The sequence below is a fragment of the Rhinoraja longicauda genome, chromosome 2, assembly GCF_053455715.1.
Source record: "Rhinoraja longicauda isolate Sanriku21f chromosome 2, sRhiLon1.1, whole genome shotgun sequence".
Taxonomy (NCBI): domain Eukaryota; kingdom Metazoa; phylum Chordata; class Chondrichthyes; order Rajiformes; family Arhynchobatidae; genus Rhinoraja; species Rhinoraja longicauda.
This window is the reverse complement of record NC_135954.1, coordinates 8233069-8794549: the sequence shown is the minus strand read 5'-3', so window position 1 is coordinate 8794549 and position 561481 is coordinate 8233069. Positions and strand designations below refer to the sequence as shown.

Below are 561481 nucleotides of genomic sequence, written 5' to 3'. Positions count from 1 at the left end.
AAGAGGGAGGGGGAGAGGGAGGGAGGGGGGAAGAGGGAGGGGGGAGGGGGGAGAGGGAGGGGGGGGGGGAGAGGGAGGGAGGGGGGAAGAGGGAGGGAAGAGGGAGGGGGAAGAGGGAGGGGGAAAGAGGGAGGGGGAGAGGGGAGGGAGGGGGAAGAGGGAGGGGGGAGGGGGGGAGAGGGAGGGGGGGGGGGGGGAGAGAGGGGGGGGGGAGAGAGAGATGGGGGGGTGAGAGAGAGGGGGGGGGAGAGGGAGAGAGAGGAGAGGGAGGGAGAGAGGGGGGGAAGAGGAAGGAAGAGGGAGGGGGAAAGAGGGAGGGGGAGAGGGGAGGGAGGGGGGAAGAGGGAGGGGGGAGGGGGGGAGGGGGAGGGGGGGGAGAGGGAGGGGGGGAAGAGGGAGGGGAAGAGGGAGGGGGAAGAGGGAGGGGGAAGAGGGAGGGGGGAGAGAGAGGGGGGAGAGGGGGGGAGGGGAGGAGGAGAGAGGGGTGAAAGAGGGAGGGAGGGGGAAAGAGGGAGGGAGGAGGGGGGAGGTAGGAAGGAGGGGGGGAGGTAGGAGGGAAGAGGGGGAAGAGGGGGGGGGGAGACCGGCCACTCGGCCCATAGAGTTGATGCCTTCCGCTCCGTCGCGCGTCCGCCCGCCCGCTTCCATTGGCTGCCGCTTTTGCCGCGTGCGCCACAACTGCCATTTTGAATCGGGCGGCCGCTTGCTGGCGGCGCGAGATTCCGTTGCCCGCCCCCCCCCCCCCCCCCCCCCCACCCACCGCAGGAAGAAGCGCCCGCCCCCCCCACCCACCGCAGGAAGAAGCGCCCGCCCGCCCGCTTGATCGCCCGCCCGTCCGCCCGCCCGCCGCTGGTCCTCGGCTCGGTTCACGGAGCTCAGGTAAAATTCGCCCGCCCGCCCGCTGGTCCTCTGGGGCTCATCTCGCCTCACGGAGCGCAGCTAAAATCCCGCGTCTCTCTCCCCTCCCCCTCGATCGTGCGCTCGGATCGCCTCACAACAAGTAAAATAACGCCCCTTCCCCCCGTCCCGTCCCGTTCCGATCCGATCGCCGCCTTGTCTGTGGCACCCGGACTTTATTGTACGCGCGGAGGTGTGAGGGGAAACAGTCTCTCCCGGGGACTGACTGACTGACTGTTGTGAGGAAAGATTAACAACGCCGCGGCCTTCATTCAGCAAACGGCCGTCCGTCCGTCCGTCCGTCAGTCGATCCCTCAGCCCGCCCGCCCGCTACGGCAATGGGCCCCCGGATCCGCAGATCGGCTGCGGGGAGGCGAGGAAGAGAGAGGTAGGTAGGGGTAAAGAGAGAGAGAGAAGGGGGAGGGAGAAGGCGGTAGAGAAAGAGAGAATGTGTGGGGGTAGAGAGAGAGCGAGGGGGGTTGGAGAGAGAGTTTGAGGGGGGTTGGAGAGAGAGTTTGAAGGGGGTTGGAGAGAGAGTTTGAGGGGGGTTGGAGAGAGAGTGTGGGGGGTAGAGAGAGAGAGAGGGGGGTTGGAGAGAGAGTGTGGGGTGTAGAGAGAGCGTGAGGGGGGTTGGAGAGAGAGTGTGGGGGGTAGAGAGAGAGAGAGGGGGGTTGGAGAGAGAGTGTGGGGGGTAGAGAGAGAGTGAGGGGGGTTGGAGAGAGAGTGTGGGGGGTAGAGAGAGAGAGAGAGGGGGTGAGAGAGAGAGGGGGTTGGAGAGAGAGTGTGGGGGGTAGAGAGAGAGTGAGGGGGGTTGGAGAGAGAGTGTGGGGGGTAGAGAGAGAGAGAGAGAGGGGGTGAGAGAGAGAGGGGGGTGGGAGAGAGAGTTTGAGGTGGGTTGGAGAGAGTTTGAGAGGGGTTGGAGAGAGAGTGTGGGGGGTAGAGAGAGAGAGAGGGGGTTGGAGAGAGAGTGGGGGGGGTAGAGAGAGAGAGAGGGGGTGAGAGAGAGAGGGGGGTGGGAGAGAGAGTTTGAGGGGGGTTGGAGAGAGTTTGAGAGGGGTTGGAGAGAGAGTGAGGGGGTTGGAGAGAGAGTGAGGGGGTTGGAGAGCGAGTGGGGGGTTGGAGAGAGAGTGGGGGGTAGAGAGAGGGTGAGAGAGGGGGGGTTGGAGAGAGAGTGTGAGGGGGGTTGGAGAGAGAGTGGGGGGTTGGAGAGAGACTGAGGGGGGTTGGAGAGAGAGAGGGGGGTTGGAGAGAGAGTGGGGGGTAGAGAGAGGGTGAGAGAGGGGGGGTTGGAGAGAGAGTTTGAAGGGGGTTGGAGAGAGAGTGTGAGGGGGTTGGAGAGAGAGTTTGAGGGGGTTGGAGAGAGTGTGAGGGGGGTTGGAGAGAGTGAGGGGGGTTGGAGAGAGAGTGAGGGGGGTTGGAGAGAGTTTGAGGGGGGTTGGAGAGAGTGGGGGTAGAGAGAGAGAGAGAGTGGGGGTGAGAGAGAGGGGGGTTGGAGAGTGTGTGTGAAGGGGGTTGGAGAGAGTTTGAGGGGGGATGGAGAGAGAGTTTGAGGGGGGTTGGAGAGAGAGTGAGGGGGGTTGGCGAGAGAGTGGGGGGTAGAGAGAGAGAGAGAGTGAGGGGGTGAGAGAGAGGGGGGTTGGAGAGAGTGTGTGAAGGGGGTTGGAGAGAGTTTGAGGGGGGTTGGAGAGAGAGTTTGAGGGGGGTTGGAGAGAGAGTGAGGGGGGTTGGAGAGAGAGTTTGAGGGGGGTTGGAGAGAGTGAGGGGGGTTGGAGAGAGAGTGAGGGGAGTTGGAGAGAGTGAGGGGGGGTTGGAGAGAGAGTTTGAGGGAGGGTTGGAGAGAGAGTGAGGGGGGTTGGAGAGAGTGAGGGGGTTGGAGAGAGTGAGGGGGTTGGAGAGAGAGAGTGAGGGGGGTTGGAGAGAGAGAGTGAGGGGGTTTGGAGAGAGAGTGAGGGGGGTTGGAGAGAGAGTGAGGGGGGTTGGAGAGAGAGAGAGTGAGGGGGTAGAGAGAGAGAGGGGTGTAGAGAGGGAGGGGGTAGGAAAGAGAGTTTGAGGGGGGTTGGAGCGAGAGTTTGAAGGGGGTTGGAGAGAGAGAGAGAGTGGGGGTAAAGAGAGCGTAAGGGGGCTGGTGAGCATGTCAAATTGTTTTTATTATATTGGTGGACTGGGTGACCTTTCATTTCACTGCACATCTTGTGACAAATAGACTTGAATTGAGGGGGTAGAGAGAGAATGTGAGGGGGTAGAGAGAGAATGAGGGGGTAGAGAGAGAGTGTGTGGGGGAGAGAGAGAGAGAGTGAGGGGCTAGATTGTGTGAGGTTGTAGAGAGTGAGGGGGTAGAGAGAGGGGGTAGAGAGAGTGTTTGAGGGGGGTTGGAGAGAGTGTTTGAGGGGGGTTGGAGAGAGAGTGAGGGGGGTTGGAGTGAGAGTTTGAAGGGGGTAGAGAGAGTGAAGGGGGGTTGGAGAGAGAGTTTGAAGGGGGTAGAGAGAGTGGGGGGGGGGTTGGAGAGAGTTTGAGGGGGGTTGGAGAGAGAGTTTGAAGGGGGTAGAGAGAGAGAGAGAGAGAGGGTAGAGAGAGAGAGAGTGAGGGGGCTGGAGAGAGTGTGAAATTGTTTATTCTTATTGCTCTATTGCTGGACTGTGGGTGACCTTTCATTTCACTGCACATCTTATATGTGTATGTGACAAATAAACTTGACTTGAGGGGGTAGAGAGAGAGTGTGGGGTTAGAGAGAGGGTGAGGGGGTAGAGAGAGAGTGAGGGGGTAGAGAGAGGGTGTGAGCGGGTAGAGAGAGAGTGCGAGGGGGTAGAGAGAGAGTGCGAGGGGGTAGAGAGAGAGTGTGAGGGGGTAGAGAGAGTGAGGGGAGAGAGAGAGTGATGGGGTAGAGAGTGTGAGGGGGTGTAGAGAGTGGGGGGCTGGAGAGAGAGAGGGGGGCTGGAGAGAGAGTGATGGGGTAGAGGAGGTGGGGGTAAAGAGTGAGGTGTAGTGGGAGAGATAAGGGGGTATGGGTGAAGGAGTACTGCCGTCTCTATTCCGCGCAGAGAAGCTGATCAAGTAGCAGTAACGTTGTTTATAAACAGTGGCTCACCACACCACCCACCTCTCCCTGCTTGTGTCTGCAGTTACTTCCTCTTGGCATCTTTTAAGGCCGTCCTGCATTGTCACACCAGTCATTTAAACAAAAAAAACCCCACAAGAATAAGAAGCAGAGATCCAACCCCTTCCAGTCTTTTCGGCAAGATCATGGCTGTTCTAGCTCTAACTTGATTTTTCCTCCACGATCTTCAAATCCCCCGCTTCTCTTAATAGTCAGTAATTTGTTAACCGTATATTGAATGAACATCATGGCTGTTTCCTTCGTAGCCTGCCTGGGAAAATCATTCCAAAGATCAGTCATTTTTTGAGGGATAGAAGGACATAAAGTGCTTATCAGTCTGAAGTCGGATTTTGACCCAAAACATCACCTATCTATGTTCTCCAGAGCCTGACCTCTTGAGTTACTCCAGCGCTGTGCGAACTCTTTAGTGTATTAACCAGGATCTGCACTTCTTTTATTTCTCTATTGTTTGAGGGTTGGAATTTTAATTTCGTTGTACCTGTTGCAACGACAATAAAGGTTTTATTATTATTATTATTTTTCCTCGTCCAAGTCCTGCACGGTCCTTCTCTGTTCTGAGACAATCAGAAATGCCTCAATCAGGAGATATTGCCCCCCTCCATCTCTCCTGACCGGTCAGAATGTCATAAGTTCTTTCCTTTCCTTCTTTATTAGGACATTATCTTTTCTTCAAAACCTTTTGGAAAGCAGGCCTTGTCTTTGCATTCCCTCCTTGTAGGCAACTAGACCCATTCTTACTATTTTCTCCCTTTGACTCCACTATGCAAAGTATTCAAATTTACCCCATATTCTTGTATTTCCTGTCTTTGTAAATTGTTTGGAATGAAGTATTTGAGTCAGATATTCAAGGTTAATCTATACAATAAGTAAAGCTGAAACTCATTCTTTATGGAAGACTGAGAAATTGAATTGGTGTAAAGCATGACATCTTATCCCATCACCAGTCATATTGATGTTCTTAAAATTGGTAATTGGCAAACTCTAAACAAATATTTGGATAAAAATAACTCCCAATGCTGGCTGATCGCGCTGTTAGGAATTTAGACCATAAAACATTGGAACAGAATTAGGCCATTCAGCCCATCAAGTCTACTCTGCCATTCGATCATGCCTGATCTATATGTCTTTCTCAACCCCATTCTCCTGCCTTTCCCCCATAACCTTAGACGTCCTTACTAATCAAGAATCTATTAAATCTCTGCTTAAAAAATACCCAATGACTTGGCTTCCACAGCCACCTGTGGGTATGAATTCTACAGATTCACCTCTGGCTAAAGTAATTTCTCTTCATCTCCATTCTAAAGGTACATCCTTTTATTCCAAAACTGTGCCCTCTGGTCCTAGACTTTCCCACTACTGGAAACATCCTCTCCACAGTCACGCTAGGCTCTTCATTGTTTGGTAGGTTTCAATGAGAATCCCTCTCATCCTTCTATACTCCCAACATGTACAGGTCCAAACTATTTTACGATAGTATTTTGGGCTCCTCGAGAACATAATAAATATTCTCAAGGAGCTCAGAATAACTTCTTTAGTCAGAGAAAGAAGCACATAATCTTGAAGAATTATGGAGATTTTTTGAGGTTTTTTGGATAAATATTTGCTGCAGTAAAATTTCAGAATGACGGAGAATAAGTAGGCTGGTGAAACTAATTGGAGAGTTCTTTGGGGGTAAAAAGGCCACGTTAACTGAATTGTCACCTGTGCAATACAGTGAAGATACAGAATGCAGTTAATTATTAAATTGTGGTATTTCTCGAGGTATTATCCTCAGTACAAGCCAGAAAGGGGTTCTTCGGTCCAATGTCCATTGTGTTCCCAAGTTGTCTTTCTGAGCTACTTCCATTTGCCTCTGTTTGGCCATGTCACAACAGATCCATAGCAGACAGCATCTCGCTGACCCTAAACTCGTATCCAGAACACGTAGACACCAAGGATACCTATTATCTACTATTAGATACCTATTTAGCGATTATAGCTCTTCCTTCAACACCATAGTCCCATCCAATCTCTTGGACCTAGGATTCAGCTCCCCTTCTCTGCCAGTGGATCCTTTACTTTCTGACCTACAATGTGAGGAAAGGTGACAACACCTACTCCAAAATAATTCTCAACGCTAGAGCCCACAAGGATGTGTTCTCAGTCCACTATTATACTCCCTCTATTCTGTACAGCTAAATGTTGCCATAATTCAATCTACAATTCTGCAGATGACACCACTGTGGTGGGCCGAATCACAAACAGTGATGAAACGGTGTTCAGGAAGGAGACAGAGAAATTAGTGACATGGTGCCAGGGCAATAACCCTCCCTCTCAATGTCAGCAAGACGAAAGAGCCAGCTAATGACTCCAGGAAGTATGGTGGAGTACTTGTCTCAATCAGCATCAAAGGTGCCAATATGTAAATGGTTGAGAGCTTCAAGGCCTGGGACGTTCTGCATGTCCCCAACAACTCTCGCCAACTTCTACAGATGGGCTGTAGAAAGCAATTTATCGGGATGCATCACAGCAAATAGGAGCGTGAGAAATCGCAGACAATTGTGGACACAGCCCATCATCCAAACCAACCTCCCTTCTATTGACTCCATCTACATTTCATGCTTCTTCCACAAGGCCACCAGGATAATCAAGGACGAGTCTCTCCCTGGACACCCCTGTTTCTCTCCTCTCCCATCAGACAAGAGGTACAGAAGTGTGAAAACGTATACCTCCAGATTCAGGGACAGTTTCGTCATAGTGATTATCAGCCAACTGAACCAGCCTATCACCAACTAGAGAACAATCCAGACCTACTATCTACCTCATTGGTAACCCAAGGGAATATTTTTAATTGGATTTTACTGGCCTTTATCTTGCACTCTGCATTATACCCTTTATCCTGTATCAGTACACTGTGGAGGGCTTGATTGGAATCATACATAGTATTTCTGCTGATTGGATAACACTCAACAAAAATGCTTTTCACTGTACCTCGGTACACATGGCAATAAACTAAACTAAACTAACAAACCTAAACATAGCCCTCCAAATCTTCCCTATCCATGCACCTGTCTAAATGTCTGTTAAACACTGTACGGTAACTGCGTGTGCAGCTTCCCTGGTAGCTCATTCCACCTATCCACCACCTTTATTGTGTGGGGGGAAAAAATGCCCCTCTGGCCCCTTTTAAATCTCGCAACCTGCCCACCTTGAACATGTACCAACTAATTTTAGACTTCACTTCCTTGGAGAAAAGACAGTGACCCATTACCTTTTTCAGAGGTTTTGCTTGTTGTAAATTTCCAAAGAAATATTTTGTAACTGGTGGTTTCCAGTCCATCAGATACAATATATATACTTTGAGATATTATTAGTCGTGTTTTTGGCTAGTTATGTTTATTGAGAAAAATTAAGATCCAGTAACATTGACATTCTTTCTAAGTAAATACATCGTTCTTTAAACTTGACTTGTAAGATAGATGCGTAGCCCAAATTATAAGGAGCGCAGATCTACTAAGGAGACAAAATTACCAAAAAATGTTTTTTTAAATCTGTGGTTTATAACAGCACTAACCACTTAATTCATTAATACAATAGACAATAGGTGCAGGAGTAGGCCATTCGGCCCTTTGAGCCAGCACCACCATTCACCGTGATCATGGCTGATCATGCACAATCAGTTCCCCGTTCCTGCCTTCTCCCCATATCCCTTGACTCCGCTATCATTAAGAGCTCTATCTAACTCTCTCTTGAAAGCATCCAGAGAATTGGCCTCCACTGCCTTCTAAAGCAGAGAATGCCACATCTTCACAACTTTCTGAGTGAAAAAGTTTTTCCTCATCTCTGTTCTAAAAGGCCTACCCCTTATTCTTAAACTGTGGCCCCTGGTTTAGGACTCCCCCAACATCGAGAACATGTTTCTCGCCTCTAGCGTGTCCAATCCCTTAATAATCTTATGTTTCACTAAGATCCCCTCTCATCCTTCTAAATTCCAGAGTATACAAGCCCAGTCGCTCCAGTCTTTCAACGTACGACAGTCCCGCTATTCCGGGAATTAACCTGAACCTACGCTGCACTCCCTCAATAGCAAGAATGTCCTTCCTCCAGTTTGGAGACCAAAACTGCACACAATACTCCAGGTGTGGTCTCACTAGGGCCCTGTACAACTGCAGAAGGACCTGTTTGCTCCAATACTCAACTCCTCTTGTTATGAAGGCCAACATTCCTGACTGTGCCCAACAAGACTGATGATTAATGCTGTTTTGAAGGAAATTCTTGTTATAGCACCTTTTGCAACATAACATTCCAAAGCACTTAAAACCATTTAAGTTTGAACTGTAGGAGCTCTGCATGCAATTTATGCACAGTGAGGTTCCACAAACAGCAATAAGAGGCTTCGGCCGTGGGCCCTGCAGACCGCAACATCGGGAGCTCGCAGGTCCCTGGCTGGCGACCGGCTTTTGGGAGCTCCAGCCGTAGCAGCTTCGACCGCCCCGAAGCACGAGGCACGATCAACCCGCCCGCAGGCCCTTCATCACCCTGCGTGGCTCGGCCGCAGCACTTTACATCGCCCGGTGGGGGCTCAGGACTCTCATCGCCCTGCGTGGCTCGGCCGCGGCATTTTCCATCGCCCGGTGGGGGCTCAGGACTTTCATCGGCCTGCTCGGCTCGGCCCTGGGACTTTCCATCGCCCGGTGGGGGCTTCAAGGGGTTGGGAGCCTCGATCACCTCGTGGCGCCACGGGAGAAGAACGAGGAGGAGATAAGACTTTGCCTTCCATCACAGTGAGGGTATGCCTAGAGCAATCACTGTGATGGCTGTTTTGTGTAAAAAATTGTATCTGTGTGTCTTGTGTTCTTTAATGTCTACTGCCGGACCCTGACGTGAGAGGACGCTGGCGTTGATTATTCGCCGCTTTTCCGTCAGGATAGTTTGTCTGTTTGTTTCTATGTTAATTGTATTTGTAAAGCGCTTTGTGCATGTGTTAAGGCGCTATATAAAATAAATATATTATTATTATTATTATTATAAGATAATTACCAATATTTCCTGGAGGCATGACTAGTGGCCAGGGCATGAGAACTTTCCCGCGTTTCTCGGGAATGGTACTTGATTTTTTTTTTCCCGGCCACCTGCAAAGCAGACTGAAATGCAGTTTTAAGGTTTTTGCTCAAAGGCTACATTTCGGTATCTTCCAGTATTGCTACTGGTTGTACACATCAACCCCGTCTCCAATTTGAATTGTTTCAAGCAAATAAACACAATGTGTTGCAATTGCACAACAGCGCCTGACAAAAAAAACAGAATTGACACTTCGGGTTGATGACATTTAATCAGAACTAAAACTTAAAATGTGTTTAATTTCTGAATTGCAGAGATGGCAGAGGGTGCAGAGAAGAAACAGAATATCAGTGTTGGAGATTGAGAGACTGCACATCGTTATTTGAGTGCTGATTGAGAGCAGGTGGCAAATACAAAATAATCACGGTTGATCTGACAAGAGGAAATAAAAATAAGATCATGGAGTTAGATTTTTTAAGTAGATAATGATCCAATTAGAATGCACTTTTATTAAAATGCTAATATCATCTACCCAAATGCTAATGTGTATTAATTGGAAATTGGTAGATATTCTGTCCACACGTGTTTGCAAAGATGGCTACGCCTGAGAAAGCAAAGAAGGCTGAAGGAACAAAGAAGAGAAATAAGCCTGACAAGTCTTCCACAAAAATAGAAAAATTGGAAAGTGAAGAGGAGGAGGAAGAGCGAGGTTAAGTACAAATCTTTTTTTAAAATAATTTAAGAATCTTGTCAAACATTTTTTTTTTAAAGGCACAAAGTGCTGGAGCAATTCAGTGGGTCAAGCAGGGTCCCTGGAGAACATGCACAAAAGATGTTGACTGAAGAAGTAACGACAGAGACTGAAGAAGGGTGCCGACCCAAAACATCGCCTATCCATATTCTCCAGAGATGCTGCCTGACCCGCTTTCTGTCTTTCCTTGGTAACACCTGCATCTGCAGTTCCTTGTTTCATCATTTACAAGAATATAATTTTTAATATTATAGTTGGATTGCTGGAAAGAAGCCCGATTGTAGAGGGAAAAAGGGAAAAGAAAAAGGTGGAAAGACTGACTTTACAAGTGACACCGTCTGCAAAAGAGACATTTAGTGTTCCTGAAGGTAAACATCTCAAAGTTTAGTAATTTATAATTGCTAATATTTTAATGTTTTAATGGATTTATCTTTTCTATGAGGAAACCAGGAAAGTGAAGAACCTGAGTGGTTTGAATAAATTCCTTAGAATTCATAATAGATTATGGTCTGTGGAAGGAACAAGGATGATTTACTTTCAAATGTTATCACTGGGTAAAGCATGTATCATGACATAGGGAGACCACTTTATTCCATAATATTTTGATTGTTAAAAATTGAATATTAAAGGAAAAAATAAGTTGATGTACAATAATGCCAAACAAATACTTTTAAAAATCTGAGAAACAATGTAACATGAAAGCCATTAGTTTGTTCGTTTCTCACTTCAAACACTAGTATGTCTTTATTGTTAGTAACAGGTGAAACTATTTTCCTCAAGCTCTGAAAGAGGTTTTAAGAATTAATGGTTCTGTTGTTGAATTTACAAACTTGTATTATGACGGCACTCTAGCTCAACTGGATGTGTTCAATATGTATTATATGTAAGATTTTTATTCCCATGATTCCAAATTTTTAAAAGTTCTCTCCACATTCTCATCAACTCATCTCAGATGTTATCATTCACCTACACTTTTACAGTACCCTACTATTCTATCAATCCAAATATCTTGGAATGTGGGAGGAAACTGAAGCACCCAGAGGTTCTTTGTGTAATTACGATGATGAGCATGGTAGATACAAAATGCTGGAGTAACTCAGCGGGACAGGCAGCATCTCTGGAGAGAAGGAATGAGTGACGTTTTGGGTCGAGACCCTTCTTCAGACTGAAGAATGGTCTCAACCCGAAATGTCACCCATTCCTTCTCTCCAGAGATGCTGCCTGTTCCGCTGAGTCACTCCAGCATTTTATGTCTACCTTCGATTTAAACCAGCATCTGTAGTTCTTTCTTACACACGACGATGTGCATGTTCAACCAAATGTGGCCCAAATCCCAAACTGAACCACGTACAGTGTTCATGTGCGCATTTCAAGAGGAGTTATTGGATAGCATAAAAAGGATCCCGCATGATATTTATTTCCTCTTCTATCTCCTGATCTCTCCCTCTTTTTGGTATTTGGCTAACAATGTACTGTTGGTTAGGCAAAATACTGGAAAGATGCTTATGAGGAAGATGGACCTGTTTTGTATAAATCCAATTAAATTTTATTTTTGCAGCTGCCTTGCTAACTCAGCAAACCTTGAAAGTTTTAAACTTTTGAAATTGAAGACCAATATTTTCTTTAACTTTATTTAAAAAGGTCTTGATTGGATAACAGCTTTGCTAATGGAAACTTGTCGGAGCAGCAATGATTGATTTTTGATTTTGTATCGATTAGGTAGAGGCACAAGGCTGGGAGAAATTGAAAGGATACAGTATTTCATGAGCAAAACTAAGGCTGAAGATCTCAAAACTCTGCACAAAATCTTATACAATAGGCCAGGTTCGGTAAGCTGACTGAAAGTCTACGCGAGATTGATCATTTTAAGTAGTTCAACAATCTGTTTCTATGCAGTATGATTTTAGCATTTGGAAAAAACAAATTATAGCTTATTTAATTCGGGGGTGAATCCCACGCTTAATTTTTTTTTGCATTGTAACCAAATTGATATGCAGCGATTGCACAAGACAAGCCATTGTTATTTTGTGGGTAAAGTTTTCTGACAATCGTAAAGGGACTCCTTTACAGAAGCGTACTACTTGATGTGGTCTTTTGCTTTTGCTTTGTAAGCTTTGAGTGGCTATGTTCAAATTTGACTGATATTACCATCAACGCGGTCTGCTCCATGCATAAACAGACTGGTGAATACTCACAGCAGTGCTTTTTTTGTTGGTTAATCCCCTCCTAATTCAATGAGGTTAAAGATAGTGCAAATAAAAACAAAGGAAAATATATATATTTATTGTGTAGATCAGCAACTCGTTAATTAAATGCAAATACTTAAATCCGGTGCTTTTTTTCGTGACAGTGCACCTCTTAAAGGGTTAAACATAATTATTTTGTTATCCAGCCACGTGACAAGTTTATTAATCATTTGTATCAGACCTTTTGTGTACTAAAAGGTACTGCTTGCACGTAAAAGTTAATTACAGTGGGGAAGTGTTATGCCTTTTTTCTACTGTAATCTCGAGTAATGGAGTCATACGGCACAGAAACAGGCTTCGACCCAACTTATCCATGCTGACCAAGATGCCACATCTAAACAAGTACCAATTGCATGTGTTTGCTCCATGTCCCTCAAATCCTTTCCTATCCATCTACCTGTCCAAGTGTCTTAAATGGCATTATGGTACGTGCCTCGACTATTTCCTTGTCAGCTTGTTCCATAATACCCATCACCCTCTATTAAGAGAAAAAGTTACCCCTCATTCCTATTAAATCTTTACCCTCTTACCTTACACGTATGTCTTCTGAAACTGAATACAATACCCCAAATTAGGCCTCACCAAAGTGTTGTACAACTGTAACATAACATCCCAACTTCTATACTCAATACTCTGACTGATGAATGCCAATATACCAAAAGCCACTTTATCCACCCTATCTACCTGTGATGCCACTTTCAGAGAAAAAATTACCTGTAATCCTCAATCCTCTATGACACTCCCCAGGGCCCTACCATTCAATAGACAATGGGTGCAGGAGGAGGCCATTCGACCCTTCGAGCCAGCACCGCCATTCAATGTGATCATGGCTGATCATTCTCAATCAGTACCCCGTTCCTGCCTTCTCCCCATACCCCCTGACTCCGCTGTCCTTAAGAGCTCTATCCAGCTCTCTCTTGAATGCATTCACCGTGAAGATCCAGCCCAGGGTTGACTTCCCAAAATGGAACGCCTTACAATTATCAGTATTAAACTCCATTCGCCATCTCAGCCCACTTGCCCAGCTGATCAAATACCTGGTTTAATTTTTGATAACCACCTTCACTGTCTACGATACCACCCACTTTAGTGTCATCTGTAAACTTACAAATCGTACCTTGTATGTTCTCATCCAAGTTGTTGATATAAACCACAAACAGCAATCGGTCTCTGAGGTACACCACTAGTGACAGGCCACCGTCATCCTCTGCTTCCTTCCATGAAGCTAATTCTCTATCCAGTTGGCTAGCTCTCCCTGGATCCGTCCGGTGTGATGTAACCTTCCAGAGCAGTCTACCATACAGAAACCTTTCAAAGGCCTTTGCCCTCATTAACTTTTTTGGTTTCTACCAAAAAACTCATCAGTTTCATAGGGGACGATATCCCACGGAGAAAACCATGCTGACTATCCCGAGCTGTGCTGTCTATCAAAATGCTTATGTATCTTCTCCCTCAGAATTCTCTCCAGTAACTCGCCTACTACAGCTGTTGGGCTCACAGGCTATAGTTAGCAGGCTTTTCCATACAGCCCTTCTTTAATAGAGGCATAACATTAGCCACCTTCCAGTCTTCTGGCATATCATCAGTGTCTAGTGATCATTCATATATCTCAGCCAGGGCTCTTGCAATCTCTTCTCTAGCTTTCCACACTGTCCTCGGATTTATCTGATCAAGCCCTGGAGATTTATCTACCTTCATATACCTTAGGACCTCCAACACATCCTCGACCATAATCCAAACTGTCCTCAAGTGATATCAGTTAACTATTCCAAGTTCCCCATTCTTGTCTTTCTCCATGTTAAAAACAGAGAATTATTTGTTGAGGACCTTGCCCATCACCACACAGATGACTAGTTTGGTTTCTGAGAGGTCCTTTCTTCCATTCTAATTGCCCTCTTTCCCTTAATGATGTCTCTTTGGATTCTCATCAACATTACCTGCCAGAGCTATTATCTGCCAGAGCTATCTCAGGACTCCCTTTTTGCCCTAATGTTCAGAAAGTTGCTTTAAATAAACTTTATTCATGTTTTTTTTTTGTAATTGATGCATTTTAGCTTCCCATATTAAAGAGAAACATTCGTCTCTTTACTGGGTTCTCCTTTGAAAGTGGCAGTGATCAGCACAAGAAAAAAGAAGAGGTACTGAAAAAGTGAGTAACCAATTATTAAATTTTACCTTTGCATTCAAAATAAAATTCTGTTGGGTATGAATGTTTGAAAACATGCTGTCACGTCAATGTCAGAATATAATTAACATTAGTTGAATGTGCACTTGGTGTGAATTATATTTGCTGTTTGTGTGAAAAGATATATATTAAAATAAATAGTTTTTTGGAGGTTAATCTGTTGGTGAGAAGCATCCTCTGGTCTTAAAAGAAGGGACTGATGGGATGATTAAGGTATTAGTTTTATTTTCTCAAAATTTCCTAGATTTGGGGAAGATTTAATCAAATTTTTTAAATTGGATTATTCAAGGAAAAGAGATAAAGCCGGACTAAAAACCAATTAATTTAATAACTGCCATGGAAAATATTGGAAGTTGTTCTCAAAAATATTACAACAGGTCACATAAATCATGGTAATCGGTCACTATGCTTTATTTTTAAAGGGAAATCCTGTTTGATCAATTTATTGGGGTTCTTTGCCAATGTGTGTGGAAAAAGCAGACAGTAGGTGAACTATAATTTCCAGAAGGCCTGACATCTGGCTCACTGATGGGTCTGGAATGTGAGCCTAGGTTAGGGGATATCCAGTGGACTTGCAGGGAGTGTGGCCAGAGTCAGGAATCCGGAGTGTGTCTGGGCTCCATCCATGAGCCAAGTGTGTGGCCAGATCCAAAGTTAAGGAATGAATACCAAGGATCAGGAATGTGGCTGGGTTTGCAGCTGAAGCTGTCTCTTTCCTGCTCCATTTCTACTCGCTTGATTTGCAGGTAAATTTATGCCAGGTAATGTGTAAGAAAATTGAAGTAAGTCTTTATCCTGGCACCAACAACATCAGCAAATTATATTGGAACTTTGAGATAGAGGTTACCAGGGAAATTGATAAGGGCAAGGCTGTGGATGTTGTCTATATGGACTTCAGTAAGGCATTTGACAAGGTTCCACATGGAAGGTTGATTAAGAAGGTTAAATCGTTGGGTATTAATAGTGAGGTTGCAAGATGGATTCAACAATGGCTGAATGGGAGATACCAGAGGGTAACGGTTGACAATTGTATGTCAGGTTGGAGGCCAGTGTCTAGTGGAGTGCCCCAAGGATCTGTGTTGGGTCCACTGTTGTTTGTCATTTACATTAATGATCTGGATGATGGTGTGGCAAATTGGATTAGTAAATATGCAGATGATACTAAGATAGGTGGAGTAGTTGATAGTGAGGTAGATTTTCAAAGTCTACAGAGAGACTTGGGCTTTTTGGAAGGGTGGGCTGAAAGATGGCAGATGGAGTTTAATGCTGATAAGTGTGAGGTGCTGCATTTTGGTAGGACAAATCAAAATAGGACGTACAGGGTAAATGGTAGGGAATTGAGGAATGCAGTGGAACAGAGGGATCTGGGAATAACTGTGCATTGTTCCCTGAAGGTGGAATCTCATGTGGATAGGGTGGTGAAGAAGGCGTTTGGTATGCTTGCCTTTATAAATCAGAGCATCGAGTATAGAAGTTGGGATGTAATGTTGAAATTGTACAGGGCATTGGTGAGGCCGAATCTGGAGTATGGTGTGCAGTTCTGGTCGCCAAATTATAGGAAGGATGTCGACAAAATGGAGAGGGTACAGAGGAGATTTACTAGAATGTTGCCTGGGTTTCAGCACTTACGCTACAGAGAGAGGTTGAACAGGTTGCGTCTTTATTCTTTGGAGCGTAGAAGGTTGAGGGGGGACTTGATAGAGGTTTTTAAAATTTTGAGAGGGACGGACAGAGTTGACGTGGGTAGGCTTTTCCCTTTGAGAGTGGGGAAGATTCCAACAAGGGGACATAGCTTCAGAATTGAGGGACAAAGGTTTAGGGGTAACATGAGGGGGAACTTCTTTACTCAGAGGGTTGTGGCTGTATGGAATGGACTTCCGGTGGAAGTGGTGGAGGCTGGCTCGATTTTATTATTTAAGAGTAAATTGGATAGGTATATGGATAGGAGGGGATTGGAGGGTTATGGTCTGAGTGCAGGTAGATGAGACTAGGTCAGGGAGAATGGTCGGCGTGGACTGGTAGGGCCGGACAGGCCTGTTTCCATGCTGTAGTTGTTATATGTTATATGTTAGACACAAAATGCTGGGGTAACTCAGCGGGACAGGCAGCATCTCTGGGTAGAAAGTTTGGGTGATGTTTTGGGTCGAGACCCTTCTTCAGACTGAATCAGTGGAGAGGGAGATACAGAGATAAGGAAATGTAAGGTGTAAAAACAAAACAAAAGGGATGGAGATCAAGGAAAATGTAGAATAGCTTGTTAGCTAGGAGAAGGTAACAACAAAGCAAACAGATAAAAAGTAAACAAGGAGAGTCAGACTAGTCGAAGAACCGGGGAGGGATGGAGAGAGAGGAACGGCAAAGGTTACTTGAAGTTCGAGAAGTCAATGTTTATACCGCTGGGGTGTACGCTACCCAAGCGAAATATGAGGTGTTGTTCCTCCAATTTGCACTGGGACTCACTCTGACAATGGAGGAGGCCCAGGACAGAAAGGTCAGTGTGAGAATGGGAGGGGAAGTTAAAGTGTTTAGCAACCGGGAGGTCAGGTAGGTTTAGGTGGGCTGAGCAAAACGAGCTGCGCTTGGTCTCGCCGATATATAGGAATCCACACCTGGAACAGCGGATACAGTAGATGAGGTTGGAGGAGGTACAAGTGAACCTTTGCCTCACGTGAATAGACTGTCGGGGTCCTTGGACGGAGTCAAGGGGGGAAGGTATAGGGACAGGTGTTGCATCTCCTGCGGTTGCAGGGGAAAGTACTTGGGGAGGGGGTGGGAAGGGGTGAGTTAAGCAGGGAGTTGCTGAGGGAACGGTCTATGCGGAAAGCGAAAGGGGTGGAGATGGGAAGATGTGGCAAATGGTGGGATCCAATTGGAGGAACTTTATTGTGTTTTGAAACAAAAACGTGATATTTTAAAATTTTCTTTGTTCTGTTTCATGTGTTTTTTGTAAGGCTTTTGCCGATGTTTTGTTAGCTTATTCTAAGAATAATGATTTAAAAATATTGATATAGAATTGTTTGAAAATGTCTTCATCAAAAACGTTTATCCATCCCCTCCCAGGATGATCATGAATGTGGAGGGTCAACTAATCTGTCCTGTCAAAGTGCCGGTAAACTGAGTCCCAAGAATATCAGGTCTAGTGATTGCCTGTGATAAGTCACTGATTTAAAAACTTCACATGAAAACTTTTGATCAATTGCATAGGTTAATTAATTTATGTCATAAGGTCATGTGTGATAGGAATAGAATTGGGCCATTCGGCCCATCAAGAGTACTCCACTATTCATCATCTCTCCCTCCTAACCCCATTCTCCTGCCTTCTCCCCATAACCTCTGACACCTGTACTAATTAAGAATCTGTCTATCTGTCTTTCAAATATCCATTAAGTTGGCCTCCACAGCCCTCTGTGGCAAAGAATTCCACAGATTCACCACCCTCTGAATAAATACATTTCTCCTCGTCTCCTTCCTAAAATAATATCCTTTAATTCTAAGGCTATGACCTCTAGTCCTACATTCTCCCACGAGTGGAGACATTCTCTCCACATCCTCTCCACATCCACTCTATCCAAGCCTTTCACTATTCTGTATGTTTCAATGAGGTCTCCCCTCATTCTTCTAAACTCTAGCGAGTACAGGCCCAGTGCTGATAAACGCTCATCATAGGTTAACCTCCTCATTCCTGGGATCATTCGTGTAAGCCACCTCTGGACCCTCTCCAGAGCCAGCACATCCTTGCTCAGATATGGTGCCCAAAATTGCTCACAATATTCCAATTGCGGCCTTACCAGGGCTTTATAGATCCTCAGCATTATATCCTTGTTTTTGTACACAAGCCCTCTTGAAATAAATGCGAGCATTGAGTTTGCTTTCTTTACTACCGATTCGACTTGTGGATTAACCTTTTGGGAATCCTGCACCAGTATTCCCAAGTCCCTTTGCACGTCCGATTTCTCCTCATTTAGAAAATGGTCGATGCCTTTAGTCCTACTACCAAAATGCATGTCTCCACACTTTGCTTCACTATATTCCATCTGCCACTTCTGTGCCCACTCTCCAAACCTGTCCAAGTCCTTCTGCAGAGCCCCTGCTTTCTCTATAGTACCTGCCCTGCCACCTATTTTCGTATCATCAGCAAACTTGGCCACAAAGCCTTCAATCCCCTCGTCCAAATCATTAATATACAACGTGAAGAATGGCGGTCCCATGAAGAATAGCAGCCCCAGCACCAACCCCTGCAAAACTCCGCTCGTCACTGGCAGCCAAACAGAAAAAGCCCCCTTTATTGCCACTCTTTGCCTTCTGCCATCCAGCCAACCTGTTATCCATGCCCTTTGATACCTTGGGCTCTCATCTTCCTTAGCAGCCTCACATGTGGCACCTTGTTAAAGGCTTTCTGAAAATCTAAGTAAACAACATCTACTGACTTCTGTTATTTACTTCAAAGAATTCCAGCAAATTTGTCAAGCAAGACCTCCCTTTCACAAAGCCATGCTGATTTCGGCCTATTTTATCATCAATCTCATTCATTATACATTTATCGTGTATCTGAAGACACTTCCATTGTGTGCATTATAATGCTTTTTACAGTTCTATTGATGCTTTCTGTTTTCCCTCCGTAATTTTAGGAATCCAATTTCAGTATTGAAGGTGATCTGTACTGTCCTGGATCTGGAAAGAAAGGGCACAAAAGATGAAATTGTTTCAAAAATTTTGAACTTCTTGATGAAACCCAAGGCATCTGGGAAGGTAGATGTTTTGAAATCTGGGTTGCTTTTTTGAAATAACAAAAAACTCGCTGTATAAATTACACTTAAATAACTGGATATTTAAACTGCAATATCTTAACTGTTTACGAAGGGCAGCAAGAATTTGCCTTGTAATTAGTGCAAGTCTGTAGTAGGGACGAGGAACAGGATTAATTTATATTGGCGACGGTGAGGATTAATCAAAAGCCAGTTAGCATGGTTTTGTCAGGGTGATCTTGATTGAGACCAATTTGAGTTGAAATTTTTTGAATGGGTAACAAAATGTGTTAATTAGGGCGTTGAATCTAAGTAGACTTTTAAGTCTTTGACGAAGTCCTAGATGTGAAATTGGTCCAAAAGAATTAGAGCTCGTGGGATTTAAAGCTGGTTGGCAAATTGGATCTAAAATTGGCTTGATAATGGAGAGCAGAGGTTGACACCATAGGGTGTTTTAAGTTTGCTTCAAATTTCTGCTAAAACGTCATTTGTGTAATCACAAGCAACATCGCCTATGATCCAGACCAATAAGGTAGCTCAATAGAATAAAAAATAGTTAATATTAAAATGTATCAGTGTAAAGTAATCTTATTCTCATGTCCCAAAAATGTAACATGGTAACCAAATTGACAAAAATGCTGCAAACAAAATTGTTGGTTCTATCTCTTTATTTAGATAGAAAAAAATGCATGTCTTAAAACTACTTTGCAGATCAATAAATTTGTTAACAGAATTATTTTGTACTTAACTATAATTGTAGTCATTACCGAAGCCTAAGAAAAAGCGTCAAAAGGGTGGAAAGAAAGAAAGCTTGGGGTCCAAGAAAAAGAAATCCAAGCCTTTAGAAGAGATTCTTACAGATGAATCAAGCAGTGAGGAAGAAAAGAAAGAAGAAAAATCGTCACATGAAAGTGACGTGGAAGAAGCAGTTGAGGTTTGTAATTGTCATTCTTGAACGTATTGAGTTTTTTTTTTAATTGACTGGATTTTTACATTTATATTGGAATGCAATTGCAATGAGGGAGGACTTAATCAACATATTTAACATTTAATATTAACTGTAGGCTTGACAAAGTAGATGTGGAGAGGATACTTCTTTTTGTGTGGGATTCCAGATTTGGGGTTTACTATTTAAAAGTAACGGGTTATCTAATAAAAGCATGTGCATGGCAATTGTTTCTGTCTGAGTCTTTGGAACTGTCTGAAAGGGCAGTGGGTGCTGAGCCCAGCTAGCGTTTCTTAGGGACTGTGATCTGTCTTGCAGAGGTGAGTTAGAAGCAGGCAAACAATTTGGAGATGTTATATGTGCAATTTCCACTATAGGGTATTCACTACATAATCTGGGATGTCGGTCCTGGTAATTCTGACAGGCCAGGTAATAACTGATGGTGGGCTCTTGCTGTAGTTGTCTACAACTAAATTATTTTCAACTCCGTGGTATTTCTATCTGCCAGTTAAGATCTATATAATTCTGAATTTGGATGCACGGTTCCTCATTCCTTGCATAAGGGATTTTAAATATATAGATATCAGGGAGAAAGTCTGCTGTAAAGCTTTCGTTTCTGCAGTACCAGTTGACCCATAATCTAATGCCAAGCTGTCAGCCACCCACAGAAATGAAAATTTTAACGTGGAGTCTGAGTGATGACTTATTGATGACGTTCCATTTAAAAGGTTTCATGGAAAAATTAAATTGTCCACATTTTTCTTTCTGTAGTTAAAAGAGAACCCTATTCATCCCTAAATATTGGTCTGTTTTCTTTGGTCCTATTCATTAGTAGTCATTAAAGCTTTTCAGTTAGCGAGAAGAATAGGTAATGATTGAGTGATTGAAAACAGGTGGATAATCAAGAATGTTGTTAGAGCGTAAACACAATGAAAAAATCTGAAAATGGCCATAACTGTACAGAATGTTCTCTGGATGAGAATGTACATGGCATGTTTGCATGTTTGCAGATGACTCTAAAGTGGGTGGCATTGCAGGTCATGGCGATGGTTGTCAAAAATTGCAGCAGGATATTGATCGATTGGGCAGGTGGCTTGGAGAACGGTTGATGGAAGTTAATACAGAGAATTGTGAGGTAATGCATTTTGGAAAGTCCAACGTGGGCAGAACGTACACTGAAAGGTAGGGCTCTTACGAGTATTGTAGAGGAATATTCAGTGCCCTCCATAATGTTTGGGACAAAGACCCATCATTTATTTATTTGCCTCTGTACTCCACAATTTGAGATTTGTAATAGAAAAAAATCATGTGGTTAAAGTGAACATTGTCAAATTTTAATAAAGGCCATTTTTATACATTTTTGGTTTCACCATGTACAGGCATGTGAAATTTCCGCGTTTTTTAAATCCATTTTCCACGCTTTGTGCATGATTTCCGAGTTTTTCACTTTACCAAAATCGCGTTTACCAAAGGAGAAATCGGATCGAAAAAAAAAGAAAAGAAACACTAGGGTTCCGCTAGAGGTCGCTAGGGGTTCCGCGAGAAATAGCCGGAATCCGGACAAAATTACGAGAGCCCACTTGAAATCCCCCCGCCCTGGAAGTCTCCCTGCAAATGTGGCACCTAGGCTGGGCAAGGCAGCCGATCTCGACCTCATCGGGACTTCCACGGCCGATCGGTGGGTTGAATTTGCAACCTGTGGCCAGGGCTCTGGAACTCCAGCCCAGCTGGAGCCAGCACGTCTATCCCCATAGCCGACTTCCTTGGCTGGCTGGATAAACCAGCAAAGCTCTGGAACCAAGAGTGCCAGATAATCACTGGTGGAACTGTAATGAGTAAATATTAAATTTAAGTGCAAGATTATATAACTAAATTAATTAAAATAATAAAAAATGTTATTAGTATACAGTGACATATTTACATTATTTTGTAATGTCCGTTTTTACTTTGAAATGCACTAAAAGAGGCTTGAAACTGGTAATTTTGTGTGTAAATTATAAAAAAAATCCAGTTTTTTTTTTTACCCCCGCTGTATGTCTCACGCAAGCGCTCAGCTCTTTTCCTCTTTTTTGACCTCACTCACATGCCTGAATGTAGAAATTACAGCAGTGTTTATACACAGTCCCCCCATTTCAGGGCACCATAATGTTTGGGACACAGCAATGTTATGTAAATTAAAGTAGTCATGTTTAGTATTTTGTTGCATATCCTTTGCATGCAATGACTGCTTGAAGTCTGCAATTCATGGACATCATCAGTTGCTGGGTGTCTTGTCTGGTGATGCTCTGCCGGGCATGTATTGCAGCCATCTTTAGCTTTTGCTTGTTTTGGGGGCTAGGTCCCTTCAGTTTTCTCTTCAGCATATAAAAGGCATGCACAATTGGGTTCAGATCAGGTGATTGACTTGGCCACACAAGAATTTACCATTTTTTGGCTTTGAAAAACTTTTGTTGCTTTAGCAGTATATTTGGGATCATTGTCTTACTGTAGAATGAACCGTTGGGCAATGAGTTTTGAGGCATTTGTTTGAACTCGAGCAGATAGGATGTGTCTGTACACTTCAGAATTCATTATGCTACCAGCATCAGCAGTTGTATCATCAATGAAGATAAGTGAGCCAGTCCCTTCAGCAGCCATACATGCCCAGGCCATAACACCCCCACCACCATGTTTCACAGATGAGGTGGATCTTGGGCAGTTCCTTCCTCCATACTTTGCTCTTGCCTTCATTCTGATATAAGTTAATCTTTGTCTCATCTGTCCATAAGACCTTCTTCTAGAACTGTGGTTGCTCTTATAAGTACTTCTTGGCAAACTAACCTGGCCATCCTATTTTTGCGGCTAACCAGTGGTTTGCATCTTGCAGTGTAGCCTCTGTAGTTTTGTTCATGAAGTCTTCTGCGGACAGTGGTCATTGACAAATCCACACCTGATTCTTGAAGAATGTTTCTGATCTGTCAGACATGTGTATGGGGATTTTTCTTTATTATACAGAGAATTCTTCTGACATCAACTGTGGAGGTCTTCCTTGGCCTGACAGTCCCTTTGCGATTAGTAAGCTCACCAGTGCTCTCTTTCTTCTTAGTGATGTTCCAAACAGTTTATTTTGGTAAGCCTAAGGTTTGGATGATGTCTAACAGTTTTGTTCTTGTTTCTCAGTCTCATAATGGCTTCTTTGACTTTCATTGGCACAACTTTGGTCCTCATGTTGATAAACAGCAATAAAAATTTCCAAAGGTGATGGAAAGACTGGAGAAAAGACTAGGTGCTGAGAGCTCTCTTATACCTGCATTAAGGAGGCATTTAAACACACCTGAGCAATTACAAACACGTGTGAAGCCATGCGTCCCAAACATTATGGTGCCCTGAAATGGGGGGGGGGGGGGCTATGTATAAATACAGCTGTAATTTCTACATGGTGCAACCAAAATGTATAAAAATACCATAGAAACAAAAAAATAGGTGCAGGAGGCGGCCATTTTGCCCTTCGGGCCAGCACCACCATTCATTGTGATCATGGCTGATCATTCACAATTTATTACCCTTTAATAAAATCTGACAATGTGCACTTTAACCACATGTGATTTTTCTATTACAAATCTCAAATTGTGGAGTATAGAGGCAAATAAATAAATGATGGGTCTTTGTCCCAAACATAATGGAGGGCACTGTAGGAGTGCAGGTACATAGTTCCTTGAAAGTGGCATCGGGGGTAATGGGTGGTCAAAAAGACTCTTGGCACTTTGGCCTTCATCAGTCAGAGTATTGATTTTGAAGTTAGGGGGTCATGTTGCAGTTATAGAAGACTTTGGTGAGGCCACATTTGCAGTATTGTGTTCAGTTTTCAGCATTATGTTAGAGGAAAGATGTCAAGTTGGAACGGGTGCGGAAAAGATTTTGGAGAATGTTGCCAGGACTCAAGGACTTGGTTTATTGACAGCGGTTGAGCGGGCTAAGATTCTATTCATTGGAGTGCAGGGGGATGAAGGGCGATCTAATAGAAGTGTACAAAATCGTGAGAGGAATAGATCAGGTACGAGTAGGGGAATCGAGAATAGATCAGGTACGAGTAGGGGAATCTAGAACCAGAGGACATAAGTTCAGGGGGTAAAGATTTAATAGGAACCTGAGGGGTAACTTTTTTATACAAAGGGGGGGGAGTATATGGACCCAGCTGCTGGAGAAGGTAGTTGAGGCAGGTATTATCACAACTTTTAAGAAACATTTAGACAGGTACATGGGTAGGATAGGTTTAGAGGGGTATGGGCCAAACGCAGGCAGGTGGGACTAGTATCGATGGTTCATGTTGGTCGATGCGGGCAAGTCAGGCTGATGGGCCTGTTTCCATGCTGTATGACTATAACAGTCGGTGGCCATAATAACCAGTTTAGAAAGTAAATCCGGAATATTATATTGATAAATCAAGACCTGAGGGTGCAGCTACAAGATGTAAAAGCCAAAATGAAGAGACTTTTAAAGAAGTGATTTTTATATGATGACTTTGGACAAGTTAGTGGAAGGGGGACCTCTAAAATCATGAAAGAAAACTAAGGGCATATTCATCTTCATCAACTTAAACAGTAGTTGAGAGTTAAGGATGACTTGCTTTCACAATGTGGAAGATGCCTTTGCATGAATTCATATAAAGTATTGACTGCAGCATATTAGATACTACACAGTCATTGTAGGAGCCATTTTTGCGATAATTAGTTATTTCAGTGTATTATTATATTACTTTGTACCCTGCTGTATTTTTGGACCCTTAGAGGTTAATACTATGCTTGCGTATGGACTGGGCAGAGCCAGAGGAGCTGCTAGCTCTGATGTAATGCCTCAGTACACGGAAAGAAGCGGCTGATAGAAGTTCAGCCAAAATAAGCTGCTGATATCAATCGGCTAAAGAGCCTACTGAGAGGATCAGTAAGAAATTTCTGCCGGAGATAAGACCTGGTAGTTCGTATGAGTTATGTAGGTTACGGTAGGATATTGGATATTTACCAAGCTAATCAATAACAAGTCGATGACAAGAGATATGCCAATATGTTATATTACAACTTCAAATAAACGACTAGCTTCAAATGAAACGTTGTGGAGACCTCAGTTGATTGTTTGCGTATAAGAAAATATCTTTCCACCTATCCTACGTCAACTGCAGCTTGGAGCTTGATAAGTAAGACGAGAAGCTGGCCGTAATATCGTAAAAATCTACCTAAGCTGGGGCGATCAGCTTGAATTTACTCTTCAGAGTGTCCGATCAGAACTTGCCTTCGCAAGAGACGAAATGTGAGAGCTTAACTGATCTGGAGGGATTTATTGCCAAAATTTCTCACCCGCGGAATAGAACAAGCTATCCTCGGTCAGAAAGAAGATAAAGTTAATCCGTCTCTAAAGAATCATTTAAAAGGAACTGGCTCTAGGAATGGGGCTCAAGCTGGGACTGCAAGGAAGACAAAGAACTGTTTTATTGCAAAAGCTTTGAAGCCGGTAACAGGCTAATAAGAGTCATTTTATGCATTAGTCACTACGACGATTTTAAACTTCGAAAGCCGTTATTGCAGTAAGCTTTATTGGAAGCTGTTTTTCAGAAGTTGTATAAGAAAACTACGACTGAAAAATGTGAGAACAAAGAAATGATTTGTGCAGTACTGGCTATCAGCTTATTTTGAATTCCAAAGATAAGAACACAGCTGAATATCTTAAAGGGATATTGACGTACAAGTATGCTTGTACGTAAATCTGATGTTCAGGCAGCAGGTGGTGCCATCAGAATGGATTCCCACAGGAACAATGATTTTTGATCAATAAGTGAAGCTTCAAAGATCTCTTACGTCTTGGAATGGGTTGCCTCCCTGAAAAGCTAGCGTGAGATTGAAGAAGAAAAACTCAAGATATAAACAAACTACACACTCTATTGCTGAAAGTACTACACAACAGAGTCGTGCAAACTTAGATATCATTGGACCTGAAGGCAGTGCTTCAAATGTCTCAAACTGAATTGATCTTCAAATCTCATTCTTCATCTCGTGCATCATGGACGCTCTGCCCGTCTGAAGGCTTAGGCAGACCTGGCCTTTCTCGCAGGCTGCCATCATGGAAGACAGGCATGAGATTGAAGGACAGGAACAGAGAAAGGAAGAAAAACAGAAGAAACTAAATGAACAATTGAAAAACAAAGAATTGGAAATGGAGTTCGACAGGAAGAGAAGACAACTGGAAATGGAGCTCGATAGGAAGAGCCAGAAGGAACAGCTGTGAAGACGGAAAGAACGATCGGAACTAGATGCTGCAATAGCAGCAGCCAAGACAAGATTCAATGTACAGAAGGACAAGGAAAAGAAACCAGGACAGAATGGAAAGCCAATAGCGGGTGATGCTGCTCTCTCATCTCAAATGTGTGACTATATTGAGGCTGATGATGAGACCTGCATCTCCTCCAAAGCAGTCCAAACTGATCCATTGGCTGGAGAATCTGGTCCTGAAAATACGTCTGAACTCAGATGATTGAGACCAACTCTGAACTAGCACTAGAAGATCGTTTATTCTTTGAATCAAGAAATGATAGAACTGGAAACTTCAGGGGATCCTGCACCAGAACACCCAGCACACCTTGAAGACGTTTCAACCAAAGTAATTGCTGAAAAAAACTAGTTCCAGAGAACTCTACAGTTTTTGTCGATGATGGAAAACTAGATGATGCAATAACTAGTGAAACTGAAGAAAACCATCCAGAAATCTCTTTTACAAATGGAACTACCCTGGATGGTGAATTGAGAAGAGACCACGACAGCAGGGATGGGAATGGCTGCCCTGCTGCTGCTGTCAATCGAATATCTATTGCAAGCCAAGAGGAGCTTCTGGTCAAGCAATACAACCACGACTTCATAATGGGAAAATCCGGAGATGACACAATGCTGCGAAAAGAATTACAGCTTCAACTGGACAAATCCATCTTCTGGACTGATAGCACAACGGTGCTTAAGTACCACAACAACAAAATAAAACGCTTTCAAACATTTGTGGCAAACAGAATCTCCTTCGTAAGGGATGCTACTGACGTATTACAATGGTGATATGTTTGCACAAAGGAAAATCCTGCAGGTGAAGCATCAAAGAGGACTGACAGCAGACCGCTTCTTAAGTTGGAAGAGAAGAAGACTGAAGAAGATTCTGTCTAATGGGCAGAATATTGGAGATGCATAAGGTTTTGTGCGTACTGTTCAACTCCAGACGAAGAACAACATCTTGGAAAGACCGATAACGAAGATATGTCAGCTACTGGAAGCTGATACCTGAGTACAGCATGGACTGGTGATCTTGAAGATTGAAGAATCACTATAGTAGATTAGATGGCGATATATAGTGCATGCTTTTTTGATTGTGTATGTCATTTTTATGGCTCTTTTTAATGTTTATTAGTAATTGTTACGTTATACACATAACAATTAGGGGCCGGTGTGTAGGAGCCATTTTGCATTTATTTTTTTATATTATTATATTACTTTGTATTACTGCTGTATTTTTGGATGCTAAGAGGTTAATACTATGCTTACGTATGGACTGGGCTGAGCCGGAGGAGCTTCTAGCTCTGATATAATGCTTCAGTACACGGAAAGAAGCGGCTGATAGACGTTCAGCCAAAATAAGCAACTGATATCAATCGGCTAAAGAGCCTACTGATAGAAGATCAGTAAGAAATCTCTGCCAGAGATAAAAACCTGGCAGTTCGTATAACTCATGTAGGTTACGGTAGGATATTGGATTTTTACCAAGCTAATCAATAACAAGTCGATGACAAGAGATATGCCAATATGTTATACTGCAACTTCAAATAAACGACTAACTTCAAATGAAACGTTGTGGAGATCTCTGTTGTTGATTGCGTATGAGAAAATATCGTTCCACTTATCCTACGTCAACGGCAGCTTGGAGCTTGATAAGTAAGACTAGAAGCTGGCCGTAATAGTCATGACAGAACAATGTCTTGGTCAAACAAAATTAGAACTGCATGCTCTAATGCAGGGGTGTCAAACTACCGGCCCACGGGCCGCATCCAGTCCGCGAAGGGGTCCAATCCGCCCCACGGGGTGATTTGGGGGGGGGACGGGGACGCTGTTAGATTATACACGGAAAGTGAGCTACATGACTGCTTAACCTCGCAGGAAATATGAATTTTGCGCAGAAGGAAAATGCAACGCCGATCTGCAGCTGTCATCTCCCCAACTCCCAGGGGTTAGTGGAAGCCACGTCCATATCCGGCCATGCGGTGACGTGGGCGGGAAGGGGCCGGCGTTGGGGAAGGTGGGGAGTCTCAGCGTTGTTGTGGACACCGGGAAGAGCCTGGACTGTCACCACAGAGACAGCCACCATGTACCTGAGTGCGTGGATAGAGGCTGGTGGGAAGTTGCCGCACTGTGAATGGGCCCTTAGCCAGCGATCCAAAATCTGAGCTGTTCTCCTGGGTTTGGGTTAAGGTTAGGTTGGATGTAAAGACATGTTGGCAGTTATGCGGGAATAGGGGAGAGAAGGGAGAAGGTGATGGTAAAGGAAGGGGAGGAGGAAGCAGATGAGGGAGGGAGGGTTTTAGGGATGAGGAAGGGAAGAGAGGGTGTCGAGGGAGGGGAGTGGGGGAATAGGTGGTAAAGAAAGTAAGTAGGGAGGGAGGGGGTGAGGAAGGGAGCAGATGAGGGAAGGATGGGGATTTTGGGACGAGGTAAGGAAAGAGGAAGTAAGGGAGGGGAGTGGGGGAGTAGTTGTAAGGAAGGAAATGGGGATGAGAGAAGGTATAGGCTGAGGAAAGGGAGAGGGCAGGTGAGGCCGAAGGTGAGGGTAGAGAAGGACATGGGAGGTGAGGGGAGAGGATGTGAGGGGAAGGAAGAAAGACATGAGAAGAATGGGGAGCGGGGCCTTCAGGTGAGATGATGGACAAACCATCTTTCACCATGCCAGGTAGCTGCTGTTTGGCTGTTCAACACCCAGTCAGCCAATTGTGGGTAAAACAAACACTGTAGGAGCACTATAATTCAGGGGAACAGAATTAGGCCATTTAGCCCATCAAATATACTTTGCCATTCAACCATGGCTGATCTATTTTCTCTCTCAACCACATTCTATTGTCTTTTTTCTCCCTTGAACCTAATCAAGACCTATCAATCTCTGCCTCAAAAATACCCACTGTCTTGGCCTCCACTGCTGTCCACAGATTCACCACCCATTTCCCCCTCATCTCCATTTTGAATGTATGACCTTTTATTCTGATATTGTGCCCTCTGGACCTAGACTCTCCCTAGTACTGGAAACATTATTTCCACATCCACTCTATCTAGGGCCTAGATACCAATCATAAAAGTAATGCTTGCTAGGCAATCTTCCTCATAAGAAACGAAATTTGTAAAGTGAAACACTTTATAATTATAGCAGAGACTGAGACACATGAAAGCAGATTGAATAAACAAAAGCTGTGGTAGCACGCGTTCGCGCGTGTGTACAACTGATCCGGACTGCATGAAGTCACATTTTGCCCATTCCGGCACGCGACCTAAAATGAGTTTGACACCCCTGCTCTAATGCATGCACACATGTTTCTGCATTTTACACATGTGCAGATGGAGCCTATCTATACCTATCCTTGGGTGGTGTCTGTACGGTGTTTACATTCTCCCTGTGATCATGTGGGTTTTCTCCGGGTGTTCCAGTTTCTTCCCACACTCCAAAAAACATACAAGTTTGTAGATTAATTGGTTTCTATAAATTGACCCTAATGTGTTGGATTGTGCTCGTTAGTGTACAGGGTAATCGCGGGTCGGAGTGAACTCTGGGCTGAAAGGCCTGCTTCCACGCGGTATCCAAGTCTAAAGTAAAGTCTAAAGATAGAAGTTCATGGCTTCACACAGTTTTATCAGAAATTATTTTATAGTAACCCTAAAGCAAAAGAACAGAATGGCACTAAATATTTTTGAGCGCAAATTGAGAATACCATGATTTTTTTTCAGCCACCGAAGAAAGTGACTAAAAAAGAAAAAGTTACAACAAAAGCTGTGCCTAAAGGCAAGAAGGGGCAAAATACCAAAGCAACAAATGTGAAAAAGGCTGACAGTAGCACCGCAAAGAAAGCTGCAGCTCTTGCCAAGAAGGGTAAGTACTTAACTACTTATGAGATTAACAAATGACTAATTAACAGATGAGGGTGGAAGAAAATATTGGCTGGGTGTTTGGAAAAATTCCTTGTCAATAAGATCTACAACCGATTACATCTTGGCTAATGAATCTTTTGGCAGAATCTTTGGCTGAACCTCTGAAAGCACCTTCTCGGCTCCCACTGGCTAACACGTCCAAAAACTGCCGTAACTCTAGCCCCGCCTAGCCCATACGTAAGCATCGCATTAACTCTATAGTGTCCAAACTACAGCAGTATACAAGGTAATAATAATATGCAAAAATAACTACTAAATGCAAAATGGCCCCTACACCTTTTCATTATCCTAATTGTGTAGAAAACACACAATTCGAATCTACTTTCTAGGAAAGATCTTCCACTGAGGTAAAAAGTTGAAATCAAATTCATGACCTATATTTCTCAGGAGACAGCATTGGAATATGGACTAGTAATTCAAACCTGAGGTTGCAAGGTGTTCTTGGTCATATCATTTATATTTAAAGGTGAAATGACTTGTGGTAAAAAGTTCTTGAAACCATTCTGGGCTTTTCTGTGCTTAGATATATGCAGTAGGAATGGCAAATCTCACTTTACTATTGTAAAAGGGAAGAGGAAGTGCTTGCAGTCTCAGCTGGTGAATGTTGCAAAAGATATTGGAATGAAGAAAGAAAATTATATTTTAAATTATGTTTTGACTCATTTGCATAGTACCTAAATGCACCCTTTTAACAACATCGTAACGAACAACGCATTTCTAATAATAATAATAATACATTACATTTATATAGCGCTTTTCATATACTCAAATACGCTTTACAGGGATTTAGAGAACATAGGGAAGTGAATAAATAGGTAAATAAGTAAACGAACAGAGAAAGGAGACAGAAGGTGGGGTGACCTTCAGTGGTTGAAGGCAGTACTGAATAGGTGAGACTTCAGTGATGTTTTGAATGTGGTGAGTGTGGAGGAGTCTCTGACGGTTTGAGGTAGTGAGTTCCATAGGGTGGGAGCAGCGATGGAGAAAGCCCTGTCCCCCCCAGGATCTGAGTTTGGTCCGGATGTGGGGGGATAGGAGATTGGCAGTAGCAGAGGGGCCAGGTTATGGAGGGCTTTGTAGGTCATGAGGAGGATTTTGTACTGGATTCTCTGGGGGATGGGGAGCCAGTGGAGTTTGTAAAGGACGGGGGTGATATGGTCACGGATCGGGGTGTGGGTGAGTAGACGGGCAGCGGAGTTTTGAATGTATTGAAGTTTACTGATGGACGGAGACGGGCAATGTTTTTGAGGTGGAAGAAGGCTGTCTTTGTGATGTGTTTGATGTGTTTGTCGAAGGAGAGGGTTTGATCAAAGATGATTCCATAATGCTGGTGTTCATTTTCTCACCCTGTAATCACATTTTTCATGCGCAGTACGGTTTGTAGGTCAATACAAGGGTGACCTGACGCTACACTTGAGTGCAACCAATTCTGCCCATTAATTAACCATGAGCTCCCCTGCCCTTTCAGCCCCTTCCCACACACCAAAGCCGTCTCAAAATATTTGATATCTTGTTTGGTTTTGCCCAATACAAAAAGGTAAGTTGAGGTGGTCTAGAGGGTGTGCATTTGAGCAATTTTATAATAAAAGTATTGTGTTCACTGACTTTTGTTTGAAACCTTGTATTGCATCTTGTTACTGTGTGTCAGAAAGTGAATCAGAAGACAGTTCGGATGATGAACCGCTGATTAAGAAGCTTAAGAAACCACCTACAGATGAAGAAATAAAGAAAACAGTCATGAAATTGTTGGCTGATGCAAACCTGGAAGAAGTCACAATGAAACAAATTTGCAAAAAGGTCATTTTTTCCTTTATTGAATGTTCAGATTAGTATTAAAAGATTAAAGTTCTCTAAAATTGTAAGGGGACATTTGGAAAATCATGCTAGTAATATCTCAGGTAATTGAAATGTGAGGAAATTGGAGAGAATTGCAATGGGCAGGGCATTGGCACTGAGCAAATTGTTGAAGGTGCAGTGTTTCCAGGTCCGAGAGTGACAGTCGTACATTGTGGAAATAGCTCTATCGGCCCAACTTGCCCACGATGACCAACATGCTCCATCTACACTAGTCCCACCTGCCCGCGCTTTGTGCACAATTTTAAGAAAGCCTTTGGCAGGGTGCCACACCTGAGGCTACTAAGGAAGATGAGAGCCTATGGTATCAAAGGGCAGATACTAGCATGGATAGCAGGTTGGCTGGATGGCAGAAGACAAAGAGTGGCAATAAAGGGGGCTTTTTCTCGTTGGTTGCCAGTGACTGGCGGAATTACGCAGGGGTCGGTGTTGGGGCCGATACTCTTCACGTTGTATATTAATGATTTGACAACAGACAATAGGTGCAGGAGTAGGCCATTCAGCCCTTCGAGCCAGCACCGCCATTCACCATGATCAAGCACAATCAGCACCCCGTTACTGCCTTCTTCCCATATCCCTTGACTCTGCTATCATTAAGAGCTCTATCTAACTCTTGAAAGCATCCAGAGAATTGGCCTCCACTGCCTTCTGAGGCAGAGAATTCCACAGCTTCACAAAAAGTTTTTCCTCATCTCCGTTCTAACTGGCCCACCAAAAATGCATAAGGACTTCATCACCCAATTTGCTGATCTGATTTATAGCATTTTGCCCAAATTTGACCGGATCATGATTCTTGGTGACTTTAATATTCATGTTTGCTGTCCCACTAAGCCTCTTGTGAGTGAATTTATGCACCTGGTTGAGTCCTTCAATCTGACTCTTCACACCACGGGACCCACTCACAAGTTAGGCCATACTCTCGACCTAGTGTTATCGTCCGGATTCCCAATCTACAACATTGAAACTACTGAAGCCTGTCTATCGGACCACAGCGCTATCATTTTTGACGCATCTCTGCCTTTATCTCCCGCAAAATCTCATCTCCCTGTTCGCTACTCCCGCGACATAAATTCATTGACTGCCAGTAAATTCTCCGAGGCTCTCACAGCTGCCCCCAACATCTGCACTATTGAGGCTTCTCCCCCCCATCTCAGCACTGAGGATCTCGCCTCTTTATTTAATATCACTTGCTCTTCCATCCTGGATTCTATCGCTCCCCTTAAAATGAAAAAGCCTAAGCCCAAAGGTCGGCCTTGGCTCAATGACACCACCAAAACCCTAAGAAGGGAGTGCAGAAAATCAGAAAGGAGGTGGAAATGTGACAAGCTTCAAATTTCCTTCGAAATTCTGAGAAACAATCTTCTCAAATACCAGGAAGCAGTAAAGTCTGCTAGAGCACAATACTTCTCCAACCTTATTTCCAAAAACTCTCATAACTCCAAGGTCCTATTTAGCACAATTACCTCTGTCATATGTCCCGCCCCCAGTACCAGCTTAGTTGGGTCCCCTGCTAAGTGCGAAGAATTCGCTAAATTTTTCACCAACAAAGTTGAGAACATTAGAATGAACATTTCCCTTCCCACCCGTGACCTAGCTGTCTCACTAGTCTGTTCATCTAAATTGGACTGTTTCCAACCCGTCACTCTATCCTCCCTTGCAAAGCTTGTCTCCGCTATGAAACCTGCAACCTGCCCCCTTGATCCTGCCCCCACTGCCCTTCTGAAGGATGTCATTGCAATAGCCGGTCCCAGCATCCTCTCTATTATCAACAGTTCTCTGGCCACTGGCACTGTTCCAACCTGTTTCAAGCACGCGGTGGTCCAGCCCCTACTGAAAAAACCTAACCTAGACCCCACCTTGCCTAGCAACTACAGACCCATTTCCAAACTGCCATTCCTGTCAAAAGTCCTTGAAAAGGCAATTCTAAACCAATTAGTGCCCTACCTGCACCAAAACACCATCCTGGAAAGTTTCCAGTCAGGTTTCAGAGCCCACCACAGCACAGAGTCTGCCTTGTTGAAGGTACACAACGACCTGCTTCTCGCCATCGACACCGGCGACTGTGCAATCCTGCTCCTTCTCGACCTCAGCGCAGCGTTCGATACAGTGGACCACACCATCCTTATTGACCGTCTCCGGTACGCGGTTGGCATTGATGACACTGCCCTGAGCTGGTTCGCTTCGTACCTCAAAGATAGGAGTTTCGCCATCAACATAGGCAGTTATTCCTCTGCTCCAGCTAGCCTCTCCTGCGGAGTTCCACAAGGCTCCATCCTAGGCCCCATTCTCTTCTCTCTATACATGCTCCCCCTTGGCCAAATCATTCAAAGGCACGGCATTTCTTTCCACTGCTATGCCGATGACACTCGGCTTTACCTCCCCCTGAAACCCAACAACCAGTCAAATTTAAACAGCCTCTTACACTGCCTTGAGGACATAAAATGTTGGATGGCACAGAACTTCCTCCAATTAAATGAGAGCAAGTCTGAGGTCATCCTATTCGCCCCCCCCCCCCCCCCCCCCCGACTCCATCAAATCGATAACAGGCAGTCTTGGAAGCCTATCCTGCCTAGTCAAACCGCATGTCAAAATCCTCGGCATGATATTTGACTCTGCATTAAAATTGGATAAGCAAGTCAACGCTGTGGTAAAAGCCAGCTTCTTCCAACTTCGTACCATAGCTAAAATCAAACCTTTCCTCCAATTCGACGACACAGAAAAAATCATTCACGCTTTCATTTCCTCCCGCCTAGACTACTGCAACTCCCTATACACTGGGATCAGCCAATCTTCCCTGTCCCGCCTGCAACTGGTCCAAAACGCCGCAGCGAGACTCCTGACGGGTACCCGTAAAAGGGACCACATCACCCCGATTCTGGCCTCTCTCCACTGGCTCCCTGTACGGTACAGAATCAACTTCAATCTCCTCCTATTCACGTATAAAGCCCTAAATGGACATTCCCCCCCCCTACATCAAAAATCTTCTAACCCACCTCTCTAACTCCAGGTCCCTCAGGTCGGCCGACTTGGGGCTACTCACTATCCCGCGGTCTAGGCTTAAGCTCAGGGGTGACCGCGCTTTTGCGGTTGCAGCTCCTAGACTGTGGAACAGCATCCCTCTCCCCATCAGAACTGCCCCCTCCATCGACTCCTTTAAGTCCAGACTCAAAACCTATTTCTACTCCCTAGCGTTTGAGGCTCATTGAGGAGGCGCTGTGAACTGTTTGCGTGCTACTGTATGTTTCATTTTTTTCCTTAGTACCTAATCAGATGTACAGCACTTTGGTCAACGTGGGTTGTTTTTAAATGTGCTATACAAATAAAATTGACTTGACTTGACTTATTCTTAAACTGTGGTACTCCCCCAACATCGGGAACATGTTTCGTGCCTCTAGCGTGTCCAATCCCTTAATAATCTTAAATGTTTCAATAAGATCCCCTCTCATCCTAAATTCTAGAGTATACAAGCCCAGTTGCTCCAGTCTTTCAACGTACGACAGTCCCGCCATTCCGGGAATTAACCTCGTGAACCTACACTGCACTCTCTCAATAGCAAGAATGTCCTTCCTCAAGTTTGGAGACCAAAACTGCACACAATACTCCAGGTGTGGTCTCACTAGGGCCCTGTACAACTGCAGAAGGACTTCTTTGCTCCTATACTCAACTCCACTTGTTATGAAGGCCGACATTCCATTGGCTTTCTTCATTGCCTGCTGTACCTGCATGCTTCCTTTCAGTGACTGATGAACTAGGACACCCAAATTTCGTTGTGCTTCCCCTGTTCCTAACTTGACACCATTCAGATAATAATCTGCTTTCCTGTTCTTACCACCAAAGTGGATAATCTCACATTTATCCACATTAAACTGCATCTGCCCACTCACACAACTGGTCCAAGTCACCCTGCAATCTCACAGCATCTTCCTCACAGTTCACACTGCCACCCAGCTTCGTGTCATCTGCATATTTGCTAATGTTACTTTTAATCCCTTCATCCAAGTCATTAATGTATATTGTAAATAGCTGCGGTCTCAGCACCAAGCCTTGCGGTACCCCACTAGTCACTACCTGCCATTCTGAAAGGAACTAATTTAACCCTACTCTTTGTTTCCTTTTTGGACGAGGGGTTTGAAGGCTTTGTGGCCCAGTTTGCGGATGATACGAAAATAGGTGGATGGGTAGGGAAAGCAGGGACTCTTCAGAAGGACTTGGGCAGGTTGGGAGAGGGGGCAGAGAAGTGGCAGATGGAATATCGTATATCAAAGTGTGGAGTCATGCATTTGGTAGTAGGAATAAAGGTGTAGACTATTTTCCAAATGGGGAGAGAATGCAGAAATCAGATGCAAAGGAACTTAGGAGTGCTGCTGTAAGATTCTCAAAAAGCTCATATTTAAGTTGAATCAGTAGCAAGGAAGGCAAACGCAATGCTAGCATTTATTTCAAGAGGGCTTGTATAAAAAACAGGGATGTAATGCTGAGGATCTATGAGGCGCTGGTACGGCCTCATTTGGAATATTGTGAGCAATTTCGGGCACCATGTCTGAGGAAGGATGTGCTGGCTCTGGAGAGGATCCAGAGGTGGTTTACAAGAATGATCCCAGGAAAGAGTAGCGTTTGTCGGCACTGGGCCTGTACTCACAGGAGTTTAGAAGAATGAGAGGGGACTTCATTGAAACGTACAGAATAGTGAAAGGCTTAAGACAGAGTGGATGTGGAGAGGCTGTTTCCACCAGTGGGAGAGTGTAGGACCAGAGGTCATAGCCTCAGAATTAAAGGACATTCTTTTAGGAAGGAGTTGAGGAGAAATTTCTTTCGTCAGATGGTGGTGAATCTGTGGAATTCTTTGCCACAGAAATATCCACTGTAGAGGCTGTCAATGAATATTTTGACGGCAGAGATAGATAGATTTTTGCTTAGTACAGGTGTCAGAGGTTATGGGGAGAACGGGGTTGGGAGGGAAAGATAGATCAGCCATGATTGAATGGTGGAGTGGACTTGATGGGCCGAATGACCTAATTCTACTCTTATCACTTATGGCAATGCCCAAAACCTATCCTATTAATGTACCAAAGCAAATGTCACATAAACCTAATACTGTATTTAACCAGGAACTATTGATTTTTTAGACAAAAAGCTCCATGGGTCACATGAGGCCGAACATTTAATTATTTTTCCATTTTCAAACCATGACTCAAATTCGCAGTGTGCTCTGATGTGGGTGAGAGAAATGGGTTAGTACTGCTTCACTAAATTGCAAGTTCTGTGTAGTGATCACTTTACACTTAAGCAAGTGCACACTGAAAACATTGAATTGGAAATAAGATGTATAGCAGCATCACATATCAATATAGTGATTTCCTGAAAAAAGCATGGTTTATATCTTATGTTTCTAGTGTTGTTCTTTGTCATTAAATGAGTTTCCTTTTATTTTTCAGGTGTTTGCTGTCTATCCAGAATATGACCTGACTGACAAGAAAGATTTTGTCAAGAACACTGTGAAAGCGGTAGGTATTGATTTACTCTTTCATAGTTATTTACAAATCTCCCATTTAAAACTGGGTCTCAAGAAGTTCTAACAAACTATTGGTAACACTTAAAACATAAAATCAAAATATTCCATATAGCAGACATGAATAAAACCAATTATTAAAATACTCAGCAAATCTGATAGACCTATAAGGAGAAACCAGTTACATTTTAGGGTAATGACAAGAGAATCTAGGGATTTTTTTTGTTTTGAGTTCCAGTATTTACTTGCAGTATTTTGGTTTTGGACAATTAACTTGGTGCTTCCTTTGATACAGGAGGAAGTCATTTGGCACATCAGGTCTGTTTCATGCCATTTCCCTAGAGACTAGCTCCATTCTTTCAGCTCTGTACTTTTTTCTTCCATACTCATCAACTCTTGATTCTATTGCCACTTACAATAAGCAAAAACCCTGCAATTTTAGAACAAGAATCAGGGTGGCGCAGCGGTAGAGTTGCTGTCTTACAGCACCGGAGACCCGGGTTCGATCCTGACTCTGAGTGCTTGTCTGTACGGAGTTTGTATGTTCTCCCAATGACCTGCGTGGGTTTTCTTCGGGTGCTCCGGTTTCCTCCCATACTCCAAAGACATACAGGTTTGTAGGCTAATTGGCTTGGTAAAATTGCCCCAGTGTGTACGATAGTGTTAGTGTGCTAGCCGGCACGGACTCGGTGGGCCAAAGGGCTTGTTTCCCTACTGTATCTCTAAACTAAACTGTATCAGAACATCTAATAGAATCACATTGATAATTAACGTGGAGAATGTGCAATAATGCTAATTGCTGTGATGCTGTGTTTTTCTGGTTGGGGTGGTTAGTAGTTTGGAATAGAGTAAAAGGATCTTGTGTAATGTTGGCACCCTAATGTTCTTGAAGATAGTTCATAAGTTCTCGGAGAAGAATCAGACCATTTGGCCCAAGTCTACTCTGCCATTCAATCATGGGTGATCTATCTTTCTCTCTCAATGCCATTCTCCTGCTTTTGCCCCATAACCCCTGACACAGAAGAAAGCTCGGGGTTGCATATTGTAGTCAGAAGATTTATACTGGTGTATGTAATTTTAGATAAGATATAGCAATAAGAATGGGAAGAAAATGGTCTACCACAAGGGAGAATGTTTAGTTAATTTGCTCACATGACCTGTATAAAATCAGATGCCTCAAGGCAGAAGTGAGAGAATGCTTTTAATGCAGTTTGGAGCTCTCCATTCGTGTCAAATAATTGAGTTAGATTCACAAAAATAAATACGGGGCTGACCTAAAGCCCATGTAACAAAGCATCGCCCATACCACTCTTAGGTGACTGAATTAATGCTGTAACATTGTAATTTTTATTTTTCAGTGGATATCATGATAATGATCCCTGTTCAAAGAAACCAGCAAAGCGATAAGATGGCATTGCTACCATATTCCATGTTGATTGAGAAATTGGATTGACACCAGCACAAATAAGAATGCATTTCTTTGAGTGGAGATTGTTGTAAGCCATCTTTATATGTCAATATCAATCGACCATTTTTCAAACTAGACTTGGCTTCTTTAGCTGTAGATCTGCCTTTTAAGACTTGAACTTTTATCTGTTAAATTTTCTAGTAGTGTATTAGTTTTTTAACCTGTTTATGAAACTGTAAATTTAAATGAGTTGTGAATAAATTACCTAGTAACTCCATTATGGTTAAGCATATCTTATTTCTCTCTAATTAGAGTTTAGTCAAATGAATTGGAAAAGTAGCTGTTTTTCCTAAGCTTAAACCTGGATAGTTGCATGTACTGTTAAAACAATTTAATTATCTTTGATTTGATTGTTCTGTATTTAAATGTTTTCAAAGCAAGACTATGATTTTAATTTTGTAAAAGGGGAACGTTTTTTTTAAAAATGGAGATGCAGAAGATTTATATCTGTAACTTGCGTTCTTTGTAGAACTTGTTTTGACTATTACATGCCCGAGTTCAAAGTGAAATAAAAATGCAAGGAGACAGTTCAGGCTTTTTTTAATGCTTTATAAATAGGAGTATGACCATCTGACAAATCTTTCCAAATGGAAAGAAAAACATCCATCCTGCTGCAAACCCATTTAATCATTGTGCACCTATTCAGAGTTAAATTTAACTGATACAATGAGACAGTAGTCTTAGTATCCTGGACAATCAGTAAGTTGGTGCTTAAATTAAAATTAAACAAGTTCAGAAAGTAGAATTTTTGTACTGGAAAAAAGCTTTGATTCGGTTAGCACTATGTAAACCAGAATTGTTATAACTTGGATATTACATTAGTACAGTAGATCATGCAAGAACCAACTTTGGATCAGGTTGGTGAATAAGTTTGCGAGGTAATTTCAAATTACAGGTGAGGTTTCAGTCTAGTAACTGACTGGTGGAATGAGAAAGGCTGAGAATGCAATACCTGAGATTGTTTAAATCACCCCAAAGGCAAACTGGCATTAATACTCCAGCTCAAATTAACACTCTATCAATTCTCATTTCCATTTGTAAATAGTACAGACACAAAAGAGTCAATTCCTCCAAAATGAAACATTATTTACATCAATATGTACAAGCTTTAAAAAGATGAAGCTCTACAAAATCACTATAAATAAAATTAAAGATTCAGTTTTGGCAGTGATAAAGAATTATACTTGTCATTGCAATATACTTTACAAGCAATAGATTAATAGCACTCAGGTTAAGTAGTCGTAAAAGGCAGTATTAGTTGCTATCTTCAAACCAACATTTGGTTTAACAAACAATTCACAATGGATTTAAAGTGTGACCAGATGAAAGAAAACGCACGTTGTGCCTTTAAATTCCTGTTTTAAATCTTGGATTAAGGAGATGTTAGTTCAGTCTTTGCAGGAATGGAAATACTGCCTAGCACCATTTTTAATAAAAAAAACTAATGGGTATCCGTATCTGGAAGAAACACTGAGCGTTTTGCATACTGTATACTTGAATGAGCTAATTCTATCCCTGGTTATAAGTGCACGTTGTTTTGCTTGTCACTACAAACAACTAACTAATGGATTTGAATTCAAACAAAAAAAAACTGCACCAGAAGGATGGAAATTGTATTTGGTGCCAAAAAAAAAGCGCTTCTTGCAATCCTTCGAAACTCCTTGGTCACCCCTTGCAGCAACTTTAACATGTTGCTGGAATTCAAAATTGGTCATTCAAAATTAAAGGAAATAGTTCAAAAATTACAAAGTCACAGGTGGCTTCACTTTAGCCATGCAACCTTATTAAAATTAAATGTGAAAGCTCTTCAGTATTTGAAATGTTTTGCATTCCAGAGAATTGTGTTTCATGACTTGGTTAAAAGATTCTAAATTGTGGGATTATTGCCTTTATTTAAGGAAAGCCTCACTCATTTTTGTACTCTGGTATTTAAACAAATTTCAATCAGCTTTCAATTGTACTTGGATTTAAAGTACAAAGACCTACCATTATAGAATTTAGCAGCATTTTTTAAAAAACAAGAGCAGTACCTTCCATATACAGCATTTTCATTTAGTCCCACATACAAGACAAATATTTTACAATGCAGCAATTTTACTGGCTTCTCTGACTCCACTGAGGTATGCTCCTGTAACTGTTTGTGGAAAGTGCCGATTTGTTGCCTGTATTAAAAGAAAAATATTTTGATCAAGATTTCAAATTTTTCTGATTGCGAAACATTCAAATCAATAGTGGTCAAAAACAATCAGCAAATAAATCTTGCACTTTAAGACAAGACAAGCCTTTTACCTGGAGCTAAGAAACTGCATTCACTAGAATCTTGAGCAAAATAAAAAAAGTGCTGCAGGAATTCAGCGGGTATGGAACATGTATGGAAGGAACAGATAGACAATGTTTCAGGTTTGGACTCTTCTTCAGACTGATGAAGTATGGGGAAGAGGTGGAGGGGAGAACAAAACCTGGCAAGTGAAGTGCTGAAGTAACTCACTGGGTCATGTAGCATCTCTAGAGAAAAAGGTGGGTGATGTTTCGGGTCAGGACTCTTCAGACTGAAGGTGGAGGCGAGAAAAAAACCAATCAGGGCAGGTCACTAATGACCTTGGGAAGGGTGGTGCCTGGTAGATTCATTGTTGGCTAGGGAAGGTGTGATCTCAAGAGGGAAACAATGGAGAACTGTGGATCTGGTAAAACTACTAGGGCGGGAGGGGAGTGAAAGTGGAAGTTACTTAAAATTAGATAATTCAGTGCTCATACCACTGGCTTGTAAACTACCCAAGCGAAATATGAGGTGCTGTTCCTCCAATTTGTGTGTGGTCTCACTCTGGCAATGGAGGTTGCCCAGGATAGAAAGGTCAGTGTGGGTAGACACTGACCTGCGTGGGTTTTCTCCGAGATCTTCGGTTTCCTCCCACACTCCAAAGATGTACAGGTATGTAGGTTAATTGGCTGGGTAAATGTAAAAAAAAAATTGTCCCTAGTGGGTGTAGGATAGTGTTAATGTACGGGGATCACTGGGCGGCACGGACTTGGAGGGCCGAAAAGGCCTGTTTCCGGCTGTAGATATATGATATGATATGATAAAAGCTGGATGGAGTAACTCAGTGGGTCAGTCAGCATCTCTGACGAAAAGGAATAGGTGACGTTTTGGGTCATGACCTCTCTTCAGACTGAGGTCAGCATGGGAATGGGAAGGGTAGTTGAATTTCTTGGCAACTGGGAGATCCTGTAGGCCTTGGTGGACTGAGCGTAGGTGTTCAGCAAAACGTAGTGTAGGAAAATAACTGCAGATGCTGGTACAAATCGAAGGTATCACAAAATGCTGGAGTAACTCAGCAGGTCAGGCAGCATCTCAGGAGAGAAGGAATGGGTGACGTTTCAGGTCGAGACCCTTCTTCAGACTTCACCCTTGTTTAGCAAAATGGTCGGCGAGTCTACATTTGGTCTCATCGATGTACAGGAAGGAGCCCACATTGGATGCAGTGGACGAGGTTAGAGGACGTACGTGAACCTGTCTCACCTGAAAGGACTGTCTGTCCCTGAATGAAGTCGAGGAAGGAGGTACAAGGATAGGTGTTGTATCTCCTGTGGTTGCAGGGTTAATTAAGTACCTGGGGAGGATGTAGTTTGGGTGGGAAGGGATGAGTGAACCAAGGAGTTGCAGAGGGAGCAGTCCCTGCAGATGATGGAAATGGGAAGATATGATTAGTGGTGGGATTCCTTTGGAATTGACAGAAATAATGTATTGGATACGGAGGCTGGTGTGGTGAAAGGCGAGGACTAGGGGAATGGTATCCTTGTTGCGTGGGGGGGGGGGGGGGGGAAGAGAGAGAGGAGTGACACAGGCACACGAGGGCCTCATCTATGACAAGGAGAACTCACATTCCCTGAAGAACGAGGACACACATTCTTGGGAGAAAATTTTAAGTAACTATAACAAAACTGGTAGCTGATTTCCATTTTCTTTTGGTATTAACTTTTTAATGTCCACAGGCAACCAAATTGGTATTTCTTAAGCACAATGGAGTTTGTCTATCTTGGTGATAATAAAGCACAGGGAAGCATGAAAAGGGACAAGCTGATTTATTTAACAACTTCCATGAATAACTTTAGACGTTTCAACTGAAAATGTGCAAATACATTAAAAGAAACAAAGCAGCTATCCTGTGCTAAAACTACTTACCTCTCCTGCAAAAAAAACTTTTCCTTGTATATCTTCAGCAATTATATCATAGGCTTCACCACTTCCCCCTGCCTTTATAAAGCTGTAAGCCATCTGTGTCCAAGGGTCCTTGTTCCACTGTGTAACAAAGTATCTAACCGGATCTGGAACCTCCTGTGAGGCAGTTAAAAAGTACAATTAATATTTGGACATTCTAATGTACAGTAGCCTCCTGGGAACAATTGGATTTGTTCCCTGTACGCTCATTGTTTGGGGCATTGAGTATGAGTAGGGAAGTCACATTACTGCTTTATAGGGCCTTGGTTAGGTCGCATTTGGAGTATTGGGTGCAGTTCAGGTCGTCCCATTACAATGGAGGATGTTGAGGGTACTGAAATGCTGCCTGGATTAATGTATATTAGCTATAAGGAGAGATTGGATAAACTTGGACTGTTCTCTTAATATTTCTTAGAGTTACCTCCTACTCTGAGCCTTGCTATGAGAAGAATATTCCGGAGATTTTGCACTCACACTGAAGAAATGTTTTCTTTTTGGTCCTACCTCATATTTAGACTGATCAACGTACTAGGTTTTGGGGGGAGAATTGGATGGTGGAGGTGAAGAAAGGTCAGAATACTGTAAGATGGGAATTGCCCAGCCTGCCTTATGCATTATAGCACGCGTTAACAATTTACCCTGAAATAATCAATATTGTTCATTGGTATGTTCTAGGGAATGTTTGTGCCCTTGTGGTTTTTTTTTTAAACAATAGGGTTTGAAATTTGCATTCCTCACCTGTTCCTTAAAAAGTTCTTTGAGGACCTTCATACATAGTTCAATCACTTGATGCTCATGCATATCCCGTATTACAGCCACTGCATCTCCACTAATCACAGACATCAGGACACAATGTTTGCCCTGAAAACATTTAATAGAAATAAATACAGAAAGTAATTCACTGTATGCGAACAAAAGGAAACTTCAAAAGAATGGATTCTTGAGGAACAGAAGAATTCAGACAGATCTGAACATTTATTCAATTTTCACATCCTCATTATAGGAAGGATGTCGACAAAATGGAGAGGGTACAGAGGAGATTTACTAGAATGTTGCCTGGGTTTCAGCACTTAGACTAGAGAGAGAGGTTGAACAGGTTGGGTCTTTATTCTTTGGAGCGTAGAAGGTTGAGGGGGGACTTGATAGAGGTTTTTAAAATTTTGAGAGGGACGGACAGAGTTGACGTGGGTAGGCTTTTCCCTTTGAGAGTGGGGAAGATTCCAACAAGGGGACATAGCTTCAGAATTGAGGGACAAAGGTTTAGGGGTAACATGAGGGGGAATTTCTTTACTCAGAGGGTTGTGGCTGTATGGAATGGACTTCCGGTGGAAGTGGTGGAGGCTGGTTCGATTTTATTATTTAAGAGTAAATTGGATAGGTATATGGATAGGAGGGGATTGGAGGGTTATGGTCTGAGTGCAGGTAGATGAGACTAGGTCAGGGAGAATGGTCGGCGTGGACTGGTAGGGCTGGACAGGCCTGTTTCCATGCTGTAGTTGTTATATGTTGTATATGTTATATGTTATTTATATACTCTTATGAACCCTACAGAACCAAGTATAAATGTATGAATGCATTTAAGTATTTTCAGGCCTGAAAGAAAGGGAAGTTCCCCTGCTGAATTTATGGAAACTTTTTTTTTTGAACTGATAAACATTGAGGGGTATCTCAACATGTTTTTGCATCTAGTGTAAATACAAGTTCCTCAGGACCACAATTCTCTAAACGCTTGTTGAGTAACGATGCTGATCCTCATCAGGTACCTTGACTGTGGTTTGCACTGTCCCGAAATCAAGGTAGACTTTCTCTACCATGTGCTATCCAGGCTGCAATACCCCACAACTGGAAATAGAGAAGGCTTTACCTGCTAGAATATAGAAGGGACAGTGACCCTTGAATTAAGTTACCTGGAGAATTTGGAGAATTTTCCCAGCTCCAACGTTGACAATGGGTAGGAAGAGGCTCGAGTGAAATGTAGACAGTCACCTCTTAAGTGCCCCATTGAGGGATACAGCACAGAAACAGGCCCTTCTGCCTAAATCTGTGCCAATTATCATTACACTAAACCTCTTAGTTCATTTTATTCTTCCCACATTCCTACCAAGTTCCCCACTGATCCACATGGCAGGGGCAATTTATAGTGGCCAGTTAACCCATTAAACCACATGTTTTTTGGGAAACCAGAGCACCTGGAGGAAACTCACACTGTCACACAGAAGAATGTGCAAACTCCGCACCAAAGGTCAGGAATCTAACTTTAGCTCCTGGAACTGTGAGGCAGCAGTTTTACCTGCCATGCCAATATTGGTGCTGAAAATTCTTTGTTATAAATATGTTAATCACTTTGTGGTAAGAATCAAGGCAATCAATTACATCATACAGCAATCAAATCACAAAATAATAGCATTAATGGTTATATTTTGTCATGACTGTCACAATTATTAATTTTCATCCATATCAACAATGCAAAAAAGGAGCATCATCCTTCCCTAAGCCAAAATTTGTGTAAACAATAATTTCCTGTGCACACCAGCTGTTTCACTTTCATTACCAATTCATAATTCATCCATTAGATAAAAACCACTATCAATTCAGTCCACTGACAATATTATGATGCGACGCAAAAATATCATCATTTCTACAATATTACCCTGCCCACTAATTAGGTGATAGCCTTCACATTTGCTTAAAGATTAGGAGGGAAGTTTTTTCATCCAAAAGGTTACAACTTCTGCTTGGTTTTCCTTCCCTTATTATTTGCATTACTAATGCTGTGTTTTTATTTCTATTTTGTTATATGTTAGTTTAAGTGATTAGCCAACACATTAAACACAGTCCATCATTAAAAGCAAGACTCATTCACTCACGTGTGGATCCATATCATAGAATACACCAAAAAGCCCACGTTTGTCAGGACTGGGAGGAATATGACCAAAGAAGTCTGCACCCTGAATTTTATTCTCCCAGAATTTATATGGGAACTGTAAGGCAATCTGAAGGGTTAAAAGTGCATGGGGTTAGAGGATTAAATATTTGCATATTGATATCTATATACCAAAACTCTCGTTTGTTTGTTCCTGAACTACAGCCAAAACGGTACACGATAGCGCGACAATTTTAGGCCCACCTTACTCACCGTCGTCTCTTTGGTGCTAATGAAAGAAGTGTCATTGAAATCGGCGTTATATTTTTATAGTTATTCACATTTTAAAGTTTAAATCTATCTCCTAGGGAGGGAGGGGGTGGAGGGAGAATAAGGGAGGTTGAGGGGGATGGAGTGGGGGGGGGGGGGGAGGGAGGGAGTTGAGGGAGGGGGAGGTGAGGAGGGGGGGGAGACGGTGCTGCACCAATGAAGGTTTGGGCCCAATGAGTCCACTTGGTCTAGTTAACTAATATTTAGGAAGAGAGACAATTTAACTTCCAACAAAACAATCATGGGTCATATAAATGTATTTAGAACAAAATTTAAATTGAAAACTTTTAAAAATATACAAATCTCAATGCTTTACCTCAATGGCTGAATTGGAATGTGGAACAGAGAGAATAATTACTAAAATATCTCAATGCATTCTTTGTGAAGCTCTCTGCCATTTAAAGCTCTATTGTTATATTTAATAATTTATTTGCACACTGCGGTATTGTTACTATTAACATCGATCTTCACATTCTTTAAGCCATTTGTCGGTCCAGTCAGGCAGCGGATATTTACAATCCAATGTTAACCTTGTTTACCATGCTACGTACAATTACTTCTATGCATCCCGTCCATCATAGACTGCCCCCATTTTGCCTATTTTATATCTTTCCTATTTCTCAACTTTTCTTCACTGCAAAGCTTTTCAATTATCTCTGCACCATGTTTCCTCTATCACCCCATACTGGTTCCCGTTGCTGAAAGCAAGCTTTAGTCCTCTCCAAAGTTATAGTCGCAATGAATAACCTCAAGCAGGGCTGTACAAGAGTTACTGATCCCAAGTTACATTTATGTTTGGATGCAGTTACCGTTCAAGCATGACTTAGAAGCCCTTAAAATATTCAACACTAGGAATATTGCAATTAGGTTTCTCCAGTTTCACAGAAAAAGAATACTGACATTCAAACAGGTCTGCTGATAACAAGAGCATAAGCCTACCCTCATGTACCTTTGTCTGCAGCTAAATAAGTTGGACAGCAGTAATCCAGAATGAACAGATGTTCATTGCAGAATGTTATGCGTGCCTTGTAACGCCTTCTCTAACTACATATTAGGTCAAGGCCATTCTAAATCATAACTCATTGCAATCACAAACACAAGGAAACAAGCTTGCAATTGGTTCAAGTTCACACTTTATTTTTTGGAGTATTTGATGAAACAATTAAGTTGAATTTTTAAGTGACTGAAAATGCTCAACTTTGTTACTACTTAATTGTTAGTATTTTTTTCCATTTCTTTATCTGCACAGAACAAACCTGGTTAACCAGGCAACTATACCAGATTTAATAACATTATATTTACCTTTTCAATTACCCCTTGGCCTAGACTGTTGATGGCTTTAATTTTTCTTTCAGACAGATGTGGATAAAATTGAATAGTGTTTTTCTGAAGTAATGTTAAAGGAACAGTAACCAGAACCTGCAAGAGACCATTAAACAATCATCAATGAATTGCTTGGGACAGTATGCCATTTAGACATTTAAATCAGATGTTCATATTCTAGCAGTTTCAAAGATCAACTGTGCTTTTTCCTTGCATCTGCACAACTCACACGTTGGGTCTGAAGAGGTTTGTCTGTTCTGACAAAACAAATCTCAAAAGCACTTCTCAAAACTTAAATTGTGCACATGATGAAACTCAAAAGGCAGATCGATCTGGCTGGGGTTCTTTCCTTATACGCAGAAAGATCTGAGAGGGTAGACTACAGCTGATATTTCCGCATCTGGGAAACCAAATAAGAGGGCTACTAATGCGCTACAATCACAAATCAAGAATCGAGAATTTTCAAGTCAAGGTGCTTAGAAAGGTATTGAGTGGCAGGATGCCAAAACACACCTTGACATGCTATTACACTACACCGTGCCACTCCACTGATTCCTTTCCAAGGATACAGGTCAGGATGATTGTGGATGATCAGCCATGACCGTCCGGCGCGGCCTGAAATAGGCCACGGGATTTTTTTCTGCTCGGCGGGGGCTTCAATGTCGGGAGCCACGACCGCCCCGACGTGCAGCAGCAGCGGCAGCGTCTTCGCCAGCCCCGGATCGCGGGGCTGGGGTCAGCCCGCCGCGCGCGGACCTTTCACCGTCCGGCGCGGCCTGGAACATGGCAAGTACAACAGCCTGACCGCGGGAGAAGACGGCAGGGGAAGAGAAAAGACATTCTGGCCTTCCATCACAGTGAGGAGGGGACTGGAGGAGACTCACTGTGATGGGTGTTTCTTTTTTTTTGTGTTTTGTGTTGGTTGGGGTTGTGTAATTTGCTTATTTTATTGCTCTTATTGTTGGACTGTGGGACGAAATCTCGTCCAAAAGACTTGTTTTTTGGATGACAAATAAAGATATCCTGAATCCTGAATGATCACAGTGAATGGCAGTGCTGGTGCGAAGGGCCGAATGGCCGTCTCCTGCACCTATTGTCTATTGATTACATTGCTTGCTTCTAACTTGGTACAATAATAAAATGGACTACTGGTATTTTATAACAGATTCGTTTCCACTCTTTTCACTCATTGTTCAATTTCTTGACGACAGCAGCATTAATTACATTTCCCATTTAGTTCATGCACACATTGAACCTAATTGTAAAACATACTGTGAAGTTTACCTTTTGTGTCATCCATAACGTTCCGTTGGCTGTTCCTATACAAATGTCATCACCTGAGTAGTTTATGGACACAACCTTGTCAAAGATGAAAACATTAAGAAACTTTTATAAGCAACTTAAATGTTGCATCCACTTTGAAATGAAAGATATTTTACATAAACTTTGATCTTGATGTTTTAAAGGAAAAAAAGATAAACATATGAATAAAAGTAAAAATACATTAATTTAATGTCTTGTGCTGCACCATCTTCCACTGAAATTAGTAAAGAGCTGCTTTTTCCAATACCATTAGTTTTCACCCCAATGCTGTTTGGTTACTGGCACGCAACATTTTGCGTGCATTTTGACCTATTTAAGAATCACTAACCCGATCCAAATTAAATAACATTTCACAGAAAAAACTACAACATCCACCCACTTAAGACCCAAAGATCAGCCACTGTTGACATTTAAAAATTACTTGCTCTTATGTTAATAACCTTTTTAAAATTATATTGTAACACAATAAGGTACAACTCTGGCGAACCAAATGCCAGAGATTATTAAGCAACCATGTCTGATGTAAATAGATCCTGTTGTCAGCATCAACATTAATTAATTGCTTTGGAATTTACTGGCTTGATTTATAAAAATAAAGGCTGCGAGATATATGATCCTAAACTTACTGGCATATTGAGTCGTATGTCCAGGGCATCCCCTAGTTTACTGATGATGGATGAGTAACCTGATGTAAACAGTGTATGATCACCTGCAAATTGGGCAAAGAACTCATTGTGGTCCCACGAACGAGCAGACACCTACAGCACAAAACACAAGCACAAGTAGAAAAATATTTGTACATCCAATCACACCTTAATGAGAGAAAGCCACAACAACACAGCTCCAGTATTGATGACTTTTCCTCGCCCTTGGCAGGCAAGCAATTAATCTGGACCCGCTTCCGACTTCATTCTTAATGCAAGCAGTGTTACAAGCAAGAAAATTGCTTAAAGCTCTACAAAAAAACATGTCAGACGTATGGTTAAAAACGTTAAAGTGTGGCTTGTGACCCAATTGGTACTCCTGCAAACAGACAAATGGTTCCAGCAAATTATCCAGCAGGTTAATTAAAAACAAAAAAGACATAAAGTGTCGGAGTGACACTGCGCGTCAGGCAGCATTCCTAAAGAACATGGATAGGTGACATTTTGTGTCGAGACCCTTCTTCAGACTGATTGTAGGAGGGATTGGGAGGGCGAGAAAAAAGCTGGAAAAGGGTAGAGGCAGGACAAAGTGTGGCATGTAATAGGGCGACATTGGCAAGGGGGGCAGATGGTTGGAACAGAGGTAAGAAGGGAGGGAAGGTGTGAGACAGGTTTGAAGAGTTGCGGATTGGAAGGCCAGAGGGAAAAAAGTGGCGGGAGGGGAGAGGGGGGTGAGTGGAGGGGAAGTAGGTGGGAATCTAGGTGGGCCACAGGGGAGGGAAGTGGGGGAGGAAAGAAGGGTGGGGGAGGGAGGTGAGTCATGAGAGGTTATCGAAAATTGGAGAATTCAATGTTCAAACCGTTGGGTTGTAATCTGGCCAAGTGGAATATGAGGTGCTGTTCCTTCAGTTTGCGTCGCCTCACTCTGGCAATGGAGGCGGCCCAGGACAGAAAAGTCAGTGTGGGATTGAGAAGGGGAGTTAAAATCGTTAGCAACCAGGAGATCCAATAGGCCTTGGCAGACCAAGTGCGAGTGTACGGTGAAATGGTCACCGAGTCCACGCTTAAGTCTCTCCGACATACAATACAAACATGTCTTTATGAATGTCTATATTGTATTTGTTGAACTAATCAATGCTGTCAATGATCACTGTAAACACTAAAACCGCATGCCCAGAACTTGGTGGCACAAGAGAGTGCAAATGCTGCAATTTGTAACAATTCACAACTGTGCGGCCAAATTCTGATCAAATCATTTACAAGCTTGCAGATGACACCTCTGTAGTGGGCAGGATCTCGATCAATGACAGGAAGGAGATAGAGAGCTCAGTAACAGGTTTTCATGCCACATAGTAAAACAGCTCACTAAGAAGTGTTGTTCAATACTGATCATATTTTTGACAATATTTAGAATATTCATGTTAGTTTCTTACCTGCTGCAAATTACTGCCACAGGCATATTCAAGATTGCCAAGATGAAACTGGAGCACTTTGACTTCTAGATCACTAAACTGGACGCCAGACTCTTGGCTAAAAGCTTTGTAGATCTCTTCAATCTTTTCTGCATGCAGAAAACTTACAATCAGTCACAACCCACCTCGCATACCTTGAAGGGATTAATTTGAATTACAGCAATGTCATTTTCAATGAACTGATTAGGGCACTCACTATGAATGAATGAATGCTTTATTGTCACATGTGACATGTCACAGTGAAATTCTTTGCTTGCACACCCATGGTATGTAAACTGTCACCACATAAAGGGCTCTGACAAGGTTGCATAGTATCCCACTCCAGGTCCACCTTTGTTCTTTCCACCCCCCCCCCCACCCCCATGGCAGTCTCTCCACACGTGTGTTCTTCCCCCACTCCCTCACGGAGGTAGTAACAAAATGAATGCTAATTTTCTTTCAAAATCTGAGTAACAAAGCTCAAAATTTTTCCTTTCGGTTTGGAGCAAATGGTTTAAGAAGGTAAAGCCCTGATGAGAGGCCAGGGGTTCAAATCAATGTTTTGAACTATTGGGCCATTATATTAATCAATGGATCAAAAAAAAATGTTGAGTGGGAAGAGAAATGAAAGGTCGGACCATGTCTCAGTCAAGTTTCCTGTTTGGACTTGAGACAAGATATACATGCACAGACATTCATTCACAAAGGCACTGCACAGTTGTTGGGGTGGAGGGTTACGTCCGTTTCATGGACTTAGGTGAAGCTATTACCCAGCCTCTGGCTCAGAATGCAATATTTGTCTTCCCAATAACAGCGAGCTTAACAAAATTGATGCAGCACCGCCACAGGCAGCGGATGCAGAACGTGCAGAGCAGAGCATGCTTAGCTTAATAAGGACTTTCACAAGAATTTATCAACCGAAGGACAGAGGTCAGGAAGCAAGCACAGATACAGGTATGTCAAATATTGATCTCATATAAGGGCTGAATATGTTCTCCGACCCAGTGCTTCTCCACCCACAAAATCTACCACCCAATAGATTTTGCTGATCATAGCTCTCATGTGCAATACCAAAAAAGGTATAGAGTCATACAATGCGGAAAGAGGCCCTTTGGCCCAACTTGTCCATGCCGACCAACATGCCCCATCTACACTAGTCCCACCTGCCTGCTTTTGGGCCATATCCCTCTAAACCAATCCTATCCATTTACCTGGCTAAATGTTTCTTAAACGTTGTGAAAGTACCTGCCTCAACTACCTCATTTGGCAGCTCGTTCCATATACCTACCACCCTTTGTGTAGAAAAGTTGCCCCTTAGGTTCCCATTAAATCTTTCCCGTCACCTTAAACCTATGTCCGCCAGTTCTCATTTCCCCTACTCTGGGTAAAATACTCTGCATTTAGCCTATCTAATCCTCTCATGATCTTGTGCACCTCTATAAGATCACCCCTCATCCTCCTGCGCTCCAAAGAATAAATTTTCCAGCCTGCTCAGCCTCTCCCCATAGATAATTAAGGGATTGGACACATTAGAGGCAGGAAACATGTTCCCAATGTTGGGGGAGTCCAGAACAAGGGGCCACAATTTAAGAATAAGGGGTCACAATTTAAGAATAAGGGGTAGGCCATTTAGAACGGAGATGAGGAAGAACTTTTTCAGTCAGAGAGTGGTGAAGGTGTGGAATTCTCTGCCTCAGAAGGCAGTGGAGGCCAGTTCGTTGGATGCTTTCAAGAGAGAGCTGGATAGAGCTCTTAAGGATAGTGGAGTGAGGGGGTATGGGGAGAAGGCAGGAACGGGGTACTGATTGAGAGTGATCATCCATGATCGCATTGAATGGCGGTGCTGGCTCGAAGGGCTGAATGGCCAACTCCTGCACCTATTGTCTATTGTCTATTGTCTCAGGCCCTCGAATTCTGGCAATCCTTTCCATCTTAACAACATATTTCCTATTACTGGAAATACTCAACACAATACTCTAAATGTGGCTTCACCAGTGTCTTGTACAACTGTAACTTGACCTCCCAACTTCTGAGTATTCAGATTGATGAAGGCCAAGGTGCTGAAAGCATTCTTGAATGTCCTATCCACTTTTCATGGCACTTTAAAGGAGCTATGTACCTGCACTCCTAGATCCCTCTACAACACTCCCCAAAGCCCTGCCTTTCATTGTGTAGGTCCTGCCCTGGTTAGACTTGCCAAAACACAACACCTCGCACTGATCTATATTAAACTCCATTAACTATTCCACAGCCCACCTGCCCAACCGATCAAGATCTTGGCCGCAATTTTTGACAACCATCTACGCTATCTACAATGCCACCCACTTTAGTGTCATATGCAAACTTATTGTAATAATTTTACAATCAGTGCAAATATTTGAGAGAAAATAGCCATGTTCCTGCAAGCCAGCACTTATTTCAAGGCTAAAATACAAAAACGGGGATGTAATGCTGAGGCTCTATAAGGCGCTGGTCGGGCCACATTTGGAGTATTGTGAGCGATTTTGGGCAACATATCTGAGTGAGGATGTGCTGGCTCTGGAGTCTGGAATTATCACAGGAATGAGTGGGTTAACATGATGAGCTTTTGATGGCACTGGGCCTGTACTCGCTGGAGTTTAGAAGGATGAGGGGGGACCACACTGAAACTTACCGAATAGTGAAAGGGTTGAACAGAGTAGATGTGGAGACGATGTTTCTACTAGTGGGAGAGTCTAGGACTAGAGGTCATAGCCTCAGAATTAAAGGACATTCCTTTAGGAAGGAGATGACGAGGAATTTCTTTAGTGGTAAATCAGTGGAATTCTTTGCCGGAGAAGGCTGTGGAGGCCAAGTCAATGGATATTTTTACGGCAGAGATTGATAGATTCTTGATTAGTATGGGTGTCAGGGCTTATGGGGAGAAGGCAGGAGAATGGGGTTTAGTTTAGTTTAGATATACAGCGCGGAAACAGAGCCTTTCGGCCCACCAGGACCGCGCCGACCAGTGATCCCTGCACATTTAGGAATTAGGAGGGAGGGATCAGCCATGATTGAATGGCAGAGCAGATTTGATGGGCCAAATGCCCTAATTCTGCCCCTATCACATGATAAAAAGTGATAATAAAAAAAGACACAAAATGATGGAGTAACTCAAGATCCCTGGAGGACCTGGACATGTGGCTTTTATGGTCAGGCGTCATCTGTCCATGTTCTCCAGAGATGCTGCTTGAAATGCTGAGTTACTCCAGCACTTTGTGTGGGTTTTTTTTTTGGTAAGCCAGCATCTGCAGTTCCTAGTGTCCAAAAATGATAATAATCTCCATTGCATAACATGAAAATGTTAGGAATTTATTTTTTTCATTTCATTATCTGCATAATTTTGCATTTAGATTATGAAAGTGAGACAGAATACTTCCTTTCAGAGAGGTGGCAGGATGTAATAATCCCGCTGTGCAAAATCTTGGTTACGTGAACGAAGAACGTTGAGCTTTCCACTAAGTTGAAATATATGCTTCGTTGTGCAACAAGGGGCTGAGACACCAAGACCAGCCACAAAAGTCTAAGGTGTGGCGCGTCGAAAAAGGCTCGAAATAAAGGCGAGGAGCCGGGTATTTCGGGAGGTTTGATTTTAATACGTTTGCTAGACCGGTCAAGTCTGCCAGAGTGAAATCGCGCCCAAAACCTCGTCCTTTATTACCGTAGCAAAGGGCCGCCCCCCCTGGACCGGTCCATTCCCGTGCCGAGGGGTCGGACGCGCCACAAAGGCAAATTATTCCATCTGATGTTGTATGTTATGTTATGAATACAACCAATATTCTGTACATGGATTCTTGTCATTATTAATTTTGGGGCTTCTCCATTTTTCATCTTTTACAATAAAATATAATCCGTCAGATTTACTGTGATCATATAAAATAGTTCATAGATTACTTCAAAGCAAATAGCACAATTACATGCTTCCTTTTCCTTTTGTTGGTTCTTCCAAATTCCAATATCAATAATCTCTTTGAATGCAAACTAAATTTAAGGAGATCCTAGACTATGTAACTCACCTCCAAGAGGAACATCCTGAAATTGCTTCTTATCTTTCCTCCAATCTGCCACAACATCCAGCATGGCATTGAAATGAAAGTCAATGGACTTGTCAATGATGGGATCAACCACCTTTCCACCTTCTTCTATTAGATCACATCTGTCCCCCAGTTTGTGCATTTTGTTTCCAAGCTGCATCAAAATCATTGCAAACAAGTTGAGCAATGCCTATACACTGTAACGAATAGATTTACTTTGTGCTATAACAATTAAAATGTCTACTCATATGAAAAACAATGTTACAGTCACTTAAAACAATGTGACAGCATAGAATATATTTTAAGTGTTTATGTAGTGATGGAGTTCATTGTTCTTTCAAAGTGTAGACAGTTTTTTTCCTCTGTTCCTGGATTAGTGCGGGATGATATGGAAACTGATGGAGAGTGGGGGAGTAGGGGGGGCATGGGAGAGAACAGGAGAATGCAGGAGAGAGACAACAATGAATTAAACCTATATTGCATCTACAAAATGGTCAACATGGTGATTATGGTCCGGGAGGAACTGGTCCACAATATAATATCCAGACCAATTCATATGTAGTCCCAGGATTTAACTTAACCGTTATAATTTTTTCAATACCCATAACCTAATAGGAATCTTCAAATGGTGTTAAGAAATGAGAATGTCTGTTGCTTTACTGTCAAAAATAGTGTATTAGTCCTAAAAAGATCCTAAATGAGCACACATTTGCTTTTTTTTTGGAAATTGGAGAATGAGGCGGCGATAGAAAAAGTAGTGTCAAAAATTATTAAAAGGTTGCTGGTAAACAAAACCACATTTCAAAATAGATAAAGTACAAGCAAACATACCAATAGAGCCAATAACATAAAGGGAAAGGTTATTGGTAAAATAAATTAAGAACTTTATATATTTACAATAATAGTCAATTCTGATAATTTCACCATGTCAGTGTTTACAGTGACTTAAGTGAAGTCTTATTATAGTATAAAATTCTTAATTTTTTTATTTTATGCAGTTAGAACATAATGAACAATGTAGCCTTAATATTACTGCTATGAGATAGAAACCCACTTGCTCACACATTAGTGCTATGGGATTGTTAATGCAGCCATTAACAATTTGTGCTCCTTTTCCCACTGTCACACCAAGAGAGTAATCATCCCACACACGTCCACCAATCCGATCTCTGGCTTCCAGCACCATCACCTGAAGTGGAAAGAGGAAAGGAAACACAAAGAAACTAAGGATCGCTGACCACTCAATATTTTGATTTTTCAAATACCGGTGGTCATTTGTTATAAGTCTCAAACTACACTCAAGACCTCTTCGCTCTAGTTTAGTTATTACTGAGGAACAGTGAAAAGCTTTTTGTTGTATGCTATCCAGTCAGCCAAAAGACTATACACGATCACAATCAAGTCGTCCACAGTCTTAATCATTAGATGGCTACAGACTCCACTGAGCAATAAGAAAGGGACTTAGGAAAAATTGGTCAAAATTAAATGATTATTAAAATATATCATGTATCATATGCTAGGTAGTCTGATTTGGATTTTAATACCTAATCACCAAACAATATTTCAGGAAAGAGAAAAGTACCTTTACTAAATCAATGATTAAAAAAGGGATAACTCTTGTAAAAAATATTCTCTCCCAAATATTTATTAAAATTGACAATGAGATTTCTTTTAACAACTCACCACATGACTGGCTTCCTAATCAAGGCTGACATCTTTGCAACATTTCCAAGGCTACATGTTAAAAAAGAAAGTTAAAAGCCATGATTAAAGAGATTCAATGTCCAGCCTCAGAAACACAGCAAAGATAGCAGCCTAACCACCACATGAGGTGTTCTTTAATACAAGACACATTTTGATACGGTGGTGCAACGTATACTTTTTCACCGAGAATAATTCCCGATACTTCAGATCAATGAAGCGATGTGTCACAAAGCCACATAAACCAACAAAGTTCCGGTGTTTGAACCCTCACAGTTCTGGGTTTGAACCCACCACTAGCAGTTGTCCCTAGTCTCAGCAAGATATGAACAAAGATGTTCCTCGGTTGCAGAAGAAAGTTAAGTTAGGGTTCCTATTGATTGTTTCAATCAGAAACTCTTGACATGCTTAAGAAATAAGATTCCAACCTGATAAAGCAGCCATCTTTGACAAGGTGTGCTAAATACCAAAAGGACATGCAAAATATATAGCTGAATGATCCCACACAATTATATCAAAGCTCGACATCAGGCTGTAGCAAGCATAAATAGTGTGGACAATTAAGCTGTAACACAAGAAAGATCCAAGAATATCCTTAACATCAATAATGTCAGAGACCATCATGCTTGCCCTGAAGCATCTGTTCACAACACTATAAGCCAAGTTTTAATGGTGTGGTCCCATAGTTTTTACCGGATCCAATGCTCTCAGTTCATGTGTGAATTAAACTGGCTGGGGACAGGCTTCTGCAATTATGGATCTTCACAAAGTGCCTACATTTGATTCTTACTGCAACAAATCTAGATGAAGATGGGACCAAACATTTGAGCCTGGTCTTTGAAATAGTGAAAGAATTTCCATTTTTTAATGTGTCCAAAACCATATATGACTGAATGTGCCTATAGAACTTTAATTATTGATTATATTTTAATTATTGATCATTCTTTACTGGACTTTATCTTGCATTAAACATTATTCCGTTTATCCTGCATCTGTACATAGTGGACAGCATGATTGTAATCTTTTCACTGACTGGAAAGCAAGCAACAAAAAAGTTTTTCATTGTACCTCAGTATACATGACAATAAACTAAACTAATAAAAAATAAATTAAATGTAATGATTGTGGGACTACTTAATTATGTTTGCTATATGCTGCTTACATTCTTGAAGAGGTATATGCTGTCACTTCATGCGTAAGTATGACTGGCGTTGCTCCCAGCATGTTCATCCATACTCAAAATTAAACCAGCTGCATTTCAGCTAGAATCAATAGTTTCAAGGGGGCAGACAAGAAGGCGTCAGTGTAAATGCAAGACTTGATGCTTTGAAAGTAGTTGAAACAGGAAATAAAATAGAGATGGATAGGTTTAAAGGATGCAATTCTGAAGCTTGGGGTGAAAGGTGAATGCAGCCCGAAAGATGGAACAATTTAATTTGGGAATGGTCAACATGCAAGAACTAAAGAAATGAGTGGTACATAGCTAGTGAAGGTTACAGAGATAAAGGGGCTTCAGTCATTGTAGAACATTATACTGGACCACCGAAAGTAGTTGAAAGAGGAAATAAAATAGAGATGGATAGGTTTAAAGGATGCAATTCTGAAGCTTGGGGCCTTGAAAGGTGAATGCAGCCCGAAAGAATAAATCAGGCAACTGCAAGATTTATTTTTATTTCCTGGTTTAACTAATACCAGCACAACCTGGTTTAATTAATATGATGCAGCAGTAGAGTTGCTGCCATACATCGCCAGAGACCCGGGTTCGATCCTGACTACGGGTGCTGTCCTTACGGAGTTTGTACGTTGACCCCGTGGGTATTCCTCCGGGATCTCCGGTTTCCTCCCAGCCTCCACAGACGTACAGGTATGTAGGTTAATTGGCTTGGTATAACTGTAAATTGTCCATTGTGTGTGTCAGATAGTGTTCATATGTGGGGATCTGTGGTCGGTGCAGACAGTGGACCCAAGGGTCTGTTTCCGCGTTGTATCTCTAAACTAAACTAATTTTGTAAATATGATCATGCCGGCTAGTGAAACAAAATGCGTTTATGATCATCAGTAAATTGAAACCTTAAAAAGCTGCCTTACTTTAATTCCAAAATTCCGCAGCTGTCGAGCAGCTGCTAAGCCAGCGGCACCAGCACCAATAACAATAACATTTTTCTGGAGAAAAGAAAACATAATACATCTCAATTAATCAATCGCTGCCAATTCTTTTTCATTTTGAATACCCAAACAATCAACTTGAACTACATATTCTCTCAGTACAATAGCAGCATTTTCAAGCATTTCAGCCAGAGATGAACAACAAGTAAAAAAAAATTTAAATGGTATTAGAAGCCTTAGGATTAATCAGTTAAAAATTCTGCACCAACTCAGAATTCAACATCCATGTATAATCCCCAAGGTTATGTTTAAAAACGATATGAAGTCCAAGTAAAATACATGAACAGTCCAACCTTATGGTAACAGCTGGGCAGAAGAGGGCGGTCAGGATTGACAGTCAACACTCCAGTGTTAACTAAGCCCTTTCTCGTAACAAAATACAAGATCTTCTCCACTTCCATCACACAGCGAATACGAACAAGTCCTCGGACTACTATGTGGTTTGCACACTTTTGAGGAGTGAGAACCTCCTGCAAATGAAATACAAAGGATAGGAAATACATTGCAGCAAGGTTAAGTAGTAAATAAGAATAAATTATTTCATCCATTGATGACATTATTTCATAACAGCTCTTTCAGTGGTGCGCTTCAGCGTTACGAGCTGGGCCCATTGCTGGTTGTCATCTATATCAAAGATTTGGATGAGAACGTACAAGGCATGATTAGTAAGTTTGCAGATGCAAGTGGGTGGTATTGTAGATAGTGTGGATGGGTTGTCAAAAATTGCAGCAGCAGGACCTTGATTGGTTGAGCAGGTGGGCTGAGGAATGGTTGATGCAGTTTAATACAGAAAAGTGCGAGGTGTTATATTTTGGGAGGTCCAACCAAGGCAGGACTTACACAGTGAATGGCAGGGCTCTGGGAAGTGTTGTGGAGCAGAGGGATCTAGAAGCGCAGGTACATGGTTCCTTAAAAGTGGCATCACAGGTAGACAGGGTGGTCAAGAAGGCTTTCAGTACATTGTCCTTCATCAGGCTTTTTAGTTAGAGTAGGGGAATTAAGAACCAGAGGACATCGAAACATAGAAAATAGGTGCAGGAGGAGGCCATTCGGCCCTTCAAGCCAGCACCGCCATTCATTGTGATCATGGCTGATCGTCCCAAATCAATACCCCATGCCTACTTTCTCCTCATATCCCTTGATTCCACTAGCCCCTAGAGCTCTATCTAAATCTAACATAGGTTTAAGGTGAGGGGAGAAAGATTTAATAGGAACCCGAGGGGCAACTTTTGTTTTTAAACAGAGGGTGGTAGGTATATGGAACAAGCTGCCAGAGAAGGGAAGTGAGGCAGGTAATATCACAATGTTTAAAAAACATTTGTACAAGTGCATGGATAGGATAGGTTTAGAGGGACATGGGCAAAACACAGGCAGATGGGACTAGTGTAGATGGGGCATGTTGGTCAGCGTGGGCAAATTGGGCCGAAGAGCCTGTTTGCACACAGTATGACTCTCTGACTATAATTCTATGGCTTGATGGTGGTGTAGCAGTGGTCTAGAATGTTAACATCCCACAAGGGTGGAATGGGTGCCAAGAGAAATCTAACAACATTATCCACACAAGGCTTACTGTGCAATTAATGTTCCAAAGAGCCAGAATTAGATTAGGAGCCTTGCTGTTGGTATTTGGGGAGTATGGTCCTGAGGTTTGCCTGATGGAAGTCACTGATAATGCTAAATAAGGCATCAGGGTATGTTGTCTCAAGAGGATTGACGATCGAGTAGAGTTTGTCCAGTGCCACCTTAGCATTGGTTTGGGGCAATATGTGGAAAGCGTTTAGTAGATACAATTGATGGAAATTCGAGGGAAATATGGAACTAAGTGAGAAAAGCACCAATGGAAAGTAAAAGGAAGGGTGGAATGGGTGCCAAGAGAAATCTAACAACATTATCCACACAAGGCTTACTGTGCAATTAATGTTCCAAAGAGCCAGAATTAGATTCCTTAATGCCAAGTACATTGTAGGATCCCGGGAATATTCAGGGAACTCGTACAACTCATCCAGTTCCATCACATCTGGTCTGACACAAAGGGCCTTTCCACACTCATTGGGTTGATAGAAAGGTTGAAAATAAGGACTCAATCCTGCAACTGAACACAGAAAATTCCGTTATTGATCAGGTACACGTTCTCTCTACGCTGCTCATGAATCGGGCAACAAGCACTTCAAAATGGTGCTCAAATTTTGAATAGGATTCAAAATGACCAAAATCTTCATAATTAAATTCAGATTTACTATATTCACCTCAGAATTGTGTATCATTATTCAATGGTTGCAATGCATCCTAATAAGAACATTAGATTAAAACAAAACAAACACACATCGGTATATATTTATGAAATCTGTTAGTATTCATTAGTATCACACATACGCAAATTTTTATATGCGGTAACTGTCCCAGGTAACTCTCTTTCTTGCATTAATCAATCTCTTAACTATTTAGTCTCTTAACTAAGGGGCTGTATGGTGGCATAGCGGTAAAGCTACTGCCTTACAGCACCAGAGACCCGGGTTCGATCCGGAGTACAGGTGCTTGACTGCATGGAGTTTGTACGTTCCCCCCGTGACCTGCATGGGTTTCTCCAAAGACGTACAGGTTTGTAGGTTCATTGGCTTGGTGTAAATGTAAAATTGTCGCTAGTGTGTGTAGGGTAGTGTTAATGTGCGGGGATCGCTGGTCGGCGTGGACTCGGTGGACCAAAGGGTCTGTTTCCGCGCCGTATCTCTAAACTAAACTAAACATTTTCAAAAATTTCAATGCTACAAAATACTCCCATGCTGTCTTTATTTCCAATTTATTGCTAGGTTGCAATTTACATCTCCAACCCACCTATCCTTTCTCTCTGTCTCTCACATTCTTCTTTATCTTTGTGCTTTCAGTTATCGTGGAGTCCAAAACCCAGCATGAAGAAACACTAACTAACCTTCTTAAAACCTGGAACAAAATTCAATCCCCATTCCACCTCCCCAAGAGAAGATATAGCACACTAGTTTGAATGACATTAACTTTTCAAAACTGAAAACATTTAGAATCGCACACCCAGTTAGTTGAATCTACTTGAGAAAGATCTGGATTTAAAATATTTGGTCCACAAAATTGCTCCACTTCCAAACTGATGGCTGTGTAATGAGGTCATCAAGACATCACAGACCATAGTGGACTGGGAGAAACAAACCATGAAGCTCATCAACATAATTTAAAGATTTATACTGAAGGAGAGGAACAACTGAAAAGGCAAACAATTTTGGGCAAACCAGATGTGGAAGGAATAAAATTCCAAAAAGAAAAATCAATTAAGAGGTGAAAAGTAAAATGTGACCATTTGAAACACTCTAACATGATTCACAAGGAAGAAGACTGCTCCTTTGGGTTATGGTACGAGGAGTGCATTGGCAATTGTATTGAACGGGCCATAATTTCAAGACAATTTATTTGTAGAAAGTTTAATGTAAATTACCTGTGCATTTGGGGTGAGGAATATTCATAGAATAATTACGCACAGTATCTGTGGATATCTGAAATAGACCATCCAATCTTTTGATGAAGGGAAAATTTACAAAAAGTGACGGTTCATTTTGGGCAAGTTGTGGAGTTACGATACAACCAGCCTCAAGGTTTTTGCCAGGTTTTACAATAAAGTTCTATTTCTCCTGAAAATCCCCATTTTCAAATACTGCTTCAGAATCTATATGATTGACACAAAGTCAACATCAAAGGAGAATTGTTTGGTTGACATCATCAGTAGCTAGTGTAATTAACATCTTACCTGATGACTGAACAATGGCTTTGGTCTGCTCTGATGAATTCATCTTCATACTGCAGTACTCATTGTGGAAACGGTTAGTGTTGACACAGGAGGGACTCATGCCCACACAGTCTGGATAGTAAGCACCAAGAAAGGGGGCAGCTGGGCTGTCCTTCAGTAGTGGAGGCACAATTAGCATCGAGTACCACTTGTTATCTCCAACTTCACCCACACGCTGAAAAATTATAAGATAGAAAAAAAATCTGAAAGTTCATTTGTCTATCATAGATCAGCTTTCATGAAACACATAATGGGCCAACAAACATCCATTATTTGCAGTTCAAAAGATAATAACCATCATTTCATGTTAAGATATTTATTATACATATTTTCCAATATTCAAATTTAGAACTTGCATTATTAAGCAAGTCTAAACAATTGAGCACAAAAAGGTATTGGACAGTCAAAAGAACGTTATTGTTATTGGTTTATTATTGTTCGTGTACCAAATGAAAAACATTATTTTGGATGCTATCCAGTCAAATTATACCATAAAAAATATACAAAGTGCTAGAGTAACTCAGCGGGTCAGGCAGCATCTCTGAAGAACATAGATAGGCGGCATTTCAGGTCAGCTCCCGACCTGATCAACATCAGATGCTGCCAGATGGTATGTCTGCAAATCATACCATACACAAGTACTAACCAAGCCACACACAAGTAAAACAGGTAGTGCAAAGAGAAAAATGAACAGAGTGCAAAATATAGAGTTATAGCCACAGAGAATGTGCAGAGAAAAGAATGCAAGGGATGCAACAAGGTAGGTTGGAAGATCAGTCTACACCCTTAGGTTATGAGATGTCCATTCAGTAATACCAACTGGGGAAAAAGTTGTTCCTGAATCCTGTGGTACATGCTTTCACGCTTTTATATCTGCTGCCCAATGGCAGAATGGAGAAGAGGGAGTGACCAGGGTGTGAGTGGTGCTTGATTGTGTTGTCTGTTTTCCACAAGGGAGCATAGTGAGTCAATAACAAGAAGGGGGGGGAAAGGGGAGGCTGGTTTGCATGATAGTTTGCATGATGGGACTGGGCTGTATCCACAACTCTACAATTTCTCGAAGTCTAGGGCAAAGCAGTTGCTAAACCAAGTTGATGCAACCCAATAGGATGTTTTCTACAGTGCATCTGTAGAAATTGGTAAATTGGAATTTCCTTAGTCCTCTGAGGAAGTAGAGGTGGTCGTGTGCTTTCCTAGTCGTGGTTGGACCAGAACCCAATTGTCGCTGATATTTATGTCCAGGAACCTGGAGTTTAACACCACTGATTGAGGGAGAGTTTCATGTCTTGACCCCTAATCTAGTACTAGGTCTTGCCATTGTTTGAAATCTGGCCTATTACAGTGGTGTCATTTTCAAATTTGTGAACAGGGTTAGAGCAAAATTGGCTGCAGTCATCAGTGTATAGGGAGTATTGTAAGAGACTGGAAACGCATACTCGCAGGCTACTGGTATTCAGAATTATTGTGGAGAATGTGGTCTATCGGTCAGGAATTCGAGAATCCAGTTGGAGATGGGAATTTTAGTCCAGAGATTTGGAGATGAGCTTGGTTGGAAGTATGGTGTTGATGGCAGAGTTGTAGTCAATAAATAGGAGTCTGACATAGATGTCCTTGTTTTCGAGATCTCCTAGCAATGAGTGCAAGGCCAGGGAGATAGCATTTGCTGTGGACCTGTTACAATGGTAAGCAGGTTACAGGGTGTCTGGGAGGCTGGTGTTGAGGTTCGTTAGGACCTGCCTCTCGAAGCACTTCATGATGGTGGATGCCAGGTCCATTATGACAGTAGGTATTAACGTCACATGAACTTGCTCTTCTGTAGCACCAGGATGGCAGTGGTCTTCTTGAGGCAGGTGGAAACATCAGAATGCAGTAGGACAAGGTTAAAGATGTTAGCAGATATTCCTGCCAGCTAGTCCAAGGGCACGGCCTGGAACTCTAATTTACTATCTTCCAAGATTTACTATCTTCCAGAAATTACAGCCATGGTAGGCAACGTGATCACCCATAATAAGGTATTATTAGGTATCTTCATAACTGTGAATGCGTTTCCCATGTATGATTTCAAACTGGATTAATCGTATGTTACTCCTTAATGGGCTCAATTTTTAAGATTAGTCAGATGAAACATTTCGTATTTTCAGACATTATCCATACTAAATGACAAACGTTTTTCATTTTGCAATACACAGAAATGTCTGTAGAAGGACATTGAAATGCTGTTGATTAAAGCAAGTGAAAATACAAAGTTGGCATTGTTGCTGATCATACAGCATAAAATGTACATGTAATCAGCATATCCCACTCTTAATGATCACTTCTGCTCTGTGGTATCAAAGCATTCAAATTACAAACTACAAGCATTCCTATGAAAATAAACAAAAATTGAAGATGCTGAAAATCTGAAATAAAAATATCAGAAAATGCTGGAAAAGCACAGGTCAGGGAGCATCTGTTGAACAAAAAAAGTTAACGATCCAGGTCGAAGACCTTTACTCACGAGAAAAGAGAGAAAGCAAATTTGTTTTGGGAGAGAGTAAATGGGTAGAACAAAGGAAATGACCATAATAAGGTGAAACCACTGAGGATGAACAAGACACAAGGCACGGTTCACCCTCAGTCGTTTCACCTCATTACATACAGTCCCCTCATTCCACCCTTTGCCCTTCCCAACCTTCTCTGCTGCTGTACTAAGACTAACGTGTTTTACTCAACTTCAATTCTGAAGGGTCTCAGACTTGAAACTTTAACCATTTCCCTTCCCACATATGCTGTCTGACCTGCTGAGTCTCACCAGAATGTTCTGTTTTTTTTATGGAGTATCCCTGCGCTCTGTCGAGGACCTCGCGTCTCTGTCCCTAAATAAAGTTATCCCTGACCTGCTGAGTTACTCCAGCATTTTGTGAATAAATCGATTTGTACCAGCATCTGCAGTTATTTTCTTATACTAAAGTTATTCAAAGTTTTGCTGACCATATCCTCTCATTGAATCCCTGTTCACCCAGCACTACCATTATGCTCACTCAACTAAATAAATACCCCATCCCACACTCAATTTCCAAATTCTCATTGATTTCTAAACCTCCCATATCCTTGTGCTCTATTCCATGGAACTTTCTTTCCTTTTACAAACCTTCACAATCACCGCGCTTCCCAACTCTGGCCTGGTGCACATCTCCAATTTAAATTTGTGTTGGTAAACATCCACTCATCCATTTAAGCACAAAGATTCAGCACAAAGCTTTCTAAACCACTACCATTCTTACCTTCATTCTTACAACGTTTTTACTTTAACAAATGTTTTTGACATGTCTGATGTCTGTCTCAATATATTTTTGTAGCTCAATGACAAATTCTATTTATTAATGCTCTTGCAAAATACCTTGGGTAAATTTCACGATGTTAAGGCCCCTATATAAATGCATCGTAGGGTTGTTAATTGGAGATATATCCTGGCTTATAACCATTGTACTTACCAAGTCTTCAGACAAAGAGCAGGGGTCTGTATTTTCACTCTGAATGGATACAAAAGAGAAGATAGATTTTCTCTTTGAGCACAAGGATACAAAAACATAAAAAGGGAAGTAGTGTAAATGACTTCAGAGATCTGCTTGGATATTCAGTAAGATCATATTTGACCCTATTCCTCATGTCCACATGCCCATCTGATCAACATATTCTCCAACTACATTTCTCCAACTTACACTCCTTTAACCTTTTTACTCATTTCCTCAACTTATCCAATCCCTTTTGCAGAGCAAGTCCTCCTCAATTTCCCACTTACCACTGTATGAAGAGCAATCTTGGATAAGTTGCACGGACAAATCCATTCACCTAAATTCTGAATATCCCAGGGGCCTGTGTTGACCCACTGAAACCACCCTGCTAACCAAAAATGAACTTATTTTAACTATGTGCCCTTTACCAAATCCACTAGCCACACTAAAATGTCATCAAAGACCTTTTCAAAATGCAGATATTCTACATCCATTGTTATCCTTTCATTAGATTCATTAAACAAACTTAGTCAAACACAATTTTCTGTCTGAGTGTTCAGGTATGATGCCCTTAAAAAAACTCAGGTATTTTAGTGATAACAGACAGCATGTTAATTGGTCTATGGTTCTCCATCTTCTCTATTCACCATTTGGTAATAGTAACGTTAAATGTAAAGGGAAATGTTGCTTAATACCCGTACGCATCCATTATCTTTTCTTCCCACTATTTACCAATCCAAATCAAACAAAATGGCAGACTCCTAGTACACCTACAGATGCCACACTACTGTATAATGAATGGGTATCCAAGTACAAACTGTGCCTTCTCAATAAGGCTACTTCTAATAAATAACAATAGCCATCAATCAGGGCTGCACGGTGGCACAGTGGTAGAGTTGCTGCTTTACAGTTACTACATCACCAGAGACCCGGGTTCGATCCCAACTACGGGCGTTGTCTGTACGGAGTTTATACGTTCTTCCTGTGACCGTGTGGGTTTTCTCCGAGATCTTCAGTTTCTTCCCACACTCCAAAGATGTACAGGTTTGTAGGTTAATTGGCTTGGCATAAATGTAAATTGTCCCTAGTGTGAGTGTTAATGTGCGAGGATTACTGAATGGTGGGCCGAAGGGCCTGCTTTTGCGCTATATCTCTAAACTAAACTAATGTACAGCTCTAATTCCCGTTTTTGGATGAACCCACTCAATTGTCAATTTTAAAACAAGAAATGGAATTTATAGAAAGCAAAAATTTCAGGCAAATATAAATTGATTACTGTTTTATACATTCAATTAATCTCACTGCTTAAATATTTAAGCCATTTAATTTATTCTAGAGGGCAGTTGTAAACTATGGAAGCTAACATGAAACACAATTTACAAAACTAATACCCTTCTTGTAGCATTTCACTAAAAATTGACCCAAACGAATGTTGATTGACGCCGAACAGAGAACTTAGTTGTAATCTTACAAGATACATGTTGAATTAAAAAGGCTACCTGAACATTTACATAAACATCATATTGTAAAGAATCACCATCATATTTAGGAATTTCCATTGGGGGTAAGGTGACAGAAAGATTTTATTGAACTATGAGCTCGCTGTTTCTCGTTTGATTCCTTACCAATTCATAGAATTCATTTTGAAATCCCTGGCTTAGTGCAGATCAATCCAGATAAATGTTGTCACGAGCCCCATAATCAGTTGTTTGTCTCTGGCTGGGTGCAGGTAGCTGATGAACAGGCATCTGAGAAGAGTACTGGGTTGGCTCATTTTGGAGCCATAACAGACATCCCATAGGTAGGTTGCTTCGGTCTAGCACCTGGTGAAGTTTTGTCGGCCATCCACTTACTCAGTGCCAGTTTGGCGTCACAAGACCAGTCTGGGTTCTGGCTGTGGGTTGACTTTAGCTGTTGTTTCCAGCTTAGTAGCTCCTTCTTGGATTAAGGAACTCTTCTTCTGAGATACTCTCGAGCTGCATTTTGATCTTTGGCTTTCCAGTATGTCCCTCCTTGCCCCAGCAGGTGCCTGCTTCGTGGCTATTTCCAACCGTTCCTTCTCTCTCGTCAGCTGTTCTGCTTGTCTTTCAGTCTCTCTCTTCAGCTGTTCTGCTTGTCTTTCAGTCTCTCTTCAGCTGTTCTGCTAGTCTCTCAGTCTCTCTCTTCAGCTGTTCTGCTTGTCTCTCAGTCTCTCTCTTCAGCTGTTCTGCTTGTCTTTCCGTCTCTCGCTTCAGCTTGGCTTATTTAGATTTTTTAGATTTAGAGATACGGCGCAGAAACCCACCGGGTCCGCGCCGCCCAGCGATCCCCGCACATTAACACTAGGGACAATTTTTAAAAAACATTTGCCCAGCCAATTAACCTACAAACCTGCACGTCTTTGGAGTGTGGGAGGAAACCGAAGATCTCGGAGAAAACCCACGCAGGTCACGGGGAGAACGTACAAACTCCGTACAGACAGCACCCGTAGTCAGGATCGAACCCGAGTCTCCGGCGCTGCATTCGTTGTAAGGCAGCAACTCTACAGCTGCGCCACCGTGCCGTTCTTGTTCCTCAATCTCATTTTTTTCCTCTAAGGCGGCAGCTTCTAGCGAGAGAGCAGCCATCTCAGCTTCAGCTTCCATTTGAGCAGAGACCCTCGTAGTTGAACTGGCTACAGAACCAGATTTACATCTGGATCTTCGCGTTGAAATGTTTGAGACACTATCCTGAGGTGTAATTTCTTCTCCCACTTCAACACCTTGTTGCATCGCACCTTCTACTGTAGAGTGCAATGTTTGAGCTATGGTTTCAGACAACCACTTCTCCGCATCAGCCATGAAACCATCAAAAAATTCCACCCTCTCTTGGAACCACTGAGTGTACCATTCGAGTTGCTCCTTTGGCAGTTGTAAACACAGTATTGAGTGTTATTTTTCTCCAACCTCATGGCAAAGGTTAAGTAGTTGATCCAGATTAGATTGTACAATGTTCGCATTCTCATCTGATTCCATTAGTTCCTTCAGATATTCAATTAATATGATGACCTGCTTCCACAACTTGTCTCTCTCCTTCTGGCATCTTTCCAGATAGGCTGCCTCTCCATTTTCCAAAAGTTTAATATCTCTTTTCTGATATCTTCTTGATTTTTGCTCCGCATCTCCCTCATGTGGCAGTTCTTCATACTTACCTGATGGAAGATCCATGATGAATTGGTGCTTATCGCTATGTTCCAGAAACACCAGAAGAATTCAAAACAGAATGAGTATTTTTTCAAAACACATCATTAATTACAAGGCTGAGAGTCTTCGGCCAGTACCTATGGTAAACAATCGCTAGCTGAGCACCTTATCTTGTAGAAGTTCACAACATCGTTAATTTTCAAGGTCGTGCTCTGCGAGTTTGGTTTTCTCATCTCCTCATAGCATACACAAGCTTCTTGTATCAAATAGTACTTCTGCAGAATTTTCTCACAGGCTTAAGTTTTTTAAACTTCTTAACTTAAAATTACGACTAAACAGTCGTCTACTCACGGTACCCGGTCAATGAAGTCTTCAATCTTCTAATAATCCAGGTGTAGACCATGTCAATTTGCCTTCGACCGGCAGATTCTTTGTTCCTTAGATTTCAGCTCTAATCCCTGGCAGAGATTCAGCTTGTTCTTCAATTCCACTGTTGAATCGGATTTGCTTGTAGAACAAGTCTTTCTTAGATTCTTCCGTTAGAATAGTTTTCTTGCTCAAATTCCATTCGGAGAAAAGTTTTTTACTCTAATGTAATGGCAGTTTCTATACCTTCTCAAAGTCCAGCTTTGATAGCCATTACTCCTCGGGATGGAATGGAGGTATAGCTTACGTACACACTGCACTCTGAGATAACAAAAACGAATCTTCCAAACGCTGTTTCTTGATTAATTGGTCTTTATTCAAGTAGCACAAATCAAAAGAGTAATTCATAACTTTTAGTTCTTATCAACTGTTTCTTCTTCAAACAAAACAGTAAAAATCATGTAGTCATTACCGTGTGGTCCTTGTGAGTGTAGCTGGCGCGAGTGTGGCAGTCGTGAGTGTGACTGGCGCGAGCGTGATACAAAACTGTATTCTCTCCATCCTCCGAGACTAAACTGACCCACAATCTGTCGCTATGCTAGCTTCCTCCCATGTGGACACTCCCCATTACGTATCAAATCACACCCACAAACATGCAAAAAAGACAGAAACTAGAAATATTAAACATAGCCATAATACAATGACAGTAACTAAATTAGGCGTAAATGGCTCCTACACCCGTACTAATCAAGAATCTATCTCTCTGTCTTACAAATATCCATTGACTTGGCTTCCACAGCCCTCTGTGGCAAATAATGCCACAGATTCACTACCCTCTGACTAAAGAATTTCCTCCTCATCTCCTTCCCAAAGGAACGTCCTTTAATTATGAGGCTATGGCCTCCAGTCCTAGACTCTCCCACTAGTAGAAACATCCTCTCCACATCCACTCTATCCAAGCCTTTCATTATTTGGGATGTTTCAATGAGGTCCCTCCTCATTCTTCTAAACTCCAGCGAGTACAGGCCCAGTGCCGTCAAAGGCTCATCATATGTTAACTCACTCATTCCTGGGATCATTCTTATACTCCTCCTCTGAACCCTCTCCAGAGCCACCACATCCTTTACAGCCAGTTCTGATTAGCTTGGTTAAAACTAACCCATTAATGAATCTCTTTATAAACCCGTTTCTCGTAATAAATAGTAACATTTGGCTTCCAAATAGATTTTGAAATACTGTTTATCAATATACTTGATTATACATATAATCCTTCACCTTAACTGTAGTATGGGTTTTCATGCCACAGCGGTATGTTTTTGCTGATGATGCAGTCATCTGAATGTCTCTTGTTAATTGGCGCCATTTTGCACAATTTGGCTTTGAACATTGTACCTGTTACAAACATAATGTCATCAATTGGTGCAGAAAAACTAATATTCAGAGTATTGATTTGTCTAACATCAAGGAAACATCAGGGCACAAAAGAAAAGGCTGTGAAGTGGTCGCAATTGGTTGAGCAATGACAGATTTCAACCTATTTAAACAACTAAAATTGGCAATAACCAAAAGTGCTAAAGATGTCCAGGAAAACTATGCCCTTAGGTTTATTCCTCACAGTTAAGTGATTAAAAAAAAATGTTTTTCCAACTGAAGTTCAGTTGGGAACTGAAAAAATGTTTTCCCAACTGAAGTTCCAATGGGAATTTTCGATAGCAGTAAATATACATATACAAATCAGTCTCTTTCATAAAGGGATTTACCTAAAGATACACTTCAGAAATTATTACAAATTATCCCGATCAACAGTAACTCGCTTTCATAGATTAGTTCTGCAGCTTGAGCCTTGCTTAGTTTATAATAAATATTGTTAAATTCTTCAAAGTTAATAAGTGTAATTTATTTGTGCACCTTTCTGCAATCAGAATCAGAACACTAACTTGAATATTTGTTTTTATTTATTGAACTTACCCAGAAAGGGACCAATTGATCAGACATGAATGCTTTCAGGCTAGGTTCACTTTTGCCATTGCTGGTCCAAATTCTTTTCCAGGTAGCATATTTTTCATATCCATCTTTATGGCTAAGGAACAATAAAACACTATACATTAGTAATAGGGAATATGTTTACATCATTGAATATAATACTAATGTGATAGAGTAAAATTCTGATAACCCACTATCCAATTGGTCAGAAATCTAGATGATTCAGCGTGGGGCCCATCTTAGTCCAGTTTCCCTTGCTGCCTTTAAACACATCAGGACCTTGTATCCCTTGCTCCCTTAAGCTCACTCAGTTAATTGGAAAATGTATTGAACTTCTGTGCAATATCTAAAAAAAAATTTAAAGGTATATTGGGAATCAATAGAGTAACATCCAATGTCCCAGGAATTAGCCCATCCATCAGTGACAAAGTCCCAAGAGTCTCGGGGTATCAGCATTTTACTGCATTTTGGAGATAAGAGGACAGCAGAAGTAAGTCATCTGGAGCAACTCAGCACGTCAATGTTTCTGTTCAAGATCGTGCATAGTCAACTATCCCTTTGCCTTCATCCTTCATCAGTCAGAGTATTGAGTACAGAAGTTGGGAGGCCATGTTGCAGTTGTATAAGACGTTGGTGAGACCGCATTTAGAATATTGTGTTCAGTTCTGGGCACCATGTTATAGGAAAGATATTGTCAAGCTTGAAAGAGTTCACAAATAAATTACACTTATTAACTTATGAGTTCAGAAAAGATTTACAAGGATGTTGCCACGACTAGAGGGTGTGAGCTATAGGGAGAGGTTGGGTAGGCTAGGTCTCTCTTCCATGGAACTTGGGAGGATGAGTGGAGATTTCATAGAGGTGTACAAAACATGAGAGGAATAGATCGGGTAGATGCACAGAGTCTTTTACCCAGAGTAGGGGAATCGAGGACCAGAGGACATAGGTTTAAGGTGAAGGGGAAAAGATTTAATAGGAATCTGAGGGGTAACTTTTTCACACAGAGGGTGGTGGGTGTATGGAACAAGCTGCCAGAGGAGGTAGTTGAGGCTGGGACCATCCCATCATTTAAGAAACAGTTGGACAGGTACATGGCTAGGACAGGTTTGGAGGTTAGGCAAGTAGCTGGGACATTGTTGACCGGTGTGGGCGAGTTGGGCCGAAGGGCCCGTTTCCACACTGTATCAATCTATGACTCTATGACATGCTGCTTGGCCCACTGAATTCTTCTAGCAGTTTGTTTTTTTGCTGCACTATTATTGCTCTTCAACGAGAAGCTTCATACAATATAAATGGAGTGACTGGGTTATTTGCAAGTTGTACAGTACTTTCATTTTGTTGCTATCCCTTTTAATTTCTTCCTCCATTTAATATTTACACCATTAAAAACCTGTACAAGTGCCTGATGAAACTCAGAGATGGAAGAATTACCATGTGATACTCGAGTCAGAAATAGAAGGGGCTGGTAAGGGACATTGTCTTGATTCAGCTAAATTGACCATCACAATTCCACAAATGGCACGATTTAAAAAAAAACTTGGAATGGAACAAAATAGCCAGGATTATTACTTCCAATTGCGATTCAAGGAAGTGTACATGTTCAACTGTGATGTTCGAGTTGAATCATGGCTTTTAGTTCAGTCGAGACCCGAAACGTCACCCATTCCTTCTCTCCCGAGATGCTGCCTGATCTGCTGAGTTACTCCAGCATTATGTGAATAAATACCTTCAAATTGTCTATGAACATCACTACTACATGATGCCCACAGTAGCATCATTGTGCCCAAGATCTATACATGTTCTGTTGAATAACAATTGGAAATAACAATCCTCAATATTTCCTCCCACCAACAGTCAAGCAATCCTGATGCCATTTGTGGAATCAATCCCAAACGTTTAGCATTCTGGAAACATTTAATTTGAAACTGGGTGCTTCCAAAATAATTAAGGAGACTAGTCCAAATACAGCATTTTGTGACTTCATTCAAGGTGGAGAGGCTTAAAAACAGGAATGCCTACAAGTCTCTCAAAGCTATGTTAAGCATTTTTTTTTAAATGGTGAAATTCAAAATAAGACAAAATCTCCAGAAATTTACCTGCGGTAACAATGGTCAAAGCATTCGTTGCAGAAATGTTCCCCACAAGATAAATGGTACCAGCGTGATGTGTAGCCATTTTTAGCACATCTACAAAAAATAAATTCCAAAGTGAATGCATAGCAGTTACACTTCCAAATTTCCAACCTAAGAAATGTTAAAATATTTAATCACGTATCATTATGAAATTTGAGGAAAGCCCAAGCAGCATGTCAATAACAGACATGATCAGAACTAGGAGGTGCTCAGTAACAAAAGGCAATCAAACACTTGTATACACTGGAATTTAGAAGGATGAGAGGAGATCTTATCGAAACGTATAAGATTATTAAGGGGTTGGACACGTTAGAGGCAGGAAACATGTTCCCAATGTTGGGGGAGTCCAGAACAAGGGGCCACAGTTTAAGAATAAGGGATAGGCCATTTAGAACTGAGATGAGGAAAAACTTTTTCAGTCAGAGTTGTGAATCTGTGGAATTCTCTGCCTCAGAAGGCAGTGGAGGCCAATTCTCTGAATGCATTCAAGAGAGAGCTAGATAGAGCTCTTAAGGATAGCAGAGTCAGGGGGTATAGGGAGAAGGCAGGAACGGGGTACTGATTGAGAATGATGGGTCATGATCACATTGAATGGCGGTGCTGCCTCGAAGGGCCGAATGGCCTCCTCCTGCACCTATTGTCTATTGTCTACTACCATTAAGGCAGTAAAGTACACCTAAGCACTCAACAGAAGATAATCAGATTGAAAGTGACACCAAGGATTAAGCCTCTTATCAAGTAGACAAAAAAAGGCACATGAACAAAAGCTTAAAAGAGAATTACATTTAATGAAAGCTTTGAAAGGGAATGGTGTAAGGAGAAAATTTCAGAACTTAGTCCCTAACAAGCTGAAGGGACAAGAGACTAGAAAGTAAAAAGCCCCAAAGAGTAGAGCAAATTTCTCACTTGCAGGTCTGGGATGGACTTATGGGGGTCGGGAGCACAAAATGATGCGCGATGGGATAAAGATGAAGAGTTAATGCGGAGTGACAGGAGTACAAATGGTAAACAAAACTCAGTGAGGTTATTGAACATCAGCAGCAGAGCCAAGATTACAGAGGATGGAAAACTGGAGACCACCCAGGAGAACATTAGGAAAGTTAACCTTAAAGTAAAGCATGACGAATATGGGGACAGGGGCAAGTTGATGGGAATATATAAAATATAATCTCTTCATAGGTCAGGAAAGTCCAACATTTTTCTTAAAATCAGTAATTTTGGGGATCTAGGCAGCATAGCCAGCATTTACTGTTTAGAACTGGCATGAGAAGATGGGAGAAATGGGTTTCTATCTCAGTCTGCTGCAGCCTTTCTGGTAAAGATAAACCGAGAATACTGCCAGAAGGGAGTTGCAGGATTGATGCCCAGCGGCAATGTGGGAACTGCAATATATTTTCAAGTCACGATGGAGTGCAATTTAGAGGAGAACCTACAAATGGTGGTGTTTCCAGTCACCTGAAGCTTTCGTGAACCTTGATGAGAGAGGTCATAATTGAAAGTACTGTTTCAATACCCTTAAGCGAGTGGCTTTTATTGATGACACATACTGAAATCATTGGGTGACAGTAGTGTATGAAATATATGATTAAGATGGTGAATGGGGCAGCAGTCAACCAGGCTGCTTTGTTCTGGATAGTGGTGAGATTCTTGCGTTATTTTGATCCTGCACTCATCTGCTTGAAGATTGGCAAAAACTTACCGAAATGGATGCAGTTTGAATCTGAATCCAATAGACAATAGGTGCAGGAGTAGGGCATTCGGCCCCTCGAGCCAGCACCGCCATTCAATGTGATCATGGCTGATCATTCTCAATCAGTACCCCGTTCCTGCCTTCTCCCCATACCCCCTGACTCCGCTATCCTTAAGAGCTCTATCTCGCTCTCTCTTGAATGCATTCAGAGAATTGGCCTCCACTGCCTTTTGAGGCAGAGAATTCCAAGCCTTTGCTACTTATATCTCTTCCAATGTTCCACTGCACTCTAATGACTTAGTAGGAAAGGCAAAGATAAAGATTCCCTACCCTTTCCGAATTATCATATCATATCATATATATACAGCCGGAAACAGGCCTTTTCGGCCCACCAAGTCCGTGCCGCCCAGTGATCCCCGTACATTAACACTATCCTACACCCACTAGGGACAATTTTTTTAAAACATTTACCCAGCCAATTATCCTACATACCTGTACGTCTTTGGAGTGCGGGAGGAAACCGAAGATCTCGGAGAAAACCCACGCAGGTCACGGGGAGAACGTACAAACTCCTTACAGTGTAGCACCCGTAGTCAGGATCGAACCTGAGTCTCCGGCGCTGCATTCGCTGTAAAGCAGCAACTCTACCGCTGCGCTACCGTGCCGCCAATTGAAAAACTACATCGTACTAGAACAGATGAGTCGAGAAAATATTTATTTCCCCTCAATCAACAACCAAGTATTTCTGAGCAGTCCTCAAATTAAGTTTACGAACAAAAACACAGAATAGACCCGGAATCCAGATTCCACATCTTGAGAGCTTTAAATTATGTAATTAAGTGGCATGAAAGGAAGTCGATGGGTGCGTGGGAGAGAATAAATTAGAGGAGCATAAGGAAATAAGGAGAGGCAAAGAGGAATGCACTGTTTTGAACCAATATGAACTTCATGATGTGGCCTATTGCTATTTTATTATTAAAAAGTGATAAAATGTTCTTGCTATAAAATTATAGACTCAAGTTGACTTGCCTTTCTGAAGCACTTGCAAAGCAAACAGGGTGTGTTGCAGTGCAGCCAGCCTTTTCACATTTCCTATATTTTTTTTCGCAACCATCTTCCTCTTCCTCAGTTTCAAATGTTTTCCTTTTGACCTTTATCACATCCCAAATAAAGGTTGAATTAATATACATTCGTGAATTGCTGGAGTTGCAGTGACATTATTTTACAAAATGAAATAATGAACTATTAAATATCACATTCTGGAGTACATTGCAATAAGTATTAAGATATATCAATGACTAAATCTTCTAGTGTCTTTAAAGTAATGTGGAATGTAAACCATATGTACCATTAGTGGCATTTCACTTACTACAGCTCACATCCATCTGCAAAGCTGCAATGACATCCTGCTTGCATCTTCCCAAGGATGGGGATTGCAAATAGAACGATGGGAAGTGGAATCTTCAATAGAAAACAAGGCGAAATTCCGTACAAATACAACAAATTCATAAGGGGATATTTGCAGCCTTGCAGGAACCCAGTGATCATCTTGAACTGCATATCAATATATATCAGTTTAAAATATATCGTTCCCTCATTTCTACAAAAGTTGTTTTAATCTTGATGCTAATTTAAATTAATGTTAATTTAAGTATTAAATACCTCTAAAATTTGCAAGTTCTAACATCCAGTTGTGGCTATAATTCCTATAGTTGTGTGCGTCATTCTTTTAAAATTAAAGGTCTGTAGAAAGTTGTATTAACCCAAAAGACAAAATGGCATTCAATTTCATTCAAATCTTTAAAAATCTATGAGGTGACACACTACTCCAATTTGAATTAAATTGAAAGGTGCAACAGATATTGGTTTTAATAGGTCTGTACAACACCTGTCTTCCAGATGACCTCAAGGGGGGATTGTTATCCATTGCCGTTTCGAGTATAACTGGCCTTTTCTTTGTTCGCATACGCCCACTTATGCCACTCAAGGAATCTACAAATAATAGACATGTAATATCAATGAAATATTCACCTTTGAATATACTTTAGAAAAACAAAACTAAACAATACAAGCCTTCATTCGCCATTTGCAGTCATCTATATATATATATATATACATACTACATACTACTAAAACTCAGATCTTGTATATATATATATATATAATATGTATCCATATATGTATTTCTGTGATTTTGCCAAAACGGTAAACAATAGCACTACAGTTTTTGCACCACATTAATCACCACTCTCGCGGCGACTATTTATAACAAGTTTTATCTAAATTGGTCGTATATTTTTTTAAGTTACAGACATTTGATAGTTTAAAACTCTAATTTCTAAACAATTTTTTTGGCTGGGAGAGGAGAAAATGGGGGGGTGGGGGAAGAGAGAGTGAGGGAAAGGGGGGTGGTGGGGAAAGGGGGGTGGGGGAGAGTGAGAGTGGCGGTGGCAGAGGAGAGAATGGGGGGGTGGGGGTAGAGAGAGTGGGGAAAAGGGGGACGTGGGGAAAGGGGAGGTGGGGGAGAGAGTGGGGGTGGGGGAGGAGAGAGTGGGCACCTCAGTCACACCCTCTCCCCTTTCCAGTCCCCCCTCTATGATGAATGGGCCCACTTGGTCTAGTAGTTTATTAAATATCTCCTGTGATTTGGAAACTGGTTACAAGCAAGCTAAGGTGTCGTAAGCCTCATGGGTTTGGTGTGATTCAACAGAGAAATTAAACTGAAAGGAACATTAGAGAGTTAACAAGGTTAAGAAAAATTGTATAATCATATATGAAGGGCAGAACTTATTTAGATCTTACACAAAAAGTTACACAGACATCATTGAGACAAACAATATTTGGCAATTGTTGAAAATAGATTGCAACTATCTTTACAGCAAGAACAAAAGTAACTGTACTAAATAAAAAAATCTCTGGTTAACTGGATTTGCCTTCTCCTTGCCAACTGCAAATTAGAATTTTAAGTTAAAAATCAGGAGCCCACCTAACATAACAATTTTGATGAACTAAAAATTGAAAATGACAGCAAGGATTTTGTTTCATTGCCACGAGTTCCACCTGTACCAGTAAACTATAAAATATACCACGGCACATTGCTCAAATAAATGACACCAGCTAAAGGTAGATATATTGGATATTTTACAAAAGGTTTGACCAGAGATCATAAGAAAGATAGAGAGAAAGAGAAAGAAAGGTATGCAGGAAATTCAAGATTAGGAATTCTCCATCAGAGGGCAAGGCTGTAAATGATGGGGAAAATGATCTGCAGAATTCATGTGTTAGGGTTTAAGAATTAAGAGCTTTTAGGGGGTTGAGGTGATGAAGGAAGATAATGGATGTGAGTGACAAGGAGTTAGATAGAGCTCTAGGGGCTAGTGGAATCAAGGGATATGGGGAGAAGGCAGGCACGGGTTATTGATTGTGGATGATCAGCCATGATCACAATGAATGGCGGTGCTGGCTCGAATGGCCTCCTCCTGCACCTATTTTCTATGTTTCTATGTGGAGCGACGTCAGAAATTGATCATTTTAAATCTAAAAGGTTACCAGGCAAAGTACCAATGTAGGATGATGAACTCAAGCAATGGGCATTGTGTACAGGATCCAGTCAGCAATTTTTGGATAACGTCAGATTTATAGAAGCTGGAAAACTAAAGGCTAGGTAAAGTATCAAAGTAATCAAATCTGAAAATTTGTATTTCTGAAAAAAATACATCTGAAAAAAGTTTTCTTGATGGATGTTTCTTTTGTGTGTTTTGGGGGTTGTGTAATTTTAATGCCTATTTTGATGCTTTTGTTGTTGGACTGTGGGTGACTGAATTTCGTCCAATTTGGATGACAATAAAGCTATCTTGAATCTTGAAAGTAATAAAAGCAAGGTCAAATGTTTTAACAATAGTTTTTGACGCAGAAAAAAAACATTATAGGCTATAGGTTGGTGGTCTAAGTGAACGTGTGACATCAGAAGCTGAACTCTGGATCAATTGGTTGGCACGGTTGCTAAGCTTCAAATTCATTTAGAAGTATTGTGAAGAAAAGTGCATTGATAGTTATGGAACTAACTTTTTCATTGGGGAAAAACATGGTTGGAGTTCCTTCCATTCGAGTGGATAAATCCGTGGCTCATTCATGTTTACTGTTGGACAAGTAGCTTGACAACAGAACAACGAAGTCCAGAGGGTTGATTAAGACAAAGAACAGAACAGCTTTGCAATGTTTCCACCAAACAACAGTCATGTAATCTTCCAGCCCAGACATAAAATATGTCAGACTAAAGACTTTGGAAAAAAATTATTGTATATTTCAACACACTCACTAATGTAAGCTAAAAGTGTGAGATACAACAACAACCATGAGATGCAATATCCATAATTACATTTACCCTATAAATATACCAGACTTTGCCAGAAACTTAGCTAATTTCATTTTATACAAACATTTAGAATCGCATTTAGAATTTTTCTCTGCCAAGAAGTCCTTGCTTGCCAGTGATGATCCCCTTCTCCACTCTTCATGGACTCCCCCGTCGACCATCTACTCTCTCTGGACCTTTTTATTTTAAAATGCCGGCACATCAACCATTTTGACTTCTCTACTCCTCTTACACACTTCAATCTCACCTTCACTGAACATGTAGCCCTCCACACTCAGTAACAAATCTAAATATTATTATCAAACCCACCGACAAGAAAGATGCTGTTGTAATTTGGCAGACTGCCCTCAAACAGTCTGACCTCTCGGTCCACAGGTTGGCGCCACCAGCACTGGCTGCCTCGCCAGCAGTCTGTCTGTCCTTTCTACTGTTTTTGTTATGTTAAGTATGTGTTAAAAGTATGTTTTAGTGTTTCTTGGTTTGTTTTATGTGAGGGGTGGGGAGGGAGGAATTGGGGGAAACCTTTTCAATCTCTTACGTCGACGGAGATGCGATTTTTCTCCGTATCGTATCTCCGTCCCCACTGCGACCTAACATCGAGGAGTTGGCGGCCTTTCCTGGAGACCGGCCCGGCGCTTCATGCCGCGGACTTTAACATCGCGGAGCTGCGATCCTTTACCGAGGATCGTCTGTGGAGAGCTCCAACCGCGGGACCTACGGACTTTAACATTGTGAAGCCCGCAGTCTCTGGTAAGAAGAGGCCAACTCGTGAGCTCCATGATGCAGAGTTTTTTCAACCGTCCCGACGAGGGGAGTTTCGATCATCCTGGCTTCGGACATCGGACCGTCGGCAGTGGCGACTGTGGTGGTTCAACAGCCCCGACCGCGGGTGAACAAAGAGGAAGATGTTTGAACTTTATTACCTTCCGTCACAGTGAGGAATGTGGAATTCGCTGTGGTGGATGTTTATGTTAAATTTTATTTTATGTGGCTGTGTGCCTTGTTCTTTTCACTTAGTATGGCTGTATGGTAACTCAAATTTCACAGTACCTTAATTGGTACATGTGCCAATAAAATGATCTCAAAATCTTGACCATGCTGAGGCCAGGTGCCAGCTCTCAGTCACCACCCCATTCCTTCCCCTTGACCATGACCCCACAGACGAACAACAGGCCACCATCTTCCAGACCATTGCCTATCTCATCACCTCTGACAATCTCCGCTCTACAGCCTCCAACCTTATAGTTCCCTGGCCCTGTACTTCCCGCTTCTATCTCCTTCCTAAGATCCACAAACAAGACTGCCCTGGCAGACTCATTGCTCCTGCCTGCTCCTGCCCCACAAAAACCATATCTAAATATCTTTATTCCACTTTGTCCATGCCTTGTATAAACTCTTCCAACCTACATCTGATACAACTCACACTCTTCGACACTTTAATAACTGTCAATTTCTAGCCCCCCATTGCCTCATCTATCCCATGAACATCCAGTTCGTTTATACCTCCGTTCCCCTCCAGGAAGGTCTCAGGGCACTCCTGATCTTCCTTGAACATAGATCCAATCAGTTCCCCTCTATTAACATTCTCCTTCACCTGGTGGAATGTCTTCACCCTCAACTTCTCTTTTGACTCCTCTAATTTTCTTCGTTAAAGGTGTCGTAGATGTCATAGATGGATCCCTCACCCATGTTCTCCTGTATATCCCGTAGTTCAGCTCTCACTCCCCCTCAACAAGATGGACAAGGATAGAGTTCCCCAGGTCCTTGCATTTCACCCCACGCCTCCGCATCTAATACAACAGGGGGCGCCACACGATGGCTGCCTCACCAACGGTCTGTCTTCATCTTTTCCTTCTTTGTGTTTTGAGTTTGTTGTAAAATGTATGTTTTAGTTTATCTTTAGTTTTGTATTATGTGGGGGGCGGTGGGGGGAAAACATTTCTTATCTCTTTCCTCAACGGAGATGCGACTTTTTCCATGTCATATCTCCGTCCGCACTGCGGCCTAACATCATGGAGTTGACGGCCTCTTGCTGGGACTTCTAGAGCTCCAACACCGTGGAGCATGTGGAACATGTGGAGCATCGCGGAGCGGGTGATCCTTTTGTCAGGGGTTGGCCTTTTGTGCTCCAACCTGCGGGAGCTGCGGACTTTAACATCGTGAAGCTCGCTGTCCCTGGTTAAGGACCGATTTTGGGTACTCCAAGCTGCAGGAGTTCGATCGCCCCGATGTGGGAGCTTAGACCGACTGGACGAGGGAGCTGGATCGCCGGCTGTGGATGGTTCGACTCCCCCCAACCGCGGGAGGAAAGATGATAAGACTTTATTGCCTTCCATCACAGTGGGGAATGTGGAGGAGCCGCTGCGGTGGATGATTTTGTCAATTTTTATGTAGTTGTGGGTCTTGGTGCTTTTTTGTTATGACTGTATGGCAAACCAAATTCCTCGTATGTTGCAAAACATACTTGGCTAATAAATTATGATTATGATGACCATTCTCCAACATCACTTTCTTCAACGTTATCCCACTAGCGGTTACATCTTCCCATTCCTACCCCTTTCCGCAGAGACTGCGACATCCACAAATTATTGCTTCACTCATTCCTTCCCACCAAAACCATCCCATCCCCAGGTAATTTCCCCAGCAACTGCAGTAGATCTAACATCTGTCCCTGTATGTCCTCCTTCACTTCCATCCAGGGACCCCCCGCAGCCCATCCCAAAGAGTTACTCCAGCACTTTGTGTCTTTGTTACAATTGCACAACAACCAATTTTTTTTCAAGTGGTCAATGACCTCGATTTCCAAAAAAAAAAGCAAGTGAGATTGATCTAAAGTTCAGCAGCAGCCATAAAAGCACGACACACTGAAATTATGCATGGCGAGGTGCAATGCACATGCCTGTTTTATGCAGAGATTTTTGGTAATAATATCCTATTAGAGTACTGGCCAAAGAAAGATCAGATCTGGGGCCAAGGGATGGCGTGGGAAAGAAATGGGAAAGTGATGTTCAGAGGGCAATTGGGGCCCAAGGTATATCTGTTGCCACCCTTTGACTGCTAATATCAAGGTTCTTAAATACTCATCCTGATACGAGACTGATGACTCCGGTTTTTCATACTATACTGCTCCGCAACTCTCCAGATAAAGAATTACTGTCTGAATGGCCAATTCCATCCATGGCTCATAGATTAGAAATGAGTTTTATGCAAGCAACAAAAAATGTTAAGCACATATTTTAATATGTCTATGCCTTTCATCCTCCATGATGGAGCTTCAAACAAACAGCCTGGAACAATTTGGAGCCACATTTGCAGACGGAGCCAGAATCTCTCACAGAAATCTGATCCAAGATGAGATTCCTTCACCTATTTCACAAAAGAATTCCTAATCCACAGCGAGACAGTAAAGCACACTACAAAAGAATCCGGGCAAGTTATTGCAAGAGTTCTAATGAATGATCACGTATAGGAGTTCAATTACTTTGAGTGAATACACATTTATCAGTGAGCGAGCTTAATACAATGCACCTAAAGTATTGCTTTAACATTAAGAGGAGTTGCGATCCGGGAGACATTCAGCATTTTGCAGCAGATTCCAAACATAATTCTCATCATGTGGCAATAAAGAAAGTAACCGTTGTTTGACATCATATTCAAACATTGTTTTTCATCCGGCTTGCCAGTGAATTCTGTCAAACTACTGCAGTTTACATAGGTGTAACAACAATACAGGAATTACTTTTTTGTTCGGTTTTAATATAGTGTTATGGCATTGAGCGTGAGCCTTTTACATATTATAATACCAGAATCTAATTCCTGCTTAACAGTCATTAGATTGGAAACAATAATTTATTTTCTATTAGTCTGAAGAAGGGTCTTGACCCGAAAAACATCACCCTTTCCTTCTCCCCAGAGATGCCGCCAGTCCCGCTGAGTTACTCCAGCATTTTGTGTATACCTTCGATTTAAACCAGCATCTACAGTTCTTTCCTACACATTTATTTTCTATTGTCAAGTTAAATGCTTCAGATGCTGAAAATCCAAAATAAAAACAGTAATCACCCAAGTTCAGACCGCACCTTTGTAAAGAGGAACACATTTTAATAGTTTGGGTCAATGACCTGCATGAGTTTAGTGTAACCATATTATAAGCAAATGCACAGCTAGGAATAAGGTGTTGGAGCACAAGTTCTGTAACAAAGTTGCCTGTTTAAATGGCTGAAGTTTGGGAAGCGGTACAAATAGAGCCTACCCTTATATTGTAGACTTCAACAGTACAGTATCCATTGTAGATGCTCAGAGGCATTATGAAATGAATTTTGGCCGGAAGGGATATTAGATCTGATGACTAATATGCTGAAAGAGTTAAATGCTTCAGATGCTGAAAATCCAAAAATAAAAACAGTAAAAAGTTCAGACTGCACCTTTGTAAAGAGGTGCAGTAACGAGGAGCTCCTTAAAGGAGGAAGGGAGAAAATTAGAAAACCTAGATAATTGAAGCCATGACCTCTTGATTGATCAAACAGCAAGAAAATGAGACTGTAGATATCTTGAAAGATTGCAAGACTAGAACATAACACCATTTTAATTTATTTTACATTAATTCTCAATTGTCTCACTGAATTAAATTTACAACCCTCACCAGCTAAGAAAGGATAACGTTTGTTGGTTAATTATGCTAACAAAGATAATATATAAAGCAAAGCATTTAGTTTCGTTTATCATTGTCACGTGTATCAAGGTACAATGAAAAGCTTTTATCACGTGCAATAGAACTTTGTGCCTGTTTGTTCCCACCAAAAACTGTCCAGTGAAGCTAGTCACCAGTTTTAAAATATTGTAAATTACATGCTTTTATGTCTTTAAAAAGTATACATCAACGAGCAGGCATCACCACAAAATATATAATTATGTTTAAATATTTCATTATTTAAAATCAGAAACACCTTCCAAAAAGGATTGAACCGTGCTCAATCACGAAACACACATAATCTAAATAATAAAAAGTGGTTGTATGCATAAATAATTTAATTGCCCCACATGCAAAGGATATTTTTAACAGCAAAGTCAAAACAATGAGACAAGCATGGTAATTATCTTGAACTTTATGTAAAAATTCCATGGCAACATACTGTTGAAAGTTCTACCCCTTCTTCCTTTAATCACCTCCCCTCTGTTCATTGCCCAGTGCAATAACTGCTGTCAGCCATGATATAAAAATCAGCTGGATCTCACCCAAGCACACACAGAAGATCCAACTTGTGGAAATTTAATAATATCTGATTTTTTTTTAAAGTCTTCAAGATAGGAAAGTTAGTTACAGAAACACAAACATCTTCATGGGTTATGGAATAGGGCAGCAGCTCGTTAATTATGCAGGTAATCAGTATTTAAAAACTATTTACATGTAACCTCCCCACAGTTGTCAAACAGATAAGTTGTCTTTAAAACGAAAACCGGCCAGCTCACAAGAAACTGCTTACTCTGGAATCTTGTGCACAAAAAAAGGGCTGGTGAAACTCAGCGGGTTAGGCACCAACTGTGGAGGGAAGGTAGGGACAGACATTTCACGATTGGACCCATCTTTAGAATGAGCATTCTTCCTGACCGGAAATGTCATCTGTCCATTTCCTCCACAGATGCTGACACAAGGAATTGCAAAATCTTAAACAAAACACAAAGTGCCTGGAGGTCTCAGCAGTCAGGCAGCAACCGCATAACCTCCTGAATTCGTCCAGCACTTTGTGTTTTGCCTTCCAAAGATGATGCCTGGCCCATTGAGTTCCTCCAGCCTTTTTATATTGTGCTACTTAATGGAGCTGTTTTGGAAACTGACAAGGCAATCTCTGAAATCAGATTACAGACAGTTGTCAGTAAAGACCCTTACAAAACCTGGGGATTGCAGACAATTTTAGAAAACAGTTGAGCTATGAAACTTTTTCATAGTTTAAAACTACTCGACTCAAAGCTTCCAATGAGTATCTTGCTGTTAAAAAACTAAACATTGCAAAAGGAGTTAGGATTTGTACATCTACCTTTTAGTGCATTAATGCTCCAACATCTTAAAATTGTATCATCACAAAGTAAATAGATTTCAATTTATGTTAATTCAGTACAGCTTGGCTATTATTTTCTATGCTCAAACCTATATTCATATCAGCAACAGACACAAAATGTTGGAGTAACTCAGTGGGTCAGCAGGAGAACATAAATAGATGACGTTTTGGGTTCGGACCGTTTTCCAGACCCAACCCGAAACAACACCATGTTCTCCAGAGATGCTGCCTGACTCGCTGAGTTACTCCAGCATTTTTCTGCAAACCAGCATCTGCAGTTCCTTGTGTTTACAACCATGTCAGCAGATTGAGAGATAAATGCAGATTATGGCAAATCAATAATATTTGAATGATCAGTAAATATGAATCAAATCAGCTGTCAAAGTCTTTAAGGGCATTTCATGGGTGGAACTTTCTCACTTTAATGCGGGAAGCACTGCTGTCATTCAGTCCCCATTTATGGTGTCCAGAACAAGTCAGTCAAGGAGATTGACCTGCTGAATTTGGACAAAGTAAGTCTGGGCTTGGGCACTGGGACTGCAATTTCACTTTTTTTAAAGTTTAGAAATTCATCCTCAGCTGCTCACACAAATGAAGCTTAGAAAACAGTGGATGCGCATTGCATTTCATTTCTGAAATTTGATTCCATAGGACACAACTGAACCAAGTGTTATAAGCATAGCCCAGTGTTGTAAGCATAGCCCAGTGCGCTGCTACTATGTTACATATGTATGCATCAACTGAGATTGAATTTCAATCTAAAATCTATTGACATGGGGGCGCAGCGGTAGAGTTGCTGCCTTGCAGTGCCAGAGACCCGGGTTCAATTCTGACTACGGGTGCAGTCTGTCCGGAGTTTGTACGTTCTCCCCGTGACCTGTGTGGGTTTTCTCCAGGAGCTCAAGTTTCCTCCCACACTCCAAAGACATACAGGGCTGTAGGCTAATTGGCTTGGTAAAATTGTAAGTTGTCCCGAGTTTGCGTAGGGCATGTTAGTGTGCGGGGATTGCTGGTCGGTGTGGACTCGGTGGGCCGAAGGGCCTGTTTCCCCGCTCAATCTATAAACTAAACTATACATCAATATGTTAAAAATAATCCACTTCTAAGGAGCTAAAATTGTTGTCTGCAGGTTATTTTAGTTATAATAAAAAACTTACAAATTGTAGACTAATTCTTTAAACTGACAAACAGAAGTCTTATTTACTTCATAGATTTTGTGGTTGTGATACCAAATTTCTCATTACGTCATGAAAGTGAAACGACTTTAAGGACTTATGTGCATGCACAATTTTAAAATGTATATCTTGAAGCTGCAGTTAGTGATTCAATCCTCCCTCAAAAGCAATGCTTTTTATCAGTCTTCTCTCTGGTGTAATCAAGCTGAAACAGTTGGACATTGTCAGTTGGCATGTGATTGAAATATATCACCAGCGATGCACCAAACCTGATTTAGTGAGCATATTTCCCTGGTTACCCTAAAAATATGCAAGTATACGGGCAATATGGGCGGCACGGTAGCGCAGCGGTAGAGTTGCTGCTTTACAGCGAATGCAGCGCCGGACACTCAGGTTCGATCCTGACTACGGGTGCTGCACTGTAAGGAGTTTGTACGTTCTCCCCGTGACCTGCGTGGGTTTTCTCCGAGATCTTCGGTTTCCTCCCACACTCCAAAGACGTACTGGTATGTAGGTTAATTGGCTGGGTAAAAGTAAAAATTGTCCCTAGTGGGTGTAGGATAGTGTTAATGTACGGGGATTGCTGGGCGGCACGGACTTGGAGGGCCGAAAAGGCCTGTTTCCGGCTGTATATATATGATATGATATGATATGATATAAATATTATGGTTCTCATATATTCCAATATAATGGATACATTTTAAATTTATGGTTTTGCAGGTTATCTTAATTATTGCCAAGTTTCCATCTTTATTTTACACTTGAATGCATAAAGAGCTAATTAAAAATGCGAGGTAGACACAAAATGCTGGGGTAACTCACGGGGCAGGCAGCATCTCTGGAGAGAATACTGCCTGTCCGCTGAATTACTCCAGCATTTTGCGTCTACCTTCGATTTAAACCAGGATCTACAGTTTGTTCCTAAATAATTAGAAATGCTTGCAGTCATGTGAGATGTCCAACCAGATTGATGATATCAGATTAATGGGTGCCAGGAATCCCTTCTGACTCAATATCTGAAAAGAACCAAGCAAAGATAGAGAAGTACACATTGGCATTCACTATTTCGGCAGCCTTCTCCACTGACAAAGACAAGAGCTAATGCTTCACCAGTGATCCAAAAATAACCCACCATGTAATTTCAGCGTAAGATAGACTTAGCTAAAGAATATATCTCTATACTATCTTCTCACTCAGGGTATGTTGTTACTTAAATCTTAAAAGGAAATTATTCATTCATTTAAACAAGTTCAGCTAATGCACTTAACGCAAATCAGGTTGGTGCCATTGCAGAAAGGATGTGGAATCAAGTTAAATGTGAGAAATTGATCTCTCATGAGACTTTTACAAATGCCGCCTCAATGTTGTGACAAGTGGAAAAGGAATGGCACTTGCCATCCATCATAATCAAACTTACGATGGCTTTTGAGAGGCAATTTAACTTTACTCTTCATCCTTTTTCTGCATAGTGCCCAAAGAAAATCAATGATGTAATAAAATGTGCATCCCTTCAATCAGATTGAAGAATCCATGGATGAAACAAGCAGTTTAAGGCAGGAAGTATGAATCAAGATGTTTAAAACATGAATCATCTACAGTAAGCAAAATAAGAAAATGTAGAATTTCAGTGTCAAATGGCTACTTGGGCAATAAATATTATTCTACCGCTGCACCATAGAGAGCATCCTAACGCATGGCATCCCTGTGTGGTACCTCAGCTGCACGGAGGCAGAAAGGAAAGCTCTACAGCGGGTAGTCCATAGAGCTCGGAGGGCCATCGGAACACAGCTACCAGACTTAGAGGGCATCTACAACACACGATGCCTCAGAAAAGCCACCAGCATCCACAAAGACTCCTCACACCCCTGCAACAGTCTGTTCGAATTCCTTCCATCGGGCAGACGATACAAGGCCTTCTACGCCCGCACCTCCAGACTCAGGAACAGCTTCATCCCCAGGGCCATAGCTGCTATGAACCGGTCCTGCTGAGCCGGATGGTCACAACGCATAGATCAACTTGCACTTTACCCTGTCTAAAACTAAAACTGTTACAATTGTTTTGTTGAGTTGCTGTTGTCTAAATTACTTAAATTATTGCATCGTATGGGAGGCGCATTCCCAATCTCGTTGTACCCCTAGGTACAATGACAATAAAGATATATTGTATTGTATTATATTGTATATAATATAGGGGCTCTGTAAATGCAAGCATAATATTTATTGCCCAAAGACTCATTAATGGAGATTGATTAAACCTTTTATTTTTTAACTGCAAAATGTTGATCATGTCTTTAAAGGACAAAATGGAGATAGCACCCTGGAGAGGTTGAGTGACAGAATTCCATGTCTGCTGATGCTGCAACTGCCAACGGTGAAAAAAAATAAAAAATTGAGGATTGCCAAGAGACTAAATACGTAATAATGTAGATATTAATAGATGGATAAGGACTATAGGAATTTGAAAATAAGATTATTTTTGAAAGGATCATGAATACGGACATACAAACAGCATATCATGAGCAACTATGATGCAACTTTCTGTCTTCACTCACTTGACTGCAATATTCCTCAGCAAAAGTATAAAGATCACTGGAAGGATAGTGTATTTTCTTGGATTGGAAAGCAGTGAATGAATCGGTCAAAGTCAGCATGGATTTATGAAGGGGAAATCATGCTTGACTAATCTTTTGGATTTTTTTGAGGCAGTAACAAGTAGAATTAATATGGGAGGGCCAGTGGATGTGGTGTATCAGGACTTTCAAAAATCCTTTGACAAGGTCCCACCCAAGTGATTAGTGTGCAAATTTACAGCACATGGTATTAGGGGTAGGGTATTGACATGGATAGAGAACTGGTTGGCAGACAGGAAGCAAAGAGTAGGAATTAACGGGTCCTTTTCAGAATAGCAGGCAGTGACTAGTGGGGTGCCGCAAGGCTCGGTGCTGGGACCCCAGTTGTTTACAATATATATTAATGATTTAGAGGAGGGAATTTAATGTAGCATCTCTAAGTTTGCGGATGACACAAAGCTGGGTGGCAGTGTGAGCTGTGAGGAGGATGCTATGTGGCTGCAAGGTGACTTGGATAGGTTGTGCGAGTGGGCAGAGACATGGCAGATGCAGTATAATGTGGATAAATGTGAGGTTCCCCACTTTGGTGGCAAGAACAGGAAGGCAGATCATCATCTGAATGGTGTCAGATTAGGAGAAGGGGCGGTGCAACGAGACCTGGGTGTGCTTGTACTTTAGTCATTGAAAGTAAACATGCAGGTACAGCAGGCAGTGAAGAAAGCTAATGGCATGTTGGCCTTCATTGCGAGAGGATTTGAGTTTAGGAGCAAGAAGGTCCTACTGCAGTTGTATGGGTCCCTGGTGAGACCGCACCCGGAGTATTGTATGCAATTTTGGGCTCCAAATTTGAGGAAGGACATTATTGCTATTGAGGGAGTGCAGCGTAGGTTCATCACGTTAATTCCCGGGATGGCGGGACTGACGAATGATGAAAGAATGGGTTAAAGACTGGGCTAGTATTCGCTGGAATTTAGGATGAGAGGGGATCTTATAGAAACATATATAATTCTGAGAGGATTGGACAGGGTAGATGCAGGAAAAATGGTCCCGATGTTGGGGGAGTCCAGAACCAGGAGCCACAGTTTAAGAATAAGGGGTAGACCGTTTAGAACTGAGATGAGGAAAAACTTTTTCACCCAGAGTTGTGAATCTGTGGAATGTCCTGCCACAGAAGGCAGCGGAGGCCTATTCACTGGATGTGTTCAAGAGAGAGTTAGATTTAGCTCTTAGGGCAAAGGGAAGCAAGGGTATATGGGGAAATAGCCAGAACGGGGTCCTGATTTTGGATGATCAGTCATGCTTATATTGAGTGGCGATGCTGGCTCGAAGGGCCGAATGGCCTACTCCTGCACCTTTTTTCTGTTTCTATGTATATCAGACTGCAACTTCCTTATTTTTAAACAAAAGAATGTTGTTGCAAGTTTCTGTCCAATTTATCTCATTGTTATGCAGAGACCTCATGGTGAAGCAATTATTCCTACTGCAAAAAAAATCACACTATTTGAGTATAGGTATTTAGATGGCAGAATTTGTCAGAATTTCCTTTCCTTCTGCTTCACTCAAGGAATCCCACATCATAATTACTAAATAAAGCTGCTCATTGGAATGTCTGGAACAACAATTTATATTACCATTTTCACAAACATTGATATTCAATGCAGTAACGTACATCACATCCTGCCAACAAATCATATTTGCTACAAAAGGGATACAAATTAAAATGTAGTTATTCTATTATAGACAATTGTCAGGATAATTGAAGTATCTAGTTTCACCAAAAATGCTAAACATTGGCAGCACATTAAAATACAAAAATGTTAATTACTTTCTCACGATCTCTATCATAAACTGCTTAGTCTACATGAAGGAAAACAGTTAACTGAACAATAACGACAGACAGTAAACTTTCTGACGTTTAAACAATGTAACATTTCCTACAAGCCTTTAAAAATACAACTCATTAAATGGGGAGGAGGGGAGGCTATTACATTCAAATTAATCAATAGTTTAAACTGCAACTCCCTACCGATTATTATTAATGACAATCACTGATAAAGGGTTATCTTCTGTTTGTTCCGTCGTTGCATCTGTCACTACCAAAATAGTTTGTGTGCATTGTGCCGGTAAACATTGCACCCAACAATGACAAAACAAAGATCAGATTACATTAAAAGTGCCACCTGGAGAAAATACCTTCTGAAGTAAGCAAATGGGGAGGGAGTGGGGAAAAAATCTCCATTGAAATGCTGATTCGAAACAAGGAGACTGCGATGGCTGGTCAATGTCAAGAACAGGCGTCAATTTCCACTTCTCGTTAACATTGACCTTGCCTTGTTGTTGCCGACAACACAGTGATGTGGTTTTAATCCTGCTCAGTCTGTCTAGGCGAGCCCGGGGTCTCTTCGGCTCGGTGCCTGAGTTCAAGGCCGGTGTCTGGAGATCTTTGATGTCCTCTAATCCCACCTCGCACACGGTGCGTGGCCGAGAGGGGATGGGATGGGGAGGGGAGAGAGTGTGAACGACAGCCCCCGCCCGGGGAGGAGAGGAGAGGCCGACCCGGCCCAGCAGAGTGATTGCTGGCGTGAGGGGCGGCGGATGAAAATAGATCTTTCTTTTTAAAATTTTGCCTTTAAAATCTTTTTATAAATTTTTTATAATCACTCTAAAGAAATGGACGAAAACAAAGCGGCACCAGCACTTTACCTGTGTCCGAATAATACATGGTGGCGCAGCTGCCAGCCGATCCTTCCTCCTCCACCTCCTCCTCCTCCTCCTCCCTCTCTCTGGTTCCTCCTCCGTACCTCCTCTCTCTCTCTCTCACTCCCTCCCTCTCACTCCCTCTCCTCTCTTCTCACTCCTCCTCTCTCCCTCCTCTGTCCCTCTTCACCTCTCTCCCTCCTCTTCTTAACCCTCCTCTCTTAACCTTAACCTTCCCCCCTCTCTCTCCCTCCCCTTCTGTCCCTCCTCCTCTCTTAACCTACCTCCCTTTCTTCTCTCTCCTTCCTCCCCTCCCTTTCTGTCCCTCCTCCTCTCTAGACTTAGTCTTAGACTTAACCTTCTCTCTCTCTCTCTCCTTCCACCCCTCCCTTTTCGTCCCTCCTCCTCTTTTAACCTACCTTCCTTTCTTCTCTCTCCTTCCTCCCCCCCTTTCTGTCCCTCCTCTCCCTTTCTGTCCCTCCTCCTCTCCAGACTTAGACTTAACCTTCCTCTCTCTCCCCCCCCTCCTCTCTTAACCTTCCCCCTCTCTCTCTAACTCTCTTTATCTCCTCCCCTCCCTTTCTGTTCCTCCTCCTCTCCCCTGCACCTTCTCTTCGCTGTTTCTCTCTCTCTGTCCCACCCTCCCTGCGCTGATCACCGCTCCTCTCACCTCAGCACCGCCCCTCCTCTATCCTAATTGATTTTAATCCCCTCCACTCTCCTCCCCCTCACCCGCGCGGGCGGGCGCGCGCACGCTCCGCTCCTCCCCCTCACCCGGGCGGGCGCGCGCACGCTCCGCTCCTCCCCCTCGTGGGCGGACGCGCGCACGCTCCCCTCCTCCCCCTCACCCGCGCGGGCGGACGCGCGCACGCCTTCCTTCCTCCCTCCCTCCGGCATCTTGACCCGCACGACGCAACTCGGGCGCGCTCACCGAGGGGTCAGGGCGCGGGTGGACGCGCGCTCGCTCGCAACCCCCTCCGCTCGTGGGAGGGGCTCGCTCGCCCTGAACGCGCGCGGGCGCACACCCCCCCCCAACCCGGAGCCGAGCCGAGGTAACGCGCGAGAAACGGCCCTGACCCCCTCCCCCCAACACGTCCCGCCCCCGCACGCGTCACAAGCCCCTCCCCATACCACGCCCCCCTCCCCCCGCGCGCGCCTTCCAACCAACGTCGCCCACACGCGCCCCGCCTCCCCCACAAGCCCCTCCTCCCGCACATCCTACGCGCGCGCTGCCGGCCCTTCAACGGCCGTGATTCGAAGAACCCGCGCGCCCGCCGCCGCTGCCATCATCATCATCAACAACAACAACATCAACAACAACAACAGCAGCAGGGGCGAATTCAGTAAGTGTGTCCGATCGCCCTCCGACTCTGACACACCGGCGAGACAAAACGTTATACAGCGACTTGGTTTGTATACACTGGAATTTAGAAGGATGAGAGGGGATCTTATTGAAACATATAAGATTATTAAGGGGTTGAACACGTTAGAGGCAGGAAACATGTTCCCAATGTTGGGGGAGTCCAGAACCAGGGGCTCTGGACTCCCCAGTTTAAGAATAAGGGGTAGGCCATTTAGAACTGAGATGAGGAAAAACTTTTTCAGTCAGAGAGTTGTGAATCTGTGGAATTCTCTGCCTCAGAAGGCAGTGGAGGCCAATTCTCTGAAAGCATTCAAGAGAGAGTTGGATAGAGCTCTTAAAGATAGCGGAGTCAGGGGGAACGGGGTACTGATTGAGAATGATCAGCCATGATCACATTGAATGGCGGTGCTGGCTTGAAGGGCCGAATGGCCTCCTCCTGCACCTATTGTCTATTGTTATACCGGGCGATCGTTTCGCTGAACACCTCCCCTCACTCCGATCTAGATCTCCCGGTTGCCAGACACTTTAATTCCCACACTTACTTTTCTGTCCTGGGCCTCCTCCACTGTCCGAGTGAGGCCAAACGCAAATTGGAGGAACAGCACCTCATATTTCGCTTGGACAGCTTACAACCCAGCGGTATGATATTGATTTATCTAACTTCAAGTAACCCCTCACTCCATCCCTCCCCCATCCAAGTCGTACCAGCTTCAAAGCCGTCTTTCTGTTTCTGTTTGCTGCTGCACAACCGCCAATAGCTGGGGTATCTCCTGCAGGTTTCGCTCGCGTGGATACCGGTTGCAAAAAAGGTCATTTAGATTTTTATGTGGGCAAGTTTAGTGAGATGATCCATGTCCAAGCTGTCGAGTTGTGACTTGAAGAGTGACAAAGTTGGTGCGCATCTGGTGGTGTCGGGAAGGATGTTCCACTCTGGGATAGTCCATGGATATATAGTCTTGTTGAGTCTCATTGTCTGTAACTTGTTTTCACCCAGACCACAGCTACCAATAGCCTGTTTCCTTTATCATCGTTACTTTTTTGCATATCTTTCGTTCATTTGGTCTATATCTCTACATCACCGTCTATATCTCTCGTTTCTCTCTCCTCTGACTCTCAGTCCGAAGAAGGGTGCCGACCTGAAGCGTCACCTATTCCTTTATCTCCAGAGATGTTGCCAGACCCGGGCAGGTAAAAGTCCAGTGCTGTTTTCCATAGATAAAAAGGGGTACTCGATAACTGACGAAGCTTGAAGTTGGATAAATTGCTAGGGCCAGTTAGGATGTAACCTGGACCATTACAGGAAGCAAGGGAAAACATTTCAGGGCTCTAACTGAGATTTTTCAATCGTAAGGTGAGGTACTAGCAGCGCAGAGGATATCAAACATGGCCATCTGTGATGTTTGATGGACTGTGTGGGGTGGGAGGACCCGTTGCTCCTCCCGTGCAGCAGGTGGCGCTGCACAGGACAAAGGGAGATGTTTTGTACATAGTTATCTTGGCTGTACACAGTGTGGAGTGTGCAGTCAGATTGCGAGGGTTGCAGCCATTTTGGTTGTCTTGCTGCCAGCATTGAGTTACTGTAATAAAGACTTCTGTTGTACCTTGAAGATTCGCAAAGTTTCATACAGGCATAGAACAAGAACACAAAAGTGGTGTCAGAAGTGGAATATTTTGGATTGTGTCCAAAGACCCCCCTTGGCTCCCCCTTGGCCAATACATGCTCCCCCTTGGCCAAATCATTCAAAGGCACGGCATTTCTTTCCACTGCTATGCCGATGACACTCAGCTTTACCTCCCCCTGAAACCCAACAACCAGTCAAATTTAAACAGCCTCTTACACTGCCTTGAGGACATAAAATGTTGGATGGCACAGAACTTACTCCAATTAAATGAGAGCAAGTCTGAGGTCATCCTATTCGGCCCCCCCGACTCCATCAAATTGATCACAGGCAGTCTTGGAAGTCTATCCTGCCTAGTCAAACCGCATGTCAAAAACCTCGGCATGATATTTGACTCTGCATTAAAATTTGATAAGCAAGTCAACGCTGTGGTAAAAGCCAGCTTCTTCCAACTTCGAGCCATAGCTAAAATCAAACCTTTCCTCCAATTCGACGACACAGAAAAAATCATTCACGCTTTCATTTCCTCCCGCCTAGACGACTGCAACTCCCTATACACTGGGATCAGCCAATCTTCCCTGTCCCGCCTGCAACTGGTCCAAAACGCCGCAGCGAGACTCCTGACGGGTACCCGTAAAAGGGACACATCACCCCGATTCTGGCCTCTCTCCACTGGCTCCCTGTACGGTACAGAATCAACTTCAAGCTCCTCCTATTCACGTATAAAGCCCTAAATGGACACTCCCCCCCCTACATCAAAAATCTTCTAACCCCCCTCTCTAACTCCAGGTCCCTCAGGTCGGCCGACTTGGGGCTACTCACTATCCCGCGGTCTAGGCTTAAGCTCAGGGGTGACCGCGCTTTTGCGGTTGCAGCTCCTAGACTGTGGAACAGCATCCCTCTCCCCATCAGAACTGCCCCCTCCATCGACTCCTTTAAGTCCAGGCTCAAAACCTATTTCTACTCCCTAGCGTTTAAGGCTCATTGAGGAGGCGCTGTGAACTGTTTGCGTGCTACTGTATGTTTCTTTTTTTTTTTCCATTGGAACCTAATCAGATGTACAGCACTTTGGTCAACGTGGGTTGTTTTTAAATGTGCTATACAAATAAAATTGACTTGACTTGACTTGATAAGAGCCTGTTTTTCAATTAATTTTTTTAATTTTTTATACATAAAGGTTCTTTTTAATTTCTTTGCATTGTGTCACCTCCACTGTTGATTTCACATGTTTAGCAGTCCCCAGAGAAGCTGCTGGAACTGGGGCTTAGCACCCCTCTGTGTGCCTGGGTCCTGGACTTTCTCACTGCCAGGCCCCAAGTGGTCAGGATGGGGGAACACACATCTAGCTCCCTCACCCTGAACATAGGATCCCCCCAGGGCTGCGTCCTTAGCCCCCTACTGTACTCCCTGTACACACATGACTGTGGGGCCAGGTTCAGCTCAAACTCCATCATCAAGTTTGCTGATGACACTGTGGTGGTGGGCCGGATCTCCAACAATGATGAGAAGGCCTACCGGGAGGAGGTGGCTGATCTGGCACTCTGGTGTCAGGACAATAGCCTCCTCTTGAATGTCACTAAAACAAAGGAGCTGATTGTGGACTTCAGAAGGGCTAAACATCCAAGGACGTACACGCCACTGGAGATAAATGGGTCTATTGTGGATAGGGTGAGCAGTTTTAAATACTTGGGAGTCCGCATCGCAGAGGATCTGACATGGGCAACGCACATTGCCGCACTGGTGGGTAAGGCTAAGCAGCGCCTTTACCACCTTAGACAACTGAGGAAATTCAGAGTGTCTCTGAGGATCCTTCATTGCTTCTACTCTGGGGCTGTAGAGAGCATCCTGTCCGGCAACATTACAGTCTGGTTTGGGAACAGCTCTGCCCAGGACAGGATGGCCCTGCAGAGAGTAGTGCGTTCGGCAGAACGCACCATGGGAACTACACTCGTCCCCCTGCAGGACCTATACATCAGGAGGTGCAGATCCAGAGCAAGCAAGATCATGAGGGACCCCTGCCACCCCAGTAACGGACTGTTCCAGATGCTACGATCAGGCAAACGCCTCCGCTGTCACGCTGTGAAAACGGAGAGGATGAGACGGAGCCTCTTCCCACAGGCCATCAGGACTGTCAACTTTTATAACCCCAGAGACTAAATTTCTGTCGACACTAATAGTAACTTATTAACTTTATTTATATGCTGTAACTGTAATTCTTTTTGTGCACAACCCGCAGGCATTGCCACTTTCATTTCACTGCACATCGTGTATGTGTATGTGACAAATAAATTTGACTTGACTTGACTTGACTTGACTTAGCTGCTGCTCTGTTTTGCAGCCAGCCTCTTGTCCCTCTCTTCAGCAATTAGTAAGACGGATACCCTTCCCACGAGGCAGGGAAACCCATGGCTTGTTACCCTTTCCAATAACAAAAATGTTGGAAAGCCTGGTAGCAAAGCTATTTCCATTAGCATCCTTCACGTGAACAACATCAAAAGACCCAGGATGCCTCTCCCGGTTTGTGATTACTCCAATACGACCCAAGTTAGCACCTCCTATCACCATACACAGGTTGCCGGTGTCAAACTTAATGAAGTCTGTGATCTTGCCAGTATCCAGGTCAATCTGCACAGTATCGTTGACCTTGATTAGAGGATCCGGATAGCGAATAGTTCACGCATCATGTGTAACAAGGTGTGGGATTCCTTTAGTGCCCACTCGAATCCTCCTCACTTTGCACAGTTTGTACTTTGCCTCCTCAGCAGTGATTCTATGCACAGCAAAACAACCTTTTGTATCATAGATCTGACGGAAATGCTCATTTGTCTTCTCAATGCTGATGACATCCATGAATCCAGCACGATAAGTGATATCTGTGCGGACTTTGCCATCAATCTTGATGAATTGCTGCATGCAGATTTTCTTCACCTCATCCCCTGTCAAGGCATACTTCAGTCGATTTCTGTGGAAACGTGATGAGGGGAAGACATTCCCGCAGTTTGTGGGGACTAGTCGATGGACGTGGAGCAAATACACCGGTCAGTTTATCCAGCATCCAGTGGCGAGGAGCCGCCAGGCGCTTCAGGTGTTTCTTCGGGCCGCGGGCCATCATGGAAATTGAGACGGACGTGAACTTGCTCAACACGCGGGTCATCGCCGATTTCCCCGTCTCCGCAAGGACGGTCGCCAACTATACGAGCACAGACCCCATTTTGTCGAAGGGATGACATAATTGTCACCGGCCGGACAGAGGAAGAACACCTGCAGAACCTAAAACAGGTTCTCACGGCACTGAACAATTATGGCATGAAGTTGTGCATGGACAAGTGTGCATTCTTCCGAAAACAGGTCACATATCTCGGACATGTGATCTCGGCAAGTGGTCTGAAGCCATCGGAAGAAAGAGTAGACGCCATTGTGAAATTGCCGACGCCCGAAAATGTGAAGCAGCTTGAAAGCTTCATTGGCAAGGTGAACTACTATGGCAAGTTCATACCGGCACTTTCGACTTTGTGCGCACCATTGAAGAACCTGCGAAAACAGGACGTCGAATGGCACTGGTCCAAAGAGTGTGACCATGCATTCACCAGGTTGAAGGAGATGCTCGCCCAGAAGCCGCATTTGGTCCATTATGACCCATCGAAGGCGATCTCGCTGGCCGCCGATGCATCGCTGTATGGTCTTGGAGCTGTAATCTCACAAATGGGGCAGAACGGCAAGGAAGAACCAATCGCGTTCGCATCCAAAACGCTGACGACCCCCGAGAAAAACTACAGCCAAGTGGAGAAAGAAGCACTAGCGATCGTGTTTGGTGTCCGGAAATTCCACCAATATTTGAGTGGGCGACATTTCCTGCTCATCACCGACCACAAGCCACTGCTGATTATTTTCAGTCCGGAGAAAAGTTTGCCTGTCATGACGTTGCAGCGCCTACAACGTTGGGCCCTGATCATGATGGGATATGATTACCGCATCATTCACCGACAGTCTGCGGAGCATGCCGATGCACTGTCTCGTCTACCGATTGGACCTGACCTGACGTTCGATAAAGAGGAGGCAATTATGGAAATTGAGACGGACGTGAACTTGCTCAACACGCGGGTCACCGCCGATTTCCCCGTCTCCGCAAGGACGGTCGGCAACTATACGAGCACAGACCCCATTTTGTCGAAGGTACGACATTTTATCACTCAGGGGTGGCAGGACAGTCCCAAGCTGGACAAGCAATTCCGCTCATTCCAAAATGCGCAAATGGAAATCTCCTCAAAGGATGGCATTCTGCTCCGCGACTGTCGAGTGATCATTCCGACGGAACTGCGATCACCAATTCTGAAAATGTTGCACAAGACACACATTGGAATTGTGTGAATGAAGGCGCTCGCCCATGTGCATGTGTGGTGGCCGAATATCAAGGCCGATATAGCCGACCACTGCAAGGGCTGCACACTATGTGCCGAAACAGTGCCGAATCCGCCGGAAAAGACCTCCCCATGGCCCGTCCCCGACCAACCATGGCAGCGAATCCACATAGATTTTGCCGGACTGTTCCTGGAGGACATGTGGCTGGTCGTCATGGACGCCCATTCGAAATGGCCACATGTTATCCAAATGAATAAATATCCAACCACTGAAACAACCACTTTGCGCTCGACGATTTGTTTGTCATTTGGGGATTGCCCGTAACAATCCTACGCGACAATGGACACCAATTTGCCTCGCAAATGTTCAGTGACAGGTGCAAACATCACTCAATCGTGCATCTGACATCAGCGCCTTTTCATCCACCCTAAAATGGTGAGGCGGAGCGGCTCGTCGGCGTTTTCAAGCAAGCCATGAAACACGCTGTAGAAATTGAAAAGAAATCGAAACAATTGGCATTGCGCAATTTCTTACAGCAGTATCGAACTGTTCCAAACTGCACTACCGGTTGAACGCCAGCGGAGATGATGCTCGGACGTCAAGTGCGCTCTCCCCTATCAGTTTTGAACCCGACCCGTAACTCCAACACGATGCACACTCAGCCAACGAAGTCGAACAAGTCCAAATTCGACATTGGCGACTATGTATATTATCACAATTATACGACCAAGCGAAACAAATGGTGCACTGGCAGGATCATGGCTCACATTGGAACCAAAATGTACACCGTCCAAGGTCAAGAAGGACATTGCCGATGGCATGATGACCAATTAAGAAGCCGCGTTCCTCCAGTGAAGACTGCGCAGAGCCTGACCAGAACCAAGCAGTCGGACACCCCGGTGCCGAATCGTGTGGACATTGGAGTGCCTGATCTGCCCCTCCCCTGGCTTGACGAAGTCCCACCAGAAGAACTCCCCGCCAATCTGCCTGTGGTCCTTCGTCGATCGACACGTTGCAATCATGGTACTCCTGCAAGGCGACTCATTCAGGAATAGAGACGTTCAAACTGGAAAGGGGAAGTGTGATGTTTGATGGACTGTGTGGGGTGGGAGGACCCGTTGCTCCTCCCGTGCAGCAGGCGGGGCTGCACAGGACAAAGGGAGATGTTTTGCACATAGTTATCTTGGCTGTACACAGTGTGGAGTGTGTAGTGAGCTTGTGGGGTTGCAGCCATTTTAGTTATCTTGCTGCCAGCATTGAGTTACTGTAATAAAGACTTCTGTTGTACTCGCAAAGTTTCATACAGGCATAGAACAAGAACACAAAACCATCCTTGTCAAGAAAGGCAGTGGGGAAAAACATGGTAAGTATAGAGCTAACATCAATGTCAGGGAAGATTGTGGAAAAACATTTGAGCAAGAGGATTAACGATTGCTTGGAAAGTCAAGACTTAATCAGAGACAGTCAATGTGGTTTTGTCGAGGGACATCTTGTCTGACCAATTTGATTGAATTCTTTGAAGAGGCAATGTAGTAAATCAATGAGGCTGGAAGGCCTTTGACAAGGTGTTGGATGGGAGACTAGTTCAAAAGATTAAGGTCAATGGGATCCATGGCAAGTTGCCAAATTGGATATAATATTGGCTTGGCCATAGAAGATGTGATAGCAGAGTTGTGAGATTGAATGCCAGTGACACAAGCTGGGACCCTTGCTGCTTGTAATGTACATGAATGACTTGATGTTGATGTCAGTAAGTTTGTAAATGACATGGAAATTTCAGAGTTGTTGATGATTTGGAAAGTTATCAGCTTTGGTCGTACCTCAAATGTAGATCTGCATGCAGTTCTGGCCACCAAGGTATTCGGAAAGATTTGATAGTGCTGGAGAGGATGCAGTGAAGATTCACCAGGATGTTGCCTGGGATGGAGCAGTTCATTTATGAGGAGAAATTGGAGAAGCTAGGTCTGTTATCGCTGGAGCAGAGGTGGTTAAGAGGGGACATGCCTAAGCTATATAACATTATGAGGAGCATAGAAGGGAGAAACTTCTTGCTTATCAACGACAGATAATACTAGTGGACAAGAAGTAGAGGATTAGAGGGGAGAAAGCGGTAGCTTTGTTTACCCAGAAAGTAGTAATTACCTGGAATGTACTGTCTAAGACAGTGGTTAAAGCTGGCTTGCTGGCAGCTTTTATGAAGGATCTCGATAACTACTTGAATCACTTGGACAATGAAGTCTACACGCTAAGTGCTGGGGGACGAGATTAATATGGAAGGGTGTCTACTGATCAGTGTGGACAAGTTGGACTGAATGATCTGTTTCCACGCTGCATGATTCTATGACTCTGACCATGTCATAGAGAATAGGCTGCAGGGAAATATATAGGGGAATGACATTGATGGCATTGCTCTGTGAGCTTGCATAGGTTTAATGGGCTGAATGGCCATAGGAATGTTATAGAGTCAGAGAGATACAACACAGAAATAGGTCTTTATGTCCACTGAGTCCACAATAACCATCGGGAAACCATGTAGTCATTAACTTGCAGCACGCACTTTTATAATTCCCAAACTGCTAATGCCTAATTCATAATGTCTCACAGCGCCAGAGACCCAGGTTTGATCCCGATCTTGGGTGCTGTTTGTGTGGAATTTGCACATTCTCCCTGAGACCGTGGGATTTCAGGAAAAACATTTTCAGTCAGAGTTGGGAATCTGTGGAATTCTCTGCCTCAGAAGGCAGTGGAGGCCAATTCTCTGAATGCATTCAAGAGAGAGCTAGATAGAGCTCTTAAGGATAGCGGAGTTAGGGGGTATGGGGAGAAGGCAGGAACGGGGTACTGATTGAGAATGATCAGCCATGATCACATTGAATGACGGTGCTGGCTCGAAGGGCCGAATGGCCTACTGCTGCACCTATTGTCTATTGTTTCCCCCAGGTGTTCTGGTTTCCTCCCTCATCCCAAAGACAAGGAGATTTATAGGTTAATTGGCCTCTGTAAATTGCCCCTAATGTGTAGAGAGTGGATGAGAAAGTGGGATAACATAGAACGAGTGTGTGAATGGATGATCAATGGTTGGCATAGACTCGGTGGGCTGAAAAATCTATACCTTGTTCAATGCCTTTTGATATTTTGAAACAAACAAAAGCAGATGATGCTGCCTGACATGCGGAGTTTAGTTTAGTTTAGAGATACAGCGCGGAAACAGGCCCTTTCGGCCCACTGGGTCCGCACCGACCAGCGATCCCTCCGCACATTGGCACTGTCCTTTAGCCACTAGGGACAATTTTTACATTTACCAAGCCAGTTTACCTACAAACCTGTACGTCTTTGGAGTGTGGGAGGAAACTGATGATCTCGGGAAAAAACCCACGCAGGTCACGGGGAGAACGTACAAACTTCGTACAGACAGCACCCGCAGTCGGGATGGAACCCTGGTCTCCGGCACTGCATTCGCTGTAAGGCAGCAACTTTACCGCTGCGCCACCGTGCCGCCCAGGTTCCTCAACAGGTCTGCACGAGGACCTCTCTGCTGGAGAGGTCAGTACCTGTAAGGGAGGTTGAGGATGGAAGATGGGGGCAAATTGTAGACACGGGGTGCTGGAGTAGATCAGTGGGTCAGGCAGCATCTCTGGAGTTCATGGATGTGTGAAGTTTTGGGATGGGACATTTCTTGAGGCTCACTCTGAAGAGTAGTTCCAACCCACAATGTTGCCCGTTTCTCTCCAGTGATCCTGCCTGATCCGCTGAGTTGCTCCAGCTTTTTGCGTCTATTTTTGGCATAAACCAGCATCTGCAGTTCCTTGTTTGCAAATTGTTATGCATGTTGCAGAATGAAACCCAAGTTGGCACCAAACTCAGGCGACTCTTTGCGTGCTGGTCTCAGAAGTGGTTTTGCAACCATTCATTACAATCGCTCCACTCTTTTACATCTTTATTCCCTTTATCCTGTATCTGTACACTGTGGGTGGCTCGATTGTAATCATGTATTGTCTTTTTGCTGACTGGATAGCCCGCAACAAAAAGCTTTTCACTGTACCACGGTACACGTGACAATAATAAAAAACGAATAAATAAAAATAATAAAAAGCAAATAAACTTTCCAGCATTATTTTTTTAATTAACCACAACACAATGGTTCAGATAAATTAGGTTTTAACTGAAATCAGAAAGCATTGGTGACAATTTATATGACTACTTTGCTTAAAACAATCCATCTTTTCCTTCAGGTAAAAATCTGTTTTTATGTGATGCTATCACATTATTTATTTCCCTGAAGCAACCATGAGTACTAGAGTTGATATACCAAAGGGAAAGAAGTTGAACAAATATGGAGACCTGGAAAATCTTGAATTGACTGCGGAAGACTGGATTACACGTTGGGAAAAGAAACACATTGGTTTTCATAAGGATAAAGTTCACAGGTAAATACACATTGCGCCTTCTAGACCGAACGTTTTTGGAATTGTTCATTTTGCATATTATCGGCATTGATTAGCAGATTGATGCGTTGTTCTTTCAAGTTTAGCCATTTGTTTCTGCGTGATATGGTTATGTTATCTAAACATAGCACAAAAAGTAAGGAAATTTGTGTTTGGTAGATTATTTCTTTGTTGTAACAATGCTTGTTGGCAATAAATCTTATACCGTTGGAAAGCCTGTTTATTTCCCTTTTAAATGGTGCCACATTTGTAAGGAACATGCATTTGTGGGATGAGCAGCAGAGCTGAGTATATGGGTTGCGCCATGAAAAATTTGCCAAATCTCTGCCAATGCCAAACAGCTTATTCTGCCATTGACTCTTGTTCGGTGTTGTTTGGTGGATTGGATGATTGAAGTCTGAAGAAACAAGACATATTGGCAATTTAACAATTTATTCATTTAATAAACAGGAGCCACAGTAGCGTGTGGAAGAACCATACACAGCCATAACAGCCTGGCACCTCCTCCTCATGCTGGTCACCAGCCTGGTCACACACTGTTGTGGGATGGCATCCCATTCTTGTCAGCACCTGGGGGTACCAGAAGCTCAAAACAAGAGTCAATAGCAACAGCAGAATAAGCTGTTTGGCATTGGCAGAGAAGATTTGGCAAATTTTTCATGGGCGCAACCCATATACTCAGCTCTGCTGCTCATCCCACAAATGCATGTTCCTTACAAATGTGGCACCATTTAAAAGGGAAATAAACAGGCTTTCCAACGGTATAAGATTTATTGCCAACAAGCATTGTTACAACAAAGAAATAATCTACCAAACACAAATTTCCTTACTTTTTGTGCTATGTTTATATACTAAAACTCTCGTTTGTTTGTTTGTTTGTTCCTGAACTACAGCCAAAACGGTACACGATAGCACGACAATTTTAGGCCCACCTTACCGTTGTCCCTTTGGTGCTAATGGAAGAAGTTTCATTGAAATTGGTGTAATATTTTAAAAGTTATTCACATTTTAAAAGTTTAAATCTATCTCCTGGGGGGGGGGGGAGGGAGGATGAGGGGGTTTGAGGGGGATGGAGTGGGTGGGAGGGGAAGTCAAGTCAAGTCAAGTCAATTTTATTTGTATAGCACATTTAAACACAACCCACGTTGACCAAAGTGCTGTACATCAGTTCAGGTACTAATAAACGAACAACTAAATGGCACATAAACATAACAGCACAATACATAAACAGTTCACAGCGCCCCCTCAGCCTCAAACGCTAGGGAGTAGAAATAGGTTTTGAGCCTGGACTTAAAGGAGTCGATGGAGGGGGCAGTTCTGATGGGGAGAGGGATGCTGTTCCACAGTCTTGGAGCTGCAACCGCAAAAGCGCGGGAAGGGGGGGAGAGGGGAGGGGGAGGGGGGAGAGGGGAGGGGGGGGGGGAGTGGGGGAGGAGAGGGTGCTGCACCAATGCAGGAGAGGTTTGGGCCCAACGGGTCCACTTGGTCTAGTTTAATTTTAAAACATCTCAAAGGATGAGGAGACTAAGGTGGCATGAGATGGGCTGGATACATTCACAGGTAAAATTCTGGTAAAATTATCCAGATATATGTTCCTGCATCAACATGTTGAGGGCTGCAATAGGTTTATTTTATATTTGTTATATCTTAGTTCCTTGCTTCTGCACAGGATGAGTTGCCCTTGAAGCATTCCATTTAAGGGGAAAACCATTGTACTGAAAGTGCTTTCATGTTCTTGATCATCTTTTATTTTGTTACTATGTAATCTTTTTGGCCTGATTTTTAGCATGATTTGAACTGTTAAATAATTTAAAGGTCGAGTTTAATTTCAGGAAATATCCTGCAATAACCCTGGGCTTGATGTCAAGTATTTGTGCGCTTTAAAAATGGTAACCACAGATGTACTTAAGTGCCATGGTTCTCATGAAACCTAACATCAAATAAATCAGACGTTATGCCTTCAGAACAATAGCATATTAATTCAGATATCAGGTGTGATTTGTTACTCTTTAATTTGTACAATACTTTCAGTGTCACTCTGTGTAGATGTAGAACAGAAATGAAAAGTTATAAACAACCTTGTTCATAGAGTCTTACAGTGTGGAAGCAAGCCCTTTGGCCCAACTTGCCCACACTGGCCAATATATCCCATCTACACTAGACCCACCTGCCTGCGCTTGGCCCATATCCCTCGTAATCTGTCCTATCCACGTTCATCAAATTATTATTTTTTTAAATCATGAGCATATAGACAAAACCAAGAGATTAATTTAATTATTGATATCAGGTAATCAAATTCAATTTACTAACCTGATACCAGTAACATTTTATAACTAGCTAAAATAAAAATATTATGTAGTTCACCTCACCAGCAGGCCCTCGCTTTGACTCTCCCGCAGCTCCGGGCCTCACTCACCCACACCTGCAACGGGCCCCAACTACACTTTATTCGTCGCCTGATCCACGCCCTCAACACACGCTTGGCTCTCACTAGGGTCTCTTCTACATCCCGCAGCTCTGCTCTTGCTCCCCCTCCTCCCATTCGTAACAAGGACAGAATCCCCCTCATTCTCACCTTCCACCCCATCAGCCTACGTATCCAACAAATCGTCCTCCAACATTTCCGTCACCTACAACGGGACCCCACTACTGGCCACATCTTCCCATCCCCTCCCCTTTCTGCATTTCGCAGAGACCGTTCCCTCCGTAACTCCCTGGTCCACTCGTCCCTTCCTACCCAAACCACCCCATCCCCGGGCACTTTCCCCTGCAACCGCAGGAGATGCAACACCTGTCCCTTTACCTCCCCCATCAACTCCATCCAAGAACCCAAACAGTCTTTCCAGGTGAGACAGAGGTTCACCTGCACCTCCTCCAACCTCATCTATTGTATCCACTGCTCTAGATGTCAACTTCTTTACATCGGCGAAACCAAACGCAGGCTCAGCGATCGTTTCGCTCAACATCTTCGCTCAGTCCGCCTTAACCAACCTGATCTCCCGGTGGCTGAGCACTTCAACTCCCCCTCCCACTCCCACTCCCAGTCTGACCTTTCTGTCATGGGCCTCCTCCAGTGCCATAGTGAGACCCACCAGAAAGTGGAGGAACAGCACCTCATATTTCGCTTGGGCAGCTTGCAGCCCAGCAGTATGAACATTGACTTCTCCAACATTAGATAGTTCCTGTGTCCCTCTCTTCCCCTCCCCTTCCCAGTTCTCCCTCTATCTTCCTGTCTCCACCTATATCCTTCCTTTGTCCCGCCCCCCTGACATCAGTCTGAAGAAGGGTCTCGACCCAAAACGTCACCCATTCCTTCTCTCCTGAGATGCTGCCTGACCTGCTGAGTTACTCCAGCATTTTGTGAATAAATACCTTCGATTTGTACCAGCATCTGCAGTTATTTTCTTACACTCATTATATTACGTTATAGGTGTAATAGTTATAGCTTTGCCATAGTGTGGGCTGTGACAATTAGTAATTTGTGCAATGGCAAAATGTTACTATGTGTTTTGTTTAAAACTATGTCAAAATGTATAACAAATCTATTCCTGCCAGTCTATTACCCAATTGTCATTCTGCAGGCTCCCACATTCCATGAGAATTAATTTTTGTTATTTAGCAGTTAGTTAACTTAACCTCCATTTATGGGCTTTTGTACATCCCTGTTTTAAATGAACTATCATTGGTGACTGCTATCTCACTCTTCTGGACTTTGCTCCCTAAATCTCTATATTTGAGCCACGTCATTTTGCATGTCATTAATCTTTGTTTCTGTAAAGCATCTAAAAGTATTTTACAATGATAAAGGTTGTACAAAAATGTTATTTTTCATTGTGAATTTTTCAAACTACTGCCCCACAAAGAAGAAATAAGAAGAATTATTTATCCAGTTCATGGTTAATTAAATAGAATATTTATAAATAAATATTCATTTACCATCTGAACTCCGAAAATGCAATTTTTCTATTTTGAGGGCTTGTGATTTGTTTTACTCCACTGATTTCTCTTAACTGTTAATTTCCAATCCTACTTTGCATACTGGCTCTCTTCAAACTCAGGACCCATTGCTCAGCATGTTTTGGTGATATTCATGATTAGATGTATTAATTCATTGGACCCTATTATCAAGTTCTTAACTTGAATGGTTTTATAATGCTCTGTATTTCTAAAATTATATATTAGTATCCTATTTTAAGTTTTGAATTGTAAACAACTATCAGTGCATATTTGTTTCTTAACTGATTGTATTTTTATAGATTGTTGCAAAAATACTTGCATATCATTCTGAATAGAAGGAAGCAAATCAGTATTTTTTTACCACTTTGTGGAAAATCATTAGATATAAAATGGTGAGTAAATTCTTGTTTGAGAATTACATTTTAGTCAAGTCAAGTCAATTTTATACAAATTTTATTTGTATAGCACATTTAAAAACAACCCACGTTGACCAAAGTGCTGTACATCAGTTCAGGTACTAAGAACGAACATACAATGGCACACAAACATAACAGCACATACATAAACAGTTCACAGCGCCCCCTCAGAGGGCCTCAAACGCTACATTTTAGAATGTTTGGTAATTATTACTCCAGGGTTATATGTTACAAAATCAAAAGAGTTCTATGATTGACAGAGTTGAGGGAGACACACAGTTAGACCACGACAAGGGTGGGGGTTGGGGTCAGAGGAGGGCAGGTAAGTGGACGAAGGCTGAGGTGAAGTCTGGTGGGGAAATAGTGGGTGTTCAGAGAGGAGGGGGGCTTGAGAACTATTGTATAGGTGGGGGGTGGTCAGGGTAAGCTGGTTAGAAGAGGGGGAAGGGGAAGACCCAGTGACACCACCATTGAGGTTCCTGTAGAGGTGGGAGGGGAGCTGTGGGACCCAGGAGAGTCAGACCACGTAGTATTGCAATCTGTAGCATGGAGACTGTGTGAGTTAGTTTGAATGTTGAGACAGTTGAGTTAGTCCCACCTGTCTGCATTTGGCCCATATCTCCCTAAACGTTTCCTATTCACTCACTTATCCATGTGTCTTTTAAATATTGTTATAGTGCTTCTTTCCACTACATTCTCCTGCAGCTTTTTCCATGTATTCACCACCCTGAGTGTGGAAAATATTGCCCCTCAGGTTCCCATTAAAAGTTTTCCCCCTCCAACCTTAAACCATGTCCTCTGGTTCTTGATTCCCCTTCTCTGGGTAAAAGACTCTGTGCATTCACCCGATCTATGCCCCTCCTGAATGTATTTACCTCTCGAAGGTAGCCCCTCAGCATGTGCTCCTTTACCATAGAGTATTTAATATGGCTATGTCTTTCTTTTACATTTCTGTTATAGAAATATGTTAAAGGTTGTAGATATTGAATGTACTTTACTGCACAGCAGTAATATCAAAGAAAAGAATGAATACAGAAAATGGTTCCAGACACACTCCTTTGCACCCTTGTAGCATATTTTTAGAGGAGACTTGGCCCAAGGCATTTCACATGAGCATTGTGAAAAGAAAAGAAATTAATGGGAGTAAAAAACAGAAAGTGCTGGAAACACTCAGGAGGTCAAGCGTGGGAATATCGAGGGAAACTGCATGGAAACAGGCCCTTCAGCCCACTGAGTCCATGCTAACCATTGATCGTTCCCACTATTTCTATATTAGCCCACTTTCTCATTAACCCCCGACATAATTGGGACAATCTAGGATGGCCAATTAAGTACAAACCCGTACATCTTTGGGATGTGGGAGGAAACCGGAGCACCTGGAGGAAACCAGGATTGAACCCAGGTATCTGGTGCTGTGATGCAACTATTTTAACATAGAAACATAGAAAATAGGTGCAGGAGTAGGCCATTCGGCCCTTCGAGCCTGCACCGCCATTCAATATGATCATGGCTGATCATCCAGCTCAGTAGCCTGTACCTGCCTTCTCTCCATACCCCCTGATCCCTTTAGCAAAAAGGGCCACATCTAACTCCTTCTTAAATATAGCCAATGAACTGGCCTCAACTACCTTCTGTGGCAGAGAATTCCACAGACTCACCACTCTCTGTGTGAAGAAATGTTTTCTCATCTCGGTCCTAAAAGACTTCCCCCTTATCCTTAAGCTGTGACCCCTGGTTCTGGACTCCCCCAACATCGGGAACAATCTTCCCGCATCTAGCCTCTCCAACCCCTTAAGAATTTTATATGTTTCTATAAGATCCCCCCTCAGTCTTCTAAATTCCAGCGAGTACAAGCCCAGTCTTTCCTCATATGAAAGTCCCGCCATCCCAGGGATCAATCTGGTGAACCTTCTCTGTACTCCCTCTAAGGCAAGAACGTCTTTCCTCAGGTTAGGAGACCAAAACTGCACACAATACTCCAGGTGCGGTCTCACCAAGGCCCTGTACAACTGCAGCAGAACCTCCCTGCTCCTAAACTCAAATCCTCTTGCTATGAATGCCAACATACCATTCGCTTTCTTCACTGCCTGCTGCACCTGCATGCTTGCTTTCAATGACTGGTGCACCATGACACCCAGGTCACGTTGCATCTCCCCTTCTCCCAATCGATCACCATTCAGGTAATACTCTGCTTTCCTGTTCTTACCGCCAAAGTGGATAACCTCACATTTATCCACATTATATTGCATCTGCCATGCATTTGCCCACTCGCCTAATCTATCCAAGTCACTCTGCAGTCTCCTAGCATCCTCCTCGCAGCTAACACTGCCACCCAGCTTCGTGTCATCCGCAAACTTAGAGATTTGGCATTCAATTCCCTCGTCCAAATCATTAATATACACTGTAAATAACTGTGGTCCCAGCACTGAGCCTTGCGGTACCCCACTAGTCACTGCCTGCCATTCCGAAAAGGACCCGTTTATTCCTACTCTTTGCTTCCTGTTCGCCAACCAATTTTCTATCCACCTCAACACTGAACCCTCAATACCGTGTGCATTAAGTTTGTACACCAATCTCCTATGTGGGACCTTGTCGAAGGCCTTCTGAAAGTCCAGATATAACACATCGACTGGTTCTCCCTTATCCACTCTACTAGTTACATCCTCGAAAAATTCTATAAGATTCGTCAGACATGATTTGCCTTTGGTAAATCCATGCTGACTTTGTCCGATGATTTCACCACTTTCCAAATGTGATGCTATCACATCTTTAATAACTGACTCTAGCATTTTCCCCACTACCGATGTTAGGCTAACTGGTCTATAATTCCCCGTTTTCTCTCTCCCTCCCTTTTTAAAAAGTGGGGTTACATTAGCTACCCTCCAGTCCTCAGGAACTACTCCAGAATCTAAAGAGTTTTGAAAAATTTGACAGCTTCCATCTGTGGAAAGCAAAGTGATTAATGTTTCAGCTGTTACCTTAGCTGCGACATTAACCTATCTGGTATCATCCCATAAATATTCCATTTATTTTTTCCACATCCCCATACCTTATCTGGGATCAAAAACTAGCTTGTTTTCTTTTGATCACAGTTCTGATGAAGGGTCTTGGACCTGAATTATTAACTGTTTCTCTTTCAACAGAAGAAGTCTGACCTGCAAATTGTTTCTCGCCCTTCCTGACATCTGCATTTTACTATTTACACGAGTTAATAAATGTCTGAGACAAAACTTGCACATGAGTTGATATAAGGAACCTGGAATTATAGAGCGATATTGTAAAAGAGTTGTAAGCATTTTTAATCATTTTTTGTTTGACAAAATGGAGAATTATTGAGCTCCATTTTACAAGTGAAACAGTTATAGACAATAGGTGCAGGAGTAGGCCGTTCGGCCCTTCGAGCCAGCACCGCCATTCAATGTGATCATGGCTGATCATTCTCAATCAGTACCCCGTTCCTGCCTTCTCCCCATACCCCCTGACTCCGCTATCCTTAAGAGCTCTATCTAGCTCTCTCTTGAATGCATTCAGAGAATTGGCCTCCACTGCCTTCTGAGGCAGAGAATTCCAGAGATTTACAACTATCTGACTGAAAAAGTTTTTCCTCATCTCCGTTCTAAATGGCCTACCCCTTACTCTTAAACTGTGGCCCCTGGTTCTGGACTCCCCCAACATTGGGAACATGTTTCCTGCCTCTAAAGTGTCCAACCCCTTAATAATCTTGTACATTTCGATAAGATCTCCTCTCATCCTTCTAAATTCCAGTGTATACAAGCCTAGTCGCTCCAGTCTTTCAACATATGACAGTCCCGCCATTCCGGGAATTAACCTAATAAACCTACGCTGCACGCCCTCAATAGCAAGAATATCCGTCCTCACATCTGGAGACCAAAACTGCACACAGTACTCCAGGTGCGGTCTCACTAGGGCCCTGTACAACTGCAGAAGGACCTCTTTGCTCCTACACTCAACTGCTCTTGTTATGAAGGCCAACATTCCATTGGCTTTCTTCACTGCCTGCTGTACCTGCATGCTTCCTTTCAGTGACTGATGCACTAGGACACCCAGATCTCGTTGTACGTTCCCTTTTCCTAACTTGACACCATTCAGATAATAATCTGCCTTCCTATTCTTACCACCAAAGTGGATAACCTCACACTTATCCACATTAAACTGCATCTGCCATGCATCCGCCCACTCACACAACCTGTCCAAGTCACCCTGCAACCTCATGGCATCTTCCTCACAGTTCACACTACCACCCAGCTTTGTATCATCTGCAAATTTGCTAATGGTACTGTGGTGTATTATGATAAGAATCGACGAGTGAGACGGGTTAGCATACAACATATGGCCGCTTTACTTCAACACCACCAGAGTGGTAATACAGGTATCCCACAATGCTTTATACCCGGAACTACGGCAAGGCTCAGCTGCCAAAACACAAAAACTCAAATGGTAAATACACCACATTACCCCCTTTTTAAAATGAAGGTAATCATAAATAACTGAAATTAGCAAGTGCCTTATTACTGACAATAACCATTCTCAAAGTTACTACTATGCAAAGTTACTTGTTATCACTAGAGACCCTCTTGTAGTTTTAACATGTCTCAGTCCATCTGTGTGTTCATATTAATGAAAACAACTTAAACAACTAAACAGTCCTTCATGCCGAACATTTCCTTTTTTTTTTTTAATGAAGCTTAAGGGACACAGCGGTCTGGAGGCTTCCTGACCCTTGATGATCGGCGTGGACTCAGCGGCGCAGCAGCTGCAGCTGTACTGTCCACAGTCCCTGGCTCACTGCATGATGACATGTCCTCCGGCTGTGCGGGTTGGCTCGGTGCAGAAGTGTCAGTGGTTGAGTTTTCAGTGTCCTGATCCAGTCCATCTCCCATGACTCTGAATCTCAGCTGATCTCCATGTCTCCTGTAGGTGATGTCGGTGTCTCCTCCTTGTACTTTGTAAGACACCGGTCCTGTTTGTTCCACTATGACTCCAGGAATCCATTTGCGTCCTCCCCCAGCCGTATTGTATAAATACACTGGGTCAGCCACTGAGAAACACCTGTCTGCTGCACGGAGGTTATGGTGAAACTTCTGCTTGTACTGTTTTTTACGAACAGCGGCTGCTGTGTCCGGACGGATGAAATCCAGACGGGTGCGCACGTGTCTGTTCAGAAACAGGTCAGCGGGTGACTGACCAGTAGTGCAGTTTGGTGTGGTGCGATACTGCACCAAAAAGAGGGAGACCCTATCCTCAACATTCATTGCGGTATGTGTCAGCTTTTTCATTCCACCCTTGAATGACTGAACGTACCGTTCTGCCAGGCCATTCGAGGCAGGGTGACCAGGAGCACTTGTAGAATGAAGGATTCCATTCTGCTGCATGAAGTTTTTAAATTCCTCTGACGTGAACTGCGTTCCATTATCCGTGACAATGTGTTCCGGCAATCCATAAGCTGCGAACAGTCTTCTCAGTCGTGTGATAGTGGCTTGTGATGTGATGCTAAACATTTTAAACACCTCCAACCACTTGGAGTAAGCATCCACCACCAACATGAAAGTGTGTCCCAAAAATGGACCAGCAAGGACTATGTGTAGTCTTTTCCAGCTCTGGCCAGGAAATTCCCATGGATGCAAAGGCACCTGACGAGGCATCCTCTGCTCCAATTGACATGACTCACATGCTCTGCAAACTTGCTCCACCTCTGCATCAACTTTAGGCCACCATACGTACTTGCGTGTTAGTGCTTTCATTTTCACAATTCCTGGATGGCCAGAATGCAGCTCCTTTAACACAGTTTTTCTCAATTTTTCAGGAATCACCACTCTGGTGCCCCACAGGACACATCCTCGCTCTACTGAAAGTTCACATCTACGCGTGTGGAAAGCTTTCAGAGTCTCATCCACTTCAGCAGACCAGCCGTCCATGACAAATTTCAGCACCTTTGACAACACGTTGTCTGTGCGTGTTGCACGTGCCACTTGGTCTGCGTTCAGTGGAGCCTGCTCAAGATGTTCAGTTAACAGTGTGTATACGCTGTCAGTGACGGCTGTGGTCCCTGCGTCGTTTGTGTCAGGCAGCGGAACTCTTGAGAGGCCATCTGCATTACCATGTTTCTCTGAAGCACAGTACTCAATGTGATAATCATAGGCAGAGAGAATCATTGCCCATCTTTGGATTCGAGCTGCAGCCATGGTGGGCAGGCTTTTGCGTTCTCCAAACAGTGTTAGCAGGGGTTTGTGATCAGTCACAAGTTTGAATTTCCTCCCCCACAGGTACTGGTGAAACTTCTTTACACCAAAAATGAGCGCCAGTCCCTCTTTCTCAATCTGAGAATATTTCTTCTCAGCAGGGGATAATGTGCGTGATGAGAAGGCGATGGGGCGCTCCTCCCCTGTAGGCATTTTGTGTTGTATGACAGCTCCAATGCCATACGCTGAGGAGTCACAGGCCAGAGTGAGAGGAAGCTTTTGGTCATAGTGCACCAGGATCTTGTTACTTGTGAGCAGCGATTTGCACTTGTCAAAAGCTTTCTGCTCTCGACTTTTCCACTCCCACGACACCTGGTCTTTCAGCAACCTGTACAGGGAAGCAAGCACGGTGCTTTGGTTGGGCATGAACCGTCCATAATAATTCACTAGTCCCAAGAAAGCTCTCAGCTCTTTCACACAGGTGGGGGCTGGTGCATCCTTTATTGCTCTGACTTTCTCCGGTGACGGCTGGATGCCCTGGCTGTTTAACACATGACCCAAGTATTCGATTTGTTTCTTTCCAAACTCACACTTTGACTCCCTGACTCTCAGTCCGCTCTCCTGCAGTCTCTGTAGCACTTTATGCAGGTTTTGCAGATGCTCTTGTTCAGTTTTTCCTGTGATGAGGAGATCATCCAGATACACCACTACATCCAGATCTTTCATGAGGTTCTCCATGATTCTTTGGAAGATGGAGGGTGCTGCGCTCACACCAAAAGCCAGTCTGTTATAGACAAATAAGCCTCGGTGTGTGTTAATGGTCAACAGTTTTTTTGATTCATCCTCCAGAAGTACCTGCTGGTACGCTGAGGCGAGGTCGATCTTTGAAAACACTGTTCCTCCACTGAGGGTTGCCATCAGCTCCTCTATCCGTGGCAAGGGATAAGTCTCTGTGGTGGCAGCTTGGTTTACAGTGAGTTTGTAATCTCCACACAGACGAATGGTATGGTCCTTTTTTTCAACAGGAACAACGGGTGCTGCCCATTCACTATGTTTGACTGGAGTAATTATGTTGGCCTTTTCCAGTCGGTCCAATTCAGCCTCCACCCGTGCTTTCATGGCAAATGGCAGTGGGCGGCTTTTGCAAAACTTTGGGCGGGCCCCTAGTTCCACCAGAATTGTTGCTTTGACATCACGCAGAGTGCCAAGTTCATCTTTAAACACTTCAGAGTGTAACTCCAGTACATCCTGTATTGATGTCAGGTGAGGCATTTCCTTAATATGCTTTATGTCTTCCTGATGAGACTTGTCACTGGCATGTTTAATTTCTTTCCAGTTTAAGGTGAGCTTTTTTAACCAGTTCCTTCCACACAAAGCTGGTCCTGCTCCCTTTACCACAATCATTGGTAGCTGCTCACTCTGACTCTCATAGCTTCAGTGGCTTCAAACTGTCCCAACACAGGAATAACCTCCCCTGTGTATGTCTTCAGTGTGACTTCAGCAAGCCCAAGTGGTTGCTTTAAAAAGGTGGTCTGAAACAGCTCCTCTGAGATGATGCTCACGGCAGCTCCGGTGTCAATTTCTAGTTTGACTTCTTTGCCATTAACCACAAAACATGCCCTGTATGCTTGTTTACAGTTTTTGCCATTTACTAATGAAAATATGGGCAACACTATTTCTTCTGCCTCCACATACTTTGTGTTTTTATCAGTCTGTCGTTTATATCTGCTCTGTGTCGGTGCCGCCGCCACTTTTCCTCTGCATGCTCTTTTAATATGCCCGGTTTTACCACAGTTGTAACACTTTAAAGCGACACAACTGTGGGCTGTGATTTTTGCCGTTACATCTGTGGCAGTTCTTCCCCGTTTGCTTAGCCGTGTGCGCATCCACTTTATGCACTTGGTTCGGACGCGCCTCATGTCCCCGCAGCTGCTGCGTGTCTCTCTCTGCAGTCTCCATGCTGAGGGCGACTTCAAATGCCCGTGCAAAAGTCAGGTTGGACTCCGACAACAGCCGGCGCTGGCTTGCCTCGTTACAAATACCACTGACAAAACGGTCACGAAGCGTCTCGTTCAACGTCGCTCCAAACTCACAGTTAACTGCACACTGTTTCAGCTCCGCAACGTAACTGGTCACAGACTCGTCCGCCCGCTGGTTGCATCGGTTAAAGTGGAATCTCTCCGCAATAAGCAACGGCTTGGGTTCAAAATGAGTCTTTAAAATGTTCACAATGTCGCCGTAGGACTTATCTTTTGGCTTCAGCGGCTGCACCAGGTTCCTTAACAGACCATATGTAGATGCTCCCATCACACTTAACAGAGTAGCCACTTGCTTCTCCTCTGCAATGTCGTTAGCCTCAAAAAACTGCTCTAAACGTTCCACATACGCCGACCAAGACTCCGTCTTCGGGGCGAACTCCCCTATGGAACCTATGATAGGCATTTTCTGCTTGTTTTATCCTCGTCGCCAACTTTAACTGTGGTGTATTATGATAAGAATCGACGAGTGAGACGGGTTAGCATACAACATATGGCCGCTTTACTTCAACACCACCAGAGTGGTAATACAGGTATCCCACAATGCTTTATACCCGGAACTACGGCAAGGCTCAGCTGCCAAAACACAAAAACTCAAATGGTAAATACACCACAGGTACTTTTAATCCCTTCATCCAGTTGAGCTTGTAATTTATTTCATTGATGTATGTAGAACCTCATTGTAAATTGGCTGCTATCTTACCCCCACATAACCTCAAAAGCACTTTTGTGTGATGTCCTAGGGGAATTATGTATGTAAATAGAGTTTGTTTTTTATAGTGTTGTATCTCTTCATATTCTTTCTCTCTAGGCTTCATGACCAAGGACATAAGGTTGTTGGTGTGGAAATTTCTAAAACAGCAATTGAACAATTTTTCACAGAGCAAAATTTGTCCTACACGCAGGAGCTGGTACCAGAAATACCAGGTGCAGAAGTATTTAAGGTTGGGGCATTTCCATTTTTAGTCATTATTTATTTTGCCAAGAATATATTCTTTTATTACGCGGATATCATTATATTTTAATTTTGTTACAACCTCATATGTATTTGATCTTATCTGCACGTCAGTATCAAATAAAGTTGGAGCTCACAGTAGCACAGAATTTTGCTGGCAACTTTATTTACAAATGATTTGCACAAGATCAGGACTCCTGTTTAAACACTGAAGTTCTGAGCTGCTGGTTGAGCTTTGATATTTATTCCTTAGCGGTATTTCGTTGCTGGTGTCTGCATGGTGCAGAACCCTGTTGAGATTCCTCAGAGTTGACAGTGGATCTCAGATCAAGATCTGTAAATTTACCCCCTCCCTGACTCTCAGTCAGATGAAGGGTTTCGACCCGAAACGTCACCTATTCTTTTTCTCCAGAGATGCTGCCTGACCCACTGAGTTACTTCAGCCTTTTTTGTCCACCTTCGATGTCAACCAGCATCTGCAGTTCCTTCTTATGCATTCTGTAAATCTACAGCTGCAAAGATGAAAGTCAGTGTAATTTTAGCCCGAGGTTGAGGAACACCAATATGAAACTTTCATAACAAAATAAAAAGAATGGCAAAGACAAATGGTTAGTACAACAGGTTGCTATTCTTTTTAACATCTGGTGAGGTCTGTGGCTGAAAGATACAGATTTTGAAATGCATTTATCGGCTGAAGTTGCAGTATTTCATAGGCTGCATATTGCCTTGCAATATGTAAACTTGATGTTTCTTGTTTTTCCCATCTTTCTCCACCATTTTCCCCTACTGAGACTTGTGAGTTGTTTGATTGCACTGTTTGCTCTTGACATAAAGTGATTAAATGTTGGCGATTTTAGTGGAATCAAACATTACAAAAGTATAACTTAATTTCTGTAACTTGTTGTATGTTCTAATTCTTTGAGAGGAATAAGTAACTAAAGTCCTGATGTACTTTTGTTAAAGTTCGTTTTCTCTAGACAGACAACAATGCAACAAAGTTAGTGGTAAAATAGTAAAGTCTTTATTACGCCAGGCGGGAATGGGGAGGTCAGCACTGGGTGTCTTCAGATACCCAAGCTCACCTCGTGTCCCACTCTCCGAAACAAAGGACAAAACAATTTAGTTATATCTTTTTCTTATCAGTGAATGAGGTGACACTACTCACATCATGCTCATAACAAGGTAGTAAAGGAAATAAGACCATGTCCATTTAAGGTATTATGGCGAGTCCGAAACTTGTTGGTTGTAGAAGAAGTTTATTGCAGCCGCAATATTCGAATACAGAGTTAAACAACAAGGTAAAGGACAACCATCACAAACTTACTGTCTTCTTCGAAGACTTCGCCGAACTGGTAAATCGGGCGCCAAACGCGCACATGACATCGCTGGCCAATCAGCGATGTCGCTCCCTGGACCAATCCCCATGGTCGCGTTCCCACGTGACCTCGCTGGCCAATCCGAGGGTTCGACGACCTGGACCATTCTCTATGGTCGCTACATGACCCCCCCCAGAACCCGAGGTGCGGAACCTAGCAGGGAGCCGGATTTCGCGACCATAACGAGTACGGAGAGGGACAGCCTGAACCACAGGAGCCGGGGGTTCCGGACTTGGCGGAACAGCCGGAATGGGAGGTCCTGGAGGAACTACCGGAACGGGGGTTCCTGGAGGAGCTGCCGGAACGGGGGGTCCTGGAGGGACTGTCGGAACGGGGGGTCCTGGACTGAGCGAAACTAACGGAGGTCGGCCTCTCCTAGGGGTTTGACCGACCAGGACTGGTTGATCCGGATCCAAATGGGCAGGTTTGAGCCGGGACACCGAGACGAACTCACTCTTGCCGCCCATGTCTAAGGTGAAGGTAGCCGTTCCCTTACGCAAAACCCGGAACGGCCCTTGATAGACCCTCTGCAACGGGGCGCGATGGGAATCTTTTCGCAGAAAAACGAACTCACAGTCCTTCAGGGAAGGCGGTTCATGTACCATGGGACACCCATGACGTGAAGTCGGAACTGGAGCCAGGGAGCCCACCCGTTCCCGGAGAGACGCTAACACTGATGGGACTGTGGGCAGCTGGTCTGAAGGGTCCGGAAACAGATCTCCGGGTACTCGAAGTGTCGAGCCATATACTAGCTCTGCGGACGACGCACCGAGATCTAGCTTGGGAGCAGTCCGGATGCCCAACAGAACCCAAGGGAGCTGGTCTACCCAGTCCGGGCCTTCAAGCCTTGCACTGAGGGACGCCTTAAGTTGGCGGTGGAACCTTTCTACGAGTCCATTTGCCTGGGGGTGATATGCAGTCGTGGGTTGTAACTTGGACCCGTACAGTTCTGCAAGCGCGGCCCAGAGGGACGAAGTGAACTGTGGTCCTCTGTCAGTGGTAATAACTGCCGGGACCCCGAAACGAGCTACCCAATGAAGGGCCAAAGTCCTAGCACAAGACGCTGACGAAATATCAAACAATGGGAAAGCCTCTGGCCACCGGGTGAACCGATCCACCACCGTGAGGAGGTGGGTGTAGCCCCGGGAGGAAGGCAAGGGCCCGACCAAATCCACGTGGATGTGGAAAAAACGAACAGCCGGGACCTCGAAATCCTGTACGGGGGGCTGGACGTGGCGCTGGACTTTAGCGGTCTGACAGGGCACGCAGGAACGTGCCCACCCCGCTACCTGTTTCCGTAGGCCATGCCAGACAAACCTCGCTGCTACCAAGGCAGAGGTGGAGCGGATGGACGGGTGCGCCAGCCCATGAATGGCATCGAAAACCCGGCGCTGAAGGGAGGGCGGTACTACCGGCCTGGGACGGGGAAGAGAAACATCGCACCAGACTTTTGTGCCCGCCGACCCACAAGCTACCTGGGCCAACTTCAATCCCGAAGTGGTGGACCGGTAAGCCGAAACGGTATCCGCCAGAAGCTGTGCCTCCGCAAGCTCCTGGGGATCCACTTCGCAGTCCACCGCCGAAATAGGGGAAAAAGCAGGTCTAGACAGGGCGTCAGCAACGGCATTAAGCTTACCCGCGACATGACGGACATCGGTGGTAAATTCGGAGATAGCAGTCAGGTGCCGCTGCTGGCGGGCCGACCATGGGTCAGACAATTTCAAAAAAGCAAATGTTAATGGTTTGTGGTCCGTAAAGGCCACAAATGGGCGGCCCTCGAGGAAGTACCTGAAATGACGAACAGCTAAATAGAGAGCCAGAAGCTCTCGGTCAAATGCGCTATACTTCAGCTCGGCCGAATTTAGTTGCCGGCTGAAAAACGCTAAAGGCTGCCAACGGCCACCGACCTGCTGCTCCAGAACCCCGCCCACCGCCACGTCAGAGGCGTCAACCGTCAGGGCCGTGGGGGCGGAGGGGCTCGGATGGACCAACATGGTGCCGTCTGCCAAGGCTGCCTTAGCTGCTGTAAAAGCCGACTCTGCGGTCGGGGACCATATCAACTCTACCGGATTCCCTGCAAGGCATTGGAAAAGTGGGCGCATGACTCGCGCAGCTGCCGGAACGAACCTATGGTAGAAATTAACCATGCCTACGAACTCCTGTAGCCCTTTTACTGTGGTGGGCCTGGGAAATGCCCGGATAGCCTCCACCTTCTTGGGCAAAGGGGAGGCGCCGGCAGGGGTAATTCTGTGCCCTAGGAAATCAAGAGCAGGAAGGCCGAATTGACATTTGGAGGGTTGGATAATGAGCCCGTGGTCTTGGAGCCGCTGGAACACGGTCCGCAAATGGGCCTGGTGTTCCTGCACTGAGGGGCTGGCGACCAGGATGTCGTCTAAATAAATAAACAAAAAGGGTAAACCCCGGCCCACGCGGTCCATCAGTCGCTGGAAAGCCTGTGCCGCGTTCTTTAAACCGAAAGGCATACGCAACCATTCAAACAACCCGAACGGAGTAATTGTTGCAGTTTTCTGTATGTCCTCCGGTCGCACCGGAATCTGATGGTATCCTCGCACCAAATCGATTTTGGAAAACACCACCGCTCCTTCCAGCCCAGATGAAAAATCTTGTAGGTGCGGTATGGGGTAGCAATCAGCCGTGGTGACAGCATTGAGACGCCGATAATCGCCACATGGTCTCCACCCCCCAGATGCCTTGGAGACCATATGTAACGGCGAGGCCCACGGGCTGTCAGACTGACGGACAATTCCCATTTCCTCCATTTTCCTGAACTCCGCCCGTGCCACCACCAGTTTGTCTGGCGGTAGTCTCCTGGCCCGAGCGAAAACGGGAGGGCCTTCGGTGCGGATGTGATGGACCACGCCGTGCTTGGCCGAAGGCGTGTCAAAACGTTGGATGAGCAGCTCTGGAAACTCTGCCAGAATCGCAGCATACGAGTCGGGGGCCGCGCCTGGACAGTAGGGCTGGGCGAGGAGGCGATTGTCGGAGCGACGTGCTCATCTTCGGCGGAGGGTCGGAGGTCGTTACCGCGGACATCAGGAACCAGTGAAAAAGCCCAGAGAAAATCTGCGCCCAGGATCGCTTGTTTGACGTCGGCTATGATGAATGGCCATTCGTACGTGCGGAGGCCTAACACAAGGGACATCTTCCGTGTACCGAAAGTGCGAATTGGGCTGCCATTAACCGCGATGAGGGTGGGACCTGTCTTACCCGATCTGGTTTCGAGGTCGGTCGGCGGCACTATGCTGACGATGGCTCCCGTGTCTACCAAAAATTCTGTGTCCGTGAATCGATCATGGACATAGAGGCGCCGGTTCTGGCCAATCGTAACTGCCCCTATGTACGATCGGCCGAGGCATTTCCCGCGAAGGTACAAGGCAAACGGCAGTTGCGGGATTCGTTACCCCATCGTAGGTGATAATAGCACCAGCCGCGCTTGTGCGGATCTTTTTGGCGGGCTTTCGGAGAATTGGCGGGAGATGTGGCGCCATCTTGCCGTCGCTGTGGCGTGGTCACTGATGTCGAGACCTTGTTGATCGAACCACTTGCCTTGTTTTTTGCCGCTATGAGCGCGTCCGCTTTCGCTGCATATGCTTCGGGGTCCTTAAAAGAACAATCCGCGAGCAGCAGTCGGACATCCTCGGGAAGTTTCTCGCGGAATGCCTGTTCGAACATAGGGCAATCCGTATGCTCACCGGCTAGCATCATCATTTCAGACATGAGGACGGAAGGCAGTTGATCTCCAAGATCCGGTAGGTGCAGAAGTCTTGCCGCACCACCATGCTTATTAAACCCGAAGATTCGCAGTAATACTTTCTTCATGGCCTCGTACTTGTTTTCCGCAGGTGGATCCACGATGAACCGCATCACGCGCTTGGTTGTGTCCGGCGATAGGGCGCTGACGAGGTAGTAGTACATCGTGGATTCGTCCGACACTTTCTTTATATGAAATTGAGCTTCGGTGTGGATAAACCAAGCTTGCGGTGCGTGCGTCCAAAACAACGGAAGATGAACGCTTGCCGCGCTTGACTCCGGTGTGCCCGGAGCGGCCATCGTCAACGAGGCGTCGGGTTCCTGTTTATTCGGTGATCGTCCAGATCACGTCGGGGTCACCAATATGGCGAGTCCGAAACTTGTTGGTTGTAGAAGAAGTTTATTGCAGCCGCAATATTCGAATACAGAGTTAAACAACAAGGTAAAGGACAACCATCACAAACTTACTGTCTTCTTCGAAGACTTCGCCGAACTGGTAAATCGGGCGCCAAACGCGCACATGACATCGCTGGCCAATCAGCGATGTCGCTCCCTGGACCAATCCCCATGGTCGCGTTCCCACGTGACCTCGCTGGCCAATCCGAGGGTTCGACGACCTGGACCATTCTCTATGGTCGCTACAGTATTAAAAAATCAGTTTTTTTCTTAATAATGCAATCTCAGCTTATTTTTTTCAGCAAAGCCAACTAAAGGTCAGTTTTTTTTCATGTAGAAGTACATGGTGTATTTCTCAAGGTTAAACACAGCTTATCTCCTTTCTGCTTAGCTAAGCAATTTACAATGTGCAAGAAGAAGCAGGCAACCATTTTGACCTGTTTCTTTTGTAATTACTTTAACTCTTTCATTCCCTCCTTTTATCATAACATGATAACAATTAAAGTCCCCACAAACACATTTTGGTCGGATACACTGTATTACAAATATCAAAGCAATTATTAGTATAAAAATCAAACCGCAGTACACTATGGACCCCCAGAGACCTCCTAACCAGCTGAATGGCCATAAGCTGCCCTCACCATAATAGCCATGCATCTGGCTTCCAATCTTCTTGATTTTATGGACCTCCTGAAATATGTAGGCAGCTAAGTTGGTAATATTAGAGGACTCGTCGGGAACATAAGTACAACATTCCCGTCCTATTATGGCACAGGCCCCTCCTTCCTTGGCCAGAATAAAATCCAGTGCCATACGATTTTGCAGGGCCGCAGTGTCATCAGCCAATGTCCCCATTACCGAGGCCATAGATATCAATTCTCGGGAGGCACAAGCTGTCCCGTAGGATGGGTAGGCAATCAGCCAGAATTGCTCTGATTTAGACGTGCCTCGTTTAGCCTGTAAGGGAAAGGATAACTCAGTCAGCTGTGGCACCATACGCATGTGGAGGACTATGTAGGTCTGATAACAACAGCCACGCCATGGCTTGGGCCTTCCCCACGATCCCATGTCACTAGGTGGCATTCCTGGTAACCAAGGGTAAGCCCATGAACCACACACCAAATAAGTCCCATTAAGAGGTCTAGGAGGATCAAATATACCCAAGGTGTCACAGGAACTGTTTCCCAGAAACACCCCGCTTCCTTTGTTAGTACAATAGCAGATGGCATTAGTCTTTCTTTCTGGGTAGGAGGTAGATAGTCTCAGCCGTGGAATTTTCTGGGCTCTAGTTTAGATTGCTTTCCATCCAGATTTGAATGGGGGAACGTACCATCCCTTTAAAGACTGATTCCCGACTCTGCGTCTCATTTAGGAAACGGGAAGCTGCTCAATCGTCAGTTTTGTTAAAAGAGATGGCTACCAGGGGTATCCCCCCTTTACTGTTATGAGAGACGTGGGTGCATATCCAGCAAGCACTAGCACTACTACGACGGGCAAATTCATAGCCGAGGGATAGATATACATTATCTCCTTGGGTCCAGCCCATCCGGGCCACTCCCAGGATAACAACATAGATCAACAGTCCCATCTTTACAGACCATACGATCCCTGCTGTTATCTTTTTGCTTTCCCGATGCGCTTGTAGTCAGTCAGGTGTATCCAGCGACTTTCACTGCGGTAGGTGTAGTCAGTAGTACTTGGCAGGGCCTGTTCCACCGTTCTCCTAGTTTCTCCCAATCCCAATTTCTTATTAGTACGTAGTCTCCTGGTTGTATGGATTCGCCGTTATGGTCAGCCGGCAGTGTTCTCTGCGTCTCCAATTCCTGTGAATGCAAGACTGACAAGATTTGGGTCAATTGCTGTGCGTACGTAATTAACTCACTAAGAGCATGTAGCTCAAAACTAACTTCTGTACTGGTAAATGCACTCCAAGTAGTACGTAATGGTCGCCCATATATGATCTCGGCAGGAGTTAGTTTAGTAATACTGTGTGGAGAAACTCTCAACTCAAACAGAGCGAGGGGAAGGACCTTAATCCAACTCTGCTCCATTTCCTCCATCAACTTAGTCAATTTGGTCTTGAGTCACCAATTTGCCCTTTCGACTATACCAGAAGCCTGCAGATGATGAACACAGTGAAATTGTTGCTTGATTTTAAAATGCTGGCATATTTCCTTATTAACAGTGGCTATAAAGTGAGGACCATTGTTGGAGCTGATAGTGGTTGGCAAACCAAAGCGGGGTATGATTTATTTTAGCAGCAACGTAACAGTTGTTTCTGCTGTTATTCGTAGTAGGCAAGGCTTCAATCCGTCTACTAAATAAATCAACAATTATTAAACAATATTTATAACTGCACGCGGCATTTTAATAAAATGTATCTGTATGCATTCAAAAGGGCGGGATGGCATTGGAGTGACTCCCTTTGGACCTTTTACTGCCATACCAGGATTGCTCCGCTGGCATATCCCACACTCAGAGTGACTCTTGCCGAATTTCGAGTGCCACCATGTTTCTTTGGTCATCCCCCCCTTTCCAGCATGAGTAAGGGGGTGTATGGAGGTTAACAGTACAGGTAAGAATGCATCAGGTACACAAACTTGTCCAAGAGGGGGTGAACCAGAGACCCATTGGGGTATCAATGGCACAGCCCTCTTGTTTCCAAAGATGTTTTTGCCCGGCAGAAGCGTCCACCTGCATTAACTTAACTTCACCCATATCTGGCAGAGCCATTCTGTTTGTCAAAACTCTTTGTTCAGAGGGGAAAATGTTAAGGGAGTGGGACGCCAAGCAGTGGCGTCGGCGAGGGCATTTCCTTTAGAAACCTCATCTGTGCCTCGTGTGTGTGCACTACATTTAATAATAGCTAATCGATACGGGAGAGTTAGGGCCAGTAACAGATTGGTTACATAAAGGGAGTATTTAGTAGGAGTGCCGGAAGACGTTAAAAAACCTCTATGCTTCCAGAGGGCTCCAAAATCATGGGCAATGCCGAAGGCATATTGAGAATCAGTATAGATGTTGAGTGGCTTGTTGGCCCAGAATGCACGCGCTAGTGAGAGCATAAAGTTCTGCCTGATGGGCGGAGAGATCGTTTTGGAACCTGCCTTCTATTATGGCCCCGTTGTCTGCAACTATCACATAACCCGAGGTTCGGTGTCCATTTTCGGGAATCGGAGAGGATCCATCCACAAACCAATTGCAATCTGTATGTTTGAGAAGAGTATCCTGAAGGTCCTGTCGGACTGTGGTTAATAGTTCATTTGCCAATGCACAGTCATGAAGTGGTTCTTCGCGATGTTCGGGTGGTTCTGTAAGAAATGCTTAAGGATTAATTGTGGTGCAATGATGGAAGGTAAGGTACGGGTTGCTCAGGAGGGTAACTTCAGTTGCTTGGTGTGTAAGGCCACGTCCAGAATCCATTAACCAACCCTTAAAAAGGCTCTCACAATTCTAAAGTCAATCATTTTGAGTTGTCACTCATCCAAGTGCTGAATAAACAACCGTTCCCACACACTATCTTCAAGGCCATAGTGCTCAGCCATGGTTACTTGCAGTTCTGTTCTCGCCAGATGTCCATCACGTGACCATTTTGACAGTGTTTCTTTGTTCTCCTGTTCCCAGCGTTTCGCTCTGTCTATCTCTAGCTAGTAGCATCCACCCACAGCCTGTCGCTCCGTGTAACGCCTCCCAGGTTTCGTGACCCATTAGGTTTTCTTGTCAGCGTGCCCCTCACTGGGGTCCAGTAAAGATTTGGTCAAGGAGAATACTTATCTCTTATTACCAACATGTCTTGTGGTTTCCAAGCCCTGTATACCCTTATGGTGGAGACGAGTCGGAAGCCTTTCCAGTGACAAACGGCGTGAAGCAAGGTTGTGTTCTTGCCCCTACACTCTTCAGCATGGTCTTCTCTGCCATGCTGACCGATGCCTTCCGTGACTGCCAGGATGGAACACACATCAGGTACAGGACTGACAGCAGGCTGTTCAACCTCAGGCGCCTGCAAGCTGTTACAAAGGTGAAGGAGACCATCATCAGAGATTTTTTGTTTGCTGATGACTGCGCCCTCAACGCCAGAGCAGAAGATGCAGCATGAAATGGACTGCTTCTCACAGGCCTGTGACAACTTTGGTCTCTATTAGCACCAAAAAGTCTGAAGTTATGTACCAGCCCACGCCTGGAAAGCCCTACCAGGAACCACACATCACGGTGAAGGGGCAGAATTTACAGGCAGTCGACAGCTTTACCTATCTGGGTAGTACACTCTCGCGAGTGGTGAACATTGACGCTGAGGTTAACAACAGGATTGCCAAGGCCAGCGCTGCCTTTGGGCGACTCCGTGAGAATGTTTGGGAGCGGAGAGGACTCAGCCTTACCACCAAGCTGAAGGTCTACCGTGCAGTGGTACTCACCACTCTTCTCAATGCCAGTGAGACCTGGACTGCCAAACAGCTCAACCGCTTTCACTTGAGCTGCCTACACAGACTCCTTCACATCAGGTGGCAGGACAAAATTCCCGACACAGTGGTCTTGGAACGGGCCGGAATTCCCAGCGTCCACACCCTCCTACGGAAAGCCCAAGCCAGATGGGCAGGCCATCTCGTCAGAATGCCCGAGAGTCGACTGCCAAAACAGCTTCTGTATGGAGAACTGTGTCAGGGCGAGCGCTAAGTAGGAGGACAGAAGAAACGGTTTAAGGACTGCCTCAAAGTGTCGTTCAAAGACTTGGACATCAACCTCAGTACTTGGGAGTCTCTTGCTCTGGACTGTCCAACCTGGCGTAGCAAGCTTACCACAGGAGCACGTGCAGCAGAGAACAGACGCACTGCAGAGGCCCAGAGGAAACGCACCGCGCGCAAGGCCCGGGCTACCTCCACTTCCACTGCAGCACCCATCCACTTGTGTCCTACGTGTGGGCGTGCCTTCCGGGCCCGGATTGGCCTCACCAGTCACTTCAGGACCCACAGTCACCAATCCTCCAACTGAAAGTGAAGTCATGGTCATCTTCGAACCCGAAAGACGAACAACAACAACAACATATCCTTATGGTGTCTGGCTGTCTGTTTTCCTCGGCTCAGAGGTTTACCATAGCTCTGATTGGCATTACTCTTTTTGCTGTCTTTTGCGGGTGTATTTTAACTCCCTCCGCAAAACTTGTCTCGATTACTTCTCCTTCCTCCATACATTTCTCGGCTCTTTCTCGGTCTTTTTCTGACTCGACTTCTCTTTGTCTAATTGGGGGAGGGGCTGTAGCCTGGGTTGAGGCAGGGTAGAGACCCTGGGCTCCCTGGAGTGGGGGCGCAAAGGGCGGAGGTCTACACCCTTGTTCGTCCTCCTCTATAAACAGGGTCGCTATGCCAGGCAAGGGGTCTCCGGAGATATTTTTCTTAACCGGTTGTTTCTTAATATTCAATTGTTTACGACCTTTTTCAGTGCTTAATTTTTCTTTCTTTCATATTTTTTTCTTGGTCATCTCGCCACTGGCATTCTAATTGTAACATTTCCCAGCCTTTTTGTTAATGAAGTTGACAATTGTCGGTGATCTTTACATTTTTCTGGATCCAGATGACCAATGTATTGTACCGGAGCTCCCCCATCGCTCTTATTAAGAGCCTGTCCCATTTTAAAGAATTTTTTCACGGATAACATCCGACCTGACCAATCTTTTTAAGAAATTTTTCACTCTCTCCCATCAACACATGTGATATCTCACCTTATATCACAAAGAATTGTCTTACCTATGTTGTCTGTCTAAAGGATCTCAGCAGGAACCAGATCGACCTCAGACGAGGGACCACAGTGTTCCCAGGAACTCGTTCAGGAGCTCAGACTCAATGGATCCGATTGTGCACTTTTTACTCCCCTCGAGGTCCCAGCCAAACTGCAGCCTCTTACTCAGTTGTTGGAGTTGGTACCAGTGAGATCCTGCCGACAACATCAATGTTAAAGTTTGTTTTCTCTAGACAGACAACAATGCAACAAAGTTAGTGGTAAAACAGTAAAGTCTTTATTATGCCAGGCGGGAGTGGGGAGGTCAACACCATGTGTCTTCAGATACCCAATCTCACCTCGTGTCCCACTCTCCGAAACAAAGGACAAAACGGTATAGTTAAATCTTTTTCTTATCAGTGAATGAGGTGACACCATTCACATCATGCCCATACAAGGTAGTAAAGGAAATAAGACCATGTCCATTTAAGGTATTAAAAAATCATCAGTTGGTCAGTTTTTCTCTTAATAATGCAATCCCAGCTTATTCTTTTTTACAGCAAAGCCAACTAAAGGTCAGGTTTTTTTTCATGTTGAAGTACATGCTGTATTTCTCAAGGTTAAACCTTTCTGCTTAGCTAAGCAATTTACAATGTGCAAGAAGAAGCAGGCAACCATTTTGTGACCTGTTTCTTTTTTAATTACTTTAACTCTTTCACTTTTGTTTACCTAAACAGCAATACTTAATTGGTCATATTTCTATTTTCATGCCATTTTATTCTTGATTTAGTTTAACACTTACTTAGCTTTAGCTTTCAGGATTTCAAGACAAAAAATGTGTTGTAACAATGATCTATGAAGTTTATAGCAACAATATGTGATATTACTGGATTATAAACCTGTTAGTATCAATTTGCCTCCGACACTGTTTCTGTGCATTTAGCAACATTCAGAGTACAACTCACAGGTGCTCCTCAACCTACGATGGGGTTACATTCCGAGAAACCCATCGGAAACCAAAAATATCCTAAGTCGAAATGCATTGAACACACGTGATCAGGTGGCCGGAAGTGAGCTGCGGCTCGCTGCCGTTTGCACCATTGCAATGTCGAAATATAGTAAGTCAAAGCATCGTAAGGGGGAGCATCTGCAATACCATTTGCTAAAAGTTAAGTTTTTGTTAAGTAGCAAAAACCCAAAAATGTATATTGAAATATATTTAAATTCAGTCCACGTAAACTTTGTGCACTGTTAAATCTGTGCGGTTGTTTCATGCTGAGAACTATATTAATAATATTACATTTAACACTAACATTTATAATATGTAGAAACAGGGAACCACTGATGTTTGTTCACACAAAACATAGAAATATAGAAACATAGAAAATAGGTGCAGGAGTAGGCCATTCGGCCCTTCGAGCCTGCACCGCCATTCAATATGATCATGGCTGATCATCCAACTCAGTATCCCGTACCTGCCTTCTCTCCATACCCCCTGATCCCTTTAGCCACAAGGGCCACATCTAACTCCCTCTTAAATATAGCCAATGAACTGGCCTCAACTACCTTCTGTGGCAGAGAATTCCACAGATTTACCACTCTCTGTGTGAAAAAAAACTTTCTCATCTTGGTCCTAAAAGACTTCCCCCTTATCCTTAAACTGTGACCCCTTGTTCTGGACTTCCCCAACATCGGGAACAATCTTCCTGCATCTAGCCTGTCCAACCCCTTAAGAATTTTGTAAGTTTCTATAAGATCCCCCCTTAATCTTCTAAATTCCAGCGAGTACAAGCCGAGTCTATCCAGTCTTTCTTCATATGAAAGTCCTGCCATCCCAGGAATCAATCTGGTGAACCTTCTCTGTACTCCCTCTACGGCAAGAATGTCTTTCCTCAGATTAGGAGACCAAAACTGTACGCAATACTCCAGGTGTGGTCTCACCAATGCCCTGTACAACTGCAGCAGAACCTCCCTGCTCCTAGACTCAAATCCCCTCGCTATGAATGCCAACATACCATTCGCTTTCTTCACTGCCTGCTGCACCTGCATGCCTACTTTCAATGACTGGTGTACCACGACACCCAGGTCTCGTTGCATCTCCCCTTCTCCTAATTGGCCACCATTCAGGTAATAGTCTGCTTTCCTGTTCTTGCCACCAAAGTGGATAACCTCACATTTATCCACATTATACTGCATCTGCCATGCATTTGCCCACTCACCTAACCTATCCAAGTCACGTTGCAGCCTCCTAGCATCCTCCTCACAGCTAACACTGCCCTCCAGCTTCGTGTCATCCGCAAACTTGGAGATGTTGCATTCAATTCCCTCGTCCAAATCATTAATATATATTGTAAATAGCTGGGATCCCAGCACTGAGCCTTGCGGTACCCCACTAGTCACTGCCTGCCATTCTGAAAAGGACCCGTTTATTCCTACTCTTTGCTTCCTGTCTGCCAGCCAGTTCTCTATCCACATCAATACTGAACCCACAATACCCTGTGCTTTAAGTTTGCATACTAATCTCTTATGTGGGACCTTGTCGAAAGCCTTCTGGAAGTCCAGATATAACACATCCACTGGTTCTCCCTTATCCACTCTACTAGTTACATCCTCGAAAAATTCTATAAGATTCATCAGACATGATTTACCTTTCATAAATCCATGCTGACTTTGTCCAATGATTTCACCACTTTCCAAATGTGCTGCTATCCCATCTTTAATAACTGACTGTAGCATTTTCCCCACTACCGATGTTAGACTAACTGGTCTGTAATTCCCCGTTTTCTCTCTCCCTCCCTTTTTGAAAAGCGGGGTTACATTAGCTACCCTCCAATCCTCAGGAACTACTCCAGAATCCAAAGAGTTTTGAAAAATTATCACTAATGCATCCACTATTTCTGGGGCTACCTCCTTAAGCACTCTGGGATGCAGCCTATCTGGTCCTGTGGATTTATCGGCCTTTAATCCATTCAATTTACCTAACACCACTTCCCGACTAACCTGGATTTCACTCAGTTCCTCCATCTCATTTGACCCCCGGTCCCCTGCTATTTCTGGCAGATTATTTATGTCTTCCTTAGTGAAGACAGAACCAAAGTAGTTATTCAATTGGTCTGCCAAGTCCTTGTTCCCCATGATCAATTCACCTGTTTCTGACTGCAAGGGACCTACATTTGTTTTAACTAATCTTTTTCTCTTCACATATCTATAAAAGCTTTTGCAGTCAGTTTTTATGTCCCCTGCCAGTTTTCTTTCATAATCTATTTTCCCTTTCTTAATTAAGCCCTTTGTCCTCCTCTGCTGGACTCTGAATTTCTCCCAGTCCTCTGGTAGGCTGCTTTTTCTTGCTAATTTGTACTCTTCATCTTTTGTTTTGATACTATCCCTAATCTTCCTTGTTAGCCACGGATGCACTACCTTCCCTGATTTATTCTTTTGCCAAACTGGGATGAACAATTGTTGTAGTTCATCCATGCGGTCTTTAAATGCCTTCCATTGCATATCCACCGTCAACCCTTTAAGAATCAATTGCCAGTCTATCTTGGCCAATTCACGTCTCATGCCCTCAAAGTTACCTTTCCTTAAGTTCAGAACCGTTGTTTCTGAATTAACTAAGTCACTCTCCATCCTAATGAAGAACTCAACCATATTATGGTCACTCTTGCCCAAGGGGCCACGCACATCAAGACTGCTAACTAACCCTTCCTCATTACTTAATACCCAGTCTAGAATAGCCTGCTCTCTCGTTGGTTCCTCTACATGTTGGCTTAGAAAACTATCCCATATACATTCCAAGAAATCCTCTTTCTCAGCACCTCTGCCAATTTGATTCACCCAATCTATATGTAGATTAAAGTCACACATTATAACTGTTTTACCTTTGTTGCACGCATTTCTAATTTCCTGTTTGATGCCATCCCCAACTCTACTACTACTGTTAGGTGGCCTGTACACAACTCCCACTAGCGTTTTCTGCCCCTTAGTATTTCGCAGCTCTACCCATATCGATTCCACATCCTCCAAGCTAATGTCCTTCCTTTCTATTGCGTTAATCTCCTCTCTAACCAGCAACGCTACCCCACCTCCTTTTCCTTTCTGTCTATCCCTCCTGAATATTGAATATCCCTGGATGTTCAGCTCCCAGCCTTGGTCACCCTGGAGCCATGTCAATAGACAATAGACAATAGACAATAGACAATAGGTGCAGGAGTAGGCCATTCAGCCCTTCGAGCCAGCACCGCCATTCAATGCGATCATGGCTGATCACTCAATCAGTACCCCGTTCCTGCCTTCTCCCCATACCCCCTCACTCCGCTATCCTCAAGAGCTCTATCCAGCTCTCTCTTGAAAGCATCCAACGAACTGGCCTCCACTGCCTTCTGAGGCAGAGAATTCCACACCTTCACCACCCTCTGACTGAAAAAGTTCTTCCTCATCTCCGTTCTAAATGGCCTACCCCTTATTCTCAAACTGTGGCCCCTTGTTCTGGACTCCCCTAACATTGGGAACATGTTATCTGCCTCTAATGTGTCCAATCCCCTAATTATCTTATATGTTTCAATAAGATCCCCCCTCATCCTTCTAAATTCCAGTGTATACAAGCCCAATCGCTCCAGCCTTTCAACATACGACAGTCCCGCCATTCCGGGAATTAACCTAGTGAACCTACGCTGCACGCCCTCCATAGCAAGAATATCCTTCCTCAAATTTGGAGACCAAAACTGCACACAGTACTCCAGGTGCGGTCTCACCAGGGCCCGGTACAACTGTAGAAGGACCTCTTTGCTCCTATACTCAACTCCTCTTGTTACGAAGGCCAACATTCCATTGGCTTTCTTCACTGCCTGCTGTACCTGCATGCTTCCTTTCATTGACTGATGCACTAGGACACCCAGATCTCGTTGAACTCCCCCTCCTCCTAACTTGACACCATTCAGATAATAATCTGCCTTTCTATTCTTACTTCCAAAGTGAATAACCTCACACTTATCTACATTAAACTGCATCTGCCATGTATCCGCCCACTCACACAACCTGTCCAAGTCACCCTGCAGCCTTATTGCATCTTCCTCACAATTCACACTACCCCCCAACTTAGTATCATCTGCAAATTTGCTAATGGTACTTTTAATCCCTTCGTCTAAATCATTAATGTATATCGTAAATAGCTGGGGTCCCAGCACCGAACCTTGCGGTACCCCACTGGTCACTGCCTGCCATTCCGAAAGGGACCCATTTATCCCCACTCTTTGCTTTCTGTCTGTCAACCAATTTTCTATCCATGTCAGTACCCTACCCCCAATACCATGTGCCCTAATTTTGCCCACTAATCTCCTATGTGGGACCTTGTCGAAGGCTTTCTGAAAGTCGAGGTACACCACATCCACTGACTCTCCCTTGTCAATTTTCCTAGTTACATCCTCAAAAAATTCCAGTAGATTTGTCAAGCATGATTTCCCCTTCGTAAATCCATGCTGACTCGGAATGATCCCGTTACTGCTATCCAAATGCTCAGCAATTTCGTCTTTTATAATTGACTCCGTAATCCCAACAATATCATATTCATTAATAACTATCTGCACATTCAACTCATCCACCTTATTCCGAATGCTCCTTGCATTGAGACACAAAGCCTTCAGGCTTGTTTTTACAACACTCTTACCCCTTATACAATTATGTTGAAAAGTGGCCCTTTTTGATTTTTGCCCTGGATTTGTCTGCCTGCCACTTTTACTTTTCACCTTGCTACCTATTGCTTCTACCCTAATTTTGCACCCCTCTGTCTCTCTGCTCATGCTCCCATCCCCCTGCCACATTAGTTTAAATCCTCCCCGACAGCACTAGCAAACACTCCCCCAAGGACATTGGTTCCATTCCAGCTCAGGTGCAGACCGTCCTGTTTGTACTGGTCCCACCTCTCCCAGAACTAGTTCCAATGTCCTAGAAATTTGAATCCCTCCCCCTTGCACCATTTTTCAAGCCACGTATTCATCTGAAATATCCTCCTATTTCTACTCTGACTAACACGTGGCACTGGTAGTAATCCAGAGATTATTACCTTTGAGGTCCTACTTTTAAGTTTATCTCCTAGCTCCCTAAATTGACCTTGTAGGACCTCATCCCGTTTTTTACCTATGTCGTTGGTGCCAATGTACACCACGACAACTGGCTGTTCACCCTCCCCCTCCAGAATGTTCTGCAGCCGCTCAGAGACATCCCTGACCCTTGCACCAGGGAGGCAACATACCATCCTGGAGTCTCGTTTGCGGCTGCAGAAACGCCTATCTATTCCCCTTGGTCCGTTTGGAAAACGACACAAATTGCTGGAGTAACTCAGCAGCTTAGGCAGCATCTCTGGAGAACATGGATAGGTGATGTTTCGGGTCTGGACCTTTCTTCTGACTGATTGTGGTGGTGGGAAGAAAGCTGGAAGAGAGGAGGGGCAGAGCAAAGCCTGGCAAGTAATAAATTGATATAGGTGAGGAGGGTTTTTAATAGGCAGATGGTTGGACAAAGGCAAGAGAGGTGAGGTGAGGTGTTGCATTTTGGAATGTCTAACAAGGGCAGAACCTACACCGTGAACGGTAGACTCTGGGGAGTGTTGTAGAGCATTGGGATCTAGGAGTTCATGTGCATGGTTCCTTAAAGGTCGAGTCGCAGGTAGATAAGGTGGTCAAAAAGGCTTTTGGGACATTGGCCTTCATCTGTCAGAATATTGCGTACAGAAGTTTGGAGGTCATGTTGCAGTTGTACAAGACGTTGGTGAGATCGCATTTAGAATATTGTGTTCAGTTCTGGGCATCATGTTATAGGAAAGATATTGTCAAGCTTGAACGGGGTTCAGAGAAGATTTACGAGGATGTTGCCAGGACTAGAGGGTCTGAGCTATAGGGAGAGGTTGAGTAGGCTGGGTCTCTATTCCTAGGAGTGCAGAAGGATGAAGGGTGATCTTATAGAGGTGTAAAAAATCACGAGAGGAATAAATCAGGTAGATGCACAGAGTCTCTTGCCCAAAGTGGGGGAATCGAGGACCAGAGGACATAGGTTCAAGGTGAAGGGGAAAAGATTTAATGGAAATCTGAGAGGTAACTTTTTCACACAAATGGTGGTGGGTGTATGGAACAAGCTGCCAGACGAGCTTTTTGAGGCTGGGACTATCCCAACGTTTAAGAAACAGTTGGACAGATATATGGATAGGGCAAGTTTGGAGGAATATGGACTAAACGCAGGCAGGTGGGACTAGTGTAGCTGGGACATGTTGGTCGGTGCGGGCAAGTTGGGCCAAAGAGCCTGTTTCCACACTGTATCACTCTATGACTCTAAAAGACAGAAGATGTGAAACAAAAGGATTGAAGAGTTGAGAATTGGGGGGACATTTAAAAAAAAAATTATTCCACCCACCATAATACAAGATAATTTAGATGAACCTCCTTTAGAAGTATTTTCCAATTTTAAATGCTTCAACCTGCAAGGATATGTTATCTGGGTAGGAGACAGGTGAGGGAACTAGAGAGAAATGAAGAAATTACACCTGGCCTCGCCTTGTATTCATTCTTTTTGATGACGGAGTTTAGTATTTTTACCCATAGAAAGGCATGTAATTGCTAATCAGGCTTTCATCTGACCAAAGGAGTACAATCCTATTGATAATGCAACTGCATCCTATTGAGAATGCAAATGCATCCTATTGAGAATGATCAGCCATGATCACATTGAATGGCGGTGCTGGCTCGAAGGGCCGAATGGCCTACTCCTGCACCTATTGTCTATTGGGGTGAGAAGAAAGATCAATTTCAAAATTTCTTGTTTTTAAAACCAATAATCCTTTTCTTCTATTCCAGAGTTCTGATCAACGTATTTCCTTGTATAACTGTGATATTTTTAATTTATCAAGGTGAGGACTAAATTAATTCATTGTTATACAGCATAGGGATGAAGTGCTTCAATTCACAATATGAGCCAACCTTTTTGCCATCTACTGTAATCCCATTTGCCCCTATTTTCAAGACAGAGTTAGATTTAGCTCTGAGGGCTAAAGGAATCAAGGGATATGGGGAAAAGGCAGAAATGGGGTGCTGATTTTAGATGATCAGCCAAGATCATATTGAATGGTGATGCTGGCTCGAATGGCCTACTCCTGCATCTATTTTTCTATGTTTCTATTAGGTCCTTATCTTTGTACGCCATGCCTTTTGCAGTTCCTGTCTAAATGTCTCTTCCAACACGTCCTCTGGCAGATATCTACCACAGTTTAAAAAATAAATTTCCCTTGAATCCCCTTTAAAAACCCTTCCACTCACCTTAAACCTATACCCTCTTGATGCCCCTCCCAAGTGAAAAAGATTCTGACCACCCTATCTATGACTTTTACAATTTTATTAGGCCAAGTAGACCCGTTGGGCCCAAACCTCACCTGCATTGGTGCAGCACCCTATCCTCTCACTCTCTCCTCCTAACCCTCCCCTCCCCCTCCCCCACTCCATCCCCCTCAACCCCCCTTATCCTCCCTCCACTCCCCCCCCCCCTCCCAAGGAGATGGATTTAAACTTTAAAATGTGAATAACTTGAAAAATATAACACCGATTTCAATGAAACTTCTTCCATTAGCACCAAAGGGATGACAGTGAGTAAGGTGGGCCTTAAATTGTCGCGCTATCGTGTACCGTTATGGCTGTAGTTCAGGAACAAACAAACAAGCAAACGAGAGTTTTAGTATATAGATGTATCTCTTTCAGGTCACTTCTCAGACTCTTTCACTCCAGGGAAAACAACCCAGTCTATCTAATCTCTTCTCATAATCCTCTAATCCAGCCAATGTCTTGGTGAATCTCCTCAGCATTCTCTCCAGCACAATCACATCCATCCTATAGTGTGGCAACTAGAACTCCCAAGTATAGCCTAACCAGCAGTTTCTATAGCTGCAAGATAATGTACGAATTATATTGAGTGCCCTAACCGACGAAGACAAATATGCCACATTTCTCCTTTACCACCCTATTGACCTGTGTTCCCACTTTAAGGGAACAATGGACTTAGATCCCTCGGTCTCTCTGTTCATCAACATTCCTTGAGGCCCGACCATTACTGACATTACTAAGAGACAGCAGTATTTTTTGGGAGTTGTTTTGCATAGTCAGAAATAGATTTTATAATATCAATGCCATATTTTGTTTGATTATTCTATTCCAAAATTATTTTTAAAACATGTATTTTTACTTCTAATGTATAGTTTGATTGCTGGAAAGTTTGATGGGATCTGGGATAGTAATTCTATGGTAGCTATCAACCCACCTGACCGACAACGGTGAGTAGTTTTCTGGTATTATAGGAAGAATACAGATGCACCATAGAAAGCATTTTATCAGGATGCATCACAGCTTGGTTTGGGAACAGCTCCATCAAAGGCCACAAGAAATTGCAGCGAATGGTGGACGCAGCCCAGACCATCACGCAAACCAACCTTCCTTCTATTGGCTCCATTTATACCTCACGCTGCCTCGACAAGGCCAGCAACATAATCAAAGACAAGTCGCACCCTGACACCTCCCCGCTCCCATCAGGCAAAAGGTATGAAGTGTGAAAATGCACACCACCAGATTCAGGGACAGTTTCTTTTCAGTTATTATCAGGCAACTGAATCATCCTACCGCAACCAGAGAGCAGTGCTGAATTACTATCTCCTTCTTTGCTGGCCCTCGGACTATCCCTGATCGGGCCTTGCTGGCTTTACGTTGCACTAAACATTATTCCCTCATCATGTATCTATACACTATAACTGTAATCATGTAGGCCAGTTCTGATGGAAAGTCATTAATCTTAAATATTAACATTTGCTCTCTTTACAAATACATACTCTTACCACATTATATTTCTGACCTCAGGGCTGTGACACTTTACTCCTCAGAAGACATAGCTTTCTCTGCATGTCAGATTTTTTTTTAAAAGGTCAATTTTTACTTTGGGACAGGCTGGGCTACTTCATTTCTGGAGCCTAGTCCGTCACTCCATGGGATAATTCAGGATATGTGACCTAAATCCTGTTCTCCACTCTTACACTGTATTCTTTAATACCTTCAATTATCAAAAATATTTCAAACTTGATTTCAAAATCAACAATTTACACAGCATCAGTTACCATTTGCAGATATGATTTAGTCATTTCCATCACCCTCTATATATAGAAATGTTTTCTAACATGACTCCTGAAAAGCCTAACTCCAGTTATATCATAGTTTTACTAGCTTCTAAGCCTAACTCTAGTTGTAGCATTCCCCCAACATCGGCCACCTACAACAGTAAAAATAGATTGTCTCTATCTGCCCTTAACATAACCTTCAGATAAATTATCCCTTAATCTTCCACATTTTATGAATTGCAACTCTGTGTAATCCCACTTTGTAAATTAATCCAAGGAGTTCAATTATGAATGCGGTTCACCGCACTATTGCTCAGGTGTACTTTTATTGAAAATTAAACCTTAAACATTTTATTACAGTCAAGAAGAAATGAGATTTGTACTCAAATTGGTATATCCATATTCTTGTTTACTGATGAAAAGAAAGGCATAAAATTATATGCCCCCTTCATAACTCAGGATATCCAAGCTATTTTATGGCCTTGGTTATATGATTTAATATTATAATGTAAAAATTGTGGTTGGCCAATTTTTACACAATATGCTTTTTCACCTGGATGTCAGGTTAATCCACAGCAATGCAAACTATTGCTGGATCTTTTAGCCTACCTTGAGAGGACAAATGGAGTCTCTGTTTAACATCTTGTCCAAAAGATGGCACCTTTAACAGTCAAACACTCATCGCATTTCACAATAAAACATTCAGTGACTAATATTCCCTTGCCCCCATTATAATCAACTAACTCAGACAATAAAATTGAATGTACACTGTTTGATAATATGATTAAATTAAAAGAAAAAGCTTTTTCAAACAATGAAATAAAATCATGTTGAATTTTTTCCAAAATTATTTTAGTTATGTCAAGCATATGACCACACTTATGGCTGAGGGATGTTGCTATCTTCTAGATTGTTACACATTCAACCAAAACCAAATTGTTGGTAAGTTATTTATTGTTCTACTCTTGTTGGTGTACTCCATCTCGTCATTGTTTGAGATCCAGCCCACGAGAGTGGAGTCATCTGCAAACTTGTCTGTGGAGTTCGAGCAGAATTTGGCCAACATAGTTTCAGCGCTGTAGAAAGATCAGTGATCAATATCAAATATTTTCTGTACTTGTTTTGGGAGCATTTAATGGGACATTTTAGAGGATCTTTACTTTATATATTTGTCCTTCACTCACATTCACAACCTGATGCTGAGGCTCAGTCTCCGTATGATATGTGTAACCATTCAATGAACATCTTTAAATGTAAAAATGAAATGTGTGGATTTTCCACTTGAGTGCAGTGTGAACATTGCTGCTTCTCCTGGCCGGAGCATTTAGGATTGGAGGAAATAAAAACACTGGTGTTGAAGAACTTAAGGTAGAATATAGAACATAGGAAAGTAAAGCACAGGAATAGGCCCTTTGGCCAACAATGTCTGTACGGAACATAGAGTCTTACAGCATGAAAACAGGCCCAACTTGCCCACACCATGTCCCATCTACACTAGTCCCACCTACTTGCGTCTGGCCCATATCCCTCTGAACCTGTCCTATCCATGTACCTGTATAAATGTTTCTTAAACGTTGCGATAGTATCTGCCTCAACTACCTCCTCTGGCAGCTTGTTCCATACACCTACCACCTTTTGTGTGAAAAAGTGCCCCCTCGGATACTTATTAAATCTTTCGCCCCTCACCTTAATCCTATGTCCTCTGGTTATCGATTCCCCTAAAACCTCTGCATCAAACCGATCTATTCCTCTCACCATTTTATACACCTCTATAAGATCACCCCTTATTCTCCTGCGCTCCAAGGAATAGAGTCCTAACTTGCTCAACCTCTCCCTGTAGCTCAGGCCTTCGAGTCCTGGCAACATCCTCGTAAATGTTCTCTGTACCCTTTCCAGCATGACATCTTTCCTATAACATGGTGCCCAAAACTGAACACAATAATGCAAATGCAGCCTCACCAATGTCTTATACAACCACAACATGACCTCCCACCCTCTATACTCAGTGCTCTGACTGTACACTGTTTTATCACATTTTGCCAAACCTAGATGTCTTTGGAGCTACAAACCTGTACTTCTTTGGAGTGTTGGAGTAAACTGGAACACCCAGAAAAAACCCAAGCGGTCACAAGGAGAACGTACAAGCTCCATGCAGACAGTACCCATAGTCAGGATCAAACCAGGGTCTCTGTCGCTATAAGACAAGAACTCTACTGCTGTGCCACTGCGCCGCCCTAAGCTATTCCCTTTTTGAGTGTCCTCTATTATTGAATTCTAATCAAGGAGCATTGAGATCTTCAGATAAGCAAGGAGATTGCTCAGCCACCTGTCAGACTTTTATAATGGGTGTTCGAATAATGTGTTGGTTTGAGGGAATGTTGCAAAGGAGGGCCTCACACTGAAAATTGGAGCTGACATCATCTAGAAAGTTACTGCTGGGAGAACCATACATTTCAATGACAGCAAATACAACTGGCTTTTTAATGGAAGGATGTTGTGGGATCTTATTTCTCTAAAGTGAATAGAGAGCTTTTGTGCAGTGTTTATCCATATTACAACGAGGAAAAAGTACTATGTGTGGGACAGTTGTAAGTCCTAGGCTCAGGGCACTCTGCATAACCAAAGGATAAGAGAGCAAATTGGAAAGGAGAGTCTGAAAAATTGAAACGATAACAATCTACATGTAAGCATGTCGTTATCAATTAATTCTTGATTAATAATTCCTTTAATAGCCCTGGAATTTACTTTGCATTTAATATTTTGTATTGGATGGTATTCATTCATTCATTCATCCATAAAAGGAGTAAAATTTTGTTAAATTACAATTCTTACAGCTCTGCCTCTCGAAATATTTTGAGCTTTGCAGTGGGAGGAGAATTTATTTTACCCACAGATTTCCTTCCCACGCAAGTTGACTAATTATTTGCATATTGGTCCATATTTTTGTCACCAACTGTAAATACTAGAGTTTTATATGTTGGTTTGATTTTTGCAGGTCCACCATTTTCGGTTCCTAAATGTGCAATTGAGGACCTGTTTGGTAAGTTGTACGTGTACTTCATACAGCTTTTTGATTCGTAAAAGGATCATTTTTTAATATTACATGTGGATAACAATATGGCTTCACACACTTTTGGTGCAAAATTGTAATTACTGTGAAGATCATTCTGAATGATGTTTTAAAAATGGTCCCAAGAATATACTTCTAGAATTGGTACTGTAACAGATCTTAAAGGCTTTACACTACCACACAATATTCTGCATTTATTGGGAGAGCCCTCAATCATTTTCATCAACATAGCTCTTTCCCAAGGAATTCAGATGCATTTCCCTATATTGCAATCACCACTCGTTATGACTATATTATATATTGTCTCAGTGCAATCATAAATGAAACTTAAATGCTATTCCTTCATAAATTGATTGATAGAAAGATGAAGATAAAGAAAAAAACAGATTAAGATAATTTTAATAGATTTTTGATAGTTGTGTCTATATCTTATTTAAACCATCTACAGGTTTCCCATCCACAGTTCTCACTGTTTTATGTATTTTTGTTTTGCATTTCCAATGTTTTGCCACTGTAATAATCCTTATTCCTATCTTACTCCAAGATTACTTTGCATTTTGACTGCATTCATAGTCATACAGCATGGGGACAGGCTCTTCAGCCAACTTCCCCGCACTGACCAACATGCCCCATCTGCCTGTGTTTGGCCCATATCCTTCCAAACCCATCCTATCCATGTACCATATTTCATAAAAGTTGCGATAGTACCTGACTCAACTAGTTCCTCCAGCAGCTCGTTCAATATACCTACCACTCTTTGTGTAAAAGAAAGAATTGCATCTCACATTCTGATTACATCTTTCCTTACCTTACCTTAAACCTATGTCCTCTGATGATTGATTTCCTTACTGTGGGTAAAATAATCTGTGCATTTACCCTCTCCGTTCTTCTCATGATCTTACACACCTCTATGATCACCCCTCATTCTCCTGCGCTCCAAGGAATAGCCTGCTCAACCTCTCCCTATACCTCAGGCCATTAAGTCCTGGCAACTTCCTCGTAAATCTTCTCTGCGCCCTTTCCAGCCTGACAACATGTTTCCTATAACAGGGTGACGAAAACTGAACACAATACTCTAAATGTGGCCTCACCAACGTTGTGTACAACTGTGTACATGATCTCCCAACTTCAATACTCAATACTATGCCTGATGAAAGCCAATGTGCCAAAAGCCTTTTTGACCACCCAGCGACACCACTTTCAAGGAACTCTGCATTCCTAGATCCCTCTGTTCTACAACACTCCACAGGAGCCTGTCCTTCACTGTATAGGTCTTGCTCTGGTTTGACTTCCCAAAATGCAACACCTTGCACTTCTCTGTATTAAGCATTGTTGTCACTGAATTTAATACTTTTTTGTTGCCTGTGATGTCAACTACTACGGCCTTATAAATTCCCTCCCTTAACCACTCCATCCTTCTTCCCATTCTTGCAGGGTTCTACAATAACCTGACTCTTTGATTAATCATTTGCTCATCTGCACAACGTCTCCTTTGAATTCTTGAGGTCAATTTTTCTTGAATTGTTCATCTATTGTTGCACTCTAAGTAAATAATTTTACTGGTACTTTATCCATAACACTCAAATATCCTACCAAATTTGGTATTGAAGTTATTGACAGTTTTTTCAATGTCAACAAGTGAATTTTAACTTTGGTTTTTTTTTAAATGCCACTTTGAGTTTAGTTCCTTGTGTTTACTTTTTGATTCTTTGCAGGCCAATCATGCAACATTCGGTTGAAGGAATCAATGGATGCTTTGACTGAACGAAAGATTTCATGGGGTCTGGATTCCTTCATTGAAGAAATATATCTAATTAAGTTAAAAGACCAATAGACAATAGGTGCAGGAGTAGGCCATTTGGCCCTTTGAGCCAGCACCAACATTCAATGTGATTATGGCTGATCATTCTCAATCAGTACCCAGTTCCTGCCTTCTCCCCATACCCCCTGACTCCGCAATCCTTGACAGCTCTACCTAGCTCTCTCTTGAATGCATTGGCCTCCATTGGCCAATGGAGAATTGGCCTCTACTGCCTTCTGAGGCAGAGAATTCCACAGATTTACAATTCTCTGACTGAAAAGGTTTTTCCTCATCTCCGTTCTAAATGGCCTACCCCAACATTGGGAACATGTTTCCTGCCTCTAACGTGTCCAACCCCTTAATAATCTTACATGTTTCGATAAGATCCCCTCTCATCCTTCTAAATTCCAGTGTATACAAGCCTAGTCGCTCCAGTCTTTCAACATATGACAGTCCTGCCATTCCGGGAATTAACCTAGTAAACCTACGCTGCACGCCCTCAATAGCAAGAATATCCTTCCTCAAATTTGGAGACCAAAACTGCACACAGTACTCCAGGTGCGGTCTCACTAGGGTCCTGAGCCTGCTTACAAGATCTGGAAACTGCAGGTGCTGAAAATCTGAAATAAAACCAGAAAATGCTGGGAAACTCAGCAGGTCAAACTGCATATGTAGAAAAGGAAAAGGAATTAGAATTTCAGGCTCAACATCTATAATTAGAAATCTGCACTTACAATGAATGAGGTTTTTAACCTGAATATTAACGAAAATTTCATTTTGCCACAGCTAAAAACAGAAAAATACGTGCAGGAATAGGCCATTCGGCCCTTCGAGCCAACACTGCCATTCAACACGATATGGCTGATCATCTAAAATCAGTACCCTGTTCCTGGTTTTTCCCCATATGATCCCTTTAGCCCCAAGAGCTAAATCTAACTCTCTTGAAAACATCCAGTGAATGCTGGCTGATCTGTGTTTTTCCAGTATGTCCTTCATAAAATGATAGAAGCTAAGTGAATCTAAGATGACCAAAACTGGGCTTTGAATCATGTTGTAGCAGAATTGATATGAATATTCTGTGTGTATTTTTTATAGATCTACACACACCAAATTAGTTTTAAGGAATACTGCATTCATTAGTGCAAATACTTCCTCCTTTTCAAACATAATTTTCCGCATATTCACTCAACCCAATCTTGACCATTGACAATCTGACAAACCCTCACCCCAAGTCCAACTGAGATTTATTTTCATGTTTTACCCAAATCTGAGCCCAATCATCCCGTTTTCATGTTTGAAACTCTATAATTGCAGAGTTCTATTTTTGCATCAGGTACCAAAAAGGTTCAAATCATAATCGAAAATGACATACATTTTTTCCATGGAATATTACATTCCACATATAACATTTGCAGCACATAAACAGGCCATTGTGGCGGACACGGAGCTGTCCGTCCAAGAATGAGGCAGCACACTGAGTTATCCAACACCACTTTATTCTGTGAGACGCACCCTCCTTCCCCATTCTCTTATCTTCTGCTCTTGAACTCCTCGTGACCTCTCACGAGCCTCTCACGAGCCTCAGGTTATGTACTGTGTGTGGCCCACCATCAGGGGCCGCTACATGACCCCCCCCCCCAGAACCAGGGGCGCAGAAACGGTCGGGCAGCCGGACGAGGCGGCCGGACCTTGTACGCACGTTCCCGTGCAAAGGAGTCCTGCCCTGTAAGGGCAAATTAGGTTGGGCCCGAGATGGTGGACGCCCCCGACGACGGGGCTGGGCCTCCCGTACTTGCTCGCTCAGGTCCAAATGGGCCGGTTTTAAACGGGCCACCGATACCGTCTCTTGCCGACCCCCCATGTCCAATACAAAAGTCGTGGGCCCATGCTTCAGCACCCGAAAAGGACCTTCATATGGGCGCTGCAAGGGCGACCTGTGTGTGTCGCGCCGAAGAAAAACGTACGAGCTGCTGGCAAGAGCCGGAGGCACATACGATGGGGTGATCCCATGCCGGTATGTTAGGACAGGAGCCAGGGCGCCAATCCTTTCCCGCAGACGGACCAGCATGGCGGATGATGAGTCCTGGGGGTCACCGGTGTTTGGAATAAATTCTCCGGGCACGGTGAGCAGAAAACCGTAAACCAATTCCGCCGATGAAGACTGCAGGTCTTCTTTGGGGGCAGTGCGAATTCCCAACAGGACCCACGGCAACTCGTCCATCCAGCCGGGACCGGTGAGGCGTGTTTTTAAAGCATCCTTAAGACGGCGGTGGAAACGTTCCAACAACCCATTGGACTGGGGGTGGTAAGCCGTAGAGTGGTGAAGGTGAGCTCCCAATAGGCGAGCCATTGCAGACCACAGTTCCGACGTGAACTGGGCACCCCGGTCGGACGTGATATCAGACGGTATCCCGAAACAAGCAATCCAATTAGCTACTAAGGCACGTGCGCAGGACAAGGCCGAGGTGTCAATGAGCGGGATGGCCTCGGGCCACCGCGTGAAGCGGTCCACTACCGTAAGCAGATGCGAGATGCCACGGGATGGTGGCAGCAGCCCCACGATATCTAAGTGGATATGGTCGAAATGCCGGCGAGGCACTGCGAAGCCTTGAACCGGTGCCCGGATGTGCCGCTGAACCTTCGACGTTTGACATGCAATGCACGTCTGGGCCCAACGCCTGACCAGCTTTCGCAAACCATGCCACACGAATTTTGAAGCAACCAATTTCACCGTCGTGCGAATAGATGGATGGGCCAAAGTATGAATGGCGTCGAAAACCTGACGACGCCCGGCTGCCGGAACAACAGGCCGCGGCTGTCCTGTGGAGATGTCACATAGGACGATGATACCGGCGGGGCCCAAAGGAATGTTTTCGAGCACCAGACCCGTGATGGCAGTTCGGTATGCCTTCATCTCCTCGTCTGCCAGCTGTGCTGCCGCTAAAACAGAATAATCAATTCCTGAAACCATGTCGAGAGCGGCTATCACCGCTGGGCGAGACAAGGCGTCCACGACCCGATTACTTTTCCCTGCGATGTGGCGGATGTCCGTGGTAAACTCCGAGATCGCCGTGAGTTGGCGCTGCTGCCGAGCGGACCAAGGGTCCGCAACCTTGGCAAAAGCAAAGGTAAGGGGCTTATGGTCGGTAAAAGCGATGAAGTTTCGGCCCTCCAGGAAATACCGAAAATGTCTAACTGCCAGATGTAAAGCAAGCAGCTCCCGGTCGAATGTGCTATATTTACATTCCGCCGAAGTTAGCTGGCGGCTGAAAAAGGCAAGAGGTTGCCAGTGTCCGTCAAAAAATTGTTCTAGTAGGCCACCGACCGCAGAGTCCGAGGCGTCCACGGTTTGTGCCGTAGGGGCGTCGACACGCGGATGCACTAACATCGTCGCCCGAGCCAATGCTTTCGCCCCCTCAAATGCCGCCACGGTGACGTCGGACCACTGTACGTCCCGCCGCTTGCCTGACAACAGATGAAATAAGGGCCGCAGTATTCTCGCCGCCGCCGGCACAAATCGGTGGTAGAATTGAACCATTCCCACAAACTCCTGCAGGCCCTGCACTGGATGGTCATGGAAACCGGCGAATGGCCTCCACCTTGTCTGGTAAAGGTACCGCGCCATGCCGCGTCACCCGGTGGCCCAGGAAATTGATTGCTCGAAGGCCGAACTGGCATTTAGCCGAGTTGATCACCAGGCCAAATTCATTGAGGCGACGACACAACAGCCGGTGGTGGGCGCAATGCTCCTGCCGTGAACAACTTGCCACCAGGATGTCATCCATATAGATGAAAGTGAAATCGAGCCCCCGCCCAACGGTGTCCATCAGGCGTTGGAATGCCTGCGCGGCGTTTTTATAACGCCGAAAGGCATACGCAGGAATTCAAATAACCCGAAAGGGGTGATGATGGCGGTTTTCGGCACATCCTCCGGTCGCACGGGGATCTGATGGTAACCCCTGACTAAGTCGATTTTAGAAAAGAACTTGGCCCCGGCCAGATGGGCAGAGAAATCTTGAATGTGTGGGATGGGATACCGATCTGCAATTGTGGTGTCATTTAGGCGGCGGTAGTCCCCGCAAGGCCTCCAACCGCCGGACACCTTGGGCACCATGTGCAGTGGAGAAGCCCATGGGCTGTCCGAGCGTCGAACAATTCCCATGGCTTCCATCTTCTGAAACTCTGCTTTCGCCATCTGCAGTTTGTCGGGGGCCAGTCTGCGGGCGCGGGCATGAAGCGGTGGTCCCGAAGTGAGGATATGGTGTTGAACCCCGTGCTTGGGGTCGGTTGCGCTGAATTTAGGGGTCAGAATATGGACTACGTAATAGTAACGGGCCCTTCAGAATATCTATTCTGAACATGATACCAAGTTGAACTAATCTCCTCTGCCTTAATGTGACCCATATCCCTCCAATGCTTGCCATATCCTGTTACCAAATCTTCGTTGTCTATAACCTTAGCTTCCTTAACTTAAGTTGGCTCCCACTTCCCTGACACACCATAATCAGTATTTTTTATCCTTTGTGGCTTAATCTTCCTTCTATGGTTTATCATGTAACTTCATCTATCTCCTCCTGTTTGTAACCCTTCCTCTTTACTCTATCTATTGTACTTGAGTTTATCTTGATTATATGGTATATCTGATCAGTTTGGTTAACATGCAAAACAACTTTTCACTGTACCTCATGTGACAATAATAAACCTAAACCTAACCCTATATCACCCAAATTCTGCATCTTTTAATCTCCAACGAACTGTACTCCTTATGACCCATGACACCCCTATATTTCACCATAAGTGACCACATCTTTAAAATGGCCCAGCACTTGAATTACCACTCTAAATACTCAATCTCTCACTCCTTTACAACCCACCTTGAATCGTCCCTCATAATATTTCCACTTTTGGCTCTAAATGTAGATTTTCAAATCGTGAAATGCTCAGTACAGGTGTCTCATCAAATGCTTGTGGAAAACATTTCTATATAATTTATAATTCCTTGCCATGTTTTAACCTGTGCTGGTTTAATCTGATTAATGACTTGAAAAATGGAAAAATAACTCAATTACTTACTTAGAAAGAAAGGTATGTGCTTGAAAATTTAGATAATTTCATTTTACTGATGCTGGATTAGGTTTTGAACGCTGGTTTGATTGATTGGGCTTGCGTTCTCCTGAATAGGAAGTATGAAGTATACCAGAATTATGTTTTATTAAAATGATGGATTAAATGATGAAAACAAATCTAATTTTCTCTGAAGGGAGAATGCAGAATGTGATTATGATTCTGTTTCTATGCATTTTTTTAACATTTATATTGTTAGATCAAACATGCTTGGATTGAGGGCCATGTGTTTGCATGGTAAATGTCAGAACCAGAAATTAAATCAACAGATTACCTTTGCAGTATTTTTGAAACTGTGATTAAAATCTCAGATATTGAGAAGAGTTTACTATAATGATTAGAAGAATTTATTTCTCCGGTTGCATCACAGCTTGATTTGGGAACAGCTCTGCCCAAGATCACAAGAAATTGCAGAGTTGTAGGTGAAGCCCAGTCCTTCACACAGACCAGACTCTTCCCCATTCTATCTGCACATCACGCTGCCTCAGAAAAGCAGCCAATATAATCAGTCTGAAGGATTCTAACCTGGAACGTCACCTTTCTCGCCACCTATCCATGTTCTTCAAAGATGCTGCCTGAACCGCTGAATTACTCCAGCATTTTGTGTCTTTCCAATATAACCAAAGACTTAGTGCCACCTTGGTCATTCCTCTTCCTCCCTGCTCCCATCTGGCAAAAAGTACAGAAGCTTGAAAACGCACACTACCAGATTCAGGAACAGCTTCTTCCCCTCCGTTATCAGGCTTTTGAACGGTCCTTCCATAAGCTAGTACAATTCACCTCTATTCCATTGTTGTCATTAGATTTTGACTCAGGGACTGGTGTGCTACAATGCCGAGAACTATATTCTGCCCTCTGTATCTCCCCTCACAGTTCTATGCACCCTGGATTCAATTGTGACCTCTGATACAGTCTGTGGAGTTAACACATTTTCCCAACGCATCAACGTTGGCATAGCATGAAAATGAGAGGGGCAAAGTTTAAAGATTTGCGGGACATGTTTTTTTTCAGAGAGTAATGGGTGCCTGCAATGTGTGTTGAGGGTGGAGCCAAATACAATAGTGGTTTTAACAAGCATTTAGATATGCACATGAATATGCAAAGAATGGGGGGAAGGGGGTTTATAGAATAGGTGCAGGCAGGCTAGATGATTTTATCTTTTTTAAATCTAAACTAAATGTATCCAATTATTTACATTCATATTGACTAAACAAATAATAACACACACCCACCCACCACCATGATAATAGGAAAATCACCAAATATTCTTATTACTATGCCCAGCGGTCTCCGAAATCCACCATGGTGCCCGTGAGCATCACGCGTTCTTTCTCAAGGAACGTAACCCTGGAAAAGGGCCAGGCAGTCAAATCAGGCAGAGCCTTCTTCTGCCTGGCACTGTAACCCACGAATGGCCAGCTTGGCCAGGCCCGGGAACAAACCAATCAAGACATCTTCTTAATGGGATTGGACAGGCTAGATGCAGGAAAAATGTTCCCGATGTTGGGGGAGTCCAGAACCAGGGGTCACAGTTTAAGAATAAGGGGTAGGCCATTTAGGACTGAGATGAGGAAAAACTTTTTCACCCAGAGAGTTGTGAATCTGTGGAATTCTCTGCCACAGAAGGCAGTGGAGGCCAATTCACTGGATGTTTTCAAGAGGGAGTTAGATTTAGCTCTTAGGGCGAAAGGAATCAAAGGATATGGAGAGAAAGCAGGAACGGGGTATTTTGGATGATCAGCCATGATGAATCCAACTCCTATTTTCTTTGTTTCTGTCTTCTGCTCTACCCACTCCCCCACGAACTGTGCGCCAAAAGATGAGGATGGTGGAACTAAAGTGGAGCCAAAAAGCAAGCAGTTTATCGTGGCATTGTGTTTCTCACAGATATCGTAGTCAAAGACCTTGTTCCTGTGCTGTGCTATATATGTTCTATATCTTTGGAGAATCTGATCTTAAGACCATCTGTCTGAAGAAGGGTCTCGACCAGAAACGTCACCTATTCCTTCTATCCAGAGATGTTGCCTGTCCCGTTGAGTTACTCGAACATTTTGTGTCTGTGTGATCTTATAACCAGGCAGACGGAACAAGTGGAAGAAAGGATCGTCGGCATCTATTTTTTTTTTAAATTATGAATTATTACATAGAAAATAGGTGCAGGAGGAGGCCATTTTGCCCTTTGAGCCAGCACCGCCATTCATTGTGATCATGGCTGATCATCCACAATCAGTAACCCGTGTCTGCCTTCTCCCCATATCCCTTGATTCCACTAGCCCCTAGAGCTCTATCTAACTCTTTTAAATTCATCCAGTGAATTGGCCTCCAGTGCCTTCTGTGGCGGAGAATTCCACAAATTCACAACTCTCTGGGTGGAAAAGTTTCTTCTCACCTCAGATTTAAATGGCCTCCCCTTTATTCTTAGACTGTGACCCCTGGTTCTGGACTCCCCCAACATTGGGAACATTTTTCCTGCATCTAGCTTGTCCAGTTCTTTTATAATTTTATACGTCTCTATAACATCCCCTCTCATCCTTCTAAACTCCAGTGAATACAAGCCCAATCCTTTCCTCGTATGACAGTCGCGCCATCCCAGGGATTAACCTCGGTGCACTGCCTCAATAGCAATCATTATATTTTTGGTCCGTCTTTGCCATGCACCATTTCCCTTGCGTGTTTTCCTTGACGTGCATTGAACCGAGGAACAAGTAATAATATAAGAAAATAACTGCAGATGCTGGTACAAATCGAAGGTGTTTATTCACAAAATGCTGGAGTAACTCAGCAGGTCAGGCAGCATCTCGGGAGAGAAGGAATGGGTGATGTTTCGGGTCGAGACCCTTCTTCAGAAAATAATAATAAATAGCCTTTATTGTCATCCAAAAAAAACAAATCTTTTGGACGAAATTCCATTACAACAATAAGAGCAATAAAAATAAGCAACAACACACAATCACAAACCAGCACAAAACAAAAAAAAGAACCATCCATCACAGTGAGTCACCTCCTCACTGTGATGGAAGGCCAGAATGTATTTTCTCTTCCCCTGCCGTCTTCTCCCGCGGTCAGGCTGTTGAAGTTGCCACGTCGGGGCGGTCGGGGGTAGATGATCAGCCATAATCACAATGAATGACGGTGCTGGCTCAAAGGGCCAAATGGCCTCCTCCTGCACCTATTTTCTATGTTTCAATGAGAGATATAGGCTGTAATATATTCTGAAGAAGGGTCGTAGAGTGATACAGGGTACAAATCGAAGGTGTTTATTCACAAAATGCTGGAGTAACTCAGCAGGTCAGGCAGCATCTCAGGAGAGAAGGAATGGGTGACGTTTCGGGTCGAGACCCTTCTTCAGACAAGTCAATTTTATTTGTATAGCACATTTAAAAACAACCCACGTTGACCAAAGTGCTGTACATCAATTCAGGTACTAAGAACGAATGGCACACAAAACATAACAAGGAACAAGGAGTGCAATTCGCACCAGCCCCAGCAGGTAGCCTCAGGGTACCGCTGACAGGCTCTGAAGGTCGTCTGGCTGGTGGGACCCGTGGCCAGAAGACGTCAGGGACGGGTCTCGACCCAAAACGTCGTCAGCCATTCCTTCTCTTCAGAGGAGCTGCCTGTTAACGATGAGTTAGTTACTCCAGCATTTGGTGTGTCGAGATCTTGGCTCTTGATCCAGCGTCCGCACAGACAGTTCCTTCCTGCACAGAAGACGTCAGGGGTGGGTTAGGGAGGGAGTGGAGGGAGGCAATGTCCCTGCAAGCCGCCCGCAGCCTCCTGCGGGACATCCAGCTCAACGTGCTAGAGTGCAAAGTGTGTTTCGAGATCTACAGCGGCAGCGCGGCGCGCCGGCCTTGCGTGTTGCCCTGCGGCCACGCCGTGTGCCGCCAGTGCGCCGGGGCTCTGTCTCAGCGGCAGCAACAGCTGCAGTGCCCGTTCTGCAGGCGTTGCTGGCCGGCTTCTCAAGCCACCACCGACTGCCTGCCTCTGCTGCAGCTGGCGGAGCTGCTGCTGAGCCCAGTGGCAGTGGCAGTGCCCGAGGGCGGCGGCAGCAGCAGCAACAGCAGCAGCAACAACACCAGCAGCAGCAACAACAACAACAGCAGCAGCAGCAGCAGCAGCAACAACAACAGAAGCAACAACCCCGGCCAGCAGTGTCCCCTCTTCCAGCCCCGGCTCAAGGCCGTGCTCGGCGGCTGGGGGACGCTGCTGAACCCCCGGGCGCTGGCTGTCTGCCCGAGCTCCCGGGCGCTGGTCGTGGCTGATGACGGCCGCCGCCGGCTGCGGCTGTGGCAGCGGGGAGAGGATTCACTGGAGCCCACAGCCGCTGCTGGACGACTCTGCGGCTTGTTGTACCCGCTGGGAGTGGCGCTGGCCGGCGGTGGGCGGCTGCTGGTGGTGGCGGACGGCGGGGACTCGTCCCTCAAAGTGTTCGCCCTGGGCCTGGGGGGGACCCCACGAACCCCGAAGACCATCCTGAGCGACCCCCTGGCCCTGCCCTGGGGAGTGGCGGCCGGTCCGGGCTGCGACCAGGTGGCTCTGACCGACGCCCAGCGAGGCACCTTGTCGCTGCTCAGGCTTCACCTGCCCGGCGGCGGCTTGCTGAGCACCGAGACGGTGAGCGAGGGGTTGCAATGCCCGCGGGAGGTAGCCGTCTGCCCGCTACACTGTTGCATCCACGTGGTGGAGCATTTGCAACCTCTCGCACCCTCCGCATCGCCCCGCGTCCGCCTCAAGACCTTCAACAGCCGCCGCCAGCTCATCCGCCAACTCGACAGCACCGTCTTCAGCCCGGCACGACTGCCCGCCGGAGTCTCCGCCATGGCCGCCGACGGCAGAGGCAACGTGCTGGTGGCCGACGGCATGGGGGGCACGGTGGGTCTTGTGGAGGGCATCGCCGAGGGCCTGGTCCGCTACCGAGTGCTCATCGCCGAGGGCCTGGTCCGGCCGGCGGGTCTGGCGTGCACAGCTGACGGCGAGCTGGTGGTGCTAGACGGCGGAGACCACACCTGCAAAATCTACACCTCTCCCGAGGTGCCCTAGTCAAGTCAAGTCAAGTTTATTTGTCACATGCACATACACGATGTGCAGTGAAATGAAAGTGCGGATTGTGCAAAAAAAAATTACAATTACAGCATTTAAATTTAAATTAATACATAAAAGAAAGTTTAGTCCCTGGAGTTATTTTTTCACACAGAGTGCTGAATCTGTGGAATTCTCTGCCACAGAAGGTAGTTGAGGCCAGTTCATTGGCTATATTTAAGAGGGAGTTAGATGTGGCCCTTGTGGCTAAAGGGATCAGGGGGTATGGAGAGAAGGCAGGTACGGGATACTGAGTTGGATGATCAGCCATGATCATATTGAATGGCGGTGCAGGCTCGAAGGGCCGAATGGCCTACTCCTGCAGGTATTTTCTATGTTTCTATAATAGTTAACAGTCCTGAAGAAGGGTCTCGACCCGAAACGTCAGCCATTCCTTCTCTCCCGAGATGCTGCCTGACCTGCTGAGTTACTCCAGCATTTTGTGAATAAATACCTTCGATTTGTATCAGCACCTGCAGTTATTTTCTTATAGTTAACAGTCCTGATGGCCTGTGGGAAGAAACTCTGTCTCATCCTCTCCGTTTTCACAGCGTGACAGCGGAGGCGTTTGCCTGACCGTAGCAGCTGGGACGGTCCGTTGCTGGGGTGGCAGGGGTCCCTAATAATGTTGCTTGCTCTTGATCTGCACCTCCTGATGTATAGGTCCTGCAGGGGGGCGAGTGTAGTTCCCATGGTGCGTTCTGCCGAGCCGAGATGTCTCATAGAAACATAGAAAATAGGTGCAGGAAGAGTGACCATCTGGGCAGTTTGCAGCCCAGTGGTATGAACATTGACTTCTCCAACTTTAGATAGTTCCTCTGTCCCTCTCTTCCCCTCCCCTTCCCAGATCTCCCACTGTCTTCCTGTCTCCACCTATATCCTTCCTTTGTCCCGCCCCCCTGACATCAGTCTGAAGAAGGGTCTCGACCCGAAACGTCGCCCATTCCTTCTCTCCTGAGATGCTGCCTGACATGCTGAGTTACTCCAGCATTTTGTGAATAAATACCTTTGATTTGTACCAGCATCTGCAGTTATTTTATTACATCTCCAGTGACTATCTCTCTGGGCAAAGAATGTCCACATTAACATCCCTACCAAATCTCTTTTCCCAATACAGTCCTCTAGATTTCAATTCAGTTTAGTTTCGCGAAATGTGTAGGAAGGAACTGCAGATGCTGGTTTAAACGGAAGATAGACACAAAGTGTTGGAGTAACTCAGCGAGACAGGTAGCATCTCTGGAGAGGGGGAATGGGTAACGTTTCGGGTTGAGAAGAAGGGTCTGACCCTAAACGTCACCCATTCCTTCTCTCCAGAGATGCTGCCTGTCCCACTGAGTTACTCCAGCACTTTGTGTCTATCTTCAGTTTAGTTTATTGTCACGTGCTTTTGTTGGGTGCTAGCCAGTCAACGGAAAGACAATACGTAAATTTGCAGTACCTGGTGCAAGGAACGTGTGAACTGGAAGGCTTTAATTTATTTGAAGTGTCTTGCATCTATTTCTGCAGTGCCACTCAAGAAACATTACAAACAGAATCAATTTTTATGGATTTGACTTGATACTTTGGTGTGGATGAACCCATTGCCTGGTCCATCACAGGTATGGAAGGCCTGGACGCGAAACGTCACCCATTCGTTCTCTCCAGAGATGCTGCCTGGCCTGCTGTGTTACTGCAGCATTTTGTGTCTCTATGAGTACAGACCTCCCCACCAACAGAGGGATCTATAGGACATGTTGACTCAAGAAGGCAGCCAATATCATCAAAGGCTCTTACCACCATGGCCATGCTCACATTGTGTGCTACCATCAGAAATAAGGTGGTACAGGAGCCTGAAAACTATGACCACCAGGTTCAAGAACAGCTTCTTCCGAGCAACCATCAGGCTCTTGAACACTGCACCATACTAACCACTACCTCAACAACCAGGATCTTCAATGGATTGTGTTTTTGGTTGCACTGCGGACTTAGATTTTGCACTATTTGGCTGCATTACCACGGCTATTACCCTAGTAGTTCCGTTCAGTTAATTTATTGTCACGTGTTCATAGCCAGCAGAGATTATAATCAAGCCATTAACAGTGTACAGATACATGATAAGTAGTATTACTGTTACTAATTTATTATATTATTACATATTTATTTGTGTGCTATGGTGTTAGTGAGTTTATAAAGGCTGCAGAAGGGAGAATCTCACTGTTTTGTTGTCGGTACATATGACAATTAAACACTCTTTACTCATGACTCTCTTGACAGTGAGAATGCCATGATATTGCATATTGAAGGAAGTAAAATGAGCTTTAAGGTGAACCTAACAGCAAACTTTAATGTTCGGGTATGTGGGGACTTGGTGTTTATAAAGTAGAAGCCCTGTCAAGTTTTAGAAACAAGAAACTGCAGATTCTGACTTACTAAAATAGACACAAAGTGCTGGAGTAACTCAGTGGGTCAACCGGCATCCCTGGATAGGTGACATTTCCGGTCGGGATCCTTCTTCAGTTGCTCCTTTCTCCAGGGATGCTGCCTGATGCGCTGAGTTACTCTTAACACTTTCGTCCCAGTCATGCTTTGTTCCACAGTATCTGTGTTTGGTCAGTCAGATAGACAATAGGTGCAGGAGGACGCCATTCGGCCCTTCGAGCCAGCACCGCCATTCAATGTGATCATGGCTGATCATTCTCAATCAGTACCCCGTTCCTGCCTTCTCCCCATACCCCCTGACTCCGCTATCCTTAAGAGCTCTATCTAGCTCTCTCTTGAATGTATTCAGAGAATTGGCCTCCACTGCCTTCTGAGGCAGAGAATTCCACAGATTCACAACTCCCTGACTGAAAAAGTTTTTCCTCATCCCAGTTCTAAATGGCCTACCCCTTATTCTTAAACTGCGGCCCCTTGTTCTGGACTCCCCCAACATTGGGAACATGTTTCCTGCCTCTAACGTGTCCAACCCCTTAATAATCTTATACGTTTCGATAAGATCTCCTCTCATCCTTCTAAATTCCAGTGTAAACAAGCCTAGTCGCTCCAGTCTTTCAACATATGACAGTCCCGCCATTCCGGGAATTAACCTAGTTATCCTACGCTGCATGCCCTCAATAGCAAGAATATCCTTCCTCAAATTTGGAGACCAAAACTGCACACAGTACTCCGGGTGCGGTCTCACTAGGGCCGCTAGGGCTGTATTGATGCTCCTGAACACATCATCAGTAATGTAACCTGGGGTCATTGGGTGTTTTGGGTCTTTCAACATCAGACACCCTCGCCCGAGCGACCCAGCCGTGGTTGATCAGACCACGACTTGTGTTCAGGTGGCATTCGCTCCTCCCCATGGACCTCCTCTCCTGATCCAAAACCATCTCGAGGCTTTCTCCGCTGCCTCTCTGGTGTTCTTGATGGCTCTTCTCCTCTCCATTCCAGTGATGCCCAGTGCACTCAAGGCCTTGTAGAGCGATTGCCCTGCAAAACCTCTACAGCCAACCTCGATGGACATACACCTTACCTTCCAGCCCTGCTTAAGGCAGTCTATAACCAGCTCTTTATGTGATATACTTAATTAATTACATTGCAGCATTCCTCATGAAGTGTTAATTTGAAGCGCCAATTTACACAGTCGCTACTTCAAACATTCTTGCATGTATTCCATTTTTCTCACCTCCTTAAGTTTACATTTAACAAAGAGAGAGCAGATTTATCACCTTACAAATTACAAAGTAAAGCCAATTTAATAACTTCAGCAGCATAACTACTGCCATACAAGCAAATAAGCCCGTTTTAGTTTTAGAGTCACAGCACGAACACAGGCCCTTCGGATCACCAAGTCTGCGCCGACAATCGATACCCACACATTAACGCTACCCTACACACACTAGGGAAATTTGACATTTCTACCAAGCCAATTAACTTACAAACCTGTACGTCTGGAGCTTCTGGAAACTACACCTGCAGGAATTGTGTCCAGGTGCAGCTCCTGAAGGAACGTGTTGGGGAACTGGAGCAGCAGCTGGATGACCTCAGAGCCATCTGGGAAAACGAGAGTTTCCTGGACAGGACCTACAGTGAGGCTGTCACGCCAGGGATACAGGAAGAGCGAAGGTGGTTGACTGAGAAAGTGGAGTGCAGGAGAACCGGGTGGCTGTGCCGAATGAAAACAGGTACACCCCCTTGGGAGCTGCCGGAGCAGAAGATGCTTCCAGTCCGAACGGTGGACAGTATCGGTGGCTCCAATACTAACGATGAGACTCGACTGGTGAGGCCGGCGTCGGGCAGAGCCATCGTGGTGGGTGACTCCATTGTCCGAGGTGCGGGCAGGAGATTCTGTGGCGGCAGGCGAGACTCGAGGATGGTCTGTTGCCTCCCTGGTGCCAGGGTTCAAGATGTCACGGACCGACTTCAGAACATCCCCGAGAGGGAAGGCGAACAGCCAGAAGTAGATGTGCACGTGGGCACAAACGATGTCGGGAGGAAGAGGAAGGAGGTTCTGCAAAGTGAGTTTAAAGAGTTAGGTAGAAGACTGAAAAGCATGACTTCTAGGGTGGTTATCTCTGGACTGCTTCCTGTACCTCATGCTGGTGAGTGCAGGAACAGGGAGATAGGGGATATGAATGTATGGCTGAGGGGCTGGTGCAGGGAGCAGGGATTTAGATTTATAGACCATTGGGATCTCTTCTGGGGTAGGGGTGACCTGTACAAAAGGGACAGGTTACACCTTAACAGCAGGGGAACCAAAGTTCTGGCAGGCAGGTCTTCTAGTGTGACACGTGTGGGTTTAAACTAAATAGTGGGGGGAGGGTTTGACAAATTGGGAATATAAAGATGGAGTTAAAGGGGAAGTGAATACAGAAAAAGTTGCAAAAGACTCTCGAATTAATGGGAAGGAAAGTTCGAGAAGGGATAAGAGAGTAAGGTCAGGGCCAATTGTGACCGGTGTGAGAAGGAAGGTGAATACCAAAGTTAAAGTGTTGTATTTGAATGCGCGAAGTATAAAAAATAAAGTGGATGAGCTTGAGGCTCAGTTAGATATTGGCAAGTATGGGGAATTACAGAGACATGGCTGCAAGAGGACCAGGGCTGGGAGCTGAATATTCAGGGGTATACGAACTATCGAAAAGACAGATAGGTGGGCAGAGGGGGTGGGGTCGCTCTGTTGGTGAGGAATGATATTCAGTCCCTTGCAAGGGGTGACATAGAATCAGGAGATGTAGAGTCAGTATGGACAGAACTGAAGAATTGTAAGGGTAAAAAGACCCTAATGGGAGTTATCCCAAACAGTAGCCTGGACATAGGGTGCAAGTTGAATCAAGAGTTAAAATTGACATGTCGCGAAGGTAATGCTACAGTGGTTATGGGACATTTCAACATGCAGGTAGACTGGGAAAATCAGGTTGGTACTGGACCCCAAGAAAGGGTGTTTGTGGAGTGCCTCCAAGATGGATTCTTAGAGCAGCTTGTACTGGAGCCTACCAGGGAGAAGGCAATCCTGGATTTAGTTTTGTGTAATGAACCGGATTTGATAAAGGAACTCAAGGTAAAAGAGCCATTAGGAGGTAGTGATCATAATATGATAAGTTTTAATCTACAATTTGAGAGAGAGAAGGGAAAATCGGAAGTGTCAGCACTACAGTTGAACAAAGGGGACTATGGAGGCATGAGGGAGGAGTTGGCCAGAGTTGACTGGAAAGAGACCCGATCAGGGAAGATGGTGGAACAACAATGGCAGGTATTTCTGAGAATAATATAGAAGGTGCAGGATCAAATCATTCTAAAGAGGAAGAAAGATTCTAAGGGGAGTAAGAGGCAACCGTGGCTGACAAGGGAAGTCAAGGACAGTATAAAAATAAAGGAGAAGCAGTATAACAGCAAAGATGAGCAGGATGCCAGAGGATCGGGACTCTTTTAAAGAGCAACAGAAAGTAACTAAAAAGGCAATACGGGTAGAAAAGATGAGGTACGAAGGTAAGCTAGCCAAGAATATATCGTAAAAGCTTCTTTAGGTACGTGAAGAGGAAAAAAATATTTAAGACAAATGTGGGTCCCTTGAAAACAGAAGCAGGTGAATTTATTATGGGGAACAAGGAAATGGCAGACGAGTTGAACAGGTGCTTTGGATCTGTCTTCACTAAGGAAGACACAAACAATCTCCCAGATGTTTTTGTGGCCAGAGATCCTAGGGTGACGGAGGAACTGAAGGGAATTCACATTAGGCGGGAAATGGTGTTGGGTAGACTGATGGGACTGATGGTTGATAAATCCCCGGGGCCTGATGGTCTGCATCCCAGGGTACTGAAGGAAGTGGCTCTAGAAATCGTGGACCCATTGGTGATCATTTTCCAATGTTCTATAGATTCAGGACATGGTATTGGGGGTAGGGTACTGACATGGATAGAAAATTGGTTGGCAGACAGGAAACAAAGAGTAGGGATAAATGGGTCTCTTTCAGAATGGCAGGCAGTGACTAGTGGGGTACTGCAAGGCTCGGTGCTGGGACCGCAGCTATTTACAATATACATTAATGACTTGGATGAAGGGATTAAAAGTAACATTAGCAAATTTGAAGATGTCACAAAGCTGGGTGGCAGTGTGAAGTGTGAGGAAGATGCTATGAGGTTGCAGGGTGACTTGGACAGGTTGGGTGAGTGGGCAGATGCATGGCAGATGCAGTTTAATGTGGATAAATGTAAGGTTATCCAGTTTGGTGGTAAGAACAGGAAGGCAGATTATTATCTGAATGGTGTCAAGTTAGGAAAAGGGGAAGTACAATGAGATTTGAGTGTCCTAGTTCATCAGTCACTGAAAGTAAGCATGCAGGTACAGCAGGCCGTGAAGAAAGCTAATGGAATGTTGGCCTTCATAACAAGAGGAGTTGAGTATAGGAGCAAAGAGGTCCTTCTGCAGTTGTGCAGGGCCCTAGTGACACCACACCTGGAGTACTGTGTGCAGTTTTGGTCTCCAAATTTGAGGAAGGACATTCTTACTATTGAGGGAGTGCAACGTAGGTTCACGAGGTTAATTCCCGGAATGGTGGGACTGTCGTATGTTGAAAGACTGGAGCGACTGGGCTTGTATACTCTGGAATTTAGAAGGATGAGAGGAGATCTTATTGAAACATATAAGATTATTAAGAGATTGGACACGCTAGAGGCAGGAAACATGTTCCTGATGTTGGGGGAGTCCCGAACCAGGGGCCACAGTTTAAGAATAAGTGGTAGGCCATTTAGAATGGAGATGAGAAAAAACTTTTTCACTCAGAGAGTTGTGAAGCTGTGGAACTCTGCCTCAGAAGGCAGTGGAGGCCAATTCCCTGGATGATTTCAAGGGAGAGTTAGATAGAGCTCTTAATGATAGTAGAGTCAAGGGATATGGGAAGAAGGCAGGAATGGGGTACTGATTGTGGATAAGCAGCCATGATCACGGTGAATGGCGGTGCTGGCACGAAGGGCCGAATGGCCTACTCCTGCACCCATTGTCTATTGTCTTTGGAGTGTGGGAGGAAACTGAAGATCTCGAAGAAAACCCACGTATTCACGGGGTGAACGTACAAACTCCGTACAGAAAGCACAGGATCAAAGTCAGGATCAAACCTGGGGCTCTGATGCTGTAAGCGCTGTAGGGCAGCAACTCTACCACTGCGCCACTGTTTGCACAAATCAAAATCGTTGCAAACAAATGAATAAACAGACAACCATTTTGTTGTTTTAGCGGAGATTGGTAGCTGGATCAGGCGTGCATTGGCCAGTGAATGGTGTAGCTGTATCTAGGTTTAATAATAAACGTCCCTTTTCTTTGATGAAATTCTTGGAATTAAACAGAACAGCTAAATACTGTATTTCAGGCATTTTTTGCTCGTATGCCAGGCTTAAATGAAGCAAATAACGAGTCAGAGTTGTTGTCTGTTTGACTGTTTAGATGAATCTGCAGAGATTCAGATGCAGCACAGAGTATCATGTAAACATTTGGATTTGATTACATTGATTTAAGGACATTCAGAGATCCAGTAATGATTTATAATGAGTTGAAATTGTTCCCGTGGTGGGCTAGCTTCATCCAAAGGAAAAGATGACAAAAATGTCCTTTTCCTCCTTGTTATTTCTGCTCTCGTCTGAAGAACTTGGAATTGCAGGCATGTCTGCTGGATTTACAATTGGCTGGATGCAGCCTGGTAATTAAGTACCATGCTCAGGGTGGCACTGAAACACATTAGTTGGAGAGGATGCAGATTCAATCTCTGATTTCTACTGCTTATTTCGAAACAAGAGTTAAATTACAGGCAATCATACAAATTAGAGTTTTATTCCCTGGAATTGAGATGAGGGAAAGATTTGACTAAAGTTTTCAAACATATCAAGTGCAATTGACAGGCTGATTTTTGGGCAACTTCTGCTAGTTAGGAAATTTGCAGCTAAATATTTCAGGCATTTTTTTTACTGCCCTGCATCTCTATTTTCCAAAGTTATTGAAGTTACCGTTACATCTCAAAATTTGCTTTGGTCTAAAAACTGTAACGTATGTTATTAGCAGTGTTGTTTTCGATGTGGCCAGCAACCTGTGATGACTTTACTCTGCAGTAATTGCCTCTTTAATTCTGTTCTCCAACACCGAAGTGTAAAATTTGTCTTTGACTTATTAGAACTGAGATGAGGAAAAACTCTTTCAGTCAGAGAGTTGTGAATCTGTGGGATTTCCTGCCTCAGAAGGCAGTGGAGGCCAATTCTCTGAATGCATTCAAGAGAGAGCTAGATAGAGCTCTTAAGGATAGCGGAGTCAGGGGGTATGGGGAGAAGGCAGGAATGGGGTACTGATTGAGAATGATCAGCCATGATCACATTGAATGGCGGTGCTGGCTCGAAGGGCCGAATGGCCACGTCCTGCACCTATTGTCTATAGTTAAATGCGTTTGAGATGACCTCTTAAGCAGTGCAGTTCAAAACAGGTTGCTTTTTCTCCAAAGTTATATTCAAAGCTATCAAGTTTGCTTCCAAACTATTTAAACTCTTTGTATTGGTACATTTTCCATTTATACCAGAGTTCTTCAGAACTCAGTATTCACTTACATTTTTTTCTTCTTTTTCACAATAACCAAATATCATCTTTTATATTCATCGGGTAGTCCATAGAACCCTCTGAGGACCATCAGAAGACAGCTACCAGCCTTGGAGGGCATCTACAGCGCACGATGCCTCAGAAAAGCCACCAGCATCCACAAAGGCTTTAAACTAAGTAGTGGGGGGGAGGGGTTAACAAATTGTGAATATGAAGATGAGGTAAAAGGGAATACAGGAGATATTGCAAAAGACTCTCGGAAGAATGGGAACAGAAGTTCTAGAGCGGAAAAGAAATTAAGGGCAGGGCCAATTGTGAACGATGTGAGAGGGGAGGTAAATACAGAAGTTAAAGTGTTGTACTTAAATGCGCGTAGTATAAAAAATAAAGTGGATGAGCTTGAGGCTCAGTTAGTCATGGGCAAGTATGATGTTGTAGGGATCACTGAGACATGGCTACAAGAGGACCAGGGCTGGGAACTGAATATTCAGGGGTACACAACGTATAGAAAAGACAGACAGGTGGGCAGAGGGGGTGGGGTTGCTCTGATGGTAAGGAATGATATTCATTCCCTTGCAAGGGGTGACATAGAATCAGGAGATGTTGAATCAGTATGGATAGAAATGAGAAATTGTAAGGGTAAAAAGACCCTAATGGGAGTTATCTATAGGCCCCCAAACAGTAGCCTCGACATAGGGTGCAAGTTGAATCAGGAGATAAAATTGGCGTGTCAAAAATGTAATGCTACGGTGGTTATGGGAGATTTCAACATGCAGGTAGACTGGGAAAATCAGGTTGGAAATGGACCCCAGGAAAGAGAGTTTGTAGAGTGCCTTCGAGATGGATTCTTAGAACAGCTTGTACTGGAGCCTACCAGGGAGAAGGCAATTCTGGATTTAGTGTTGTGTAATGATCCTGATCTGATAAGGGGACTAGAGGTAAAAGAGCCATTAGGAGGTAGTGATCACAACATGATAAGTTTTACTCTGCAAATGGAAAGGCAGAAGGGAAAATCGGAAGTGTTGGTATTACAGTATAGCAAAGGGGATTACAGAGGCATGAGGCAGGAGCTGGCCAAAATTGATTGGAAGGAGGCCCTAGCAGGGAAGACGGTAGAACAGCAATGGCAGGTATTCCTGGGAATAATGCAGAGGTTGCAGGATCAATTTATTCCAAAGAGGTGGAAAGACTCTAAGGGGAGTAAGAGACACCTGTGGCTGACAAGGGAAGTCAGGGACAGCATAAAAATTAAGGAGAGGAAGTATAACATAGCAAAGAAGAGTGGGAAGACAGATGATTGGGACTCTTTTAAAGAGCAACAAAAGTTAACTAAAAAGGCAATACGGGGAGAAAAGATGAGGTACGAGGGTAAACTAGCCAATAATATAAAGGAGGATAGCAAAAGTTTTTTTAGGTACGTGAAGAGGAAAAAAATAGTCAAGGCAAATGTGGGTCCCTTGAAGACAGAAGCAGGGGAATTTATTATGGGGAACAAAGAAATGGCAGACGAGTTAAACCGTTACTTTGGATCTGTCTTCACTCAGGAAGATACACACAATCTCCCAAATGTTCTAGGGGCCGGAGAACCTAGGGTGATGGAGGAACTGAAGGAAATCCACATTAGGCAGGAAATGGTTTTGGGTAGACTGATGGGACTGAAGGCTGATAAATCCCCAGGGCCTGATGGTCTGCATCCCAGAGTACTTAAGGAGGTGGCTCTAGAAATAGTGGAAGCATTGGAGATCATTTTTCAATGTTCTATAGATTCAGGATCAGTTCCTGTGGATTGGAGGATAGCAAATGTTATCCCACTTTTTAAGAAAGGAGGGAGAGAGAAAACGAGTAATTATAGACCAGTTAGTCTGACATCAGTGGTGGGGAAGATGCTGGAGTCAATTATAAAAGACGAAATTGCTGAGCATTTGGATAGCAGTAACGGGATCATTCCGAGTCAGCATGGATTTACGAAGGGGAAATCATGCTTGACAAATCTACTGGAATTTTTTGAGGATGTAACTAGGAAAATTGACAAGGGAGAGTCAGTGGATGTGGTGTACCTCGACTTTCAGAAAGCCTTCGACAAGGTCCCACATAGGAGATTAGTGGGCAAAATTAGGGCACATGGTATTGGGGGTAGGGTACTGACATGGATAGAAAATTGGTTGACAGACAGAAAGCAAAGAGTGGGGATAAATGGGTCCCTTTCGGAATGGCAGGTAGTGACCAGTGGGGTACCGCAAGGTTCGGTGCTGGGACCCCAGCTATTTACGATATACATTAATGACTTAGACGAAGGGATTAAAAGTACCATTAGCAAATTTGCAGATGATACTAAGTTGGGGGGTAGTGTGAATTGTGAGGAAGATGCAATAAGGCTGCAGGGTGACTTGGACAGGTTGTGTGAGTGGGCGGATACATGGCAGATGCAGTTTAATGTAGATAAGTGTGAGGTTATTCACTTTGGAAGTAAGAATAGAAAGGCAGATTATTATCTGAATGGTGTCAAGTTAGGAGGAGGGGGAGTTCAACGAGATCTGGGTGTCCTAGTGCATCAGTCAATGAAAGGAAGCATGCAGGTTCAGCAGGCAGTGAAGAAAGCCAATGGAATGTTGGCCTTCGTAACAAGAGGAGTTGAGTATAGGAGCAAAGAGGTCCTTCTACAGTTGTACCGGGCCCTGGTGAGACCGCACCTGGAGTACTGTGTGCAGTTTTGGTCTCCAAATTTGAGGAAGGATATTCTTGCTATGGAGGGCGTGCAGCGTAGGTTCACTAGGTTAATTCCCGGAATGGCGGGACTGTCGTATGTTGAAAGGCTGGAGCGATTGGGCTTTTTTCATTGGAATTTAGAAGGATGAGGGGGGATCTTATTGAAACATATAAGATAATTAGGGGATTGGACACATTAGAGGCAGGAAACATGTTCCCAATGTTGGGGGAGTCCAGAACAAGGGGCCACAGTTTAAGAATAAGGGGTAGGCCATTTAGAACGGAGATGAGGAAGAACTTTTTCAGTCAGAGAGTGGTGAAGGTGTGGAATTCTCTGCCTCAGAAGGCAGTGGAGGCCAGTTTGTTGGATGCTTTCAAGAGAGAGCTGGATAGAGCTCTTAAGGATAGCGGAGTGAGGGGGTATGGGGAGAAGGCAGGAACGGGGTACTGATTGAGAGTGATCAGCCATGATCGCATTGAATGGCGGTGCTGGCTCGAAGGGCTGAATGGCCTACTCCTGCACCTATTGTCTATTGTCTATTATAAGGCTCTTCACACCCCTGCAACAGTCTGTTCGAACTCCTTCCATCGGGCAGACGATACAAGGCCTTCTACGCCCGCACCTCCAGACTCAGGAACAGCTTCATCCCCAGGGCCATAGCTGCTATGAACCGGTCCTGCTGAGCCGGATGGTCACATCGCACAGTGATCCGGCACAGACCTACTTGCACTTTATTCTGTCTTAAAACTGTTACAATTTGTCTTGTTGGGTTGTTGTTGTTTAAATTAATTAAATTATTGCATCGTATGGGAGGCGCATTCCCAATCTCGTTGTACCCCTGTACAATGACAATAAAGATATATTGTATTGTATTGTATCATGAAACCTCACCCAGTCCTCTCCCAAAAAATGCATGTTACACTTGACTATGTCTTTCATGTTGAATATCTGGGACCTGCTCCTTGCTTTTCTTGCTGCAGTGAAAATCTTGTTTGTTTCCAGAGGACAACAATACATTGGAGCAGAATTAGGCCATTCGGCCCATCGTAGAAAAATAGATCCTTCACTTGAGAGTTGAGGATGGCACGGTGGCGTAGAGGTCGAGCTACTGCCTTACAGTGCCAGAGACCCGGGTTCGATCCCACTAGGGGTGCTGACTTTCTGGAGTTTGTACGTTCTCCCCGTGACCTGCGTGGGTTTTCTCCAAGATCTTCGGTTTCCTCCCACGCTCCAAAGACGTGCAGGTATGTAGGTTAATTGGCTTGGTATAAATGTAAATTGTCCCTAGTGTGTGTAGGGTAGTGTTAGCGTGTGGAGGTCTTTGGTCGACACGGACTCGGTGGGCTGAAGAGCCTGTTTCCGCACTGTATCTCTAAACTAAACTAAAATTGAGGCTGCTGAGCCTCAGCTTAGTCTGCAAGCTTTGGCTTCCCCCACTTCCGGGACATATCTGATTTTGCTATGTGTCAGGGGAAGTCATTATGCTTCAGACCCGAGCCTAATGCAATTCAATCAGGGGTGTCAGGGGTTATGGGGAGAAGGCAGGAGAATAGGGTTAGGAGGGAGAGTTAGATCAGCCATGATTGAATTACAGAGTAGCCATGATGGGCCGAATGACCTAATTCTGCTCCTAATCACTCAACCTAATCCAGACTTTAGTTTTAGTTTTGTTTAGTTTAGAGATAGAGCGTGGAAATAGGCCCTTCGGCCCACCGAGTCTGCGCCGACCAGCAATCCCCGTACACTAACACTACCCCACACACCAGGGACAATTAACAAATTTTATCGAAGCCAATTAACCAACAAACCTGTACGTCTTTGGAGTATGGGAGGATACCGAAGCATCTGGATAAAACCCACACGGTCACAGGGAGAATGTACAAACTCCGTACAGACATCACCCGTGGTCAGGATCGAACCTGGCGCTGCAAGGCAGCAACTCTACTGCTGCGCCACCGTGCTGTCCCATTCCTTAAAGTAATGCTAACATTAAGAAAATAATTGTTTAAACCGTAGATCATCTGGTTCAGGTTAAAATGCGCAGAGAACATCAATAATCCCAAAGAATTGTTCATCTTATCAACATCATTTATGATATGTGGTACTGGCAATTTTCAATCTTTTCAAAGCGGCACGGTGGCGCAGCGGTAGAGTTGCTGCCTTACAGCGAATGCAGCGCCGGAGACTCGGGTTCGATCCTGACTACGGGCGCTGTCTGTACGGAGTTTGTACGTTCTCCCCGTAACCTGCTTGGGTTTACTCCGAGATCTTCGGTTTCCTCCCACACTCCAAAGACGTACAGGTTTGTAGGTTAATTGGCTGGGCTAATGTAAAAATTGTCCCTCGTGGGTGTAGGATAGTGTTAATGTGCGGGGATCACTGGGCGGCGCAGACCCGGTGGGCCGAAGGGCCTGTTTCTGCGCTGTTTCTCTAAATCTAAATCCATAGTGCGCCTCTCACCTCCTCTAGAGGGCAGTCTTGGGCCATTGGCAGCATTTTCTCTCTGGGTTAAAGCATCATATGCTTTCCCCATTAGAAAACATGGTGGTGGGAGCAGGTGGAAGGTTAAATCAAATATAATAGCGTAGTTAGGTTGTGTATTAAGTAAGGGGGTTTCAGGACTCCTCACAGTCTTGAGAATATCATCCTTCCTGGCATTTCAGGGAGTGCCAGGGATCACTGCACATACTGAGTTTTTTTGTCTTCTGTCTGAAGAAGGGTCTCGACCTGCTACGGTCAGGCAAACGCCTCCGCTGTCACGCTGTGAAAACAGAGAGGATGAGACGGAGTTTCTTCCCACAGGCCATCAGGACTGTTAACTCTCATATCACCAGGGACTAATTACTGTATTAATTTCTTTTTTGTGTTAAAAAAAAATCTATTCTGTTTTGTAGTTTTAGCACAATCCGCAGGCATTGCCGCTGCACAACTTGTATATGTATGTGACAAATAAAATTGACTTGACTTGACTTGATCCGAAACGTCACCCATCCCTTCTCTCCAGAGATGCTGCCTGTCCCGCTGAGTTACTCCAGCATTTTGCGTCTATCTTCTGAATTTTTTTAGTTTGGCCAACATGTTGGACTGATATCTGCTCTCCAATGAAGGTAAAATATTCCACAGCACTTTTAAAGAAAGAAAGAGGGAGATTGCTATACGCATGCCTTGGTGAATATTTATCCCTAACCGTAACCAACTTCACTAAAGCTGACCTTCTAGTTGTTTATCTCTTTGGTATTTGTAGGATCCTGGTGTGTGCAAATTAACTGTTCCGTTTCCTCACATTACCTATTACAACAGAGAAGGAGGCCATATGGCTGATTTGGGTGATTGCCAGATTCTATTCCACCAGTCCTGATTGTCCCGGGATGAGGTATCCGGGATGTGCCGTGCGCCGCGGCAGAAGGTTCCTGGGATGTGCCGCGGTGCCGAACAACCTAGCGGGCAGGCCGCCGAGAGCGTGGAGAGACCCGCGCGGCCGAGATCGGTGAATGAAGAGGGATCTGGTGGGGAGCAGCTGAGAATGAGGGGGGGGGGGGGGGGGCAAGGGGGAGTGGGACACCAAAAACAAATAGACCATAGACAATAGGTGCAGGAGTAGGCCATTCAGCCCTTCGAGCCAGCACCACCATTCAATGTGATCATGGCTGATCATTCTCAATCAGTACCCCGTTCCTGCCTTCTCCCCATACCCACTGACTCCACTATCCCTGAGCTCTATCTAGCTCTCTCTTGAATGCATTCAGAGAATTGGCCTCCACTGCCTTCTGAGGCAGTGAATTCCACAGATTTACAACTCTGACTGAAAAAGTTTTTCCTCATCTCCGTTCTAAATGGCCTACCCCTTATTCTTAAACTGTGGCCCCTGATTCTGAACTCCCCCAACATTGGGAACATGTATCCTGCCTCTAACGTGTCCAACCCCTTATTAATCTTATATGTTTCGATAAGATCCCCTCTCATCCTTCTAAATTCCTAGAAGCCTAGGAAGCCTAGCCGCTCCAGTCTTTCAACATATGACAGTCCCGCCATTCCGGGAATCAACCTTGTAAACCTACGCTGCACGCCCCCAATAGCAAGAATATCCTTCCTCAAATTTGGAGACCAAAACTGCACACAGTGCTCCAGGTGCGGTCTCACTAGGGCCCTGTACAACTGCAGAAGGACCTCTTTGCTCCTATACTCAACTCCTCTTGTTATGAAGGCCAACATTCCATTGGCTTTCTTCACTGCCTGCTGTACCTGCATGCTTCCTTTCAGTGACTGATGCACTAAGACACCCAGATCTCGTTGTACGTCTCCTTTTCCTAACTTGACACCATTCAGATAATAATCTGTCTTATTCTTACCACCAAAGTGGATAACCTCACACTTATCCACATTAAACTGCATCTGCCATGCATCCGCCCATTCACACAACCTGTCCAAGTCACCCTGCAACCTCATAGCATCTTCCTCACAGCTCACACTACCACCCAGCTTTATATCATCGGCAAATTTGCTAATGGTACTTTTATTCCCTTCATCCAAGTCATTAATGTATATTGTAAATAGCTGCGGTCCCAAAGGGGGTACCCAAGGGGGTGGGGGACACCAAAAACAAAGGAGGGACCCAGTGGGAGGGCCGCCAAGAATGAAGAGGGAGCTGGCGGGTCACCGAAGGCAGAGATAGATGGCTTCTTCATTAGTCCGGGTGTCAGAAGTTATGGGGAGAAGGCAGGAGAATGGGGTTAGGAGGGTCAGATAGATCAGCCATGATTGAATGGCGGAGAAGACCTGATGGGTCGAATAGCCTAATTTTACTCCTATTCCTTATGATATGCTTGGCCTAAAGGGCCTGTCCCAGTTACGCGATTTTTAAGGCAACTGCCGGCGACTGTCAAAGTCGTAGCAGAACGCCAAACTTTTCTTTTACCCTACGACAATGACCACGACAATGCCGAGTCAGGTCGATACAAGTAACTTTTTTTTGTGAAACTAGCACCTGTCTAAGAGATTACACCGTCTTCGGAAACATCGCAAAATTCCCACGCTTACCTGACCGTCAAACTGTCGCCTCCAATCTACCTGTCAAATGTCCTGATGGTAAATAAATTGGTTGAACAAAATTATCTTCTGGTATCTTCAAATGCCTTTTCTTAATATAATATTACGTGCTTCTAAATGCATCTGCGACAACCTAGCAAACCTGGGGACAGCATGCGACAGCGCCCGCAATAAGCTACCATACCTGGCGACAAGCCAGCTGTCGCCGAGATCCGCTACGATTCATTGAAGACTCCTCACGATCACGCCCGCGACACCCCGGCGAATGTTCGGCAACAGCCTAATCGCCGGCAGTCGCCTTAAAATCGGCTAAGTGGGACAGGCCCTTAATTCCACTCCTATTCCTTATGACATGCTGTGGCAAGCCTGGTTGGCCGCTGTGAGAAGATAAGCCTGTACTAAGAACTTTTTTAACTTTGTCGGCAGCAGAAAGGTGCCGATTGTTTGTGTACTACCAAGGTGAAGCCTGCTGTATGATTTTACAGGATTGTATACAAATATAAGGAATTTCACTGTACCTAGGTACATGTGACCATAAAGTGTCATTACTTCACAATTTATCTCAATTATTCAATGGCTTCCCCTCTTCCATTATAGATGAGGCTCTCACTAGGGCCCCTTCCACATCCCGCAGCCCCGCTCTTGCTCACCCTCCCCCCATTCGTAACAAGGACAGAATCCCCCTCGTTCTCACCTTCCTCCCCATCAGCCAGCGTATCCAACAAATCATCCTCCAACATATCCGTCACCTACAACGGGACCCCACTACTGGCCATATCTTCCCATCCCCTCCCCTCTCTGCGTTCCGCAGAGACCGTTCCCTCCGTAACTCCCTGGTCCACTCGTCCCTTCCTACCCAAACCACCCCATCCCTGGGCACTTTCCCCTGCAACCGCAGGAGATGCAACACCTGTCCCTTTACCTCCCCCTTCAACTCCATCCAAGGACCCAAACAGTCTTTCCAGGTGAGACAGAGGTTCACCTGCACCTCCTTCAACCTCATCTATTGTATCCGCTGCTCTAGATGTCAACTTCTTTACATCGGCGAAACCAAACGCAGGCTCGGCGATCGTTTCGCTCAACACCTTCGCTCAGTCCGCCTTAAACAACCTGATCTCCCGGTGGCTGAGCACTTCAACTTCACCTCCCACTCCCAGTCTGACCTTTCTCTCATGGGCCTCCTCCAGTGCCATAGTGAGGCCCACCGGAAATTGGAGGAGCAGCACCTCATATTTCGCTTGGGCAGCTTGCAGCCCAGCGGTAGGAACATTGACTTCTCCAACTTTAGATAGTTCCTCTGTCCCTCTCTTCCCCTCCCCCTTCCCAGTTCTCCCTCTATCTTCCTGTCTCCACCTATATCCTTCCTTTGTCCCGCCCCCCCCCCGACATCAGTCTGAAGAAGGGTCTCGACCCGAAACATCACCCATTCCTTCTCTCCTGAGATGCTGCCTGACCCGCCGAGTTACTCCAGCATTTTGTGAAATAAATACCTTCAATTATTCAATGGTTCATTTACATTTATTGTCACACGTACCTGGATAGTGAAATTCTTTGTCTTGCACACAATTCAGCAAAATCATACTATACATAAGCACAATCATAAATAAGTACAAAAGTGAGGTGATTGTAGTGTAAGAATAGTAGACTTCACCAAAGCAGTACACAAAGAATCGCCACGTTTCTGGTGCCATCTTATGGCGTGCAGGATTCAAGTTCTTGAAAATATCAAGCCCTCTTCTTGGCCCTAAAGGCCCTTTGTACTGGTGGGGCACAGGGTTAGTGTTGCAGGGGTTAGCCTGGCCTGTTGATCATTCTGCCCTGTGGGATTTGTTCAACCCCTTGTTAAAATCCACATGGATATATCAAGTCTACTCACTCCATCAACTCTTACCCCGATACTCCTACAATTTATTCTCTCACAGATGCCCCTCAACTCACCTTTGATTCTTTTTGCCTTTTAACTACACTGAGGGTAATTTACACTCGCCAGTTAATCAACCAGTGCAGGGCGACGCAGCGGTAGAGTTGCTGCCTCACAGCGCCGGAGACCCGGGTTTGATCCTGACTACAGATGCTGTCTGTACAGAGTTTGTATGTTCTCCTTGTGACCGCATGGGTTTTCTCCGGGTATTCTGGTTTTCTCCCACACAATGTGATCATGGCTGATCATTCTCAATCAGTACCCCGTTCCTGCCTTCTCCCCATACCCCCTGACTCCGCTATCCTTAAGAGCTCTATCTAGCTCTCTCTTGAATGCATTCAGAGAATTGGCCCCCACTGCCTTCTGAGGCAGAGAATTCCACAGATTCACAACTCTCTGACTGAAAAAGTTTTTCCTCATCTCCGTTCTAAATGGCCTACCCCCTATTCTTAAACTGTGGCCCCTTGTTCTGGACTCCCCCAACATTGGGGACATGTTTCCTGCCTCTAACGTGTCCAACCCCTTAATAATCTTATACGTTTCGATAAGATCTCCTCTCATCCTTCTAAATTCCAGTGTATACAAATTCCAGTGTATACAAGCCTAGTCGCTCCAGTCTTTCAACATATGACAGTCCCGCCATTCCGGGAATTAACCTAGTAAACCTATGCTGCACGCCCTCAATAGCAAGAATATCCTTCCTCAAATTTGGAGACCAAAACTGCACACAGTACTCCAGGTGCGGTCTCACTAGGGCCCTGTACAACTGCAGAAGGACATCTTTGCTCCTTGGCTCAGTTTTGCTTCCAGGCCTCACTCTTTAAGCTTGGGAATTGAAAAGTGCTCAATTTCTGAATATGACCCAACGACCCTGTCAGAAAATGCATGTAACTCAGCGGGACAGGCAGTATCTCTGGAGAGAAGGAAAGGGTGACGTTTCGGGTTGAGACCCGAAACGTCACCCTTTCATTCTCTTTGGAGATGCTGCCTGTCCCGCTGAGTTACTCCAGCTTTTTGTGTTTATCTTCGGTTTAAACCAGAATCTGCAGATCCTTCATACACAGAAAATGCATGTGGCAGCCAAACATTGGCCAAGGAACACTGTGATGGTGCAATGGCTGACGAGCTATCAGATATATGAAGGGAGCTGCCAGCGAGCGCTGAGCAGCCGTGCTGGACCAGGCCCAGCCACCGGCACGAAGCTGACCAGGATCACGGGCCTGGCTGCCAGCAGAGCGAGGTGAGATGTCGGCGAAGGGGAGGGGCGTCGGTGAGCGAGGGGCGACGCCGGCAAGCGACAGGGACATCAGCAAACTAACGGGGCCGTCGTCGAGCAAGAGGGGCGTCGGTGAGGATGGAGGGCCATCAGAGAGGGCCATCAGAGACCTCCAGGTGATCAGTGGAGGACGGCCGGCGAGAACAGAGAGGGACCTGACGTGGAGGGGGGCGCTGAGAAGAAAGAGAACAAAGGCGCTGAGAACAAAGATGAAGCTCTCCATGCTAAAGTCTCTGCACGGAACAACCTCCTGCGTTGCTCGGCCGGATCGTCATGGGGCGCCAGGACATCTACTCTTCGAGCCAGTGGTCTTGCACTCGTGTACAGCGCCGCTGAGTACGCCGCCCCAGCATGATGCCGCAGCGCTCATACCAGCAAGCTAGACGTCACCCTCAACGACACCATGCGGATCATCACCGGCTGCCTACGCCCTACTCCGACGGATCTCCTGCCGGTGCTCGCAGTTATTGCACCCGCCAAGCTTCGCAGAGAGTTCTTCACTCGTAGGCTGGTGTGCAAGGCCCCATGTGTCTATCTTCAGTATATACCAGAATCTGCAGTTCCTTCCTACACATGAGATTAGTTTATCTTGGCATTATTCTCGGCACAGTCATCATGGGGCAAAGGACCTATTTCTGCGCTGTACTGATACTAATATTTTCCAGATTGGATTGAATCATACACCAGATCATAATCCACAGTAAGATCTGCTGAGTCTTACTTACAAGTAGCTGAGAGAATAACCTGTTTCTGATTCCAAGAACATTTTCTAGTTGCTTTGATTGAGTTGGCAATAGACAATAGACAATAGACAATAGGTGCAGGAGTAGGCCATTCATCCCTTCGAGCCAGCACCGCCATTCAATGCGATCATGGCTGATCATTCTCAATCAGTACCCCGTTCATGCCTTCTCCCCATACCCCCTCACTCCGCTATCCTTAAGAGCTCTATCCAGCTTTCTCTTGAAAGCATCCAACGAACTGGCCTCCACTGCCTTCTGAGGCAGAGAATTCCACACCTTCACCACTCTCTGACTGAAAAGGTTCTTCCTCATCTCCGTTCTAAATGGCCTACCCCTTATTCTTAAACTGTGGCCCCTTGTTCTGGACTCCCCCAACATTGGGAACATGTTTCCTGCCTCTAATGTGTCCAATCCCCTAATTATCTTATATGTTTCAATAAGATCCCCCCTCATCCTTCTAAATTCCAGTGTATACAAGCCCAATCGCTCCAGCCTTTCAACATACGACAGTCCCGCCATTCCGGGAATTAACCTAGTGAACCTACGCTGCACGCCCTCCATAGCAAGAATATCCTTCCTCAAATTTGGAGACCAAAACTGCACACAGTACTCCAGGTGCGGTCTCACCAGGGCCCGGTACAACTGTAGAAGGACCTCTTTGCTCCTATACTCAACTCCTCTTGTTATGAAGGCCAACATTCCATTGGCTTTCTTCACTGCCTGCTGTACCTGCATGCCTCCTTTCATTGACTGATGCACTAGGACACCCAGATCTCGTTGAACTCCCCCTCCTCCTAACTTGACACCATTCAGATAATAATCTGCCTTTCTATTCTTACTTCCAAAGTGAATAACCTCACACTTATCTACATTAAACTGCATCTGCCATGTATCCGCCCACTCACACCACCTGTCCAAGTCACCCTGCAGCCTTATTGCATCTTCCTCACAATTCACACTACCCCCCAGCTTAGTAACATCTGCAAATTTGCTAATGGTACTTTTAGTCCCTTCGTCTAAGTCATTAATGTATATCGTAAATAGCTGGGGTCCCAGCACCGAACCTTGCGGTACCCCACTGGTCACTGCCTACCATTCCGAAAGGGACCCATTTATCCCCACTCTTTGCTTTCTGTCTGTCAACCAATTTTCTATCCATGTCAGTACCCTACCCCCAATTTCTAAATGGGGGAGGATTCAGAAATCAGAGGCACAAAGGGACCTGGGAGTGCTAGTGCATGATTCCAAAAATATTACTTTGCCAGTTGAGTTGGTAGTAAGGAAGGTAAATGTAATGCTAGCATTCATTTTGAGAGTTCTGCAGTATAAAAGCGATGATGTAATGTTGAGGCTTTATCAGGTGCTGGCGTTGAGGATGTGCTCTCGGTGGATATGGAACTTGTCGCGGGCTACCTTGAAACCTGGGGAATACAACCAAGTGTGGCAAAAACCACCACAACTGCCTTTCACCTGAACAACAAGGAAGCTCAATGCCAGCTAACCATCACCCTCAATGGGTCACTCCTACCCTACAACCCATTTCCTACATACCTCGGGGTGAAACTAGATCGGCAGCTGACCTACAAGCAACACCTTGAAGCTCTCCGTGCTAAAGTCTCGGCACGGAACAACCTCCTGCGTTGCTTGGCCGGATCGTCATGGGGTGCCAGGACATCTACTCTTCGAACCAGTGCTCTTGCACTCGTGTACAGCGTCGCTGAGTACGGCGCCCCAGCATGGTGCCGCAGCGCTCATACCAGCAAGCTAGACGCCACCCTCAACGACACCATGCGGATCATCACCGGCTGCCTACGCCCTACTCCGACGGATCTCCTGCCGGTGCTCGCAGGTATCGCACCCGCCAAGCTTCGCAGAGAGTTCTTCACTCATAGGCTGGTGTGCAAGGCCCCATCGGACGCCAAACATCCTTTGCACCACCTCGCCCAGGATTCACAGCAACTGGGACCTCAACGACTGTCATCTCGTCGCCCTTTCTCCCGTCATGCAGCGACCCTCTGTGGCTCCGGTTCCAACATACTAGGAGCATGGAGAACCAGCTGGGAACAGACATCGCCACCTCCTCAATTCATTGTCGCACCGAATACCACAGCCCCACCCGGCTCGGACACGCCCCGCAAAGAGTGGGTCGCCCTGAACCGGTTCCGCACAGGGGTCGGCCGGTTCAATGCCAACATGCATCGTTGGGGGTTGCATCCATCAGCAGCCTGCGTGTGTGGAGCAGACCAGCAAACAGCGCAGCACGTCATGTTCGACTGCACTGTCCTCCGTCCCCCTGGTGGAGGGGTAGACCTCACGGCCCTCGACAACATCACATTGCACTGGCTACAGCGCCTGGAGGGCGATACATAACTTCTGCTGCCTCAAACGCAAGAAGAAGAAGAAGAACCTGGCATAGCGTGGGGTGAGGGGAGGCTCCAAGAACAGAGAGGGACTGAGGTGGAGGGTGGTAGAAGGAAGAGGGACTATATTGAATACTTTTGTAACTTTGTCGATGCCCTTTGTGTGGTGACTCTTGCATACTTCCATTGCATGCAAATAAAGAAACTCACTGTGCCAAGTGCAGATGACAATAAAGATATCAACCAAGATATTCTCTGTCAAAAGACTCAGGTATGACTTAAGAGACAGGGTGCAGGAAGGAGATGGAGAACTTAGTGACATGGTGTCAGGACATTAACCTCTCCCTCAAGGTCAGCAAGATGAAGGAGCTAGTTACTGACTTGAGAAAGCATGGTGCAGTACATGCCCCAATCAGCATCGATGGTGCCGCAGTAGAAATGGTTGACAGCTTCAAGGGTTGTTGGGTCATATTCAGAATTAAAATCCTTTTCGATTCGCAAGCTTGATGAGTAATACCTGGAGCAAAACCGAGTTATCTATGTTCATAAGTGATAGGATCAGAATTAGGCCATTCGGCCCATCAAGTCTACTCCGCCATTCAATCATGGCTGATCTATCTTTCCCTCACATTCTCCTGCCTTCTCCGCATAACCCCTGACACATAACTCTATTCAGACTAGAAATAAAATTGCTTGTGACAGCAGAAGAAAAAGTAATAATGGTGGCTGAGGTAGCTGAGATGTAGAAATTAGGTCGTTAATTTTAGTTTAGAGATACAGCGAGGAAACAGGCCCTTTCGGCCCACCGACCAGCGATTCCCTCACATTAACACTATCCTACACACACTAGGGACAATTTTTACATTTACCAAGCCAATGAACCTACATACCTGTACATCTTTGGAGTGTGGAAGGAAACCGAAGATCTCGGAGGAAACCCACGCAGGTCACGGGAAGAACGTACAAACTCCATACAGACAGCACCCGTAGTCAGGATCGAACCCGGGTCTCCGGCACTGCATTCGCTGTAAGGCAGCAACTCTATCGCTGTGCCACCGTGCCGCCCGTTATTGGTTAATATTACCAATAATCAGTTGTCGACCAACCACATTGCTGCAACAGCAAAGAAAGCACACCAAAGCCTCTACTTTCTGAAGAAATTCGGTACGTCTCCAGTGACTGTTGCAAACTTCTACAGATGTACCATAGAAAGCATATATCGGGTGGCATCACAGCTTGGTTTGGGAGCAGCTCTGCCCAAGACCGCAAGAAATTGCAGATTACTGTAGAAGTAGCCCAGTCCATCGCACAGACCAAATTCCCCATCATTGACCCCCATCTATACTTCGCATTTCCTCTGAAAAGCTGCCAATATCATCAAAGACTTGTCCCACCTCGGTCATTCCTTGTTCTCCCTGCTCCCACCCGGTAGAAGGTACAGAGGCTTCAAAGCGCGTATCTCCAGAATTGCAACAGTTTTTGCCCCTCTGTTATCAGGATTCTGATGGCCCTTCCGTAAGCTAGTGTACTGTCCGATTCACCTCTACCCCATTGAGGACAATAGACAATAGACCAGGGGTGGCCAAACCGCGGCTCGCGAGCTACATGCGGCTCTTTGACCTTTAATATGCGGCTCGTGGAAATATGTTGGCTGAGCTCCTTTTTTTATCACAGTTAATATAAAAGGTAAATAAGAAAACATTTCAAGCTTTATAATTATTTACTGGGTATGAATTGAGACCCCATTGGAATAAAAAGTAAGTTTAATGTTCATGGTTAGTAAAAATATTTAAGAATTTAAATCCTGATTTTAATGCTAAATCTGAGTGAGGCATTGTTCTTTAGTGCTGGGGGAGGGAATGGTGGGAGGCAGAGGGATTAAAGAAATTTCAGGTCAGCAAGGGTTACAGAGGAATGTCAGAAGACTGAGGTCATGGGTCAGGGGGTTAAAGATTTGGGTGCGCCGGGGAGTGCGCCGGTCACAGGTGGCTTAATGAGTCTAGGCCTGACCGCATTCACGTCAGTGTAACACAAGACGTTGAACTGTGCAGACCTAGTTGGTACACTTCGGATACAAGTTTTATTTAAAGTGCCTGTGAAAATTTTGTGAAGGAAGGTGGCGTCATCAAATTGTAAGAAACGAAAATATGAAGATGAAAACAGAAATTTTAAGCCAGAGTGGGAGGAAGATTTTGCATTCACCGTTAAAGGAGGTAAACCTTTGTGCCTTATTTCCTAGCCAGGTTTGATGACTTGCAGAAGCTAAAGCCCTGCTTCGCCTTTCTTGTAAATCCATTCATGGTTGATGTGGTCCTTCGAGCCAGCACCGCCATTCAATGTGATCATGGCTGATCATTCTCAATCCTGCCCCGTTCCTGCCTTCTCCCCATACCTTTGGACTTTGGACTTTGTCTATGGAACTGATGTCCTACAACACTGAGAACTATATTCTGGGAAGGAAAACAAATTCACCCAGAGAGTTGTAAATCTGTGGAATTCTCTGCCTCAAAAAGCAGTGGAGGCCAATTCTCTGGATGCTTTCAAGAGAGGGTTAGATAGAGTTCTTAAAGATAGCGGAGTCAAGGGATATGGGGAGAAGGCAGGAATGGGGTACTGATTGAGAATGATCAGCCATGATCACATTGAATGGCGGTGCTGGCTCGAAGGGCTGAATGGCCTACTCCTGCATCTATTATCTATTCAATAGACTCTATTGAACAATTTTCATTTTCACTCTTTCCTGGTGCCAATAGACTCTATTGGCACCAGGAAAGAGTGAAAATGAAAATTGTTCAATTAGTGTGCAATTTGGATAAGCTTTATGGCCTTTGTATTCTGATCAAGCCTAAAGTGTTTTATTTTCAATAGTTAACAGCTCTTTGAAATTTTAATTTAGGTGATTAGCTAATGACACTACGGCCAATGGGCTTGTGACCTCACTCAGTCACAAGGCACAAGCCCATTGGCCAGCTTCTGTTCTTGGCCTCAAGGGGGCACTGGCATTTACATTACATATACATCACATCTCCCCCTTTACTTTAATTACATCACATCTCCCCCTTTACTTTACTTACATCACAGGAAGGAACTGCAGATGCCGGTTTAAACCGAAGATAGACACAAAAATCTGGAATAACTCAACGGGTCAAGCAGCATCTGTTATCTCTGGAGAGAAGGAATGGGTGATGTTTTGGGTCGAGACCCTATTTCAGACTGAGAGTCAGGGGAAAGTAAAATCGTTGAGTTGCGAAAGGGGAATCGGGGAGAACACCTGACAGTAGCTTCCTGGCCGGCCGAGTTCCCCCAGCACTTTGCAGATAGACACAAAAAGCTGGAGTAACTCAGTGGTTCAGGCAGCATCTCTGGAGAGAAGGAATGGGTGACGTTTCAGGTCGAGACCCTTCTTCAGACTGTTTCGGGATAAGGGAAACAAGATGTATAGGCGATGATGTGGAGAAATGAAGAACAATGAATGAAAGATATGCCAAAAAGTAACGATGATAAAGGAATTGCTAGCCACTGTTAGCCGTTTGTTAGGTGAACCTTGGAGTGCAGGAGGAACTGCAGACGCTGGTTTACACCAAAGATAGACACAAAATGCTAGAGTAAGTCAGCGGGTCAGGCAGAATCTCTGGAGGAAAAGAATAGGTGCCGTTTCAGGTTGTCACCCTTCTTCAGACTGAGTCAGGGGAGAGGGAAATTGGAGATATGAAAACCCAAAGTGACACAAAACGTCACCTATTCCTTTTCTCCAGAGATGCTGCCTGACACGCTGAGCTACTCCAGCATTTTGTGTCTATCCTCCAGCACTTTTAGTTTAGTTTAGTTTAGAGATGCAGTGCGGAAACAGGCCCTTCGGCCTCAGAAGACAGTGGAGGCCAATTCTCTGGATGCTTTCAAAAGAGAGTCAGATAGAGCTCTTAATGATAGCGGAGTCAGGGGGTATGGGGAGAGGGCAGGAATGGGGTACTGATTGTGAGTGATCCGCCATGATCACATTGAATGGCGGTGCTGGCTCGAGGGGCCAAATGGCCTCCTCCTGCACTCGGGTCTCCGGCGCTGCAAGCGCTATAAGGCAACAACTCTACCGTTGCGCCACCGTGCTGCCCTAGTCTATACAAAATGTTTTTATTTTCACATTCTGGTACATGCAAAGAATAGACAATAGACAATAGAATGGAGGGATGGATCATGGGCAGGCAGATTGGATTATTTTAATTTGGCATCATGTTTGCCACAGATATCGTGGGCTGAAGGGCCTATTGTGCTGTTCATGTTGTGCTGTACATAACCCTAGAAAATCAAGGACATTTGGATAACGTCTCCAAAGACGTACAGGTATGTAGGTTAATTGGCTGGGTAAAGGTAAAAATTGTCCCTAGTGGGTGTAGGATAGTGTTAATGTGCGGGGATCGCTGGGCGGCACGGACTTGGAGGGCCGAAAAGGCCTGTTTCCGGCTGTATATATATGATATGATATGATATGATAACACTGTGACTGGAGTTGCGAGTTTACACACAGTGAACACAGAGTTGTTGATTCTCTGACTGGTTATTGCCAAATGTACTTTTTTTAAATTAATGGGGTTTTGCCAAGTATTTGGAGGTTTCCGTAGATTTCCAGCAGGTTTGAACATATCTTCGTGTGGGAGTGCAAATGTATCCAGCTCCATTTGATTATTTACACAAGGTCAAAACCAAACACATTTTAAGTGTTTTTTTACAACCAATTTGTTAACATTTATCAGCCACCTGGCTGCTTTGAATGTATGTCCAAATTAACCAATTTTCCACCCTTTCGTTTAAAAATTAAGTCTATCTCGCTGGGAATAATGAGCATGTGTGTATATAACGGCAGTTTTGATTTTTCTCACCCATTTCCTCTCCTGATCAAAGTACCAGATTAACAAAATTGTGAAGCTTGCATTTGAATGATAAGGATGACTGAACTTATTTCCTACACTGAAAGCAAACACACAGGGTAAACACTGATATTATGGCGAGTCCGAAACTTGTTGGTTGTAGAAGAAGTTTATTGCAGCCGCAATATTCGAATACAGAGTTAAACAACAAGGTAAAGGACAACCATTACAAACTTACTGTCTTCCTTGAAGACTTCGCCGAACTGACTAAATCGGGCGCCAAACGCGCACATGACATCGCTGGCCAATCAGCGATGTCGCTCCCTGGACCAATCCCCATGGTCGCGTTCCCACGTGACCTCGCTGGCCAATCCGAGGGTTCGACGACCTGGACCATTCTCTATGGTCGCTACATGACCCCCCCCCAGAACCCGAGGTGCGGAACCTAGCAGGGAGCCGGATTTCGCGACCATAACGAGTACGGAGAGGGACAGCCTGAACCACAGGAGCCGGGGGTTCCGGACTTGGCGGAACAGCCGGAACGGGAGGTCCTGGAGGAACTACCGGAACGGGGGGTCCTGGAGGAGCTGCCGGAACGGGGGGTCCTGGGGGAGCTGCCGGAACGGGGGGTCCAGGAGGGACTGTCGGAACGGGGGGTCCTGGACTGAGCGGAACTAACGGAGGTTGGCCTCTCCTAGGGGATTGACCGACCAGGACTGGTTGATCCGGATCCAAATGGGCAGGTTTTAGCCGGGACACCGAGACGAGCTCACTCTTGCCGCCCATGTCTAAGGTGAAGGTAGCCGTTCCCTTACGCAAAACCCGGAACGGCCCTTGATAGACCCTCTGCAACGGGGCGCGATGGGAATCTTTTCGCAGAAAAACGAACTCACAGTCCTTCAGTGAAAGCGGTTCATATACCATGGGACACCCATGACGTGAAGTCGGAACTGGAGCCAGGGAGCCCACCCGTTCCCGGAGAGACGCTAACACTGATGGGACTGTAGGCAGCTGGTCTGAAGGGTCCGGAAACAGATCTCCGGGTACTCGAAGTGTCGAGCCATATACTAGCTCTGCGGACGACGCACCGAGATCTAGCTTGGGAGCAGTCCGGATGCCCAACAGAACCCAAGGGAGCTGGTCTACCCAGTCCGGGCCTTCAAGCCTTGCACTGAGGGACGCCTTAAGTTGGCGGTGGAACCTTTCTACGAGTCCATTTGCCTGGGGGTGATATGCAGTCGTGGGTTGTAACTTGGACCCGTACAGTTCTGCAAGCGCGGCCCAGAGGGACGAAGTGAACTGTGGCCCTCTGTCAGTGGTAATAACTGCCGGGACCCCGAAACGAGCTACCCAATGAAGGGCCAAAGTCCTAGCACAAGACGCTGACGAAATATCAAACAATGGGAGCGGATGGACGGGTGCGCCAGCCCATGAATGGCATCGAAAACCCGGCGCTGAAGGGAGGGCGGTACTACCGGCCTGGGACGGGGAAGAGAAACATCGCACCAGACTTTTGTGCCCGCCGACCCACAAGCTACCTGGGCCAACTTCAATCCCGAAGTGGTGGACCGGTAAGCCGAAACGGTATCCGCCAGAAGCTGTGCCTCCGCAAGCTCCTGGGGATCCACTTCGCAGTCCACCGCCGAAATAGGGGAACAAGCAGGTCTAGACAGGGCGTCAGCAACGGCATTAAGCTTACCCGCGACATGACGGACATCGGTGGTAAATTCGGAGATAGCAGTCAGGTGCCGCTGCTGGCGGGCCGACCATGGGTCAGACAATTTCAAAAAAGCAAATGTTAATGGTTTGTGGTCCGTAAAGGCCACAAATGGGCGGCCCTCGAGGAAGTACCTGAAATGACGAACAGCTAAATAGAGAGCCAGAAGCTCTCGGTCAAATGCGCTATACTTCAGCTCAGCCGAATTTAGTTGCCGGCTGAAAAACGCTAAAGGCTGCCAACGGCCACCGACCTGCTGCTCCAGAACCCCGCCCACCGCCACGTCAGAGGCGTCAACCGTCAGGGCCGTGGGGGCGGAGGGGCTCGGATGGACCAACATGGTGGCGTCTGCCAAGGCTGCCTTAGCTGCTGTAAAAGCCGACTCAGCGGTCGGGGACCACAACAACTCTACCGGATTCCCTGCAAGGCATTGGAAGAGTGGGCGCATGACTCGCGCAGCTGCCGGAACGAACCTATGGTAGAAATTAACCATGCCTACGAACTCCTGTAGCCCTTTTACTGTGGTGGGCCTAGGAAATGCCCGGATAGCCTCCACCTTTTCGGGCAAAGGGGAGGCGCCGGCAGGGGTAATTCTGTGCCCTAGAAAATCAAGAGCAGGAAGGCCGAATTGACATTTGGAGGGTTGGATTATGAGCCCGTGGTCTTGGAGCCGCTGGAACACGGTCCGCAAATGGGCCTGGTGTTCCTGCACGGAGGGGCTGGCTACCAGGATGTCATCTAAATAAATAAACAAAAACGGTAAACCCCGTCCCACGCGGTCCATCAGTCGCTGGAAAGCCTGTGCCGCGTTCTTTAAACCGAAAGGCATACGCAACCATTCAAACAACCCGAACGGAGTAATTGTTGCAGTTTTCTGTATGTCCTCCGGTCGCACCGGAATCTGATGGTATCCTCGCACCAAATCGATTTTGGAAAACACCACCGCTCCTTCCAGCCCAGATGAAAAATCCTGTAGGTGCGGTATGGGGTAGCGATCAGCCGTGGTGACAGCATTGAGACGCCGATAATCGCCACATGGTCTCCACCCCCCAGATGCTTTGGAGACCATGTGTAACGGCGAGGCCCACGGGCTGTCAGACTGACGGACAATTCCCATTTCCTCCATTTTCCTGAACTCCGCCCTTGCCACCACCAGTTTGTCTGGCGGTAGTCTCCTGGCCCGAGCGAAAACGGGAGGGCCTTCGGTGCGGATGTGATGGACCACACCGTGCTTAGCCGAAGGCGTGTCAAAACGTTGGACGAGCAGCTCCGGAAACTCTGCAAGAATCGCAGCATACGAGTCGGGGGCCGCGACGACGGCCTGGACAATAGGGCTGGGCAAGGAGGCGATTGTCGGAGCGACGTGCTCATCTTCGGCGGAGGGTCGGAGGTCGTTACCGCGGACATCAGGAACCAGTGAAAAAGCCCAGAGAAATTCTGCGCCCAGGATCGCTTGTTTGACGTCGGCTATGATGAATGGCCATTCGTACGTGCGGAGGCCTAACACAAGGGACATCTTCCGTGTACCGAAAGTGCGAATTGGGCTACCATTAACCGCGATGAGGGTGGGACCTGTTTTACCCGATCTGGTTTCGAGGTCGGTCGGCGGCACTATGCTGACGATGGCTCCCGTGTCTACCAAAAATTCTGTGTCCGTGAATCGATCATGGACATAGAGGCGCCGGTTCTGGCCAATCGTAACTGCCCCTATGTACGATCGGCCGAGGCATTTCCCGCGAAGGTACAAGGCAAACGGCAGTTGCGGGATTCGTTACCCCATCGTAGGTGATAATAGCACCAGCCGCGCTTGTGCGGATCTTTTTGGCGGGCTTTCGGAGAATTGGCGGGAGACGTGGCGCCATCTTGCCGTCGCTGTGGCGTGGTCACTGATGTCGAGACTTTGTTGATCGAACCACTTGCCTTGTTTTTTGCCGCTATGAGCGCGTCCGCTTTCGCTGCCTATGCTTCGGGGTCCTTAAAAGAACAATCCGTGAGCAGCAGTCGGACATCCTCGGGAAGTTTCTCGCGGAATGCCTGTTCGAACATAGGGCAATCCGTATGCTCACCGGCTAGCATCATCATTTCGGCCATGAGGACGGAAGGCAGTTGGTCTCCAAGACCTGGTAGGTGCAGAAGTTTTGCCGCACCACCATGCTTATTAAACCCGAAGGTTCGCAGTAATACTTTCTTCATGGCCTCGTACTTGTTTTCCGCAGGTGGATCCACGATGAACCGCATCACGCGCTTGGTTGTGTCCGGCGATAGAGCGCTGATGAGGTGGTAGTACTTCGTGGATTCGTCCGACACCTTCTTTATATGAAATTGAGCCTCGATGTGGATAAACCAAGCTTGCGGTGCGTGCGTCCAAAACAACGGAAGATGAACGCTTCCGGCGCTTGACTCCGGTGTGCCCGGCTCGGTCATCGTCAACGAGGCGTCGGGTTCCTGCTCAGTCGGTGATCGTCCAGATCACGTCGGGGTCACCAATATGGCGAGTCCGAAACTTGTTGGTTGTAGAAGAAGTTTATTGCAGCCGCAATATTCGAATACAGAGTTAAACAACAAGGTAAAGGACAACCATTACAAACTTACTGTCTTCCTTGAAGACTTCGCCGAACTGACTAAATCGGGCGCCAAACGCGCACATGACATCGCTGGCCAATCAGCGATGTCGCTCCCTGGACCAATCCCCATGGTCACGTTCCCACGTGACCTCGCTGGCCAATCCGAGGGTTCGACGACCTGGACCATTCTCTATGGTCACTACAATATTAATGATTGGCAAGTTAAATATTCTCTTTTGTTACCAGGCTCCTGAATGGTCCTCCATAAACTGGGATACTATCCGATTCATCTCTAAACCACTGTACATTATACAGCCGACATTAGATTCTGTCTATGGAACTGATAGACTACAAATGCTGAGAACTATATTCTGAATTCGGTATCTTCCCCTTTGTTCTGCCTATTGTACTTGAGTTTGACTTGATTATATTTATGTGTCGTATTACCTGATGTGATTGAATAGCATGGAAAACTAAAATTTTCACTGTACCGCAATCTACAATAGAAACATAGAAAATAGGTGCAGGAGTAGGCCATTCGGCCCTTCGAGCCAGCATTCAATATGATCATGGCTGATCATCCAAAATCAGTACCCCTTTCCCTCTTTTTCCCCCATTTCCCTTGATTCCTTTAGCCGTTAGAGCTAAATCTCACTCGAATGAACCCAACTCTAATGAACCTAAACCTACAGAGATTTATGTCTTTCAGTCTCAGGGAAAAAATGAAATAAAAATGAAAAAGAGAAAATACCAAATGCTAAGCATGAGAGGGATTTGCAACAGTTGTAGATTGATTAAATTCGGGCAAAATATAACATAAAAGCAACACAAATGGCTTATCTTGTTCCTACCAGCCAGAAAGAACAAAAAGCTATTTAGGTTAATTCCGATTCCCAGCGCTCCATCTGTAAACCTTTCAATTACAGCATTTTATATTGTTATCCACGGATATTTTTTAAATTGTGATGAAAGTTTCTGCCTCCAACATTTCCTTCGGGGGATAACAAACCTCATAATTTTTGTGGTGGAGGATGTTTTCCTCAAAGCCTCGGTTACCTTAAATCTTCGTTTTCTAATTTGTTGATCGTTCTGCCCGAGGAAATATATGCTTTCTATTCACCCTCTGTAGGCCTCTCACAATTTGAGATTCCTCAAAGCTCCTGTTAGATTCCATCTTCTTAAACCCTTTTTTTCTTTCTGACCAAATTTACAACCTAAGATGGGCACAAAAAGCTGGAGTTAACTCAGCAGGACAGCCAGCATCTCTGGTGAGAAGGAGACCCTCTTGAGACCCATTCCTCTCCAGAGACGCTGCCTGTCCCACTGAGTTACTCCAGCTTTTTGTGTCTATCTTCGGTTTAAACCAGCATCTACAGTTCCTTCCTACACAAAATGACAATCTCTTTGAGTAATTTTAGTTAGAGATTCAACGCGGGATCAGGCCCTTCGGTCCACCTAGTCCAGGCCGCCCAGCGATCCCCGCAAATTAATACTATCCTACATGCACTAGGGACAATTTATATTTATACCAAGCCAATTAACCTACAAAGCTGCAAGCGCTGTAAGGCAGCAACTCTACCGCTGCGCCATGGGTGTCAACAAGTTATGGGGAAAATGGGGTTAGGAGGGAGATAGATCAGCCATGATCGAATGGCAGAGTAGACTTGATGGGCCGAATGGCCTAATTCTGCTCCTGTCACCAATGGCATAAGATTTTTAGTGAAAAAACATTCTCCTTACTTGAATTTTGGATCTTTTTTTCCCCATGAGGTTTGCAATCGACCACTGAATGCTTTTAGCCAGTGGTTCGTGGTCTTGTGTAGGAAGGAACTGCAGATGCTGGTTTAAACCGAAGATAGAAGATAGACACAAAGTGCTGGAGTAAGTCAGAGGGTCAGGAAGCTTCTCGGGAGAGAAGGAATGTGTGACGTTTTGGGTCGAGACCCCAGACAGGTACATGGATATGACAAGTTTGGAGGGATAAGGACCACACACAGGCAGGTGTGACTAGTGTAGCTGGGACATGTTGGCCGGTGTGGGGTAGTTGGGCCGAAGGGCTGTATCATTCTATGACTCTCTGACTCTAGGCTGTAGCTGAGGCAGAGTTTCACGTGCACCTCCACTAACCTCACCTACTCCATCAGGTGTTCCTGATGTGGCCTCTTTTACATCGCCGAGACTAAGCCTTGATTCATTTAGCTGAACACTCATTATCTGTGGGATGTCTTTTTTCACACAAAGGGTGGTGGGTGTATGGAACGAGCTGCCGGAGGAAGTAGTTGAGGCAGGAACTATCGTAACGTTTAAGAAACATTTGGACAGGTACATGGATGGGGCAGGTTTAGACAGATGTGGGCCAAATGCACACAGGTGGGACTAGTGTTGATGGGACATGTTGGCCAGTGTGGGCAAGTTGGGCCAAAGGGCCTGTTCCCACCCTGTATCACTCTATGACCCTTCTTCAGAATATATCACAGTCTATATCTCTCATAGAAACATAGAAAATAGGTGCAGGAGGAGGCCATTTGGCCCTTTGAGCCAGCACTGCCATTCATTGTGATCATGGCTGATCATCTACCCCGACCGGCCCGACGTGGCAACTTCAACAGCCTGACCGCGGGAGAAGACGGCAGGGGAAGAGAAAAGACATTCTGGCCTTCCATCACAGTGAGGAGGGGACTGGAGGAGACTCACTGTGATGGATGTTTCTTTTTTTTGTTTTGTGTTGGTTTGTGATTGTGTGTGTTATTGCTTATTTTTATTGCTCTTATTGTTGGACTGCGGGTAACGGAATTTCGTCCAAAAGACTTGTTTTTTTTGGATGACAATAAAGGCTATTTATTATTATTTTCTGAAGAAGGGTCTCGACCCGAATCGTTGCCCATTCCTTCTCTCCCGAGATGCTGCCTGACCTGCTGAGTTACTCCAGCATTTTGTGAATAAATACCTTTGATTTGTACTAGCATCTGCAGTTATTTTCTTACACTTATTATTTATTACAATCGGTGACCTTTGCCTGCCTTCTTCCTTGATTCCACTCGCCCCTAGAGCTCTATCTATCAAGCATTGAAAAAGTTAAGCATAGAATAGAAACGTTTCCCTTTCCCCTGACTCTCAGTCTGAAGAAGGGTCTCGATCTGAAGAGTCACCTATTCCTTTTTCTCCAGAGATCTCGCTGAGTTGCTCCAGGTTTCTATATTTTTTGTGTGTCGGACGGTGTCTTCAGACTTCTTGGTCTTGTCTTGTCTTGGTCTTGGACACAAAAGATCTTATCGAAACGTATAAGATTATTAAGGGGTTGGACACATTAGAGGCAGGAAACATGTTCCCAATGTTGGGGGAGTCCAGAACCAGGGGCCACACAGTTTAAGAATAAGGCGTAGGCCATTTAGAACTGAGATGAGGAAAAACTTTTTCAGTCAGAGAGTGGTGAAGGTGTGGAATTCTCTGCCTCAGAAGGCAGTGGAGGCCAGTTCGTTGGATGCTTTCAAGAGAGAGCTGGATAGAGCTCTTAAGGATAGCGGAGTGAGGGGGTATGGGGAGAAGGCAGGAACGGGGTACTGATTGAGAGTGATCAGCCATGATCGCATTGAATGGCGGTGCTGGCTCGAAGGGCTGAATGGCCTACTCCTGCACCTATTGTCTATTGTCTATTGTCATTCCTTCTCTCCCGAGATGCTGCCTGACCTGCTGAGTTACTCCAGCATTTTGTGAATAAATACGTTTGATTTGTACCAGCATCTGCAGTTATCTTCTTATAGAGCTCTTAAGGATAGCGGAGTCAGGGGGTACGGGGAGAAGGCAGGAACGGGGTACTGATTGAGAATGATCAGCCATGATCACATTGAATGGCAGTGCTGGCTCGAAGGGCCGAATGGCCTCCTCCTGCACCTATTGCCTATCGCTGGAGTAACTCAGCAGGTCAGGCAGCATCTCAGGAGAGAGGGAATGGGCATGGTCTTGTGGTGTTGCTTGCTTGTTGACCCGAGTCCATTCGGGTGTTTCCGTGACAGCGACCCAGTTGCCTGGTGAAGCCCGAGCGCCCTTGTCCTCGGCTCTTTCCGCCAAGAGCGGAGATTCTCTCGAGTCTGGTCTCCGTGTTTCGGGAATCTCCGACTTGGGGGGCTGATTGAACGCCTGTAACATGGCGGCGATGAAGGGAGAGGAGTGGAACATCTCTGGTTAGCAAAGGAGGAGAGAGTGCAGAGAGAAGAAAAAAAATCCCCCTCCCCACCCCCACACAAGAGGATCTTCCCCCCTCTTTGCTCTTCCACTCCGTCTCGAGTAATGGACCCGTGGTTTGCTGCAGGGCGAGACGCCGGGGAGAAGAGCTTCGCGGCAGACTGAGCAACCGAGAGGAATTAAGAAGTGCAAGTTAACACAGGACCGTCGCGGGAGAGAGAGAGAGAGAGAGAGAGAGAGTGAGGAAAGGAAAGTGTGTGAAAATGTCGGATTCCAAGGTGAAAGTTGCAGTGAGGGTCCGGCCCATGAACCGACGAGGTGAGCAACAATTCACATTAATTCATCTGCCTTCCCTTCAAAATAGCGATTGCACTTTCTGTGAGTGAGGGTTTTGTTTTTTTCCCTCGACAGTCATAAACAGTCTGCATTGCATTCATCGTTGGTAGTGGAGGGAGGGAGGGAGGGAAGGGGAGGGAGGAAAAGAGGGGGAAACTTGGAGGGGGGGATGAGGGAGGAGAGAGGGAGACTTTGGGGGGGGGGGAGAGGGAGACTGGGGGGGAAGAGGGAGACTTTGGGGGGAAGAGGGAGACTTTGGGGGAAGAGGGAGACTTTGGGGGGGAAGAGGGAGACTTTGGGGGGAAGAGGGAGACTTTGGGGGAAGAGGGAGACTTTGGGGGGAAGAGGGAGACTTTGGGGGGGAGGGAGACTTTGGGGGGGAAAAGGGAGACTTTGGGGGAAGAGGGAGACTTTGGGGGAAGAGGGAGACTTTGGGGGGGAAGAGGGAGACTTTGGGGGGAAGAGGGAGACTTTGGGGGGGAAGAGGGAGACTTTGGGGGGAAGAGGGAGACTTTGGGGGGGAGGGAGACTTTGGGGGGGAAAAGGGAGACTTTGGGGGAAGAGGGAGACTTTGGGGGAAGAGGGAGACTTTGGGGGAAGAGGGAGACTTTGGGGGGGAAGAGGGAGACTTTGGGGGGGGGAGAGGGAGACTTTGGGGGGGAGAGGAAGACTTTGGGGGGGAGAGGAAGACTTTGGGGGGGAAGAGGGAGACTTGGGTGGTGGGCTTAATTCTGGTGACATGTTGACTGATGTTCCGCAGAGATGGATCTCAACACCAAGTGTGTGGTGGAAATGGAAGAAAATCAGACTGTTCTTCACCCACCGCCTTGTCCCAACACGTCTAAGGCAGATAGCAGGTAATACACACTATTCCCCTTCCCGAAATATGTGCGTATCCACAACACAAGGCAACTATTTTGTTCCCCTCCCTCCCTCCCTCCCTCCCTCCTCCACCCATTCCGATCTGTTCATCTCCATAACAACTAACGCCCCGAGGAAAGGTTTAAAATCAGACGCGCATAACAAAAATCTGTTAGTCCCATTAAAATAAACAAAATGTGTGCAGAGGGAAAGGGAAGGGGAAAAGGGAGGGGTGGAGGAGGGGAGGGGGGTAAGAATAGAAACGTTTCCCTTTCCCCTGAGTGAAGAGTGGAAGGCGATCCCTATTGAGCTGGCAATCGGCGCCAGAAACCCACTCACTGTATACCGCGTCCGGTATGTAGCTGAGATTGAAAAATCTCCGGTAGGTTTCAAGGAATCGCAGTAGAATCTAATAGCGCAGCTGCTAGACTCCATCAATGCCCACAGACAGAAGACGTGGTCTCCCCGCTTCCCCTCTTTTTAAAAAAGAAATATACACATATGGGTGTTTAAAAAAAAAAAAGAAGGAAAGATAATGTTGGCAAGTACCCAAAAAAATACAGCTCAACAGCCAAGAAAAGGAAGTTGGGAAGAACGAGAGATGAGGTTGAATTAACCGACGAGCGAGCAATCGGTCAACATTAACAGCGCTGTGTGGGTGATTTGACATTGATGGAGTAATTGATTATTCGGGGTGAATTGTGTGCCGATGAGTTGGGTTCACCAGAACTCGCCTTTTATGGATCATATATTGGCAGTCGCCCGCAGGGTGTGGTTCGATCTGTGCAATTTTTGAAGGACCGGGTGTGAAGACCGGCTGTTTGTTTCAAGGAGATGTTGTTGTTTGTGGGGGGGGGGGGGGTGGTGATAAGAGACTCGGCTCTTTCCACTCTGTGTGGGTCTTTCGTTAGAAGCTCTTGTAAACGTACCCAGTTTAAGCTCGCCCCACCTGTTTTTAGTTTAACTCCAAACTACTGGTGTTAATACTCTCCTTTGCTTTTTTTTAAAAAGTTGCAAATCTAACCCAGGCCTTCATATATAGCCAAGAATATATATATATATATATATATTCTTGGCTATGCCACAGATGGCTGTGGAGGTCAAGTCAATGGAAGGCGGAGATTGGCAGATTGTTGTTGGAAAAATAAAACTGCAGATGCTGGTTTAAATCGAAGTTAGACACACAATGCTGGAGTAACTCGGCGGGTCAGGCAGCATCTCTGGAGAGAAGGAATGGGTGACGTTTCGGGTCGAGACCCTTCTTCAATCTGAATTCCTTCTCTCCCGAGATGCTGCCTGACCCGCTGAGTTATTGGCAGATTGTTGAGTAGTTCTGCATTAGTACAGGCGTCAGGGGTTGTGGGGAGAAGGCAGGAGAATTGGGTTGAGAGGGACAGATAGATCAGCCATCATTGACAATAGACATATATTATAAGAAAATAACTGCAGATGCTGGTACAAATCGATTTATTCACAAAATGCTGGAGTAACTCAGCAGGTCAGGCAGCATCTCGGGAGAGAAGGAATGGGTGACGTTTCGGGTCGAGACCCTTCTTCAGACTGATGTCAGGGGGGCGGGACAAAGGAAGGATATAGGTGGAGACAGGAAGATAGAGGGAGATCTGGGAAGGGGGGGACAGTAGACAATAGGTGCAGGAGGAGGCCATTCGGCCCTTCGAGCCTGTACGCACCGCCATTCAATGTGATCATGGCTGATCATTCTCAATCACTACCCCGTTCCTGCCTTCTCCCCCATACCCCCTGATTGAATAGCGGAGTAGACTTGATGGGCCGAATGGCTTTACTCCGCTCCTAGATCTTGGTAAACAAATGTGTAGTACAAGCCACCAGGCTCGATGGCTCGCCTTGCAATTGGCTTGTAGGAGAGACGCGGAACTGACCCCCGACGTCGCAAATCCAAGCATTCCTCATATCTCGCTTGGGCAGCTTATAACGTCAAGTAACACTTGCTTTCCCCCATCCCCTCCCTTCTTTCCATCCCCCATTAGTTTGACTGTCCTCCTGATTAAATTGAATTGATTGTATGCCCCGTTGTCATCTTCCCCTCAGCCAACAGTGATTTATTCTACTTTTTCCTTGAACCTCACCCCCTTTGATCTCTCGTTTCCACACCTTATCCTTCCTTCGTCACCCCCTACCCAGACTGAAGTAGGGTCTCGCTCGACCAACTCCTTCTCTCCAGAGATGCTGCCTGTCCCGCTGAGTTACTCCAGCAAACAAGCGTCTTGCGTCTCCTTCCTCCTGCTACACACACACCGCTCAAACTAACCCAAAGTCGAAATGCCAGTCCCATGAAACACACCGACTTGAATAGCAGGTGTGGCGAGCTTCCTCCAACTGAATACCCTCTCACGCTGAGGTCCTGGTTGTTTGTTGTTGAAGGTGCGGCTCTCTGTAGAACTGGCCCGCCCGCCCGGGGCGTTATTTGGCTTGTCTGTTAAGTGAACAGTTAGTTGGATAGATCCCCGTTTTAAGTAAGTATAAGAAAATGACTGCAGATGCTGGTAAAAAATCGAAGGTATTTATTCACAAAATGCTGGAGTAACTCAGCAGGTCAGGCAGCATCTCAGGAGAGAAGGAATGGGCGACGTTTCACCCATTCCTTCTCTCCTGAGATGCTGCCTGACCTGCTGAGTTACTCCAGCATTTTGTGAATAAATACCCCCGTTTTAAGTTATAACATCGTGTCCAGTTGAAAGTGTTTGTGGCAGCGAAGGCCACGCAGAAAGCACGTGTAACTCGTGTAAATCGAGGCATCTGTATTCTGGGTTATTTACGACGTTGTGATCCAACATTGATTGCGTGGATTAAAGTGGGGGGGGGGGGGGGGGGTTGGATCAAGATCTTGGGCGGCTAAAATTCTATTGACTTCGTCATTTGACTTTTAACTATTTGCAACGCCGCCAAGGTTTTTGCGATTTGCGTGTTTAAGATAATACAACATAAATACCGAACTGTGTAGGAAGGAACTGCAGATGCTGGTTTACACCGGAGATAGACACAAAATGCTGGAGTACCCAACTATTTATCAACAATAGAAAGTAGACACAGAATGCCAGAGTAACTCAGCGAGACGGGCAGCATCTCGGGAGAGAAAATAATAATAATAATACATTAAATTTATATAGCGCTTTTCATATACTCAAAGACGCTTTACAGGGATTTAGAGTCAAGTCAAGTCAAGTCAATTTTATTTGTATAGCACATTTAAAAACAACCCACGTTGACCAAAGTGCTGTACATCTGATTAGGTTCCAATGGAAAAAAATGAAACGTACAGTAGTAGCACGCAAACAGTTCACAGCGCCTCCTCAATGAGCCTCAAACGCTAGGGAGTAGAAATAGGTTTTGAGCCTGGACTTAAAGGAGTCGATGGAGGGGGCAGTTCTGATGGGGAGAGGGATGCTGTTCCACAGTCTAGGAGCTGCAACCGCAAAAGCGCGGTCACCCCTGAGCTTAAGCCTAGACCGCGGGAACATAGGGAAGTGAATAAATAGATAAATAAGTAAACGAACAGAGAAAGGAGACGTGCAGGTATGTAGGTTAATTGGCTGGGTAAATGTAAAAAATGTCCCTAGTGGGTGTAGGATAGTGTTAATGTACGGGGATCGCTGGGCGGCACGGACTTGGTGGGCCGAAAAGGCTTGTTTCCGGCTGTATATATATGATGATGATGATGAGAAGGTGGGGTGACCTTCAGTGGTTGAAGGCAATACTGAACAGGTGAGACTTCAGTGATGTTTTGAATGTGGTGAGTGTGGAGGAGTCTCTGACGGTTTGAGGTAGTGAGTTCCATAGGGTGGGAGCAGCGATGGAGAAAGCCCTGTCCCCCCAGGATCTGAGTTTGGTCCGGATGTGGGGGGATAGGAGATTGGCAGCAGCAGAGCGGAGGGTGCAGGTGGGAGTGTGCCTGTGGAGGAGGTCAGTCAGGTAGGATGGGGCCAGATTATGGAGGGCTTTGTAGGTCATGAGGAGGATTTTGTACTGGATTCTCTGGGGGATGGGGAGCCAGTGGAGTTTGTAAAGGACGGGGGTGATATGGTCACGGATCGGGGTGTGGGTGAGTAGATGGGCAGCGGAGTTTTGAATGTATTGAAGTTTACTGATGATTTTTGAGGGTGCGTTTAGGTGACGTTTCGGGTCGAGACCCTTCTCCAGATCCAAAACGTCACTCATTCCATTTCTCCAGCTATGCTTCCACTGAGTTACTCCAGCATTTTGTGTCTATTTTCGGTGTAAACCAGCAGTTCTTTCCTACAGACTCTCAAGGGTCCTGCTATATCCTATCTTGACTAGTGGGGTGGCGCAAGGCTCGGTGCTGAGATCCCAGTTATTTACAATATATAAACGATTTAGACGAGGGAATTAAATGTGACATCTCCAAGTTTGCGGATGACATAAAGCTGGGTGGCAGTGTGAGCTGCGAGGAGGATGCTATGAGGCTGCAGGGTGACTTGGATAGGTTGGGTGAGTGGGCAGATGCATGGCAGATGCAGTATAATGTGGATAAATGTGAGGTTATCCACTTTGGTGACAAGAACAGGAAGGCAGATTATTATCTGAATGGTGTCAGATTAGGAAAAGGGGAGGTTCAACGAGACCTGGGTGTGCTTGTACATCAGTCACTGAAAGTAAGCATGCAGGTACAGCAGGCAGTGAAGAAAGGTAATGAATGGCATGTTGACCTTCATTGCGAGATGATTTGAGTTTAGGAGCAAGGAGGTCCTACTGCAGTTGTACAGGGCCCTGGTGAGACCACATCTGGAGTATTGTGTGCAATTTTGGTCTCCTAATTTGAGGAAGGACATTATTGCTATTGAGGGAATGCAGCGTAGGTTCACCAGGTTAATTCCCGGGATGGCGGGACTGACATATGATGAAAGAATGGGTCGACTGGGCTTGTATTCACTGGAATTTAGAAGGATGAGAGGAGATTTTTTCGAAACATATAAAATTCTTAAAGGATTGGACTGGCTAGATGCAGGAAAAATGTTCCCAATGTTGGGGGAGTCCAGAACCAGGGATCACAGTTTAAGAATACAGGGTAGGCCATTTAGGAATGAGATGAGTAAAGACTATTTCACCCAGAGAGTCGTGAATCTGTGGAATTCTCTGCCACTGAAGGCAGTGGAGGCCAATTCACTGGATGTTTTCAAGAAAGAGTTAAATTTAGCTCTTGGGGCTAACGGAATCAAGGGATAGGGGGGGAAAAGCAGGAACAGGGGACTGATTTTAGATGATCAGCTATGATCATATTGAATGGCGGTGCCGGCTCGAAGGTCCGAATAGCCTACTCCTGCACCTAGTTTTCTGTTCTATGCCCTAGTTTAACTTTCCAGAATGCATCTGCTTATACCTGTCAGAGTTAAATTATATCCACCATCCTCTTGTCTACTTTCCAAATTGATATATATCTCCATTCTTGCTTGCCATAACATGTGGTCAGACACTGGGGATTTATGCACCTTCAAGCACTTCAAGACCTCCAACACCACCTTTTTTGTAATGTTGATATGCTCAAGGATATCACTGCTCAATTCCATGAACTCACTGACTTCCATTTCATTATCCACGTTAAATACATATGGGGGGGATTATTCATTTAAGACTTTTTCCATATTCTGCAGTTCTAAGTTCTAGGAGTCTATCAGCCCATCACATCTACTCTGCCGAAGATAGACACAAAAAAAGCTGGAGTAACTCAGCGTGACAGGCAGCATCTCTGGAGAGAAGGAATGGCTGACATTTCGGGTCAAGACCCTTCTTCAGTCTACTCTGCCGTTCAATCGTGGCTGATCTATCTTTCCCTCTCAACCCCATTCTCCTGGCCTCTCCCCATAACCCCTGACACCCATACTAATCAAGAATCTGTCAATCTCTGCCTTAAAAATATCCATCAACTTTGCCCTCGACAACCGTCTGTGGTAATGAATTCCACGGATTCACTACCCGCTGAATAAATTCTTCCTCGTCTTTTTAAGGTGCGTCCTTTTATTCTGAGGCTCTGGCCTCTGGTCCTAGACGCTCCCACAAGTGGAAATGTCCTCTCCATATCCACTCTATCCAGGCCTTGCACTATTCCAATATTTCCTATCCTCATTGAATCTTCAAGGACTCTCCTTTGTCAGTGCAGTGTATAATGGGAATTGAGCAATAGCACACTGTAACAATTGGCCTTTTGTTTCATGATGCTTAACGACCTAGTCACCAGATTATTTACTGATACATTTGGAGACTAGCACTCAATGAATGAAAATGTTGTTCCCAGGCACCTTAATGTCAAGGAAGGGTCCTAACTAGGTCAAGATTTTAATCAAGTAGATGACTACTTGCAGTCTTTTTAACTACCATCAGTATATAACCTTTAACTGGCTCCATCAGTATATTGTATCCATTGATCTTGAATAAGGAGGGAACTCATTCTTTAGTTAGAGGGTAGTTAATCTGTGGAACCCATTGCCACAGAGGGCTGTGAAGGCCAAATCAGTGGATATTTTTATGGCAGAGGTAGACAAATTCTTGATTGGAACGGGTGTCAGGGGTTATGGGGAGAAGGCAGGAAAATGGGACGGGGAGGCAGAGATCAGCCATGATTGAATGCTGATCAATCATGGGCCGAATGGCCTAATTCTACTCCAATAACTTGTGAACTTACGGAATAGTGAAATGCCTGGATAGAGTGGATGTGGAGAGCATGTTTCCAATAGTGGGAGAGTCTAGGACCAGAGGGCGCAGCCTCAGAATAAAAGGACGTACCTTTGGAAAGGACATGGGAAGGTAGTTTCTTTGGTCAGAGGGTGGTGAATCAATGGAATTCATTGCCACAGATGGCTGTGGAGGCCGTCAATGGATATTTTTAAGGTTCTTGATTAAAAAGTGTGTCAGCAGTTATGGGGAGAAGGCAGGAGAATAAGGTTGAGGGAAAGATAGATCAGCCACGATTGAATGGCGGAGTAGGCCTGATTGTCCGAATTGACTAATTATGCACCTATAACTACTGAATTTATGAATATCTGTGCAAGTAACGAAATGAACACTGGGAAAAACGCCATGGGCCCATCTGAAATCTTAACTCATCACGGGATCCTTTGGCCCACCGAGTCCGCACTGTCATATCATATCATATCATATATATACAGCCGGAAACAGGCCTTTTCGGCCCTCCAAGTCCGTGCCGCCCAGTGATCCCCGCACATTAACACTATCCTACACCCACTAGGGACAATTTTTACATTTACCCAGCCAATTAACCTACATACCTGTACGTCTTTGGAGTGTGGGAGGAAACCGAAGATCTCGGAGAAAACCCACGCAGGTCACGGGGAGAACGTACAAACTCCTTACAGTGCAGCACCCGTAGTCAGGATCGAACCTGAGTCTCCAGCGCTGCATTCGCTGTAAAGCAGCAACTCTACCGCTGCGCTACCGTGCCGCCCAGCGATCCCCGCAGGCTAACACTATCCTACACACACTAGGGACAATTTACTTTTATACCAAGCCAATTAACGTACAAACTTGTACATCTTTGGAATGTGGGACGAAACTGAAGATCTCGGAGAAAACCCCAGGCGGTCACAGGGAGCACAGAACGTACAAACTCCGTACAGATGAGCACCTGTAGTTAAGGATCGAACCCGGGTTTCTGGCGCTGGAAGGCAGGCAGTAGCTTACCACTACACCACTGTCACGTCCCATGGCATCTCTCACCTTTGAAAGAGCAAAACCATTAGTGCACTATCCTGTTCTTTATTACCCTATTCCTTATCAAAAGCTATTCTTGAATCTGACTCCATCACTCTTACAGACACTGCATTTCAGAGCCTGCTGAGTGTCTTTTTTTAACTCATTTTCCGATTGAGGTTTTATCTTAAATCAATGTTCATACTGCTGGTTTGTAATGCTGATTTTGTGTAAGAATGAGCTAGCTCTGCACTCGTTTTGAAAGCTGCCTCAACTATGAGCAATAGACAACAGGTGCAGGAGGAGGCCATTCGGCCCTTCAAGCCAGCGCCGCTTAAAAGATAGGCACAAGTTTTAGTATTCGCCCTACACCGCGGTAACAGGCCCTTCGGCCCGCCAAGCCCGCGCCGGCCAGTGATCCCCGCACATTAACACTATCTTACACACGCTAGGGACAATTTACAATTTACCAAGCCAATTCAACTACAAACCTGTACGTCTTTGGAGTGTGGGAGGAAACTGGAGCACCCGGAGAAAACCCACGCGGGTCAGGGGGAGAACGTACAAACTCCATACAGACAGCACCCATGGTCAGGATCCAGCCCGGGTCCCTGGCGCTGTAAGGCAGCAACTCTACCACTGCGCCACCATGCTGCCCCTGACCTTTTATGGCCATAGACCACTGTATTCAGAATTTTTTTAAAAAAATTAACTTTGGAGAATTTAGTTTCGTTTAATTTAGAGATATAACGTGGAAACAGGCCCTTCGGGCCATCGAGTCTGCATCGACCGCACCGAGTCCGCATCGCATATTAACACTATCCTACATACACTAGGGGACAATTTACACATACACCAAGCTAATTAACCTACATACCTGCACGTCTTTGGAGTGTGGGAGGAAACCGAAGATCTCGGAGAAAACCCACGCAGGTCACGGGGAGAACGTACAAACTTCGTACAGACAGCGCCCGTAGTCGGGATCGAACCGGGTCTCCGGCGCTGCAAGCGCTGTATGGCAGCAAATAATAGACAATAGACAATAGGTGCAGGAGGAGGCCATTCGGTCCTTCGAGCCAGCACCGCCATTCAATGTGATCATGGCTGATCATGCTCAATCAGTATCCCGTTCCTGCCTTCTCCCCATACCTCCTGACTCCGCTATCCTTAAGAGCTCTATCTAGCTCTCTCTTGAATGCATTCAGAGAATTGGCCTCCACTGCCTTCTGAGGCAGAGAATTCCACAGATTCACAACTCTGACTGAAAAAGATTTTCCTCATCTCAGTTCTAAATGGCCTACCCCTTATTCTACCGCTGCGTCACCGTGCCGCCGAGAGGAACCTTTTAAAAATAAAAACACCCTCAAATATAGTAAACACTCATGTCTTGATGTCATATTGAAGGAATTAATTTATTCAGACATCTGCATTTTTTTCTCTCAATGAATGAAGTATCCCAAAAACAAAATTTTAGAGGAACTCAGCGGGTCAGGCAGAACCTGTGAAGCATCGATCATCCATTTTTCTTCACAGCTGCTGCTTAACCCGAGTTCCTCCAACATGTTTTGTTGCTCCAGATTCAAGCACCTGCAGTCTCTTGTGTCTCCGTCTTAATGATGTATCCGGCGACAGGTGTGGTACGTTTTGAATGTTATTGCCCAGAGATTAGACTAAGTGTACTTGGATGTCAAAATGGGAGAACTGCAGTTTGTGTCTCACATTGTAGAGAAATAAGCTGACAACGGCCTGTTTCTTTTATCATCATTACTTTTTTTGCGTATCTTTTTGTTCTATATCTCTCTATATCACCATCTATATCTCTTGTTTCTCTTTCCCCTGACTCTTGGTCTGAAGAAGAGTCTCGACCTGAAACATCACCTATTCCTTTTCTCCAGAGATGCTGTCTGACCCCTTGAGTTACTCCAGCTTTTTGTGTCTATCTTCGGTTTAAACCAGCATCTGCAGTCCTTCCTATACAAAGAACTGGAGATGCTGGTTAATACACAAAAGGACACAAAGTGCATTGGAGTAACAGCAGGTTAGGCAGCATCTCAGAAGAACATGGACAGGTGACGTTTTGGGCCGAGACCCTTCTTTAAACTAATTGTAGCGGGTGGGGGGGGGGAGAAGAAAGCTGGATAAGGGGAGAGGCAGGAGAAAGCGTGGCAGGTAATAGGTGGACAGCTGAGGAATTGTTTTGATAGGCAGATGTTTGGAACAAAGACCAGAGATAAGAGCAGTAGGTGTGAGGCAGGTTTGAAGAGTTGTGGATTGTGAAGCCAGAGCAAGCTTTCCAGAGGGAGTAATGAATACAAAAGTTTTCCACTGTACCTCGGAACACGTGACAATAAACTCAACTCAAAGTGGCAGGAAGGGTTAGGGGAGAAGTAGGTGGGAGTCTAGGTGGGGCACAGGGGAGGGAAGGAGGGTGTGCGGGAGAAAGGGAGGGAGGGTTGGGGTGGGTGATTGGGAGGAGAGGGGTAGTGATTGGAGGGGTTAGTTAAAGGTCATGTAAAATTGGAGAATCTTATTATTAGAATTCATTTTCGGGGCTTGCTCAAAAATCAGAACACTTACAACCTAGAGAAACAAGGAACTGCCGGTTTACAAAAAAAGGAAGAGACAAAGTGCTGGAGTAACCCAGAGTGTCAGGCAGCAGCTCTGGAGGACATGGATAGGTGGGTTTCGGGTCGGGAAGCTGAATGTTTCGTATGCCATTGGACCCTCGCTGTCAGTTGAGGCATGTTCGGGTTTGTCAATACTGTGATATTGTTTGTTGAGGGTCACCCTCCCATTCATGTTTGCTTACTTTGTCATTGAGTTTAGTTTAGGTTAGAGATACAGCATGGAAACAGGCCCTTCGGCCCACCGAGTCCTCCCCGACTAGCGATCCCCACACAGTGACACCATCCTACGCACACGAGGGGCAATTTACAATTTTAACTAAGCCAATTAACCTACGTCTTTGGAATGTGGGAGGAATCCGAAAATCCTGGCGGGAAAAAACACACAGGTCATGGGGAGAACGTACAAACTCTGTGCAGAGAGCAGCCGTAGTCAGGATCGAACCTGAGTCTCTGGCGCTGTAATGCAGCAACTCTACCACTGCGCCACTGTGCAGAGGGAGGGCAAAACACGCATGCATTTATGTCGTTGAAACTAACTAACGTACCTTGAAAGAAGAGCTAGTGTGGTGGTGAAGGTAAACCAGAGGGTGGTGAATCTGTGGAATTCTTTGTCACAGAAGGCTGTGGAGGCCAAGCCAATGGATATTTTGAAGGCAGAGATTGATAGATTCTTGATTAGTACGGGTGTCAGGGGTGATGGGGAGAAGGCAGGAGAATGGGATTAGGAGGCTGAGATAGATCAGTCATGATTGAATGACCTAATTCTGCTCCTATCACATGAATTTATGAACTAATGAGCTGCAGATCACCAAAGTATTTTGGCAATGGGATAAAAGCAGATAAATCAGGATTACAAGTGAAGGAAAGCCAAACCACCCAATTTGGTATTTAAAAAATGTGTATGAATGTTTGGTCAAAATTTAAACAATTTTGATATGTAAACTTGTTCATGCTGGAAGACAGCAGGGTTATATCTTAGGCGCAAAGATTTGGTGCAATAGAGTTGCTGCCTTACAGGACCAGAGTCCCGGGTTGGATCCTGACTACTGGGGTTGTCTGCACAGAATTTGTACATTCTTCCTGTGATCGCGTGGGATTTCTCCAGGTGCTCTGGTTTCTTCCCGCACTCCAAAGACGTACAGGTTTTGTAAGTTAATCAGCCTGGTAAGCTGTAAAATTGTCCCTAGTGTGTAGGATAGCGCTAGTGTACGGGGTGATCGCTGGTCAGTGCGGACTCGGTGGGCTGAAAGGCCTGTTGCCGCAGTCTAAAGTAAAGGATTAAGGATATAGTCGCCTTTACCCTTGACTGCAGTTTGAACAAAGAACAAAGCCATCTTTATACCTCTTGTCCATTTTTATTTGCTGCACATGCCCACAGTTACAGATAGATATTATGATGGATGGTTAAAATGGCATTTGTTGATAATTTCTGGACCAAGGGATTTGATGATCGTGATATAAATGATTGGACCATTTGATGTTCTGTGGTATTTTGAAACAAGACTGTAAAAAATAGATTCTTCACAGAAATATTATTTTGGGATACATTCTGTTTACAAATAAGGAATGTATTGGTCTGCAAAAGTTTTCTTGGCGTTATTTTACAAGTTTACCACTTTCAATTAATGGCAACAGTTTTTATATTGTAGGATATTTCGTATGGTCAGGGTTATGTTTAATGTTTAGTTTAGTTTAGAGATACAGCATGGAAACAGGCACTTTGGCCCACCGAGTCCGCGCCGACCTGCGATCTCCGCGCACTAACGCTATCCTACACACACGAGGGACAATTTACAATTATACCAAGCTATTTAACTTACCCGTCTGTGCGTATTTGGAGTGTGAGAGGAAACCGGAGCAGTCGGGAGTAAACCCACGCAGGTCATAGGGTGAACGTACAAACTACATACAGACAAGCACCTGTAGTCAGGATCGAACCAGGGTCTCTGGTGCTGTGAGGCAGCAGCTCTACCGCTGCTCCACCGTGCCGCCCTAGTAAGGTAATTACACACTCTTCTTTTTCCTGTCCCCTCCCCCCACAATTGTGAAGGAAGTTAACATATTTCTTTGTCAGTGAAATGATATCAATAGACAATATGTGCAGGAGTAGGCCATTCGGCCCTTTGAGCCAGCATCACCATTCAATGTGATCATGGCTGATCATTCACAATCAGTACCCCGTTCCTGCCCTCTTCCCATACCCCCTGACTCTGCTATCATTAAGAGCTCTATCTAACTCTCTTGAAAGCATCCAGAGAATTGGCCTCCACTGCCTTCTGAGGCAGAGAATTCCACAGATTTACAACTCTCTGCGTGAAAAAGTTTTTCCTCATCTCCGTTCTAAATGGCCTACCCCTTATTCTTAAACTGTGGCCCCTGGTTCTGGACTCCCCCGACATCGGGAACATGTTTCTTGCCTCTGGCGTGTCCAATCTCTTAATAATCTTATTTCCTTACAATGGCTTTGTAAGTTATTTGTTATCAACAGGCGGTCAAATTCTATTGAGCGCTGATTTGAAGTGGATCAAAAAGAGAATTCTTAGGTGGTTTTGGGCAAGTGTTTCATGACCTTACCCGTATCAGTGATGCTCACACACTCTCAGAAATATTTTTGACCATGTCAGTGTTTCCATAACCTCATTTATTTATCTAGTCGCCAAGGCAATGCATGGGTCAGAAACTTTGAGAAATTGTTCACTTTCCCTCAGGAACCTACAAAAGCAAAATTCTTGCTCATCTTTTCTTTTCTGGATTCACACAGGGTGAAGGCAAAAAAAAAAATTGTGTCGTTTTAATTTGATTATTGAGTCCTGGTATAAAGAGTTATAAACAAGCTTCTTTTAACATTCCTTTTGCATTAAATTTGGAAGCCTGCCTCTGTTGACTTTTGGTCAATGACCTTTTTGTGCTCTTTCTTTATTGAAACAGATGTACTGTTGCCTAATTTCCACGTACGCAGTCTTTGGGAACAATACTGGCAACTAAGGAGATTTTTTTTTTTTTTTTCAGAATTCAGAAAAAGTTACCTTGTTCTACATTTTTATTGTTGTCATTTCTTCTTCTCCCTGCAGTCCGCCATTAACCATGATGCTGCCAGTAATCCTAATCGTCACTAACTATGTCCATGTCTGCAAGTTTCTTTTACGTTTTAGTAGCAGCTGGCACTGAATCCACTAACCCAGCACTCGTACTCCAGTTGCATCAAATCTGGGTTTCAATCTGTTGATGGCACGACAAGCAGTCACGAAGCCAAGGTCATCCATGAGGAGAAAGGGTTGTTGTGGAGTGAGTGGAGGGCCGCACGTTCAGGAGGGGAGAGGTTAGAGTTAGTCAGGGGAGTGGAGAATTTGAGGCGGTTAATGTCACGACGGCAGTTGGAGATGAAAAGTTCGAGTGAGGGTAGTTGTCTGAAGAAGGGTCTCGACCCGAAACGTCACCCATTCCTTCTCTCCCGAGATGCTGCCTGACCTGCTGAGTTACTCCAGCATTTTGTGAATAAGGTCATCCATAAAGTCTTTAATAACTATGATCCTAGTTCACTGCCCTTCTTTCTGCACCAGGTTTGAAACTATCTGGCCTCTAGTCATAGCGAATAAGTCATAACATAAATTATAAATCACAACATTTTTACTCTTTAGACTTCATCGACACAACACGGAAACAGGCCATTCGGCCCGCCGAGTCCGCACTGACCGGCGATCACCATGTACACGAGCACTATCCTACATACCAGGGACAACTCACAATTTTACCGAAGCCTACTAACCTCCAAACCTGTACGTCTTTGGAGTGCGGGTGGAAACCGGAGATGCCGAAGAAAACCCACGCGGGTCACGGGGAGAACGTACAGACACCCGTAGTCAGGATCGAACCCGGGTTTCTGGCGCTGTAAGGCAGCAACTCCACCGCTGCGCCACCGTGCCGTTCCTAAAGCACTGCTAAAACTCAGAATTTAAAATGTTGTCCTTGCGAATGATAGTTGATAGGGATTGGTAGCAATGAGAGAATGATGATGCAATGGTGTAAGTTTGTCTCTTCATTGAGAATGATCAGCCATGATCACATTGAATGGTGGTGCTGGCTCGAAGGGCCAAATGGCCTACTCCTGCACCTATTGTCTATTGGTTTTTGGTCTGCTCTGGCTGTGTGTGCTGGTCTGTGTCTCTGCTGTGATAGACAAAGGGGACTAGCCCGGTGTGACTGCCTGGTCGGCATGGACAAAGTGGGATGAAGGGCCTGTTTGTGTGAGTTCTATGACCTCTGAGAATACAAAATCACGTGTACAAAATCATGAGAGGAATAGAACAGGTTGACGCACAGAGTCTCTTGCCCAGAGAGGACATAGGTTCAAGGTGAGGGGGGAAAGATTTAATAGGATTCTGAAAGGGTATCTATTTCATGCAAAGGGTGGTAGGTGTATGGAACGAGCTGCCGAAGGAGGTAGTTGAGGCAGGTACATTTTTGGCGCCATTATTCAAACTCCAAAGTCCGGTCGGCCCGCGCGCTCGATGTACTGGAGCAGTTCCCGTGAACCGACGCCCCTCTCCTCGCCCGGCCATCTCTGTGTCCTAGGGGGCGCCTCCTACAGCTGAAGTTGAAGCCACTGGAGGCATCACCCCAGTTCACCCTCCTACCGGCCCTTGCTACTTGCGTCCGACGTCCCCAGCTGCCTCCCGGTTACACCAACGAGCCTTTCGGCGGGTTCCGGAAAGCCAGACAAGCGTCCGACAAGCCTTCGGGCGGGTTCCCGATCCTACGAGCCTTCGGGTGGGTTCCCGATCCTATGAGCCTTCGGGTAGATTCTCGGTCCTACGAGCCTTTGGGCGGGTTCCCGGTCCCGCCGACCGACGAGTCGTCTGGCGGGTTAATAACAAACCTGAGGGTAGCCTTTTCACACAAAGGACGGTAGATGTATGGAACGAGCTGCCGGGGGAGGTAGGTACTATTGCAATGTTTAGGAAACAGGTAGATGGATAGAATGTGTCGGAAAGAACTGCAGATGCTGGTTTAAATCAAAGATAGGTACAGAATGCTGGAGTAACTCAGTGGGACAGGCAGCATCTCTGAAGAGGAGGAATGGGTGACGTTTTGGGCCTGAAGAAGGGTCTCGACCCGAAACGTCACCCATTCCTTCTCTCCAGAGATGCTGCCTGTCCCGCTGAGTTACTCCAGCATTTTGTATCTAGGTAGATGGATAGGACACGTTGAGAGGGATATGGGCCAAATACAGGCAGTTGGGACTTGTGTTGAAGGGACATGTTGGCCGGTGTGGGTAAATTGGGCAGTAAGCTTCTGACAAGCCTACGGGCGGGTGATCGTTTAGGGAAACATCGGCTTTGCTGGTAGGAAACTAAATTTCCCTGACATAAATTGCTGTAATGGTAGCATGGAAAAGAGGCAGATGTTGACCACAAAATAATCAGGAAATGAAGCTGAACAATTGAGTATCCTCAGGGACTGACCCAATTATGTTTAACACTCCTGTTTTAAATGGAGAAATCTGTAGCCAAGAGACAATTATGACACAAACCTTTCCACTGAAAATGTTTAATTTAGTTTCGAGTTTAGTTTAGAGATACAGCGCGGAGGCAGGCCCTTCAGCCCATCAGTTCATCGCCGAGCCGGGATTCCCGCACACTAGGAACAATTTACAATTTTACCAAGCCAATTAGCCTACAAACCTTATGTCTTTGGAGTGTGGGAGGAAACCAGAGATCGCAGAGAAAACCCACGCTGGTCACGTGGAGAACGTACAAATCAGGATCAAACCCGGGTCTCTGGCGCTGTAAGGCAGCAACTCTACCGCTGCGCCACTGTGCCGAGGGAATGTTGGCCTTCATAACAAGAGGAGTTGAGTATAGGAGCAAAGAGGTCCTTCTGCAGTTGTACAGGGCCCTAGTGAGACCGCACCTGGTTTACTGTGTGCAGTTTTGGTCTCCAAAAGTGAGGAAGGATATTCTTGCTATTGAGGGCGTGCAGCGTAGGTTTACTAGGTTAATTCCCGGAATGGCGGGACTGTCATATGTTGAAAGAATGGAGCGACTAGGTTTGTATACACTGGACTTTAGAAGGATGAGAGGGGATCTTATCGAAACGTATAAGATTATTAAGTGGTTGGACACGTTAGAGGCAGGAAACATGTTCCCAATGTTGGGGGGAGTCCAGAACCAGGGGCCACAGTTTAAGAATAAGGGGTAGGCCATTTAGATCGGAGATGAGGAAAAACTTTTTCAGTCAGAGAGTTGTGAATCTTTGGAATTCTCTGCCTCAGAAGGCAGTGGAGGCCAATTCTCTGAATGCATTCAAGAGAGAGCTAGATAGAGCTCTTAAGGATAGCGGAGTCAGGGGGTATGGGGAGAAGGCAGGAACGGGGTACTGATTGAGAATGATCAGCCATGATCACATTGAATGGCAGTGCTGGCTCGAAGGGCCGAATGGCCTCCTCCTGCACCTGTTGTCTACTGTGCCGCCCTAAAGTTGCAGAGCTTTGTTGATTAGTTTAGACAATTGTGTTGATTTACTTGGGAATATCACACTCCTTCTGGCCTGTAGAGTATGGGTATGTGGTAATTAGGGAGTGATTTGATGGAAGTGTTTAAATAATGAAGGAATGTTAAAGCTTCAGAAAACAACTCTTCCTTATTGGGCTCACGATAAGACGGCGCATTGTTGTGATTTAATGGAGGAAAATCGGTAGAGTGATCAGTGAGCCCTTTTCTCTACTTTCTAAAATCCTCAGTCTTCTATCGTAGCTACTAATTGAAGCAGAGACTGTGTCAGGATTGAAGAAGGGGGTAGATGAGGGATGTAGTACAGGGACAAAGGAATCATTGTGATCCCTGAGAAATGCTACTGTTTCTATGTGAAGCATTAAAATCATCACTGGCAGTGATGAATGCACAGTTTTTCTGCTTGCCTTTGAAGGTGGAATTGCAGTATTCCCCATGAACTGAAAAGAGGTCTTTCACAAGTACACCAACAGGTTTTCAATAGCATTAAAGACTATTGTATTATCCTATACTTTTAAAATCTGATGGGGAAATATATCTACAGGGAGTGTGTACTACAAATTTGAATTTTGCACCATTATGTATATCAGTGTTAAAATATCAGACACTTCTAGTAATAGAAAGCTGGAGCGTAGAAACAAGATGCTGGTTAATATGCAAAGCGCTGGAGTAACTCAACGGGTCACGCAGCATCTCTGGAGAACATGGATAGGTGAAGTTTTGGGTTGAGACACTTCAGTTATAGAAATCTGTAAGATACAACTTATATTTATTCCTGCATTTGACAATTTTGATCTTTTTTAATATTTGAGAGTTGCAGATCTCAACTTGCTGATCCTGCATTGCTGCAACTGTTAATAGAAATCTACCACAACATTAGGTTGTGTTTGGCTGTTTTGAAAGTCACGTATATACCACTGCTTCCTGATGTATAGTGTTGAAGCAACACTTAATCTGTTGGATTAAAGAAAGTCTAAACTGGCTGGCGAACCATATTCTCAATTTTCCTTTCATGTAATACTTTTTTATTGTTTAGAAATGGTTGTTTAAAAGGCTTCATGAAGCATTCTCCAGCAATGTTGTGGTTTTGACTAGCCCTTGGCGATTGGGACCTGACAACAGATTATTGTTTCACCACACTAATTACACATTATTTGAGGGTTTTGTTTGTCTCAAAGTTACCAGGTAGTTCACCAGATTAATGGCAGGACATGACATAAGAATGTTCATGTTCACCCAAACACATTTGTTCTTCATAAGTGATAGGAGCAGAATTAGGCCATTCGGCCCATCAAGTCTACTCCGCCATTCAATCTTCGCTGATCTATCTCTCCCTCCTAACCCCATTCTCATGCCTTCTCCCCATAACCCCTGACACCCGCACTAATCAAGAATCTATCTATCTCTGCCTTAAAAATATCAATTGACGGCCTCCACAGCCTTCTGTGGCAAAGAATTCCACAAATTCACTGCCCTCTGACTAAAGAAATTCCCCCTTGTCTCCTTGCTAAATAAATTTAAATTTAATTATTTAATTAGTTTCAATTTTAATTTAGTCCTTTAATTCTGTGGCTGTGGCCTCTGGTTCTAGACTCTCCCACTAGTGGAAACATCATCTCCACATCAACTCTACATTAGACACAAAATGCTGGCGTAACGCAGCGGGTCAGGCACCATCTCGGGAGAGAAGGAAAGGGTGACGTTTCGGGTCGAGCCCCTTCATTAGTTCTCGGTACAGTTTGTTTCACAGAATTTTGGCTTTTTCTTCTGCCATATGATCTTGTTGCAATGCGGAGACTTGGTCTGAATCTGGTACCCTTTAACATTGGGAGTTTTTCCACTCATGGTTTCGTGCTGCAATTTTTTATTCATTAACTGACTGAGAGCTGTGCACGGCATATATGTCTTCGAGTCCTGCCACTTGCGAGAAAGAATAATGACTCAAAACAATTGCATTCGTTGAATCTCAGTGACTGTGCATTGAGAAAGGTAAACCAAAATTAGTTGCAAATGGAAAAGGGAAGTGTGAGAAGAAGGACATTTTTACAGAGATTAAGTAGTTTAGTGGTGCTTAGTTTTTGAGAAAAGTGACAGAACCGTGTGCAATGTACAATAATTTAAGGTTGTTATATCTAGCCAACAATGCAGCTTCTTTGATGAAATGAAGCTTTTCACAAAGGCGGAATGGAATTTTTCCACATTACTTGCCCAGTAGGTGAACAAAATGTGCAAATAGCTGGAAGTAATTTGCTCAGAGTGATTACAAAATGTGAAAAGACAGTTTATCCAATTACAGCCATGTGTGATTTCCATTTGATTGATTCATAATGAATCTGTAGATTTTCCAACTGAATGGAATGGCACTCTTCGGCAATGTTTTTTTCCCGAAACGTTAAAATAAAATAATGAAAACCAGTAAACTGAGATTCAGATCACAGTTTAGTTTAGTTTAGAGATAGAGGGCAGAAACAGGCCATTCTCCTCACTGAGTCTGCACAGACCAGCGATCCCCACACACTATCCTGCACACAGGAGGGATAATTTTACATTCATACCAAGCCAATTAACTTGCAAACCTGGGTATTTATTTCACAAAATGCTGGAGTAACTCAGCAGGTCAGGCAGCATCTCAGGAGAGAAGGAATGCGTGAGGTTTCGGGTCAGATTGATGTCAGGGGGACGGGACAAAGGAAGGATATAGGTTGAGACAGGAAGACAGTGGGAGATCTGGGAAGGGGGAGAGGAAGAGAGGGACAGAGGAACTATCTAAAGTTGGAGAAGTCAATGTTCATACCGTTGGGCTGCAAGCTGCCCAAACGAAATATGAGGTGCTGTTCCTCCAATTTCCAGTGGGCCTCACTATGGCACTGGAGGAGGCCCATGACAGAAAGGTCAGACTGGGAGTGGGAGGGGGAGTTGAAGTGCTCAGCCACCAGGAGATCAGGTTGGTTAAGGCGGACTGAGCGAAGGTGTTGAGTGAAACGATCGCCGAGCCTGCGTTTGGTTTCGCCGATGTAAAGAAGTTGACCTGCAAACCTGTAAGCCTTTGGAATGTGGGTGGAAACCGAACATCTCGGAGAAAGCCCATGGGGAGAACGTACAAACTCCATAAGGACAACACTCGTATTCAGGATCGAATCTGGGTCTCCGGCGCTGTAAGGCAGCAACTCTACGGCTGCGTCACTGTGCTGCACATTGCATTTTCATGCAACAAATGGGCATTGGTGTCCAGATGATCCAGTTTCCCTCTGCTGCTAGTGGTTTGCACTAAATGCAAAGTAGATAGCATGTTAGAACATCCTGTGTGATTTGTTCTTTTCATTCCTCACTCCCCCGTTTCCATTTAGCGATGTTATGTGTAGGAAGGAACTGCAGATGCTGAGTTTACACCGAAGATATACACAAAATGCTGGAGTAACTCAGCGGGTCAGGCAGCATCTCTGGAGAGAAGGAATGTGTGACGTTTTGGGTCGAGACCCTTCTTCAGACTGAAGCCTGCTTCTTTCTCTCCAGAGATGCTGCCTGTCCCACTGAATTACTCCGGTGTTTTGTGTCTAACTTAGGAATTTTATGACTGCATTGTTGTGGAAGTGCATTGCGATCATAAGAGAATTCTCCTCCAGAATGAATTCGGTTTTAGTCCTATCACTATGTTGAATAATTGACCAATCATCTTTGAAATAATCAAAACCAACCTCAAAGCCAACTTGATATTTTAGCCTCCATCTTTGGCTAACATAAGCAGGAACTGGTAGAAGAAGCAATTTGTTTAAAAAAAAGTGGCAACAGACACAGGGTGGCACAGTGGTAGAGTTGCTACCTGACAGCATCAGAGACCCAGGTTCGATCCTGACTACAGGTGCTGTCGATATGGAGCTTGTACGGTCTTCCCCTGTGACCGTGGGTTTTCCCTGCGTTCCTTCCACATTCCAAAGACGTGTAGGTTTGTAAGTTAATTGACTTCTGCAAATTGTCCCCGGTGTGTCGGATAGAACTAGTGTACGGGTGATTGCTGGCGGGCACGGACTCGGTGGACCGAAGAGCCTGTTTGTGCACGCTGTGTCTCTAAACTAAACTACACATAGAAACATAGAAACATAGAAAATAGGTGCAGGAGTAGGCCATTTGGCCCTTCGAGCCTGCACCGCCATTCAATATGATCATGGCTGATCATCCAGCTCGGTAACCTGTACCTGCCTTCTCTCCATACCCCCTGATCCCTTTAGCCACAAGGGCCACATCTAACTCCCTCTTAAATATAGCCAACGAACTGGCCTCAACTGACATCAATGAGATGAGTGCATGCTTTCCAAAACTGGACAAATGGATGATATGACCTCTTTTCTCCACAGTTAGTACATCACTTCAACCTCTAGCAATTGCTTTAAATGAAGCACAATTCATTACACACTAACAGACTACAGCAAGACACAGAAATGCAGAAACAAAGAACTTCAGGTGCTGGTTAATACACGAAAGGACACGGAGTGCTGGAGTAACTCAGCAGAACAGGCGGCATCTGGGTCGGGACCCTTCATCAGACTCTCTGTCTGGAACTGCCCCCCACCCCCACACTACAATCAGTCTGAAGAATGATCCCGACCCGAAATGTCACCTATGCACGTACACCAGAGATGCGACCTGACCTGTTGAGTTACTCCAGCACTTTGTGCCCTTTTGGACATAGAAATGTGTTTGACTACCAGGTGCAAACACGCAAGATGTTTCAACAGGCACATGAAACGTGACTTTCACTGAATATGAAGAAAGCCTGGAGAGTGGTTGAACAATTTGGTCTGAAGAGGTTGCATTTTGAAGAAAGTACAAACATGCATGTCCAAAAATTGATTAATTGCTGACATCTTGCAAGAAGTTTTATTTGCTCAACGAAGGGGAGGCAGAATTCTTTGTCATTTGTTTCTGGCGCTTTGCAAGTGGCAGATTTTGCTTACGATCTCGCCTCCTTGGCAAAATATCAGGTGGGAGGGAGGGGGGGGGGGGAGGCATATTGAGTACAGATGCTATCTGTCTCTTTGATCCTTTGCAGTGTTTTACACCAAAAACATGTGTACAAAGAGACAAATCTGTGAAGGTGTTATGGTTGAGGGGGAGAGAGGCCGGGTCACATGTAAAGCAAATTGTCCGACTTTTGTTGGTTTGATTCTTGGACATTATTTTCTTAATATAGTTGGCAACTTCTCACTAGTCTTTGTCTGCGCTGATGTCACGTCTAGGAGCCAGTTGCAGTTACTGATTTTCCAACAATTACAGCAACTCTTATTTGCCAAGACTTTCAGCGCTAAGCTTCAGTGCCTACTTAGACACAAATTGCTGGAGTAACTCAGCGGGACAGGCAGCATCTCTGGAGAGAAGGAATGGGTGACGTTTCAGGTCGAGACCCTTCTTCAGACTGATTGTGTTGGGGGGGGGGGGGGGGGCGGGCAGATACAGACTGAGAGTCTGAAGAAGGGTCTCGACCCAAAACGTCATCCATTCCTTCTCTCCAGAGATGCTGGCTGACCTGCTGATTTACTCCAGCAATTTGTGTGTGTCTTCGGTATAAACCAGCCTCTGCAGCTCTTTCCCACACATTCAGTGCCGACTTGTTGAGTGAGCTTGCTTATGTGGCATTATTATCGCACAATTGTGCTAAGGAACCAAGTAAAGTTTTGTCCTTCACAAGACACACAGGGTCTCTTTTGCCCAGGGTAGGGGAATCGAGAACCAGAGGAATATAGCTTTAAGGTGGGGGGAATTTTAATAGGAATCTGAGGGGTGACTTTTTCCACACAAAGGGTGGTAGGTGCATGGAACGAACTGTTGGAGGAGGAAGTTGAGCCAGGGACTATCGCAACTTTTAAGAAACATTTAGACGGGACAGGTTTAGGGAAATATGGGCCAAATGCAGGCAGGTGGGACGAGTGTAGATGGGACATTTTGGCTGGTGTGGGCAAGTTGGGCTGCAGGGCCTGTTTCCACGCCGTAAGATTCTACAACTCCATCTATGACATGGTCAATATTATTCTATGTGCGGCACTATGTTAAGCAGAAAAGTCTGGTACCCAAATGATCATCCGTAGCATGGAGCAAATTTTGTAGCTTTTCCTGAGTGGCACATAACTAGATCATGAGGAAAAACTTTTTCAGTCAGAGAGTTGTGAATCTGTGGAATTCTCTGCCTCAGAAGGCAGTGGAGGCCAATTCTCTGAAAGCATTCAAGAGAGAGCTAGATAGAGCTCTTAAGGATAGCGGAGTCAGGGGGTATGGGGAGAAGGCAGGAACGGGGTACTGATTGAGAATGATCAGCCATGATCACATTGAATGGCGGTGCTGGCTCGAAGGGCTGAATGGCCTCCTCCTGCACCTATTGTCTAACTGGTGAACTCTGACAACTTTTATTTTAGTCTAATTACTTTGGACCATAATAGCCTTCAGATTTATGGAACAAGATTACGATCTAGAAGGGGGCAGATTTGAAGGTACAATCCGAAATGAATATCTGGCAACAAGCCTGCTAAAATTTTATTTTTTCAAATGATGATTTGGGATTGAGCTTCAGCATGAAATATAACGCGTTGCAGTAGGCGAGAGGGGCAGAAATCTGTGTTTGCAGAATGTGTGAAAATGATTAAGTTTGGTTTACAGTTTCTGAAAAGATAGTCGTTGCCCTGGTTTGATTATATAAACAACTTATCTAGTGCAAAGCAAATGGGATGAATATATTTTTTCAAGTTCGTTGAGGAAGACTAAGTGGCACTGTGACGCAGCAGTGGAGTTGTGCCTTACGGCGCCAGTGACCCAGGTTCGATCCTCACTTCAGGTGCTGTCTGTGTGGAGTTTGTATATTCTCCCTGTGATCGCACAGAGTTCTGCGGTTTCCTCCCACTCTCCAAAGATGTGCAGGTTTGCAGGTGAATTGCCTTTGGTAAAATTGGAAATACCCCTGTTGCGTTGGATAGTGGTTGTGTACGGAGTGATCGCTGGCTGGTTGGCATGGACTCGGTGGGCCGAAGGGCTTGTTTTCGCGCTGCATCTCTAAAGTCGAAAGTAATGGGCTGCAGGATGCTGTGCACATTTAAGAGGAAATTAAAAAACAAAAGGGTGGTGGGAGTATGGACCAGGCTGCCAGAGGAGTTAGTTGAGGTGGGTACTTTCGCAATGTTTACAAAACATCTGGACAGGTACATGGATAATATAAGTTTAGAGGGATATAGGCCAAAGGCAGACAGGTGGGACAGTTTCTACACTGTATGATCTATGATGGAATGGCGGGACTGTCGTATGTTGAAAGACTGGAGCGACTGGGCTTGTATACACTGGAATTTAGAAGGATGAGAGGGGATCTTATCGAAACATATAAGATTATTAATGTTGGACACGTTAGAGGCAGGAAACATGTTCTCAATGTTGGGGGAGTCCAGAACCAGGGGCCACAGTTTAAGAATAAGGGGTAGGCCATTTAGAACAGAGATGAGGAAAAGCTTTTTCAGTCAGAGAGTTGTGAATCTGTGGAATTCTCTGCCTCAGAAGGCAGTGGAGGCCAATTCTCTGAATGCATTCAAGAGAGAGCTAGATAGAGCTCTTATGGATAGCGGAGTCAAGGGGTATGGGGAGAAGGCAGGAACGGGGTACTGATTGAGAATGTTCAGCCATGATCACATTGAATGGTGATGCTGGCTCGAAGGGCCGAATGGCCTACTCCTGCACCTATTGTCTATTGTCTCAAAACAGCAAACAGTGGAATCTCCCCCAAAATTCATTCATGGCTGAACTATCTTTCCCTCTCAACCCCATTCTCCTGCCTTCTCCCCATAACCCTTACTAATCAGGCACCTGTCTATGGAATCCTGGTTGTGAATATTACAAATTTCTTAAGTTAGCCAGTGCAGTATTGGAATTTCTTGCTGATTAGTATGTAAAATGCAATGGGACCTCCGGTTACATAAGTCACAATAAATGTGGCTTATTTTATAAATGCTGTCATCTGTTTTCATGCTTTCTGCAAGCATCGTTTGTGATCAGCTCAACATTGTTTCATTGTGGTACACATAGAATAACGTTTAATTTGGCCGGCATGGGCGAGTTGGGCCGAAGGGTCTTTCCCGTGCTGTATGATTCTATGATTGATTAGGGATAGTCAGCATGGCTTGGTGTCTTTCAAAGTTTTTATGAAGAGGCGACCGAGAGTATTGTCAATGACATCGCAAGGCTTTTGACAAGATCTTGCATTGTGGGCCTAATGCAGGCAATTGGGACTTGCTTTGGTAGGCAATTTAGTGGGTGTGGATATTGGGCTGAATGGCCTGTTTCCATGCTGTGTACGTCTATGACTCTGAGTTTGGGAGAAGCTGGAACTGATATTGGGCCATCTTGCACGTGGGCAAGTCTGATCTTCTCCTACAGCACGGTGGCGCAGCGATAGAGTTGCTGCCTTACAGCGAATGCTGCGCCGGAGACTCAGGTTCGATCCTGACTACGGGCGCCATCTGTACGGAGTTTGTACGTTCTCCCCGTGACCTGCATTGATTTTCTCCGAGATCCTCGGTTTCCTCCCACACTCCAAAGACATACAGGTATTGACTGGGTAAATGTAAAAATTGTCCCTAGTGTGTGTAGGATAGTGTTAGTGTGCGGGGATCGCTGGGCGGCGCGGACTCGGTGGGCTGAAGGGCCTGTTTCCGCGCTGTATCTTTAAATCTAAAAAAATTCTAAATGCATGCTGATATACAGAACAAGTTGAGTTAGTTTATTGTCACGTGTACTGAGGTACATTGAAAAGCTTTTGTTGCGTGCTGTCCAGTCAGCAGAAAGACAATACATGATTACAATCGAGCCATTCAAAGTGCACAGATAGATGATGAAGGGAATAACGTTACGTTAATGTTAAGATAAAGTCCGATCAAAGTTAGTCCAAGGGTCTTCAATGAGGTAGATAGTTGTTCAGGACTGCTCTCTGGTTGTGGTAGGATGGTAACAGCTGCGAAGAAACTGTCTCTGAATCTGGAGGTGTGCGTTTTCAGACTTCGATACCTTTTACCCGAAGGGAGAAGAGGCAGAAGGGGTTGTGACACATCCTTGATTATACTGATGGCCTTGCCGAGGCATCATGAGGTGTAAATGGAGTCAACGCAAAGGAGTAGGAAGGAACTGCAGATGCTGGTTTAAACCAAAGATAGACACAAAATGCTGGAGTAACTCAGCGGCACAGGCAGCATCTCTGGAGAGAAGGAATGGGTGACGTTTCGGGTCGAGACCTTTCTTCAGACTGAAGGTTGGTTTGTGCGATGGTCTGGGTTGCGTCCACAATTCTCTGCAATTTCTTGTGGTCTTGGATGGAGCTGTTCCCAAACCGAGCTGTGATGCGTCCCGATAAAATGCTTTCTACGGGTGCATTCCTTGGACTGGACTGTGCTGCTTAAACAGATGATGGATTGCCACATTCACAAATGATACAAGTTCCCAGTACTGCCAAAGCTACAGAAATAGCCTCCTGTATTGGCTTGTGCTCCGAAAGCAAAATTGTCCCTCTCGGCTTGTAAATTTGTAATGTGCAAGGTGTTTGACCTTGGTCCTTGTTTTAAAAAAAAAAGACAATGGTTACAGCCTGTGGAATGCAAGTAGAAAATTGTAAATCATTTTGATGAAAGGCTTCAGCTGCAGAATTGCTTAATCTGCGACCCACCCTACTGAAGGTTCTGTCTGCCTTTTAATGGAAGGGGTGGGGACGAACTGAGTAATGGTTATGGATTGAGCCTGCTGTTCCTTTTGATGGTGCAGTGTTCATTCAGGTTTGGGCAGCTGTGCTCATTACAGCGGTCAAGTTCTCTTTGGAAATGTGGCTGCCAGGTTTATTCTTTAGCCTGCGGGGGGGGGGGGGTGTTGGGAAGGGGGAAGGGTGGCTTAACTTCAACTTGGAGGAGTGTAAAAGCAGCTTCTTTTTTAAATAAAAGTTCATGCAAACGAATTGTGCAACAAAAAAAATTGCACAATTTGCAAAATTTGCAAAAAAAAAGTTCTCCGAATTTGAGGAAGGACATTCTTGCTATTGAGGGAGTGCAACGTAGGTTCACGAGGTTAATTCCCGGGATGGCAGGATTATCGTATGTTGAAAGAATGGAGAGACTGGGCTTGTATACATTGGAATTTAGAAGGATGAGAGGGAATCTTATTGAAACATATATATAAGATTATTAAGGGGTTGGACACGCTAGAGGCAGGAAACATGTTCCCCATGTTGGGGGACTCCAGAATCAGGGGCCACAGAGAGTTGTGAATCTGTGGAATTCTCTGCCTCAGAAGGCAGTGGAGGCCAGTTCTCTGAATACATTCAAGATAGAGCTAGATAGAGCTCTTAAGGATAGCGGAGTCAGGGGGTATGGGGAGAAGGCAGGAACGGGGCACTGATTGAGAATGATCAGCCATGATCACATTGAATGGTGGTGCTGGCTCGAAGGGCTGAATGGCCTACTCCTGCACCTATTGTCTATTGTCTATATGGGGAGAAGGCAGGAACGGGGTACTGATTGTGGATAATCAGCCATGATCACAGTCGAAGGGTCAAATGGCCTACTCCTGCACCTGTTGTCTATTGTCTTACAAATGACCCCACACCCCCCCTTCCAGTCATAAGTTCATAAGCCATTCAGCCCATCTACTCCGCCATTCAATTGTGGTTGATCTATCTAACCATCTCAACCCCATTCTCTTGCCTTCTCCCCATAACCTTTGACATCCTATTTTCTAAATGGGGAGATAATCCAGAATTCGGAGGTGCAAAGGGACTAGGGAGTGCTGGTGCAGGATTCCCAAAACGTTAATCTGAAAGTCGAATCGGTAGTAAAGAAAGCAAAATCAATGCTAGCATTTATTCCAAGAGGGCGTGTATACAAAAACAGGGATGCAATGCTGAGGCTCTATAAGGTGCTGGTAAGGCCGCATTTGGAATATTGTGAGCAATTCTGGGCACGATATCTAAGGAAGGATAAGCTGGCTCTAGAGAGGGCCCAGAGGAGGTTTACAAGAATGATCCCAGGAATGAGTAGGTTAACCTATGATGAGCATTTGTTGGCACTGGGCCTGTACTCGCTGGAGTTTAGAAGAATGAGGGGAGACCTCATTGAAATGTACCAAATAGTGAAAGGCTTGGATAGAGTGGATGTGGAGAGGATGTTTCCACTAGCAGGATGACTAGAGGTAATTGCCTTAGAATTAAAGGACGTTCTTTTAGGAAGAAGATGAGGAGAACCTTCTTTAGTCAGAGGATGGTGAATCTGTGGAATTCTTTGCCACAGAAGGCTGTAGAGGTCATGTCAGAGGATACCTTTAAGGCAGAGATAGAAAGATTTTTGATTAGTACAGGTGTCAGGGGTTATGGGAAGAAGGCAGGAGAATGGGGCTAGGAGGGAGGGATAGATCAGCCATGATTGAATAGTGGACTAGACCGATTGATGGGCCGAATGACCTAATTCTACTCCTCTCACTTATAACATGATCCTTATTAATCACCTGTCAAAACATCTCTGCTTTAATAATACCGAATGACTTGGTATTCTGTCATTTATTGCCATCTGTAGCGATGAATTCCACAGATTCACCACCCTGTGGCTTAATAAATTTTTCCTTATTCCCTTTCTGAAGGTACGTCCTTTTATTCCCTCCCTTCCTCTCCGCTGTGCTTTAACCAGACTCCCATCTCTTTAGATAGACACAAAATGCTGGAGTAACTCAGTGGGACAGGCAGCATCTCTGGAGAGAAGGAATGGTGACGTTTCAGGTCGAGACCCTTCTCCTCTCCTGCGATGCTGTTTGTCCTGCTGAGTTACTCCAGCATTCTGTGTCTATCTTTGGTGTAAACCAGCATCTGCAGTTCCTTCCTACACATCCCACCTATTTCTCCCCTCCACCCTACGACTTTTCTCCCTTGCGCCTTGCAATTCACAACTATTCAAAACCTGTCTCATACCTCTGCTTCTATCTCTGGCCTTTGTGCCAATCACCTGCTGAAAAACCCTCCCCCCCCCCCCCCACCCCCCCAACCCCATCACCTATGTCCACTATGAGCTGCAAAGCTTTGTCCTGCCTCTCCCCTCTTCCAGCTTTCTTCTCTTCCACCCCCCCCCCCCCCCCCAACACACACACACAAGCAGTCTGTAGAAGGGTCCTGACCCAAAACATCACATATCCATGTTCTCCAGAGATGCTGCCTGACTCACATGAATGAGTGGGTTAGCATTTTATGAACGTTTGACAGCACAGGGCCTGTACTCGCTGAAGTTTAGAAGGTTGAGGGGGGACCTTATTGAAACTTACAGAATAATGAAAGGCCTGGATAGAGTGGATGTGGAGAGGATTTTCCATTGGTGGGAGAGTCTAGGAATTAAAGCCCTCAGAATTAAAGGGTGCTCTATTAGAAAGGAGGTGAGAAGGAACTTCTTTTGTCAGAGGGTAGTTAATCTGTGGAACCCTGCCACAGAGGGCTGTGGAGGCCAAATCAGTGGCTATTTTAAGGCAGCGATAGACAAGTTCTTAATTAGAATGGATGTCAAGGGTTATGGGGAGAAGGCAGGAAATGGGATTAGGTGGCAGAGATCAACCATGATTGAATGATGGAGTAGACTCGATGGGCCGAATGGCCTAATTCTTCTCCTATAACTTGTGAATTACTCCAATACTTTGTGTCCCTTTGTTTTTTTACAAATGAGTTTAGAAGTTGGGAGGTCATGCATGTTGCAATTGTATAAGACGTTGGTGAGGTATTTAGCGTATTTTTCAGTCAGAGAGTTGTGAATACACTGGAATTTAGAAGGATGAGGGGGGATCTTATTGAAACATATAAGATAATTAGGGGATTGGACACATTAGAGGCAGGAAACATGTTCCCAATGTTGGGGGAGTCCAGAACAAGGGGCCACAGTTGAAGAATAAGGGGTAGGCCATTTAGAACGGAGATGAGGAAAAACTTTTTCAGTCAGAGAGTGGTGAAGGTGTGGAATTCTCTGCCTCAGAAGGCAGTGGAGGCCAGTTCGTTGGATGCTTTCAAGAGAGAGCTGGATAGAGCTCTTAAGGATAGCGGAGTGAGGGGGTATGGGGAGAAGGCAGGAACGGGGTACTGATTGAGAGTGATCAGCCATGATCGCATTGAATGGCGGTGCTGGCTCGAAGGGCTGAATGGCCTACTCCTGCACCTATTGTCAATTGTCTATTGTGTTCAGTTCCGGGCACCTTTTCTATAGGAAAGATGTCAAGCCGGAAAGGATGCAGAGAAGATTTATGAGGATGGAGTCAAGGCTGGAGGCCCTGAGCTATACGTAGAGGTTGAGCAGACTGGGACTCTATTCCTTGGAGCGCAGGTGGATGAGGGTTGATCCGAATCATGAGAGGAATAAGTTAGGTGGACGCCCAGAGTCTCTTGCCCAGAGTAGGAGAATCGAGAACCACAGGTTTAAGGTGAAGGGGGGGAAAGATTTAATAGGATCCTGAGGGGTAACTTTTTCACACAAAGGGTGGTGGGTGTATGGAACCAGCTGCCGGAGGAGGTAGTTGATGCAAGGACTATCGCAAAGTTTAAGAAACATTTAGCCAGGTACGTGGATAGGACATGTTTAGAGGGATATTAGCCAAACGCAGGCATGTGAGACTAGTGTCGATGGGACATGTTGGTTGGTGTGGATAAGTTGGGACGAAGAGCCTATATCCATGTTGAAAGTCTCTGACTCCGTGACTCTACATGGTCAAGTTGGTATTTGTGAATTCTGTGACGGTAAAATGGGACATAGGTGGAACTTGCCTCACTAGGTGGCGCTGTCAGCGATGGCAGCCTCGCCAACAGTCTGTCTGTCTTTTCGTCTTTTTTGTTATTTTTAGTGTGTTTTAAAAGTATGTGTTAATGTTCTCTGGTTTGTTTTATGTGGTGGGGGGTCGGGGGAAACTATTTTTCAATTTCTTACCTTGCCGGAGATGCGATTGTTTTCTGGATCGTATCTCCGGTCGCTCTGCGGCCTAACATCGTGGAGCTGGCGGCCTTGCTCGAGACTGACTTTGAGCCCCACCGCGGGGCCATGGACTTACCATCGGAGCCTGCGATCCCTTGCCTGGGATCGGCGCTCCAACTGCGGCCTGCAGATTTCAACATCGAGAAGCTCGCAGTCTCGGGTAGAGACCGATGTCGGAAAGCTTCAAAGTTGCAGAAGGTTTGACTAGCCCCGACCCGGGGTCCGATCGCCCAGCGTGGGGGAGCTGAGATCCCCCAATGGGGGAGCTTGATCGCCCCGACGCGGAGGGCCAAGATCATCCCGTCAACGGAAGGCCCCCGACCGCAGGAGAACAAAGAAGGGAAGAGATTGAACTTTTTTTTTTCGCCTTCCATCACAGTGAGGAATGTGCAGTCATCATTGTGGTGGATGTTTATGTTAAAATGTATTTTGTGTGTTTTGTTGCTTTTTATTGGTATGACTGTATGGCAAATCAGATTCCTCGTATGTTGCAAAACGTACTTGGCTAAATAAAGTATGGTTATGATGATGATTATAAGTTATCTTTTTGGATTTAGCTTTTAGCCTGCTGCTCCTGCCTTGTGAAACATAACCTTTTATACTTAGATTTCAAGTAATCAGTTATTGATCGGCTCGAGCATGAAGTGGTGATCAATATAAATGTTGTGCATCAAGGGCATTCAAAAACCGCACCATCAATGTGGTTTTTTGTGCTCCCTCCCCTTTACGGAAAATGCCAATAGATCAACCCACTGTAACATCTTCTTTGGATCTTTGGAACTTCTTTAGTCAGAGGGTAGTTAATCTGTGGAACTCATTGCCACAGAGGGCTGTGGAGTTTGTCAGTGGATATTTTTAAGGCAGAGATAGACAAATTATTGATTAGAACGGGTGTCAATGGTTATGGGGAGAAGGCAGGAAAATGGGGTTAGGAGGCAGAGATCAGCCATGATTGAATGGCGGAGTAGACTCGATGGGCCGAATGGCCTAATTTTACTCCTATAACTTGTGAACGTGATTCCGTAGACAACTATAAACTGCTTAAAATGTCTTTTTAGATCTTAACTATTTTAGGATTATTTGGGGAAAGATTTAAAAGGAACCCGAGGAGTAATCTTTTCACGCAAAGGGTGGTGGGTGTATGGAATGAGCTGCTGGAGGAGGTAGTTGAGGCTGGGACTTTCCGATTGTTTAAGAAGCAGTTAGACAGGTACATGGACCAAGCGCAGGCAAGTGGAACTGGGGTAGCTGGGACATTGTTGTTCGTGCGTTGAGCCAAAAGGCCTGTTTCCACGCTGTATGACTCTATGACTCTATGATATGCATTGTCACCAATAATAATATGTAGTCTGACCTTAAACGTCACCTATTCTTTTTCTCCAGAGATGCTGTCTGACCCGCTGAGTTAGAAACATAGAAAATAGGTACAGGAGGAGGCCATTTGGCCCTCGAGCCAGAACCGCCATTCATTGTGATCATGGCTGATCATCCACCATCAGTAACCCATGCCTGCCTTCTCCCCATACCCCTTGACCTCGCTAGCCCTTGGAGCTCTATCTAACTCTCTTTTAAATTCATCCAGTGAATTGGCCTCCACTGCCTTCTGTGGCAGAGAATTCCACAAATTCACAACTCGTTGGTTAAAAACGTTTTTTCTCACTTCATTTTTAAATGGCCTCCCCTTTATTCTTAGACTGTGGCCCCTGGTTCTGGACTCCCCCAACATTGGGAACATTTATCCAGCATCTAGCTTGTCCAGTCTTTTTATAATTTTATACGTCTCTATAAGATCCCCTCTCTTCCTTCTAAATTCCAGTGAATACAAGCCCAGTATTCACCAGGGGCCAAAGTTACTCCAGCTTTCTGTGTCTATCTGCGGTTTAAACCCGCATCTGCAGTTCCTTCCTACATCATAAGTATCGACATTGTCTGCCTCAACACTGGCAGAATAATTCACCCTTCATTACTTGGAGGTTTTCCATTTGAATCTCAGCCCAGGCACGCCACTGGGTCAGGCAATGAAATGCTTTCAGCTGCCTGTATTATTAGTTTGTGTGCAGTCACTGCTCTGTGGATGTGAGTCTGCAGGAGGGCTTACTGTTTTTTATAAATTCAAATGAAATGTCACTGGTCTGTCGAGAGGGACAATTGCTGTGAAGCAGATCCACAAATAGCCTGCAATCTCCTGCATGGTTGGTGAATTCTGAACTATTTTAGTTTGATTGCAAGTCCAAATTTGAACATGCAATTTCCAGCGCAGAGTATTGGTTAGCAATTCTGTTTCTTCTGTATTCCTGTTATACGTTGGACATTGCTGCATCCCAACTGTTTGATTGATGGTGTAGGAAGGAACTACCGATGCTGGTTTATACCGAGGATAGACACAATGGGCTGGAGTAACTCAACGGGGCAGGCAGCGTCTCTGGAGAAAAGGAATGGGTGACATTTCAGGTCGAGGCCCTTCTTTTTTACGCAGAGCGTAATGCGTGCCTGGAACATGCTGCTGGGTGTGGTGGTTGACGCAGATACGTTAGTGACGTTTCAAAGACTTGAATGTGCATATGGATATGCAGGGAACGGGGGGATCTGGGCTATATGCAGGTAAATAAGTGATGGTCTTGGCATTATGTTGGGCATAGACTGTGGACCGAAGGCACTCTTCTACTTTGTGCCGTGTTGTTCTATGTTCTGAAGTTTCTCAGTATTCGTCCTTGTCAAACGTTACCGTGATATTAAGGGCAATTGTGCAACTACATAGTCAATAGTCAAGTTTATTTGTCACATACACATAAATGTGCAGTGAAATGAAAGATTACCCGCAGTCCAACAATAAGAGCAATAAAAATAAGCAATAACACACACAATCATAAACCAACACCAAACAAAAAGAAACATCCATCCCAGAGAGTCTCCTCCAGTCACCTCCTCACTGTGATGGAAGGCCAGAATGTCTTTTCTCTTCCCCTGCCGTCTTCTCCCGCGGTCAGGCTGTTGAATTTGCCACATTCCAGGCCGCCTCGGAGGGTGAAAAGTCCGCGGCGGGCCGACCCAAGCCCCGCGATCCGGTGCGGGCGAAGACGCTGCCGTTGCCGGAGCTCCCGATGTCGGCCCCCACCCAGGGGGCTGCGAGCTTCCGACATCCACGCTGCCGGAGCCTCCACAGGTGAGTCCCAGGTGGAGCGCACCAGCTCCAGGTGTTTGGCCGGTGGTAGGCTGCAGCGGGAACGGAGACACCACCCAGAAACAAAAGGTCGCGTCTCCGTTCGGAAGAGACAATTTTACATTTACAGTTCCCGTTACCCCCCCCCCCCCCCCCCCCATAGTACACAACCCAAAAAACTACATCACATTTACACTACAATCAAGACAAAAAAACAACATAAAAACACAAAGACAGACGGACTGCAGGTAAGCCGCAGCTGCTACACGGCAGCGCAGGCACAGAACAATACTCATTGTTTGTATTTGGATTTATTCAGGCCTTGGCAGAATGTAAATTGGGTGTGCAAGCAGATTAAAGGGTGGCACGGTGTTACAGAGGTAGAGTTGCTGCCTTACAGCGCCAGAGACCCAGGTACAATCCTGACTACAGGTGCTTGTCTGTACCTGCGTGGGATTTCCCCAGGTGCACCGGTTTCCTCCAACACTCCAAAGACGTACAGGTTTGTAGGCTAATTGGCTTTGGTAAAATTGTAAAACAATTGTCCCCAGTGTGTGTGGGACAGTGTTAGTGTGCGCGGATCGCTGGTCAGAACGGACTCGGTGGGCCAAAGGGCCTATATCCATGCCATATCTCTAAACTATTCTAAAATCTAATAGGTATGTGTCACTTGTTAACTCCATCGAAGCCATCTTCTAATAGTGTTGATGATTGAGTGGGATGATGGGGTGTTAATAGACTTGCGACAATTTGTCAGGCTGTTGTGAATAGGATATGCATGGGCGATTTGCCAGATTGTCAGGTACAACTGTTGGAGCTGAATACAATACAATACAATATATCTTTATTGTCATTGTACCCAGGGGTACAACGAGATTGGGAATGCGCCTCCCATATGATGCAATAATTTAAGTAATTAACAGCAACCCAACGAAACGAAACAATTGTAACAGTTTTTAGACAGGGTAAAGTGCAAGTTGGGTGCAGCTTGCTGGAAATAATACTATAGCACACCTCTTGCACAATGTTGTGTAGGAAAATAACTGCAGATGCTGGTACAAATCGAAGGTATCACAAAAAACTGGAGTAATTCAGTGGGTCAGGCAGCCTCTCAGGAGAGAAGGAATGGGTTAGGAAAATAACTGCAGATGCTGGTACATCAGTCTGAAGAAGGGTCTCGACCGGAAACATCACCCATTCCTTCTTTCCTGAGATGCTGGCTTTTTGTGATACCTCTTGCACAATGTTTGTGTGCTAATGAGTTCCATTGTTGCATTTTTTACATTATGCCCGGGCTTTCCTTGATACTATGTGAAGTAAATTCAATTTTATGAAGACTGACTTCTTAAATGAAGGTTGGTTCATGAGGTTGGTCTTCAAGGTTTGTTTTGTTTGAAGATGATGGAGGATTCTCCATTGGTGTTCTCAATTGTTGAGGACATTCATAAGTTCTAGTAGCAGAATTAGGCCATTCAGCCCATCGAGTTTACTCCGCCATTCAATCGTAACTGATCTATCTTTCACTTTCAACCCCATTCTCCTGCCTTCTCCCCATAAGCCTTGACACCTGTACTAATCAAGAATCGATCTATCTCTGCCTTAAAAAAATCCATCGACTTTTAGTGCAAGGTAAATCCAGATCAAAGATGGTCTGAGTAAGAAAATAACTGCAGATGCTGGTACAAATCGAAGGTATTTATTCACAAAATGCTGGAGTAACTCAGCAGGTCAGGCAGCATCTCAGGAGAGAAGGAACGTGCGACGTTTCGGGTCAAGACCCTTCTTCAGACAAGATGGTCTGAGGATCACCAATGAGGTTGATAGTAGTTCAACACTGCTCTCTGGATGTACGCGGATGGTTTAGTTGCCTGATAACAGCTGGGAAGAACAGTTCCTGAATCTGGAGGTGTGTGTTTTCACACTTCTGTAGCGTTTGTCTGATGGGAGAGGGGAGAAGAGAGTGGCATTGGCAGTGTCGGTCGGTATCTGCGATAACCATCAGTGTCAGTGTCTGCTATAACCAAAATCCATTATAAAGAGGTCCTTTACAACAAGGGGTTACAATATATCTTCTTCTTTCGCGTCCATCATCCATGTTTCAAATGTTGACATCGCTGTCATCGTACGTCCTGAAAAGGGCGCAAGCTTCCGGCGACAATCAGTGGGAGCCATCGCTTGTACAGTAGATGATGGTGGTAGCAGAATTAGCTCAGGACACTTCCAGTTTCCAGCCCCGCGACATGGACGATTCTGCTATGGGGCCACAATATATCTCAACCCTCAGAGATCATATTGGTTAAGGATGGTGGATTTCATTCCCTGAGGCAGATGAGTGAACCTATGGGTCCTTGTGATGATTTTGTGGTTGCCATGGCTTGTAAATCCAAAAATGAAATTATTTAATGAACAATTCAAATCTCCAGCTGCCAGAGTGGGATTGAAGATTGTATCTCATCAATAGTCCAAACCTCTGCATTGGTGGTGCAGCGGTAGAGTTGTTGCCTTACAGCGAATGCAGCGCCGGAGACCCGGGTTCGATCCCGACTCTGGGTGCTGTTTGTACGGAGTTTGTACGTTCTCCCCGTGACCCGCGTGGGTTTTCTCCGAGATCTTCGGTTTCCTCCCACACTCCAAAGTCGTACAGGTTTGTAGGCTAATTGGCTTGGTAAATGTAAAGATTGTCCCTAGTGGGTGTAGGATAGTGTTAATGTGCGGGGATCGCTGGTCAGCACGGACCCGGTGGGCTGAAGGGCCTCTGTACCTCTAAACTGTGTAGGAGGGAATTGCAGATGCTGGTTTACACAGAAGATAGGCACAAAATGCTGGAGCAGGCAGCATTTCTGGAGATAAGGAATGGGTGACGTTTCGGGTGGTCTCGACCGGAAACGTCACCCATTCCTTCTATCCAAAGATGACGCTGAGTTACTCCAGCATTTTGTGCCTATCCTCTGCATAACTGGTTATTTAATCACTGTATTTCTATTCCTTTCATATATTCTGTTTTACTACGTTCTGAGATTGTGCAAGGCACAATGTAAATGTGAGTTTAGTTTTGTGTAGGAAGGAACTGCAGATGCTGGTTCAAACCAAAGACAGACATGAAATGCTGGAGTAACTCAGCGGGACAGGCAGCATCTCTGGAGAGAGGGAATGCGTGACGTTTCGGGTTGAGACCCTTCAGACTGAGAGGGGAGGGGGAGATACAGAGATAAGGAAGTGCAATGTGTGAGAATGAGACCTCAAAGAGGGTGGAACTCAAGGAAAATGTAGAATAGATCATTGTTAGCTCGGAGAAGGTAACAACAAAGCAAATAGAAAAAATGTAATCAGGGACAGTCAGACTGGTAGGAGACTGGGAAGGGGGAGTAATTGAGAGAGAGAGGGGGAGAGGGAGGGGGAGTGTGTGTAAGGGGTACTTGAAGTTAGATAAGTCAATATTCATACCGCTGGGGTGTAAGCTGCCCAAGCAAAATATGAGGTGCTGTTCTTCCAATTTGCCCTGGGCCTCACTCCGACTTTTCTAAGTCAGTGTGGGAGTGGGAGGGGTGGTATTGATTTAATTTAGAGATACAGTGCGGAAACAGGCCCTTCAGTCCCTGAGTCCTTACTGAACAGCGATCACCCCGTACACTAACGCTAACCTACACACACTAGGGACAATTTACAATTTTACCAAGCTAATTCATCTAGACATCTTTGTAGTGTGGGTGGAAACTGAAAACCGACGCGGTCATGGGGAGAAGGTACAGACTCTGTACAGACAGCACCCGTAGTCAGGATCGAACCCAGGTCTCTGGCGCTGTGAAGCAGCAACTCTACCGCTGTGCCACCCTTAACACAATTTAAACAATTTACAATTTTACCAAGCTAATTAACCTACAAATCTGTACGTCTTTGTAGTGTGAGAGGAAACCAGAGATCCCTGAGAAAACACATGCAAGTCACGGGGAGAACGTGCAAACTCCGTACAGAGAGCACCCGTAGCCAGGATTGAACCTGGGTCTCTGGTGCTGTTAGTTAGGCAGCAACACTACCGCTGTGCCACTGTGCCGCCCGAATTCTTTTAAGGCATTTTGCAACTGATGTTAGTTTCCATCTATAACTCTACTGTTACAGACATGGGGTATTTTACATTCACTCTTGAATCGGCAGGTGTGAATTTGCACCTCCAGGTGTTAAGCTTTCCCTTTGGTATTGTCCAGAAGAACTTGGCGACATGTTTTTATTGAAGTCCTGAGCAGGGATTGAACCATTATTGAGCTGCAACACTGTGTTGGTTACGGCACCATTCTGTCCCAGCAAATGCAGGTCTGCTTGCTCATGTAACCCAGCTGTCCTACCTATGATGTTGCATGACTGTACTGAACCTTAATTTCCGCTATTTTTGCAAAAAAATAGAGGGGTGGCACTGTGGTGTAGCCACAGAGTTGATGACCTACGGAGTTTGTACGTTCTCCCCGTGACAGCGTGTGTTTTCTCCGAGTTCTCGGGTTTCCTCCCGCACTCCAAAGATCTACAGGTTTGGTTTGTAGGTTAATTGGCTTGGTATAAACGTAAAATTGTCCCTAATGTGTGTAGGGTAGTGTTAATAATGATAATAATATATTCCTTTATTTGTCCCACACCGGGGAAATTTGCAGTGTTACAGCAGCAAAGTGGATAGCAAGAGACATTCATTATAAATAAAAATAAAGATAATTGTCATCATTTACTGTGTTATTCCTTTACTGTTTCTGTTGACTGGTCTGTTGACTGGCCTGCTCGGAGTAGCGCTGGTTGTGCAGTCTCACAGCAGCGGGAAGGAAGGACCTCCGATATCTCTCCTCCACGCACTTGGGGTGAAGGAGTCTGTCACTGAAGGAGCTACTCGGTGCAGTGACAGTGTCCTGCATGGGGTGGGAGTCGTTGTCCAGCAGCAATGTTAACTTTGCCATCATCCTCCTCTCTCCCACCGCCTGCACTGAGTCGAGGGGGCAACCCAGGACAGAGCTGGCCTTCCTGACCAGCTTGTCGAGTCTCTTCCCCTCTGCTGCTGAGATGCTGCTGCTCCAGCAGACCACTCCATAGAAAATGGCTGATGCCACCACAGTGTTGTAGAAGGTCCTGAGGAGTGCCCCCTGCACTCCAAACGACCTGAGTCTCCTCAGCAGGTAAAGTCTGCTCTGGCCCCTTTTTGTACAGTGCATTGATATTTTCGGTCCAGATAAATTTGTTGTTGAGGTAAACACCCAGGTACTTATAAGAATCCACCCTCTCGATGTCCATTCCCTGGATGTTCACCGGTGTTGGGGGGACATGGCTGCGCCTGTGGAAATCCACCACCATCTCCCTGGTTTTCCCCGCGTTGATCCGGAGGCAGTTCTGCTGGCACCAGTCCACAAACTCCTTGATCAGTTCTCTGTACACACTGTCATCATCGCCCGTGATGAGGCCAACGATGGTAGAGTCGTCAGAGAACTTCTGTAGATAGCAGTTTGCTGAGCTGTGCCTGAAGTCCGCAGTGTACAGGGTGAACAGGAAAGGAGCTAGCACTGTTCCTTTGTGCGGGTATTGCTGGTCGGCCGTGGGACTCAGTGGGTCGAAGGTTCGATCCTGACAACGGTTGCAATAGACAATAGGTGCAGGAGTAGGCCATTCGGCCCTTTGAGCCAGCATCACCATTCAATGTGATCATGGCTGATCATTCTCAATCAGTACCCCGTTCCTGACTTCTCCCCATACCCCCTGACTCCGCTATCCTTAAGAGCTCTATCTAGTTCTCTCTTGAATGCATTCAGAGAATTGGCCTCCACTGCCTTCTGAGGCAGAGAATTCCACAGATTCACAACTCTCTGACTGAAAATGTTTTTCCTCATCTCTGTTCTAAATGGCCTACTCCTTATTCTTAAACTGTGGCCCCTGGTTCTGGACTCCCCCAACACTGGGAACATGTTTCCTGCCTCTAACGTGTCCAACCTCTTGATCGTGGCTGGGTAGGGAAATCAAGAACTGGAGAGCATAGGCTTATGATGAGAGGGGCAAGATTTAATCGGAAACTGGCGCTGGAGAGGGTCCAGAGGAGGTTTACGAAAACGATCGCAGGAATGATTGGGTTAACATATGATGAGCGTTTGACGGCACTGGGCCTGTACTCGCTGGAGTTTAGAAGAATGAGGGGGAACCTCTGAAACTTACTGAATAGTGAAAGACCTGGATAGAATGGATGTGGAGAGGATGTTTCCACTAGTGGGAGAGTCGAGGTCCAGAGGTCACAGCCTCAGAATTAAAGGACCTTCCTTTAGGAAGGAGATGAGGAGGAATTTCTTTAGTCAGAGGGTGGTGAATCTGTGGAATTCTTTGCCACTGAAGGCTGTGGAGGCCAAGTCAGTGGGTATTTTTACAGCAGAGATAGACAGATTCTTGATTAGTGCGGGTGTCAGGGGTTATGGGGAGGGAGGCAAAATTTAAAGCGGGAAATTTAAAAGGAGATGTGCAAGGTAACAAGTTTACAGGGAAGGTGGTGGGTGCATGGAACCATTTCAGGGTTTGTGGTGGAGGCAAATATGAAAGTGGTATTTAAGAGGTGTTTGGATAGGCATATAGACATGCACGGAATAGAGAGATATGGATTATGTGCAGGCAGGTAAGAGCCTGTTCATGTGCTATGCTGTTCTATGTTCTATTAGAGTCATAGAGTCTTACAGCATGGAAACAAGCCCTTCAGCCCAAATTGCCCACACCGAGCAACATGTCCCACCTGCCTGTGTTTGGCCCAAATCACCCTAAACCTGTCCAATCCTGTAGCTGTCTAGATGTTTCTTAAACGTTGCAATAGTACCTGCCTCAACTACCTCCTCCGGCAGCTCGTTCCATACACCCACCACCCTTTGTATGAAAAAGTTACCCCTCAGGTTCCTATTAAATCTTTCCCTCCTCACCCATAAACATATGCCCTCAGGTTCCGAATTCCCCTACTCTGGGCAAGAGACTGCATTTAACTGATCTATTCCTCTCGTGCTTGATCACCATTACAAGCTTGATCATTGTAAAGTTCAAGAATCGCTCAAAATACAAGGCAGCGAACACTAACACAATATAGCAAATGACACCTCGGTTAATTACTAGGTTCATCAAGTCTGGGTGGCTAATGAAAATATTGTTTACCTTGTAAATGCTAGCTCATCATTCAATTACAATTCAGTGTTTCAACACAGAACCTTGAATGTTAGCACACCTTCAAAAAATCTGATCTACATACTGTTTGTCATTTTAATAGTGACCACATTTATCCAATTAACACCAACTTGACAAATAATAATAATAATAATAATGCATTACATTTATATAGCGCTTTTCAAACACTCAAAGACGCTTTACAGGGATTACTAGAACATAGAGAAGAAAATAAATAGATAAATAAGTAAACGAACAGAAAAAGGAGACAGAAGGTGGGGTGACGGTCAGTGGTTGAAGGCAGTGCTGAACAGGTGAGACTTCAGTGATGTTTTGAATGTGGTGAGTGTGGAGGAGTCTCTGACGGTTTGGGGTAGTGAGTTCCATAGGGTGGGAGCAGCGATGGAGAAAGCTCTGTCCCCCCAGGATCTGAGTTTGGTCCGGATGGGGGGGGACAGGAGGTTAGCAGCAGCAGAGCGGAGGGTGCAGGTGGGAGTGTGCCTGTGGAGGAGGTCAGTCAGGTAGCAATTTATGCTGCTGTGCTGTTATAATTATTTTCAGAATATAGGTCTAAAATGCCAAAATGCTTAATCTAGAAGCATCATCTGGGGCAGCACGGTGGCGCAGCAGTAGAGTTGCTGCCTTACAGCTTGGATCCTGTCTCCGGGTGCTGTCTGTACAGAGTTTGTACATTCCTCCTGTGACCGCGTAGGTTTTCTCTGGGTGCTCCAATTTCCTCCCACACTCCAAAGATGTGCAGATTTGTAGGTTAATTTGCTTTGGTGAAAATTGTATAAATTGTCCCTAGTGTGTGTGGGATATTGCAAGTGTGCGGGGATCGCTGGTTGGCGTGGACTCGGTGGAACAAAGGGCCTGTTTCCACACTGTATGTCTAGACTACACTAAAATTAAACAGCATTTGCCTTCCATAATTATTTTCATAATGTAGGCAGTCGAAAATGTGAAGATCTTAATCTATAAACTGTAATGGGATACCCTCAAGTAAAGGGTGGAGATACCATATTTCCACAACTAGACAAACTTCAGCAATGAAAATGGTAGCTAAAGTAGGATGTTTAATTTTTCCACTTTGACATTCAATAGAAAAGAGACAACGTACTTTTAAATTAAGTATTTATTTCTTTTTAAAAACAATACAATACAAAAACAATACAGTAATAAGTAGTTAAACACCTCCTCCAACCTCATCTACTGTATCCGCTGTTCCAGATGTCAACTTCTCTACATCGGCGAGACCAAGCGCAGGCTCGGTGATCGTTTCGCTCAACACCTCCGCTCAGTCCGCCTTAACCAACATGGTCTCCCGGTGGCTCAGTACTTCAACTCCCCCTCCCATTCTGACCTTTATGTCCTAGGCCTCCTCCATTGTCAGAGTGAGGCCCAGCGCAAATTGGAGGAGCAGCACCTCATATTTCACTTGGGTAGTTTATACCCCAGCGGTATGAACATTGACTTCTCTAACTTCAGATAGTCCCTGCTTTCCCTCTCTATCCTCTCCCCCCTCCTTGTTCTCCCACTAGTCTTCCTGTCTCCTACTACATCCTATCTTTGTCCCGCCTCCTCCCCTGACATCAGTCTGAGGAAGGGTCTTGACCCAATCGTCACCCATTCCTTCTATCCAGAGATGCTGACTGAGTTACTTCAGCATTGTGTGTCTGTCCCTCATTGCTAAAACTTTCTTTAGCTTCTGCTTCCTGTAAAATAAATGACTTCAAACACCAGGATCATCTAACCATCGATGAAAAAACTGTGCTTACAGTGTAAACCATCAAAGTCATACTATCAACACGGAGGTTTTGTACGAACAAAGGTTCAGGTACGACATTGGAATTAATTGTACACAAAAATAAATTCATTGTTGGTACAAGCAGCATAGCAGGAGAGTTGCTGCCTTACAGCGCCAGAGAACCGGCCTCGATCCTGACCACGGTTGCTGTCTGCACGAACTTTGTACGTTCTCCCTGTGACCACGTGGGTTTTCTCCGGATTCTCCAGCTTCCTCCCACACTCCAAAGATCTACAGGTTTGTAGGTTAATTGGCCACAGTAAAATTTGTAAAATTGTCCCCAGTGTGTGGAGGATAGTGTTAGTGTACAGGAGTGTTCACTGGTCGGCCTGGACTCGGTGGACCGAAGTCCCTGTTTCCACACTGTATCTCTGAAGTATAAAGTCTAAAGCCAATGTTTTTTCTCCTGTTCATTTCATAATACATTAAAAGGTATTCAAGGACAGCTAGGAAAGTAACATCTTAGACTCCTGTTACACGGAGTAATTTTTCTATGTCACTTTGTGTCCTCGAGAACAAGCTCTCACTTTGCGCCGTTCCCATGACATAGTGGCCATCTGCCCAACATACTCAGTTCAAGATAAGGTCAGGGCGAGAAAGTGAGAGAAAACAAATAGTATTTTTAACAAAGATTTGGTGGCCATGCATCTAAGTTGGTAAGAAGTTAAATGTAACCGATCTGCTTGCTACCTGACATAAAGCCTTTAAATATTGAAAGACAAAAGTAGATCAACAGTGCAAATACACACTCATGATGAATGCACAATCTGCTGTGATATTGAATGTCATGCAACCTTACCAGCAACTGTGCTTATAGTGTAAACCATCAAAGTCACACTATCAACACAGAGTTCTTCTACAAACAATGGGGCAGGTACTACTTTGTTTAGTTTAGTGATAACAGGCCCTTCGGCCCATCGAGACCGCACCGACCAGCGATCCCCGCACATTAACACTACACACAGCTAGGGACAATTCACACATACACCAAGCCAATTAACCTACATACCTGTACGTCTTTGGAGTGTGGGAGGAACTGAAGTTCACGGAGAAAACCCATGAGGTCACAGGGAGAATGTACACAACTAGGGACAATTCACACATACACCAAGCCAATTAACCTACATACCTGTACGTCTTTGGAGTGTGGGAGGAAACTGAAGATCACGGAGAAAACCCACGTGGTCACGGGGAGAATGTACAAACTCCGTTCAGACAGCACCTGTAGTCGGGATCGAACCCAGCTCTCCGGTGCTGCAAGCGCTTTAAGACAGCAACTCTACCGCTGCGCCGCCGTGCCTCCCATTGAATTAATTGTACACCAAATTAAAAGCTCAAGTCTTCAATGTTGGTACAAGCGGCAGCGGTAGAGTTGCTGCCTTACACTGCCAGAGACCCGGGATTGATCCTAACTACGGGTGCTGTCTGTGTGGAGTTTGTACGTTCTCCCCGTGACCTGCAAGGGATTTTTCCGGGAGCTCCGGTTTCCTCCCACACTTCAAAGACGTACAGGTTTGTAAATTGTCCCCAGTGCGTGTGCGGGTATCGCTGGTTGGTGTGGACTCGGTGGGCCGAAGGTCCTGTTTCCGCGCTGAATCTCTAAACTAAACTAAACTAAAAGCGTTGGCAGAAGAATAATGTAAACAATGGAACGACTGCTTGTATTTACACTGCAATTCTCATGCCTTCACAACATTCCACAAGCACAGCATAACTACTAACTTTGCAATCCCAGCCGTTATGATTCAATCTTGAAGCAAGGAGTAAAATGCAATCATGATAGAGGTCGTGCAAAAGTAAAACAAAGAAAATCGAGACGAGAAATTAATGAAATGAAAACGAGATACGAATGACTTACTTTCCTGAAAATAATTTGTTTTTAATCGAGCTGCCGAACGAGAGCCCAATCAAAACTCTGACTGAGGTCAAGACTTAGCACAAAAAATCAACTTCAACTATTTCTGCTTAGTGTTGTTAGAAACTGCAACAATGCATTGGCAGGTGCAGTTTAGTTTAGTTTAGAGATACAGCGTGGAAAAAAAGGCCCTTCGGCCCACCGAGTCTGCACCGACCAGTGATCCCCGCACATTAACACTATCCTACACACACTAGGGATAATTTACATTTATACCAAGCCAATTAACCTTTAAACCTGTACGTCTTTGGAGTGTGGGAGGGAACCGGAGCACCTGGAGAAAACCCACGCGGTCACGGGGAGAACATACAAACGCCGTACAGCTAGGCAGGTACAGCAGGCAGTGAAGAGAGCCAATGGAATGTTGGCCTTCATAACAAGAGGAGTTGAGTACAGGAGCAAAGAGGTCCTTCTGCAGTTGTACAGTGTCCTAGTGAGACCGCACCTGGAGTACTGTGTGCAGTTTTGGTCTCCAAATTTGAAGAAGGATATTCTTGCTATTGAGGGCGTGCAGCGTAGGTTTACTAGGTTAATTCCCGGAATGGCGGGACTGTCATATGTTGAAAGACTGGAGCGACTAGGCTTGTCTACACTGGAATTTAGAAGGATGAGAGGGGATCTTATCGAAACATATATGAAGGCAGTGGAGGCCAATTCTCTGAATGCATTCAAGAGAGAACTAGATAGAGCTCTTAAGGATAGCGGAGTCAGGGGGTATGGGGAGAAGGCAGGAACGGGGTACTGATTGAGAATGATCAGCTATGATCACATTGAATGGCGGTGCTGGCTCAAAGGGCCGAATGGCCTCCTCCTGCACCTATTGTCTATTGTCTATGAGTAATAGGAGCAGAATTAGGCCATTCGGCCCATCAAGTCTACTCTGTCATTCAGTAAACTGCCCAAGCAAAATTATGAAGCTGATTTGAGCCTGTTCTACCTCCATATCTTTCCATTTTACATGAGTACTTAACTTGCATCCCCACCCTAACTCTCACCTGCCAAATTTAGTTTAGAATTTGGATACACACGGAAATAGACCCTTCTGCCCACCAAGTCCGCACCGACCAGTGATCCCGCACATTAACACTATCCTACACACACTAGGGATAATTTACATTTATGCCAAGCCAATTAACCTACATACCTGTACATCTTTGGCGTGTGGGAGGAAACCGAAGATCTCGGAGAAAACCCACGCAGGTCACTGGGAGAACGTACAAGCTCCGTACAGACAGCACCCGTAGTCGGGATCGAACCCGGTTCTCCGTGATGCAAGCACTGTAAGGCAGCAACTCTACCGCCGTGCCACCGTGCCGCCCTAACATGACGCATGCCATCTGCCCTTCCAGACACTGCACACTTTAAAACATGTATTTATCAAATACCTTTGTCATGATAAAAATATTCCCAGGCATTCCATGTGTGCATTAATAGATAAAATTTGATCACCCATCTATCCTGGCACTAGGTTAAAGGCTTGGTCAAACAGAGGTTTTAAGAATACTTGAAGGCAAAAGGAATTCAGATAGGAGATACAAAGTAGAAACAGCAACGCTATCCTACACCCAGCGTCCCCACACACTAACACAATCCTATACACACTAGGAACAATTTTACATTTATATCAAGCCAATTAACCTACAAACCTGTACGTTTTTGGAGTGTGGGAGGAAACCAGAGCAACCGGAGACAACCCGTGCGGTTACGGGGAGAACGTACAAACTCCATACAGACAGCACCCGTAGTCAGGATCGAACCCGGGTCTCTGACGCTGTGAGGCAGCAACTCTACCGCTGCGTCACCGTGCCGCCCTTTGTCAGGCTAGGTTTGGGGTAGGAATTTGCCATTTTAGAAGGATGGTTTACGAGAATGACCAGGTTAACATATGATGAGCGTTTGACAGCACTGGGCCTGTACGCGCTGGAGTTTAGAAGGATGAAACGTGATAGTGAAAGGCCTGGATAGAGTGGATGTGGAGAGGATGCTTCCACTAGTGGGAGAGTCTCAGACCAGAGAGCACAGCCTCAGAATAAAAGGACATACCTTTAGAAAGGAGATGAGGAGGAATTTCTTTAGTCTGAGGGTGGTGAATCTGTGGAATTCATTACCACAGAAGGCTGTGGTGGCTGTCAATAGAATTGTGGTTTTCTACGACCTTGATGCTCAAAAGTTCCATCACAAGTTGCGATACATTAAAGTCAGAGAGCCTCAAACAGCTTAATTTGGAGAAATAAAAATGTGTACAGGAGTTTGCAGAATGGAGTTGATTGCTGACTTGTTAAAATCTATATTCATCTTAACTTGGATTAATTAGTTCAGCTGACACTTGGAATGAATGCAAGTTAGGACAGAGGCAGTATGATTTGGGCGATTTCAAAAGGCTTTGGAAATAGATATTCTCACGGAGGAATTTCTTTAGCCAGAGGGTGGCAAATCTGTGGAATTCATTGCCGCAGATGGAGGTGAAGGCCAAATCATTGAGTATTTGTAAAGAGGAGATGGATAAGTTCTTGATTGGTAAAGGCGTCAAAGGTTACGGGGAGAAGGCAGGAGAATGGGGTTGCGAGGGAAAAATAGATCGAATACCATGATTGAATGGAGGAACGACACCTCATATTTCGCTTGGGTAGCTTACACCCCAGCGGTATGAACATTGATTTCTCTAACTTCAAATAGCCCTTGCTTTCCTTCCCTCTCCATCCCCTCCCCCTTCCCAGTTCTCCCAACAGCCTTACTGTCTCCGACTACATTCCATCGCTGTCCCGCCCACTCCCCTGACATCAGTCTGAAGAAGGGTCTCGGCCTGAAACGTCACCTATTCCTTCGTCTGTGTCGCTGAGTTACTCCAGCTTTTTGGGTGTATTTCCAGAACTCCTGTTTGAAACCAAATAATGTTTCATAAAATAGTACATTACAAGAACAGGCCCTTCAGACCACTTGTACTGATTTCTTTAAATCTTTCTTTTTTTATTTCTTTCAAGTTCTTATCATGGTAAAGAAGGCATGTGGTAGCTTGCCTTTATTGCTAGAGGCATTGAATATAAGAGTTTGGAAGTCATGATGCAGCTCTGTAGGTCTTTGGTTAGGTCTCATTTGGAGTACTATGTGCAGTTCTAGGCACTCCATCGCAGGAAGGATGTGGAAGCTTTGGAGCGGGTGTAGAGGGTGTTTACTAGAATGCTGCCTGGATAAGAAGGTTTCAGCTACAGGAGGCGGTTGGTTAAACTTGGATTTTGGAAACAGAAACAGAAAATAGGTGCAGGAGTAGGCATTCGGCCCTTCGAGACAGCACCGCCATTCAATATGACCATGGCTGATCATCCAAAATCAGTTCTCTGTTCCTGCTTTTTCCCATATCCTTTTTAATCCCTTTAGCCCGAAGAGCTAAATATAACTCTCACTTGAAAACATCCAGTGAATTGGCTTCTGTGCCAGAGAATTCCACAGATTTATAACTCTGGGTGAAAAAGTTTTTCCTCATCTCAGTCCTAAATGGCCCACCCCTTATTCTTAAACCGCGACCCCTGGTTCTGGACTCCCTCAACATTTTTCCCTTAAGAACTTTATATGTTTCGATACGATCCCCTCTCATCCTTCTAAATTCTGGTGAGTACAAGCCCAGTCGACCCATTCTTTCATCGTATGTCAGTCCCGCCATACCAGGAACTAACCTGGTGAATCTACGCTGCACTCCCTCGATAGCAATTTTCTTCTCTGGAACGTCAGAGGTTGAGAGGGGACTCGATAGTATATAAAATTATGAGAGGCATAGATGCGGTAGACAGTCAGAATATTTTTCCCAGGGTGGAAATGTCCAACACTAAAGGGCGTAGCTAGAAGGTGAGAGGGCCAAGTCCAATCCAAAATGTTTTTCCACACAGAGGGTGGTGGGGGCATGGAACGCATTGCCAGAGGTGGTGGTGGAGGCAGATACGATGGTGGCATTTAAGAGGCTTTTAGATAGGCACATGGAAGAGAACGCAACAGAGGGATTTAGATCATGTACAGACAGATGAGATCAGCTCTAGCTTGGCATAATCATTGTGGGCTGAAGGGCCCATTCCTACGCTGTATTTTTCTATATTATATATTCTATGATCCATTTCCTGAATAAGGCATTTATTTATCAGGACAATGACTGATCTGGTAAGAATTTCCTTTTCATGATTTACACGGACTGAAAAATCTGCAACGCATCATGGTTGTTTTCAATACAAGTGTGGACAAGACAGTAATTTATTAGCTTCTTAACACTTTAAGATAGCCTGAGGAAGTGTGTTTTTTCTTGAGAAGAGGAGGGGCAGCTTTGAGAAGTATTAAGAATGAGGGTTTTCCACAAATCACACTGATTCTTTTTTTTTTTTTTTTCTGGTTTAGTTAAGTTTAGAGATACAGTGTGGAAACAGGCCATTCGGCCCACCGAGTCCACACCGACCAGCAATCCCCACATACAAACACCACCCTACACACACTGGGGACAATTTAACATTTATACCAAGCCAATTAACGGCACGGTGGCGCAGCGGTAGAGTTGCTGCCTTACAGCGCCGGAGACTCAGGTTCGATCCTGACTACGGGAGCCGTCTGTACGGAGTTTGTACGTTCTCCCCGTGACCTGCGTGGGTTTTCTCTGAGATCTTCGGTTTCCTCCCACACTCTAAAGACGTGCAGGTTTGTAGGTTAATTGACTGGGTAAATGTAAAAAAGAATTGTCCCTAGTGTGTGTAGGATAGTGTTAATGTAGTGTTAATGTGTGGGGATCGCTGGGCGGCGCGGACTCGGTGGGCCAAAGGGCCTGTTTCCGCGCGGTATCTCTAAATCTAAATTTAAAACAAATCTAAATTAACTTACAAACCTGTAGGAAAGAACTGCAGATGCTAGTTTAAATCGAAGGTAGGCACAAGATGCTGGAGCAACTCAGCGGGACAGGCAGCCTCTCTGGGGAGAAGGAATGCCTGTACGTCTTTGGGATTTGAGAGGACACCGGAGATCTCGGAGAAAACCCATGTGGTCACGTGGAGAACGTACAAACTCCGTACATTTAGTCAGGATCAAGCCCGGGTCTCTGGCGCTGTGAGGCAGCAACTCTACCGCCGCGTCACCGTGTCACCCCGGTGGTACAACTATGCTCACACAGTTTAATACTTAACCAGAATTCTGAAAACCTATCACTGGTAGTACTAATGTCTCCAGCAGTTCGGCCTTGCACACTCCCAACCCTCCAAAGAGGGTGGTTTAGCACCATGGAAAATTCTGGATAAGTGGTGCAGCAGTAGAGTTATTGCCTTACAACGCCAGGGGCCCAGGTTCAATCCTGACCACGGGTGCTGTCTGTGTGGAGTTTGTCTATTTTCCCTGTGACCACGTGCGTTTTCCCTGGGCGCTCCAGTTTACTCCCACGTTCCAAAGACGTGCTGGATTGTAGGTGAATTAGCGTCTGCATTTTGCCCCTCGTGTGTAGGATGTAAAACTGGAATAACATAGAACCAGTGTACGGGGTGTGTAGGAAGGAACTGCAGATGCTGAATTAAACCAAAGATAAGCACAAAATGCTGGAGTAATTCAGCGGGTCAGACAGCATCTCTGGAGAAAAAGAATGGGCGATGTTTTGGGTTGAGACCCGAAACGTCACCCATTCCTTTTCTCCAGAGATGCTGTTTGACCCGCTGAGTTACTCCAGCTGTTGTGTGTCTTATCACCAGTGTATGGGTGATTGCTGGTCGACGCAGGCTCAGTGGGCCGAATAGCTTATTTCCACATTGTATCTCTATAACTAACTGAACTGATGAAACACGGTCGTAACTGACTGCATTTAGCACACTTCTGTGCTCCACGTTTTTATTTGTGAATGAACTCGGAGAATCTGGATTTTTTTTCCCTTCCACGTGAGAAATTGATATGATTTTTGCCCTTGGGACGATTTCATTTTCTTATTCAGATTTTATAACAGGCAGCCAGGCATCAGTATTTCTTTATTTGGATCATAACCTCTCTTGTCCTATTGTTTATTTCCAGAACCCATTGCCCTTGTTTGGTTTTGAAATTCAATACTTAGGTAGTTGGGTTATAAATAGTATTGAAGACATGGGTGGTACTTGGTGTTGTAGCTTTTAACTGTTGGTTGCCTTTGCTCCTGATTGAGTACATGAGCCATAGCGTGGAATTAGGCCCTTCAGCCCAACGTGTCCCATCTACACTAGTCCCACCTGCCTGCGTTTGGTCCATATCCCTCCAAACCAGTCCTATCCATGTACCTGTCTAAAGTATAAGAAAATAACTGCAGATGCTGGTACAAATCGAAGGTGTTTATTCGAATAAATTATTTGAATAAATACCTGTCTAAAGGTTTCTTAAACGTTGCAATAGTACCTCCCTCAGCTACTTCCTCCGGCAGCTCGCTCCATACACCCACCACCCTTTGCGTGAAAATCTTTTCCTCCTCACCTTAAACTAAAACTAAGTTCTAGTGACCCGAACCAAAATCTTAAGTGCATGTTTGTTGCTGCTTTAAAAACACAAAATGGTTGGAAAAACTCAGCAGGTCAGGCAGCATCTGTGGAAAGAGATATAGTAGACACCATTTACAGTTCCTTCCTGTACACAACTTAAATCATATTGAAAGTCAATTTGTGTAAGAAGGAACTGCAGATGCTGGTTTAAACCAAAGATAGACACAAAAAGTTGGAGTAACTCAGCGGGACGGGCAGCATCTCTGGAGAAAAGGAATGGGTGATGTTTCGGGTCGAGACCCTTCTTCAGAAAGTCAATTTGGTGGGCTCTGTCATTTCCTATTGAATCTTGCTGAAAATTGCTAGAACACAGAAACGTACAGCACAGGAACGGGCCCTTCGGCCCACAACATCTATGCTGGGCATGATAGTAAGATAAACCAATCCCATCTGCCTGTACCTGATCCACACCCCTCTCCCATTCACACCATATCCATGTCCCTATCCAAAAGTCTTTTAAACATTATTGCATTTAGTTTAGTTTAGAGATACAGCGCAAAAACAGGCCCTTCGGCCCACCGCGTCCGGGTCCGCGCCAACCAGCGATCCGTGCACATTAACACTATCCTACACGTACCAGGGACAATGTTTTACACATACACGGAGCCAATTAACCTACAAACCTGTATGTCTTTGGAGTGTGGGAGGAAACCGAAGACCTCGGAGAAAACCCACGCGGTCACGGGGAGAACGTACAAACTCCGTACAGACAGCACCCGTAGTCGGGATCGAACCTGAGTCTCCGGCGCTGCATTCGCAGTAAGGCAGCAACTCTACCACTGCGCCACCGTGCCGCTCCTGGCAATGGATTCCAGGCAACCACCATTCCCCTGGTGTAAAAACTAAACTTGCTCTGCATGTCTAATTTAAACGCCTGGGATAAAGGTTCTCACTCTACTCTATCTATGCTCTTTGTTAACTGTTCCGTGTGCTGAAATCTGTCAGAGTTCTATTTTTTATTTTTTCTAATTGTCCCATTTGGATACGCCCGCATAAAAGAGAAGATTTGTGTAGGAAGGAACTGCAGATGGTGGTTTACACCAAAGATAGGCACAAAAAGCAGGAGTAACTCAGTGCAGGAAAATAACTGCAGATGCTGGTACAAATCGAAGGTATCACAAAATGCTGGAGTAACCCAGCGGGTCAGGCAGCATCTCTGGAGAAAAGGAATAGGCGAAGTTTCGGTTCGAGACCCTTCTTCAGACTGAGAGTCGGGGGAGAGGGAACCAAGAGATATGAAAAGGTACATAGAACAAATTTAGTTTATTGTCACGTGCGCTGAAGTACATTGAAAAGGTGTTTGTATAATTAAAATTATTTAAAGACAGATGAAAGCCTGCAAAGAGCAGATTGTTTTGTATTACACTCAGTGATGCCGATCTGTTGAAACTTGATGCAGTTTTGACTGCCTCACTGAATACCGGAAGCCGTCCAGAGACTTGGTTTGACATTGAAAGCCTAGACGGAGATGTAAACTGATCATCTGACTCAGCTGAAACAATATCTGGAAAAGCAAAAGTGGATGGTGTGTTCGAAGTTACACCTACAAAGCTGCATCAAGTGATCTGTGCTTTTTAAAGTCTGTCTACCCAATGTATATTGGCTTGGTTTAAGAAAATAACTGCAGATGCTGGTACAAATCGATTTATTCACAAAATGCTGGAGTAACTCAGCAGGTCAGGCAGCATCTCGGGAGAGAAGGAATGGGTGACGTTTCGGGTCGAGACCCTCCGGCCCACCGAGTCTGTGCCAACCAGCGATCACCGCACACTAACACTATCCAACACACACTAGGGACAATTTACACTTATACCAAGCCAATCAGCCTACAAACCTATATACGCCTTTGGAATGTGGGAGGAAGCCAAAGATCACCCAGGGTCAGGATGTAACCCGGCACTCTGGCGCTGAAAGACAGCAACTCTACCTTCTGCTCCACCGTGCTGCCCATTAGTTGTTCAAATGGGTGGATATTATTTTCAGGTCCTGGCATCTCATGGATAAATTGGGAATGGAGGAACAAGGAACTGGAAATACTGGAATCTTGAACAAAACACAAGAGATGCTGCCTGCCTCGCTGAGTTACTCCAGCACTGTGCGTCCATAGTCCGATCTTAGACAGAGGGGTACAGCAAGGAAACAGGCTCTTCGGCCCAACTCATCCATGCTGACCAAAAACCTAATCTGGGCCCCATTTTAGGGCGGCACAGTGATGCAACAATAAAGTTGCTGCCTTACAGCGCCAGACACCTGGGTTCGATCCTGATTATGGATGCTGTCTGTTTGGAGTTTGTACGTTTTCCTCGTGACCTGTGTTGGTTTTCTCCGGGATCTCTGGTATCAGCATCAGCAGTTATTTTCCTAATTTCACTTAATTAGTTCATGAAGTGAAGCCACAAAAGAACACAAGTGCTGGAGTAACACAGTGAGTCAGGCAGTATCCCTGGAGAAGATGGTTAGATGACCTCACCTATCCATGTTCTCCAGGGATGCTGTGAGGCCCAGTGTTACTCCAGGACTTTGTGTCTTTTTGTGTATTAACAAGCATCTGCAGTTCTTTGTTTCTACATTAATTGAAACCATTGTGGGGTTTCTCCTCTGCCACACGCTAGTACTGTTCTTGTTGAGGTGCAGCAGTAGGGTTACTGCCTCACAGCGCCAGACCCGGGTTCGATCCCGACTGCGGGTGCTGTCTGTGTGGAGTTTGTAAGTTCTCCCCGTGACCTGTGTGGGTTTTCTCCGAGAGCTTCGTTTTCCTCCCACACTCCAAAGATGTACAGGGTTGTCGGTTAATTGGCTTGGTATAAATGTAAATTTGTCCCTAGTGTGCGTAGGCTTGAGTTAATGTGCGGGGATCGCTGGTCGGTGCGAACTCGGTGGGCCGAAGGGCCTGTTTCCACGCTGTATCTCTAAACTGAACAAAACTAAGACCTCGCCTATCCATGTTCTCCAGGGATGCTGATGATCTGGTGAGTTACTCTAGCACTTTGACTCCTTTTGTGTATTAACCAGCATCTCCAGTTCTTTGTACATTAAGTGAAGCCATTTTGTCGATGCTGTTGTGTGGGAGTTCTCCACTTTGCCACATATTAGTGCTGTTCTTGTAAAATAAATGCTGGTACCTCAATTTGAAAAAGGCAATGAATTGCGAGGCTTTATCTGGCATATTTGATGCCAATAGTCAGTGCAGTAAACACAATAAAAGTCGAGAGCTTTTTGCAATATGCGGAAATGCATTAAAATTGACTATTTTATCTGAACTTGCTGTATTGGTGGTGTATGCAAAAGCAAGTCAATGCATAATTGATGACAAGGTGTGTTGGAAGGTGTGACTATTGCTGGTTTAAATCGAAGATAGACACAAAATGCTGGAGTAACTCAGCGGGACAGGCAGCATCCACGGAGAGAAGGAACGGGTGACGTTTCGGGTCGAGACCCCCCTTCAGAAGTCTGAAGAAGGGCCTTCTGTCTGAAGAAGGGTCTCGACCCGAAACGTCCCCCACTACTTCTCTCCAGAGATGCTGCCTGTCCCGCTGAGTTACTCCAGCATTTTGTGTCTATCTATAATTGATGACAGTTCAACACTGTAATTGCAGTTATATTGACACACAGATGCAGTAAAAGTTTTGAAGACTTTTAAATAACACGCAGCAAGAAACAATCTGCTGGGGGAACTCGGCCCGTCAGGCAAGGAGGGAAGGATGACCGATTCCGCCTCCATAGATGCTGCCTGACCAGTTTATTCACCAGGTTAATTCCCGGGACGGCGGGACTGACATATGATGAAAGAATGGGTCGACTGGGCTTGTATTCACTGGAATTTAGAAGGATGAGAGGTGGATCTTATAGAAACTTCTGAAGGGATTATAAAGGCAAAATGTTCCCATGTTGGGGGAATCCAGAACCAGGAGTCACAGTTTAAGAATAAGGGGTTGGCCATTTAGGACTGAGATGAGGAAAAACTTTTTCACCCAGAGAGTTGTGAATCTGTGGTATTCTCTGCCTCAGAAGGCAGTGGAGGCCAATTCACTGGATGCACCTATTGTCTATGTTTCTATGACCCACTGAGTTCCTCCAGCATCTTTTCTTGCTCCATTTTGCAGGCTTCTGCCACTTCTTGTCTCTCCATTAAATAATGTGGAATATTATTTAGCGCTTCGTATGACCTATAATAGACCCGAGGCGAGTGAGATTTGGGCTTTATCCCATTACGAACTGTTTCAATGGTCATTTCAACACAATGATCAGACAAAGCAAAAGAAAACAATTGGCATTGTGCTAATGTGATTGAAGTACTCATGTGAACCAAATGTTTAGAAATTATAACCGATAAATTGAATAATAAGAGTCTGCAGAACGTAATGTAGAACATGTGAAGAGTTGCCCTCACTTTAATAGATATTGAGCAACAGTAATACATGAAGCAATTGGCAAAGTACTGTAAATTAATTGTAAGTAGTTGAAACCTTATCTGTCATATTCGGTGCCAATTGTGCAGCAAACACCATAAAAGTCGGGAGCTTTTTGCAATAAGACGTATTGCATTAAAATTGACTAATTAATTGTTTTTCTCTGAAGTTGTAAATTATTATTGGCATCATAATCATTGACCCTAACTAAATAAATTTCCCACTAACCCTTTAATCTTGATTGAGAAAATATGTGACGTTTTGCATCGGCCATTTTAAAATGGAATAATGTTGTTAAGGTAAACAAGGTGATGAAATTATTGTGCTCGGTTGATATGAATATCCATCCAGTAAGTTTTCTTTTGTAAAGCTCTGAAGAAGCACTGGACACTAGTTCAATATGACTATTGAATCCCCAAGGATGAAAAGGTGCCAATCGAGTCGTAGAGTCAGAGTGGCAGTCGAGACAGTGCTTGCATTGTCATCAATGTTCAGACTTCTATTGATTTTGGACTGGCTCCTGCACATCAGAGGTTAGCAAAAATAACTGTTATTTAAGGGAGGAGCAATCTAGGGAGCTGCTGATGTGCTAACCTAATATAGACACAAAATGCTGGAGTAACTCAGCGGGATGGGCAGCATCTCTGGAGAGAAGGAATGGGTGACGTTTCGGGTCGAGACCCATCTTCAGACTGAGAGTCGGGAGAGGGTGACAAAGAGATAAGGAAGGGCAAGGTGTGATAACGAGAGATCAAAGGGGATGAAAGATCAAGGAAAATGGAGAATGGATCATTGTTAGACAATAGACAATAGGTGCAGGAGGAGGCCATTCGGCCCTTCGAGCCAGCACCGCCATTCAATGTGATCATGGCTGATCATCCACAATCAGTACCCCGTTCCTGCCCTCTCCCCATACCCCTGACTCCGCTATCATTAAGAGCTCAATCTAATTCTCTCTTGAAAGCATCCAGAGAATTAGCCTCCACTGCCTTCTGAGGCAGAGAATTAGCTGAGGGGAAGGTGACAACGAGGCCTACAATCAGTGAAATTTAATCAGGAGGACAGTGAAACTAGTCATAGAACTAGGATCGGGGAGGGATGGAGAGAGAGGGAAAGCAAGGGTTACTTGAGGTTAGATAGGTCAATATTCATACTGCTAGGTTGTAAGCTGCCCAAGCGAAAAATTAGGTGCTCTTCCTCCAATTGGGCCTCACATTGACAATGGAGGAGGCCCAGGACAGAAAGGTCTGTGTGGGAATGGGAGGGGGGTGGGTCAAAGTGTTTAGCAACCAGGAGATCCTAGGTGGACTGAGCGAAGGTGTTCAGCTAAATGATCGCCAAGCCTGCACTTGGTCTCACCGATATATAGGACATATAACCTAATGTCAACTGTAAAGGAAATGCAGGAATTCGGAATAAAGGTTGCAACAACAGAATACTTAGAAAATAACTTAGCAGAACCAGCCTGAATTTGTTAAAGGGAAAGTAAGAGCTTAAGTGATCAGCTGCCATTCTTGAGGGAACTAGTGAATGCGATGTATTTATATTTTGGAAGGAACTTAGTTGTCAAAGTTGCACTGGATGGGATAGACACATAAAGTTGGAGTAACTCAGCTGGTCAGGCAGTATCTCTGGAGAAAAGGAATTGATGACACTTCAGGTCGAGACCCTTCTTCAGACAGTGCATGGGGATGGGCATAATAGTGTGTAAGAAGGAACTGCAGAGGGAGAAGGCAGGAGAATGGGGTTAGGAGCGACAATTAGATCTGCCATGATTGAATGGCGGAGTAGACTTGATGGGCCAAATGGCCTAATTCTGCTCCTATCACATGATCTTATGGCCTTATGACATGGATGTCCAGGCAGCATCCCAGGGGGACATCATCTATGGGGAGATGGGGAGAAGGCAGGAACGGGGTACAGATTGTGAATGATCAGCCATGGTCACGTTCAATGGCGGTGCTGGCTCGTAGGGCCGAATGGCCTACTCCTGCACCTATTGTTTATTGTCTATCCTCCTCCAGGGATGCTGCTTGACCCGGTGAGTTCCCCAGCACATGTGCTGATCGGCCTGTCACTGTCAAGAGCATTATAAACATGTTTAGCCGGGTGCAGTGCCTTTCAGCAGCCACAGAAAGGGATGGAAAATTCTATTTCTGTACGTTCCATTGGGATCCTGTGGACCTTGCCCTCAAATAGAAATTTCACAAGAGAAATTTCACAAGAGAAAATCAAACGAGCTAGTTCGATTATTTAACCAGAAACCTTTCAACAGCAAGGGGTAAAAATCAATGAAGATTCTAAAATATATATTTTTTTGCGGGCATTGGAATTTTGTGACTTTAGTTTGCAATTTAGTATATGGCAAAGATTTGGTATCCTCTATAACTGATTAAAAGGGTACTGACATGGATAGAAAATTGGTTGGCAGACAGAAAGCAAAGAGTGGGGATAAATGGCAGGCAGTGACTAGTGGGGTACCGCAAGGCTCGGTGCTGGGACCGCAGCTATTTACAATATACATTGGATGAAGGGCTTAAAAGTAACATTAGCAAATTTGCAGATGACACAAAGCTGGGTGGCAGTGTGAGCTGTGAGGAAGATGCTATGAGATTGCAGGGTGACTTGTACAGTCTGTGTGAGTGGGCAGATGCCTGGCAGATGCAGTTTAATGTGGATAAGTGTGAGGTTATCTGGGTGTCCTAGTGCATCAGTCACTGAAAGGAAGCATGCAGGTACAGCAGGCAGTGAAGAAAGCCAATGGAATGTTGGCCTTCGTAACAAGAGGAGTTGAATATAGGAGCAAAGAGGTCCTTCTGCAGTTGTACAGGGCCCTAGTGAGACCGCAGCTGGAGTACTGTGTGCAGTTTTGGTCTCCAAATTTGAGGAAGGAAATTCTTGCTATTGACGGCTTGCAGCGTAGGTTAATTCCCAGAATGGCGGGACTGTCGTATGTTGAAAGACTGGAGCGACTAGGCTTGTATACACTGGAATTTAGAAGGATAAGAGGGGATCTTATTGAAACATATAAGATTATTAAGGGGTTGGACACGTTAGAGGCAGGAAACATGTTCCCAATGTTGGGAGAGTCCAGAACCAGGGGCCACAGTTTAAGAATAAGGGGTAGGACATTTAGAACAGAGATGAGGAAAAACTTTTTCAGTCAGAGAGTTGTAAATCTGTGGAATTCTCTGCGTCAGAAAGCAGTGGAGGCCAGTTCTCTGAATGCTTTCAAGAGAGAGCTAGATAGAGCTCTTAAGGATAGCGGAGTCAGGAGGTATGGGGAGAAGGCAGGAACAGGGTACTGATTGAGAATGATCAGCCATGATCACATTGAATGGTGGTGCTGGCTTGAAGGGCCGAATGGCCTCCTCCTGCACCCATTGTCTATTGTCTATTGTCTAAAAGATTGAATTGCTGATTAAAATGTGTGCTCCTGTTTTACGGAGAATCATCCAACTGGCCAGCATAGCAGCTGGGGAATTGAAATTAAAATAAATTAAATCTGAAATTAAAAAGCTAGTCTTAGTAATAATAATAATAATCATGAAACTGTTTATTATCACATAGATTATGGTAACATCTGTCCTAATCTGGTCTGTCCTACATGTGAATCCAGTTCAATTACGGGTTGATTTTTAAATGCTACAGGAACAAGCAAATCAGTTTGGGAATGAACATTAGGACACCTCAGATATTGACTTCCTCAAACAATTTCAGTATTTTGGTTTACTTCTAAATTCTGAGTTTCTTTAAATTAGTGGTTCAGCGTGGAAGTCGCGATGACCAGCGATCACCCAGTTCCATCCTGCACCCCGCCAGGGACATTTTACAGAAGCCTATTAAACCTATAAATCTGCAGGTCTTTGGGATGTGGGAGGAGACCAGAGCACCCGGTGAAAACCGACACGGTCACTGGGAGAAAGTACAAACTCCGTACAGACAGCTCCCGTAGTCAGGATCGAAACCGGATCTCTGGGGCTGTAAGGCAGCAACTCTACCGCTGTGCCACTGTGCTGCCCATATGTTGACATTATGGTATGAAATTATAAAAGGACTCGACAAGCTAGACGCAGGAATAATGTTCCCAATGTTGGGGGAGTCCAGAACCAGGAGCCACAGTCTAAGAATAAAGGGGAGGCCATTTAAAACTGAGATGAGAAAATACTTTTTCACCCAGAGAGTTGTGAATTTGTTGAATTCTCTGCCACAGAAGGCAGTGGATGCCGATTCACTGCTTGGATTTAAAAGAGAGTTAGATAGATCTTTAGGGGCTAGCAAAATCAAGGGATATGGGGAAAAGTCAGGCACGGGTTACTGATTGTGGATGATCACAATGAATGGCGGTGCTGGGCAAATGGCCTCCTCCTGCACCCACTTTCTATGTCTTTGTTTCTATGTTTCTATCTGTCCTTTTCTGAGGACAATCCCATACGTGACTCGAATCCCATCACTTGTTGATTTTTAAATGCCGAAAGGAATTCCTAACAAGTAAATCAATTTGGAAACATTAAAATGCCTCCGAAATTTACCTCCTCGCTGGTATCTTTTGAACCCAGTCGCAGATGACAAATCTCTGCCATGCAATTGAAGCTGATAGAGTGGATGTGGAGAGGATGTGCCACTAGTGGGAGAGTCTAGGACTGGAGGCCATAGCCTCAGAATAAAAGGACATACCTCCAGAAAGATGATGAGGAGGAATTTCTTTAGTCAGAGGATGGTGAATCTGTGGAATTCATTGCCACAGAAGGCCGTGGAGGCCAAGTCATTGGATAGTTTTAAGGCGGAGATTGACAGATTCTTGATTAGTACAGGGGTGGTTACGGGGCGAAGGCAGGAGAATGGGCTTGAGAGGGAAAGAAAGATTAGCCATGGTGGAGTAGACTTGATGGGCCGATTGGCTTAATTCTGCGCCGAAAATGTATGAATTTGTGAACCGAACTAGGCTGATCCCAGGCCTGATCACCATATTTATCCTAGAGTTGAACGTTTAGCCTTCAATCTATTGCTGAACCACCCACTTTCTCCTCCGTAACATTGTCATTTTCTCAGCTCACCTGCTGCTGAAACCTTCATCAATGTCTCCCTTTACTCTCAATAACACAAGATGGGCTAAAACATTGGTGCCCACTGTGCTCAGTTTAGCCTGAAGACCTGAAATGTCTTCTGTTCATTCCCTTCACAGACGCTGCCTGACCTGTTGAGTTCCTCCAGCACTTTGGCTTTTGCTCAAGATTCCCGCAACTCTACATTTGACGAAACATTGCCACAACCTCAGAGTGATTATCATTGTTTTTGAATGTCCCCATAGTCATAGAGGCACAGAGTTTTACAGTGTGGAAACAGGCCTTTCAGCCCAACTTACCCACACCATCTAACGTGCCCCATCTACACTAGTCCCCCTTGCCTGCATTTGGCCCACATCCCTCTAAACCTGCCCTACCCATGTACCTGTGTAAATATTTCTTAAACATTGAAATAGCACCTGCCTCAACTACCTCCTCCACCTGCTCGTTCCACACACCCACCACCCTTTGTGTGGAAAAAGTTACACCTCAGTTTCCTATGTCCCCCCCCCCCACTCTCACCTTAAACCTATGTCCTCTGGTTCTTGATTCCCTTACTCTGGGCAATAGTTCTACCCGATCTATTCCTCTCATGATTTTGTGCACGTTTTTTTTCTCTGCATCTCCAAAGGGATTAGAAGCCTTAGCATTTGGATGTCCCTAATTCTACCTTCTTTAGCATTTATACATTGAATGGCTCCACCATTACCTGTCATCAGCAGCCAAAACACCAGGCTCCAATGTTCCCTCCTTAAACTCTCTGCCCCGATGAATTTCTTCACTTCTTTGATCATTACTTTGGCCATTTGCTAACAATACAATACAATACAATACAATACAATGCAATACATCTTTATTGTCATTGTACAGGGGTACAACGAGATTGGGAATGCGCGTCCCATACGATGCAATAAATTAATTAGCTAGTCAGTATTAATTTGAACAACCCAATGAAACAAATTAGAACAGTTTTAAAACAGAATAAAGTGCAAGTAGATCTGTGCCGGATCACTGTGCGATGTGACCATCCGGCTCAGCAGGACCGGTTCATAGCAGCTATAGCCCTGGGGATGAAGCTGTTCCTGAGTCTGGAGGTGCGGGCGTAGAAGGCCTTGTATCGTCTGCCCGATGGTCGAAGTTCGAACAGACTGTTGCAGGGGTGTGAGGAGTCTTTGTGGATGCTGGTGGCTTTTCTGAGGCACCGTGTGTTGTAGATGCCCTCCAAGGCTGGTAGCTGTGTTCCGATGGTCCTCTGAGCTCTATGGACTACATATATCTGCTGAAGGGGACCGGTGTCATTTTTTGTTAATCGTTAATACTTTTCTGTATTTCCTTGGGTTGTTTTGTAGTGTTAATGATGGCATATTAATGGAAGTTGTTACTGACATTGTGTCTGATCTGCATTATTACTTAAATTATTGAATTGTTTCGGTGTCTCTCAAAATCTCTTAAAATAGGAGGCAGTAGAGTGGCGCATCAGTAGAGTTGCTGCCTTACAGCGCCAGCGATCCGGGTTCAATCCTGACAACGGGTGCTGTCTGTAACGGGTTTATGCGTTCTCCCTGTGACCCCGTGTGTTTTCTCCGCGTGCTCCGGTTTCCTCCCATACGCCAAAGACGTGCAGGTTTGTAGGTTAATTGGCTTCTATAAATTGTAAATTGGCCCTAGCGTGTCGGATAGTGTCAGTGTGCGGGATGGTCGCTGGTCGGCGTGGACACGCTGGGCTAATGGTCTGTTTCTGTTATCTCTAAAGTCTAAAGAGTGCAGAGCTCAGCTACCTCCTCTGGCAGCTTGTTCCATACTCCCACCCCCCTTTGCGTGACATTTCACATGGAAGCTGGTCGAGCTGCTGCCTCGTACCTCCGAGGCATTTATTTACAAAATGCTGGAGTAACTCAGCAGGTCAGGCAGCATCTCGGGAGAGAAGGAATGGGTGACGTTTCGGGTCGAGACCCTTCTTCAGACTGATGTCAGGGGGGCGGGACAAAGGAAGGATATAGGTGGAGACAGGAAGATAGAGGGAGATCTGGGAAGGAGGAGGGGACGGGAGGGACAGAGGAACTATCTAAAGTTGGAGAAGTCGATGTTCATACCACTGGGCTGCAAGCTGCCCAAGCGAAATATGAGGTGCTGTTCCTCCAATTTCCGGTGGGCCTCACTATGGCACTGGAGGAGGCCCATGACAGAAAGGTCAACCATTCCTTCTCTCCCGAGATGCTGCCTGACCTGCTGAGTTACTCCAGCATTTTGTGAATAAATACCTTCGATTTTTACCAGCATCTGCAGTTATCTTCTTATGCCTCGTACCTCCAGTGACCCAGGCTTTTCACACAGAGGGCGGTGGGTGCATGGAACAAGCTGCCGGAGGAGGTAGTTGAGGCTGGGACTATCCCAACGTTTAAGAAACAGTTAGACAGGTGCATGGTTAGGACAAGTTTGGAGGGATATGGACCAAGCGCAGGCAGGTGGGACGAGTGTAGCTGGGACATGTTGTGGGCAAGTTGGGCCAAAGGGCCTGTTTCCACACAGTATCACTCTATGACTATGGCTCAATCCTGACCACCAACGCTGTCTGTGTGAACCTTGAATGCAGTCTTTGTGACCATGCTTCCTCCCATATCCCACAAATGGCAGCTTGTTAGATTAATTGGCCACTGTAAATTGCCTCCAGCATGCAGTGTTGAGTGGGAGACCCTCAATTGAGCAGCATGGAATGGGACTTAATAGGACTGAAGTAAAATGGATGCTTAACTTTCGGCATAGAATGAGTGAGCGGAAGGGCTGGTTTTCGTGCTGTATCTCCTATTTTATGCATTGGCCGATCTAAATGATCTGAAAGAAATTGCAGGAAAATCCACATGGGCAGAATTTCTGATTCATAAGAATTTGCACTCCCCCCCCATTGGAGGATGCGCCACTTAATGTGTAATTAAAGACATGTCGTATGAAAGCAGGCTTCAATCACCTCTTCACACTAGTTCTATGTTATCCCACTTTTCCATCCACTCCCTACAATTTAGAGGCAATTTACAGAAGCCAATTAACTTACAATTGTATGTCTTGGGCGGTCACGGTGGCGCAGCTGTAGAGTTGATGCCTTGCGGCACCAGAGATCCAGGTTTGATCCTAGATAGAGCTCTTAAGGATAGCGGAGTCAGGGGGTATGGGGAGAAGGCAGGAACGGGGTACTGATTGAGAGATTGAGAATGATCAGCCATGATCACATTGAATGGCGGTGCTGGCTCAAAGGGCCGAATGGCCTCCTCCTGCACCTATTGTCTATTGACTACGAGTGCTGTCTGTACGGAGTTTTGTACGTTCTCCCTGTGGCCACGCGGGTTTTCTCCGAGATCTTCGGTTTCTTCCCACGCTCCAAAGACGTAGAGGTTTGTAGGTTAATGGGCTTGGCGTAAATGTAAATTGTCCCTAGTGTGTGTAGGATAGTGTTACTGTGTGGGGATCGCTTGTCGGTGCAGACTCGATGGGCCGAAGGGCCTGTTTCCGCGCTGTATCTCTAAACTAAACTAAACTTTGGGATGTTGGTGGAAACCGGAGAATCTGGAGGAAATCCACACGGTCGCAGGGAGAACATTTTTTTAGATTTTTTAGATTTAGAGATACAGCGCGGAAACAGGCCCTTCGGCCCACCGAGTCCGCGCCGCCCAGCGATCCCCGCACATTAACACTATCCTACACACACTAGGGACAATTTTTACATTTTATCCAGACAATTAACCTACATACCTGTACGTCTTTGGAGTGTGGGAGGAAACCGGAGATCTCGGAGAAAACCCACGCAGGTCACGGGGAGAACGTACAAACTCCGTACAGACGGCGCCCGTAGTCAGGATCGAACCTGAGTCTCAGGCGCTGCATTCGCTGTAAGGCAGCAACTCTACTGCTGCGCCACCGTGCCGCTCATTCAAACTCCATGTAGACAACATCCGAGGTCAGGATCGAACCGGTTCTCTGGTGCAGTGAGGATCGGGAAATGAACCAGGAGTCGCACTAAATTAAGGTAGAGTTTGTGAATATCACAAAAACGTATCCAAGGTGATTTCATCTGCCATCGAGAACCTAAAAGATTATTAATGGTCAAGAATTTCAAGTACCATAGAGCTGTGAGACAAGGAGCGTAGATGTTTTTAACCTTTTAAGTTTCCCTCCCCCCCCTAACTCTCATTCTGAAGAAGGGTCTCGACCTGAAACGTCACCTATTCCTTTTCTCCAGAGATGCTGCCTGACCTGCTAAGTTACTCCAGCATCTTGTATATTCCCTTCTCCAGTTGGGCTATCCATACACCTTCCAGCATCTGCAGTTTCTTGTGTATCCATGTCCACTGTGTTTTCAAGCCTTGGTTCAGACACTAGAGAATGTTTCATTACACAGTGAAAGCAGTAATAGTTTGCAGCATGAATGGTTTAGGAGAAAGTATTAGACGCATTCTAATGTACTGGTTCCAACAAGCATGCATTAATTAGTGAGCTGTGTTTAGCTGCTAAATGCAGTTCCTTCATTCCACGGGCAATCTTGTAAACGGATGAGTCAGTGCTTTCACTGCGAGGTTAGCAGGTACGTCAGGCCCTGCCTGGCTGCACCGAGCACCCAACTCCGTGGATTACGAGTCTTCCCATTTTGTGATCTAGAAATAGTGTCCGTGACAAAAAGTTAAAATGCCTAAATGTTGCAGGGGAGAAATTATGACCTTACTGTCTTTAATTAGTAAGGTTGTCCAAGAACTTATGAACTTTCCACTGACTAGTTAGCACGCAACAAAAGAATAAGGGGTAGGCCATTTAGAACGGAGATGAGGAAAAACTTTTTCACTCAGAGAGTTGTGAATCTGCGGAATTCTCTGCCTCAGAAGACAGTGGAGGCCAGTTCTCTGGATGCTTTCAAGGTACTGATTCTGGACGATCAGCCATGATCACGGTGAATGGCGGTGCTGGCTCAAAGGGCCGAATGGCCTACTCTTGCACCTATTGTCTATTGTCTAAAAGCTTTTCACTGTACCAAGATACACGTGACAGAAAATTAAACTAAACTAAACCAAAACTACCCCTTCTCCTGAATAAGCAGGAAATTGACATGGATGTAACTTTTCAGGCTGACAACGTCTTTCCCCTTCTTTATCAGGTCCTACTGCTGGGTTTTCTCAGCATCGCCAACCCCTGGCCTCTTGCTTTGACTAACAGTGCTTCCAATTTGTTTAAGAACATCTGCTTTCAATTCCCCACCCTCCGCATATTTTCCGCCTTGTGTTCTTTCAGGCCCTTGGGCATTAAAACAGCTTACCTGAAAATGATGATCCTTTCCTCTCTTCCCACCCAAGTTATTTTGGAGTCAAGGAGAGCCTGAAGCTCATTTCCATCTGATCCCACTCCTCAGATATTTATATATTTATTAGCAACTTACATCAGTAGAAACATAGAAACATAGAAAATAGGTGCAGGTGTAGGCCATTCGGCCCTTCGAGCCTGCACCGCCATTCAATATGATCATGGCTGCCTTCTCTCCATACCTCCTGCTTCCTTTAGCCACAAGGGCCACATCTAACTCTCTCTTAAATATTGCCAATGAACTGGCCTCAACTAACTTCTGTGGCAGAGAATTCCACAGATTCACAGTAGCAGTAGGGAAGGGGAGAAATAGGTGGGAGATCTTCTCATGGATGGGTGGGTGCCAAAGCAGCTGCCTCAGCATTTGCAGTTGAGTATCAGTTCAGTATCGTTTGGTTGTACCGAGGTACAGTGAAAAGCATTTGTCGTGTGCTATCCAGTTGGCAATGAAAAAACATGATTACTATCGAGCCATTTACAGTGTACAGATACATGATAAGGAAAATAACCTCTTGTACACCTATAAAATCACCCTCATCATCAGGGTATGGGGGGAAAGCAGGAACGGGGTACTGATTTTGGATGATCAGCCATGATCATATTGAATGGCGGTGCTGGCTCGACGGGCCGAATGGCCTACTCCTGCACCTATTTTCGATGTTTCCTGCGCTCCAAGGAACAGAGACCTCGCCTGTTCACACTCTCTCTCTAGCGCAGGCTCTCAAATCATGCAACATCCCCGTTAAATCTTCTCTTCACCCTTTCCAGCTTGACAACATCTTTCCTGTAACATGGTGCCCAGGACTGAACACAATACTCTAAATGTGGCCTCACCAACGTCTTGTATTACTCCAACTCAGAAGTTCCTAAAATAAACTAATTGTCAGATATAGACATAGACATAGAAAATAGGTACAGGCCATTCGGCCCTTCGTGCCAGCACCGCCATTCATTGTGATCATGGCTGATCCCCAATCAATACCCCATGGCTGATCGTCCCCAATCAATACCCCATGCCTGCCTTCTCCCCATATCCCTATCCCTATCTAACTCTCTTAAATCCATCCAGTGATTTGGCTTCCACTGCCCTCTGTGGCAGAGAATTCCACAAATTCACAACTCTCTGGGTGAAATGTTAAGTCATATATTGTGGTGTGAATAAAGTACAGCTTTATAAATGGCATATTCCAGTACTGCAACAGAAGCAGAGCAAGATTTTTGTTTAGGTATGGTCATTTTAAATGATATTTGATTTTTCACAAAATTGTACCTCACCTGCTAATTTGATCAGAAGTGATGCCCAATGTGGACATTGTCTTCAAATGAACGGGCAAATTATTTTGTGTTTTTCTTGGGAACTGAGTAAAGTTCCAAATATAAAACCTGACAGCGTAAGCACAAAATTTGACATACCCCCCCGGTGTTTTTTTATACACCAGTGAACTCTACCGTTTCATTGTGCAAACAACTTTCAATTTCTTTTGAGATTGACCATGCAAGTTTTTAGTTAGTAATTTAAAATTAGCACTCACATATCAAATGTGAAGCAGGAGGTAATGGAAGGAGCCCAATGGAAGACGACCTGTTGCTTGAACAAGACGCAAAATGCTGAAGTTGACGACGCGGTGGCGCAGCGGTAGAGTTGCTGCCTTACAGCGAATGCAGCGCCGGAGACCCGGGTTCGATCCCGACTACGGGTGCTTGTCTGTACGGAGTTTGTACGTTCTCCCCGTGACCTGCGAGGGTTTTCTCCGAGATCTTCGGTTTCCTCCCACACTCCAAAGACGTACAGGTATGTAGGTTAATTGGCTTGGTAAAGTGTAAAAGAATTGTCCCTAGTGGGTATAGGATAGTGTTAATGTGCGGGGATCGCTGGGCGGCGCGGACTCGGTGGGCCGAAGGGCCTGTTTCCGCGCTGTATCTCTAAATCTAAAAAATCTAAAAAAATGTTCTCCCTGCGACCGTGTGGATTTCCTCCAGATTCTCCGGTTTCCACCAACATCCCAAAGTTTAGTTTAGTTTAGAGATACAGCGCGGAAACAGGCCCTTCGGCCCATCGAGTCTGCACCGACAAGCGATCCCCACACAGTAACACTATCCTACACACACTAGGGACAATTTACATTTACGCCAAGCCCATTAACCTACAAACCTCTACGTCTTTGGAGCGTGGGAAGAAACCGAAGATCTCGGAGAAAACCCGCATGGCCACAGGGAGAACGTACAAAACTCCGTACAGACAGCACTCGTAGTCAATAGACAATAGGTGCAGGAGGAGGCCATTCGGCCCTTTGAGCCAGCACCGCCATTCAATGTGATCATGGCTGATCATTCTCAATCTCTCAATCAGTACCCCGTTCCTGCCTTCTCCCCATACCCCCTGACTCCGCTATCCTTAAGAGCTCTATCTAGGATCAAACCTGGATCTCTGGTGCTGCAAGGCATCAACTCTACAGCTGCGCCACCGTGACCGCCCAAGACATACAATTGTAAGTTAATTGGCTTCTGTAAATTGCCTCTAAATTGTAGGGAGTGGATGGAAAAGTGGGATAACATAGAACTAGTGTGAAGAGGTGATTGAAGCCTGCTTTCATACGACATGTCTTTAATTACACATTAAGTGGCGCATCCTCCAATGGGGGGGGGGGGGGGGGGAGTGCAAATTCTTATGAATCAGAAATTCTGCCCATGTGGATTTCCTGCAATTTCTTTCAGATCATTTAGATCGGCCAATGCATAAAATAGGAGATACAGCACGAAAAATGTGCGGGGATCGCTGGTCGGTGTGGACTCGGTGGGCCGAAAGGGCCTGTTTCTGCGCTGTATCTCTAAGCTAAACTGAACATAACAGTATAACAGTATAACAGTATAACAGAACTTTATTGTCATTCGGTATAAATACCGAACGAAATTTCAGCAGTCACAAGACACAGCAAAAAAGAAAAGAACACAGGACACCCGACCCCAACACCAACATCCATCACAGTGACTCCAAACACCCCCTCACTGTGATGGAAGGCAACAAAACTTCCACTCTCTTCCCCCCCCGCGCCCACGGACAGGCAGCTCGACTCCTACCGAGGCAACTGACACGCACAGCCCCCGCAAGGGGATGGAAGGCCCCGCGGCCGAGACGCACTGGGCACTGAAACGTCCCGCGGCCGAGCCGCGCCGGCGATGTTAAGTTCAGCGGCCGAGCCGCGCCGGGCGATGGAAGGCACCGCGGCCGAGCCGCACGGGCACTGAAACGTCCCGCCGCCAAGCCGCGCCGGCGATGTTAAGTCCAGCGGCCGAGCCGCACCGGGCACTGAAACGTCCCGCAGCCGAGCCGCGCCGGGCGATGGAAGGCCCCGCGGCCGAGCTGCGCCCCGGGGAAGAGACCTAATAAAAGAAAGGTTTCCCCCACCCCCCCCCACACCCCCCCACACCCCCCACACATACACAGCCAAAAACAGAAACAAAAACCATCCCAACACCGACACACACAAAAAAAAGACAAACAGACTGCCAGAGAGCCACAGCCGTTAGGCGCAGCCACACGTGAACTAAACTAAACTAAACTAAACTAAACTCAGCAGGTCAGGCAGCATCTGTGGAGGGAATGGACAGGCAAAGTTTTGGGACATCACCCTTGTTGCTTGCTAGACTCCGTTTTGTTTTTATTATCACGTGTACCGAGGTACGGTGAAAAGCTTTTGTTGCGTGCTAACCAGTCAGTGGAAAGACAATACGTGATTACCATCGACAATCGACAGGCCTAAACATTGTGGTGCGTAAATAAAATGAATAGGATGGTGGGAAAGAAAGAAAAAGGAGATGCTGGTTTAAATCGAAGGTGGACAAAAAATGCTGGAGTAACTCAGCGGGTCAGGCAGCATCTCTGGAGAGAAGGAATGGGTGACGTTCAAAAGGTCTCGACCCGAAAAGTCACCCATTCCTTCTCTCCAGAGATGCTGCCTGACCCGCTGAGTAACTCCAGCATTTTGTGTCTACCTTCGAATAGGATGGGGGCCCTAGTTTGGCAACTCGAATGTCATTCGGGAATCAAGGAGATGACAAAAAGCGGTGAATGCTGCCCGATCCATCATTGACACTGGGCTCCCAACCATCGAAGGTATCTCTCGAAGGTGCCGCCTCAAAGAGGCAACTGGCATCATCAATGCCCCGCATCACCCTGACCGTTTTGGGCACCATATCGTGAGGAAGGATGTGCTGGCCCTGGACCTGCGTGGGTTTTCTCCGAGATCTTCGGTTTCCTCCCACACTCCAAAGACGTACAGGTATGTAGGTTAATTGACTGGGTAAATGTAAAAATTATCCCTAGTGGGTGTAGGATAGTGTTAATGTGTGGGGATCGCTGGGCGGCGCGGACTCGGTGGGCCGAAGGGCCTGTTTCCGCGCTGTATCTCTAAATGTAAAAAAATCTAAAAATCTTTTAAAAATCTACAAACCTGTGCGTCGTAGGTGTGTGGGAGAAGACCGGAGCACCCGGAGAAAACCCACGCAGGTCACAGGGAGCACATGCAAACTCCGTACAGACAGCACTCGTAGTCAGGATCGAACCCGGGTCTCATGCACTCTAAGGCAGCAATTCTACCTCAGTGCCAAGGTGGTTTTTTAATGAGGAGACTCTGGTCAATGTGGATTTCCCACGTGTCATGTCCCAGTGAGGGCAAACAATAAGAATTAAATTATGACCATTTCTAGAACCTTTGGGCTGCTTGTGGGAATAAGTAAGTTGCAAAATCAAGAACTAAAACCAAGCACCAAACTCATTTCCTACAAAGCAGCATTTTGATCATTGTTATTTACCTGTTCCAGACAAAAACAGAATAAACAGAATTGGAAGGATGAGAGGAGATCTTATCGAAACGTATAAGATTATGAAGAAGGGTCTCGACCCGAAACGTCACCCATTCCATCTCTCCTGAGATGCTGCCTGACCTGCTGAGTTACTCCAGCATTTTGTGAATAAAAACCTTCGATTTGTACCAGCATCTGCAGTTATCTTCTTATACAGATTATTAAGGGGTTGGACACGTTAAAGGCAGGAAACATGTTCCCAATGTTGGGGGAGTCCAGAACAAGGGGCCATAGTTTAAGAATAAGGGGTAGCCCATTTAGAACTGAGAAGAGGAAAAACTTTTTCAGTCAGAGAGCTGTGAATCTGTGGAATTCTCTGCCTCGGAAGGCAGTGGAGGCCAATTCTCTGAATGCATTCAAGAGAGATTTAGATAGAGCTCTTAAGGATAGCAGAGTCAGGGGGTATAGGGAGAAGGCAGGAACGGGGTACTGATTGAGAATGGTCAGCCATGATCACATTGAATGGCGGTGCTGGCACGAAGGGCCGAATGGCCTCCTCCTGCACCTATTGTCTATTGTCTAATACATTCAGGGCAACAAGCTTGTGATTGTAGGTTCGAGATAGTTTTGGAATAATGTAAAATGGTAGTTTTTCCACATTGAGGATAACTAATTTGAGGAACGACATCCTTGCTTTTGAGGCAGTGCAGCGTAGGTTCACCAGGTTAATCCCCGGGATGGCGGGACTGTCACATGAGGAACGATTGGAAAGACTGGGCTTGTATTCACTGGAATTTAGAAGGATGAAAGGGAATCTTATAGAAACGTATAAAATTATAAAAGGACTGGCAAGCTAGATGCAGGAAAAATGTTCCTAATGCTGGGGAAGTCCAGAACCAGAGGCCACAGCCAAAGAATAGGGGGCACAGTCTAAGAATAAAGGGGAGGCCATTTAAAACTGAGGTGAGAAAAATCTTTTTCACCCAGAGAGTTGTGAATTTGTGGAATTCTCTGCCACAGAAGACAGTGGATGCCAATTCACTGGATGAATGTAAAAGACGTTAGGTAGAGCTCTAGGGGCTAGCGGAATCAAGGGATATGGGGAGAAGTGCAGACACGGGTTACTGATTGTGGATGATCACAATGAATGGCTGTGCTGGCTCGAAGGGCCAAATGGCCTCCTGCACCTTTTTCTAAACACAAAGAGGATAACTAGAGTTGAAATTGGAAAATTGAGGGTAGATTGGCTTAATTTGAAGGAGCAACTAGATGGTGTCATGGGATATGGTGGGATAGAGATAATTTTGCCTTGCTAAGTCTAAACATAATAAATAATAATCTTAATGGATGAATTATAGGAATAATCGTTTGTAATTTTGATGGAATGGAAGTAAAATCTGTTAGAATGTAACAATTAAAATATTGTAATTATTTTTAAATCTGGTCAATTATTAATTTGAATACCAGGCCGATGGTTTACTTTGGTCAGCTTTTTACTGCAGCTTAGTGTAGTTTAGTTTAGAGATGCAGCGCGGAAACAGGTCCTTCGGCCCACTGAGTCCGTGCCGACACACGAGGGACAATTTAAAATTCTACCGAGCCAATGTACCTACAAACATGTACGTTTTTGGAGTGTGGAAGGAAACTAGAGATCCCAGAGAAAACCCACGCAGGTCACTGGAAGAACGTACAAACTCCGTACAGACAGCACCCGTAGTCAGGATCGAACTCAGATCTTTGGCGCTGTAAGGCAGCAACTCTACCGCCACCCATTAGTTTGTAGACCGCCACACACAATTGATGGGAATTCATCTGACTGCAGGCCAATTTTTGATGTTTAACCTTAATTCCATTGAATAGTATGTAAAATCCTGCAGTTAGTTCCCAGGGTTTGTTTTTAGTGGGAAGTTCCGTTAATCAACGGGGTTTATCTCTGGTTCTCAGTGTTCTGGATTGAAGCTGACAGAACCTGTTTAAAAAAAAGTTACATGATCCCTGACTCCTATCAGCTCAATGCTCCTCCTCTCTCAATCGCTGTTGGTTCTTGGTGCTCAGTAGTAATGCATGGGTGTCTAGAAATAGAACTGAGTGTCCTGTCATAAGGCCAAGCCTGATGTTTAGCAGTTAAGTACAGTGCCTCAAGGGCAATGGTTCTTGCCCTCTTTATATTCTTGGACCCATCTCACCGGATTTTCACAATAATGGTGTGTGGAACAAACTGCCAGACGAGGTAGTTGAGGTTGGGACTATCCCAACATTTAAGAAACAGTTAGACAGGCACATGGATAGGACAGGTTTGGAGGGAAATGGACCAAGCGCAGGCAGGTGGGACTAGTGCAGCTGGGACATGTTGGCCAGTGTGGGCAAGTTGAGACCTGTTTCCATACTCTATCACTCTATGTCTATGACCATCTGCAAATGCCCAGAATTTAGTAGAGACGCAGTAGTTAGTTTAAAGTAACACGGAGGAGTACTTTGGCCACAGGAAAGGGAATCATGTGTGTAAAATTCCTTTAAATTCTTTTGGAGTCATGGGTGCAGTCTTTTAATTTTATTTGGAGGCTGTAAAGGATTTCTTTGTTAAAGTTGATCTCATGTGAAATTTTTATTAATTCAGTTCCATCTGACCATGCTGGGGCCAAGCTTTGTTTTTTAAAAATATATTGAATAACAAAATGGTTTCAAACTTGTTTAAGACTTAAGACAGACTCAACAGGCCCTTCAGTCCAATTGTCCCTGTCAACCAAGATGCCCCATCTAAGCTAGTCCCATTTGCCTGTTTTTGGCACATATCTCTCTGAACATTTCTTATCCACGTATCTGTCCAAAGGTTTTTTAATGCTATTATAGGTCCTCTTCTGGTAGCTTGTTCCACATATCCACCCCACTGTGTGAAAACATTGCCCCTCGGGTTTATTATAAAATCCTTCCCCCCACCTCACCTTAAACCTCTGTCCTCTGGTTCTCGATTTCCCTACTCTGCGCAAGAACATTCACCCTATTAATTCCCCTCATGATTTTGTAAGATCACTCCTCGGCCTCCTGCACCACAAGGAATAAAGTCCTAGCCTGCCCCCAACCTTTCCCTGGAGCTCAAGTCAAGTCAAGTCGAGTCAAGTCAATTTTATTTGTATAGCACATTTAAAAACAACCCACGTTGACCAAAGTGCTGTACATTTGATTAGGTTCCAATAGAAAAAAAAATGAAAACATACAGTAGCACGCAAACAGTTCACAGCGCCTCCTCAATGAGCCTCAAACGCTAGGGAGTAGAAATATGTTTTGAGCCTGGACTTAAAGGAGTCGATGGAGGGGGCAGTTCTGATCGGGAGAGGGATGCTGTTCCACAGTCTAGGAGCTGCAACCGCAAAAACGCGGTCACCCCTGAGTTTAAGCCTAGACCGTGGGATAGTGAATAGCCCCAAGTCGGCCGATCTGAGGGACCTGGAGTTAGAGAGGGGGGTTAGAAGATTTTTGATGTAGGGGGGGGAGTGTCTATTTAGGGCTTTATACGTGAATAGGAGGGCTCAGGCCCTTGAGTGCTGGCAACATTCTCGTTCATCTTCTCTGCACTCTTTCCAGCCTTGCACAAGCCAAAATTCAACTGGACAAGGAACTTCGAACAATAACAATTTGAGTTACGTGATTGAATATTTGCAAGTGACGCAAAATGGTCAACTATATTAAGGTTCTAGGCAGGGATAGGATAACAGCATAAATAACAAGGAAGAAGGATCAACAGACTTTGGGGGATAAGACCCATTTGAATCTGCATTTCCAATTGTCCAAACACCTCAATGTGTAAAGAGGTGGCACAGCGGCGCAGCGGTAGAGTTGCTGCCTTATGGCGCCAGAGAGCCAAGTTCGATCCTGACTACAGGTGCTGTCTGTAAGGCGTTTGTACGTTCTCCCCGTGACTGTATGTGTTTTCTATGGGTGCTCCGGTTTCCTCCCACACTCCATAGACGTACAGGTTTGCAGGTTGATTGGCTTCGGTAAAATTGTAAATTGTGTGTAGGATAGTGCTGGTGTACGGGATGATCGGATGGGGTACATCAGTCCCGCCCCCCTGAGATCAGTCTGAAGAAGGGTCTCGACCCGAAACGTCACCCATTCCTTCTCTGCTGAGATGCTGCCTGACCCGCTGAGTTACTCCAGCATTTTGTGATACCATCGATTTAGACCAGCATCCGCAGTGAATTTTCCTGCAGTAAAATTAGGATCATTTCCCCTTTAGCGCAATGTGCACAGTGGAAATTTGTGGGTACCAGAATACTTTTAAACACGATGAAGGTTGAGCATTCCTTATTAGTGGAAGCTGGGAATGTCATTTTGAAAAAAGCTTTGTCGGCAACAAAGCAATTAATTATGCTTGTAGGATCCTTGTAGCTTCAAGATAACATAATCAAGTTTTACTCGAAGGCTGACACAAAAAGCTGGAGTAACTCAGCGGGTCAGGCAGCATCTCGGGAGAGAAGGAATGGGTGACGTTTCGGGTCGAGACCCTTCTTCAGACTTCTTCAGACCCTTCATCAGTCTGAAGAAGGGCCTCGACCCGAAACGTCACCCATTCCTTCTCTCCAGAGATGCTGCCTGACCCGCTGAGTTACTCCAGCATTTTGTGTCTACCTTCGATTTAAACCAGCATCTGCAGTTTTTATTCCTAATCAAGTTTTACTGATTGCTTCAATTGATTGAAAGATTGAATCGACCCATAAAACATGAAAGACATTATGGTGCAGGAAGGAACTGCAGATGCTGGTTTAAACCAAAGATAGATGCAAAATGCTGGAGTAACTCAGCGGGACAGGCAGCATCTCTAGAGAGAAGGAATGGGTGACGTTTCGGGTCGAGACCCTTCTTCAGATTGACGTCAGGGGGGGAGGGAGATAGATAGACAAGGAAGTGTGAAGGTGTGAAACAGGGCAAAGGGAATGGAGGTCAAGGAAAATGTAGAATAGATCATTGTGATTTTTTTTTTATAAAGGGATTCAGCACGGAAACAGGCCCTTCGGCCCACTGAGTCCACGCCGACCATTCACACTTGTTCCATGTTATCCCACCTTTGAATCTACTCCCTACACACAGGGAGCAATTGTTTTACAGAGGCCAATTAGGCTACAAAACCGCACATCATTGAGATGTAGGTGGAAACTGAACACTCAGAGGAAACCCACGTAGTCACAGGGGGACAGTGTCTCCACACTGACAGTACCCAAGGTCGGGATCGAACCCGGGCCTCTGGCACTGTGAGGCAGCGGCTCTACCAGCGGCCCTTGATCACCACTTCACAGAACTATTTTAAGTAACGACTGCATGCAGTGAAACTGGAATAAACTCCAACAACATATAAACCTTTGAACAGGGGAAAGAGTCCCAGCGAGCTTCACAGAAGCACGAATCAAGAAAAGGTTGGCAGCTGATAAAAGATGAAGGCCAAGCCAAAGAAGAAATAAGGGGAATATCTTAACCTGTTCACTGCCAAGTTTGTTATTCACTATTGACCTTGCTGGACATGTTAATGTGGGGTCATATAGGAAGGTTTTAAGGAGGAAGGGATTGGGCTGGGATTGCTTTAGGCAAATCCACCGATGGTATGGAACTTTGGGAAGATGGAGGCCTGGACTGGTAGATTGCCAAAGTTTGTTTGGGGTTGTAGGATGTAACACTGACGGGAAAGGTTAGGCAGTGGAGACATTTAAACAGTCAATGACAATTTTAGATTATCAACGCGAGAAACGGCAGATGTTGGTTTACAACGGGGTGGCGCCATGGCAGAGTTGCTGCCTTACAGCACCAGGGAGTCGGGCGCTGGCTGTGTGGACTTTGTATGTCCTCACTGTGACAGCGTGGGTTTCCTCCCACATTACAAAGACGTTCAGGTTTGTAGGCTAATTGGCAAATTGTCCCTGGGGTGCAGGACAGAACTAACGTACGAGGTGATTGCTGGTTGGCATGGCCTTGGTGGGCCCAAGGGCTTGATTCCACGCTGTATCTCCAAACTAAACTAAGGTTCCTTCAGGCTGGATTAGTACAGGTGTTACGGATTATGAGGAGAAGGCAGGAGAATGGGGTTAGGATGGGGAGATAGATCAGCCATGATTGAATGGTGTAGACGTGATGGGCTGAATGGCCTAATTCTGCTCCTATCGCTTACGAACATGAATGGTGGGATAAATCGTGGACTTTTTGGAAATTTTGGGAATACAGAAACATGGAACTGCAGATGTTGATTTACACCAAAGTGTTGGAGTGACTATGTGTGGGAAGGAACTGCAGATGCTGGTTTACACTGAAGACAGACACAAAATGCTGGAGTAACTCAGCGGGACAGGCAGCATCTCTGGAAAAAAGAAATGGGTGATGTTTGAGGTCGAGACCCTTCTTGTGAGACCATAGAAACCATGAACTGGAATGCTGGAATAACTCAGCGTTTCAGGCAGCATCTCTGGAGAAAAAAACTGGGTGATGTTCCCGAAGGAGATTCTTCTTCAGCCCCTTTGCACAAAGTGCTGGAGTAACTCAGCGAGTCAGGCGGCATCCCTGGAGGGAAAGAATTAAACTTTGGGAAATGAATCTTTTTGAAGAAGGGTCCCGACCCAAAATATCACCTATCCATGTTCTCCAAGGATGCACCCTGACCCGCTGAGTTACTCCGGCAATTTTTTTTGTAAACAAGCATCTGCGGTTCCTTGATTCTACAACCATTCAAGCCATATCACTAGGCTCCTGCCTTAGATGAAACTATTTAACAATGAAAGTTGCTGAATGTAAAAGACATTCAAGAACTTGGTAGACACAAAATGCTGGATTAACTCAGCGGGTCAGGCAGCATCTCTGGAGAGAAGGAATGGGTGACGTTTCGGGTCGAGACCCTTCTTCAGACTGATGAGTTTAACAGATTGTAAGAACATCAAAGGTATATTTAAAAAAATTATAAACATGATAAAAAATCTCAACGAATACTTACCTTCAGGGCCTCTTCACAGTTCCACAACTGGTCTAGTGAATAGTGAAGCAGTCCTTTTTGCTCGTTCATTCTATAACTTAGTTTAGCGATACAGTGCGGAAAAAGAGAAACATAGAAAATAGGTGCAGGAGTAGGCCATTCAGCCCTTCAAGCCAGCTCCGCCATTCAATATGATCATGGCTGATCGGCCAAAATCAGTACCTCGTTCCTGCTTTATCCCCCATATCTCTTGATTCCGTTTACCCCAAGAGCTATATCTAATTCTCTTAAAAACATCCAGTGAATTGGCCTCCACTGCCTTCTGTGGCAGGGAATTCCACAGATTCGCAACTCTCTGGGTGAAAAAGCTTTTCCTCATCTCAGTCCTAAATGGCCCTTCGGCCCACCGAGTCCACACTGACCAGTGATCCCTGCACCTTAACACTATCCTCCACAAACTAGGGACAATTTTACATTTATACCAAGCCAATTAGCCTACAAACCTGTATGTCTTTGGAGCGTAGGAGGAAACCGGAGATCCCGTAGAAAACCCACGTGATCACAGGAAGAACGTACAAACTCCATACAGACAGCACCCGTGGTTGGGATCAAATTCATGTCTCTGGCACAGTAAGGCAGTAGCTCTACTGCTGCGCCACCGTGCCGACCGTAAAAATCACATCACTCTGTTGTGTGAGCCAGACAAACATGAGAGTTTTGTTTTGCAATAAGTTTAGTTTGGTTTGAAGAGGTTAGTTGAGCAACAAGTAATCACAACAGTTTATCTGAGCAAATAAACTTCTCCAATTGCATTTTCTATGTCTAAGTCTCTGAAATTAGCAGACGTTAGCAGAACTGGAATTATTTCTAAGTTCTAGAGGCTGAGACTTATTGCAACACTCCCAACAGCTTATCATTGCTGCCGTAGAGTCATGCAGGTACATATCAGGCAAAGAAATGTCCTTCTCAGCTCAGTTCTCAATGGCCAACCCTTAGTTTTGAGACTTTGATCCATGTTCCTAGACACACTGGTCCATGATCTTTGAGATTCTCTACCCTAGAGAGCACAGTCACTGAGCAGAAGAGTTCAAATAGTGTAGGAAAATAACTGCAGATGCTGTTACAAATCGAAGGTATCACAAAATTCCTTCTCTCCTGAGATGCTGCCTGACCCGCTGAGTTACTCCAGCATTTTGTGATACCTCAGAAGAGTTCAAATGATTTTTGGGTATCAAGGGATAGAGAGATTGTGCAGGAAAGCGGACCAGAGTAAAAGATTAACCAACAGTTTCCTGAATGGTCTACGATTCATCGTACTAATTTTGTGTTAATTTAGACAATAGACAAAGAAAAATACCAAAAATCTGTGAATTGATAGATGAGATATAGACAACAGACAATAGGTGCAGGAGGAGGCCATTCGGCCCTTCGAGCCAGCACCGCCATTCAATGTGATTATGGCTGATCATTCTCAATCAGTACCCCGTTCCTGCCTTCTCCCCATACCCCCTGACTCCGCTATCCTTAAGAGCTCTATCTAGCTCTCTCTTGAATGCATTCCGAGAATTGGCCTCCACTGCCTTCTGAGGCAGAGAATTTGTTCCTGGTTTCGTTTGTGTGAATCGAAATTAAACCAGGAAATAAATATCATCAGTACATAATACTGTCCATCTTAAACTTTAATTTGGTGCAAAATCCATGACACTGCATTGTATATATTTTTTAATTAATATTGACAGCGAAAGAATCGTTTGAATATACCATTACCTCAGCGTATTTCTAGAGAAGTTTTTCTTAACTTTCAGTTCATAACATATTTCATTTTTGTTATTTCAATGCATTTGTGTGCAAAATAATTTTGTGCTATTGAAGGAGTGGCTTGTGTAAGTTTGTACCGAAATAAGGACTGGTTTACAAAATAAGACATAAATTAGAGGGCATGGGTTAAAAGTGAAAGGTAAAAGATTTAATAGGAATCTGAGGGGTAACCTTTTCACACAAAGGGTGGTGGGTGTATGGAACAAGCTGTCAGGGGAAGTAGTTGTGGTTGGGACTATCCCAATGTTTAAGAAACAATTTGACAGGTACATTGATAGGACAGGTTTGGAGGGAAATAGACCAAACGCGGTCAGGTGGGATTAGTGTAGCTGGGACATGTTTGCCGGTAACTTGGGCAAGTTGGGCTGAAGGACCTGTTTCCAAGCTGTATCACTCTATGACTCTATGATTCTAATTACTGGAGTAGCGTCAATGACTCAGGGAGCATCTCAAGAGAACAATGATCGGTAACATTTTGGGTCGGGACCCTTCTTCGTGTAGGGTCTGATTGTAGGGGGGTGGGATAAAGAAATTTGGAGTAGAGGAGGTGCAGTACAGAGCCTGGCAAGGAACAGATGGATACAGATGAAGGAGGGGTTTGGATAGGCAGATAGAGTCTTAGAGTGATACAGTGTAGAAACAGGCACTTCAGCTCAACTCGCCCACACCGGCCAATCTACACTAGTCCCACTTGCCTGCACTTGGTCCATATCCCTCCAAACCTGTCCTGTCCATGTAACCGTGTAACTGTTTCTTAAACAATCGGATAGTCCCAGCCTCAACTACCTCCTCTGGCAGTTTGTTCCATACACCCACCACCTCTTGTGTGAAAAGTTACCCCTCAGATTCCTATTAAATCTTTTCCCCTTCACCTTGAACCTATGTCCTCTGGTCCTCGATTCCCCTACACTGGGCAAAAGACTCTGTGCATCCACCCGATCTATTCCACTCATGAGTTTGTACACCTCTATAAGATCTCCCCTCATCCTCCTGCGCTCCATGGAATAGAGACCCAGCCTACTCAACCTCTCCCTATAGCTCACACCCTCTAGTCCTGGCAACATCCTTGTAAATCTTTTCTGAACCCTTTCAAGCTTGACAATATCTTTCTATAACATGGTGCCCAGAACTGAACACAATATTCTAAATGTGGTCTTATACAACTTCAACATGACCTCCCAACATCTTTACTCAATAGTCTGACTGATGAAGGCCAAAATGCCAAAAGCCTTTTAGACCACCTTATCTACCTGCGACTCGACCTTCAAAGAACCATGCACCTGTACTCTTAGATCCCTCTGCTCTACAACACTACCCAGAAGCTTACCATTTACTGTGTAGGTCCTGCTGTTGTTCGACATCCCAAAATGCAACGCCTCACACCTCTCTGTATTAAATTCCATCAACCATTCCTCCACCCACCTGGCCAATCGATCCAGATCCTGTTGCAATCGTTCACAACTATCTTCACTATCTGCAAAAACACTAATTTTTGCATCATCGGCAAACTTGCTAATCTTGCCCTGTGTGTTCTCATCCAAATCATTAATGTAGATGATAAACAGTAATGGGCCCAGCACCGAACCCTGAGGCACACCACTAGTCACAGGCCTCCAGTCTGAGAAGCAACCTTCCACCATCACCCTCTGCTTCCTTCCATGGAGCCAATTTGCTATCCATTCAGCTATCTCTCCTTGGATCCCATGCGATCTAACCTTCCAAAGCAGCCTACCATGCAGAACTTTGTCGAATGGTTTACTGAAGTCCATGTACACAATATCTACAGCTCTGCCCTCATCAACCTTACTGGTCACGTCTTCAAAAAAATCAATCAGATTTGTGAGACACGACCTCCCACGTACAAAACCATGCTGATTATCTCTAATCAGCACTTGCCCATCCAAATGCCGGTATAACCTATCCCTCAGAATACTCTCCAGTAACTTACCAACTACAGATGTTAAGCTCACCGGCCTATAGTTCCCAGCATTTTCCCTGTGGCCCTTCTTGAAAAGAGGCACAACATTTGCCACCCTCCAGTTTTCCGGCACCTCTCCTGTATTTAAGGACGACTCGTAAATTTCAACCAGGGTTCCTGCAATTTCCTCTCTAGTTTCCCGCAATGTCCTCGGATATATCTAATCAGGTCCTGGAGATTTGTCTACCTTCAAACACGACAGTACCTTCAGAACATCTTCGACTGTAACCCTGACTGCTCTCAAGACACTTCCATTGACTGCTCCAATTTCCTCCGTCCTACTGTCTTTCTCCTCGGTAAATACAGTGGAGAAATACTCATTTAGTACCTTGCCCATCTCATGTGGCCCCACACAGAGGTGGTCACTTTGATTCCTGAGAGGTCCCACTCTCTCTCTAGTTACCCTTTACTCCTTTATGTATTTATAAAATCTTTTGGGATTGTCCTTAATGCTACCAGCCAGAGCTATCTCCTGGCCCCTTTTTGCCCTTCTGATTTCCTTTTTTTGGTTGGTTGGATGTGTGAGCCGAAAGGATTAAAGAGTTGAGTGTTGTGATGTTTTTTTGCACCTTAGTTATAAACCATGGCAGCTATAATTCTGTGAGGTGCAAAACGATGCAGTGATCTTTTAATGGTGGGTTCTCTAGTTATAACAATTTTTAAATTCCTAAGAAAATATCTCTGTTGCAATATTCATTAGTGGATAGTGCAGGAAGACTGTTTGTGTCTATAACTTTTAATTCGCCTTTCTTCACTTTTTTCAAGGAGGTAATTAAGTTGTAATGAGGTAGAAAATAAAAGATCCTCCTCTGTGGTTGTGACACTTGGAACACTTAAACTTAATTTCCTAGTTTTATTTTATGGAAAGAATCTCGATAATAATATCAAAATAATAAGCAGTCTGAAAAATACAGTTCCAAGATCAGTTGGTGTTCACAATTCTTATTATTTAGTTTTAGAGATACAGCGCGGAAACAGGCCCACGCCGACCAGTGATCCCCGCACACTAACACTACCCTTCACGCACTAGGGACAATTTACATTTATACCAAGCCAATTAACTTATAAACCTGTACGTCTGTGGAGTGTGGGAGGAAACTGAAGTTCTCGGAGAAAACCCACGCAGGTCACTGGGAGAACGTACAAACTCCGGGCAGATCGAACCCAGGTCTATGGTGCTGTAAGGCAGTAGCTCCACTGCGATGCCACCACACGGCCATTATCTTAAGTCTTTTTATTGTCTTTCAACTTTTTGGATTGCTTTCTTTTTAAGTTCTTGCTGGTGATTTTCTTTTTACCAGAAGTACCTTGGCCATATTAGATTTGCAGTAAGCGTCAGATAATGGAGACAGAAGAGGCTACAGATACTTGCACTTTAAGCAAAATACAAAGTGTTGGATGAATCTAACGAGTCAGGCAGTAACTAAAGGAGAAATGGACAGGCAACATTTTGGGTCGGATGCCTTTTTCAGACTCTAGGAGACTTTTGTAATGGCAAATTGCCAGACTTTCTGCATCTTTCCCACTGGATTGAAAGAAATTTGAGGCTTTGGTGAGTCGGAGATAGCACAGCCGCTGCAGAAGAATTTTGTTGGAAGGAACTGCAGATGTTGGTTTAAACCGAAGATAGACACAAAAATCTGGAGTAAGGCAGTGTCTCTGGAGAGAAGCAATGGGTGACGTTTCGGGTCAAAGAAAGGTCTCGACCCGAACCGTCACCCATTCATTCTCTCCAGAGATGCTGCCTGTCCCGCTGAGTTACTCCGGCCTTTTTGTGTCTATCGCAAGTAAGAATTTCATTGTTCCATTTCAGGACATATGACAATAAAACATTCTTGACTTTTTGAGGAATCAAACCCCAATGAGTCAGATGTTGACCCAAGGGTCCCGTAAATGATTGAAGAGTTGCGCATTGTGAAGTGTTTTTGCACTTTAGTTATAGACCAGGGCAGGTATAATTCCGTGAGGTTAAAAATCTTGAAATCAGGTTTTCCGGCAACATTCGGCATTTCAAGGTTTCAAAGTCAGTTTGTTGTCACATGTACCAATTAAGGTACAGTGAAATTTGAGTTACCATACAGCCATACTAAGTGAAAAGCAACAAGACACACAAACACATAAAAGTCAACGTAAACATCCATCACAGTGGATTCCACATTCCTCACTGTGATGGAAGGCAATAAAGTTCAATCTTCTTCTTCTTTGTTCTCCCGCGGTCGGGGCAGTCAAAACATCCGCAGTCGGGGCGATCGTAGCTCCCACAGCCGACGATCGAAGCCGCCCGCGTCGGGGCGGTTGAAACTCCGAGTTGGCCTCTTCTTACCAGAGACCGTGGGCTTAACGATGTTAAAGTTCCCAGGCCCCGCGGTTGGAGCTTCGATCCTCGGCAAAGGGATCGCAAGCTCCACGATGTTAAAGTCCCGCGGCTTGGAGCGCCGGGCCGGTCTCCAGGAAAGGCCGCCGACTCCACGATATAAGGCCGCAGTGGGGACGGAGTTGCGATACGGAGAAAAATCGCATCTCCGTCGAGGTAAGTTTCCAGGGCCTGGGAACGTATAAGATTATTAAGGGGTTGGACACGTTAGAGGCAGGAAACATGTTCCCAATGTTGGGGGTCCAGAACAAGGGGCCACAGTTTATGAATAAGGGGTAGGCCATTTAGAACGGAGATGAGGAAAAACCTTTTCAGTCAGAGAGTTGTGAACCTGTGGAATTCTCTGCTTCAGAAGGCAGTGGAGGCCAATTCTCTGAATGCATTCAAGAGAGAGTTAGATAGAGCTCTTAAGGATAGCGGAGTCAGGGGGTATGGGGAGAAAGCAGGAACGGGGTACTGATTGAGAATGATCAGCCATGATCACATTGAATGGCGGTGCTGGCTCGAAGGGCCGAATGGCCTCCTCCCGCACCTATTGTCTATTGTAAGAGATTGAAAAAACGTTTGTCCCAACACCCCCCACCCCCCGACCCCCCACATAAAACAAACCAAGAAACACTGAAAACATACTTTTAACACATACTAAAAATAACAAAAACAAGAATGGACAGACAGACTGTTGGCACGGCAACAATCCATCAAAGAGAACAATCTGTCTGGCCAAACTTCCCCTGTACCTAATACCCCTCCTAAAGGCATCATTCTGGTAAATCTCCTTTGCACCCCTTCCAAAGCCTCCACATCCTTCCTCTCATTCCTATTGCGACCAGAACTGCATGCAATACTCCAAATGCGGCCTAACCCAAGTCCTATAAAGCTGCATCATGACTTCCAGACTCTTACACTCAATGCCCTGATCTATGTAAGCAAGCATACCATACGCCTTCTTTACCACTCTACCTACTTGTAGCCACTTTCCGGGAGTTATGGACTACTAGACGGCTTTGTACATCAGCGTTTATACATTGTTCACATCCATGACGTGGAAACTCAAAGATAAATTTTGGCTTTTGGTCTTTAAACTTTAAACGGGCGGCACGGTGTCGCAGCAGTAGAGTTGCTGCCATACAGCGCCAGAGACCCGGGTTTGACCCTGACTAAGGGTGCTTGTCTGTACGGAGTTTGTACTTTCTCCCCGTGACCTGCTTGAGTTTTCTCCGGGATCTCTGGTTTCCTCCCTCACTCCAAAGACATACAGGTTTGTAGGTTAATTAGCTTGGTGTAAATGTAAATTATCCCTAGTGTGTGTAGGATAGTGTTAGTGTACAGGGTGATCGCTGGTTGGTCAGTATGCTGAAGGACCCTGTTCCACGCTGTGTCTCTGAACTAAACTAAACTAAACTAAGCTAAACTAAGCTATAGGACTATTTGAAGTTAAAGAGATGGAACACTGCTTCAAGGATTCCGTGGATGGTTTAAATTTAGTAGGGTATCTCAATCAGGAAACAATATGTAAAGGATACACTTTGTACATTATTGCATCCTGTTATTGGTAGGAAGTCACTATAAGTGTTTCTGCGCTAGTCCTAAATGTAATGGCTGTATCAGTATTGCCTCAAATACTGAGCTGAAAAGGCCTTCGCAGTAATTATTCATGAGTGTGGAGTATTACCCAAGTTCCAACTTGGCTTGCAATTAATCTAAACCAAGTAATGTTAGGTATTTAATTCAGTTCAGTTTAGTTTAGTATCATTTTTAGAGATACAGATTTAGAGATACAGCGCGGAAACAGGCCCTTCGGCCCACCGAGTCCGCGCCGCCCAGCGATCCCCGCACATTAACACTATCCTACACACACTAGGGACAATTTTTTAAAACATTTTACCCAGTCAATTAACCTACGTACCTGTACGTCTTTGGAGTGTGGGAGGAAACCGAAGATCTCGGAGAAAATCCACGCAGGTCACGGGGAGAACGTACAAACTCCGTACAGACGGCGCCCGTAGTCAGGATCGAACCTGAGTCTCCGGCGCTGCATTCGCTGTAAGGCAGCAACTCTACCGCTGCGCCACCGTGCCGCCCTAAATGTGTCCCAAGGTACAGTGAAAGACTTTTGTTGCGTGCTAACCAGTCAGTCTGAAGAAGGGTCTCGACCTGAAGCGTCATCCATTCCTTCTCTCCTGAGACACTCTAGCATTTTGTGTCTATCTTCAACGGAAAGACAATACATGATTACAATTGAGCCATTGGCAGCATATAGACACATGATAAGGGAATAGCTTTTGGTGCAAGGTAAAGCCAGTAGAGTCCGATAAATTCACATGCTCAAATGGTGCAAAAGGGAAGAGAGTTGGTGGAAAGCAGAAACTTGAGTATTTGTTTCGAGGGGCATCATCTTTGGTCCCCAATTCATTACTGTTTATAGACACAAAATGCTGGAGTAACTCAGCGGGACAGGCAGCATCTCTGGAGAGAAGGAATGGGTGACAATTCGGGTCGAGACCCTTCTTCTTGACCTGAAACATCACCCGTTCCTTCTCTCCACAGATGCTCCCTGATCCACTGAGTTACCTCAGCACTTTGTGTCTACTTTCAGTGTAAACTAGCATCTGCAGTTCCTTTCTACTCATCACTGTTTATACTTATTTCAGCATTAAAGTTTACACTGTTAATATGAGCTATGGGTAGCATTTTGAGCACTAACTTGGTAACAAAATTACCTTATTTTCTACGAAGTAACTATTTAAATGGAGATATCCATAAGATTGCTCTTACTGCATTTGTTGCTTTCTATTGGTATTAGTTTATTATTGGCCTGTGTACTGAGATACAGTTAGAACTTCATCTGTGTGCTATGCAGTCAAATCTTACCATATGTACAATTAAACCAAACACAAGTACAACAGCTAGTGCAAAGAGAAAATATTCCAGAGTGCAGAATATAGTGTTTCAAAGTTATAGCATTGCAGATGTGGAGAAAGTGTTTTTTTTTTTAAAGTGCAATTTTTTTTTTATGTGCAAGGGATGCAGGAAACATGTTCCCGATGTTGGGGGAGTCCCGAACCAGGGGCCACAGTTTAAGAATAAGGGGTAGGCCATTTAGAACAGAGATAAGGAAAAAATCTGTGGAACTCCCTGCCTCAGAAGGCAATGGAGGCCAATTCCCTGGATGCTTCCAAGAGAGAGTTAAGGGCCTGTCCCACTTAGGCGATTTTTTTGGCGACTGCCGGCGACTGTCAAAGTCGTAGCAGAACGCCAAACTTTTCTTTGACCCGACGACAATGATCACGACAATGCCGAGTCAGGTCGAGATTACAGCGTCTTCTGAAACATCGCGAAATTCCCACGCTGTCAATGCTTATCCGGCGTCCTAATTTTCGCTGAAATCACTGACAAGTCGGTAAGTTCTTGAGAGTTTTGAACTATAACAACTTGTACTTAAAAACCAAGCTTCACTGTAACAAGGAATAAACCGGATTTACTTCCAGTTTATTAATAGCTGTATTTAAAAAAATAATTTAAAAAGTGGTTCAGTGGATTTTTGTGAAAAGTGTGTGGGCATTCTTTGAAAATGTAAGGGAGATGCATATCTGGTTTCTGGGTTGCATACTTGGGTTGGGAGCCCACTTTAAATGTAATGGCTGATGGCCATAAACATCGCGAAAATTTCCACGCTTACTTGACCGTCAAACTGTCGCCTCCAATCTACCTGTCAAATGTCCTGACGGTAAATAAATTCATTAAACACAAGCATTTTATGGTATTTTGAAATGACTTTACTTATTTTAATATTATGTGCTTGTAAATGCATCTAAGAGAACCTATCAAACCTGGGGACAGCATGCGACAGCGCCCGCAATAAGCAACGATACCTGGCGACAAGCCCGCTGTCGCCGAGAAATTTCACTCCGGATGATTTCTCAGCGACGTGCCGAGATCCGCTACGATCCACTACGATCTTTGGAAGGCTCCTCACGATCATGTCCGCGACACCCCGGCGAACTGTCGGCGACAGCCTAGTCGCCGGCAGTCGCCTTAAAATCGCCTAAGTGGGACAGGCCCTTTAGATAGAGCTCTTAATGATAGCGGAGTCAAGGGATATAGGGAGAAGGCAGTAACGGGTTACTGATTGTGGATGATCAGCCATGATCACAGTGAATGGCGATGCTGGCTCAAAGGGCCGAATGGCCTACTCCTGCTTCTATTGTCTATTGTCTATTGTCTGCAATGAGGCAGGTTGGGAGACCTTAGTTTATGAGAGGACTATTCAATAGTTTGATAACAGCAGAGATGAAACTGTAGATGGACACAAAATGCTGTAGTAACTCATAGAAACATAGAAACATAGAAAATAGGTGCAGGAGTAGGCCATTCGGCCCTTCGAGCCTGCACCGCCATTCAATATGATCATGGCTGATCATCCAGCTCAGTAGCCTGTACCTGCCTTCTCTCCATACCCCCTAATCCCTTTAGCAAAAAGGGCCACATCTAACTCCCTCTTAAATATAGCCAATGAACTGGCCTCAACTACCCTCTGCGGCAGAGAATTCCACAGACTCACCACTCTCTGTGTGAAGAAATGTTTTCTCATCTCGGTCCTACAAGACTTCCCCCTTATCCTTAAGCTGTGACCCCTGGTTCTGGACTCCCCCAACATCGGGAACAATCTTCCCGCATCTAGCCTCTCCAACCCCTTAAGAATTTTATATGTTTCTATAAGATCCCCCCTCAGTCTTCTAAATTCCAGTGAGTACAAGCCCAGTCTATCCAGTCTTTCCTCATATGCAAGTCCCGCCATCCCAGGCATTAATCTGGTGAACCTTCTCTGTACTCCCTCTAAGGCAAGAACATCTTTCCTCAGGTTAGGAGACCAAAACTGCACACAATACTCCAGGTGCGGTCTCACCAGATTATCTGGCCTCATCAGGACAGGTAGCATCTCTGGAGAGAAGGAATGGGTGACGTTTCGGATCGAGACCCTTCTTCAGATCCTTCTCTCCAGTGATGCTGCCTGTCCCGCTGAGTTACTGCAGCATTTTGTGTCTAAAGTTTAAATCAGCATCTGCAGTTCCTTCCTACACAGAGATGAAACTGTTCCTGAATCGGGTGGTATGCCCTATCAAGTTTTTGTGTCTTCTGCCCGATTTGAGTGGGGGGGAGGAGGAGGAATGAAACTTCTCTTCTAGATCACCAACTCATCAGTCTCTCTTGATAGAATCACTGCCTGAGTGTCCCCTAAAACATTGAGAGTCGAAGTAGCTCAATTATCACCAGCAAGTCTATCACTTTTGACTGCTGATGTCTTTCTTTCAAAAAGATGTATCTTGCCTATTATTACGATACGATAAAACTTTATTCATCCACACAGACCAATTTGCCTCCCGGGGATGAATAAAGTTTTATTGTATCATATCGTATCATATTCATCCTAGTAGAACACAAAGAATGCAAAGAATAAATTCAATAATGAAAATAAGGTGGAGTTCATTGCAAATTCTTTATTTCTGCACTTGCATTGAAAGGGATCTGAAATGAAAATACATGAGTGTCTATTCACAAAATGCTGGAGTAACTCAGCAGGTCAGGCAGCATCTCGGGGGAGAAGGAATGGGCGACGTTTCGGGTCGAGACCCTTCTTCGGTCTGAAGAAGGGTCTCGACCCGAAACGTCGCCCATTCCTTCTCTCCTGAGATGCTGCCTGACCTGCTGAGTTACTCCAGCATTTTGTGAATAAATGCCTTCGATTTGTACCAGCATCTGCAGTTATTTTCTTATGCATGAGTGTCTGGTGGTCTTCGGTGATAAATGCTCTGGGAATTAACTTTATTTTCCTTTTTACCTCTCCCTCTCCCCCCTCCCCTAAAAACAAAATCCTCGTCTGTGTCCTGGTGGATCTGATGCGTTTCTCAACACTTACTTATTCTGCTCTGATGGACTGACGCTGCTGTTAAAGAAAAGTGCCTAAGGTACGTCGGCTAATTCTGTTAGGTTTAAGTGCCTCCTACAAGATAGTTTAGTTTAGAGAAACAGGCCCTTCGGCGCACCAACTCCACGCATACCAGCGATTCCCGCACACTAGACCTATCCTACACACTCTAAGTCAAGTCAAGTCAAGTTTATTTGTCACATACACATACACGATGTGCAGTGTAATGAAAGTGGCAATGCCTGCGGATTGTGCACAAAAAAGAATTACAGTTACAGCATATAAATAAAGTTAATAATATTAATATAGAGAAGACAAAATGTAGTCCCTGGAGTTATAAAAGTTAACAGTCCTGATGGCCTGTGGGAAGAAACTCCGTCTCATCCTCTCTGTTTTCACAGCGTGACAGCGGAGGCGTTTGCCTGACCGTAGCATCTGGAACAGTCCGTTGCTGGGGTGGCAGGGGTCCCTCATGATCTTGCTTGCTCTGGATCTGCACCTCCTGATGTATAGGTCCTGCAGGGGGACGAGTGTAGTCATTTACAATTTTACAAAGCCAATTAGTGTGTGGGAGGAAACCGGAGCACACGGAGAAAACCCACGCAGGTCACGGGGAGAACGTACAAACTCCGTACAGACTGCACCCGTTGTCAGGATCGAACCCGGGTCTCTGGCGCTGTGTGGCAGCAACTCTACCGCTGCGCCATCATGCCGTCCGTAGTTCTTAAAAATAAAGTATCGCACTTGAATGAGACAGTGTTCGGAAATGTTTTAAATGGACATTTGCACTGGTACATGGATAGGAAAGGTTTAGGGATATGGGCCAAATAGCAGGCAAGTGGGACTAGTGTAGATGGGAATGTTGTTCGGCATGGGCAAGTTGGGCCGAAGGACCTGTTTCCATGCTGTGTAACTCTATGAACAATTTTCTTGAAATATTTTCCAGATATTTGCATTCTTAGACTTAGTATTTCTTTGTAGGAAGCACACGGCAGTCAAGTGTCTTAAAACAATCATTACATTTTTTTAAACGTTTGTTAAACTTAATTATTGCCTTACGTAACTATAGTAAATTGTTTTCCTTGTAATTATTGCATTGCCACTTTTATAGGACTCTGTACATGATTGAAAATTTTTAAATGGGACATTTTACTGTGGTTTCATCTTCTGCTGTGAAAGTTGGAAGTTAAAAATGGCATGGTCCAATGTAAGGAAAAGATGGAATTTAACAAAAATGGTGGGCTCCCTCTGTCCCATTCATACCGAAATTTGCTCATTCAATTAATATTTTCCTTTATTCATCCCACACCAGGGAAATTTACAGTGTTACAGCACCAAACTGGATAGCAAGCGAGCAAGAGATCATTCATTATAAATAAAAGATACATAAATTGTCATCAGTGTGTTCTTAGCTGTTATTGTTGACTCGTCTGCTGGGAGCAGTGCTGGTTGTGCAGTCTCACAGCAGCGGGAAGGAAGGACCTCCTATATCTCTCCTTCACGCACTTGGGGTGAACGAGTCTGTCACTGAAGGAGCTAATCAGTGCAGTGACAGTGTCCTGCATGGGGTGGGAGTCGTTGTCCAGCAGCGATGTTAGCTTTGCCATCATCCTCCTCTCTCCCACCACCTGCACTGAGTCGAGGGGGCAACCCAGGACGGAGCTGACCTTCCTGACCAGCTTGTCGAGTCTCTTCCCCTCCGCCGCTGAGATGCTGCTGCTCCAGCAGACCACTCCATAGAAAATGGCCGATGCAACCACCGTGTTGTAGAGTCTTATAATGTGAATCGCACGTTTGTCATTTAGTTCTAGTTTAGTTTAGAGATACAGCGTAGAAACAGGCCTTGCAGCCCATCGAGTCCACGTCGACTAGTTCTATCCTAATACGGAAGCCTACAAACCTGCACATCTTTGGAGTGTGGAAGGAAACCGGGTCACCCGGAGGAAACGTGGTGCGGTCACAGGGAGAACGTACAAACTCCGCACAGACAGCACCCGTTGTCAGGATTGAGCCCGGGTTTCTGGCGCTGCAAGGCAGCAACTCTACCGCTGCGCCACTGGGTCGCCCAGTATCATGTAGACACTATTATGTCTACTGATAGACACAAAATGCTGGAGTAACTCAGTGGGTCAGGCAGCATCTCTGGAAGAAGGAATGGGTGACGTTTCAGGTCGAGACCCTTTTTGTCTACTGATAGCACCTTTCTGAAATCCTTTGTAAGGAGCTCCTCGAGGTACGCAATAACTCTTGCAAAACCGCTACTGGGTATTGAATAGAGTCACGATCCAAGGACGTGTCATCTAGTTTTCCTTGGTAAAGCAGTCCCACCTTTCAATGAACGAGCTAAAGATGGATTTCAAGGTCATAAATATTCTTAAATTCTTAAATATTCTGGCCCACCATTGGTAGCGGATTAGTGCCTCACTGATTTCACTGATTGCATTCAGTAGCTCTAGTGTACAAACATTTCAGTTCTTTCTCATGCCATATAACCTTGTATATTTAGTTCAGTTTAGTTTATTGTCACGTGTACCGAGGTACAGTGAAAAGCTTTCGTTGCGTGCTATCCAGTCAGCAGAAAGACAATACATGATTACAATCGAGCCATTTACAGTGTACAGATACATAATAACGTTTAGTGCAAGGTAAAGCCAGCAAAGTCCGATCAAATATAGTCCAAGGGTCACCAATGAGGCAGATGGTAGTTCAGCACTGCTCCTTGGTTGTGGTAGGATGATTCAATTAATCCAATAATTAATTGTCCAAAATGTAATTTAAGCTCTGGCCGTAAAATGACATATTGGTGTGTTTTCTTAATTCAGTACTTGAATAAAGTTTCATAAATTCGTAAGTGATAGGAGCAGAATAAGGCCATTCGGCCCATCGTGTCCTCTCCGCCATTCAATCTTGGCGGATCTATCTCTCCCTCTCATCCCGATTCTCCTGCCTTCGTCCCCTAACCCCTGACCCCCTTACCAATCAAGAATTTGTCAATCTCTGCCTTAAAAATATCCATTGACTTGGCTTCCACAGCCTTCTGTGGCAATGAATTTCACAGATTCACCACACTCTGATTAAATATTTTCCTCATCACCTTCCTAAAGGTACGATCGTTTATTCTGAGGCTATGGTCCCTGGTCCTAGACTCTCCCACAAGTGGAAACATCCTCTCCACATCCACTCTATCCAGGTCTTTTTCTTGATAATGATGTTTGTGGTAGTTTTGCAAGTCACTTTGACCTGGAGGGAGGAAGTGGAATGTCACCAGAAGCTGTGCAATGCAGTAGCTTATTTCTCCAGTAAAGCTGATTTTTTTTTTTTTTTTAACTAGGTCTTCGCTTTTGACTATTGCTTCTGGTCCATGGATGAAAACAACAAAGCAAAATATGCAGGTGAGCCATTTACCATGGAGTAGAAACTACCCAGAGTCTCTTTGTACACATGGGTCTGAACAAGATGCCCAAGTAGTTTCTTTGTTGTAATGTAAATCATTTTTTCCATTTGATAGTTTGAAACTGTTGTGGTGAATGATATCTTATCAGTTAGTTTAGTTTATTGTCACTGTACCGAGGTACAGTGAAAAGCTTTTGTTGCATGCTGACCAGTCAGCGGAAAGCAAAGATACTAAAGGAACACGATGGACCACTCCGTTGAAATCGCAAAGGAGCGTAACATCCACCATTTTAGTAGGCAAAACCCGCCGTTCGCTATGCCTCAGTGTTTTGGGGGAACAGTATGTGTGAAGACACCATAAAAATGCAGAATATAATGCAGAGTGGATCTTATTGAAACATATAAGATTATTAAGGGATTGGACACACTAGAGGCAGGAAACATGTTTCCAATGTTGGGGGAGTCCAGAACCAGGGGCCACAGTTTAAGAATAAGGGGTAGGCCATTTAGAACGGAGATGAGGAAAAACTTTTTCACTCGGAGAGTTGTAAATCTGTGGAATTCTCTGCCTCAGAAGGCAGTGGAGGCTAATTCTCTGGATGCTTTCAAGAGAGAGCTAGATAGAGCTCTTAAGGATAGCGGAGTCAGGGGGTATGGGGAGAAGGCAGGAACGGGGTACTGATTGAGAATGATCAGCCATGATCACATTGAATGGCAGTGCTGGCTCGAAGGGCCGAATGGCCCACTCTTGCACCTATTGTCTATTGTCTGTTGTCTATATTTCATCTATCAATTCACAGATTTTTGTTATTTTTCATTTTAAATGTTTCTGCAAGTTTCTGCCTACTAAAATGGCGCCATGACATACTACGGTTTTTAGGGTCGAGTGGTCTATCATGCTCCTCTGGTATCTTTGGCGGAAAGACACTACGTGATCACGAACCGTGGCACAGCTGGAGGAGCTGCTGCCATGCAGTTCCATCGATCCAGGTTTGATCCTGATGTAGAGTCTGCACATTCTCTCTGTGACTGCATGAGTTTCCCCCATGTTTGAGTCATAGAGTCATAAAGCAAGGAAGCAGGCCCTTTGACCCAACTTGCCCACACCGACCAACATGTCCCATCCACACTAGTCCCACCTCCCCGCATTTGGCAAATATCCCTCTGAACCTATCCTATCCATGTACCTGTCTCTATGTTTCTTAAACGCTGCAATAGTACCTGCTAAACATTGCGATAGTACCTGCAAATGTGCTCCATTTCCTCCCATATACCAAAGGCATATAGGTTAATCGGCTGATGTAAATTGACCCTAGTGTGCAGATGGCTGGTAAAATCTGGAGCAAATGAAAGGGAAAGTGAGGAGAATAAAATGGGGTTGTTTTCGGGTTATTATTATAGTGCTGATTTGATGCACCAGATGTGCTGTCTAACTCTTGCAAAACTGCTACTGGGCATTGTAAATGAATGGTATTTAAAAAAATTAATGAACAATTAATTAATAAAATAATTAGTTAATGAAGGGTCTTGACCAGAAACGTCACATATTCCTTCTCTCCAGAGATGTTGCCTGTCCCACTGAGTTAATCCAGCATTTTTGTGTCTATCTTCGGTATTTTTTTAAATGGCTTCAAAAAAGCCTTGCACTTGAAGCACATTGTTAAGTTTGGATGTTTTTGGTAACTCCTGAATTGGAGATCTGTTTCTCATTAATAAAATGACATCGGAACAACTGATGATTCCGGTTTGGGAATTATCCCGGTTTGGCCCGGTTTTATCCTCTTGCCACATCCGTACTTGGATGTTCTGGACAGACAACATTTGGATGCTTCAAAGGAAGGAAACAACTTGCTGGAAATGTTTTAAGGTATTAATCAGCAACTGTGTAGCAAGAGTTAATAGCAAGAGTCATACAGTGTGAAAACAAGTCCTTCGGCCCAACCCTGCCCGGCTACACTATTCCCACCTGCCTGCGCTTGGTCCATATCCCTCCAAACATGACCTATCCATGTACCTGTCTAACTGTTTCTTAATAGATGGGATAGTCCCAGCCTCAACTGCCCACTCTGGCAGTTTGTTCCATAAACCCACCACCCTTTGTGTGAAAAAGTTACCCCTCGGATTCCTATTAAATCTTTTCCCCTTCACCATGAACCTATGTCCTCTGGGCAAGAGACTCTGTGCATCTACCTGATCTATTCCTCTCATGATTTTGTACACATGCCTGCGTTTGGCCCATATTCCTCTAAACCTGTCCTATCCATTTACCTGTCTAATTGTTTCTTAAATGTTGCGATTGTCCCTGCCTCAACTACCTCCTCCGGCCGCTCATTCCATGCACCCACCACCCTTTGCGTGAAAAAGTTACCCCTTGGGTTCCTGTGAAATCTGTACCCCCTCACCATAAATCTATGTCCTCTGGTCCTTTGATTCACTTACTCTGAGCAAGAGACTCTGCGTCCACCCGATCTATTCCTCTCATGATCTTATACATCTCCATAAGATCACCCCTTATCCTCCTGCATTCCAGCGAATAGAGTCCCTGCCTACTCAACCTCTCCCTGTAGCTCAGACCCTCGATTCCTGGAAACACCCTTGTAAAGGAAGGTAGACACAAAATGCTGGAGCAACTCAGCGGGACAGGCAGCATCTCTGGAGAGAAGGAATGGGGGACGTTTCGGGTCGAGACCCTTCTTTGGTCTCAATCCGAAACGTCACCCATTCCATCTCTCCAGAGATGCTGCCTGACCTGCTGAGTTACTCCAGCATTTTGTGCCTACCTTCGATTCAAACCAGTATCTGCAGTTATATTTCCTAAACATCCTTGTAAATCTACTTTTAGAAAGGAGACAAGGAGGAATTTCTTTAGTCCAAGGGTGGTGAATCTGTGGAATTCATTGGCTCATGTGGAGGCCAAGTCAATGGATATTTTTAAGGCGGAGATTGATAGATTTAGTTTAGTTTAGTTTAAGTTTAGATATACAGTGCGGAAACAGGCCCTTTGGCCCACCAGGTCCGCGCCGACCAGCGGTCCCCGTACATTAACACTATCCTACACACACTAGGGACAATTTTTACATTTACCAAGCCAAATAACCTACATACCTGTACGTCTTTGGAGTGTGGGAGGATCTCAGATAAAACCCATGCAGGTCATGGGGAGAACGTACAAACTCCATACAGACAGCACCCGTAGTCGGGATTGAACCCTGACCTCTGGTATTCGCTGTAAGGCAGCAACTCTACCGCTGCGCCACCGTGCCGATTCTTGATTAGTGTGGGTGTCAGGGGTTATGGGGAGAAGGCAGGAGAATGGGGTTGAGAGGGAAAGATAGATCTGCCATGATTAAATGGCGTAGCGGACCAGATGGGCCGAATGGCCTAATTCTGCTCCTAGAACTTATGAACATAAATTTTGATCCGCTTCGTTGAAAGCCTCCTATCGGCATTTGTTTTGGCCTTTGCTGCCTTTTGAGAATGCAGAATTTTGCTGCCTTAGCTTTAGTTCAGGAATTATAGATGACGTAATGATTCAGTGCATTTTTATCCCTGGAAGAGTTACTGAAGTTATGTGAAGTGTTTGGTAGTATAAATTGGCAGACATGATGGGTCTTATACAGAATGGGCTTTTGAAGCTGGCTCTTTTCAATGTAGTTTTTTTTTTAATCAACGCTGCTTGGTTTCAACTTAGAAAGAGGGAACATGCTGTGATTGTTAATTAGGGATCTGCTAAGATGACGCCATTCACCCTGAGAGGAGAAGCGGATCATTTAGAAAATGTAACTGCTCGGATGATAAAGGTTGACTTGTGTTTGGTGAAATTAAATTAGTTAGTGGTGGAAGTGGAGACAGCAGAACAGTGATTAGATGTTTATACCATTCAAATAAAGCAGTTAATGGGTTGTAGAGGAATGTGATAGATTGGGGCACGAGAAGGGGGGGGGGGTGGGGGTTGGGGGCGGGGTGGTAAAAGGGAGAGAGAACAGAGTGTTAAACAACTTTGTTACTGGGGGATTTCCATGACAACTGAGACCTCTGGTATTTAGCAAAATCGCAGCTTTATTTTTTGGATAATAAATCAATCTGTATGTTCAGTTTACTTTAATTTAGAGATACAACGCGGAAACAGGCCCTTCGGCCCACCGAGTCCGCACTGACCAGCGATCGCCGCACAATATAGACAATAGACAATAGACAATAGGTGCAGGAGGAGGCCATTCGGCCCTTCGAGCCAGCACCACCATTCAATGTGATCATGGCTGATCATTCTCAATCAGTACCCCGTTCCTGCCTTCTCCCCCTGATTCTGCTATCCTTAAGAGCTCTATCTAGCTCTCTCTTGAATGCATTCAGAGAACTGGCCTCCACTGCCTTCTGAGGCAGAGAATTCCACAGATTTACAACTCTCTGACTGAAAAAGTTTTTCCTCATCTCCGTTCTAAATGGCCTACCCCTTATTCTTAAACTGTGGCCCCTGGTTCTGGACTCCCCCAACATTGGGAACATGTTTCTTGCCTCTAACGTGTCCAACCCCTTAATAATCTTATATGTTTCGATAAGATCCCCTCTCAACCTTCTAAATGCCAGTGTATACAAGCCTAGTCGCTCCAGTCTTTCAACATACAATAGTCCCGCCATTCCGGGAATTAACCTAGTAAACCTACGCTGCACGCCCTCAATAGCAAGAATATCCCTCCTCAAATTTGGTGACCATAACTGCACACAGTACTCCAGGTGCGGTCTCACTAGGGCCCTGTACAACTGCAGAACGACCTCTTTGCTCCTATACTCAACTCCCCTTGTTATGAAGGCCAACATTCCATTGGCTTTCTTCACTGCCTGCTGTACCTGCATGCTTCCTTTCAGTGACTGATGCACTAGGACACCCAGATCTCGTTGTACGTCCCCTTTTCCTAACTTGACACCATTCAGATAATAATCTGCCTTCCTATTCTTACCACCAAAGTGGATAACCTCATACTTATCCACATTAAACTGCGTCTGCCATGCACACTAACACTATCCTACACACACACTTGGGACAATTTATAATTTTACCAAACCAATCCTACTCCAGCTTTTTGTGTCAAACTTCGGTGTAAACTAGCATCTCAAACTCAACGAAAGAAAGGCACTATCACTGCTCAAAAAGACACAAAGTGCTGGAGTTGGAAGGAACTGCAGATGCTGGTTTAAACTGAAAATAGACACAAAAAGCTGGAGTAACTCAGCGGGTCAGACAGCATCTCTGGAGAAAAAGAATAGGTGATGTTTCGGGTCGAGACTTCTTCAGACCTATCCATGTTCTCCAGGGTTGCTGTCCGATCAGATTCATGTCTTTTTAGTTTTGCAATCCAGCAATCTGGAGTTTTTTTGTTGCGATTATCCATTGCTCAACTGGTTTCAAGGTCTAGAATGGTCCCGACACGAAACGTCACCATTTCCTTTTTCTCCAGAGATACTGCCTGACCAGGTGAGTTACTTCAGCCTTCTGTGTCTATGTTAATTTCATGAGTTAGGTTTCAAGGTCGTTGAAAGGACTTCTCATAAAGTCAAAATGTAGAAACCAGGAACTGCAGATGCTGGATTATCAAGGAGAGAGATTTATCAAGTGCTGGAGTAACTCTGAGTCAGGTAACGTTTCTGGAGAACGTGGATGGGTGACATTTTGGGCTGGGACCCTTCTTCAGAAACAATTCTCCAAGAGACTGATTCCTCTGGCTTCCCTTCTTCGTCACTTACCACTTGAACATTGGGTTTATTATGAGTCAAAGCACGTTTTCTATCAGTATTAAATGCCAATGTAACAGGAGCATCCTTGTCAATGTCCATCCACTCCCCTTGTTCATCTCTCAGAGGTTTATTCACTATATTTTCGGCACTCATACAGTCTACCAATGCCTTGCTTTCACCACACACAGTTGCCATTTGTTTGTCCTTTATATACACACACACATACACACACATACACACACACACACACACACACACACAACACACCTTTCAAAAACTACTTCATCAGATGATCCTTCTTCAAACATGACACGACACCGAGATAGTGCAAACATTTTTGCAGCGTTTTTGGCTTTCCCTTGTTTCTGTGCGCGAGACCCATAAAAATTTGATCGAACATTTCGACTGAAAATCTTTGAACTTTCCCATTTGTAGTTTGGCAGCCTTCTCATAAAGTCAAAATGTTGAAACCAGGAACTGCAGATGCTGGATTATCAAGGAGTGAGATTTATCAAGTGCTGGAGGAACTCTGACTCAGGTAGCGTTTCTGGAGAACGTGGATGGGTGACATTTCGGGCTGGGACCCTGCTTCAGAATAAGGTGTCGCAACCCGAAATGTCACCTATCCATGTTTTCCAGAGATGCTGCCTGATCTGCTGAGTTACTCCAGCACTTTGTGTCTTTCCCATAAACCATCAAGTCACCATCTTTACTGCATTTTTACATTTGTATCGCGTCATGATCCAAAGGCTGAATTTAACATGCAAAAAGGAACTGCAGGTGCTGGTTAATGCCGAAGATAGATCCAAAGTGCTGGAGTAACTCAGTGGGTCAGGCAGCATCTCTGGAGAGAAAGGATGGGTGATGTTTCGGGTCGGTCTGAAGATAGGTCCTGACTAGAAACATCGCCCATCCTTTCTATCCAGAGATGCTGCCTGACCCACTGAGTTACTCCAGCACTTTGTGTCTATCTTTGATGAATTAAACTTGCTCCATTGGGAGGGTGGAAAAACAATGAAAACATTTCCATTCGCAATTTCTACTTGTAGGATGATGAATGCAGCAGTTATTTGACAAAAAGCATGGCTTTACTATCTTTCAGTGGTCTCTTTTACATAAACGTTCTTCATGCCCAGTACAAAAACATTAAAAAACCAACAAATAAGATTTTGAATCTATCCAGGCTTTTATTATATACTAGGCCAAGTGGACCCATTGGGCCAAAACCTCTCCTGCATTGGTGCAGCACCCTCTCCTGCCCTCCTCCCCCCCTCTCCTCCCTCCCCCCCACTCCCCCCTCCCCCCCACTACCCCCCCTCCCCCCACGCCATCCCCCTCAACCCCCCCTTATCCTCCCTCTTCCCCTTCTCCCTCCACCCCCCCTCCCTAGGAGATAGATTTAAACTTTAAAATGTGAATAACTTTAAAAATATAACACCGATTTTAATGAAACTTCTTCCAAACAAACAAACAAACAAACAAATGAGAATTTGTGTATATAGATTCTTATAAATTTGTGCCCTCTCTCCCTCTCTCCCTCTCTCCCTCTCTCCCTCTCTCCCTCTCTCCCTCTCTCCTCTCTCCTCTCTCCCTCTCTCCCTCTCTCCCTCTCTCCCTCTCTCCCTCTCTCCCTCTCTCCCTCCCTCCCTCCCTCTCTCCCTCTCTCCCTCTCTCCCTCTCTCCCTCTCTCCCTCCCTCCCTCCCTCTCTCTCTCTCTCCCTCTCCCCCTCTCTCCCCCTCTCCCCCTCCCTCTCGTCATTTTGTCTGATTTGCCATACTAATTTTTGATATTTGTTAATGGATGAACTGAAATCTAGATATTTTGGCATTTGAAAGAAATTATGTTGTATGGTGCATTTACTTATGTTCAGATTACATTTAGTTAAATGACTTGTGTGGTTAAAACCTCAAGCTTTACCTCACCATCTCTCTTGAATCTCACTTTGACCACTTTGCCATACTGGTTTTTGATACTTGTTAATGGATGCATTGAAGTTTCAGCAATAAAAAATTGGCAAGAGGAACATCAAGCCTTGCCACCTGCCACAAACTCTGTTCTCAATTGATCAGTTTATATCACTTTCCTGGAAACTGTCCAACTGAACCAGATTGTTTTCAACTTGGATACCCTGAGATGAACTTTTGACTCCATGTCCTAACCACGTATAGACAACTTAGGTTTAGTTTGATACAGCATGGAAACAGGCCCTTCAGCCCACCGAGTCAACACCGACCGATTACCCGTTCACACTAGTTCTATGTTATCTCACATTCTCATCCACTCCAATTACAGAGACCAATTAACCTACAAACCCACATGTATTTGGGATGTGGGAGGAAACCCATCAGGTGCAGGAGGAGGCCATTCGGCCCTTTGAGCCAGCACCGCCATTCAATGTGATCATAGCTGATCATTCTCAATCAGTACCCCGTTCCTGCCTTCTCCCCATACCCCCTGACTTCGCTATCCTTAAGAGCTCTATCTAGCTCTCTCTTGAATGCATTCAGAGAATTGGCCTCCACTGCCTTCTGAGGCAGAGAATTCCACAGATTTACTACTCTCTGACTGAAAAGGTTTGTCCTCATCTCCGTTCTAAATGGCCTACCCCTTATTCTTAACCTGTGGCCCCTGGTTCTGGACGTGCAAACTCTACGCCCGAGTCAGTATTGAACCCAGGTCTCTGCCGTTGTTCGACAGTAGCTCCACCAGCTTGCATTCACTTCCATTAAAATAAAATCCACCTTCCCCCTTATCCTATTGAAGCCTTTGATTATGATTTAGTAAACTCAGTTTCTTTGCTTTCTTAAGATACTATGTAATCTTTTCTTCCAAAACTCCAAGAATCGTACAGCATGGAAACGGGCCTTTCGGCCCAACTTGTCCACACCGACCTACATGCTGCCTCATCTATGTTAGTTCCACCTGTCTGTGTTTAGTTCATATGTCTCCAAACATTTCCTATCCAAGCATCTGTCGAAATCCTGTTCTAATATCTGTTTCTACTTCCCATTTATTCATTCAGACCATGTTATTTTTTCAATAATTTCCAACATATGACAGTCCCGCCATTCCGGGAATTAACCTAGTAAACCTATGCTGCACGCCCTCAATAGCAAGAATATCCTTCCTCAAATTTGGAGACCAAATCTGCACACAGTACTCCAGGTGCGGTCTCACTAGGGCCCAGTACAACTGCAGAAGGACCTCTTTGCTCCAATTCTTCAAAATCTTGGAAACAAGGAACTGCAAGTGGTGGTTAATACATAAAAGGAAACAAAGTGCTGTGGTAACTCAGCAGTTCAGGCAGCATCTCTGGCATCTCGGTAATTGGATTGGCATTGTGCTAATGTGATTGAAGTGCTCATATGAACCAAAGATTTAAAAAGTGTGATCTGGAAAATGAATGATAACGTAGATTGTGTGACGTGATGGCCTCACTTTAACAGGCATTGCCTGTTAAATTCAGTTTATTGTCACCTGTACTGAGGTACAGTGAAAAGCTTTTGTTACGTGCTAACCAGTCAGCGGAAACAGAAACATAGAAAATAGGTGCCATTTAGGAGGACATTTGGCCCTTCGAGCCAGCACCGCCATTCATTGTGATCATGGTTCATCATCCACAATCAGTAACTTGTGCCTGCCTTCTCCCCATATCCCTTGATTCCACTAGCCCCTAGAGCTCTATCTAACTCTCTTTTAAATTCATCCAGTGATTTGGCCTCCACTGCCCTCTGTGGCAAAGAATTCCCCAAATTCACAACTCTCTGGGTGATAAAGTTTCTTCTCATCTCAGTTTTAAATGGCCCCTTTATTCTTAGACTGTGGCCCCTAGTTCTGGACTCCCCCAAAGACAATAGATGATTGCAATCGAGCCATTTATAGCACCACAAAATGCTGGAATAACTCAGAGGGCCAGGCAGCATCTCAGGAGAGAAGGAATGGGTGACGTTTCGGGTCGAGACCCTTCTTCAGACTGATGTTAGGGGAGGGGGCAGGACAAAGATGGGATGTGGTTGGAGACAGGAAGAAAGTGGGAGAACTGGGAAGGGGGAGGGGAAAGAGAGGGACAGAGGAGCAATCTAAAGTTAGAGAAATCAATGTTCATACCGCTGGGCTGCAAGCTGCCCAAGCGAAATATGAGATGCTGTTCCTCCAATTTGCGGTGGGCCTCACTATGACAATGGAGGAGGCCCATGACAGAAAGGTCAGACTGGGAGGGGGAGTTGAAGTGCTGAGCCACTGGGAGATCAGGTTGGTTAAGGCGGACTGAGCGGAGGTGTTGAGCGAAATGATCGCCGAGCCTGCGTTTGGTCTCGACAACGTAGAGAAGTTGACATCTGGTATTTATAGTGTACAGATACATGATAATGGGAATAACTTGAATAACGTTTAGAAAGGTGACGTTTCGGGTCGGGACGTTTCTTCAGATTGATTGTGTGGGGGTAGGGGAAAGAAAGCTGGAAGAGACTTGACCTTCATTAGTGAGGCCATTCAGCCCATCAAGTCTACTCCGCCATTCAATCATGGCTGATCTATCATTCCCTCCTAACCAAATTCTTCTGCCTTCTCCCCACAACCCCTGACACCCAATCTTATCCAAATGTCTCTGATGCTTTTTTAACTTGCACCGTTTCAATCTTGCGTTAGCCCCAAGTTTCAGCACCCCTTTGGCTCCTGGTTAAGAAACGCGTTCTTGGTCAAAAAGGTTCTTCAAACCTATTTTCGGAGTCCTTCGTGACTTTGGTGCTATAAATACAACATCGCTGTATAAACAATCGTCTTTGAGTTTCGTGGTGTGTTCTCATCCTCTATTCTTGTCAGCGTGTTTCCATTTTAATATTCTCTTAAACGTGTTTCACGAGCTGTTAAATCTTGAACCTTAACCTGGATGAGTGCCACAGTAATGACATGTAATTTAGCAGGAAATGGTCACTGATAACCGCCCCCCTGTGCCCGATCTGACATCCTATACTTTCATTCCATTTTAAGCTCCTGGGGTGTTTGGCTGACTGGCGAAAGTTGCCTTTCCCTGTCATAAGTCGGGCACATTTTAGCTTGTATTTTTAAACACAATGCTCTTCAGACACAAACTCTTTCTCTGCCAACATTGCCCAAAGTAACTTCAGGTGGGTGACACCCACTGCTGTTCAGTCAGTCAGTATACACTGGAATTTAGAAGGATGAGGGGGGATCTTATTGAAACATATAAGATAATTAGGGGATTGAACACATTAGAGGCAGGAAACATGTTCCCAATGTTGGGGGAGTCCAGAACAAGGGGCCACAGTTTAAGAATAAGGGGTAGGCCATTTAGAACGGAGATGAGGAAGAACTTTTTCAGTCAGAGAGTGGTGAAGGTGTGGAATTCTCTGCCTCAGAAGGCAGTGGAGGACAGTTCGTTGGATGCTTTCAAGAGAGAGCTGGATAGAGCTCTTAAGGATAGCGGAGTGAGGGGGTATGGGGAGAAGGCAGGAACGGGGTACTGATTGAGAGTGATCAGCCATGATCGCATTGAATGACGGTGCTGGCTCGAAGGGCTGAATGGCCTACTCCTGCACCTATTGTCTATTGTCTATTGTCTATTGTCATAGAATAATACAGCCCTCTGCCAAACCTGCCCATGCTGACCCAAATGCCCCATCTGCACTCAATAGACAATAGGTGCAGGAGGAGGCCATTCGGCCCTTCGAGCCAGCACCGCCATTCAATGTGATCATGGCTGATCATTCTCAATCAGTACCCCGTTCCTGCCTTCTCCCCATACCCCCTGACTCCGCTATCCTCCGCTATCATTCCACCTGTCTACATTTGGCCCGTATCCTTCCAATATTTTCCTATCCATGTATCCGTCATAGAGTCATAGTCTTACAGCGTGGAAGCAGGCCCTTCGGCCAACTTGCCCACACTGGCCAACGAGTTCCATCTACACTAGTCCCACCTGCCTGCATTTTGCCCATATCCCTCTAAACCTGTCCTATCCATGTATCTGTCTCAATGTTTCTTAAACGTTGCGATAGTATCTGCCCCAACTACCTCGTCCAGCAGCTCGTTTCATACACCCGTGACACATTTGTGAAAAAGGTTACCCCTCAGGTGCCTATTAAATCGGTCCCCTCTCACCTGAAACCTTAATTCCCCTGCTCTGGATAAGAGACTGCATTCACCCTATCTATTCCCCTTCATGTTCTTGTACATCTTTATAAGATCACCTCCTGCGCACCAAGGAATAGAGTCCTAGCTTGCTCAACCTCTCTCTCTAGCTCAGCCCCTCGAGTCCTGGTGACATTCTTGTAAATCTTCTCTGCATTCTTTCCAGCTCAATGAAAGCTTGGCATTAATGCCAAATCAGTGATTAGCTTTAACAAAAGTAATCTTTAGAAGAGACGTAGCTGTTAGTAGCCTGAGTGAGACATGGATTCACATCCATTGACACATGCACCCTGATTTGAATGTATAATTGTATGGAACCCATCCCCCTATGTATTTTTCTTTGAATCAGGACCAGAAATCATGCTTTTTTTCGTGCACTTTTGGAATTTGGTAAAGTCTGGTGGCCGCAGAAAATTCAATAGACAATAGGTGCAGGAGGAGGCCATTCGGCTCTTCGAGCCAGCACCACCATTCAATGTGATCATGGCTGATCATTCACAATCAGAACCCCATTCCTGCCTTCTCCCCATACCCCCTGACTCCACTGTTTTTAAGAGCTCTATCTAGCCCTCTCTTGAAAGCAACTTGAGAGCAAAAAGTCGGTGAACATTTCATTAAAAAGTTGTCATAGATACCGCTAGTTAGGAGGAAGCAAAAATGTCTTTGAAGTCATAGAGTTATACAATGAGGAAGCAGGCACTTTGGCCCAACTTGCCCACACCGACCAACATGTCCCATCTACACTAGTCACATCTGCCTGCGTTTAGCCCATATATCCCTCTAAACCTTTACTGTCCATTTTTCCTGTCCAAATGTCTTTTCAATGTTCTTATACTCTTCCATACTCTTTCCATACCTATAATTCTGCAGCTAGGTAGACACAAATGCTGGAGTAACTTAGCAGAACAGGCAGCATCTCTGGAGAGAAGGAATGGGTGATGTTTCGGGTCGAGACCCTTCTTCAGACTGATGTCAGGGGAGTGGGCGGGACAGAGATAGAATGTAGTCGGAGACAGTAAGACTGCAGGGAGAACTGGGAAGGGGGAGGGGATGGAGAGAGAGGGAAAGCAAGGGCTATTTGAAGTTAGAGAAGTCAATGTTCATACCGCTGGGGTGTAAGCTACCCATGCGAAATATGAGGTGCTGTTCCTCCAATTTGCGCTGGGCCTCACTCTGACAATGGGAATGGGAGGGGGAGTTAAAGTGCTGAGCAACCGGGAGATCAGGTAGGGTTAAGGCGGACTGAGCGGAGGTGTTTGGCGAAACGATCGCCGAGCCTGCGCTTGGTCTCGCCAATGTAGAGAAGTTGACACCTGGAACAGCGGATACAGTAGATGAGGTTGGAGGAGGTTCAGGTGAACCTCTGCCTCACCAGCATCTGCAGTTCTTGCCTACACATTCTGCAGCTCGGCACAGGTCCAATGCCATCATTAAACTAGTGGTCGATGCCACCGTCATTGGGCGAATAATGAATAATGATGAGTCAGAGTACAGGAGGAAGACCGATAATCTGCTTGCCATGTACCAGAACAACAAGAGAGTCCAGAGCTGCAAGCGGAAACTTGCGCTGGATGATTCATTTATCCTTCTTATCCATTCTGCCCCTCCTGCTTTTCACTATCAGCCTCAAGGTGAACATTAGCTGGTGGTGCTGGGATGGATAATTTCTTGCGTCAGGATATGAGTAATGTGGGCTTTCATTGGCATCACCAGGAAGGGTCCCGACCCGAAACGTCGTGTGCCCATGTTCTCCAGAGATGCTGCCTGACGTGTTGAGTTACTCCAGCACTTTGAATCATTTGGTGTTCTTTATGAAGGTTCCATGCGGCATTTTCAGAATCTGATCCAAGTATTAATTGCTCAGATATTCATGTTCATAAGTGATAGGAGCAGAATTAAGCCATGCGGCCCATCAGTTCTACTCTGCCATTCAACCAGCACTGATCTATCATTCCCTCTGACCCCATTCTCCTGCTTCCCCCCATCACACAGCACAGCACAGTAATGTGCTCTTTGGCCCACAATGTTTGTTCTGAACGTGATGCCAATTTAAACTGAACTCATCTGCCCGTACATGATCCATATCCCTCTATTCCCTGCATTTCCATGTGCTTATCTAAAAGCCTCTTAAATGCCACAATTAAACATCGAAACATAGAAAATAGGTGCAGGAGTAGGCCATTCGGCCCTTCGAGCCTGCACCGCCATTCAATATGATCATGGCTGATCATCCAACTCAGTATCCTGTACCTGCCTTCTCTCCATACCCCCTGATCCCTTCAGCCACAAGGGCCACATCTAACTCCCTCTTAAATATAGCCAATGAACTGGCCTCAACTACCTTCTGTGGCAGAGAATTCCACAGATTCACCACTCTCTGTGTGAAAAAAAACTTTCTCATCTCGGTCCTAAAAGACTTCCCCCTTATCCTTAAACTGTGACCCCTTGTTCTGGACTTCCCCAACATCGGGAACAATCTCTGAAGAAGGGTCTCGACCCGAAACGTCACCCATTCCTTCTCTCTCGAGATGCTGCCTGACCTGCTGAGTTACTCCAGCATTTTGTGAATAAATCGATTTGCATCTACAGTTATTTTCTTATATATCGGGAACAATCTTCCTGCATCTAGCCTGTCCAACCCCTTAAGAATTTTGTAAGTTTCTATAAGATCCCCCCTCAATCTTCTAAATTCCAGCGAGTACAAGCCGAGTCTATCCAGTCTTTCTTCATATGAAAGTCCTGCCATCCCAGGAATCAATCTGGTGAACCTTCTCTGTACTCCCTCTATGGCAAGAATGTCTTTCCTCAGATTAGGAGACTGTATCTGTCTCCACCACGTTGTCTTTATTTAGTCCCAGTTTCAGTTTAGTTTATTGTCACATGTACCGGGGTACAGTGAGAAGCTCTTGTTGCGTACTGTCCAATCAGCGGAAAGACAATATATGATTGCAATCGAGCCGTTCACAGTGTACAGATACATGATAAAGGAATAACGTTTAATGCAAGGTAAAGCCAGCGAAGTCTGATCAAGGATGGTCTGAGGGTCCCCGATGAGGTAGATAGTAGTTCAGGACCGCTCTCTAGTTGCGGTAGCCTGATAACAGCTGGGACGAAACTGTCCCTGGATCTGGAGGTGTGCGTTTTCACACTTTTTATACCTTTCGCCTGACGGGAGAGGGGAGAAGAGGGAGTGGCCGGGGTGCGACTGGTCCTTGATTGTGCTGCTGGCCTTGCTGATGCCTGGATGGCCTGGCCTTTAGTTTTAGTGTGTGTGTGTGTGTGTGTGTGTGTGTGTGTGTGTGTGTGTGTGTGTGCGTGTACTGTGACTAGTGTGCTTTCCAGACAGAATTCATTTACGTTTACATTGAACTGCTCAGCACGTGCAAGTCAGCTTTGATTTATTATTCACCTCTGGGATGATTACGATGGCAGAGAGTGCGTAGATGGCCAAAGACAGGCGATTACTCATTTGGATAAGGGTGATGGGGCCACAGCGGTATAGTCTATGACGAAGAAAGGTGAATCATCTGGTATCTCATATTTTCTATTTGAAAGTTGGATTTCCTATGCATGGGGCCCTTTGTCACCACTTGCGTGCTGAGAGTCTTTGTGTGGGAGTCTAGTGAGTGATTTATTTCTTTAAAATTTCAATGTCGCCAGCAGATTTATTTTAGCTTGACTTCCAAGTTCAATTCGTGCATTTACGAAAAAGGTGATCCAGTGAAATAGTTGGAAACTTTGTTTTTGCTCACTGAGGTCTCCATATTTTCCAAAGTAAAATTGCAATAGACAATAGACAATAGACAATAGGTGCAGGAGGAGGCCATTCGGCCCTTCGAGCCAGCACCGCCATTCAATGTGATCATGGCTGATCATTCTCAATCAGTACCCCGTTCCTGCCTTCTCCCCATACCCCCTGACTCCGCTATCCTTAAGAGCTCTATCTAGCTCTCTCTTGAATGCATTCAGAGAATTGGCCTCCACTGCCTTCTGAGGCAGAGAATTCCACAGATTCACAACTCTCTGACTGAAAAAGTTTTTCCTCATCTCAGTTCTAAATGGCCTACACTTTATTCTTAAACTGTGGCCCATGGTTCTGGACTCCCCCAACATTGGGAACATGTTTCCTGCCTCTAACGTGTCCAACCCCTTAATAATCTTATACGTTTCGATAAGATCTCCTCTCATCCTTCTAAATGGTGTCCTCTCACCACAACCCACCCAAGGCATTATCCTTCTCTTCCAAAATGCTATATAAATGAATGCCAGATGCTGGTTGAAACCAAAGACAGATGCAAATTGCTGGAGTAACACAACAGGTCAGGCAGCATCTCTGGAGAAAATGGATAGGTGACGTTTTGGGTCACTTGAAGAAGTCTGAAGAAGGGTCTTGAAGTCTGAAGACGTTGTCCTGTCCTGGAGCGACTAAGCTTGTACACACTGGAATTTAGAAGGATGAGAGGGGATCTTATTGAAGCGTATAAGATTATTAAGGGGTTGGACACGTTAGAGGCAGGAAACATGTTCCCAATGTTGGGGGAGTCCAGAACCAGGGGCCACAGTTTAACAATAAGGGGTAGGCCATTTAGAACGGAGATGAGGAAAAACTTTTTCAGTCAGAGAGTTGTGAATCTGTGGAATTCTCTGCCTCAGAAGGCAGTGGAGGCCAATTCTCTGAATGCATTCAAGAGAGAGCTAGATAGAGCTCTTAAGGATAGCGGAGTCAGGGGGTATGGGGAGAAGGCAGGAACGGGGTACTGATTGACAAATGATCAGCCATGATCAGTTACTCCAGCTCTTTGTGTCCATCTTTGGTATAAACCAGCATCTGCAGTTCCTTTTTTCTACAAGTCTTAACACTGATTGTAAACCATGAACCAGTTTTGGCTTTAGGCCAGCACTGTGATCTAGGGGGACAACCTGGGGAGCAATACAGTTACCAATTCTGCAGCATCTTAACCTCATTCCATCCCTCTCTAAGTTTGTATGGAACAAAGTGCTTCATCCACGAACAAGCCACATCTGCCTGGAATCTTGCATTGCATAATCTTACCAAACGTTGTCCACATGTGCTGCAGTCAAAACCATTTGCGGGTCGAATCTGCCCCCTGCGGCCGGGGCTCTGGAACTCCGGCCCGGCCCGAGCTGGCAGATCCATTCCCATCGCCGACTCCCGAGGCCGACTTTGCAGGCCGGTATCTCGGCGCCTAGGCGGAACGTTCCGGTACCGTCAGACTCTTCTCAGAAGCCATGACTTCTGTTGGTCCAGCTAAACGGATAATCCAGAAAGGCTCTGGAACCAAAGGTGCTGGAAAATCTTTGCAAGTATCAGTTATGCTTGTACCTACCATATTAGTGCTAACCTGTGTAAAACTACCATTCATTTTATGCTCTACTCCAACTTTATTTTTAACAGAATTTAAGGCAAACTCAATTAACCAGGGCAGAAGACAATGATTGTTCCTTGATTTGGGATAAGAAAATCTTGATATCTGGAATATTAAGAAAGAAGATAGACCCAAAAAGCTGGAGTAACACATCGGGACAGGCAGCATCTTTGGAGATAAGGAATGGGTGACGTTTCGGGTCGAGACCCTTCTTCCCGAAACGCCACCCATTCCTTCCCTCCAGAGATGCTGCCTGTCCCGCTGAGTTACTCCAGCCTTTTGTGTCTATCTTTGGTTTATTCCAGGATCTGCAGTTCCTTCCTACGTATTAAAAAATAATATCGTCTCACCTCTCTTCCCCCTACGAAAATCAGTCTGAAGAAGGGTTGCCTATTCGTGTTCTCGAGGGATACTGCCTGACCCATTGACTTACTCCAGCACTTTGTGCCTTCTCAAGTTTAATTTAGTTTAGAGATACAGCGTGGAAAACAGGCCCTTTCGGCCCACCGGGTCCGCGCCGACCAGCGATCCCCTCAAATTAACACTATCCTACACCCACTAGGGACAATTTTTACATTTACCAAGTCAATTAACCTACATACATGTACGTCTTTGGAGTGTGGGAGGAAACCGAAGATCTCTGAGAAAACCCACGCAGGTAACGGAGGGAACGTACGAACTCCGTACAGACAGCGCCCATAGTCAAGTCAAGTCAATTTTATTTGTATAGCACATTTAAAAACAACCCACGTTGACCAAAGTGCTGTACATCAGTTCAGGTACTGAGAACGAATATACAATGGCACACAAACATAACAGCACATACATAAACAGTTCACAGCGCCCCCTCAGAGGGCCTCAAACGCTAGGGAGTAGAAATAGGTTTTGAGCCTGGACTTAAAGGAGTCGATGGAGGGGGCAGTTCTGATGGGGAGAGGGATGGAACCCGGGTCTCCGGCGCTGCATTTGCTGTAAGGCAGAAACTCTACCACTATGCCACCCAAGTAGGGTTACTTGATTGAGGCCCTGGAGTTCTGATCTGATTGATTGAAACATTGTGGGAGACGAGGGACAGAACATTCAAAGTATTGTGTTTACTTGTCTTAATGAGGTTTCTTTTTCTTTCAATCTTTCTGCTACAGGTCAAGAGGTGGTTTTCAAGTGCCTTGGTGAAGGGATACTTGAGAATGCATTTCAAGGATATAATGCTTGTATTTTTGCCTATGGACAGACAGGTAAGCTTGCTTTGATTTGTCCTTTTGCGTACCGTTCACTCATTTGTTCCTTGTACCTCTTCATATCTTTAGTTTCCCTCTTAGTCTGAAGAAGGGTCTCGACCTGACAGGTCACCTATTCCTTCTCTCCAGAGATGCCGCCTGACCCGCTGAGTTACTCCAGCATTATGTGTCTTTCTTTGGTGTAAACCAACATCTGCTGTTCCTTCCTACACATCAGAGGGGTCGAAAGTGGCTTATATAGACAATAGGTGCAGGAGGAGGCCATTCGGCCCTTCGAGCCAGCACCGCCATTCAATGTGATCATGGCTGATCATTCTCAATCAGTACCCCGTTCCTGACTTCTCCCCATACCCCCTGACTCCGCTATCCTTAAGAACTCTATCTAGCTCTCTCTTGAATGCATTCAACCTTGTTGGAGAACAGTCGATTTGAAGTGAAGTTTCTTCATGTGTTACTGCCTGAATTGAGGACCATTGACAGGAAACTCATAATCCATTTTAATGATTAGCTATTAATTACACGATTAACATGAACAAACTATTCAAGCTGTCAGCGCAGAGGAAGCTCTGAGGTTGATTTTGTCTGTGCCAAGCTTTAAGCCCGAGGAATCCAGAATTCATAGAGTCACAGAGTCGTACTAGTGAGACCTATGCACAGAAACAGACACTTCAGCCCAGCTTGTCCATACTGAACAAGATTCCCCAGCTAAGCTGTGTTTGGCCCATATCCCTCTAAACCTGAAAGAAGGTCCATGTACCTGCCCCAGTGTCATTTAAATGCTATTGTGACGGTCCCTGGGGATCAGGCCACTCCTTGGGTCAGCCCCCTTGTCACTTGACGGACAGGCGTAAGGGGTTAAAGGTCAGCCCGTTGGGAGGTGTGGTTCATCCCTAGGCGGACTACGCTGTGAGCAGGAGCTCACAGCCTAATAAAGACCGTTAACTAAACCTGCCTGGCGTCCTGCCTTTTCTCTGGCCTCCGCCAGGCCACTACACTATTATAATACCTGCCTCAACATCCTCCTCTGGCAGTTCGTTCCATATACCCAGTTAAAAGGTTGCTCCCCAGGTTTGTATTAAATCTTGCTCCTCTCACCTTAAACCAATGTCTTATGGTTCTTGCTTCTCCTACTCTGGGTAAAAGACCATGGGCATTCACCCTCAGGACTTTACACACTTTGAGAAGATCATCCCTCAGCCTCCAGAGCTCCAAGCTCCAAGGAATAAAATCTTAGCTTACCCAACCTTGTTCTATAGCTCGATGATAGACACAAAAAGGAATGGGTGATTTTTTGGGGGGGTCTTGAGCGTGAAGAAGGATATCGAGCCGAACTCACCCGCCCCCAAAGATTCTATTATGTAACATATGTCGCATACTATCTCTTGTCTTTAGACAATAGACAATAGGTGCAGGAGGAGGCCATTCGGCCCTTCGAGCCAGCACCGCCATTCAATGTGATCATGGCTGATCATTCTCAATCGGTACCCCGTTCCTGCCTTCTCCCCATACCCCCTGACTCAGCTATCCTTAAGAGCTCGATCTAGCTCTCTCTTGAATGCATTCAGAGAATTGGCCTCCAATGCCTTCTGAGGCAGAGAATTCCACACCTTCACCACTCTCTGACTGAAAAAGTTCTTCCTCATCTCCGTTCTAAATGGCCTACCCCTTATTCTTAAACTGTGGCCCCTTGTTCTGGACTCCCCCAACATTGGGAACATGTTTCCTGCCTCTAATGTGTCCAATCCCCTAATTATCTTATATGTTTCAATAAGATCCCCCCTCATCCTTCTAAATTCCAGTGTATACAAACCTAATTGCTCCAGCCTTTCAACATACGACAGTGCCGCTATTCCGGGAATTATTCCGGGAATAAATGGCCTACCCCTTATTCTTAAACTGTGGCCCCTTGTTCTGGACTCCCCCAACATTGGGAACATGTTTCCTGCCTCTAACGTGTCCAACCCCTTAATAATCTTATATGTTTCCATAAGATCTGTAGTTTCTGGAAGCATGACTAATTGTCTATTTGTCAATAATTGCTGTATACATGTGGCGGCACGGTGGCGCAGCGGTAGAGTTGCTGCCTTACAGCGCCAGACACCCAGCATGGATCCTGACCATGGGTGCTGTCCGTACGGAGTTTGTACGTTCTACCCGTGACCTGAGTGGGGTTTTCTCCGAGACCTTCGGTTTCCTCTCAGACTCCAAAGACGTACAGGTTTGTAGGTAAATTGGCTTGGTGTAAATATAAATTGTCCCTGGATAGTGTAGGATAGTGTTAACGTGCGGGGATCGCTGGTCGGTGCAGACGCGTTGGGCCCAAGGCCCTGTTTCCACGCTGTATCTCTAAAACGAATTAAAAACAAAAACACACATATTTCTCTGCACCACGAATAACTCTTTCCTTTTACAAAATTTGTATTCAGGTTCCGGAAAGTCTTTCTCAATGATGGGCAGCGTTGATGTACCAGGCCTTATCCCTCGGCTCTGCGGTGCACTGTTTGGGAGAATCTCCAAAGAGGAAAATGAATCTCACACATTTAAAGTGGAAGTGTCATTCATGGAGATCTATAATGAGAAAGTTCGAGATCTTCTTGATCCTAAAGGGTGAGTACAAACTGAGATGTTGTTTTACCTTTGGGGTGGTGTGGCCAGGGTGGTGTGGCCACCGTCCACGTGGCCATTGTGGAATTAAGCAGCCATCTCAGACTGAAAATCCCTTGCCATTGAAGTATCAACTGCATGTTATTGTTGTCTGGTAATTGGATTGGCCACCCGTTGTTTGGTTGGGTTCTCTGGTCGGCTGCCTGTGACTAGCGGAGTTCCGCAGGGAACGGTGCTGGGGCCGCTACTCTCCATGTTTTACATCGACGATTTGGATGAGAGAAACGAAGGCTTCGTGGCCAAGTTTGCGGATGATGCAAAGATAGGTGGAGGAGCGGATAGAGTAGAGACTGCTGAAGGAATTGGACAGGTTGAGAGACTGGGCAGAAAAATGGCAGAATGGAATACAGTGCAGCAAAGTGTGGAGTCGTGCATTTTGGTAGTAGGAATAAAGGCCTAACTGTTTTCTAAATGGGAAGAGGATTCAGAAATCGGAGGTGCAAAGAGACTTCGGAGTGCTGGTGCAGGATTCCCAAAAAGTTATTTTGCAAGGTGACAATAGACAATAGGTGCAGGAGGAGGCCATTCGGCCCTTCGAGCCAGCACCGCCATTCAATGTGATCATGGCTGATCATTCTCAATCAGTACCCCGTTCCTGCCTTCTCCCCATACCCCCTGACTCCGCTATCCTTAAGAGCTCTATCCAGCTCTCTCTTGAATGCATTCGGAGAATTGGCCTGCACTGCCTTCTGAGGCAGTGAATTCCACAGATTTACAACTCTCTGACTGAAAAAGAGATACAGTGCGGAAACAGGCCCTTCTGCCCACTGAGTCCATGCCGACTTGTCCTATCCATGAACCTGTCTAAATGTTTCTTAAATGTTGGGATAGTCCCAGCCTCAGGTACCTCCTCTGGCAGTTTGTTCCATACACCCACCACCCTTTGTGTGAAAAAGTTACTCCTCAGATTCCTATTAAATCTTTTCCCTTTCAACTTGAACCTATGTCCTCTGGTCCTCAATTCCCCAACTCTGGGCAAAAGTCTCTGTGCATCTACCCGATCTATTCCTCTCATGATTTTATACACCTCTATCCTCCTGTGCTCCAAGGAATAGAGACCCAGCCTACTCAACCTCTCCCTCTCGCTCACACCCTCTAGTCCTGGCAACATCCTCGTAAATCTTCTCTGAACCCTTTCCTGCTTGACAATATCTTTCCAATAACATGGTGCCCAGAACTGAACGCAATTTGATGAAGTCGTACACCAGCGGATCCTACATCAGATATGGGGCCCAAAACTGCTCACAATATGACAAATGCACACAATGTGACAATCATCCAATGTGATCATGGCTGATCATTCTCAATCAGTACCCCGTTCCTGCCTTCTCCCCATACCCCCTGACTCCGCTATCCTTAAGAGCTCTATCGAGCTCTCTCTTGAATGCATTCAGAGAATTGGCCTCCACTGCCTTGGACTGAAAAACGTTTTCAGTCAGAGAGTTGTGAATCTGTGGAATTCTCTGCCTCAGAAGGCAGTGGAGGCCAATTCTCTGAATGCATTCAAGAGAGCCGGATAGAGCTCTTAAGGATAGCGGAGTCAGGGGGTATGGGGAGAAGGCAGGAACGGGGTACTGATTGAGAATGATCAGCCATGATCACATTGAATGGCGGTACTGGCTCGAAGGGCCGAATGGCCTCCTCCTGCACCTATTGTCTATTGTCTAATCTGACCAGTGCCTTATAGATCCTCAGCATTACATCCTTACATTCATTTGTTTTGACTCCTGCATAATTGTGAAATGGAAAGGAAATTCCCAGGCCACATGGCAATTTTCATATTTGTGGTTAAGTCATCAATAAATATTTTAATGTTCACAAGGTGCAAACACTGCAGTTTTATAAGCTATTAAAGATTGAGAAATGCAGTGTGTCATTGCAGACATACTCAGTTTTAACATAGAAACAAGGAACTGCTGGTGCTGGTTTCCACAAAAGGACACAAAATGCTGGAGTAACACAGCAGGTCAGGCAGCATGTACAGGAAGGATCTGCAGATGCTGGTTTAAAATGCTGGAGTAACTCAGCGGGTGAGGCAGCATCTCTGGAGATGACGTTTCAGGTCAGAACCCTTCACACTGAAAGATCGAGGTGGGAGGTGGGGGACTGGAGGCGAGAAAAGGCCAGAGGAACATGGACAGGTGATGTCTTGTGTTGGGACCCTTCCTCAGACTGAGTCGGGGGGGGGGTGGGGGGGTTGTGCGGGGAGACGAAAGCTGGAATAGAGGGGAGGCAGGACAAACAGCAAATAGATACAAAAATGCTGGAGTAAATCAGCAGGACAGGCAGCATCCAGTCTGAAGAAGGGTCTCGACTCGATACATCACCCATTCCTTCCCTCCAGAGATTCTGCCTGTCCCGCTGAGTTACATAGAAACATAGAAAAATAGGTGCAGTAGGCCATTCGGCCCCTCAAGCCATCACTGTTGTTCAATATGATCATGGCTGATCATCTAAAATCAGTATCCCATTCCAAATTTTTCCTGAACATTGGGATAGTACATGCCTCAACTACCCCGTCCGGCAACTAGTTCCATACACCCACTTTCCTCTGTGTGGAAAATGTTACCCCTCAGGTTTATATTAAATCTTTCCCCCCCTCATCTTAAACCCATGTCCTCTGGTTCTTGATTCCCCTACACAGGGCAGGAGACTCTGTGCATCTACCCGATCTATTCCTCTCATGATTGGGTGCATCTCTGTAAGATCACCCCTCATCCTCCTGCGCTCCAAAGAAGAGTCCCAGCCTGCTCAAGCTCTCCCTGTAGCTCAGGCACTAGAGTCTTGGCAACATCCTTGTAAATCTTCTCTACACCCTTTCCAGCAGCTAAAGTTTTCACAGAGCATTTTGTATTTCAACTGATGAGAAGGGAATTTTAATGCGCTCTTTGATTTTACTCAGCTCATAATTTCATAAGTGATAGGAGCAGAATTAGGCCATTCGGCCCATCGTCTACTCCGCCATTCAATCATGGCTGATCTATCTTTCTCTAAACCCATTCTCCTGCCTTCCCTCCATAATCTCGGACACCTGTACTAATCAAGAATCTATCAATCTCCGCCTTAAAAATATCCGTTGACTTGGCCTCCACAGCCGTCTGTGGCAATGAATTCCACAGATTCACCACCCCCTGACTTTTATTCTTTTATTCGTCCTTTTATTCCAAGGCTATGGCCTCTGGTCCCAGACTCTCCCACTAGTGGAAGCTTTTTTTCGTTTAGCTTTTAAAAACTCGTTTGAGCATATTTCTGTTCAGGGACTTTTTCCAGTTGAGATGCTGCCTGACCCGCTGAGTTACTCCAGCATTTTGTGATACCTTTTCCAGTTGTTCAGTGGTTTCTGAAGAATACATGGGAATTGAAGTCTTGAAGCAAACTGTGCTTTCATTTCCTCCAGTGTAAACGGTTCCTCTTGCATCCCTCCTGGTTCAAAAGGACGTGTTCAAGATCTTTTCTCTCAGTCTGCTGTTGTGCAGAGGTGACCTCTACCAACAGCTTAATATTGGGCAGTGTCTGTGGAGTTGGCTGAGTTCCCAGAGCCCTTATTGCTGTGACCACAATCTCCATTAAGAGAAAATAGCCCGAAAATTATCATTGTAAAAGAGAAATTACTTTGCTCAAAATCCCCCAGAGTGCGATAACTTTAGGAAAGTACCTTTTCCTTCTTGACTCCCTCGCACATCGTAACGCTGACAAATTTACAGCTCAAAACATTGTTTTCAAACCCATACAGCCCAGCCAGAAATACACAGTATGAGTGGTACAGTGGTACCAAAGGTCAAGAGAGCCAATGGAATGTTGGCCTTCATAACAAGGGGAGTTGAGTATAGGAGCAAAGAGGTCCTTCTGCAGTTGTACAGGGCCCTAGTGAGACCGCACCTGATGTACTGTGTGCAGTTTTGGTCTCCAAATTTGAGGAAGGATATTCTTGCTATTGAGGGCGTGCAGTATAGGTTTACTAGGTTAATTCCCGGAATGGCGGGACTGTCATATGTTGAAAGACTGGAGCGACTAGGCTTGTATACACTGGAATTTAGAAGGATGAGAGGGGATCTTATCGAAACGTATAAGATTATTAAGGGGTTGGACACGTTAGAGGCAGGAAACATGTTCCCAATGTTGGGGGAGTCCAGAACAAGGGGCCGCAGTTTATGAATAAGGGGTAGGCCATTTAGAACTGAGACGAGGAAAAACTTTTTCAGTCAGAGAGTTGTGAATCTGTGGAATTCCCTGCCTCAGTAGGCAGTGGAGGCCAATTCTCTGGATGCTTTCAAGAGAGAGCTAGATAGAGCTCTTAAGGATAGCGGAGTCAGGGGGTATGGGGAGAAGGCAGGAACGGGGTACTGATTGAGAATGATCAGCCATGATCACATTGAATGGGGGTGCTGGCTCGAAGGGCCGAATGGCCTTCCTCCTGCACCTATTGTCTATTGTCTATTGTAACAGTGTTTTATTGTCATATGTCTCAGATAGAACAATGAAATTCTTACTTGCAGCAGCACAACAGAATATGTAAACATAGTACTCGGCAAATAGTATAATAAGCGAGAAAAAAATGTCAGTGTTTGCATACATACACATACTCCAACGTACAAGACCTCAACGGCGGTCCAGGCGGACGAAGTTATCTTGAGCTCAATGGCTGTGAAGGCGGATGAAGGCTGCAACAGATCCATCAGCTCCAATCGTCTTGGTTTCGTCGCCATTGGAATTAGTTGATTGTTTGTGAAGGACCGTGTGCTTCTTGGAGTGCAACATCAAGTACATGTTAAACAAACACACGCACAGGCGTCTTCATTCTGTGAAGGAACGTAGTCCATCATCCTCGACCTCGAGGGATAACCACGACACATACTCACATTTAGACACATATACAGATCAAATATATATATATATGACATGTATATATCATATACATATCATATATGTATATGATAAACTAAGACTAAACAGATCTACTTGCTCTTTATTCTGTTTTAAAACTGTTGTCTAAACTTATACTGATTAGTTAATTAATTGATTGCATCGTTTGGAAGGCGCATTCCCAATCTCGTTGTACCCCCTGTACAATGACAATAAAGATATCTTTTATTGTATTGTATACACACACACATACGTACACATAAAAACCAAACAATAACAGTGCAATATTAACAAAAATAGTCCATGTAGTTCAGAGCTTATTTGAGGTTGTAGCGTTTAATACCCTAATGGCAGTCGGGAAGAAGCTGTTCCTGAACCTGGACGTTACAGTTTTCAGGCTCCTGTACCTTCTTCCTGATGGCAGGGGGGGAAATGTATGGCCTGGATGGTGTGGGTCTCTGATGATGCTGGCTGCCATTTTGAGGCAGTGACTCAAAGGGTAAATCCCTTGGATAGTTGCTGCCTTACAGCACCAGAGACCTGGGTTCGATTCTGACTATGGGTGCTTGTTTGTACGGAGTTTGTACCTGCGTGCGTTTTCTCCAGGATCTCCAGTTTCCTCCCACACTCCAAAGGCGTACAGGTTTATAAGTTAATTGGCTTAGTATAATGTGTGCAGGATAGCGTTAGTGTGCGGAGATCGCTAGTGTGTCCCTAGTGTGTCCCTAGTGTGCGTAGGATAGCATTAGTGTGCGGGGACCGCTAGTCGGGAAGGATTTGATGGGCTGAAGGGCCTGTTTCCGTGCTGTATCTCTAAACTAAACTAAACTAAACAGAATCACGCCCAACTAAACTAAAGTAAGACTAAACATGGCCTTGCCACAGTGTTTAATCTACTGGTGCGTGATCTCAAAGTCGTGCACTAACACGATGCATGCATTTTAAACTGATGTGTCCGTGGAATGCTCTGAATGCACTACATGTGAATTGTCAATGTCACTCATGACTCATTAAAGCAAACATTTGAGTTTTCACAATCTGAAACACAAACAAGGAGGGCCAGAAGAACATAACACGATGTGAGCCAAAATAATTGATGTTTTTATTAAATGATTGACGGAACAATAAAGTACTTAAAATTGCTGCTCTTTCTAAGCATTTGAAATCGCCGAATAAAATCACGTTATTTTTATTTAGGGAACATTATTGTCACATGTACCGAGGTACAGTGAAAAGCTTTTGTTGCTTGCTATCCAGACAACAGAAAGACAATACATGATTACAATCGAGCCATTTACAGTGTATAGAGACATGATAAGGGAATATTTATTTTGTAGGCACATCAAGTCCTGTGTATAAAATATGGGTATAAATTCATATGGGTATAAATACGGGTATAAATTCATCTCACAGAAGCAGAGTAGGGCAATCGGCCCCTTCGAGTCTACTCCGCCATTCAGTCATGGCTGTTCCATCTTTCCTCTCTACCGCATTCTCCTGCCTTCTCCCCATAACACTTGACACCCGTACTAATCAAAATCTGCAAATCTCCGCCTTAAATACCCAATGACTTGGCCTCCTCGACCGTCTGTGGCTTTGAATTCCACAGAATCACCACACACTGACTAAAGAAATTCTTCCTCACCTCCTTTCTAAACATACACCTTTTTATTCTGAGATTATGCCCTCTGCTTCCAGACTCTCCCACGAGTGGAAACATCTTCTCCACATCCACTCTATCCAGGCCCTTCAGTATTTGGAAAGTTTCAATGAGGCCTCCCCTCATCCTTCTAAACTCCAGCGAGTTCAGGCCCAGTGCCGTCAAACCCTCTTCACATGTTAACCCAATCATCCCTGTGATAATTCGCGTAAACCTCCTCCGGACTCTCTCCCACTCCAGCACATCAATCCTCAGACATGGGGCCCAAAACTGCTCACAATACTCCACTTGCGGTCTGACCTGTGCCTTATAAAGGCTCAGCATTACATTCCTGTTTTTATATTCTACAGCATTCTACAGTATGTACAGCAGACCACAAATGTTCCACACCTATTCACACCCTGAACCCCAGCTGGTGTTAAAGCATATTGCAAGCAGGCACACATGCCAGATTCATTGTTGAGTCTGGCACTTGTTTTTTTTAATGGAGGAAGGATTGTGTTATAGTTCTAATGTATCTATAAGAATTTCAAGTAGCAAACCATCTTTTGGGGCCAACTTTAATGTGGATATTTGCTTACCATCCTGGCAGTGCGAACCATCGTTCCAAGCAAATTCAATTGGCTTGCAACTTACTTAAAAAATGTTGACTCATGTAGTTTGGCAAAGCATTGAACAGATTTTTTTGGTTTAGATTAGTTAAGTTTCGTTTATTGTCACATGTACATGTACAGTGAAAAGCTTTTGTTGCTTGCTAACCAGACAACAGAAAGACAATACATGATTATAATCGAGCCATTTACAGTGTATAGATACATGATAAGGGAATAACCATTAGTGCAAGGAAAATCCAGTAAAATCCGATCAAAGATAGTCCGAGGGTCTCCAATGAAAGAGATAGTAGTTCAGGATTTCACCCTAAACATCATCAATTCTACATTTCCCATGATCCCCATCCCCTTTGTCTTTTTCTCACACCTTACACTTCCTTATCTCTGTATCTCCCCCTCCTGTGATTCAGTCTGAAGAAGGGTCATAACCCAAAACGTCACCCATTTTCCTTCTATCAGGAGATGCTGCCTGTCCCGCTGAGTTACTCCAGCATTTTGTGTCGATCTTCGGTTTAAAACATGGAAGGCAATAAAGAAAGTTGACGAGGAGATGCTGCCTGACCTGCTGAGTTACTCCAGCATTTTGTGAAAGAAGAGTGTGGACAGAAGTGAAGATCAGATTGGGCTGAGGTCAGTGGGGATCTCAGCTACAGGTTCATAAGATCACAAGTGGCAAGAGCAGAATTAGGCCATTCGGCCCATCAAGTCTACTCCACCATTCATGGCTGATCTATCTCTCCCTCTGAACCCCATTAATAATAATAATAATAATGCATTACATTTATATAGCGCTTTTCTAGAAACCCAAAGACGCTTTACATATTAGATCTAACATAAAGATAAATAAATAAACGAACAGAAAAGGATGAATAAGGTGGAGCGACGGTCAATGATTGAAGGCGGTGTTGAACAAGTGAGACTTCAGTGATGTTTTGAATGTGGTGAGTGAGGAGGAGTCTCTGATGGTTTGGGGTAGTGAGTTCCAGAGTGTGGGAGCAGCGATGGAGAAAACCCTGTCCCCCCAGGATCTCCTGCTTTCTCCCCATAACCTCTGACACCTGTACTAACCAACTCATTTGGTTGTTCCATGCTAATGTCACCCAAAAACAAAACCAGTAGTTTAGTTTAGTTTAGAGATGCAGCGTGGAAACAGGCCCTTCGGCCCACCGAGTCCGTGCCGACCATTGATCACTTGTACACACTTTTCCTCCTACACACAAGGAACAATTTACAGAGGCCAATTAACCTACGTGCCCGCACGTCTTTGGGACATGGGAAGAAACCGGAGCACCCGGAGAAGACCCACGCGGTCACAGAGAGAACGTACAAACCCCGCACAGACAGCACCCATTTTCCGGACCAAACACGGATCTCTGGTGCTATGTGGCAGCGACTCTTTTACCGCCAACCAGTATTGTATCACACCACTTGACCATTTCAATGTACCAATTGTCAGACTGCTTTTCCATTATAAGTAGATGTCTCCCTTTATCTGAATATTGGGACAGTGGAAGCCCCCACATTCAGTTCCATCACAAGCTCCATTGACTGGCCTCTGATTACCACCTTCACCCTGCCAACTGTCTGAAACTGAATCCAACTGTTATGGACAACACGTCTATGACCTTGATAGACACAAAATGCTGGACTGACTCAGCGGGACAGGCAGCATCTCTGGATAGAAGGAATGGTGACACTTTGGGGTCGAGACCCTCCTGTCTGAAGAAGGGTCTCGACCTGCAACGTCACCCATTCCTTCTCTCCGGAGATGCTGCCTGTCCCGCTGAGTCGCTCCGGCATTTTGTGTCTACCTTCAGTATAAACCAACATCTGCAGTTCCTTCCTACACATATTGTCTATGACTTTGACCCCGAAGACTGCATGCCACAACCTGCATCACTTCATCTGGCACTGCCATGCCTTAACTTGTGTGAATCAACATCTGAGCCTTCATTACTCTAGGATTGATGATTCAATTACTGTGCAGGCCAGCTTCCTTCTCCGAGAGCTTCATGTGATCCAAACCTCGGCTCCCGTGACCCAGCTTGTATCCAGCCCCATTCACCATCATCCCTGAGATTGCTGCCTCACCTTGACTTCTGGTTAAAATCCATGGTAAAACTCATGATTCAGGATTCCATCCATGTTAAAACTCTGAAAGACCGAGAAGAGACTGCAAATGATGGAACCTTCCTAGAGTCATACAGCATGGAAACAAGGCCCTTCAGCCCAACTTTCCCACACCGGCCAACATGTCCCAGCTACACTAGTCCCACCTGCCTGCGTTTGGTCCATATCTATGTATCTGTCTAACTGTTTCTTAAACGTTGGATAGTCCCTGCCTCAATTACCTCCTCTGGCAGCTTGTTCCATACACCCATCACCCTTTGTGCGAAAAAGTTACCCCTCAGATTCCTGTTAAATCTTTTCCCCTTCACCTTGAACGTATGTCCTCTTCTCCTCGATTCCCTTACTCTGGGCAAGAGACTCTGTGCATCTACCCGATCTATTCGTCTCATGATTTTGTACACCTCTATAAAATCACCCCTCATCCTCTTGCGCTCCAAGGAATAAAGACCTAGCCTACTCAACCTCTTCATATAGGCTAGATCGAGCTCTTAAGGATAGCGGAGTCAGGGGGTATGGGGCGAGGGCAGGAACGGGGTACTGATTGAGAATGATCAGCCATGATCACATTGAATGGAGGTGCTGGCTCGAAGGGCCGAACGACCTCCTCCTGCACCTATTGTCTATTGTCTATTGTCTATTGTCATACCCTCTAGTCCTTCAGCAAAAAAACAAAGTGCTGGAGGAACTCAGCAGGCCAGGCATCATATTTGGAAGGAAATGGACAAATCAAGGTTTTGTGTTGGAACCGTTCCATTTACCACCGCAGATGTTGCCTGACCCAATGAGTTCTTTGATTGATCATCAGATATAGGAGCAGAATGATGCCATTTCTCCCATGGGATCTGCTCCGCCATTCGATCATGCCTGACCTATTTTTCCCACTCAAACCCATTCTCTTTACTTCTCCTCATAAACTTTCCTTACTAATCAAGAACCTGTCAATATGTGCTTTAGCGTCATAGAGTCATAGAAAGTGGAAACAGGCCCCTTCGACCTAACTTGTCCACACCGACCAACATGTCCCATCTACAATATCCACCTGCCAGCATTTGGCCCATATCCCTCCAAACCTTTTCTATCCATGTACCTGTCCAAATGTTTCGTAAAAGTTGAAATACCCAATTGATTTCAAAGGTACAACACAGAAACAGGCCCTTTGACCCATCGAGTCCATGCCGACCATCGATCACCCTTTCACACTAGTTCTATGTTTGTCCCACTGTCGCATCCACTCCCTACACAACAGGGGCAATTTACAGAGGTTATTAACCTACAAACCCGCATGTCTTTGGTATGTGGGAGGAAACCTGGAGCTCCTGGAGGAAACCCACACGGTCACGGGGAGAATGTGTAAACTCCGCACAGACAACATCGGTTTGAACCCAGGTGTCTTGTGCCCTTCAGCCTAGTTTGATCACGCCGACCAGAATGCCCCATCTAAGCGAGTCTCATTTGCTTGTGTTTGTCCTATATAAGTTCATGAGTCATAGGAGCAGAATTAGGCCATTCAGTCCATCGAGTCAACTTTGCCATTCAATCATGGCTGATCTATCTTTCTATCTCAACCCTGTTCTTCTGCCTTCCCCCCATGACACCCATAATAATCAAGAATCTGTCCACATCCCCCTTAAAAATACCCAGTTACTTGACACCACAGCCGTCTGTGGCATCCCTCTCAATGTTTGCTATTCATGTGCCTGTCCAAGTGTCTTTTAAATGCCCTTTTAGTCCTTGCCAAAGCTACTTCCTCTGGACCTCATTCCATCTACCCATCACCCTCTGAGTGAAAAAGTTCCTATTAAATCTTGCCCCTCTCTCTCACCCTATGTTCTCTGGTTCTTGATTCTGTGCATTCACCCTCCCAATTCCCCCCATGACTTTACGCGCCTGAAAAGATCACCCCTCAGCCTCCTGCCTACCAGGGAGTAAAGTCCCAGCCGACCCATCCTTTCCCTATGACCCAGGCCTAGATCTGGCATCATCCTTGTATATCTTCACTGCATTCTTTCCAGCTTATAATAATAATAATAATAATAATGCATTACATTTATATAGCGCTTTTCAAACACTCAAAGACGCTTTACAGGGATTACTAGAACATAGAGAAGAAAATAAATAGATAAATAAGTAAATTTAATGGCATCCTTCATATAATAGGGTGACTTGTATCTATGTTCCAGTCCAAATGTTTCTTAAACGTTGAAATACCCAATTGATTGTAAGGTACAAAGCAGTGACCAGTGGGGTGGCGCAAGGCTTGGTGCTGGGACCCCAGTTATTTACAATATATATCAATGATTTAGACAAAGGGAATTAAATGTAACATCTCCAAGTTTGCAGATGGCACAAAGCTGGGTGGCAGTGTGAGCTGCGAGGAGGATGCTATTAGGTTGCAGGGTGACTTGGATAGGTTGGGTGAGTGGGCAGATGCATGGCGGAAGCAGTATCATGTGGAGAAATGTGAGGTTATCCACTTTGGTGGCAAGAACAGGAAGGCAGACTATTATCTGAATGGCGTGGTAAAGAACTGCAGATGCTGGTTTAAATCGAAGGTAGACACAAAATGCTGGAGTAACTCAATGGGTCAGGCAGCATGTCTGGAGAGAAGGAATGGGTGACGTTTCGGGTCGAGAGCCTTTTTCAGACTGATTTAATCTGAATGGTGTCAGATTAGGAAAAGGGGAAATGCAACGAGACCTGGGTGTGCTTGTGCATCAGTCACTGAAAGTAAGCATGCAGGCAGTGAAGAAAGCCAATGGCATGTTGGCCTTCATTGCGAGAGGATTTGAGCTCAGGGGCAAGGAGGTCCTACTGCAGTTGTACAGGGCCCTGTTGCTACCGCACCTGGAGCATTGTGTGCAATTTTGGTCTCCTAATTTGAGGAAGGATATTCTTGCTATTGAGGGAGTGCAGCGTAGGTTCACCAGGTTAATTCCCGGGATGGTGGGAATGACATATGACACCCGGAGAAAACCCACACCGGTCACAAACTCCATACAGCCAACACCCGCAGTCAGGATCGAACCTGGGTGTCTGGCGCTGTAAAGCAACTCCACTGCCATGCCATCATGCTGTCCCGTGTCTTGTTTACAGAGGAAGAGCACTTTATTTTTAGCAAATTACTTGATTTTAGTCTTGATAATTACTGTGTGCAAGAGGTAGCATAATGCTGGTTGGAAATTGCTGTTTACAAACAACGGGTTGGCATAACTCTTCATTTTGAAGCTATCTCTAAGTGCTGAGGAAAACCAAAGCCATAGGGAAATCCAAACCAAGATGCCGGAAGTCCGAAAGGAAGAACACTCAGCAGGTCGGGCAGCATCACAAGAGAGCAAAGCAGAGTTGACGTTTCAGGCCGATGACCTATTGTCAGAACGGAGCTTGTTCTGAAAGATTAGCTTCGTTTTCTTCTCCGCAGATGCTGCTTTGATCCTCTTGAGTATTTCCATTCAATTCTGTCTTCACATGTGTCACATAAGATTCAGTGCTCAGGATGTTTACATTAAGTTGTGTTCACCAACAGCGCTAATTGTGCACATCTTTGGATGTATTGCAAATAAAGAGAAATAGTTACCTGTAACTAAATACTTAAGAGTCATAGAATCTTACAGCTTGGAAACAGGCCCTTCAGCCCAACTTGCCCAGACCGGCCAACGTGTCCAATCTATACTAGTCCCACCTGCCTGCATTTGGCCCATGCCCCATACACCTACCATCCTTTGCGTGAAAAAGTTACCCCTCAGGTTCCTATCTTTCCCCACTCACCTTAAACTGGTTTTCGATTCCCCTACTCTTGGCAAGAGACTGTATGCGTCTGCCCTCATGATTTGTACACCTCAAAAGGACCAATAAGCTACACTTGTCACAATGCAATCTCACCTTCACAAGGACCAGAAGTTTTGCTCTGGGCCCGCCCGGTTGAGTTGCAGCAGTTTTTAGTGTGGGTGGTTTCCAGACATTTTGAGTACCAACAAGTGTTTCCAATGAAGAGATGCCAATGTTAATGCAGATCATCATAAATCTTTCCAGGATTATGTTTCAGCGTGGCCGCACCCGATAGAATCAACTGAAATGTATCTCAATGAATAACATTTCATAGAGTCAAACAGCGGGAAACAGGCCCTTCAGCCAAACACAGCCATGATCACATTGAATGATCAATTCAATGATTCATGATTAAGGGGAAGAGGGGGAGGGGAAGGCAGGAAGGGGGGGGTGGAGGAAAGGGGGGGGGAGGGAGGAGGGATGGAGGGGAGGTGGGGAGGGGAGAGGGGAGGGGGGGAGGAGAGGGTGCTGCACCAATGCAGGAGAGGTTTGGGCCCAACGGGTCCACTTGGTCTAGTCTACAATATCGCCCACTTTAGCATCCTCTACGATACCATCCACTTTAGTGTCACCTTACTTCTTCAGCAAATGTCTGGATGCAAAGTTCACTGTCAGAATAAATACGATGAAATATTGGTATTCGTCTATTATTAGAAACATAGAAAATAGGTGCAGGAGGAGGCCTTTAGGCCCTTTGAGCCAGCACCGCCATTCATTGTGATCATGGCTGATTATCCACAATCAGTAACCTGTGCCTGCCTTCTCCCCATATCCCTTGATTCCGCTAGCCCCTAGGCTATTGTCACATGTACTGAGACACGGTGAAAAACGTTGCATGCTATCTGGTCAAATGGGGAGGAGGCAGGAGATGGGGTTAGGAGGAAGAGATAGAAGAGCCATGATTGAATGGCGGAGTAGAATAGATAGGCTGAATGGCCTAATCCTGCTCCTATCACTTACGACCTTATGACGTTATAAAAGCGTTTCACAGTACCTTGGTACATGCGACAATAACGAAACTCAACTCAAACTCCATAGGTAGCTGACTAATAATTCAATGATTCACTTGGCTTTGTCATAGGATGTCTGTACTACATTTTCTGCACAGCTATAAACAATTGCTTCACTTTCACAAGCTAGATGTAGACTTGCTAAATCGGACAAAAATAAAAAATTCTCCATGAAGCGCAGATGATTTTTTTCTTTTCGGAGTTAATATATATTTTTAAAAACATAAATAATTTAAAATAATTTATTTTTTCAGGAGTCGGCACTCGTTGAAGGTTCGGGAGCATAAAGTGTTGGGACCGTACGTGGACGGCCTGTCGCAGTTGGCTGTGACGTGTTTTGAAGTAAGTACTTGGATTCAATCTAAACTACCAGCATGAATAGGTAGTCCTTTCTGTCCTAGGCCTCCTCCATTGTCAGAGTGAGGCTGGACGCAAATTGGACGAACGGCATCTCATATTTCGCTTGGGCAGCTTATTTATTTATTTTTATTTATTCATTTTCCAGTCAATACAATACAACAGATTGACCATACAGTTGTGAAAGTCAAATAGTGCGAAATCATTGTATCGAAAATAAAACAATATAATCACACATAATATTTTCTGACTGAAAATAAGGTGTAGGCAGAAGTCAAAGCTTATTGTGCCTACCCTTAATACTTAACAAAATATAATTAAACAAAAACACAACATCATAAGTCAGAAGCAGATAAACAAAACATAGAAAGAAACACAAGTATAGTCAAGAACCATCATTTCTGTCATGTCAGTCATTTTATTATTATTATTATATATATACAGCCGGAAACAGGCCTTTTCGGCCCTCCAAGTCCGTGCTGCCCAGCGATCCCCGTACATTAACACTATCCTACACCCACTAGGGACACTTTTTACATTTACCCAGCCAATTAACCTACATACCTGTACGTCTTTGGAGTGTGGGAGGAAACCGAAGATCTCGGAGAAAACCCACGCAGGTCACGGGGAGAACGTACAAACTCCTTACAGTTCAGCACCCGTAGTCAGGATCGAACCTGAGTCTCCGGCGCTGCATTCGCTGTAAAGCAGCAACTCTACCGCTGCGCTACCGTGCCGCCCACTTAGCGCTGATCACATATTTTGTATATTTTTGAACATTTTCTTGAATTTACACATATTACTACACTCTTTTAATTCATTGTTGCAACTATTACATAAATTGACCCCTTTAACAGTCATGTAACAGCCCCATCTAACAGCCTCATTTATCAGCCCCATGGTATGAATATTGATTTCTCTTAACTTCAGGTAGCCCCGGCATTCCCTCTCCCTCTATCCCTCCCCCACTAGCCCCAAGAGCTCTATCTAACTCTCTTTTAAATTCATCCAGTGAATTGTCCTCCACTGCCTTCTGTGGCAGAGAATTCCACAATTCACAACTCTCTGGGTGAAAACGTTTCTTCTCACCTCAGTTTTAAATGGCCTCCCCTTTATTCTTAGACTGTGTCCCCTGGTTCTGGACTCCCCCAACAATGGGAACATTTTTCCTGCATCTAGCTTGTCCTAGTCCTTTTATAATTCTATACGTCTCTATAAGATCCCCTCTCATCCTTCTAAACTCAATAGACAATAGACAATAGGTGCAGGAGGAAGCCATTCGGCCCTTCAAGCCAGCACCACCATTCAATGTGATCATGGCTGATCATTCTCAATCAGTACCCCATATTCCTGCCTTCTCCCCATACTCCCTGACTCCACTATCTTTAAGAGCTCTATCTAGCTCTCTCTTGAATGCATTCAGAGAATTGGCCTCCACTGCCTTCTGAGGCAGTGAATTCCACACATTTACAACTCTCTGACTGAAAAAGCTTTTCCTCATCTCCGTTCTAAATGGCCTACCCCTTATTCCTAAACTGATGTCCCTGGTTCTGGACTCCCCCAACATTGGGAACATGTTTCCTGCCTCTAACTCCAGTGAATACAAGCCTAGTCTTTCCAATCTTTCCTCATATGACAGTCCCTCCATCCCAGGGATTAACCTCGTGAACCTACGCTGCACTGCCTCAATAGCAAGGACGACTTCCTCAAATTAGGAGACCAAAACTGCACACAATACTCCAGATGTGGTCTCACAAGGGCCCTATACAACTGCAGAAGGACTTCTTTGCTCCTGTACTCAAATCCTCTCGTTATGAAGGCCAACATGCCATTAGCTTTCTTCACTGCCTGCTGTACCTGCACGCTTACTTTCAGTGACTGGTGTACAAGGACACCAAGGTCTCGTTGCACTTCCCCTTTACCTAATCTGACATCATTGAGATAATAATCAGCGTCCTTATTTTTGCCGCCAAAGTGGATAACCTCACATTTATCTACATTATACTGCATCGGCCATGTATGTGCCCACTCACTCAACCTGTCCAGGTCACCCAGCAACCTCCTAACATCCTCTTCGCGGTTCACACTGCCACCCAGCTTTGTGTCATCCGCAAACTTGCTAGTGGTACTTCTAATTACATTATCCAAATCATTAACCAATGTGCATGTTTTGTCGGTTAATAGGCCTCTGTAAAAAGAAAAGTACCCCTAGTGTGTAGAGAGTGGATGAGAAGTGAATGGAATTCATCCATGGATTAAGTGCGGCGCGGTGGCACAGCGGTAGAGCTGCTGCCTTACAGTGCCAGAGACCCGGGTTCAGTCCTGACCACGGGTGCCTGTCTGTGCAGAGTTTGTACCTTCCAACAAACTGTTGGCAATGTTCAAGGCAGATACGATAGTGGCGTTTAAGAGACTTTTGGATCGGCACACAGTTATGCAGGGAAAGGAAGGATCCTTTTTTCCCCTGTGGCTATCAAACTGTACAGCTCCTCCCCCTTCTGTTCAGGGGTAGACGAACTGCCCCCTCCCCTCCCCCCCCCCCCCCCCCCCCCATTATTTGCACATCCCCAAGCTCAATGCTCTTGAGACAGTGGAATTGATTGTAGACTTTAGGAGAGCTCCCTCTACCCCCCCCCCCCCCACTCACCATCAACAACACCACAGTCACATCTGTGGAGTCATTTAAGTTCCTTGGAACCATCATCTCCAGGGACCTTAAATGGGGGCCACCATCGACTCCACAGTCAAAAAGGCACAACAGAGGATGTACTTCCTGCGGCAACTGAGAAAACACAATCTGCCACAGGCAATGATGGTCCAATTCTATACTGCTACCATAGAGTCTGGCCTCATCTTCTCCATCATGGTCTGGTTTGGCTCAGCCACCAAGCACGACATCAGGAGGCTGCAGCGCATCGTTCGCACAGCTGAGAAGGTTGTTGGCTGCAACCTTCCCCCCATTGACGAACTGTACACTGCAAGGGCCAGGAAGCGAGCGGGCAAGATCATCTCTGACCCCTCTCACCCTGGCCACAAATTCTTTGAAGCACTTCCCTCTGGAAGGCGACTCCGGACTGTCAAAGCAGCCACGGCCAGACATAAAAACAGCTTTTTTTCCAAGAGCAGTAGCTCTACTCAACAACCAAAAATCTGTAGCCTCATTTTGCTCTGGTATTTTCTTTCATTCTTCACACAGAATACACATAGGAATATTTTTTTTTAAAATTCTTAATTGTTTACTGTATGTCGTGTTGTTGCTGTTACTTGCGAGCTAAGCACCAAGGCAAATTCCTTGTATGTATACGTACTTGGCTAATAACATTTATTCAATTCAATTCAATTCAATCCTTTCCACTCATCACTTTAATTACATGTTTCATGTATCTTGTGTTTAAGACTGTTGGCGGACCAATTTCCCTCCTGGGATAAATAAAGTTCTATCATATCGTATGGTATTATGTGCGGACAGATAAGAGTTGGTCTTCGCATCGTGTTCAGCACAGACGTTGTGGGCTGAAGAGCCTGCTCTTGCGCTGTGCTGTTCTGTGTTCTTGTATTATCATTACATTTTATTGACGATATTTTGCAGGACATTGAATCCTGGATGTCAGAAGGAAACAAATCAAGAACCGTTGCAGCCACCAACATGAATGAAGAAAGTAGCCGTTCTCATGCTGTATTCAACATCATCTTAACTCAGACCCTGTACGATCCACATAGTAGTGTAAGTTTGTACCATTTCCTATCAGTCGAGGAATGGCTTAGAGTGGTACGACTGCTTGAAGGGCCACTCCCTCTTCTCCCGTCTCCCATCACGCAAGAGGTACAGAAGTGTGAAAACGCACACCTCCTGATTCAGGGACAGTTTCTTCCCGGCTGTTGTCTGGCAACCCTCACCTGCTAGGGTGCAGTCCTGACCTCCCATCTACTTCATCTATCTCATTGGAGACCCACAAACTATCTTTAATCGGACTTAACCTTACACTAAAGGGCCTGTCCCACTTAGGCGTTTTTTAGGCGACTGCCGGCGACTGTCAAAATTGTAGCAGATCGCCAAAATTCTCCTTTACCCTACGACAATGACCACGACAATGCCGAGTCAGGTCGATACAAGTTACTTATTTTGTGAAACTAGAACCTGGCTAAGAGATTACACCGTCTTCAGAAACATCGCGAAACTCCCACGCTTACCTGACTGTCAAACTGTCGCCTCCAATCTACCTGTCAAATGTCCTGATGGTAAATAAATTGGTTAAACAAAACTATCTTCTGGTATCTTCAAATGCCTTTTCTTAATTTAATATTATGTGCTTCTAAATGCATCTGTGACATCCTAGCAAACCTGGAGACAGCATGCGACAGCGCCCGCAATAAGCTACGATCCCTGGCGACAAGCCAGCTGTTGCCGAGAAATTTCTACCTGGAAATTTTTTCCGCGACGCGCCGAGATCCACTACGATTCATTGAAGACGCCTCATGATCATGCCCGCGACATGTTCGGCGACAGCCTAGTCGCCGGCAGTCACCTTAAAATCGCCTAAGTGAACAACAGGCCCTTAAATGTCGTGCCCTTTATCCTTTATCTGTACACTGTGATTGTAATTATGTATAGTCTTTCCGCTGACTAGTTAGCACTCAGCAAAAAGCTTTACACCACCTATCTACCTATCCCTCCCTACCTATGTCCAAGACGCCTCTCACGCTCTTCGTCCTTCAACGACTTAAGAAAAAAATCTGGTGCACTGACCTCTACTGGGCTGACCTCTACTGACCTCTACCAGGCGCCAACTCACAAACACTTCCTCCTACTTATCCTTGGGCCATTACCCCACAGACGAGCACCAGACCTTAATATCATTTTAATATCTGATTTTATTATTTCTGATTTTATTATTTCCAGCTCTCTGCCCTCTAAAGCCTCCAACCCGTTTAGTTCCCCAGCCCCACATGGCCCGATTTTATCTTCTCCCCAAAATCCACAAACAGAACTGGCCTGGCAGACCCATTGTTTCTGCTTGTTCATGCCCCACCAAATTAATTTCCACATACGTCTACTCCATCCTATCCCCCCTGGTCCAATCTCTCCCTACCTATGTCCAAGACACCTCACACGCTTTTCATCTCTTCACGGTTGCTCAGCACTTGAACTCCCCCTCCCATTCCCAATCTGACCTTTCTGTCCAGGGCCTCCTCCATTGTCAGAGTGAGGCCCAGTGCAAATTGGAGGTGCCAGCACCTCATATTTCGCTTGGGTAGCTTGCACGGTGATGCAGCGATAGAGTTGCTGCCTCACAGTGAATGGAGCGCCGAAGACCCGGGTTCGATCCTGACTACGGGTGCCGTCTGTACGGAGTTTGCACGTTCTCCCCGTGACCTGCGTGGGTTTTCTCCAAGATCTTCAGTTTCCTCCCACATTCCAAAGACGTACAGGTTTGTAGGTTAATTGGCTTGGTAAATGTAAAAATTGTCCCTAGTGAGTATAGGACAGTGTTAATGTGTGGGGATTGTTGGTCATTGCGGACCCGGTGGACCAAAGAGCCTGTTTCCGCGCTGTATCTCTAAACACTAAACCCCAGTGGTATGAATAATGACTTCTCTAACTTCAAATAGCCCTTGCTTTCCCTCTCTCTCCATCCCCTCCCCTTTCCCAGTTCTCCACCAGTCTTACTGTCTCCGACTACATTCTATCTCTGTCCCGCACACTCCCCTGACATCAGTCTGAAGTAGGGTCTCGACCCAAGACATCACCCATTCCTTCTCTCCAGAGATGCTGCCTGTCCCGCTGAGTTACTCCAGCATTTTGTGTCTACCTTCGATTAAAACCAGCATCTGCAGTTCTTTCCTATGCAAAAAGCTTTACACTGTACCTCGGTACATGTGGCAATAAACTAAACCAAACTTTATCCTTTATCTGTACACTGTGGATGGCTTGAATGTAATCATATATCGTCTTTTCTTTGACTGGAAAGCACGCAACAAAAGCTTTTTACCTCAGTACACGTGACAATATTAAACTAAACCAAACTAGAGCACAGAAACAGGCCCTTCGGCCCAACTTGCCCATGCCTCCCAAGATGCCCTATCCACCCCAGTCCCCCTTGCTCACATTTGAACCATATCCCTCTGAACCTCTACTATCCATCTAAACGTTAGACTTTAGAGATACAGCGAGTGTGGCAACAGACTCTTTAGCCTACAGAGTCCGTGCTGACCAGCGATCACCCCGTACACTAGGAACAATTTACAATTTACAGAAGCCAATCGACCTACAAACCTGTATTTGTGATACCTTCGACTTGTACCAGCATCTGCAGTTATTTTCCTACATTACAAACCTGTACGTCTCTGGAGTGTGAGAGGAAACTGGAGCACCTGGAGAAAGCCCACGCGGTCACGCAAACAAATGTTAGATAGAGCTCTAGGGGCTAGTGGAATCAAGGGATATGGGGAGAAGGCAGGCACGGGTTACTGATTGTGGACGATCAGCCATGATCACAATGATTGGCGGTGCTGGCTCGAAGGGCCAAATGGCATCCTCCTGTACCTATTTTCTATGTTTCTATGTAAACTCCGTACAGACAGCACTCGTGGTCAGGACCGAACTCGGGTCTTGGTGCTTGTAAGGCAGCAGCTCTATTGCTGCACCACTGTCCTTCTGCTGTTGTACAGGGCCCTAGTGAGACCGCACCTGGAGTACTGTGTGCAGTTTTGGTCTCCAAATTTGAGGAAGGATATTCTTGCTATTGAGGGCGTGCAGCGTAGGTTTACTAGGTTAATTCCCGGAATGGCGGGACTATCATATGTTGAAAGACTGGAGCGACTAGGCTTGTATACACTGGAATTTAGAAGGATGAGAGGAGATCTTATCGAAACGTATAAGATTATTAAGGGGTTGGACACATTAGAGGCAGGAAACATGTTCCCAATGTTGGGGGAGTCCAGAACAAGGGGCCACAGTTTAAGAATAAGGGGTAGGCCATTTAGAACTGAGATGAGGAAAAACTTTTTCAGTCAGAGAGTTGTGAATCTGTGGAATTCTCTGCCTCAGAAGGCAGTGGAGGCCAATTCTCTGAATGCATTCAAGAGAGAGCTGGATAGAGCTCTTGAGGATAGTGGAGTCAGGGGGTATGGGGAGAAGGCAGGAACGGGGTACTGATTGAGAATGATCAGCCGTGATCACATTGAATGGTGGTGCTGGCTCGAAGGGCCGAATGGCCTCCTCCTGCACCTATTGTCTATTGTGGCCGCCCCGTTTATTATTAGCAACTGTTAGCATTTGTTGTAGGTTTAATGCAGACTGTTTGTCCTTCCTTTTCAGACTTCTGGTGAGAAGGTGAGCAAGCTGAGCCTGGTGGATCTGGCTGGGAGTGAGAGAGTGTCGAAGACAGGAGCTGCAGGGGAACGCCTGAAGGAGGGCAGTAATATCAACAAGTGAGGTTTATCCATTAACAAACTCATTTGAGTGCAAATAAATTCCTGGAATGGCAGGACTATCATGTGTTGAAAGACTGGAGCGACTAGGCTTGTATACACTGGAATTTAGAAGGATGAGAGGAGATCTTATCAAAACGTATAAGATTATTAAGGGGTTGGACACGCTAGAGGCAGGAAACATGTTCCCAATGTTGGGGGTGTCCAGAACAAGGGGCCACAGTTTAAGAATAAGGGGCAGGCCATTTACAACTGAGATGAGGAAAAACTTTTTCAGTCAGAGAGTTGCGCCATGATGACATTGAATGGCGGTGCTGGCTCGAAGGGCCGAATGGCCTCCTCCTGCACCTATTGTCTATTGTCTATTAAAGGCTAACTTTCCACTGAAAACTGTGTGATTCCCAGGAAAGGGCGAGTGCCCTCAAAAACAGTCACCATGTAGATATTCAAAGTACAGAAAGGGTCTCGACCCGAAACGTCACCCACTCCTTCTCTCCCGAGATGCTGCCTGACCCGCTGAGTTACTCCAGCATTTTGTGTCTACCTTTTTTAAACCAATGCTTACTTTAGAGATACAGCGTGGAAATAGTCCACTGAGTTCACACCGACCAGCGATCACCCATTACACTGGTTCTATCCTACACACACTAGGGGCAATTTTACTGAGGCCAATTAACCTACAAACCTGCACGTCTTTGGAATGTGGGAGGAAACCAGAGCACCCGGAGTAAACTCACGCAGGTCACGGGGAGAACATGCAAACTCCGCACAATCAGTACCTTTAGTCAGGATGAAACCCAGGTCTCTGGCCATTTAAGGCAGCAAGTCTCCCGCTGCACCACTGTGCCGCCCCCACACCGCTGTGTAAACTCAATACAGAGAGCACCCGAGATCTGTTCATAAGTTTATAAGTCAAAGGAGCTGAATTAGGCCATTTGGCCCCTCGAGTCCACTCCACTGTTCATTCATAGCTGATCTATCTTTCCCTCACAACTACATTCTCTTGCCGTCTCCCCGTAACCTTTGACACCCTGATTCGAACCCGAGTTTAGAGATACTGCGCGGAAATAGGCCCAACGGGTCCGCACTCCTTTAAGTCCAGGCTCAAAACCTATTTCTATTCCCTAGCATTTGAGGCCCTCTCTGTTTATGTAGGTGTTGTTAGGCTTGTGTGCTATTGTGTGTTTTTTAGTACCTGCACTGATGTACAGCACTTTGCTCAACGTGGGTTGTGTTTAAATGTGCTATACAAATAAAATTGACTTGACTTGACTTGACCAACCGTGACCCCCACACATTAACACTATCCCGCACACGCTAGGGACAGTTTACGTTTATATCAAGCCAATGAACCTGTAAGTCTTTGGAGGAAACTGAAGACCTCGGAGAAAACCCACGCAAGTCACGGGGAGAACGTACAATCTCCGTACAGACAAGCACCCATAGTCGGGATCGAACCCGGGTCTCTGGCGCTGTAAGCACTCTGAGGCAGCAACTCTACCGCTGTGCCACCGTGCCGAGTCTCTGGCACTCTGAGGCAGCAACTCTACCGCTGTGCCACCGTGCCGAGTCTCTGGCACTCTGAGGCAGCAACTCTACCGCTGTGCCACCGTGCCGAGTCTCTGGCACTCTGAGGCAGCAACTCTACCGCTGTGCCACCGTGCCGAGTCTCTGGCACTCTGAGGCAGCAACTCTACCGCTGTGCCACCGTGCCGAGTCTCTGGCACTCTGAGGCAGCAACTCTACCGCTGTGCCACCGTGCCGAGTCTCTGGCACTCTGAGGCAGCAACTCTACCGCTGTGCCACCGTGCCGAGTCTCTGGCACTCTGAGGCAGCAACTCTACCGCTGCGCCACCTTGCCACCCCCATAGAAAACAAAATTTCAATTCAGTGAGCGTCTGGCAATGCGGATTCTTTTAATTGTCTCGGTTGATGGCAGATTCGTAGTGTCAGAGGGCTATGAATTCCAGCTCGCTGCAGAATGTGACCATGTAATCTTGGCTGACATTCGAACACAGTCCTGACTGAGGGCTATTTACAGCACTGCTGCCTTTGGGGTCAAACATTATGCCGAGCTCCGACTGCCTTTACAAGTGGATATAACTAATCCTTTTGATACATTGCAAAGAAAAGCAGGAAATACGCCTATTATTTTGCTGATTATTTCCTCCTCGGCCAAACAGATTAGCCGGGCATCCATTCATTACTCTTTAATGGGGCTTTTCCTTGTGTAAACTGCCTGTCATGCTTCCCCCAAAAGCCATTCATTAGTCGTAAAGCTCGTCCCTGCTCAATTTCTTCGGAGTTTAGAGACCCATAATCAGAGTGGATTCTTATTAGAGTCATTGATTCACACAGCACGGAAATAGATCCTACGAATCAACTTATCCATCCTGACCAAAATTCCCCTATCTAAGCTAGTGCCATTTGCCCATGTTTGGCCCATATTCCCCTACAGCCATTCAGCTATTTAACACTACAACTCAAATAAGGTCTGAACTACACAGACTATTATTGTTATTATTGCACTATTATTGTTTGTTTTTGTGTATACGTATGTGTGCATGAATGTGTGTGTGTGTATATATATCGAAGGTGTGTGTATGTATATGTGTATGAATATGTGTGTGTGTATATATATGTGTATATATATATGTGTGTGTATATATGTGTGTGTGTTTATATGTGTGTGTGTAAATATGTGTATATATATGTATAGGAAGAAGGGTCTCAACCCGAAACGTCACCCATCCCTTCTCTCCTGAGATGTTGCCTGACCTGTTGAGTTACTCCAGCATTTTGTGAAATAAATATATATATATAGTTATAGTTATAGATATAGATATATGTATACACATATATCTATCCATATATATATATATAGATATATACATATCTATAATCTCTCTCTATCTCTCTCTCTCTCTCCCTCTCTCGCTCTATATATATATATATATATATATATATACACACACACACACACACACACACACACACATATATATATAGTTATAGATATAGATATATGTATACACATAGATATATATATACACACACACACATATATATGTATATATATATGTGTATATATATGTGTGTGTGTATGTATTTGTGAGTACGTGTGTATATACACACACTGAACTTATTTTCTCTCGTTTATTATATTGTTTACAGTGTACTATGTTTACATATTCTTATGCTCTGCAGCAAGTAAGAATTTCATTGTTTTGTCTGGGACACATGAGAATAAAACACTCTTGATTCTTGACTAAACCTTTCCTATCCATGAACTTGTACAAATGTCTTTTAAATGCCTTAACTACCTCCTCTGGCAGCTTGTTCCATATATCCACCCACCTGTTAAAAAAAAAGTGTCTTTTAAATGATGTTGTACTAAGTTAATACATGAGATCTATTTGATTTTTATATAATTTCCCAAATTTAAACAAACGATGAAATTGTCAAATTTTGTCTATGTTAATTTTGTCAAGGTCTCATTTATTGGAATTTTGTTGTGCTTTTTTTCTCAGATCCCTTACAACTCTTGGGTTGGTCATTTCCGCTTTAGCTGACCAAGTTGGAGCAAAGGGCAAAAGCAAGTTCGTGCCTTACAGAGACTCAGTCCTCACCTGGCTCCTCAAGGTACTGGTGAAACAAAGCACTGCAGGAAACCCTGGGTTATACCAAAGATGGACACAAAGTGTTGGGGTAACTCTGCAGGAAGGAACTGCGGAGGTTGGTTTAAACCGAAGATAGACACAAAAAGCTGGAGCAACTCAGCGGGTCAGGCAACATCTCTGGAGAGAAGGAATAATGGGTGACCCTTATACCTCATCTGTCTGAAGAAGGGGATTGCTCCAGTATTTAAACAAAAATAAGTACAGGAGGAGACCATTTGGCCTTTCCAGCCAACACAGCCATTCATTGTGATCATAATAATAATAATAATAATAATGCATTACATTTATATAGCGCTTTTCAAACACTCAAAGACGCTTTACAGGGATTTAAAGAACATAGGGAAGTGAATAAATAGATAAATAAGTAAACGAACAGAGAAAGGAGACAGAAGGTGAGGTGACGGTCAGTGGTTGAAGGCAGTGCTGAACAGGTGAGACTTCAGTGATGTTTTGAATGTGGTGAGTGAGGAGGAGTCTCTGACGGTTTGGGGTAGTGAGTTCCAGAGGGTGGGAGCAGCGATGGAGAAAGCCCTGTCCCCCCAGGATCTGAGTTTGGTCCGGATGGGGGGGGGGACAGGAGGTTGGCAGCAGCAGAGCGGAGGGTGCAGGTGGGAGTGTGCCTGTGGAGGAGGTCAGTCAGGTAGGATGGGGCCAGGTTATGGAGGGCTTTGTAGGTCATGAGGAGGATTTTGTACTGGATTCTCTGGATGGCTGATCAACTACAATCAGTAACCCGTGCCTGCCTTCTCCCCATATCCCTTGATTCCACTAGCCCCTAGAGCTCTATCTAACTCTCTTTTAAATTAATCCAGTGAATTGGCCTCCAATTTGTGTTGGAGTAAATCAGCGGGTCAGACAGCATCTCTGGAGAAAAAGGATGGGAGACAATGGCTTATAGAAAAAATGGGATTTTCTTTCAGTAAAAAAAATCCAAGCAAAAATTATTCAAAGGGTCTGAAGGTTTTATTGTTTTATATATACATGTTACAAAACATTGCTATCTAAAGCATAAAACTAATTGAAAGAATAATAGATTAACCTTAACTGATTTGTTCAGCTCTGAGAGCATCCCAACCTGCCGGGTCGGGACCCTTCTTCAGACCTGAAACGTCACCCATCCATTTTCTACAGTGATGCTGCCTGACCCTCTGAGTTACTCCAGCACTTTTGTGTCTATTTTTCTCAAGGTATTGCTTTGGATAGGGAGAATCCATCAAAGGAACTGTATACAATGGAAAATATAATTATATATTAAGCACCAATGCCAAAAGCCACCATAATATTTATTTTAAAACTATCTTGCTTTTGGGAAATGAACTTGCACGCAGCTATATCTAATTAGCCAACAATGTTTTAGTTTTTGGTTTAGTTTCGTATTGTACCGAGGTACAGTGAAAAACAATGGTTGCATTTCAATGTAAGTCCATTGAGTTTAATGAGTTTGAGAGCTACATAAAATAGGATAGTCGTAGAATCAAACAGCACAGAAACAGGTCCTTTGACCCAATTCATCCCTGCTGACCACGATGCCCATCTATGCTAGTCGGATTTGCCCACATTTGGTGCCAGGGGATATGGGGAGAAGGCAGAAGAAGGCAGAAGAATGGGGATAGGAGGGAGAGATAGATCAGCCACGATTGAATAGACTTAACTGGCCGAATGGCCTAATTGTGCTCCTTATGACATGATCTTATGACCTTAAACCTTTCATAAGTTCATGTGATGGGAGCAGAATTTGGCCATAGGGCCCATCTAGTCTACTCTGCCATTCAATCATGGCTGATCTACCTTTCCCTCTTAACTCCATTCTCCTGCCTTCTTCCCATAACCCCCGACACCTATACTAATCATTAATCTACCTAGCTCTGCCTTAAAAAAATATCCATTGACTTGGCCTCCACAGCCTTCTGGAGCAATGAATTGCTCAGATTCAGCTTCCTCATCTCCTTCCTAAAGGAGCATCCTTACATTTTGAGGCAGTGGTCTCTGGTCCTCGACTTTCCCACAAGTGGAAACATCCTCTACACATCCACTCCGTCCAGGCCTTCCCTTTCTATGGATGTACCTGTCCAAATCTATATACTAAAACTCTCGTTTGTTATCTTGTTTGTGACTGAACTTCAGCCAAAACGGTACAGGATAGCGCGACAATTTTCGGCCCACCTCACTCACCATTGTCATTTTAGTGATAATGCAAGTAGTTTTATTGAAATCGGTGTTATATTTTTTAAGTTATTCACATTTTTAAGTTTAAAAGGAGGAGAGGGGAGGGGAGGAGGGAGGGTGGGGGGAAGGGGGGAGTGGGGGATAAGGGAGAGGGGATGGGGGGGTTGAAGAGAGAGGGGAGGAGGGGAAGACAGGGTGCTGCACCAATGCAGGAGAGGTTTGGGCCCAACGGGTCCACTTGGTCTAGTATCATCTAAATGTTATAATACCTGTCTCAATTACTTCATCTGACTCCATTACTTTTCTTGCATATGTAGATGAAGTATTATATGGATCCGCTTTTTTATAGACAATAGGTGCAGGAGGAGGCCATTCGGCCCTTCGAGCCAGCACCGCCATTCAATGTGATCATGGCTGATCATTCTCAATCAGTACCCCATTCCTGCCTTCTCCCCATACCCCCTGACTCTTTTTAAATTAATAAAATATTTGAAGAGGTAAAGTATCTGTTTTTTATTATGATTAGCACAAAAATATGAGGGTATAAGATAGATTTTTTGGGGGAATATTTTTCTGATATCAACAAGGAATTAGTGGCGTTTCGGGTCCAGACCCTTCTTCAGACTGAGAGTCAGGGGAAAGCGAAACGATATTCCTTTTCTCCAGAGATGCTATCGGATCCGCTGAGTTACTTACTCCAGCTTTTTGTGTCTATCTTCAGTTTAAACCAGCATCTGCAGTTCCATCCTACACATAGTGCATCACTTACAGGCTTCTGAGATGTATCCTTTTCCCAAATTCAAAGAACTGATTATATTAATGATGGTAGCATCTCGGGAGAGAAGGAATGAGTGACGTTTTGGGTCGAGACCCTTCTTCAGACTATTGTCAGGGGGGCGGGACATCAGTCTGAAGAAGGGTCTCGACCCGAAACGTCACCCATTCATTCTCTCCCGAGATGCTGCCTGACCTGCTGAGTTACTCCAGCATTTTGTGTATAAATACCTTCGATTTGTACCAGCATCTGCAGTTATTTTCTTATATTAATGATGGTGAATGTTTATACTTGTGACTTTAGGATAACTTGGGAGGAAACAGTAAAACTGCCATGATAGCAACAATTAGCCCGGCCGGCGACAATTATGAGGAGACTCTGTCCACACTGAGATACGCAGACCGTGCGAAGCGAATAGTGAACCATGCTGTGGTGAACGAAGATCCCAACGCCAAGATTATCCGAGAACTCCGCGAGGAGGTGGAAAAACTGAAGGAGCAATTAAATCAGGCCGAGGTAAGAGGGTGAACGTAAATGAGCGACATTTGAGAGAAATACAGAGTATGTTCACGACATACAACAGGACTGCACGGGAACAGGCTCAAGCATAGAAGACGCATTGGTTTAGTATAGTTTAATTTAATTTAGTTTTAGAGATACGGCGTGGAAACAGGCCCTTTGGCCCACCGAGTCCACGCCGACCAGCGATCCCCGCACGCTAGCACTATCCAACACACACTAAGGGGCAATTTACATTTTATACCAAACCAAATTATCTATAACACTTACATTTTATACCAAGCCAATAAAAACGTCTTGTACGTCTTTGGAGTGTGGTGGGAAACCGAAGATCTCAGAGAAAAACTCACGAGGAGAAATTACAGACAAGCACCCGTGGTGAGGATCGAACCCAGCGTTGTTGGGCAGTAGCTTTACCACTACATCACCGTGCCGCCCTTAGTCATTAGTTTGACTTAGACACCCAATCTTGTTGTACCCCTGTACAATGACAATAAAGATATATTGTATTGTATTGTTTATTGTCACGTGTACCGAGGTGCAGTAAAAAGCTTTTTTTGCATGCTAACCAGTCAGCAGAAAGACAGTACGTGATTACATTCGAGCTATCCTCAGTGTACAGGTATGCTGATGTGTACACTGCATGAAATATGAAGCTAGAGGAAGGAATATAGGTGGACAGATATATCATTATGGGAATGGGCAGGGCATTAAAGTGGTTAGCAAACAGGTGATCCAGCAGGCCTTGGCAGACCGAACGCAAGCCTTTGGCAAAATGGTCAGTAAGTTTATGCTTGGTCTCGTCGATGTAAAGGAGGCCACATCTGGAACACCCTTACTTGAGCTGAATCTAAGGGCGGCGCGGTGGTGCAGTGGCAGAGTTGCTGCCTTACAGCGCTTGCAGCGTCAGAGACCCGGGTTCGATCCCGACTACCAGTGCTGTCTGTACGGAGTTTGTATGTTCTTCCTGCGACCATGTGGGTTTTCTCTGGGTGCTCCGGTTTCCTCCCGCGCTGTTGTAAGTTTATTGGCTTCGGTAAAAAATTGTCCCTAGTGTGTGTAGGGCAGTGTTAATGTGCAGGGATTGCTGGTCGGTGTGGACACGGTGGGTCGACGGGCCTGTTTTTGCACTGTTTCTCTAGACTAAACTAATCTAAATCCCCTCATCTCTGGATGATAATGCTCCACCACTTGACTCTGCAGTTGTAACAGCAGTGGAGCAGGAGGTCAGAGATATAGTTTAGTTTAGAGATAGAGCATGGAAACAGGCCATTCGGCCCACCGAGTCCGCGCCGACCAGCGATATGCAGAGAATGGCGGATATGAATTATGCGCAGGTTGAAATATGATCAGTGATCACCCCGTACATGAGTTCTATGTTATCCGAGTTTGCATCATACACATGAGGGGCAATTCACACTAGACAATTAACCCGCAAACCTGCACATCTTTGGAATGAGCGATGAAATCGGAGCACCCAGAGAAAACTCACGGGGTCACTGGAATTTAGACGGATGAGAGGGGATCTTATCGAAACGTATAAGATTATTAAGGGCTTGGACACGTTAGAGGCAGGAAACATGTTCCCAATGTTGGGGGAGTCCAGAACCAGGGGCCACAGTTTAAGAATAAGCGGTAGGCCATTCAGAACGGAGATGAGGAAAAACTTTTTCAGTCAGAGAGTTGTGAATCTGTGGAATTCTCTGCCTCAGAAGGCAGTGGAGGCCAATTCTCTGAATGCATTCAAGAGAGAGCTAGATAGAGCTCTTAAGGATAGCGGAGTCAGGGGGTATGGGGAGAAGGCAGGAACAGGGTACTGATTGAGAATGATCAGCCATGATAACATTGAATGGCGGTGTTGGCCTGATGGGACGAATGGCCTACTCCTGCACCTATTGTCTATTGTCATCGGGAGAACGTATAAACTCCGTACAGACAGCACCCGTAGTCAAGATTGAACCCGGGTCTTTGGCGCTTTAAGGCAGCAACACTACCGCTGCCCAAGGAAGAAGCAAAGTATTATCCAGCGCTAACTTTTTTACTGGAAATAGAATAAATACGTTTGTTCCTTCTACACCAGTCACACAAAGGGAATTAAGTCATAGAGCTGCGTCATGCAGAGCCACGCCCTTCGGCCCGCTTTGTCCATGCCAACCGGGTTTGCATATAGGGCTAGTCCCACTTGCCTGCTTTTGGCCCATAGCCCTCTGAGCCTGTCCTATCCATAGATCTGTCCAAATGTCTTTTTAAAAATATAATTGGCTAGACTCCTATAGCTTCCTCTGGTAGCTCAGTTTTAGAATCCTTTACCCATAGAAAATGACTGTAAGCATTCACTTTATCCGTGCCTCTCATGATCTGATACACCTTAATGAGATCAGCTCTCAGCCTCCTATGCACCAAAGAAAAAAGTCCCAGTCTATCCAACCTCTCCCGAAACGCTACAAGCCAAAGTAACATCCAGGTGAATCTAAAAATGGGAGAAGGCAATTCTGGATTTAGTGTTGTGTAATGATCCTGATCTGATAAGGGAACTAGAGGTAAAAGAGCCATTAGGAGGCAGTGATCACAACATGATAAGTTTTACTCTGCAAATGGAAAGGCAGAAGGGAAAATCAGAAGTGTCGGTATTACAGTATAGCAAAGGGGATTACAGAGGCATGAGGCAGGAGCTGGCCAAAATTGACTGGAAGGAGGCCCTAGCAGGGAAGACGGTAGAACAGCAATGGCAGGTATTCCTGGGAATAATGCAGAGGTTGCAGGATCAATTTATTCCAAAGAGGTAGAAAGACTCTAAGGGGAGTAAGAGACACCTGTGGCTGACAAGGGAAGTCAGGGACAGCATAAAAATTAAGGAGAGGAAGTATAACATAGCAAAGAAGAGTGGGAAGACAGAGGATTGGGACTCTTTTAAAGAGCAACAAAAGTTAACTAAAAAGGCAATACGGGGAGAAAAGATGAGGTACGAGGGTAAACTAGCCAATAATATAAAGGAGGATAGCAAAAGTTTTTTAGGTACGTGAAGAGGAAAAAAATAGTCAAGGCAAATGTGGGTCCCTTGAAGACAGAAGCAGGGGAATTTATTATGGGGAACAAAGAAATGGCAGACGAGTTAAACCGTTACTTTGGATCTGTCTTCACTGAGGAAGATACACACAATCTCCCAAATGTTCTAGGGGCCGGAGAACCTAGGGTGATGGAGGAACTGAAGGAAATCCACATTAGGCAGGAAATGGTTTTGGGTAGACTGATGGGACTGAAGGCTGATAAATCCCCAGGGCCTGATGGTCTGCATCCCAGAGTACTTAAGGAGGTGGCTCTAGAAATAGTGGAAGCATTGGAGATCATTTTTCAATGTTCTATAGATTCAGGATCAGTTCCTGTGGATTGGAGGATAGCAAATGTTATCCCACTTTTTAAGAAAGGAGGGAGAGAGAAAACGGGTAATTATAGACCAGTTAGTCTGACATCAGTGGTGGGGAAGATGCTGGAGTCAATTATAAAAGACGAAATTGCTGAGCATTTGGATAGCAGTAACGGGATCATTCCGAGTCAGCATGGATTTACGAAGGGGAAATCATGCTTGACAAATTTACTGGAATTTTTTGAGGATGTAACTAGGAAAATTGACACGGGAGAGTCAGTGGATGTGGTGTACCTCGACTTTCAGAAAGCCTTCGACAAGGTCCCACATAGGAGATTACTGGGCAAAATTAGAGCACATGGTAATGGGGGTAGGGTACTGACATGGATAGAAAATTGGTTGACAGACAGAAAGCAAAGAGTGGGGATAAATGGGTCCCTTTCGGAATGGCAGGCAGTGACCAGTGGGGTACCGCAAGGTTCGGTGCTGGGACCCCAGCTATTTACGATATACATTAATGACTTAGACGAGGGGATTAAAAGTACCATTAGCAAATTTGCAGATGATACTAAGTTGGGGGGTAGTGTGAATTGTGAGGAAGATGCAATAAGGCTGCAGGGTGACTTGGACAGGTTGTGTGAGTGGGCGGATACATGGCAGATGCAGTTTAATGTAGATAAGTGTGAGGTTATTCACTTTGGAAGTAAGAATAGAAAGGCAGATTATTATCTGAATGGTGTCAAGTTAGGAGGAGGGGGAGTTCAACGAGATCTGGGTGTCCTAGTGCATCAGTCAATGAAAGGAAGCATGCAGGTACAGCAGGCAGTGAAGAAAGCCAATGGAATGTTGGCCTTCGTAACAAGAGGAGTTGAATATAGGAGCAAAGAGGTCCTTCTACAGTTGTACCGGGCCCTGGTGAGACCGCACCTGGAGTACTGTGTGCAGTTTTGGTCTCCAAATTTGAGGAAGGATATTCTTGCTATGGAGGGCGTGCAGCGTAGGTTCACTAGGTTAATTCCCGGAATGGCGGGACTGTCGTATGTTGAAAGGCTGGAGCGATTGGGCTTGTATACACTGGAATTTAGAAGGATGAGGGGGGATCTTATTGAAACATATAAGATAATTAGGGGATTGGACACATTAGAGGCAGATAACATGTTCCCAATGTTGGGGGAGTCCAGAACAAGGGGCCACAGTTTAAGAATAAGGGGTAGGCCATTTAGAACGGAGATGAGGAAGAACTTTTTCAGTCAGAGGGTGGTGAAGGTGTGGAATTCTCTGCCTCAGAAGGCAGTGGAGGCCAGTTCGTTGGATGCTTTCAAGAGAGAGCTGGATAGAGCTCTTAAGGATAGCGGAGTGAGGGGGTATGGGGAGAAGGCAGGAACGGGGTACTGATTGAGAGTGATCAGCCATGATCGCATTGAATGGCGGTGCTGGCTCGAAGGGCTGAATGGCCTACTCCTGCACCTATTGTCTATTGTCTATTGTCTATTGTCTATTGTCTATTGAATAGCAGACACAAGGAACAGCAGATGTTGGTTTTATAAAAAAGACACAAAGTGCTGAAGTAACTCAGCAGTTCAGGCAGCATCTCTGGAGAACGAGGATAGGTGACGTTCCGGGTCGGCAGATAGACTAAGGGTGGCGCAGCGGTAGAGTTGCTGCCTTACAGGGAATGCAGCGCCGGAGACCCAGGTTCGATCCTGACTGTGGGTCTGTCTGTACGGAGTTTGTACGTTCTCCCCATGACCTGCGTGGGTTTTCTCCGAGATCTTCGGTTTCCTCCCACTCTCCAAAGACGTACAGGTATGTAGGTTAATTGGCTTGGTAATGTAAAAATTGTCCCTAGTGGGTAAAGGATAGTGTTAATGTGCGGGGATCGCTGGTCGGCGCGGACCTGGTGGGCCAAAAGGGCCTGTTTCCGTGCTGTATCTCAAAATTAAACTAAAACTAAGACTGTAGTAGGAAGAGAAAGTTGAAAAAGAGATGGGTGTGGAACAAAGCCTGACTTGTGATAGGTGGATAGACACCTAAAGCTGAAGTAACTCAGCGGGTCAGACAGCATCTCTGCAGAAAAGGAATTGGTGACTTTCGGGTTGAGACCCTTCTTTAGACTGATAGTCGGGGGAAAGGGAAATGAGAGATATAGACGGTCAAGGTATCACAAAATGCTGGAGTAACTCAGCAGGTCAGGCAGCATCTAGGAGTGAGGGAATGGGTGACGTTTCGGGCTGAGACCCTTCTTCAGACTGTGATAGACGGTGATATTAGAGAGATAGAGAACAAATGAATGAGAGATAGGCAAAAGAGTAACGATGATAAAGGGAACAGGCCATTGCTAGCTGTGGCCTCGGTGAAAACAAGTTACAGGCGATGAGACTCAACAAGATGGCTTTGAAGCTAGTACAATGACTTGGGTGGTGAAGGGACGGAGAGAGAGGGAACACAAGGGTTACTAGAAGTTAGAGAAATCAATATTCATACCGTTGGGTTGCAAGCTGCCTAAGCGAAATATGAGATGCTGTTCCTCCAATTTGCGTTTGGCCTCACTCTGACAATCTTCGGTTTAACCCAGCACCTGCAGTTCCTTCCTACACAAGTGATAGGTGGATGCAGATAAGGGGTATTGATTGGCAGATAGTTGGACCAAGGCCAGAGATGAAAGTGTGAAAAGGAGACAAAGGATAGAAGAGGCATGAAATATGAAGTTGGAGAAAGGAATATAGCTGGTCAGAAAGATCAGTATTGGAATTGGAAGGCAAGTTAGAATGGTTAGCAACTGGCAATAGACAATAGACAATAGGTGCAGGAGGAGGCCATTCGGCCCTTTGAGCCAGCACCGCCATTCAATGTGATCATGGTTGATCATTCTCAATCTCTCAATCAGTACCCCGTTCCTGCCTTCTCCCCATACCCCCTGACTCCGCTATCCTTAAGAGCTCTATCTAGCTCTCTCTTGAATGCAGGCCGGCAAATGTTCGGCGAAACGGTCGCCAAGTCTCCATTTGGTATCGCCAATGTAAATGAGGCCATTTCGGGAGCACCCTTTCTTGAGCTGAAACTGAATCCCTTCTACTCAGGAGGACACTGCAGTGATTCCTGCAGCAAAGCCGGAGGCCATAGATTTAGCTTAGTTTAGAGATACAGAGTGGAAACAGGCCATTTAGCCCACCGAGTCCACGCCGGCCTTCAATCACCCGTACAGACAATCACTCCTATACACTTGGGGCAATTGACAGAAGTCAATTAACCTACCAACCTGCACATCTTTGGCATGTGGGAGGAAACCATAGCAGCAGAGTAGTTGCCTTACAGGGCTGGAGACCCAGGTTGGAGCACCTGATCACAAGGCAATACGGGGAGAAAAGATGAGGTACGAGGGTAAACTAGCCAATATTATAAAGGAGGATAGCAAAAGTTTTTTTAGGTACGTGAAGAGGAAAAAAATAGTCAAGGCAAATGTGGGTCCCTTGAAGACAGAAGCAGGGGAATTTATTATGGGGAACAAAGAAATGGCAGACGAGTTAAACCGTTACTTTGGATCTGTCTTCACTGAGGAAGATACACACAATCTCCCAAATGTTCTAGGGGCCGGAGAACCTAGGGTGATGGAGGAACTGAAGGAAATCCACATTAGGCAGGAAATGGTTTTGGGTAGACTGATGGGACTGAAGGCTGATAAATCCCCAGGGCCTGATGGTCTGCTTCCCAGGGTACTTAAGGAGGTGGCTCTAGAAATAGTGGAAGCATTGGAGATCATTTTTCAATGTTCTATAGATTCAGGATCAGTTCCTGTGGATTGGAGGATAGCAAATGTTATCCCACTTTTTAAGAAAGGAGGGAGAGAGAAAACGGGTAACTATAGACCAGTTAGTCTGACATCAGTGGTGGGGAAGATGCTGGAGTCAATTATAAAAGACGAAATTGCTGAGCATTTGGATAGCAGTAACGGGATCATTCCGAGTCAGCATGGATTTACGAAGGGGAAATCATGCTTGACAAATCTACTGGAATTTTTTGAGGATGTAACTAGGAAAATTGACAGGGGAGAGTCAGTGGATGTGGTGTACCTCGACTTTCAGAAAGCCTTCGACAAGGTCCCACATAAGAGATTAGTGGGCAAAATTAGGGCACATGGTATTGGGGGTAGGGTACTGACATGGATAGAAAATTGGTTGACAGACAGAAAGCAAAGAGTGGGGATAAATGGGTCCCTTTCGGAATGGCAGGCAGTGGCCAGTGGGGTACCGCAAGGTTCGGTGCTGGGACCCCAGCTATTTACGATATACATTAATGACTTAGACGAAGGGATTAAAACTACCATTAGCAAATTTGCAGATGATACTAAGCTGGGGGGTAGTGTGAATTGTGAGGAAGATGCAATAAGGCTGCAGGGTGACTTGGACAGGTTGTGTGAGTGGGCGGATACATGGCAGATGCAGTTTAATGTAGATAAGTGTGCGGTTATTCACTTTGGAAGTAAGAATAGAAAGGCAGATTATTATCTGAATGGTGTCAAGTTAGGAGGAGGGGGAGTTCAACGAGATCTGGGTGTCCTAGTGCATCAGTCAATGAAAGGAAGCATGCAGGTACAGCAGGCAGTGAAGAAAGCCAATGGAATGTTGGCCTTCGTAACAAGAGGAGTTGAGTATAGGAGCAAAGAGGTCCTTCTACAGTTGTACCGGGCCCTGGTGAGACCGCACCTGGAGTACTGTGTGCAGTTTTGGTCTCCAAATTTGAGGAAGGATATTCTTGCTATGGAGGGCATGCAGCGTAGGTTCACTAGGTTAATTCCCGGAATGGCGGGACTGTCGTATGTTGAAAGGCTGGAGCGATTGGGCTTGTATACACTGGAATTTAGAAGGATGAGGGGGGATCTTATTGAAACATATAAGATAATTAGGGGATTGGACACATTAGAGACAGGAAACATGTCCCCAATGTTGGGGGAGTCCAGAACAAGGGGCCACAGTTTAAGAATAAGGGGTAGGCCATTTAGAACGGAGATGAGGAAGAACTTTTTCAGTCAGAGAGTGGTGAAGGTGTGGAATTCTCTGCCTCAGAAGGCAGTGGAGGCCAGTTCGTTGGATGCTTTCAAGAGAGAGCTGGATAGAGCTCTTAAGGATAGCGGAGTGAGGGGGTATGGGGAGAAGGCAGGAACGGGGTACTGATTGAGAGTGATCAGCCATGATCGCATTGAATGGCGGTGCTGGCTCGAAGGGCTGAATGGCCTACTCCTGCACCTATTGTCTATTGTCTATTGAAAACATGCAAACTCCACACAGACAGCCGCTGAGGTCAGGATCGAACCCTAATCTCGGGTGCTGTGAGATAGCAGTTCGAACCAGATGCACCACTCTCCTGAAAACCACTTCATTGCCTCTTCCCTGGTGAAGTTTCATCTGTAATTTGAAGATCATGAAATGAATTTCTCTGTAAAAACAAAAAGTGTTATTAGTGTGCCTTGAAAGTTACTTAATCTTGTTGTTTATATGTATTTTAGTCACTGAAAGCACCAGAGCTCAAGGAGAAATTAGAAGAATCTGAAAAACTCATAAAAGACATGACTGTGACTTGGGAGGAGAAACTGAGGAAAACCGAAGAAATTGCACAGGTTTGTCCATGGAGAAAAAATATATGGGAGCTAAATATATTGCCGTGTGTTAGATAGTAATTTCAGGTCCTTATGAATCAATTGTGCCCACTGCCAATGCTGCCACTATCTGTGGCCATTATTTGTAAGTAAACACATTTACTCTGACATAAAAGGACATGACATAAAATGTCTCCGTCTACTTTTACGTGTTTGGGGGGTAGGTGACACTTATCCCCCCGCCAGCCCTCTTTCCCCCCCCCCCCATCCCTGAGGCCTCTGTAGTTATTCTCTGATAAGGTGTTAAAAAATGACACCTGGCTGGTCAATAATACAGGGACATCATATGATTTTGATTAATTTATTATTGATTCAACTTTCAACTTAATTCAACTTAAGGATAGCGGAGTCCTTGATTCCTTGATTCAACTTAAGGATAGCGGAATCAGGGGGTATGGGGAGAAGGCAGGAACGGGGTACTGATTGAGAATGATCAGCCATGATCACATTGAATGGCGGTGCTGGCTCGTAGGGCCGAATGGCCTCCTCCTGCACCTATTGTCTATTGTCTATTAGATTGTTGACTTGTAGAACCATAGTGTGGAAACAGACCCTTCAGCTCAGCTTGCCCACACCGACCAACATGTCCCATTAACACTCGTCCCACCTGCCTGCGTTTGGCTCATATCCTTCTAAACCTGTCCTATCCATCTACCTATCTAATTGCACTGTCTAATTATCAACGCCTGTGGTCAGGATTGAACCCGGGTTTCTTGTGCTGTACGGCAGCAACGCTATCGCTGCGCTACCTTGCTGCCCTGAGCAGAGTATTCGAGCTGTATGAGTGGTGGTGAACGCAATTATGTGTAAGCCTACACCAAATAACCAAGCTAATTTGGTCCTGCGTGCTTTCTCTACCTGGTTAGGCAGTACTTAATGGACCAGCTCCATAATCGACTGCTCTGTCACACCCATCTTCCCATTGTCCATCTATCTTCTATATACTAAAACTCTCGTTTGTTTGTTTGTTTGTTCCTGAACTACAGCCAAAACGGTACACGGTAGCGCGACAATTTTAGGCCCACCTTACTCAACATCGTCTCTTTGGTGCTAACGTTTCATTGAAATCGGTGTTATATTTTAAAAGTTATTCACATTTTAAAGTTTAAATCTATCTCCTAGGGAGGGAGGGGGGGGGGGGGGAGGGAGGGAGGGGGAGGAGGGAGAATAAGGGGGGTTGAGAGGGATGGAGTGTGGGGGAGGGGGGAGGGGATGAGAAGGGGGAGGGGGGGAGGGTGCTGAATGCAGGAGAGGTTTGGACCCAACGGGTCCACTTGGTCTAGTATCCCATTAAACATGTCCTATCCATGTACCTGTCTGATTGCTTCTTAAACGTGCTTTTTTTTAGACTTCCATAAACAATAATGCTGGAAAAATCACACAAGAATTTGCTTCAATAAATCAGTAATTTCACATACAAATATCTGTATTGACATCTTGATATGATTGTTATAGGTGGACTTAATTTTTATTATGAGGAAAATGGTAACAAATAATAGCTGTGTTCTTTTCCAAAGTGGGAAAAATGTGGCTCAGCACAACTAAAATACAGTTGATTTCAACTGAATGATTTGATGGCGACTTACAATTTGATTCTATCTGATCGCAGACCTGTGAAATAGTGGAAAAATTAAGAGTGTGTTGATAACAAAGATTGAAAAGTTTTTTTTGTTCCTAGGTTAGTGTTTTTAAGAATGGGATTCTTTTATTAACTCTTCAACAGAATCTGACTTCAGAGTTCATTTTGAAAAATTAAAGATATGTGTTTGTTTGAAAGCAGAGTTTGCTATTTCAACTCCTATCAAGTTTCACTTAATCTCAAATTGATTGTATAACTAGTTAATGGGAACTTAAATTTAGTAAACACTGAATTGTGTTAGTCTTTTTGCAGCTGCAAATAATAAGCACTTGATTTGAACTAAAAATGGACCAATTTTACAAACTCCTCCAGAAAATAAAATTGACTTTGATAAGTGTTTTCTTCTGCGACCAGATCTGTTCTCAGGTTTTTAAAAACCTCTGGGTTCAAGTAACAGAGGTTCACTTTGGAACACTAAGCCGATATTATCTCTTCGCGATTTAAAATGAGTCGATCTGTTTGGTAATTTTAGATCTTGAGTGAAAGCAGCAGAATTAGGCCATTCGGCCCGTCAAGTCTACTCCGCCATTCAATCATGGCGGATCTGTCTCTCCCTCCTAACCCCTATTCTCCTGCCTTTACAGGAAAGGCAGAAACAGCTGGAGAGTATGGGCATTTCTCTGGAAACTTCAGGCATTAAAGTTGGTGATGACAAATGCTTTCTGGTCAATCTGAATGCTGACCCTGCCCTCAATGAGCTTCTTGTGTATTACTTGAAGGTGAGCATTAGAACAAAACACAACCTGTTGACAATTCTATGTATAATAATAATAATAATAATAATAATGCATTACATTTATATAGCGCTTTTCATATACTCAAAGACGCTTTACAGGGATTTAAAGAACATAGGGAAGTGAATAAATAGATAAATAAGTAAACGAACAGAGAAAGGAGACACAGAAGGTGAGGTGACCTTCAGTGGTTGAAGGCAGTACTGAACAGGTGAGACTTCAGTGATGTTTTGAATGTGGTGAGTGAGGAGGAGTCTCTGACGGTTTGGGGTAGTGAGTTCCATAGGGTGGGAGCAGCGATGGAGAAAGCCCTGTCCCCCCCAGGATCTGAGTTTGGTCCGGATGTGGGGGGATAGGAGATTGGCAGCAGCAGAGCGGAGGGTGCAGGTGCGAGTGTGCCTGTGGAGGAGGTCGGTCAGGTAGGATGGGGCCAGGTTATGGAGGGCTTTGTAGGTCATGAGGAGGATTTTGTACTGGATTCTCTGGGGGATGGGGAGCCAGTGGAGTTTGTAAAGGACAGTATGTAACTGAAGCATCTGAACCATCCTCCCATAACTAGAGAACTATTATTTACCTCATTGATGACCCTCGGACTACCATTAATCGGACTACAGCAGGCAGTGAAGAAAGCCAATGGAATGTTGGCCTTCATAACAAGAGGAGTTGAGTATAGGGGCAAAGAGGTCCTTCTGCAGTTGTACAGGGCCCTAGTGAGACCGCACCTGGAGTACTGTGTGCATTTTTGGTCTCCAAATTTGAGGAAGGATATTCTTGCTATTGAGGGCGTGCAGCGTAGGTTTACTAGGTTAATTCCCGGAATGGCGGGACTGTCATATGTTGAAAGACTGGAGCGACTAGGTTTGTATACACTGGAATTTAGAAGGATGAGAGGGGATCTTATCGAAACGTATAAGATTATTAAGGGGTTGGACATGTTAGAGGCAGGAAACATGTTCCCAATGTTGGGGGAGTCCAGAACCAGGGGCCACAGTTTAAGAATAAGGGGTAGGCCATTTAGAACAGAGATGAGGAAAAACTTTTTTAGTCAGAGAGTTGTGAATCTGTGAAATTCTCTGCCTCAGAGGGCAGTGGAGGCCAATTCTCTGAATACATTCAAGAGAGAGCTAGATAGAGCTCTTAAGGATAGCGGAGTCAGGGGGTATGGGGAGAAGGCAGGAACGGGGTACTGATTGAGAATGATCAGCCATGATCACATTGAATGGCGGTGCTGGCTCGAAGGGCCGAATGGCCTACTCCTGCACCTATTGTCTATTGTCTATTGTCTATTGTCTTAGCTGGCTTTACCCTGAATAATACGTGCAGGAGGAGGCCATTCGGCCCTTCGAGCTAGCACCGCCATTCAATGTGATCATGGCATAAGGACAGCAAGGTCATACCCTCTACAAACAGCATAGCAGTAAAACTCAGTTTATCTTTGTGTTAGTAGTGTCTGTCTATGTGTGAGCTTTGGCCTTTAATAAACGTAGTGAAATGCCTATGTATGTGTTTGCCTCATTGATCTAAATAAATGAATGTAAAGAGTTCTCATAGCTCAGCGCGTATGTCAGCGTTTAATTTTAATGGTCAAAATGAAAGCAACTAGAATCTTCGATTGGGATGTCATGATAAAGTACTTAGAAATTCAATAAATTCCGACACCTATTTTTTTTTTTAAATCACCAAAATCAACTTTAATCATCCTATGAAAGATGGACAACTGCATGGCAAATTTTTTTTTTTAAAAGGACACTTCACACGAATGCAAAATATACTTAGAAATTTCACTGGCCGGACCTTGCTGTCGGTTTGTTCACGTGTGAGTTGTGCTTGTGACACCTCCACATAAGTGCAGGTTGTCGTCGGTTGTCTTGCTTGTCTTGGTCCCTGTCGTAGTGGACGTCATAGGTAGCGAAGACTGAGTCGCCGGTTGTCGTCAGCTTGCTGTCGCCTATGTGGTAGGTTGTCTTAGCTTGTCGCGGGCATTGTCGTAGTGATCATTTTTTCAGCGATCTGCTACGACTTTGACAGTCGCCTAAAAAATCGCCTGTGGGACAGGCCTTTTACAGTTATACCAAGCCAATTCGCTTAAAAACCTGTACGTCTTTTGTGTGTGGGAGGAAACTGGATATAGACACAATATGCTGGAGTAACTCAGCGGGACAGGCAGCATCTCTGGAGAGAAGGAATGGGTGACGTTTCGGATCGAGACCCTTCTTCAGAAATCGGATACCCGTACGTACTCTGTACAGACAAGCACCCATAGTCAGGATCAAACCTGACGCTGGGCACCACACTGGTTTAAATATACCAATTTTAGTTCAGTAGCTGATTTCGTTTTGCTGCATATTTTGTCGTTTGCTACTGCATTAGGTTACTTTCAGCCTCTATATTTAACTTGGTAAAGGTCATGACAAAATATTTGCCAAGCCAGTGTGCATGGAAACACTGATTCATGTTGGCTTGCGGAACTCGGTGTACTGTACTGTGCATGGTATGAACGCTTGTAGCCAAGTGCTGACCTTTTTATTCTTCTGCTGTTCCCATCAGAATCACACCAGGGTTGGTGCAGATGAATCTCAGGACATTCAGCTGTGCGGAATTGGTATCCAGCCCGAGCACTGCATCATTGACTTCACGGCAGATGGCGATATCATTCTCAGCCCAAACGCAAATGCCAGGTAATCAGTCAACGTTGAAACTCTCAGTCCACGCACACCACACACGCCTCCTGCACAACAGATGTGTTTGCTGCTTCAGCAATACAGTCGCCACTCAACCCCCCCCCGAGCAGTCAAACCACCTGGAAAATCGGAGAATGGGAGACGTCCTGACATGTCAGGAAGGGAGGTTGTTCAAAGCGAAGAGTGTGTCACATGTATCAAACTGGAGACTGCATTAACGCTTCAACTTGCAGACCATGCAAAGGATCACATAGACGGTAACACATCTTTTCCAGATGCCGATCGACCTGGTGTGTTTTCCAACCTCTCCTCTCCCATGTGATTGCCAGCATTCTCTGTCTACTAATTTGATTCTTCGATGCAATTTTCATTTCTATTTGGGTTATTAGCTCTGATCTTTGACTAAACATTTTGATCTGCTCGTCACTGTACCTGTGCTGGAATTACACTGTTTTGACTCCATCTGTTTTTTCTTCATACATTGCGGAGCCCCCCATTTTTATTCCCATTCATTGATGAAAATTGGGAAATCTAGTTGTAACACTAGATAGTAACTGTGGAAAATGTAGAGTTTCCCGTTAAATTTGAGTTTGAGTTTGAGTTTAGTTGAATTGAGTATTTCTCACTCAATTTATTTTTGGCTGTGGAGAGCCAGTCAATGGATATTTGTAAGGCAGATGTAGATAGATTCTTGATTAGTACGGGTGTCAGGGGTTATGGGGAGAAGGCAGGAGAATGGGATTTAGGAGGGAGATTTAAGTGGCACAGGGTCGGCACGGTGGTACAGCGGTGGTGTTGCTGCCTTACAGCGCCAGGGATCCGGGTTCGATCCTGACCACGGGTGCTGTCTGTACGGAGTTTGTACGTTCTCCCCGTGACTTGAGTGGGGTTTTTTCCGGGATCTCCATTTTCCTGCACCAACTCTACCGCTGCGCCACCATGCCTCCCTATTGGATCTTTCTCCGTCTAAGAAGGCAATTCTTACACAAATAATCAATATCATGCATTTTATTAACAAAAATGCTATTGTAAAACAAGGACTGAATAATAAGTAATAATTCTAGCCTTAGAGGGAGTTTCTAGCCTTAGAGGGAGTTTCTAGCCTTAGAGGGAGTACAGAGAAGGTTCACCAGATTGATCCCTGGGATGGCAGGACTTTCATATGAAGAAAGACTGGATAGACTCGGCTTGTACTCGCTGGAATTTAGAAGATTGAGGGGGGATCTTATTGAAACATATAAAATTCTTAAGAGGTTGGAGAGGCTAGATGCGGGAAGATTGTTCCCGATGTTGGGGAAGTCCAGAACCAGGGGTCACAGCTTAAGGATAAGGGGGAAGTCTTTTAGGACCGAGATGAGAAAACATTTCTTCACACAGAGAGTGGTGAGTCTGTGGAATTCTCTGCCGCAGAGGGTAGTTGAGGCCAGTTCATTGGCTATATTTAAGAGGGAGTTAGATGTGGCCCTTTTTGCTAAAGGGATTAGGGGGTATGGAGAGAAGGCAGGTACAGGCTACTGAGCTGGATGATCAGCCATGATCATATTGAATGGCGGTGCAGGCTCGAAGGGCCGAATGGCCTACTCCTGCACCTATTTTCTATGTTTCTATGTTTCTAAGTACATTGGAGTTAAAGGAGCAGTAAAATTTGTATGACTTCTGTGTACAGTGCCCTTTTTTTAACAAATACTTTATTCCAAAACAAAAACAAACAGACAAAGTAGTAACGCGATCAAATCAAAAGCTGCCCATATGGGCAGTTTACAAACAAATCAGTCACCAAATGAAAATTGCGCCAACTTTGTCAATTCGACCTCCCGCGGCGACCAGCGCTCACGGAAGGCCTCCAGTGTCCCCGTGTACACTGCCTTTGGGAGTGGGAAACAAAGTTCAGACTGCGTAGGAAAATAACTGCAGAGGCTGGTACAAATCAAAGTAACTCAGCAGGTCAGGCAGCATCTCAGGAGAGAAGGAATGGGTTACGGACTTCATTGCCACAATAGCCGATACCATCATCCCCACGGTAAGGGTCAGTATCTTCCCTAACCAAAAACCCTGGGTGGACAGGTCTATTCGCGTGGCCTTGAATGCTCGCACCGCTGCTTACAACTCCGGCCTGGCATCCGGCAACATGGACGACTACAAGAGAGAGTCCTACCGACTGCGAAGGGCAGTGAAGGATGCAAAAAGGAGGTACCGGGACAAGATGGAGTCACAGATGGAGCAGCAGGACACCAGGCGCCTTTGGCAGGGGCTACGGACTATAACTAGCTACAGGTCCAGCACCCCCTCAACCGGAAGTGCCGGCTCCTCCTTAGCTGATGACCTGAACACTTTTTATGCACGGTTTGAGACGGGTAACACCACCAGCTCGCCGTCTAAAAACAGCACCGAAGGGGCGCTGGCTAGCGAGGCTGGAGGGGGATCCACCGCCGGGGATGTGCACACATTCTCGGTGTCCGAGCATGAGGTGAGGTGGGCTCTGATGCGTGTGAACACGAGGAAAGCTGGAGGCCCAGATGGTATATCTGGGCGAGTACTAAAGTCTTGTGCTACTCAGCTTGCTCCAGTGCTCACCACAATATTCAACCTCTCCTTGGCAAAGTCCGTGGTCCCTGCATGCTTCAAAAGATCCATCATTGTACCGGTGCCAAAGAATGCCTCTCCAGCGTGTTTAAATGACTACCGACCGGTGGCCCTCACCTCGGTTGTCATGAAATGCTTTGAGAGGCTAGTCAAGAAGCACATCTGCGCCCTCCTTCCTCGCAACATGGACCCACTACAGTTCGCATACCGTCCGAACAGGTCCACGGATGATGCGGTCTCCCAGGTTCCACACACCGCTCTCTCTCATCTGGACAGCCAGGGGGGCTATGCGAGGATGCTGTTCATTGACTTTAGTTCAGCATTCAACACAATAGCCCCCAGCAGACTGGTTGAGAAGCTGCTGAAACTGGGGCTTAGCACCCCTCTGTGTGCCTGGGTCCTGGACTTTCTCACTGCCAGGCCCCAAGTGGTCAGGATGGGGGAACACACATCTAGCTCCCTCACCCTGAACATAGGATCCCCCCAGGGCTGCGTCCTTAGCCCCCTACTGTACTCCCTGTGGGGCCAGGTTCAGCTCAAAGTCCATCATCAAGTTTGCTGATGACACTGTGGTGGTGGGCCGGATCTCCGACAACGATGAGAAGAGCCTACCGGGAGGAGGTGGCTGATCTGGCACTCTGGTGTCAGGACAATAGCCTCCTCTTGAATGTAACTAAAACAAAGGAGGTGATTGTGGACTTCAGAAGGGCTAAACATCCAAGGACGTACATGCCACTGGAGATAAATGGGTCTATTGTGGATAGGGTGAGCAGTTTTAAATACTTGGGAGTCCGCATCGCAGAAGATCTGACGTGGGCAACGCACATTGCCGCACTGGTGGGTAAGGCTAAGCAGCGCCTTTACCACCTTAGACAACTGAGGAAATTCAGAGTGTCTCTGAAGATCCTTCATTGCTTCTACTCTGGGGCTGTAGAGAGCATCCTGTCCGGCAACATTACAGTCTGGTTTGGGAACAGCTCTGCCCAGGACAGGATGGCCCTGCAGAGAGTAGTGCGTTCGGCAGAACGCACCATGGGAACTACACTCGTCCCCCTGCAGGACCTATACATCAGGAGGTGCAGATCCAGAGCAAGCAAGATCATGAGGGACCCCTGCCACCCCAGTAACGGACTGTTCCAGATGCTACGATCAGGCAAACGCCTCCGCTGTCACGCTGTGAAAACAGAGAGGATGAGACGGAGCTTCTTCCCACAAGCCATCAGGACTGTCAACTTTTATAACCCCAGAGACTAAATTTTTGTCGACACTAATAGTAACTTATTAACTTTATTTATATGCTTTAACTGTAATTCTTTTTGTGCACAACCCGCAGGCATTGCCACTTTCATTTCACTGCACATCGTGTATGTGTATGTGACAAATAAATTTGACTTGACTTGACTCCTGAGATGCTGCCTGACCTGCTGAGTTACTCCAGCATTTTGTGAATAAGTTCAGACTGCAGCATTTTTCTTTTTTGAACTCTGAAAGACATCTGCCCTAAGAAGATTATTTTAAAATGTAGATAAACACCCAATTCCATTTAGGATCATCAGAGGAATGACATGTGGTAGAGGCATCAAAGGAGCATTGTTCTAGGTTAGATTTGCTCATAAACACCCTCTAATGTTCAGCTGGAAGGTTGCAGCCCTCTGAAATAGGGTGTGTCTACACCAGGCCCTTTTCTTTATTGCTTAGAATCTTCTATATACTAAAACTCGTGTTTGTTTGTTTGTTTGTTTGTTTGTTTGTTTGTTTGTTTGTTCCTGAACTACAGCCAAAACGGTACACGATAGCGCGACAATTTTGGCCCACCTTACTCACCGTCATCCCTTTGGTGCTAATGGAAGAAGTTTCATTGAAATCGGTGTTATATTTTTAAAGTTATTCACATTTTAAAGTTTAAATCTATCTCCGAGGGGGGAAGGGGAAGGGAGGGAGGGGAGGGGGGGGAGGGAGAGGGGAAGGAGGGAGTGGGGAGGAGGGAGGATAAGAGGGTTGAGGGGGATGGAGTGGGGGGGAAGAGGGGATGGGGAAGGGGGGAGGGGAAGGGGAGAGGGGGTGGAGGGAGGGGGGTGGGGAAGGGAGAGGGGGGGAGAGGGCACTGCACCAATGCAGGAGAGGTTTGGGTCCAACTTGGTCTAGTATATTCTAAGATGCTCTGTTCTGGTTCTTTGCTTGGAGAAAGTTCAACCACTGTGCAAATCTCCAACTAGTACCTGGCGAAATGTCGCAACAGTGAAACAAAAATGATTTATTTGCACGATTTCACTCAGCAGGTCCGGATTCTGAAATGGGGGCGGAATTCATTCGTGAACACATTTTATTTTACTTTTCAGAACTTGCTTGAATGGCGCTGTGATAAACGTTCCCAACTCTCTCTGGCATGGAGACAGAATTCTCTGGGGCAATAACCACTTCTTTAGGTATGTCATATTATAATTCAGATAATGTTTTTATGAAATGTTCAGTCTCTCTACTGCTGCTCGCAAACATTTCTTGCAAAAATGCATCCTTCTTTGCATGATCACCTCCACTCTGCTACCTTTTCTCTCCTCTCCTCCTATTGAGTTAGTTTAGAATAGTTTAGAGATACAGCGTGGAAAACAGTTCCTTCGGCCCACCCAATCTGCACCGACCAGCGATCCCCGCACACTGACATTATCCTACACACACTCGGGACAATTTACAATGATACCACGTGAATTAGCCAACAAACCTGTATGTCTTTGGAGTGTGGGAGGAAACTGGAGCTCCTGGGAAAAAAACACGCAGGTAACGGAGAGAACATACAAACTCCGTACAGACTGTACTCATAGTCAGGATCGAACCTGAGTCTCTGACGCTGTAAGGCAGCAACTCTACCGCTGCGCCATCGTGCCGCCGCGATCTATCTCCAATCTCTGTGTCTATCTCATTTCCATTGTCCCTCTATTTCTGCATCAGCCTCTTGCCTTATTCCTCTGTCTCATCCCTTCTCCATTTTCTCGTCAAAAATGACGTATTTTCAGAAAGATTTTCAGACATTCATTAAGTCAAGTGGGAACAGTCTGTTGAGTTGTCCCGGCAGTTGCATCCGACAATTTTTTTATCGCGCAATAGGTCACGGTCTCAGGATACAGGATGCAACATTTTAACCGCAGATCGGATCTTCGGGCAGAAGTTGGTGAATCAATGGAATTCTCTGCAATGGAGGACGGTGGAGACCAGGCATTAAATGTACTCAAGGAGGGAGATACCATGCAAAAGAGATGGGAGACGTTGGGAGGAAGCAAGACCGTGGTTGTGGAGTGGAACACACTGAATGATCAAACAGACCTTAGGGGTTAAATGACATTATGATCTCGATTTCCTGCTGGTGAATCTGTGGAATTCATTGTCACAGAAGGCTGTGGAGGCCAAGTCAATGGATATTTTTAAGGCAGAGATAGATAGATTCTTGATTAGTGTGGGTGTCAGGGGTTATGGGGAGAAGGCAGGAGAATGGAATTGAGAGGGAGAGATAGATCAGCCATGATTGAATGGCGGAGTAGACTTGATGGGCCGAATGCCTAATTCTGCTTCCATGACTTCTGCTTTAGAAGGATGAGAGGGGATCTTACCGAAACCTATAAGATTATTAAGGGGTTGGACACGTTAGAGGCAGGAAACATGTTCCCAATGTTGGGGGAGTCCAGAACCAGGGGCCACAGTTTAAGAATAAGGGGTAGGCCATTTAGAACGGAGATGTGGAAAAACTTTTTCAGTCCGAGAGTTGTAAAATGTGAAATAAATTCAGTTATTTTCAACTAATTTTGCATCGGGCAAGAGGTCACGTGAAAATATTGATCATAATTGGACAATCTTACTCAAACTGCAGAGATATCTATTGTGTGAATGGAGTAGATGAATGCATAAATGTTACATAAACCCAGCAGTAGAGCCACTGCCTCACAGCTCCAGTGACCCGGGTTCAGACCTGACCTTGGGTGCTGTCTAGGTGACGTTTGTACATTCTCTCTGTGATCGCGTGGGTTTCCTCCAGGTGCTCCGGTTTCCTCCCACATCTCAAAGACGTGTGGGTTTGTAGGTTAATTGGCCTCTGTAAACTGCCTCGAGTGCGTAGGACGCAAAAGTGGGATAACATGGAACTAGTGATCGATGGTCGACGTAGACTCAATGGGCCGAACGGCCTGTTTCCACACTAAACTAAAGCAGTTCTGCTAAAGATTCGAAATTCAAGCAATTCTGCTAATTGGCAGCACAGTGGCACTGTCGTCGAGTTGCTACATCATAGCGCCAGAGACCCGGGTTTGATCCTGACTATGGATGATGTAAGAAAATAACTGCAGATGCTGGTACAAATCGAAGGTATTTATTTCACAAAATGCTGGAGTAACTCAGCAGGTCAGGCAGCATCTCGGGAGAGAAGGAATGGGTGACGTTTCGGGTAGAGACCCTTCTTCAGACTGATGTCAGGAGGGCGGGACAAAAACAAAGACTATGGATGATGTCTGTACGGAATTTGCATGTTCTCCCCGTGACCGCGTGGGCTTTACCTGCGTGCTCCAGTTTCCTCCTGCATTGCAAAGATGTGCAGGTTTGTAGGTTAATTGGCTTTGTTAAAATCGTCCCTAGTGTGTAGGATAGTGCTAGTGTACAGCATGATTGCTGGTTGGTGCGGACTCGATGGGCCGAAGGGCCTGTTTCTGAAGCAATTCTGAACTACTATCTACCTCTTTGGTGACCCTCGGACTATCCTTGATCGGACTTTGCTTGCTTTACCTTGCACTAAACATTATTCCCTTATCATGTATCTATACACTGTAAATGGCTCGATTGTAATCACATGTTGTCTTTCTGCTGTCTGGTTAGCGCGCAACAAGAGCTTTTTACTGTACCTCAGTACACGTGCCAATAAACTAAACTATAAACATTTCCACGCTCTGTCTGTAAAGTCTAAAGGCTGAATCGTGGAAATGCCACTGAGTAAATATGTTGCAGTAATGAAGTAATTGTTTTTTTTACATAAATAGGATTAACCTACCTATGAGGAAGAGGAGAGACAAGTTAAAAGAATATGAGTGTGAGACGGATCGAGACGGTGTTGTAGATCAGGATGTGGAGACGGCAAGCGAAGCTTCATCTGAACCGGACTATAACTACGAGTTTGCACAGATGGAAGTCATGATGAAAGCTCTCAGCAGTAACGGTGAGTGGCAGACCTTGGGACTAAATTCGTTTTTAACCATCTGAATTATTAAACTGGTCCAGGTGCTCATCCACTTACAATGGGGTTACGTTCCGATAAACCCATCGCAAAGCGAAAAAAATATCGTACGTCGAAATGCATTTAATACACCTGTTCACGTGGCTGGAAGCGAGCTGCCATTGCCCAGCGTTGCACTGTTGCAAAGTTGAAATATCGTAAGTCGAAGCATCGTTAGTCGGGGAGCATCTGTACATGGATAGGAGCGGTTTAGAGGCATATGGGCCAAACGCAGGGACTAGTGTAGATGGGACACGTTGGCCGGTGATGGGCAAGTTGGGCTGAGGGGCTTGGTTAGAAACATTGAAAATAGGTGCAGGAATTTATTTTATTTTATTCTGTATTTTAAAACTAAAGTTTTATTTTAAAAAATTGTAATAACATTTTTTTTAATTTAAAAAGTTTTACATTTTAATACATTTTATATTATCTTAATTTATAAAATAAATTATAAATTTATATATTTTTAGATAAATATGCCATTTCCTTGAATTAGAATCACATAGAAACCTAGAAACATAGAGGATAGGTACAGGAGTAGGCCATTCGGCCCTTCGAGCCAGCACCACCATTCAATATGATATGGCTAATCATGGCTGATTATCCAAAATCAGTACCCCATTTTCCCCATATCCCTTGATTCCGTTAGCCCTAAGAGCTAAATCTAACTCTCTCTTGAAGCCATCCAGTAAATTGGCCTCCACTGCCTTCTGTGGCAGAGAATTCAGAGTCATACAGCACGGAAACAGACCCTTTGGCCCAACTTGCCCAATGCCGACTAAAATGCCCTATCTACACTAGTCCCTCTTTGGCCCCTATCCCTCTGAACCTGTCCTATCGATGTACCTGACCAAATGTCTTTTAAATGTTGTTATAGTACTTGCCTCAACTACCTCCTCTGGCAGTTCATTTTTTATAGCCACAGTCCTATCATATCATATCATATCATATATATACAGCCGGAAACAGGCCTTTTCGGCCCTCCAAGTCCGTGCCGCCCAGTGATCCCCGTACATTAACTCTATCCTACACCCACTAGGGACAATTTTTACATTTACCCAGCCAATTAACCTACATACCTGTACGTCTTTGGAGTCCTCTGTGTGAAAATGTTGCCACTCAGGTTCCTATAAATTCTCACCTTAAATCTATATCCTCTGATTCTTGATTCTCCGACTGGGTAAAGACTCCGTGCATCTACCCTTTCTATCTCCCTCATGACCTTATACACCTCCATCCTCCTGCGATCCAAGAAATAAGAGAGTAACTCAGCGGGTCAGGAAAATATAGATGCTGGAATAACTCAGCGGGTCCATGTTCTCCAGAGTCTGAAGAAGGGTCCTGACCCACAACATCACCTATACATGTTCTCCAAACATGCTGGCTGACTTGCTGAGTTACTCCAGCACTTTGTGTCTTTTAAAAAAGATAAACCAGCATCTGCAGTTCCTTGTTTCTACGTTTTGACGGTTCCACTGTGAAATCTCCAGAGGGTATGCCAACTTTGAAGGAGTTCTCCTCCTTTGTTTATGAAGAAGGGTCCCGACCCGAAACACCACCGATCCATGTTCTCCGGAGATGTTGCCTGACCCGCTGAGTTAATCCGGCATTTTGCGATTTTCTTTTTGCATTCAATGATTCATTGATACAATAGACAATAGACAATAGGTGCAGGAGGAGGCCATTCGGCCCTTCGAGCCAGCACCGCCATTCAATGTGATCATGGCTGATCATTCTCAATCAGTACCCCGTTCCTGCCTTCTCCCCATACCCCCTGACTCCGCTATCCTTAAGAGCCCTATCTAGCTCTCTCTTGAATGCATTCAGCGAATTGGCCTCCACTGCCTTCTGAGGCAGAGAATTCCACAGATTCACAACTCTCTGACTGAAAAAGTTTTTCCTCATCTCAGTTCTAAATGGCCTAACCCTTATTCTTAAACTGTGGCCCCTTGTTCTGGACTCCCCCAACATTGGGAACATGTTTCCTGCCTCTAACGTGTCCAACCTCTTAATAATCGTATACGTTTTGATAAGATCTCCTCTCATCCTTCTAAATTCCAGTGTATCCTAGTCGCTCCAGTCTTTCAACATATGACAGTCCCGCCATTCCGGGAATTAACCTAGTAAACCTACGCTGTACGCCCTCAATACCTTATCACATGTACCTAGGGACACTGAAATGCTTGGTTTTGCATACAACCCAGTATAAACATACAGCAGACCTCACATAGGCAGTACACAAGAGTCGTCATGTGTCTGGTGCCGACAAAGTTATAAAAAGTTAAAAAATCACCACATTCACACTGTAAATCTTTTTACCAATTTACAGTAATCAATTAACCTACCAACCCACAGCTCCCTGGGATGTGGAAGAAACCAGCATCTGCAGTTCCTTTGTTTCAACATGTTCAGTTTAGTGTAGTTTATTGTCACGTATACTGAGGTACAGGTACAGTGAAAACCTTTTGTTGCGTGCCAACCAGTCAGCATTCTGGTTAATCTCTTCTGCACCCTCTTTGACGCCTCCACATCCTTCCTGTTGTACCTGCCAAGTGAAATGCGTGTTTAGTTTAGTTTAGAGATGCAGCGTGGAAACAGGTCCATTGGCCCACCGGGTCCGCGCCAACCAGCGATCCCCGCACATTAACACTATCCTACACACACACACTAGGGACAATTTTTACATTTACCAAGCCAATTTAGCTACGAAGCTGTACGTCTTTGGAGGCCTTCTACATGGAAACATAGAAAATAGGTGCAGGAGGAGGACGTTTGGCCCTTCGAGCCAGCACCGCCATTCATTGTGATCATGACTGATCATCCACAATCAGTAACCCGTGCCTGCCGTAGACAATAGACAATGGACTATAGCTGCAGGAGTTGGCCATTCGGCCCTTCGAGCCAGCACCGCCATTCAATGTGATCATGGCTGATCATTCTCAATCAGTACTCCGTTCCTGCCCTCTCCCCATACCCCCTGACTCCGCTATCCTAAAGAGCTCTATCTAGCTCTCTCTTGAATGCATTCAGAGAATTGGCCTCCACTGCCTTCTGAGGCAGAACCTCAAACACCTAGATGTTTTTTTGGAGGGAGGGGGAGGGGTGCAAACTGCATTTAACCACCTTGTGTGATTTTCTTGTTTGTTTTTTTGTTGCAGATCCTGTGCAGAACGTGGTGCAGGTTCTCGAGAAGCAGCACTTAGAGGAGAAACAAAACGCACTTGAAGAACAGCGACTGATGTACGAGCGGGAGCTGGATCTCCTTCGTCAACAGCTGCTGTCTCCGGACAGACTGCACCGTCAGAGCATCGATAGATTATCGTACACCCCCCAAACTGCACAGCAGAAAGTCAAGCTCTGGTCTGAGGAGAGGTACGAGTCAGGCGGCGCCAAAACAGACCCACCTTGTCTTTTTTTTAGTTCAGTTTAGTTTAGAGATACAGCGCAGAAACAGGCCCTTCGGCCCATGCTGACCAAGTTGGCAGATTTGGGTAATGTGCAAGATGGAACTGCAGATGCTGGTTTACAACGAAGATAGACACAGAATGCTGGAGTAACTCAGCGGGACAGGCAGTATCTCTGGAAAGAAGGAATGGGTGATGTTTCGGGTCGAGACCATTTTTCAAACTGGAAGTCAGGGGAGAGGGAGGCACAGGATAAGGAAAGGTAAGGTGCGAAAACGTTACATCAAAGGAGATGAGGTTCAAGGAAAATGTAGAATAGATCATTCTAGGCGAAGGTGATAACGATAGACAATAGACAATAGGTGCAGGAGTAGGCCATTCGGCCCTTCGAGCCAGCACCACCATTCAATGTGATCATGGCTGATCATTCTCAATTAGTACCCCGTTCCTGCCTTCTCCCCATACCCCCTGACTCCGCTATCCTTAAGAGCTCTATCAAGCTCTCTCTTGAATGCATTCAGAGAATTGGCCTCCACTGCCTTCTGAGGCAGAGAATTCCACAGATTTACAACTCTCTGACTGAAAAAGTTTTCCTCATCTCCGTTCTAAATGGCCTACCCCTTATTCTTAAACTGTGGTCCCTGGTTCTGGAACCACCCAACATTGGGAACATGTTTCCTGCCTCTAACGTGTCCAACCCCTTAATAATCTTATATGATACAGAGATAAAATTTAATCAGGGGGGGGGCAGTCAGACTGGTCGGAGAACTAGGAAGGGGGAGGGATGGAGAGAGAGGGAAAGCAAGGGTTACTTGAAGTTAGAGAAGTCAATATTCATACTGCTGAGGTGTAAGCTGTCCAAGCGAAATTGGGTAATCTCATTTGCCTGTGTTTGGCTCATCGCTCACTCCACACTCTTCCCATCGATCTATTTGTATGAGTGTGCAAACCAATATTGACCACGCGTCTAGCTGAACTATGCACGGCAGACTACTTCAATATCCACTGCTCCCCAACCCCTCTGCTTCTTGTACTCAACTGGGGGGGTCAGCTTGGGACGGCACGGTGGCGCAGAAGTAGAGTTGCTGCCTTACAGTGCCAGAGACCTGGGTTTGATCCTGACTACGGGTGGGTGCGTGTCGGTACGGAGTTTGTACGTTCACCCCGAGACCAGCGTGGGTTGTCCCTCGATGCTCCGGTTTCCTCCCACGCTCCAAAGAACTGCAGGTTTGTACGTTAATTGGTTTCTGTAAATTGTCCATTAGGATAGAACTAGCGTACAGGTGATCGCTGATCGGCGCAGATTTAGTGGGCCGAAGGGCCTCTTTCCACACTAAGTTTCAAAAAATTAAAAACTAAACTAAACCAGTTTATAGGTTAAACATGTTTATCGGTTAATTGGCTTCGCTAAAGATTGTAAATTGTCCCTAGTGTGTAGGATAGTGCTAGTGTACGGGGATCACTGGTCAGCACGGACTTGGTGGGCCAAAGGGCCGGCTTCCGTGCTGTATCCCTAAACTCTAAACTAAACTAAAGTCCAGAGCATTTTCAGTAACAAATGAAACTCCTGAACTTTTATTCACTAAATGTTGGAGTAACTCAGCAGGTCAGGCAGCATCTCAGGAGAGAAGGAATGGGTGATGTTTCAGGTCGTGACCCGAAACGTCACCCATTCCTTCGCTCCTGAGATGCTGCCTGACCTGCTGAGTTACTCCAGCATTTTGCGAATAAATACCTTTGATTTGTACCAGCATCTGCAGTTAGTTTCTTAAACTCCTGAACTTAGTGGGGAAAGGGGGGTGGGTAATGTTGATTCATTTTTTCCAGTCTTTGTTTTCCTGTTGCAGGGATCAACTCTTCCGTCACAGTCTGGCGAAGTTGAGAGAGCAAATCGTGAGAGCCAACGCTCTGGTGAGAGAAGCCAACTTCCTGGCGGAAGAGATGGATAAACAGACCGATTACCAAGTAACATTGCAAATCCCAGCAGCAAATCTCAGCGCCAACAGGAAGGTAGGCAGATTCTGCAACGTTGCTTCCAAACTGATTATTTTAAGACGGCCAACATTTGTTTTCCATGTAGAAACAAGGACCCGCAGATGCATGTTTACAACAAAAAAAAGGGCACACAGTTCTGGTGTAACTTAGGCAGCATCTCTGGATAACATGGATAGGTGACGTTTGGGGTCGGAACCTTTCTTCAGACTCTTTGGGTCGGGACTCTTCTTCAGACTGATAGTCATAGAGTCTTACAATGTGGAAACAGGCCCTTCTGCCCAACTTGCCCACACCGGCCAACATTTTCCCAGCTACACTCGTCCCACCTGCCTGGGTTTGGCCCATATCCCTCTAAACCTGTCCTATCCATGTACCTGTCTGAATGTTTCATAAGCATTGTGATAGTCCCTGCCTCAACTACCTCCTCTGGCAGCTCGTTCCATACACCCTCCACCCTTTGTGTGAAAAAGTTACCCCTCAGATTCCCATTAAATCCTTTCCCCTTCACCTTAAACCTCTGTCCTCTGGTCCTCGATCCCCCCCCCCACTGTGGGCAAGAGACTCTGTGCATCTACCTGATCTATTTCTCGCATGATTTTGGACACATTTTCTACACTTGTTTTCCTTTGTCAATTATCATGGGCTATTGATTTGTTAAACGCATCACTTTTGAAGGTCAATGGGTCAATACATGCTGGAGGGTCAGATTTTGCCCCGCTGTTCATTTTGTTGCTGGTCCGACCAAGATGACCTTTTTTGGACTGGTGGAAAATCCAGACTAGTTCACCCATGTCATCGGAGAAGGGAATCTGACATCCCAGCTTCTGCCTCCAGCACCTCCCTTGGTACCAACCACTCTCTGTGTATAAAAAAAACTTGCCCCGCTCATCTCCTTTAAACCCCTCAGTCAGTCACACTCCAAAGAAACCAATCCAAGTTTGGGAAAACAAATCCATTATTCGTAATAAGGAGGAAACTTTGTTTATTTTACTTGTAATTTCCTTCCATATGGTAGAAGGCACCAGATAATTCAGCACAGGTAATCCTCATGTTAAGAGGGTAGCAAATAGCTTGTATTGACCATTGGCCAATGTCATCTGTGCAAGTGTCAAGAAACGCAAGTTGAAAAAATTATGCATTGTGTTTGTTTATTTACTTTTACCACATAAATTCAGTAGGAGCAAATTTTATTCCATATCCCAATGTTTTGGGGAGTCATAGAGTGATACAGTGTGGGGAAAAAGGCCCTTCGGCCCAACTTGCCCACACCGGCCAACATATCCCAGCTACCCTATTCCCACAGGCCCGTTAAGAAAGCAAACTCAATGCTAGCATTTATTTCAAGAGGGCTTGGATACGAAAACAGGGATGTAATGTTGAGGCTCTATAAGGCGCTGGTAATGCCACATTTGGAATATTGTGAGCAATTTTGGGCACCATATCTGTGGAAGGATGTGCTGGCTCTGGAGGAGGTTTACAAGAATGATCCCAGGAATGAGGAGGTTAACCTATGATGAGCGATTGTCGGCACTGGGCCTGTACTCGCTGGAGTTTGAGGGGGAACCTAATTGAAACATAGAGAATCTTAGTGAAAGGCTTGGATAGAGTGGATGTGGAGAGGATGTATTGGTGAATTTTGTAAGGGGGAATTTCTGTAACTTGAACGGGTGTAACGTGGGGCTCACCTGTTGTTTCTTCATAGAGATATTATGGTTTTACTTTTTGATTAATTTTCTAAGGGAAAAATCTGCTTTAAATCTGCATAGGTTACTTCAAGAGACGCCCCTTTGGTAATCTGAAAATGGCACCTTGCAGTGTTGGTGCATATCTAGTGTAGATGCGCATGTTGTTGGCATGGGCAGGTTGAGCCGAAGGGCCTGTTTTCACGCTCTACGAATCTATGCTCAGACATGGAGTCTTGCAGCACTGAAACAACAGGTTCACTGAATCCATCCATGTCAACCATTTACCCTAATCTCATACAAATATCCCATTTGATTCCCTCCACCATCCTATCGATTCACCCCCCCCCCCCCCCATTCGTCTACACACTCGTAGCAATTTACAGTGGGCAATTAATCCAGCAAACTCTGGGTCTTTGGGATGAAGGAGGAAACTGAAGCTACTGGAGGAAACCTATAGGGGAGGGGATACAGTCTAAGAATAAAGGGGAGGCCATTCAAAACTGAGGTGAGAAGAAACTTTTTCACCCAGAGAGTTGTGAATTTGCGGAATTCTCTGCCACGAGGGCAGTGGAGGCCAATTCACTGGATGAATTTAAAAGAGAGTTAGATAGAGCTCTAGGGGCTAGCGGAATCAAGGGATATGGGGAGAAGGCAGGCACGGGTTACTGATTGTGGATGGTCAGCCATGATCACAATGAATGGCGGTGCTGGCTCGAAGGGCCAAATGGCCTCCTCCTGCACCTATTTTCTATATTTCTCTGTTTCAACATGGTCACAGGGAGAACGTACCAAATTCACAGAGACAGCACCTGAGGTCAGGGTTGAACCTTGGTCTCTGGAGCTGTAAGTAGTGGCACCTGTGATACCCTGCCACCCTTCCACTCATTGTTCCCTCCTCCAGTCTGTTGTGATTTCACTCCATGTTTTGGCTCTAATTTATAATTGAACTTTGTTTCATAAGTTCGTAAGTGATAGGAGCAGAATTAGGCCATTCGGCCCGTTACGTCTACTCCCCTATTTAGTCATGGCTGATCTCTCTCTCCCTCCTTTCCCCATTTTCCTGTCTTTTCCTCATAACCCCGAACACCTGTACTAATCAAGAATCTATCTATCTCTGCCTTACAAATATCCATTGACTTGGCCTCCACAGCCTTCTGTGGCAATGGATTCCACAGATTCACCACCCTCTGACTAAAGAAACTCCTCCACATCTCCTTCTTAAAGGAACGTCCTTTAATTCTGAGGCTATGACCTCTAGTCCTAGACTCTCCCACTAGTGGAAACATCCTCTCCACATCCACACTCTCCACGTTCCTACAATTGGTCTGTATTCCCTCTTTGAAGATGCCGATGAATCCGCTCCTTCAAAACGTTTCAGATGTTGTGTTCAATGTGTATTGTATTTTACCTTTCTTTTAGATGTGGATGAGCAAAGCGTTGCACCAATCCTTCGTGATAACTTGCTTTGATAGAAAATAGGTGCGGGGGTAGGCCATTCTGCCCTTCGAGCCAGCACCGCCATTCAATATGATGATGGCTGATCATCCAAAATCAGTACCCTGTTCTGTTTTTTCCCCCCACGATTCCCTTAGTCCTAAGAGCTAAATCTCACTCTCTCTTGAAAAATCTCCACTCTCTCTTGAAAACAGTTTAGTTCTGTTTAGTTTGGTTTATTGTCATGTGTACCGAGGTACAGTGAAAAGCTTTACTGTTCTTTATCTACACAGAGGGGAGCAATTGTGAGCGAATCCGCCATCCAAGTTCGACGCAAGGGAAAAGGTACCCAAGTGTGGGCAATCGAGAAACTGGAGAACAAATTGATTGATATGAGAGATCTCTATCAAGATTGGAGGGAGAAAGACATGGTTGAATATGTGAGTGCAAGGAACATGTGAATGCTGAACTGTTTGAGAAATGTTGCCATTTACCAATTAGAGTTGGCTTGTAAGAGCGGTTTTGTAGGACATACTATTGCACAAATATGCTGCACTAGACAATAATGGAATAAGGATTTGTGTTTGTAAATTCCATGCATTATTGAATTTCCACACTTGGCAAAACTGCTTGAATAAGGGACTGTGCTGGAGAAACTTCCTTTCCCACTATAATTTATTAATCGTTATTCCTTTAATCCCACTACAGTACAACAAACTTCTCAGCAAACACGGCGACCCGTTCTACGAGGCCCAAGAAAACCATAACTTGATTGGCGTAGCCAACGTCTTCCTGGAATGCCTGTACCACGATGCTAAACTAGATTATGCTGTTCCCATCATCAGCCAGCAGGGCGAGGTGAATGTTGACATAGACGGTGTAGAGATAACCCTCGTTAGAACGGTCCATAGAGGGGGAATGGTGTCCATTATTGCCGATTGTCCGCTTATTTGGGCGGCGCGGTGGCGCAGCGGTCGAGATGCTCACCATACAGAGCTAGAGACCCGGGTTCAATCCTTACTACAGCTACTTGTCTGTACGGAGTTTGTACGTTCTCCCCGTGACCTGCGTGGGTTTTCTCCGAGATCTTCTCTTTCCTCCCACACTACCAAGACGTACAGGTTTGTAAGTTAATTGGCTTGGCGTAAATGTAAAATTGTCCCCAGTGTGTGTCGCGTAGTGTTAATGTGCGGGGATCGCTGGTCGGTGGGCCGAAGGGCCTGTTTCCGCGCTGTATCTCTAAACTAAACTAACCGAGTAAGGGATTAGTTCCAACCACCTGGCGGTCACTCTGTGAAACAACGAAATAAAGTTATTTTTAACAGTTATAAATTAACTTTTGTTACTGTAAGCTAGAAATACTATTATTATTACCTCACTACCGAGTTTCCCTTGATCGGACTTTGCTGGCTTTACCTTGCACTAGACGTCATTCCCTTATCATGTATCTATAAACTGTAAGTGGATCGATTGTAATCATGCTGACTGGTTAGCCCGCAACAAAAGCTTTTCACTGTACCTCGGTACACATGACAATAAACTAAACTGTAAACTGGGATTAACTCTAAGCCCCTAGCGATCATTCCGTGAGAGAGTTATTTTTAACAGTTATAGGTGTATTTTTGTTACTGCAAACTAAAAATACTAAAGGCAGTTTAAAACATTGTTTAATAGAGTATCACTGCACATCTCGATCGAAGCAATTGCTTGTCAATTTCTTTGACCTTCCGCAGAGTAACCAGCGGACCTGTGTTCTTAAATAGACCATGGTGTCTGATTACTGTGCATTCAAGAGAGAGCTAGATAGAGCTCTTAAGGATAGCGGAGTCAGGGGGTATGGGGAGAAGGCAGGAACGGGGTACTGATTGAGAATGATCAGCCATGATCACATTGAATGGCGGTGCTGGCTCGAAGAGCCGAATGGCCTCCTCCTGCACCTATTGTCTATTGTCTATTGACACTCCGTCCACTATAACCAAAATCAGTTATAAAGAAACATAGAAACATAGAAAAATAGGTGCAGGAGTAGGCCATTCTGCCCTTCGAGCCAGCACCGTCATTCAATATGATCATGGCTGATCATCCAAAATCAGTACCCCGTTCCTGCTTTCTCCCCGTATCCCTTGATTCCATTAGCCCTAAGAGCTGTATCTAACTCTCTCTTGAAAACAAAAATAAAGAGGTCCTTTATAAAGAGTGTAGACTGTATACCTGAAATATTCTTAAATTATTATTATTTTTTAAATTATTTTATTGAGCTTCACAAAAATACAAATGAGAATTCATTTTACAAATATACACAGTATAATGGGAAAAAAAAGAAAAAGACAAACATACCAAATAAAACCAAAACAAAAAGGAATTTCAAGAGCTAAATGGTTTGATTGACAGTTCTGATAGTAGGTAAGTTCTACCATTTAAGCCACAGTTTAAGAATAAGGGATAGGCCATTTAGAACGGAGATGAAGAAAAACTTTTTCAGTCAGAGAGTTGTAAATCTGTGGAATTCACTGCCTCAGAAGGCAGTGGAGGCCAAGTCTCTGAATGCATTCAAGCGAGAGCTAGATAGAGCTCTTAAGGATAGCGGAGTCAGGGGGTATGGGGAGAAGGCAGGAACGGGGTACTGATTGAGAATGATCAGCCATGATCACATTGAATGGCGGTGCTGGCTCGAAGGGCCGAATGGCCTACACCTGCACCTATTGTCTATTGTCTATATCACATTACAATTACACTGGATGCCAAACATTGCCATATATGGTCACAAACGGGAAATACATTGTAACACGACATATCAGCCAATAGTCAACAAAAATAAAGAGGCCCACTGTTAAATTCTGTTTCAGTTTATTAAAGTTCCGTGTTTGTTTTCTACAATACTTTGGTTGCTTAATGTAAAGCTGAATGATCGTGGAGAGAGTACAATGGTACTTTGATTTTACTTTAGTCTGAGGCAAACAGTGGGAGGCACGGTGGGACAACGGGAGAGTTGCTTCCTTACAGCGCCAGAGACAGGGTTCTACCCTGACCCTGGGTGCCTGCCTGTACAGAGTTTGTACATTCTCCCCGTGACCTGCGTGAGTTTTCCCTGGGTTTCTTCCTGCACTCCAAAGATGCACAGGTTTGTTGGTTAATTGGCTTCGGTAAAATTGTAAATTGTTTCTAGGATCTGTTGGATAGTGTTAGTGTGTGGGGATCGCTGGTCGGCGCGGACTCGGTTGGCCTGTTTCCACACTGTATCTCTAAACTAAACTAAAAACTAGAGTAATAGAATGATACAGCGTGGAAACAGGCCCTTCGGCCCAACTTGACCACACCGGCCAACAATGTCCCAGCTACACTAGTCCCACCTGCCCGCATTTGGCCATATGCCTCCAAACCTGCCCTATCCATGTTCCTATCTAACTAATCTAACAGGGCTGCACTGGGTGGTGCAGCAAAAGAGTTGCTGCATTACAGCGTTTGCAGTACCAGAGAACCGTGTTCAATCCCGACTAAGGGTGCTTGTCTGTATGGGGTACGTTCTCCCCGTGACCCCAAGGGTTTTCTCCGAGATCTTTGGTTTCCTCCCACACTCCAAAGACGTACAGGTTTGTAGGTTAATTGACTTGGTATAGGTGTAAATTGTCTCCAGTGTGTGTAGGGTGGCGTTAATGTGCGGGGATCGCTGGTCGGTTTGGACACAGTGGGCCAAAGGGCCTGTTTCCGCGCTGTATCTTTAAACTAAACTAAACTAAACTAAACTCTCTAACTAAACTAACCTGTCGAACTAAAGTAAAATTAAAATGCGTAACATGGCAAACATTTCCCCTGTTGAATTGAATAAAGGTCGCTGGGAGACTCCATGTTGAAGTAATGCGCATTAACGGTGCGATTCCAGAACGTCTGGATGGTGGCGACGATTCTTCAGAGAACTCGAGTGAGAGTGGGAGCTGTGAGGTTATGGATAACAACGGTGATATCGTGCACATGGCAAGGAAATTAACCTGCAGGGTAAGTAGGAATAGAATATGGAACGGGTACGGATCTATAGAAAGTGGATGAGGAATTTCTTCAGTCAGGTGAGTCTGTGGAATTCATTGCCACATAGGGTTGTGGAGGCCAGGTCAGTGGATAGGCCGAATGGCCTACTCCTGCACCTATTTTCTATGTTTCTAAATACCTCTCATTGACAACACATCGTTGCCGTTGCGAATCCCTGGAATAATGGTCGACTAGTGAGAACGTTGACCATGAGAAAATCACTTGCAGATTTTAATTTAGTCAATTAATTATAATTAATTAAATTGTAATTTAATGTTTACGATTTAAGCATGTAATTGTCATATTACATACATATGATCTTCATTAGATTATATTTTTTAACATCACCAAGGTGGCAGAGCTGAGAGCAAAGAAAAATATTGAACGTTATACAAAATATTAAAATGTAAAGCATTCCTAAAGGCAGTCCGTAGAAGTTCGTAGGTGCTGAGGTTAGTGTTGTGTGGTGTTCAAGTGCAATGGTTGTTTAGAAGAAGCTATTATTGAACCTGGAGGTCGTGGATTTCATACTCCTGTTCCTTATTTCTGATGATTGGAGCAAAATGAGAGTGTGGCCTGCATGATGTGGGTTTTTGATGATGCTGGCTGTCTGTTTGAGCCAGTGCCATCTATAGTTCCCTTTGATGGTGGGGAAGTCAGTGCTTGTGATTGACCAGGTAGTGTGTAAAACTCTCTGTAATCTTTAGTCAGTGGAATCTGTGGAATTCATTGCCACAGAAGGCTGTGGAGGCCAAATTAATGGATATTTTGAAGGCGGAGGCTGACAGATTCTTGGTTGGTATGGTTGTCAGGGGTTGTGGGAAGAAGGCAGGAAAATGGGGTTGAAAGGGAAAAATATATCAGCCATGTTTGAATGATGGAATGGCGTGGTAGACATGATGGGCCGAATGGCCTAATTCTGCCCCTATGAGATTATGAACTTATCTCATGCCATGTCTGTGATATCTATATATTAAAACCCTCGTTTGTTTGTTTGTTCCTGAACTACAGCCAAAACGGTACATGATGGCACGACAATTTTAGGCCCAACTTATTATTGAGTAGGCTTAAAACAAAACAGCTGACATTAGAGGGTCATTATGCAGCTGGTTTGAAAATCTGGTGCATAGCTTTTTTAAAAAAAAGTATGGTACAACTTTATACTCTGCATTGCAGTTTTATTCTGAGACTAGACCAAGTGGACCCATTGGGCCCAAACCTCTCCTACATTGGTGCAGCACCCTCTCCTCTCCCCCCTCCTACCCCCTCCCTCACTCCCTTCCTCCTCCCTCACCCCCTCCCCTCCCCCCCCCCCCACCCCCTCCCTCACTCCCTTCCTCCTCCCTCACCCCCTCCCCTCCCCCCCCCACTCCCTTTGGTGCTAATGGAAGAAGTTTCATTGAAATCTGTGTTATATATTTAAAGTTATTCACATTTTAAAGTTTAAATCTTTCTCCGAGGGAAGGAGGGGGAGGAGGAGTGGAGGGAAGGGGGGCTTGGAGGGAGGGAGGGGGTGAGGAGGGAGGATAAGGGGGTTGAGGGGGATGGAGTGGGGGGGGAGGGGAGGGGGTGAGGGAGGAGGAAGGGAGTGAGGGAGGGGGTGGGGGGGGGGAGGGGAGGGGGTGAGGGAGGAGGAAGGGAGTGAGGGAGGGGGTAGGAGGGGGGAGAGGAGAGGGTGCTGCACCAATGTAGGAGAGGTTTGGGCCCAATGGGTCCACTTGGTCTAGTCTCAGAATAAAACTGCAATGCAGAGTATAAAGTTGTACCATACTTTTTTTTTAAAAAGCTATGCACCAGATTTTCAAACCAGCTGCATAATGACCCTCTAATGTCAGCTGTTTTGTTTTAAGCCTACTCAATAATAAGTTGGCAAATATCTCAGTGCCATTGCATGTTCCAGCTTTCTGAGTGGTTATGTATGATTGGCAAAACTGCAGAACAGTGATCTGGAGAATGAGAAGGCAGTTACAAAAAACAAAGTTGCAGCAGTAATAAAATTTAAGGCGTGTCCTTTGAAACAAAATTAGCTAGTAGAGCTAAGATCGACACAAAATGCAGGAGTAAGTAAGTGAGTCAGGCCTGACCCACTGAGTTACTCCAGCATTTAGTGTCCATCTACGGTGTAAGCCAGCATCTGCAGTTCCTTCCTGCAAATTTTAGCTGGTCGACCTGCTGCCTCACAGCGCCATAGATTGGGGTTCGATCCTGACTTCGAGTGTAGCCTGTGGCCTGTGTGGAGTTTGCACATTCTCCCTGTGACAACGCGGGTTTCCTCCGGGTGCTCCGGTTTCCTCCCACATTGCAAAGACGTGTGGGACTGACTGTAGGTTAATTGGACTCAAGAAACTTTCCCATGTGTGTTCAGGGAGTGGACACTCCCTGAGTGGGATAACATAGAACTAGTGGGATCGTTCCCACTAGAGTGGGATAACATAGAACTAGTGGGATAACACTAGTGGGAGTGGGATAACATAGAACTAGTGTGGGATAACATAGTGTGGGATAACATATCCCAAGAGTGGGATAACATAGAGTGGGATAACATAGAGTGGGATAACAAGAGTGGGATAACATAGAACTAGTGTGGGATAACATAGAGTGGGATAAGATATCCCAAGAGTGGGATAACATAGAGTGGGATGAGTGGGATAACATAGAGTGGGATAACAAGAGTGGGATAACATAGAACTAGTGTGAACGGGTGATCGATGATCGGCTTGGACTCGTTTTTGCTGTTGGGCCTGTTTCCGTGCTGCATCTATCAATCAATCATTGGGTGCTAAAGGAACACCATCAAGTTTCTGCTGGCTATGAGGCACAACACCAAGCTCAGTACCAGAGTTGGAGTCATTGAGTCACACAGCGTGAAGCAGGCCCTTGGACCCAACTTGCCCACCCAACCAACATGTCCCATCTGCACTAGTCCCACCAACCTGCATTTGGCACACATCCTTCGAAACCTATTGTATCCGTGTACCCATCTAAATGCTCCTTAAACATTGTGATAGCACCTACCTCAACTACCTCCTCCTCTTTAAAGATTACAGAGAGTTTTACACAATGTTTAAGAAGCACCCACCATTATTTGTGTAAAAAAAGTTACCCTTCAGGTTCCTATTAAATCTTTTCCCCCCTCACCTTAAACAATAGACAATAGACAATAGGTGCAGGAGGAGGCCATTCGGCCCTTCGAGCCAGCACCGCCATTCAATGTGATCATGGCTGATCATTCTCAATCAGTACCCCGCTCCTGCCTTCTCCCCATACCCCCTGACTCCGCTATCCTTAAGAGCTCTATCTAGCTCTCTCTTGAATGCATTCAGAGAATTGGCCTCCACTGCCTTCTGAGGCAGAGAATTCCACAGATTCACAACTCTCTGACTGAAAATGTTTTTCCTCATCTCCGTTCTAAATGGCCAACCCCTTATTCTTAAACTGTGGCCCCTGGTTCTGGACTCCCCCAACATTGGGAACATGTTTCCTGCCTCTAATGTATCCAACCCCTTAATAATCTTATACGTTTCTTATAATCTTATAATCTTAAACCTATGTCCTCTGTTTCCCCTACTCTGGGCAAGAGACTCTGTGCGTTTACCTGATCTATTCCTCTTATGATTTTGTACACCTCTTTCAGATAACCCCTATACCTCCTGTGCTGCAAGGAATAGAGTCCCAGCCTGCTCAGCCTCTCCCTGTAGCTCAGGCCTTTGAGTCCCGGCAACATCCTCGTAAATCTTCCCTGCACCCTTTCCAGCTTGACAACATCTTTCCTATAACATGGCGCTACATCTTTCCTACAACTTCAAAACTCAATATTTGAACAATTCACAGCAACTGCTGAAGTGAAATTTCAAATTTGGAAATAAAAAGTTTGTCCAGCTTAGGGTGGCACGATGGCTCAGCAATAGTCAAGTCAAGTCAATTTTATTTGTATAGCACATTTAAACACAACCCACGTTGACCAAAGTGCTGTACATCAGTGCAGGTACTAAAAAAGAACATACAATAGCACACAAGCCTAACAACACATACATAAACAGTTTACAGCGCCCCCTCAGAGGGCCTCAGTAGAGTTGCTGCCTTACAGAGCCAGAGAACCAGTTTTGATCCTGACTACAGGTGCTTGTCTGTACGTTCTCCCCGTGACCTGCATGGGTTTTCTCTGGAATCTCTGGTTTCCTCCCACGCTCCAAAGACATATAGGTTTGGAGGTTAATTGGCTTGGAATAATTGTAAATTGACCTGAGTTTGCTTAGGATAATGTTAAAGTGCGGGGATCGATGGTCGGTGCGGACCCGGTGGGCCGAAGGGCCTATTTCTGCGCTGCATCTCAAAACAAGACTAAACTAAATGGATTAGAAAGTTCTAGAGGAATATGGGCCAAACATAGGCAGGTGGATGTGGCAAGTATAGATGTGGCAAGGGCATATTTCTGTGCTGCATAATTCTATGACTATGTATGCATTGCCACCAGTAATGTTATTTTACTAAAAATTTTGGAGTTGGTGAAAAGCTTCTCAGTTTGTTGCACTATCTCCACAGGTAAAAATAAAAGAAGCTACAGGACTTCCTATCAACTTATCAAACTTTGTATTCTGCCAATACATCTTCTGGGAGCATTCTGAGCAAACAGTTGCTCCCCCAATGGTCAATCCGGATAAGCCTTCGCTCAAAAACAAGGCCGTGCAGTACATGGTGAAGTTTGACCACAGTAAGGTAAGCTGGTCCTAGTAAACTCAGGGGGGGGTCGTACAGCACAGAATCAGGCCCTTTGGCCCATCACATCCATGCTAGCCCCGGGGTCAACAATGCCATTGACGGCCTCCACAGCCTTCTGTGGCATTGAATTCCACAGATTCTCCACCCTCTGACTAAATAAATTCCTCCTCATCTCCTTCCTAAAGGGACATCCTTTAATTCTGAGGCTATGACCTCTTTTCCTAGACTCTCCCACTAATGGAAACATCCTCTCCATATCCACTCTATCCAGGCCTTTCATTATTCAGGTATGTTTCAATAAGGTTTCCCCCCCCCCCCCCATCCCCTCATCCTTCTGGCACGGTGGCACAGCGGTAAAGTTGCTGCCTTACAGCGAATGCAGCGCCGGAGACTCAGTTTCGATCCTGACTACGGGCGCCGTCTGTACGGAGTTTGTACGTTCTCCCCGTGACCTGCGTGGGTTTTTCTCCGAGATCTTCGGTTTCCTCCCGCATTCCAAAGACGTACAGGTATGTAGGTTAATTGACTGGGTAAATGTAAAAATCGTCCCTAGTGTGTGTGGGATAGTGTTAATGTGCGGGGATCGCTGGGCGGCGCGGACTCGGTGGGCCAAAGGGCCTGTTTCCGCGCTGTATCTCTAAATCTAAACTCCAGCCAGTACAGGCCCAGCGCTGGCAAACGCTCATCATATGTGAACCCACTCATTCCTGGGATCATTCTCTGTTCCTGTGTTCCTTCTGTGAAAACCATTGCAGGATTTTGTTGTGCACGTAACGGAGGAGTTTCTGGAGTTTGTCTCGGAGGGAGCGCTGGCCATTGAGGTCTGGGGCCATCGATGTGCAGGTAACGGCAGGACCATCTGGGAAGTGGATGCGCTGCAAGCAAAAACACGCACACTACGTGACAGGTACAGAACAGCTGCCAGCGCACAATGCCCTCATTAATGGTCTTGGTTTGTTAAATTTCCTTTGTTTAACATCTTAGGAAGTTCAGCTATTCATTTGCATTTTATTACTGCATCTAATAGACAATAGGCAATAGACAATGGGTGCAGGAGGAGGCCATTCGGCCCTTAGAGCCAGCACCACCATTTAATGTGATCATGGCTGATCATTCTCAATCAGTACCCCGTTCCTGCCTTCTCCCCATACCCCCTGACTCCGCTATCCTTAAGAGCTCTATCTAGCTTTCTCTCGAAAGCATCCAGAGAATTGGCCTCCACTGCCTTCTGAGGCAGAGAATTCCACAGATTGAAACTCACTGACTGAAAATGTTTTTCCTCATATCCGTTCTAAATGGCCTACCCCCTATTCTTAATAATAGGCGGTGCAGCGGTAGAGTTGCCGCCTCACGGCGCCAGAGACCCGGGTTTGATCCCGACCACGAGTGCTGTCTGTGCGGGGTTTGTACGTTCTCCCTATGACCGCTTGGGTTTTCTCCGGGTGCTCTGGTTTTCACACGCGCTCCAACGACGTACAGGTTTGTAGGTTAATTGGCTTGGTATATTTGTCAATTGTTCCTTGTGTGTGTTAGATGTTGTTGGTGTCGCAGGTCAGCACGGACTCTTTGGGCCGAGGGGCCTGTTTCTGCACTGCATCTCTAAACTAAACTAATATCTTCGGAAGTTCAACTTTTCATTTACGTTTTATTACTTCTTCTTATCGAGTCCACATCACAAGATTAGAAATTGTTCCGCCAGAGCTGAACACACTTCTCGGCATCTGCATACAATGGCCTCTTGTGCTTCTTGTGCGTGGTGGCGGAAAGATTGGTAGAAACAGGGCCGCGAGGTGAACGCTCTTTCCTTGACCCCATTTTATTACTGCATGTGATGTAGTCTTCTAGTTGCATCTATAGAACAGTACAGCATAGGAACGGGCCCTTCAGCCCACAATGTTTTAGACTTTAGAGATACAGCGTAGAAACAGGCCATTCAGCCCACCGAGTACATGCCGTCCAGCAATCACCCTGTGCACTACAATATCTCGCACAATAGGGACAATTTACAATTTTACCGAAGCCAATCAACCTACAAACATGTAGTATAAGAAAATAACTGCAGATGCTGGTACAAATCGAAGGAATTTATTCACAAAATGCTGGAGTAACTCAGCAGGTCAGGCAGCATCTCAGGAGAGAAGGAATGGGTGATGTTTCGGGTCGAGACCCTTCTTCAGACTGATGTCAGGGGGGCGGGACAAAGGAAGGATATAGGTGGAGACAGGAAGATAGAGGGAGATCTGGGAAGGAGGAGGGGAAGAGAGGGACAGAGGAACTATCTAAAGTTGGAGAAGTCGATGTTCATACCACTGGGCTGCAAGTTGCCCAGGCAAAATATGAGGTGCTGTTCCTCCAATTTCCGGTGGGCCTCACTATGGCACTGGAGGAGGCCCATGACAAAAAGGTCAGACTGGGAATGGGAGGGGGAGTTGAAGTGCTCGGCCACCGGGAGATCAGTTTGGTCAACGTGGACCCAGCGCAGGTGTTGAGCGAAGCGATCGCCGAGCCTGCGCTTGGTTTCGCCGATGTAAATAAGTTGACATCTGGAGCAGCGGATGCAATAGATGAGGTTGGAGGAGGTGCAGGTGAACCTCTGTCTCACCTGGAAAGACTGTTTGGGTCCTTGGATGGAGTTGAGGAGGGAGGTAAAGGGACAGGTGTTGCATCTCGTGCGGTTGCAGGGGAAAGTGCCCGGGGATGGGGTGGTTTGGGTAGGAAGGGACGAGTGGACCAGCCGGGGATGGGGTGGCATGTACGTCTTTGGAATGTGGGAATGAAATCGGAGCAGCCGGGGGAAACCCGCACGGTCACGAGGAGAACGTACAAACTCCGCACAGGCAGCAGCCGTAGCGAGGATCGAACCCGGGTCTCTGGCGGTAGAAAGCGGCAGCTCTGCCACTGCGCCACCTTGCCACCCCTGTTTGTGGCAGACAAAAAGCCAGGTTAAACTGATCTCATATGCTTGTACATGATCCATATCACTCCATTCCCTGCAATTCCATGTGCCTGTTTAAAATTATCTTAAATGCCACTATCGTATCTGCCTCCATCACCATCCCCCGCAGTGCGTTCCATCACTCTCTGTGTAAAGAAAACTTGCCCCAGCACATCTCCAACAAACTTTCCCCCTCTCACCTTATACGGTGCCCTCCATAATATTTGGGACAAAGACCCATCATTTATTTATTTGCCTGTGTACTCCACAATTTGAGATTTGCAATAGAAAAAATCACATGCGGTTAAAGTACATATTGTCAGATTTTATTAAAGGGTATTTTTATACATTTTGGTTTCACCATGTAGAAATTACAGCAGTGTTTATACATGGTCCCCCCATTTCAATGTTTGGGACACATGGCTTCACAGGTGTTTGTAATTGCTCAAGCAGTCAATAGACAATAGACAATAGGTGCAGGAGGAGGCAATTCGGCCCTTCGAGCCAGCACCGCCATTCAATGTGATCATGGCTGATCATTCTCAATCAGTACCCCGTTCCTGCCTTCTCCCCATACCCCCTGACTCCATTATCCTTAAGAGCTCTATCTAGCTCTCTCTTGAATGCATTCAGAGAATTGGCCTCCACTGCCTTCTGAGGCAGAGAATTCCACAGATTTACAACTCTCTGACTGAAAAAGTTTTTCCTCATCTCCGTTCTAAATGGCTTACCCCTTATTCTTAAACTGTGGCCCCTGGTTCTGGACTCCCCCAACATTGGGAACATGTTTCCTGCCTCTTACGTGTCCAACCCCTTAATAATCTTATATGTTTCGATAAGATCCCCTCTCATCCTTCTAAATTCCATTGTATACAAGTCTAGTCGCTCCAGTCTTTCAACATAGGACAGTCCCGCCATTCCGGGAATTAACCTAGTAAACCTGATATGATTAGGTTTATTAGTAAACCTAATATACCTCCATCACCATCCCCCGCAGTGCGTTCCAGGCCCCCATCACTCTCTGTGTAAAGAAAACCTGTCCCCAAACATCTCCATTAAACTTTCCCCCTCTCACCTTATACAGTGCCCTCCATAATATTTGGGACAAAGACCCATCATTTATTTATTTGCCTGTGTACTCCACAATTTCAGATTTGCAATAGAAAAAATCACATGCGGTTAAAGTACATATTGTCAGATTTTATTAAAGGGTATTTTTATACATTTTGGTTTCACCATGTAGAAATTACAGCAGTGTTTATACATAGTCCCCCCCATTTCAATGTTTGGGACGCATGGCTTCACAGGTGTTTGTAATTGCTCAAGCAGTCATTACATGCAAAGGATATGCAACACAATACTAAGTATAATTATTTTCATTTACATGACATTGCTGTGTCCCAAACATTATGGTGCCCCGAAATGGGGGGGGGGGGGGGGGGGGGCTGTATAAATACTGCTGTAATTTCTACATGGTGAAACCAAAATGTATAAAAGTGGCCTTTAATAAAATCTGAAAATGTGCACTTTAACCCTATGTGATGTTTGTTTCTATTACAAATCTCAAATTGTGGAGTACAGAGGCATATAAATAAATGATGGGTCTTTGTCCCAAACATTATGGAGGGCACTGTAGATTTGCCCGCTAGGGTTGGGCGTTTCCACACTGCGGAGAAAGGTTCTGATTGTCTACCCTATCCATGCCTGGTCCTGTCTGCCCGTCTGAGCCGTGTAGATATATAAATTGCATTTCAAGCTGTTTAAATCTTTTCCTCTTGATGCTGTTTGATTGAGCGTCACTCAACACATGAGATGCTCATTTGGTCTGCACCAAGTAGGTGATAATGAATTTTCAGTGTGGTCAACGGACAATTTTCACCCATCAGTCTGAAGAAGGGTCCCGACCTGAAACATTGTCTATCCATGTTCTGCAGAATTGCTGCCTGACCTGCTGAGTTCCTCCAGCACCTTGTCTCTTATTTTGTAAATTTGCAGCTACTTGTGTTTCCATTTTTGTATGGCTGTTTATCATCTCTCCTCCCTACACCAACCTATTCTTCAATTACTAAGTTCCTTATGTAGTTTGCTTAATGTTCCTTTCATTGTTTGTGATCATCCACCTATCCACCTTCCAACTAAAACACACTAAACCAGCTTTAAAAATCACCCATTCACTACCTTCAGTATAGACTGTTCTTCCTTTTCTCTGTCACAACAATCTTGTTCTATCTCACCAATTTGTAGTGAGGTTTGTACTGTTTCAGTGCATCCATTTTTTGTGTTTTTGCTGATATTCAGAGCTTAGGGTAAAAACAATGAGGCGGTGTAATATCCGACTGCTATCAGGCTGGAGATGTTGATCCAGGTCATTGATACAAGGAGTAACTCAGTAACTCAGTGGGTCAGGCAGCATCTCTGGAGGCAATAGGCAAGGGCACACCACAAAATGTTGGAGGAACTCAGCAGGTCTGGCAGTACGTGTGGGAAGGAACTGCAGAAGATGGGTTAAACCTAAGATAGACACAAAATGCTGGAGTAACTCAGCGGGACAGGCAGCATCTCTGGAGAGAAGGAATGTGTGACATTTCGGATCGCGACCCTTCTTCAGACCAGCAGTATCTGGGGAGGGAATGAACAGGCGACGTTTCTAGTTGGGACCCGAGAAAAATAATTTCACTGTACCTAAGTACACATGACAAAGTACCATTGAACCATCATTCTACCAACAACTAGAGGGAGGTTCTGAGCTACTGTCTACCACATTGGAGACCCACGGACTATCTTCACATTGAATTTGCTGGACTTTATCTTGCACTAACTGTTATTCCCTTTATCATGTACCTGTACAATGTGGATGGCTCGATTGTAATTATGTATTGTCTTTCCGCTGACTGGTTAAGACGCAACAAAAGCTTTTCACTGTACCTCGGTACACGTGATAATAAACTAAACCAAACTAAACTAAACTAAACTAACCTTTGAATGTAGAAAGGAACTGCAGATGCTGGTTCATACCAAAGATAGACACAAAATGCTGGAGTAACTCAGCAGGTAAGGTAGACAGGTCTGAAAAATGGCCTCGACCCGAAACGTCACCCATTCGTTTTTCACCAGAGATGCTGCCTGGCCCGCTGAGTTACTCCAGCATTTTATGTCTACCTTAAACTAACCATTGACCCTTCATAAGTCTCTGATATTTCGGATCAGGACTCTTCTTCAGACTGCAATAGACAAGAGCTCTGTTTTGTCAGATTTTGTTGGCCATGCAGCAATACTTGGATCTCCGACCCCGTGTGATTGGTTTTCTGTTGTAACAGGTGGAGTGAGGTGACACGGAGAATTGAGATGGCGATCTCAGTGCAGGAGCTGAATGAAATGGGAGAATACATAGCAGTGGAGCTGTCTCTAGCCAAAGATGTCAACACTGGGGGTGTCTTCCAGATTAGACAGGTACTTTGACTTTGTAAAAATTTTGCGAATTGAGGAGAGGATTTGTGCACTTTGTGCAAGTTAACGTTATAAACTCCAAAATGTGAAATGATCATGTTTGGGTAGTTGAGACAGGGAATATCTCAACGTTTAAGAAACAGTTAAACAGGAACATGGGTGGGACAGGTTTGGAGGGATATGGGCCAAACATGGGCAGGTGGGACTATTGTGGCTGGGACATGTTGGCCGGTGTGGGCCGAAGGGCATGTTTCTCTGTGACTCTATGACTCTAAATGCAAGTTGCTGAAACCAATGACAGACATTTTATAATAATGATCAATAGATTTAGAGTCATAGAGTCATATAGTGTGGAAACAGGCCTACACCGACCAACATGTCCAATCTACACTAGTCCCACCTACCTGCATTTGGCCCATGCCCCTCTAAACCTATCCTATCCATGTACCTGTCTAATTGCTTCTTAAATGTTGCTATAGTCCCAGCCTCAACTACCTCCTCTGGCAGATCATCCATACACCCACCACCCTTTGTGCAAAAATGGTATCCTTCAGATTCCTCTTAAATCCCTTCCTCTTCACCTTAAACCTATGTCCTCTTGTTCTTGATTCCTCTCCTCTGGGCAACAAACTCTGTGCATTTGCCTGACCTTTTCCTCTCATGATTTTGTACATCTCTATAAGATCACCCCCCTTATCCACCTGCACTCCAAGGAATGGAATCCTAACCTGCTAAACCTCTCTCTGTAGCTCAGGCCCTTGAGTCCTGGCAACATCTTCGTAAATGTGCTCTGCACCCTGCCCAGCTTGACAACATCTTTCCTATAACATGGTGCCCAAAACTTAGCACAATACTCTGAATGTGGCCTCACCAACATCTTGTATAACTGCAATCTGACCTCCCAACGTCTATACTCAATACTCTGACTGATGAAGGCCAAAAAGCTTTTTTGACCCACCCTACCTGCCTGTGACTCCACTTTCAAGGAACTAAGTACCTGCAAAAAATAATTGTTATCCATTTTTGTTTAATTGCATCTCGTGAAGTATTAGTCCTGGAATGTTTTTTCCCCACATTAAATGTTATGTATAAACATGAGTTATTTATGACATTGAATTATCAGAGTTCTATTTTGTAAACCTCTGCAGAGTTTTGTGGTTTTGATTCCGATGGTAAGATTTCAAGTTATACTTTTATTACAATGTTGTGCTCAGTTATCTTGAGGTATGTGTGTGTTTTTGATCAGGGTCAATCTCGTAGGATTGAGGTCATCGTTAAACCAGTCCAGCACTCAGGGACATTACCGCTGATGGTGGAGGCTATTTTGTCTGTCTCCATAGGTTGCATTTCTGCCAGATCCACCAAACTACAGAGACCATTGGATAGTTACCAGGTAAGGGACTCGCTTAAAATAAAGGGAACGTCGGAGGTTGAGGGGGAGATTTGGTAGAAGCATATAAAATCAGATATACAGATATACAGGCAGATGAGCTGAGTTTAATATGGCATTATGTTTGGCATCATGTTGAATATTCCAATAAATATCTGGCCCATGTTTGAATAAACAGTTTGCTGGTGGAGTCCTATTTGCTGAGTTAATTTCATTATAACTCCCAATGGAAGTGCAAAATATACCAGTTTTGGGTAATAATTAAATGAAAACTCTTGGGGTATGGGGTTTTAGTTTGAGTTTGAGTTTAGTTTATTGTCACGAGTGCCAAGGTGCAGTGAAAAGCATTTGTTGCGTGCTAACCAGTCAACGGAAAGACAATACATGATTGCAATCTAGCCGTCCACAGTGTACAGATGCATTGTAAAGGGAATAACGTGAATGATGTTTAGTGCAAGATAATGCCAATAAAGTCCGATCAAAGATACGGATAGTCCGAGGGTCTCCAATGAGGTAGATAGTAGTTCAGGGCTGCTCTCTAATTGCTGGTAGGATGGTAGGATTGCTGTTTCTGTTATAACAGAATGTTCCCAATGTTGGGGGAGACCAGAACAGTTTAAGAATAAAGGGTAGGCCATTTAGAACGGAGATGAGGAAAAACTTTTTCAGTCAGAGAGTTGTGAATCTGTGGAATTCTCTGCCTCAGAAGGCAGTGGAGGCCAATTCTCTGAATGCATTCAAGAGAGAGCTAGATAGAGCTCTTAAGGATAGCGGAGTCAGGATGTATGGGGAGAAGGCAGGAACGGGGTACTGATTGAGAATGATCAGCCATGATCACATTGAATGGCGGTGCTGGCTCGAAGTGCCGAATGGCCTCCTCCTGCACCTATTGTCTATTGTCTATTGTCTATTGGTTCAGTTGCCTGATAACAGCTGGGAAGAAATTTGGAGAGTTGATTCCAATAGCAGAGCTGGTTCCATTATAGCTCAGTAATAGAAGTGCAAATTATACTAGTTTTGGGTAACAGTTAACGGAAAACTCTTGGGGTATTGGAGTTTACCTTTTAGTTTGATGGTTGCAGGCACTTTAGCTTCTGCTCCATGTCTGGCATTTAAGATTCTCAATCAAAGCAGGCCGCAAAACTGACTTGACAGTTTTACGTTACAGGAATAACGAATGCTGTTTCTGTTATAACAGAATGTAACACGCCTTAATCCCTAATTGAAAAGCGTTTCCATTAATTTGTTTACAAGCTATCCAGATTTTACGTGTCAAATTACTACCATTCAATTAATGTTTTGCCAGGACAAGTGTCAATTTTGTTTGTTCTTTTTTGACGTGTGCATAATTTTGATTAAAACCGAAAAGATGTGTGACTTGTGCCAAGTCATGTGAAACGTGAAGTGATAATGTGGTGTTTTGGAAATGTTTCCATGAAGGTGTCTTTACTAAGTTTATTTTCTCCTACCAGAAAGAGGAGGAGGAGGATATGGATAGTTATCAGGTATTGTTGCTACGCTAAGCTTTGTGGCATGAAGCACCCGCCAGCAACTGACTCGCATCTTAGGCAATGGAGATGGAAATATTGGGCTTTAACATGTATCGTGTGCACTTTCTAAACCATTCATGTTTTAATGTCCAGCTGTAATTGTCCAAGATAAATGTTCCATAGCATTGGGAATTAACGTTTCTCCTAATCATGCTCAGATTAACATTATCACTTTTTTTTTCTTTTCGTTTAAAGCTATTTAAAATCAGATTATTATTTTGTTATTCGAATCAGAAATGTTAATTTGCAAGGTTGATACATGCAATGTGGCAATTATCTTTGTGGAGGGTGACTAACTACAAACGATATTGACCGCAGAAGGAGGAGGTAAATGCATGGGATTCTAAGTTGGCACGGGGAGGTCCATGCAGAATTGTGTCTGACATTGGGTTAAAATTCCATTTTCCACCTTGACGGGGATCGCAAATACAAGAAATGTGTGCTGTGCTTTCTTGCAGCCAGTTCGCCTGTGAGGTCACTTCTTCGGTAATTTAGAGCCCCGCTTGAAGCTCTTGACAACATTTTGTTGTTTTCCTCCCAGACTGTTTGACAGCCTTGTCAGGTATTGAAGTCCCCCCCACCCCCCCCCCGTCCCACCTCCCCCCGTGTCATTGTTCTACGTGGCATCTTTTGGAAAGCGGCATGGTAGAATTCATCTCTCCATCAGATCATTAAGCAAAGCATCTTCCACTTCAACATTTGTCATATTTCAGAGATGAATGGACAAGTGGCTTATTTTTGCCCCGGAGACCATTAGTTCAGTCAGGTCCAAGGTTAAGATAGACACAAAAAGCTGGAGTAGGTCTCGGGTTACTCGTGAGCATGTGAAAAACAAGCACTTAATGTGCAACCCACTTTGAAGAATTGATCAGGATTTTAACTAGACTTGTAAACTTGTGTATGCAGAATTTCGTTTGATTTTAGAATATATATATCATATTTTGCTTGAAAGCTAATAGGCAAAACGGTTAAATCTTCCTTTCTAATCCGTATATGCAGAATATGATTTCATTTTAGAAAACAGATATACATACAGTAGATAATCTTTTGCTTTTCCATTGAATGCTGATAATAAATAGGCAGGAAGATTGAATCTTTCTTTCTAATCCATGTATGCAGAATATGATTTCATTTTAGAAGACAGATATACAGTATATAATATTTTGCTTTTCCATTGAATGCTGATAGTAAATAGGCAAGAAGGTTGAATCTTTCTTTCTAATTCTGATCATGGTAAACCTTTTTGGATCAAGGAACTGAATCCTTCCAGTTCTCGTGTTATTTGTTAAAGTCAGAGAGTTGCTGGAATCCAAAGAGCGGTGCTAACAATTGGAGGGAACTTGCAGTCAGATTATTCCTTCAGATCAGTCATAGGAATGATCATGGCAAGCATCAGGATTATTGGGTAGGAAAATAACTGTAGATGCTTGAACAAATCGAACGTATCACAAAATGCTGGAGTAACTCAGCAGGTCAGGCAGCATCTAGGAGAGAGGGAATGGGTAACGTTTCGGGTCGAGACCCTTCTTCAGTCTCAGGATTATTGGGGATCAGTGCCACATTAATGTATCACTTGCCTTTACCCCTATATTATAACACAAACGATATTAAAACTTCCATTCCCTTTTTATTTTCGTTTCTTGACAGTGATTCACATTTCGAAGGGTCTTTATTCTCATTGGGTCAAGGGTCTTTATTCTCATAGGGTCATCCAGCATCGAAAGGGGGAAAACCCCCTCAGAGGTTGAGAGGGAAAGATAGATCAGTGTTGATTTGAATGATGGAATTGACTTGATGGGCCGAATGGCCCAATTCTGCTCCTAGAACTTAATAGACAGTAGGTGCAGGAGTAGGCCATTCGGCCCTTTGAGCCAGCACCGCCATTCAATGTGATCATGGCTGATCATTCTCAATCAGTACCCCGTTCCTGCCTTCTCCCCATACCCCCTGACTCTGTTATCCTTAAGAGCTCTATCTAGCTAACTTATGAACTTATGAGCATGGAAACGGACCTTTTGCCCACACCGGCCAAGATGCCGCATCGACACTAGTCCCACCTGCCCGGGTTTGGCCTATATCCTTCAAAACCTTTCCCTGCCCTCGACTAAAATGAAACAGACCCTTGAGGTGATTTGGTCACTGTGAAGTAGTTGTTTGTTGTGATCATTTTCTTGAGACCAATGAGCACCAGAGCCACAACAAAACCAAAAAAAGTGATACTTATCAATGTTAACCAGTCCCACAAACAAACCACCCTGGGCAATAGAACAGTGAGCATCTGATTCCAAAGACAATGAACAATGGATTACGATCTGGAAAGGGTTTGTCAGATTTATTTCCCTTGTCGCTGGAATAGAAACATGGAGCAACTGTTATCTTGTTGAGATAATTTAGTTTAGTTTAGTTGAGAGACACAGAGTGGAAGCAGTCCCTTCGGCCCACCGAGTCTGCACCGACCAGCAATCCCCGTACATCAACACCACCCTACACACGGGAGGGTCAATTTTACATTTATACCAAGCAAATTAACCTCCAAACCTGTACGTCTTTGGAGTGTGGGAGGAAACCAAAGATCTCAGAGAAAACCTACACGGTCATAGGAAAAATGTACAAACTCCGTACAGGCAAGCACCCCATGTCAGAACCGAACCCAGGTCTCTGGCGCTGTGAGGCAGCAACTCTACCACTGCGCCACCGTGTCACCCCGACAGAAAATGTCCATGAGATCTTCATCAATGTCTCAGTGCTGTACATGAACAGACATTTTGTCCCATAGGAAGCAGATTCATTCCCATCACTGGTCAATATTATACTCAACGGCATAAGTGACATGTAATATATACGGCAGGGCTTAAATTTTAGAAAGAGGCCAGTTCCTTAAAACAATTCTCATATAATCAAAAGAAAATTGCCTTGAAGTAACAATGTCCATATTGTGACATTCAGTAAGTCTTTATCCAAATTAATTAGCAAATGTTTTAACGTTGCATGTCCAATGATACTGGGCCCTGTAACCCTTGCATTAGACAATAGACAATAGGTGCAGGGGGAGGCCATTCGGCCCTTCGAGCCAGCACCGCCATTCAATGTGATCATGGCTGATCATTCTCAATCAGTACCCCATTCCTGCCTTCTCCCCATACCCCCTGACTCCGCTATCCTTAAGAGCTCTATCTAGCTCTCACTTGAATGCATTCAGAGAATTGGCCTCCACTGCCCTCTGAGGCAGAGAATTCCACAGATTCACAACTCTCTGACTGAAAAAGTTTTTCCTCATCTCAGTTCTAAATGGCCTACCCCTTATTCTTAAACTGTGGCCCCTTGTTCTGGACTCCCCCAACATTGGGAACATGTTTCCTGCCTCTAACGTGTCCAACCCCTTAATAATCTTATACGTTTCGATAAGATCTCTTTTTATCCTTCTAAATTCCAGTGTAGACAAGCCTAGTCGCTCCAGTCTTTCAACATATGACAGTCCCGCCATTCCGGGAATTAACCTAGTAAACCTACGCCCTCAATAGCAAGAATATCCTTCCTCAAATTTGGAGACCAAAACTGCACACAGTGCTCCAGGTGCGGTCTCACTAGGGCCCTGTACACTGCAGAAGGACCTCTTTGCTCCTATACTCAACTCCTCTTGTTATGAAGGCCAACATTCCATTGGCTTTCTTCACTGCCTGCTGTACCTGCATGCTTCCTTTCAGTGACTGATGCACTAGGACACCCAGATCTCGTTGTACGTCCCCTTCTCCTAACTTGACACCAAGACTTTATCAATATGCAAGCTTCAATTCAGAATTGATTATGAATGCAGATTTGCATTAATGACAGATACAATTTTTGATCTCTTATGTTCTACCTTGGATATAACATCGATGAAGTAGCTTTGAACACAACTTAAAAGTTAGATTTACTCAACCAAATAATAAAAACTGTAATTGGGAGAAATAAAATTGGAAACAAGAAGGGCTTTCTTCTATGGAAATTAGTCTATTAACGAACATATCATAAATAGGTCTCAGTGTATAACGTTCCCAGTTGGTCCGTTAAATCTAAGAGTTTGGTTCCAGTGGCTGGTCAGCATTTCAATTACGTGAAGCTACGTAAAGAGAATCTAGCTTAATTATTTCAGCCATAAAATTTGATATTCTTCCTAATCAAAGGGACATGCTCTAAAAGGTGAATTAGGTTGTACAGGAATGATTGCACACATGAATTCGTTTTTGTCTGCGTTAATAGGCATCATTCCATTTTATATTTGTTTGAGGTAACATTAAGAAGATTTATAATTTTTTTGTTGAAGACAAATCGAGGAATGAAAAGATTTTGATCCATCTCCATTTTACCTATATGTACAAAAAAGCAGGGTTCGAAATACTACTTTAGGGGAATATACAAACCATTGGTGTGAAAAAAATAAACTTTTCCAGCTGTGCCACGGTATGAAAATCACAGCAATTGGCGACACATACTCATTTAATTGACAAAAGAGTGCATCTCCCTTAATAATGGCCCGGCACATGTGTATTATCATGATGAATTTTGTGATGTATAGTTAAAGGAATGGCTTCATATTATTTGTGATGGTTGAAAAAAAACAAAATTATTTGTGACATGACAGGATGTAAATATAAATTTTATTTTTGTTGATCATGTTCACAAAAAAAAAAGATCTCTTTGAATTCCTTTAGAACATTGCATGAATCTAATTGCACTTGAAAAATGGTAAATCAAGTTACGACAGATGGTATTTCGATTCCTGCATTTACTAACATTTTGAAAGGGCTTCTTCCTCTTTGCTACTTGCAACAATAATGAGCATTAAACTGCTGATACCTTAAGGTCCGTGCCAAAGCATGAATGCATGAAACCACCGCATGGGGTATTTGAAAGCAAACAAACTTTCACGTGACGACACTCATCCATTTCTTAACCGTTGCAAAAACTGGTAAACCTCGGGTGAAGCTTTTGTAATAATTTATGTTGGTGAACTGAAGGCTCAACTGCAAATATTTGTAATAATGCAATGCCACTGTACAGTTTTACAACAATTACTGCTTCAATCTTTTGCAAGTTAATTTCAAAAGGTTATGCTTGATCGCGTACAGCGGGTTATTCCACTGATGGCTTGGTTGGAACAACCACAGAGCCCAGGAAGTTCTCAGCTTCAGTACCCAACTGCGCATCTTTCAGATTTGAGATCAAAGATTAGAAATTAGATCCTACACACTAGGGACAATTTACAGTTTTACCAATTAACCAACAAACCTGCACATCTTTGGAGTGTGGGAGGAAACTGAAGCACCCAGAGAAAACCTAGGTGGTCACAGGGAGAACGTACAAACTCCATGTAGACAACACCTGTAGTCAGGATCAAAGCCGAGTCTCTGGCGTTGTAAGGCAGCAACTCCACTGCTGCACCACCCAAGGAGAGAAGGATGAGGGGGGAACGTCTTTGAAACTTACCGAACAGTGAAAGGCCTGCATTGGGTAGATGTAGAGAGCATGTTTCCACTGGTGGGAGGGTCTCTAGGCCAATTGGACATACCTTCAGAAAGGTGATGAGGAGGAATTTCTTTAGTCAGAGGGTGGTGAATCTGTGGAATTCATTGCCACAGACGACTGTGGAGGCCAAGTCATTGGGTATTTATAGACTGAGAAACATGAATGAAAACCAGCAGAGTATCTTCAATGAATGTAAATTGGGATGTGTTTCCCTGGAATGTCCATCCAGTACTGTGGGAGAGAAAGTCTTTCCTAGACAGTACAGCCAAAAATGGGTTGTTGCAAATAAGGCCATGAGCTTCATGTAACGTGTTGTAAAACTGTTCAATGGCACCACAATTGATGCACCTTACAGTGTTCCCTTCAGAGACACGGACACGAGTAAACTTTGCCTTGTATCTTAATCCTTGCAATTGTTCAGGAGGAAGATTTGAATGAGGTGCGTGAGAGATGGTCTGATGCATTGATGAAGCGTCGAGAATATCTTGATGAGCAAATTCAGAAAATAATCAACAAGCAAGGTATGTTTACTTCAGTCAGTAATATTTAGTTTAGCTTTGGTTTTGATTATTATTGTCAATTGTACCGAGGTAAAAAGTACAAAGCTTTATCGTTGCGTGCTATCCAGTCAGCAAAAAGAGTATAGACAATAGACAATAGGTGCAGGAGGAGGCCATTTGGCCCTTCGAGCCAGCACCACCATTCAATGTGATCATGGCTGATCATTCTCAATCAGTACCCCGTTCCTGCCTTCTCCCCATACCCCCTGACTCCGCTATCCTTAAGAGCTCTATTAAGCTCTCTCTTGAATGCACGTATATACGTGATTACAATCACATTGTACACTGTCCACAGTGTACAGATACAGGATGTTCACTAGCACCTCCTCCAACCTCATTGACTATATTCGCTGTTCCAGGTGTGGACTTCTATATATCGGTGAGACCAAGCGCTGGATCGGCGATCGTTTTGCTGAACACCTCCGCTCAGTCCGCCTAAACCGACCTGATCTCCCGGTTGCTAAGCACTTTAACTCCCTCTCCCATTCCCACACTGACCGTTCTGTCCTGGGCCTCTTCCACTGTCAGAGTGAGGCCCAGCGCAAATTGGAGGAACAGCACCTCATATTTCGCTTGGGCAGCTTACACCCCAGCGGTATGAACATTGACTTTTCTAACTTCAAGTAACCCTTGCTTTCCCTCTCTCCATCCCTCCCACTTCCTACAACTCCGACTAGTTTGACTGTCCTCCTGATTAAATGTTACTTTGTGTGCCTTGTTGTCACCTTCCCTAGCTAACAATGATCCATTCTACATTTTCCATGAGCATCGTCCCCTTTGATCTCTCGTTTTCACACCTTCCATGTCTCTTGTTTCCCTCTCCCCCTGACTCTCAGTCTGAAGAAGGGTCTTGACCCGAAACGTCATCCATTCTCTGGAATTCTCTGCCTCAGAAGGCAGTGGAGGCCAATTCTCTGAATGCATTCAAGAGAGAGCTAGATAGAGCTCTTAAGGATAGCGGAGTCAGGGGGTATGGGGAGAAGGCAGGAATGGGGTACTGATTGAGAATGATCAGCCATGATCACATTGAATGGTGGTGCTGGCTCGAAGGGCCGAATGGCCTTCTCCTGCACCTATTGTCTATTGTCTATTCCTTCTATCCAGAGATGCTGCCTGTCCCGCTGAGTGACTCCAGCATTTTGTGTCCATCTAAAGTGAATAAGGTTTAATACAGGGTAAAATCCAGTAAAAGATAGTTCGAAGATCACCAATGAGGTAGATGTGAGCATCGGAAATGGGAACAAGAGTGAGCAGGCTGATCGAAACTGCTCTCAGGTGGCTGTAACTCCACCTGCCGACTCAGTTTAATTCCCTTCCGATCAAAAAATAACTATTTATCCCAACTTTTCTGGACTTTGCACACCCATCGCTCTTTGTAGTAGAGAATTTCAAAGACTATACATGATTGCAATCATAGTATACAGTTTGTAACCCCCTTGTTTTTTTTCCCTTGTCAACTAAATGTTATCCTTTATCATGTATTTAGACTCTGCAAATGGCTGGATTGTAATCATGATGTATAGGAAAAAAAACTACAGATGCTGGTTTAAATCGAAGGTAGACACAAAATGCTGGAGTAACTCAGCGGGTCAGGCAGCGTCTCGTGAGAGAAGGAATGGGTGACGTTTCGGGTCGAGACCCTTCTTCAGAAGACCCAAAACGTCACCCAATCCTTCTCTCCCATGATGCTGCCTGACCCGCTGAGTTACTCCAGCAATTTGTGTCTACCTTTGTAATCATGTATTGTCTTTCCGCTGACTGTTTATTCCGCACGCAATAAAAGCTTTTCACTGTACACTCGGTACACCGTGACAATAAACTAAACTGAACAATAAACTGAACTGAAGGTATTTATTCACAAAATGCTGGAGTAACTCAGCAGGTCAGGCAGCATCTCAGGAGAGAAGGAATGGGTGACGTTTCGGGTCGAGACCCTTCTTCAGACCCTTCTCGACCCGAAACGTCACCCATTCTTTCTTTCCTGAGATGCTGCCTAACCTGCTGAGTTACTCCAGCATTTTGTGAATAAATACTTTCGATTTGTACCAGCATCTGCAGTTATTTTCGTATAATAAACTGAACTGAACCGACACAGATGCCCCATGTGTTATGGAAGTAGCAGTTGCTACACTACCACTTCAAGGGTAGACAGAATTTTGTAGAACTACACTATTTTATAAAAAACAAACATGGTTGACTTTTGAATTTCTGCTTCGCCACGAAGAAAAAACGGAAGATGATGTGGAGAGGGAAGCCAGGCTGGTGGAGCAGTGGGTCGGCCTCACTGAGGAGAGAAACGCTGTTCTTGTTCCTGCCCCAAGCAGTGGAATCCCAGGAGCTCCAGCGGACTGGTCAGTACAATTCCTGCCTCAAGTCTGTAGAAGGGTCTCGACCAGAAACGTCACCCATTCCTTCTCTCCGGACATGCTGTCTTGTCAGTTACTCCAGTTTAGTTTAGTTTAGAGATACAGTGCGGAAACAGGCCCTTCGGCCCACCGGGTCCGCGCAGACCAGCGATCCCCGCACATTAACACTATCCCACACCCACTAGGGACAATTTTTTTTACATTTACCAAGCCAATTAACCTACAAACCTGTACGTCTTTGGAGTGTGGGAGGAAACCGAAGATCTCGGAGAAAACCCACGCAGGTCACGGGGAGAACGTACAAACTCCCGTACAGACTGCACCGTAGTCGGGATCGAACCCGGGTCTCTAGCGCTGCATTCGCTGTAAGGCAGCAATTCTACCGCTGCGCCACCGTGCCGCCCCAGCATTGTGTGTCTATCTTCACTTATTGAGTCTTACAGCGTGGAAACAGGCCCTTCGGCCCAACGTGCCCACACCGGCTAACATGTCCCAGCTGCACTCGACCCAACTACTTGCGTTTGGCCCAGATCCCTCCAAACCTGTCCTATCCATGTACCTGTCTAAATGTTTCTTAAACATTGCAATACTACCTGCCTCAACTACCTCCTCTGGCAGCTCGTTCCATACACCCACCACCCTCAGCGTGGAAATGTTACCCTTCGGATTCTTATTAAATCATTCCTCCCTCACCTTACCACTTGTTTTGTAGGTATTTATAACTCTTCATACAGAAAATTCCTTTTCTAGTTAGTTTAGTCAGTTTTTTTTTAAACCGGCTCGATCTTTTCCCAACCAACCTCTGTGCAAAATTTAGATTTTCAACCTTTTAAGGTGAGAGGGGCAAAATGTAAAGGAGATTTAGACTTATTTTTTCGACTTTAGAGTTACAGTGTGGAAACAAGCCCATCGGCCCTCCGTGCCGACCAGCGATCACCCTGTACACTCGCACTATTCCACACACTTAGGACAGTTTACAATTGATGTGTAGGACAGGTTGTTTTACACGGAGGTAGGGGGGGGGGGGACTTGGAATGACTTATGGTGGAGGCAGATACAATATTGGCATTTCAGAGGCTTTGAGATAGGCACGTGGTTATACAGGGGATGGAGGGATTATGGATCATGTACAGTCAGAGGAAATTAGTTTGACCTGGCATCATGGTTGGCATGGACCTTGATGTTAGGGCATTGATTGTTGTTGTCCTATACTGCTCTTTGCTGTGTGTTCTATACTGAATATAATTAACTACGACCAATTGTTTTCAGATGTTTTGATCCACTCGCCTCATCAAATTTTGCATTAAAATCTCATTATACTATAATGCATTCACCCGTTCATAAATTCTAGGAGCAGAATTAGGCCATTTTCGGTCCATCGAGTCTACTCCACCATTCAATCATGGCTGATCTATCCTTCCCTGTCAGCCGCATTCTCCTGCCTTCTCCCCATAACCGCTGACACCTGTACCAATCCAGAATCTATCTATCTCTGCCTTAAAAATATCTATTGGCCTTCCCAGCCTTCTGTGGCAATGAATTCCACAGACTCAACGCCCTCTGACAAAATAAATTCTTCCTCATCTCCTGTGAGCAAGTGAGCAACATGAAAGTTCACTGTGATCTGCTCCACAACTGTTCTTAAACATCGCTGATTAACAAGTACATCTCCAGATCCCTTAGTAGGCAACACCAGTACTGTCAAATTTACTTCATAATTTGTGAAGAACTTGGCTGATTTTGAAGTCCTCTTCCATTGATTTGGCATTCTCGGTGTTTATCACAACATCTCAGTCTCATGACTTGTACATTGGCAATATTTGGTGTCAATATAAATTTGTATTTGAAATTCTCCATTTGATGGAAGTGAAGCAAAAGGATATTTCTAGAAGGAACAGTGAAAAGCTTTTATTGCGTGCTAACCAGTCTAATTAGAACACAACTCATTTCCTGACTTCACCAATGAATTGGAGTGGAGAACAATTTTCTGATGTATGTCTTGTGTAGGTTATCAGCATTGGAGTACTAGACCATTTGAAAATTCCTGAGGCAACAGAGTAGTGATCAATGAGTTTTCAAAATGTTACATTTTAAGTTTCACTCAGAATAAACCACGAGGACCTCATTGAAACGTACAGAACAGTGAAAGGCCTGGATAGAATGGATGTGGAGAGGATCTTTCCACTAGTGGGAGAGTCTAGAACCGGAGGTCATAGCCTCAGAATAAAAGAACATTCTTTTAGGAAGGGGGTGAGGAGGAATTCTGTCATGCAGAGGGTCTGCAGTGAATCTGTGGAATTCTTTGCCAGAGAAGGCTGTGTTGGCCAAGTCAGTGGATATTTTTAAGGCAGAGATAGATAGATTTTTGTTTGTCTGAAGAAGGGTCCTGACCTGAAAAGTCACCCATTCCTTCTCTCCAGAGATGCTGCCTGTCCCGCTGAGTTACTCCAGCATTTTGTGTCTACCTTAGATTTTTGATTAGTACAGGTGTCAGAGGTTATGGGGAGAAGGCAGGAAAATCAGATTAGGAGGGAGAGATAGATCAGCCGCGATTGAATGGCGAAATAGACTTGATGGGCCGAAAGGCCTGATTATTACTCCTATCACTTATGACCTTATGAATAACTTTAAATGTTTACGTCAACTAGATTTTGGGATGAGATCTGACCATTTAATGGAGAGATTTGAGACCATATGATGTTAAGCTAGCTTTATTTTGGAAGTGGTTTATTGTAGCTTTGCAAATATGTGAACGCAGTTGAGAATGATTGACCATTCCTTTTGGGAAGAATAAACGTTTCCCTTTAGTCATAGAGTGATACAGTGTGGAAACAGGCCCTTCGGCCCAACTTGCCCACAATGTCCCAGCTACACTAGTCCCACCTGGCTGCGTTTGGTCCATATCCCTCCAAACCTGTCCAATCCTTGAGTTACATAACTAGAAGTTAAGTAGAAGTTATGGCGTTATCTGTATTTTCCTTTTTACTCTGAGTAAGTGTATTTTTCAGGATATCGCCTCCCGGGATGGAAGCTCATATCCCAGTGCTCTTCCTTGATTTAAATGGTGAGTAATTACTATTTATTTTTGTCACAGGCTCAATATAAAATTAAGGAAATCCTCATGGATTTAACTTATTTGGAAAGAACACCGTTTTAGTTGGTTATGAATGGATCGGACCAGGCTAAATTGGAATATAAGATAGATAAATCTCTAATTGAACAATTGGCAGCCTTCGGAGAGGATGGGTTACGCATGATGAGCGCTGAGTCAACGGATGATAAGTGTTTGACAGCTCTTGGCTTGTACTTGATGGAGTTTAGAAGGACATAGGGGGATCTCATTGAAATCTACCAAACAGTGAAAGGCAGAGTGGATGTGGAGACGATGTTTCCACTAGGACCAGATGTCACAGCCTCAGAGTTAAAGTATGTATATCCAGAAAGGAGATGAAGAGGAATTTCTTTAGCCAGAGGGTGGTGAATCTGTGAAAGTCATTGGGTATTTTTAAAGCAGAGATTGACAGGTTCTCGATAAGTCAAGTCAAGTCAAGTCAATTTTATTTGTATAGCACATTTAAAAACAACCCACGTTGACCAAAGTGCTGTACATCTGTTTAGGTACTAAGGAAAAAATGAAACATACAGTAGCACACAAACATATCAGCACATACAAAACAGTTCACAGCGCCTCCTCAATGGGCCTCAAACGCTAGGGAGTAGAAATAGGTTTTGAGCCTGGACTTAAAGGAGTCGATGGAGGGGGCAGTTCTGATGGGGAGAGGGATGCTGTTCCACAGTTTAGGAGCTGCAACCGCAAAAGCGCGGTCACCCCTGATAAGAAAGGGTGTCAAAGGTTACAGGGAGAAGGCGGGAGAATGGGGTTGAAAGGGAAAGATAGATCAGCCACAATTGTATGATAGAGTAGACTCGATGGGCCGAATTGCCTAATTCTGCTCCTATCATTTATGAGGTTATGAAAATAGATTTGGGTACAGCCCTGCCACGTTTCCACTGGTGTGAAAGTTGAGGAGGCCAAAAATGATGGTTGACATAAGAGGTATAGAGTGACTTGAAGCTGAAAAGGACGATCTGTGGTAGATTGCTAAAGTGGGAATTAAGCCAAATGTGAAAAACAGATCAGAGGGTAAATCAAAATGAAGAGAAAACTGATAACGCAAAAGTAGACCGCTAATCTAAAAGAAAATCAAAAAACGTTTCAGCAGCCCACAAATAGGTTCTCAGTTCAGTCTATTGTCACGTGCACCGAGGTACAGTGAAAAGCTTCTGTTGCGTGCTAACCAGTTGGCGGAAAGACAATCCACGATTACAATCGAGCCATTTACAGTGTACAGATACATGACAAGGGAATAACGTTTAGTGCAAGGTAAAGCCAGAAAAGTCCGATCAAGGATAGTCCAAAGGTCACCATTAAGGTAGATAGTAGTTCAGCACTGTTCTCTAGTTGTGGTAGGATGATTTGGTTGCCTGAATAGAAAGGCAGATTATTATCTGAATGGTGTCAAGTTAGGAGGAGGGGGAGTGCAACGAGATCTGGGTGTCCTAGTGCATCAGTCAATGAAAGGAAGCATGGAGGTACAGCAGGCGGTGAAGAAAGCCAATGGAATGTTGGCCTTCATAACAAGAGGAGTTGAGTATAGGAGCAAAGAGGTCCTTCTACAGTTGTACCGGGCCCTGGTGAGACCGCACCTGGAGTACTGTGTGCAATTTTGGTCTCCAAATTTGAGGAAGGATATTCTTGCTATGGAGGGCGTGCAGCGTAGGTTCACTAGGTTAATTCCCGGAATGGCGGGACTGTCGTATGTTGAAAGGCTGGAGCGATAGGGCTTGTATACACTGGAATTTAGAAGGATGAGGGGGGATCTTATTGAAACATATAAGATAATTAGGGGATTGGACACATTAGAGGCAGGCATGTTCCCAATGTTGGAGGAGTCCAGAACAAGGGGCCACAGTTTAAGGATAAGGGGTAGGCCATTTAGAACGGAGATGAGGAAGAACTTTTTCAGTCAGAGAGTGGTGAAGGTGTGGAATTCTCTGCCTCAGAAGGCAGTGGAGGCCAGTTCGTTGGATGCTTTCAAGAGAGAGCTGGATAGAGCTCTTAAGGATAGCGGAGTGAGGGGGTATGGGGAGAAGGCAGGATCGGGGTACTGATTGAGAGTGATCAGCCATGATCGCATTGAATGGCGGTGCTGGCTCGAAGGGCTGAATGGCCTACTCCTGCACCTATTGTCTATTGTCTATTGTCTATTGTAAACAACAAAGTCCTATGTATTGGGGCTTAGGCGTAACTGAGTACTTTCCACCTACCTTTGTATTCACTGGAGTTTAGAAGGATGAGAGGGGATCTTATAGAAACGTACAAAACTATAAAAGGGCTGGACAAGGTAGATGCAGGAAAAATGCTCCCATTGTTGGGGGAGTTCAGAACCAGGGGCCACAGTCTAAGAATAATGGGGAAGCCATTTAAAACTGAGGTGAGAAGGAACTTTTTCCACCAGTGAAATTGGTCACTATGATAGCTGAGTAATTCAGAAGGTGTCGTTCGCAACATTTCTAACCGGTTCAAAAGAACATTGGTAAATATGGACCTCTTTGGATTTTAAAGAAAAATGGTTTGAACATCTTGGTGGACTTGACCATTTTGGATGAATGGGGTAATTCTACTGTAGTTTAGGGGTGTATTGGGAGAAGAACAAACAATATTACATGATACAATTATCAATTATAAGATGAAAATGTGAGTTTGTAGCAGCAGTTTGAAGGTGAGTGTCATCGATCATTCATTGCCCTTTCTGCTTTTTGTTTAAGCTGACGACCTTCGTGCAAATGAACAACTCACCGGACCCCATGCACCCGGAGTGAATTCCATCTTGCCAAAGGAACATGGCAGCCAGTTCTTTTATTTGCCAATTATCAAGCACAGTGAAGATGAGGTATATAAGTTTGTCAGCTTTCATTTCTCGCCCATCTATAAAGTATTCCATTCCATTCCAATTCAGGGCAATCCTAATTTGAGGAAGGACATCCTTGTAATTGAGGCAGTGCAGTGTAGGTTCACGAGATTGATCCCTGGGATGGCGGGACTGTCACACAAGGAAAGATTGAAAAGACTAGGCTTGTATTCACTGGAGTTTAGAAGGGTGAGAGGGGATCTTACAGAGACGTATAAAATTATAAAAGGACTGGACAAGCTAGATGCAGGAAAGATGTTCCCAATGTTGGGGGAGTCCAGAACCAGGGGGCACAGTCTTAGAATAAAGGGGGGGGGCATTTAAAACTGAGGTGAGAAGGAACTTTTTCACCCAGAGAGTTGTGAATTTGTGGAATTCTCTGCCACAGTGGGCAGTGGAGGCCAAATCACTGGTAGGGTTTAAGAGAGAGTTAGATAGAGCTCTAGGGGCTAGTGGAATCAAGGTATATGGGGAGAAGGCAGGCACGGATTACTGATTGTGGATGATCAGCCATGATCACAATGAATAGCGTTGCTGGCTCAAAGTGCCGAATGGCCTCCTCCTGCACCTATTTTCTATGTTTTTGTTTCCATGTTTCTATCCCCCTCCCTACCCTTCTCACCCTCCGCATCCTCCATGTTCAATACTTGAGTTTGAGTTCAGTTTATTGTCACGTGTACCGAGGTACAGTGAAAAGCTTTTGTTGCGTGCTAACCAGTCAGCGGAAAGACAATACATGATTGCAATCGAGCTGTCCACAGTGTACAGTCTGAAAGTCATACAGTTTGCAGTCTGAAGAAGGGTCTCGACCCGAAACGTCACCCAATCCTTCTCCCAGAGATGCTACCTGTCCCGCTGAGTTACTCCAGCTTTTTGTGTCTATCTTCGGTTTAAACCAGCATCTGCAGTTCCTTGCTACACAGTGTACAGATACGTGATATTGGGAATAACGAGGATAACGTTGAGTGCAAGATAAAGCTAGTAAAGTCCGAACAAAGACAGTCCAATGTCCAACGATGTAGATAGCAGAACTGCTCTCTGGTTGTTGGTGGGATGGTTCAGTTGCCTGATAACAGCTGGGAAGAAACTATCCCTGAACCTGGAGGTGTGCGTTTTCACACTTCTATACCTTTTGGCTGATGGGAGAAGAGGGAGTGGCCATGGTGCGACTCGTTCTTGATTATGCTGCTGGCCTTGCAGAGGCAGCGTCAAGTGTAGATGGAGTCCATGGAAAAGTTAACTTGTGTGATGGTCTGCAATCAATTGACTATATTCAAGCACCACTGAATTAACCCCAAAAACTGCAATCATCCTGTTAATGCCATTTAATATCATAGTTATGCTTAATTCATTACAAATGTATTATAGTATATATTTTATGATGATATATATTTTATAATGTTATATATTTTTTTATTATGTTATATATTTTATTATGTTACATATTTCATTATATTATATATTTCATTATATTTATTATAAATATTTTTATACGTGCTACACTTAAGACTGTTTCAGCCATAAATGTAATGTTTCAAGTGGTGATCTGCCCAGAAATGGAACTGGATAAACATAGAAAATTGGTACAGGAGTCGGCCATTGGGCCCTTTGAGCCAGCACCGCCATTCAATATGATCACGGCTGATCATCCAAAATCAGTACCCCGCTCCTGCTTTTTCCCCATATCCCTTGATTCCGTTAGCCCTAAGAGCTAAATCTAACTCTCTATTGAAAACATCCAATGAATTGGCCTCCACTGCCTTTTGTGGCAGAGAATTCCACAGATTCACAACTCTCTGGGTGAAATTTTTTTTCCTCATCTCAGTCCTACTCATTAGGAAAATAAAATGCAGGTGTGAGCAGTGGACTGGGAATAGCTGGGACATTTCTTGCATAGAGTTAGTATATAGTCAAAGGGTAGAATGGCCTTCTGCGCTGCAGCCTTTCTGTGAAACTGAGAACTGACTTATTTTGATAATTGTTATGAACCTGAAGATAAGAACACTATTTTCCTTGATTCTTGCACAAGCTGTATATATCAAAGAACCTTTTCTATTAGTTTAAATGAGGATTTTATGTTGGAAAGGATTTTCTGACGTGATGCATTGATTGTGTAGGAAGGAAATGCAATGCTGGTTTAAACACAAAATGCTGGAGTAACTCAGCGGGACAGGCAGCATCTCAGGCAGAAGGAATGGGTGAAGTCTCGGGTTGAGACCCTTCTTCAGACTGACCGTCTTAACTTTACCACTCCCCCTATGACTCTAACCTCTCCCCCTTTGAACGTACAGCCCTCTGCTCATTCTGCAGCAGCCCTAACATTAAAAAATACCCATTCCTTCTCTGCAGATATGCTGTTTGCCCCACTGAGTTACTCCAGCATTTTGTGTCTATCTTTGGTGTAAACCAGCATCTGTAGTTTTTTCTTCCGACACACTGTATTTAATCATACTGTATTGGTATAAATGCAGCACCATTTAAGTATATGTATTTAACTTATGTTCCTATAAGAAAATAACTGCAGATGCTGGTACAAATCGAAGGTATTTATTCACAAAATGCTGGAGTAACTCAGCAGGTCAGGTAGCATCTCAGGAGAGAAGGAATGGGTGACGTTTCGAGTCAAGACCCTTCTTCAGTCGCATTGAGTGCTCAGAGTCATTAATGCACAAAGTCTTTTGCCCAGAGCAAGGGAATCAAGAGCCAGAGAACATAGGTTGAAGGTGAGGGGTGAGGGGGGGGGGGGGGAAGATTTAATAGAAACCTGCGGGCTAACTTTTTTACACAAAGGGTGGTGGGTGTATGGAACGAGCTGCTGGAGGAGGTGGTTGAGGCAGGGACTGTCATAACATTTAGGAGACATTTGGACAGGTACATGGACAGGACAGGTTTAGAGGTATACTAGACCAAGTGGTCCCGTTGGGCCCAAACCTCTCCTGCATTGGTACAGCACCCTCTCCTCCCCTGCTCCGCTCTCCCCCTCCCCCTCCCCTTCCCTCTCTCCTCCCCTTTCCCCATCCCCTCTCTCTCCACCCTCTCCCTCCACCCCTCCCTCCACCCCACCCCCCCTTCCCTCCAACCCCCCTTCCCCTTCCCCTCCCCCCACTCCAACCCCCCTTATCCCCCCTCATCCCCTTCCCTCTCTCCCTTCCCCCTCCCCTTCCTTCTCTCCCACTCCATCCCCTCAATCCCCCTCCGTCTTCCCTCCCTCCCTCCCTCCCTCCCTCCCTCCCTCCCTCCCTCCCTCCCTCCCTCCCTCCCTCCCTCCCTCCCTCCCTCCCTCCCTCCCTCCCTCCCTCACTCACTCCCACATTCCCTCCCTCCCTCCTTCCCCCCTCTCTCCCCCCTCCCTCCTTCCCCCCTCCCTCCTTCCCCCCTCCCTCCTTCCCCCTCCCTCTCCCCCTCCCTCCCTAGCAGATAGATTTAAACTTTAAAATGTGAATAACTTAAAAAAAATAAGACCAATTTCAATGAAACTTCTTCCATTAGCACCAAAGGGACGACGGTGAGTAAGGTGGTCCTAAAATTGCCGCGGTGTCGTGTACCGTTTTGGCTGTAGTTCAGGAACAAACAAATAAACAAACGAGAGTTTTAGTATATAGATGGACCGAGGTGGGAGTAACTCAGCAGCTCAAGCAGCATATCTGGAGGACATGGAGAAGTGGGGACAAGACAAAGCCAGGCAAGTGATAGGTGGATACAGGTGAAGGGTGGGGGAGGGAGGGGGGGGGGGGGGGGGGGGGGGTGGGGGGAGTTGTTGATGTGCAGATGGTTAGACAAAGGCCAGAGATGAAAAGACAAAAGGTAGTGAGAGAAGGATAGAAGGGGCGTGAAATGTGACGCCAGAATAGGTGGATATAGGTGGAAGGGAAGGGGAAAAGAAGATTTTTAAATCTTCCTGCTTCCCCCACCCCCCACCCCCCACCTCCCCTCCCTACACGACAATCAGTCTGAAGAAGGGTGCCAACCAAAAACGTCACCTATCCATGTCCTCCAGAGATGCTGCCTGACCTGTTGAGATACTCCAGCACTTTGTGCTTTATGTAATGAGGAGCTGCTTTGGGCTATTGATAAGACACCGTCTGTATTCCACCTACATTAAATAATCTCTCATTTTCCTAAACTTCAATGAGTAAATGTCCAACCTGCTCAACTTTTTAATGTAAGACAACTCTTTCTAAGTTTATAGGTTCCAGGAGCAGAATTAGGCCATTCGGCCCATCAAGTTTACTCGCCATTCAATCATGGCTGATCTATCGTTCCCTCTCAACCCCATTCTCCTGCCTTCTCCCCGTAACCCCTGATACCCGTACTAATCAAGAATGTCAATCTCTGCCTTAAAAATATGCATTGACTTGACCTCCACAGCCGTGTGTAGCAGTGTATTCCTAGATTCATCACCCTCTAAAGAATTAAAGAAATTCCTCCTCATTTCCTTTCTAAAGATACATCCTTTTATTCTGAGGATCTGCCCTCTTGTCCTAGACTCTCACGATACGATAGGATAGAACTTTATTTATCCCAGGAGGGAAATTGATCTGCCAACAGTCATATAAGTATAAGAAAATAACTGCAGATGCTGGTACAAATCGAAGGTAATTATTCACAGAATGCTGGAGTAACTCAGCAGGTCAGGCAGCATCTCAGGAGAGAAGGAATGGGTGACGTTTCGGGTCGAGACCCTTCTTGACAGTCATAAAACACAAGATACATGAAACATGAAATTAAAGTGATGAGTGGAAAGGATTGGGGATGTGCAAAGATTGAGGTGGGGGGAGGGGAAATGAGAGTCAGTCTTCCACATGACAGAAAGGGGAGGAGTTGCACAGTTTGATAGCCACAGGGAAGAAGGATCTCCTGTGGCGTTCTGTGCTGCATCTTGGTGGGACCAGTCTGTTGCTGAAGGTGCTCCTCAGGTTGACCAGTGTGTCAGGGAGGGGGTGGGCTGTATTGTCCAAGATGCTCCGCAGTTTGAGGAGCATCCTCCCCTCCAAGACCACCTCCCATGTATCCAACTCTGCCCCCCAGGATGGAGCCGGCCTTCCTGATGAGTTTGTTGATCCTGTTTTTCGGCGCTCTGCTACGATTTTGATAGTCGCCGGCAGTCGCCTTAAAAATCGGGTAACTGGGACAGGCCCTTTAACGTGATATTTTCACTAATTATTTTACTGCATGGGTTCACTTTCCTCTCTGCGCCGTCGAACTTGCTTTGCAGTCAGTGGTATCAATCAGCAGACTGTCAGGGGAGGAGACGTGGCTCCAGGGCATAAATTGATTGGTGTTGGCACGGAGTGCATGTCATACGAGCACCTTGCTTCAAGCGAGATGATTCCACAGCTCTACGGTAATCCTCGTTTAATGAGCTGACTCCAGCAGGCTGGTGCTGGCTGCCCTCTGACATTTAGTCCACGGGGAAACGAGAGAACTCATTTAAAATGCCGCGCATACCAGAGGGTCATTTGACAGGGCATTTTTCTCCGGAGATTATGTGCTTGAAGTTACCGCAGAGTGCTGAGATGGGGGAATACTCCATTTCACAAACACAAGCAAGCGTCCCTTGCCCTGATAGATCCAGTTACCATTTCTAGTTTAAAAAAAGGGTGGCGTAGCGGTGGAGCTACTGTCTTACAGTGCCAGTGACTGACTACCTGTAAGGAGTTGTAAGAAAATAACTGCAGATGCTGGTACAAATCGAAGGTATTTATTCACAAAATGCTGGAGTAACTCAGCAGGTCAGGCAGCATCTCAGGAGATTTCACAAAATGCTGGAGTAACTCAACAGGTCAGGCAGCATCTCAGGAGATTCACAAAATGCTGGAGTTTGTACGTTCTCTCCGTGGCTGCGTGGGTTTTCTCCGGGATCTCCCGTTTCCTCCCACACTTAAAAGACGTACAGGTTTGTTGGTTAAGTCAAGTCAAGTCAAGTCAAATTTATTTGTCACATACACATACACGATGTGCAGTGAAATGAAAGTGGCAATGCCTGCGGGTTGTGCACAAAAAGAATTACAGTTACAGCATATAAATAAAGTTAATAAGTTACTATTAGTGTCGACAAAAATTTAGTCTCTGGGGTTATAAAAGTTGACAGTCCTGATGGCCTGTGGGAAGAAGCTCCGTCTCATCCTCTCCGTTTTCACAGCGTGACAGCGGAGGCGTTTGCCTGATCGTAGCATCTGGAACAGTCCATTACTGGGGTGGCAGGGGTCCCTCATGATCTTGCTTGCTCTGGATCTGCACCTCCTGATGTATAGGTCCTGCAGGGGGACGAGTGTAGTTCCCATGGTGCGTTCTGCTGAACGCACTACTCTCTGCAGGGCCATCCTGTCCTGGGCAGAGCTGTTCCCAAACCAGACTGTAATGTTGCCGGACAGGTAAAATTGGCTTGGTATAAATGTAAGATTGTCCCTGGTGTGTGTAGGGTAGTGTTAATGTCGAGGATCGTTGGGCGGTGCGGACCTGGTGGGCTCAAGGGTCTGTTTCCACCCTGTTTCTCTAAACCAAAAAGCTAAACTAAAAGAGACTTGTTTGAAACTAGGTTTGGGTGTTGGTAATTAAGTATTTTTAGTAGAGGATGTCATTCTTGAGCAGGGTTATTTGAGAAGTCATGTGAATACAGACTAGGTGGGAGAATTTCAGTCTGCATATATGTTCTAATTCTAGGAGCAGAATTAGGCCATTCAGCCCGTCGTCTACTCCGACATTCAATCATGGCTGATCTATCTTTCCCTCTCAACCCCATTCTCCTGCCTTATCCCTATAACACCATGACACCCGTACTAATCAAGAATCTCTCATTCTCCGCTGTAAAAATATCCACTGACTTGGCCTCCACAGCCTTCTGTGGCAATGAATTCCACGGATTCACCACCCTCTGACTAAAAAAAAATCTTTCCCATCTTGCCTCAGTTCTCCCCAATCTCCACCACCGACCTCTCTGACCTCTTCACAGGAATAAAAACTGCCACCTGCTCTCTGGACCCCATCCCCTCCAGCTTTGTCAAGGCCTGCCTTCCTGCTCTCTCTCCACTTATCACTGCAACAATAAACTCCTCCCTGTCCACTGGCATCGTCCCGCCATCCCTCAAAATCGCTGCTGTCACCCCCATTCCGAAAAAACCTGGTCTAAACCCTGACACCCCAAACAACTTCAGACCAATCTCCAACCTACCCTTTCTGTCCAAAGTTTTGGAACGTGCTGTAGCTTCCCAACTCAAATACCACCTCTCTACCAATAACCTGTATGAAACTTTCCAATCCGGATTCCGCTCAAACCACTGTACTGAAACTGCGCTCCTCAAAATCACAAACGACATTCTCCTCTCCTCCGACGCTGGCAACCTCAACATCCTTATCCTACTTGACCTCAGCGCCGCCTTTGACACCATAAATCACTCCATTCTCCTCACCCGACTTGAAACCTCCCTTAACATCACCGGCACAGCCCTATCCTGGTTCAAATCTTACCTCTCTGACAGACACCAGTTCATCTCCATTAACAACTGTAAATCCCCCACCGCTCCCCTCCCCCAAGGTGTCCCCCAAGGCTCAGTCCTTGGCCCCCTCCTCTTCATCCTCTACCTGTTCCCCCTTGGTCAATTAATCCGCCGTCATGGTCTCAACTTCCACTGCTTCGCCGATGATATCCAGCTCCTCATCTCCACCAAGTCAATCTCCTCCACCACACACTCTACACTGACAAACTGCATTACTGAAATAAAATCTTGGCTTCAATCAAACTTCCTCAAACTCAATTGCAACAAATCTGAAATCATCATCATTGGTCCAAAAATGCTCACCAAATCCACCCAAAACTTCATCCTCAACATTGATGGTCTCCCAGTATCCACCTCACCTCACATCCGGAATCTTGGAATCATCCTTGATCAAACCCTCTCCTTCGACAAACACATCAAACACATCACAAAGACAGCCTTCTTCCACCTCAAAAACATTGCCCGTCTCCGTCCGTCCCTCTCCTCCACAGCTGCAGAAACCCTCATCCACGCCTTCATCACCTCCCGTCTGGACTACTGCAACAGCCTCCTCTATGGCGCACCCTCAAAAATCATCAATAAACTTCAATACATTCAAAACTCCGCTGCCCGTCTACTCACACACACCTCGATCCGTGACCATATCACCCCCGTCCTTTATAAACTCCACTGGCTCCCCATCCCCCAGAGAATCCAGTACAAAATCCTCCTCATAACCTACAAAGCCCTCCATAACCTGGCCCCATCCTACCTGACCGACCTCCTCCACAGGCACACTCCCACCTGCACCCTCCGCTCTGCCGCTGCCAATCTCCTATCCCCCCACATCCGGACTAAACTCAGATCCTGGGGGGACAGGGCTTTCTCCATCGCTGCTCCCACCCTATGGAACTCACTACCCCAAACCGTTAGAGACTCCCCCACACTCACCACATTCAAAACATCGCTAAAGTCTCACCTGTTCAGTACTGCCTTCAACCACTGAAGGTCACCTCACCTTCTGTCTCCTTTCTCTGTTCATTTATTTATTTACTTATTTATCTATTTATTCATTTCCCTATGTTCTCAAAATCTCTGTAAAGCGTCTTTGAGTATATGAAAAGCGCTATATAAATAAAATGTATTATTATTATTATTATCTCCTTTCTAAAGATACTGTACATCCTTTAATTCTATGGCCTCTGGTCCTAGACTCTCCCACTAGTGGGAACATCCTCTCCACATCCACATGGCCTCCACAGCCTTCTGTGGCAATGAATTCCACGGATTCACCACCCTCTGACTAAAAAAAAATCTTTCTCTCCTTTCTAAAGATACTGTACGTCCTTTAATTCTATGGCCTCTGGTCCTAGACTCTCCCACTAGTGGGAAACATCCTCTCCACATCCACTCTATCCAAGCCTTTCACTATTCAGTAAGTTCCAATGAGGTTCTCCCATTCATTCTTCTGAACTCCAGCGAGTACAGGCCCAGTGCCGTCAAACGCTCATCAAACGCTCATTGTTTTATGTAATGAATCTCTTTCCACTCCTTTTTATCAAACCTATCTTACGGTCTGGTCTCTGTGAACATCACTCACCGCTGGGAGTGCCAAACTACAGGGAGATTCATTTATAATTTAAGAACCATTTGCTGAATCCACTTCATTATTGAGTGTCTGGTTATCCTGCCCTTAAGTATCTCGCAACATAAATCGTGGCTTGGCTGCACACGAATAAAAGTCTGAAATGTTTGCTGTGTTGCAAAGAATGCGATGAATGACAGAATTCCACCTGGCGGTGTATTTAAAATGAAAAGTGTCGAAGAAGTGAGAAGTGAGAAATGTGTGGAATTCTAAATTTAAAAAGAAACCATATCTGAAAAAGTCTGATCAATCGTCCGAAGAAGGGTCTCGACCCGAAATATCGCCTTTGGTTCAGTTTAGTTTCGTAGTTTAGTTTAGTGATACAGCACGGAAACAGCCCACCGAGTCCGCGTCGACCAGCGATCCCCACACACTAACAGGGCGGCACGGTGGCGCAGCGGTAGAGTTGCTGCCTTACAGCGAATGCAGCGCCGGAGACTCAGGTTCGATCCTGACTACGGGCGCCGTCTGTACGGAGTTTGTACGTTCTCCCCGTGACCTGCGTGGGTTTTCTCCGAGATCTTCGGTTTCCTCCCACACTCCAAAGACGTACAGGTATGTAGGTTAATTGGCTGGGCAAATGGAAAAAATTGTCCCTAGTGGGTGTAGGATAGTGTTAGTGTGTGCGGGGATCGCTGGGCGGCGCGGACCCGGTGGGCCGAAGGGCCTGTTTCTGCGCTGTATCTCTAAAAAAAAAATCTATCCTACGCACACTCGGGACAATTTACAATTTCTCACTGAAGCCAATTAACTTTCAACGCTGTACAAGTGTGGGAGGAAACCGGAGCACCCGGAGAAAACTCAGGCAGGTCATGGGGAGAGTGTACAAACACCATATAGACAGGACCCGTGGTCAGGATCAAACCCGGGTCAATGGCGCTACAAGGCAACAACTCTATCGCTGCGCCACCCTCAGTGCATTTAAAATGAGAAGTAAAGAAGTGAGTGGGAGAAGAAAACCTCTGGTGTGTGGAACTCTAAATTTAAAAAGTAGGCACATCTGAAGAAGTCTGATCAATAGTCTGAAGAAGAGTCTCGACACGAAACTTCCTCTTTGGTTCAGTTTAGTTTAGTTTATTATTGTCATGTGTGCCGAGGTACAGTGAATGCTATCCTGTCGGCGAAAAGACTAGAGTCACAGAGTCATAGAATTATACAGGGTGAAACAAGCCCTTTGGCCCAAGTTGCCCACGCCGACCAGCATGCCTCATCTAAATTAGTCCCACCTGCCTGCTTTTGGCCCATATCCCTCCGAAACTATCCGATCCATGTACTTGTCTAAATGTCTCTTAAACGTTGCGATAGTACCTCCTTCAACTACCTCCTCCGGCAGCTTGTTTCATACACCCACCACTCGTTTGTGTAAAAAAGTTACCCCTCAGATTCCCATCAAAATCTATCCCCCCCTCACCATAAACCTATGTCCTCTGGTTCTCGATTCCCCTACTCTGGGCAAAAGACTCTGTGCGTTTACCCGATCTATTCCTCTCATGATTTTGTACACGCGTACATGTTTGGATACTATACATGATTACATTTGTGCCATTCACTGTGTACAGATATAGGATAAAGAGTATAATGGTTAGTGCGAGATAGTGTCCGGTCAAGTCCGATTAAAGATAGTTTGAAGGTCTCCAATGGGGTAGATAGGAGATTAGGACCGTTCTCCAGTTGGTGATGGGATGGTTCAGTTGCCTGATAACAACTGGGAAGAAACTGTCCCTGAATCTGGAGGTGTAAGTTTTCACACTTCTGCACCCCTTGCCTGATGGGCGAGAGGAGAAGAGAGAGTGACTGGGGTGAGACTGGTTCTTGATTATGCTGGTGGCCTTGCCGAGGCTACCCATGTTCTCCAGAGATACTAACTCAGCAGGTCAGGCAGTATCTCAGGAGAATAAGAAAATAACTGCAGATGCTGGTACAAATCGATTTATTCACAAAATGCTGGAGTAACTCAGCAGGTCAGGCAGCATCTCGGGAGAGAAGGAATGGGTGACGTTTCGGGTCGAGACCCTTCTTCAGACTGATGTCGGGGGTGGGACAAAGGAAGGATATAGGTGGAGACAGGAAGATAGAGGGAGATCTGGGAAGGAGGAGGGGAAGGGAGGGACAGAGGAGCTATCTGAAGTTGGAGAAGTCGACGTTCATACCACCGGGCTGCAAACTGCCCAGGCGAAATATGAGGTGCTGCTCCTCCAATTTCCGGCGGGCCTCACTATGGCCCTGGAGGAGGCCCATGACAGAGAGGTCAGACTGGGAATGGGAGGGGGAGTTAAAGTGCTGGGCCACCGGGAGATCAGTTGCGTTAATGCGGACCGAGCGCAGGTGTTCAGCGAAGCGATCGCCGAGCCTGCGCTTGGTTTCGCCGATATAAATAAGTTGACATCTAGAGCAGCGGATGCAATAGATGAGGTTGGAGGAGGTGCAGGTGAACCTCTGTCTCACCTGGAAAGACTGTTTGGGTCCTTTGATGGAGTTGAGGGGGGAGGCAAAGGGACAGGTGTTGCATCTCGTGCGGTTGCAAGGGAAAGTGCCCGGGGTTGGGGTGGTTTGGGTAGGAAGGGACGAGTGGACCAGGGAGTTACGGAGGGAACAGTCTCTGCGGAACGCAGAGAGGGGAGGGGATGGGAAGATGTGGCCAGTGGTGGGGTCCCGTTGTAGGTGACGGAAATGTTGGTGGATGATATGTTGGATCCGCTGGCTGGTGGGGTGGAAGGTGAGAACGAGGGGGATCCTGTCCTTGTTGCGAGTGGGGGGAGGGGTAGCAAGAGCAGGTATCTCAGGAGAACATGGATTGGTGACGTTTCAGGTTGAGACCCTTCTTCAGACATCTCTCGAGAACATGGATAGGTGATGTTTCGGATCAGACTGGAATAATAATGCAAAAAAACAGTTACAGTTTAGATTATTGTCATGTGTACCGAGGTACAGTGAAAAGCCTTTGTTGCATGTTAACCAGTCAACATGATTACAATCGAGCCATTTATAGTTTAGACGCACATGATAAGGGAATAACATTTAGTGCAAGGTAAAGCCAGCAAAATCCAATCAAGTATAGTCCAAGTTTCACCAAAGAGGTAGATAGTAGTTCAGCACTGCTCTCTGGTTGTGGTAAGATGATTCATTTGCCTGATAACAGCTGGGAAGAAACTGTCCCTGAATCTGGAGGTGTGCTTTTTCACACTTCTGTACCTCTTGCCCGGTGGGAGGGGGTGAAGAGGGAATGGCCAGGGTGCGACTGGTCCTTGATGATGCTGCTGGCCTTGCCGAGGCAGCGTGAGGTATAAATGGAGCCACTAGAAGGGAGGTTGGTTTGTGTGTCTGAAGGAACTGCAGATGCTGGTTTAAACGAAAGAGAGACACAGGTTGGTTGGTGTGATGGTCTGGGCACTGATCAATCACGAGGATCGAGAGACCCGAAGGCTGTGTTGCCTGCCTGGTGCCTGGGTTCAGGACACCTCGACTTGACTACGATACGATGCGATACGATAGAACGTTATTTATCCCAGGCGGAAAATTTCATCGGCCAACAATCATAAAGTGCAAGACGCATGAAACATGAAATTAAAAGTGACGAGTGGAAACGATTGGGGATGTGCAAAGATTTGGGGAGGTGGAGGGGAGTCAGTCTGTAGTTTACATATTGTGGTGCTGGGCTTGCTACAGGCTGCAAATGTGATGATGTTGAACTGCAGACAAGCAGGTAACTTTAACGTAGAAGCTTACGGAACCTGTTAAAATCCAGTTCCTTTTTTTCCCCTCTCCTGGCTTCCAGATCTCTGCTGTTGCTTCCTGGGATTCGTCAGTCCACGATTCGATCTACTTGAACAAAGTCACCGGCCAGAATGAACGCATCTACTTGATTGTAAAGGTGACGGTGCAGCTCAGCCACCCTGCAGCCGTGGAGCTGGTGCTACGCAAACGTATAGCTGTCAATGTCTACAATAAGCAGGTAGGAAACCCCTCGTGCAAGTTTAATCAAAACCTGCAGGTGCTGGTTGAAAATCGAAGGTAGACACAAAATGCTGGAGTAACTCATAGAAACATAGGTGCAGGAGGAGGCCATTCGGCCCTTTGAGCCAGCACCGCCATTCATTGTGATCATGGCTGATCGTCCCCAATCAATAACCCGTGCCTGCCTTCTCCCCATATCCACTAGCCCCAAGAGCTCTATCTAACTCTCTCTTAAATCCATGCAGTGATTTGGCTTCCACTGCCCTCTGTGGCAGAGAATTCCACAACTCTCTGGGTGAAAAAGTTTTTTCTCACCCCAGTTTTAAATGGCTTCCCCTTTATTCTAAGACTGTGGCCCCTGGTTCTGGACTCGCCCAACATTGGGAACATTTTTCCTCCATCTAGCTTGTCCAGTCCTTTTATAATTTTATACGTTTCTATAAGATCCACTCTCATCCTTCTAAACTCCAGTGAATACAAGCCTAGTCTTTTCAATCTTTCCTCATATGTCAGTCCCGCCATCCCAGGGATCAATCTCGTGAACCTACGCTGCACTGCCTCAATTACAAGGATGTCCTTCCTCAAATTAGGGGACCAAAACTGTACACAATACTCCAGATGTGGTCTTACCAGGGCCCTATACAACTGCAGAAGAACCTCTTTACACCTACACTGAACTCAGCGGGACAGGCAGCATCTCTGGCGAGAAGGAATGGGTGACATTTCGGGTCAAGACCCTTCCTCAGTCTTCAGACCCATTCCTTCTCTCCAGAGATGCTGCCCGTCCCGCTGAGTTACTCCAGCATTTTATTTTGTTTCACCAAAACCTGATATTTTTCAGGGAAGCAAGAGGACGTCACGGTGGCACAGCAGTAGAGTTGCTGCCTTACAGCGCCAGAGACCCGGGTTCGATCCTGACTACAGGTGCTATCTGTACAGAGTTTGTACATTCTGCCCATGACCTGCGTGGGCTTTCTCCAGGTGCTCCAGTTTCTTCCCACACTCCAAAGATGTACAGGTTTGTAGGTTAATTGGCTTCGGTAAAAATAATAAATTATACCTAGTGAGTAGGATACTGCTGGTGTACGGTGTGATCGCTGGTAGACTCGGTGGGCCGAAGGGCCTGTTTCTGTGTTTCTAATATCTAAAGTGTAGTTGTTCAGAGTTACAGTGTGGTAACAAGCCGTGCCAACCAGCGATCCCCGTTACACAAGCACAAACTACACACTAGGAACAATTTACAATTTTTTACCGAAGCCAATTATCCTACAAACCTGCATGTCCATGGAATGTGGGAGGAAAGCAGACAGGTCACGGGGAGAACGAACAAACTCCGCACAGACAGCACCCGTGGTCAGGATGGAACCTGGGTCTCTGGCGCTGTGAGGCAGCAACTCTAACGCTGCGCCACCGTGGATAGTGGTGAGTTCTTGCACATTGGTTTCTCATTGCATGGATGTTGGGTAGAAAATTTTCAGGGGGTGAAAAGGGAAGGGGTAAAAATCCATCTCACTGATTACCGTGACAATGATCCTTTTGTCTTCCTCCAATTCACAAGGAAAGAAATCACTGTTAAAATAGTTTTCAGAATCTGCAGTGCAGATTCAGTTAAAATTGGTACACAAAGTTGCTGCTGCGAACTAAGGCTAGATATAGAATCTAATGTTTGAGGCAGTAAAAGTGCTGGCACCTTCTGGTGAATATTGTAGCAGTTTTGGGCCCCATATCTGAGGAAGGGTGTGCTGGCACTGGAGAGGGTCCAGACGAGGTTTAGGGGAAGCTGCCTGGGGATGATTGGGTTAACGTATGATGAGCGTTTGACGGCACTGGGCCTGTACTCGCTGGAGTTTAGAAAGGATGAGGGGGGACCTCATTGAAACTCACCGAATAGAGAAAGGTCTGGACAGAGTGGATGTAGAGTGGGTGTTTCCACTAGTGGGAGAGTCCAGGACCAAAGGGCAGCCTCAGAATAAAAGGACGCACCTTTAGAATGGAGATGAGGAGGAATTTCTTTAGTCAAAGGTTGGTGACTCTGTGGAATTCATTGCCCCAGACGGCTGTGGAGGCCGTCATTGGATATTTTTAAAGTGGTGATTGACAGATACTCGATTAGTAAGGGTGTCAGGGATTATGGGGAGAAGGCAGGAGAATGGGGTTGAGAGAGGTTGGATAGATCAGCCATGATTGAATGGTGGAGTAGACTCGATGGGCCGAATGGCCTACTTCTGCTCCTATGACTCATGAACATGACTTTTGCATCGAACTCCTGTTTTGAGCTTGTGGGTTATTAGACCAGAAGGGTTCACTAATTGGAGATCAATCACCCAGCTTGGCCTGCCTTGCCTGTTGCCGTGGTGATTCAGCCAGCCCACCTTTCACTTCTAAATCCAGTCTGTTTATTTTTCTGAGACAATTTTAACTGGCGGTTGATAATTTCAAAAGGAAAGCCATGGGTATTATTTAATCCATTCCAGCGGAGACGCCAACGTTTAAAGTGCTGCCAGTTCTTTAAAGCATTATTCTGTGTTATTTTTACACTGCTCGTTAAATTTCGCATAGAGGGGAAGAATTAATCTCATTAAGTTCTTAATTCAAACGTATTTCTCTAATGACTTTTTCAGAGTTTTACCCAGAGTCTGAAGCGAAGAATGTCCTACAAGTACATTCTTCATTCGTGTGGAGTTACATATGAGATCGTTTCCAACATACCAAAGGTAAATCTGTGCCCGGCAATCAACTAACGATGAAAGCTGGTTACTTCAACACAATACAGCCCCCTCTCGATTTACGCGTGTTTAATTTAAACGTTTTTAAAATAATGTGTAGGAAGGAACTGCAGATGCTGGTTTAAACCGAAGATAGACACAAAAAGCTGGAGTAACTCAACGGGACAGGCAACATCTCTGGAGAGAAGGAATGGGTGACGTTTCGGGTCGAGACCCTTCTTCTGAATGTAAAGCCTGAAGAAGGTATCGACCCAAAATTGTCACCTACTCATGTTCTCCAGAGATGCTGCTTGAACCGCTGAGTTACTCCAGCACTTTGGGTTCTTTTTTGGTGCTATTTGAGTTGGTCTGACATTCACTGCGGGCAGGGTACTTCAAGAAGAATTACACTCGCATTGATGTTGTACAGACCAATAACCTGGATGTCTCCACAACTTTGAAATTAGGAGGTCACATAGCCCCTTGGGTCTGCTCGATCATTCATAGAAACATAGAAAATAGGTGCAGGAGTAGACCATTCGGCCCTTCGAGCCAGCACGGCCATTCAATATGATCAAGGCTGATCATCCATAATCAGTTCCTGCTTGCCCCCTCTATTCCTTGATTTCATTTGCCCTAAGAGCTACATCTAACTATCTTGAATACATTCAGTGTAACCCACACCACGACCACAATCCTGCTTTCCCCCACATCTCCAAACTCCTTAGCATTATATCTCCCCCCTCTAATACATATAATGCCTGGTCTCCACTGTCCTCCACAGCAGAGAATTCCATTGATTCACCAATTTCTTCCTAAAGAACTGACCTCTGTTTAAAATGCTGTACCCTGCATTCTGAGACCGTGACCTCTGGATCTCAACTACCCCACCACTGGAAACATCCTGTCTTATCGAAACGTATAAGATTATTAAGGGGTTGGACACGTTAGAGGCAGGAAACATGTTCCCAATGTTGGGGGAGTCCAGAACCAGGGGCCACAGTTTAAGAATAAGGGGTAGGCCATTTAGAACGGAGATGAGGAAAAACTTTTTCAGTCAGAGAGTTGTGAATCTCTGTAGAATTCTCTGCCTCAGAAGGCAGTGGAGGCCAATTCTCTGAATGCATTCAAGAGAGAGCTAGATAGAGCTCTTAAGGATAGCAGAGTCAGGGGGTATGGGGAGAAGGCAGGAACGGGGTACTGATTGAGAATGATCAGCCATGATCACATTGAATGGCGGTGCTGGCTCGAAGGGCCGAATGGCCTAATCCTGCACCTATTGTCTATTATCCTCCCTGTCCCGACCAGAAACGTCACCTATCCACGTTCTGCAGAGATGCTGGCTGACCCACTGAGTTCCTCCAGCACTTTGAGCCTTTTTTCTCCCCTGTGCATGGAAAAGAAACTTGCCCTACTCATCATCTTTAAACTTTCTCCCTCTGACCTTGCAGCTAAGCCTTATTACTATTGGAATCCACAAATGAGTTTTTAATCCTGAGAACTGTCAGCTTTTCTGGCCGCCCTCTTGTGGCGGCACAAATCAGAGATGTGAATGGAACCATAATTAATGCTCTAAAAATTCCAGAAGTCAAAACGATTTCAATATATAATCCTCCTGTTATTTCTCAGTTATTAGTTGATCACAGGTCAATTTAGATTTCAACCTAGTTTAGTTTAGTTTAGTGTAAAGATAAAGCGCGGAAACAGGCCCTTTGGTTAACGCCGACCAGCGATTCCTGTAGACTAGCACTATCCTATGCAATAGGGACTGTTTACAATCTTTACCAAAGCCAATTAACCTATAAATCTGTCCATCTTTGGAGTTTAGTTTGGAGATATAGCGTGGAAACAGGCCCTTTTAGCCCACCGACCAGCGATCCCCGCACATTAACACTATCCTATACCCACTAGGGACAATTTTTACATTTACCAAACCAATTAACCTAGATACCTGTATGTCTTTGGAGTGTGTGAGGAAACCGAAGATCTCGGAGAAAACCCACGCAGGTCACAGGGAGAACGTACAAACTCCGTGCAGACAGCGCCCGTGGTCGGGATTGAACCCGGGTCTCCAGCGCTGCATTCGCTGTAAGGCAGCAACTCTACCGCTGCGCCACCGTGCCGCCCTTATGATAGACTCATACATCACGTTCTTGATCATAGACTCATACAGCACGGAAACAAGCCATGGGCGGCATGGTGGCGCGGCATTGCTGCCTTACAGCGAATGCAGCGCCGGAGACTCAGGTTCGATCCTGACTACGGAGTACGGAGTTTGTATGTTCTCCCCGTGACCTGCGTGGGTTTTCTCCAAGATCTTCGGTTTCCTCCCACACTCCAAAGACGTACAAGTTTGTAGGTTAATTGGCTGGGCAAATGTAAAAAATATTGTCCCTAGTGTGTGTAGGATACTGTTAATGTGCGGGGATCGCTGGGCGGCGCGGACCCAGTGGGCTGAAGGGCCTGTTTCTGCGCTGTATCTCTAAATCTCTAAATCTAAAATCAAGCCCTTCGGCCCGGCTTGCCCACGCCGACCAACATGCCCCATCTACTCTAGTCATGGTTGAGTTAATATTTTTACTTGTTTATACATAGAAGTGATTAAACTGAAAGCTTTCACTTCTTATTGTGGAACTGCAATGGCAATATTTTAGTAGTTTGCACGATTCAGGGTTGCTCTGCCCTCTAGATTTTTTATCACGCTGACAAATTGCCTTTATTCTGCACAGGCCTCGGAAGAGACGGAAGATCGAGAGACCTTGGCTCTCATGGCAGCCAAGAATGAAAATGACGGTGCGGGCGATGGAGAAACCTACATTGAGAAGTATACCAGAGGAGTGTTGGAAGTGGAAAATATCCTGAGTTTGGAACGGCTCCGACAGGTAGGAGTCTGCACTGGGATCGGAAGTGTCCAAACACTCTCCGAAAAGATGGGGCTTTAAGAATCTCAGCAGTGTTCAGATTTCAGTTATCCTGCAACAAAGGGACAGGTGCAAAATAGCAAAAAAATGTCACAAAGACAATTGATTAGTTCATACAGCAAAATATACTTGAAAGATGATATTGAGGATGACGTTGCTATTGAGGGCGTGCTTCGTAGGTTTACTAGGTTAATTCCCGGAATGGCGGGACTCATATGTTGGAGCGACTCGGCTTGTATACACTGGAATTTAGAAGGATGAGAGGGGATCTTTTCGAAACGTATAAGATTATTAAGGGGTTGGACACGTTAGAGGCAGGAAACATGTTCCCAATGTTGGGGGAGTCCAGAACCAGGGGCCACAGTTTAAGAATAAGGGGTAGGCCATTTAGAACGGAGATGAGGAAAAACTTCTTCAGTCAGAGAGTTGTGAATCTGTGGAATTCTCTGCCTCAGAAGGCAGTGGAGGCCAATTCTCTGAATGCATTCAAGGGAGAGCCAGATAGAGCTCTTAAGGATAGCGGAGTCAGGGAGTGTGGGGAGAAGGCAGGAACGGGGTACTGATTGAGAATGATCAGCCATGATCACATTGAATGGCGATGCTGGCTCGAAGGGCCGAATGGCCACCTCCTGCACCTATTGTCTATTGTCTTTTGTCAAAGGGACAAGTGCAAAATAGCAAAAAATGCCACAAAGACAATTGATTAGTTCATACAGCAAAATGTACTTGAAAGACGATAGGAAAATAACTGCAGATGCTGGTACAAATCGAAGGTATCACAAAATGCTGGAGTAACTCAGCGGGTCTGGCAGCATCTATGAAGAGAAGGAATGGGTGACGTTTCGGGTCGAGACTCTTCTTCAATCTGATGTCAGGGGGGCGGGACAAAGAAAGGATATAGGTGGATACAGGAAGATAGTTGGAGAACTGGGAAGGGGAGGGGAAGAGAGGGACAGAGGAACTATCGAAAGTTGGAGAAGTCAATGTTCATACCGCTGGGCTGAAGCTGCCCAAACAAAATATGAGGTGCTGTTCCTCCAATTTGCGGTGGGCCTCACTATGACACTGGAGGAGGCCCATGACAGAAAGGTTAGACTGGGAGTGGGAGTTGAAATGCTCAGCCACCGGGAGATCAGGTTGGTTAAGATGATAGCATCATCATCATCCAGGCCTGGACAGCGTAGATATGGAGAGGATGTTTCCTCTCGTGGGAGAGTCTAGGACCAAAGGCCACAGCATCAGAATAAAAGGACTTTCCTTTAGGAAGGAGATGAGGAGGAATTTCTTTAGTGAGGGGGTGGTGAATCTGTGGAATTCATTGCCACAGAAGGCTGTGGAGGCCAAGTCAGGGAGATGGATAGATTCTTGATTAGTGCAGGGTGTCAGGGGTTATGGGGAGAAGGCAGGAGAATGGGGTTAGGAGGGAGAGATAGATCAGCCGTGATTGTATGGCAGAGTAGACTTGATGGACCGAAAGGCCTAAATCAGCACGTATCATTTATGAATATCTTATGAAAATGAAAAGTGTCTAAACACGCTCTAAACAGTTGGGGCTTTAAGAATATGAACAATGTTCAGATTTCAGGTGCCCTGCAACGAAGGGGTAGCTACAAAATAGCAAAAATGTCACAATGTCTGTGGATAGATTCTTACAGCAAAATATAGTTGAAAGTTGATAGTGTCATCATCAAAATATTTTGTGAATTGTTAGTTGGTCAGTCAGTGTTTACAGTGTGAAACATGTTCAATGGTTGTTGGTTAGTCCCAATAAACAATGAGCAGTTTGCAGTGTTCATCTGCAGGGTTTTGAAGTGTTCGTCGGTTTTGTGTTCCCCCCCTTGCAATGTCTGTCTCATGTCTTGAAAGATGTAATGATCTGATGTGAAATTTAATTTTGGTTCTATTTGTTCGTGTGGCTCTTCAGTCATATCTATAGAAACAGTGTAGGAAAAAAAACTGCAGATGCTGGTTTAAATCGAAGGTAGACACAAAATGCTGGAGTAACTCAGCGCATCAGGCAGCATCGGGAGGCAAGGAATGGGTGATGTTTTGGGTCGAGACCCTTCTTCAGACTGATGTCAGGGGAGGGGGTAGGACAAAGATAGGCAGGAAAACTGTCTCCGACTACATTCTATCTTTGTCTCGCCCCCTTCCCGTGACATCAGTCTGAAGAAGGGTCTCGACCCAAAACGTCACCCATTCCTTCTCTCCCAAAATGCTGCCTGACCCGCTGAGTTGCTCCAGCATTTTGTGTCTACCTTCTATAGAAACAGTGTACGATGGAACTCAGCAGGTCAAAAGTGGTGCTTTTTGCTTTATTTTGCTTGCAAAATGTTCAGGAAAGGTTTAGAGGGACATATGGGCCAAACGCGGGCAGGTGGGGCTGGTGTAGATGGCCTGTTTTGGGTAGTATTTGATTGGATTGGATCTTTTAGAAACATATAAAATTCTTAAGGGATTGGACAGGCTAGATGCAGGAAAAAAATTCCCGATGTTGGGGGAGTCCAGAACCAGTGGTCACAGTTTAAGAATAAGGGTAGGCCATTTCGGACTGAGATGAGGAAAACAATTTTCACCCAGAGTTGTGAATCTGTGGAATTCTCTGCCACAGAAGGCAGTGGAGGCCTACTCACTGGATGTTTTCAAGAAAGAGTTAGATTTAACTCTTAGGGCTAAAGGAATTAAGGAATATGGGGGAAAGAAGGAACGGGGTACTGATTTTGGATATCAGCCATTGTAATGTAAGAAAATAACTGCAGATGCTGGTACAAATTGAAGGTATTTATTTCACAAAATGCTGGAGTAACTCAGCGGGTCAGGCAGCATCTCAGAAGAGAAGGAATGGGTGACGTTTCGGGTCGAGACCCTTCTTCGTTTTTGTATCAGCCATGATCATATTGAATGGCGGTGCTGGCTCGAAGGGCCAAATGGCCTACTCCTGCACCTGTTTTCTATGTTTTAGGTGGATGACTCTATGTGAGATGTGCTTTGTAAAGACTTGTGAGTGATTGTCAGTGACGCAGAGGGGGGATGGAGGGGCAAAGGACATGGTGAAAATGCATTCTCACATTTGGTGTCCTGATAATTGCTTAAAATGCTTCAATAAATCACGGTCCCATTAATTTAGCATCCCAGAATGTTGTGGGATGAGCTTTAAGCACATATTTTAATGACGTTCTTGAATATAACAAGGTTCTGAATTTGGACCATGGGAAGAGTTCACTTGGAGAAGCCACAGAACTACAGGAGCTGCAATCTTCAGTGAAAAACAAACTGCTGGAGGATCTCAGGTGTCAGACAGCATCTGTGGAGGGAAATGGACAGGTGACGTTTCAGACAGCATTCTTCCAGTCTGAAGAAGGGTCTCGACCCGAAACGTCACCCATTCCTTCTCTCCAGAGATGCTGCCTGACCTGCTGAGTTACTCCAGCATTTTGTGATACTTTCAGACAGCATTCATCTGAAGAAAGGTCCCGACCTGAAACAGTTCAATAGACAATAGACAATAGGTGCAGGAGGAGGCCATTCGGCCCTTCGAGCCAGCACCGCCATTCAATGTGATCATGGCTGATCATTCTCAATCAGTACCCCGTTCCTGCCTTCTCCCCATACCCCCTGACTCCGCTATCCTTAACTTCCTGTCTATTTCCCTCTACAGATGCTGCCCGAACCCACAGAGTTCCATCGTACACTGAAATCTGGTTTGCTGTACACCGTCTCCAGGGGTTTTAAGTTATTGCAGGCCACGGCTTTGTCACTTAGCGATGATTGTGTGAAAAACGGTCTGTTTGTGACTCTCCTTCACGATGCATGAGTTAACTTTGGGTCTTTTGTCCTTGTATTAGGCTGTTACAGTGAAAGAAGCACTTTCATCCAAAGGGAAGCACATGAAGAGGAGTGCCAGCACGCCCAACGTTCAACATGTACGTACCACAGCAAGCCAACCTTTAACACCCTGGCCAAGGGAATGGGCACCAGGCATAGTTTGTAGCATCGAAGATAGACACAAAATGTTGAAGTAACTCAGCGGGTCAGGCAGCATCTCTGGAGGGAAGGAGTAGGTGACGATTCAGGTCGAGACCCTTCTTCAGACTGAGAGTCAGGGGAGAGGGAAAGTAGAGGTACGAATAGGTATATAGAACAAATGAATGATCGCTATGAAAGCCAACAATGATGATCAAGGAAAGGTAGAGCCCACAATGGTCCACCGTTGCCTGTGGAAAAGGTGATAATGAGTAGATACAAACAGTGAAACTAAGCAGGACAACAGTGAAACTAGTAGGATGACTAGGGTGGAGGGGGGGGGGGGGGGGGTGGGATGGAGAGAAAGGGAATGCAAGGGTTACTTGAAATTGAAGAAATCAGTATTCATACCACTGGGTTGTAAGCTGCCCAAGTGAAATATGAGGTGCTGTTCCTCCAATTTGAGATTGGCCTCACTCTGGCACATTTTGTATCACACACTATTAGAAACTTTCTTGGCTTACAGTGTAATTATCTGGGGCATCAACAATCTATAGTCCAGTTGAAAAATAGCGTTAAAATGTTACTTATCATAAGGCTTCACAACCAACGAGCCCCATGCACGTGGAATATTCTTTAAGTTTGGCCGCAGTCCAATCTACAGACACTAACTGTTACGTCCAACACCTTAGACATGGTGGGGTTATGGGGGAAATGGGGTCGACGGTGGGAAGGTGATAAAAGTATCTGTCTTCAAGAGAACAACCAACGACAAGGTACAGTACAGAGTTTCTTATTGTAGCTGCACCAGCAGATTGTTTTGAAAAATTGCCTGCATTTTATTTACTTTTTGTCTTAAATAATCTCATTGCCCATTCATCTGTGATCCAGGGAGCTATAATGTGTGTGTGTGTGTGTGCGTGCGTGTGTTAACTTTTGCCCGGTTAAAAACCTAGTTCATCAGAAAGCCTTTATATCTGACGCAAGTTGCAATCGGATTTTGATTAATAGCTTATTTTGATGGTCTTCATGAGTTCATAAGTTCTAGGAGCAGAATTGGGCCATTCGGCCCATCAAGTCTACTCCGCCAGTCAATCATGGCTGATCTATCTTTCCCTCTCAACCCCATTCTCCTGCCTTCGCCCCATAACCCTTGGGGTTGTCTTAACAACACTATGTGGACCACTAGCTTGCTTATGCTTTTGCAAGAGCTGTGATATCAACATGACAGTTCATTGTTTTAAGGTGTGGTTCTTTTTGCTGAGATCTTATAATATAGAACAGTAAAGCACAGGAACAGTTCCTTCAGCCCATAATGTCCGTGCCAAGCATGATGCCAAGCTAAACAAATCTCTTCTGCCTGCATGTGATCCATATCCCTCCATTCTCTGTGTATCCTCTCTTAAAGTCTCTTAAATGCTATTTTTAAGGCAGAGTTAGATAGATTCTTGGTTAGTACGGGTGTCAGAGGTTATGGGGAGAAGGCAGGAGAATGGGGTTAGGAGGGGGAGATAGATTAGCCATGATTGAATGGTGGTCTGTGAATTTAGCAGCATAATTAATGCAGATTGTTGTGAAACTTTATGGCTCGCATGGTGAGGAGGGTTATTAAGGTCAACTCTCTGTCAGATGATCCCACTCGGAAATAACGCTTTCGACTACAGATGTATGCCAAGCACTCAAAAGACTGCACGGTGGCGCAGCGGTAGAGTTGCTGCCTTACAGCGAATGTAGCGTCGGAGATCCCGACTACTGGTGCTGTCTGTACGGAGTTTGTACGTTCTCCCCGTGACCTGTGTGGGTTTTCTCCAAGATCTTCGGTGTCCTCCCACACTCCAAAGATGTACAGGTTTGTAGGTTAATTGGCTGGGTAAATGTAAAAATTGTCCCTAGTGGGTATAGGATAGTGTTGATGTACGGGGATCACTGGGCGGCACGGACTTGGAGGGCCGAAAAGGCCTGTTTCCGGCTGTATGTATATGATAAAGTGAGGAAAGATTGAAAAGACTAGGCTTGTATTCACTGGAGTTTAGAAGTACTCCAGTGAATACAAGCCTCTTTTAGAAGGGCTCTTATAGAAACATATAAAATTATAAAAGGACTGGACAAGCTAGATGCAGGAAAAAAAAATCACCCAGAGAGTTGTAAATTTGTGGAATTCTCTGCCACAGAGAGCAGTGGAAGCCAAATCACTGGATGGATTTCAGAGAGAGTTAGATAGAGTTCTAGGGGCTAGTGGAATCAAGGGATATGGGGAGAAGGCAGGCACGGGTTATTGATTGTGGACGAACAGCCATGATCACAATGAATGGCGGTGCTGGCTCGAAGGGCCGAATGGCCTCCTGCACCTATTTTCTATGTTTCTATGAGATGGTCAGGGATGGGTTAGCAGGGAAGATGACAGGGCATGAAGGAATTACCTTGCACAGATGGATAAAAAATGCTATTACCTTGTACAGATGGAGTTTAATTCTCATTTTAAAATTAGACATTGAGCATGCAAGGCATGATTTGTTTGGAAATTATCCATCTGCTGCAGCATGCAAAATTGTGGCTGTTTCTGTTGCACTAATATTTTTAAATCATAAGTGTCATGGGTAGGTAGGTAGGGTGGTCAAGAAGGCTTTCGGCACATTGACCTTCATCAGTCAGGGTATTGAGTGTAGAAGTTGTCTGAAGATGGGTCTCGACAGCATCCCTCTCCCCATCAGAACTGCCCCCTCCATCGACTCCTTTAAGTCCAGGCTAAAAACCTATTTCTACTCCCTAGCGTTTGAGGCTCATTGAGGAGGCGCTGTGAACTGTTTGCGTGCTACTGTATGTTTCATTTTTTTCCTTAGTACCTAATCAGATGTACAGCACTTTGGTCAACGTGGGTTGTTTTTAAATGTGCTATACAAATAAAATTGACTTGACTTGACCCGAAACGCCACCAACTCCTTCTCTCCAGAGATGCTGCCTGACCCGCTGAGTTACTCCAGCTTTTTGTGTCTATCTTCGGTTTAAACCAGCGTCTGCAGTTCCTCCCTACACATAGAAGTTGGGTGGTTATGTCACAGTTCTACAACATGTTGGTGAGGCCACATTTGGAATATTGTAGATAGACACAAAATGCTGGAGTAACTCAGCACGTCGGGCAGCATCTCTGGAGGATGAATTTAGAAGGATGACAATAGACAATAGGTGCAGGAGGAGGCCATTCGGCCCTTCGAGCCAGCACCGCCATTCAATGTGATTATGGCTGATCATTCTCAATCAGTACCCCGTTCCTGCCTTCTCCCCATACCCCCTGACTCCGCTATCCTTCAGAGGAGATCTTATTGATACGTATAAGATTATTAAGGGGTTGGACACGTTAGAGGCAGGAAACATGTTCCCAATGTTGGGGGAGTCCAGAACCAGGGGCCACAGTTTAAGAATAAGGGGTAGGCCATTTAGAACGGAGATGAGGAAAAGCTTTTTCAGTCAGAGAGTTGTGAATCTCTGTGGAATTCTCTGCCTCAGAAGGCAGTGGAGGCCAATTCTCTGAATGCATTCAAGAGAGAGCTAGGTAGAGCTCTTAAGGATAGCGGAGTCAGGGGGTATGGGGGGAAGGCAGGAACGGGGTACTGATTGAGAATGATCAGCCATGATCACATTGAATGGCGGTGCTGGCTCGAAGGGCCGAATGGCCTCCTCCTGCACCTATTGTCTATTGGAGCAAAGGAATAGGTGACGTTTCAGGTCAAGACCCATCTTCAGACATTACTTTCAGTTTCTGCTGTAGGAAAGATGTTGTTAAGCTGGAAAGAGTGCAGCGAAGATTTACGAGAGTGTTGCCAGGACTTGAGGCCTGACTATAGGGAGAGTTTGGGCAGGTGAGGACTTTATTCCTTGGAGTGCAGGAGGATGAAGGGTGATTTTATAGAGGGGTTTAGGTCATGGGGGTAGATAGGGTTGATGCACAGTCTTTTACCCAGAGTAGGGGAATCAAGAACCAGAGGACATGGGTTTAAAGTGAGAGGGGAAAGAGTTACTAAGAGGTTTCAGCTTACCTGAATGGCAACTTTTCCCACACAGAGGGTGTTGGGTATGTGGAACGAGCTGCCAGAGGTAGTTGAGGCAGTTACTATAACAACATTAAAAATGCATTTGGACAGGTACATGGATAGGAAAGGTTTGGAGGGAGAAATCAGGGACTGCAGATACTCATGCTTTATTAGCCAGGTATGTTTTGCAACATACGAGGAATTTGATTTACCATACAGTCATACCAATAAAAAGCAACAAAACGCACAAAATACATTTTAACATAAACATCTACCACAGTGATTCCTCCACATTCCACACTGTGATGGAAGGTGAAAAAAAAAGTTCCATCTTCTTCCCTTCTTTGTTCTCCCACGGTCAGGGGCCTCGAGCCTTCTGATGACGGGACGATCTTGGCTTCTGTAGCCGGCGGTCTGCCCCCCCCCGCGTCGGGGCGATCGAGCTCCTGCATCGGGCCTGAGGGGTGGGGAATCTCTGCTCCCCCGTGCCCGGCGATCAGACCCCGGCCGGGGCTGGTCAAACCTTCTGCGACTTTGGAGCTTCCCGACATCAGCCTCTAACTCAGACTGCAAGCTCCTCGATGGTGAAATCCGCAGGCTGCGGTTGGAGCGTCGATCCCAGGCATCTACCCGATCCCCTCCCCCACCCCCCCACATAAAACAAACCAGAGAATATTAACACACTTTAAAAACACACTAAAAATAACAAAAAAGATGAAAAGACAGACTGACCGTTGGCGAGGCTGCCATCGCTGAGGGCGCCACCCGGTGGACCAGGTTAATACAAATTGCAGGAGTAACTCAGCAGATTAAGCAGTATCTTTGGAGAACATGGAGAGGTGATGTTCCAGATCAAGATATCCCGTCTCAAAAAAGTCTTCACCCGAAACGTCACCTACCCATGTTCTCCAGTGATGCTGCCTGACCTGCTGAGTTGCTCCAGCACTTTATGTCCTTTAAGGTTTAGAGGGATACTCGACCAAGTGGCTGAAAGTAGGCTGTTTCTATGCTGTATGACTCTGACTCGAAAGGATTTATTTTTGTGCCTAAATTTTCATGTTCATATTCAAGTATGTCTTTTCGTGACACTTGAAGGTGAGATATAAGATGTCAGGCTGCAAGTTGTATGTTGTATCATCCTTATGTCTTGAGCTGTAGCAAGAAAGAAGCTTTCAAAGAGTTGGGGATGGCCTTGCTGTAAAGTGAACAACAGGTCATAGCATTATCCTCTTAATCATTGGAATCGCAAGAAAAAATAAATTGAAATCCCACAGGCAATGGATGCCTCAGCTTGAACAACCAATTATAGTTCAGTGGTGCTTTACTGCCACATGTGCAAAACACGATGAAATTCTTTGTGAGTTGTTAGATTTGGCACTATTTCCAAAGTCAAGTCTGCTCACTAGGTCTTAGAAAAGTTTAGAAGAATGAGTGGGGGGACCTGATTGAAACGTACAGAATTGTGAAAGGCTTGGATGGAGTGGATGTGGAGAGCACGTTTCCACTAGTGGGAGAGTCCAGGACTAGAGATCAAAGCCTCAGAATTAAAGGAGGTTCTTTTAGGAAGGAGATGAGGAGGAATTTCTTTAGTCAGAGAGTGATGAATCTGTGAAATTCTTTGCCACAGAAGACTGTGGAGGCAAAGTCAGTGGATATATTTATGGCAGAGATAGATAGATTCTTGATTAGTGCAGGTGTCAGAGGTTATGGGGAGAAGACAAGAGAGTGGGGTTAGGAGGGGGAGGTAGATGGGCAGCACGGTGGCGCAGCGGTAGAGTTGCTGCCTTATAGCGAATGCAGTGCCGGAGACTCAGGTTCGATCCTGACTACGGACGCCGTCTGTACAGAGTTTGTACGTTCTCCCCGTGGCCTGCGTGGGTTTTCTCCGAGATCTTCGGTTTCCTCCCACACTCCAAAGACGTACAGGTTTGTAGGTTAATTGGCTTGGTAAATGTGAAAAATTGTCCCTAGCGTGTGTAGGATAGTGTTAATGTGCGGGGATCGCTGGGCGGCGCGGACCCGGTGGACCGAAGGGCCTGTTTCTGCGCTGTATCTCTAAATCTAAACAATCTAAAAAAATATATAGATCAGCCACGATTGAATGGCGGAGTAGACTTGATGGGTTGATTAGCCTAACTCTACTCCTATTTCTTATGATCTTATGGAGCATCGCCCAATCTCTGGATCGTTCAGCGTACCGACGTTCCCCTTCTCACTCGGCCCTGAGGGCACCTCCCGCAGCCAACCTGGAGGTGCATGGGGGGGTAAGACCCCGCTTCACTTTCCCACCGGCCTTGCTCCTCGTGACCATCGTCTCCGGCTCCCTCCTCTTCGGTTCTCCGGTCTTCGGGGGACGGGCAGGGACCGGACTCCGTGGCTTCATGTTTTTGTACTAGTGATGAGCATGATAAATTAGTCTGTCATTGTGCTTGGATCTGGAATGGACAAACAAATGAGGTTTATTCAGTGGAATGGCTGTATATCCATGTCTTGAACATGACCTACTCCTATTTTACGAACATTTTTAAATCAAAAGGTTATTTAATTCAAAATACAAGTGTTTTATTTTAGAAAGAGGGGAAGTTTTGGGAAGTTTTGACCAAAGATACCAGAGGAACTGTGGCAACAGTAATAAGGATGCTGTTTCCAGCATTTTCTATTTTTATTTCAGATTCCCAGCGTCTGCATTCTTTGATTCTCATTGCGGTATTAAATGTATTTTCATAACTGCAATTATGATGTGCAATTATGATTAAAACCACAGGGGAGGTGAGCTGAGAGCTTTAGAATTGATTGCTCTCATTTTATGCTGCTGAAGGTAGCATTTGCACATCTGATTAGAAACATTTCAGCAGGGGTGTATAAGAATTAAGATTTCTTTATTTATACCGTTGTCATTTATACCTCACGCTGCCTCAGCAAGGCCAGCAGCATTATCAAGAACGAGTCGCACCCTGGCCACTCCCTCTTCTCCCCTCTCCCATCAGGCAAAAGGTAGATTTCCGCAGGCGCAGCCAGGTCCCCCCGACACCGGTGAACATCCAGGGAATGGACATCGGGAGGGTGGACTCTTATAAGTACCTGGGTGTTTACCTCAATAATAAATTGGACTGGACCAAAAACACAGATGCGCTATACAGAAAGGGCCAGAACAGACTTTATCTGCTAAGGAGACTCAGGTCCTTTGGAGTGCAGGTGGTTGCATCAGCCATTTCCTATGGAGTGGTCTACTGGAGCAGCAGCATCTCACCGGCGGAAGGGAAGAGACTTGACAAGTTGGCCAGGAAGGCCAGCTCCATCCTGGGTTGCCCCCTTGACTCAGTGCAGGCGGTGGGAGAGAGGAGGATGATGGCAAAGTTAACATTGCTGCTGGACAACGACTCCCACCCCATGCAGGACACTGTCACTGCACTGAGTAGCTCCTTCAGTGACAGACTCCTTCACCCCAAGTGCATGAAGGAGAGATATAGGAGGTCCTTCCTTCCCGCTACTGTGAGACTGCACAACCAGCACTGCTCCCAGCAGACGAGTCAACAGTAACAGTTAAGGAATACAATTTATCCTTATCTTTACTTTTATTTATAATGAATGCTCTCTTGCTATCCACTTTGCTGCTGAAACACTGTAAATTTCCCTGGCGTGGAAAGGAATATATTGGAAGTGTGAAAATGCACACCACCAGATTCAGGAACAGTTTCTTCCCAGCTGTTATCAGGCAACTGAACCATCCGACCACAACCAGAGAGCAGGGCTGAAGTACTATCTACCTCTTTGATGACCCTCGGACTATCCTTGATCGGACTTTGCCGGCTTTACCTTGCACTCAACGTTATCCCCTTATCATGTAAATGGCTCGATTGTAATCATGTATTGTCTTTCTGCTGACTGGTTAGCACGCAACAAAAGCTTTTCACTGTACCTCGGTACACGTGACAATAAACTAAACTGAACTAAACGGGCCCCTTGGCCCACCTCGCCTGTGCTGACCAGATTGCTCCATCTAAGTTGTCCTGCCTGCCCACGTTTGGCCTGTAACCCTCTAAACCTTTCCTATCCATGTACCTGTCCATTGTGTTACATTAGGTGTTAAAAAGTTTGAGACAAAGTATGTATTTTGTTATCCACTGATCTCTGTAAATACAAAAAGTATTTAAGAAGTGGGTCATAAAATCAAGACCCACATTATGACTTCTTTTAACCGCCAATGTTAAATTGAGCCAATTAACCTGTTGTCTATATGTTTGAGAAATATGCATTTTATGTTTGTGTATTTTGTGCCTATTTTAAATATGCAATAGGTGGCACTTTGGTAAAGAGACAAGTTATGAACAGATATAATGTAATAAAAAGGAACAACAAATGCTAGTTTATACCAAAGATGGACAAAAAGTGCTGGAGTAACTCAGCAGGTCAGGCAGCATATCTGGAGAAAGTAGGTAGGTGATGTTTCAGATTGGGACCCCAATGAACACAGATGATGCTTTTGTGGCCTTTCTAGATCACGATAGGGCAGAGGGGAGGGGTAAACTATGGTTTTAGTGAAGCAAGCTGCAGTGTTTTGTTGCATTTGCAAATGCCTGCTACAGCAGAGGCTGTCTAACGTGGCTTGGAAGCCAAAGCGAAATGTGGGATGCCCATGGTTACTTGGTTGAACTCTGTTGCTCATATCTGTTCCGTAGAGAAAGAAGCTTGCTGAGTCGAGCGAGGCAAGCAGTCACTTAGCTGAAGTGCATTGGAAGCCGCCAGAAATGGACATTCTGTCCCTCCCTCCTGCCCTCTCCTGTCAGTCCGAATCATTCCCGCTGGCTCTGTGTTACCCCTCGAGTGCATCCCGCCGGTTAGTGAGTGCACCCAGGCTCGGTGGGAACCCGGCAAGTGGGATTGTCGTGGAAGATTGGATCAGGGAAATGCAGCGGACGCTGGATGCTCACGAACTGCCTGCTGCACTTCAGTTTCCCACCGTGCTTCGCCATCTCGAGGGAAGAGCAAAGATGCTTGTGTTGGAGTTGCCATTGAGGGACCAAAGCCCCACCGGAGCCTTTGAGAAGCTCAGAGCAGAATATGCAACCTCACGACCTTCGCTGGACCCCGCGATTGGTTTCCTTCAAAGCTTCGAGCAGCCAAATGAATTGCAGGCCACCTATTCTGTGGCGGCCGTGTTGAGGTCCTTCAAAGCAAAAGCCAGGAGGCGCAGCTCCTCTGCGCATAAGGATTTGAAAGTTAAGCCACAGGTTTCGGCACATGAGAGGAATATTCACCCGAAGCCTCCAGCTTGTAACCCAAAGTTGGTCATGTTCAAGGAGCAACAAACAGACCAGAAACGACTGCTGTGCAAAGATGAGGAGTTTGGAAAGCCAGAGGAAGGGTGTGATTCAACTCCTTCTGTGCAAGTTGGTGAGAAATGCTTGGAAGATGCTTCTGAATTGGCTGGTGCAGGGACGAGTTTTGAGCAAGACCCTGCGCTGCTGGAGCTGACCACATTAGTGAAGCAACTTGCTTTGCACCAAATGGATCAAATGGAGAGGCTTCAGAGAATGGAGGAGTTGCAGGACTCGGAAGCGAGCCCTGAAGCCAACCGAACGGCAGATAAGACATCGGGATCCGACAAAGGTGAGGCAAAGCTCAAAACTAACCGGGACAGCAAAACTACAAGACCGCAGAACTGCGAAAGGTCCTGTACATGTTACGTCTGCGGACAGGAAGGCCATAAAGTCAAAGGCTGCAAGTCACGGAAACAGCCCTACAGAGCAAGCAAGTCGGCAGCATTGTTTCCTGGCTTTAAGCATATCGACAAATAAAAATACGGACGTAATTTTAAATGAATGAATTGAAACATTTTGAAAGAAAAGCTGTATCCAAAAGAAATATGAAAATGTGAAATGCAACCTGCACTGTTTAGTTTAGTTGAGAGAGACAACGCAGAAACAGGCCCTTCGACCCACCGAGTCCGCACCGACCAATGATCCCCATGCAATAGCACTATCCTACACACTAGGGACAATTTACAATTTTTATCAAAGCCAATTAACCTACAAACCTGTACATCCTTGGAATGTGAGAGGAAACCAGAGCACCCGGAGAAAACCCATGCAGTCACAGGGAGAACGTACAAATTCTGTACAGACAGCACTGGTTGCTTTCAATATTTGGTGAGTCCCAATATTGAACTGATTGAAACTATTGATAGAAAGTACAGATGAGTAATTCTGGACGTGGACTAATACAGTTGACTGCAGTGAAGCTTCCAAGTCCCTGCTTTAAAAAAACAGCTGAAACAAATGGATCTGTTGTTACTGTGGATAATCAAGATGTCTCTTATTACTCTGTCCTGACGAATGCATGCTTCAGTTACATTATCGCCTTGGCTTATCAGTGAGCTAGACATATTTGATGCCAAAAGTGACTGCTTAAAGAAAATCGATGTTTTAAAATACCAGCAAAAGAGTTTAAAATCTGATTTGAAAACGAGACTTTTTTTGTGTTTGACTTAAAAATTGAATCCAAATGAAGATCAATCATAAGTATCAACTTTACAAAATAAGGATTTAACAGCCAAACCGCAAACGCCTTAGGTTTGAAAGAAGTCCTAAGAAATCTGCTTAACCAAAGTAATTTAATCATCTATTGCAGGTTCAGTTCTGGCCAGGTATGGATAACTTTGGGATTCAGCCAGATTTCTATTTGCAGTTGCTCTGCCAATCTTTATTACTTGGAATGAACAAATGCTAAATTCATGTCCATCCGAAATTTAGTTACCCAGTATTTATTTTCAACCTAATGTAATTCTGTATGGCTTTACTTCGGTTGACTTGAACTGTGTGCGAGCAAATATGGTTCAATAAGCTTAGTGTTGCCTGCCGTAGATCTGAAGTCTCAGCCATTAAGTTTTTCACAACTGCAAAGAAGACTTTCAGAAATACTGTGTGTGCGCTCATAACCCGAATATAACTGGAAGTTGAGTAACAGTCAGCTGACATTCAGAAATCTGTGCCAGAACATGATCCTTTATTGACACTCATGCTGTTTATCAGCTGTGCAAAATGACTTGCACCTTCTCGGGATAGAAATACACTGTGTGTATCTTCATGAAGGCAAACCACTTGCGATCAATTCGTAAGCGTAGTGATCTTGTGATCATGCTACGAAAGATAGAATGTAATAACAAGGAATTGCAGGTGCTGATTTATACCAAAAAAAAACAGACACAAAAAGTTGGAGTAACTCAGCAGGTCAGGCAGCATCTGTGAAGAAAATGGATAGGTGACGTTTTGGTTCGGGACTCTTCTTCAGACTTTAGGAAAGATAGAAAACTCATTGGAATTTCATTGGAATTTCAATGGTGTTAAATATTCAGTACCTATTTGGGCTTTATAATGAACTGTCACCAGTCTGTAAAAAGTGAATAGGAACCTATTGCAAGGGTTGACTCGGCGATCGCTTCACTGCGCTCGGTCCGCATTAACAAAACTGATCTCCCGGTGGCCGAGCACTTCAACTCCCCCTCCCATTCCCAGTCTGACCTTTCTGTCATGGGCCTCCTCCAGTGCCATAGTGAGGCCCACCGGAAATTGGAGGAACAGCACCTCATATTTCGCCTGGGCAGTTTGCAGCCCAGTGGTATGAACGTCGACTTCTCCAACTTTAGATAGTCCCTCTGTCCCTCCCTTCCCCTCCCCTTCCCAGATCTCCCTCTATCTTCCTGTCTCCACCTATATCCTTCCTTTGTCCCGCCCCCCTGACATCAGTCTGAAGAAGGGTCTCGACCCGAAACGTCACCCATTCCTTCTCTCCCGAGATGCTGCCTGACCTGCTGATTTACTCCAGCATTTTGTGAATAAATTGACAGAATAAGCGACTGGTGAGATGGTAGAAATGCAAGATGAATGGAGTTTTTTAAAAATTATGGATGCTGAATTTAGACAGTGAATCGAAATTGTTATTTGATAACTCCCCATTGAGTACTTTTACAGACGATTCCATCACTGTATAATTTTAGTGTTTTTTCTGAACGAGTAAGAGTCAGAGTCAGAATGAGTAGGGTGGCGCCGGGGTAGAGTTGCTGCCTTACAGCACCAGAGACCCAGGTTCGATCCTGACTACGAGTGCAGTCTGTACGGAGTTTGTACTTTCTCCCCGTGACAGTTTGGGCTTTCTCCGGGTGCTCCAGTTTCCTTTCACACTTCAAAGACGTACAGGCTCGCAGGTTAATTATCTTCGGTAAAATTGTAAATCGTCCCTAGTGTGTGAGGGATAGTGCAAGTTAACGGGGTGATCGCTGGTCGGTGGGGCGAAGGTCATGTTTCCGTGCTGTATCTCTAAAGTCTATGAGAAATTCCTCAGTTCTCTGTGATGCTCCATCTTTATAGCTGACAGACTTACATGTTTACGGGGGCTCATTTCAAACAACAGAAGAGGATTAGTCCAAACATTTACTGTTCTGGTGCAAGGTTTGGTCCTGAAACTTGACAATTCGTTTACCAGGCTGTTTGTTGCTTTACATTCCAGCATCTGCAGCCTCTTTTGTCTCCAAATGTATGTATCATAGTTTCAAAGTGAGAATATTAATCCATCTCTCCCAGAGATTAGACTTGATAATACAACAGTTGATTAAGAATAAATGTGCTTAGAGAAATAGAAGTGAAAATAACCAACTCATCGGTGCATTCAAGAGCTCCTCCCAAGAAGAAAAGTTGAAGTCATTTTTTAAAACTGACTGATGACCTGAATATAAACATCCACGCATGTTACCATTCTCAGGAGAGACTGTCTATTTGTAAAGGAGCATCCAATGATATCCCCCTATTACCTAAGCAACAGATAACTCCAGAATGTTTCAGTCACCCTTCACTTGATAGGAAAATATTACCTCTCATCTCCAACCTGAGTGATCCTCTCACCTCCAGTCTAGCAAGCAACCTTGACCCACTGCATTTCGCCTACTGCCACAACAAGATGATGCCATCTCTCTGGCCCTACACTCATCCCTGGAATACCCGGATATGAGAGACGCCTATGTCAGATTTCTATTCATTGACTGCAGTTCTGATTTCAATACCATTACCCCATCCAAACTCATCTCCAAACTCATTGTACGACGGGTCAGCATTCATCTCGGCAACTGGATTCTCCACTTCCTGACCAGTGCAGTGAGGGTAGGTGACAAATCATCCTCCACGATAATCCTCAACACTGGTGCCCCAAATGAGTGCGTTCTCAACAGCCTTCCTCACTCCTTATGCACCCATGACCCTGCAGCCAAGTACAAATCCAACTCAATGTACAAATTCGCAAAGGACACCACCGTAGTGGGCCGGATATAAAATAATGATGAGACAGAGCACAGGAAGGAGATTGAGAACCTTGTAACCTGATGCCAAGGCAGCAAACCTTCCCACAATGTCAGCAACACAAAGGAGATTGTGATCGACTTCAGGAAGCGAAGCGGTACACATACCCTGGTATACATTGGCAAAACGGAAATAGAGATGGTTGAAAGCTTCAGGTTCCCAGGAATAAATGTCACCAGAAACCTGTACTGGACCAGCCTTATAGAAGTAATGGCCAGGAAAGAATACCAACTTCCTCAGAAAGTTTAGGAAGTTTGGCATGTCCCCAACAACTCTCACCAACTTCTACAAATGCGTCATAGATTTTAGCATTTTATTGGGATGCATCACAGCACCGTTTTGGAACAGCTCCATCCAAGGTCACACAAAATTGCGGAGAATTGTGGACGCAGCCCAGACAATCACGCAAATCAACCTCCCTTCAATTGACTCATCGACACCACGCTGCCTCAGCAAGGTCACCTGCAAAATCAAGAACGTGTCTCACCCCCGGTCACTCCCTCTTCTCCCCAAATCGGTGCTGAAGTGTGAAAACTTCACATCTCCAGATTCAGTGATAGTTTCTTCCCAGCTGTCACTAGGCAAATGAACCATCCCATCACCAACTAGAGAGCGGTCCTGACCTATCATTGGAGACCCCTCGGACTATCTTTAATCGGACTTTACTGGACTTTATCTTGCAGTAAACATTATTCTCCTTAACTGTGGACGGCTTGATTGTAATCATGTACAGTCTTTCCGCTGACTGGATAGCACACAACACGAAGGCTTTTCACTGTACCTCGGTGCACGGTACCTCGGTACCTCAGTGATCCAGTTGCAGCTGAATCATTTCACAACAGTGAAGAAAATGAAAACAAAGGTCAACTAGAAGTAAAAGTCATCTGGCTTTGTAGACCTTCTGCAAACCTTGGTGTGGAGGTGTTGTATTGAAAGGTATGAAATGCAGCACCAGGTATCAGCATGCATGCATGGATGCATGTATATATCACAGCCCTGGGTGTGATCAGCAACCAAGAGATGGCACGAAGCAGGCAGAAGATTGAACTTTTAGAATGGACAGAGTTTAATGGCTTCTAATTTTGCAAACTAATGTGGCTTGTGTCGTGACTTGATGACTGCTGCCATTTGCAGTGGACCTATTTCTATTTTAATCACTGCTTTGAATAACGACCTGGCATTATTTGACAACGAAGGCAACACAAAACATTTGATTAGTACAGGAGTCAGAGGTTATGGGGAGAAGGGGGTTAGATAGATCAGCCATGATTGAATGGCGGAGTAGACTTGATGGGCCGAATGGCCTAATTCTACTCCCTTATGACCTTAAAAGGAATAAATTTAGGAAATATACAAGTAGTACAAATATACAAATAATGGAAATGGATGTTTCGGTCTCACATAAAGTTCCCCTGTTGATTCCCATTGTGTAAAGTCCACTTCTGCATTTCCTGTTTCCCCTTCAGACATATCCCTCTAGAGAGAAATAGGTGGTTTATAATTTCTCAGGGAAATTATTACACCATCAGCTCTGGTATATGTTGAGTGTTCAATTAGGATTTTGTATAACTGAAGATTGCAGACACATATGCTGAGGTGATTTCTACAGTATGTACAGCATAACCAAGGACCAGTCTCGCCCCACTCATTCCCTCCTCTCCCCTCTCCCATCAGGCAAGAGATACAGATGTTTAAAAATGCATGTCTCCAGATTCAGGAACAGTTTTTCCCCAGCTAATATCAAGCAACTGAACCGTCCTCTCACCAGCCAGAGTGCAGTCCTGACCTCCCATCTACCTCATTGGAGATCTTTGAATTATCTTTAATGGACATTTTCTTGCACTATCTGTACACTGTGGAAGGCTTGATTGTAATCGGGTATAGACATTTTGTTGACTGGATAGCACGCAACAATAAGTTTTTCACTCTATCTTGGTACATGTGACAATAATAAACTAAACAGTATTAAAACATATAAGTTTGGAATGCCTTATTGGGAGATACTTCTGTGCTCAGTTGAAGGCTTCTTGCATAAACTGCATTGTTTCTATTGTTCTTGTATTCATCTTGCATCCATCCCTGCTAAGTTTATTGGAGAACTTGCTTTCAACCTGCTTGCCGTAGCGAGTATCAGTGTTAAAGGTTTGATGAAAATGTCTTTAAGATTCACAACCACAGCTTAAGTGTGCTGTTTGAGCTTCTCTGTCAAGGATCAAAAGAGTGATGTGAAAATCTCTGATGAATCTGTTTTGTTTTACCTCTGTTTTCTGCAGGTATCCAATAGTCGGACAGATATCTCTGGATATGAAGAGGATGAAAACAAGGTGTGTAACCAATAATTTGTGATACTTTATTAAAGAATAATAAATGCATTTAGAATTGTGAGGGTGATCACCTTGAACAGCTGGTACCAGGTGAATGGAGGTACTTTCTGTACAGAATCAGCTTTTGAAACATCTTGTAAGTAAAATGGATGTTAATTTCTCTTCCATTCTCTCTGAATGGAAGAGCAAATAATGTTGATTTGCAATTCACAACCTATAATCTTTACAGATGTTAGTTCTCACCAGATGTTCATCTCTGAGATCATTGGTAGAGTCCAACCTTTGGGACAATGGGACAATATTTCCAGGGCTTGCCAGGCTTGTAAATCAAAAAACTAGCACGAGCAATAGAAATTTCTGCTCCCAGAACCCTTTCTATTAGTTTAAATGAGAATTTTATGTTGGAAAGGATTTTCTGACATGATGCATTGATTGTGTAGGAAGGAACTGCAGGTGCTGGTTTACACCGAAGTTAAACCCAAAATGCTGGAGTACCTCAGCAGGTCAGGCAGCATATCTGGAGAGAAGGAATAGGTGGCATTCAGGTTAGAACCCTCCTTCGGATTGGTCTGAAGATGGGTCTCGACCCGAAAGGTCACTTACTCTTTTTCTCCATACATGCTGCCTGACCTGCTGAGTTACTCTAGCTTTTTGTGTCTATCCTGTGATACAATGGTTATTTGGAATGGCCCTTTGATAAAGACAGTGAAGATAAAAATGCCTTTGAGATGCAGCAACGGTTGAAGTATTGTAGGTTATAGACAATAGACAATAGGTGCAGGAGGAGGCCATTCGGCCCTTCGAGTCAGCACCGCCATTCAATGTGATCATGGCTGATCATTCTCAATCAGTACCCCGTTCCTGCCTTCTCCCCATACCCACTGACTCCGCTATCCTTAAGAGCTCTATCTAGCTCTCTCTTGAATGCATTCAGAGAATTGGCCTCCACTGCCTTCTGAGGCAGAGAATTCCACAGATTCACAACTCTCTGACTGAAAAAGTTTTTCCTCATCTCAGTTCTAAATGGCCTACCCCTTATTCTTAAACTGTGGCCCCTTGTTCTGGACTCCCCCAACATTGGGAACATGTTTCCTGCCTCTAACGTGTCCAACCCCTTAATAATCTTATACGTTTCGATAAGATCTCCTCTCATCCTTCTAAATTCCAGTGTATACAAGCCTTGTCGCTCCAGTCTTTTAACATATGACAGTCCCGCCATTCCGGGAATTAACCTAGTAAACCTACGCTGCACGCCCTCAATAGCAAGAATAAGAATAAGAATTATTATAGACAGACCCGCTTTTTGATCTTTGAGCATTACGTTTGCTGATAATACAAAGTTAACACCAAGAGGATAAAGGATGTAGTTTGTTTATCTGTACATGGGATAGCGCAGGTCATGTTTCAATCTTGTAGTTTAATATATTCACAACCTCCTGAGTTTTATTCCTTGGGTTTGTGGCTGTCACTGCAAGAAACTGAAATGTAAGTCAGAAATAAAACTAACATGAACCCATTATTACAGCATTCTTCCCCCAAATTTTCACCACTAGCTCACGACTTTTCAAAAATTCATTCCAAAATAGACAATAGACAATAGACAATAGGTGCAGGAGGAGGCCATTCGGCCCTTCGAGCCAGCACCGCCATTCAATGTGATCATGGCTGATCATTCTCAATCAGTACCCCGTTCCTGCCTTCTCCCTATACCCCCTGACTCCGCTATCCTTAAGAGCTCTATCTAGCTCTCTCTTGCAGATTCACAAGTTCTAGGAGCAGAATAAGGCCATTCGGCCCATCAAGTCTGCTCCGCCATTCAATCATGGCTGGATCTATGTTTCTCTCAACCCCATTCTGCTGCCTTCGCCCCATAACCCCTGACACCCTTATGGAATTTTTTTTTTTTAAGTATGAAAAGAGTAAATGAAAAACAGAATGTATTAGCTGCAGCTGGTAAATTTCAGCTTTGCCCAGAGTCATAACGACACAGCTGGTCAAATTAACTGGATTTGTATTTTCGTTATTTTCCATTTATTATGTAAAATATTATTCTCAATTTAGATCATTAAATATATTTGTCCCAATAGTGCCTGACCTATCTAATATGAGTCAGATTGCCAGCTAAGTAGCATTCAGTGAAAAATACTTCAAAAAGTCTCAACAAACTGCCTGCCATATTAACAAAAATGTGGTGCATTGTGGTCAATATTCCCAAAGAGCAATGAATTATTTTCATTATAGGCTGAGTTTTAACCTATGTTTTTGGCAATGACCCTCTGACTATTTTTAATCAGACTTTACTGGACTTTATATTGCCCCAAACTTAATTCATGTTATTTCCTTTATCTGTACATTGTTGATGGCACGATTGTAATTATCTGTTGTCTTTCCGCTGCCTGGTTAGCACGCAACAAAAGCATTTCACTGTACCTCGGTACACATGACACACGACAACTAAATGTGCCCAAAATGGCATTTTGCTATTGAGGGCGTGCAGCGTAGGTTTAGTAGGTTAATTCCCGGAATGGCGGGACTGTCATATGTTGAAAGACTGGAGCGACTAGGCTTGTATACACTGGAATTTAGAAGGATGAGAGGGGATCTTCTCGAAACGTATAAGATTATTAAGGGGTTGGACACGTTAGAGGCAGGAAACATTTTCCCAATGTTGGGGGAGTCCAGAACCAGGGACCACAGTTTAAGAATAATGGGAGGCCATTTAGAACGGAGATGAGGAAAAACTTTTTCAGTCGAGAGTTGTGAATCTGTGGAATTCTCTGCCTCAGAAGGCAGTGGAGGCCAATTCTCTGAATGCATTCAAGAGAGAGCTAGATAGACCTCTTAAGGATAGTGGAGTCAGGGGGTATGGGGAGAAGGCAGGAACGGGGTACTGATTGAGAATGATCAGCCATGATCACATTGAATGGCGGTGCTGGCTCGAAGGACCGAATGGCCTCCTCCTGCACCTATTGTCTATTGTCTATTTTATACAATTTCTGTATTTGAGAAATACACACTTTGGTGTGTTTTCATGCACTCCACACATGTGAATCAGCACATGATAATAATGTCCTGGGTGTTTAGTTTAGTTTAGAGATACAGCTGTGCCCTTCGGCCCACAGAGTCGGTGCCAACCAGCGACCCCTGCACACTAACACTATCCTACACAAACTAGGGACAATTTACAATTATACCAAGCCAGTTAACCTACAAACCCGCACGTCTTTGAAGTGTGGGAGGAAACCGGAAATCCTGGAGAAAACCCACGCAGGTCACGGGGAGAACGTACAAACTCTGTACAGGCAGCACCCGTGGTCAGGATCGAACCCGAGTCTCTGGCGCTGCAGGGCAGCAACTCTGCCACCGCGCGCCACTCCTTGCGACACACAAGCTGAATGTAAATGATGAACTGATGCTGTGAACACTCTATTTCCTCCTGATGATTCTAGGGTCGCTCAGAAAGTCATCAAGATATTTCGGATTGCTCATGCAACTTGCAGGATGGTTCCTGGTATAATACCTTACTGAAAGATTCACCGCGTAGGACAAAAGACACTGGAGGTAACTATATCGTTAACAAATGAAATCCAAGTTATCATTCCTTAAAAGGACAGACATGTGGTCTTGTTGATGCATACAAAGGATGAATGATAAAAATGAGCTTTTTTTTGGTTTAGTTTAGTTTTGCGATACAGTGCGGAAACAGATCCTTTGGCCCACTGAGTCCGCACCGACCACTCTATACACTAGCACTATCCAAATTACATTCTAGGGACAATTCACATTTTTCATCAAATCCAATTATTCTACAAACCTATACGTCTTTGGAATGTGTGAGGAAACCAGAGCACCTGGAGAAAACCCACGCTGTCACGGAGAGAACGTACATGCTCCACACAGACAGCACCCGTAGTCAGGATCGAACCAGGGTCTTTGGCGCTGTGACGCAGCAACTCTACCATTGCTCCACCGTACCGCCCCACGTGGTCTTGATTTAAAATCGCACATCGCCATCACCTTAGTTACATTGCTTCAACTCTGCTCCACCTCAACTCATTTGCTGCCGAAATTTCATTCTTGCCTTAACTACCTGGACTCACCTATTTATAAGTACTCCTGTTGGCTTCACTCCATTGATCCGTTAGCTCACAGCGCAAGCAATCCAGGTTCGTCCTCAACCTCCAGCGCTGTCTGTGTGGAGTTTGCATGTTCTTCAAAAGTGCTTTACTGTCAAAAGGTGCAAAACACAGTGAAATTTGTGCTGTTTAATTTCATAAATCAGGTTATACGGTCATTAGTGATAAGAGCAGAATTAGGCCATTCGGTCCATCAAGTCTACCCCGCCATTCAATCATGGCTGATCTATCTCTCCATCCTAACCCCATTCTCCTGCCTTCTCCCCATAATCTCTGACACCTGCACTAATCAAGAATCTATCTATCTCTGCCTTAAAAATATCCACTGTGACCACATTGGTTTCCCCCGAGGGGCTCTGGTTTCTTCCCACATCCTAGATAAGTGCAGGTTTGGTGGGTTTTATGGCTAGGGTATAATGCCCTCGGTGTGTAGGTTGGGAGATGTTGATGGGAACATGGAGACAGTAAATCGGTATGTCTAAATGAATGTTCGATGGTCAGCATGGACTCGGTGGGCCGATGGATGACCATGATTTTTTTTTGGAGCTCATTGAGGGCAGCACAATGGTGAAGTGGTAGAGTTGCTGCCTTACAGCGCCTGAGACCCGGGTTCCATCATGACTACGGGTGCAGTCTGTGCGGAGTTTGTAGTTCTCCATGTGGGTTTCCTCCCACACTCCAAAGACGTACAGGAATGTAGGTTGACTGGCTTCGGTAAAATTGTAAATTGTTCCTCATGTGTGTAGAATAATGCTTGTGTATTGGGTGATCGCTGGTCGGCGCGGACTCAGTCGGCCGATGGGCCTGTTTCTGTGCCGTATCTCTAAAGTCTAAAGAAAAATATTCATACAATGGCATTGATTGATGACTTCAGTACTTTCTGGTGTGTAAGTTTCCATTGAAGCTGTGCCTCCATATTTGTTTTCACATTACTCTGCTGCATTTCTCCACAACTCCAAATGCTCAAACCCTGTCAACCTAACACAACACTCTGCTAGAGGCAGGAAACACGTTCCCAATGTTGGGGGAGTCCAGAACCAGGGGCCACAGTTTAAGAATAAGGGGTTGGCCATTTAGAACGGAGATGAGGAAAAACTTTTTCAGTCAGAGAGTTGTGAATCTGCGGAATTCTCTGCCTCAGAAGGCAGTGGAAGCCAATTCTCTGGATGCTTTCAAGAGAGAGTTAGATAGAGCTCTTAAGGATAGCGGAGTCAGGGGGTATGGGGAGAGGGCAGGAACGGGGTACATTGTGGACGATCAGCCATGATCACATTGAATGGTGGTGATGGCTCGAAGTGCCGAATGGCCTACTCCTGCACTTATTGTCTATTGTCTATTTCCTCCTCCTTTTATCTTTCTTCCCCCATTTCAATGCCTGTCTCTTACCCTTCTCCTCTGCCTTCCCCATCGCGACTATTCCACGTGAGCAGTATTACTTGTTGAGTTGGAAGGGAAGATTATTTCTCACTTGCACTCGGATATCCCAAATCAGCTCTATGAACTTGAAAGTAAATTCCTTCCTTTTTACTGAGCTTCATTTTGATGTTTGTTTTATTTGTGTGATACCAATCAAGAATTATTATTGTATATTGTTCTGTGGAAGTTAGTCAGAGGGTGGAGAAGGTGAATCTGTGGTCTTTAGTCAGAGGGTGGTGAATCTGTGGTCTTTAGTCAGAGGGTGGTGAATCTGTGGTCTTTAGTCAGAGGGTGGTGAATCTGTGGAGTTCATTGCCACAGAAGACTGTGGAGGACGTCAATGGGTATTTTGAAGATGGAGATTGACAGAAAATGGAGTTGAGAGGGAAAGATTGATCAGCCATCAACCATCCTACCGCAAATAGAGAGCAGTGCCGAATTACTATCTACCTCATTGAGGACCCTCAGACTATCTTTGATCAGACTTTACTGGCTTTACCTTGTACTAAACGTTATTCCCTTATCATGTCTTTCATGTATCTGTACAGTGAATAGATCGATTGTAATCATATATTGTCTTTCCGCTGACTGGTTAGCACACAACGAAAGCTTTTCACTGTACCTCGGCACACGTGACAATAAACTGAACCTGAGTAGACTTGATGGGCTGAATGGCCAAATTCTGCTCCTATAACTTATGAAGTTCTTTTCTTTTATTCCTTTCCCTCGTAGGTACTGCAGCAGAGGGTCATCATTCATTGGGTAGTCCACTTAAAGCATTTTCCCCTCAGCCACCAAAATTTCTGAAGTCACTTTTGCCTGTACGAGAAGAACGAAAAGGCAAGCAGCCCTTAGAGACTAAACCTCTTCTTGCACATGAGGTAAATCACTGTGTTGTGCCTTTACATTATACTTTTAACTTGACTTTTGATATCGTGAGACATGAATATTCGATCTATCAATGTAGAACCGCATTACATTATAAGGCCATTAAATAGTAAAGTTTAAACATTGAATGGATGGTCCCATGAAAAACACTTTGGCAATTTCAATAACTTTGCTACAATGAACAATTTATATTAGTTCAAAAACTAGATGAATGTATTTCCATGAATACCTCAGCACGGAAATGAATAAAGCTTACATTTACTTTGTGGAGATTTATCATCCTCCGTCATGCGATGTTTTCCAAATATTTACTGGTACCTCTAAAAGAAATAAGCTTCACAACCTGAATTTCAGTGGCTGGTTGGGAGTTTTTGAACTTGGTAATGATCGTGGGGCAGCACAGCGACACAGTTGTAAGTGCTGCAGCCTCAGGGGTCTGATGGCCCAGACTGGACCCTGATCTTGGGTGCTATTTAGGTGAGTTTGCATATTCTTCCCGTGACCATGTAGATTCTGAAAGACGCCCTCCAGTTCTCTCCCACGGCGCGGTGGCGCAGCGGTAGAGTTGCTGCTTTACAGCGCCGAGACACGGGTTTGATCCCGACTACGGGTGCTGTCTCTGTGCAGTTTGTACGTTCTCCCTGTGGGTTTTCTCCGGATGCTACGGTTCCTCACACACTCCAAAGACGTACAGATCTGTAGGTTTCACAAAATGCTGGTGTAACTCAGCAGGTCAGGCAGCATCTCAGGAGAGAAGGAACGAGACCCTTCTTCAGATCTGTAGGTTGATTGGCTTCGGTAAAAATTGGAAATTATCCCTAAGTATGTAGGATAGTGCGAGTGTATGGGGATCGCTGGTCGGCGGTAAACTAAACTAAACAAACACTTGTTAGTAGCTTAATTGGCTGTTGTAAATTGTCCCGCATGGTAATAAATCAAAGGGGAGTTGATGGGCATGTGTGAGAGAGAATAATTTGAAGGGATATAGGGAAATAAAGGGAGGGGGAGCAGGCCTGATGGATTGCTTTCCTAAAACTATAGTAACCCCCTTAATCGGATTTATATTGCATCATGGAAGAGTTCATGGTGGCAAACAAAGCCTCATGTTCCAAAGACGTACAGGTATGTAGGTTAATTGGCTGGGTAAATGTAAAAAAAATTGTCCCTAGTGGGTGTAGGATAGTGTTAATGTACGGGGATCACTGGGCGGCACGGACTTGGAGGGCCGAAAAAGGCCTGTTTCCGGCTGTATATATATGATATGATATGATATGATGTTGGTGCTGCTGAATAGCATATACCATTTGGGTTCAATGCAAAATTCCTTTTATATTAATTTTTAGGGTTCAGGTAACTGAATTAAATAATCTGCATGAAGCTCTGCAGAGAAGATTTAAAACTCACTGTCACCTAAAGCTGTGCATGTCCGTATTCTAAAAAAATAAAGCTCCAGGTGCATGTCAAATAATCCTTGTCTCGAATAGCATGGAGAATAAACCTTCCCATGGCGTGCAAAGCAGATGTGCCAGTTTTGTATGACGAGTGACAAATTGCAGCACCTTTAGTTTTATTTACGACAGGCTTCAGTTTTTTTTTAAACCCGATCTGACTCGTTTAGTGACGGTGCACGTTATTTTTGCACATGAAATGCAATTCGCCGTTGCTTGTGTAGAATGTTGATGTTTGTCGATCACCTAACTGCATGCTTGTGGCCTGATTAATGAACTGTCATTTTGTGGTGTGACGTTGTGCCATTGTATGTCTCGACCGTTGCAGAGCATGTCTTCCCCTCAGGATAAAAACATGCTGTTACACAGCAGTGGCAGTGTTGTGCCCACAGGAAGCCCTGCCAACAGCATGTCAGTAGAAAACAGTAACGAAAATGAGGACACGTTTGTAAGTTTTGCCTTTTTTTTTCACCCTCATAATACTTGGTGGTGGGATTAAGGTCCTTTCACTAGCATTATGGTTGAAACGACGTGTAGGAAAGAACTGCAGATGCTGGTTTAAACTCGAAGATAGACACAAAATGCTGGGGCAACTCAGCGGGACAGGCAGCATCTCTGGAGAGAAGGAATGGGTGACTTTTCGGGTCGAGATCCTTCCTCAGTCTGAAGAAGGGTCTCGACCCGAAACGTCACCCATTCCCTCTCTCCAGAGATACTGCCTGTCTCGCTGAGTTACTCCAGCATTTTGTGTCTATCTTCGATTTATGGTTGAAACATTTACAATTGCAGCCATGACTTTCTTTCTCTTCTGCAGCAGACAAGTTTAGGATTTCAATGTGTCTGCTTTCATCCAGAGAAAAAAAATTGCATTTTTGAAATGAAGACCACTTAAGATACAAATGTAAATTGCATTCTACGATGTGAAAATCATGCCTTACTCCACTGTGGTGTAAATATGGAATCTGATCTCATGTTCCATACAAATGTGATTTAAAGCATAAATACATTTGTTTGAATAAGTTTGTTATTTAAATACCATGACATAAATTTGAAATATTATTGACATGACATACATGTGAAATACTATGGGTGGCAGATATTTTGGGGAGAAGACAGGAGAATGGGGGTTGAGGGGGAAAGATAGATCAGGTATCATTGAATGGCGGAGTAGACTTGATGGGCTGAATTGCCTAATTCCGATCCTAGAATCTCTGAACTTATTATGTCCACAAATTTCAAACTAATTGGGGAGAAACTAAATAATGGAAAATTGCCATTCAAAAGCTGTAATAAAATCTTTTCCTTACAAGACCAAGGGAGAACTTATCAACATATGCATTAGCTTAACAATGGATGGTGTTTAAATTTTTATTCCACATCAAAAACTCTGGTTGATGCTATATTATGAATCTCCCTCTGGCACCCCACGGATGTATGCCCTTGTATTTTTTTCTGAGAAAGTAAAAGAACATAGCTTTTTTTGTTTCAGGTTCTTTTGGACTGTTCTAATTATAAAAAGGTGTATATTTTTAAATCCCCAATACTTTCTTTAATTAATTTTACCATTCCGAAACAATTGTTCTAATCAGGCTAAACTTTAACTTTGTCAGCGCCCTTTATGTGGCGACTCTTTGCATACCTTGGGTATGCAAAACAAAGAATTTCACTGTGATTTGTCACATGTGACAATAAAATATTAATTCATTTATGTTCAAGAACAGGCTACTATTTCAACATCCTCCTCAGATGCAGTTGTATTAATAGTTGACTTAATTTGCCTGCTAATTCAATGGATTAAATTATATTTTGTCTTGGGAAAATTTGTAAAGATTACTAATTATAGGTGAGAAACCCATTTTGCTGTTCTTAATATGCTGGTTTAAACTGGATATACACTAAAAGCTGGAGTAACTCAGCGGGTCAGACAGCATCTCTCGAGTTCTCGACCCGAAACGTCACCTATTCCTTTTCTCCAGAGATGCTGTCAGACCCACTGAGTTATTCCAGCTTTTTGTGTCTATCTTGCTGTTCTTAATGTGTTCTACAAAAATCCTATTCTGTTGGTAAGAGTTATAAATTTATCACCAACATAATTATAATTCTATTTCAGGAGTTGATCATTATTTGTGAAGATACATTTCCCGATGCTTCTCTTAAATTTGCCTTTAATTAATTTGAACTAGTTTCTGCTGCCTTACCTCTACAAATTAAATTATAGTACTATTTGGAACTACTTTTTCCTTTCCTCAAGTATATCGCTAATATCATCATCAATGGCATCTAAATTTTGCAAAATTTAAAGATATTTATTCATTATTCCCTCGTAGCTTAGACTTCAGATTCTGAGGAGCATCATAACTGTACTGCCTCCAGCATGTGAGGAGCATTCAAGAGAAAGCTAGATAGAGCTCTTAAGGATAGCGGAGTCAGGGGGTATGGGGAGAAGGCAGGAACGGGGTACTGATTGGGAATGATCAGCCATGATCACATAGAATGGTGGTGCTGGCTCGAAGGGCCGAATGGCCTACTCCTGCACCTATTGTCTATTGTTAAAGCAACAGGAACTCATTATAGTATTCAGGCTGCAGTCCAAAGTGCAAAAGAATTTTCACAATCCCACTTCTAACCTGTGGTCTTTGTTTGGTCTGATTTGGTTAACATTATGTTGGCTTTCTAATTTATGTTCTGCATTCATTGTTGACATTTTGTACGTATCTACTGACATCCTTCCTGCCATTTAAATTGGCAAGCACATCTTCTGTTTGAGTCGAAAAGGTGTAAGTTTTACCCTGTTGCAGTCTGAATTCTTATTTAGATAAGTGATGTCCAGATATTTTACCATGTACCTACCTTTGGGTTATTATGAAATATGCAGTGAATATTTGATGTTAATTTTTTCAATATGACTTATTTCATCTGTTTATAGGAACTAGTTGTTGACACCAATGAAAATTGATTAGTTGCCTCCCACTAGTGTTTTTATTTCCTGGAGGTATATTTTCCTTCCAACATGTTACATTTTCTCTTCCCAGAATAGTCTTTTGAATTATGGAAATCTCTCTGGATTTTAAAAGTATTTGTTAATCTGCAAATGTTGAAATGGAAATTGACTTTAATTACAAAAAGATAACGAAATGATTAAAAATCTCCTGGCATGACTTGTTGATTTTAAAGTGCTACAGCTGAGACAAAGTCAGACAATTTTCTTGCTTACACCTTGGTGGAAAGTAAAGGCTTAAATTTTTCAATAGTTCAAATTGGAGATATTAAGGATGAACTTTTGGGCTGTGCAGTTTCTGCACCGAATATCATAGAATCTGAATTTTGTTTGACTAACAGCAATCATGTTTTACCGCTAAAGTGCACAAATCATAGTTGTCAAACATCGAACTGTACAAAACAGGAACAGGCTCTGCAGCCCCTGATGTTTAGTTTAGTTTAGTGTCACATGTACTGAGGTACAGTGGAAAGCTTTTGTTGACTGCTAAACAGTCAGCGGAAAAACAATACATGATTACAATCGAGCCATTTACAGTGTACAGATACATGATAAAGGGAAAAGATAAAACCAGTAAAGTCCGATCAAAGATAGTCTATGGGCCTCCAATGAGGTAGATGGTAGTTCAGGCTTGCTCTCACAGTCTGTGCCAACCATGATGGCAAATTAAACTAAACCTTTCTGCCTGCACATGGTCTACCATTCCCTGCCTGGTCACATGCTTCTCTTAAAGGTTGCTGTCATCTGTTTTCACACTGTTTTATATATATTTTCTATATAAATTATATAAAACCCACACACAGCTACAGGGAGAACGTACAAACTCCGTACAGACAACACCGGTAGTCATGATCGAACCCGGGTCTCTGGCGCTGAAATGGCTGCAACTCTACCGATGTGCCACTGTGCCACCATTTGATTTAGCAAGCAAATGATTCTGCCATAAAAGAGTGTAGAAAAATAACTGCAGATGCTGATTTTGAATGAGTCAGAGCCAGGGCCTGCTGGTGCCGGCGCATCGCAGCCAGTATGAAGAAGGTCTCGACCCGAAACGTCACCCATTCCTTCTCTCCAGAGATGCTGCCTGACCCACTGAGTTACTCCAGCATTTTGTGATGCCTTCCATAAAAGAGAGAGCATTGTGGTAGAGGAGTGTTATTCTCTCCGGAGGTCTGTGACTAACGGTGTTCCGCAAGGATCATTGTGAGATATAATGTATTCTTGCCAAATCACATGCATGGAATTTTTCCACTCATCCGTTGAATGATGAAATCGCCCAAACATCCTCAATAAATCTTTTTTTTAATTCACCTAGAAACTCAGTGGAAACTTTTTTTCATGATTTTGATGCAGATGAGAATAGACTCCAGAAAATTGTTTGATTCATGCTGTTGCATTTGCAGATATTTGCAATGTATTCGCAGAGTATTTTTTTCATGTCCTCTTCCACATCACCAAGTACCTAGAATGTGATCACACTTTTATCTCTTTATCACAAACAATTGAGTGGCAAATAGGTCCAATGGTAGACTTGCTGCCTTACAGCGGAAGAGACCCGGGCTCAAATCTGACTATGGGTGCTGTCTGTACAGAGTTTGTACATTCTCCCTATGACCGCGTGGGTTTTAGAAACATAGAAAATAGGTGCAGGAGGAGGCCATTCGGCCCTTCGAGCCAGCACCACCATTCATTGTGAACATGGCTGATCGTCCCCAATCAATACCCCGTGCCTGCCTTCTCCCCATATCCCTTGATTCCACTAGCCCCTAGAGCTCCATCTAACTCTCTCTTAAATCCATCCAGTGATTTGGCTTCCACTGTCCTCTGTGGCAGAGAATTCCACAAATTCACAACTCTCTGGGTGAAAAAGTTTTTTCTCACCTCAGTTTTAAATGGCCTCCCCTTTATTCTAAGACTGTGGCCCCGTGGTTCTGGACTCGCCCAACATTGGGAACATTTTTCCTGCATCTAGCTTGTCCAGTCCTTTTATAATTTTATATGTTTCTATAAGATCCCATCTCATCCTTCTAAACTCCAGTGAATACAAGCCTAGTCTTTTCAATCTTTCCTCATATGTCAGTCCCGCCATCCCAGGGATCAATCTCGTGAACCTACGCTGCACTGCCTCAATTACAAGGATGTCCTTCCGCAAATTAGGAGACCATTACTCCAGATGTAGTCTTACCAGGGCCCTATACAACTGCAGAAGAACCTCTTTACTCCTATACTGAAATTCTCTTGTTATGAAGGCCAACATTCCATTAGCTTTCTTCACTGCCTGCTGTTCCTGCACGCCAACTTTCAGTGACTGGTGTACAAGGACACCCAAGTCTCGCTGCACCTCCCCCTTACCTAACATAACTCCATTGAGATAATAATCTGCCTCCTTGTTTCTGCCGCCAAAGTGGATAACCTCACATTTATCTATATTATACTGCATCTGCCATGCATCTGCCCACTCACTCAACCTGTCCAGGTCATCCTGCAACCTCCTAACATCCTCTTCACAGTTTACACTGCCACCCAGCTTTGTGTCATCCGCAAACTTGCTTGTGTTGCTTCCAATTCCCTCATCCAAATCATTAATATATATGGTAAACAGTTGCGGTCCCAACACCGAGCCTTGCGGCACTCCACTCGCCACTGCCTGCCATTCTGAAAAGGACCCGTTTACTCCAACTCTTTGCTTCCTGTCTGCCAACCAATTTTCTATCCATGTCAACACCCTACCCCCAATACCATGTTTTGTAATCAAAGGCTTTCTGAAAGTCTAGATACACTACATCCACTGGCTCCCCTTCATCCATTTTACTTGTCACGTCCTCAAAAAATTCCAGAAGATTAGTCAAGCATGATTTCCCTTTCATAAATCCATGCTGACTTGGACTTATCCTTTTACTGCTATCCAAATGCACCGTTATTACCTCTTTAATAATTGACTCCAGCATCTTTCCCACCACGGAAGTCAGGCTTACTGGTCTGTAATTCCCCGTTTTCTCCGGGTGCTGTGGTTTCTTCCCACATTACAAAGACGTGCAGGTTTGTAGGTTAATTGGCTTCAGTACATTGTCCCCACTGTGTGTGATAGAACTAGTGTACAGTGATTGTTGGTCTGCGCCGACTTGTTGGGCAGAAGGGCCTCATAAGTTCATGTTCATAATTGACCAGAGCAGAATTAGACCATTCGGCCCATCAAGTCTACTCTGCCATTCAATCCTGGCTGATCTAAACATGGCCTGTTTCCACGCTGTTTCTCTAAACTAAACATATGCTCACAAGAATATTACCTTACCAATACTGATAACTTTCATATTTATTAAAAAGCCATGGTTTAAATTATTGAATTATTTAATCATTCCCTAATTGATGCCCAGAATTCATCATTGAGAAGATAATGCCCTTTTTAATATAGTTCTTCTTATTTTCACAAAACTACGTGGATTGGTTTTTAATTTTTGTTCTATACAAAGAACAAATGTTTACAAAAGGAGGATTTACAATAAGAGGAAAGTTAATTGCCTTCGGCTTTTTCTCAGCTTGCTTAGCTCTGTGATTCCAATATTGCTCGGTGTATGATTAGCATTCTACATTATTAATAACGTCTCGTCTCTGAAATTATTTTAATCACATAATTGCACTATTCTAAAATCATGTTGGGAGCAATTCATCAAGATTTAAAATGGATATGACATGGCACCTGTTATATTTAATCAGTTGGGGGAGAAAATATGGAAGTAAATTTAAAGATATTGATATACCACTCTTTTGATAACGTTTAGTAATTACATCCAGGTTATCTGCTCGATTACTTAATAGGGAAGACTCCAAAATTAATTGGGGTTTTTTGTCAACTTATTTTTCACATTTTGACGGCTAGAACTTTGATAGGCAATGGCCAAGAATCACCCTTTTCCACGGCATCTATCAATGGTGGTTCAATGGGTTTCTTTATTGTGCATGCAGCAGGTGTAGTGAAATATATTTTTCTTGCATGCAGCTCAGCAGGACTATCCCAGTACATAAGCACAATCGCCCCCGATCAGTACAGAATGTACAGAACAGTCCCCTGAGTCCATATGCAATCTGTATCTGTGCCAAATATGTCATTACTTGGCAAAATTTTGAAGAAGTTACACAGGGGACCTGGCGACCTTCATTTTACAAAGTCCTTTCATTTTAACACCTTGTGTGGAAGAGTCCAACCATCATTTGTCTCTTATTATTGTTCCTTTATTTTACTTCATGTTTTGATAGAAGAGAACACGGAGCAGGTAGAGAGAGATCTTTAGCTTTCTTCCTATATTGTTTCATCAATCATTTTGGATAGATGAAAGGGATAAGAGGGCAAACGTCTATATATTTGTGATCAATACTTCTTCATCAATCCACATCACCAAAAGATGTCTTATTTCCTACTTTCTATATTTTCCTCAAAAATAATGGCTTCTATAATTTCTCAAAAACCATGTTCTGCCTTTTTATGAATGCTTGTGATGTTCTAAAACCATGCTAACAAACAAACCTCCTCTCTTTTTCCCTACCCCATCCAAGTCTTGCCTTTACGAAAAAATGGCATCGGCAAGATTCCTGCAAACTAATTAGCGAGTGCTGCCTGTATGGTGTACGTTCTCCCTGCGACCGCGTGGTTTTTCTCCGGGTGTTCCGGTTTCCTCCCACATTCCAGAGACGTACAAGTTTGTGGGCTAATTGGCTTTGGTAACTTTGTAAATGTTCCCGAGTGTGAGTAGGTTAGTGTACGGGGTGATCGATGGTCAGCGCGGACTTGGTGGTGTTTCAGCGCTGCATTTCTAAAGTCTAAACTTAAAAGGAGTTGAGATCCTACCATTCACTGCTGCAGGTATTCTTCAACTGACGTTGGGGGAAATGGTGCCACCATTATCTAATATTAAACTTGATGAATTATTTACCTTTCACACTTTAAGGTGACGAAGCATGTGTCAGAAAAGCACTTGAAATCAGTTCAGTCGTTGCAACCTTGCAGTACACGCTACCAAAACCTTCCTTATTAGTGAATCTTTGTGATGTAGGAATCTCAATTCTAAACTCAAGGACATGCAGAATAAAGTCTTTGCTATGTCCTAAAATTATACTCTATGCACCTAAATACTCTTTGGCATTTAACAGAGTTCAGTGCATTATATTATGAAATTTAAACAACTGAATGTCCTTTGGTATTTAATAAATTGCATAACATAATTTGCACTTTGACCATGTGCATCCATTTCTCAACTCAAAATCACATTCATGAATTGTCAGTTTATCACTTGGGTCTATCATTTTTGGCTTGCACAGGAGACACAGAGTGATCAGGACACTTCAGCGACATTTTAAATAAAGAAAGTCGAAGAATTACTTACTGCAATGTAAGCAAGATTATAATTCCGTTACAGCTTTTAATTGGATACATTTTGTAACTCAATAATCCAACCAGAAACCATGTGTCCTTTCTGATCCACCATGCTTCCTCACCTAAATATATAAATTTATATGACACTAACTTTCTGACTTTGTGGTAAAGTGCAGAAATATGATCATTCTGCAAATATTCTTGCTCTAGGACTCTGAGGAGGAGGAGGAGGATTACGAAGTGGAGAACCTCAGAAAGAAAACAAGTGATTCTCAGCACTGTCATGGTTTCCAAGCATACATTCCTGAAGATTTTGCGGACTTTGATGTATATAATGCAAGCCTCGAAAGCAGAGATTTGTTCTCTTCTAAGCCAGAATTCCTCAGTTCTCGATTCCACGACAATGAAGTCTCTCGGAGTCCAACTACCAGCAGTATGACTAGTGGTTACTTCTCCCATAGTGCTTCCAATGCAACGCTCTCTGATGTGGCATTTGCTGGTGCGGAGAACACAGACCAAATGAGTAATCAGTCACGAGACTCTGAACTGCAGAGTACTGTGCTGCAGACTAGTGTATCTGATTTAAAGTTATCTTCTGAGAAGGAAAATGGAGATCAGGAACAGAACAGAAATTTAAATGACATGCAAAAGAGCACATCCCTCGCAAATAATTGTGCCTTATTGAAAGATACCTCAGTATTGCAACAGTTCATTGAGTCTAAATCTATACTAGTTTATAGAACCTTCTCAGATACAAATGCATCAGATTCGTCGTCTTGCATGTATACAATAAGCCCACAGGAAAGCAGAGTAGAAGAGAGAGGACCTGATGTTTTCAATTCGATAATGAATGTAGACATTTTCAGCAGCCAGGATTTCACAGATTTTCAGGGTTGTGAGGACACAAGGAAGGATCTTGAGCTACCAGATGAACCCATGGTGTACAGTACAGGTTCCTCTGATGACTCGAACAGACTTTCTGTGGACAGCCTAGAATTGGACGAAAAGTGGCAAAGTCCTGAGGTGAAATGTACAAATGACGTTTCTGAGCTTCCCGAAGATTCGTGCGGCATTGCCCACAAACAAGCGCAGACAACAGTCCTTGATAATAGGTTAGCAAACGCCATGGAGACCCCAGTGTTTTGTGGAGAAGCTGATCATGAAGAAGCCTCCGATAACTCCACCAGCCCAGATAACGGTATGAGGAACCTTTCTGATTTATCAGACGCTGAAGATGGTAATTCTGCAGAGCAATGCGACCCTCTACCAAGCTGGATCACACTGGATGAACGTGCATCCGTTGGAAACAACAAGAATGGAACCATTCGATATGTTGGTGCAGTGGATTTCTCTGCTGGAGTCTGGGTTGGGGTTGAGCTTGATACTCCGGCTGGTGAGTAGTAACATGCCCCCGTTGCATTTACAAAATTTTTGATACGTGATAATATTAATCAATTGTAATTGAATCATAGAGTCATAGAGTGACAGTGTGGAAACAGGCCCTTCGTACCAACTTGCCCACACCGGCCAACATGTCCCAGCTACACTATTCCCATCTGCCTGCGCTTGGCACATATCCTTCCAAACTTGTCCTATCCATGTACCTGTCTAACTGTTTCTTAAACGTTGGGGTAGTCTTAGCCTCAACTACCTCCTCTGGCAGCTTGTTCCATACACCCACCACCCTTTGTGTGAAAAAGTAACCCCTCAGATTCCTTTTACGTCTTTCCTCTTCACCTTGAACCTATGTCCTCTGGTCCTCGAGTCCCCTACTTTAGGCAAGAGATTCTGTGCATCCGCCCGATCTATTCCTCTCATTATGTTATACACCTCAATAAGATCACCCCTCATCCTCCTGCGAACAGAGACCCAGCCTACTCAACCTCTCCCTAAAGCTCAGGCCCTCTAGTCCTGGCAACATCCTCATAAATCTTCTCTGAACCCTTTCAAACTTGACAATATCTTTCCTATTGTCAAGAATCGAATGAGAAAACTGACCAGGTACTGAATGGCCCCCTGTTCCTGCAATGACATCTAACCCAAGACTGGCATTTTGCCAGATCCTTCGTACTGTCTTCCACTGTTAATATTCATTGTTCCTTTACATCTTCTAACCCTTCAGCAATTGTGCACCTCAAGAACACTGACTATTTAATTCATTTTGTTGGGCAATTCAATTAATCCTTAGAATAATAGTTATGTGATCAACAATTAGGAATTGGAATCGAGTACATTTTAGTGACTTAGATGAAGGGATTATAAGTTACATTAGCAAATTTGCAGATGACACAAAGCTGGGTGGCAGTGTGAACTGTGGAGGATGCTATGAGGATGCAGGGTGACGGGCAGATGCATGGCAGATGCAGTTTAATGTGGATAAATGTGAGTTTATCCACTTTGGTGGTAAGAACAAGAAGGCAGATTATTATCTGAATAGTGTCAAGTTCGGAAAAGGGGAAGTACAAAGAGACCTGGGTGTCCTTGTTCATCAGTCACTGAAAGTAAGCATGCAGGTACAGCAGGCAGTGAAGAAAGCTAATGGCATGCTGGCCTTCATGACAAAAGGAGTTGAGTATAGAAGCAAAGAGGTCCTTCTGCAGTTGTATAGGGCCCTAGTGAGACCACACCTGGAGTACTGTGTGCAGTTTTGGTCTCCAAATTTGAGGAAGGACATTCTTGCTATTGAGGGAGTGCAGTGTAAGTTCACTAGGTTAATTCCCAGAATGGCGGGACTGTCGTATGTTGAAAGACTGGAGCGACTGGGCTTGTATGTACTGGAATTTAGAACGATGAGAGGGGATCTTATTGAAACATATAAGATTATTAAGGGAATGGACACGCTAGAGGCAGGAAACTAGCATTCAAGAGAGAGCTCTAGCATTCAAGAGAGAGCTAGATAGAGCTCTTAAGGATAGCGGAGTCAGGGGGTATGGGGAGAAGGCAGGAACGGGGTACTGATTGAGAATGATCAGCCATGATCACATTGAATGGTGGTGCTGGGTCGAATGTCCTACTCCTGCACCTATTGTCTATTGTCTATGTTCCCGATGTTGGGGGAGAATCAGGGGCCACAGTTTAAGAATAAGGTGTAGGAATGGAGATGAGGAAAAACTTTTTCACTCGGAGAGTTGTGAATCTGGGGAATTCTCTGCCTCAGAAGGCAGTGGAGGCCAATTCTCTGGATGCTTTCAAGAGAGTTAGATAGAGCTGTTAATGATAGAGTCAGGGGGTACGGCGAGAGGGCAAGAACGGGGTACTGATTGTGAATGATCGGCCATGATCACATTGAATGGCTGTTCTCGCTCGAAGGGCCGAATGGCCTACTGCTGCACCTATTGTCTATTGAGTCAGTGTCATACAGCGTGGAAACAAGCCCTTCGTCCCAACTAGCCCAACAAACATGCCCCATGTCTACACTGCCTGCGTTTGACCCATCTATATACTAAAACTCTTGTTTGTTTGTTCCTGAACTACAGCCAAAACGGTACACGATAGCACAACAATTTAAGGCCCACCTTACTCACCGTCGTTCCTTTGGTGCTAATGGAAGAAGTTTCATTGATATCGGTGTTATATTTTTTAAGTTATTCACATTTTAAAGTTTAAATCTATCTCCTAGGGAGGGAGGAGCGAGGGAGGGGGGAGGAGGGAGGATAAGGAGGGTTGAGGGGGATGGAGTGGGGGGGAGGGGAGGGGAGGGGGGGGGAGGAGAGGGTGCTGCACCAATGCAGGAGAGGTTTGGGCCCAACGGGTCTACTTGGTCTAGTAACCCTCTAAACCTATTCACTGCACGTACCTGTCCGAATGTTTCTTAAATGTAACTATAGTACCTGCCTCAACTACCTGATTGTCAGCTCATTCATATATCCACCACCATTTATGTAAAAATGTTACCCCTCAGGTTCATGTTATATCTTTGCTCCCTTACCTTAAACCTAAGTCCTCTTGTTCTTGATTCCCCAATATTGGGCAAAAGACTCTACATTTACCCGGTCTATTTTTTTCAGGCAATCGATTTTTTCCAAAGCTAGATAGTGTAGAGTCCACGTGTTATACTTTCTTAAATGTTTTGTTTTTGGTTAGTTGAGTTACAGCATGGAAACAGGCCCTTGGCCCACCAAGTCTACGCCAACGTATAAGATTATTAAGGAGTTGGACATGTGAGAGGCAGGAAACATGTTCCCAATGTTGGGGGAGTCCAGAACAAGGGGCCACAGATTAAGAATAAGGGGTAGGCCATTTAGAACTGAGATAAGGAAAAACTTTTTCAGTCAGAGAGTTGTGAATCTATGGAATTCTCTGCCTCAAATTCTCTGCCTCAGGGCTACGGTCCAAATGCGGGAAAATGGGATTAAAATTAGACTGTGTTTGGTAACGGGCGGCGCGGACACAATGGGCCGAAGGGCCTCTTTCTGTGCTGCAGGACTCTATGACTCTATGACTTAAAAGGCAGTGGAGGCCAATTCTCTGAATGCATTCAAGAGAGAACTAGATAGAGCTCTTAAGGATAGCGGAGTCAGTGGGTATGGGGAGAAGGCAGGAACGGGGTACTGATTGAGAATGATCAGCCATGATCACATTGAACGGCGGTGCTGGCTCGAAGGGCCGAATGGCCTCCTGCACATATTGTCTATAACCTTCGATCACTTGTTTACTCTAGTTCTATGTCATCCCACATTGGCATCCACTCCCTTCACATTAGGGACAACATACAGAGGCCGATTAGCCTACAAATCTGCACGGCTTTGGGATGTGGGAGTAAACCCATGCGGTCATAGGGAGAACGTGCAAAATCCACACAGACGCTCAGCCAGCCAGATGCACACATGCCAGCTGCTCAGAAAAGGACAGGAAGGCCCTTCAGAGGGTCATCACGACGGCCCAGAAGATCATCGGCTGCTCACTGCCCTCCCTGGAGCACCTGTTCAGCCTACGCTGCCTCAGTAGAGCAGGCAAAATAATAAAAGATCCATCCCACCCCGGCCACCGTCTGTTTGTTCATCTGCCCTCTGGTCGACGTTTCAGGTCGATCAAATCCCGAACAAACAGACTTAAGAACAGTTTTTACCCCAGGGCCATACGAGAACTGAACACTACCTTTGCACTAGGCAACACCGTTAAAAAATCTTGTACTTAATATAATTGTATTTAATTGTATTTATGTATTTATTTGTTTTTGCATTTATTGCATATATGTTTGTACGCACCGTCAGGATTGGCTATTTTTTAATTTCATTGTACTCGTTGCAATGACAATAAATGAATATTATTATTATTATTATTATTACCTGAGGTCGGGATCGAACCCGGGTGTATGGTGCTGTGAGGCAACAGCTCAACAAGCTGCGCCATTTTGCCGCCCTTAGACACATAGAAACATAGAAAAATAGGTGCAGGAGTCGGCCATTCGGCCCTTCGAGCCAGCACCGCCATTCAATATGATCATGGCTGATCATCTAAAATCAGTACCACGTTCCTGCTTTCTCCCCATATCCCTTGATTCCTTTAGCCCGAAGAGCTAAATCTAACTCTCTCTTGAAAACATCCAGTTTTTGTTGGTTACTGTGAATCTTTCAGGGAAGAAGACGTTTCAGCGCTGTTTTTTGTCTCCCCACTCACAACTCACGCAGGGAAACATCAAGGCAGCATTCACGGAAAGGAATACTTCCGCTGCGATCCATGTTGTGGTGTCTTTGTTCGCCCGAACCGGCTTCTTCAGGTCTCCCACACTGTAAAACGGCACAGCAACCTCGCTGAAGGGCCGTCGTCCACAGGTCATGAGAAGCGCAGAAGTGTCAATCTTGGGAGGTCGCAGGTGACCCCATCCAGCAAACCTGAAGCAACAGCACTTCACAAATCAGGAGTCACTGCATCCTCCAAGAAGCAGAACTACAGAAAATCCTGGACTAACTGAACTGCACCATTTGCACTTATTACACATTACTGTATAGGCCTCTTGTTTGAGCATTTTATACCATGTACAGTTTTTGTTTATATTACTCTGTGATATAGAGGATAGAATAAAACTTTAATATTTTGCCTTTTGTAAAACAAAAAGAAGTATATTTGCTGGTAACACATCAAAAGTACACTAAAAAGTGGCTCGGCTATGCAAAATACCCTTAACTTCAGCCAGGGGAGCATCACCTTCTGCATTAAAGTAACTTGAGATGAATCAGTAAATAGGTATTTTGTTAGAAATAATTTGGATGCAAATCACAAAGATCTCTAAATTGGTCCATAATTACCAAAGATCTTGATTAGAGTCAGGAGCCTCTTAATTTTAATTTTGACCTTCGTAAAATTGTGTTCTAGGCTGTAGGGGCCTTTTTGATTTTATTAACTTGTGGCGTGTTTTTGTTACTCTGTATAATGCTGCCTTATTTCTGTTGTCTGATAAGCACATTTAAACAAATCTGATTCTTCTATAAAGTTGTCGTCTTCCAATGTTTACCACTGCTGATTTAGCTTCACATGGGTCCTGGTTCAATTACTAGCTTGGACCTGTAGCTTGAAGCTTTGTATGTTACAAGTCTAAACACCTGTAGTCTGATTTACCTTTTGGCAGTTTAGTGCTTGAACAGTATTACTGCAAGAATGTAGGGACAGACAGAAGATCTGTTGTAATGGATTATGAGTATGTGTGCGTGCATTTGCTGAAGAATGCAAAGTAATGGTACATTTTGCAACAATGTTGTATATATAATGAAACATCTCATTGGATGATATGGTTAAAATAATTTATGCACAGGATTATATATAATTGAAAGGTTTACTGCATCCCATGCAGTAAAGGTATCTGTTTTAAAGACTGTTTTAAAAGCCATCCAGTGTACATAGAGTTGTGCAAAATTGTAGGTACTTAAGAGTCAGTCTGTTTGGAGAAATGTGATCATGAAAGGTCGACTGTTAATTTTAACAATGAAAAACTTGGGACTTTCTCAAGAGCTGCTGAATTAGTTTTTTTGTATATATTTTCCCTTTGTAGTGTTTTTGTTTGACTATGTACAGAGTTGTAATATATATTATTTCAGCAAAACTGTATTTAATTGGTACAGCATTTCAGTGTTTTAGAATACATTCTACAGCCTGGAACCGTGCTCTGTGATTTTTTTCTATACATTTGAGTTTTGACATATAAATATCTAGCCAATTTTTTTATTTTCTGATCTTCTCATCTCTACCAATGCAGTATGATAATACTGCACAGGTATATATTAAAGCGGTTTAGTTTAGTTTAGAGATACAGTGCGCAAACAGGCCCTTCTGCCCACCGAGTCCACGCCAACCAGTGATCCCCGCACATTACCACTACCCTACACACACTAGGGATAATTTACACTTACACCAAGCCAATTAACCTACACACCTGTACTTTTGTGGAGTGTGGGAGGAAACCGAAGATCTCGGAGAAAACCCTCGTGGCCACGGGGAGAACGTCTAAACTCCGTACAGACAGCACCCTTAGTCGGGATCGAACCTCCGAACTCCGGCGATGCAAGCACTGAAAGGAAGCAACTCTACCACTGCGCCAACGTGCCGCCTTGTGGGATTCTATTTAAAGGCCAGTAATACTGTGCATCTGACATAGCTGTGAACTAGTTTGTGTTTTTGAATGAATACAGATCAGCAAAATAACTGCATTCAAAAATGACTATTTATTCTGTTGGTCAACTGAGGACTCTTATGCGTCTCCAAACCTTGATACTTCAACATTTTAAAGTGTTGAAGGTCGGGCTCCAGTGGTTTAACTTCAGAAAACTAATCATCTGTGGACCTAAATTCTCCCAGGATCTAATGGAGTCCTCCCGAGGCACTAATTGAATTTGAAACTTGTCACATCAGTCCAATTGTCACTGCCTGAAGTATAGGAATATAATTTGCCAAAATACTATGTACATATAGAGTCATAGAGTGATAACAGTGTTGAAACAGGCCCTTCGAGCTAACTTGCCCACGCCGGCCAACATGTCCCAGTTATACTAGTACCATGTACAAACATGAATGAAGCAGAATAAAAATATAATTGAACAATAAGCAATAACTAGACACCAGGGGAGTTATTGGTGTCAATAACACCAATTATTGGTGTTATAATTGGACACCAATTATACATCAAAGATTTATAATTCTTTGAATTATAAGAGAATTCTTATAATTTTTATTAGAATTAATATCTAATATTAATTAGATATTAATATTGATATATTAATATATGGACTGGATTTAATGTGTTCCATAATCAGCCTCTTAAAGCACTTCATGATGGTGGATGTCAAGTCCACCACTAGACATCGTACTCGTTCAAAGCTTAGTCATAGAGTGATAGTGTGGAAACAGGCCCTTCGGCCCAATTTGCCCACATTGGCCAGCATGTCCCAGCTACACTAGTCCAACCTGCCTGCATTTAGTCCATATCCCTCCAAACCTGTCCTATCTATGTGCCTATCTAATTGTTTCTTAAATGTTGGGATAGTCCTTGCCTCAACTACCTCCTCTGGCAGCTTGTTCCATACATCCACCACCCTTTGAAAAAGTTACCCCTCAGATACCATTAAATCTTTTCTCCTTCACCTTAATTCGATTCACCTACCCTGGGCGAGAGACTCTGTGCATCTACCTGATCTATTCCTCTCATGATTTTGTGCACCTCTATAAGATCACCCCTCATCCTTCTGTGCTCCAAGGAATAGAGTCCCAGCCTGCTCAACCACGGCCTTTCACTCAGACCCTCTAGTCCTGGAAACATCCTTCTAAATCTTTTCTGCACCTTTTCCAGCTTGACAATACCTTCTCTGCACCCTTTCCGGCTTGAGATCTTGCTTTTCTTCGGCATGAGTTTTTGTTTGTAGGCAAGGAGTAGAAGCACAGCTTGGTGATTAGATTTCCTGAAATGAGGCCGAGGAGTGGAGTGGGAGGCCTTTATGGATGCATAGCAGTGGTCGAATTTGTTTGCTCGATCCAGAGGGAAATCTAGTAATTGTACTTTAAGCTTGAATTAAAGATTTTGCTTAATGCAAATATAGTGTTACATATTCAACTGATCAAAGACAAAACTGAACTTAAGAAAATTGTGTGCAGAGCATTGAAGACATTCAAGCTGAAACAGTGTTCATTTCTATTTGAAGACACTATTTATTAACAAAATTGTTTAAAGCACATCCATTCTCCAACTTTGATGCATGTCAAAAGAATTACTTGGTTTCTTTGTAGCTGAAATTTTTTAACTAAGCACACAAGGCATGAATTCATTGGAAGTAAATACAAGTAGGCTCTGAGGCTGAAAACAAATGATAAACTTACGTGCACTGTACCGTGGAGACCTGCAAGAAATATTGGCATTTTTGATTCATTAAAATTACCTCTTGATAAAATTCAGTGGACTAATTCACCTCTTGATATATATTCAGTGGTATGCCAAGAGTAGCAAATATCACTATGCTATTTAAGTGACAAAATTGAGTAAGAATTATATTGGACATTAACACAAAATAAGATCTTAGAATGTTTACAAAAACAATTTGAAATAAGCTAGAAATAAACTAATTTTATTTGGTAAGTACATCATAACTGTTAGGCCATTATTTTATTGTTTTGGAACCAACATTTTATCCAGTTTTATATAACTGTTGCAAGTTTTGTATCTATGTATTCAGCCAAAATCACTACTGTTTCAACAGGTTATTTTAATGTAGCTACCTTCCAGATTAAGTGTCAAAAATGAGCCCAAGCGATTGATAGAAATTCTCTCAACCAAAGGAAGTTTGGGGTGGGGCACAGTGGCATAGCTCCAGAGACCCAGATTCGATCCTGTGACCACATGGGTTTCCTCATGTTGCTCCGGTTTCCTCTCGCACTCCAAAGACGGCCAAGTTTGTAGGTTGATTGGCTTTGGTAAAATTGTAAATCATCCCTCGTGTGTAGGACAGTGCGAGTGTACGGGGTGATCACTGGCTGGCGTGGACTGAAGAGCCCCTTTCTACCCTTTCCTCAAGTGCCCACTCAATCTGTATTGCAAGATCCACACAACTAATATACAAAGATCTTTATATCGAGTTTAATTTCCTTAGGACAAGATGAATTGTATGTCATTTGCATATTCAGTATAGAAAGTTACGCAGAATATTTCAAAAGTTAGATTTAATTTGCACCAAGGATAGTTACTATTTGCAAAAGAGCTCATTTAAATACGGTTCACTTTGAGCTTGCTCTCAACCTCCTGCTAAAGCAAGTTTGCCCGGTTAATCTGAATACGTTTAATGTTTTTGAAATTTGAGTATGGAGCTATGCGAGTTACCTACCAAGTGTAACGGAACACTTTTGATGTGGAATTCCAACTGTGCGCTATTATGTTTAATTGTCTATTTTGAAGTGTGAAAAGTTTATCTTTATATAATGCAAGTTCCAAACAGTAGATTGTAAACATTTGAACAATGATATAATCTCCCGTTTGAACTCGGCCCCATGGGCAATATCTTCCAAAAAACTTACATCCAGCAGTGTTTTCACAAGATTTGAGCATCTGCAGTCTCTTTTGTCTCGAGACTTCAATAACTGATGCCAATATTTCTTGAGGCAAAAATAATTTCCCAACATACTCCTGGATATCAAACTGAATGCCTCAATGCCTAGATCTTCCAGAGCTGGACCTGTTCTCATCATTTAGAACGGAGATGAGGAAGAACTTTTTCAGTCAGAGAGTGGTGAAGGTGTGGAATTCTCTGCCTCAGAAGGCAGTGGAGGCCAGTTCGTTGGATGCTTTCAAGAGAGAGCTGGATAGAGCTCTTAAGGATAGCGGAGTGAGGGGGTATGGGGAGAAGGCAGGAACGGGGTACTAATGGAGAGTGATCAGCCATGATCGCATTGAATGGCGGTGCTGGCTCGAAGGGCTGAATGGCCTACTCCTGCACCTATTGTCTATTGTCTATTTACTGCTCCAATTCCCACGGTGGTCACGGGGAGAATGTACAAACTCCGTAGACGTTCTCCCCATGACCTGCATGGGTTTTCCCCGAGATCTTCGGTTTCCTCCCACACTCCAAAGAAGTACAGGTTTGTAGCTTAATTGGCTTGGTAAATGTAAAAATGGTCCATGGTGTGTGTAGGATCGTGTTAATATATGGGGATAGCTGGTCGGCGCGGACCCGGTGGGCCGAAGGGCCTATTTCTGCGCTTGTATTTCTAAACAAAATTCCGCCTTCTTACCTGTGCCAAATCCAGTTTGCCAATTCTTTTAGAGCCATGAAACGAGTCAAAGACGTACAGTCATGTCTTGAAATGTAATTGGTTTACAAGGACAGACGTAAGCCCTATCCATAACATTACTTTGGAAGCCTCAGACATCAAAGCTTTGGCCTAGGTTTAGTTTCTGTCAAAATTGCCAATTTAAATTAAAATTTAGTTACTGATTTGTGAAAACATTTAAAAATAAATACATGTGGATCTTCTTTTGTGTTTATCCTTCCGTTTATTCCCTCAACAGGTGCTGCCTGACCCACTGAGTTCCTCCAGAACTTCATTTTGCTTTTACTCAAGGCTCCAGCATCAGAAACAGGGCTGTTATCGGAGTGATCAAATTTCACCTTGAACAACTTTTTCCATTCTATTCCATCAGTCTGCAGAATGGTCCCAATCCAAAACCTATGTCCTCTGGTCCTCGCCCACCCAGTGCGCCCGACTCACCGCCAAAGAACCGTGTCTATTCATTCCCCCACCCAGTTGCTGCCTGACCCGCTGAGTTCAAGCACCTTGTGATTTATTTTTAAACTCAGGATGCCAGTTTTATTGGTCTCATTACTGCATGGACCCATGTTAACCTACCCACACCACTCACAGACAGACGTGGGAGGAAAAAGGCAGCAGCACCCGGGGGGGGGGCACCCGGGGGGGGGGGGGGGGGGGGGAGAGAGAGACTCACAGTGACAAAAGCAACCTTCGAGGTTGGGACCGAACCCGGGTCTCCAGGGCAACTGTTGCCGACCCTTCCGTCAGAAACATGCTCCCCGGCGCTCGAAAGGTCTCAAACGAGCATCGTACAAATGTGATAGGAGCAGAATAAGGCCATTTGGCCCATCAAGCCTACTCTGCCATTCAATCATGGCTGATCTATCTTTACCTCCCAACCCCATTCTCCTACCTTCTACAATAACCCCTTACATTTACAGCGTGCAAACAGGCCCTTCAGCCGAACTTGCTCACAACAGCCAACACGTCCCATCATCACTGGTCCCACCTGCCTGCATTTGGCCCATATCCCTCTAAAGCTATCATATCCATGTGCCTGTCTAAATGTTTCTTAAACGTTGCGATAGTCCCTACCTCAACTTCCTACACCTACCAACTATGTGTGAAAAAGTTACCCCTCAGATTCCAATTATATAATAATTTTATTTGTATAACACTTTTTATACAATTGAATGCAACCCAAAGTGCTTTTCACAAAAACACAGGTCTAAACAAAAATACAATTTAAATCAGTAAGGACATAGACAGTTAATAACATAAAAAGGACAGATTTATATAAAAATATTTTTAAAAATTAAAAAGATTGAGAGTGTAAAAGGACATAAAACAAAAACACTGAGCTCAATCACGAGATTGATCCCTGGGATGGCTGGACTGTCATATGAAGAAAGATTGAAAAGACTAGGCTTGTATTCACTGGCGTTTAGAAGGATGAGAGGGGATCTTATAGAAACATATAAAATTATAAAAGGATGCTATACAAGCTAGATGCAGGAAAAATGTTCCCAATGTTGGGCGAGTCCAGAACCAGGAGCCACAGACTTAGAATAAAGGGGAGGCTATTTAAAACTGAGGTGCGAAGATACTTTTTCACCCAGAGAATTGTGAATTTGTGGAATACTCTACCACAGAGGGCAGTGGAAGCCAAATCATTGGATGGATTTAAGAGAGAGTTAGATAGAGCTCTAGGGGCTAGTGGAATCAAGGGATATGGGGAGAAGGCAGGCACGGGTTATTGATTGTGGACGATCAGCCATGATCACAATGAATGGCGGTGCTGGCGCGAAGGGCCAAATGGCCTCCTCCTGCACCTATTTTCTATGTTTCTAGGTCAACACAGTCCCATATGAGCACACAAGCTGCTGAAGGGTATGCTGAGATAAAAATACAAGGGAATAAACATAATTTTTACAATGTCATCAGAAGTAATGTCAGTTAAAAGCTTGAATGAAAAGTTCAATACAATTCATTGATATCTCCCCTCACGTATATCCTCTGGTCCTCGCTCGCCCGGTGGGCCCGACTCACCCGCCGAAGAAACACGCCGTGGACCGGAACCTGCCCGGTAGGTGCATATCGCCCCACATGTGCTGGCTCGAAAGGCCAAATGGCCTCCTGCACCTATTTTCTAATCCTCCCAGGAGGCCGAGGAAAAACCGAGCAGTGTAGCCTACCCGGGCCGACCTAGCCTCGCGGCTGATAGTGTCTCACGGGTCGGTGAGTGCCTCACGGATCAACCCGCAACCGGCTGTCAACGAGGGCACGGGGAACCACCGTGAGGGGGACGACGACGACGAACAATGAAAGACCCGGAGTGGGGGGCGTAGGTACTTTGTAACTTTGTCAGCGCCCTTTATGTGGTTACTATTTGCATACAAATGGGTATGCAAGCAAATAACTTCACTGTGCCTTGTCACATGTGACAATAAAGTATTCCATTCCATCCCTTGATACCTCTACTCTGGGAATGTAATCCCCCCTTCTCTTCCCCTACACTTACTAATCAAGAATCTATCAATCTGGAGTGACTAGGCTTGTATACACAGGAATTTAGAAGGATGAGAGGGGATCTTATTGAAACATATAAAATTATTAAGGGATTGGACACGCTAGAGGCTGGAAACATGGTTCCAATGTTGGGGGAGTCCAGAACCAGGGGCCACAGTTTAAGAATAGGGGGTAGGCTATTTAGAACGGAGATGAGGAAAAACCTTTTCACTCAAGAGTTGTAAATCTGTGGAATTCTCTGCCTCAGAAGGCAGTGGAGACCGATTCTCTGGATGCTTTCAAGAGAGTTAGATAGAGCTCTTAATGAGAGTCAGGGGGTATGGGGAGAGGGCAGAAACGGGGTACTGATTGTGAATGATCAGCCATGATCACATTGAATGGCGGTGCTGGCTCGAAGGGCCGAATGGCCTACTCCTGCACTTATTGTCTATTGTTTATAATCTCCGCCATTTCCTAGCGTCTTTTCCTTCCACGTCCACTTACACTGTGGTCTGACGGTTCGCTGACATATCCCGCCCCTTGATTAGAATGTATCTCAAAATGCTGGAGTAACTCAGCGGGTCAGGCAGCATCTCTGGAGAGAAGGAATGGGTGATGTTTCATGTCAAGACCCTTCTTCAGACTGATGTCAGGGGGCGTGGGACAAAGAAAGGATATAGGTGGAGACAGGAAGACAGTGGGAGGGGAAGAGAGGGACAGAGGAGCTATCTAAAGTTGGAGAAGTCAATGTTTATACCGCTGGGCTGTAAGCTGTTCAAGCGAAATATTAGGTGCTGTTCCTCCAATTTGCGGTGGGCCTCACTATGACACAAGAGGAGGCCCATGACAGAAAGGTCAGACTGGGAGGGGGAGTTGAAGTGCGCAGCCACCAGGAGACCAGGTTGGTTAAGGCGGACTGAGCGAAGATGTTGAGCGAAACGATCACCGAGCCTGCGTTTGGTCTCGCCGATGTAGAGAAGTTGACATCTGGAACAGCGGATACAATCGATGAGGTTGGAGGAGGTGCAGGTGAACCTCTGCCTCACCTGGAAAGACTGTTTGGGTCCTTGAATGGAGTCGAGGGGGGAGGTAAAGGGACAGGTGTTGCATCTCCTGCAGTTGCAGGGGAAAGTGCCTGGGGAGGGGGTGGTTTGGGTAGGAAGGGACGAGTGGACCAGGGTGTAACGGAGGGAACGGTCTCTGCGGAAAGCAGAAAGGGGTGGAGATGGGAAGATGTGGCCAGTAGTGGGATCCCGTTGGAGGTGACGGAAATGTTGGAGGATAATTTGTTGGATACGCTGGCTGATGGGGTGGAAGGTGAGGACAAGGACTCTGTCCTTGTTACGAATGGGGGGAGGAGGAGCAAGAGCGGAGCTGCGGGATATCGAGGAGGTCCTAGTGAGAGCCTCATCTATAATGGAAGAGGGGAAGCCCCATTTCCTAAAGAATTAGGACATCTCTGATGCCCTAGTGTGAAACACCTCATCCTGGGCGAGATGCGGCATAGACGGAGGAATTGGGAGTAGGGGATAGACTTTTTGCAGGAGACAGGGTGGGAAGAAGAATAGTCTAGATAGCTGTGGGGGTCAGTGGGTTTGTAGTAGATGTCGGTCACTAGTCTGTCTCCTGTGATTGAGATGGTGAGATCCAGAAACGATAGGGAGATGTCGGAGATGGTTCAAGTATATTTAAGAGTAGGATGGAAATTAGTGGTGAAATGTATGAAGTCAGTGAGTTCTGCATGGGTACAAGAGGTAGCACCAATGCAGTCGTCAATGTAGCGGAGGTAGAGTTCGGGGATGGGGCCAATGTATGTCTGGACAGGGATTGTTCGACGTACCCGACAAAGAGGCAGGCATAGTTAGGGCCCATGCGAGTTCCCATAGCTACGCCTTGGGTTTGGAGCAAGTGGGAGGAGTCAAATAAGTTGTTGCTAGGCAGAGGAGAGTGTTTGTAGATGGAGATTGGCTGGTTCTATGGTCGAGGAGGAAACATAGGGCTTCAAGACCATCCTTGTGGAGGATGGAGGTTTAGAGTGACTGGACATACATGGTAAAGATGAGGGAGTGGGGGCCTGGAAACCAGAAGTTATTGAGGAGACGGAGAGCATGTGAAGAGTCTTGGACATAGGTGGGGAGGGATTTGACCAGGGGGGATAGGATGGAGTTAAGGTCGGTGGAAATTAATTTGGTGGGACATGAACAGGCCACGACAGTTCTGTATGACATGTCTGCCGCGACAGTCCTGTATGTGGATTTTGCCAGGACAGTTCTGTTTGTGGATTTCCCCCGCCGCCCCTTGATTAAATCTGTTTGTTTCGTTCTCACCTTCCCCTAACAACGATCTATTCTACATTTTCCTTGAACCTCATTTGCTTTTTGATGTCTCGTTTTCACACCTTACCCTTCCATCTCTGTCTCCCTCTCCCACACTGACTCTGTCTGAAGAAGGGTTTCGACCCAGAACATCACCCACGCCTTCTCTCCAGAGATGCCGCCTGTCCCACTGTTACTCCACAGCATTTTGCATCTCACTTCGGTGTAAAGCAGCATCTGCAGTTCCTTCCTAAACTCTTTGCATTTATTATTTCCAATGTCTTTGCAATCAAAGAATACAGATATTTTTTGTTGCAATTATGTTGAGATGTTGATATAATGAAAATCTTCTTGTCTCACGGTCTTGGCCCGGCTTTACCGTCTCCGCCCAGACGACGACGCCATCGCCGCCATCTTAGGTCGTCGCCGTCTCACTCGCTCACGCACTCGCGCATGCAATGGTCGGGGCTGTGAGCCATGGCACGTTGCCCTACGCGATGACGTCAGCCTGCGCGATGACGTTAGCCTGGCGTGCCTTGGCTCTTTTGTGCGTCGCGGGGGGGGGGGGGGGGGGGAGAAAGAAAACCCCCACCCGGAGGGAAGGTGCTTGCGCTTGCGGGAGGGGTGAAACGCGCGTTGTGTGGGGGGGGAAGTGCGGATCAGAGCGTAACGTAAGAGCGTGAGCCCCTTGCGCAACCCCTCCGGTGAGAGCGGCGCAGGCGGGCGGTGTGACGCGGACGCGGAGGGGGGGGGGGGGGGTGAAGCGCGGGTCAGAGCGTAACGTAAGAGCGTGAGCCCCTCTCCCGTCCCCTCCGGTGAGAGCGGCGCAGGCGGGCGGGTGAAGCGCGCGTTGCAGCAAAAAGGCGGGTCGGAGCGTGACGTTGAGCATTAACACCCTCCCCCCACACACCTTCCGAGAGGGCGGTGTGACGCAAACACACCGGGGGGGTGAAGCGCGCGTTATGGTGTGACGTAAGGCGTGACCACCAACTCCCCACCCCTCCCCCCCACTGTGCCCCTCCCCCTCCAGAGAGGGAGAGCTGCACGAGCGGTGTGACGCGGACGCGGGGGGGTGAAGCACGAACCCCCCCCACCTCCACCTCCCCGACTGCTTGGAGATAGCCAGCGGTGTGACGCAGACGCGAGGGGGTGAAGCGTGTGTCGCGGGAATCCCCCTCCCCTCCCCCCCCACCTCCTCCACCCCTCCCCTCCCCCCCCCCCCAACCTCCCGGCTGCTCCCGATAGACAGCGAGCGGCGCGAGCAGCAGCGGCCGGGAAAAGAGAGCCGCAAAATGGCGGCGGCGGCGGCAGCAGGAGGCGCCGGCGGCGGTAAAATCAGAAACAAGCGGCACCACATCATCAGCAAACCGTACGCCAAGAACCAGGTGAGGAGACCGGCGGCTGGTTTGCAGGGATCGATAACAAAAATGACGGTGGCGCCGGCGGAGTTGTACGTGTGTGTGTGTCTGATCCGCGGCCTAGTGCTGGCAGTCTGGCAAGGCTTTGCCTTCATCTCAAGGCCCTTGCTTTGTCAAGGGATCGCTGACCAACCCCCGGCCTGTCGACAGCAGGAGCGGGAGGCGGTGTGTGGGGAATGGGGAGAGATGTGCCGATGGCTACTGGGTTTGTGGATGAAGGGGGAGGGCAGCCAGGGGCCTCCTCGCCGTCCTCCGATCAAACCTCGTTCCGCTCTGCGATCTCCTCCCGGCCTTGTTCACCTCCCCCGGTTGTAGGCCCTCGGCCTTTTCCATACCACTAGTCTCCCTTTCCCCGAAACATCACCCATTCCTTCCCTCCAGAAATGCTGCCAGTCCCGCTCCAACATTTTGTGTCTACGGGCTAAGGCTGCTCCCAATTCTCCCTCCTGTCAGCGTGTCCTCATGGGGGGGGGGGGGGGGGGGTTTTGGCGCGGAGCTGATGGATTACTTCTTTAGCGCCTCATACAACGCTCTCACTTGCTGTTACTTGAAAGCTAATTTCTTTTGTTTTTGTATTAACCTCCTACAATTTTTTTGAATTTATTGGCTCTTCTAGTCCGAGAACGAGAGCTAGATTATCACCAAATTATTTTATTCGAAATTATACATATGCAAGTAAACCTCAGAAGGCAGTGGAGGCCAATTCTCTGAATGTATTCAAGAGAGAGCTAGATAGAGCTCTTAAGGATAGCGGAGTCAGGGGGTATGGGGAGAAGGCAGGAACGGGGTACTGATTGAGAATGATCAGCCATGATCACATTGAATGGCGGTGCTGGCTCGAAGGGCCGAATGGCCTCCCCCTGCACCTATTGTCTAAACAGAACAGCCTTTTTTCTTAATGTTGATTCTATGCTTTTATCGAATATGATGTGTTAAAGAACTAAATTATGACAGCGTGATTAAAAAACATTTTTAATCACATTTTTGATCACCTGCCCGATTTTTAAAACAAATCTCATTATTGAAATATTGTAGATAGCGAAAATGGTTATCAAAAATTACATGGCCGTGGGGAGAGCCCATAAGGTCTTCCATTCCTTCTCTCCTGAGATGCTGTCTGACCTGCTGAGTTACTCCAGCATTTTGTGAATAAACACCAAGAACTTGATCAGTTGGTCAAGTGGGCTGAGGAATGGTCAAAGGAGATTAATGCAGATAAGTGTGAGGTGTTGCATTTTGGAAGGTCAAACCAGGGCAGGACCTTCATTCACCATGGGAGTGTTGCAGAGCAGAGGGATCTAGGTGTGCTGGTACATCATTCCCTAAAAGCGACATCACAGGTAAATATGGTGGTCAAGAAGGCTTTCGGTACATTCGCCTTCACAAGTCAGGGTATTTAGTATAGAAGTGGTGATGTTATGTACCAGTGGCCAAAACATTGCTAAGGCAGCATATGGAGTATTGCAGTGTCCCTGTTACAGAAAAAATGACGTTAAAATGGAAAGAGTGCAGAGATAGGGCGGCACGGTAGCGCAGCGGTAGAGTTGCTACTTTACAGCGAATGCAGCGCCGGAGACTCAGGTTCGATCCTGACTACGGGTGCTGCACTGTAAGGAGTTTGTACGTTCTCCCCGTGACCTGCGTGGGTTTTCTCCGAGATCTTCGGTTTCCTCCCACACTCCAAAGACGTACAGGTATGTAGGTTAATTGGCTGGGTAAAATGTAAAAATTGTCCCTAATGGGTGTAGGATAGTGTTAATGTGCGGGGATCACTGGGCGGCACGGACTTGGAGGGCCGAAAAGGCCTGTTTCCGGCTGTATATATATGATATGATATGATAAGATTTGCATGGATGTTGCTGGGGGCTGAGCAATAGGGAGAGATTGGGCAGGCTAGGAGGACTGTATTCCTTGGAGCGCAGTAGGTAAGAGGAAAAAAATAAGGAACCTGAGGGGCAATTGTTTTGCACATGGTGAATATATGAACAAACTGCCAGAGGAGTTAGTTGAGGCAGGTACCATAACAACATTTAAAAGACAGTTAAGTTGATTGGAAAGATTTAGAGGGATAGGGGCCAAACATAGAGAGGTCGGACTAGCATAAATGGAGCGTGTTGGTCGGCATGGGTAAGTTGGGCCGTGGGTCCACTTTCCATGCTATGACTATTATTACTACTGTTTCTGATGTATGTCTAGTTTTATTTTTTGGGACATTGGTTTTTATTAAACATTTTTACTTGTGATGGTCTTGGATTGCTTATAAAAATTAGGCATTAGTTTATGTTATAGGAGCAGAATTAGGCAATTCTGCCCATCAAGTCTACTCCCCCTTTCAATCATTAGACTGGTTTAAGTAAATTTTCTCTCGGTCTCTCTGGACTCAAGTCCGGCGTACTGATATTTTTGAAGGCTGAGTAGAATTTCACTTATCTAGCTTATAAATATGATTTGCGTTTATATCTGTGTAATCAAACATAACACTGCAACATTATAATCTACACTTTAGTATATTTCTCTGTGCACTACCTGTGTACTCGATGATTGTACTCATGTACAGTATGATTTGACTGGATAGCATAGCACCCCATCAAGGTTTTTCACTATTATGCACATGGCAATAATGGCAATACCAAATTGCATAAAGTAAGGCATTCAGTAACATTTGCTACATATGTAAGATTTGTTGTGCGTTTATATCATATAGAAGTCCCATGTATTTGTTAAATTCCTTCCATTTGCAGTGCCATCCCTTGTTCTTTACTGATCTCTTGATACCTGGCAGACCACAACAATTGACATTTTGTAGTGAAAGTGTACAGGTTCTGCTGCAGCTCTTAAAACTTTATATGGGAATAACCTTGCAATGTTTACATTTGCATCTAAAGAAGAATGTACTTATAGAGAGTGGGCAGGAAGGTTCGCTAGGTTGGCAAGTCTGTCATATAAGGAGAGAAATTGATTGGGCTTCAGTTTTGTGCTCTAAAGATTATAAGAATGAGGTATAACCTCATTGCTACATTCAAAAATCAAAGAGGATTGTATCCCTTGGTTGGAAAATCTAAAACCAAAGTCAAGGCTTTAGATTGAAGGGTAGAACATTTAGGACTGAAATTACAACAATCTTTGGAACGTTGCAAGGGCACAGTGCAAGCAAGGTCAGTCAGCAAGATTGCAGTTTGTTCAAGGAATTGAGGGATCTGGGAATAATGCATGAACACATTGAATAAGCAGTTCGGTCATTATTTTGTTGATTGGTGGAATTATATATATCAAGGGTAAATGGCCCTTGCTTCTCCTGTTCCGAATGTGCCCTGCCTCTTCGGTGATAAGGCACCACAAGATGTTTTGCAGGAGCTTCAGTAGATGAAACTTAACATTGCCTGAAGGATGTAGTATCAAAGGTCTTCAGAAGAGGAATATTCCGTGGTTTGTGAAAGGAATTCCCAAGCTTAGGGCAAGGTTCATCTGCTACCAGTAGAATGAAGAAAATCAGAATAAGCCTGGGTTCCATTCTTATATATTTGTCAACAGCATATCTCTGACTTTAGGCTTCTATTCTGAAACATTGTCAGATGGCTCAAAGTATTTGTATATATGGTGACTTGCTTTTTATTATCTATACACTGCACGTAGGTGACATCAGGCATGTCATCTTCCACTTGTTTGCCAACAATACCCAACTCAGCCATTTGTACCCTCTGTTTCTCAACTGCTAATTGTGGATGGGCCATAGTATTTTATCTTCTGGGAAAAGATATAGGAGTTGAGAGCCTGGACGTCCAGAATTAAGAACATCTTCTTCGCCACTGCTATTAGATTCCTGAACCGATATCCTCTTTCACACCCCCTTCCTGGAGGTGTCAAATACTATAGCTTCAGTTGCTGCATTATTGTTCTTTTAATATTTTTTCACAACAATATTGTGCCGTTCTGCTGTTTTGCATTTGTTGTATTTATCACTATTGTATATATACTGTTCACTCTGCGAGCTTCATGTGAACAAGGAATTTGATTGCCCCAGGTGTACATGACATTAAACTAATCTCAATCTGGTTAAAATGGTCTCATTCGGCTACTATTACTACTGCGAGCTAAATTTCCTACCTTCACCACCAACATTCAACCAGGCACACCTACGTTTTCTATCCTTTTCTTCCTGTCATTGATTTTGGTCCTGATTATCATACGTGGATCCCTTTTTAAGCTGTATTGCTATCTCTGTTAATGTTTCCTATTTTAGTAATAACATTTCCCTGAACTGTTGCCAATGAGGTTGGGATACTCTTTGTCATATTATTGTCCGCTGAGTCCTCCGTTATTTAGCTTTTATCCTTTTCAAGTCCCTTTCTAACTATCTCCAATAGCTATTGTTTGAAAGCCATGCACTTGGATCAGGCTTCTGACTGCTTCATCTAATATCTTTGGCTTGGATTCATTTGTGCCTTGTGTCTCTTTGAAAAAAAAATGCTTTCTGTGTTAAATCATCTGTAAGTTGGTTTTTTAGCTGCATTACCAAGGACATTTACACCGAGTAACAGATGAAAAGCTGAAGATTATACTTCTAGATAGTAAACAATAAGGTTCATCTTGAGGTATTATTTCATAATTCTGATTTTCTCAGGCTGCAGTACTAAATGTAATGCTCCAGTAGGATGTTCTATTCAATATATTAATTTCTTGTCACAATTAAGTTTAATGTTCAGAATTTTCTGTTGTATTCTGTTTGTTACCGTGGGTTTATCTCAGTTTCTTCCTGTCGTTGGGGGGGGGGGGGGGGGTTCATTTTCCTTGGAGCTTTTTCTGAAGTTGAATGTGGATCTGGCCAACCAAGGGAAGATTTTATAACCAGATACTTGAAAACAGGAAAGGCAGAAGGGGTTCCATAGGTTAAGGGTTGGGGAAAATGATGAATGAAAAGAAGAGCCTATGAGGTTGCAGGAAAAATGGAAAAGTAAGCAAGACAACTCAATTTGAGTTTGAGAGAAGCGAGTGAAGACTTGACCAATAACTGCATTAATATCTTATTGCTGTGACTTTGAAGCAGTAGGGTGTGACTCTGCTAGGTTTCCAAGCAGACAACAATCAAATCTGCTGAGTTTTACATGTTTTAGTCATTACAAAGATGTTTTGAACAGTTGATTCTAACCAGAGCAGCCGTTCAAATGACCTCTTCCAAGAATAGTACTATTTCAATGCACCTTTTAATATTGTTGTGGTCATTTTGAAAACATCAATTATTGTTAAGATTCAAATTGATATTGCTCTTTCAAGTTACGCCATCACACATGTAGTTGGTAGTAGGAATAAAGGCGTAGACTATTTTCTAAATGAGGAGAAATCGGAGGTACAAAGTGGCTTGGGATTGCTGGTGCAGGATTCCGAAAAGGTTAATCTGCAAGTCGAATCGGTAGTAAAGAAAGCAAACTCAATGGGGAGTTTCAAGAGGGCTTGTATACAAGAGTCAAGAGTGTTTTATTGTCATATATGTCCCAGATAGAACAATGAAATTCTTACTTGCTGCAGCATAACAGAATATGTAAACAGAGCACACTGTAAACAATATAAACAATATAATAAATTAGAGAGAGAAAATAAATCAGTGTGTGTAGAAACACATACTCACAAGTGCACACACCTATACAATACAATACAATACAATATATCTTTATTGTCATTGTACCCAGGGGTACAACGAGATTGGGAATGCGCCTCCCATACGATGCAATAATTTAAGTAATTTAGACAGCAGCAACCCAACGAAACGAAACAGTAACAATTTTGGACAGGGTAAAGTGCAAGTTGATCTATGCGTTGTGGCCATCCTCATATATACCTATATACACCCTATATACAAAACAGGGATATAATGCTGAGGATCTATAAGGTGCTGGTATGGCCGCACCTGGAATATTGTGAGCAATTTTGGGCACCATGGGGGTTGGGCGATTTTGGGCACTGGCACTGGACGGGGTCCAGAGGAGATTTACAAGAATAATCCCAGGAATGAGTAGGTTAACCTATGATGAGCGTTTGTTGGCACTGGCCCTGAACTCACTGGAGTTTAGAAGAATGAGGGGGGGACCTCATTGAAACATACAGAATAGTGAAAGGCTTGGATAGAGTGGATGTGGAGAGGATGTTTAGTGGGAGAGTCTAGGACTAAAGGTCATAGCCTTTGAATTAAAGGGTGTTCTTTTAGGAAGGAGATGAGGAATTTCTTTAATCAGAGGGTGGTATCTGTGGAATTCTTTGCCACAGAACGCCGTGGAGACCAAGTCTGAATATTTTTATAGACAATAGGTGCAGGAGTAGGCCATTCGGCCCTTCGAGCCAGCACCGCCATTCAATGTGATATGGCTGATCATTCTCAATCAGTACCCCGTTCCTGCCTTCTCCCCATACCCGCTGACTCCGCTATCCTTAAGAGCTCTATCTAGCTCTCTTGAATGCATTCAGAGAATTGGCCTCCACTGCCTTCTGAGGCAGAGAATTCCACAGATTCACAACTCTGACTGAAAAAGTTTTCCTCATCCCAGTTCTGAATGGCCTACCCCTTAGTCTTAAACTGTGGCCCCTTGTTCTGTTTCCTGCCTCCAGCGTGTCTAATCCCTTAATAATCTTATTCGTTTCGATAAGATCCCCTCTCATCCTTCTAAATTCCAGTGTATACAAGCCCAGTCGCTCCAGTCTTTCAACATGACAGTCCCGCCATTCCGGGAATTAACCTAGTAAACCTACGCTGCACACCCTCAATAGCAAGAATATCCTTCCTCAAATTTGGAGACTAAAACTGCACACAGTACTCCAGGTGCGGTCTCACTAGGGCCCTGTACAACTGCAGAAGGACCTCTTTGCTCCTATACTCAACTCCCCTTGTTATGAAGGCCAACATTCCATTGGCTTTCTTCACTGCCTGCTGTACCTGCATGCTTCCTTTCACTGACTGATGCACTAGGACACCCAGATCTCGTTGTACGTCCCCTTTTCCTAACTTGACACCATTCAGATAATAATCTGCCTTCCTATTCTTACCACCAAAGTGGATAACCTCACACTTATCCACATTAAACTGTATCTGCCATGCATCCGCCCACTCACACAACCTGTCCAAATCACCCTGCAACCTCATAGCATCTTCCTCACAGTTCACACTACCACCCAGCTTTGTATCATCTGCAAATTTGCTAATGGTACTTTTAATCCCTTCATCCAAGTCATTAATGTATATTGTAAATAGCTGCGGTCCCAGCACCGAGCCTTGCGGTACCCCACTAGTTATTGCCTGCCATTCTGAAAGGGACCCATTTATCCCCACTCTTTGCTTTCTGTCTGTCAACCAATTTTCTATCCATGTCAATGCCCTACCTCCAATACCATGTGCTCTAATTTTGCCCACTAATCTCCTATGTGGAACCTTGTCGAAGACTTTCTGAAAGTCAAGGTACACCACATCCACCGGCTCTCCCCTGTCAATTTTCGTAGTTACATCTTCAAAGAATTCCTGAAGATTAGTCAAGCATGATTTCCCCTTCGTAAATCCATGCTGACTCGGAACGATCCTGTTACTACTATCCAAATGCTCTGCAATTTCGTCGTTTATAATTGACTCCAGCATCTTCCCCACCACTGATGTAAGACTAACTGGTCTATAATTTCCCGTTTTCCCTCTCCCTCCTTTCTTAAAAAGTGGGACAACATTAGCTACCCTCCAATCCACAGGAACTGATCCTGAATCTATTTAACATTGGAAAATGATCGCCAATGCGGCCACAATTTCTTGCGCCGCCTCCTTAAGTACTCTGGGATGCAGACCATCAGGCCCTGGGGATTTATCAGCCTTCAGTCCCATCAGTCTACCCAACACCATTTCCTGCCGAATGTGGATTTCCTTCAGTTCCTCTGTCATCCTAGGATCTTGCCACTAGAACATCTGGGAGATTGGATCACTAAGGAAGATACAAACAAAGTACCGGTTCAACTCGTCTGCCATTTCCTTGTTTCCCATAATAAATTCCCCAGCTTCTGTCTTCAAGGGACCCACATTTGCCTTGACTATTTTTTTCCTCTTTACATACCTAAATTATTATATACTCCTTTATATTATTGCCCAGTTTACCCTCGTACCTCTTCTTTTCTCCCCGTATTGCCTTCTTAGTCATCTTCTGTTCCTCTTTAAAAGAGGCCCAATTTTTATGCTGTCCTTGACTTCCCTTGTCAGCCACGGGTGCCTCTTACTCCCCTTAGAATCTTTCCTCCTCTTTGGGATAAATTGATCCTGCATCTTTTTTTAAGGCAGGGATGGATAGATTCTTGATTAGTGCAGGTGTCAGAGGTTATGGGGAGAGGGCAGGAGAATAGGGTTAGGAGGGAGAGTTAGATCAGCCATTTGAATGGCGGAGTAGACTTGATGGGCCGAATGGCCTAATTCTACTCCTATCACTTATGACCTTTTGTCCATTTACTGATTTAAAGGTTGTTCCTGGACCCATTGGCAGGAAGCAAGGACCAAATCTTTTTTTTTTTTTAAGGTGATTAATGGCTTTTGAAAACTTATGTAAAGGAAGACATCTTTGGAGCCCCATCTGCATTGAAAGAGAGTAACAGAAAGATGTTAAAGTTTAACCTTTTTTCACCATATAACCATGAACAAAAAATGGCAATTGAACATGTCATCCTGAAGACAGTTTAGCAGTTTAAAAAAAAAAGAGATTTTCGGTGTGTTTCAGTTTTCAATTAATTTAATCTTTGGAGCTATGTGTAATTGATGATTGGAGCTTTAAGGTTATTTCTACATTTGGACAATATAGTTAACTTTTGCAGGAAGTGTGTAATCTCATGTGCCTGCCAAAATATCTTTGGTTTGAACTCATAGAAACATAGAAAATAGGTGCAGGAATAGGCCATTCGGCCCTTCGAGCCTGCACCGCCATTCGATGTGATCATGGCTGATCATCTAACTCGTGCTCTAATGATCATTCTTTGCAAAGGAAGTCTTGCAGAAGAGTATTTTTTTAAATATCATTGCAGTCTTCGAGTCAGCAGGAACCGAGTACTGATTTTGGATGATCAGCCATGATCATATTGAATGGTGGTGCTGGCTCAAAGGGCCGAATGGCCTACTCCTGCACCTATTTTCTATGTTTCATACAGCATTCAAAATGGCCCTTTTGCCTAACCTACTGAAACCAACCAACATGTCCCATCTATATCGGGTCCCACCTGCCTGCATTTGGCCCATATCCCTCTAAACCTGTCCTATCCAGATATCTATCTACTTGTTGCTTAAACATTGCAATAGTCCCTGCCTCCTCTGGCAGCTTGTTCCATACCTCTGCCACCCTTTGTGTGAAATATTACCCCTCAGATTCCTGTTAAATCTTTCCTCCCTTCATCGTAAACCTTTGTCCTCCGGTTTTCGATTCCCCTGCACTGGGCAAGAGACTCCGTGTCCATCCTTTTATTATTTTATACACCTCTATAAGATACACCCTCATCCTCCTGAATGCCAAGGAATAGAGTCCCAGCCAACTCAATTTCTCCCTATAGCTCAGACCCTTGAGTCCTGGCAATATCCTCATGAAATTTGTATGTCAATAGTAAATAAGTCAACACAAAATTCACATTTGCTACTTGTGTTTCTTGATGCATGCACCTTCTCTGCACCCTTTCCGGCTTGATATCTTGCTTTTCTTCGGCTTGATTTTTGGTGCGTAGGCAAGGAGACGAAGCACAGCCTGGTGATTAGATTTCCTGAAATGTGACCGAGGAGTGGAGTGGGAGGCCTTTATGGTCGAGGGTGTTTGCTCAATCCAGCGGGAAATCTAGTGAAATGCTTGATTTTGCTTGATGCAAATATAGTGTTACATATTCAACTAATCAAAGACAAAACTGATCCCAAGAAAATTATGTGCAGTGCATTGAAGATATTCAAGTATCATTTCTATTTGAAGACACTATTTATTAACAAAATTGTTTAAAGCACATTCATTCTCCAACTATGATGCATGTCAAAAGAATGACTTGCTTTCTTTTGTAGCTGAAAAACATTATCTGAGCACAAAAGGCATGAATTCATTGGAAGTAAATAGCAGTAGGCTGGGAGGCAGAAAACAAATTATAAACTTGGGCATGAAGGTGTTACACCTTCGCTTAGTCCGCCTGAACCTACCTGATCTCCCGGTTGCTAAACACTTTAATTCTCCTTCCCATTCCCACACAGACCTTTCTGTCCTAGGTCTCCTACTTTATACCATGTTAATCTTGTAGTACGCGGTAGAATCGGAATAGCAATAATAATATTTCAGTTTTGAGTTCAGATTTCTTGCAAAAGTTAAATTCTGACAAATTGTAATTTGTTAAATATCTTAACCATAAGGATGAGCGACTTTGTCAGCTGCTTTTTATTCACAAAATGCTGGAGTAACTCAGCAGGTCAGGCAGCATCTCGGGAGAGAAGGAATGGGTGACGTTTCGGGTGGAGACCCTTCTTCAGACTGAAGCTGTCAGCTGCTTGTTAGTTTCCTTCTTTATTTTGTTCTGTTCAACAAACTTTGCTTCGATGCTCCTTATCACATTAGGAATTGTTTAGTCTTTCATTTGTAATCTTTTTAGATATTTGTGAGAGCCAGTTAAGATGGAGCAACAGCAGATCTTTTTTGATTCATTGTAATTTATTGTGGTAAAGTTAAAGATCTTTTACATTTTAAAATAAATTTATCCACAGGGAATCATTGGCAGAGTTACAGATACTGTGAAGAATATAGTACCTGAATGGCTGCAGAAGTACTTTGGGCACACTTCCAAGGTAGAACCAGTCGAAGTAAAAAGATCGATCGACAATCATGATGATGATCCAGCCCTTGTAAATGAGACCCTGCCATTTGATAGTAGAAGACATAATTCAGCATCTGCACCCAATAATGCAGCAGGTAGGTTTATAATTAAATGCTTGAGTGGGTTTGTGGGGATATTTCTGTACGTAGAAAATGCATAGAGGCAATATAATTTTCAGCGGAAAAGGTTCTTCATAGGCACAGCATAGTCATAACTGAAAGTTTGTGTAAAAATTATCCCCTGCAGAAGTGACTCATTTTACTACCTGCAAGGTTGGGCCCTCTTGCGATCATGAAAATTGAATCTGATTATCTGCAAAGAATGTTATTAAGGGTTTATAGCTTGCATTTGTGTTGGATTCTTTTCAACATAGTTTTTTTTTGTTTAACTGTAATTACGTGCTTTTTTTGTTGTCGACTTGCCCTGTTCTTTGGCTCATTTTGAATTTTTTTCTTGGATGTATAAATCCCAACCCTGTAATTATTTAATCAGTGAAAACTATCTATCTATAAATAAGGAACTGCAGATGCTGGTTAATGCACAAAAAGACGCAAAGTGCTGGAGTAACTCAGCAGGTCAGGCAGCATCTCTGGAGAACAGGGATAGGCGACATTTTAGGTCGGGACCCTTCAAACCAATTGTAGGTGAGGGGAGAAGAAAGCGAGAAGAGGGGTGAGGCAGGACAAAACGGGGCAAGTAATGGGTGGATGCAGGTGAGGGAGGGGTTGATGGTTGGAACAAAGAACAGATTAAAAAAGGTAGGTGTGAGACGTGGTTGGAGTTGCGAATTACAAAGCTAGAGGGAGGAAAGTAGAGAAGGGGGAATGGAAAAATGGATGGAAATCAAGGTGGGGCACAGGAGAAGGTGAAGAAAAAGGGAGTTGGGGGGTATAAAGAGGTAGGTTGTAGGGCGGCATAATGTGATGTTACCTAAAATTGGATAATTCTATGTTCATGCCATTGGGTTGTATGCTACGCGAATGGAAATGGCAGTGCTGTTCCTCCAGTTTACATGTGGCCTCGCTCTGGCAATAGAGAAGGCCCAGGACAGAAAGGTTGGGGTGGTAATGGAAAGAAGAGTTAAAATATTTAGCAACCTAGAGATCAAATAGGCTTTGGCAGACTGAACGTAATTGTTTAGCGAAAAAGTCGCCGAGTTTACACTTGGTCTTGCTGATGTGCAGGAAGCCATCTCGGGAACACCAGATGTAGTAGATGAGGTTAGAGGAGGTATTTATATCTATTTCGAGCCATACCAGCTTTGCTTAAAATAATCTGTCTTCTCTTCTCCAATAACAGCCCCACTCTTTCATGTCAATCTTTGTATTGTAAGTATCAAACATATGAATCAGGAGCAGGACTATGTCACTCAGCCATCAAACGTGCTCTTGTCATTGAGTAAGATCTTGTTTCCCAGGTCCTTTCAAATTTTTAAACCAGGTTGATCTACCAAGTAGCTGTCCTCTTGCTGTGCAACTGGACTGCCATTGAATACAGGAGTGTTTTAAATGGCCTTCGCTGAGGGGCCAGATACATGTTGTACCCATTTCTTCTGTTTTATGCTGTCATGGCGGGCACATTTATCATTCCCCTGCTCTTTCAAAAGAGGTGATTTATCCTCAATAAAATGTGTGAATTGTAAGTGCTCTTAACTTTTATGTGTATCTTTTTAATTAAGTTGCATGAAGTAGTTGTGGGATTTATTTTCTGTTTATGAATGTCTATGGTCATGAGGTACATGGAAATTGTGAAAATGTTCTTTTGGCACCAGGAGCAGTTAGGCAGAGACTTGCTTTGCACCATCCAATACATAGTTGTTCCACCTTGCAGTAAGATTCATTGGAGACCATGGGCAAACTTTGTTAAGTTGGCCAGGCCCAGTGAGATCTGATCCAGAATGCACTGCTGCTGTAACCACAGCTCAAGCAAGCCCTCTTTAATCATGAAGGATTTTATCTGCCTTTTATTTTCTGCATTCCATTGCCCTGTTTCTAATGTCATACTACATCTTTCATTTCTTAATATGTTAATCATTATTTTCTGAGCACCCCTCTGCAAACTCTATATCTAAATCATTGATGCGCATAATGAACAGAAAATTCTGGGATGCTGCTGCCCAATTCCAACGTCACCGTAAAGTGGTTATAGAATCTCACAGTGGAAACAGGCACTTCGGCCCAACTTGCCCACACCTCCCAACATGTCCCGTCTACATTTCGCCCATATCCCTCCAAACCTATCCTATCCATGTACCTGTCTAAATGTTTCTTAAATGTTGCGATAGTACTCGTCTCAACTACCTCCTCCAACAGCTCATTCCATACACCCATCACGCTTTCTGTGAAAAAGCTACTGCTCAGGGTCCTATTACATCTTTCCCCCTCACCTTAAACCTATGTCCTCTGGTTCTTGATTCCCTGGGCAAGGGAATCTGTGCGTCGACTCAATCTATTCCTCTCCTGAGTTCTTGACCCTAACCTTCAAACCACTTCCACTACAATTCTGTCCAACACATCAATTACCTTACAGACATTTACATAGGCAAGACATAGAAGGATGCAGTCTTAATTCGGGCAGATAGGACTAGTATATATGGGCAAAAAGCTTGGCGCGGTGGCATGTTTTCTAAAGGGAAAAAAAACTGCAGATGCTGGTTTAAATCGAAGGTAGACACAAAATGCTGGAGTAACTCAGTGGGACAGGCAGCATCTCGGGAGAGAAGGAATGGGTGGCGTTTCAGGTCGACACCCATCATATTTTCTCTTCCTGTGCTGTGCAACTATGACTCTTAAATTTGTCCCTGTTACTTTTCTTTTCCTAAAATTAGTTGATTTTTCTTTCTGTCATTCATCTCATTCTTAGCAACTTCGGATTCCCCCAGAGTTGTGTGCATCAAAGTAAAGTACTGACGGAAAGGTAGCTGTCCCTTTTCTATTAATTCAGTTTCCTTTTTGGGGAGCAGGCACGGGGGAGTTGAGTCCAGCCATGATCAGCCATGCTATTGAATTGCAAGGCAGGCTTGAGGATCCAACTGGTCTGTTCCTGCCTCTATTTTCTTGTTCATATTTAAAGAACCTTTCTTGTCACCAATATATATTGTACTATGCTTTTTAACATTTCTTTTAGTAGCAGGGTAACAGTAACAGGGAAAAATTAACGTTTCTTTTAATTCGCTTCCTAAACTTTTCATTTGTGCAATTGGATTATCATGATATTTATAGGTTTATCTGTGCATTGGATAGGGTGGTGAAGAAGGCGTTTGGTATGCTTGCCTTTATAAATCAGAGCATCGAATATAGAAGTTGGGATGTAATGTTAAAATTGTACAGGGCGTTGGTGAGGCCGAATCTGGAGTATGGTGTGCAGTTCTGGTCGCCAAATTATAGGAAGGATGTCGACAAAATGGAGAGGGTACAGAGGAGATTTACTAGAATGTTGCCTGGGTTTCAGCACTTAAGCTACAGAGAGAGGTTGAATAGGTTGGGTCTTTATTCTTTGGAGCGTAGAAGGTTGAGGGGGGACTTGATAGAGGATTTTAAAATTTTAAGAGGAACGGACAGAGTTGACGTGAGTAGGCTTTTCCCTTTGAGAGTGGGGAAGATTCCAACAAGGGGACATAACTTCAGAATTGAGGGACAAAAGTTTAGGGGTAACATGAGGGGTAACTTCTTTACTCAGAGGGTGGTGGCTGTATGGAATGGGCTTCCGGTGGAAGTGGTGGAGGCAGGCTCGATTTTATTATTTAAGAGTAAATTGGATAGGTATATGGATAAGAGGGGATTAGAGGGTTATGGTCTGAGAGCAGGTATATGAGACTAGGTCAGAGAGAGTGGTCGGCGTGGACTGGTAGGGCCGAACGGGCCTGTTTCCGTGCTGTAGTTGTTATATGGTTATCTGTTCAATTCATTTCTGGATGACTTTATTTATCCACACAAAGAAACTTAAAATAACTTCCCATTGAATATATATTTTGCATGTTACTTCTATATCCATCCGTTCCAAAGCTCTTAATCTTGTTTGTCCGAATCTGCTTCTATTCCACAAACAAGTAAAAGTGGAGAACTAGATAGGTTCTTGATGAGTAAAGGTGTCAAAATTTACGGGAAGAAGACAAGAAAATGGGGTTGAGGAGGGATAAATAGATCAGTCATGATCAAATGGTGGAGCAGGCTCAATGGGCCGAATAGCCTAGGTCTGCTCTTGTGAAATTATGGATGTAATACCCTGAAATGTTCATTTTCCACTCATGTTAATTTTGGTTCTCTTTGATCTGTGTTAATTCATGACCTGAAGAGGAAACAAAAATATACAAGCTCACATTGAATTGTATCTGTGATTAGACGATAACTTCATGTCTTGCATTTCATTTCACATTTTTTTACAGTAAGCCCACCATCAAGCAAAAATGCTTTAAATTTCTCAGACATGCTACTACTGCGACCAGCTCTTAATCGAACACACTTTAATTGTGCTGCAGTAGACACACCAGCTCATGATTGTCAACCATCCACGTCCTCTCCATTTCCTATTGGGAATTCGGGATTCTCACTGGTAAAGGAAATCAAAGACACTGGTTCTCTGCATGAAGATGATAACATCTCCACAACAAGTGGTTTCTCTTCCAGAGCCTCTGATAAAGGTAAATGATTCCTCATAAATATTGCCTTTGAAAAATATGATTTTTGTGTAACTTGTGGAATCATTTATAGCTTTTGATAAAATTATACCTTGGTCATTTAGTATAATTGTTAAGATCACATGGCATTTGTTGATTAAGGTTTAAAATGAAGAGTCAATGCCCATCTATGTGAAAGATGTAATTATTTTGCTCCCTTTACGAATTCTGCCTGCTCTACTTAATTTTCCCAGCAGGCATGGAATACATTTATTGGGAATAGTAGAAATCTCTCGCTATGGTGTGACCTGTACACGTACAGTCCTAACCTGTAAATTCATGTTTAATGTGCTGGTTAAGCCTCATTTAGAATTTTGGGTGTTACTCTGTCCCATTGAGAAAAGATAGCTGAATCACTGAAATGGGTTTAGTTTAGAAATTCAGCGCGGTAACAGGCATTTCGGCTTACAGAGTCCGCACCAACCAGCAATCCCTGCACGTTAACACTACCCTACACTCACCAGGGACAATGGTACATTTATACCAAACCAATTAACCTACAAACCTGTATGTCTTTGGAGTGTGGGAGGAGACCGAACTTCTCTCAGAAAACCCATGGGGAGAATGTACAAACTCTATACAGACAGTACCCGTCATCAGGATCTCTGGCGCTGTAAGGCAGTAGCTCGACCACTGTGCCACCTAGTCACCAACAATTATTGAAGTGGTAGCCAAAATGATTGTTTTATGAGATGCGGCTAAAAAAATAATCTAATCTCTATATACAGGCTCCCTGGATAACAAATAACCTGATGATTAGTGTGGGTGTCAAGGGTTCTGGGGAGAAGGCAGGAGAATAGGGTTTGGAAGGAGAGATAGATCAGCCATTATTAAATGGCGGGGTAGACTTGATGGACCGAATGGCCTAATTCTGCTCTTATCACTAATGACCGTATAACCTGATTTATGAAATTAAACAGCACAAATTCTTCTGCACATTTTTCAAATTAGTAATAATATGTATCATGGTATTCATTAATATATGTTCCATTGGTATAATGGGTGGTGTTCGCATGATTATTGAATTGAATTAAAGAATTATATTGTGTGTATATATGTAAGAATACCATATGAGTTACAAAAGAAAGCAGATATCTGACTTGCTGTGAGTATAAGACAATAACTGCAGATGTTGGTACAAATTGAAGGTATTGATTCACAAAATGCTGGAGTGACTCAGCATGTCAGGCAGCATCTCAGCAGAGAAGGAATGGGTGACGTTTCGGGTCGAGACCCTTCTTCAGATTGATGTCGGGGGGGACGACGACGACGACAAAGGAAGGATATAGGTGGAGACAGGAAGATAGAGGGAGATCTGGGAAGGGGAGGGGAAGAGAGGGACAGAGGAACTATCTAAAGTGGGAGAAGTCGATGTTCATACCACTGGGCTGCAAGCTGCCCAGACGAAATATGAGGTGCTGTTCCTCCAATTTCCGGTGGGCCTCACTATGGCACTGGAGGAGGCCCATGACAGAAAGGTCAGACTGGGAATGGGAGGGGGAGTTGAAGTGCTCGGCCACCGGGAGACCAGTTTGGCCAACGCGGACCGAGCGCAGGTGTTGAGCGAAGCGATCGACGAGCCTGCGCTTGGTTTCACCGATGTAAATAAGTTGACATCTGGAGCAGTGGATGCAATAGATGAGGTTGGAGGAGGTGTAGGTGAACCTCTGTCTCACCTGGAAAGACTGTTTGGGTCCTTGGATGGAGTTGAGGGGGGAGGTAAAGGGACAGGTGTTGCATCTCGTGCGGTTGCAGGGGAAAGTGCCCGGGGATGGGGTGGTTTGGGTAGGAAGGGACAAGTGGACCAGGGAGTTACGGAGGGAACGGTCTCTGCAGAACGCAGAGAGGGGAGGAGATGGGAAGATATGGCCAGTTGTGGGGTCCCGTTGTAGGTGACGGAAATGTTGGCGGATGATTTGTTGGATCCGCTGGCTGGTGGGGTGGAAGGTGAGAACGAAGGGGATTCTGTCCTTGTTGCGAGTGGGGGGAGGGGGAGCAAGAGCGGAGCTGTGGGATGTAGAAGATACCCTAGTGAGAGCCTCATCTATAATGGAAAAGGGGAAGCCCCGTTTCCTGAAGAATGAGGACATCTCTGACGCCCTAGTGTGAAACACCTCATCCCGGGCGCAGATGCGGTGTAGACGGAGGAATTGGGAGTAGGGGATAGACGTTTTGCAGGAGACCGGGTGGGAAGAAGTGTAGTCCAGATAGCTGTGCGAGTCAGTGGGTTTATAGTGGATGTCAGTCATTAGTCTGTCTCCTGTGATGGAGATGGTGAGGTCCAGAAACGGGAGGGAGATGTCGGAGATAGTCCAGATATATTTATGGGCAGGATGGAAATTGGAAGTGAAGTGCATGAAGTCAGTGAGTTCTGCATGGGAACAAGAGGTAGCACCAATGCAGTCGTCGGTGTAGCGGAGGTAGAGTTCGGGGATGGGGTCGGTGTACGCCCGGAACAGGGATTGTTCGACGTACCCGACAAAGAGGCAGGCATAGCTAGGGCCCATGCGAGTGCCCATAGCTACGCCTCTGGTTTGGAGGAAGTGGGAGGAGTCAAAGGAGAAGTTGTTACGGGTAAGAACCAGCTCTGCTAGGCGGAGGAGAGTGTTGGTAGATGGGGATTGGCTGGTTCTACGGTCGAGGAGGAAACGGAGGGCTTCGAGACCATCCTTGTGGGGGATGGATGTGTAGAGTGACTGGACACCCATGGTAAAGATGAGGGAGAGGGGGCCTGGGAACCGGACGTTATCGAGGAGATGGAGAGCGTGTGAGATCACCTTGCGAACATTTCTCGGGAATGTAACCCGAGAGTTGCCCATATTCATTGATTTATGAAGCTTTTAACTTTAAGATTCGATTTACGAAGATGTTAGATTAATTTTCTGGTTGCAGGATCTTGGAACATAAGGTGTTTTAATGTAAGTAACTTGAGATTGAGCTAAAGAGGAATCTGAATGAATGGACAACACTTCAGATTGAAGGGCAACTCTGCCATCTTTACTTACCGGTTGGCTTCCTACAGTGTAAATTCTGGGTTAAATAATTTATTTTCACGCTACAGTTGTGCTTGCAGTTGAATATTTTCCTTTGCCACGGTGATATCGGTTGTAGAATTCTAAAAATTGGATTCTGAATGTCTGTACAGAAACTAGTAACGTCCCTGTGTGCGCCTTGGCTTGTGGACATAAATATATGCTAACTAATCTTAAAGTGAAATTTGTGTTGCCACTAATTTAAAAAAAAAAGTATTTGGGGTTTTTTTTAGTTGCACAAACTACAGAATTGTCTTTAGTAAAACTAAAAATAGCTAAAGGAGCATCATGTTGGGCCTTTATAGTGTCTGAATTGACCATGTACCCGGGTTGGTCTTCAGCAGTAATGTCTCAAATGATCCGCACCAGAAACATACTCCTGTGATTGAGCCAAATTGACTTTATGCCCAGGCTTTGGTAGTTGAGCATTGGGTTTCAGCTGTTCATTGAGTTCATTACTCTTCTATACCAAATCCCAGATGCCCGACTCTATTTTGGATCTGTCTCAGGTTGAGCTCTTCCCCTGTGTTGCTTCTGTAGTTTCTTTTTCCTCTTCTAGTGACAATGTCCATCGTAACACAATTCTTTCAACAATAGAACAGACTGTTGACTTTGGCACCTTCCTCGCCACATGTCTGCTAAACTAATTGGTGTTTGTGAGTAATATTACATATCTGAAGTGTTGTCCATTTGTAGAAACAAGAATAATTTAAAATATTCTAGTTCAGGATTTGTTCCACCAATAAGGCTGATCAAAGTTTAACATTTTTTAACTACTCAAATTTATCAAAAATATGAAACATTTTATTGCTTTATTAATACAGATGCGATAACTTCAAGGAATGCTTCTTTACCACCTTTGTGGTCTCCAGAGGGGGACCGCTTTCAGTCATTCCCCCAACAGCCTGCTACAAGCCTGAAAAGGCCATCTTTTAATCTCTCAGCTTTCGGAAGTTCGTCTCCAGTAAGTATATGTGATTGGATTGAATTTGTCTAATCATTACGCACACATTTACAACACTGAAATTCAAAATGGTCTTGCTTTTTGCAGTCTTTTATTAGTACATCATTATTAAATGCAAGCCAACTTGGGGATTCCCCTTTCTACCCTGGCAAGACTACATATGGTGGAGCTGCAGCAGCAGGAAGGACTCCTCAAATGCAAGGTACACCGTATCAGGTAAAGGCAATCGTGTGTTTCTTTATCGTATTTTTAAATTTTTGAACTTTTAGAAACATACTTCACAATGGGAAGAATTCTTTGAATTTTGAGAGCCCGATCAAAGGACAATATATTTTTTTAACTTTATATCAAGCCATAGGTTCACGCAGGTGGAATTATTGCAAGAGCTGTACGCTCTTTTAGTTTATTTCCAATGCAACAGGAATGGAGTAAGAAGGAACTGCAGATGCTGGTTTGCACCAAAGATGGACACAAATTGCTGGAGCAACATATGGAAGCAGAAAGTGGTGGAGTTAGGAGGCAGAGGTAGGCTTACGAATGGAGGCAGACAAACGAGAGAAAAAAGAAGGCAGGTGGAATCAAGTGAGGCAAGGATGAAGTTGGAGACCACTGATGGAAGGTGACAAATCATCCTCTACTACAGTATAATCCTCAATGCTGGTGCCCCATGAGGATGCATTCGCAGCCTCCTTTACTGTGGCTGCACAGGAGTGGGTGTATAACTATTATCAAAATGCTGGAGTAACTCAGCAGGTCACGCAGCATCTCAGGAGAGAAGGAATGGTGATGTTTCGGGTTGAGACCCTTCAGACTGAAGAAGGGTCTCGACTTGAAACGTCACCCATTCCTTCTCTCCTGTGATGCTGCCTGACCTGCTGAGTTACTCCAGCATTTTGTGAATAAATACCTTTGATTTGTACCAGCATCTGCAGTTATTTTTTTACACTAACTATTATCAAATAATGATGCAGAGTACATGATGGGGTTTGAGAACCTCGTGACCTGGTGCCAAGACAACAATAATTCCCTTGATTCCAGCGAGGCAAAGGAGATTGTTATCGGTTTCACACATTCATTGCCAGCGCCGATGTAGAAAATCTTCAAATTTTCAAATTTTTAGGAGAAAAATGTCACCAGCAACTTGTCCTGGACCATATAGAAGGAATGACCAAGAAAGCTCACCAACACCTCTACATCCTTTGAAGTTTGGCATGTCTACAACAACTCTCAGCAATTCCTACAGATGTGCCGAAGAAAGCATTTTATCAGCATGCATCACAGCATGGTTTGGGAACAGCTCCATCCACGACTGCAAGAAGTTGCAGAGTTGTGGACGTAGCCCAGACCATCACACAAACCACCTTCTCTTCCATTGACTCCATCAACACATCTCACTGCTTTGGCAAGGCCACCAACATAATCAAAGACCACCCCAGTCGCTCCCTCTTTCATCAGGGAAGAGGTGCAGAAGTGTGAAAACGCATACCTCCAGGTTCAGGGACAGTTTATTCCTGCTGTTTGTAAGGGGAAATCATGCTTGACTACTCTTCTGGAATTTTTTGAGGATGTAACTAGGACAGGGGAGAGCCGGTGGATGTGGTGTACCTCGACTTTCAGAAAGCCTTCGACAAGGTCCCACATAGGATATTAGTGGGCAAAATTAGAGCACATGGTATTGGGGGTAGGGTACTGACATGGATAGAAAATTGGTTGGCAGACAGAAAGCAAAGAGTGGGGATAAATGGGTCCCTTTCAGAATGGCAGGCAGTGACTAGTGGGGTATCGCAAGGCTTGGTGCTGGGACCGCAGCTATTTACAATATACATTAATGACTTGGATGAAGGGATTAAAAGTACAATTAGCAAATTTGCAGATGATACAAAGCTGGGTGGTAGTGTGAACTGTGAGGAAGATGATATGAGGTTATATGTTTTGATATGATCCTCCCTCATCCATCTAAATTCCAGTGTATACAAGCCTAGTCGCTCCAGTCTTTCAACATACGACAGTCCCGCCATTCCGGGAATTGACCTAGTAAACCTACGCTGCATGAGGGGAAGGAGGACCAAAATGGGTGATGTGGAGCAGAAGGGAGAGATTTGTGAAAGGGACGAGGATCGGGGGGGTGGAGAACAATTAGGAGGATCATAGAGCATGGAAACAGGCCCTTTGGCCCACCCTGTTCCTGCTGACCAAGATGTACTGGACTAGTCCCATTTGCCTGCATTTAGCCCACATCCCTCCTAAACTCTTCCTATCTTATCCATATATTTGTTTAAATGTCTTTTTAAAAGTTGGAATTGAATCTCTGTTGTACCTTCTGGCAGCTCATTTCAGAAACAGACTACCCTCAAAAATGGAAAAAAGTTGTCCCATTAGTCCCTCTTAAATGTCTCACCTCTTAAAATTAAGCCCCCTAATTTTAGTTCCCTGTGCCCAGAGAATAAGACTGAGCGTTTACTTAATCCATGTCCATCGTGATCTTGTACACCTCAATTAAGGTGAGCATTTAAACTTCTACACTCCAAAAGAAAAGTATCTCAGCCTATACAACCTCTCCCTGTGACATAAGCTCGCGAGCTTGGGTAGCATCCTGTTGAACCTCATCAACACCCTTTCCACGGAATAACTGAATAGTATACTCTAAGTGTGGTCTCTTCTATAGGGAGAAGGCAGGAGAATGGGGTTAGGAGGGAGAGATAGATTAGCTATGATTGAATGGCGGAGTAAACTTAATGGCCAAATGGCCTAATTCTGCTAATCACTTTTGACTTCATTATCCTACACACTAGAGACAATTTACAATTTTACCGAAGCCAATTAACCTACAAACCTGTCTGTCTTTGGAGTGTGGGACGAAACCGGAGCCCCAGGAAAAAGCCCATAGGGAGAACGCACAAACTCCATACAGACAGTACTTGTGGTCAATCACCCGGGTCTCTGGCACTGTAAGGCAGCAACCGTGCAGCCCTTGTAAATGTATCTATAGACATTAAAACGTAAGCAATAATCCACAAGAATTTAAATTTTTTGCCTAAACTTGTTTTAAATCTGCTTCGCATGTAAGCAGATCGGTAAGATAACAGTTATTATTTTGTAACCATGGTGAATAAATTGCTGCACAGCTTTTTCCATTTTCTCCCGATTTGTCTTGCACTGAGTGGTGATATGACACACTTTATGCGCCAAGTCAGTCTGTTACGTAGCATATTGGCAGGATCCAATTTCTTGCCTCCAGTGATCAGTCCATCTGTTCGCTGCCTGTCAACTCATTACTGTTGTGGTTCTGGTACTTGTTTTGTTTTCAGCACAAGTTGTACTGAGGAGTTTTCAGTTGGCAGCTGGCAAGATAAGTACACAAACTCTCACAAGTGCTATGATTGATGCAAGTTCTGAAGCAGTTTAACATTATGGACATTTCTTCCAGGCTGACATTTCTTGAGTCTGATTTTCTAGATATATTTAAAACTGGGATCATTAAAATGTTTAGCCATTAAGATATTTAGGGATGTTGCAGGATGGTGATCGATTATGATCATTTTGAAGCCACAAGAGGCTGAATAGCCTGTGTTCTGTACTTCAACTCCAATTTTTCGCCTAATCCTTAAAGATTAGGTAGAAAATTGGATTTGAGGTCCGGCATGATGAAACAAGCTTAATTGGACGCATGTCTACTTTGGCTCTGTTTAAGTTCTTAGTGCTAATATCTGTAGTAATAGAACCTGCCACGTTTATGATTGTGGCAGTCACTGAGAGATGTAGATATTCCATCCGAAGATAGACATAAAAAGCTGGAGTAACTCAACGGGGCAGGCAGCATCTCTGGAGAGAAGGAATGGGTGCCATTTCAGGTCGAGATTCTTCTTCAGACGAAAGAAGGGACTCAACCCGAAACTTTACCCATTCCTTCTCTCCAGAGATGCTGCCTGCCCCGCTGAGTTACTCCAGCTATTTGTGCCTGTCTTCGGTTTAAACCAGCATTTGCAGTTTCTTCCTACAAATACTAGGTATTTCATGCTTTTGATTATGATTAATTTTTGATGTGGAATGTGTGTTCCCTGGCTCTGCCATCTTTCTCCACAGAAAATAATAGTATCCTGAAGCATTGTTGAAATAAACCGATTGTTTTGAACCCTAGGTTCCAATAAGGAGACAGATGAAAGCAAAACCAGCAAGTTCAACATCTTATGGAGTGACGAGTGCCACAGCCAGACGCATTCTCCAGTCTTTAGAAAAGATGTCGAGTCCCTTGGCAGTATGTCTTCATAATTTGAATTTCAGATATTTGTTGTACTGTTTATTTTTTTTAAAGTTTGTTTGATGTTGAACGACAAATCTTTTCAACACGGATTAATCTTTTAAAGATCCTCCAGCACTTTGTGTTTTATTTTTGTGCTTTCAGGTAGTTTTTGTTTTCCTGCAAAATGAGTGCCATGTACTGGAGCCTACACAATGTTTTGGAATGTTCATTTTAAACTGGATAGAATAAAAATGTAGATGACGGGACAATCTTGGCTCAGTAAAAGAACTGATCATCGAAACGATGATGGACACAAAAAGCTGGAGTAACTCAGCAGGACAGGCGGCATTTCTGGAGAGAAAGAATGGGTGAAGTTTCGGGTCATGACCCTTCTTCGGAGGAATTCTCTGCCTCAGAAGGCAGTGGAGGCCAATTCTCTGAATGCATTCAAGAGAGAGCTAGATAGAGCTCTTAAGGATAGCGGAGTCAGGGGGTATGGGGAGAGGGCAGGAACGGGGTACTGATTGAGAATGATCAGCCATGATCACATTGAATGGTGGTGCTGGCTCGAAGGGCCGAATGGCCTCCTCCTGCACTTATTGTCTATTGAAGCATCACCCATTCCAGATGAGTTACTCCAGCTTTTTGTGTCTCCGGTTTAAACCAGCATTTGCAGTTCCTTCTTGCACTGATCATCAAAACATTGTGTTCAACCCCCAGATCGCCGGTGGGCATGGACTCGGTGGTCCGAGGGGCCTGTTTCAGCGCTGTATCTCTAAACTAAACTAAAAATGTATACTGAATGAAAGAAATGAGCAGACTGAGAACATGAGACTTTGTACAGAATGAGATGCCATTCAGTGACATCTTACGTTGGGATTGGGTATTGATATAAAGAAATGTAAAAGGAGAAGGGAATGAAAAGTAAAAATATTGAAGTATAAAACTTTGTAGCATCTGATGTATTGTGATTTCAGGATGCTAAAAGGATTCCATCTGCAGCTGAATCTCCAATATCAACGGTAAGTGGGGAAAAAGCTGTCATTGGTGGACAGTTCAGACTTCAGAATTAATTGACTTAATAGCTGTTGGCAATCTTTCTTATGCGATGAGTTGTGATTTATAATTTTCGTTAGGATTTATGAAAGATGCCAAATCATTATAATGTGAGTTTTGTCATGTATAAATTCCACTGAGGATCAGAATAGCTCTTTACCAATGCTTCCATTCAAGTAATGGAAATTTTACGCACATTAATTTAAATGCTTCAAAATAACCAAAAAGATAAATGAATGGAGCTCCAATTCTCACTAAGTAAGAAGTAGAAAATTCATAAAACCTGCAGTGGAAGGAAGGCAACCGAATGTAAAATATTGCTCTTTTAAAAAAAAGCCTATTCCTGCTTATTGTACATTAATCTTTCGAAGCAAAAAAAAACCTGGTTTAAAGCTGAAATTTTAAAAGTAGGCGGATTTTTGCAAAAACTTTGAACTCTTTAATAAAAATAATTTTATTAACTGTCTTTTTCTTATTCTGCAAGTTTTGCTCTCTTCTCCCCCATTTGTATGCAATTAATATTTTAATGATCGTTTAAAACTCTTGCTAATACCGACAATGTTAATTTTGCTTCAGCCTTTGGAGAGAAGTACCATAGATCTAACTGGATGGCAGTCCAAGATGAGAAAGGTATATATGATAGAACCTTTACTTGGCAAGTCTAAAAATTTGATTTCAAGATATTACTTAGACAATTTATTTTTGCGCAAAAGCTTGTGCTCTTGTATCTTTTAATTAGGGCATGTTTGAAATGTCTGACAGTAAGTTAAATATTTAATCTTGTATCGTCATAGAAAAATACAGCATGGCAATAGACCCCTCAGCAAAACTCTTCCATGCAAACTTGATATATATTTAAGCTAATCTTGTCTCCCTGAGTTTGAACCAGATCCCTCTCAACCTTTCATATCCCTGTACCTGTTCAAATGATTATTAAAGGTTGTAGTTGTACCTCCTCTACCACTGGCAGCTTATTCCATATATCTGCCATATATTTCTGTGTGGAAATATTTGTCCCTCAGATCACCTTTAAATTTTCCCCTTCTCACATTAAACTGAAGCCATCGAGTCTTAGACTTTCCTGCCGTGGGGGGAAAGACTGTGTATATCCAATCAATGCCCCGCATCATTTTATAAATCTTTGTTCCATTTCCTTCACTCCTATCTTCAATCTCTTCTTAGAACTCAAGCTCTCAATCCAAGCAACATACTTGAAAATTCCTTTCCACCCTCTATAGTTTAATATCATGCTTATTATAATAAGGCATGCCTGGCATGCAGAACTGCATAAAACACTCCAAATGTGGAACAACCAACTTTTGGTACAACTGTAATATATTGTCCTTGAACTATAGGAAGAGGGTGAGCAGGCTGGGACTTTATTCTTTGGAGCACAGGAGGATAAGAGGTAATCTTATAGAGGTGTAAAAAATCATGAGAGGGATAGATGTGCAGTTTCGTTTACCCAGAGTAGGGATATCAAAAACCAGAGGACATGGGTTTAAGGTGAGAGGGGAAAGATTTAATAGGAACCAGATGGTCGATGTTTTTTACACAAAGGATGGTAGGTGTATGGAACGAGCTGCCGAAGGAGGTAGTTGAGGCAGGTACTATCACAACATTTGAAAAAACATTGGGCAGGTACATGGATAGAGTAGGTTTAGAGGGAATAGGTTTAGAGGGATATTGTCCAAAGGCAGATAGGTTTGACTAGTGTAGATGGTGCATGTTGGTCGGGATGATTAAAGACTAGGATGAAATATAGTGTTTATATTTTTAAGTGTTTTTGCCAAGCAAACATCAATGGTAAATCTATTAAAGGATCGAAAGAATAGAAATAAAATGTGTATTTGCATGGTGGTGTGCAATCGTTGAAAAATCTAGTTTGTACATAAGTGAAAGAAAGTCTTGTATTGGTTATGGCCTCTTTAAAAGTCACTGTTTGACTGATGATATTGAAAACATCTGCTTCCATACAGCATCACGGCTTGATATTATGCCAGTGTAGATACTTGCTTGAAGGGCTTGACAGTGCTCATAATACTTTGAGTGGTGCAGCTGTGATGAGGAATAGGGCAGTGGCAACAGGGGCCAAATGAGCTTAAGTTGCAAAAGCGCAATCCTGCCAGAGCAACTGTTGACAGTATAGTCAGCTGTTACTGGGCAAAAGTAGTTCAATTGTCCACGTACAATACTGCGCTGTTTCTACAGTAAACTATTTTGTGCTTGATTTGGCAAAAGGAAGGCGAAGGGTTTTGAGAAGAAGGGCTGCCACTGTACTATAGATGTTGTTTTTTTGTAAACTTATAACTGCTTGTTTTGAGGTTGCTTGGTGGAAATTGTTTGGACCTATCAAATATTTCCACAGCAAACGGCATTTAGAATTCCTAGCTATAAATTTGTTGCATAATAACGTAGTTGCAAATGTAGCTAAATGAATCAGTCTGAGGAAGCTATTCCTTTTCTCTAGCATTTTGTGTCTAACTTCGTAGCTAAATTAAAAGTGATGTTAATCTATAAGTTCCTACTTTTGTTTTCAGGTAGAAACCCAGTCTCCTCCTGTCAAGAAACTTCAGACTCCTGCAGTTGTTACAGCAAATAGATCCATGTTTTACAAGCCATCTCTTACCCCCGGATGGCAGAGTAATAGACACATTAACAGGACTGAAGTCCGAAACAATGTAAGAAATTAATCTTACTTTTAAAATATCCGTGTGTTATCTGTTTAACAGCTTCGTCAGTTTTTGCTGCTAATTAATGAATGCTTATTATTTTTCATATTTCTACTCTAGGCTAATCACCATGTTAAAATAATTTATAGTAATTTGAAATAGACACCATGGGATTGAACTTTTTTTTTCTCTTAATATTATCTGAATAAAATAATACTTTGCTCCCAACACTTTGATAATGGAGGTGATTTGTAAAAATCTGGGATTTGAACCAATGATTTCTCTGCTGTTTTGATTGGGTTGTGTGATTTCTGACATTGTTAATGAAATGTTCTGTCCCTAAAGTAGATCCAGTGGCACTATTAAAAAAATATTTCGCTTTACTCTGTTGAACTCTGGAAATCATTATGTAATAGGAAAATTCTGAACTATAGAAAATAGGTTAAATAGAGGAATAAGTAATTACAAAGTGTCATTAGCATTGAACAGGTGTCCTTGTCATTCAAAAACATGCACAAGTGCTTGGGCCCTGCCAAAGCTAAAAATACTATTAAGAAATTTAAAAAGTTAGAATAAAAATGAAAAGTTTAAGTCCACGTGTTAAATTCCATCGGTTTGTGATTTCAGAGACTAAAGGAAAAGTCGCCTGTACCGTCTGAAGTAAGCCTTCAATCGACAAAAAGGTATGTTACCTGCAATTCTAGCATTAGTTTATTGCAGACAGGCAATTTGAAATATTTTATCATTCTCTAATCAAGAATTCCTAGACATTCTCCCTTTTTATTTGTATTGTAGTGATACAAACTGCTCATATCAAGCAACTGTTTCTCATGCAACTAATGGCCTTGTGTCTGGAGGAGCTGGAGGAAAAATGAAGAGAGAAAAGGGGCATTACTCATCAAGAGTTGCACAGGAGGTTAGAATAAATTGTCTCCCAGTTTGCTTTATTGTGCCTTGTGTTTCATCATTAAACGATCTCTGTAAGTACAGGTTGATCACCAATTTCCTAGCAACTGATAGTCCCCCCCACCCCTATAATCCGGACAAAATTCAGCGTTGAAATTCCCTGAGTGGCCACAGAAAGTGTGGCGAGTGCTCTTTCCGGTCGTGTCCCTCTGTCATGAAAGAATTAACTATGCTCTCAATCTTCCTTCCTAACTGTTTCGCAAAGACAATTTAGTAAACCCTCGTTTTAACGAACCTCTTGTAACAGATGTCGGATCTAGCAGACGGACCGAGCTGGACCCATCCCCAGCTTGCGCTGCCGCGCCTGTTTAGAGCCCCATCTTCCAACGCCACTCCCTGTGTGCACCATCAAGCCCTTCCTCGCCCACCGAAAGGATGCAAAGTGCAGGAGTAGCTCAGCAGGTCAGGATCTCTGGAGGACACGGATAGGTGACATCGGGACCCCTCCTCAAACGGCTGAGTTACTCCAGCACTTTGGATGGAACATTAGAATCAGGCAGCAATAGGTAGTTGATATAGCTGCAGTCCAGGGTAAAATCAGTGTGAGAGAGTGATTGGGGTTTCACATTCCCAATTTTGGTATTAATTTTCATATATTGGCAAGTGATGCAGATTGAAGAAGGGCCAGAGATTAATAAATTAACATTAACCTTAATTTAAAATGATAATGATTGATATAATTGGTCTAAACTCTTATAGATTCTAGACACTGCTGCCTCATAAGTCACTGCAAGTATCTTTTCAATTTTTATATCCTTTAAGCTTTTAACGGCTGGAGAATTGTTACTGTTAGTTCCCCAAAGTCTTCCCATAATGTATTCTGACTTGTTAAATATTTCCCAAGCAATTAAATTGTTCTTTGCAACTTATATTTTGGCGAAGGATCATTGCTTTTAAACAGTTCTTGGCTCTCTTGGCTGGTCCAGGGAGAAGGAAGGGTGAAATGAGAATCAATCATTGGCTGTGGGTATTCATGAGGAGTAAAGCAAACAAAAAATTGCCAAGGCCATAATTTTAGTAGTCCAGGATAATGAACTGGAGCTGCTGTTTTTAAAAAAAAACTAGACAAAACAATGGCTGCAGCTGATGGAATTTGAGCTGTTGAGCAATATTACAGGAAATTCGATCAAAATCAAAATTTCGCCAAGTTCTTCAAGTTAAGACATTACCACAATGATTTAAGTGGTTTTGAACATTGGGGTTAAATTGTGAGCTTTGATATCCTATTTCTTGTTTCATGAGAGGAATAGATTGGGTAGATGCACAGAGTCGTGTGCCCAGAGTAGGAGAATCAAGGACCAGAGGACGTAGGTTCAAGGTGAAGGGGAAAAGATTTCATAGGAATCCGAGGGGGGGCTTTTTCACACAAAGGGTGGTGGGTGTATGGAACAAGCTGCCAGAGGAGGTAGTTGAGGCTGGGACTATCCCATCGTTTAAGAAACAGTTAGACAGGTACATGGATCGGACAGGTTTGGAGGGATATGGACCAAGCACAGGCAAGCGGGATTTGTGTAGCTGGGACGTTGTGGGCAAGTTGGGCCAAAGGGCCTGTTTTTGCACTGTATCACTCATTGACTCTACGTGCATAACTTACAAATGGCATTTAACATGTGTTTTAACTTGCTATTTACAAGAGCTGTGCAATATGTCTAGAGATTACCAAATGACTGTATTAAAATAATGAATGCAATATTGTGCCCTCTGCAGGTCCAGGTCCCAGCCCTTGTACTTCCCGAAGTATCTTTGCCAATTACAATGAAGGCATTGCCTACTTTCAACTTTGGCTCCCCGTCTGCTGCACCATCACCTGTAACACCAGCTCTTTCCAGCAAGGTAGAGCACTCTTGCTTGTTGCTCTCTTTTTGTTGCCAGCTTTTCCACAAAATGTCTTGGGGTAATTGTAGATCATATCCAATCTATAGTAATTTACGACCAAGCGAACCCGTTGGGCCCAAACCTCTCCTGCATTGGTGCAGCACCTTCTCCTTCCCCTCCCCCCTCTTCCCTTCTCCCCCCCCCCCCCCCCCTACTCCATCCCCCTCAACCCCCCTTATCCTCCCCCCTCCCTCCCTCGGAGATAGATTTAAACTTTAAAATGTGAATAACTTTAAAGATATAACACCGATTTGAATGAAACTTCTTCATTAACACCAAAGGGACGACGGTGAGTAAGGTGGGCCTAAAATTGTCATGCTATCGTGTACCGTTTTGGCTGTAGTTCAGGAACAAACAAACAAACAAACGCTTTGGTGTATAGAAATATCATGGATTCCTTGTGCAATTTCCTTGAATTTCTCATGTTAGTAATGTTATAAATAAATTGTTTGTGATTTAGATTTCAAAATACCTTATTACTCCTGTATCAAAGAGCATCAAATTTATAATTTTTTGCAGAAGAGATTCCATCTTGTATTGGTTTAATTAGTAATGTAGGAGGAATGAGCCCTCCAGAAACAGTGTTCATGTAGAATATTGTTTACAGTTTGAGAGGAACACCAGTTAATTTGGAAATTAGAGTTTTAAGCTTAAAAAGCTTATTGCGTATAAGGTGAATTGGTATGATAGAAAGGGACATTAGATTGAGGTATGCAAACAATGGAAAATATTTAAAGAAATCTTTCTAAATTCTCAATGAATCTACATTTAGGGGGGGGGGGAAATGGCCCACAAAGGATCATATCAGATAAAATGTTGCGGAGTGGAAGAACAATGGAGTGGGTTACAAGAGTTTTGGTGGTGGCATTGAATAACTAAAAAAAACTGATGAATGGAGCAAATGGATTGTTTTTCTGATTCTTCTGCGTATCTGCATCTAATATTTCACGCACTATTTCGAAAAGGAGAGAGTAGTTGTAACTAAATTTGTGGCCAAAGGAGAACGGGGCATTTATCAAAACTGATAGTATTTTGAGATGAAACTAGATGTAGATGGAAGCAAACTGTTGGTCACAGTATATTTTGTTTTTCCAAAGTCTGTGGTCACGTACTGTGAAGAAGACTGTCAAGGTATACAACGGGATGTAGATCAGCCACAAAAATGGCAAATGGAGTTTAAAGTGTGAGGTGCTGCAATTTGGGAGGAGACAATTTACAATTAACGGCAACAACATTGATGTGCAGTGGGATCTGGAGGTCCAAGTCCATAACTCTGAAAGTGGCAAATAGATAGAATGATAAAGAAGGCATATGGTATGCTTGCCTTCATTGGTCGGGGCATTGAAAATAAGAATTATGATGCAGCTTTAGAAGACTTTGGTCAGGCTGTATTTGGCCACAGTTGACTTTGAGATTTAATTTATTTTCATGTCTAAAAAAGACAGTTAAAAAGGCAAAGATGTTAGCCTACAGATTTCTGGGACAGCTATAAAATCAAGTCGGCTTCAAAAGAAGGTCCTCTGATATTACACATTCTGATGGGGGTAAATTTGAAGGATTTTTGCCCTCTGTGTGATCAAAATTACTGGATATCTGGAATTGATCAGTTGCCAAATCTGGAATTGATCAACTGTCTAGTATAAGCATTAAGATAGCAGTGGAAAAGACCAACTCTGAAAAGCAGGTATGTGTATTTGAATATATTTTTTCCTCATATACAGGCTGTGGTATCCAGTCCAAACAGTGTTGCCTTTACCTTTTCTACACCGAATATAAAAGCTGCAGAAGCAAATCTGCAACCCCTTTCAGTGTCTGTAAGTAATTTTATTGGGCTGTAATCTTTGTGATTTTTATCATTGAGAATATCATTTGTTCAAAATAAAATTTATTTCTGCAATTTGGATAAATTATTACTAATGTAAAATGGCAACGGGTAGCTCCTCGTGTTGTCTGCACTTGTAAAATTTAACTCGTCTGTCCCATTCTCTTTCCACCTCCTTGGCCACCATCAAAGACTGGATTTACCTTCAGTGAGCCGATTGACAAATCAGTTCCATTAATTTTTGTATCCGCTAGACCTTCCATTAATGCAGGTAGATGCAATTTTACTATGTATGCATTTATCAAACGTTATCTTAAAGCCTGACACTATCAAGTGATTACAATCTTTCATCAATCCTTCAGTAAAATGCTCCTCGTCGCCTTCAGTTCCTCCACCTCCAAAAAAGAGAGAAGATGAACAATGTGATGTGCCATTTAAACCTGCTAAAACTCTGAAGCAAGGCAGTGTCCTGGATATCTTAAAAGGACCTGGTATGTACTTGTATTTTTTTTAAATTAAAATGATCAATTTTTGAATGTCCTTGATCAATATCCAGGGTTGCTACGCCTTAAATATGAGGTTTAATAACACTTAACAAATCAACTACAGTGTTGCAAAACAAGAACAGAAAATGCTGGGTGCACTCGCTGGGGTGTCGTTGGGGTGAGAAAGTGTGCATTTTGAGTTAAAAACCCTCATGAGAACTGTGAAAGTGTGAATACAATGTGATTTAATTTGCCGTGCGATGGAGCAAACAGTGGAATGTGTGCAGAACAAACTTGTCAAGGAAACAATTGGGCATCATTGGAAAAGTATAGGAGCCTGAAGGCTAAGAGGTCAGAACAAGATGGAGAATTAATATAACTCAGGGCAGCCCTTGAGGACCAAATGAAGTGTTCTGCAAAGTGATTCGTCAATCTGCATTTCCTTTTTCCTGTGCAGAGGCACTGAATGCAAAACACAAAATGAAAAGAAGCGCAAGTCAACTGCAGCTTCAACTGTCGGGATTCTTTAGGTCCCCGGATGGTGGGAAGGGAAGGGGTAAAAGGGCAGGTATTACATCACATGCTGTTGCGTGGGAAAATGCATTGAGAGGAAATGACTGGAGATGGAAGAGTGGTCACAAAAATAATACATCCTTTGGAATATTGAAAAGGGAGGCGAGGGGAAGAGGTCTGGTGGTAGGATCCCATTCGAGGTTGTGGAAAGTATGAAGGACAATCTATTGAATGTCAAGACTGATGGGATGAAAGGTAAAGACGAAGAAAACATTCCTTGTGCTGTTATCCCTTGACCTACTGAGTTCTCCCAACATTTTCTGTTTGTTTTGGGTGCAGTTATTTGTTCCAAATATGGTGCTTGTGAGGCGACGTGGCTTTTTTGGTATTAATGTCCAAATGAGATGCTCAGCGAAGATCGTGATTTGCATTTACGTAATGTATGTGGTGTGAAGGAAAAAAGGATAAAGCTGATTACAGTGACATTTATGCATGCTGTTTTATCATCATGCAACAATACTCCAATATTGGCTCTGTTAGTTTTTATACGTGTGTTTAATGGAACATCTTGACCCCTTTATTGCGCAGAGGGGGGGCTGTGCGAGACTCGGAGCTGTATGGCTGTTTGTGTGTGAATGAGTGTGTTGAAAAATTGTGCCTTTATTTGCTAAGTAAAATTATGTTTGGACAAGTAGATAGGGGTATTGGGACAAATACAGTTGAAGTGCTGTTTATCCTGCCTATGTAGGCAAAATCATGAACAAAATTTTTGTTTCAATCTTTTCCAAAGAGTTCACTTTGCCTCCACCTTCTACTCGGTGTGCGGTCAACTTGTTGACTAGTAAGCCAGTTACTGTGAAACCTTTACCATCGGCTACTGGAAAGAACAGTTCCTCCAATGAGAGCTCCAGCACATTTGGATTTGGAGATAAGTTCAAACCGGCTGAAGGTTCGTGGCAATGTGGTTCCTGTTTCTTACAAAACAAAAGTACAGAAAGTCAATGTGTGGCTTGTCAGACTGTTACATCTGTGCACCCCACCCAGACCAACAGTAGCAAAGCTTCTTCTATGGAGACTCCATTGAGTTTTGAAAAGAAGTTCAAGCCTCCGGTGGGTTTCTGGCCCTGTGATGTCTGCTTAGTTCAAAACAATTCGGAAGCTGTAAAATGTGCAGCTTGTCAAACGGCAAAACCTGAAACTGGAGTAAAACCTGCACTGAGTTTGCCTACGGTAACTGAAAGAACAAGAAGAACGGAGTTCAACACTTCCAGCAGTACCGCTTTGGGACTAGCGGATCAGTTTAAGAAACCTGAAGGAGTTTGGGACTGTCCTGTTTGCTTTGTACAAAACAAGCCTGAAGACATTAAGTGTGTGGCTTGTCAGTCTGCTAAGCCAGGTATGTGTTTTATTGTTTATATTAGCAATCTTGTTTGTTTGCTAACAGAGATGAAACTGTATATTGTATTTATGGTTAAAGTGTATGAATCCATGTACATAATTGCAGTATACTTTCTCCCTTACATCAACTTAATTCCATTTAAAGGTTATCATTCCTCTTTGGATCCAAAGTGGCTAATTTCACATACCCTCAACTTTTCTGCTTCCGTGATCACAAACTAACATAGATTACATCCTGGTCATAAATTTGAATTATAAATACTTCAGCCCAAAGTACTGATCCCCACAATGTTATACCCAAACCATCCTGAAAATGACTGGTTCAGTTTCCTTATCAGTTCACCAACACAGCATATTATCCATAATTGAAAAGCAAAAAACTGCCAGAGCTGGAAGTCCAAAACAGTATTTGAGATTTCTGATCAATAACCTTTCGTCAGAACCAACGTTTCGTCAGAACGTTGGAAAATGGGCAAGTTTTAAGTTTCAGATGGGAAGGATGGAGAGAACATAATAAGATATACTGAATGACACCATTGCTATTGGCACTAACTGGAAATACCCAATATTTCCAGCTTCCTCTTTTATTCTTGTGCTGCTTGTTGGGCTACCTATTTCAAGAATCTTGTTTTTTTGTTTCTTCCTACCCACAAAGTCATGAACCGTAATCTTTCGTGTCTTCTCTTGCACAACCCCTTCCTCAATGTTTTCTGAAAATTCAATTATACAGCAACAGATTATCAAAAATGAAATTTAAAAATTCAAATAGATGTGTAAAATACTGTTTTGCCCTTCAGTAACAGTTTGAAATTGCTTAAAACTGCTGACTATGCTTAATTATGTGCTCTCTTCCTTTTCTCATCCTTCCCCCCCCCCCCACTTCTTAATGACATATCTTCTAACACTGGTCAATACTTAATTAGATATTCTTGCTAGTGTTGCTCAAGCCACTTGTCCGTGGAAGTACATTTCTCCTTTCAATTTATATTCAACAATCGCCACAAGAAATTAATGTCCCTTGATTTCCCCATAATTTTGTTGTCTTTCTCTGGGGAGGCAAGCACAAAAATTGTATAATATCTGTTATTTCCTTGCTCCGCATAATAATTTCATTTTGGCTCTCACTAATCTCTTCCTTATCACACAAACTTGCGCAAGCTCATTTTATGTTTTTATTCGCTTTATTTTATTTATTATTGATTCTAATGAAATGCCTTTCTGGAAATGACCGGTCGTTTGAATGTTCAACATTAGTTCTTAATGTGCAATATATTCATGTACCATTTGACATGAATATAATAATCTGATCATTACATGGTCACTTTTACTGACATTGATTTTTAATTTCTAGAAGATAACTTCTCAATGCAGTTCAGGATAATTAATTGTCAACTGTGCATGATTGGTAAATCATAAACTGTTTCCCCCTCTTCCTCTACCGTCCCCAAATTATACTCTGTAAGATAACTATATATTTCACCAAAGGTACTAGTGAATTATTTTGTCTTATTTTATGAATTTTGCTTTTAGGTGTTTCCAATGTTCCTGTTTCAACTCCAGCAGGAGAAGTTGTAGGATTTGGTGACAAATTTAAGAAAAAGCCAGGGATCTGGGATTGTGATGTTTGCTTTGTTCAGAACTCATCAAATGTAAATAAATGTGTAGCTTGTCAAACAGAGAAACCAGGCAGCAAGACCGGACCTAAAGGTATTTACAATATTATTCATTGCAATCTTGAACCGAGGATATTGTCTATTTTGGATGTTAAGGTAGTTCTGCTACAATACCTGTTTACATAACGTTAATTGGATATTTCTTCTATTAAAACGTGCAATGATACTCAAAGCAACATACACTCCTTAGTATTAGAAATAAGCAACTGCAGATACTAGTTTACAAAAATAAAAGACAAAGTGCTGGAGTAACTCAGCAGGCCAGGCAGTATCTGGAGAACATGAATAGGTAACGTTTTGGGTCTAACTAAAGAAGTGTCCTGACCCGAAATGTCACCTATCTATGTTTTCCATAGATGTTGCCTGATCCGCTGAGTTACTCCAGCACTTTGTGTACACTTCCATCCCCCACAAGGATGGGCTCGAAACCCTCCATTTCTTCCTTGACCGTAGAACCAGCCAATCCCCATCTACCTACACTCTCCTCCGCCTAGCAGAGCTGGTTCTTGCCCTCAACAACTTCTCCTTTGACTCCTCCCACTTCCTCCAAACCAGAGGCGTAGCTATGGGCACTCGCATGGGCCCTAGCTATGCCTGCCTCTTTGTCGGGTACGTCGAACAATCCCTGTTCTGGGCGTACACCGGCCCCATCCCCGAACTCTACCTCCGCTACATCGACGACTGCATTGGTTCTACCTCTTGCACCCATGCAGAACCCACTGACTTCATACACTTCACCTCCAATTTCCATCCTGCCCTTAAATATACCTGGACTATCTCTGACATCTCCCTCCCGTTTCTGGACCTCACCATCTCCATCACAGGAGACAGACTAGTGACTGACATCCACTATAAACCCACTGACTCGCACAGCTATCTGGACTGCACTTCTTCCCACCCGGTCCCCTGCAAAAAGTCTATCCCCTACTCCCAATTCCTCCGTCTACGCCGCATCTGCGCCCGGGATGAGGTGTTTCACACTAGGGCGTCTGAGATGTCCTCATTCTTCAGGAAACGGGGCTTCTCCTCCTCCATTATAGATGAGGCTCTCACTAGGGTCTCTTCTACATCCCGCAGCTCCGCTCTTGCTCCCCCTCCCCCCACTCGCAACAAGGACAGAATCCCCCTCGTTGTCACCTTCCACCCCACCAGCCAGCGGATCCAACAAATCATCCGCCAACATTTCCATCACCTAGAACGGGACCCCACCACTGGCCATATCTTCCCATCCCCTCCCCTCTCTGCGTTCCGGAGAGACTGTTCCCTCCGTAACTCCCTGGTCCACTTGTCCCTTCCTACCCAAACCACCCCATCCCCGGGCACTTTCCCCTGCAACCGCACGAGATGGAACACCTGTCCCTTTACCTCCCCCCTCAACTCAATCCAAGGACCCAAACAGTCTTTCCAGGTGAGACAAAGGTTCACCTGCACATCCCCCAACCTCATCTATTGCATCCGCTGCACTAGATGTCAACTTATTTACATCGGCGAAACCAAGCACAGGCTCGGCGATCGCTTCGCTCAACACCTGCGCTGGGTCCGCATTGACCAAACTGATCTCCCGATGGCCGAGCACTTCAACTCTCCCTCCCATTCCCAGTCTGACCTTTCTGTCATGGGTCTCCTCCAGTGCCATAGCGAGGCCCACCGGAAATTGGAGGAGCAGCACCTCATATTTCGCCTGGGCAGCTTGCAGCCCAGTGGTATGAACATCAACTTCTCCAACTTTAGATAGTTCCTCTGTCCCTCTCTCCCCCTCCTCCTTCCCAGATCTCCCTCTATCTTCCTGCCTCCACCTATATCCTTCCTTTGTCCCGCCACCCTGACATCAGTCTGAAGAAGGGTCTCGACCCGAAACGTCACCCATTCCTTCTCTCCCGAGATGCTGCCTGACCTGCTGAGTTATTCCAGCATTTTGTGAATAAATACCTCCAAGCCTCCAATTTGTCATCTGTGTAAATATATGACTCTTCTTTTAATATAACTTCATCTTTGACAATTTTTATTAGCTACTAGACCAAGTGGACGTTGGGCCCAAACCCCTCCTGCATTGGTGCAGCACCCTCTCCTACCCTCCCCTGACCCCCCTCCACTCCATCCCCATCAACCCCCCTTATCCTCCCCCTCTCTCCCTAGGAGATAGATTTAAACTTTAAAATGTGAATAACTTTAAATATATAATTTCGTTTTCAATGAAACTTCTTCCATTGGCACCAAAGGGACGACGGTGAGTAAGGTGGGCCTAGAATTGTCGCGCTATCGTGTACCATTTTGGCTGTAGTTCAGGAACAAACAAACGAGAGTTTTAGTATATAGAGTTAGGACTCTTTTTCTTTTGTATTTTTACTCAGAGCAGGAATGTATAATTGTTGTAGTTCTTGTATTTGTTCTTATCTACTATTATACCTAGTAATGCAACTTCCTGTTCAGTTGTAGCTAACTTAATTAATTAATTACCTGTCCATATTGGAGGTACACATTCCAGGTATTTTTCTAACCACTTTAGAGAATCTCTGTGACACTTCCATGGTATTGCTTGATATTGCCTGAACTTTAAAGATCTGTACTAATTCTTGACTGATGATTGAATTGGGCATTTTAGTGCTTTACATTATTATTTTTTCTTGTGCAGGGTCTGATTCTTCTGCAATGCCAGCAGTTACTTCGACATTCGTATTTGGCATCCAGTCGTCAACAACAGACTCTTCGCAAAGTACCAATGGTGCTACGCAATTTAAGTTTGGAAATCAGGGTGGTTTTAAATTTGGTGCGTCTGATTCTAATACATCAACTAGTGCCTTTGGAGGACTTAAGTTTGAGGCCACTGGAGGCATCAAATTTGGAGTTAATTCAACAGAGAAAACTACAGATGGAAATAAAGAGAATAATTCAAAAACTACATCTGGGTTCAACTTCGCCTTTGGTGGCAACCCAGCTTCAACTTCAACTGCTACCAAGATTGTTGGTTCGGATGCAAGTCAGCAAAATAAGAAAAACGACGTGTTATTTGGGGGTTTTAAGTTTGATGCCAGTGGAACACATGCTCAACCTGAGAGCAAGAGTACACAGAGTGGTTTTAAGTTTGGGACGGAGGAGAAGAAAGAAATCCCAGCAGCGCAGTTTGAGCTTGATAAAACAGATAGAAAGGATGGGGTGATGGAGAATCAGGCTAAGTTCGGCAAGACAGTAGACAAGGAACCTGTAGCTGCTTCAACTTTTATGTTTGGGAAACCAGAGGAAAAGGACTCTTTAAACTCTGCGACATTTGCATTTGGCAAGAAGGGCGTTGAAGCACAGCCGCAGTCAGAACCTTTTAAACCGCCAGAGCAAACCAAAGAATCAGCATTGTCGTCTGATATTTTGAAACCAGAACCTAAATCTGGATTTGCTTTCAACATGGTTAAATCAGCCGAGAAACCAGTGATGAGATCTATGTTTGGCGCTACAATAAATACTTCTGGTAAGAAATTATTAATTTAAGAATGAAATGGAAAAGATAGACACAAAAAGCTGCAGTAATTCACCTGGTCAGGCAGCATCTCTGGAGAAAAGCAATAGGTGACGTTTCAGGTCTAGTGTCTCAACCCGAAACACCACCTATTCCTTTTCTCCAGAGAACCTGCCTGACCCGCTGGGTTACTCCAGCTTTCTGTGTCTATCTTTGGTTTAAACCAGCATCTACGGTTTCTTCCTCCACAATGAAATGGAAAAACTTGTTATATAGTGTATTTCAGAATACCGCAAAGCACTCTGCAGTCAGTGAGCACTCTGCATGTTATCGCGTGATGCCTATGCTACTGAACATGTAAATCTGAGGCTTGAACTACTGATCCCAATTCATATTGCACCATTGCAGCTTGGAATTTAAATTTGGCTAGTTCGTCTACCGCTGCTCCACCACGCTGCCCACAAAATGAAACACAACGTGCAAGAAACTCCACTGCGGCACCTGTGGAAAGAGAAATGGAGCTATTATCAGGGCTGGGAAAGAAAAAAACAAAGTAGTTTTAAATTGCAGAGGGGATTGGGGATAAATAGATTTTATTATTCAGTCGCTCGAATGCCTAACTGCTTTGTTTTTGCAATTGGTGGCGACTTGATAAAACCTAGGATCTGATCTTTATCAGCTTTTTCTTCACCTGTTACAACTTTATGTTTCTGTACCCTAAGTTTTGCTGCTCCTTTCAACTTTATATCTGGTACATATGCACTCTGATTCTCCCTTTCAAAATCTGTCATCTAACATTTTCCTTGTGGTTCATCAATAAGCACTTCACCAATCTACCAATTTGTCTTTGGCCGTTCTAAAGCTCTTCATAATTGTGCATATTCCCTCATAACCCCTGACACAAGCAAAGTATGAGGTGCTGTTCCTCCAATTTGTGTTCAGCCTCACTCTAACAATGAGGACACCTAGGACAGAAAGGTCTGTGGGAATGGGAAGGAGAATTAAATTGTTTAGCAACCGAGAGATTAGGTAGGTTCAGGCGGACTGAGCGAAGGTGTGCAGCAGGACGATCACCCAGTCTATGTTTAATCTCGCTGATGTATTAGAGTCCACATCTTGAACAACGGATACAGTAGATGAGATGGGAGGTGGTGCTCTCATGGTTTATATTGCTGAATGGAGGTGAAGGATAGGAGGTAGTGTAGTGACAGGTGTTGCACCTCCTGTGACAGAGGAGAATGTGGCAGGGTGGAGGGGTGGGAGTGGATGAACAGCCTGGAGAGAGAGTGGTCTCTGTGGTAAGTGTGGGGGGAGATGTTGCCTGGTGGTGGGACCGTACTGTTGGAAGTGAAATCGTCCTGGGGAATCCTGCAAAAATCATTTCTAGTGGTGCAGTGGCATGAATCAAACCACTTTCTCCATACTAATCAGGCACAATGTAATTAAGATGGCAGCTAAAATAACAGACTTTATAAAACAAAATCCTTAAGTTCAATTTATTTTGTAAAGGAGTTCAATTTATATGTTGTTTTATGTAAGTGAGATAATATTTAGAACAGCAATTATGGCTAAATATATCGTATAAAAATCTTCGTAGACCCAGTGAGACAAAAGTATCTTGCATTATAATCAGAATCGCCTTTATTGTCATCCAAAAAACATGTCTTTTGGATGAAATTCTGTTACTCACAGTCCAACAATAAGAAGCAATAACACATAATCACAAAACCAACAGCAAATAAAAAATTCAAGCAACTGTTAGTCCTTGTGACTTCTCCTTTGATTTCCTGAGAAATTACAACGATGTTCATAATATTCAGGGTGTTGGGGGCTGTCGGTACAAGGCAGAAGAATGGGGTTGAGAGGGAAACCATGATTGAATGACAGAGTAGACCTAATGGGCTGAATGACCTAATTCTGCTCCTAGAACGTATGAACATACGAACATTGAAACACAGTTTAAACACTTCGAGCCGGCACCGCCATTCAATATGATTATGTGTTATCAGTACCCCGTTCCGGCTTTTTCCCCATATCCCTTGATTCCCTTAGCCCTAAGAGCTAAATCTAACTCTTGAAATACAATAGACAATAGGTGCAGGAGGAGGCCATTCGGCCCTTTGAGCCAGCACCGCCATTCAATGTGATCATGGCTGATCATTCTCAATCAGTACCCCGTTCCTGCCTTTAATACATTTAAGTTAATTGATATATTTAAATTAAAGTCATTCAAGTAAATAAAAAGGCCTTGGAGCTGTCCCTCTCCATTGAAATTAATAAAATTGCTGAACCACATTTAAATCTGTTATGAATGTTTATGCCCAGATTTCCCAGCAGTACTTTCTAGGAAATTGGAGCTTTCGCATTTGCACATGGAGTATCACTACAACCTCTACAAAGACAAATTAATGCCCATTGATGTAGGAGTATGTACGCTGTAAAATCTAATTTATTATATTCCCTTTTGTTGTGGACAAATGGCCTTCTGTGTTGTACGCTTCTATAGCTATGATTTGTATTTGCACCTTGTTTAGTTTAGTTTAGTTTAGAGAAACGGCACATAAACAGGCCCTTCGACCCACCGAGTCTGCGCCGACCAGCGATCCCTGCACACTAACACTATCCTGCACACACTAGGGGCAATTTATATTTTGATAAAGCCAATTAACCTACAAACCTGTACATCATTGGAGTGTGGGAGGAAACCGAAGATCTCAGAGAAAGCCCACACAGGTCAGGTCACAGGGAGTTGGTACAAACTCCTTACAGACAGTGCCTGTAGTCAGGATCAAACCCGGGTCTCTGGCGCTGAAAGCGCTGCAAGGCAGCAACTCTACTGCTGCGCCACTGTTCTGTAGAAAGATCCTTTGTAACCCAACAGTACCATGTCACACTACATGAAAATTGATCACAGTTGAATCCAGGTTTGGGTGTATTTTGTTTGTAAATTCAATGTGCTTATCTGCATGTGCAATAATAAAATTCACTTTGTGACTTTTTGAGTTGAGTTTAGTTTATTGTCACATGTACAGGGGCACTGTGAAAAGTTTTTGTTGTCTGCTGACCAGTCAGCAGAAAGACAATACATGATTACAGTCACGCCATCCACAATGTACAAAGGAGTAGAGATTTAAGAGTGGAGTTATTGTAATGCGTGATTGCTTTAGTGAGCATCGTATTAATCGTCAGAATAATTGCATCATTAGCTGTGTTGTTGCATCCAAATCATATGAACAACTCAGTAACAATTGTGCAAAAGTAGTGGTGAAGGTGTGTGAATTGTAAGTTAATGGTATTTCTTTCCTCCATGTTGTAGAACAAGATGTTACAAAGCCGCCTTTCAACGTATTTGGCAGCAGTTCTTCCACATCTGCTGGAACAAATGTGGGGGACACCACATCTTCAGTCATATTTGGTGGTTCAGTGCCCACAGCAAGCACACCGTTTCTATTTGGGCAGGCCGGTGCCCCAGCGGGTGGCAGCAACCTTGGAAACAGTTCTGAATCAACTGTTCCTGCAACCAAGCCATTTTTATTTGGGTCACAGGATGCGTCAGCAACCAGTACATCAAGAACCGGGGCTCCAACTGTACCGTTCCCATTTGGCTCTGCACCCAGCAACAACACTGCAACTTCATCTATCTTCACTTTTGGAGCTTCAACTGCAACTTCTAATTCCACAGGTAAATCTGTCCAAACTCGTCCTCATTAATTCATAAGTGATAGGAGCAGAATTAGGCCATTCAAGTATACTCAGCCATTCAGTCATGGCTGATCTATCCCTCCCTCCTAACCCCATTCTCCTGCCTTCTCCCCATAACCCCTGACACTCGTACTAATCACCCATACTAATGACCTACCATTCTCGAGGCTTGTAAATATATGGATGAATGGAAATTTAATAGGCATATTGGAGATTTTTTTGTGCACTACATAAAGATCCTTAGAAGTTTTGATTTCAACTGTCCAAGTCCAAGCTTTCCATATTCCAGGGAGAGTGACTATATTATCAGAGAATGGAAGATCCTATAATTATAGCCATCAATCCTAGGCCATTTCTTTGTGAAGGAAATTTGGCTGATGTATTTGTAATTTCACTTTCATCAACCACTGGGAAGGACGTTGAGAATATATTGGGGAAAATCTTTGATGTGGTTAGGATTGATGAGCATTTGAAACCACTCGGCTTGTACTGGCCGGAGTTTAGAAGGATGAGGGCGACCTCATTGAAACTTAACGAATAGTGAAAGGCCTGGATAGCGTGAATGTGGAGAGGATGTTTCCACCTGGGATAGTCTAGGACCAGAGGTCATAGCCTCAGAATAAAAGGACTACCTTTAGGAAGGAGATGAGAAGGAATTTCTTTAGCCAGAGGGTGGTGAACCTGTGGAATTCATTGCACAGATGGCTGTGGAGGCCAAGTCAATGGATATTTTTAAGTTCGAGATTGACAGACATTTGAGCAGTAAAGGTGTCAGGAAAATGGGGTTGAGGGGGTAAGATGGATCAGCCATGATTGAATGGAGTAGACTTTGATGGGCCGAATTGCCTTATTCTGCACCTTGAACTTATGATTTAATTTACTTTCTAAGAATGAGTAAAGCTTAGCAACAGTAGATTATGTAACATTGTGGTCTTGGAGGATTTATATTGCGTGTAAGATCTGCGGGCATAAGTAGACGAGTCAATGCAGTTTTATGACTGACAGAGGTGCAAGTGGAAGAGTCACCCATTTGGCAGTTTCTTTTATTGGAGTTCTTGTGAGGGGAAAAAAAATCTTGTGTTATAGAAAGAATGCAGAAAATTACAATTCTTTTGCTAACCTTCATACAGTCACAAAGTACACAAAATCTAGGAATCGTGCATGAGCATAAAGGAAAGGAGTTAAGTAGTCATAAGGTTAGTTGCTGAAATGTCTTTTTCAGCTGGAAAGAGTGCAAAGAAATTTTACAAGGATGTTGCCAACATTTGAGGGCCTGAGTTGAAGGTAGAGATTGAGCATGCTAGATGCACCCTCCAAACCTTCCGCGTCTAATAACCCACTCCAGTCTCGCTCGAGTTGACTGGAGCAGGTTATTAGATGGGAAAGCTCAGCCAAGAGCCATGTTTTTAAAAGTGCACTGAAGAAAGCTCAGGATGTGTGCCCTTCACATTAGAGTGATGGGCAAAGCAGGCAAACGTAAGGAAGCTTGGCTGACGAGGGAAATTAGACGTTAATCAAAAACAAGAAGGATGCATGGGATAGGTATAGGCAGCTGGGATCAAGTGCATCCATGGAGGAGTTTCAGGAGCTAAGGAGTAAATTAAAAAAGGAAATCAGAAGGGCAAAAAGGGGCCAGGAGATAGCTCTGGCGGGCAGCATTAAGGACAATCCCAAAAGATTTTATAAATACATAAGGGGGAAAAGGGTAACTAGAGAGAGAGTGGGACCTCTCAGGAATCAAAGCGGTCACCTCTGTGTGGGGCCACAGGAAATGGGCAAGGTCCTAAATGAGTATTTCTCCACTGTATTTACCGAGGAGAAGGGCAGTGGGGTGGAGGAAATTGGAGCAGTCACTGGAAGTGTCTTGAGAGCAGTCGAGGTTATTGTCGAAGATGTACTGAAGGTACTGTTGTGTTTGAAAGTAGACAAATCTCCAGGGCCTGATCTGATATATCCGAGGACATTGTGGGAAACTAGAGAGGAAATTGCGGGAGCCCTGGTTGAAATTTACGAGTCGTAGGCCGGTGAGCTTAACATCTGTAGTTGCTAAGTTACTGGAGAGTATTCTGAGGGATAGGTTATACCGGCATTTGGATGGGCAAGGGCTGATTAGGGATAGTCATCATGGTTTTGTACATGGCAGGTCGTGTCTCACAAATCTGATGGTTTTGAAGACCAGATAGGTTGATGAAGGCAATGCTGTAGTTGTGTACATGGGCTTCAGTGAGGCGTTCAACAAGGTTCTGGATGGTAGGCTGCTCTGGAAGATTAGATCGCATGGGATCCAAGGAGAGATAGCTGAATGGATAGCAAATTGGCTCCATGGAAGGAAGCAGAGGGTGATGGTGGAAGGTTGCTTCTCAGACTGGAGGCCTGTGACTAGTGGTGTGCCTCAGGGTTCGGTGCTGGGCCCGTTACTATTTATCATCTACATCAATGATTTGGATGAGGACATACAGGGCAAGATTAGCAAGTTTGCTGATGATACAAAGTGAGTGTTTTTGCAGGTAGTGAAGATAGTTGTGAACGATTGCAGCAGAATGTGGATCGATTGGCCAGGTGGGCGGAGGAATGGTTGGTGGAATTTAATACAGAGAGGCGTGAGGTGTTGCATTTTGGGATGTCGAACGAGCAGGACCTACACAGTAAATGGTAGGTCTCTGGGTAGTGTTGTAGAGCAGAGGGATCTAGGAGTACAAATGCATGGTTCCTTGAAGGTCGAGTCGCAGGTAGATAAGGTGGTCAAAAAGGCTTTTGGCCATCATCAGAGTATTGAGTATAGAGGTTGGGGGGTCATGTTGCAGTTGTATAAGACGTTGGTGAGACCGCATTTAGAATATTGTGTTCAGTTCTGGGCACCATGTTATAGGAAAGATATTGTCAAGCTTGAAAGGGTTCAGAAAAAATTTACGAGAATGTTGCCAGGTCCAGAGGGTGTGAGCTATAGGGAGAGGTTGAGTAGGCTGGGTCTCTATTCCATCGAGTGCAGGAGGATAAGGGGTAATCTTATAGAGATGTATAAGATCATGAGAGGAATGTGTCGGGTAGATGCACAGAGTTATTTGCCCAGAGTAGGGGAATCAAGGACCAGAGGACATAGGTTCAAGGTGAAGGGGAAAAGATTTAATAGGAATCCGAGGGGTAACTTTTTCACACAAAGGGCGCTGGGTGTATGGAATAAGCTGCCAGAGGAGGTAGTTGAGGCTAGGATTATCCCATCGTTTAAGAAGCAGTTAGACAGGTAAATGGATAGGACAGGTTTGGAGGGATGTGGACCAAGCGCAGGCAAGTGGGGCTAATGTAGCTGGGACATTGTTCGCGGTGTGGGCGATTTGGGATGAAGGGCCTGTTTCCACTCTATGACTCTATCTTTCGTATTGGGGTGACCAGCACTGCATGCAATATTCTAACCAATGTCCGAAAGAGCTGCTTCAAGACTTACTGATGGTAGGTGAAACGGGTACAATAACAACATTTAAAAGACACGTGGACAGATGCAAGACACTTAGACGGGTGCATGGATAGGATAGGTTTAGAGGGATATGGGCCAAACATGGATAAATGAAGCTAGATTAGATGGTGCATGTTTAGTTTGTTGTCACAGGTAGCGAGGTACAGTGAAAAGCTGGATCGGCGTGGATGAGTTTGTGTGAAGGGCCTGTTTCTGTGCCGTATGACTGTAACTTACTGTTTGATCTGGTTTGCAGGTGGCTCTTCAAACCCCATTTTTGCCTTTGGATTGAATTCTACAACTGCAGCCAGTGCCCCAGCCTTTGGCAATACACAAAACCCGGCCCCCGTGTTTGGACAAAGCAGCAGCCAGCCACCTGCTGCCTTTGGATTGCCGAGTGCACCGACTTTTGCATTTTCTGGTTGTCAGCAGCAGCCTGCCTTTGGGCCACAATCTACCAACAGTCAGCCATCCCTATTCGGAGGACAGTTACCCAAGCCACAGCCGACATTTGGCTCAACTTCATCTACCTCGAGTGAGTAAATTCCAATTCAGTAACTGTCCCAAATTTGCCTCAAGTTGCAACTTTACTTGAAACCACACTTGTTTGAAGAAATGCAATGGCATTCAAGTAGCTTGCATGATTAAAATATACCATTCTACGCTAGTGAGTATATAATAAAGCAAGGAAGTTTCAGAGATCCCTACAGTAGATTGAAGTTGTTCGTAATGGGGTGCCTGGAGTAGAAGTCCACTAGCATTAAATTGGGAGGACCCTTACTATTCTTTGTTAGGACCAGAAAAGCAAATGAAATCTATCCTAATAGTAATAGTAGGGTGACGCAGCGGTAGAGTTGCTGCCTTACAGCAAATGCAGCGCTGGAGACTCCTGTAGTTCCATCCCGACTACGGGTGCTGTCTGTACGGAGTTTGTACGCTCGCCCCGTGACCTGTGTGGGTTTTCTCCCAGATCTTCGGTTTCCTTCCACACTCTAATGATATACAGTTATGTAGGTTAATTGGCTTGGTAAATGTAAAAATTGTCTCCAGTGGGTATAGGATAGTGTTAATGTGCGGGGATCGCTGGTCGGCGCGGACCCAGTGGGCCGAAAGGGCCTGTTTCCGCGCTGTATCTCTAAACTAAACTAAATAGCCTTTGACAGACAATTGTTTGTTCATAAGTTATAGGAACAGAATTAGGCCACTTGCCCCATCAAGTCTACATGCCATTCAATCATGGCTGATCTATCTTTCCCCATAACTCCCGACGCCCGTGCTAATCAAGAATCTGCCAATCTGTACTTTTAAAATGCCCAATGACTTGGCCTCCACCGGCAGTCTGTGGCAATGAATTCCGCATTCTGTGCAAGTCAATCCCCTCGCTTATTGGTAATTAATGTGAGATTCCAAGTGGGATTAAATATATGTTTATTTCAAATCTGTCGGTGAGTTTCACAGTATAACATACTGCCCAACGCCAGATGGGCCAATGTTGCTGCATCCAGACTGCAGGGTGGTTCCGTCTGGCAAGCCTTCATGGGCAGTGAGCCCATACTCATCGCTTGCCTATCTGCATTTCCCTTCAACATCATATTGCTTCCCACAAATTATTTTTTAACTTGGTGAAAAATGCAGAAGTAATTTTATGTACAAATATATTGTTTTAAGAAATTCAATGATAGTGAGCTAAATGAAATGTTATAACAATTGTTATAACAAATTGTTATAACATTTCATATATGATGTTATTCCATAAAAATATACAGCTGGAGACATTTAGTAAATCAGGCAGCATCAGTGGAGAGATTTAATGTTTCAGGTTCATAATTTTTATGGACAGAATTAGGCTATTAGCCGAATTAGGTTCTTACTAATTAAGAACTAATCAATCTCCGCTTTAAAAATACCCAAAGACTTGGCCTCCGCTGCCTTCTATGGAAGTGAATCCTACAGATTCACCACCCTCTGACTAAAGAAATTCCTCCTCATCTCCTTTCTCAAAGTACATCCTTTTATTCTGAGGCTGTGCCTTTTGGTCCTAGACTCTCCCTCTAGTGGAAACATCCTCTCCATGTCCGCTCTGTCCAGGCTTTTCATTATTTGGTAATTTTCAATGAAATCCCACTCCTCATCCTTCTAACCTCCAGCAAGTACAGGCCCAGAGCTGTCAAACACTCGCGTTAACTCAGTCATCCCCAGGATCATTCTCGTAAACCTGTGGACCCTCTCCAACGGCCGCACATCTCTCCTCGGATATGGGGACTAAAACTGCTCACCATACTCCAAATGAGGGGACCTCATTATAAAATCATGAGGGAAATTGGTAGGGTGAATGCACACAGTCTTTTACCCAGTGCAGGGTAAACAGACTCTGTGCTTCCTCTACATTACCCGCCCCTCCACCTATCTTCGTATCATCCACAACCTTGGCTACAAAGCCTTGAATTCCACCATCTAAATCGTTAATATACAACATGAAAAGTTGTGGACCCAACTCCTGCAGAACACCACCAGTCAACCAGAGAAAGTCGCTTTATTTAAACTGGAAAAGTGAACAAACAAACTAGTTACCCGGTTGTGAAGAGGGTGGGGCACGGACAGATAGGACAAAATACATTTCCATAATACAATGAGCCAGCCAGCAAACAGTGCTGTTTACAAAGGCATTTGGTTGATACAGTAATGTCCTTGCTAAAAATTGAGAAACATTTTAATGCTTGAACTATTATAACTGTTAATTAATTATTTATTATGACTGTTTATTAAAAAAAGATAAAAGTAAATTTCCCCAGTGCGGGACGAATAAAGGAATATATTATTATTGTTGCCACTATTCCAGAGACCACTTGATATTTCTATAATGTCCTGTTTGGGTATTCCTAAAAGCAGTAACTGCTGCCGAGTAACTTGAATGTTTAATATGCAGGTAACAACTTCCCATTTGGAAACAGTGGACCTAGTTTTAACTTCAATGCCACCAATTCATCAAATGAGGTATTTCAGTTTGGAATGGCTTCAACAGGAGCGCCCCAGCCGCCTGCCCCCGCCAGCGGCTTTCCGTTCAATCCAGCTCCTGGATTTCCCGTTGGGTAAGAACCTCAATATGAAGTGTGAACATTTTCTGAAGTGACTGCGTGCTTCTCTGAAGTTTTCTTCGTGCTTTACACCAGCTACTTAATAGTGTGAAATAAGATATTATCAAAGTAATAAATTTAGAAACTTATAGTGTTAGACACAAAATGCTGGCGTAACTCAGCGGGACAGGCAGCATCTCTGGAGAGAAGAAATGGGTGACGTTTCGGGTTGAGACGAGACCCTTCTTCAGTCTGAAGGGTCTCGACCCGAAACGTCACCCATTCCTTCTCTCCAGCGATGCTGCCTGTCCCGCTGAGTTACTCCAGCATTTTGTATCTATCTTGGATATCTATTAGTAAGGCAATATTTGACTCTGCCATTTACTTATCAATTAACTTAATGTTCTCTTGGTGGTTAACAAATGGTGCATAATCAGTAAGTAATTAGAAATTCGTGCAGTATATTTACTTAAATGATCCAAAATAAAATCATGAAGCAGCTTGATTGTTTGCAGTCAGGCATCCATGTTAATTGCATTCATGTTGTTTGAAGCAGTGAACTTGCAGATAGATGATTGTCAGGTGAGTAAATAGTTTGACTGCTCAGTTGGCAAATTGTATTTGCTTGGTGTATTTCTCAGCATGAAACAAAATCTTCAAGAAAGCATGGGATGCTGCTGTACGTCAGATTGAAATTTTCAGGGTTTAAATTATTTTATTACCAAAGCACAAGACCTAAATTTTCCTTCCTTCAGTTTTTGATACGTCGCAATTTAAATGAGATTTGAAACGAAAATCGTGACTTTTGAATTAGTCACACTGTGTGGAAATAGGCCTTTTCGCCCAACTAGTCCACGCCGGCCAACATGCACTTGTCCTAACTGCCAACGGTCCATAACCCTCAAAATCCTTAGTTCATAACCCTCTAAACCAGTGGTTCTTAACCTTTTTGGCCCCACAACCCCATCAGACATTCTTGGTCAGTACCATGACCCCCAAAACAAAAATTGAAAGAAAAAAACAGCCCCATTTATGAAAACATGTCTGCCAATACTCAGTCAATGGGATGGGATAATTTCATTTATGATCCCTGGGAAAACCCCAAACGATCCCCATGGGGGGTCACGGCCCCCAGAATAAGAACTACTGCTCTAAACCAATCCATATACATATCCAAATGTTTCTTAAATGTAACTGGAGTACCTGCCTCAATTATCTCCTCCAGCAACTCGTTCCATACACCCACCAACCTTTGTGTAAAAGAAAAAGTTGCCCCTATTAAATCTTTCCCCCCCTCACCTTAAACTTATGTCCTCTAATTCTCGATTCCCCTGCTCTGGGCAAAAGATTGGTGCATTTACCCAAACTAATTGGATTACTTGAAGCCTTGTGGTTATAATGAGTTTAGTGTACCCGTGTGTAAGCTTGTGGGAAAATCAACAGCAAGAATAAGCAAATGCAAATCAACAGTGCCAATGAGACCCGAGTTCAATCCCGATTACGGGTGCGGTCTGTACGGAGTTTGTACGTTCTCCCCGTGACCGAATGAGTTTTCTCTGAGATCTTTGGTTTCCTCCCACACTGCAGAGACGTACAGGTTTGTAGGTTAATTGGCTTGACATCAATGTAAATTGACCCTGGTATGTGTAGGATTGTATTAGTGTGTGGGAATCGCTGATCTGTGCGGACTCAGTGGGCCGAAGGGCCTGTTTCCGCGCTGTATCTCTAAACTAAATACACGAGCACAAGTATTTTTCTCTGTACAAAGTGGTTGACATATAAGTCGGTCAGTAACTGTTGTTTTTCTTTTTCTTGGACAGGGTTGGTGTCACCAATCCTTTTTCTGCAACGTCTGGTGGTCGTTCTGCCGTTACTGGTCGTAAGATAAAGACTGCTGTTAGACGCAAGAAATAATTGTTACAGCTGTTTTAAAGAGCAGAGCTAATTATTGAAAGTGTATTTTCCATAAAGAGCTGGTGCCTGCATTAATAATTGAGTTGTACCTCCTGGGCTTTATCAGATCTACCTAGGACCATTTGAACATGCATATAATTGGTCGCTGCTTTTAGTTGCCTGGTGATGGGTGGACTGTAGATTTTTTTTTTTGGTGAGAACCCAGCAGTGTCATTAGTTAAGGACTTGGCATGGTCTGGCTACAAACAACTTGCAAAGTGAATGGCTTTGTACATTGATACCTCTTCATCCGCACCACTAGATATTCATAACCCACCTAAATCTACTGAAAGGTTGTACAGACTGAGGAGCATCAGTGAAAATAGGGCTGATAATTCTGCAAAGATTTCATCGCGGTATGTGTGAAGTATGTGAATGTGTAGATGTTAAATGGATGGCCTATTGTGCACTGATGTTTTCTGACTGCAGAATGATTGATGAATCATTCTTGGAGGATTTCCTTCAAATGAACCGTCTTCATTTCATAGAACATGAGCTTTTTTTAAATCTGTTTTGCTTTTTTGACTTTTCATTTATTACAAACTATTATGTACATATCCTATGATTTTTCAGTCAATCTACTATTCTTGGACAAAAACCAATCTGTGAACTTGATTTTTTTTTTTTGTTATAGCGGTATGTTTTTTGTTAAGTATTGTCTATTAGAAGATTTTATTATGTAAATCTCATTATTCAAAGTTGCCTGAATCCATTTAACATCTTTTCTGATATACAAAATTGGGAACTCTTTAAAGTTTGCGTATTGGCTTTTGTGATCCACTTTTGTTTGGACCAAAACAGTGTTGTACAAAGTATTAACTATATTTTTATATTCATTTAAATGGACTGTGGTGACTTTGGATAATTAGGAGAACAATTTAATATTAAAGCCATGTTTATTACTGTATGATTAACAAAACCATGGGATAAATGCCATCAATAAAAATGAAGAAATAGTAAAATCATTCAGTATTCTTCAGTGGAATCCTTTCTATATTGTAATGGTTTAATTCTTGCTTGCCTTTTAATATCAAACGCTGCTTTATAGTTGTTAGTCTCTTTCAGAAGAACAATCTAAATGCATAGAAATTACACCATGGAAGTGTATCATTCATTCATGTTTGTCATTGGGACTTATGCTACTGACTTCACCCAGCCTTAACCTTTCTGTCCATTTCTTTGCACTTGTATTAGCAGTGTCATCAATTCCATGTTACAGCAAATTAAACAATAGAACTGCTCTGTGAATAAAAGTGGTTCCCCAGTATTTTCCACTGGGTGCAGTAGGATCGATGGCTTTGGATATATCCTATCAAACTTGTATTGGATTTTAAAGAAACATATAAAATTCTTAAGGGATTGGACAGGCTAGATACAGGAAAAATGTTCCCCATGTTGGGAGAGTCCAGAACCAAGGGTCACAGTTTAAGAATAAGGGGGAGGCCATTTAGGACAGAGATGACGAAAACCTTTTTCACCCAGAGGGTTGTGAATCTGGAATTCTCTGCCATAGAAGGCAGTGGAGGCTAATTCACTGGATGTTTTCAAGAGAGAGTTAGATGTAGCTCTTAGGGCTAACGGAATCGAGGGATATGGGGAGAAAGTGGGAACGGGGTACTGATTTTGAGTGATTAGCCATGATCGTATTAAATGGCAGTGCTAGCTCAAAGGGCCGAATGGCCTACTCCTGCACCTATTTTCTGTTTCTAAATATTATTGTGAGGAGTTTCAGCAGCCTTTATTTTGAATACTCTCAATGCCCTTACTAATAGTTCTACTTTACCATGCTCTGGCATTGTTCTAATAAATATTTTTGTGACTGAAACTTGTTCTATAAAAGGTTTTTGAAAACTTAACATCCAACATATTGGTTTTGGAAGTTTGTTTGCTATAGATGGGAAACGTTGCAGCCAAGGTAAACTCTGAAGAAGGGCCCTGGCCAGTTTGGCAAGGTTCCACATGGTAGGCTGCTCTGGAAGGAGAGATAACTGAATGGATAGACAATTGGCTTCATGGAAGGAAGCAGAGAGTGACGGTGGCTTCTCGGACTGGAGGCCTGTGACTAGTGGTGTGCCTCAGGTGCTGGTCTATGACTGTTTGTCATCTATATCAATGATTTGGAAGAGAATGTACATAACAAGATTAGCAAGTTTGCAGATGGTTCAAAAGTAGGTGGTATTGCAGATGATGTCAAAAATTGCAGCAGGATCAATTGGCCAGGTGGGCTGAGGGAATTTAACACAGACAAATATGAGGTGTGGGAAGTCTAACATGGGCAGGACCTACACAGTGAATGGGAGGGCACTGGGATGGGTTGGAGAGCAGAGGGATCTAGGAGTGCAGGTATTTAGTTCCTTGAAGATGGCATCACAGGTAGATAGGGTGGTCAAAATGTATCTTTGCACATTGACATGCATCAATCGAGGTAGAAGTTATAGTTAAATGAGATATTGGTGAGGCTGCATTTAGTGTCATGTTTAGCTTTGGTCACCATGGTACAGAAAAGATTTATGAGGATGTAAAGTCGAGTGTCTTGAAATTAATAACATGGTAAGTATTGTAGATAATCTGTAACATTAGTCAAGGGGTAGATTTAAGTTTAGGTCTAGAATACAGAAAAAGATCCAATGTCTATAATTGGGTAGAGATGAATTGGACAGTAAAAGGACCATTCAAAAGCTTGGTACCTTGGGAAGAAGCTGTTCCCATGACTGGTGCTGCATTCGTTCAAGCTGCTGTACCTTCTGCCAGACCGGAACAGGGAAAAGTAGTGGGAGAGTCTAGGACAAGAGGTCATAGCCTCAGAATCAAAGGATGTTCCTTTAGAAAGGGGATGGGGAGGAATTTCTTTAGTCAGAGAGTGGTGAATCTGGAATTTATTGACTTTGCCTCCACAGCCATCTGCAACGAATATTTTTACATTCATGATTGACAGATATTTGAGTAAAGGTGTCGGGTGCAAAGGCAGGGAAATGAGGTTGAGGGGGATAGATTGGCCATAGTTGAATGGAGTAGACTTTGATGGGCCGAATGGCCTTATTCTGCTCCATGAACTTATGATTTAATTTACTTTCTATGAGTAAAGCTAGCAACAATAGATTATGCAACTTTGTGCTTAAAGATCTATAGGCATAAGTAGATGATTCAATGCAGTTTTAAGACTGGCAGAGGTGCAAGTGGAAGAATCACTCATTGGGCAGTGGATAAGCTGAGATAGATTCTTGATTAGTACAAATGTCAGAGATTATGGGGTTAGAAGGGAGAAAGATCAACCATGATTGAAAGGTGGAGCAGACAAGATGGGCCGAATGGCCCAATTCTGTTCCGATCACTTAATGACTAATGATCAGGGTGAGACAAGTCTTTGATTATGTTAGCTGCTCTGAGGCAGAGTGAAGTGTAGATCGAGTCAATAATGGAAGTCTGGTCTGTGTGATGGACTGGGCTACATCAATAATTGGGCCAGCAGATTGTGCAATTTTATCTTGCAAGAACCACTGAACTTTTACTTCCTTGTGCAAGGGCATAGCAGAATTAATTTTCTTATTCTGGTAAAATTTGCCATCCAGTTCTCGAGGTTACTGGGCAGGCACTTAAGTGCACATCATTCTAGTTCCTGCCTCGGGCTAAAGTACAACTAAAGTCCCAAGCTTTGAGAACAATATAGACACAAAAAAAAAGAGTAGGAATGGGGATTTACTCCAATTTCCCCAATAATTTTATATGTTGAAATGATTTCTATATTCTGGTGCAGAAACTCTCAAAGCACCAGCATCAATAACTGCCCTTTCAAAATTTCTGGGCACAAAATTTGAACAGGTTTATCATGATGCTGAGACAACTTGTTGAATGAGGCAAACCCTGCTTGTTATTGAAGGACATTTATTATGAGGATAAGTCATAAGTGATAGGAGAATGCGGTCCATCAAGTCTATGCCAAACTGCATTCTCCCCATAACGTGACACCTGTACTAATCAAGAATCTATCTACCTCTGCCAAATATCCACTGACTTGGCCTCCACAACTTGCTGAGGAAAAAAAAAAAAGACAAATTCACCACCCTCTTGTCTAAAGAAATCTCTCCTTCCTAAAAGAACATCCTTTAACTCTGAGGCTATGACCTCTAGTCTTACTCTCCCACTAGTGGAAACATCCACTCTATCCAAACAATATATTATAGTTGAGTTCAAAATCTCCCTCTTTAAATCCATCAGCTCACGTTAATGGAATGGAATGTACTTCTGTGGTGAGGGAAAGTTAAAGTATGCACGCTGTTCAATCTGATCCATAAAGTTTATCATCAGTTGCAAGATGTCAACAAAAGCAACAATTATAAAAATTGTAAAAGATAAACCATTTTAGCCATGTCTGAGAGAAAACAATATAAAAGTGGAAGCACTTAAATAGTATGCTTTACTATTTTAAATACAAATTCTGCAGATCATGGAAGTCTGAAATTTTTTGGAAATATGCATGTTAAGCATATTAATTTCAAAACTGCTACCTGTTCAAAATGCTGGAGTAATTCAACGGGAGAGGCAGCATAGCTAGGTAACGTTTCGGGTCGAGACCCTTCCACAGACCGAGTCAGGGGAGAGGGAGTCTAGAGATATGGAAGGGTAAAGTGTGAAAACAAAAGATCAAAGCAGGTGGTGATCAAGGAAATGTAGAATGGTTCATCGTTAGCTATGGGGAAGGTGACAACAATGCATCTAAACAGTAAAATTAATCACGACAGTGAAACTAGTCGGAGAACTAGGCTGGGACAGAGGGGAAGGAAGTAAGGGTTACGTGAAGTTAGAAAAATCAACATTGTTATTGCTGGGTTGTAGGCCGCCCGAGCGAAATATGAGATGTTGTTCCTCCGATTTGGGCCTCACTCTCACAGTTGTGGAGGACCAGGACAGAAAGGTCAGTATGTAACCAGGAGATTGCATAGGCTGAGGCCGACTGAGCGAAGGTGTTCAGCGAAACGATCGCCGAGCCTGCGCTTGGTCTGTTCAGGATTTGTGTATCTAGAACATTTGGACAAAGAAAAGCTGAAACAACTGCACACTTGACAATGAACAGATAATCTGCTTGGGATTTGAGACCTAACCGAATCTGCAGCTAAATTTCCAGTCTGGAAAAATCAAATGCCATCCAATTGAGGCTAATAATAAAACAATGAACAGTTAAGTAATTAGACAAAAGGTTAAATGAAATGGAATTAAATTTAATTCAACATTAAATCTGATATTTTTATAGGAAGTATACATTCTCCATACATGCAGGCAATAATGCATGTTTAGAATAATAATTATCCAAACAAATCTTTTAAATTCCTGACTCCATTAACACTGCAACTTAATATCCTTTGATTAATGAAACGTATTTATTATTAATTCTATGGTGCTGGTCCCTTTGCTCCAGTGTGTGGTAATCACACTCAAGATGGGGCTAGCATAAGCATCAACTCCTCTGACTAGCAGCAGCCTGATAAATGTGGACTCTTTTTAGTTTTGTTTAGAGATACAACGCGGAAACAGGCCCTTCGGCCCACAGTCGCACCTACCAGCGATCCCCGCGCATTAACACTATCCAACTACACACACGTGGGACAATTTTACATTTATACCAAGCCAATTAACCTACAAACCTATATGTATTTGGAGTGTGGGAGGAAACTGAAGATTGGAGAAAACCCTCGGGGAGAACGTACAAACTCCATGCAGACAGCACCCATAGTCAGGATTGAACCCGGGTCTCCGGTGCTGTAATGCAACAACTCTACCCCTGTGCTGTCCAAATTAGAATTGTTTTAATTTGCTTTACATATAAGTATTATGGTCCAAATTTAGATTTTTTCAAAATTGCAACTAGTATGGTCCTTGTGTCCTCCAGCACACTGCTATGTGCAGTGCTAGGCGGCACGGTAGCGCAGCGGTAGAGTTGCTGCTTTACAGCGAATGCAGCGCCGGAGACTCAGGTTCGATCCTGACTACGGGTGCTGCACTGTAAGGAGTTTGTACGTTCTCCCCGTGACCTGCGTGGGTTTTCTCCGAGATCTTCGGTTTCCTCCCACACTCCAAAGACGTACAGGTATGTAGGTTAATTGGCTGGGTAAATGTAAAAAAAAAAATGTTATTTTAAATTGTCCCTAGTGGGTGTAGGATAGTGTTAATGTACGGGGATCACTGGGCGGCACGGACTTGGAGGGACGAAAAGGCCTGTTTCCGGCTGTATATATATGATATGATATGACAATAGGGGTTGGAAATGAACCAGTTCAAAAGGGAAAAAAACATGCAGAAGCAGTGAATAAACGATTAATCATCAATTTCTATACAGCTTTCAGCAACATCGATCAGAGGTTAGAAATTTTGAATTTTACAGATTGGAATGTTGCAATGTTTTTATTCATTAAAAGCCATAAAATAAACACGCAGAATCAAACATTTTGCTTTGATCAAATCTCATGCAGAATTAGTCCGAAAATTAATGTTTCAGTGTAAAATATAAAATTTGGCTCACACTTTAAACACAAGCTCACATTGAATGGTTGCTTTTGCATCAGAATCTGTTTTTTATTAATACTGCCAAGCTATTTAATTTTGAATTACATTTAAATACAAGGATTTAACTTGCATTTGGATTCAGGAATGAGAGTCTATCCCCTGCCCCCACTTACACAATCTATTTCATTTTTCTTAACCTCCTCACACTTCAGCTAATGAAGTAACCACTTTTGGTTCCCGACTAACCGATCTTTCTTTCTCTCCCCTTTCATGCTCCTCACTGTTGGAAATGTAACTTCAGGCAGCATTTATGGACTGTGTAACATTGAGTCAATGTAATAATTTCAGTGACCCTGCAGCTGCTGAATAATAAACATTTTTAACTATACGCATGCAGTGAGTTGTACATTAGTTTAGTATCGAGATACAGGCCCACCGAGTCCGTGCTGACGAGCGATTCCCGCACAGTAACACAATCCTACACACTAGGGACAATTTACAATGATCCCAAGCCAATTAACCTACAAACCTGTACGTCTTTGGAGCGTGGGAGGAAACCGGAGCACCTGGAGAAAATCCACATGGTCACGGGGAGAATGTACAAACAGCACCCCATGTCAGGATCGAACCCAGGTGTCTGGCGCTGTAAGGCAGCAACTCTACCGCTGTTCCAACATACCACCACTTTGCAGTATAGTATGAATCTTCCCACATATTACACTCCTGCTGAAGCCAAGGAAGGTTGCTGATACTGAACCTTCAAACATGGGTCAAGAACCCTCATTTAACGCAGCCAAAATGATTTTCACCACCAGAAAAAATGGATGACACAATTAAGCTACATTTAGATATTTTTTGATCTGGGTAAAGAATATTGAACAGCCTTGTGCCAGGTGGCTGCACTAAATCTTCTTGTTCTAATCGAAAGGAGCAATTCCCCATCCTGAGAGATGAGCATAGAGAATGAATTTGGTACTATGACATTTGGACAGGTATATATGGATAGGAAAGGCTTAGATACAGGCCAAACGTGGGCAGGTGGGACTAGTGTAGATAGGATATCTTTGTTGGTATGGATAAGTTAGATAACAGGATAGACACAAAATACTGGAGTAACAGCCAGTCAGACAGCATCTCTGGAGAAAAGGAATAGATGACGTTTCGGGTCGAGATCTTCTTCAGATTGCAGTCCGAAGAAGTCTCGACCTGACCGAAATGTTACCTATTCCTTTTCTCCAGAGATGCTGCTGTCTGACCTGCTGTGCAACCCCAGCTTTTTGTGTCTATCTTTGGTTTAAACCAGCATCTGCAGTTCCTGCCTACACAGTTGAGTCACAAGTCCAGTTTCCTTACTGTGCGACTCAGGCATGTTTCTGCTATTTCAAAGTGTACCTCCATGGATACAAAGCTATCAACAGTACCCACTGACTTCAGGAAGTATTTCTCAATGCACTTACTGTCTGAAGAAAATTGTGTAACTTAATAAAGATAAAGCAGTTTTGCAGCACTAAAACCAAATGACAATGGGATTTCAAAACGAATGACAAGGGACACCTTCAGCAATTTAGTCTCCAATATCACTTTCTCTATTTTGCTGCATCAAAAATTTAATTGAACTTAAACTAAATAATGACATTTCAAAGTACAAATTCTTGCTTTCCACATGCAATATTTAAACTTCAGACAGTACTCTTTTCATTTGCTTAGTCAAAATTTGATATACTAAATAAACAAGTTTAAAATGGATGAACCATAGGATCAAGGAACAAATATACCTCTTGAAATGTCAAAGGTAGAGTTGTTGCAGCGCCGGAGACCCGGGTTCGATCCCGACTACGGGTGCTGCTGTATGGAGTTTGTACGTTCTGCCCATGAGTTTTCTCCGAGATCTTCAGTTTCCACCCACACTCCAAGGACGTACAAGTATGTAGGTAAATTGGCTTGGTGTCAGTGTAAATTGTTCCTAGTGTGTAGGATAGTGTTAATGTGCGGGGATTGCTGGTAGGTGCGGACTCGGTGGGCTGAAGGGCCTGTTTCCGCACTGTATCTCCAAAACTAAACTAAAGTTCTTGTTGACATGTTCCACTGTTGACACCTCAGGAAAGTTCAGACTCTTAAGTACAGTACAGAAATAGTGACCCATCACAAGTGTGGCAGCTGTTTCAAAAGGTGTTCTCCTTAATTGAGGAAGAGGAATAGATCGGGTAGATGCACAGAGTCGCTTACCCAGAGTAGGTGAATGGAGCAGCTCAGGACATAAGTTTAAGGTGAAGGGGAAGAGTTAATAGGAATCTGAGGGGTAACTTTTTCACACAAGGGGTGGTGGGTGTATGGAACAAGCTGCCAGAGGAGGTAGATGAGGCAGGGACTATCCCAACATTTAAGAAACAGACAGGTACATGGATAGGACAGGTTTAGAGGGATATGGACTAGTGTAGCTGGGACATGTTGGCCGGTGTGGGCAAGATCGGCAGATGGGCGTTTCCACACAAATCACTCAATAATTCAGTTTAGAGATTGAGTCCACACCGACCAGCGAACCCCGCACATTAACACTTTCCGACACACTTGGGACAATTTTATATTTATACCAAGCCAATTAGCCTACAAACTTGTATGTTTTTGGAGTGTGGGAGAAACCAAAGATCTGGGAGAAAACCCACACGGTCACAGGGAGAAGGTACAAACTCCGTACAGACAGCACCTGAGGTCAGGATCGAACCCGAGTCTCTGGCGCAGTGAGGCTGCAGCTTTATCACCGTGCTGCCGACTGTTACGTGATACTGAGCTTTAAGCAGACAATGGCCTTTTTTAATAAAAATCTATCTAGTTGTTAAGATTCAGGTTTAATGTGTCTATTTAAACCAGTACAGACAGCATTTTCAGGTATTTCTCGGGTTTTTTTTTCTTAGTCAGCATTATCTGTTGATGCTCGGGGGGAAAAATTAAGCAACCCTGCAATTCAAACACATACATTATCCAGATGAACAATTCATACACTGAGCTCCTGAAATTGCCGGATAAGTGATAAGACAGTTGAATCCACCAAAATGGGTCTAAATTATAGATCCAGGTGAAGGTCAGGAATGAAGGTGAAGGTCAGGAAATGCAGGAAGAATCTTTTTTAAACAAAGTTCAAATAAAACTGCTGGCAAGATCGCACGATTTTAACTATGTCGCAAACCCACTAACAATGACAGTACTTGTATGAGGCAGCTCCTTCATGCAGAATCAACACTTATTCTGTCAACTCTAAGTGGCATTCTGAAAACAAAAATCTGGATAGCATCTAAAATGAATTGGACAAGTTATTTGTCCCTTACTGAACACCAGTAATATTGACCTACAATGAAAACTGCAAATATTCAGATCTTGCCCCAAACAAAATCATGTAACTAGGTCACAAGGAATAAGATCAGATATCTCTTTATACTTGCTTCTCGACACCACTTACACTAGTACTTGAAAATGGCGCCAAACTGGTGACTATATACTGAACTGTACATAGAAATGAATTTCACCACACCTCGGTACATGTGACTAATAAAAGTATCACACCATCATAAAGAAATGTGGTGATAGAACAGGTACAACACAATATGTACAACAATGGGATTTTGCTTGGTGCCTGTGATGACAATTCTAACATGAAGGTTCCATCACTGCACAATCCTGAGTTTAGATTTTTTTAGATTTAGAGATACGGCGCGGAAACAGGTCCTTCGGCCCACCGAGGCCGCGCCGCCCAACGATCCCCGCACATTAACACTATCCTACACACACTAGGGACAATTTTTACATTTACCCAGTCAATTAACCTACAAACCTGTAGGTCTTTGGAGTGTGGGAGGAAACCAAAGATCTCGGAGAAAACCCACGCAGGTCACGGGGAGAACGTACAAACTCCGTACAGACGGCGCCCGTAGTCAGGATCGAACCCAAGTCTCCGGCGCAGCATTCGTTGTAAGGCAGCAACTCTACCGCTGCGCCACCATGCCGCCCTTCAACTTTACACCTTTAAAGAATATAAGTGCAGATAGACACAAAAAGATGGAATAACTCAGCGGGTCAGGCGGCATCTCTGGAGAGAACTAATGGGTGACGTTTCGGGTTGAGACCCAAAGAAGGGTCTCGACCCGAAACGTCACCCATTCCTTCTCTCCAGAGATGCTGCCTGTCCCGCTGAGTTACCCCGGCTTTCTGTGTCTATCCGGTTTAAACCAGCATCTGCAGTTCCTGGTTCGAAGGGCCAAATTGCCGACTCCACCTATTCTATGTTTTCCCCCACAAAGAATATCTGCAACTTGATGAAACATGCTAACTCACCGCCAGGTTTAACATTGGACTAAAAAAAAGTTAATATCTCCCTATTGCCAAAATTGAGGAGCACAAAACATCATGACACAAGGACCTACAGATGCTGGAATATTGAACGGAAATCGCTGAGTAACTACTCACAAAATTATGAAAATAATTCAAAAGTATGAAAAAGGAGGAAAAGAGGAAGTGAAATAAAGTCCACTTTTCTAATATTTTTATAAGACTACTAAAAGAACAACGGTTAACTTCCAGGCATTATCTGCAACAATAGGCATTTACAAACAATTCCAATAGTGACCCTTTTGAGGTTGGACAGGGTAGAGTTAGCGGACAAAATGTGTAGGAAGGAACTGCAGATGCTGGTTTACACCGAAGATAGACACAAAATGCTGGAGTAACTCAGCGGAACAGGCAGCACCTCTGGATAGAAGGAATGGGTGACATTTCGGGTCGTGATCCTTGTTCATAGTTAGGATTCTGCACGATTGTTGCATTCATCTTCCCTGCACACCTACAGGGACTGGCACAGACAATTTGCCAGGATGTGGCCATTTTAGACTAGAGATAATAGGCCTTCAACCCACCAAGTCCATGCCGACCAGCGATCTCCCTGTACACTAACACTACCCCACACATTAGGGATAATTTCCAATATTTTTTAACCAAAGCCAATTAACCTACAAACCTGCACAAAAGAACTGCAGATACTGGTTTAAACCGAAGATAGACACAAAAAGCTGGAGTAACACAGTGGCATAGGCAGCATCTCATTGTCTGTCTGTCGAACCTACAAACATGTACGTCTTCGGAGAGCGGGAGAAAACAAGAACACCCGGAGAAAACCCACGCGGGTCACAGGGAGAATGTACAAACTCCGTACAGACAGCACCCGTAGGCAGGATCGAACCCGGGTCTCTGGCGCTGTAAGGAAGCAAGTCTACCTCTGCGCCACCCTGCCACCCATTTAAATGCTAACGGTTGCAAACAAGGAGAGTGCTCCTTAAAAAAGCATGTTGTGTCTTTTATAATTGACCAATTTGCAATTATTTTGGGTTAAAATAAATCACAACAGGAGAATAGTCAGAAGCAGTACATGTTACACCGAGGTGGTATGACAGGATGCACCGTATAACATAAATCACAAAAGCATTTGATCAAGCACAATACAATAAGAAATCACTGAAGTATACGTAAAATATCCAATTATAACATTTTCTTGAATAAATCATTAAATGCAATTAAATATTTTTTGCCAAAAATATCTCAAAATCCAAGAAAGTCAAACTAATACTGAGCATGAGGATTTATCACTGTGAAACAGGACCAGTTTTAGAGGTAAGTGACACTTTTCATATTCATAAGGCATCCGTGTCAAAGCTTCATTTGTCTTTTCCCCACATATTTCCCCCAAGGTAATTAGCAAAAACATTTTTCAAGATACAAAATAATTTCACGTACAAACACTCCAGGTATTTCAGGTGGGGACGATGAGCATCAGAGTAGCGGTCCAAGTCTTGGTTTCAGAGGTTGATACCTGTAGTAGCAGAACTAAAGATAGACACAAAAAGCTGGAGTAACTCAGCGAGACAGGCAACATCTCTGGAGAGAAGGAATGGGTGACGTTTCGGGTCGAGACCCTTCTTCAGACTCTAAGCTGATTCTCCCTTACACATGCAGACATGAAACAGAAACTGGCAATGGTGAAATAAATTCTGTGTAGCTTTATTAATTTTAAGTTGATATTAATAAATTGAGGCTATCCTTTCTTTCGATGATTTTGAGACAAATTGTGCAAATTTCTGATGTGGAGCGCGGGAGTCAATCATGACCCATAAAGAACCACAGTGTCAACCATCAGAACAGATTAATTCCCAAGTCATTTCTGGAATGTCATGACGTTGGCAGGTAAGTGTGTTCATTCTCAACTCAGCCTTTCCCAAGATCCTGGAGTGCAGTCAGGAAAGGGTGTTTTCTTCTTCCCCCCCACCCCAATCTTCTGAACTGGGCAGATCCACAGCCAGTGGCTTGAGAAAAGTTACCAGTCTTCTGAGGTGTCCTCATCTCACACCGTTTCTCTTGACCACAATCGTCCCGGCTACAATATCATAGGCTGTGCGATTATGTTGAAAGAACAGCAACGTAACAAAGGCCGGGAAAAAGAAGGCAATTGAAAAATTCTTGATCAACGCTCGTATGGCAGACCTGTTGCGAGCAAGGAATAAAGGGACACTTTATTAGAGCCATGGAGTCATACAGAGTGGAAACAGGCCACAACTTGCCCAAGCTGACCAACATGTCCCATCACTAACAATAAAGGGGCACTTTGTTACAGTCACGCAGCGTGGAAAGAGGCCCTTTGGCCCAACTTGCCCATACCGACCAACGTGTCCCATCACAAACAAGATATGAAGGGACACTTTATTAGAGTCATACAGCGTAGAAATAAGCCCTTCGGCCCAACTTTGCCCACACCAACCAACATGCCATGTCATCTTTTAAACATAAGCTTCCTTTCCTTGGCATTCCTTTTAAAAACACTGACACAAGTACTTAATAATTTCCAGTGCAGCTGCATTTACTGACAATCGTTGCTTTAGTTCATGAAAGAAACATAGAATTTGCAGTGCAGAAAGTGTTACAGGAGTGTTTAGGTCAATTTATTACACGTCACTCAATTATACCCTGTTGTCCTCACCGTGAACCTATGCTATTTGACTCAAATACTTCGAGTCAACAATAGCTTCGTATTCAAACTAACGTTCGGATAATTGTCTACGATAACAATACTAGAGTTTTTAAGCAATGTCTTGAATACATATCCTGCTTACATATTCTGTTGTGCTGCTGCGTGTACAAATTTTATTGCTCTATCTGGGACATATGGCAATAAATCACCCTTGAGACAAAAGGATGACAGATAAGGAGAGCGAAATGTAGAGCTGAAGGGAGGGATATGGGTAGAAGGAAGCAGGGTATAAAAGAGAAATGGGGACTCAGGAATTGGGAGAGAACAGGGGGGAAAGGTGCAGGGTGTGGAGGAGGTGGATCTGGGAAATAGACAATAGACAATAGGTGCAGGAGGAGGCCATTCGGCCCTTCGAGCCAGCACCGCCAGTCAATGTGATCATGGCTGATCATTCTCAATCAGTACCCCGTTCCTGCCTTCTCCCCATACCCCCTGACTCCGCTATCCTTAAGAGCTCTATCTAGCTCTCTCTTGAATGCATTCAGAGAATTGGCCTCCACTGCCTTCTGAGGCAGAGAATTCCACAGATTCACAACTCTCTGACTGAAAAGGTTTTTGTCAGGAGAAATGTGTGCACACTGACGTGGGATTACCTGAAAATGGAGAATTCAATGTTATACCATTGGGGTCAGCAAGCTACATCAGCGGAATACAAGGTGCTGCTTCTCTAGTTTGTGTGGGGCCTCACTCTAGCAATGGAGGAGGCCCAGGAGTGTGTGGGCATGTGAAGACGTGTTAAAATGGTTAACAACCAGGAGACCGGCAGGCATAGGACAAGTGTTCGGCGGATAGGATCCCCCCCCTAGAATGCGCACGGTCTCACCGACGTAAAGGAAGCCACATCAGGAGGACTGAATGCTGTAGATGAGGTTGGAAGTGGTGCATATGAAACTCTGTCTAACCTAGTATGGCTGCTGGGTTCCCTGGATAAAAGCAAAGGAGCACAGAAACAGGTACAGGCTCTTTGGCTCAATGTCTGCACTGAACGTAATGCAAGTTAAACTAATCTCATCTGCCTGGACATGATCCATATCCCTCCATTCCCTGCACATCCATGTGCCTATTGAAAGCATCTTAAACACCACTATCGTATCTGCCTCCACCACAACCCCTGGCAGCACGTTCCAGGCACCTATCACTGTGTAAAAACTTGTCCCGCACACCTCTTTTAAACTTTGCATGTCACCTTAAAGCTATGCCCTCTAGTCTTTGACATTTTCACCCTGGGGAAAAAGGTTCTGCCTTCCCTATCAATACTGTGCTGATTCTGATTGCCTAGCCCATCTACAACTAAGATGCAAATGGGGGGAGTTCGCATGCACAAAACGATGGAGTAACCCAGCAGGTCAGGCAGCATCCCTGGATGACATGGATAGGTGATATTTCGTGTTGCGAGTCTGGGGGTATGGGGAGAAGGCAGGAACGGGGTACTGATTGTGAATGATCAGCCATGATCACATTGAATGGCGGTGCTGGCTCAAAGGGCCGAATGGCCTACTCCTGCACCTATTGTCTATTGAGTCTTCTTCTACACCACCATTCAATCGTGGCTGATCTGTCTTTCCCTCTCAACCCCCATTCACCTGCCTTTTACCCATAACCCCTGACACCCGTACCGAACAACGGTCTATCAATCTCCACCTTCAAAATATCCATTGGTGGCCTCCAGTTGGCCAGAAGAGCTTACTTCCAGTCAGTCTCAGTCTCTCTCTCACAGTGTCAGTCTCTCTCTCACAGTGTCAGTCTCTCTCTCACAGTGTCAGTCTCTCTCTCACAGTGTCAGTCTCTCTCTCAGTGTCAGTCTCTCTCTCACAGTGTCTGTCTGTCTGTCTGTGTGTCTCTCTCTCTCTCTCTCTCTCTCTCTCTCTCTCTCTCTCTCTCTCTCTCTCTCTCTCTCTCTCTCTCTGTCTGTCTGTCTGTCTGTCTGTCTGTCTGTCTCTCTCTCTCTCTCTCTCTCTCTCTCCCTCTCTCCCTCTCTCTCTCTCCCTCTCTCCCTTTCCCATCCATGTAGCTCTCCAGGTGACTTTACACCGTACTTGTCCCCGCCTCTGCCACTTCGTCCCAATGCAACGCGCCGGTTACTTACGCTGAGATGCTGACATTTTGTGCTGGGACCACCAGCACCCGATTTGGAGCAACCAACACCGAGCTGTCACAGGAAACGACTCGTAATCCCAGCAGAAACTTGCCAGGCGTGGCCCCGCCAACTCCCCACAGGCAGACGATCTAATGGAGAAGTCCACAAAACTGAAGTTACCCAGGACGGATTTTTACAAACTATTCAACCCTTACGACCAAGGTTAGTTAGTCACTCGTTCTAAATTCTCTTATTCCAAGGGACCACTGACCTCATAGAAGCAGACCAAGAGCCTGTACATTAGTGCTACTGCCATCATTTTCTGAAGATCTTCGAGAGAGGTGTCCTCATCGATTTCTTCAATTATGTAATTCAGTGCAAACTTGGAAAGATCTCTGGGTGTCACAACACAAACAAAATGTTGAGTCAACAACTATTGCACCAACTCAGCTGTGCACTGCTACAAGCAGGGCAAGTTTCCAATGAATGGAAAAACAAACATCAACCCTCCACATCTGCAATAACAAGGGAGGCCGGGTGGCGCAGCTGGTAAACCTGCTGCCTCACAGCGCCAGAGAAACAAAGAAACAGGTTCAATCCCACGCTCCAGTGCAGTCCACGTGGAGTTTGCACATTCTCCTCTGTGACCACGTGGGTTTCCACCGGGTGCTCCGTTTTCCTCCCACATCCTGAACGCATGCATGTTTATACATTAATTATCCTCAGTTAAATTGCTCCTAATGTGTAGAGAGTGGAAGAGAAAGTGGGCTGACATAGAACTGTGTGGGTGGGTGATCGATGGTCGGTGGAGACTTAGTGGGCCTGTTTCCATGATGTGTCTCTAAACTAGCATCTACAAAAGAAACATTTGTATTTCTTAAAGTATTTTCGGCTGCCATGTTCATGCTGTGTGCGGGGATCGCTGGTCAAGGCTGACATGGTGGGACGAAGGGCCTCTTTCTCTAAACTATCTCTAAACTAAACGAAAAGTGACATAATTTAATCAAATGGAAGAAATTAATGAACAATATGCTAAATAGGTGTTAATCACTCTACAAATTGTCCCTTGTGTGTGTATGGTAGTGTTAATGTGCGGGGATCGCTGGTCGATACGGACTCTGTGGGCCGAAGGGCCTGTTTCCACGTGGTATTTCTAAACTAAACTAAATTATGATAAAATGGCAAGGTGCTTTTCTGGCTGTTAAATTCATTTTGATTTAATTAGCAGGATTATATTGGGAAACAAGGAAATGGCAGAACAGTTAAACGAGTACTTTGGTTCAGTCTTCGCCAAGGAAGACACAAACAATCTCCCAGAAATACTAGTGGACCGAGGATCTAGTGGGAGGGAGGAACAGAAGGGAATCCACATTAGTCAGAAAATGGTGGTAGGTAAACTGCTGGGACTGAAGGCAGATAAATCCCCAGGGCCTGATGGTCTGCATCCCAGAGTACCCAAGCACCCTTGAAAACATGGATGCATTGGCGATCATTTTCCAATGTTCTCTCGACTCTGGATCAGTTCCTGTGGACTGGAGGGTAGCCAATGTAACTCCACTTTTTAAGAAAGGGAGTGGGAAAACAGGGAATTATAGATCAGTTAGCCTTACATCGGTAGTGGGGAAGATGCTGGAGTCATAGAGTGATTATTAAAGATGTTATAGCAGCGCATTTGCAAAGCAGTGACAGGATCGGTCAAGGTCAGCATGGATTTATGAAGGGGAAATCATGCTTGACTAATCTTTTGGATATTTTTTGAGGAAGTAACAAGTAGAATGGGTGAGGGAGAGTCAGTGGATGTGGTGTATCTGGACTTTCAAAAAGCCTTTGACAAGGTCCCACATAAGAGATCAGTGTGCAAAATTAGAGCACATGGTATTGGGGGTAGAATATTGACATGGATAGAGAACTGGTTGGCAGACAGGAAGCAAAGAGTAGGAATTAACGGGTCTTTTTCAGAATGGCAGGCAGTGACTAGTGGGGTGCCACAAGGCTCGGTGCTGGGACCGCAGTTGTTTACAATATATATATTAACGATTTAGACGAGGGAATTAAATGTAACATCTCCAAGTTTGCGGATGACACAAAGCTGGGTGGCAGTTTGAGCTGCGAGGAAGATGCTATGAGGCTACAGGGTGACTTGGGCGAGTGGGCAGATGCAGTTTAATGTGGATAAATTAGATGTTATCCACTTTGGTGGCAAGAACAGCAAGGCAGATTATTATCTGAATGGTGTCAGATTAGGAAAAGGGGAGGTGCAACCAAACCTGGATGTACATGAAGATCAGTCACTGAATGTAAGCATGCAGGTACAGCAGGGAGTGAAGAAAGCAAACGGCATGTTTGCCTTCCTTGCAAGAGGACTTGAGTTTAGGAGCAAGGAAGTCCTACTGCATTTGTACAGGGCCCTGGTGAGACTGCACCTGGAGTATTGTGTGCAATTTTGGTCTCCTAATTTGAGGAAGGACATTATTGCTATTGAGGGAGTGCAGCGTAGGTTCACCAGGTTAATTCCCATGATGGCAGGATTGACGTATGATGAAAGAATGGGTCAATTGGTCTTGTATTCACTGGAATTTAGAAGGATGAAAGGGGATCTTAAAGAAGCATAAAATTCTCAGAGGATTGGACAGGGTAGATGCAGGAAAAATGTTCCCGATGTTGGAGTCCAGAACCAGGGGTCACAGCTTAAGAATAAGGGGTAGGCCATTTAGGACTGAGATGAGGAAAAACCTTTTCATCCAGAGAGTTGTGAATCTGTGGAATTCTCTGCCACAGAAGGCAGTGGAGGCCAATTCTCTGGATGTTTTCAAGAGAGAGTTAGATAAAGCTCTTAGGAGTAACAGAATGAAGGCGTATGGGAACAATAGACAATAGGTGCAGGAGTAGGCCATTCAGCCCTTCGAGCTAGCACCACCATTCAATGTGATCATGGCTGATCATTCACAATCAGTACCCCGTTCCTGCCTTCTCCCCATACCCCCTGACTCGCTATCTTTAAGAGCTCTATCTAGCTCTCTCTTGAAAGCATCCAAAGAATTGGCCTCCACTGCCTTCTGTGGAAGAGAATTGCACAGATTTACAACTCTCTGACTGAAAAAGATTTTCCTCATCTCCATTCTAAATGGCCTATCCCTTATTCTCAAACTGCGGCACCTGGTTCTGGACTCCCCCAACATTGGGAACATGTTTCCTGCCTCTAATGTGTCCAATCCCTTAATAATCTTATATGTTTCAATAAGATCCCCTCTCATCCTTCTAAATTCCAGTGTACACAAGCCTAGTCGCTCCAGTCTTTCAACATACGACAGTCCTGCCATTCCGGGAATTAACCCAGTGAACCTATTAATAGCAAGAATATCCTTCCTCAAATTCAGAGACCAAAATTGCACATGGTACTCCAGGTGCGGTCTCACTAGGGCCCTGTACAACTGCAGAAGGACCTCTTTGCTCCTATACTCAACTTCTCTTGTCATAAAGGCCAACATTCCATTGGCTTTCTTCACTGCCTGCTGTACCTGCATGCTTCCTTTAAGTGACTGATGCACTAAGACACCCAGATCCCGTTGTACGTCCCCTTTTCCTAACCTGACACCATTCAGATAATAATCTGCCTTCCTATTCTTACCATCAAAGTGGATAACCTCACATTTATCCACATTAAATTGCATCTGCCATGTATCTGCCCACTCACACAACCTGTCCAAGTCACCCTGCATAGTGACTGCAGGGAGAAAGCAGGAACAGGGTACTGATTTTAGATGATCAGCCATGGTCGTATTGAATGGCGGTGCTGGCTCGAAGGGCCAAATGGCCTACTCCTCCACCTATTTTTCTATGTTTTGTTTATGTTTCAAGATATTTTAATATGTTAAAGAAGATCAAAACATCACGGTGTTAATAATTAGGCAGTGCTAACTCACAGCCCAAATCAGAAGTTATTTCCCAAGTTAGTTAAAAAAAGCTTCTGTGGTGTCCAAAGACATTGGCACCCAGCTGAATGGACCAGCAAAATGCAGCCAAATCACTGGTTGGATTTAAGAGAGAGTTAGATAGAGCTCTAGGGGCTAGTGGAATCGAGGGATATGGGGAGAAGGCAGGCACGGGGTATTGATTGGGGACGATCAGCCATGATCACAATGAATGGCGGTGCTGGCTCGAAGGGCCGAATGGCCTCCTCCTGCACTTATTTTCTATGTTTCTATATGAAGTTACAAAGAATGTTTGATTCCCTCTGGGTGTCTACATTAAAGAAAACGAGGAGGAGATCGAGAATTCATGATTCATGAATGAGGGCTGTTGAACCATCACAGGAGTTCAAGGGTGAGACTGCCCATTTGTTTCACTTAAATCAGGATGCAGTTTTGCCAGAACTGTCCAAATCAGCGGTTAATATTCCAAATGAAGGTAAAGTGCTGGAGTAACTCAGCGGGTCAGGCAGCATCCCTGGAAAATAGAGTCTGAAGAAGGGTCCCGACCCGAAATGTCTCCCATCCATGATCACCACAGATGCTGCCTGACCCACTGAGTTACTCCAGCACTACGCGTCTTTTTTTTTTGTAATCTTTTTTTGCATCTGCAGTTCTTGGTTTCTACAAATGTCCAAATTACATGTCTCCAATTGTTCCCCGCGCTTTCCTTTTCAGTCATCTGCTCCCCAGCTGAGTGGACCAGCAAAATGCAGCATAATTATCAGTAATGCACTGGATTAGTAATGAACACATTCACATACCCAGAGTAGGGGAATAAAGAATCAGAGGACATAGGTTTAAGGCGAGAGGGAAAGATTTGAATAGGTATCTGAGGGGCAACCTTTCCCACTCAGAGGGCAATGGGTATAGCAGGAACGAGCTGCCAGTGGAGGCAGGTACTATAACAGGATTTAAAAGACACTTGGACAGGAACATTGATGTGAAAGGTTTAGAAGAAGTGCGTAGATAGGAAGCGTGGAAAGATGGTTGTGAAAAATTGCAGGATCTTGATTGGTCAGGTGGGCTGAGGAATGGTTGATGGAATTGAAAGTAGAGAAATGCGAGGAGTTGCATTTTGGAAAATCTAACTTGGGCAGGACCTACACAGTGAATGGTAGGACTCTGGGGTGTGTTGTATAGCAGAGGGAACAAGGAGTGCATGTGCATGGTTCCTTGAAGGTGGAGTCGCAGGTAGATAGGATAGTCAAAAAGGCATTCGGCACATTCGCCTTCATCAGTCAGAGTATTGGGTTTAGAAGTTGTGAGGTCATGTTGCAGTTGTATAAAACGTTGGTGATGCCGCATTTAGAGTATTGTGTTCAGTTCTGGGCACCGTGTTAGAGGAAAGATGTCGTCAGGCTGGAAAGGATGTTAATTTACAGGATGTTGCCAGGGCTAGAGGGTGTGAGCTACAGGGAGAGGTTGAATAGGCTGGGACTCTATTCCTTGGAGTGCAGGAGGATGAGGGGTGATCTTATTGAGGTGTTTAAGATCATAAGAGGAATAGATCCATGGTCCTAGATGCACAGAGTCTCTTGCCCCAAGTAGGGGAATCGAGGACCAGAGGACATAGGTTTAAGGTGAAAGGGAAAAGATTTAATAGGAATCTGAGGGGTAACTTTTTCACACAAAGGGTGGTGGGTGTATGGAACAAACTGCCAGAGGAGGTAATTGAGGCAGGAACTATCCCAACATTTAAGAAACAGACATGTACATGGATGGGACAGGTTTAGAGGGATATGGACCAATCTTGCATCATACATTATTCCCTTTATCATGTATCTGTACATTGCGGCTCGATTGTAATGATGTATATATAGTTTTTCCGTTGACTAGTTAGCACCCAACAAAAAGCTTTTCACTGCAATTTGGTACACGTGACAATAAACGAAACTTCCCAATAAGACAGGATGCAGGTGTTTTAGGTTTGTTAGAGGGAGCTAATTGGCTGCTGCTTCCTTTATTTAGTAGATACTGGTAGCATCGGTGGTGAGAGCGGGGGAGGGTTGATCTGGGATGCCAGAACCAACTGTTGAGCCTTCCTGAGGTGTCGTGGGCCTAACTGAAATCTTAAATCTAAATCTAAAGCAAGTACTTTGTGTTTTAATTGTAATTTGCTGCATTTTATATAACCTACTTACGTACAAAAAAACACACAACAATACACCGATTCAAATTAGATGTATCTGTCACTTACTTGATGCCACAGATGTGCATTACTGCCAACACCACCACAGCTTTCAGCAGGAACAGGATTAGGAAATCCACCATCTCGGCGAGGAATCGATGCATTAGTGATGGGATGGTATACTCTCGTCCTTGAGGAGACAAAAAGCTACATTTTTAGTAACGGTTTTGATTGGGAGAAAACATATCCAGAGGAGTCCGTTGCACTTGGGGAGGTCTAGACTAATACTAGAGTTCAGTATTAAGGATGAGGTTTCCGAGTACTTAGGGGTGGCACAGTGACAGATTTGCACCCTTTATAGCGCGAGACCCGGGTTCAAAGTAGTGAACACTGCCCAGTCCATCACCGGCTCTTACTTCCCCACCATCGAAGGGATTTATTGGAGTCGCTGCCTCAAAAAGGCAGCTAGCATCATCAGAGACTCACACCATCCTGGCCACACACTCATTTCACCACTGCCACCGGGAAGAAGGTACAGGAGCCTGAAAACTGTAACGTCCAGGTTCAGGAACAGCTTCTTCCCCACAGCCATCAGGCTATTAAACACTATAACCTCAAATAAGCTCTGAACTACCATATACTATTATTATTATTATTATTGCATTACTACTGTTTGTTTTTTGAGTATGTGTATGTGTATAAATATACAGTATGTGTGTGTAGTTGTGGGCATGTGTATATATACACACACTGAACTTTTTTTTTCTCTCGATTTATCATATTGTTTACAGTGTACTATGTTTACATATTTTGTTGTGCTGCAGTAAGTAAGAATTTCATTGTTCTATCTGGAACATATGACAATAAAACGCTCTTGACTCAATCCTGACCATGGGTGCTGCCTCCGGGTTTTCCCGGAATCTCCTGGTTTCCTCCCACACTCCAAAGATGTACAGGTTTGTAAGTTCATTGGGTTTGGTGAAAAAAAAGTCAATTGTCTCTAGTGTGTAGGATAGTATTAGTGTACATGGATCGCTGGTCGGTGCGGACCCAGTGGGCCAAAGGGACCGTTTCTGCACTGTATCTCTAAACTAAACTACTTAGAATCTCATGATAAAGTCGGCCAAAGTCAGCATGGTTTTGTGAAAACCATTGCCTGACAAATCTGTTGGAATTTTTTGAGGAAGTAAAAAGCAGGATAGACAAAGGAGAGTCAGTGGATGTTGTTCCCCTGGGCTTTCAGAAGGCATTCAATAAGGTGCCACAAGTGAGGCTGCTAAATTTTCATAGGACAACAGAAGGTAACAAAACAGGCAATACGGGCTGAAAAGATGAAGTACGGGGGGAAGCTGGTCAAGAATGTAAAGGAGGACAGTAAAAGCTTTTTTAGATATGTTAAGAGAAAAAGAGTAGCAAAATCAAATGTGGGTCCCTTGAAGGCAGACACGGGTGAAATTATTATGGGTAACAAGGAAATGGCAGAAGAGTTGAACAGGTACTTCGGATCTGTCTTCACTAAGGAAGACACAAACAATCTCCCAGATGTATTGGAGGACAGAGGATCTAGGGGGTTAGAGGAGCTGAAAGAAATTTTCATTAGGCGAGAAATAGTATTGGGTAGACTAATGGGACTGAAGGATGATAAATCCCCTGGGCCTGATGGTCTGCATCCCAGGGTCCTCAGGGAGGTGGCTCTAGAAATAGTGGACGCATTGGTGAACATTTTCCAATGTTCAATAGATTCAGGATCAGTTCATGTGGATTGGAGGATAACTAATGTTATCCCACTTTTCAAGAAAGGAGCGAGAGAGAAAACGGGGAATTACAGACCAGTTAGCCTGACTTCCGTGGTGGAAAAGATGCTGGAGTCAATTATTAAAGAGGTAATAACGATGCATTTGGATAGCAGTAAAATGATAAATCCAAGTCAGCATTGATTTATGAAAGGGAAATCATGCTTGACTAATCTTCTGGAATTTTTTGAGGATGTGGCAAGTAAAATGGATGAAAGGGAGCCAGTGAATGTAGTGTATCTAGACTTTATAGACAATAGGTGCAGGAGGAGACCATTCGGCCCTTCTAGCCAACACCACCATTCAATGTGATCATGGCTGATCATTCTCAATCAGTACCCCGTTCCTGCCTTCTCCCCATACCCCCTGGCTCCGCTATCCTTAAGAGCTCTATCCAGCTCTCTCTTGAATGCATTCAGAGAATTGGCCTCCACTGCCTTCTGAGGCAGAGAATTCCACAGATTCACAACTCTGACTGAAAAAGTTTTTCCTCATCTCAGTTCTAAATGGCCTACCCCTTATTCTTAAACTGTGGCCCCTTGTTCTGGACTCCCCCAACATTGGAAACATGTTTCCTGCCTCTAACGTGTCCAACCCCTTAATAATCTTATACGTTTCGATAAGATCTCCTCTCATCCTTTCCTTTCAGAAAGCCTTTGATAAGGTCCCACACGGGAGATTGGTGACTAAAATTAGAGCACATGGTATTGGGGGTAGGGTGTTGACATGGATAGAAAATTGGTTGGCAGAGAGGAAACAAAGAGTAGGAGTAAACAGGTCTTTTTCAGAATGGCAGGCAGTAGCGAGTGGAGTGCCGCAACGCTCGGTGTTGGGGCCGCAACTGTTTACCATATATATTAATCATTTGGAAGAGGGAATTAGAAGCAACACTAGCAAGCTTGCGGATGACACAAAGCTGGGTGGCAGTATAAACTGTGAAGAGGATGTTAGGAGGTTGCAGGGTGACCTGGACAGGTTGAGTGAGTGGGCAGATGCGTGGCAGATGCAGTATAATATAGATAAATGTGAGGTTATCCACTTTGGTGGCAAAAACAAGGAGGCAGATCATTTTCTCAATGGAGTGAGGTTAGGTAAGGGGGAGGTGCAGCGAGACCTGGGTGTCCTTGTACACCAGTCACTGAAAGTTGGCGTGCAGGTACAGCAGGCAGTGAAGAAAGCTAATGGAATGTTGGCCTTCATAACAAGAGGATTTCAGTATAGGAGTAAAGAGGTTCTTCTGCAGTTGTATGGGGCCCTGGTATGACCACATCTGGAGTATTGTGTACAGTTTTGGTCTCCTAATTTGAGGAAGTACATTCTTGTAATGGAGGCAGTGCAGCGTAGGTTCACCAGATTGATCCCTGGGATGGCAGGACTGTCATATGAGGAAAGATTGAAAAGACTAGGCTTGTATTCACTGGAGTTTAGAAGGATGAGAGGGGATCTTATAGAAACATAAAATTATAAAAGGACTGGACAAGCTAGATGCAGGAAAAGGAGGGCCGAATGGCCTCCTCCTGCACCTATTTTCTATGTTTCTATGTAAACAAGATGAGAGCCCATATGGTACCAGAGAGAATATACTAGCATGGATAGAAGATTGGCTGAATGGCAGAAGGCAGAGTGGCAGCACCTCTGGACAACATGGATAGGTTACGTTGCAGTTGTATAAGATGTTGGCAAGACCACATTTAGAGTATTGTGTTCAGTTCTGGGCACCATGCTATAGGAAAGATGTTAAGCTGGAAAGAGTTGAGAGAAGATGTATAAGGATGTTGCCTGGGCTAGAGGGTCTGAGCTTTGGGGAGAGGTTGAATAGGCTGGGACTCTATTTCTTGGAGTGCAGGAGGATGAGGGGTGATCTTATTGAGGTGTACAAGATCAGATTCCTTATTGAGGAATAGATCCATGGCCCTAGATGCACAGTCTCTTGCCCAGAGTAGGGGAATCCAGGTCCAGAGGACATAGGTTTAAAGTGAAGGAGAAAAGATTTAATAGGAATCTGAGGGGTAACTTTGTCACACAAAGGGTGGTGGTGTATGGAACAGGTGCCAGAGGAGGTAGTTGAGGCTAGGACTATTCCAACATTTAAGAAACAGTTAGACAGGTACATGGATAGGACAGGTTTGGAAGGTTATGGACCAAGTGCAGGCAAGTGGGACTAGCGTAGCTGGGATATGTTGGCTGGCGTGGGAAAGGTGGGCCGAAGGGCCTGTTTCCATGCTGTATCACTATGACTCTATGTGACATTTCGAGTCGAGATCCTTCTTCAGACGTTTCCCAGTAGCTTGTGTCTTGCCCCCCAACTTTAAAACCACAGATCGAGGTTAATTACAACTGCTTGTAGACTGCTTGTTGCCAGCCAGGTGGAGCTGGCACAAAATGAACGCATTCTCGCTCTTGTTTTTGAGCAGCAATCTCTGCAATTATAATGACATATGGCCCTGTGAAAAATGACAACTGATGAACAGATGTCTGGGAGCACAAAGCTGATCCGGTGTAAATGGGTCGATCTATGAAGGAACTTTAATTCTAAAAGGGACCTTAAATTTTAGTCTTTCACGTATCGTCTGGGATGGTGGTGGACGAAGATGCAATAAGGTGTTTGAGACTTTTAGATAGGCACATGGATATGCAGGGAATGGAGGTATATGCTTTTCTGCAAGTACTGCTTGTGAGAGTTATCCAAAGTAATTGTTAATAATGGTCATAGAGTGTTACAGTGTGGAAACAGGCCCTTCGCCCCAACATGCCTACACCGGCCAACAATGTCCCAGCTACATTAGTCCCACTTGCCTGCGCTTGGTCCAAATCCCTCCAAACCTGTCCTATCCATGTACTTGTCCAACTGTTTTTTAAATGATGGGATAGTCCCAGCTTCAACTACCTCCTCCAGTAGCTTGTTCTATACAACCTTTTTGTGTGAAAAAGCTAACCCCCTAAGATTCCTATTAAATCTTTTCCCCTCACCTTTAACCTATGTCCTCTGGTCTTCGATTCCCCTACTCTGGGCAAGAGACTCTGTGCATCTACCCAATCTATTCCTCTCATAATTTTGTACACCACCTGCGCTCCATGGAATGGAGACCAAGCCTACTCAACCCCTCCCTATAGCTCACACCCTCTAGTCCTGGCAACATCCTCTTAAATCTTTTCTGAACCCTTTCTAGCTTGACAATATCTTTCCTGCAACAATACATTTCCTATAACAATATCTTTCCTATAACTGTAATTAGGCACATTGGTTACAATGTTCCTTCCAAGTCATGCAAATTTAAGCTTCATACAAACTGCTCAGTAGCAAAACCTGCTGAAAACCTTGTGTGTAGCTGCACAAAGTCCAAGTGAGATTTTATGGAGCGCTCACATTCTTGGCAAACCATCAGAGGATAAAAAACACTTTGATGCGTTACAATTCCCAGACTATTTATTTCAAAAAATATTTTACAATTAAAACTTTTGAAAAATTATGTAGAAGCTTATGTATCAGGGCAGCACAGTGGCACAGCAGTAGAGTTGCTGCTTTACAGCACCAGACCCGAGTTTGAGTCCGACTAGTCAGTAGTCAGTAAAGGCAAGGCAGTAGATGTTGTTTACTTAGTTTTTCAGAAACCCTTTGATAAGGTGCCACACGTTAGGCTGCTAAGGAAGATGAGAGCCCACGGTATCAACGGGCAGATACTAGCATGGATAGCAGAAGACAAAGAGTGGCAATAAAGGGGGCTTTTTCTGCTTGGCTGCCAGTGACTAGCGGAGTTCCGCAGGGCTCGGTGCTGGGGTCGCTAATCATCACGTTGTACATTAATGATTTGGACGAGGGGATTGTAGGCTTTGCGGCAAAGTTTGCCGATGATACGAAAAGAAGTGGAAGGGCAGGTAATGTAGAGAAAGTAGGGACTCTGCAGAAGGACCTGGACAGGTTGGGAGAGTGGGCAGAGAATGGCAGATGAAATATAGTGTAGCAAAGTGTGGAATCATGCATTTTGGTAGTAGGAATAAAGGAGTAGACAATTTTCTAAATGGGGAAAGAATCCAGAAATCGGAGGTGCAAAGGGACTTGGGAGTGATGGTGCAGTATTCCCAAAAAGTTAATCTGCAAGTCAAATCAGTAGTAAAGAAAGCAAACTCAATGCTAGCATTTATTTCAAGAGGACTTGTATACAAAAACAGGGATGTAATGCTGAGGCTCTAGAAGGTGCTGGTAAGGCCACATTTGGAATATTGTGAGCAATTTTGGGCACTATATTTGAGGAAGGATGTGCTGGCTCTAGAGAGGGCCCAGAGGAGGTTTACAAGAATGATCCCAGGAATGAGTGGGTTAACCTATGATGAGCGTTTGTCGGTACTGGGCCTGTACTCGCTGGAGTTTAGAAGAATGAGGGGAGACCTCATTGAAACATACAGAATAATGAAAGGCTTGGAGTGGATGTGGAGAGGATGTTTCCACTAGTGGAGGAGTCTAGGACTAGAGGTCATAGCCTCAGAATTAAAGGACATTCTTTTAGGAAGACGAGGAGAAATTTATTTTGTCATAAGGTGGTGAATCTGTGAAATTCTTTGCCACAGAAGGCCGTGGAGGCCAAGTCAGTGGATATTTTTAAGGCAGAGATAGATAGATTCTTGACTAGTGCAGGTGTCAGAGGTTATGGGGAGAAAGCAGAACAATGAGGTTAGGAGGGAGAGATATATCAGCCATGATTGAATGGCGGAGTAGACTTGATGGGCCAATGGCCCAATTCTACTCCAATCCCTTATGACAACAATTTGGAGTGTAGATAGGGCATGTTAGATAGGCAGGTTGGGCCAAAGGGCCTGTACCCACACTGTGTGATTCTATTAACAGGGTTGGAAACACAGGACTTGATAGATAATGTAGTAAACAAAAAAAAGTTTAATAAAAGAATCCTAATAAAGTGTAAAACAAAACAAAGCCTGAAGTCCCTGGTGTATCCAAGGCAATTTGAAGTTCAGTTGATAGTTCGTAGTTAGCACTACTTGAAAAGGGAAGCAGGAAGCATGTTTAATAACAACTTTAATTTGAAAAAACGGATACATTCTTGAGCAGCAGATGTTTGTGCAAGGCTATGGGAAGGTCCAAGTAGTTGGATGGCTCTTTGAGAGAAACAGCACAGGTATGACAGGCCTCCTTCTGTACTCTGGTTTTATAACATACATGGAGAAGTGTGGGGGGGGGGGGGGGGGGGGGGGTAGTGGAAAGGATCCATTTACACAGCCCAGGATTTAGATAGCGAGCAGCAAAAAAAAATCAAAAAGTATCCCAAGCCATCATAAATACAAGAGTGATAAAGACCACAGATGTTGGAATCTTAAGCAAAAGCACTGGAGGAATTTAGCAGCTCTGGAAGGCACTGGAAACAGGAGTCTCCCAGGTTTAGTTTAGAGTTTAGTTTAGCAGAAACAGGCCCTTCGGCCCACCGAGACGGTGCCGATTCCCATACACCAACACTATCCTACACACTAGGGACAATTTACAATCTTTACCTAAGCCAATTAACCTACAAACATGTACGTCGTTTGAGTGTGGGAGGAAACCGGAGCACCCAGTGAAAACCCATGTAGTCACAGGAAGAACACCACCCATAGTCAGGATCAAACCCAGGTCTCTGGCGCTGTAAGGCAGCAACTCTACCACTGCGCCACCAAGCTGCCCCACATGCAAAGATTTTACTATGAACTCCAGCCCCTGAAATATTCTAGACATGGTGCATAATTTAAGAACCAGAGATATCGGCATGAATAATATTTTGAGGCTATTTAATTATAGCTTGCACAGGATATTACTTTTAATCTGCCCCAACACCAACAAAAACACGTTCAGATTAGCATGGCAGTCAGCTCACATCATGGCAGTCAGCTTGCAGGAGGATGGGGGTGATCTTGAGGTATACAAAATCATGAGGGGGATAGATAGGGTAAATCATTCACCCTAAGTTTGGGAATCAAGAACCAGAGGACATAGGTTTACGGTGGGCGGGGAAAGATTTAATAGGAACCCGAGGGGCAACATTTTACACTCTGAGGGATTGGGTATATGGAACGAGCTGCCAGAGAAGTTAGTTGAAGCAGATACAATAACAACTCGGACAGGGACATGGATAGGAATGGTTTAGAGGAACATGGGTCAAATGCAGACGAATGGCACTAACTTAAATGGAGCATCTTGGTTGGCATGGACAAGTTGGGCCAAAGGGCCTGTGTCATTGACAATAACCATCTCTGGTTAATCTCTACATAACTGTACTCTTGTCTTCATGTTCCAAATGCTTTACTGTGTTATCTCAACACTGAAACCAACCAGATCCCTTCAAAGCCTAATCTGAATGCCATTCATTGTACTCTTAAAATGTTTTTGACCTATGCAAGATTTAATTCGCCATTTGTCGTCCAGTTGAATAAGCCACATCCACTGCAACTCCTGCCCCTGTGCATGATCCATATAGTTCTCCATTTCACTGCAAGGATTACTGAAGGGAGGTGTAAACTTTCATGCATTAAATTACCAATGACTGCTCCAAAAGGCATTACCATGCAAATAATTGGCATTGATGGTCAAAAATACTACAGATACCCGGCCAATGACACACTCCCTTTCTACATGAAAGATATTTTCATCCTGTTGAGAAGCAAATTGATTGCAATGGATACTGGGTGGCTGCCAAAGAAACTTTAAATGAAAGTTTTTACTGGACTTGCTCAAACCAAGGACGTCCCACGGTTCTTGTCAGCTGTTGAGGTACTTGTGAAGTGAAGTTGCTGTCGTAATGTTGGAAGTATGGCGGCATAGTGGTTATTACGGGACCATTACACCAGAGATAAGTTCAAAGCACTAGTGGCTGAGAAATTAAAATTATAATAAAGTTGAAAATTAAGAAAATTAATTCTTATTAATGAACTATTAGATCCTTGTAAAAACTCACTTGGTTATACTAATTTTGATTCTGAGGAATTCCGAGGAAGAAATCGGTGACGTTCACATAGAGAACAAGCAAATAAAAGTAATTCTGCAATGTACGTTGACAAAACACTCTGATGTATGTATTCATCGTTGTCAGTTCATCTGCAAGGCCATCAACAGTGTAGATCAGCGTTTCTCAACCGGGGTTCCCAGGAACCCTAGGGTTCCGCGAGAGGTCACTAGGGGTTCCGAGAGAAATAGTGATAAATGTAAATGCATTTTTGAGTCATTTTTGTGTTTAATTTCAGATGCGTAATTTTATTATACACTAGCAAAGCGGGCCCGTTGGGCCCATCCCCACACCCCCCATTCTCTCCTCCCCCAGCCCCACTAATTTTATTATACATGTATGGCATATTCTTGGAAAATTCTTGGGCATTATAATAAAGTCATCAACCTGTTATATAATTTTAAAGTATAATAATCATATGGAATATATTTAGCGACGTCTATACGGCGCCAGTGTGAAACGGCCTTTAGTGGTCAGTGGACAGCAGCTGTACGCGACGCATTCGTGTATCATCAAGTGACTCACTCGAGTAGACACATGCACGGTCTCCATCAGTCCTGTCTGTGCTTCCTAGCCTGCAGGTACAGTCCCTCATTCACCCATGTTATTTAGTAATTTTTCCCCGTCATTTAGGGATGTTATATGAATTTTAAACATTTAAGTATGTTTATGTTTATTTTTGTTAGTTTATGAAAAGTTTATATGTGCTGTTTGCCTTATGAACTTTAAGTTTATGAAAGAAAAAGAGATTAGTAAAGATATATAATAATGTTTATGTAGGGGTTCCCTGAGACATGAAAATTATTTCAAGGGTTCCGCAAGGGTAAAAAGGTTGAGAAACGCTGGTGTAGATACAGGACGGAGAGAATAACGTTGGGTGCAAGATAAAGTGCAGTAAAGTCCGATTAAAGATAATCCGAGGGTCTTCAATGAGGCAGATCGTAGCTCAGGTCCGCTCACTAGATGTTCCTCTCATTTGGTTCAATATTCCCTTTCAGTACATATGGCAATTAAACACTCTTGACTCTCGATGCTTAGAGCAAGCTAGTAATGATGTCTGGCACCAAGTAATCCCAGTACACACAGACCAAGCACCAAGGAGGTTACTATCAGTGCTGACAGACAGCACTGACGACAGCATTTTCTATTACTTTGCTAATAATCAGAGGTAATTAAGTTTGTTCTGCTGTTAGTGGATAATAGCATGCAAGGCATACCTGGATAATTGTCTGTATAGCTGAATGAATGCCACTGTGTAACTGCACATCCACCAACTTGGCTAGAGATGTGGTACAGGCCCACGTGTTATGCAGTAAAGTTGTGATCGATTTAGGTTTATTATTATCATGTGTAATGAAAAGCTTTGTTTTGCATAAACATAGAACTGTACAGCACAAGAACAGGCCCTTCAGTGCAGAACACGAGAAACGCGAGTGTATTGAATATACTGGTGCATGCTTTGATTAATCTCACCAATCTTCACCTTGGACTGGGATCTGGTACCGAATCAGCCATTGCAAGCAGGAGCCACAGGAGGGAATTCCACGATGCAGCTTTATAGGACCTTGGTTAGGCTGCATTTGGAGCCATGCAGTTCTGGTCGCCCCATTATAGGAATGATGTGGAGGCTTTAGAGGTGGTTTATCAGAATGCTGCCTGGATTACGGGGAATTCAGCTACAGAGAAACTTTGTTTTCTCTGGAAAGTCAGAAGTTAAGGGGAGATTTGATAGTTTATAAAATTAGGAGATGCAGTCAGAGCCTTTCTCCCATGGTGGAGATGTCCAACAGTGGAGGGCATAACCATACGGTGAGGGGAGGGAGGGTAGGTTTAATGGAGATGTGCAGGGACATTTTTTTACTCAGACTAGAGGGGTCCTGGAATGCACTGCCAGGGGTGATGGTGGAGGCAGAGAACCATATTCGGTACTCTATATTTTCCCTTTTTGCTCTATATATTGTACTTGAGTTTGGCTAGACTGTGTGTATGTATGGTTTATCTGATCTGATTTGGATAGCATGCAAATCAAAGCTTTTCACTGTGCCTCAGTATGTGATAATAATAAACCATGCCTAACCATGTCAGAAGGCATTCAATAGTTAAACACATTGCTGTGTGTCTTCCGTCACAAATTGTTCAGACTAGGTACAAGCTAACCTGTTCTTTTCCTTTCATGAAGGACACTAGTTGAGCAGCTGGATTTATTATGCTGGAGTAACTCGACGAATCAGGCGGCATTTCTGGAGAAAAGGAATAGGTGACCTTTTAGGTTGAGAACCTTCTTCAGAGTCTCAACCCAAAATGTCACCCATTTTGACATGCTGCCTGACCAGCTGAGTTCCTCCAGCATTTTGTGTATCTTGGATGTATGCCAGCATCTGCAGTTCCTTCCTACACAGCCGGATTTTTTAATGCTAATTGTTTAGTTACTAACATTAGCATATTTTGTTTTTTTGTGAAAAATCCAGATATTTCACCGAGTTAAATTTTTTGGATTCTGTGGTGGGATTTAGGTTTATATGATCTCAGCAACATTCATTCAGGGTTCTAAATCATTAGATACATACTTAACCAATGCCATACTCTTCTCTATTTATCCCCCATTCAATAGCATGTTTTCAAGGGATAAATAAGGTGTCCCCTCTGCTTCAAAACAGTAGGACGGAAGCTTTTTCAGCTAGATTGTCACATCCAAACTATGGCACTCTCAACAACACAAGCTTCCAGGATAAACAAATTTTTATGATCTAATCTCTGGAATGGATCACAGAACATCACACTCCCGACTCAAAACTAAGAATCATAGAAAAATTACTGCATGACAAGCATAGATAGGGTATAACCATTCGGCCCTACCAGTCCACGCCGACCACTCTCTCTGACCTAGTCTCATCTACCTGCTCTCAGACCATAACCCTCTAATCCCCTCTTATCCATATACCTATCCAATTTACTCTTAAATAAGAAAATCGAGCCTGCCTCCACCACTTCCACCGGAAGCCCATTCCATACAGCCACCACCCTCTGAGTAAAGAAGTTACCCCTCATGTTACCCCTAAACTTTTGTCCCTCAATTCTGAAGCTATGTCCCCTTGTTGGAATCTTCCCCACTCTCAAAGGGAAAAGCCTACCCACGTCAACTCTGTCCGTCCCTCTTAAAATTTAAAAAACCTCTATCAAGTCAGAACTTTTCCCCTAGGATGGAAAAATCAATTCCAAGCGGCACGGTGGCGCAGCGGCAGAGTTTCTGCCTTACAGAGAATGCAGCGCCAGAGACCCGGGTTCAATCCCGACTATGGGTGCTGTCTGTATGGAGTTGGTACGTTCTCCCCGTGACCTGCGAGATCATCGGGTTCCTCCCACATTCCTAAGACATACAGGTATGTAGGTTAATTGACTTGGTAAATGTAAAAATTGTCTCTAGTGTGTAGGACAGGGCTAATATGCGGGGATCGTTAGTCGGCACGGACCCGGTGGGCCGAAGGGACTGTTTCCGCGCTGTAGCTCTAAAAAAAAATTAGAGGGCATAGCTTTAAAATGAGAGGGGCAAAGTTTAAGTGAGATGTGTGGGGCAAGTTTTATTTTACACAGAGGGTGGCGAGTGCCTGGAACATGCTGCCGGGATTGGTTGCTGAGGCAGACATGATAGTGGCATTTAAGAGGATTTTGGATAGGCACATGGATATTCAGGGAATGGAGGGATACGGTTTATGTGCAGGTAGATAAGAGATGGTCTAGGGCTCTTGGCATCATGTTCAGCACAGACATTGCGGATAAAGGGCCTGTTCTGTGATGTTCTATGTCCTATGTCCGCATGTGGGACTAGTGTAGTTTGGGCATGTTGGTCAGCGTGGGGAAAGGGTTGGGCCGAAGGGCCTGATTCCACAGTGTATGACCTCTGTGCTCTGCGATCATTGAGCCATTAGAGATACACACAAAATGTTGGAGTAATTCAGCGGGCCAAGCAGTATCTCTGGCGAAAAGGAATAGGTGACGTTTCGGGCCGAGACCTTTCTTCAGACTGTTACTCTAGTATTTTGTGTATCTTTGGTGTAAACCTGCATCTGCAGTTCCTTCCTACACATCATTGAGCCATCATTACTGTGCCATTGGTTAAGAATACCATTAAACAAATATTAACACTCACAAGCTTGAGTGGTTTACTTTGCTCTAATCCTATGACAATTATTCTGTAGCATTCACAAGTTTATTCATCTCAATTCTACATTTGTCTGATTTCCCAGACGTAATAGTGGGGGGGTATATTGAACAGGCTGCTAGATGAGGTCGTTGAGGCAGGTACTATAACAACATTTAAAAGACACGGGCAGGAACATGGATAGGAAAGATTTAAAGGGATATGGGCTAAAGGCAGGCAAATGAGAGACCCAGAGACTTGTGAATTTGTGGAATTCTCTGCCACAGAAGGCAGTGGAGGCCAATTCACTGGATGAATTTAAAAGAGTTAGATAGAGCTCTAGGGGCTAGTGGAATCAAGGGATATGGGGAGAAGGCAGGCACAGGTTACTGATGGTAGATAATCAGCCACGATTACAATGAATAGCGGTGCTGGCTCGAAGGGCCAAATGGCCTTCTCCTGCACCTATTTTCTATGTTTCTATGGTCTCGACATCAACGAGATGAGCTGAAGGTCCAGTTTCCGTGCTATGTGGCTCTATGACTCTAATGAAGCATACCCAAATGTTTTTAATACACGTGGAATTCTGTATTATATCCACAGGGAGTTTTATTTAAGTTCATTAAAATCTTGTTTGTGTAAAACACAGCATTTGCTCTGACAGATCCTTCCCACCGACAGCGTCCCAGAAGAGGCAGCGGTGGTAGAGAATGGGATACAGCAACAGTAGGAAACAGGTCCTGGTGGACAGTGCTCTGTCCCAAAAGGATTATCTGCAATTGTTTTGTACTGTTTAAATGGAACGCTGGATTAGACAGGGCACAATATCACAAGGTGAACGTAGCAAGGGAAGACTGGATATAAACAGTTGTTTTCTCAAAAACAGGTTAAAAAAAAAATTCCAAGTCAGCATCTCCTGGCCGATGCCGTTTGACCCGCTGAGTTACTCCAGCACTGTCTTTTTTATGTATGTTAACCGGCATATGCAATTCCTTGCGTCAACATCTCAAGGCTTTGTTTGAATCACCATTACCTACTTATCATTACAGGCAGAGATTTAGTTTATCTTGGCATCATGTTTGACACAGACATTGTGGGTTGAAGGGCCTGTTGGTGCGTTGTACTGTTCTATTCCTGCAATCGGATACTACATTCAACATTTACTGATGAGTTCTAAACACAGGAAAATACCAAATAGGGTCAGTAATAGCCATTCAGCCCGAAAGCCCCTGTCATTCATTAAGATTATGGATAACCTTCTTCTATCTCAATGACATTTTCTAGCGCCATCTTCAGATACTTTGATTTCCAGAGTGCTTAGACATCTATTGTTCTGTCTTGAATGAACACAGCAATTGAGTATAGAGAACACCAATGGTTCATCACTCTATGAATGAAGACATTTCTCCTCATCTCAGGCCTATCCAGCTTATCACCGAGTCCCTATTTCCTTTTTGTCCACCAGTCCCCCTTCCACCTACATCTCTCCCTCCGGTTTTACATTTCACTCCTCTTCTCTCCTCAGCCAGCAGGAATCTGAGGGGTAACATTTTCACACAAAAGGTGGTGGGTGCCAGAGGAGGTAGTTGAGGCAGGGACAATCCCAACATTTAAGAAACAGTCAGAGAAGTACATGGATAGGACAGGGATATGGACCAAACGCAGGCAGGTAGGACATGTTGGCCGGTGTGGGCAAGTTGGGCCGAAGGCCTGTTCCACACTGTATCACTATCCGACACCCTGTGTCTCCTTTTCACCTCCAGCCTTTATAATTTATTCCAACTATCTGCCAAAACAAACACCTCTCCCCTGTATTCACCCATCACTTGCCAGGCTTTGCCCCACCCCTATCTCTTTATGGCAACGTCGACTTGATCATAAGGTCATCGGTGATTGGAGCAGAATGAGGCCCCTCAAGTCTACTCCACCATTCAATCATGGCTGATCTATCTCTCCCACCTAACCCCATTCTCCTGCCTTCTCCCTGTAACCTCTGACACGCGTACTAATCAAGAATATATCTATCTCTGCCTTAAAAATATTCATTGACGGCCTCCACAGCCTTTTGTGGCAAAGAATTCCACAGATTCTCCACCTTCTGACCAAAGGAATTTCTCCTCATCTCCTTCCTCAAGGAACACCCATTAATTCTGAGGCCGTGACCTCTGGTCCTAGACTCTCCCACTAGTGGAAACATCGTCTCCACATACCGAATAATGAAAGGCTTAGTTAGAGTGTAACTTTCAAAGAACCCCCCCCCATGCTTCTAATCTCCAGCGAGTACAGGACCAGTGCCGTCAAACGCTCAACATATGTTAACCCAACTCATTCCTGAGATCATTCTTGTAAACATCCTCTGGACGCTCTCCAGCATCAGCACATTCTTTCCGCAGATATGGGGCACAAAACTGTTCGCAATACTCAAAAAATGTGGTCTGACATATTGTAGCCCCCCTCAAAACAAATGCTGGCATTGTACTTGCCTTCCTTACTACCGATTCGGTAGTAAGTCTCAGCTTTAAAACTTGAGACTCCACAGCCTTCTGTGTGTGACAATGAATTCCACAGATTCACCACCCTCTGACTAAAGAAATTAGTCCTCATCTCCTTCCTAAAGGGACGTCCTTTAATTCTGAGGCTGTGGCCTCTGGTCCTAGACTCTCCCACTAGTGGGAAACATCCTCTCCACATCCACTCTGGAAGACTGGAGCGACTCGGCTTGTATACACTGGAATTTAGAAGGATGAGAGGAGATCTTATCGAAACGTATAAGATTATTAAGGGGTTGGACACGTTAGGGGCAGGAAACATGTTCCCAATGTTGGGGGAGTCCAGAACAAGGGGCCACACAGTTTAAGAATAATGGGTAGGCCATTTAGAACCGAGACGAGGAAAAACTTTTTCAGTCAGAGAGTTGTGAATCTGTGGAATTCACTGCCTCAGAAGGCAGTGGAGGCCAATTCTCCGAATGCATTCAAGAGAGAGCTGGATAGAGCTCTTAAGGATAGCGGAGTCAGGGGGTATGGGGAGAAGGCAGGAACGGGGTACTGATTGAGAATGATCAGCCATGATCACATTGAATGGCTGTGCTGGCTCGGAGGGCCCAATGGCCTCCACCTGTTGTCACTCTGTCCAGGCCTTTCACTGTAGTGCAGTAGCCGAGCCCTGCCTTACCTCCCGGGTGCCCGGCGTTGCCCGCTTGTTGCGGTGCATTGGCGGCGGTCAGGCGGTTGCCGGTGTTGCCCGAGGCTGTGGCGACCTGCTGCTGCTGTTGCTGCTGCTCGCCCCGGCTCTGTGCCTCGGCCGGAGCCGCCAAGTACGGGCCGTAGAGCGTGAAAGGGTTGATGGCGGTTCCAGCTTCGCCCTGGCGGCCCACGCCGGCCGGGTAGTAAGGAGGGACGGCCACGGCCGCCATCATCATGCTGGTCGCCCAGCTCTGCCACTGCACGTAGCCATAATACTGCCACAGCCATTCCTGCACTTTCCTGCAGTATTCCCCGGCGCTGGCGCTCCCGGGGGCGGCTGCTTGGCCGCTGTGGTGGCGGCTCCTCGGACCGTCTACTGTGTCTGTGGTGCCTCGGGAGGGGGAGCGGGAACCGCCGCCATCATCGTCGTCGTCGCCGTCGAGCCCGGAGCCGGGCTTCCCTTCGTCGCGCGGCGTCGCCATGACTGCAGGCTCCAGGCGGGAGGAGGTGAAGACGCTTGTGTGGGTTTTTTATTCCCCCCCACGGTACGCCATCACCTTAAAAAAAACAACGCCAAGCTTTGCATTTGATTTAATGCACTGGGTGTTATGTATTGCAATGCAACTTCCACCAGAAGACGAGAAGGGGGGAGGGAGGGGAGGGGAGGGGAGGAGTCACATTTGCAAAGTGCATCAATGCCCCGCTCTGTCTGCAGCCACTAGTGCCTGTGGATCGTGTCGCTGTCTTTCTCCACGGCTGTATAACTCGACGACATCTCCTTAAAAAGCAACGCAAAGCTTTGCATCTGATTTAATGCACGAAGTGCTATGCATTGCTTTGCAGAAAATGAGAGGGGAGGGGAGGAGAAAGCACATTTGCAAAGTTCATCGATCCCCCGCTCTGTCTGCATCGCCCAGACTCCAGGCTGGCGCATGCGCCCTCCGCCGCACCGAGCGACACGTCATCCCCAGCCGGGCCCGTCCATTCCTCCCCGGCGGGGGTACCACCACCTCCCTTTATTCATATAAAGGACCATTTTCAACATTTAACCCCCATTACGTCCATACGTGCGGGGTGTTAAGTATCTACTAGATTAAGGGCGGTTGGAAAATGCTGGTTTGAGGTTCTTAGGGAGGTAGTGGGTGTTTCATGTCCTTGTATCTCCCCCCCCCCCTGCGGTGCTGAGGTTGGGGGGGGTGCAAAGACATGGACTTTCCCACCACTGCCACCACCTCCCTTCACCCACATTTCAGCCCCTTTTCCAACTTT

The 561481-nt window shown here is 44.5% G+C and overlaps 7 protein-coding genes and 1 pseudogene across 13 annotated transcripts; 5 read left to right on the top strand and 3 right to left on the bottom strand.

The window, feature by feature from the left end:
• The first annotated feature begins 774 nt into the window (after positions 1-774).
• LOC144602120 (protein DEK-like) lies at positions 775-39473 on the top strand. Of its 2 annotated transcripts, none has more exons than XM_078414838.1 (11): positions 775-879; positions 9620-9761; positions 10058-10171; positions 11523-11632; positions 14104-14198; positions 18863-18983; positions 19740-19913; positions 29915-30056; positions 31764-31912; positions 37405-37473; positions 38837-39473. In XM_078414838.1, the coding sequence occupies exons 2-11, from the start codon at positions 9647-9649 to the stop codon at positions 38846-38848; spliced, it is 1101 nt and encodes a 366-aa protein (XP_078270964.1). In that variant the 5' UTR covers positions 775-879; positions 9620-9646; the 3' UTR covers positions 38849-39473. The 2 variants fall into 2 exon arrangements, with proteins under 2 accessions (XP_078270964.1, XP_078270971.1); XM_078414845.1 differs by lacking the exon at positions 775-879 and adding an exon at positions 8523-8781.
• An 8-nt stretch (positions 39474-39481) lies between these two features.
• Positions 39482-92597, bottom strand: kdm1b (lysine demethylase 1B). 2 transcript variants are annotated; one of them, XM_078414826.1, is made up of 21 exons: positions 92529-92597; positions 77538-77641; positions 76679-76800; positions 73924-74013; positions 71813-71924; positions 71120-71236; positions 66297-66335; positions 62785-62998; positions 60923-61107; positions 59309-59485; positions 58938-59012; positions 56203-56337; positions 55131-55302; positions 51079-51206; positions 49628-49759; positions 48963-49037; positions 47658-47774; positions 46030-46155; positions 43901-44023; positions 43127-43279; positions 39482-41108 (listed from the first exon to the last, which is right to left on the bottom strand). In XM_078414826.1, exons 1-21 carry the CDS (start codon positions 92545-92547, stop codon positions 41025-41027), a joined length of 2499 nt encoding a protein of 832 aa, XP_078270952.1. In that variant the 5' UTR covers positions 92548-92597; the 3' UTR covers positions 39482-41024. The 2 variants fall into 2 exon arrangements, with proteins under 2 accessions (XP_078270952.1, XP_078270943.1); XM_078414817.1 differs by lacking the exon at positions 92529-92597 and adding an exon at positions 92019-92128.
• Positions 92598-93803: 1206 nt separating this feature from the next.
• On the top strand, positions 93804-149527 carry LOC144602098 (putative thiopurine S-methyltransferase). The gene is made up of 9 exons (XM_078414806.1): positions 93804-93865; positions 104096-104290; positions 108565-108657; positions 117729-117861; positions 136966-137018; positions 138354-138428; positions 140116-140201; positions 142255-142299; positions 144045-149527. The coding sequence occupies exons 2-9, from the start codon at positions 104151-104153 to the stop codon at positions 144161-144163; spliced, it is 744 nt and encodes a 247-aa protein (XP_078270932.1). The 5' UTR covers positions 93804-93865; positions 104096-104150; the 3' UTR covers positions 144164-149527.
• On the bottom strand, positions 97820-98613 carry LOC144608855 (small ribosomal subunit protein eS4-like; annotated as a pseudogene).
• A 3475-nt stretch (positions 149528-153002) lies between the features above and the next one.
• LOC144608844 (E3 ubiquitin-protein ligase NHLRC1-like) lies at positions 153003-156493 on the top strand. Its single transcript, XM_078427028.1, has one exon. The coding sequence runs from the start codon at positions 153005-153007 to the stop codon at positions 154295-154297; it is 1293 nt and encodes a 430-aa protein (XP_078283154.1). The 5' UTR covers positions 153003-153004; the 3' UTR covers positions 154298-156493.
• Positions 156494-190665: 34172 nt separating this feature from the next.
• Positions 190666-460607, top strand: kif13a (kinesin family member 13A). 5 transcript variants are annotated; one of them, XM_078414761.1, is made up of 40 exons: positions 190666-191065; positions 191844-191940; positions 282006-282018; positions 285310-285370; positions 303785-303877; positions 306307-306487; positions 320898-320985; positions 324590-324724; positions 328319-328431; positions 331962-332073; positions 335356-335568; positions 344439-344549; positions 346812-346946; positions 349509-349639; positions 354565-354651; positions 357241-357416; positions 360632-360845; positions 362725-362887; positions 366285-366431; positions 366700-366849; positions 369820-369984; positions 374557-374730; positions 375489-375640; positions 380986-381118; positions 382362-382508; positions 383978-384010; positions 389982-390081; positions 392345-392471; positions 395495-395550; positions 398316-398440; positions 411354-411530; positions 414154-414246; positions 416967-417119; positions 421004-421081; positions 436770-436820; positions 440270-440381; positions 443105-443253; positions 445037-445156; positions 453285-454467; positions 458705-460607. In XM_078414761.1, the coding sequence occupies exons 1-40, from the start codon at positions 191011-191013 to the stop codon at positions 458986-458988; spliced, it is 6087 nt and encodes a 2028-aa protein (XP_078270887.1). In that variant the 5' UTR covers positions 190666-191010; the 3' UTR covers positions 458989-460607. The 5 variants fall into 5 exon arrangements, with proteins under 5 accessions (XP_078270887.1, XP_078270912.1, XP_078270897.1 ...); XM_078414786.1 differs by lacking the exon at positions 458705-460607 and adding an exon at positions 447635-447700 and having other exon boundaries at positions 453285-453421; XM_078414771.1 differs by lacking the exon at positions 383978-384010.
• A 9552-nt stretch (positions 460608-470159) lies between these two features.
• nup153 (nucleoporin 153) lies at positions 470160-529201 on the top strand. Its single transcript, XM_078414748.1, has 22 exons — positions 470160-470505; positions 481262-481466; positions 485756-486010; positions 489903-490042; positions 490130-490258; positions 494181-494297; positions 495260-495304; positions 495915-495968; positions 497879-498019; positions 498638-498693; positions 498806-498926; positions 500684-500809; positions 502573-502665; positions 502866-502944; positions 503036-503164; positions 504462-505067; positions 506600-506776; positions 509375-510202; positions 513507-513872; positions 517600-517878; positions 520270-520432; positions 522238-529201. The coding sequence occupies exons 1-22, from the start codon at positions 470413-470415 to the stop codon at positions 522329-522331; spliced, it is 4296 nt and encodes a 1431-aa protein (XP_078270874.1). The 5' UTR covers positions 470160-470412; the 3' UTR covers positions 522332-529201.
• A 3822-nt stretch (positions 529202-533023) lies between these two features.
• fam8a1b (family with sequence similarity 8 member A1b) lies at positions 533024-561133 on the bottom strand. The gene is made up of 5 exons (XM_078414737.1): positions 560202-561133; positions 544180-544300; positions 538283-538406; positions 538021-538160; positions 533024-535390 (listed from the first exon to the last, which is right to left on the bottom strand). The coding sequence occupies exons 1-5, from the start codon at positions 560692-560694 to the stop codon at positions 535246-535248; spliced, it is 1023 nt and encodes a 340-aa protein (XP_078270863.1). The 5' UTR covers positions 560695-561133; the 3' UTR covers positions 533024-535245.
• Positions 561134-561481: the final 348 nt, after the last annotated feature.

What these genes read in the sequence shown, in the direction of transcription:
- kdm1b (XM_078414817.1), bottom strand. Translation starts at nt 92,064, where the DNA reads ATGGAGATTTTTTCCCCACTCCCTCCCCATTTGCTTACTTCAGAAG. An exon ending in TGAGGTCATCTGGAAGACAG is followed by an intron (nt 76,801 to 77,537) that starts GTGTTGTACAGA and finishes GATGTGATAAAG; the next exon opens with GTCAAAAGGAAAACATTTGA. An exon ending in TCTATGATATGGATCCACAC is followed by an intron (nt 44,024 to 46,029) that starts GTGAGTGAATGA and finishes AAATGTTTTCAG; the next exon opens with GGCAAACATTGTGTCCTGAT.
- LOC144602120 (XM_078414838.1), top strand. Translation starts at nt 9,647, where the DNA reads ATGGCTACGCCTGAGAAAGCAAAGAAGGCTGAAGGAACAAAGAAGAGA. An exon ending in TATACAATAGGCCAGGTTCG is followed by an intron (nt 11,633 to 14,103) that starts GTAAGCTGACTG and finishes GATGCATTTTAG; the next exon opens with CTTCCCATATTAAAGAGAAA. An exon ending in TGAAACAAATTTGCAAAAAG is followed by an intron (nt 31,913 to 37,404) that starts GTCATTTTTTCC and finishes TTTATTTTTCAG; the next exon opens with GTGTTTGCTGTCTATCCAGA.
- LOC144602098 (XM_078414806.1), top strand. Translation starts at nt 104,151, where the DNA reads ATGAGTACTAGAGTTGATATACCAAAGGGAAAGAAGTTGAACAAATAT. An exon ending in AACCCACCTGACCGACAACG is followed by an intron (nt 138,429 to 140,115) that starts GTGAGTAGTTTT and finishes AAATTATTTTAG; the next exon opens with TTATGTCAAGCATATGACCA. An exon ending in TGCAATTGAGGACCTGTTTG is followed by an intron (nt 142,300 to 144,044) that starts GTAAGTTGTACG and finishes GATTCTTTGCAG; the next exon opens with GCCAATCATGCAACATTCGG.
- nup153 (XM_078414748.1), top strand. Translation starts at nt 470,413, where the DNA reads ATGGCGGCGGCGGCGGCAGCAGGAGGCGCCGGCGGCGGTAAAATCAGA. An exon ending in GGCAGTCCAAGATGAGAAAG is followed by an intron (nt 495,969 to 497,878) that starts GTATATATGATA and finishes TTTTGTTTTCAG; the next exon opens with GTAGAAACCCAGTCTCCTCC. An exon ending in CGCTACAATAAATACTTCTG is followed by an intron (nt 510,203 to 513,506) that starts GTAAGAAATTAT and finishes TCCATGTTGTAG; the next exon opens with AACAAGATGTTACAAAGCCG.
- fam8a1b (XM_078414737.1), bottom strand. Translation starts at nt 560,694, where the DNA reads ATGGCGACGCCGCGCGACGAAGGGAAGCCCGGCTCCGGGCTCGACGGC. An exon ending in CAACGCCGGGCACCCGGGAG is followed by an intron (nt 544,301 to 560,201) that starts GTAAGGCAGGGC and finishes TGTCTCCTCAAG; the next exon opens with GACGAGAGTATACCATCCCA. An exon ending in ATGCACATCTGTGGCATCAA is followed by an intron (nt 538,407 to 544,179) that starts GTAAGTGACAGA and finishes TGTGACACCCAG; the next exon opens with AGATCTTTCCAAGTTTGCAC.
- LOC144608844 (XM_078427028.1), top strand. Translation starts at nt 153,005, where the DNA reads ATGTCCCTGCAAGCCGCCCGCAGCCTCCTGCGGGACATCCAGCTCAAC.
- kif13a (XM_078414761.1), top strand. Translation starts at nt 191,011, where the DNA reads ATGTCGGATTCCAAGGTGAAAGTTGCAGTGAGGGTCCGGCCCATGAAC. An exon ending in CCAGGAGCTCCAGCGGACTG is followed by an intron (nt 392,472 to 395,494) that starts GTCAGTACAATT and finishes TGTATTTTTCAG; the next exon opens with GATATCGCCTCCCGGGATGG. An exon ending in GCACGCCCAACGTTCAACAT is followed by an intron (nt 421,082 to 436,769) that starts GTACGTACCACA and finishes TGTTTTCTGCAG; the next exon opens with GTATCCAATAGTCGGACAGA.